At 38.7% G+C, this 576,716-nt stretch overlaps 5 protein-coding genes and 1 long non-coding RNA gene across 18 annotated transcripts; 5 read left to right on the top strand and 1 right to left on the bottom strand.

Moving 5' to 3' along the window:
* Nucleotides 1-21,362: 21,362 nt before the first annotated feature.
* Nucleotides 21,363-49,662, top strand: LOC127455807 (ubiquitin-conjugating enzyme E2 Q2-like). Of its 4 annotated transcripts, none has more exons than XM_051723950.1 (13): nucleotides 21,363-21,885; nucleotides 24,296-24,400; nucleotides 29,430-29,552; nucleotides 34,997-35,053; nucleotides 35,253-35,396; nucleotides 37,443-37,527; nucleotides 37,617-37,677; nucleotides 37,910-38,000; nucleotides 41,566-41,624; nucleotides 41,830-41,878; nucleotides 42,545-42,640; nucleotides 44,357-44,423; nucleotides 46,738-49,662. In XM_051723950.1, exons 1-13 carry the CDS (start codon nucleotides 21,727-21,729, stop codon nucleotides 46,767-46,769), a joined length of 1,128 nt encoding a protein of 375 aa, XP_051579910.1. In that variant the 5' UTR covers nucleotides 21,363-21,726; the 3' UTR covers nucleotides 46,770-49,662. The 4 variants fall into 4 exon arrangements, with proteins under 4 accessions (XP_051579910.1, XP_051579908.1, XP_051579911.1 ...); XM_051723948.1 differs by having other exon boundaries at nucleotides 35,253-35,411; XM_051723951.1 differs by having other exon boundaries at nucleotides 21,364-21,885; nucleotides 35,256-35,396; nucleotides 46,738-49,661.
* An 82,419-nt stretch (nucleotides 49,663-132,081) lies between these two features.
* LOC127455838 (G2/mitotic-specific cyclin-B1-like) lies at nucleotides 132,082-136,166 on the top strand. The gene is made up of 9 exons (XM_051723989.1): nucleotides 132,082-132,102; nucleotides 132,218-132,343; nucleotides 132,442-132,540; nucleotides 132,739-132,933; nucleotides 134,427-134,585; nucleotides 134,778-135,014; nucleotides 135,334-135,474; nucleotides 135,875-135,976; nucleotides 136,065-136,166. The coding sequence occupies exons 1-9, from the start codon at nucleotides 132,082-132,084 to the stop codon at nucleotides 136,164-136,166; spliced, it is 1,182 nt and encodes a 393-aa protein (XP_051579949.1).
* A 4,666-nt stretch (nucleotides 136,167-140,832) lies between these two features.
* LOC127455805 (SH2 domain-containing adapter protein F-like) lies at nucleotides 140,833-353,013 on the top strand. 6 transcript variants are annotated; one of them, XM_051723942.1, is made up of 8 exons: nucleotides 140,833-141,468; nucleotides 176,556-176,688; nucleotides 288,508-288,717; nucleotides 294,310-294,396; nucleotides 309,051-309,209; nucleotides 334,734-334,908; nucleotides 335,027-335,146; nucleotides 348,225-353,012. In XM_051723942.1, exons 1-8 carry the CDS (start codon nucleotides 141,013-141,015, stop codon nucleotides 348,409-348,411), a joined length of 1,527 nt encoding a protein of 508 aa, XP_051579902.1. In that variant the 5' UTR covers nucleotides 140,833-141,012; the 3' UTR covers nucleotides 348,412-353,012. The 6 variants fall into 6 exon arrangements, with proteins under 6 accessions (XP_051579902.1, XP_051579904.1, XP_051579903.1 ...); XM_051723944.1 differs by lacking the exon at nucleotides 294,310-294,396 and having other exon boundaries at nucleotides 140,833-141,498; nucleotides 309,054-309,209; nucleotides 348,225-353,013; XM_051723943.1 differs by lacking the exon at nucleotides 294,310-294,396 and having other exon boundaries at nucleotides 140,833-141,498; nucleotides 348,225-353,013.
* Nucleotides 353,014-354,957: 1,944 nt separating this feature from the next.
* On the top strand, nucleotides 354,958-357,943 carry LOC127455695 (uncharacterized). Its single transcript, XR_007899727.1, has 3 exons — nucleotides 354,958-355,961; nucleotides 356,200-356,307; nucleotides 357,816-357,943. It is a non-coding gene; the product is annotated as an uncharacterized LOC127455695 (long non-coding RNA).
* Nucleotides 356,958-380,045, bottom strand: LOC127455689 (ubiquitin-like protein 7). Of its 2 annotated transcripts, none has more exons than XM_051723742.1 (13): nucleotides 379,891-380,045; nucleotides 373,434-373,543; nucleotides 362,260-362,352; nucleotides 361,818-361,995; nucleotides 361,613-361,732; nucleotides 361,408-361,490; nucleotides 359,996-360,080; nucleotides 359,218-359,275; nucleotides 358,892-359,025; nucleotides 358,700-358,749; nucleotides 358,157-358,333; nucleotides 357,902-358,012; nucleotides 356,958-357,674 (listed from the first exon to the last, which is right to left on the bottom strand). In XM_051723742.1, exons 2-13 carry the CDS (start codon nucleotides 373,440-373,442, stop codon nucleotides 357,534-357,536), a joined length of 1,239 nt encoding a protein of 412 aa, XP_051579702.1. In that variant the 5' UTR covers nucleotides 373,443-373,543; nucleotides 379,891-380,045; the 3' UTR covers nucleotides 356,958-357,533. The 2 variants fall into 2 exon arrangements, with proteins under 2 accessions (XP_051579702.1, XP_051579701.1); XM_051723741.1 differs by having other exon boundaries at nucleotides 356,964-357,674; nucleotides 358,157-358,336; nucleotides 379,891-380,044.
* On the top strand, nucleotides 366,923-527,429 carry LOC127455690 (CD276 antigen-like). 4 transcript variants are annotated; one of them, XM_051723745.1, is made up of 8 exons: nucleotides 366,923-368,113; nucleotides 373,362-373,486; nucleotides 393,025-393,372; nucleotides 399,254-399,550; nucleotides 466,832-466,966; nucleotides 488,312-488,365; nucleotides 492,202-492,243; nucleotides 525,154-527,429. In XM_051723745.1, the coding sequence occupies exons 2-7, from the start codon at nucleotides 373,441-373,443 to the stop codon at nucleotides 492,222-492,224; spliced, it is 903 nt and encodes a 300-aa protein (XP_051579705.1). In that variant the 5' UTR covers nucleotides 366,923-368,113; nucleotides 373,362-373,440; the 3' UTR covers nucleotides 492,225-492,243; nucleotides 525,154-527,429. The 4 variants fall into 4 exon arrangements, with proteins under 4 accessions (XP_051579705.1, XP_051579706.1, XP_051579707.1 ...); XM_051723746.1 differs by lacking the exon at nucleotides 525,154-527,429 and adding an exon at nucleotides 503,419-503,795; XM_051723747.1 differs by lacking the exon at nucleotides 525,154-527,429 and adding an exon at nucleotides 497,256-498,014.
* Nucleotides 527,430-576,716: the final 49,287 nt, after the last annotated feature.

Genomic DNA, 576,716 nt, shown 5'->3' with positions numbered 1-576,716 from the left:
CAACATGAAGAGATCAGGACTGGAAAAACAGTGTGTGTGGAAGAAAGAGATAAACTACAAAGGAAAGGGAGAAAGTGGGAAGGGGAGAAAGAGAGGGGGAGAAGAAACCAAGAGAGACAGAGAAGAAAGTGAAAGCGAAAAATTTTCTTCTCTTGTGCAGAAGATTTATTTCTGTGCCACTAGCGTCACCAATAGGAATTGCAAAAATAATCACTGTTTTTTTAAACAGATTCCAGAAATCTCCCCCTGTCTACTATTGGTTGTACAAACAGTTAGTCCTGCACCAAACTCATGCTATAGGTTTAGCCAATGTTGCTGTGTCAGGCTGGATGGGCCACTCAAACAAACAAATGAACGTTTTGATAATGCCACAGAGACACAGTGTTACACTTTTAGGTGAAATTAACTTACAAATAGCTTATTTATACTGTATTTGTTTCAGCATATTAAGATGGGGCACGGGAAAGAATTTTAACATCGAAAAAGTTACACACAGAACAGCTTTAAAGGGGTCATGGCACGAGGAATCAAATTTTCCTTGATCTTTTGACATATAAGAGGCCATTGTACTATAAAAACACACTGTAAGTTTCAGAACTGAAAACTTCCTCCTTAATAGAAACGTCACAAGGACCAAATACATCTGCATATGCAATGCCTGTTTTTCTGTCAGTGCACCATTGGCCCTTCCCACTGGTTCTCAGTCAGTCACACAGGTGAAGAGAAGAGAGATTGTGCCTGTTATTTGGGAGATTCATCCTAAGTGGATTTACATAGGACACCTTCATGTGCCTGTCTGGATTTAAATGTTTTTCTACATAAACAGCACAAACAGACATCTTTGACCACTTGATATATGGTGTCAAGTGTGGTAAACAATTGGACCAGATGACATTCCAGGAGCCAGTTTATGACAGAGCTCCTCCCTAACTGTCAAGGCAAAGAAGAGTGGCTCCATTCTAAGCAACATCTTAAACCCCCATCCTAAGGTTTGACCTAACGCCAGAGGTGAGAAAGACCATAAAAATTCTTCAAGACCTCTCGAAGCAGCATTAAATTATCATGTGGAAAATAGGCGAAACAAAGAAGCCACAAAGACAAATCTTTACACACAAACTTTTACTGCTGACATGGACACCAACTTCAACACATCCACTCCATGTTTGTTCACAGAAAATGTTTATGTAAATTGCAGTTTTTCAGTTAGGACAATAGTTCACACAAACTGAACTATGGTAGTATAAATTAATGCATGTGTAAAATGTAATCTTTCAGTATCATTGTGGCATGGGGGGGCGTGGTCATATGTCGGTCTGCAGGAGAGGGAGAGTGGTAAGGCTCGTCACCTGGCTCATAATTATCTAAACACCTGTCTCTCATTATAGTGATGGCAGAGGGAGACTTAAAAGGCACGCCAGAGCATCAGAGAGGTGGAGAGAGTGACCTACAAGCACAGACAGCCACGAGTGCTTTTCTTTGTTTATTATTTAGTCTGTTCCGATGGTTACCGTCAATTGTGTGTGAGGCTGACAATTAAAAAGACTGACCTTGAATCTGCTTCGCTGTCTCCTGACTGCTCCATTGTCCACAAACCAAAATCCTTTACAATCATGTTTGGTCTCTATATCTTCAGAAAAATGCCAAGAGTATTTTTGAAGAGGTTTGGAAAGGAAACAATAAATAGATAAAATTTTAAAACACTGTTCTAACTATGTACTTTAAAATATGCAAATGCTCCACACAGAGAAGGGAGGGTGAGCCACACAATGGGTGCCCCCTCCGATCTCATTAGCCAATCATAAACCTGAAACAAGAAGCACCAAACTGAAATCTCCTCTTCATCAGGAAGGTATAAAACTATCCTCCGGATGACCACACCTTTGTCCTGAGTCCCTGTCCAGAGGGTCATTAACAGGATACACTTCTAAAACACCTTTGTTCTGGTCTCACTCTATGAGAGAGAGGCAATAACAGAATAATAATCAACATTCTGAGTTCCTGGCTGTTTGAGTTCGAGAGCAATAACAGAATAATGAACATTCTGAATCTCTGGCCTGAGTGTTGGGAGATGTAACAGAATACAAACCATCCAACGTGCTAAGTCACGAGAGAGGGGATAACAGATCACCCAATGTTCTTAGTGTCCATCTGAGAGACAGAAGAAGATCGACCAAGTACTGAGTCTCACTACGAGCGACTATTGCAACGGCAAGTTCAACCATGGAGATAACTACAGCGACAAGGTTCAGCTCTGATGAGCAAAACCTCTCTTCAAGGTTCGTGCATCTGTGTGTACCAGATTATGAATCTTGCACCCACATAAGGGCTGTATATCTGCACGTTCCAGATTGCAAGAATCCTCTCAGTGCTACCAGGAGATCAGCATTTCTCAGCTCCTTTGTGTCCAAGGCTGTTGAAAGTCCAGCTCCTTCCCCACTGTAACATTGCCCTGAGCCACGGTGGAAGACGTCGCCATCACCAAACTCATCGATCCATCAAGGAGAACATAAATATCACTACTAAACCTCTTACTTGAGACCTTGGCATTAGTGTATACTATCAATTTATGATTTTCTAATGTTCTTTAAAATAATCTTTGAGTTATTTGTTTAAACGGAAATAAGGTTTTCACCTTATTAATTAACAGAGAATAGTCATACTTTACCATTGCTACATCCAATTCAGCCACTTACATCTTTCCATCCTATGCACTTTATTTACCTATTCATTTATTTGATCTTTTAGCATATTAGTACCATTTTGTAGTTTTTGTTAGTTATTCTTGTTTATCTTTTTGTAAATAAAACTCATTTTATTACAACTGTGTGTTCCTTGCATTGATGATACAGAAGAGCTCTAAAGGGTTAGGCTGAATTTTATGAATCCTTGAGATTAATCAGATGACCGACTCCCTCCAATTTACATATTTATTTTACTGTTAAGGTGAAACTCCTTAGCTGGTGCCCCGAGGATGGAGGGAGGGGCCATCTGATATTAATAATCACACACACAAACACACACACACACATACATCTTAAGTGAAGTGTGATGCAAATCACCACATACTTTGGTGTCTTGTGTGAGGCCCAGTTCATTTCAGTTGGTGCCAGGGTGATTCTCACTACACAAGTTACAACTCTGAAGAGGAGAAGCTCTCTGTCATTCAACTGCTGCCCTGCTTTTTTGATCATAAACATGTCATGGATGCTTTCTTTTGCCCATATGCGCTATTTTTAGTTGTTTGTATGATTCAAACTTTGCTAAGGAACTGTTATTGAACGATGGGGCAGTTAAAAACACTTGGATGCAATCACAAAAAATGTGAGTAAACCGTTTCCTTCATGAAAATTTCATATGTCATCATGACGTGCTGACACCCTGTTAACATCGGGCGCATCTGTTGACCGACGAGATGCAACGGCTTGATGCTGTCTACACCGTGCACATCGACACAAACTTTCTAAACCGTTTAATTGTGTTGTTGGCAGTAGTAGCGCCAGCACGTGCAGCGCAAAATTGAACGGGAAATCTGTTTATTGTCGGCGAAAGGCGACGCACCGCAATGGATGCTTCCATGGTAGTCAACATCATTGATTATAATGGGTTCTATTGCTGTAGATGTGACACAACTCTCACATCTGGTGTAGACAGGGTGTGAGTGTTAACAGTTAGATGAACATTTTTATATATTCATATGCAATGTGTTGGATGTGTGTTATGTGTAAACCCTGACATTTAATTTTATAATGTTTTGGTGCTTATTCAGTTTCTTCCTATAGAGTTTCAAAAATTGCTCTATTCGAGGGGCTGCACGATGTTAGCCAATCAGAACCGTGGGTGTTAACGTTTAAGTTTTAAGGAGGCACTTATGCCAAAACCGAGCATTTCAGACAGAGGGCCAGAGATAAGGTGCAAATTAATCATATATCACTAAAGTTTTAATGCAAAATATCCTTTACTAACATCATCAGTGGACCTCAGGGAAGATAATGAAACTATTAAAAAAAAGAGCATTTCATGACCCCTTTAACAAAACTGTAGTAAACTTGGAGCCGTGACCTAGCTGTGGTGCTCTAGTGGACAATGAGAGTTTGAATCCCGCTCGTGAAATTTCTAAAGTAACTGTAGCTCAGCGTAGAGCACAGTTATCAACGTCGAGGTCATGAGTTTGATTCCCAGATAATACACATATTTATAAAACGTGTATTTTGAATGTACGTACATCAGTTTTGATTAAAGTGCCTGTTGAATAAATAAATGGAAAAAAATTTACAAAACATTTACACAATGTCATATTGACCCTATGATAAAATATGATACTTTGTTTTTTGTTTTGTTTTTTGAAAATTAGTTTATTATTATTATTATTATTATTATTATTATTATTATTAGTGAACCTTAAAGTCAAAATGTATTTTATTTCCAGGTAGAACAAGATATTCAATGAGAAAAAATAGGGTGGAACTAGATTTTATCCATCAAGAATTGACTAGATTGTGAATAGCCTCATATTGTTGTAAGGGCGGGGCTGAAAAAGAGAGCTTAGTGATGTTAGTTGCAAAGGAAAGTTGTTTCAGTGACTTTCAGGTTATTATATTTTAATAAAATATTATGAAGTTTTTTTTTTTCTTTGGAATAATGTGCACCAATGAATCTTTCACAATAAAACCAGGAACGTGCATTAAGAAATAAAATAGGGTCCATTTTGATTTAACGACAACTTTAAAACTTTGCTTGTGCACAAAAACTCATGATAAAACAGCTTGCAGCTGATTTATACTTGACTTTTATATTTAAACTGCATCAGCACAATACACTGCAGCTGACATAAGCACTGCTTTAATCGGCAGGTGGAGAGGTTTTATATGAAGTTTGGTTCTCTGGTTGGCACTGTCTCTTGTATACTTTCCTCCAATGATCTCTCTTTCTTTCTCCCTCTTTCCCATTCTCTCTCTCTCTCTCTCTCTCTCTCTCTCTCTCTCTCTCTCTCTCTCTCTCTCTCTCTCTCTCTCTCTCTTTGATTAGTCTCTTTTGCTGCCTGCTTTAGGCCGGTAACTCTTGTTAGCCCTGATTAAGCTCTTCAACCAGTGCAGCCTGTCTTCTCTTTTAGGAAGATTCCTTTTCTGCCTGTGATTTAAGCCAGGTCTGTCCTCTTAGCTAATTGATTTAAGTCAGGTCTGCGTTTCCCCATTGTCGGCCTGTCAGGCCTCTTGCAGGCCCCATAAAGTACATTAGCTATATAACTGATGGATTGGCAGAGCTGTTGGTCTTGGTGCCCCTGACACTCACACACAGACCTACACCAGTCACACACACACACACACACACACACACACACACACACGTTGATAGACATAACTCTCCATAGACATAATGATTTTATACTGTACGAACTATAGATTCCATCCCCTAACACTAACCCTACCCCTAAACCTAACCCTCACAAAAAACAAAAACATTCTACATTTTTACATTTTCAAAAAAACATCGTTTAGTATGTTTTTTAAGTGATTTGAATTATGAGGACACTAGAAATGTCCTCATAAACCACATTTATTGCATAATACCCTTGCAATTACCAGTTTGTAACCTAAAACAATTTCCTCGTAAACCACCCATATATACGTATATGTGCTTTAGCTGAAATCAATCATTCACATTTGCTTTAAAATGAAAATCCTGTCATCATATACCAATCTTTTTTCTGTGGAACATGAAATGGGTTAAATGTTAAAGCTGCTCTTTTTCATGCTACAAAAATGCATTGTGAATGCATGAATTCTCCATGTCATCGGTGAGTAAAGCAAACAGGGTTTGGCAGAGGATATGATTATGCCAGTGTTTACTTGGTTAGAGAAAATGGAAAGAGACGGACCCTACTGCCCTGCATTGATATACTGATAAGCATTATCCAATTACACAGTCCCAGCACACTCCATTATTCCATTACCCAGCTGTAGTCTTCATATTTACATGCTGGTAAAACTACACAGTAGCCCTAAACTGATAACCCTACTACATGAGACTGAGCCAGACATGAGGTTTAAAAACCCATTAGCACACTTTATTGGCAAAACAGATCTATGGTTTCTTTACATCTCAAAATGTAATGAAGTTTGCAGAAGGTTTTTGGTGAGGGGTCGTGTTTTGGGGGCCACAAAGGATATCGTATTGCCACGCTTTCAGAGCAGTGTTGATTTACATAAGTGCTTTGTAGATGTCACCAGACATCGGTAGATCCTGGCATAGGTGATATAGGCAGTCGCCTATGGATTCAGCGCTCTCTAGGGCAACATGGAGCACCGTATCTCCACTCCCGCATACAGGAAGCTAAGACACGCTCCACTTCTCCTCTCTCAACCAGGATAGGATTCTCCCACTCTCCGTTCTACTCACCCTGTCACTGAATTAAGAGGGTAATGTTTTTTGAGCAACCTCATGCCTGATCTCACCCAGGGCACCATGTGAGTCAGGACAACCAAGATAAGCTGGTTAAAACATTTTAATCTTATATCTGATACAAAAAATATGTTTCTCCAAAAACAAAGAGCTGGTTTTTGTGGAACAATTTTATAATGGAACAGTTCAAGGTAACATATTGTCCTTTATGAAATTACATATACAGTTGTGCTCAAAAGTTTGCATACCCTTGCAGAAATTGTGACATTTTGGCATTGATTTTGAAAATATGACTGATCATGCAAAAAAACTGTCTTTTATTTAAGGATAGTGATCATATGAAGCCATTTATTATCACATAGTTGTTTGGCTCCTTTTTAAATCATAATGATAACAGAAATCACCCAAATGGCCCTGATCAAAAGTTTACATACCCTTGAATGTTTTGCCTTGTTACAGACACACAAGGTGACACACACAGGTTTAAATGGCAATTAAAGGTTAATTTCCCACACCCGTGGCTTTTTAAATTGCAATTAGTGTCTGTGTATAAATAGTCAATGAGTTTGTTAGCTCTCACGTGGATGCACTGAGCAGGCTAGATACTGAGCCATGGGGAGCAGAAAAGAACTGTCAAAAGACCTGCGTAACAAGGTAATGGAACTTTATAAAGATGGAAAAGGATATAAAAAGATATCCAAAGCCTTGAAAATGCCAGTCAGTACTGTTCAATCACTGTCCAATCATACCAAATGTGGAAAATTCTGGAATCTCTTGATACCAAGCCAAGGTCAGGTAGACCAAGAAAGATTTCAGCCACAACTGACAGAAGAATTGTTTGGGATACAAAGAAAAATCCACAGGTAACCTCAGGAGAAATACAGGCTGTTCTGGAAAAAGACGGTGTGGTTGTTTCAAGGAGCACAATACGACGATACTTGAACAAAAATGAGCTGCATGGTCTAGTTGCCAGAAAGAAGCCTTTACTGCGCCAATGCCACAAAAAAGCCCGGTTACAATATGCCCGATAACACGTTGACATGCCTCACAGCTTCTGGCACACTGTAATTTGGAGTGACGAGAACAAAATAGAGCTTTATGGTCACAACCATAAGTGCTATGTTTGGAGAGGGGTCAACAAGGCCTATAGTGAAAAGAATACCATCCCCACTGTGAAGCATGGTGCTGGCTCACTGATGTTTTAGGGGTGTGTGAGCTCTAAAGGCACGGGGAATCCTGTGAGAATTGATGGCAAGATGAATGCAGCATGTTATCAGAAAATACTGGCAGACAATTTGCATTCTTCTGCACGAAAGCTGTGCATGGGACGCTCTTGGACTTTCCAGCATGACAATGACCCTAAGCACACGGCCAAGTTAACCCTCCAGTGGTTACAGCAGAAAAAGGTGAAGGTTCTGGAGTGGCCATCACTGTCTCCTGACCTTAATATCATCGAGCCACTCTGGGGAGATCTCAAATGTGCGGTTCATGCAAGACGACAAAAGACTTTGCATGACCTGGAGGCATATTGCCAAGACGAATGGGCAGCTATACCACCTGCAAGAATTTGGGGCCTCATAGACAACTATTACAAAAGACTGCACGCTGTCATTGATGCTAAAGGGGGCAATACACAGAATTAAGAACTAAGGGCATGCAGACTTTTGAACAGGGGTCATTTAAATTTTTTCTTTGTTGCCATGTTTTGTTTTATGATTGTGCCATTCTGTTTTAACCTACAGTTGAATATGAATCACATAAGAAATAAAAGAAATGTGTTTTGCCTGCTCACTCATATATTACCAATTCTCCAAGGGTATGCAAACTTTTGAGCACAACTGTTTATATTACAGTAATGTCTACTATGAGGGACATGAACAGTTTGAATCTTAACATCAGCCTCCCTTATCCATTTGTCTTTTAAAATCATATGAAATATCTAATAGCATATTTGCTTGACTTAGATTCAGCAAATATGAGAAGTAAATCAGAGTCAGGATAATGCTTTTTGAAGTTTATGATTTTTAGAGAAGTTCTAGGTCACAATTTATTTTACAGCGTTAATGTTACTGTGTTTTTATATCAGTAATTACTGAGTAATTTTAGCTTAAAGGGATAGTTCACCCAAAAATTACAATTCTCTCATCATTTACTCACCCTTATGCCATCCCAGATGTGTATGACTTTCTTTCTTCTACTGAACACAAACAAAGATTTTTAGAAGAATATCTCAACTCTGTAGGCCCATACAATGCAAGTGGATTGTGGCCAGAACTTTGAAGGTCCAAAAAGCATATAAAGGCACCATCAAAATAATCCATATGACTCCAGTAGTTAAATCCACATCTTTAGAAGTGATATGATAGGTGTGGGAGAAACAGATCAATATTTAAGTCCTTTTTCACAATAAATCTCCACATTCACTTTCACATTCTACTTCTTTTGTTTTTGGCGATTTGCATTCTTTGCACATATAGCCACCTACTGGGCAGGGAGGAGAGTTTATAGTATAAAAAGGACTGAAATAAATTATTATTAGTAAATGAGTAAATGATGTAAATTAGTAAATTAATTTTCATTTTGGGGTGAACCATCATCTTTAAGTTCATTACTAAGTTACAAATATTTCTAAAATAATATTATGTAGAATGCATTTAAAACATAAATTTTGTTCATATGTACATTTTATTTTTTGTAATGTGATTATCAGTGACGCAGTATCATGAAAAGAATATATATGGTATATTTTGTAATATCATGTTCGTTCACACTTTTTCCCAACTTTCAGGATACGGCGGCTCACTGTCTTCCATCAGACAAGATGGATTTCCAGTAGAAAATTGGATTGCTCTTGTTCTATTGTTTGGAATGGTTCTTTCCAGAATGACAAACTGCAAAGGAAAACAGCACGAGTCAGCATGAGGGGTCACTGAAAATAAGACTAAGTACTGTTCACTTGACTCTCAGCTACACATCCTCAATCACACTGAATTCATAGTGGTCATTGCAGATATCTTTTCCTATGTTAGTGTGCTATTGCATTATGTAGGACCCTTTTGTCATTTTGAGCAATACTGTATTTCAACTTTGTGTCAGTGAGAAGCTTATGTATGATATTTCAGCCCACTGAGATATTGGCTGAACTGCCCATTAGATGAACACTAAAGAGAACATTACCTCATAGTGGGAAATTTCTTAGCTCGGCAGCTTGAACAAATCATTGACTTCTTTGTAGTGGCCAAGTTATTAGAAGTACATTAGACACCAGGCTCTCATCCAAAGACATTTAAATCACAAGAGATTGTTGGAGTTTCGAAAAATTTCTTGAAAGGCTTGAAATGATTCAGAAATTGTGCTGGTGCAATTTAAGGTGTTTCAGTCCTAATTAAGCATTTACATTGATTTTATTGATTCTCTGAGAAGTTAGCTGTAGGACATGAAGCAAAAAACAGGATTTTGCTCTAATATTTAACATTATTGGTGATGGTGAGTCAATCCACTCACAGTGCTAATACTCTTTGTAAATGATCTTTAGTTCCTCTGGTGGCCATATATTTGTTGCAAGTGAGGTTTTATTTTTATTTTTAGTATAACACCGTTCCAGAAACACTGAGAAGCAACTGCAATCAAACAGATTTTATAGACTGAAAAATACTGTGAGATCTCTTTGCACAGTTTGACTATTTGTTTTGTAAGGAAAAACCGCACAAGGACAACATGATTTTCAAGCATGACTGCTTCCTGTGTCATAAAATAGGAAGATAGAGTGTAGAGTGGTAAATGCTTGACTGCGATTTGTTCTTGCACAAGAAAGGAACGAGGATATAAGCCCATGTTTTAATTAACCCCAGTAGCTGAACAGACAGAGGACACCATGGCCAAGGATAAATCATTGAAGACAATCCCGATCTACCTTTTTATTAGAGTGAGCGGACATGAACATATTCACTTGAAAAACTGCATGACACTATTGACATCGTTAAGAACTAGTGCAGGGAGAACCCCAGTTCAAGCATATACGTTTGTGTAATTTTCATTGAGGAAATTTGAATTTTTGGATTTAGATTTTGAATTTTGAATCATTTGAATTTTGATTCAAAGACAGTGATTTGGATTTTAAAGGATAGTTCTGTCATTATTTACTCACCCACTTTTTGTTCCAAAGCTGTGCCTCATTTCCCAAAATCATTGTAAGCCTAAGTAGATTGTAGAATCCATGTTACGATTCATCTTAGTTTTGCAAAGCCATCGTAACTTGAGAAGTATTTGAAAGTGGACGTATAGTAGATTTACGAGTGCTCTGGAGTACACTGAAAAAAGGATTTTGTTTTGAAGTAAGTATAGCAGAAAAGATTAAGTACTTTTTACATTTAATAAGTTAGTTTAAGTGTGATCTTGAAAATATTAAGTAAATTCTACATTTGTACTCAATTCAAACATGTAAAAATTAATGCTAAAGTAAATATTATTTATGATTGTTATCTTTACACTGTGTCATCATATATGAATCCTAAAGGAGGAAACCTTGTTATATTTATTTTCTAATTTGAGTACATTTCATAGGTAAATAAAATAACTTTTCGAAACTGGTGTTCCCAGCATGCACCGGGCTTGAATAATTAATAAGCTTTTATGGTTTCACTCTTTGCAAGTTTATTTACACCAGCTGTATTGCTGATTTTGTTATTACGTTTGGTAACTTTGTGTGGTGAAGTCTGAAGTTCATTTTCTACTCAAAATTACCTATTTTGACCAATCCCCATAATATCTAAAGTCAAGTTTAAATGCAATATTTATTGTTATTTGTTGACTGGCATGTAGACTATAATGTATATAGTAATCAGGCCTTGTCATTAAGTGTCAAGTATATAACAAATTACAGTGCTTGTGTTCTTTTAAAGGATGCCATGAAAACATTTCCAAAAGGTCAGTGTCAGTTTGTTGTCAGCTCTCTAATAAAATAACATTTCGTGACCATTTTTGAGACATTAAGCAATGTGTTGCTGGGAAGGCTGCATTGCTTGTATCAGTTAGTGAAAATGTAATTGCATTTAAAATGAGCTTGCTGTATAGAATAATATAAAAGAAGGTCACCCTTCAAATTGTACTTCACTGGCTGGGCACAGAAGAAACAGTTTCCTCTCTGTCTAGCACTCAGGCAGGTTTTGGCTCTACTTAAATGTCACCTGATCGCATGACAAAACACTGAGACTGAGACCACATTAAAACTTGTGATTGTTTAAAAAATATGTAAAAATATAGAAGCATTTTCACTATTGGTCTCAGACTTTTGGATCCCACTGTAAATAAATCTATCTTGTAATCTGTGAATTTACTACAGTGGCAAGAAAATGTATGTGAACCCTTTGGAATTAGCTGGTTTTCTGCATTATTTGGTCATAAAATGTGATCTCATCTTCATCAAAGTCACAAGTATAGACAAACACAGTGTGCTTAAGCTAACAACACAAAAACAATTCTAATATTTCATGTCTTTACTGAACACATCCCATTAAACATTCACAGTGCTGTGGAAAAAGTAAGTGAACCCTTGGATTTAATAATTGGTCGATCCTCCTTTGGCAGCAATAACCTCAACAAAGCATTTCCGTTAGCTGCGGATTAGACCCGCACAACGTTCAGAAGGAATTTTCCTCCCTACAAAACTGCTTCAGCTCAGCCATTTTCTTAGGATGTCTGGTGTGAACAGCTCTCTTTAGGACATTCCACAGCATCTTTACTGGGTTAAGGTCTGGGCTCTGACTGGGCCACTCCAAAAAGTGGATTTTCTTTTTTTTGAAGCCATTCTGTAGTGGATATACTTCGATGTTTAGGGTCATTGTCCTGCTTCATCACCCAACTTCTACTGAGCTGGTGCACAGCCACCCTTACATTATTCTGCAGGATACCTTGATAAACTTGTGAATTCATTTTTCCCTCAATGATGGCAAGCGGCCAGGCCCCGAAGCAGCAAAGCAGCCCCAAATCATGAAGCTCCCTCCACAGTACTTCACCGTTGGGATGTTTTCATGTTAGTATGCGGTTCCCTTTTTACACCACACGTAGTGCTGTGTTATTTTCCCAAACAATTTAACCGTAGTTTCATCAGTCCAAAAAACATTTTCCCAGTAGTGTTGTGGAGTGTCAAGGCAGTCTTTGGCAAACTTCAGACACTCTGCAATGTTTTGGTTGGAAAGCAGTGGTTTCCTTTGTGGTGTCCTGCCATGGACACCATGCCTGTTTAATGTTTTCTGTATCGTAGACTCAGGAACAGAGAGGTTAATCAATACCACTGATTCTTTCAAGTCTTTAGCTGTTATTCTAGGGTTCTTTTTTACCTCATTGAGCATTCTGTGGTGTGCCCTTTGAGTCATCTTGGCTGGACAGCCACGTCTAGGGAGAGTAGCCACAGTACTAAATCGTCTCCATTTATTGACAATTTTTCTAATAAATTGCAATTTAACATATGACAGATGAATATTAAGCTTTTTGAGATAACTTTGTAACCATTTCTAGCTTTATGCAAAGCAACAATTCTTAATTGTAGGTCTTCTGAGATCTATTTTTTGCAAGGCATGTTCCACGTCAGCAGATGCTTCTTGTGAATAGCAAACTCAAAATGTTTGTGTGCTTTTTATAAGACAAAGTAGCTATAACCAACACCTCCAATCTTGTTTCATTAATTGGATGCCAGGATGCCAACTCCTGACTCTAAACAGCTTTTGTTGAGCCATCAGACAGGTGTTCACATACTTTTTACAACCTACACTGTGAATGCTTGAATGATGTATTCAATATGTACAAGAACAATACAATAATTTGCGCATTATTAGTTAAAACAGATTGTGTTTGTTCATTTTTGTAACATTAATGAAGATCAAATCAGATTTTAATACAAATTTATACATAAATGCAGGTAATTCCAAAGGGTTTACATACTTTTTCTTACCACTGTATGTGAAGTAATATGTGTATGGTTTTCATTTTGCCTTTGCAAATTTCTTCTGGGGGTGAATACATTTGCTGTGAGAGGTCATAATAGAAGTAGAGTTTTTCCTGAGCTGACATATTGTTCTTTTAAAAAATGGCAAAGACATAAATGTATAAATGGTCTTTGTTGTCTGCCTCATCAAAGTTCCATATATTTCCTGCATAATTTATATTAATTCACTGCTGTGTGCAATCCTGAGACTGTTCTATATTTCTCACTGATTCCTCGGAATGTTGACCTGGGCGGGTGAGTGATCACAGAGGTGATCACACCAATAGTCAGTTCGCTTCAACCATTCATCCCAACACCCGGAGGTTGCACTCTTGGCTGGTGCTACAACAGACGATGACAGCTTACATTTGTTTTGCCTCCCACTCTGGTCCTTCCTATAATAAATGTCTGAAGAAGTGCCAACGTCATGTTTCTCCCCTCCTCCACCCTCTCCCCATATCTGCGACAAATTGCACCCAGGCAATGAGATGGAACTTGGCCTTTACGCTGGTCGCAGTCTAATTGCCCCTTGTTTCCACGTCTGTCACGCAGTGGAGGGGGAGGGCATTGGAAAGAGGTTCAAATGTGTTCAGTCAACATGTTAAACATGATGGAAGAGAATAGAAGCAAGGTTTTTCTTTATATATATGGACCTACACACCATTTATTTTCTCTTTATTATGCCAAATGAGTGTAATTTATTGAAACCTTCCTTAATTAACGAGGGATGATTTTATTTTATAATATACCAGTATATATTTTTATATACATTTTTATTGTTTGTAATACTTTTTTTTAGCATAGCTGGAATGCAATCAGCATCTTTTATAACACTACTTTACTACGAAAATTCTGTAATCATTTACTCATGTTGTTTCAAACTCGTATGACTTTCTTTCTTCTGTGGGAACACAAAAGGAAATGTTAGGTATAATGTTAGGCTTTAACAGCCCCAGTCACCAGTCACTTTCATTATATGGAAAAAAAGAGTCTAATATTCTGCCTAAAATGTTATTTTGCTCCATGGAAGACAGAAAGTCAAAGGTCTTGGAACAACATGAGGGCGAGTAAATGAAAACAGAAAGAGCACAAATCACATCACAGCTGATTCAGACACGGCCACAGAATATCTAGTTACACTTTACACATAAACCTGCTTTAATGATGCTTTCTGCAAAGCTGTTGGCCTCCCGAAACAATCTCATTTCTGCATTGATCAGAGATGGACAATCAGCATGTTGTGTTGATCAGGTCACTAATGCATTCTTTCAGTGTGTGACTGTTTCACTCATTAGTTTAATGTGTAGGTGTTGGAAAAGCCCGCATATGAGAGACCAAGCATGAGTCAATGGAATAAAGATCATTTTAGGAAATTGCCATTTCAATCAACCCAAACACAGCAGAAGGAGCTGTGCTCTGATGAAATGCAGGAGCATTTGTAGGAGTGTGCAGGAGTGTAAATTATTCATGTAGAACCTCAGTGTTTCCCCTTCCACTGATAGCCCCTGACAAGATAGCAGCCGTGATTTAATGGCTTTGATTTCAGCCACTACAGGCTGTAAAGCACTTCAGACATGTGGGTGATGCCCCTACACTCACACTTGTCATTTAAAAGTTAACGTGGCTGTGGTTTGGTGGGGGGTATGGCTGCATGGAAATAAAATAGATGACTAAACATCTTTAAAAATCTCCAACCACTTTAAAATGCTCTGTAGTTTGTATATTAAGACCATTAGCAAGGGGCAGGGCTGGAATATCTTTAAATTCAACCATTTATAGCGTTTTGTGTTTAATAATTGTTTTACTGTTTACAATTAGCTGAAAAGCGAAAATAGGCTATTTACTGGCAACTTTCCATTGTAATAACTCCCACATAGTCTGAAAATCTGATATTGGGGCATGTTGTTGCAATACGTGTTAAATAAACTTATTTTTACAAAAAAAAAAAAAAAAATTCTGGGTGAAAATGTAAATTATCTTTTGGTAGCCAATATTTTAGGTACAGTATGTGCTGATAAAGAACTTGACTTTCAAAAATAAACCTACCCAGAGAAATATTTACTGGAGTAAAAAGTGTGACAACAAGCCCTGGTCTCCCATTCATATGAACATGCACACTCACATACAGTAAACACAGACTCATACATCCACCCCAAGCACTGATTCATTTTGAAAGGACAAATGAGTGAGTCAGTGTCTCTTCAGGAAAAGTATGGGAGGTACAGTCATGACAGATGTTTCAATAAGACTCGCCTCCACTTAGAGTTGCAGTATCTGTGAATGATGCCTCTACAGGGCTGCTGAATGACCTCTTAGCCAGACCTCTTGTCATTCTTCACAGGCACAGACAGCTCTCAGGCAAACACTGTCTCATTTAATAAGACACTGTCCAAACTCCTGTCTGCATTTGTGAGATGATGGAGATGGATGTAGTCAAGGAAGGTGACAGAGCCAAAGATGGGGGTGGAGCTAATGGTGTCATCTACTCTTTACTAAAACCAGTAATATTTCTTGTTTTTTTCAAAGCCCATATGTTCAGCAGAGGAACAATGTTTATTAAAAACACATTCAACACTGGTTTAAAGACTTTGTGCACTTTTAAACTTTATAGACCTCATCTAGTGATCCAGAAAGCTTTAGTTTCTAACTTTCCAATGAAAAACCTTTAAAAAATGTCTGAAATTATGCAACCTAAAGATTTAACTAAAGCATATAATGGCTTTACTACAGAGGTGGAAAATAACAAATTACACCTACTCTCGTTACAGTACTTGAGTACATTTTTCACATTTTTCTACTTTTTTAAGTATAAATAAATACTAGTACTTTTACTTGAGTTGATTAAAAATGAAGTATTCAACTTCGCTACAGTTATTTTTCACCACAATTACAAAGTACAAAAAAATACATGATATTTCTGAATTTTTTGGGAAGAAAAAAGTTAAAAGCGATAAATCTGTTTATAAACTAAAACGCGCTGTGCATGATGGAAGCCCACAGGGCAAAGCATCATGAGCACAGCAGCTTGCATAAACAGACAATATGTCCTCTCTTCTCTAGCTTCTCCAAGAATTTCTGCCCTGTCACTATACAAGAACTGTAATAATGTGATTTCATTTTATTCTGGAAAGTAGCCATTCATTCAGGTACGAGAGAACCATCTGAACACGTTTAACCACTGATCAAACTTTGCTTGTTTTTAAGGTTGGCAATATTTTAACTGTGTCAAACATTAACACAATGTAGTTTGACATATATGTGAGGATATCTTGTTTCCTCGCTACTGTATGTCTAAAACAAACTAATATACAAATATAACTAATATAATAAACTTAAATACCGTAGAAAGATACAGTGCCAATAGTGTCAGATATTAATGGGGACTCTGGGAAAAATGCCATGAAATTAACAAAAATATCCCAGAACTTCTAAATATGGAGGCAAAAAATTCTATCAATCTGTATCAGTTCAGAATTGTACTCCCGCATTAAATTCTGTAACCGTTCGCACCTCTTGTACAAAATAAACTGTCCTAGCGGGTAACACTCTCACTCACGGTGCTGTACTGTACTTCCCTGCCTTGTGCTGCTGTTTATGTGTCTGAAAAGCCTCACCCGCTAGAGGCCAAAAGTGTGCAAGGGATGGATGTTATATAAAGAAGGTATTAGAAATCATAAAACATAATGTAACCAAATGCTACAATTTACTTAATATCTCAATATGTTAAATAACCATAATATTAATTAAGACTTTATTATTACAACTGTAATACAATAATACATATACAGAACAACCACTTTTAGTGTTTGAATCAATCATATCTCTCACTAAACACTGCGTGAAATGTTTGTTTTTGCCTTATTTTATTCAGTTGGCATGTAGGAGTTGGTAACAGTTCACTTAATAATCTCATTCCATATCTGAATAATTGCTGCAATAACATAGAGGATAAATTTCCTCCTCTATGATATTGCATTATATTAGTTTTGTACAGTATGTTAACTTAATAGCCAAAATACTTGGACATACGTGAATGAGAATAAACCTGAAATAGGAATGTGTTTCAGTCACAATGCACATTATGTAGTTTGGAGACGATTTAGAGACATTTAGAATGTTACAAATGGCTATTTCTATTTAAATTAATATTGTATTCTTAAAATGTTCTGTTTGTCCAAGAATCCTCTTGCAGCAATGCAGGTCTTTGGCATTTAGAACCTGCTAGTTTAGCTGTTCTGTGTTTCAGTGAGCTGCATTGGGGAGATAAAGGGGAGACGAGAAGCCCAGAGGGGGAGAGAACTGAACCTGTATGTGTGCTATGGCTGAAAAGCCCAAACAGAGTTTAATTGTTCAGAGTGAGTTTTCATTAGAGTGTATAAGCTGGCTCCTGCTTAGGAGAAATGTGTTTCTTTTTGCCTATTTTTAAAACCAAAGTTTGACTTGCAAGTGTAAAGCAACTCAGCAAATGGGAAAAAAACACACTATATTGTGATTTCCGCATGGTAGCGCAACCATTTTCAATTGTTCTAATAATAAGAACATTTTCTTGAGTACCAAATTGACACTTTAGGATGCTTTTGTAAGGAATAGGTGACACAGTATATGTTTGCCATCACAGATAAAGAAAAACAATTCTTTCAAACAGTAATAATGATTTGCAATTAATGATTTTGGCAGTATTTATGATCAATTCAATGCATTCTTGGTGAAAGGAAGTATCAGTTTCTTTCAAGAACAAAAATGTCTTTGTGTTTTAAAAATGGAAGCATATATACTATGTATAATATCATTTTCATAAAGTAACTTGTAACGTAATTACTTGAGTAGTTTTTCAGCAAACTACTTATTTACTCTTACTTGAGTCATAATACTCTCAGTACTTCTACTTGTACTCTTGTACTAATTCTACTTGAATTATTTCTTCAATAGCAGTAGGCTACTTTTACTTAAGTAAAAAAAAACACAAAAAAAAAAAAAAAAAAAAAAACAGTACTCTTTCCACCACTGCTTCACAATAATTCCTGTCAGAATTAATAGTATGATTGTAGACTGCTGTTGACCTAGTGAGATTAAGGGCATTGAAAAATGGTTAATATGGTATCTAGCTCCAGCTAGTGGAAAATGTTGGAAGTGACATGGGGAACTGAAATAATATCAAAAACATCAGACAGGATGGTGATAGTGAAATCAATGCCCATACTCAGTATTAATAAGCCTAGTAATTCATCACTATTATTTATAGAAATGTAACTCATAATTGTGTTTATTCAACTTTGGGCACTTTTATGTTTTAGGGACTTTCAGTAGATATGCAGATTTCTTTATACCATGCCTTATTTCTTTTGCTACATTTCATATGCCTTTTACAAATGACATTTTATCATTTTACTACCTTCCCAGATCTAGACTTGCAGTCTTAAAATATGAAAATCAATCATAAAATATTAATTACTATTATTTACGCTTATTTTATATATAATTATATATATATATATATATATATATATATATATATATATATATATATATATATATATATATATATATATAATTGAATTATTGATTTTCATATTTAATATTTAATATTTATAAATGTACTATTATTATAATATTTAATTTAATTTATTTATTTGTAATATTATGAAAATCTAAAAAAACAATAATAAAAAAAATGCAATAAACATAAGCCATTTCAATATTTAATGCATGAAAATTGTTTATATATATTTTTTTACACAAATTACACCTGTCCCTCATTTGTTGTGTCATTTCCACCATGACCAACAATTTTGCGCCAATTTTTTATTATTTTTTTCAATTGTTTTTGTACTTGGTTGTTTCAAATGTTTAAATGGCTATTTACCACAGATTTTATCAGACAAAATACATAATTTTAGCTCAAAATGACGTATTGCTTTTTGTGGGTCTTTCAGCCTGCCTTCTATGTGCATGCAGAATTCCAGTGCATCTGTGCTTTTCTCTTGACTCATTTTCATGGAGACACATAAGCTGATGGGCCTATATTTTAACTGTGTGTCAAGTCTCACACACACACTCTCTCTCTCTCTCTCTCTCTCTCTCTCACACACACACACACACACACACACACACACACACAAGGGGTTACTCTCCAGGGAGAGGTGGGTTTGTTTACTTTAAAGTTCACCATGCTTCACTGGGCTCTTTGCGCTTGTCTGCTCACATTTCAGGCTCTTCTCATCTTCTTTTATATCGGACATGCATCCCTCCATGGCTCTGAGACAGGCAGGACTGTTAATGCATTTTTTTCTGCCTTCTCATTGCCTCTGATAATCCTAAATCAACTTTTTTTTCTTCTTTTTTTAAACACTTCCAAAGTGTCTGACTTTTGGCCATTTACAGTTAATGCATAAAGTGTTTTGATCTAATATTGCACTAACTAATATTTAGTTACCTTGTCAAATAACTGTTTATTTAACATACTATTTAGCTAATGAGTAATTACACTTTTTCTAACTGCATGTAACCTACAACTTTGGTCTATTAATTACTACATGCCTTTAGTAAAAAGTCATGCCCATTGGAATGTGTCCTCAATCCAATTCAATCACTGCAGGTTTAATGCTGACGCACATAGTAAGCTACAACAAGAGGAGGCGTCACAATGCATTGTATGGTTTTAAGGCTGAAATTATGTACACAGCACTTCATTTTGCCATTAGTGAGACAAGTTACTTACTGGTATTGTACTCTATTTGCTTTGAAAGCACTGCTTTAAAAGGTGACCTAAATAAGTAAAAAAAAAAAAAAGAAAAGAAAAAGAAAGAAAAAAAGGTTTTGTATAGGCCTATATATGCTGCTTCATGCACGTGTTAAAAGGCATAAGTTAAAGAATACATTTGCATTATTTCTATCATGATTCCTAAAAGCATCATAGACTCTGTAACTGTTTTTTTTTTTTTTTTTTTTTTTTTAAACATTATACTACAAGATATGTATAAAACTTCTTAAAGACACACAAAAAAATAAAATAAATTGATAATAGTGCCAGGATGAGGTAATACCATATACATATAAAAAGTTACAAAAAATACATAGGCCTGTATATAATGGAAATAAAACTTTATAAAGCTCACAAATATTTAAAGTCTTCATACCTTTCTTATTTAGAGAGCCTCTTATATTGTCAATATACAGCCTTGCATCACTCAATAAAACCATAAAGTTGGGGGTTACTTGTTAATTTGCATTTATTTATATGAAATTTTGTCAGAATTATAATAAGATTTATTAAATAAAGCATTTTTCATCTTCTTTTGGATAATTGTTTATTTATTAGGTATATTCATACATAGAATTGGGTGATTTCATTCCTTCATATTCCTTCACATTATACTTTTACTGATGTACTTACTAATAGAGAAAAATATAGAAAATGTAATGGTAATGAATTATAAAGTTGCTTATTAAACTGCATTAAATTTAAATAAAATGTCCCTATGATGAAATTAAATAAAAATAAATGAAACATTGGCAACTAATGTTATTTGAATAATTTTAAACATTTGAATATTACATAATTATCATAAACACAGATAAAAAAAATGTCTTATAAGAAGTTTTATACATATCTTTCTGTATATTATTTAATATTATATATATATATATATATATATATATATATATATATATATATATATATATATATATATATATATAATATTAAATGTTGATGGTTTTTAAATAAGAAAATAGCTGTAAAAGCACATAACCAATCAGAAGCTTTACTGGGAACTACGTAACTGAACACGGAACTAAATTTCCTTTTTCTTTTGTATTTGAATTTATCCATTTCGCAGATAATTTAATTACAATTGAAAATTCATTTTTTCTCCTACACTCCTTTGTAAACTGTATACCTTTGAGACAACTAATATTTGTGTGAAGACGATATTTTGTGTTGCTATCTCTCTGTAGCTGTGCATGCTGGGACTGCGGGTCCTCCACTCGCACCTCCATCTTTAAACACCAGAGAGAAAAAAAGCTTCCGCTCAGCCGTACACAGACAGGGAACCTGCGTTTATATCCACATTTATGGTATATTAACCCCCGAATCTGTGCTTCTAATCATTTAATTAGACTAGATGAGACCCGAGGAGCTCATGGGAGGCACGTTAAATGCATTAGATGATTTATTTCTGCATTGACATCCTTAAAAACAGAAGGCGGAAAAAAACATCGAGAGCTGCTGGCCTGTCGCGAGAGAAAAACAGCGTTGATTTGAACTGCGCATCTCTCCTTCTTTTGTCCATCTCTCTCTGGTTTCTCTTCTCTCCCTCCCGATCGCCGGAGATGAGTAGTGGAAGATGTCGGTTTCGGGACTGAAGGCCGAGCTGAAGTTTCTGGAGTCCATTTTCGACCCGAACCACGAGCGGTTCAGGATCATCGACTGGAAGCCGGATGAGCTGAGCTGCCAGTTTAACGTGACCGGAGAAAAGCTGCTAATTATTCACTGCAATATCACGGTACAAGAGAGAGAGAGAAGAGAGAGAGAGAGAGAGAGAGAGAGAGAGAGAGAGAGAGAGAGAACCCCATCTACATTTCACCTTAGAAATAAAACAATGGCTGTCTCAAATCTAGGGAGCTGCCTACCTAGACAGCTTTTTTTGGTGCGCGTTTTAAACACTATCAATCTGTTTTCATTTTGTATTGTAATGATACACTTTAGGCTGACTATCTGTTCAGCGTCTAAGTTACATTGACCGGTTTAATGATAAATACATCATGGATTCGTCTCGTAGTGTTTGAAATTTGATACGAGCTGGGTGACAAATGTGTACTTTTGCTGATCATTATTGACACAGTTTTGGTGTCTCGTTTCGATGTGTTGTTTTCTTAATTTCCGGATGCCATTTTCTGTTGCGTGAGAATGACAATGACGTGAAATTACAGAAGCACACACATTTTGGGGCGTCATTGGGTACGTGCGACACCTAAAGTGCTGTCTAGGTAGCAGCCCTGTATGTTTAGAGACAGTCCATAAAGGAGTGTTCAAGACAAGCGAGGAAAATAATGAGTACACACTGCTGAAAGTATAGCCAAAAGATGTAAACATTATATGTGTTAACATGATTTTTTTTTAAATTTTTTAAAATTTTTATTTTTATATATATATATATATATATATATATATATATATATATATATATATTTAATCATGGTTTTACCAGTGTTACGTCATTTACCACACTTCTGGGTTTACTGATGTTACATCGTCATGACAACTAAGTTGTAATATTGCATATAACTTTACACAGATAAGGTGAGCGATTTTATCACACTAAAATCATGTTTAAAGGTAAAGTTCACTCAAAAATGAAAATTCTCATCATTTACTCACCCTCATGCCATCTTAGGTGTGTATGACTTTCTTCTGCCGAACACAAAGGTTTTTAGATGAAGATGAATTGTGGCCAGAACTTTGAAGCTCAAAAAAGCATATAAAGGCAGCACACAAGTAATTCTTACTACTCCAGCGGTTAAATCCATATCTTCAGAAGTGATATGATAGGTGTGGGTAAGAAACAGATCAATATTTAAGTCCTTTTTTACTATAAATCTCCACTTTCATGTACTTTTGTTTTTGGCGATTCACTTTCTTGTGTGTATCGCCACCTACTGAACAGGGAGGAGAATTTATAGTAAAAAAAAAGGACTTAAATATTGATCTGTTTCTTACCCACACCTATCATATCGCTTTTGAAGATGTGGATTTAACCACTGAAGTCATATGGAATACTTTTATGCTGCCTTTTTGTGCTTTTTGGAGATTCAAAATATTGCATTGTAAGGACCTGCAGAGCAGAAATATTCTTCTAAAAATCTTCGTTTGTGTTCAGCAGAAGAAAGTCACACATCTGGGATGGCATGAAGGTGAGTAAATGATGAGTTTTCATTTTTAGGTGAACTATCTCTTTAACGTGTACAGTGTTTATGTCTTGTGGCCATACTTTTGAAACAGTGTGTATTTTAATGTCTATAGACTGGCCCCATCCACTTTCAATTGTATTTCTGCTTTTTTGTTTATAAATGAGGGATGAGCCAAATTATTTGTTATAGTAATCAACATCATGCCACAAATGCTGTTGATTTTGCTAAACTTGTTTTGAAACTTCATTCATATTTTAATTTACACAACATACTGATGTGTTAAACATTATGCAGTGTTTATAATGACTTAATTTCTTAATTTTGCACTGCATCTGATCTGCATTCAAATGTGTGTGTGTGTGTGTATATATATATATATATATATATATAATCAACACTTTGTAAGCACTAAATCCTTGAAGTTCAGAACCAGGTTAAAGTTAAGGGTGGAGTTAGTTTCTCTGAGGTTACATTACCAATCAGAAGTTTGGACTCACCTACTCGTTCTTCATTATTATTGTTTTCCACATTTTAGAAAAATAGTAAAGTCATAAAAACTACAAATGAATACATTAAAGTATGTGAATTACGTAGTGACCAAAACATGTTAAACATTGTAAACATATCAAGCTATCTTACATTTTAGCTTCTTAAAAGTAGCCACCTAGGTTTCAACTCTGCACAGTCTGGGCATTTTCCTGACCAACTTCATGAGTTATACTGTAGCCACCTAGGGTGCTTTTTAAACAGTATTTAAGAAGTTCCTGTCTGTGCTGGGTGCTTGTTGGCTGCTTTTCACTCACTATCCAGTCCAACTTATGCATTTAAAACAAATAATCTTTTTTTTTTTTTTTTTTTGCAAAGAAGTTCATAGTCAAGTCTGTCCAAACTTTTGACTGGCAGTACACTTTACAGTTAAGGGTCTGTCCTGTATCACTTTGCACTTTGGGCAATGGACCCATCTCTCTGAAAACTTGCCAATTTACTGTCAATTAATTTTTTCAGGAATCCTACCCATTGACTCCCCCAATATGGTTTGTGGACTCCGATGACCCCAGTCTTACTCAAGTACTAGAACGTCTTGAGGATGTCAGAAAGGGCAGTACACTGGTAAGGGCCAATATTGTCACATTTCCATGTTTATCAGTATCATGCTTTCTACTTGCCCACAGTTTGTTAGCATTAAGTCATATTAATCTTTTAATATCACTTTAGAAGTTTAACAATTGAAGTAACTTGTTATAAACACTTAATATGTGTGTATACTCTAAATCACAGTAATATTCTAACACCCAGCAGTATTTTAGAGCAGAGCAGGTGTTGTAATCATGATGCTTTGAACAGCAGTAAATAGTAATTACCCAGCTAGCTACACTGTAATTGAGTAGACCGTTACACAACAAACAAAATAGTGTAATATGAGTTTCCACAATTCAGTAAGCCCATAGACTGATCAGGCACACTTTAGAAGTGGGCTGACTCATAACTGGCTATAGTTAAAGCTTGATAACACAACTCTTTTGTGCTGTGCTTTTTTTTTTAAACTAAGGCTTTGTTTCCATCTGCTCATTTGTTGTCTATAATAGATACTTGTGCTGTAAACTGGGACACTTGCAGGACACTTTTAGACTTGAGCATGATTAAAACATATATTTAAAAAGAAAGGTGGACCTCCACGAAAATTGAGGCCCTGAAGTTTTGTTTGCCCTGAGGTTGAAAATAAAAAAGTGTTCTACTTAAAGTATTAGTTATGTAAAAATAACGTCATCATTTACTTGCCCTCATCCATTGTTCCAAACCTGTATGATTTTCTTACTTTGAAACACAAAAGGAGAAGTTTAGCAGAATGTTGACACACTCAATTTCATACAATATCTGTCCAAAAATGACAAAAACAAAAAAACCTTCCATAAACGTATCATAAAAGTAGTCCATACATCTCGTCCACTATATTCCACATCGATTTAAATTATTATTATCAACTGAAAATCTTTCCTTTTGATGCAGCTCTTAAATCATAATTGTGTTTGCATGTATTCAAATAAGCCACAGAAATATGTAGTGCCTTGAAATCAGTAATACCGCACACCATTGGCTCTTGCATGTCACATGACTAATCGCAATGCGGCAAGTAGGGCTGAAACGATTAGTCATATCGACAACATCGATGATAGAAAATTGTTGACAAAAGTTTTCGTTGTCGAATAGTCGTTTGATCTCTTTTAACATAACATTAGATCAAATAAAATTCTAATGATGACGCGGGAGAGCAGCACTGCAGTTCGCGCCTGACTGAGGAAAGGAAGAATTACACAGCTCACAGTCCAGATGCACTCTAACCTTTCCAAACAGCTTCAGGTGATGTAGATCGCAAAGTATGAGGGAATTAAATGCAAAAATACAAAATAAGTAAATACAGAAGCACTCTCGTGGTGAAATAAGCAGAGCCAGAACTCTTTAAAGGAAACACCCTGGCATTACATCTTAAATGCAGTTATATTTAATGCGTTATAGCTTTATTTAAAAAAAAATATATATTATTATTATTTTTTTTTCTCCCCAATTTGGAATGCCCAATTCCCAATGCGCTCTAAGTCCTCACGCCTCAATTCGGGTGGCGGAGGATGAATCTCAGTTGCCTCCGCTTCTGAGACAGTCAATCCATGCATCTTATCATGTAGTTTGTTGAGTGCGTTACCGTGGAGACATAGCGTGTGTGGAGGCTTCACGCTATTCTCCGCGGCATCCACGCACAACTCATCACGTGCCCCACCGAGAGTGAGAACCACATTATAGCAACCAGAAGGACTCTTCCCTCCCTAGCAACCGGGCCAATTTGGTTGCTTAGGAGACCTGGCTGGAGTCACTCAGCACGCCCTGGATTCGAACTCGCGACTCCAGGGGTGGTAGTCAACGTCTTTACTCGCTGAGCTACCCAGGGCCCTCTGCGTTATAGATTTATTAAAGTTCATATAATACGGAAGCAGATCATAACTACAAACTCCAAAACTGGCATTTCTCTTTGTGGTCAGCGCCTCTTTTAGGAGTTGCGCGAATGTCCCGATCTAAGGGGGAGAGATTGAAACTGCACCTGGCTGATACTTTGTCACGGGGACGCTTGTCCCTCGAGCACGCACGCTTAATGCAGCTAGATTATAAAGTGGTGGCTCGCGACTTATTGAAACATAATATGTCACTGTGCATTTCTTATAGTGATGAAAATTGGAAATACACAGCTTTATTAATAAGAGAGAGTTTTTATCTGAGAATGTTGAATATAATATTAAAAATACAAATATTTTAAAATATCTATAAATTCTTTAAATAAAGATGCATTCACCTGAGAAGCAGCATATAAGATATTTAGACTTGCTTTTAGAGAATAGATCTTGAATATAAGTGTATTTCGTCTTTACTGCACTCACATTATAACCAAGTGAAAAAATACACTTGTATACAAAATACACTTAAGATACATTCTCTTAAAGCAAGTCTAAATATCTTATATGTTGCTTCTCAAGTAAATGTATCTTGTTTTAAGGATTTTTAGACCATTTTAAATGGAAAACAAGACAAAAACACTTGATAAAAATAGGATTTTTTTGCAGTGAATTTCTTTACTAAATTAAACATAATTTTTTTTTTCTTTAATTCAGTGAATGTCTTTTAGAGGTATTTTTAAAAGATGATATTGTCCTCTTTATTGTTAGTAAGCATGTTTAATACAGCCTTTTAAGTCGTAACAAACACGCATGCATTTGTCCTGCACAGAGCCCTCCAGCTTGTTCAAAGTTTTTATGGTCATGTGAAACTCCAGACTAATTTAGGTCATCACTTTTTGCTCAGAGGCTGCACTGTATTAATGCTCATTTCAGGAAGATATATGAGGTTAATGTCAAGTGTTTGCTTCTCTATATAGTCTGATCAGAGTTCACCTCTTGACAATAATGCAGTGATTCATTTTCTTTAGTCAATGATTGGACTAAGTTTATCTTAAATATGACCATGCAGAATTATCTTTCAATAGTTGAATTTCCCTGGCATTATTTTTATTTATGGTTGTTCTTGTAGCTTTTTTGCGGAAGGCAAACACAGCAGATAATTAGCAAGTTTAGATGTCAAGCCACGCTACTAAGCCATCAGCTCAGCACCTTGACTGTTCCTTCCCAGCCTTATTCATTTTCATGTGTGAGCCACAGTCAGGTTCATTACACGCAAGTGAAATTCTATATATGTCTGTAGTTGTGTTGTGACCAAGGCTCACCTCACCTACATAGCAGAAAGTGGATTGGTCCTTTGCTTCTCAAGCTTCTGAAGGAAACAGATCTAGTGCACAAATTACTCAAAGTCCTGTTATTCTAACCCAGCAAATGCAACCAAATCCTTTTATGGGATTGGTAAATATCATATATGCTAGTAATGGTTTAGAAAGCATGTAATGGCCTTGTAACTGGTCAGAGCCCTGTTCATACTGATATCTGTCAGTGTCAAGAATGAACTTTTCCTTCAAGCTTTTTGCCTTCTAGATGCCAGATGTTACGGCTGATTTGAAATAGGTTCTTTGATTCAAATCTATACCAACCGTTGTGGAGATTTCTGTATTTTCCCATTCAAGTAGACAGGAGCTGTACTTTCATGCCCCTTGTATCCATAGAAATTGCTGCCCGGGAGTGTTCCAAAGGTGGCCGCCAAATGGACTGACTTGCCTTGAAAGGGACTTTGCAAATCCTTATTTTGAATCAATTCATAAATAAAAATAACTTCTCAATCTGAATAATTAGGCTGTTACATGTAAATATAACAAATGTTTGTGATGATATAATGAGTCATAGAATAGAATATTAAGAGACATTTCAGGGCCCGTATTCACAAAGATTTTTATCTTACCACTAGGATATTGTGTAGGTCCCCCTCTTGCCGCCAAAATAGCACCAACCCGCATCTCAGAATACCATTCTGAGATGCTGTTCTTCTCACCACAATTGTACAGAGCTGTTATCTGAGTTACCATAGACTTTGTCATTTCGAACCAGTCTGGCCATTTTCTTTTGACCTCTCTCATCAACAAGGCGTGTCTGGCCACAGAACTGGCGCTCACTGGATGTTTTTTTTTGTTTTTGGCACCATTCTGAGTCAATTCTAGAGACTGTTGTGTGTGAAAATCCCAGGAGATCAACAGTTTCAGAAATACTCAAATCAGCCCATCTGGCACCAACAATCATCCATGTGATTATCTAATCAGCCAATCGTGTGGCAGCAGTGCAGTGCATAAAATCATGCAGATGTGGGTCAGGCGCTTCAGTTAATGTTCACATCAACAATCACAATGGGGAAAAATGTGATCTCAATGATTTGGAACGTGGCATGATTGTTGGTGCCAGATGGGTTGGTTTGAGTATTTCTGTAACTCCTGGGATTTTCACACACAACAGTCTCTAGAATTTACTCAGAATGATGCCAAAAACAAAAAAAAACTTCCAGTTCTTCTGCGGCAGTTCTGCGGATGGAAATGCCTTGTTGATGAGAGAGGTCAACAGAGAATGGCCAGACTGTTTAGAACTGACAAAGTCTATGGTAACTCAGATAACCGCTCTGTTCAATTGTGGTGAGAAGAATAGCATCTCAGAATTCTATTCTGAGATGTGGGTTGGTACTGTTTTGGCAGCTCGAGGGGGATCTACACAATATTAGGCAGGTGCTTTTATTGTTGTGCCTGATCGGTGTAAATATATGTGTATAGATAGATAAATTGCTAGATTTTTTTCTGGTTGATGAACATTTCTTCATCCTGTGTTGATGTAATAAGATGAACATGCATCCCGTAAACAGTATAAAAAAACCAGTTAGCCCCACGATTGCATTGATTCCCTATGAATGCCCCCTTTTTCTCAGCTGTCGTGAGTTTAGGAGCTACTTTTAGCATTAAAATGCTTCATAAATCACTCTTAGATGAAAATTTTACGAGTCCTAAAATTAGAAGTTGCTCCTAAATTTCCGTGTATAGGAAACACAGGAATTTATTACAGGGCATTTGTTTGCCCCCTAATTTTCAATATCTGGGAATTTGATGGCATTTTTGCCCCAAGCTTCTTTTATTTCTGCTATTTGTAATGTTTTTATGTTGTATTTGTCATTCCAGCTCTTGCAGCAGCTGAAAAGGCTGATCTGCGATCTGTGCCGCCTCTATAACCTTCCACAGCACCCTGATGTGGAGATGCTGGACCAGCCCCTTCCTGCAGGGCCTGTCAACCAGGAAAAAAAGGTAAACATTATTTGTGACCTTGACCCATGAAAAAGTATACTTAAGTCTTTTAAGTACACATTTGACCATGTTCTTGGACACAAACTAAACCTTCCCATGGATAAAATCAAACTATCAAAGGTCTATAGTTTTGATTCTAGGGTTCATTAATGGGGGCATGAGATGAGGAATCAAATTTTCCTTGATCTTTTGATATATAAGAGGTCATTGTACTATAAAAACATACTGTAAGTTTCAGAACTAAAAACTTCCTTAAAGGAATATTTCACCCAAAAATGAAAATTTGCTGATAATTTACTCACCCTCAGGCCATCCAAGATGTATCTGAGTTTCTTTCTTCATCAAAACAGAATTTAAGATTTTTAGGATTTCATTTCAGGCCTCCTCCTTTAAACAATGAGTGTGTACTCCATTTTTGAGACAGTCCAAAATGCATATTTAGGATGCATCAAAATAATCCACACGACTCCAGTCGACAAATAAAGTTCTTCTGAACCCAAACTCATGAGCTCATGAGAGGGATGACGTAAGCTCGTTGGTAAGGTCATGCGTCACGTGGAGGAGGCAGGAAGCGTGTCATTGTTTTCAAGAGAAGGAGCGCTGTGCACAAGTTTAATTGTCTTTGCTGTAGGTTTGTATTTGTATAAGTTTGTTCAAAATGGTCATTTGGTATGTGTATCCTGGATGCTTCACCTTCAGAAACCCCAAAGAATATGCACGTCGGGAAAAATATTAACTTTTCATCGATTGCCTATACATGATCATGAGCGATTGAAGCTCTGGCTTATCGCGCTGAACCTGGATATCAGTACACCCCTACATTTTCTCAAATATTGGAGGGTGTGCAGTGAACATTTTACCCCTGAGGATTTCAGACCATCGAAAGAAACAAAGGGTCGATATCTGAATTCATCGGCTGTGCCCGTGCTGTTTTTCCAGCAAACTCGGGTATGTATGAAAACTTTGTCATTGTCATGCCTCCCTCGGGCTCTGCACCTCCCTCAGCACTCCGCTCCTCATCACCCGATTTCTAATTCACCGCACCTGCATTCAATACACTCACTCATCACTGCCTGCATAAATATCTCACCTTCATGCCACTTCACTGTCAAGTCTCACACAAAGGACTCTAGATTGACCGCGCTGCTTTTCCTTTTTTCCTGTTTTTCTGTTATTGCACCCTTGGCCCCGCCTACTGGTGCTCAGTCAGTCACACAGGTGAAGAGGAGAGAGATGGCCTGTCATGGGAGATCCATCTAAAGTGGACTTATTCTGGACACCTTCATGTGCCTGTCTGGATTTAACAGACGTCTGGATTTAAAAGACGCGTCAAGTTACAACTCTGAAGAGGAGAAGCTCTCTGTCATGGGCACATTCTTTCGCCCATGTGCGCTATTTTAGGTTGTTGGTGTATGAAAACATTATACTGGATGATACTGCAAACTGGATGTGGATGTGTCTTCAGTGTATTTTAGAGTGGATTTTGTGTTCGACTCATATCATACCAGTCATAATACGATTCAAGCTTTGCAAAGGAACTGTTATTGAAGGATGGGGCAGTTAAAAACACTTGGACGCAATTGCAAAAACCCTGAGTAAACAATGTTTTGACTGTGTTCTAGATTATGGTGCTGTATCCGTTTTACACTGGGCACGTCCGTTGACTGACGTGAAGCAACAGCTTGAGGCAGTCTACACCGGGCGCATCGACACAAACTTTCTAAACTGTTTATTTGTGTTGTTAGCAGTAGTAGCGCCACCACATGCAGCGCAATATGGAACGGGAACTCTGTTTACTGTCGGCGCAATGCGCCGCAGTGGACGCTTTCATGGTAGACAGCGTCATTGATTATAATGGGTTCTATTGCTTTTGACATGACTCTCACATCCAGTGTAGACAGGGTGTGAGTGTTAATAGTTGTGCTTGAGATAAACAGTTTATTATATTCAGATGCAATGTGTTGGATGTGTGTTATGTGGAAACCCTGACATTTAGTTTTATGATGCTTTGGTGCTTATTCATTTTCTTCTGATTGAGTTTAAAGAATGGCTCTATTTGAGGGGCTGCATGATGTTAGCCAATCATAACAGTGGGCATTTACATTGAAGTTTAAAGGAGGCACTTATGCTAAAACTGAGCGTTTCAGAAAGAGGGCCAGAGACAGGGTGCAAAATGATCATCAAAAAAAAAAAAAATCTGATCATAGTCTAGGGTTTGCACATACTCATTTTTAGTAATGGACTAGTTAGCGAGTCAATATTTAGGCTACCTTATGTAAATTCAACATCAGTGTTTTGGCGGCCAGCTGGAGAGTGGGCCCTGCACAGTGATGCAGGTGAGAAATGCAAGCTTGCATATTTCCAGCTTGTGCTGACATAAAAGGTGCAAAAAAACATGTCTCATTTGGGAATTGTATGTCTTGTATGTGAATACTCTTAACCAATGGTTCTCAATCCTGCTCCTGGATGCACTTCACATTTTGGATGTCTCCCTAATTTAACACAACTGTTTCCACTCATAAGCTCATTAATAGAGGCCACAAGACCTGAACTGAGATTTTTGGCACCACCTCTCAGTCAACCGCTGTGCTGAACAAAAGTTTAAACTTAAATGCAGATTTAAAAGGAAATAACCGTCCAATCGGACAACTTGAAAAAGCGATTACATACCCAAGCACGAGAACTTCACTGCTTTTCCTCAGTGTGTCTGTCTGATATCAACATGCAGGGTGACAAGATGACAAGCACACACACATCTGAAGCTGAACTAACAGAGGTACTGCACTAAAACAGCAGATAATTTTGCTCTAAATGTTATGTTTATGCTTATGTAACGGGAGCCAGCTGGTACGTGATAGCTGTGTGGTGTGTGTAAAACCTCACTTCCCTGACCTCAAGAGGCGCACTAGCGACTGATGCTAGCCTCCTCGTTAGCGCAGCCACCTCCCATGTCAGAGACCTGGGTTCGAATCCCGCTCGGAGTGGGTTGAGCAGGACCAGTTACAGTGGTGCTGTGACCAGGATGAGAGTGAGGTTTAGGGGGTGAGTGTAACGGGAGCCAGCTGGTACGTGATAGCTGTGTGGTGTGTGTAAAACCTCACTCCCCTAGCCTCAAGAGGCGCACTAGCGACTGATGCTAGGGGCTGTAGCCTTTAGCCTCCTCGTTAGCGCAGCCACCTCCCATGCCAGAGACCTGGGTTCGAATCCCGCTCGGAGTGGTTTGAGCAGGACCAGTTACAGTGGTGTTGTGACCAGGATGAGAGTGAGGTTTAGGGAGTGAGTGTAACGAGAGCCAGCTGGTACGTGATAGCTGTGTGTAAAACCTCACTCCCCTGGCCTCAAGAGGCGCACTAGTGTCTGAAGCTTTTAGCCTTCTCGTTAGCACGCCCGTCTCCCATGCTGGCAAAGTGTGGGCGTTACTTCCATTTATCAATTAAACAGTTTTTGTTGTGGCGTCCATCCATTTATTCTTTCGTTTCGTGGCGCCGGTTCGAATCCCGAGCAGGATCGGTTACACTTAGATTAAATTTCAACTGCACCTGGGAAAAACAGTGCACCGGTTTTGTTTGCACTTTCTTTGTATTTATTACTTTTTTGCAGTTTATTATTAGATATTTCAGTTGAATTTTCTGTTAATGCATGATTTTTTGTAAAGCTGCTTTGAAACAATGTGTTGTGAAAAGCGCTATACAAATAAAAATGACTTGACTTATTCAGTAACACACTGACAAAGTGATTTGATGTGTGTCCTCATGAAATCAGACACCCTCTCCTCAAAATCCCAACACCGCAATGAAAGAATAAATGGATGGACGGCGCAACAAAAACTGTGTTTACTTGACAACGGAAGTAAAGCCCACACTTCGCGCTAAGCATCACAGGACAAAGGAAAAAGGTGGATAAGTTGAACTGACAGAGATTGTAAAAGACAGGCATTAGGACCTGGGAGAAGCCGCCAGACTTCCCATCAGCAGTTCAGCAGCATGTTAGATGCACACCGTGAAGAAATTACCTCAGCATCTACACATCATATCAGTGTTTTTGGCCTTGTTTTAAATTGGAGAATTTGCTTTAAGTAATCGTGTGTAACATTCCTTCATATGCCTCTATGTTTCATGAAAAAATGCGACGAATAAGTCTCGTCTGTTATAACTATGCTGTGCACAAATAAACAGCTTTTAGTTTGAGTAAAACAGCATGTATGTTGTATTCTATTCATTCATTCATGTTAGTGAATGTCTATCTGTGGATATTTCTGATATTTGCAACCCTGTTTGTTTTGCATTAATTATCCAGTTCACTGACTGAATGTGTTTACTAAGAGTGTGATGAAATGTAATTTTATGGCCATGTGAGGAGTTGCGTTTGACAGTGGTCTACAATAATGTAATGATGACAGAACATTTAAACTGGTTGCATAAAGTACTTTTTAAAGGCAAAATACTCTGAATAGACAACTTTTAAACTCCACCTCCGTCTCTATGACTGATGTTTTCATCTGTTTTGGTGTGCGTATGTTTGATCGGCTGACATAAATTATGTATATAAGTCGCTTCGGAATATAAATCGCAGGACCTTTCAGATGATGGAAAAAAAAACAGCGACTTATAGTCCGGAAAATACGGTACTTTTTTATATACTGTTTTATTTAGAATAACATTCACGGAATTGTGCACAGAAAGACCAGGGACAGGTCTTTGTTTAGACAGTGACCATGTTTACATGCACTTAAGAAAACGGGTTATTCCAGGGTTTTTACAGAAAGCGGCCTTCTGAAACGTCATGTAAATGAGAACGCTGATTTCTTTAAGCCGTTTAAGGGATTAAGTGAAAGCGGTTTAACACACAGAGGTTTCTCCTCATGAATGCAGCTTAATATGGCCATGTAAGCAGTGTTCTGAAGGGTGTTTGATGAGTGCACATGTGCATGAACAGACCAAATAACAAACGTCATAGGATGGAGCCCAACAACAACAAAACGCTGAGAAAAGTATTCAACATTCCTGGGAGTACAGTGGAAGCACATACACCATAAACTATACCCATTTAAAATATCGACTGTCCCTCATGTTGGCGTAAATGCATTAGTACGTTGGGGGAATCCCGGAGTTTAACATAAGAGGGAAACCCCACTATTGCAGTGCAATTCCGCTGCAGGTCACAATGCTAAGTTAAGGAAACAAAAACGGCAACCACTCTGGAATGTCATGGATGTTATGTGTGTTATTTACACAAGTGTCATGGGGAAATTAAGTTGCTGTGGGGAAAGCTGCTTACTGACCGAGCCGCATGCATATGGAGTGAAGAGTATGCCGCTTATACAGTGCATGTAAACCGGAACGCTGCTTTCTGGTGTCCATGTAAATGTAGTCCGTAAATAGTTAGTTAGTTAATTTTAAGATTTTATGTTGCCTTTTAAAGCATATGTTTTTTCTCCTTTTTAGCTTGGGACCACAGATGAGGTCACTTCAGAAGAGGAAGAAGAAGAAGAGATGGGAGAGGTTCATATCTTATTCCTTATGTTGAGATTGAGATGTTTTTGCCCCGTATAATCTAGTATTCTATTCCTGTATGCAAAGGCATGAAGTATTGACCCAGTCCCCCTCTCCTTATTTGTCTTGTCTGTGTCTCTTCTTGTCTATGTACATCTGTATCTGCCTGTGTGTTTGTGTACGTGGGTGTGTGTTTGTGCTCTGTCAGCAGGATATTGAGGATCTCGATCACTATGACATGAAAGAGGAGGAACCAGTGGATGGAAAGAAGTCAGAGGATGATGGAATTGAGAAGGAGAACTTGGCAATCCTGGAGAAGATCCGGAAGAACCAGAGGCAGGACCACTTGAATGTAAGTGCTCATTCGGTAAGGCAACTTTTCTTATGCTTTGGGGGTTCCAATGGGGGTGAAAGAGAGACACGAAAATTAAAATTGTCTCATCATTTACTCACCCTCATGCCATCCCAAATATGTATGACTTGCTTTCTTCTGCAGAACACAAAGATTTTTAGAAAAATATCCTGCCTGTAGGTCCATACAATGCAAGGCCAGAACTTTGAAGGTCCCAAAAGCATATAAAGGCAGCATAAAACTAACCCATAAGACTCCCATGTTTAAATCCATATCTTCAGAAGTGATGTAATAGGTGTGGGTGAGAAACAGATAAATATTTAATTCATTTTTTTTTACTATAAATGTCCTCTTTAACTTCCACATTCTTCTTTTGTATTTGTCGATTTGCATTCTTTGTGTATATCGCCACCTACTGGGCAGTGAGGAGAATTTATAGTAAAAAAAAAGGACTTAAATATTGATCTGTTTCTCACCCACACCTGTCATATCGCTTCTGAAGATATGGATATGGCTGCCTCTGTATGCTTTTTGGGCCTTCAACGTTCTGGCCACCATTCACGTGCATTTTGTATGCACTTATTGAGCTTAAATATTTTTTTCTAAAAATCTTTGTTTCTGTTCAGCAGAAGAAAGAAAGTCATACAAATCTGGGATGGCACGAGGGTGATTAATTAATGCGATAATTTAAATTTTTGGGTGAACTATCTCTTTTAAATTATTTTCATCATTATTTTAAAGGGGCACTCAGTGATTTTTCACTCAGACAATTGCTGAACTTTTGAACGGAAAGAAATAGTAATAGTAGAATAGTATTTTTGACAAATTTATTTGTAATGTACACATGAGATATCATTCATATCCGAAGAGTCATATCAGTCTTGGGGGAAAAAGTTGCTTTATTAAGACATTATATATATTACAGTTTCATTTTTTGTTTTTGTGTTTAATGCATGATTTCCTGTAAAGCTGCTTTTGAAACGATGTGTGTTGTGAAAAGCGCTATACAAATAAAAAATACTTGACTTGACTTTATTATGGTGCTAGGCACACATTCATGCACATCGTCATGTTGAGATCATTTTACCAGCCAAATATTACTTGCTGTATCTCAATAAACCCTTGTAATTAGATTCTATTGTGGAATCAATTAATTATAGCTGACTGCGAACAGCACATTTTTACAATTACACTGGTGACTGAGAACTTCTGTTTTTGCATAATGCTGCATCTATGCCGCAATGTAAAAACAAATATTACTGGGTGCACCTTTAAAGCAGTATGTTTCATTTATAGTCTTGAGTACAGGATCCAAAATTATCCAGCCAATGTCGAATTGAGAATTTACCAGCCATAAATATTTCTTATCGGCCATGAAACTGTCATCTACACATTTTTTATATTATTTTGTACTAATTAATAAATAGATTTTATCCCTGATAATATACTCCCTTGCATATTTATGACAAACAGCAATGGTCATTGTGTCACCGGGCAAACGGCATCATATTACGAGATGAGTTTGTCTTGGTGAAATTGCACCTGTTACAAAAACATGAAGACTGATTATGATTTTTCCATTTTGGTGGCCTAATGTGAGGAATATTTCACATATGTGGTGTCACATTTAGGATTGTACATTTTTGGGTACCTGACGACATGCGTTTTTTAAAATTTTTTTTTTTTTTTTTTTTTTAGAGTAGACAGTTGTCTTTGATTTGAATCGCAAACAGCACACATATCGGTGAGGATTTGACTTAAACCATATACAGTATATCTTGCAGTTCCTCAAAGTTACTGGTGAACAGTCTATGGCCATTTTTACTCTCATTTGGCACTTGGAGTGTGTTAATTTTGGACTCCGCTTGAGTAGATGAGAATTAAATGAATTATCGTAATGTATGCATGATGTGTTGAGTTTGGTGGCCTTTTAGTGGTGTTTTGGAAGCATGCCACGTCTATCAGAGTGAATGATGTTGTAAATTTTTTAAGAATCGATTGTGTAGTCATTGTATGTGTTCTTGTGTGTTCTTTTGTATCTTGTAGGGTGCAGTGTCAGGATCTGTTCAAGCGTCAGATCGCCTCATGAAGGAGCTCAGGGAGATCTACAGATCTCAGAGCTACAAAAATGGTATTAACACCAACTAAGGCTGTGAATTAAATGGACACCTCTGGAATGACTACTACAATTCTCTGATCATGCTCTATTCACTTTTCCAGGCATATACTCAGTGGAGCTCGTCAATGACAGCCTGTATGATTGGCATGTAAAACTAAGAACGTGAGCACCCAATTTTCTCATTATTGCTTGAAAATGTGAAGCTGATGTGTGGATGTGTGTAAGCCATTTGTGGGTTGATTTCACCTAAAAGTGTAACACTTTGTCTCTGGGTGATTATTTTTGCAATTCCATTTGGTGCAGGAATTACACATTTCAGCTTTAATTGATTGCTGGTCCCAGTTACCCAAGGCAATCACCTCACCTGAAAATGTTTCTTTTGTACTCTGCTCAGGGTTGATCCAGATAGTCCTCTGCACAGTGACCTCCAGGTGCTGAAAGAAAAGGAAGGAATGGACTACATCCTTCTCAATTTCTCATACAAAGTGAGTTGTGGTTGCCACCATTTGGAAATGACCTTTGGAACGTTGGAGATCTTTTGTTTCAGTTTATGTTCAGTTTGATAAAGTTTCTCCGACAAGGTTTGGCTTCTTCCGAACTTTGTGATTGGTAGCTCATTGACAGAAGACTTCTTACATCAGAGTGTCCTAACCTTTTTCTTTCTCAAACGGTTATTGTGATGGCTTTGTTCACACACTATCAATAAGGACATTTCTGTTACTGTTACACCTCCGTTAACTGGCAGATTGCCAGAACTGATTTTAACAATGCAACCTAATCACACATAACATCTAAACAGAAAAATGTTATGTTTCCAGCAAAAGGCTACTTGAGCGACAGCACCTCTTGAAAGACAGACTTGAGACTCCCGTGAAGTCGGCATCCCATATAATTCAATCTTTACCATTCGTTTGTGCTGCAAAAATTAGTGTTTGTGCTGGTTCAGTGTTTGAGATATTAGACATAATTTTTTTGGCTGTGTGACGTCAGTTTCCATCCCATGTGTTCCAAATCGCTCCAAACCGGTGTAGTTCGTTTGTGCTCTATTTATGCCGTTAAATGAAACACTAACTATTTATCTTCCTTAGATACAGCATGAAACTTTTCGGGAGCAGTGACGTCACTCCAAATCGCTCCAAACAGGTGTAGTTCATTTGTGCTCGATTTGTGCCTTTAAAAGAAACATAACATATTACTTTCTTTGTATTTAACAAGATTAAACCCCATGTCATTCACTCTCACCTGTCTCCATCGTTTGTGCTCGCATCTGGTTTGTGCCGTGTTTGGTATTGTTAAAGCATTAATTTTTGGGCAAAGATTAATCTTTCAGCCCATCAAACTCAAACACATCTCTCTTTCTCTGTCAGGAGATTTGGTCTGATATTTAAACCAGGGATTCAAACTAAACTAAGCTAAAGCCACTTTTTCTGAAGCTAATTTGACCACAATGTTTGGTAAAATCTCTAAATTGTACTTATTAAAATCACTTTAAATGGTTAATTTAAGCTTAAAATCTTAAACTAGAAACTTGAAACTCAGTTGTCCTAGATTTACCTACAGCAATAGCAAAACATAGCAAGATACAATACAAATCAAAACATTTTTTTTAAAAGTTTGTAAATAAAATTAATATCAAGAACATATAGCCTACACAACCAGTCCAAAGGACACTGACTATGTGTGGTTCTCATAATCTTAAAACCATTTGATCAAAAGGCTTATGGTCAAACGCTTGGGATTATTTCTGTACTCAAAAATAAATTGTGCCTAATTATAGATGTCTATACAAACCTTTTATTTATTTATTTAATAGTATTTTATTTTATTTATTTATTTATTTATTTTTAAGAAAAGTAGCCAACAAGTGTCTAGCATATGAAATCATTCAATCCCAGGTTGCTCCTGAAGTTGATTGAGAAAATGAACCGAGAGTGCAGAGCTGGAATAGATGAAAGGCTACACTGAAGAAGTTCAAATAGAAGATGTTTCTGATTTAATTTGATTTCCATACTTTTGTGTTACTTCTTAGTTTTGATGATGTTATACTCTAAAATCTAAAATGTGCAGTAACAAATAATAAAGAATAGGCAAGTGTGATCAAACTTTTCTAAAGAGTTCGAGTCTTACACTGACGCCGTTCACATTGAGCACGTTGTTGTGTCCTTCCGTGCTGTTTTATAATTGATTTCAATGTAAACGTGCGCTAGATGGACGTCTTTGATGGCTTGTTCAAATATTAGATGCCATGTCAAGTTAAAAAAAACCTAAACTGTTAAACGTACGTTTCGAGTCGAGACACCTACGTTTTGCGGCACTGCGTATAATTTTAGTGCAACAACAATGCATTCCAGCATTTGAACGGCACCTAATTTGTTGAACTTTCAAGCAAATATTTGGAATATTAGCTAACATATAGGACTATGCCATTACACAATCACCGCCAACACAAGTCGCGCCAGCTTCTAGCTAAATTAAAATGAATAAAAGCGAATTCAGAGCTGTTTACTTATGAAAAAAATTCTGAATAATTAGCCTATATAAACATTATGTACAACGTTGTTCAGCAGTGTCACATATAGCCTATAAACAAATCATAATTTGCGGCACAAACACAGACAATTTTATTTTATTTATTTTTTGTATTTGGAGTTTGATGGGGTGAAAAATCTAATCTTTGGCCAAAAATTAATGCTTCAACGATACCAAACACGGCACAAACCAGAAGCGAGCACAAACGATGGAGACAGGTGAGAGTGAGTGACATGGGGTTTAACCTGCGCGATTTCACAGCTCCCAAAAGCTATCTTGTTAAATATACAGAAAGGAATATGTTATGATGTTTCTTTTAACAGCACAAATCGAGCACAAATGAACGACACCGTTTTGGTGCGATTTAGATGACGGGGTGGAGAGTGACGTCACTGCTACTGAATTCAAATTCTTATTTCTAAGGAATTCAGAGAAATAGATACAGTGTTTCTTTTAATGGCACAAATCGAGCACAAAAGAATGACACTGGTTTGGAGCAATTAGGACTTCATGGGGTGGAGAGTGATGTCACTGCTCCCGAATACAAGCTGTTATTTCTAAGGAAGGAAAATAGATACAAGATAAATTTTAACGGCACAAATGAACGACACCGGTTTGGTGTGATTTGGATGACATGGGGTGGAGTGTGACGTCACTGCTACCAAATTCAGATTCTTATTTCTAAGGTAGGGAAATAGATACAGGATTAATTTTAACGGCACAAATCGAGCACAAACAAACGACACCGGTTTAGAGTGATTTGGACCACATGGGGTGAAGAGTGACATCACTGCTCCCAAAAAGTTTCATGCTATATCTAAGGAAGATAAATAGTTACAGTCTGTAGTGTAGTTTAGAGCATATGCAGGCATACACTGTATGGCCACCCATCTTTCTTAGGATTTCGCGTATGCCCACCTAAAATAAGTGATGATACGTATGACCACCAGTACAACGGGTAGACTTTTGACCCGGAACTTTTTCAACCTGATAACATGAACAAATTGAGCACAAATTAACTACACCGGTTTGGAGCGATTTGGACCACATGGGGTGGAGAGTGACGTCACTGCTCCTGAATACAAACTGTTATTTTTAAGGAATTCAGGGAAATAGATACAGTGTTACTTTTAACAGCACAAATCAAGCACAAATGAACGGCACCAGTTCAGAATGTTTTAAACCACATGGGGTGGAAAGTGACGTCTCACAGCCCAAAAAATAAAGTCCAATATCTCAAACACCAAACCAGCACAAACGTTCATTTTTGCGGCTCAAATCAGCACAAATGAATGGTATAGATTTGGTAATGATGATTAAATGAGGTGCCAACTTTACAGAGGTACTTTTGAGGCCAACCATCAGTTTTTAAATGCTGGAGAGTTAAATATTTGAAAGGAAAGTCAGATTCTGTGTAGTTCAATATTATCTTTGCAGTCCTCAAAGAAACGATATCTAAATAAGGCCTATGCTTTGTTAGCACATTTTTCCATAACAAAAAGAAAACTTGTGTGTCTGCAGGATAATTTCCCCTTTGATCCTCCATTTGTACGTGTAGTTTCTCCTGTCCTGTCTGGAGGGTAAGACCATTTTTTTTTTTTCATATATAAATTCTCATTTGCATGCGCAAGCATTTTTTTAGTATTTCTTCATATTTATTCAGTATGTCTTTAAACAAACTCAATATACTAGCCAAGTTGTTGGGTGCCATTATGAAGCAGTGTTGGCCAGAAGTTGGTAATATAGATTCTATAAAAGTTAACTTTTATTTAATATTGTTTTCAGTTATGTACTTGGAGGAGGAGCCCTGTGTATGGAACTACTTACTAAACAGGTATGTTTCTATCTTCTACACTCCTCACAATTTGATTCAATTAAGATTCAGAAGGTCATGATTTAATAAAAAAAATAATAATAATTTGTTACTAATAAACACACTTAGTATTAAATAGTATTAAATTATTAATTTAGAATAAATCGATCCTTAGCCTATAACTAGAACCACAACTATTGGTTGCTGGTCCAGCATGACTACATGAGATATCTGCTTCTGTGAGAGTGCAGATGTCAGCTTCTTCTTTCCACACCACAAGTGATAGTAAAGTGACACAAATAGCTGGGTTTCTACTTAAGAATTTAATCATGCATCTCGGATGCGCGCTGTTTCGACAAGCGAGAGACCGGCAGTTAGCAACAACCAAAGAAATGGAGAGCACTGGGAAGCAGGAGACAAAAAATTATTAGAAAATACAAACATCACCCAAGTCTCATGGACCGCTGTCTCACCATTATTTTCAGCTGTTTTTATTTTCTTCCTGTGCAAATCAGTGCAATAACTGGCAATAACCCATCTTTCATGTGTTATGTTTGACATGTTATCACGAATAAACTGTCCCGTTGCTGTGTGCTCAATGTTTGCTTGCATGCTGACACACAAAGCAGAGTCTTGGCACGGTTGAGTTTGTTTATTCATTAATGATCATGTGGTTTGTCCTCTCAGGGCTGGAGCAGTGCCTATTCCATAGAGTCTGTTATCATGCAGATAAATGCCACTTTAGTCAAGGGAAAAGCAAGAGTGCAGTTTGGAGCCAATAAGGTAAATAAACTAATTTTGTATTTGATTATCTACTAGTATTGTTCGGTGGGGTCAGGCACTGTGCATCCCGGATGCAAGTAGCTTGTCATACTGTTAGAAATGCAGTCTGTTTTAATGTAGCTCTTTACATGCATTGTATAGTCATAGAGGTTATAACCAATGACCCAGTAAGATCAGAGAACAATAGTGTATCTGTAGTGTACTCAATATCAACATCAAAATGAGAATGGTGTCAAATTCAATAATTAATTAAAAAAAATGTCCCAAATGACTTATAGTATTGCCAAGAAACACAAGAACAATCATTAACTGATTAAGTTTATTTGTATTAAAAGCATAGTTCACCCAAAAATGAAAATTATCTCATTATTCACTTACCCTGATGCCATTCCAGATGTGTATGACTGCTTTTCTTCAGCAGAACACAAATTAAGATTTTTAGAAGATAGAGCTCTGTCAGGTCCTTATAATGGAAGTTTGACATTCCAAAAGTCACATTTAGGCAGCATAAAAGTAATCCACATGACTCCAGTCGATCAGTGAATGTCTTCTGAAGCAAATCAATACATTTGTGTACAAAATAAATAGATAATTAAAAAGTTATTTACTTTTTGGGGGGGCCTGGGTAGCTCAGCGAGTATTGACACTGACTACCACCCCTGGAGTCGCGAGTTTGAATCCAGGGTGTGCTGAGTGACTCCAGCCAGGTCTCCTAAGCAACCAAATTGGCCCGGTTGCTAGGGAGGGTAGAGTCACATGGGGTAACCTCCATCGTGGTCGCGATTAGTGGTTCTCGCTCTCAATGGAACGCGTAGTAAGTTGTGTGTGGATCGCGGAGAGTAGCATGAGCCTCCACATGTGGAGTCTCCATGGTGTCATGCACAATGAGCCACGTGATAAGATGCGCGGATTGACTGTCTCAGAAGCGGAGGCAACTGAGACTTGTCCTCTGCCACCCAGATTGAGGTGAGTAACCGTGCCACCACGAGGACCTAGTAAGTAGTGGGAATTGGGCATTCCGAATTGGGAGAAAAGGGGATAATATATAAAAAAGTTATTAACTTTTAAAAAGCGCTTCCTGCCAGCAGCTGACGCGAAGTGTGACGTAAGCGTGTCTCCGAGTTCATGCGAGAATTCGGAAGCGCCGCTTATTTACAACAGAAGAACGAATGTCACGCGAGAATTCAGCCATTTCAAAAAGCATCAGAGACCTGGAAAGAACCGCCAATTTAAAGTTAAAAACATTTTAATTATTGACTTATTTCTTACTAAACCTGTCGATTCGCTTCAGAAGACATTCATTGATTGACTGGAGTCGCATGGATTACCTTTACGCTGCCTAAATGTGACTTTTGGACCGTCAAAGTGCTGGCACCTGTGTACTTCCATTATAAGGACCTGACAGAGCTCTATCTTCTTCTAAAAATCTTAATTTGTGTTCTGCTAAAGAAAAGCAGTCATACACATCTGGGACGGCATCAAGGTAAGTGAATAATGAGATAATTTTCATTTTTGGGTGAACCATTCTTTTAAGCTTTATTACTGAAGCTGTATTAGAATATTCAAGTGGTCAAGTGACAATTGGTTCAGCGATTAGAGACTAAAATAAAAACTAGAAAAATAATTAAAAAGTGACTTTGAGTTTGATTCCATAAATTCTCTCCTATGTCAACAACAACATACTAATTGTTTTGGTGGTGTCTGTATTGTTTTCAGAATCAGTACAATCTTGCCAGAGCACAGCAGTCATATAAATCACTGGTGCAAATTCACGAAAAGAATGGTAAGAACTCTTTACACATCATTTGTATTCTCAAAGCTTTTAATATTTAAACATGTTGAAATTTAACTGTTATTCATTTTTAGAAAGTTTCAAAATCACAAACTTTTTTTTTTTTTTTTTTTTGTAACAAGTTTGTTTGATTTTAATAAATAGAGCAGGGGTCTTCAACCTTTTTCTGGTAAAGGACCCCTTGGTGGGTAGGGAGATGGAGCAGGGACCCCCTGTTACATGTATAACATTTTGTTGCATTTTATTCCTATAATAATGTTTATGGTACCATACTCATGTATGTACATACTGTATGGTGTTTACAGTGCAAAGCCATTAAAATAATCATTAAGGGATGTACAGACCTCTACAATGCAACCTTTTAGCCATGAAGTGCCATTTTTTATTTTTCTCTCTGTGTGCCATCACTGTGCCAAACCCTCTCAAAAAAAGATAGATAGACAGACCCTCTCCATGCATAATATATATATATATATATATATATATATATATATATATATATATATATATATATATATATATATATACACACAGTACTCTGCAAAAGTATTTGGCACTTGGGAAAATTGTTACATAGTGAGGATGTCTTTAAAAATAATGCCATAAATAGTTTTCATTTACAATTAATGTCATACAAAGTCCAGTAAACATAAAAAAGCTAAATCAATATTTGGTGTGACTACCTTTGCCTTCAAAACGGCACCAATTCTCCTAGGTATACTTGGATACAGTTTTTCTTGGTTGTTGGCAGATAGGATGTTCCAAGCTTCTTGGAGAATTCGCCACAGTTCTTCTATCTATTTAGGTTTTCTCAGTTGCTTCTGTCTCTTCTTGTAATCCCAGACTTACTCGATGTTCAGTGGGGACCATGCCATCTGTTGCAGGGTTCCCTGTTCTTCTATTCTATTTGCAAAAGAAATGTTTGGGAGTGTAAATTGTCTATTTCCTATTGACACACTAAAGCTTAAAATATAAATAACCATCTTAAGACAAATGTTTTTGTGAAGCATCTTATGTGCCTAAGACTTTTGCACAGTACTGTATACCGATCAGCCACAACATTAAAACCACCTGCCTAATATTGTGTGGGTCCCCCTCGTGCTGCCAAATCAGCGCCAACCCGCATCTCAGAATTCTTCTCACCACAGTTGTACAGAGTGGTTGTCTGAGTTACCGTAGACTTTGTCAGTTTGAACCAATCTGGCCATTCTCTGTTGACCTCTCTCATCAACAAGGCATTTCCGTCCACAGAACTGCCACTCACTAGATGTTTTTGTTTTTGGCACCATTCGGAGTAAATTCTAGAGACTGTTGTGTGTGAAAATCCCAGGAGATCAGCAGGTACAGAAATACTCAAATCAGCCCATCTGGCACCAACAGTCATCCATGCGACTATCTAATCAGCCAATCATGTGGCAGCAGTGCAGTGCATTAAATCATCCAAATACAGGTCAGAGTAAAATTTGTAATGAGTGCAGCTTTGTTGATTTTAGAGTCACTGTCTTGTGTGTGTGCAACATTAAGGACCGTGTAGCCTATGCCAGGTTGATAATCTCAGTGGTATATATTTATTTACACCAAGTAGGCTATTGTTCTGAAAGGAAAAATCAATTAATAATACATTAATCTGTAGGCCGTCATCCGCTCAACCACACGTTTACTTACGTGACCCTCTACTTAAACTCTACTCAAACTGATCTGCATTGCACTAACAGCTGCTTGTGATGAGCAGTGGTCACGCGAATGGTTTGTTCGCGCTGCACACTTCTGCTGACTAGCGCAGATTCGTCACACTTTAACAGTGTTTGCCGTTTCATTCAGTTCATAACTAAATAAAACAGGATGCGTGAAAATGAGGAAGGATTGCTGCAAGAGGAAGATTTGCCATGCAGGTGTGAGGGACCTCAACATGTCAAGGGTTTTTTTAACTACATTAAATACATACTACTATTGCTTGCATGCGAGTGATTATTGCGTGCCAATGGTGGATCAAACAATAATTTGCCAGACCCCCGGTTGAAGACCCTTGCATTAGAGCATTATCACAGAAGAGTAATTTGTGAGTTATTAAAAAAATAAAAATAAATAAATAAAAAGAGTATTTTAGTACAGCATTTAAGCTCATGCCAAATTTAGAACAGTGTTGTTTGTGACTGTTGTTTGACGTATATTTGCTTTGGCAGCCTTTTTGTTGAAGTATCCAGACCAGTTTGTTTGGTCTATAAAGTGTGTGTGTGTGTGTGTGTGTGTGTGTGTGTGTGTGTGTGTGTGTGTGTGTGTGTGTGTGTGTGTGTTATCCCCACAGGCTGGTACACACCACCAAAAGAAGATGGGTAAACAAAAAACTCCCTGGATTCAAACATGGACACAATATCTTGGGGTGGACATCTTTCTTTCATTTATTCCACTCATCCCTCTTGCTAATTGGAGACTTATGTGATTTATGAAAAGCATGAGATCTGAGCTGAGGAGCCCACCTTACCAACTCACCTCTACAATACATGACCATCTGTTTTCTCCTTCCAGCTCTCTCTCTCTCTCTCTCTCTCTCTCTCTCTCTCTTTCTTTCTCCTCTCTGCCATTCTTTCACATCACTGATTTCATTTAAACAGGATATTCAAACTGAAAAGGGTTCATTTGGTCAAATTTGAAAGGGCCAAATTTGACCCACCTCAAAAGCCTGTTATGTGACGTTTCGCACCTATTGGATGGATGTTTGTTTGCCATCTCAGATAGTTCCATGACCTCAGCAAAGTGGCCCTTATGCTACTATCTCCTCTCATTTAAACATCTGAAAGATCTGACACACAACAGAGCTGTTCTGCAACTCTTCTTATGAGGACCCTGCTTCTAAGCAGTGGAAGATATGTCCTTTACTGGCAACATAATGAAAACACATTAGCAAGTTTAGCCTGGGCAAGTTGGACTCAAAATTAACTCCACGAACAAGTAAACCTGTAAAGATTTAAAGTGTTTGGGATAATGAGGAGAATTGTTTCCATGGCAAACATTCAAAATGTTCTGAAGACCCCACTGGAGTCAGGCATATAGCTGAACTGCTATATGCCTGCCTGCAGCAGGGAACTTATTCACTTCTAAAAATGCATTACTAGAATAAGGAAACAGATGACATCATGGAAATCCCCATGGAGCTAAAAAGAAACCTCTTATGTTTTATGTATGCATTATGACTACTGTTGTTTTTGTTCTTTGTTTGAGAATAGGAGTTGATGTGTAAGGCTATGCTGTTATAGTAATGGCATCGGAGACCATTCCTGTTTAACCAGTGCATATTCTGCTGCGAGTTATTATTAACGATCTTGTTATGCCACCCTGCAATGCCAATATACTCACTTGAGACACTTTTTTTCCTCTCAACACAGGCACATAGACAAGTATCGAGTAGATTGTGGCATAGAATTTGCAAAACCACGATTTCCAGACAGTGGCAACAAAACTATCAGGTTTTGTCAATCTTGTTTACCAAGTTGTTTAAAGCCCCATTGCGGTCTCTATGGGGAAACTTGGAAGGTGACCAATAATGCCTTAAAAAGGAGAGAAAAATTTAGTGTGCAGTAATTTTTGTCCAATTTTAGGCAACCCTTCTCACTGTCCTCCTATGTTCCTCCAAGCCTTTGCCTAATGTATTCCTATTTAGCACTAGTTTCTTAACTAAACAGATTTGATCAGAGATCTAAAGAGTTATTTGAGAGTGAGAGCAATCAGACCGTTACAAACACATGGAGATAAAAGCCCTTCTTTAGTGTTAATATTGTTCAAATTCAAAAAGTGGCTTGTTCATACGCCAACATGCCCACCAAAGCTTTGACAGTGTTGCACTCTGTCAGTTTGTTCTGTTCTACTGTTGTCCACATTTCATTCTCAAATGGTTGATGTTTGGATACTGCTCAATGGGTGTACTAGCATTTACACCCTAAATTCCTATTTTGCAAAGTATTTGTATGCACTTGAAAATGTTAGGCTGTTTTTTGTTGTTTTTTTCTCTTGAGATTCCCTTACAGCCAGAAAAATATGGGCCTGGTTCACTTTTTATATATATCTTTGAAACGCCACCCTGACATTAAGCCATAGTTGGAATCCATAGACATATTTTTCTTCCAGAAATTTCACTCTACTCTGTGACACATTTTACCCTGATATAACTGTGCACAGATTTTGCCAGAGCACACTGACATCCACATTACTATATATCATCATCTAATTTCAGGATCAGTTCAACATTCTGAGTGTTTAAAATGGGGGTAAAGTATGTTAACAAGAGCTAATTCGTGATCGGTTTGAAGAGTCTTAACATCTGACAGATCCATTTTCTTTTAAAGTGCAAGTTGTGCTGTAATCTCAAGCGTCATACATTTTGAGCTATGATTGACATGCTGGGGTTGGTTTTGAGCGATGTTGGTTTGAGATCATGGTTTCCTTCATCATTGGAGGGGGTGGGGAGGGGTTAAATGAGATATGCACTGTTAGCATGCTTTGGTTTTATTGCTTTTTTTTTTTTTTTTTCATTGTAAGTGTAATTTTGACCATGTACAGTACAATTTGTAAACTTGCATCAAGTTTATGAATAAAGAATTTTAAAAAATACATCAGTTTTAATTGCTATACTATATTAACCCATTTAAGTGAGCACATGTATTATAAACTTTGCATAACTCAATGAAACAAACTCTATGGCTTTTTTAAAAAAAAAAAAAAATTCTGAACATCAAAAGTGAAAATTTTCTTGGGATATGATAAAAAAAAAAAAAAGAACAGGTGCATGTTTCATTTGAGTCCACCTAAGTGACATATTTGATTTTTGGCCGGTATGATAATGAGGCTGTGAGGAATGCATTGTATGCATCTGTATAAAGTTACTAGATCTTGTATAGTTTTCACAACTTGGGGGGGGGGGTATTTTGTATTATTGTCTACTAAAACATTTGTGTGTAGATATTTCAATTTTTCATCAGCTTAATGATGAAAAACAATTTATTCGACAGTACAACCCGTGGAAGAGACTGTACTTTTATCACTCGCAGCCTCATTATCATTACTGTCAAAAATGAACAATGGCTCTACTTTGACTAAGGTCCATACTTTGAAATGTACAATTTTATAATATAAAACAAACTCCTTTTTGAATTCAGTCATTGTGTTTCCCACAACTGTGACTCATTTTCATATGTTGTGTGAGCATTTGAGCCAGAACAATGGCTCAAACAACAACAGCAAAAATAAAAGACATGAATAGATTAAAGGAATGTTGTGGGTTTATTACAAGTTAAGTTCAATCAATAGCATTTGTGGCATAATGTTGATTACCACAAAAAAACAATTTTCACTTGTCCCTCTTTTCTTAAAAAAGGCATGAGGCACCCCCCCCCCATGTAAAAATGTTCACATGAAATCTAGACAACCTGTGGGCTGTCGCTAAAATTCACAGTGCCAACAACAAAAGTTGTATGGGTGGGCCCCCTCTCCCCCAGACCCAATGATTAGGTTATAGAGGACCTATGTCCTCCCTGTTGGGACTTAATGAGTTAATGCCCCTTTGAAAATGTGTTCAAGACCTATATGACAAATAGCTGCAGGCCGAGCTCCAAAAAGGGCCAGAGATCCAAACCGCCAGCAAAGATATACAGAGCCCCTAACCTTACCCATTCCCTTAACCCTAACCGGGTGTGGAAATGTCGTCCCGTTTGGAAATCTCTAGGCTCCTACTTGCTTTTTGGTAGTACTAACAAACCACAGTTCTTTTGTCCATTAGGAGGCAGCATTAGCCCACAAAATGGGAATGAGGTTGCAGTTGCACACGAACAGTATGAAATTGCCTGTTCCTCCAAATACATTCCAGTATGCTCAGTAAAAACATATTTATTAATGAATCTCCTTGATATGTTCAAAACAATCACTTTATGAGTTCTGCTAAGAAAGGACTAATCATCAGTCTTTAAATCTAAATTCCTCTTTTGTCCGAGACCTTTTGCAGTTACATTGTCTGATTGTCCTTATTTCCCTCTCCAGCATTGTGCTTTCAGAAGTCCTTTTAGATGGTCACAGGGAGGCAAATGCACTGCTCTAAGAGGTCAATCTGAGGACTGCATAAGGATGTTTTCTAAAATGAAATCACATTTGAGTTGAAACATCAATTGATTAAATCATGTTTCTGAATCACTGGCTGGGCAAACAAACACAATATGTACACAATGAAATGGAATAGGCTTGAGTAAAGAGGCAGAATCTGAGCGAATGACTCCGCAGAGAGACTCAAAGAGGTTAATAGCCCATTGTTGAAATAACTCCCAATTATACTTGCATTTGTTGTGGTGTACTTTTCCATTGCTGACCTTTACAGCGAGAATACAGACCTATTATTAGCTGTTCCAGACAGATGTTAAGCTCAAAATTGATCCTTCAAAGTCTTTCGGTTGCTGTTTCAATAGAGACAATGACCAGAGTATTTTGAGACAGAATAAAATCAAACCCAGCTAAGGAGGCACTAAGTGCTGACAAAAATCACATGTTATTTAGTTTAGTATCCTTTCCTTGATGCCAACATGGCTTGCATCCCATCAACCCAAGGTCAGATCTAGATCTGCACAACCTTATGCTCAGTAAGACCATTGATTGATAAGCTGTCATTAATTCTGTCTGGACTATACTAGCACTAGTCTCGCATAGCCAGACCTTTGACTACACAGCAAAGGTCTGGGGTCTATCGCAGCTAACATTGGCAAAGAACCGCCCACTTAGGCAGGAAAAGCCATCTAACTGACATGTAAAGCGACCTGTCACAGTCGGGTTAGTCATTACGTGATGTTTAGAGGCGGGGTTATCGGAGATGGCTCATACCATAATAAAAGACTGGCATGGGAAAATAATTTATGTAATGGCGCACGAGTCTCCGCGAGCGATTGCACAAAAAAACACAGGAAAATAGCGGAAAATGTGTAGCGAGTGTAAGTACACCACAGAACCTCATTATAGAGTATTTCACAGACATAACTAAGTAAACAAAGCAGAATATACAGCTCTGCTCATGGATATCCACTTTAATTTCTGCTACGTGCCTCAAACCAAACACTGAATATATTTAAAAGAGTTGATGTTACTAACCTGGCAAACTTGGGCAAATTCTGTGATCATTTAGTCCTCAAAAGCGCTCATTGTACCAACACGGAACCTTGTGAACTCGACTCGTGCTTCCACCCGCACCAGCGCATACTAGACTCTCAGAAATCATGTAGAAGTCAGCCAATCAGATTTGGTCTGACTGGACTAAGAAAGTGTCTCCAATTTTGTGTGCTATAAGCATCAGGCGGTTAGTATCCTACACACTGGGCGTGCTGTCTGAGGCTGAGACTATACTAGTTCTAACCCTGTGTACTACTGAGATACCAGATAGGTCACAAATCTGTGTCTGCACTAGCATAATAGCAAGAGCTGCAGATAGTAACAGAGTGATTATTCCATCCCCATTGCCAGTACCTCATTTAATTTGAATATTGGTAAATTGAATTTCTGTGTATGATATAAACTAATACACACGAGCGGTCTGCATTTCCGATGTGTTCACCCTGCTGTGATCTCTAAACAGCCTGACCTGCTTGTCATTTCATAAAACTGACAGTGTCAACTGGAAGATTAGGGATGGGAACTTCTGTGATTAGAACAGCATCCTTGTAAAGACCAAGCTTTAATTCCTACACTGTGCTTTTCTGTTCACTGCTGATGCATCCTTGATAATGGCAGCTATTTTCCATCAGCTCATAGGGTATTCTAATGCTGCCTCACTGCTCCCAGCCTCTCTTCTCTTTCTCTCGTTTTTTTTTTTTTTTTTGGGATTTGTCTTTACCAGCAGGGAAAATGTGTAAGGTCAAATTCTTAAGGAGGTCGCATACCGGATCGCAGCTAGGACACAGCACAGGTATCAAATACAGGGCAAGTTGATGCGGTTCACATGGCAGACTGTACATACAACAGTTAAAGAATGAACAAGGCTAGAGTAAATAACAAATGTCCATTGATAATGATTTGGGTCGAATATAATGGAAAATATTCAAGTTGCGCTCCGTGGCACAGCAGAAATTTGAGCAGCCTCCGGAGTTGTATGTGGGTGCTGCCGAAAGACGCAGAGTGGCGGCAGTGGTGTGTGTACATTCATTGAAAACAGTTGTTAAGAATTTTTTAACATGCCATGTCGTACACCAGACGCATCCGGTGTGCGACCCCCTTTATATCCCTCTTTAACCTACATGTTCTGTTTAGGGGCTGAGAGACCACGAAGCCCTGTTAATTTCTCAAAAAACATTTTTTTTTTCTGATTGGTGTACAAGCTATAGCAGGTCACGCCTTCCAATAGTCACATTTGGATTTGTTTTATTATACACTCAACTGAACACTTTTTTAAGAACACCTGTACACCTACTTATGCATGCGATTATCTAATCAGCCAATCGTGTGGCAGCAGAGCAATGCATAAAATCACGCAGATACAGGTCAGAAGCATCAGTTAATGTTCACATCAACCATCAGAATGGGGGAAAAATTTGATCTCAGTGATTTCAACCTAGGCATGATTGTTGGTGCCAGACGGCTAGTTTGAGTATTTCTGTAACTGCTGATCTCCTGAGTGAACTGATGATTTTCATGCACAAAAGTCTCTAGAGTTTAACAGGTGTGGTTCATCTATATGGGCTGGTAGGGCAGAGCCCCACCTAAATATTCATCCAAAACATAGATCTATACTATTAACTGTCAATAATGTAATTTGTATGCCTGTAAATTTGTTCGAAATGCTGACATATGTATTTAAAGCAGGCCTAGTGTAAGTTTTTATTCTATTTTTAAGTCCTAAGTTAGATGACAGCTCCATTACACAGTGTTTGATATAGATATTCAAGCATGTGGGGCAAAGAGTCTGCTGCCCTCCCGAACTCCAGAGCGCACCTCAGTTTTTCAATGGAAATCTGTGGTCAGATATGGTACTGCAACGAGTCCTCACTGAGACCCATTGGGGCAGAAATTAATCTGTCCATTAACGTAGTGCCAAACCAAAGGTTACTTTAGTATTAGTGCGCACCAGCAATGTGACATTGTGTGAACATGGCGAGCACTATTGATAAACGTGTGTGTTACAGCATGTAGTTTCTACTGCAAATTCAAGACAAATTGGTCCTGACAGGCCAGACAAAAAATAAATAAAAAATTGGACTTCAAAAGATAAGGGTAGGTAATAAGACACTGAATGTTTTATATGACATCAGCTTGTATGTCAAAAAGCCTTGGCTCTTGAAAAATAAAAAACATTTCGATTTTTAGTACTGTGGAAACATATAAATGGCATGTACAGGTGCATCTCAATAAATTAGAATGTCGTGGAAAAGTTCATTTATTTCAGTAATTCAACTCAAATTGTGAAACTCGTGTAATAAATAAATTCAATGCACACAGACTGAAGTAGTTTAAGTCTTTGGTTCTTTTAATTGTGATGATTTTGGCTCACATTTAACAAAAACCCACCAATTCACTATCTCAGAAAATTAGAATATGGTGACATGCCAATCAGCTAATCAACTCAAAACACCTTCAAAGGTTTCCTGAGCCTTCAAAATGGTCTCTCAGTTTGGTTCACTAGGCTACACAATCATGGGGAAGACTGCTGATCTGACAGTTGTCCAGAAGACAATCATTGACACCCTTCACAAGGAGGGTAAGCCACAAACATTCATTACCAAAGAAGCTGGCTGTTCACAGAGTGCTGTATCCAAGCATGTTAACAGAAAGTTGAGTTGAAGGAAAAAGTGTGGAAGAAAAAGATGCACAACCAACCGAGAGAACCGCAGCCTTATGAGGATTGTCAAGCAAAATCGATTCAAAAATTTGGGTGAACTTCACAAGGAATGGACTGAGGCTGGGGTCAAGGCATTAAGAGCCACCACACACAGACGTGTCAAGGAATTTGGCTACAGTTGTTGTATTCCTCTTGTTAAGCCACTCCTGAACCACAGACAACGTCAGAGGCGTCTTACCTGGGCTAAGGAGAAGAAGAACTGGACTGTTGCCCAGTGGTCCAAAGTCCTCTTTTCAGATGAGAGCAAGTTTTGTATTTAATTTGGAAACCAAGGTCCTTGAGTCTGGAGGAAGGGTGGAGAAGCTCATAGCCCAAGTTGCTTGAAGTCCAGTGTTAAGTTTCCACAGTCTGTGATGATTTGGGGTGCAATGTCATCTGCTGGTGTTGGTCCATTGTGTTTTTTGAAAACCAAAGTCACTGCACCCATTTACCAAGAAATTTTGGAGCACTTCATGCTTCCTTCTGCTGACCAGCTTTTTAAAGATGCTGATTTCATTCTCCAGCAGGATTTGGCACCTACCCACACTGCCAAAAGCACCAAAAATTTGGTTAAATAACCATGGTGTTGGTGTGCTTGACTGGCCAGCAAACTCACCAGACCTGAACCCCATAGAGAATCTATGGGGTATTGTCAAGAGGAAAATGAGAAACAAGAGACCAAAAAGTGCAGATGAGCTGAAGGCCACTGTCAAAGAAACATTGGCTTCCATACCACCTCAGCAGTGCCACAAACTGATCACCTCCATGCCACACCGAATTGAGGCAGTAATTAAAGCAAAAGGAGCCCCTACCAAGTATTGAGTACATATACAGTAAATGAACATACTTTCCAGAAGGCCAACAATTCACTAAAAATGTTTTTTTTTTATTGGTCTTATGATGTATTCTAATTTTTTGAGATGGTGAATTGGTGGGTTTTTGTTAAATGTGAGCCAAAATCATCACAATTAAAAGAACCAAAGACTTAAACTACTTCAGTCTGTGTGCATTGAATTTATTTAATACACGAGTTTCACAATTTGAGTTGAATTACTGAAATAAATGAACTTTTCCACAACATTCTAATTTATTGAGATGCACCTCTAGATAGTTCTGTTTCTCTCCCTCTCCTCTCTGGGGTTTTTCAACAACACAACATTATAAAATAACATTTGATTTAGATTATTATCTACAACAAGTCAACATTTTAAGATGAAGTGTTTTTATTTAGAATATTAGAATCAACATTATGTTCTAAGGGTGCTGCCTTGTGGTGGAATAATGCAAGGACACCACATATTTGTGTTTGAAGAATGAGTTGAATAATGAAAAAAAAGAGCTAGATCTACCCCACCTATATCTGTGGTCACGAGCCGCTACTGGAGTTCATTTGGAATGGTGCCAAAAACGAAAAACATCCAGTGAGTGGCAGTTCTGTGGATGGAAATGCCTTTTTGATGAGATAGGTCAACGGAGAAGGTCAGACTGGTTCGAGTTGACAGAAAGGCTATGGTAACTCAGATAACCACTCTGTACAATTGTAGTGAGCAGAATAACATCTCAGAATGCACAACACGTCAGACCTTGAGGTGGATGGGCTACAGTGGCAGAAGACGTCGGGCACTTTATTAGGACCATAATGTTCCTAATAAAGTGCTCAGTGAGTGTATTTTTCTTCCATGCAGGTTTAGTTAAGGTCAAATTGACCTTAAACCGAAACAATGTTACAATATTGCATAATATTGTCACATTTCTATGCCTATTTTTTGACACATCAGAAGGTTAAAACTTCAATAATATCTTTTAACCAGGTTTTGATTAGGTCAGAGTAACATATTTAAAGAGAGAAGGGGAAATAATAGGTTCATTTTGAAATTACTTACATTGCGGTCTCTGGGACCCAAAACATGATGAAAGAGCATGGCATGAGCATTAAACTACACATCCAAAGACTCAGCTAAAACGTTTACCATTTTAACAGATTTGAGAACAGGTATGCTATTTTGCTATTATCAAGCATTGTCCAACATGATACATTTCAGCATGAATATACAGTATATCAGTGTTATTGCTGTCAAGTGAGTGTTATTGTTTTGGTGAGGACAGCAGTCAACAGCATCCAGGGAGGATATCTTATATGACATGGACACCTAAGTTCTCAGTATCACCATATTCTGTTTGATATTGTATTTGTTTTCTTTATTTTTACCATTTCATGAATCAGTTTTTTCCTAATAATTGTATGCTGTTTAAAATTAGCTTTAAAACTTGTAAATATTATATAATAGCTATTTATTGGCAGGTTCCCATTGTGACTTGCAGTACCCTATTGTGTCAACGTGTGTTAACAGTTGCACAGTTCCAAACAGTGGCAATTCTCAATAGCATTTTTGTAACCAAGACTTCAAAGTATATGCCTGTACAAAATATGACAAAAAAAAAAAAAAACTACCTGAGAAATAAAAAGTGACAACAAGCCCTAGTCTCTCCTATATTAATTTAACATGCCTGCACTCACTTTTTAAAGATTTATGCATTTCAATTTCAACAAAAATAACACACTTCCAAAGTAATCTTTTACAAAATATATTTTTTTATTATTTTTAAATTCAATTATTTGCACAGTACCATGCATTCTGATCACAAGATTTATATCAAATTCTAACCGATTCATGCATTATCTAAGCTTTAATTTCACATATGCACATACACTTCCATGGAACTGAGAACACATGGCATTGATATTGAACTGTAAATTAACTACAATAATTAATAGACTAATCCCACCAAAGAGATCAGAAAGTTCTTAGTCAACCCATACTCACTTTGAGTATCTTGAAATACGAAAACATATGGGGGGAAAAAACTGTACATTGTGTATTTTCTTTCACCTATAATGATCACTTCACCCTCTGAACCATGATGAGTTGGTTCAGCCAACAAGCCAGTCACCAGCAGACAGGGAGGTCTCCATGTTCTCTGAGTTTTTAACTCAAATGACATTTTACCACTCCAGGAGGGAATCTCATTTCACCATTTCCACACTCATATAATTGTAGCAAGCACCATACAGAGAATGACCTTCACAGTCATTCCAGCTTGTTGCTTTTCATAAATTTGCCTCAAATGAATTCATGACTTGCATCCTCAAGCTGGAGAGGGATACATACTAAAGACAGACTGCATACATTACTGTAAAAGGCCAGCCTAGCAATTCAATTTCTCTAGCTTGATGTCAGTGTCAATATTTATGGTGCATGCATCCATTATTCTGTTTGCGTTTAGAGGGTCTGAAAGTTTTTCCCAACATCTAATAAGCTAAAGAAGTCCATCTGTGGTCTAAAGCTATTTAGATCAGGTTGATGGTATTAAAAAAGGTTTTTATTACTGTTTAAATTGTTTAGGGTATTTGTAAACATTGTAAATGTTATAAATGAAGATATTTAGATGCACAGTGGTGCATGGAATGAGTTCAAAAGAACATGTCTGGAAATCATTGACCAAGAAACAATATGGACATCAGATGAAAATAGATGTGTTTTACATTTTTGGAAGTATTATATGTGTGACTAGTTTTTTAAGTAAAATAGTGTTCAACAGATCCCACCCACTTTTTCAACCATCTTGGTTCTGAAACTGTTTTTCCAATTCATTTTTTAAATAGGGATTTAATTAAATCCTTTATAAATGATTTGTAAACCATGAACCAAATTAGAACGCTCCCCTTAGATACTTTATTTACACCTTACTTTTTGTGTTCATCTTTATTTAAATAAATGACTTTCTGATGGTATGTACAGCCACTGCCTGTCTTCGCTTACATGGATTGATAAGGGGAGACTAGTGAAATTGGAAAAAGGTGGACCCAAATCAGCCACACAACTAACCAGCAGTCTTACTAATGTCACCACATAAGATCTTATCCCGAGGAAGGTCAAATTTACATACTTATCTCTGCATGTCTATTTTTTATAGTTTTGATTGGTTCCATAGGACTATTGGCGTACATATAGGCAGGTTGTGTGCCCAGTGCTATTCACACTTATTGCAAATAATTATTTGGCCTAACTGAACCCACGGTAGGGGGCCCTATGCAGCCACAAATGTCACTTAATAGGTGGGGCAGTCAATGGAAATATATAAACTATTGATTTAAAGTTGTTGATTATAAACTATTTTGTTGAGCTCTTATGCAACAGTTTGATGCTTCAGCTCTCTGATTGGCTGATCTTTTCTCTTCAGGATGATGGGTAGTGTAGCTCTTCAACAGAAATTCCTCTATTAAACATGATTTCCTAAATTTTTTTGTTGAAATAAAGCAGATAAATGGCTTCAACGAAATCATATACCATCGATTAACAACCTTCGGTAGGTCTGTATATAAAGGTTTATAAGTGATCATTAAAAATCATTAAAGATCATTAAAAATCACTTTGTAAATGGAGAAAAATAAGTTGTTTTTTTTTTACTTCTGAAACCTGAATGATATGCTGTATTGTTACAAGGTAATTATCCCTCCTATTTTTTTAAGAAACTGCACCCTCCTTTTGTCCTTCAAGTCAATTTTGACCCGTATTAAAAACCATTCAAAATGTGTCAAATCTTGATTACAGTACAGTGCCACTAAAGACCCCCCTTAACAAAAATCTGTTTTGTTGTGGTCCCAAAGTGTATAATGATTGGGAAAAAAGGACTACATTCTGAATATGAAAAACTTGGCAAACATTGGCAAAGGATGTCTCAGTTCATGTATTTCAATCACTTGTGGCATTTTAGAATCAGAATCAGAATGAGCTTTATTGCCAGGTATGCTTACGCATACAAGGAATTTGTCTTGGTGACAGGAGCTTCCAGTGCACAAACAATACAAAACAGCAACAAGACATAGTTAATAATAAAAAAATAATAAAAAAATTTAATAGAAAATAAAGTATATATAGAATACACAATAAGACAATTATCTATTCCCCTTTCCAGCATTTTGAATGGGCAAACTTTGCATGTCCATTGCAATCCATTCCTTCTCACTAATTTCAAACAATTTGTTGCAGTGTTACAGGGGTTTAGGAAGGTGCTGTAACAGATCTAATGTCTTAAGAGAAAATAACATCCAATGGTATTTTCACATTGGAGGGGCCCCATTGTACTCTTTCATTAAAAAAAATTATGTTAGTAAATGTATTTACTATATATTACCTGTTCAGAACTGTACAAATATTCTCTCTGTGTGTGTTTGTGCATGTGGACATTTGCATGTGTGCACAAACCCTGTTTTAGAGAAAAATAATGTAATTTGTGGGAAAAATGTATACCCAGTGAAACAAGTGGGGAAGCTTGAGAACACTATGGGGCTAGGGGCTAAATTTGAGAAAAAATGAAATATTTTAGGTCAAATTGGATTCGTATATATATATATATGTATGTATATATACACACAAAAACTATGTAAAGCTGCATATAATCCAGAAAGTCTGGAGGTGAAAAGTCACAACTGGTTTTTCCCATACGGGTCAAAATTGACCCGTTAAGACAATGGAAGCAACAATTGGTTTTAAATGGTTATTTCACATAAACAATTATGTACAAAAATACATTTTCTTTTTTATTTTGTTTGTTTTGATAGTCTTGACAAAGTCACAACATTTGTTTCCGGTACCAAAAACTATGCAGTATTTGTAATGTATTCTTTACTTGTGCCTGGTAAAAATGACCCTAAGACAATAGAAGAGTTAAATATTTTTATTCTAATTTGAGTATGCTTTAAGCCATCAATAAGAGTATAGCACTGTAAGCTCTGTTTAACACATTTTACCATATTTAAATTAATTCTGCAGATTATCCCCCAAAATCAGCACAGAAAAAGAACAAAAAAGGCAGCAGATTCTACACTTAACATCTACACTGAAAACCAGGCCCATAACCACCATAGAATTCTAAAATAAAATTAGTGTTCGATCAATATTGGTTTTCCAATAATCAATTCTTAATTTTTGCCTTTGTTGCCCCCAATATTGAAAATCTGTCCTGTAATGTATCAAATTCTGTTATTTTGATCATTGCAGTATTCTTGTAGTGTCTATAAAACCAGATTATTTGTATCACTTTATGACAAAATAATATAACGCAGGACCCAATTGCACTGTGTATGCAATGTACTCAGATGGAAATAACCCGGGTACTTTGGTCTTATTACCTGCTAGATTTCCAGAGTTATCACACTAAATCACTTTTACTCTCTCTTAGGTTCTCATTTCACATGTGATTCTCACAGGGTTATAAGAACCTCTTTTAAAAAGAGCTCTGAGTCAACTCACTTCCATAATTGTATTACTGTAATGCACTTCATTCCATCAATCTCCCTTCTCTTGCTGCCCCAATATCATCTAAAGCCATCACAGAAGGCAACCTAAGGGACCCTGTTTGCTATGGTAGTCACATTTGCTATGACCGGACACAGTGGTCTTGGCAGCGGATCAGGTTTTCAAATATGCACTTTACTACCCACAGTGCCACTCTGGTTTCAGGGGAAATGGAGTGGTATCCGGGGGCAACAGCAAGGTGAAGGAACCGCAGATAAACCACAAGAATACAGCTAAGAGTGCAAAAAGGCCTATCTGAGTGTAGTGCATGTGTGTGTTTGTGTGCAAGAGAGAATTGATAATGGAACATTGCAGACCACATATAATGTTTGAGAATGACAACAATCACTCATTCAATCTTATGTGTGTTTGAAAGCTCTTGCAGTAGATATACTACCAGTCATAAGTTTTGACACACTGACTCATTCTCTAATATCACTATGTAAAGTGGAAGTATGAGAATTACGTAGTGAGCAAAAATGTAAAACAAATCAAAACTATCTTATATTTTAGCTTCTTCAGATGGTGCCACCCTTTTCCTAAGATTACACTGTGGGCATTCTCTCAACTAATTTCTTGAGGTATAGACCTGGGATGCTTTTTAGACAGTATTGAAGGAGTTTCTAAGTATGCTGGGCATTTGTTGGCTTCTTTTTGCTTCATTATTTGGGCAGACACATCCATATCCTTCACATTAATGTTCCCTTTGTTAAGGGTTTATAACAGGTTTCATTAATGACCATCATTTACAAAGGCAATAAAAATCATTAATATACATTTATAACAACATCAATAAAAAGTGTGACTCCCATGCAATACTTGCAACATAGTGAGCATTTGAACTTACATGTAATAAATGCTTAATAAATACACTTATCATGCTTATAGTAATCAAAAACATGCAATGCCCACATTCATGATTTAGGTCATAATGCAGCAAAAACAGAATATTATTGTAAGATTAAAAGGGTTATGTCAGTTTTCTACAGTTCAGTATGTGTTCATATTAATTACTGTAATCTTGATACATATATTGTCACTTCTCATATAGTCAAAAGAATGGTGCCACTCCAAGTGGTGTCACAACTTACACTACCGTTCAAAAGTTTGGGGTCACTTGCCTGAAATGTTTCTCATGATCTTAAAAACCTTTTGATCTGAAGGCGTATGCTTAAATGTTTGAAATTAGTTTTGTAGACAAAAATATTATTGTGCCAACATATTAATTTATTTAATTACAAAACTATAATTTTATAAAAAAACAAATAAAAAAATAAAAATTGTTTGAAATGGATGACTTGGACCGAATAATTAAGAAAAGCAGCCACTAAGTGCTCAGCATATAGATGGGAACTCTTTCAATACTGTTTAAAAAGCATCCCAGGGTGATATCTCAAGAAGTTGGTTGAGAAAATGCCAAGAGTACATGTCTGCAAATTCTAGGCAAAATGTGGCCACTATGAAGATGTTAAAATATAACATAGTTTTGATTTATTTTGGATTTTGTTTAGTCACAACATAATTCCCATATTTCCATTTCTATTATTCCATAGTTGTGATGACTTTACTATTATTCTAAAATGTGAAAAAAATAATAATAAAAAAAATAAAGAATGAGTAAGTGACCCTAAACTTTTGAACGGTAGTGTACCTACTCCTGTATGTACAGTAGTTACCTGAAGTCCTTTATGCTCATTCACAGCATATATATTAAAGCCTGATAACCATTAAACCATAGTGAACTTTATTTACATACTTTGTTTCTAATATTGGCAACTTCTTTATAAATGCTTCATATGTGTCCACTTTACAGTATTTACAGTACCCATGGAATATTTAACAATGGAGTATTTTTTCCTCCATTTGATTTTATGACATAAAATAGTTAATTTTGTATTATATATTTTTTAAATTATATAATTAAACAATATCACATTTTTTTTATTATTTTTTTTTTATTTTTTATTATTATTTCACATGGAACACTAACAACATAAAATTAAGTTAATCATTATCATGTGTTCTTCAATATTGTCGATTATTTCTACTGTCACTAAAGCCTTGCTCATCCTCTCTGTTGTCAATCAGAAGTGAGCACTGTGCACTCTTCTTGCCCTTTCAATAAAAAATTTCTATGTTCATTTTTGTCGGAAAACAAGAAAGACAAATCGTGAATGTGTTATTTATGCATAAATGCTTCTATATGAAACATTTCCAAATAAATGAATAAATGCAATAATATAATAGATATTATAAATTGTCTGTCACATGAGACATTTCAATTTTGACAAGTGCATTTACTGCGTTTGCGGATTAAAGGCTATCTGTCGCTGTCTGTCTATCTTATCTGAGCTCAAGATTTTGTAAGCTTTGTCATCATCTCTCTCTCTCATCATCATCACTGAACATTAACACATTAACAGTAATAAATGAGCAAATCCATTACGGGAGACTCTGCATATAGATAGCTTACTTAAGAGACTGAGTGGTCATTAGCATAACCTGCAGGGTTTGCTGGGCAATTACAAATCCAGACAAGCTATACCAGTGAGAGGGCAGTTTTTAATATGGTCACTGTCCAGTTACATGTCTATACATCCACAGAGCAAAAGGATGATGTCTTTGACCCAGTCCCCTGGCTATCTATACATGTTATCAATACATGTTGTGATTACCAATACCTGTTTAGTGCTTCTTTTTGCATTCACTCTATGAGGCAGTCGGTGTATGTCGGTGTGATAATATGATGTGATTATTCATCACTGGAGACATATAAGAGGCCATGTGGGGAAGGGAAATTTGAAGACCCTCATAACTTCACAATCAGTGGTGATTTCTCAGGGCCAACAAAGCCTTCTCTGCTGGCGTAACATGCCAAATAAATAAATATTTTTCATCCTTTCATTCTCAATCACCTTTTTGCCTATGCATTTTTAATCGCTTTCCACTCTTAATTAATCTACAAACAAATAGAGAAAAATGAAAAGTTTATCCAGTCAGAATTTATTCCTTGATGCTTACAAGCAAAGTGTGACTACTGTTTCACAAATCGCATGCCCAAAGCCCGAAGCCGAAGCAGCGTGTGAGTTTGAGCTCCACCCCCTCAGGCCTTCAGAATTTCCACAGAATCCCCCAACAGTTCAAATGAATGAGCAATTAAAGTCAGATTGTCAGATTCATCAGCCAATCAGATTTATTTATTTGTTCTTGGTGGGTATGATCTTTAGGATATGTCCCGGTCGAGGCCTTCTAGCTGGCCTTGAGTGACGCAATCACTCTTTAAATGATGTACGTAATTCAAGAGCAAAAAGCATGAGATCAAGCTGTCTGACAAGTCGGCTGTCATCACTGCTGGTATTACCATTGAGAAAGAGATCCTTATGGATTTACAAACACGAGATTTTCTATTGATGAATTTATTAAACAGGAAAGGAGGGCTGATTTTCACTTCAAGTAAATTGGTAAGTGCTTTTTGCATTGTTATAGCAACATCAGGAGTTTTTTAAGTGTAAATTAGGCTGCTTGAGCATTCAGTGTCGGATCAAGTTTTGAAAAGTAGTGCTGCGTTCCATTCAACTCGGAAAGTCGGATTTTACAACTTCCTAAGGAAAGTTGCAATGGAATGCATCTTAATGCATCTTTTCCTTAGGAAAAGTGCAATGGAATGCATCTTAAAGTGAGAATTACAACTTGTAGGCTCATGCAGAAATTCTCAACTTCGATTTCGCTGAGATGCAGGGGCATGATGTCACACAAACATGTCGACACTCAGGAGATATACAAAGTAAGTGATAAACATTCACTTTATTAAATAATGTCAATAAATACATGATGTTAAATCTTGTTTAACAAACGCCCGCAGAAACAGGTGTATAAAACTTTATAATCTCTTTTGGTAATTGTACACCTGAAGCACAAATGCTAGCGCTGCAGCATTGTTTATCAGTTGGGTTGCTAGAAGACATCTCTAATAAGAGTCAAACCCCTGCTAAGCTAACGGGAGCGGGGAATGGAATGTATTTATGGTCGGAGATCGGAGATATCAAGTAGGAATATCCCACATCCAACTTGAATGGAACGCAGCATAACCGTGTACCCTGATGAAATGAAATTTATTGCAAGCAACATTTAAATCGCAAATATTATTAGATAGATTTTTCCAGGTATTATAGATTTTTGAATGTCTGATCGGGAGACGTTCATTTCACAAAACAGCTGCAGTTAAAATTAGGCTTGCTTGAGCATTAAGTGTCGTTTCAAGTTCTGGCTTTTGTGCGTGGACGTGTTTTTAAAATGTCAATTGGTATTACTAGTTAGCTGTGACATAATGTATGATGCCCAAAGGCATAGGGTGTCTTATTCATTGTGAAACTGTGTTTTCTTAATAGCACAAATCACACTGAAGGCCTAGACTGTAAATGCATGGCCCGCCACTGTTCACAATCTGAAATGGGATTTTAAAGAAAAATTGCAGGAGACCTATTGAAGTTTAGAATTCACTACCAGTTAGATACATTCAATGAACAATTTAAATCTTTTTACATTAGAAATCAGTGCTTATGTCTGGATCTCTGTGATCATCAGAACTTTCTCTGAAAGACCCTATACCATTATGCTAACCACAATCAGAGAATTTCAGAACAGCACTGAATGGTAATGGCAAATATTAAATATTATTCACCAGCCAGCACTGAAATAACTCATACATCTCATACATAATTTTACCTACTACCGTGAACTGCTTGTTAAATATGAAATCTTGGACATTTATGACCAATTCATCAAAGCCTGTGTCTGGTCAACTCATAGCAGGTTTCAGACTTCTATCTGTTGAGATAATGTCAGAGCTCGGGCACAGCCTGTATCATTGGGCTGGTATAATAAGCAATTCATTTTTACAGAATCGTCCATGCATGCAGTGCAAGATAAGTTGAACACTTTATTATGGAGAGGAAACAAACTGTGAAACAGTTCTTCTGTGTGTGGTTTCCACACTAATCTAGGAGTGTGAACCAATGATTGCTTCATATGAATGTCATTTTGCATTTTTATGTTATTCTCTGTACTCAGCACCATTGATCAAAAGGAAGTTAAATGGTGTCTTGTGGCAAATATTCATGCATTGTAATTCTCAAACAATTGAATGACTGTGATCATGATCTTGGGACTTCATTTATAATGTACACCGTAAAAAATCTTTGTATTTTTAAAAGAAAAAAAGTGTGTAAATGGTACAAAAAAAACCTTACCATACAAAGTGACAATTCTTGTAATTTTCCTATAAAATACTTCCAAATTATGTTTTGGAAGTAAGTACACATTTCCTTATAATTTATGGTGCAATTCTAAATTATATTTTACAAAACAATGTTCACTTTTACAGCAAAATTTATTCAAAATTATGTTTTTTTGGTAACTAAAATGTTTGATTGACCTTCTAATTAAGGTTTAAAAAAAACAAAACACTAAAGGGACACATTTTATTTATGTAAATAGTTATGTTTCTCTTTTTATTATTGTTATCGATCACTTTGGGATATTTTATGTTATATTTTATGAATAAGTAATCTAAAAATTCTATCAGCTTGCATGGCAAGATGCTTTTGGCCACATAGAAACACGTCTTTATCAAGGTAAGCTATAGCCAAATCAGGTACTGGCAAACATTGCTATCTTGGGTTATTAGTTTAAATAAATCCACACATAGTTTGGCTAAGTCACTTGTTTAATAAGCTTTGGCACTTTTCTGGTGTAGATACACATTATGAGTCAGGTCACTAGCCGTTTAAGCCTTTTGGCCAAGCAGGCCCAGCCACACATAGAGATTTAGTTCATTAGCATTGTGCCATTCGCCAAAGCAGCCATGGCACACCAAGCTACCCTACACTCAGTGCACGTGGCTCTTCGGAGCAGCAGCAGTACACAAGTCTTGGCGGCTGATCTGCTTGTTTGGGGGATTGTGTTTTATGTTAAGAATTTGTGCAGCTTCCCTGTTTTGTTGGGGGATTGAATTTATGTCTAATTGTGCAGCAGCATGTCATACATGCCTGATGCAGCATGTCTTGTGTTTGTCTAATTGTGCAGAAGAAGAAGCATGTCCACTTGCTTAACTCAGTATGTCTGTATATGTTCTAGCAGTAGCAAGTCTCTGTACTTGCTCTGCAGCAGCAGCATAGCAGATCTAGTCCACCAAGACCAATATCCTATCAATATATCATACCCACATTAACATGCTAAATCTTTCCAAGAGTTGTTATGACTGATATTACTAAGTTCAGGCATGAAACTCTGAATGCCACAAGCTGATAGGTTCTTTGAACTTGTTATCTGTTAGCCAATCAGCTCGCTCACATGTGATATGTCAAGCCAATTGGCTCACATGGTGTAAGCATGGTGTAGGTCCTTTGATGTGTAATCGGGTATCCAATCAACTTGTGTACTCTCTTTGCCTAACATTTAAATTTGCTCAGTTTGCAGGTAAGCCAGTTTCACTGCAGTGCACTGTGAGAGTTTTATTTGAAACCCTCCACCTCCCCAGCTTCACCTGTCAAGAAATGCTTCATGGTGTCTTGTGTTTGTCTAATTGTGAAGCAGCAGCAGCATCTCCACATGCTTAACTCTGTTTCTGTATATGTTCTAGCAGTAGCAAGTATCCGTACTTGCTCTGCAGCAGCAGTGTAACAGATCTAGTCCACCAAGACCAATATCCAGTGTTGGGGAGTAACAAAATAAATGTAACGGGAATACGTATATTAAATACAAAATGCAAGTAACTGTATTCCACTACAGTTACAATTTAAATCATTGGTAATTAGAATACAGTTACATTCAAAAAGTATTTTGATTACTGAAGAGATTACTTTGCATTTTATTGTCATTTGATTCATTTAATATTTAGTCCTTTCAGATGGAAAACATTTATACATATAAATGATGTGATCCAAAGTGCATTTGAACAGCAGTGAAACACATTCATACGAGCAGACAAAGTAAGTTTGAAGTAAGTTTGGAGCAGCAGAAATAGAAATAAACCTTGTGTAAATTGTCAGCTTTACGCTAAGCTAAAATGCTATTTCTAGCCATTTTACATGCACATGTTACCAGGCACGATCATATTTTTTTATCAAGAAAAGTCACGTTGGATCATAATTTCTTTTTTTCTAGTAAGACCTTTGATATTAGGGCAAAAATCGTATTCTTGATAATAATTTTTGTATTGTTTTCCTGTAAAAATATCTAAAAATCCTTAAAACAAGATCAATTTGATTAATCTTGTTTTAGAAACAACACTGCATAAGATATTTAGGTTTTTCAAAGAATGTATTTTTAACATATGTATTTTGTCTTACTGTACTGGCAGAGTTTTTATAGTCAAAACAAGTGAAAAAAATCTACTACCAGTGCTGAAGAAGTATTTCAAAGTATTTAGAATACGTTACTGACCTTGAGTAATCTAACGGAATATGTTACAAATTACATTTTACAGCATGTATTCTGTAATCTGTAGTGGAATACATTTCAAATGTAACCCTCCCAACCCTGCCAATATCCTATCAATATTTCATACCCACATTAACATGCTAAATCTTTCTGAGAGTTGTCATGACTGAACAATATTTATTAGCCTTGGTTTATGGAAAGGCCAATTTTAGCTGTAAGCCATCATATGGCCTTCTTTTTTTTACCACCTATGTTTGGTGGTTATGAGCATATTTACCACAGAAAGCAGATTTGTAGTACAGTAGGAAAGTTCAAGTAGGTTGGTACAGATCTGTACTGTTATGAGCTGTAGAATATAAAGGTACCAAAATCCCAACCCCTAATTCCTGAAACTGTATAACCATGTTTTTTACTGTGAATTTCTGGCAACCGTAGCTGCCAGTTTTTTCCATGAGGTCATACACAGGTATTTACCTAACTCTAAACTAAATGGAACAAGCTCTGTTTCTTCTATTCAACAATCAAACATACCACTTTTACACATGCCCACCACTTTATTTTCATCTCATGCACACTTAACAATGGAAAATGTGTGTCCTGACTCTGAATTTGGTTACCTGATTAATGTAAATAATCCAATGTAATTAACATACTGTACACCTGCCGCCCCACCCCTTGGTTCATTAAATAATGACAGGCAGGTATCTCCTCAGTGACATCAACAAACTTTACTAGTTGCTTTGAATGTCCTTCTGGAGATTGGCATGCTTCTGTGAAACCCAGATGCAAAAAAATAAAACCCGCTTTCAAAAGTCTCTCTTTGATGTTGGCCTGTCGTCGTGGAAACACAGCTTGGTACTTCCAGTAACACCATGGATGCATGGATTTAGAGAAATGGTGATGAAACATCACTGAACTGATTGTTTTCAAAAGACACCCTGTTGACATCTGAGATAGAAGCCCTCTTTAACAAGCTCGCTCCATCTTGAAATCCCACATTCTTGGCCTGTTATCATTGGAGAAATGTTTGCCTGGGTAAATGATCATTCAGGCCAATCAAAGTTGTCACTGAGCATGGCTTGGATGCTGAACTGAGGCAGGGTAAGGAAAAAAAAGCAATTTAAATCAATAGATGAGCTGTCGTTTCTCTAATCTGTCCTTTTTTCCACAGCAACTTTATCCACAGCTGATGCTCAATAGGATCAGTGCTGGCTTTGTGAGAAGTAGCCACAATTTATAGTTGCTTTCTTTCCGAGTGTTTCCAACAATCCACCAGCGAACATTAATTAATTGTTAATTAATCACTGTGGAACAAAGAATAATGGAATAACTTGGAAAAATAGATCTGTTTGCTAAATTGTTTTATATGAGATTGAACTCTCAGTGCAAATACAGCTACAGTATTACCCCAGTGTCCAATATAGTGTATCCATTGCTGAGGACCTCAGGGTTGAACATGTGATTTGTAATCTTTTTTTTATTTTTTATTTTTTATTTTTTTTTTTATGTATGTTGAACTTAATTTGTTTTAGATATTGACTTTCTGTGCTATCATAGTTGGGCTGAATGAGTTTTTGTATTAAATGTATAATGTGTAATTTATTCTATGATAAAATACTTTCTGCTTTTACAGATTAATATGCAAAGACAACTATAAATACATAATTTGCAAGTTGATTCCCCCGAAAAGAGTACAGTATTTGTTTGAGCATCCTGACCAGCCCGACACAGCAACATTTGCTCAAACAATACTGTGAGTATAGCACGGGACAATCTATTAGGACAACCAATGAAAGATGGTGGTAGTGTTCAGGAAAACTGTTGGAAAGCAATCATTCTTTTTTCCGATTTCATTTTGTGACACTGGTGGCACAAAAATTACACGCTTCACCTTTAAAAAAGCTCCCGACAAATCAAATATTTCCACATAAGTTTAGGTTGATGTGCTGACACACAACACTTTACACTTAGGCAGTGCACTTCATGATATGTCAAATCTTTTAAATAAAGCATTAGAAGAGATCAGAGAAAACCAAGCTGAACAAGCCTCTCTGCAGTCCCCTGCAGATCTTTGTAAGAGCATAAATGGAAGCATAGGTGGCTCCAGGGCTGGGCTACCAGGGCTTAAGACACAAATGTTTTTTGTAAAGCCCCGAATGTTTTGATCGTCTTTTTGTAGTGATGTCATAAGTACAAGTGCTTGGGTAAGTTGATATTAAAACATATTACATTTTATTATTTTAACATTACATATTAAAGTTAGGGTAATATACATGTACTGTATATAAATGAATGATTCCTGTCATTCTATGGTACTGACAACACCAAATACAGACACAATTCAGTACCCATGAGCTGTCTTGTCAGCAGCTGCTTTCCAGCTCTCATGTGGCCTTTGTGTGTGCATGCAAGAAGAGAGTTTGCGGCACGTGATTGTGGCTGTGTCTTGGAAACTGTGTTTAGTTGGTCCATCCAGATGCAGTAAGTACCAAATATTTTGATATATAACCCTCAAAACAAGGAGAAATATATACAGATGTATTCGAGGCATTTGCTAAATTTAAAGTCAAGAGCCAGGACATTTGCAATGTCCAGCTGCAAGCTGCAAGAGTACTAACTTATACCAAATGATCTGCACATATTACTCCCATCCTATTTAACCTTCACTGGCTACCTGTCGCATCCCGTATTGCATACAAAATTCTCCAGCTTACATTTAAGTCACTCCATGGTCTAGCTCCTTCTTACCTTTCTGATTTACTTTCTCCCTATATTCTTATTTGCTCACTTCGATCTTCTGGGTGCAAACTTCTTCTTGTTCCTAGATTCCGCCTTTCATCAATGGGCGGCAGGTCTTTTTCTGTTGTGGCACCTAAGCTATGGAACTCAATCCCCCTGGATCTCCGAACTACTACCTCTATCTCTGAATTCAAATCTCAGCTCAAAACCTATTTGTTCTCCCAATATTAACAGTCATAAAGTTTATATGCTTCATGTACTGCTCATTGTATTTGTATGCTTATCTGTATTCTGATTGGGCCACTGCCTACTCTGCTTACACTTTCTCTACTGTCTACATGATGTTATGTGTTCTTTTGAACTGGACTGATATGTCTAATTGATTGCATGGTCTGATCTGCTATATGCAACTGCATTTGTTTTTATTCCAGACTGGGCAACTGTCCACTGTCCATATGACTGTCTATATGATTTGTTTTTGTTTTTTGTTACTGTTCTTTATTGTGAAGCGTCCTTGAGCTCTGGAAAGGTGCTATATAAATTAAACATATTATTATTATTATTATTATTATTATTATTATTATTATTATTTGCGTGTTTAGCAAAACTCTTTATTAAGACACGATGCAATAAACATAGCAAACTTGGCAAACTTTAGGCGATCTAGCCATTATTTTTCATCTCAAGTACCAATTTAGCTTGTTTACAGCCTGATTTCTTGTAAATTAACTTAAGCACCCGACAAATCAATGAAACTGTATACAGCCCTACATAATGTGTGTCAAACTACGGAAAGCCGAATGGGACAAAATAGTGTTTTTTTTTTTAATCACGTTTTAAAGTATAGATGTTAAAAGCATGCAATTTCTGATCTTCAAGTGTATCTGAGACAAAAGTTAGTGAGACTTTTTCAGGTTTTTATTATAAAGTGTATTATATTCTGATATTTCATCAAAGAATGGCCCCATATCCACAGTGGTCTGGGCTAAGCCCCGAATGTCCACTGACCCTAGTACCGCCCCTGAATACTTCTACATGTTCATAGTAAAAACAAAAAACAAAACTTTAATAACACACTACATGTATCTATTGTAATGATGTCAACCCTCACCATGTACCAAAACGCCATGCTCTGTGTCCCACCTAATCTGTCTTTGAGCTGCCAAAAGGCACTGGAGCATGCAGCTCTTTATAGCGGGGGCTTCTTCGCTGTTGAAGATATTTACCCTCAAGAAGGAGAAAAGAATAGAGAGAGAGATAGCCGCAATGTCCCCTCCCAGGGAGAGATAGATGGCTCTTGTGCTCCTTGCTGATGAACCCTATTGAAAAGGTCTAGAGGGAGGGATTTACACTTAATAGGATTGCTTCAGTGGTAGGTGTGAGTCCCTATCAGTCTCACAAGACAGGAGAAGAACCGCAGGTCTCCTATACTGTGCTGAATTATTTCCTGATTGATGATGTAACAGCACCCTGAATTCATTTCTCTCCAGATGCTTCCGGGCAAGTCCATTTGAAAGCATAATTCATATATATATGGAAATTAGGTGTCTCTGTCTGAATATGCTTGGAGAAAGCTAATAGAGAATAAGACATATTTTATGGACAAGTAAAACTGAGTTAAGACTCTTCATCTATGAAGATGAAGGGTTGCGAATGAATATGGGCCATTTTTGCATCAGCATGATGGGAAGTTATAAAGTGAAGCAGGTACAAAATACTGATGCGGTTCTAGTTCAGCCAAGGTGAATGTGACAGTCTTGGAATGTGGATGAATAGAAAAACATTTAAGGGTGTAAAAAATGTTCAGCTCTTAAAGGGGTCCTATCCTGAGGAATACAATTTTCCTTGATCTTTAAAGATAAAAGAGAGATAAAAGAGAAAATATACTGTAACTTTTAGAACTCAAAAGTTCCTCCATAGTCCAAAAAGAGTGCTTATTGAAACTAAGCTGCAAAAATGACTCATTCTGAACTTCTGCAACTGTGATGACCAAAATATTAGCATCAACTCTTACATGCCACACTTACATGCCAATGACACCTATAGAGCACAACAGTGCCCACCCACTTTTTCAAATTATCAAAAGTGATTATTAAACGATGAAGTTGAAAGAATGCCTATGGATGGCTTTAATGGAAGCATATACCATCGATGAACAACCTCAGAGCTCATGGTAGGTCTGTCTTTAAATGTTTATCGTTAAGTTATCATTGAAAATCAATTAGTCTATGGAAAAAATCTATGGGATTTTTACTTCTGGAACCAGACTATTGTGCTCTATTGGGTGATCAGGAACTTGGCCTGCCCAGTCATGGTGAGATAGAAAAACAAAACAAAAAAACAACAAAAAGCCTACTGTAGAAGGATGGGGAGTAACTATACTGACACAGCGCTAATTGTAAGGGTGCAAGCGAGAGTGGAAAATGATCATGAAAAATGTAAATATGACTTTAATATGACTTGACAAAAACCTTGCTAAATAAAAAATACATAAATAATTTTTGTCATATTTTTTGAGTGAATGATTGATCAGAAACACCATGTACAACACCTAATTTAGTAAATGTCCTTCCCTCAGTACACTTCCTTTCATTATTATGGCCTTAAATTAATTATCCAAATATTGGTCCCAAATTATATTTAGTTTCTTTAACTATATGTGCTAACTTTAAAATACATACAATACAATACGTTTATTGTGTAACTACATGTTGTTCTGAATTTCTCAAAAGATTCACATTTTCTGCTACTGAGATTGAGGTACGGGTAGGTTTAGGAGTAGGGGTAGGGTTAGAGGTTAGGGCAAGGGTTATGGTAGAGTTAGGTTTAGGGTTAGGAGTAAAGTTAAAAGTTTAAGTACAGATGTAATTCAATGCAGGTAGTTTAAATTAAAGTACAATGCAACAACACAAATGTACATAATAAGTACTGTATCAAATTCTTAAGTACATAGTTAAAGACACCTAATATAAAGTGTGTCCTTCTGCTGAATGTTTTTGGAGTCATTTGTGCAGTGGGCATTCTGGGAAAATACATATAGACACACTTACACTTCTTCTAATAAGATGCTTATCCAAGAGTCTAATCTCATAGCACTGGGTGTTGTTAGCCTTTAACCTCTCCGGCTTCACGATAATCCTTTATAATCAACTACAGCATCTCCTAACACAAAAACAGAAGCTAACTTACACTCTAGCCAAGCATTCACTGTATAAATTTAGTGAAAAAAGAAAGAAAGAAAGAAAGAAATATATATATATATATATATCAGTCACAGTCGTGTGGCCTAGCAGTTAGCATACATGCTTGAGAAACATTGTTTTATCATATATTAAATCATGAACACAAAATTGGCGAGCACTAATTTTGGACCCTTATCTAAGATTTTTTCTATTAGCTACTTGATTTTATTTATTTACTTTATTTATTTATTTATTATTTTTTTGAGTCTACATAAACTGCACTAACACTTATTCCCATTGTAGTCAGCTACTCTCCCCTCCACAAGCCTTTCTCATCCATTTCTTTCTCCAGTGGCTCAGAGTAAAAGAACTATTCCATTATCCAGACTGCTGACCAGATGCTAGCCTTCATTAAGACACAACACAGCACTTCATCAGCCCCAGAATGCCTCCCTCCATCTCTCTATCCTTTCATCCATCCATCCTCCTGCCTCTTCTGCTCCCCTGTTCTCTCTCTTTGGCTCTCACCTTCACACTTTCAGAAGATTTCATTAGTGGATAATGCTTATTGGATAGACAGAGAAGGTGCTACCTAATCTGTAGCTTCATCCCATTGTTCTCTTTATCTCTCTTTCTTCATGCTAGCTTCCTTATTGGTTTCATTCATCTTTCCTCATTGCTACCATTTCCCCCTTCTTTACAAATGGGTTCAGACACCCTCTTCCCTAAATATTTCCTATATCTTACCTTACTCTATCTTCATCACCCACCCAATCTCCCTCCCTCTCTAGGGCTCTTTTTTTCTCTCATTTAGAGATCTTGGCTTTCTTAGTAATTCTCAGACAGAATGGATGAGTTAGGTTTTCAGCTCAAACATAGAGCTGTGACGTCTCGGACATCCCACCTGGCACTACCACTTTTTTTTCTTTTTTTTATATTGTTTATTGCAGTGCTGTTATCCAACTCGTTCTTACTCTTAAAGTGTAAAAGCCCTGCACAAAACTCTGTAGAGGCCAAGAGTGACCCTTTGCTTTCAATGAGAAAACTTTTGCATCAATACACTGAGAATTTTATCATAGATAAACATTTATTTCTAACAATATATCCTGATTATTCAGTTATCTAAAATGTGTCCATGTTTGTTATGCCAGATGTTCTAGATTCTATAGAAAGTTGATATATAGACACTAAAGGCTCTGATGCACTTACTGTGAAGTTCTTCTGTGAAACAGTTAAGCAGCGGTATTCTATTTGCGAACATTCGGATACCACCCATGCCGCTAGGGCCGCTGTTTCGAGGAGCAATTAAAAATAAGACGCACGCTGGAATGTCAACAGACTACAGGTAATGTATGTGTGTGTGTTTACAGTACGTAACACAATAACCAATGTAATATTAAAATGGTTTAACAATTTCTATGCCTCATTCTATGAATAGAATCAACATGAGATCCCTAAAAGCTGTTTTAACTGCTCGATGATTTAAAATAATATACTGTATATGCAGTAGATAATATGTAACGATGTTGGCGCCAAAATAGGTGGAGCAGAGGATGATACCCACCAATTACTTTGACCAAGGTCATTAAAGGAATAGTTCACCCAAAAATGAAAATTTGCTGATAATTTACTCACCCTCAGGCCATCAAAGATGTATCTGAGTTTCTTTCTTCATCAAAACAGAACTTAAGACTTTTAGGATTTCATTTCAGGCCTCCGCCTCTAAACAGTGCAAGTGAATGCATATTTAGGGTTCATCAAAATAATCCACACAACTCTTGTCGACAAAAAAAGTTCTTCTGAACGCAAATGATTGATTATTTTGAGAAACAAAACAATACTTATATACTTTTTAACTACAAATGTTCGCTTCTGTACATCTCTGTGACGTGCGCTCATGAGAGGGATGATGTAAGCTCATTGGTAAGGTCACGCGTCACGTGGAGGAGGCAGGAAGCGTGTCATTGTTTACAATAGAAACTTGCACACAGCACAGACCAAGCGCCGTTCAAAAACCAGAACAGTCCAAAACAATTTCAAAACAATATAAAAAAATTTTTAAAAATCATTTCCAAATAATAATAATAAAAAACAATGTAAACAATGACGCGCTTCCTGACTCCTCCTCCATGTGATGCGTGACCTTACCAACCAGCTTACGTCATCCCTCTCATGAGCGCACGTGTGGAGTCGTATGGATTATTTTGATGCACCCTAAATATGCTTTTTTTTAAAAGGAGGAGGCCTGAAATGAAATCCTAAAAGTCTTAAATTCTGTTTTGATGAAGAGAGAAACTCAAATTCATCTTGGATGGCCTGACGGTGAGTAAATTATCAGCAAATTTTCATTTTTAGGTGAACTATTCCTTTAAGATTGTGTTTAACAGCCATTACAAAGTTTTCCTGAAAGTTTGAGCTGGCAAGATATTCTGAACCACAGCAATGAATTTAAAAACACCTTTTTTGGGGGATGGGGGGTTGGGGGGCAGATTTTGTTCAAAATGACATCACACCAGTTCTCTCTTCGATTTTACTATAAGTACATTGGTGCCCTTTGGGGCTCCTTTGGTGTCTGCATAGTGACGTGCAGGGCTCCTGCCCAATTGTCAGTATTTGATGCCTTGGGACTGAGAACCTGTTGCATAATCAACTCATTCAAAAGCATTCCATTAAAAAATTCCATTCCATTTTTTAGTTTGTTTACTAAAACATTTATATTCTGCCATAATTTACTCAACCTTATGGCTTAATTCTAGAGAATCACTAGAGAAACGTTTTTGTTGTCCTTTTGAAACTGCTCTGAGACAGCGGGAAAGAACACTGGCTAGCTATCAGTGTATAATATACTGTAATATAGAATCCTGCCTGTGTCTGGGTGAAACTGCAAGATGTTAAAACTGAACATGTTTGATCTCAGAGTTGTTTTTCGGTGTCATTGAAAATATGTAACTTATGAGTGCTGTAGACTACAGATGCAGTATACCTAATTTATCTAGAACTATGACAGCGTGCCATTTGGCATTTCATGGGAGGGCCACATTTGCTTTTTTCCATATAAATGTGTTGTTTTATGTTTTGTGTGTGTGTGTGTGTTTGTGTGTGTTTGTTTTGTCTGAGAGATTGATGACACAAATACTGTGACATTATGCTAGTTCCATATGAATTGTCCCCTCTGTCTTTTTCCCTATACTGCTTGATAACAACCATGACAAAAAAGTAAATTCCCTTTCTTTGCTCATCATCTGTGAAATGTCTTGAATCTCAATGCATTTGATATAGTTGAGTTTTTGCGACTGGCTGATCTTGCAATCGATCTGCAACAATAATGCCGGTTTGCATCATTGGCACAGGTTTTCTCTCTTTCTTTTTCTTCAGCAATAGCACAATGCCCAGAAAATACTATTAAAGTTTCAGGGCATTCATTATTTCTCTTTCATCTCACATCGAGCCTTCATAGTTAATTGAGTATATATCCAAAATGAATCATTATTCACCTGTAGGCAGTCTGTTTGGTTCAGTCAACCATATGCCCACTTATTCATGTTGAAAAGAGACAGTGTGATACCTTGATGCGCATCAATTATTCGCCCCCAAATGCTGTTACAGACAAGGTTGTCAACCTTACATGACAAAAATAGCCCAATATCAAAACTGAAACCTTCAGTAGCAAATACACAGATTTTAGAATACCTATCATGCATTTTCATATTTCTTTTCATTTGTGGGCGTACTGTATAACGTAGATAGCAGAATTAATATGTTCACTTTGTTTTTAAAAGTTACAACCCTTGAGAAAATAGGACCTGACAAAGCCAGTGTCATCACTGTCAGATATATTTGAAAATTTAGAGACCTTTAGAGGGTTAATTGAATAATATAAATGCATACAGATCTGCTTGTAATTCATATGTTTTACCTTATTTCTGCTGACACTATATCACCTGTACATTCATAGCATGTTGAATGCATTAGCCATAGTGGGTATAGCTTATAATATAATATAATATAATATAATATAATATAATGTGTATGTGTATAGGTTACAGATATAATATAAATTGAATAACATACACAGTTATTCTAATTGATGCAATATTGTATTGTGTAATATGTGAAATTCTCGAACAATGGGCATAGACATTTAACTTTGTGCTTTTTAAACTGCTTATGAATAGCAACATTTTAAAAGTGGACTTATAGCAGTATTATTTTAATCTGAGACGTGTCAGAAATCTGAAAAGTAACAGTGCGGCGTTTAGCAGTTTTTCAGTTCTTGAGAATGCTTCTTATCACAGAGACAAAAACAGGGCTGAAAATAGTATTATGCCATCACATGATCCATAACCATGAAAAAGTGTCTCATGATCGATCTATAAATATCTGCTGTCTTGTTTGCTGGAAATGTTTTTGTTTATGTTTGTTAATGTTTTGTTATGAGTTGAGAATTGTGACGGAGAAATGGAACACTGAAAAATGTCTTTGTTGTCGTGTGAAATTAGGTGCCAGCAGGTTTTTCAGTTAGCTACATTTCATGTTTCACTTTGCATCAGGAAGAGAGCAGACTGAATGTGTATTGCGGAGAGAAGGATGAAAAATAAATAAACGCTGAGAGGCTGAGACACATACTGAATGTACACATGCTCACACCTGCTATGCTGAGCTGTGATTGGTTGTGTCAGGGGCCTCCTGGGTATTGTCACAACTCCAAAAGTCACTTAGACATAGAGTGATGATAGCATTGTGTGTGCATGTGTGTGCGGATCAGGTTTTGCATACATTGTGGAGACCAAATGTCCCTATGGATTGTAAACCCTGAAATTTCTGACATTGTGGGGAGCAGCTAGCAGCCCCCACAAGGAAAATGGCTTAATAAACATACTAAATAATGTCTTAATGAAAATTTAAAAATGCAAAAAGGTTTATGAGAGGCTAAGTTTGTGGTTAGGGGATAGAAAATATCATTAGCTCAGTATAAAAACAATAGAAGTCAATGGAAAATCCCTACAAAGATGAAACAAAGATATCTGCTGAATGTCTTACTGACATCCGAAGCATACTTATTGACATACGTTTTATAGACGTATTGCAGATGAGCAAACAGTGTGAAAAATACGTCTTCCAGATGTAAACACATACATCAAATAGATGTCTGGGTGATGTACAGTATGTGTGCTATCAGGGAAAGGACCTTGAAAGATCCTTTTTTTAAATTTAACGTGGTGTTACATTAACAATGCTAACTGGTATTTTGGTGGTAATTACGCAAGGACCAATATGATCACACAGAAAATCGATTTGATGCTCCTGAATGTTCATGTACCTTGAAATCGACCCCATTCTGCCAAATTACTGACCAGCGCCAACCACACCAGATATTTTTGCATCAATTCAAATTAATTCATCTTTCCCTGTGGCGCTACTTATAGCATGTTGCGCTAGAATTTGACTCCACTGACAGTTAGGTTTAGGGTTGTGGATTGGGTACAGTTAAGAAAATCGGCATTCCTGATTGTATTACATAATTTACAATTAAAAATACTTGCTTTTGGCGACACTCTGTGGACATTTCACTTCAACAACAATTCCAGCTTCGCCCACTGGGTGCAATATTTTCGGTAAGCACAGACCGATTACAGCAGCAAAACTTTCGACCTCATGTGGCAGAATTCATAGTGTGATCTGCACGAACCTGTTTTAAAGGTGAAGTGTGTAGCAGCACCAAACAAAAAAAAATGTGACCAAGCAAGTTTCAAACACTCCCCTCATCAGCCACTGGTCGGTCAAACCAGTTGTTCCACCCCAAAATACCAGCCCAGTAGGCCCACTCAAACCAACACATTGCGATTCCATTTGGTGCTGTTAGTGGCACAGAAATGACACTTAACCTTTAAGCAACAAAAATGCTCTATAAATAATTGCAGCCTCATATATAATAAAAAGGAAGAAATTTGGGAAACACATTCACTAGTAAATTCACAAGACAAAGGGAAGTACTGTGTTCAGCTGCTGCCTGTGAGTATCTCTGATAATTACATCATGCAAGATGAGTTATAGTTGCAAAAAGGCTTTTAGGTCATATTACAAATGTGATGTCATGACTAATTAGTTAATTGGCAATGTTGAGTACATGAGATTACAATAAATTGCAGGAAATATTTTATGCTAAACTGCTGGCACGTTTTAGATATTCCTTTATCAGACTCAGACACAAACACAGACAAATACAAAAACAATATTAATAAAGCCAGCTCAAGCTGATCAATAAATATTGCTTGAGGCCATGACTTCAAAATCATAGTTCTTTTTTTAAAAATGAGAAATCCCCTTTTCAATCCCATTATTGGTTGATCGAATTAATTAATCTCAAATATATGTATTAATAACTTGTTAACTGGTGTAACAGAGCATTTCTACTGGAATAAAGTAGATGCATGCAAACAGTAACATAAAACTCCTTTACATTCATCATAACAATACTGGGGCTGGCTCAAAACCATACAGTAGATTTACCCTTCTAAATACTATTTTCTTAGACCATCAGCTAGACCAGCACCAAACCAGTACTAGCCATCATAAACCAGCTTTGACCAGCATGGACATTCATGTTGTTTTACGCTGGAATTTTCAATAAGACATTAATTTAAATGCCTTGGAAAAAAGTAAATTGTTACAGAATTTTCATTTTTGAGTGAACTATTCCTTTAAATTGAAATCTTGATGTTGCTAAAAACAAAGCTCCTGGACATGTTTTGCATCAACTACCCAGTACAAAACCCATTTTGTCTAAAAAAGAAACAGACTGCTGTCCTATCCTTAGTATCTTCCCCTTCCTGCAAACTGTCTCTCCTCATAAGTCAGAGGACTCAAACTCCTGTGTAGATGGCTGTATAAAATGTATTATCCTCTTCGCAGTATAGTCTTAAAAGTCACATAGGGATTAGCACCAAAGAGAAACCAGCAGTTCTCCACTGCCGGGACTCTAAATTGATGAGAAAAATGCCAGAGCTTGTGTCATTGCTCTGTCCTGAGAGAGAGGGCTTGCAGATAGTAAGGCATATCAGTGGTGTTACTCTGGGCTGTAAAGGTCTGATCTCTCTGTAGGGAAGACATGGTTAAGACAATTTAGAGAGCGCTGGACTGTTGCGCTCAGGGCCGTGTCTCACTCCATCGATTGTGCTGCTGACCTACTTAATGCGGCTGCTTACCTGTGTGCTGCCCATGGCACTGGAGAAATGGATGCAGCAGAGAGAATCAGGCTGCATCCTGGAATTAATATGCGGAGGCTGTCGGAAGTTTGAGTGTTGGTGGAAAGTTGCTTTAAATTGTCATTAATGTGCACAGATGTGCAGGTGAAAGAGTGTGGGGGTAGGTACATGGTTGAGTGGAAGTCTATGAGGGTGCATGAAAATGTATTTTTATACGCAAAAATGCAATACATACAAGGGCATAGTTTTGGATTGAAAATTAGGGGGGTTGCAGCATGATGCATTTACATATTTCCATTGATAATGGTATAAATAATGGGGGGATTGTACTTGCTTATTTTGATTATTTAAGTAATTTAATTACTTTTTCATTAAAAAAAAATAAAGTAAGGGATTAGTCTTAATTTTTCAATAATTTTATTAGTTACTTCAGATGTAATTGTGTTAAATACTGTAGAGACTATAGAAAAATTCTATATAAAACAATAGTGAATTTAAAATCAAAATTTAATGCTGCCCCCTTAAATTCTTTGGCCAGTTTGTGAATAATTTATTTGATTTTATATGATTTATTTGAAAGAATTAAAAGAACAGTTTCATGTTGTATTTTTCATCTGGTCGAGGTTGATAAGGGTTTTAGAAAGTAATTAGTAATAAGTAATGCAATTACTTTTCAGACAAAAGTAATTAGTACAGTAATCTAATTACACTGTAGAAGATGCAATTATTAGTTAGTAATTAATTACTTTTTTAGAGTAACTTACCCAACACTGCTCCTGAGACCTTTTTAATTTTTAATCAAATTGTTTATTATGTTTCCAGGAGTGTTGGTTGTTCATGTTTTTGAGACATTACATACATTACATCAGAAATTAGCATAATTAATTCTGATTCAAAGTAATGGCCAGCCTCATCTAATCATTGCCAACCATGTTAAATTAAAATTATACATTATAAATTCTAAATCTATGTACTGATTAACATTGTCCCATGTCTGCAAACTTGTTGAATTGCCTGAAACTGAACTTTTGATAGTAAGTTTGGATTGAATGCACTTAGCTGCATAGAGAGCTAGCCCATAAGATGCTCCCTTGCTTCTGTTTAGCGAATTACTTGACCACCAATGTGCTGTCTGTCTGCACTGGTCTCAGAACAGTTCGAAATGCACCTTATTTTCATCCTAACTCCATATAAAGCCTCTGAAAGCAACTTTTTTCAATTTTTGTATGAATCCATTGATTCTCAATATGATAATGCACAGTAAATATAGGATTTAAAAGGAAAAAATTTGCTAAAGTACATATTAGTGTACATTGTGTTTAGTAGCATGGAGTTTTGCAATAAATCGCTACAATTTTAAAAATGACATATCAGATGAAACTAGAAACTCTAATCTTTTAACTCAAAAAGGTTTCAATATAAAAATTAATTAGGTTTCTTACCAGATGTAGCTTTGTTGCCATTTCTCCAAAAGACAAACTCCGCTGTGGTCGGCGCCATGTTGTTTGGTCACATGTCACTGAACGTTGAAAGTTTAACCATTTACTGACAGCGCAGAGTCTCCTGAACTGAGATCAGTCAGTTTAAATTCATTTAAATTATTCTTTGCATATAGCAAGGCCAAAATACAACGTTATAACTATGTATAACCCAACTTATGTAACTGTAACCAATTAAAATTCAGTAACTGTAATCTTTTATTCCCTTTAGTTGGAACCAACAAACAAAAAAAGTACCATGGTGTTGCCATTTTCTTCCTGACATTTACTTTGGTATTCTTTATGGTACTTTAAAGTAAATAAATTACATGATACAGTTATAGTAATCAATCAGTACCATATGTATGTATCAAATATAAAATTAAAATTAAAATATAGCTCCAAGCAGCAATTATCAGGGCCATGCTAATATAAAGCAACTTATATGTTGCAGTAAGTACAACGTGAGGATTTAAACATCAAAAAAAGCAAAATTTTTAAACCACTCAGCTGACATAGTACCACATTGCCAAAGAGATAATCAAAAGTCCTGGGGATCCACAGCATTGCACATTTTGTATGTCTCCCTTATTTAACACAACTGATTCAAATCATCAGCTCATTAGCAGATGAAGTGAACTGAACTGAGTGTGTCACATAAAGCCAAACTCACGCTACATGACTGTCAGATTACCTGACTTTTACGTGAGAAATTAGAGTGATCACAGGATTTTTCCAGAGGGTCAAGATCAGCTCACTGTCCAAAAGCTGTCTGTGTACTGATTTTGTCTGAAAAACAATTGAGGAGAAGAAAAAAGAAAATATGGCATAGTTTATAAAAAGAAATTATATATATATATATATATATATATATATATATATATATATATATATATATATATATATATATAAAATCAAATGTGTGGCTTTCCATTCCTGTACAAAGATACATGGTAAATGTTATTGGCTGGAGCAGCTCATCATACTACAAGATTGTAACAGATTCGAGGAATGAGGAATCGGTAGATGGCAAATCCAACTCAAAGGTAAATTTATTTACACAGAAACACATTCGCTTTACTGTGTAACTGTGAAGCTTCAGACATACACTCAAACTAAAAATGATGGCTGCACTGACACACACACACACACATGCAGGCTCGGCTCTCTCTCTCCCTCACTCTGAGGTCTGGCCCCTTTTAATTCCCCCGTCTCTCACTGTGAACAAAGAAATAGCAATTACCAGCAATTCATCTCAGGTGAAAACCCTCACCGCTTCCTCTCTCCCCTGATTGGATTTTAGATTCACCTCCAGTCCGAGCTCCTCCCTCTCTGGAACTACCATCGCCAAGGATACAGGGACCAACTCTCTCTATGGTTTTAGTAGGTTGAGGTGGTAAATCTGACATGACTTGCCGTGTGACCTAAAAGGGCCCCTGCCACTTTGCTAGTAATTTTGAGCTCAATATGTGCAGCAATACAAGTACTTTATCTCTCTGTGCAAACTCCCATAGCCAAGCTCCCCTGTTATACAGCTGGGGCTGACATTTTTGCGTCAGTAGCAAATTCTCCTGTCATAGATGCCCCAATGTGTGGAGTTTTGCTCTCAAGTCAAGAACGTATTGAATTTAATTTTTGCTCTGTGAAGGTCCCTCCTCCCAATTTTCTTTTGTGACGTCTAACACGCCATGGGGCTTACACCCATAAAACAATTAAAATGGGGAAAACCCTGTCAGACCTCTCGCATTGCAAATAACAGGGGTTCGAGCCACTTATCCCAATTCCGAGCATCTTCGCGCACAAACTCATGAATCATATTCTATATAGTCTTATTAAATACACTATATTGCCAAAAGTATTCGCTCACCCATCCAAATAATTGAATTCAGGTGTTCCAATCACTTCCATGGCCACAGGTGTATAAAATGAAGCACCTAGGCATGCAGACTGCTTCTACAAACATTTGTGAAAGAATGAGCCACTCTCAGGAGCTCAGTGAATTCCAGCGTGGTATTGTGATAGGATGCCACCTGTGCAACAAGTCCAGTCGTGAAATTTCCTCGTTACTAAATATTCCACAGTCAACTGTCAGTGGTATTATAACAAAGTGGAAGCAATTGGGAATGACAGCAACTCAGCCACGAAGTGGTAGGCCACGTAAAATGACAGAGCGGGGTCAGCGGATGCTGAGGCGCATAGTGCGCACAGGTCGCCAACTTTCTGCAGAGTCAATCGCTACAGACCTCCAAAGTTCATGTGGCCTTCAGATTAGCTCAAGAACAGTGCGTAGAGAGCTTCATGGAATGGGTTTCCATGACCGAGCAGCTGCATCCAAGCCATACATCATCAAGTGCAATGCAAAGCATCGGATGCAGTGGTGTAAAGCACGCCGCCACTGGACTCTAGAGCAATGGAGACGCGTTCTCTGGAGTGACGAATCACACTTCTCCATCTGGCAATCTGATGGACGAGTCTGGGTTTGACGGTTGCCAGGAGAACGGTACTTGTCTGACTGCATTGTGTCAACTGTGAAGTTTGGTGGAGGAGGGATTATGGTGTGGGGTTTCTTTTTCAGGAGCTGGGCTTGGCCCCTTAGTTCCAGTGAAAGGAACTCTGAATGCTTCAGCATACCAAGAGATTTTGGACAATTCCATGCTCCCAGCTTTGTAGGAACAGTTTGGGGATGGCCCCTTCCTGTTCCAACATGACTGCACACCAGTGCACAAAGCAAGGTCCATAAAGACATGGATGAGCGAGTTTGGTGTGGAAGAACTTGACTGGCCTGCACAGAGTCCTGACCTCAACCCAATAGAGCACCTTTGGGATGAATTTGAGCGAAGACTGTGAGCCAGGCCTTCTCGTCCAACATCAGTGTCTGACCTCACAAATGCGCTTCTGGAAGAATGGTCAAAAATTCCCATAAACACACTCCTAAACCTTGTGGAAAGCCTTCCCAGAATAGTTGAAGCTGTTATAGCTGCAAAGGGTGGGCCGACGTCATATGAAACCCTATGGATTAAGAATGGGATGTCACTTAAGTTCATATGCGTCTAAAGGCAGGTGAGCGAATACTTTTGGCAATATAGTGTAGTTCGATCAAACCGTCCGTTTTTGGATGGTACATGCTTGTCTGAATCGGTTTAATATCCAATCATTCGTACAGCTCGCGTAGTGTGTGTGACATAAAAGTTGTGCCCTGATCTCGGGAGATCATTTTGAAGAGTGCCTCTGCAACACTACATGCTGAGATGCTGCGCAGTGGCACTGCGTCTGGATATCGTGTTGCGTTATCCACCAGGACTATCGCAAAGCGATGCAGCATGCTGTCCGTTCTAATGGCCCGACGAGGTCCATGCCAATTCATTTGAAAGGAACCTCGATCAACAGAAGGGGGCGCAATGGCGGATTCACCAATTGACATTCACAGCATGCCGCACACCACCGGTGAACATCCCCGTGAATGCCCGGCCAGTAGAAATGGGCCATGAGACGGCTTAGTGTTTTCCCCTGTCCCAAGTGACCTGCCATCGAATTATGATGTGCCCCCTAGAATAACATGTCCTGACGGCTCTTTAGTATCAACAACTGGGTTGTATTTTCATTTGTCCGATGAATCATGTGTCACTGTATACAAATGATCTTTTATAATTGAAAAATATGGATATGTGAGTGCGGTGCCTGGCTGGAGACATTGACCATCAATCACTTTCACTTGGTCAAATGCGTGCTTCAGTGTTTTGTCTCGTGACTGCTCTAGCAAGAAATCCCCTACCAGGAATTCCCTAAGGGTGGGGAAGGATGACACCTCCCCTTCCCCAGCGTCAGCCTGATGCGGAACTTCCAGCAGACGGCCCAGGCCACACCTCCCCAGCCAGCACTTCACACATCCCACACCGATTTACTTTCTCACAGGACCCATCCACACAAACCCCTTCAATAATGATCAAAAAGCCAGCCAATTAGTTCCTGAAATTAGTGTATGGGTGAGGCGAAGACTAAACACCGCCTCAATATTATGCTTTTGTCCGCGGAATATTACTGTGATGGTCACTATAGAATAATCATGAATGTCCCCGTGCACACACCTCACCTTCACCTGATTGGTTTTTTTTTATCCCCTTTTATTCCCAATATGGAATGCTCAATTCCCACTACTTAGTAGGTCCTCGTGGTGGTGCTGTTACTCACCTCAATCCGGGTGGCGGAGGATAAGTCTCATTTGCTTCCGCTTCTGAGACAGTCAATCCGCACATCTTATCACATGGCTCGTTGTGCGTGACACCGCGGAGACTACTCTCCACGATCCAAACACAACTTACCACATGCCCCATTGAGAGCGAGAACCCCTAATCGTGACCAAGAGGAGGTTACCCCAATGCTAGTGGTGTTCTTCTGGGCTGCGGCCGACCCATTACAAGATGGACTTTTTCAGCACTAATTAGTCCAGGAGGTTGGCGACTGGAGGATGTTGTGCCACGATCTGGGCTTCCCCGGTCAGCAGCGGCAGAAGATGGACCGCCCACTGTTCCAGCGGCCATTTCAGAGCTTCGGCTGTGTGCTCAAAGAGCTCAAGGTAGGCTTCTGGATCATCTTGAGGCCGCACCTTGGGGGTGCGCTGCTGCCGGGGATGGGGAGGCCACCCCCTCCTAGGGTACTAAGCTCCGTAGCTCCATGACAGCATAAAAATCTAATCGCTGACTCTATCTCTCTTGCTTTCTCTTCCAGAGATTCAGAACCTTGGCTCCAGAGGTGAACCCGACTCCAGCCCCAGTTCCTCCCTGTTTAGAGCTGAAATTCCACTAAATACCAACTCAAACTCCTCCACCAAGCATCTCTGGACTCCATTCTCCAAGCCATATATCCACAAACCCTCCAAACATACTGGACAGCCTGGAAATTTTCACGAAAACTACAAATTGCCCTTCCCATATCTCTCTTTAATTTCCATCTCATCCTTCATCTCTTATCTCAACCAATCCAAAAGTCTTTATGCTGGGACTATCAGAAAGTACATGAGCATCCATTTTTCCATAAAATAGTATTCTGCAAAAACTCCTCTTCAAAAACCACCCTTAAATCTCACTCCTAGTCAAGGGTATCTAAAAAGCCCAACCCACCAGAATCGACATCAGACAGCCTCTAACCATTGATCTCTTAACCAGACCCCTAACCACACTCTGTAGGGGTTACATTTCAGAAAACACCACCAAAACCCTCGATGCCATGTTCATTCTCGCTTTTTTTTTTTTGGCCTCCTCCGCCGCTCTGAATTCACCACCACAGCAAAATTCAATCCCAGTATTCATCCCACTATCTCCAATTTGCACATCTTTGACAACGATACCATCAGATCCCACATTAAACAGTGTAAAACAGATCAAACCTGAAAAAGGGCATTCAACTTATATTTTCAACCTGCCAACCCCCATCCAGCACTTTCAATCACTCGCCCACATCCTGCATTTCTGAGGTTCTCAAGTCATAATCCCTCTTGACCCGCTCTTTGCGGATGACAACAATCAGGCAGCATTACGATTTTGTTTACAAAAAATATTTAAAATCGGTCCTCCTCAAATCTGACATCCCAGCAAATTTATACTCAACCCATTCATTTCGCATCAGTGCCACAATCACCGCAGCCCAAAAAGGTGTACCTGAACAGCAAATCCATTCATTGGGCCAGTGGTCATCCGACGCGTACAATAGCTACATCCATACCAACCATCTCCACATCAAAAAAAGCCCACCAAGCTCAAAACAGCTAAACATTTTAAACTTTTAAAGGGTCCCAGGGGTGGGGCTCACTCCAAACTGCCTTGCCCATACACATGAAGGGCCCTCCCGTTTGGATGCTGTGAGGGCCCCACCAGGCTAGACCGGAAGCCCTCCCATTCGTACTGCTGTGAAGGCCCTCCCACTTACATTCAAGGGCTCTCCCATTCGAATCGCAGTAAGGGTTCTCCTGTGCGAATGCTGTGTGAGCTAACTCATGTTTATTTGTATCGTAGGCTCTCCCATTCGTACCACTGTGAGGACTCCCCCCTTTGAATGCTCATCGTGGTGACGAGGTTTATAGTAGATTAGTGTCACTGAATAGCTGGATGTCTGAGTGGTGTCCGGAAAATTGCATATGATTTATAGACAATTGGAAGAGTTTTTGGGGTAGACCTGACCTGCTGAAGAGAGACGGACTCCATCCCTCCAGGGAAGGTGCCGCTCTCCTCTCCTCTAGTAATTTGGCTCATAGTCTTAATAATGATAGTATTTGACAAACTGGGGCCCAGGACAGGAAGCAGACAAACTGGTTAATCCGAACATCTGCTAGCTGCCTTCAGACGTCACATAGGTCACATTAACTACAATACATATAGAATGTATCACCTAGTTATCATATAGAGACTGTGTCTGTTTCCCGAACTACCAAACACAAACCCCTCACTAAATCATTTTGAAAAAATTTGATTAAGGTCAAATAAAAAAATAATAATAATAATAATAATAATTAAGATAAACATCATATAAAGGTAGGGCTACTAAACATTAGAACTCTTTCTACCAAAGCACTACTTGTAAATGAAATGATTACAGATCATATTTTGGATGCGCTCTGTTTGACAGAAACCTGGCTTAAACCAGATGAATATATTAGTTTAAATGAATTTACTCCCCCAGGTTATTGTTATAAACATGAGCCTCATCTGAAGGGTTGAGGAGGAGGTGTTGCTACAATTTACAGTGAAGTTTTTGGTGTTACTCAGAGGACAGGATATAACTTTAAGTCTTTTGAACTAATAATGCTTATTATAACACCATCAGATATAAATAAATAATCTCTGTCATCTTTTGCCCTTGCTACAGTATATAGATCCCAGACCTTACTCTGGCTGCCTTGATGATCTAGTAGTTAATGTAGATAGAGCTTTAATTGTTGGTGACTTCAACATTCACATAGATAATGAAAATGACACATTGGGATTAGCATTTATTGATATTCTCAACTCTCTTGGAGTCAGACAAAATGTGACAGGAACAATTCATTGCCATAATCATATGCTAGATTTAATTCTGTCATATGGAGTTGATGTTGATACTATAGAAATTCTACAACAGAGCGATGACATCTCAGATCAATACATCGTCTCTTGTTTGTTGCGATCAGCTAATGTCACTCAATCTACACCACACTATCGTTCAGGTAGAACTATTCTTTTGACCACTAAATATAGCTTTACTAATAATCTTCCAGAATTGTCTCACATACTCAGTAAGCCAAAAGGTCTAAAGAAAAACTTGATGTAATAACAGAAAGTATAAATACAGTTTTCTCTAGCAGTCTTGATAGTGTACCCCCTCCCCCCCTCCCCCGCACCATGGTACAATGATACATGCTCTCAAGAGAGCAGCTCGGAAAATGGAGCGCAAGTGGAAGAATACAAATTTAGAGGTATTTCGCATTGCATGGAAGGATAGTGTCTGTAGCTACAGATAGGCACTAAAAGCTGCCAGGTCAGCATATTTGAGAAAACTCATAGAAAATAACCACAACAATCCTAGGTGTTTATTCAGTACCGTGGCTAAATTGGTTAGGAATAAAGCCTCGACTGAACCAGATATTCCATCGCAGCACAATAGTAATGACTTCATGAATTTCTTTACTGATAAATAATCAGAAATAAAACTGGAACTATGCAATCAACTGTCACAGAACCTCAGAAAACAGTGTCTCATAATATTGTTCACGAGCAACTTCAATCCTTTGCTGTCATTGGTCACGAAGAGCTAGCAAAACGTATAAAAAAATCAAAAGCCACAACATGTATGTTAGATCCAATACAAGCTAAGCTCTTAAAAGGGGTATTCATAGTAATCTCAGAACCTCTTCTTAATATTATTAACTCCTCGCTATCCTTAGGATATGTCCCAAGAAACTTTAAAATGTCAGTTATCAAACCGCTTATTAAGAAGCCACAGCTTGATCCAAGAGAATTGGCTAGTTACAGACCAATTTCAAATTTACCATTTATGTTGAAAATACTAGAAAAGGCAGTGTCCTCTCAACTATGTTCATTTCTACAGAGAAAAGGAACATATGAACAATTTCAATCAGGATTTAGGCCACATCAAAGTACAGAGACTGAAGTTATCAGAGTTACAAATGACTTGCTCTTATCATCTGATCGCAGCTGCATTTCTCTTCTAGTGCTTTTAGATCTTAGTGCTGCCTTCAACATGATAGATCACGACATTCTCTTGAATAGGCTGGAGAATTATGTTGGCATTAGTGGACTTGCATTAGCATGGTTTAGGTCCTATTTGTCAGACCGCTACCACTTTGTATGTGTAAACGAGGAATTGTCAAATCAAATAAAAGTTAAGTATGGAGTGCCACAGGGATCAGTTTTAGGACCTCTGCTTTTCTCCTCATGCATGCATCCCCTGGGAGATATTATCAGGAATCATGGAATAAGTTTCCACTGTTATGCCGATGATACCCAACTTTATATTTCTTCTAAACCCAACAAAAATTCACAATTCTCCAAATTAGCAGAGTGTATCAATGAAATCAAAGATTGGATGGCCAGAAATGTCCTTCTACTCAATTCTGACAAAACAGAGGTACTAATGATTGGACAAAAAAACTCTAAAAATAAACAGCTAAAATATAAATTGACTCTCGGTGGATGTACTGTTACGTCATCTTCTACAGCAAAGAACTTAGGAGTTATAATTGATATCAATCTGTCCATTGAAAATAAAATGTCCAATGTTTGTAGAATAGCATTCATCCTCCTGAGAACTATTGCTAAATTGCGACACATGCTCTCTGTTGCCGATGCCGAAAAACTAATTCATGCATTCATGACCTCAAGACTAGATTATTGTAATGCATCACTGGGAGGATGTCCAGCAAGTTAAATAAATAAACTTCAATTGGTTCAAAATGCAGCTGCCAGAGTGCTGACTAGAACCAAGAAATATGATCATATTAGCCCCATTTTATCGTCGTTACATTGGCTACCTGTTAAATTATGTATGAATTTTTTAAATTCTGTTAACTACATACAAAGCTTTGAATGGTCTAGCTCCACAGTACTTAGGTGACCTTCTGACATGCTATATTCCTTCACGTTCATTACGATGAACATCGTAGCATCGTAGGGACTGTCGTTCAGCTTTTCAATATTCCTACCTAAACACATTGCTTTCTGTGTTTCACGAGGCTCTGACACTAGCATCTCGCTGCCCGGTCTTGGCTTCTTTTTGGGGTATTCGTGCTCGGGTCAAGTCTCGAGCCTCGAGCCCTCCTCCAGGGACAGCAAACCAAACTCATTTACACTATCCTCACTACAGGATTACATTAACTTGCAAAATACTGAAATGGTTTTCTGTCTAGACGCTCATTTTGGTAGTTCTTACATTGTTTCTTATAAAGACAGGAACCAGAAAACAGTCCAGCGGCAATCAGGATTATCATGGTGGTGTCTAGTGGTTCTAGTAGGAAAATTGTGGATAAAATGTGCAATATGGGCGTAGTCTAAAAATACTCATTTTAACATTACTTTGAATGTTGCTAATCGAGTCAGTATTTGGAGTCAGAACTGCCCATTTTATAAGCGGTATGTATAATAATTATAAAAGAATAAGAAATGCTGTTTGAAGCAGTTTTAGACAAAGTATAACATCTCATACTGTAGGACACTGCTGTCACTGCTTGACGTTTCATGTCAACTAACAACTGTACATGTTCATTCTGCAACTTCAATGAAAACAAGCACAACAAACATGTGAAGCACTCACGGTTGCAACAGTCCATAACAAATCTCTTCAGGCACTGGTTCTTTGTAAACACAGATGTTAGCCTTTTATGGACCGCCATACAGTACATCACTATGAACTATTTGATCTCAGACCTCACACATCCCTTCAGACCTCTTCAGACATCCGTCCTTTATGGACCACCAAACTGTAGACCACAAACGTCACTACACCTTTATTCTGTAAGGCCTCTTCAAGACATCAGCACTTTTTTGAACACAACACATCCCTACAGACTACTACTGACCTCTTTAGTCATCAGACATTCAACAAAGACCAAAGGCCATTGAGATCACCACAGAGACCACAGTAACACATACAGGCAGCCTCTGCTGTTTCTCTGATGCTGATGTTGACTGGAATTTTACACTCTTTATCACTCTTACAAGTGACTAGAGGATGCAGGTGTATTGACAGACCATAATATTCCTCTGTCTCTAATCCTGAATCAACGTGAATTCCCACCCCTCCATCCTGCTTATTTACCCAGTAAACACTCACTCACAGGCTGGGCTGTTTACCCCCCTCTCATCACACACACAAACTCAGTTAAATGGAACGTCCTTGGCTGTCTGCTTTGAAAGAGGCTGCAGATTGAACTGATATTATACTGGATATCATTCAGCATTAACAAAATTATTATTTTTTAAAGTGGCCATTATTACAATGATTCACTTTAAAACAAAAACCAATCAATACTATGGGGAAACAGACCTGAGTGTGTTTGTCATTTGTACAGATCTGGGAGCAATCATGGTGAAACCTTCACTGAGAAAGCTTCAAGGGCGAATTTATTTATAAATAAAATCCAATACACTGTAAAAAAAAAAAAAAATGTCCATACTTTTAATGGTAAAAGACTGTAAAAATGCTACAGTAAAAAAACTTTAAATTGGTTAACAAGTAGTTACTGTAAAATTTACGTTAACATTTTTTTTATATATTTAAACAGACAATAATGTAGTTTTACGGTAAAATGTTATACAAAATTAACATCTTAGATGTATGATTTTCCCATATAATTAACGGTAAAAATGTATATTATGTTTAACAAGGGAGTACATGTACTTTTTATGGTAAATTATTACGGTAAACAACAGTAATCAGGCGTTCCCAGAATTCCCTGTGTGACCCATTACATTTCATTATATTTTATGGGAATAGTTATGTTTCTTCTTATTTTTATTATCAGTTATGTACTTTGGGATGTTCTGTGTTATATTTAATGTAGTTTAGTTAATGTTTATTGCATAATTATAATTTCACATGTGTTACCCTGATGGTGTTTAGTGTTTGTGTGAGTGACACTGTGCACACTGTCTCTACATGTTTATTGGTCACTGCTCCTGAAATGGCCTTTATTGATTAACTTCTTGTCATCATGTGCCCATCTATAATTACTACAGTGATTAACAATACATTATAAAGTGAAAAGCAGATTTTTACATTTTCAGAGGGTTAATATTATTAAGTTTATCATATAATAATATAAACAATGGTCCTGCACCGTAAAATATACCTTAAAAACAAAAATTTTATACTGTAAAATTTACAGATTGTTCTGTAAAGTTGTTTACATTTTTACTGTATTTTTTTACATAATTATTCTGGCAACCACAGCTGCCAGTTTGTTTTTTGTTTGTTTTTTCTGTAACAGGACTTGTATTTATTTATTTTTTTACATTTACAGTGTAGTCAAAAGTCATATTTTCTGTTTATAGTAAATAAAAAAGAATCAAATTAAAGCGCCTTAAGTACCACACAGGGTACGCAAACCCCTGTTCTTCAGATTCGGTGCTTTACTGCAAACCTCTCTCTCTCTCTCTCTCTCTCTCTCTCTCTCTCTTGCTCTCACTGTTTCTCATAGGGCAGCTGCTTTATATCCATTAGGAGTGAAATTCTATTTTGCTGTTTAATCACATTATTAGCCCCTGCAGCTGCACACATATAACTTCATAAACCTCACCACACGCACATACACTGTCTACTGCTGTCTTACGTACACTCAGTATGGCTGTTTCTTTCTCTTGTGTGTACTACTACCCTCTGCACAGAGAGAGAGAGAGAGACCTGTATGAGTGTCTGTTCAGACAGTTTCCACGGCTTTCCAAAAACTTCAGTAAGACAGAATTAGATTGTGTGTAAACTATCAACAATGCTTGCTCTTTACCAGGCAGTGACAGTCTCATCCCAGTGGCAGTGTGTCTTAAAGGGATAGTTCACCCAATAAATAAAAATTCTCTCATTATTTACTCACCCTCATGCCATCCCGGAAGTGTATTACTTCTTTCTTCTGCTGAACACAAACAAAGATTTTTAGAAGAAAATCTCAGCTCTGTTGGTCCTTACAATGCAAGTGAATGGTGACCAGGCCTTTGAAGCTCCAAAAATCACATAAAGGTCACAAAAAAGTAATCCATGAGACTCCAGTGGTTTAATCCATATCTCCAGAAGCTGTATGATAGGTGTGGGTGAGAAACAGATAAATATTCAAGTCATTTTTGACTATAAATCTACACTTTCACTTTCATATCGTTTCACGTTTTGAAAGTGAGTGACAATTGTTTATTGTCATTTTGCACATTATTTTGTTGACATTATTTACTAAAATGTGTTATTTCTGTCACTAAAATTATATGCTATTTTAATTTAAAAAAAAATTACAATTCTCTCATTATTTACTCACCCTTGTGCCATCTCAAACTTGCAGAACACAAGCAATTGTTTTTAAGGATATAGGATGTCTGCAAGTCAATAAATACAAGTCAATGGGGTCCAACACTTTCAAGTGTCTTCTGAAGCGATATGATCAGTTTTGGGTGAGAAACAGTCCTTTTTCACAGTATCCTCTTGTTCCTTGTTCCAGTGTCAGTTCTTGTTTGTATGTAGTTCTATGACAGCCAACATACTGCTGTTATGTTTGTGTTACCTTCTTCTTCATAAGATTCCTTCATAGTTGTTTTCTCTTCTGTTTGTTCATGATTAAAAGTTCTGCGTTCGGATCCTCACTCTGTCACCTCTTCCTTACACAACCCTGACATCTGCAGTCTCCTTAGCTATCATGATTTGAAGCTCAAATACACTTCCTTGCACTTGACACGTGCAGAGCATGCACAGAACGAGTGAGATCAGATTTTAAGGTTACACCATGTCCAGACCAGACGCAAAGTGATAAATTGACAAGTTGTAAAAGATTCTCTCTCTTCCATGTAAACCTGAGTTTTTGCTCTAACCAGCCACGACTACAACAAACAATGAGTGACAGGACATTTTGTTGATCGCTTGGTTTCTTTTTCTGTGTTGTAATGCTTGGTGTCCATCAGTGTTAATATTTACATTTATTTTATTTTTTGTCTTTTGATGAAAATGCCCTTTGTATTTAGTCAGTATTTTGTCACGTAATATTCACACATTTCAGTAAAAATTGCATATAATTGTAGTGATGGAAATAACACATTTTAGTTGATAATGTCAAGATAATGTGTAAAATGACAACTTCTTCTGTTGTGTCTTTGTTATCATTGATGAAATCACGAGCTAACGTTTTCATCAGTAATTTTGTTGACAAGATAAATACTGGTCCTAACTAGTTGAAACACAAGTAATTTGTCTGTCCTTACTGACAGCATAAAGGCATGGTGGTCATGAATTTAAAACTAACAAAATATTTATATCCAGACAGACGTACTAACCGAAATTATGGTCACTCTTTTTATTGCTGGTCTATCTGGCACATCAGTATAGCCATGCTGTTCACTAGCAAAACTTAAAGCTGTTTGGCCAGTAGTGTCTTTCTGGTTATGCTTGTCAACCAAAGAAAGCTTAGTGGTTAAGCTAGTTAAGAAGCTTATTTGGGACACCAGCATACCAGCATCCCATGCTGGGCACCAGCATTTAAAACACAATGTTTTCTGCTTTTTAGCAGGGGAACTTAGCCTAAAGGCCCTAACATGGCCATATCTGCAAATGTTCTTCCAGTAGCTGCTTTGAGCAAGTTTAACAGAGATGCTGTAACAGCTTAATCACACTGCTTTTCTTCCATCTTCCTCTCTCACCAATCCAGAGTCCTCCATAATTTTTTTTCTGAGGCATGGAAATCAGTCTTTTCACCAGAGGCGATGACTTTGGCCGTCCTTGGGAGGCGAGTGCGCACACACACACACACTTCCATACAGACACACAGACAGCGCAAAGACAGAGATAGGAAAGGGTGTGGGGGTCCATCAGGGTATTTAAGCTTCAGGGACAACCATTTGTATTCCTCTCACACTGATGACAAAGGGTGTTTGTGTACATATGTGTGGATCACAAGGCAGCAGGAGGATTTTGAAAGGTGCTGAAATCAAAGGCTGGACATTCCCCTCACTTCACTCATCTCAGTCTCACAGAGAGCAGACGGACTGACAGCAGATTATGTGAAGCTTTTATCTACACTTTCTGGCTCTGTATGTGGGAAATATAGTGAAAGTCATGTATGGTCATACATTAAAGGTGAAGTGTGTAATTTGTGCACCACTTATGTCACAAAAAAAATAATAAAAAAAATACAATGTTTTTTATTGTTTCCAAAAACAATAAAATTTTGAAACACTTGACCGAAATGTTTCTCATGATTTTAAAAATCTTTTGATCTGAAGGCGTATGCTTAAATGTTTGAAATGAGTTTTGTAGACAAAAAATATAATTGTGCCACATATTAATTTATTTCATTATAAATCTAAAATTTAATAAAAAATAAAATTTTTTTTTAAATTGATGACTTGGATCAAATAATAAAGAAATCAGCCAATAAGTGCCCAACATAGATGGGAACTCCTTCAATACTGTTTAAAAAGCATCCCAGGGTGATACCTCAAGAAGTTGGTTGAGAAAATGTCATGAGTACATTTCTGAAAATTCTAGGCAAAGAGTGAGTACTTTGAAGATGCTAAAATACAACACAGTTTTGATTTATTTTGGATTTTGTTTAGTCACAACATAATTCCCATAGTTCCATTTATGTTATTCCATAGTTTTAATGACTTTACTATTATCCTAAATTGTGAACAAAAATTAAAATAAAGAATGAGTAAGTGTTTCAAAACTTTTGAACGGTAGTGTATATATATACAGGGTTGGGGAGTAACGGAATACATGTAATGGGATTACGTATTTAAAATACAAAATATAAGTAATTGTATTCCACTACAGTTACAATTTAAATCATTGGTAATTAGAATTCAGTTACATTCAAAAAGTATTTTGATTACTGAAGAGATTACTTTGCATTTTATTTTAATTTGTTTCATTTAATATTTAGTCCTTTCAGACGGAAAACATTTATACATATAAATGATGTGATCCAAAGTGCATTTGAACAGCAGTGAAACACTTTCTTATGACGCGTTACATTCATACGAGCAGACAGAGAAGTACGTTTGAAGTAAGTTTGGAGCAGAAGAAATAGAAATAAACCTTGTGTAAATTGTCAGCTTTACGCTAAGGTAAAATGCTATTTCTAGCCATTTTACATGCACGTTACCAGGCACGATCATATTTTTTATCAAGAAAATTCACGTTGGATCATAATTTCTTTTTTCTAGTAAGACCTTTGATATTAGGGCAAAAATCGTTTTCTTGATAATAATTTTTGTATTATTTTCCTGTAAAAATATCGAAAAATCCTTAAAACAAGATCAGTTAGATTTATCTTGTTTTAGAAACAACACTGCATAAGATATTTAGGTTTTTCAGAGAATTAATTTTTAACATGTGTATTTTGTCTTACTGTACTGGCAGAGTTTTTATAGTCAAAACAAGTGAAAAAATCTACCAGTGCTGAAGAAGTAATCCAAAGTATTTACATTACGTTACTGACCTCGAGTAATCTAACGGAATACGTTACAAATTACATTTTACAGCATGTATTCTGTAATCTGTAGTGGAATACATTTCAAAAGTAACCCTCCCAACCCTGTGTATATATATATATATATATTAAAGTGATTTGATCCATTCTCTTGTATATTATTGATCAGTCTAATTCTAAGGTATGTTTCGGGCATTACATGTCATCTTTGAATGGTCACCCCTCTGGTTAAGATGGTCTACATGCAACAATTACCAACCTAGTTGAATAGTTGAAAATCTTCCCTTCTGCCATTGCTGTCATATCTCATTCATGCCTGTGCCCATTCCATGATGTTTGGTGTCATTCTCACACATCTCTTGACCAATTGTGATGCACCAAATTTAATGTGTCACTACATGAGATCTGTTTAAGGGTGTTTTTAGCAAGGAATATCAATACTTGAAGTCAATGAAGTTGAATGCTGCCAACCAACATTGAAGTGTGTGAGAAAGAGAGAAAGTGAAGACAAAAATAAATTTGGCAGTGTATCTGACTGAGAGAAAACCTCACCCATTTAATTTAAAACTACATTGTGTGTGTGTGTGTGTGTGTGTGTGTGTGTGTGTGTGTGTGTGTGTGTGTCCATGTATTCCCTACGTTGTGGGGACCAAATGTCCCCACAAGGATAGTAAAACCTGAAATTTTTGACGTTGTGGGGACAATCATTCCGACCCCATGAGGAAAACAGCTTATAAATCATAATAAATGATGTTTTTTGAAAATGCAAAAATGCAGAACGTTTTCTGTGAGGGTTAGGTTTAGGGGTAGGGTTCGGGTTAGAGGACAGAATGTAAAGTTTGTACAGTATAAAAACCATTATGTCTATGGAGAGTCCTCATAAAACATGAAAACCCAACATGTGTGTGTGTGTGTGTGTGTGTGTGTGTGTGTGTGTGTGTGTGTGTGTGTGTGTGTGTGTGTGGGTGGACATTTTTTTAGGTTAAAAACTGGTAATTACCAGGGTATTATGATATAAATGTGGTTTATCAGGACATTTCTAGTGTCCCCATAATTCAAATCGGTTAAAAAAACATATTAATTTGTGTTTTTTTGAAAATGTAAAAATGCGAGGGTTTGTGAAGGTTAGGTTTAGTGGTAGGGTTAGGGGATAGAATCTAATAGTTCGTACAGTATAAAAATCATTATGTCTAAGGAGAGTCCTCATAAGGATAGTCGCTCCAACATGTGTGTGTGTGTGTGTGTGTGTGTGTGTGTGTGTGTGTGTGTCAACCACCTCTTAATTGACTCTGGCCTTTTCAATAACCTGTCAGTGCAAGAGCTCAACAGATTTATGCTGAACAGGTGAGACATGAAGATGACACAATTAGCATACACACACATACACACATACATGTCCTGAGTCAATGACAGCTGAGTGCTCTGCAGAGCTTCTGTCTGGATCTCTTTTTAATGGGCAAATCAATACGGCCGGCTGATTTATTCTTCTGTATCATTTAGTTCAATTAAATATATTGTGCTGGAAAGAGTCCCGAAAGGCTCATTCTATCACCCAACGCTAATTATTTTCAATCACAGCGACCTGACCATGCCACTGCCTACCGTTCTATGGATTACTAAACAGTGTAAGCACTTGTGTGTCTGTAAACAGATGGAACGAGAGAAAGGGAAAGAAATAAGGACAGAGGAGAGAGATTATGTTGTCTTTCATAAGACCGTGTAATTTCCACCACAGCAATGCTTGATGCTGCCTTGCTGTCTACCTAGGCAGCTGCCTTCTAACATTATTGTCTAAACCAGACATGATATGACAAGTTCCACTGACAAGCAATTTGTCTGTCCACGTTGAACGCGAAACTGCTGCGTGACATGACACAATTAAGGCAAATATTGCAGCCAACAAAGCCTGGAAAACAAGCCCAGCAGCAACCGACCACTTGCATGACACAATGTGAATAATGCAATCACATTCAAAGTGTGTCATGAAAGTGGGGGTCTCCCTACATTCTCAAACACTACACTACACAATTTTTAAATCTGAACAGATTTAAAAACTTCATCATACACTTACCGACTTTGAAAATCGCTATGGACAAAAACAAGGCAACTCACACCAAATGACTGGGTATCATACATTATCCGACTGTCAAGTTGGTCCAATCCAGTCACAAACTCATGCAGAAACACATTTCCTCCCAAACTAGGAGCCACATGACAGATGTAAACAAAGATGGATATTAAGATGGATAAGGGAACTCGCTGCTGTTTTTATTGTTTCTGCTACTCTGTTTTCCGAGTTGTGAAAAAAAACTGGCAAAGTGCATTTTGGATCTTTGGTGGGAAGACACGGCCAGAATGGCCTTATAGACGGCAACGCAAGGTAAGTGCCATTAAAAGTTAAACTCCACTTAAGTGCTTGTTTGCCATCTCTATTTCTTGAGCTTTGTGACCCCCCCCTTATGAAAATCAGAAGTTCATGGCAAATTTGCTGCAAACTCGCCACTGATCATTTTCGCATGCAAATGAGCTTTGCTGCAAATTTGCGGCAAATTGTCTATTGTTGCCAAAAGTTTGCTGCAAGTTCAACACTACCGGCAAAGAGCTGCAAAGTTCTGGCAAACATTTGCGGCAAATCAAAAGCTAATTTGCATGTGAAATTAATGAGTGGAAATTTGCTGCAAAAAAAAGTTTAGATTTATTTGTAAGGGCCTGCATGCTCGATTTCCATTGGTTGCTCACTTTGTGACTCCAGATTTGAGTAGTGGAGCATCATGCACTTCAAGATTTCCTTTGTAGTCTTGGATAGTTGGCTCAAAAATATTGAACATGTTTGATATCCATTTACTTTGATTCCATCTAGTCGGAGGGTCCCTTAAAACATTTTTAGATTTCTGGCAAACTTGCCGCAAATTCGACACTCATTATTTTCACATTCAAATGAGTTTTGCAGGAAACTATTAATTGTCGCCAGAGGTTTGCTGCAGGTTCACCACTACCGGTGAAGAGCTGCAAACTTCTGGCAAACATTTGCGGCGAATCGCAAGCTCATTTGCATGTGAAAATAATGTGTGGGAAATTTGGGCCAAGTTTGCAGCAAGTTTGTCCAAACTCTAGATTTTTTGTAAGTGGTAAGAAATAGGAGTCGTACCCATCATTAACTTTACAAAAATCTGCAGAGTGGAACTGACTAGTCCCAACTTGCACCAACTTGGCCCAACTGAAAATTAAATCTTAAATCTGTGGTAAAGTCATGTAAGAGTAATCAAGATAACATAATATTCCAATGAGCACAATCATACATAACGTACATAAATATTACATAAATGAGTCCCTCTTTTAATTAAAAATTTTCAATCTATTTATTTTTTTACGAAATATATTCATAATAATGTCTTAACTCTTCTGCCATCTTGAATTAATTTATTGCACTTGTTGCAACACATTCTGGGATTGCTTTCCCCACAAAGGATATTTGCGATGCTGCCTTATATTTTGGCCAAAAGAAGGTATCTTAAAGGGAATAATAAATAATATTTATGCTACATACCTTTAAGAACTGCCTTCGTGTTGGGGGAAATGCTGCCTATCTTGGCAGCTATTAGATTTTGGAGCAGAGAAAGTATATGGGCCCTGGCACAGTCAGTGCTGATTGAGCTTCAGACTACTTCATGTTTCATATCATCTATGAGAAATAAAATTAAGTGAAATGCTTCAGATCCTGCACTGTTAAAGATTTTCTCATCAAAAAACTGTAAAGAACTGGCAACAGTGTTGCCAGCAAGTTACTGTAAAATTAACGGTGTCTGGCTGTTGCTGAATTTAACAGCTAGATACTGTTTTTACAGCTACAGTATACAACTGTAATTTAGCAGCATATAGCCGTCAAATTACATACTATCTACTATTGTTGAAATTATCAGCTAAATTCCCAGCATGCAATGCAGCATGAAGAAGTTACTTAGATTTTTTTACTATTTACTGGTTTATTTTGACGTTGTTTTTGTTGTAGTCTAAGTTACTTGTATTTTAATGTTCAGCTTTTACTTTTTTTACGTAAAAGTATGTTTGTTAATTGTCACCATTGTTGTGTTTTGTATGCCGAGAGTTGATTTCTGTGTGTATCTTAATAACTCAAGTTATGCTGTAAGTTCATCAAACACATGACACGCTCAATTTGCTGATATCATTTTGCTGAAATAACCTTTACTGTTTGTGCTTTTATGTGTGTATGTGTAATGCATCACTATTGCCACATATAGTGCCATTTGCAAGGTAGGATCAAACATTCAGCAGTGATGGGTCATTCATGAACGATTCGTTCATTTTGAACGAATCTTTTATGTGACTCAGAAGAACAAGTAGTCTCGTAGAGAGTGATTCGTTAATTTTGTGTTGACCGCGCATGTGCATTGCGCAACCTCCGTTCGTTTGTTACGTGAAAACCGCATAGGCGCTGTACAGGAAACAGAAATTATTAGTTCACCTTTCAACTCTTTTGGTCCGAGTCATTCGTTCTTTTGTCATGTGACAGCCATATACGCTATGCATTGCACACACAGGAAACAGAAATGATTAGTTCACCTCTCGAGTCTTCTGGTCCGAGTCATTTGTTCTTTTGTCACATACACGCTATGCACATACAGCTGTCACATGACAAAAGAACAAATGACTCGGACAAGAAGATTCAATCCAGAGGTGAACTAATCATTTGTTTCTCATAATTTGTCCTTGGCTGCATTACAAATTTTATCTTATTGGGACTATAATCAAAGTTTGCGTAAGTAGATATGTTAGGGGGATTTGGCTATTATAAATGTAACATTTTAATTTAATTCTGCTCAATTGAACAAAATGACTTAAAAAAGATTCGTTCCTTTTGCTGAACAAGACTCAAATTTCAAGTCAGTAAAATTATCTGAACTTCCCATCACTAACATTCAGGCTGACCTTATGTTTTGTCTTCCAAGTAACACAGTGCTACAACTTTTGTTTTATTTAAACACAAATTGACTAACTGGAAGAACATAGTATAATAAAAGAGAAGGTCCAAGGTGCCAGCTCAGGAGAACACTAATCACCGTAATGGTGACTTCAAACAAAACACAACTATTGATAACAAAACAACAACATTAATTAAACTATGACTTCTATTAAGTCTAAATAAAAACTTTTGTACATGATTTTATTTTTTTACAATTTTTGTAGCCCCAATGCATTGCCAAAGCATACATACTTATTCAAGCGCAAAGGCTTATGGGTATTTCACCATTATAACCCACAATGCAGTTCTATACTGTTATTTTACTGTGTGCAGGTTGTTGTTGTTGTTTCATATAAAAAATATACTGTTCAATCCTGGCAACATTTTACATTTAACAAGTACATTGCTTCAAAGGTTGATTTTTTTTTTTAATATGACTTCTCGTTAGACAAACAAGTGAAGGCTGATGTGATATGATAAAGAACAGAGGAGTTGGTCAGAAACATCATGAACACTAACCATGTGCCATAAACTAAAAATTTCAAGTGGTGAGGGGGTTAAAATATACGTTTCAAAATGTTACTAGCTTTCGCCAAGATGATATCATGATTTTAAATGTTCATTTTCCCCTAATGCCTTGCATACACCAGCTATTTACTGTAAAACTAGTCACCTGCTCTTGATTTTCCAGAATGCAACATTTTTAACAGTAAACTAATGTATTTAAGAATCACAGTAGATTGCTGTAGGAATTTGGCCATAAATTTACAGCAATTTTTTACAGTGTGGTGTGAAAACTACATATTAAACCACGCCCAACCTAATCTAGCAATTGAGCATGCAATGTCCTCCAAGATAATGACTGACTTTGGAAATATTTAGTTGATGGCGTGTTTGAGTGAAATTGAGCATGCAACACAAAATCACCTCTTATCAACGGATGTCATATGATAAATAGTTTAGCCTGTATGGGTAGGTTAATGAGCCCTTCCTCATATGAGGCAAGGGTGGTCATCTTTGCGGCGAATTGCCAGCTGGTATGTGGCCAGAACGCGCTTCTGCTCCCGGAGTCTCACCCACGATCATCCATCATCCTCAGTGTCTAATCATCCTTCCGACAACGACGCTTACATAGAGTTGGCGAGATCCGCTCTCATGCCTTGACAACCCACAAGGAGATTACTTATTTATCATTCACAGGCCAGTGATTGCAGAGCACAGTCTGTCTCATGCACACACACACTCTTAAATTGAGATGAAAAGCACTTTTTTCCCCTTGTTTTGTCTCTATCTTTTTAGAATCCATAACATAAACTACTGACATAAAGTTGTCATGGTGACTTTCTTTGCGAAAATGCTATTATAGAGATTTGAGCTGTGATATGGTCTATAGCAACACAAATACAGTAGTTTCACACAATTCAATGTTTTTTCTGGTCAATGGCTGTGCTGTTGCGCATGTATGTGATTTTCCAAAGTTTGAGACCACTTGTGAAAATGTTTCTATTTTGAATTTTTCTACTTTAATCGTTTATTTTTCATTACAAATGATATTATCAGCATAACAGTTTGAGTGAAAAATTTGTGCAAAACCTGCATGTGACAAATCGTGCATGTTAATTTTCACAGAGCATCTTGTGAAAGTGCTTTAATGAAAGAAAACCTATCCTTTTGCACAAAATGAGATAACACAATTTTGCTTATTTGATTACTGGTCACGAAATTGTGTGGAATCTTAAATATTTCTTATATTATGTCATACATTTTTCAAAATCATAGAGGGGGTAATCACTAGCACGCAAGCAACAGTGAGAGAGGAGCAGGCTGTTTTATTTATATGAAGTTTTGTCACCTGACCTGCATTCCAATCTACATCTTGATGTAATCCTTCCTCATGATCACGCAGCGTGTTTTCATCAGCTGAATGGGAGTGTGATGAGACTTGTGCTGCGCGTGCAAGCCGATCAAATATTTAACACTTTAATGAATCGCACCAGCAAAATCCTAAAACTTTATTTCCAGGTTTAATTTATATTTTGAATAGACTCAGATTTTGAACCCACAATGTGGGTTTATGTTTTCTCTTTTAATCGTTTAGTGTAATTTTGAGTGTGACTATGGTTTAAGGAGGGTGTTCCTGTATGCTGGGTTGGGAACCTCAAGGATTAATAGTGGTGTTTTCCTTATTACATCACGTGTTGTTCTGAAAGCAAAAAGAAATAAATGAAACACGGTATGTAGGCTGTCATCAGCGCAGCCTGACCAAAGCAAAGCAGGCACGTTTACTCGCGTGATTGACCGAAAGTGAAACGAATGGCTTGCACGTGCTGCACGAGTCTGTTGGGTATACTGAAGTTTCGTCACATTTGAACTTTTTGTTTAGTGATCATGAGGAAGGATTACATCAAGATGTAGATTGGAATGCAGGTGCGGAATTTATATATATAAAATAGTCTACTCCTCTCTCGCTGTTGCTGGCATGTCAATGTTTACCCCTCCGTGTGCCAATGCTGGCACGCGTGCCATAGGTTGCCGACCCCTGATGTACATCATAGATAGGATGTCGCTAACCCTTTAAACTGTGCATGTGCCGTAGTGACGTCTGTGGCAGCGGGGGCATGGTCAAGCATCCGTCCGGAGAGAGAGAAAACGGTAAGGGCGCTTGCACCTGAGCTAAATTATGTCTAACACCTGTCTCTAATTACAGTGAGCACGGGGAGAGCGGCATAAAAGAGCCACACCGCCAGCAGACGAGAGAGAGAGCCTGGGTCCCCAAAGTTATTATTGTGAAGCTGATTATTATTGTGACGCTGAGAATGTATTATTGTGAAGCTGAAGAGACTATTATTGTGAAGCTAAGAATTTATTATTGTGAAGCTGAAGAGATCAGTGTGGTCACTAAAAGCCTTACCTGTGAGTGGAGCAACCTGCCTCCCATGTCCTCCTTATCGACTGTCCTTACAACGTCTCTTAAAAGGGCCTGTCTCATTTAACACATTCAGTATCACTACATCCCCCTGTTCAACATGTTACCTGCAACATAAATTTTTCTTTTTTTTTCTTTTATCAACAGTCTATTTCAATGTTGCACATAATCTCTGTAGTGGGCTGGCTTGACAATTGCCCTACTAGATCGGGTGCACTGTTTAGGTCTGCAAGATGCCTCTTCTGGCGTTGCCTTATGACGTTGCTTGTGTGTGTATTTGCGTGTTTGTGTGTGTGAGTGCGAGTGGTTTTGATCTGGTTCAGCAACAATGGACAGAGTCTCTGTGAAGTGAATTATCTTCTGTACTCTTGGTGTTTCTGGATTTGGGAACAACATCTCATGCAGGTGTCTCCTGTTCCAACTCACAGTGTTTCCATTAGGGGTTTGAAGTAGTTTTTGGGGTCATCAAATTTCTTAAGTACAGTTCCTAGATGCCAGGTTCTCCTTTCTTTGTCAAGCATTCATAAATGTTGTCCTTGGCTGAATGGAGGTAAGACTCTGCGGCTGTGAATATTGTGGTGTTTTTTCATGTCTTCCTTTCTAGGTGAAATTGGTGCTCCTCTCTACCCAGCTCTCCATGACTTGGAAACAGGGTGGCAACAGGCCTCCCTAGGAGTAGTTCATGCAAGTGATGGTATCCCGCTGTCAATGGGGGTTGCTCGCACTTGTAACATGCACATGTGAATGTCACCTCCATGTTTCAGCATCTTTTTAATTATTGCTTTGATAATGTCATACATGCCTTTCAATTAATCCTTTGCTTTTTGGGTAATGTGGTGAGCTGGTGGTGTGTGTGATGTCCACAGTCTGCTATAAATCTTCTGAATGCTTATCCACTGTATTGTGGTCCATTGTCAGTCATTATTTCATCAGGCCGGCTGAAGAGTGGCATGTACTGTTCCATCATTTGTGTGACAGCCTGAATCGAGACTGGCACACTCATTTCACCAACCAGTGGATACTTAGAATACAATAAGTAGATATTGGTGGTTGTCTACTTCAAAAAGATCTGAGGCTAGATATTTCCATGATTTAGAAGGTGTTTTGTGTGGAATGAGTGTTACTTTGGGGTTGGCATCTTGGTTTTCTGCACATGTACTGCATGATCTACAGATCCTTTCTATGTCATTGTTTATCTTTGTCCAGTAGACGCTTTCCCTAGCTAGCCGACATGTCTTTTCTATGCCTTGATGGCCTGCATGTAGTTGCGTGAGGATGTCATTGGTCATAGAATCTGGAATCGCTAGTTCATCTCTGAACAGCCAGAAAGCTCTCAGGTCTTTCAGTAGGTCTGATCCCCTTGTCCGCATACAGGTTGCCGAAGAATGATATACTTCTCTGCTTGATTGTGCATCTGCTGCTGTTGAATACCAGACCTGTCTCCACTGCGCGTTCCATTAGTTTGAGCAGGTTTTGGTCATGACCTTCTTCATTGGCTCCGTTGACTTCTAGAGTCTTCTCTTATAATGCATAATGAGGTTGGAGAACACCGGGCAAGGCATCTGAGGCCATTCCTCCATACAGAATATCTACAGATCCTTCAAATTCAGAGGTCCATATTGATGGACTCTCCTCTTCAGTTCACCCCACAAATTTTCTATGGGGTTCAGGACAGGAAACTTGATTTTGTGGTCAGTGAATCATTTTTGTGTTGATTTTGATGTTTGTTTTGGATCAATGTCCTGCTGGAAGATCCAACCAGGGCCCAGCTTTCTGGCAGAAGTTCCAGTAGTGTCTGCTTGAAAATGCTTGAGTTTGTTGTTGGATGAGAGCAGATGCTTTTTTTTTTTTTTTTCTTGAAACCATCCCAAACAACTTGTGGTGATGTAGGTGATGTCTGATATTGTTTTTTTTTTAGACTTTCTGACCCCAAGACCCAACTAATTTCTGCAATTCTCCAGCTGTGATCCTTGGAGATTCTTTGGCCACTTGAACCATCCTCCTTACTGTGCATGGAGACAATATAGACAACCTTTTGCCACACATCAGAACTATATTTTTTAGTCTAACCCACTGTGATTGATGATTAAGGAAATTTGGCCTGTGTGTTACCTCATATTTATACCACTGTGAAACAGGAATTCATGGCTGAACAATTTCATATTCCTAGTCACCAAGGTGCACCAAAAAATTTAAAATATGACAGGGAATATACTTCAGTTATATTTTACCTTTTGCCGCACATCAGAACTATATTCTTTAGTCTAACCCACTGTGATAGATGATTAAGGGAACTTGGCCTGTGTGTTACCTCATATTTATACCCCTGTGAAACAGGAAGTCATGGCTGAACAATTTCATGTTCCTAATCACCCAGGTGCACTAACATTTTTTTTTAAATATGAATGGGAATATACTTTAGATATATTTTACTCATAAGAATTTCTAGGGGTGCCAATAATTGTGGCGAACGTGTTGTGGAGAAAAATATTGATTTAATAATGAGATATTTCCCCTTTTTCAATTGTTTTACTTCAATTAATGGTTAGATTTTTGTGAGTTTTTTGAATAAAAGATCAAAAGGATAAATGATGCAGACACCAAGGGTGCCAATATTTTTGTCCACAACTGTATACTACAAATACATTAACATATCTATGTACTAATTGAAAGTACCATGTAATTGCATTTATTTAAACAGGCAGAGGCGGGCCTGGACCGTGGAGCAGAGGCTTGCTTGTGACACGGCATGGAGCAGTCTGGGTCTTGGCTGTGACATGGCATGGAGCAGGCTGAGGCGTTGTTGTGACATTGCATTGAGCAGGCTGAGGCGTTGCTGTGACATGGCATGGAGCAGGCTGAGGCGTTGCTGTGACATGGCATGGAGCAGGCTGAGGCGTGGCTGTGACATGGCATGGAGCTGACTCAGGTGTGGCTGTGACATGACATGGAGCTGACTCAGGATCAGGGGAAGAAGGTGGTGCAAGCTCGGCGACCTTGATGTGGGACCCTGGCTCGGCGACCATGGCGTGGGACCCTGGCTCGGCGACCATGACGTGGGACCCTGGTTCGGTGACCATGACTTGGGACCCTGGCTCGGCGACCATGTCGTGGGACGCTGGCTTGGCGGCCATGTCGTGGGACGCTGGTTCGGCGGCCATGACGTGAGACACTGGCTCGGCGGCCATGATGTTGCATGTTATCCGCCTCCCCCACAGTGAACGGTGAACCACTTATCAGTAGGGCAAGGTCGATATACTGAGTTAGGCTGTAGGTACTCCAACCATCAGGCATCAGGGAGGAGACCAGCTCATTCAGCCCAAAACGGAAACAATCCTTGAGGGAAATCTCATTAAAGTTGACCCTGCAGGCCAGAGCGCAGAAGTCCTCTACATATTCCTCCAGGGGACAATTCCTCTGACATAGGCATAGGAGTTAAACTGCGGGGAGATGAGATGATGTGAATAACCTAAGTGCAGTTTATTACAAGTCAATACTTGACTTGACTTGACTTGACTATAGAACCAACATTACACAAACACAATACCTGACAAAGGACCATTGCAAACATGAGGGTATAAATACATGGACAAGGGTAACAAGACAACCAATGAACAGACAGAACTATAAACAAGATAACAAGACTAATAAACTTAAACCAATGACAAACTAGAACTGATAACGAGTTAACAAGACAATAAACTAATGAAAATAAGACACATGAACATGGAGGGAAACAGGATGATCACATGACTTGACATGGAAACAGGGAATCACATGATATGGCAGGGAAACAGGAAATAACATGACATGGAACCACATGACCTGAACAGGAACTAAACTTTAAAAAAAAGACATGAAAACAAGAACAATACACATAAACGTGACAACTATAATAAAATATCCAATTAAAACAAAGACATTGCTTGTCATTCTTATCCGATGTTCTTAACCAATGTCGATACTATCCTAAATGTATTTTAATTTTGACTGAAAAGTGTCCTTGGGCTCCCTAACCTTCTCTCTCTCTTTCACTCTCATCTCACCCACACACACACATTGAGACTCGAGTCGCATCCAACAAATAGAGCCGCAACCCCCACAACTTGATCAATACAACAATTTCTATTATCCTAAATAACTTTTAATATGTGAAACGTTTTATGTGTCAATGTATTTCGCCCTAATCAGCCTCACATAGCTATAGTGGAAGGCACCGCGCTACCCCTCCCCTCACTTTTCACACAAACTCTCTTGGGAGCAAAGTCAGCACACCTCCGTGACTCACTGGGATTGTAAACAGTTGTTTAGCACTGGAAAAGCTGTACAAGAATGGTGACACTCTGCTGCTGAGACTTAAACTTACACTTTGGCAATGTGATGTTATTCCTGACGAGAACCACTAACCCTAACACTAAACACAGGTAATTCCACACGTGATATCTCTCAGTTTCTCTCTTTTTCTCGCACGCACACACACACACACACACACACACAAACTTGTTTTTATATCATTGTGGGGACTCTTCATAGACTTTCATGCATTTTATGGATTTTATACAGATCTAATGATAATTTCTATCCCCTAAACCTACCCCTAAACCTAACCCTCACAGAAACCCTTTTGCATTTTTACATTTTCAAAAAAAAAAAAAAAACATCATTTAGTAAGTTTAATAAGCCATTTCCCTCATGGGGACCGCTGGCTGGGCCCCACTAGGTAGGAGATCTCAGGTTTTACTATCCTTCTGGAAACATTTGGTCCCTACAATGTAGTATAAACATGAACACACAGACACACTACCTTGTTGATCCAATGCCGAAAAGCAGCACATCCTCCACTGCTAGTTCTAAAGTGATATTTTCGAACTAGCAACAAAGGCTTGAGCTGTATCAATACAACAGTTTCTATATTTTCGGAAATATCTGTGGGAAACACCCTCGCGCCGCCCCTCCCCCTCTCTTAAGCTCTCTCACACACACGTATACGCATTACGCACACTTACTCGTGAGCGAAAACAGAGTCATCATGTCAGCACACACTTGCATCTCAGTGGGATTGAAAACAGTTGTTAAGGTTTACAAAGGAAAAGCTATATACAAAAATGGCGACACTCGCTGCTGATGAGTAGTGATTAAATTTACATCTTGTCGATTTTGAAGCTATGTTATTTCTGACGAGAGCTGCAAAAAAAAAAGTAATCCCAGAAGCGATCTCTCTCAGTTTCTGAGTTTCTCTCTTTCGATCACTAAAACTCACACACTACCTCATTACTGCAGTAAGTGCTCCAGTAAAGCAGTGCAAGCCTCACTATCCTCCGTTGCTAGTTCTTAAGTGATATTTTCGAATGCGCAACGACTGTATTAAACCAAGACACTGAATCTGTGGCGGAAGAAAGTGGTTTCACTCACAAGACTGGACCAGAAACCAGAAAATGCCTTGAGATAAAACCCTGAACGATGTCTTAAGGTATGGTAACCGTGGTATAAGTGGAATAATTGACTCCGGACCGTTGAATTATTGAAAAATAATGCACAACATTACCACCTCGGGTGTGCGTTATTTTTCAATAATACAACAGTCTGTCATCAATTATTCCTTACGTATGCAGAGTGGGTTGTACACCCAATTTATACCAGACCAGCTTTCAAAATCATTGTGATTTTAGTTCTTTTTCTACAAAAATATTAGTCTAAAACTGTCCCCTTACACAGTTTGAATGTTGACGCAATCTAATTCTCTTCCCAATAATACCCATGCTATAAAACTTTAAATGTAAGTGCATGAAGTACATGTAATATTGCCAGCCAAAATGCAGTTGTGGTGTGGGCAAGCAATATATTATGAGTATAACATTAATGGTTGTCCAGCATAAATAATGTAATGGAGTTGTAATGTCAAAAAAAATACATTACAAGTTTACATTGAGTCAGTTCTGTGTATTTCAAAAATTAAATACAAGAGTATATATTTATAGTGTACTAAAGTATATTTGAAATAGTTCCATTTTAGCACTACCAAGTATACATAACACATCTTTAGTTGCACCACAACACTGCTCTTGGCAAAACTAAAGTAGTAAATTTATAGTCTGCCAGCAATACACTTTAGTATACTGAAGCACCCAATAATAAAGTGTGCTTAAGTATATTATTTTTTCACTAGGGATCATTTCAAGCAAATTAAGACTTTTTTTCTTTCAAGAATTCTTTCTACCCCCACTCACATGGACAAAAGGCAAAAATAATCACCTTAATAAATAAGAATCAATACATAATTAAAAGACCAACAAGGTATTGATATATCACAAATGTTCTAGAGAGTCGCCCAGGCGGGACATTAAAACACGAGCAAATGATCGATTAATATGATCAAAACAAAGTCTAAAGACTCTTTGTTCCTCTGCAATGGAACCTAGACTTGTTATTTCATGTGCTATTTCAAACAGACTAGTAATTGTTTTGAAATGAGAAATCAGAGTGGTTAATGCTGAATATTCTGGTCCATCATTTCAGTTCAATGGCAGTTGTTAGAGATTCACTTTAAAGCTTAAAAAAGGACCCAGAAATATCATAAAAGTAGTCCATGCAACTCATGCATCTAATTCCAAGTCTTCGTCATATGATATGTTTCGGTGAGGAGATGAGAACTGCTAAGAGCTACATTTAAAAAGGGTTTAAAGCATGTTGAAGACACAGAGTGAGAGAAAGCAGAATGGAGTGATGCTGTTCTAGTCTAAAATTGTTACTCATATTCTAGAGTGTCTCACCAAGAGGAAAATCTAGTGCTTTCTTGTGGCTCGACTACAGAAACATGGCAAAGACAGTTGTCTCTTGGCACTGCCACAGACGTAGCTGGCACAATCTCTCAATGGCAGCAACCAGGGACCGTGTAGATGAGAATGCTGTCAAAATAATTACTATAACAATCCACACTAATGCTGCAGAGAAAACCCTGAGTTACAATGCGTGTAACTGTATTAGTGTTATCAACACCAGGGCTGATAACTTTGCCAACATTACTCTCCTCACACACACATATGCACCTGCAAAATGTCCTAATGGTTCATCAGAATGCTTATTTATATCACTTTCCATTATGATAATTTATTGCCATGTTAACCAGAATAAAGATATGAAACACAAGAAGGCATAGGGGAATATATTGTGAATGTGTTTGCATGAAACATCATAATTTTCCTGCAGAATGTGTGGGTGCAATTGCAAAGCTTGAAGTCAGTGACACTGTTTTGATTTCCTTTCTTCCGAATTTGTTGTACAGCCTACTCCTGGTGAACAAGGTTTGAAATGAACATCCGCCAAATGCGGATTTTTCATGCAGAGTATTTTGCTGATGTACCAGCCACTGTGGAAGGTGACCTGTAAGACTTCTCGGAGTGATATATTACAAGAAATGATACACAAAGATGCACGTTTGATGAAACGTGATTATATTTTGAAGAACATACGAAAGAAAAGCTGCCAATGCGCGTCTGATTTTATTTGTGCGCAGTGATTTCTGCTGTTCACAAGTGCAATGAAAGCGCTTCTACAAGACACGCACGTGCATAGAGTTCTGGGCCTCGTTTCCTAATAGCTATTTATCTTAGCTGTTAAGAGCATTGTAATCTATGTGAATGCTGCAAATGATCTCCGAAGATCTCCTGAGGTGCTGTGAGTTTCGCTTTACTTCCACGGAGCAGTTTGCTATACACATTGTGAACGCAACTCTGCAGGTTCAGTAATATATACAGGTATCTTTGTATTAAAGAAACAAAGACGAAAGTGATTAAATCATAAAGTAATACAAGACACGTTCACCTTGAACCTAAAAATTTTTTTCTTTTCTTTTCTTTAGGCAGCATAAACTGTATTACCAAAACGCAATACAAACACATTTGATAAGAACACGCATTTGGCAGCATTTTTAGGGAGCACAAGAGAATTTATTAGGCTTATTTATTATGATGATTATTATAATTATTTTTACATTTATAATTGTCTTTAGTTCTTAATTTGTATGCTATTAGTAATTTTTCACCTGTTGCTGTGTACTGATACTTGCGTGATGGCAAATGGGCCAGTTGGAGATGTTAAATGTTTGGATGTGGGGAGGTGGTTATATATAAGAATTTTTAATCACTTCGTTATTTTAATTTAGAAATGTCTTTTAAGTTTTTCATGTTTCAATAAATTAATTTTTAAAGCAAAATCAATAAAGCAAAAATATTCACCGACCTTGGGGGTTGACCATATAATCGGATATCACAATATTTTAAATGCGATTATCATTAAAATATTTATTACATATTGCCCAGCCCAAAAGGGAAGTTAAATTTTTCATGAACAATTGTAAAATTAAGTAATTTTATGGAGACCCGCACAAACACATGTACTCAATTCCATATTGCAACGTTACCATTTAATTTTTGCTTATTTGTTTGTTTTTGAGTAGTCTATGGTCAATATAAAAAAAATATATTTTATTGAAAAACTTTGTTTTTGAAAATAGTAAATGATTTGTTTGTGGTATGGCTCTTTTGAAAAAATGCATCAACCAAAAATAAAAAAATTGGCTCCTTAGTGAAAAAAGGTTCCCGACCCCTGAACTAAAGGCAAGCCAGGAAACAAATCACCCCTTAGTGTAATGAAATGGGGTATCAGGAAGCTCAACGTTTTAGACGCTGAGCCCTAAAGAGAGGAATAGATGAGTCATGTGTCAATATTGGTCATCTTTCTTCTCAGTTATTCATTTATTCGCTTTGGCGCCACCCTCAGGTATAAGCACTTTATGTTATGCTTTCTCTGACCCTGATTCAAAGCATTGTTTACCGTCCTTTCACTGAAGTACATTCATTCAAATTGAATGACTTAAACCTGCTACTACAAATGGCCAAGGTAAGTATGCTTACCATAATGAGCCAATCAGAAGCTCCTTCCTTCAGTCACGCCTGATTTTTGTTTTGCAAGTTCACTTAACTAATGTGTTATTAATCGCTAAAATGGATATCTGCAGTGTAAGCATCGATGACCTCCGTGGATTTCGCAAACTTGATTTCAATGGGAAAAGGGAATTACTGTCTAAATGCCGACCAAAACCTGCTTTATTAGACCTTCGGAAAAATCGTGAGGGTATTCCAAAAAGCATGGAACGAGAGGAAGGATTGGCTCTGTGGCTGTGCAGCAACTAAACACCTCTTTTGCTAATCCTGTACATTATTTTCAATGGCTGATTATAGTGTGTGGACTCAGAAAGGCTATGGAGACCTTAACAATCTGACAAATGCACACTTTAAACATGAAAAGACCAAAGTTAACATCAGAAACCAGGTAGTATTAAAAACATCTGGCTCTAGCAGAATAGACTTAGCTTTCAATGAACAAATGAGATTAACAACTGAACTTCACAATAGAAAAGTTAAAGAAAATAGAGAAAAATTAACAAACCGATTGAGGCTACCTGCAATCTAGCTAAGCAAGAATTAGCATTTTGGGGCGACGAGTAAGGCAATGGCTCTTTGGACTGTGGGAACCAAGTAGAACTGGTTCAACTCATTGCAAAGTATGATACAAATTTAGCCATGCATTTAAGTTCATCCACTGTTTTCTCGGGCTTGTCTAACAAGATCCAAAATTATCTGATTGAGGATATCGGAGACATTATCAAAAGGAGGTAGATCCTTTTCCTATTTGGCTCCTAAACTATGGAACAGTCTTCCGAAGATGGTTCGGGACCTCAGACACAATCTCTCAGTTTAAGTCTAGACTAAAGACTCATCTTTTCAGCCAGACATACATCTAATTTATCTATCAACTTATAGTTATGCTGCATTAGTTAGATCTGCCAGAACTGGAAACACATCTCATATTCTATAATCCTGTTTTAAAGTGAATGGAATCTATGCTAATATTTTTCTATTTGTTTCCCTGTCTTAACCTCGGGATACATATTCTGAGGTTACCAGAGCCTGCCAGATCCAGCTCTGGTCCTTCATGATATCTGACTCTGGTCCTGCCTGATGTCAGACTCCCACTACTACGTGTTGCTGAGTGATGACGACTAACTGCAGCCTGTGCCAGCCAGATACCACTTCAGTCTACTATGATGGACTTCACAGAAGATGAACTGATGCCAACACCAATCATCAGACATGGGACACTTCACTGGACACTGCCTGAAACTTGGACTTAAAATGGACTTCACCGGAAATTAATCTGCCACAAGCTTACAGTCGAACTTCAGTGCACCATACTGACCTCTGCCTGCATCATGGAATATGTAGATAATAAATTAATTGCAGCCTTCATCATCCAAATAACAATAGACAATGCATCTGTTTACACTTCCGCAGTTAATTAAGAATGTAAATTGTAAGATTAATGACTTTAGTCATTAATCTTACAGTTAATACAATATCTTTTCATTTAAACATTGGCCCCTAACACTTACTTAGTTTACTAATTTTGAATCTTGACTTGTACTACACATAAATAACTAATATTGGCATTATATTCATGCTGTTTAGCCAGAGGCGAACTGGCCCCCACTGTGAGCCTGGTTTCCCCCAAGGTTATTTGTCTCCTTTAACCAACATCTTATTGACAGCTTGCTCACTGGGGGTCTAAATATAAATATAACTAGTTTCTATTATTTATTGTAAGGCACAATTTACAATTATGTCTTTTTTTTTAAACTGCACTATTATGACTCAAAGACATTACTATACTACAGCTTTTTCTGTTGAAGCATAATTTTCTGTAAAGTTGCTTTGAAATTATGTGTGTTGTGAAAAGCGCTATACAGATAAAAATGACTTGATTATCATCAATAACATTAAAAATGAAATTTCTGAAGTGCCTTTTGTTTCTGTAGAAGTTGATGAATCATCAGACATCACAAATAAAGCCCAGGTATCAGTCATACTGCACTACGTACTGAATCGAGAAGTGAAAGAAGCGTTTTTAGGTTTTTATGTGAGTGACAAACGCACTGCTGATGCTCTTGCCGCATATGTTTTGGGAACTTTGGACAAATTTAACTGCACAGAAAAATTAATTGCACAAACATACAACGAAGCTGCAGTTATGGCATTGCATTTAAATGGTGTGCAGGCCAAGATCCGAGAAAAAATCCCAGAGGCTATTTTTACGCATTGTTATGCCCACAAACTAAACCTCATACTGTCACAGTCAGCGAGATCTATTTCAGAATGCCACGTCTTTTTCAAAATGGTGGAAGGGCTTTTTTCATTCTTCAACAAATCAACAAAGGGCACGAAACATCTGGATGAGGTAGTCAAGCGATGGATACCGAGAGCTGCGCCGACAATTTGGTCTTCACACTCATGCCTTGTTCAGACAATTAGTCACCACTACTCGGATTTAAAGACTATGTTTCAATGTATGATCGATAATCCTGTGGCCTGGGATAATGACACGCTTATGATGGCTGCAGGATATGATGCCTGTCTGGAAAAAGCCTCAACGTGCTTTTTGCTTGGCATCTATGAGGACATTTTCAATTTGATGGATTCACTTTTCAATATGCTTCAGAAAAAGGGCATGGACATTGGCTATTGTTGTGCTCAAATAAAGGACACGATGGCTGCTTTGGATAACAAACGGCAGGACTTTGATGTTTACGATGCGCAATTTCTTCAGAAATGCATCCATCTCAACCTCAAAGAAGGGTAAACAAGAGGCAACCAGTCCATCAGAGATGAGAGAAGGAAACTTTTTGACAGGATTTATAAAGATATCACCACACAAATGCAAGCGTGATTCCACGATTTCAACAGTTTGAGTTTCGCTGGCCTTGTTGACTGCGAGCAATTTATCCAAATGTCAAAAGAGTTTGACAACGAAATGTTTAAGAGCCTGGCAGTGTATGCTGAATACTTTGACTGTCAGACTCAAGGCCGATCTTGTTGTACTTTACCAAATAGAGGAGGTGAGGGACAAAACACCTGTGGAAATACTTATATTTCTAGTCCAACATGATTTGGTAAAAACAGTTCCTCAGGCAAACAAAGTTGCTTAAGTTAGTCTTGACAATACCAGCAACAACAGCATATGTTGAGAGGTCTTTTTCTACGATGAAGAGAGTGAAGACCCTCAGTCGAAATTGCACCAGTCAAGGACAGCTGACATCGTTAGCCCTAATTTCAATCGAGAAAGAGAGGCTATTGAAGCTTCAACAAGCGGGCGACTTTTACAACAAAGTGACAGAGATATTCATTCGAAAGGAGAGACGCATTTTGTGTTTAAGTAAAGGTAATATACAGTATTATTAAAAATCAATCTTATTGATAGTAGGTCATAGATATTAGGTCATCGTTTCTGGTTAGTCTGAAGTTATGAAGTGACGATCTGGCAATCATGTCATTGTTGTGTTATGCTCTGTCTGTTTTATTGTTGGAATGTTAGGGCGCAGTGTCTGTTTAAGATTAAGGGATGTAGACTTCCGTGTCAACGTTACATTTCATTCAGGTTACAATTGTCTTTGGTGGTCAGATTAGTTCATTGCTGCTGTCCATTCCAGCAGTTCTGAACTGTAGGAAGAGTGATGTGTGAGGCCTATGATGTTGAAACATATCTAGCTAGTAACTGGCAATCTTTTCTTTTTCTTTTTGCTGTATTTATAAAAAAAATAAAATTAAAAATTTTTTTTTAAAAAAAGCTCTTCTGGCACTATGGTTCTTTGTATGACTTAATGAACATAAACTCAGCTGAATATATACAGAAATCCAATCAGTTTGTAAAATCAAGGATACATTTTTACACATTTTATTCATGCAGTTTTAAGAATATAAAATGACATTCTATGATGTGTAGTACATTTTACCTCGCTCTGAAAATTCTTTATTTTCTCATACTATTTTCATGTCATTTTAGATTTAGGCAATGTACACAAGAACGGTATATAAACTGTCAATCACAATGTGGCCAATGGAGTGGTGTCAGAAAATTGACTGGTGCAGGACAATAATGATTGAAGTGTTGACATGAGAGAACAGGGTGGGAGAGAGAGGAGGGAGCTAGAGAGAGATTGTGGGCTTTCATTTGTCAGAGGCTATTGAGAGCGTCAGCCTGTGTGCAGAGGCTAAACCTTAGACCATGCAGCAGTGATCCATCTCCATCAAAGCACACATACACACAAACACACACACAGATTCTGCTGTTACAGAGCTGGAGGGGGTTTAGACCTACAACAAGCAAGTGTGTTCGGTTAGCAATGCCATTATAGAAATACTCGAATAGCAGGCATATTTGTCACCCATGATTAATATATTCCACAACCAAAAGTCTCAGATAATAAGGGGGTTACTGAGACAAAGGGGGTAGTATTCGATTGTTCGTGTGATCTCAACATGGCAGTCACCATGAGGGGGTGAACTACCCCAAGTAAAATATAACTGCTTTTTCTTTGCTACTGATATGACAACATGATCACACCAAATCGACATGTAGCTTACAAAAGTTCATGTACACTGAACTGTGATTAACTTTCTCTGTAGTGCTGCTGATAACGTGTTGCACGAGCAACATCCAAGACACTGGTTCTGGTCCCATGGAAACCAGGAAATAATTGCATTCACATAAACAATATTGAGCACATTTTAGAGGTTGCATTTTCACTCTAAAACTACACAAAAATTTTACTCCACTGACGGTTAGGTTAAAGGGATACTTCACCCAAAAATTCAAATTCTCTCATAATTTATTCACCCTCATACCATCCCAGATGTGTATGACTTTCTTTTTTCTGCTGAACACAAAGATTTTAGAAGTATATCTCTGCAAAGATATGTGTTTTTCTAATCAGTTGCTATAGGGTAACCCAATCTGGTTTCTAGGCAGTTACCAGGGTGATATTCAAAAGGTTCCTTGCTAGCCTGAGTCAAATGACCCAACCCGGAAGTCTCTATGATGTTCTGGTGCAGATATGTGCTTTGCTAATCTGTTACTAGGGTAACCCCATCTGGTTGCTAGGCAGTTACCAGGGTGATACTCAAAAGGCTCCTTGCTATCCTGAGTGAAATGACCCAACCTGGAAGTCTCTACAATGTTCTTGTACAGAGATATGTGTTTTGCTAATAGGTTGCTAGGGTAACCCCATCTGGTTGCTTGGCAGTTACCAAGGTTATTCTCAAAAGGCTCCTTGCTACCCTGAGTCAAATGAACGAAAACGGATGTCTCTTCAATGTTCTGGTGCAGAGATATATGTTTTGGTACTTGGTTGCTAGGGTAACCCCATCTGGTTGCTAGGCAGTTACCAAGGTGATACTCAAAAGGCTCCTTGCTAGACTGAGTCAAACGAGCCAAACAGGAAGTTTCTACGATGTTCTGGTGCAGAGATACCAATCTAAGTGATTTTGAATGGAAGCAAATGGAGTTTGGTTGCTAGGGTGCTCTAAATGGTTGCTAGGGTGTGGCTAAGTAGTTTAGCCCAAATCCTCAGTACAGTTTGAGGATGCCATTCGCCCGGTATCACCCCTTGGCATGACAGAAGGCCTGTGCCATAATTCAGACGGCCTGGGACATACGTCGCTCTCAGGGAGAGGAGATGATGTTCGCTCCATAGGAGGATGCGACAGGTCAGTCTCAACAGTGGGGGTGAATGAATTCCGCCTTGGTGGTTTATATATGCCACATATATGTCATGTTGTCTGAATGAACCAGGACACGACAGCTCGCTATTTCTGACTAAAAAGCCTTTAAGGCTAGAATTACCGATAGCTCTATGCGGTTGATGTGCCACGCCCTCCTCACATCTGTCCAGGTGCTGAAAATCGGGCGTCCATTGCACACCACCCCCAACCTGTGTTGGAAGCATCCGTGGTCACTACTTTCCACCTGACAACTTGGGACTTCGAGTACCAGAGGGGACAGTGTAGTTCAAGACTCTGACCCCAGCTTAGCTGGGATATGTGAAAAAAAGAATTTCACTGTATATGTGCAAATGTATAATGTGTGAAAAATAAATATAATTATAAAATTATTAAGATGGCGCCGAGTATGGCTGCTGCATTGCGAGCTCCGACCCAATATTGCAGTTTTTTGTTTGTTTTGTCTACAATTCTTATGTTATTTGTCTTGGATGTTGTCTGCCTTATTGTCTACGATAGACAAACACTTTTGGACATTGCTTCTGCAATAGCACACAAAAAACCAGACTTTAAATACCTCAATGCCGACTTGCTGTTTTCAAACACGCCAGCGGAGCCCTTTGTTTGGGCAGCCCGGCCACGGAAACGCAGCCATAAAAGGGGAAGTATGTCGCACAAATTGACCCCCGCTACCTAGTGTTCTACTGGCAATTGTTCAGTCTCTGGACAACAAGCTCTGCGAGTGCAGATCTCTTTCCAACGAGAGACTGCTGCATTATCTGCCTTACAGAAAATTGGATGTCTGCGGAGATTCCAGACTCAGCCATCGAACCCGTGGGGTTCTCCGTGCACCGAGTGGACAGAGTGAAAGACCTCTCAGGAAAAAGCAGAGGAGGTGGTGTATGTTTTATGATCAACAAATCCTGGTGTGATCAGAGGAACACACAAGTCTTTCTGCTCTCCTGATCTGGAATTTCTCATGTTTCTGTGTCGACCATTCTGGCTACCGAGGGAATTCATACTGGTCATTATCACAGCTGTGTACATCCAGCCACAAGCCAACACAGACCGGGTACTCAAGGAACTGTATGGGAGTATAAGTGAGCAGGAAACCGCGCACCCTGAGGCTGCATTCATTGTGACCGGGGACTTCAACAAAGCCAGCTTCAAGTCAATAGTACTGAAATACTACCAACACATCAGTTTCAACACACGAGGGGACTGGGTTTTGGACCATGGCTACTCTCCATTCCAGGATGGCTACAAATCTCTCCCCCACCCACCATTTGGCAAATCGGACCACTCTTCTGTTCTGCTTCTGCCTGCTTACAGGCAGAAACTGAAACAGGAAGCACCCGCCCTCAGAACGATCCAGTGCTGGTCAGCCAATTAGATTCTATGCTACAAGACTGTTGATGACATCGAGGTCTACGCTGATACCGTAACGTGTTTCATCAGTGCATAGATGATGTAGTACTGACCAAAACTATATGGATCTACCCTAACCATAAACCGTGGATTAATAGCGATGTTTGTGTTGCACTTAATGCGCGGACCTCCGCTTTTAATTCCGGGAATGTGGAGGAGCATAAACAAGCCAGTTATGCCCTCCGCAAAACTATCAGAGCAGCCAAACGCCAGTACAGGGACAAGATTGAAGGACAGTTCAACACCACCGATCCTAGAAGCATGTGGCAGGGAATTAATATCATCACAGACTTGCTGCCTTTCTCCCGGATGAGCTTAATACTTTTTATGCTTGTCTCGAGGGAAATAACACCGCCCTCGCGGAGAGAGCTCTTACGGCCGAAGCTACAGAGGTTAGTTCACTCTCCATCTCTGTAGCAGATGTAACCCGATCCTTCTGACGGGTGAATATCAGTAAAGCCGTGGGTCCAGACGGCATTCCGGGCCACGTCATCAGAGCGTGTGCGAACCAACTCGCTGGTGTTTTTACGGACATTTTCAACCTTCCCCTCTCCTTGTTTTTGGTGCCCACATGCTTTAAAATGTCCACCATTGTGCCTGTACCAAAGTAATCCAGAATCACTTGCTCAAATGACTGGCATCCTGTTGCTCTGACCCCCATCATCAGCAAATGCTTTGAGAGACTAATCAGAGATTACATCTGCTCTGTGCTGCCTGCCTCACTGGACTCACTGCAGTTTGCATACCGCAACAACCGCTCCACTGATGATGCCATTGAATCTACACTACACACTGCTCTCTCCCACCTGGAAAAAAGCAACACATATGTGAGAATGCTTTTTATAGGCTACAGCTCAGCATTCAACACCATAATGCACTCCAAGCTTGATGTGAAACTCTGGGTTCTGGGCTTAAACAGCTCGCTGTGCAGCTGGATCCTGGACTTCCTGTCAAGCAGATGCCAGGTGGTTAGAATGGGCAGCAACATCTTATCACTGACCCTCAACCCTGGAGCCCCGCAGGGCTGTGTTCTCAGCCCACTCCTGTATTCCCTGTACACACATGACTGTGTGGCAACACACAACTCCAATGCCATCATTAAGTTTGCTGAAGATATGACTGTGGTAGGTCTGATCACTGACAATGATGAAACAGCCTACAGAGAGGAGGTGCACACTCTGACACACTGGTGTCAGAAGCACAACCTCTCCCTCAACGTCAGTAAGACCAAGGAGCTTGTGGTGGACTTCAGGAGAAAGGACAGAGAACACAGCCCCATCGCCATCAATGGAGCACCAGTGGAGAGAGTCAGCAGCTTCAAGTTCCTCGGTGTCCACATCACAGAGGAACTCACATGGTCCATCCACACTGAGGCCATTGTGAAGAAGGCTCACCAGCACCTCTTTTTCCTGAGACAGCCGAGGAAGTTTGGAATGAACCACCACAAGAACCAACACACGGTTCTACACCAGCACTGTAGAGAGCATCCTGATTGGCTGCATCACTGCCTATTACAGAAACAGCACCGCCCTCAACCACAAAGCCCTGCAAAGGGTGGTGCAAACTGCCAGACACATCATCGGAGGTGAGCTTCCCTCCCTCCAGGGCATATATACCAGGCGGTGTGTGAAAAAAGCTCGGAGGATCATCAGAGACTCCAGCCACCCGAGCCATGGGCTGCTCTCACTGCTACCATGAGGCAGGCGGTATCGCAGCATCAGGACCTGCACCAGCCGACTTCATGACAGCTTCTTCCCCCAAGCAATCAGACTTTTTAACTCTTGATCTCGCACGAACAAAATACATCAGCACTGCATTTTATTAATCTTATTAATCTCACACTGGACTGTCATAAATTATATTCTCTCTTAACAACACACTGGCAACTGATTATCAGCCGACAGCCTGAATGTCAATACAGCACAATACAACCTACTGTATATTTTATATATACTATTTTTATTGTATACTGTGTATTCTATATTGTGTGTATGTGTATTCTATATTGTGTGTATTGTATAATGTACATTGTATATTATTATTTGTATATTGTGTTGTGTGTAATTATGTGTATATTAGATATGTAAATTGTGTTGTGTAAATCTGATTTTTATTGTAAATTGGTATATGTTTCATCACTGTCATGACTGCCATGTTGCTCGGAACTGCACCCAAGGCTTTCACCCACTGTTGCAGTTGTGTATATGGTTAAGTGACAAAGTAATTTGATTTTATTTTATTTGATTTGATATTCTCCACTGAGGCAAATAGATCGATTTCTGCTTTGCCAAATATTTCCCAAATCCTCAATACAGTTTGAGGATGAAGTCTCAGATGCTGCCACCATAAATACCAGTGCTTTCTGAAACAGCTTCAGTGGAAGTGTTCTCCCCAGTTTGAACTGAGACAGACACTGTAGAATGGCTGAAGCAGTAAGTCTCAGATAAACATAACAAAGCCTCTGATTGCGCCAGTAACAGCCAATCATCAAGGTAGTTCAAGATGCGTACGCCACTCAGTCTCAGAGGAGCAAGAACCGCATCGATGCACTTTATGAATGTGCGAGGAGCCAGAGACAGTCCGAAGGGCAGGACTTTGAACTGATACGCTGTTCCCTCGAACACGAATCTCAAAAATATCCTGTGATGTTGTACAATTTGGATATGAAAGTACGCATCCTTCAGATCTATCGACGCAAACCTATCGTGTGTGCGTACATGCGATAAGATTCATTTCTGAGTAATCATTTTGAGTGGGCGCTTTATGAGTGCGTGATTTAAATATCTCGTATCCAGGGTTGGCCAAAGTCCACCGTCTTTCTTTGGAACAAGAAAATAACGGCTGTAAAACCATTTTTGTGTTTGACAATTTGGCACAATCTCTATTGCGTTTTTCACGATGAGACTGTGTATTTCGGCTCGTAACACTGGCGAGTCTTCGGGTGAAACCGTGGAAGACAGAACGCCATTAAAACAGGATGGCCGGTGTGCAAATTGGATCGTATAACCATGTTTGATAATTTTTTGCACCCATTCTGAAATACCCGTTAGGGCCGCGTAAAGGGACAGAGGGCAATTTGGTTTGCTCACTGTATGATATGATGCGACACTCACTATAGGGAAGTGGTTGCGCATAATGTGTGTGCTTTGAAGAGGAAAAAGGGGCTCTTTATTGAGAATGTGTGAGCATCTCGTGCATTTGCCATGAATGCCGTATACTTTTTTGCACTTATTGCATTTTTTTTATTGCATTTATTTGAGTACAAGACACAGAAACAACATTTTGAACAATATTGTGAACAACAATATTCCTTCCTAACAAACAATAGTGGGGAGATGGGAAAAAGTGTTTTGTGTCTCCAATCGAGCCTTTTTTGGAGCAGACCCGGTGGGAACCGCGGGCTCTGCTCTCTGCTTCAAAAGGTTGTGCCCATCAGGAAAGCTTTTGCTGTGCGTTCTGATACGCAGGTGCCGGTGAGGTAGCAGGAATGGGGCTTTTAGTTGGGCGCTGGCTCGAACAGAGCGAGAGCGAACTGGCTGTGATATACTCCAGTTTGGTCATAAAGTGTCTCATAGCCTGTGACTGCTGCTGAGTCGCGACGTAGCGCTCAGCAAACTTATTCACAGAGCTGCCAAAGAGGCTGGCTGAAGACAATGGAGCATCCAACAGAGTGGCTTTTTTCTTATCACACATTTCTGTGAGGGTCAGCCATATATGTCAATCCAGAACTGCCAGGTTGCCGATGGCCTATGCAGTGATTTTCGTGGCATGCAGCGCTAAATCTGTAGTGGTACGGAGCTCTTTAAATGTCTCTGGATCAAAGCCGTGCTCGTCCATTTGCCTGAGGAGCTTGGCTTGAAATACCTGGAGCACTGCCATTGCGTGGAGTGCTGATCCAGCTTGTCCTGCCACTGAGTAAGCTTTTCCCACCAGTGCGGATGTTTGTCGACAAGGTTTGGAAGGATGTATGGGGTGTGATTTCCACAGCCTGTTACTCGCTGGGCAGAGGTGTGCCGCTACCGCCTCCTCCACAGGGGCTAATTGAGCATAACCATTTTCTTCCCCATGATCTACATTAAAGAGGATGGCGTCACTGCGAGATTGCGCCGTAGAAGGGCGCGCGCCAGGACTTGGATAGTTCGTTATGAACTTCGGGGAAGAATGGGGCAGATTTGCGGGATGCTGCCGTTTGACGGCATCTGGACTGCTAGAACCATTCATCGAGGCAAGACTTTCAGGTTCCTCTGGGGGAGACCACTCAGGGTGAAGCTCTTTGACAGCCCTTGTAAGGACACAGAGCATCTCCCTGTCAGTGGCATGTGCACGTTCCTCTCCCTCGCTGGGTGAGGGGTGGCAGCATCATCCACTGACCACTTGCCTGATGCAGCGAAAGAAGGCTTCTAGACAACAGATGATCGCTGTCTTGAAGGAAGAAATTCTGAGGAAATGGTGCTTGTGCACCTGTTTTTACAGCGGACAGTTTGGCGCCAAAACAGGCGGGGCTCAAACACCATAGCCAATATTAGAATATTGACGTTATTGTAGAGAGGTTTCAACTAGGTCATTGTAAGGGGGTTCAGTGGAAAGGAGGAGGTGAGAACCAGCTTGACAACTTAAATAATAATTTACTAAACAACTTAAACAAACACACAACCAAAACCACACAGTACAGCTGCCTGCAATTCTCTCTCTCTCGAACTGTCATCCCCGGCCGCCTTTATCCCTTGCGCGCCCCATCAGGCTGATTGGGGACCGGGTGTGTCTCATTCCAGCCCGGCCCCGCCCTCCTTGGCTCTACACTCCTCCCGGCGTTGCCTCAGGCCGGGGAGCCCCCGGCATGACGTACATCCCCCACCCTTCCTCTCCGGGGGGGGCGTGCCTTACGCCCCGACTGCCGGCGGGTCATCCCCGCCTTCCTCGACCTGGGAGGAGACAGGAGGGGAAAAACAACAAAACAAAATGGCAAGGGAAAGGCCAACATGGAGCGACAGAGAGAGAGAGAGGAGAGAGAGAAAAAGCAACTCACCGGTTCTCTGATGCGCCGTCGCGTGGTCCTCGATCACTACTCCACCCTCTCAGGCGGACTGCAGCCACTCCTCCCCGGGCGGACCGGAGTCAGACCTCCGACCCCCAGTGGACAGAACGCCCCTCCGCGTTTCCGGCGTCCCGTGGGGACACTCCTCCGCCCCTGGCAGTGGCCCTACCACTGCAGGCGGTCGGGGAGTCGCTTCCCTCCTCCCCCCCGCGGACGGCGGTCTTCTCTCGACCCCTCCGCATTCCCGGGGGACGGCAGGGCACTCCTCCGCCCCCAGCAGCGGCTCCCTCGCTCCAGGCGGTCGGGGAGTCCTGTCCCCACTCGCCTCGCAGACGGCGGCTGTTCCCTGCGTCCAGGTGGTCGGGCTACTCCGTCCCATGTTGGACGGCAGCGGCGCTCCCCTGGGTGGACGGCAGTGTCGAGGACTCTGCGATGGGAATCCCTCCTCCTTCCCGGGTTTCGGCACCAGTGTAAGGGGGTTCAGTGGAAAGGAGGAGGCGAGAACCGGCTTGAACAACTTAAATAATAATTTAATAAACAACTTAAACAAACACAAAACCACACAGTACAGCTGCCTGCAATTCTCTCTCACTCGAACTGTCGTCCCCGGCCGCCTTTATCCCTCGCGCGCCCCATCAGGCTGATTGAGGACCGGGTGTGTCTCATTCCAGCCCGGCCCCACCCTCCTCGGCTCTACAGTCATGTAAGAAGGCACTCCCATATGCGTAGCTACGCAATATCAAGTGTACTGAGTCGTAAGGGAACTGTTGATCACAGCTTGGGCCGTGTGTCAACCAAAGCGTGTCAACCAGCTTAAAATGCCAGGCACTCTTCTGAAAACGCCCAGCTGGGAGCGCTTGAGAGCGCTATGGAGGCTTAGCATTTTTTCAGCTGAGATGCTTTGGTTGCTATGATACAGAATATCCACAGAAGTAATGTGTTGCAAGCAGCCATGGCCCATGCATTTTAAGTCTAGGCCTTCAGTGCGATTCATGCCATTAAGAAAACACAGTTTGACAATGAATAAGACACTGTATGCCCATCATACAGTATGCTAATAATAACGAATAATACCATTGAAATTTTAAAAACACGTCCATGCACGAAAGCCAGAACCAAGGAGGTCTAATACAAAGAAAAAGCTCTCTAATAATATTTGCGATTTAAATATTGCTTGCAATAAATTTTGTTTCGCCGGGGTACATGATTACTTTTCAAAACTTAATCCGACACTGAGTGCTCCAGCAGCCTAATTTACACTTTGAAAACTCCTGATGTTTCTACAACAATGCAAAAAGCACTTACCAATTTGCTTGAAGTGAAAATCAGTCCTCATTTCCTGTTTAATTAATCAATCGCACGATCATGCAGAAAATCTCAGGTTTTTAAATTCATAAGGATCTCTTTCTCAACAGCAATACTAGCAGTGATGACAGCCGACTCGTCAGCATCTCGTGCTCTTCGCTTTCAAATTACGTACATCACTTAAAGCGTGATTGCGTCACTCAAAGCCAGCTAGAAGGCCTGGACTGGGACATATCCTAAAGACCACAACCACAAGAACAAATAAATCAATCTGATTGGCTGATGAATTTGTCAGTCTGACATTAGATGCCTATTCACTTGCAGTGTTGTGGGATTCTGTGGAAATTCTAAAGGCCTGACAGGGTGGAGCACAGTCTCACGCGCTGCTTCGGCTAAGGATCTCAGCTTCGGGCATGCGATTTGTGAAACAGTTGTCACACTTTGCTTGTAAGCATCGAGGAATAAATTCTGATTGGATACATTTTTTTGTTTTTGCTATTCATTTGTAGATGAATTGGGAGTGGCAAACGATTGAAATTACATATGCAAAAAGGTCAATGAGAATGAAAGGATGAAAAAATATGAATTTATTAGGCATGTTACACCAGCAGAGAAGGCTTTGCTGGCCCTGAGAAATCGCCACTGGTTGCAAGTACCTAATTTCGCAGATAGTTTGTGTTAAAAAATTTAAACTCTCGGCGACCAGAAAAAAGCCAAGTGCGCAGCACTCAGTGTGGAATAGACACTCAGCGCCTCGTCGTGCTCCTGGCTTTTTTAAATATGCGGTGCTCCCATTGCAAACAATTGAAAAAAATTAATGGTCTCAGGAAAAAATGCTTTGGTGGACACACGGCCTTAGGCAGTAGCATTTTTCAAAAATGAAGAGGAGCTGAAGATAATATATCCAGCAGAAGTAACAAAAATAAGAAGAGAAAGAGATGATCATGAGAGAACCCAGAGATGCTGCTGTCTGATTACAGTGGACTAGAACCGAACAGAGTTCGGTGTAACCCGCTCTTCTTCAAAAAGCCTTTGATTCGGTTTGGCATAACGGACTCTTCCTAAAACTGATTCAGAGTGGAATAGGAGGACAGGTTTATGATTTAATTAAGGACATATACAAAGACAACAAATGCTGCATTAAAATACACAACAAAAGAACTGAATATTTCAGCCAGAATAAGGGGGTTTTTAAGGCTGCAGCCCAAGACCCTTTCCGGGGTGTGCGTGCCTTCCTGGCCCTGCCTCTTTGGACCTGGGAGGGTGACAAGGGGAGGGAAAAAACAACAACAAAAAAAATGAGAGGGAAAGGCCAACACAGAGTGACAGCGGGAGAGAGAGAGGAGAGAGAGAGAAGAGAGAGAGAGAAAAAAAAAATGTACTCGCCGGTTCTCCGAAACGCCGTAGCTTGGTCCTCGGCCACTCCTCCACCCTCTAGTGGACAACAGCCGCACCTCCCCAGGCGGATTGGAGGCAGTCCTCCGGCCCCTGGTGGATGGAACGCCCCGCCGTGTTTTCGGTGGACAGAAGGGGTCTCCCCTGCCCCTGGCAGAGGTTCTCATGCTCCAGGCGGTTGGCCAGGAGCCCCTCTTCGCTCGCGGTCGGCAGTCCTCTCGACCCCGTTGCGTTTTAGCAGCTGGTAGGGGTCTCCTCCACCCCTGGCAGCGGCCCTGACCGCTCCTGGCGGTTGGCTAGGAGCCCCTCCTCCCCTTGCGTTCGGCGGCCATTCCTCCGCTCTCAGGCGGCCGGGCTCCTCCATCCCCCGGCGGATGACCGCGGCTGCTCCGTTGGGGTGGATGGTAGTGGCGAGGACTCTACTACGGCGCATCCCTCTTCCTTCCTGGTTTTCGGCACCAGTGTAACGAGGTAAAAGGGAAAGGAGGAGGCGAGAACCGGCTTGACAGTATAAATAATAATTTAATAATAAACTTAAACAAAAAGACAAACACAAACACATGCCGGGCAGCTGTCCGTAACTCTCTCTCTCTGGAACTGCCGCCTCCGGTCACCTTTATCCCTCTGGAGGGCTTGATTAGCCTGATTAGGGGCGGGGTGTGCAGCATCACGCCCAGCCCCACCCTCCACCCTGCCACAGTGACACTTTACAGTACTTAGTGGACAAGCATCAGCTAAATGTATCAATTCAATTCAGGCAGACAAAACCCAGAGTGTGCCAAAGACTCTTTGTGATTTCCATTTTCCTCTTCATAGTATTTTGATGGACAGGTGAGGCTGATTTCTTGAACATTCCTTAATCATTTGTATTTTTTTTTTATTGGTTTTTAATAAGATTTTTTATCCATAAACAACAAAAAGTAACCAGGGGTTTTAATACAATTAAACATAGGATATTACTACTACTAATACTACTACTACTACTACTACTATAATAATAATAATAATACATATATTTTTTGACATTTAAAAAAAATCTCAGCATTTTCCTCTTCAACATATTTTGATGGACAAGTGAGGCCCATTATAATTTTATTTTTTAATAAGATTTTTTCACAAACAACAAGTAAACAAAGGATACTACTATTACTATTACCACAACTACTACTAATAAAATAATACTATTAATACGTGTTTTTTGACATTTCACAAAAAAATAGTTTTTCTGTTAGTGGGCCTAATCATTATAATAGTCTCTATAGTATATAGTTTCCATATACTTTTTTGTGAACAGAAAAAAGAGGCTACTGGTAAATTTGCACATACGAATGTGAAATGTAACGAATATAGCTAACGGTTATAACAAAATAACATTAAGCATACTTCAAAAGCCTACTCATATTTATAAAAAAAAAATTTGTTAATAACAAATCTATACAATGTTTGACATTTAGAAGAAACTTTTTTCAGTCAGTAGAAAATATTGTCGAAGTTTGACATTTGTGCCACGCGCATTGCATCTCACGAGCGCTCAGTGTGTCGCACCAGAGAGTATTTAGCAGAGACGGGCCACTTCTATTAAAACGAATGGGAGAAATTGGAAAGCCCAACGGTCAACGAATGCATAAAGGAAGTCCCGCCTTAAGAGCCAATCACCTTTTAGATACACCCATCGACTGTCAATCAACTCGAGAACGCTAAATGAACGCTTGTTATTTGTTACTGTTTTATTATTAGTTTCTGTCTTGTCATTATCTGTATTGTGTATTACTGCTTTGGCAATATTGTATGGAAACACATTCATGCTAATAAAGTACTTTAAATTGAAAATGAATTGAACGCACATGCGCGTTAGGTAAACAAGCAGGGGAAAAAGCTTTTTTTTTTTATATATGAGGTAACGAACCTTAATTTATGATTCAGGTAAAACGCAGGTGCTGTCAATCATGTTAACTAGCTGGAGCGTCGCTCAAAAGCGGATGTTCGCTTATAAACTTTAGATTATATTTTACTTTATTCGTGATATAGTTTTTTTTTCTTTCTTTCTTTTTTTTCGGGGGAAAAAACAATGTCACCACGAATCACACGCGTAAGCAGTCTTGCATATCAAGTAACAATTTATCTAAAAATAGAAAAATAAATGTAGGTGTAATAAAAACAGTCATTTAGACCTAATGTTTGTTACATTTGTTCTTTGTGTATAGGCAAACTCAAGAAATGCATTGCTGAACGAAAAAGCCCCTGCAGGGCCATATTTTCTCAGATCCAGGGTCCCATTAGGAAATGCATCTAATCTGACTGGGCCTAATAAAGGTGCAGATATACCAAAGGTAACGAGATTAACTGTTTATTGCAAAAGTCTTTCTTTCATACCCAGTGTTAAAAGACGGCTATTGAGTATTCGTGAAATTATGCTCTTCTTTATTAGAAAGGAAGGACTGCAGGTCTGAAAAAGGACAATGCAGCACCCAAAGCTCATCCAGCAGAGAAGGATAAGAATACCTCTGTGCAGTGTGAAACGGTCAAGGTAAAATCAAGTTTCTGTGTAGATTCAGATCTCTTAGGTTTGCTGAAATTAATTGTCTAATAAATATCTTTTTATAATGATTTAAGCTTCATTAAAAGTTTGTGAATTTAAAATTTCAGGTTGAACTTTAAACATAACATTTAGACACAAGGTCCTAATGCTTGTCTGTAATGGTTCTATTCCAATCTATTCTCCCAGCATTTGGTTACACACACACCTGAGATAGAGACTGTTTCTTTGGACTCAGTGGAACCTCAAAAGCAGGGTAGTGCTCCTCAAGCTTTCTCCAGCTTGTTGCTCGACATCCAAGATGTAGACTCTGCAGATGCTGTTGATGCTCAAATGTGCAGTGAATATGTGCAAGATATCTACAGTTATCTGCGACAGCTCGAGGTGAGAAGTTGGGTGTAGTAACCATTCTAACAAGTTCCCCCCACATTTAGAAATCCTGTACAATGTTCATTACCAATATTCAAAATGTTTTATGTCCCATCATAACCCCCAACACACACATTTTTCCAGTCACATATCATGATCTCATCTGAGATCATATACTCTGTACACACCATAAATTATTTAATCTCTTGAGGGATAGTTCACCCAAAAATAAAAATTCTCAATTTACTCATGCTGCCTTCAAGTGGACCTTGGAAGCTCGTACCTCCAAGTTGGGCATTCGTTACTAAGACATGACACTCATTCAAGTGGGAAACAAAATAAGAAGCCAAACTCCACAAATACACAATGAATGACAGCAAAAGCTCATTTTCTGTTGTACCGGTGAATAAACATAAGTGAATTACATGTATCACTCATACGCAACTTGTTAATGTATGGTATCTAACAAATAATTAGTTAATTTGCTTAAAACTAACCGTGAAGTGTGAGTAACTAGTTGACTGTCATATACAGCAAAATAATATTTTAAAGTACGGAAGTTCAAATAATTTTGCAAAATCGTTCGTTTCTATCATCTTTCCTGTCAACATGGCGCTTCCAAAGTCCCAACTCGGCAACTTAGGTATTATCTAGAATTGAGTTTCCCCACTCGTAAGTACGACATCACTGGGTTATTCATGTGCTTGGAACTTGTAATTACGATATATCCGAGTCCACTTGAAGGGCACATCACATTCATGCCATCCCAGATGTGTATGATTTGCTTTTTTCATCAGAACACAGATTTTAAGAATATTTTAGCTCTGTTGGTCTTTACAATGCAAGTGAATGGTGACCAGGCCTTTCAAGCTCCAAAATTTCTATAAGGGCAGAATAAAAGTAATCCATATGACTTCACTGGTTCAATCCATACCTTCATAAGCGATATAATAGGTGTGGGTTAGAAACTGATCAATATTCAAGTCCTTTTGTACCATAAATCTCCACTTTCACATTCTGAAAGTATTTATAGTAAAAAAAATTACTTAATGTATCTGTTTCTCACCCAAAATGATTACATTGCTTCAGAAGATGCATATTAAACCACTAGAATCATATGCTGCCTTTATGGGATTTTTGGAGCTCCAAAGGTAACCATTCATTTGCATTGTGTGGACCTACAGAGCTGAAATATTCGTTTAAAAATCTTTGCGTTAAGTAGAAGAAAGTCGTACACATCTTGGATGGCATGAAAGTGGGTAAATTGTGAGACATTTCATTTTTGGGTGAACTATCCCTTTAAAGGGGATAAATGTTTAGCTTTGAACATTTGAGTTTGAGATGACTTCATTTAATTCAATGACTGACACAGTCTGTTGTCATGCATATGCTAATGGTGCTTTATGGCAATAGTTTATTATGATACATTTCTGTGATTTAAGGTTTAGTGTATAAAGGTTTATGCACAATTTTAATCATCCTACTTGAATGCATTATCTCTAATGTAGGCTACCATGGCCATCAGACCATGTTACTTGGAGGGCCAAGAGGTGACCGGTGTGATGCGTGCTGTTGCCATCGACTGGCTCATGCAGGTGCAGAGAGAGTTCAAGCTGCGACAGGAGACCTTGTTTATGACTGTCAACATTATTGACAGTTTCCTGCAGGTTGGACCTCTTCAAAATTCACCCCTTCAATATGGCAATATGTGGCTAGTGGATCTCAATGTAGCATTGCACTTTAGGGCCATGAATGTGTTTGGCAGCTAAATCACATTTTTGATGCATGTCGACAGTCACTTATGGTAGGACACAATTCCTCATGTGAACCCATTCAGACCTGATCCTCTCTTTTTAAAGAATAACCCATTGCCCAAGAAGCATTTGCAGTTGGTCTGTGTGACTGCAATGTTGATTGCTTCCAAGTATGAAGAGATCTACCCACCCACAGTGGGAGACTTTGCATTTGTGACGGACAGTGCTTACACCGGTGGAGACATATGCAGAATGGAGAGAATCATTCTAAAGAAGTTAGATTATAGCCTTGGAAGACCAGTTCCTGTTCACTTTCTCCAGAGGGCTTGCAAGGTTGGCCAAGTAAGTTATGCTACTGTATCTGAATTATGTGCTAAAGATTAAACGTACTAATGTTTTTCTAGCTGAATTACTTACTGTTCTGCGTGGTCTTTGTGGTAGAATTGTTGCTGCCTTCAAGCCACATCAAAATAAATGTATTTACAAAATGAGCACACATGAAGCACCACAATATCGTATTTAAACTAGGGATGGGCAGATTTCTTTTTTTAGTAGCATGGGCCAATGGAATGGCAGATTTTTTTTTTTTTTTTTTTTTTTTCTCACTTAGGCTTACAAAACCCCACACATTCATTCACCCTTTCTTTTTGCTCAATGCCAGGCTAGTGAGAAGGAGTATGAGCTAGCCACATTCCTTATGGAGCTTGCTGTGCTGGATTATGAGATGGTTCATGTAACTCCCTCCTGCATTGCGGCCGCTGCATTTGCATCTTCTCACAGGATTCTTGGCTCTGGGGAGTGGGTGAGGCCTTTATAATGTTGTCACTCTGACTTCAGTTTTTGTCTGTGAACCATAAACTGTAAAAGACTTGTGTTTGGAGTCACAGAGACGTATGAAAAACAAAATGGTAAATTAAACTTTATTTATTTTATTTTATATAGGTTCCTCTGACCTGACCAAAATCCAATTTGGCTGATTTTATTACAGCATTAACCTTCTGTTTAATACAGGAGGTTAAGAATCAGGCACATTGTTTTTAAGTTAATGGCTTTTTGAGTCTATTGGACCCTAAATAGAACATGCATAGTAATCTAAGGGTGTGTAACATGTTGTACAGAGCACATATTGGAGTATTAAAATATTCCATATAATCCACGGGCACAATGTAAACCTTTTCATCTTGAGATGTATTGTTTGGCAGAGCCCCATGCTGCAGCATTACACAGGGTATGAGGAGGAAACTTTAGCTCCTGTGATGCAGGGTATTGTACGCATGCTTGAAAAAGTTACTGAAGGATGCAAGGTAAGAGGAATTTGCCTAGGAAATTATGAACCATTTATATTGTTAAAGGTTTGTTCTCAGGCTTGAATATCCTTCATTTTCTATTCAGTTACAGGAAATGAAGCGAAAGTATACAAAAGTGTCTTCAAGTGTCTGCAGAGCTGGTTCCAAGGACTTCTCTAGTGAATATGTGGCAAAACTCTTGCACTAAGATGTAGTCTTGTTTTAGACACTTTAAACGTAGTACTTCAGGCACTTAAGCTGTTTTTATTTTTTTAATAAAGGAGTACTTTTAACAAATGCATTTTATGCTTTTATGAAGTTCTATTTTACAAGAACATCTTTTCTATCAAGCTTTCAATTGGGCTGTGTTATCAATAGTAATTTACTCTAGTCTGTATATGAATGTAAGCCCATTAATGAACTGTTGTATTTAAATGTCTTTGTTCACAATTGAAGCCAGGAATCAATGTCAATAAATGAATTTGATTTCAATACAATTGCATGGAACTTTACTATTTTAAAATCACTTTGCGCCTGTCAGTTGCTTTTTTCTAACAGTATTCAGTTAAGATTATATGACTGAATTTGTGTCATGACAATTTACTGTGACAGGAAATCAAAAGAAGCAGCCCTAACAAATTGAATAAGTGTGTGTGCAGTGCTCTCTCAGGAGCCATGGAGGGTTAAACTGCTTGCTACACACTATCCTTGTGTCCTGAAGGACACTGGTGTTAAATATTACTTCATAAAAAGCCAGCCACATCACTGTGTCCCTGGCTGCTGTAACTGTGTGTGTGTGTCGACATATGTGTGTATCTCCCCATGAAAAAGACCTCTGTTAGGTTCTGAAGGACCAAGGCAATCAGTGTTTACAGCACAGCAAGGTTTGAAGAGAAATGACGGCTGAATGTGTGAATAAATTTTTCAATCCAACATAATGGCATTGCTTTCTATTTCTGAAGAAAGAGGCTTTGATGGAATTAGACATGCAGTTTGTGTGATTTTGTGTTTTAGAAAACCTGATGGAATAACAAAAAGTGCATTGATTTGGTTAGTCCAGGTGGATTAGGATTTTCTTTTATAGAAGATTTTTGTATGTCTTTTCAAAGCAAATACACTGAGCCAAAACATGACCACTCCCAGGTGAAGCGAATAATGTTGATCATCTAACAAGGCCACATGTCAAGGTCTGGGTAAATTAGATAGTAAGCGAACAATCAGTTCTCGTCAACGTGTTGAATGCAGGAGAAATGGGGCAGGAGTAAAAACCTGAGTGACTTTTACAAGGGTCAAATTGTTGTGGCCAAACGTCTGGGTCAGAGCATCTCTGAAACGGCAAGGCTTGTGGGGTGCTCCCAGTCAGCAGTGGTGAGTACCTACCAACAGTGGTCCGAGGAGGGACAAAACAAAAACGGGCGACAGGGTGTTGAGTGCCCAAGTGTCATTGATGCGCGAGGGCAGCGAAGGCTATCCCATCTGGTCCGAACCGACAGAAGGTCTACTGTGGCACAAGCCACAACTGAAAAGTACAAATTGTAATTACGGTTAGCGGCAAGTGGAGGACCAACAGCATATTAGGCAGGTGGTCACAATGTGTAGGTTAAGCTGTGAATGTTGTCCAGGTAGCACTTTGCATTCATGTGTCCAAAAATGAAAATAGTCATAATTTACTCACCCTCGTGCCATCCAAGATGTGAATGACTTTCTTCTGAACACCATCGAAGATTTTTAGTAGAATGTCTCCATGCTGTTGGTGCTTACAATGCATTTGAATGGTGATCAGGCCTTTGAAGCTACAAAAAGGGGATAAAATCAGCATAAAAGTAATCCATAAGACTCCAGTCATTCAATCAATGTCTTTGGAAGTGATCCAGTTGTTTTGGGGTAAGAACAGACCTTCTTTTTTGCACTGTAAATCTTGACAGCAGTCTCCTTGGCAATCATGATTTCAAGCTCGATTACAGTTCCTAGTGCTTAATGCATGCGCAGAACGCTAGATGGCGCTATAGGAAGTGTAAATGAGCTCGAAATCATGATCGCCAAGGAGACTGCTGTTAACCCTTGTGCATCAAAAAGTTACTCAGAGGTCCTTAGAGGACAAAAATGTCTCTCAAAAAACTGCCATAATAATATTATATATTTATATTATTTTCCACTTTCAATTAGTTACTTTTTTCTTTTAACCAACATCAGTCCTGATCATAACTACCAAATATTCATTCATTTTTAGGATTTTAACCCTTTAAATGCCAGTTTGTTTACATAATGCCACTGTTGTTTTTTTACACAGACACACACACACACACACACTCTGACATCCATACCAACACACCCACACAATTTTAGTTGAATCATGTATTCAATAGGCCTACAGTGCTCTATAATACAGCAAACAGAAAACATGAATAAAGCATGTATTTTCTCCATAGGCTAAACATGATAAAAATGGCGCCAAATGGTGGAAAACAAAAATTTAAATTTTGAAGCCAGGGTTCCGGAATGAAAGCATAATATCATAGAATTAATGATTTTATGCTTTAATGGCACTGGGATCAAATATTGCAGTTTTAATGGGTTTCAATGAGGACATATTTGTCCTGAAGGTCCTGAGTGTAACTATTTGGTGTACACAGTGTTTTATAGCTGTATTTTAGGAACTGAGTTTGAAATATCAAAATTCCCCCCAAAATACACACCTTTGGCAAAATTTATGCCGTTGGCATTAACACAGCCAATATGATCGAAAAAACAAAAATGAAAAAGACAAAAATGTCCTGAAGGTTGCACAAGGGTTAAGATGTACAGTGCAAAAAAAAAAAATGTTTTTTTACATTTTGTGTCTGTTCTCACCCAAAACCAACTGCACCGCTTAAGAAGATATCGATTAAACTATTGGAGTCGGACTGTTTATGCTGACTTTATCTGCTTTTTTGGGCTTAAAAGGCCTGATCATTTACATTTACAATTTACATTTATTCATTTGGCAGACACTTTTATCTAAAGCGACTTACAAAAGAGGAATAATACATCATAAGCGATTCATTTTAAGGAGATAGCAGAACAAAAAGTGCTGCATTACAAAGTTTCACTAGCATCAGAATAGTAGTATCCAAGACAGATTAGAGTGCAAAAAGAATATATATATATATATATATATATATATATATATATATATATATATATATATATATATGAGTGCATTAAGTGCTCATGAAAAATATGTTTTTAGCTGTTTTTTGAAGACAGAGAGTGAGTCTGCTTCATGGATGGAGTTGGGAAGGTCATTCCACCAATGAGGTACAGTGAAACCGAAAGTCCAGGGAAGTGTTTTGGTGCCTCTTTGTGTTGGAATGACAAGGCGCCGCTCATTAGCTGACCGCAGGCTTCTGGTTTTAACGTAGTTCTGCAGAAATTATTTTAGGTATGCTGGAGCAGACCCAGTGGCTGTTCTGTATGCCAGCATCAGAGCCTTGAATCTGATAAATGCATCAAACGGCAGCCAGTGAAGAGAGACAAGGAGTGGTGTAACGTGCTCTCTTTGGTTTATTGAAGACCAGACGTGCTGCTGCATTCTGGATCATTTGCAGGGGTCTAATTGCGCATGCTGGGAGGCCTGCAATGAGAGCCTTACAGTAGTCCAGTCTAGTTATGACAAGTGACTGGACAAGCAGTTGTGTGGCATGTTCAGAGAGGAAGGGTCTTATTTTCCTGATATTGTAGAGTGTAACTCTACATGATCATGCTGTCTTTGAGATGTGGTCTGTGAAATTGAGTTGGTTATCGATGGTTACCCCTAGATTTCTGACCATTCTGGAAGGCGTTAATGTATTTGAACCCAGCTGAACAGTGATGTTGTGTTCAACAGCAGGGTTGGCTGGAAAAACGAGGAGCTCAGTCTTCGCTGGGTTAAGTTGTCGGTGGTGTTCCTTCATCCAGGTCGAAATGTCTGCCAAACAGTCTGAGATTTGAGCAGTCACTATGGTGTTGTTGGGCTGGAAAGACAAGTAGAGCTGTGCGTCATCGGCGTAGCAGTGGTGAGAGAACCCATGTGCTTGAATGATGGGTCCCAGTGATGTTGTGTATATAGAGAAGAGAACCATTCACTTGCATTGTCTGGACTTACAGAGCTGAAATATTCTTCTAAGCATCTTTGTGTTCTGCAGAAGAAAGTCATGCACATCTTTGATGGCATGAAGCTGAGGGTGAATTTGAATGTTTATGTGAACTAATCCTTTAAGACACCTTGCTGATGAATCGCACACAATGAAAAATCGAGCTTTTGTCTTACAGGTGCTTAAGGGTCTATATTATGAACTTGGGAACATTTTATTCAACACTATCTTAAAAATAAAGATTGTAGAGAGGGGTTTAGAGTGTGAGGCTACAGGAGAAACTTTTTAAGAACCCCTTTCTTTAGAAAACCTACTATACACTTGTTCTTCAAGGAATTATTTTTAATCTCCAAAGAACCATTTAGCAAACATGAGAATCTTATATTTTGAGAAATAGTTCTTAAGAAGAAAGGGGGGCTTTGTTTTGCTGAAAAGAACCATTCATAAAAAAAATTTACATTTCATAAGATGTGCAAACACAGAACAGGTAAAATACAAAGAGCAACAACAAAAACTGAGAATTAAAAATTTACACAGTCAATAAAAAAAATCTAAATTTGCAATAATAGTGTACAATATGCCATTAATATATTTATTCGAAAAATTAACTGAAGAAAATTGCATCAAACTCCTTTTCCCCAATTGCTGTGCATATCTCAAATGGGACAGTTAACCGATAGGTGGCAGTGAGTATTCTCAGGTAGAACATCCCACAAGTAGATCAGCTGTCACACACACGCGCGCACACAAGGAGTGCAGGAGTCGCGCACCACGGAGTTTCACCAAACAGAAAGTGATAGAGGTCGGGAAACAGGCACCTCTCGCCGCCGGAGCGGAGAAACACAACACAGACACGTTTCAGAAGGGTCACAGACACTCTACAAAGGGAAACTGGTAGGGATATATATCTTTTTACGGAGTTTTGAGCAATGCGCTGGCAGCATGGCCAGATGGTTCAAGGAGCACCTGGGATTCAAAACCACCAAAGCCCCACCACCGGCGCCCCCGAAACCGGACTACCGACACTTCCACACCACTGTATCCAGTCCGCCTGGATACCAACTCCACCAGCAGCAGCAGCTGCAGCAGCAGACGAGCACCGGGTTAATGTCCGCTCAGCCAGACATCCTTACCGCCTACAAACTCCGGAAGGAGCTGGACTTCGAGGATCCGTACACGGGCGGTGGAAATATCCCCTTCTCCACGGGACTTAGTTCAACGGGCTCCCCGGACGTCAAGTACGTGTCCCCGAAACACCGGCTCATAAAGGTAGATACTATAGAGAGGAGCTGCTCAAGTTCGGGCAGCAGTAGCGGGGTGACGGCGGTCAAATCACCCACTTCTCCACCAGCCGAACCCGAGAACGGCCACAGCAGCAGCAGTAGTAAACAGGAGAAGGTAAAACTGAGGCACAGCCTGCCTGCACAGGTACATTCAACACTGCATTAGACGGATCACCAGAGAAGTAATGCCCCAGTATCATATATTGAACACGACTGCAATGTAGTAAACATTTAATATTAATTAATTACATTTAATTTTTAATTGACACTTTTTAAATATTTGTTACTTTATTATACATTATTTTATTAATAAATATGTATGGTTTATTATTGGTTATTGTAACGGGGTAAGGTGGGCAAGGAGGAGGCGGGAACCGGCAGGACAGTCAACATAGCTTTAATGAGGTAACTCAACTTAAAACAACATAAAACAAACATAACCACACACTTACAGCGCAGCCGCGTCTCTCTCTCCAACTGGCGCCTCCAGCTGGTCTGTATCCCCCCTCCCGGCTGATTAGCCCGATTCAGTGCTGGGGGTGCGTCCTCACGTCCCGGCACCGCCCTCCTCCTCGTCACAGGTATATATTATGTTTGAGTTATTTTAAAATGTTTCTAATTGGTAACACTACAATATGGTTAACACAAGAGTTTTAACATGAGCTAAAAGTGAACAATACTTTTACAGCATTTATTAATCTTGGTAAATGTTCATTTAAATTTTAACTAGTACAATTTTGCAAAAGTTGTATTAGTTAACATTATATCCTGCATTAAGAACTAACATGAACAAACAATGAACAATAGTATTTTGATAAATTAACATGAACCAAGTTTAATAAATGCTTAAATATTGTTAATTATACATAATGCATAAACTAATGTTAACAAATAGAACCTTACTGTAAAGTATTTCTTCTTATTTATAATATATATATATATATATATATATATATATATATATATGTATTTACTTGTAGCGTCTGCACAATTTGAAAGTATTTGATGATAATACGGTTTACAAAGTCTTGCATATTTTGTTAGGGTAAAGGCACACTTTAATAGGTAAGGTCTGTGTCAAAACCAGTAAAACAAGTTATTTTATATGTTCCTCAATGGTTATGTCTGGACCAGAGAGAACACTGTTGACATGACATCTGGAAACATCCCAGGGTTAGGGTTAGGGTTAGGTTTGGATGACATTCAGGACTGTCTCAGTCTGAACAGCTTAACAGTCTACGTTGCCCAAAGCTTAACTTGTAGGCCTTTTGCTTTCTTCTTGATGTTTTGAATACAATGCATCCCATGACTAATCTAAAGTCCATTATAATCAATGTGATATTACACATCGCAATGATAGTTTGCCATATATTTTGGGTGGAAATGTCATTTAGACACAAGTCCCAGGACATTCAGTACCAAGTATATTAAAAACTCATACAGTAGTTAAACATCTACTGATGGATGGTTTGTCACCTAATTTCTTCTGGCCCGCTTGAGCCTTAAACCATTATGGATAAAGAACCCAGGAACTCTCATTCCGTATTTTCTCTCTCTCTCTCTCTCTCTCTCTCTCTCTCTCTCTCTCTCTCTCTCTCTGTCTGTCTGTCTGTCTCATTATCGTCTACCTTAAGACACAATGAGGGACAAACAGGTGCATTGTCAAACTGACTGGAAAGAGACATACATTCAGTACACATGTGCCTGGATGCTACAGACACTACTTCTCACACTGTATGTGTTTGTTTGCCTGACAAGTATTGTAAATCAGATATCACAACAGTTTGACTGTTTATGTGGATGGTATACAGAATTTTCACAAATTCATTCAGAACACTTCTTTTGCATTTCATACCTGCCACACCTTTTCCTGTGAGGTGTGGCCTGTTCGCCACTTGACATACACTCTCAGGTTAGTATTGTATGATGCAAGCAAAGACTTCACTGGGGGGGTTAGTTAGGGGGTTAGTTTTCAGTCCATCTGTAATGCTAGCGTACTCCTAAATTCAACTTTAGCACATATACTGTATAGGCTACATTTAAAATTTGCAGTCTTTTTCAGGAAGACGGACCAAAAATATTGATGACTCATCTTGGACACAGATTTTTGTCCAATCAAATGCTCTCTAGAATGAGAATGTCCCTTCCCTAATACAGCCTGCAACCGACTAGCAAGTAGTGAATCATAGTTTGTGTCTGTCATGGAGCCTTGCTTAAAGTGATAGTTCACCCACAAATGTAAATTCTCATCATTTACTCACCCTCATGCCATCCCAGATGTCTATAACTTTCTTCTGCTAAACACAAACCAGAAGAATATCTCAGCTCTGTAGGTCCTTTCAATGCAAATGAATGGTGACCAGACAAGCTCCAAAAATCACATAAAACCAGCATAAAAGTAACCAATATGACTCCAGTGGTTCAATCCATATCTTCAGAAGCAATATAATAGGTTTGGGTGAGAAACAGATCAACATTTAAGTCCTTTTTTCTTACCATAAATCTCCACTTTCACTCTCACATTCTGAAAGTGAAAGTGGAGATTTATAGTAAAAAAAAAAAAAGTATTGAAATATTGTTCTGTTTTGCAGAAAGGTTGCATCACTTCAATAGACACATTTTAAATCACTGGATTACTTATGCTGCCTTTATGTGATTTTTGGAGCTTGAAAGGTCTGGTCACCATTCACTTGCACTGTAAGGACCTGTAGAGCTGAGATATTCTTCTAAAATCTTTGTTTGTGTTCAGCAGAAGAAAGTCATACACATCTGGGATGGCATGAAATTGAGTAAATGGTGAGAGAATTTTCATTTCTGGGTGAATTATCCCTTTAGGCCTATTGGATATTACATATTAAGCTTTAGATATATCCTGCCCAAAGTTCCTGTTTCTGATGTGCTGTACTGTTTTACTCTGCCTAGCAAACTGAATGACATGCTTTTGTTACTGTCGCTCTGTTTCTTGCTGAGCTGATGAACATTCTCAAGCCTTTTACAGCCAACATGCTCATGAAGTGCCTATCAAAGCAAGACAACAAGCTACTGACTCATCAATCCTGATAAATGCCGCAGCTTCTGGACATTCTAATTAAAAGGAGGGGTGTCATCCCCGTAGTTCGGCTTACTTTGATTACTGCGGTCAGTGAGGCATGGTGTTTAGAGTCAGGTGTGTTTGTGCTGGACTGCAGAGTGTTGATTGTACTGGTCTGTTCTGTTATCAGGAAAGTGTTAAAGGGAAGCAACCTGCATAAGAAACAAATTTATGTGTAAAATACAGGACTTTGTGTGTTTAGTTAGGGAGATGTCTGGTGGTTTGCAATCTCATTTTGCATTTGGAGAAAGCAATCTCAATTTGCATGCCCTCTGACCCCTGACATCTGTCCTGAATAGTATGCAAATTAACGTTGACCAAAAAGTTACCATGGTATTACCATAGCATTCTTCAAAATACCTTTGAATACTATCTAAATACTGTGGTACGTGTATATGGAAATCAATCTGAACCATAGAATATATTAAAATACCATGCTGTTACCATCTGATTCCATCACTGTACCATGGTATGACCACACATGGCACCCTCAGCCCTCGTGGTGCTTACAAATGTTAGACTGAAGCTGGCGCAGAAGTGTTTATATTTATGGACCTAAAAGTGATAATGTATTTTATGGAAATTAATGTAATCTAGATGCAAACACAAGGGGTTCTGTGGTATAAAGGCACAATTGTTTTTTTCATTTGGTAGTATGTCCCAATGCTATTGTATAGTCTTTCTACATACTCAAAAGTATGTACTTTATCATCACCATCGAAGCTCATATGTACATAGCAGAAGGATGCAAAGTGGCCTTTTTACAGCTTACTGAAATAGATCCATGCAGTTTAATAACAGCATTTAAAATTGATATTCAAAACCATAAGCAGTACTTTGATTATATTTAGGAATTGAGAACATCAGATCAGTATTAAGCATATGGGAATAGCTACACACACACACCCACACACGTTACATCATTATGCTCAGCTCAATGCAGTGACCTGATAGGCTGCTTACTTTTACAGAATGCTGTGAATCGATTGACCTGTGAGATTGGAATGCTGGTGTCCTCCTGGTACTTTGAAAAGGCCAACTAATGTCTTAATTATTTGACAAGTGGATGATAATTATGTAAATGCATACCTAATGCTAAGAATGCCAATAGCTGTGTCAAGTGTTTTCTCTATCTTGATTTTGAATCAGCCGCAGGATTCAGCCAATTGATTTAGTTTGTTCATTGCTGCATGCAGACTTTGAGCTGAGTCTTAGGTACACAAAATAAGTGGAAATAATATGTGTTAAAGCAGTAAGCCAAAGAGGACCATGCGTTACAGTGATTTTACCAGGGTGAAGGTTTTTGTTATAAATAATAATAAATAAATACATGCATAAAAAGATAATACATATCAAATAAATAAAATCTGACTGCTCATTCAGTCATTAGATTTTATAATGATTATAAAGCATACCGTTTAAATTAGAATTTTTTTTTTTAAATTGTTATATTTGATGTATTTTGGCATTGGTGAACACCATACCAATGTAATATGGCAAGTAAGTTCGGATGTGCTCTAGTATGGTGTTGGCTAATTTCATTGTTCTTAATGTGTTTTTGTTGTCGATGATTACACCTCGGGTGAGAGGGTTTTGGAATATGATCAATTATCATTTCAGTGTAGTGCTAATTAACAACACACAGACACACACACTTAACCACACTGGCGTACAGACAACTTTGTTCGTCCTCAGGCTGAATTGCTGAAGAACTCATGAAAGTGAATTAGTGAAAGATAAACAGAAGATAATGGATGCAAACAAAACTCACATACGCACACTCATTTTCCCACACGGTGTGCCTGCAGTGACCCTGCATATGCTTGCAGTAGAGTCTATTCTTATTTTTCTCTTGAGTGTTAAGCCAAGTGTACACTACACGACTCCAGCTCGTCACCTTTGATGTTTTGAGCCAGCGACTGGTCTGCGACGAGAAGTCTCAGATCTCACGATGAACGGTCTTGTTGTGTGCGCACTCTTGGGACAGGCCGAGACTATTCCCAGACGCTACGACAGTTTTCAAAACAGCTTGATATCTAGACGTCTTGTCATCAGGTATGCACACTGTCCCGACAAGTAAGAGACCCACAGTGAGCCACAGCCAATGAAATATAGGCAATGTACACACTACAGCTAAATTCGGTTTTTAGTGATTAATCTATCTTAATCTTAATCTCTGTACACACACACAGTTCGAAAAAATACGGGAGTGACAACCGCATTCTACAACTGAATTAACTCGGAAAAATTAATGTAGTGACAACTGCATTTTCAGAAAATCCATGCAGTGTGTACGGAACCAAACTGAACAATCGAATTGTTAATGACGTGATTAATGGCACGTGTGAGATGTGTCTGTCTTCTCCTGGTGTAAATCACACAAACAGTGGTATGTGTCTTCAGTCATTCATATTCCAGTCTGTCTCTTTCATCTATAGTTTCTCTAATCAACCCAGCGGTCTTGAGGTAAATGCACAATATAGTCCAGAGCGTGTACGCTTTCAGATGAGCTTAAAACAAAACACGGCGATTCTGTCGATGGCAGCTAAAGAAAAATTGTTGGATGATAATAAATCTGTAGTGGATAATCTCTTTGCTCAAAAACAGCGATCACAAAATGGGTTAAACTGGTGGCAGTCATGTTTCACAGGCGTGAGATGCTGCAGTGTTGCTATGATTATCACTTGTCAATCATCTCAATTGCTGAAGTCAGTCCTGTACCGTACACACATGGAATGAAAATGTAGGGGATTCACTCCCACGTTTAAATGTTGTTGTCACTCCAGAAACTTTGTAGTGTGTACGGGGCCATAGAGAGTACGCAAGAGGAGGGCAAGATATTAGGAAGCAGAAGACAAAAAATAATTAGAAAATAAAATAAAACTTCACCCACATCTTCCAAACCCACTGTCTTTATTATTTTCAGCTGTTCGTCTTTTTTTCCTTCGCAAATACACATGAAAACGGGCAAGATACGTTCTTTCATGTTTGTTGACATGTTATCAAGAATAAACTGCGCGAGTTTGTGAATGAATTTCATTATCTTCATTTTAAGATGCTTTTTGAGTAATCCGTTTGAAACAGGATCCGTTTTTTGCCGGTTAGATGTGGATTTAAAGGGAAATAAAAGTACAATCGGAACATTTAAAAAAGCGAATGCATGAACATGCACAATAGGGTCACAGATATGAGCAACATGGACATTAGAAGCTCAGTTACAGGTACTGCACTAAAATAACTCAGAGTTCTGTTCTAAACGTCATGTTTGCACAATTAAATGCAAGTTTAATTAAGAAAACTGCACCGGTTTTTAACGCTTTCTCTTCTTTTACTTTTTTGTGCATTATCATTCAAGAAAACATGAAATCAGAGATGCTCCCCTCGAAATCCGAACACAAGTGGTCAAAAGAGATGACCAGGTGTAAAGGTGATGTGTCTCGCTTGTACATTTGTGATCGGATCACCCAAAAGGCATCTTAATACCAGTGAACACATGGCCTCAGTTGCGGACGAATGGTGTAGCTGATACACTACATTCCTGAAGTGTTCGCACCAGCACGAAGAAAAACAAGATGCAGTCGCAGGATACCGACTGCAAGTCGTGTAGTGTACACTAGGCTTTAGTCTACTTTACCTATATGCCTAACATGGCAACCTCTAATGTTTGATATCCTCACTAATGATGAGCAATCCAAAAATATGAAGATCATAGGTTTCCTTGTGTGTTGCTGCTGCAGCCAGTCATTGCTCGTGGACATAAACTAGCTTTTTGATTTCAGTATACTTTAAATTTTTCTAACAATTTTGTCATATTGTGTACTGTATTTCAGTTGGCATGTTCCTGCCAGGCAAGAACAAGGTTGCTGAAAGTATTTTAATGTTTCTCAGAGGTGATCTGGTTGGGGAGAAGTAAACACAGTTTGGATTAATGGGTTTTGGATAACATGATGATCAAATAGAATATTGACCTGATGCAGGGCTTTTGGCACCATATAGACTGGTTTCTTCCATCAAAAGCATCAGCATTCTATTATCCTGTAAGATCAGTATTCTGTTAGGTGAGGACTAAAATTTAAACTGGTTTATTGCAGTTAGTACATGGGCATATAAACCAGGCCTGTTTGAACAAGAATTAGTTTGCTCTTATCACATCAAGGAGATGTCGCTGTCAGAATTCTCTTGTCACACAGACCATTTTATTGCCATTTTAATATGAGTACTGATGGATCTCTGAATTGAACTTGAAATGCCTTGTTCAGTTGTCACGATCTGTCTGTCTTCACTCCTGGCACCCTAATCAGTATCAGCATGTTCTTTTTAAGCTTGTTAGAAGTTGGTGTCTGAAAACGATGAAATCCCCTGAAATTACCTCGTTTGACATTCACCCAGTTTGATTTTAATTGATTTCTCATCTGTACACTTTTGTACAGATGCCCATCTTTAAAATTCCCTGTAAAAGGATAAAGCTACGCTACATGGCTAAAAGTTTGCGGATACTGCCTTATAAATAACAGGTTAGGCTCGGCCCCTTAATTCCAACAAAGACACATCTTAATGTTACGGCATACAATGATATTCTGGCGAGATCCATTAAGAAATTCTCTTCTGATACTGTTATGGAAGATCTTGACTGGCCTGCACAAAGCCTCGACCTGAACCCCTTTAAACATTATTGGGGATTCATTGGAACGTTGAACACACTTTTGTGTTGTTGCTTTTCTACAACTCTGCTTTGTGTTGCGTTCGACTTCCAGGTTAAATAAACGTAGTGCGGCACCTCTTATTTTGGAGCATGCGTGTATACCGTGTATACATGCTGGACGAAGCCAAGCTACTGTACAATCGCTTTATCTAGGACTATTAGTTCGATTTCTCAAAAACCGTACAGGTATGATTTTAGTCGGACTAAAGCATTTTTATGAAATTTAAAAAAGACAAATTATTGCTATATTACGACTGAAATCGAACTTTAAAAGTGAAGGTAAATACACTCTCTGATGACTTTACTGATGCTCTTGTGTCTAAATGGGAGAAAATCCTTGCAGCCATGTTCCAACATCTTGTGGAAAACCTTCCCAGAAGAGTGGAAGCTGTTAGGCAAGACCAACTCCTTAATAATGCCAGTGGTTTTGAAATTAAATCAACAAGCATGGTATTTAGGTGCCAATGTGGTATTTGGTTGTGGTATTGAGGTGCCCACATACTTTTGGCCATTTAGTGTATTTCCTTTGAAACAGCCGTTTAGAATAGGCACAATTTCAGTTGTTAGCGAAGAAGTTCATTAATTGAGGCTCAGGGTACTCTGAAGTTTAGAACCATAATGTTGGAAAAAAGCTCATAGGAGATATAGTAGGTCTGGGACCCATAGCATTTCAAAGACTTAATTAAACAGCTATATTCCACAAAATAAGTTATTCATTTGTGAGTAACATTCAATTAACATTTCCTTGCTTCTAACTTAGTTCAACAGATAATCAACAGATTTTTTTTTCATAAATGGGTTTGAATGCACCTGACAGAGTTCTGCTGACATATTTGTGACATTGTCCCCATAGCATAGTCTATTGGTATGCATTTTGTTTTTATGTGCGTGTGTGGATATGTGAGGTATTCTTTTAAATGAATGGGTGAAAATGGCAGAAGTATGTTGACCTTCCTTAAAAGACAAAAGAATGACATGCATTCGCGCAACTGTTTCAGGTATGCACAGTCTGTTTTGTGAGTACTGGTTGTTTGAATGACTCCCCAGATAGGGTTGCAAAGGGGCGGAAAATTTCCGGTAAATTTCCGGAAACTTTACAGAAACTTTCCATGGGAAGTTAAGCTGGGGAATTTTGGAAATATTGGAAAAAACTTTGGGCACTTGGCTACATGCTGCTGCATCTTTGTGGCATTCTTAACATCGGTCTTTGCACAGTATTTGCAAATGTACACAGCCTTTCCTTCTACAATGGCTGAGGTGAAATGTATCCACACATCAGATGGAGCACGTGGCATTGTTCTGTAGAATAAGATTAGAAAAAAGCTTGTAAAAAACACTAATGCAATGCCATACACGGATATATAAATAGTTAGCTAAACAATTGGAATATTCTGGAATGGTAAAAATATTTTACAATTGATGCTGGACAAATGAATAGAAATAGGCTAGATGAATAGGTGAACACTCCTCAATCAGCATGCTAAATCAAACTATAACCTACGTTCTTGTATGATAACAGAAAACTGGCTAGCAGAAGGCAGAAACAGCATCACAGTTGAGCTAGCTAGCACCATGATAGCTAGCCTCTTAAATTGTCAATGAAATGGTGTTAGCTAGCTTACATTTAGCATATCTGATTTACTGGCTAGCTAGCTACTGTATAAACACATTTTGATTTAGTATTTCTAGTTAAACTTTAATACCATTGATCAAATATATTTACCCTAGTAATATCATCAAAACTTACTTGACTGGATGTAGTCATTGGGCTCAAATGCAGTAGTGTGGCTTCAATAGTCCTGCTGTAGTAAGTAGCCTGCAGTAAGTAGTGTGCTGTGTGCATGTGATTGAGGAATGTGCAGGATAGAAATTCAACTGAATTTGCATTAAATCTGGTTGTTTTAACCAAGATTATGCTGCAAGATGTTTTTTTGGTATTTAATTAAAGATGACCTTGTTTCCAGTAAGAAGCAACAAGTCTCTCCTAAACATTATAAGAAACTTATACAGGTATGTTTAGCTGGATGAAGCACCAGGCTGCATGCTTTGAGATGTAACCCCTCCCCTTTACTTCTGCCATTTATTTTGGTGATTGAGCTTGCTGGAACTGATAGGGTCTAATGAATTATAGGAACGTTAATCTTAGTTTATATCCATCTTAGTCAGGACCAGAATCCTGATTTACTCTAGCTTCAGGGCAAAAGGCTAGACCACGTGTTGCTCCCACGGGGCCAGAATTGCGTCTCCACTGCAGTGTGTCAGTTTGGACTAGTGTCAGCTGAGGAGAGCTGCTCTCTCACCTCTGAGACCAGTTGTCTTGGGCCATAATAAAATAAGTTTTGGTTTGTTTAAAATTAATTTTAACACACCTATCACACATGGAGGGCCCCCAAAAATAAGTAATTTTAGCTTGCCACTAGAAAAAAGTGGCTAGAATTGCTTAATGTAAATAGTCTATTCTTTACTTTTTGCCCTGCGATTAGTTAACTTTTTTCTTCTTGCACTTGAATGTCTCTCCACTGGGTATAAAGTCAAGACGAGATGGCTAGGGGTTTGTTGGAGAAGTTTAAATACTGTCTGATCTTTGCTTTTAGCCAGTGGAAATGCCCTGTAAAGGTACAATGTTGCAGTTTTATTTGAGCCTGCACTGGGATGCTCCTATTTTACATGACACGAAACAAACATTGCCGGCTTCTTAGTTGCCATTTATAATATCCACACTAGCAGTACAATTAAGACGCAGAGATTATGATCAGTTTTGGGTAAGCTACTTTGAAACTGTTTGCCAAGCTACATGCTATTCATAATTAAAAGTAGTTTAACTAAAGGCACTAAAGCTACTCTTTTGACAAAGTAGTTAGCTTCAGTACACTATAATTTACTAACAAAAAGTGGCTAGCAGAGACGGGGCACTTCTATTAAAATGAATGGGAGAAATTGGAACGGTCAACGGATGTAGAAAGGAATGCGCATGCATTTTCTCGAGTTGATTGGCCAGGCAATGACTGTATCTTATATATATAAAATTTAAATAGCAATTTTTTCTGGCTCAAAACAGTGAGGATCTCTGAGGGGTACAGCAACTTGACCACATATGTACATTTATACTAAACATAACTACTTATTTTGCTACAAAAAGGACAAGTAAAATGATGCACAAGGACTTGTGAACAGAATAACTGTCCGCCTCTTCCGCAATGTACAACAAGCCATGGCCATTGAGCGCGTGAAGTGTCCAACATTCCACACTGTTATTTCAGTTGAAGAAGTACATCATCCGGGTACTTGTATTGCTCTTCTTTTTGTTGCATTTTCAGTGTGAACACACTACTCACACTATTTACTCTACTAAATGCTATCGAAATAGCAACTTTTGTGCTACTGCCACGTACTGAAAAATGTAGTTAGGATAGTAGTGTCTTTGATTTTAGTTAATCGCCAACACATGAATGTAAATTCCACTGTATTTGCATTAAAAAAAAAATGTATTTGGTGGTTATTTATTTATTTTTTTAAATTTGTTTTTTATTTTTATTTCCATCAATAGAAAATTCAGTACCTGACAATTCATCCAAAGGCACAGCAATAACTCAATCTCTGGTTAAAGCTCTCCACTGCTGAAAAAACAAAAAAGTCTGAATGCTTTTGCTTCAGGATTAAGGAAGTGCTCTCTTCCTGACAGGAAGTGTTTACAGCTCCCTGACAATCCCTTTTGACTGGGCATGTCTAATCTTGCCCCTTGAAATAGACAGGGAGGGGTAAACACACCTCTATAGCACCTTAACTCTGGTAGTTTACAGAGCTAATGCTTAATCTGATTCTAAACTAATGCATTATAAATCTTTTTTACCCTAACCCTCATTGACACAGATTGAATGCTTTTAGCCCCAAATTTGAACTTCCCTGGAATCATCAGGCTGCGTTTGGAACGTGGGCTGCAGACACTAGGAATGGAAGTGCAATGCATAAGAATGGTTTTAGGTGGATGGCTGAGTTGGTAGTGAACCGTGGAGAGCCCTGTGTCCACTGGGTGGATGTGGGTCTCCACCCTTCTCTTCTCGTATTTGGGACGCCTTGGTCAGACACGTAACAGCCTCCCTTCTCTCATTTTTCTCTAGGGGCCAACTGAGGCCACGCTGTTTCCGCCTGTAATCAAGAGATCCGCATGCTGACCTCACTCCCTTATGTGTGGCCCATAGTTGTTTTCCTGTATTGTACACAAAAAAATGAGGAGCTGCAGCTTATGAGGTCTAGGTAGAGCAAGAACTGTTGGGTGAATCATGTTAAAAAGTATTATTTATAAAAATAATTTTTTTGGACCATTAAGATTATTATTGTTTTTGTGACATTGTTTTTATCACAATGAAGCACATTTGCCTGCAAATTCCCTTTATTCCCATTAATCTCATTCTCATTTCTGTAATAGAGTAATGCAAATGCATTTCATACTGTAAAATCATCTTAAAATAAATCGAGTACAACAAATACTACCATGAAGCACAGTATACTTACAGGTGAACCTTACAATTGTACTAAATTTGCACATTTATTCTGAGTTTTTTTTGAGGGGGTGAAGGGGTGAAATTTGCTTAATTGTCATGAAAATGTTACAAATGTAAAAAAGAAAAGAAAAAAAAGATCAAATAAACTTAATAGGCTTAATTTTAGGTAATTTTGAGGTGCAATTTGACTGGACATGTCTTGACAGTTTTCGTTGGATTCATCCAATTAGATGAAAGACTCCATTTCATTTTCATTCAGTTTTGGAATTGTTTAAAGTTGTGTACAACGTGTTGTTGTAGTAGCAATGAAAAATTAGGGGGCTATTATTTATGTTTGACAATCAAGGTAACCAGTATAAGAACACCTACAACTAAGAATTTTAAAACATGTTTAGGTATTGATTTATTGTTTTGTTTGTGTGAGTTTTGAATTTAAATCATGCAATAGTGAAATCAGTAATGAAAATAAAGTGAAATCAAGTAATTGTGGTGTGTTTTGCATAATATAAACATTCTTCTGCAACTGATGCTAAAGTAAGTTTGTACACAATATATATTTTTGAATGTGCGCATGCACTGTAAATATTCCAAATTAATTGTTTGGCACCAAAATTCAATTTCTGCTCCCTGTGTCCACCTCCGTTTCCCTCTCTAATTCAAACTCTTAAATCTGTTGGAGAGAGAAAAAGAGAGGTGACAGGAAATTGGATCTTGTCATGCGTATCCATTGTGTTCAGTCTTGAATATCTGTGCTGTATTAAAACCACCTTAATCTTTTTGAGCCCTGTCCAGTTGGGATCTCAGTAGAGAGGGACCTCTGAGAGAGTTATTATGCTTGAGTTTGCCAATTTCATGGAGAGTGACGGCCATTGTAAGAAATGCTGCACAACTGTATACAAGTAAATGTAACTATTATGACAGTTGAAGCGTCCGTCTAAATAAGAGAAACAAGACCAAAACCAATTTGTAAAAAGTAATTCGTTTTTCAAAATTCTGCAAGATGCACAGAAATGACACACTTAATACTTTTTCCCTTGTTCATTACTTATCATTACCTACTAATCAAGAAAGTGTGACCAAGAAAGGAACCTGTTGGATTTTGGTGTTCAGGTTATTTTTATTTTTTCACCATAGTCTTACCTACCCAATTTTTACATTTTTAAAAGGATAGCCTAGTTCATTATCAAATGAAAATTATGTCATAATTTACTCATGCAGATGCAGTGCAGATGTAAGGTCACAGTTGGTTCTTATGTGATCCAGCTGAGATGGTGTTCATGCTTTACTCTGATCTGTTGTGCACATGGAACACCAGGGTATTGTTCACCGCATAGTGCTCAATGTGTGATGAATGTCTCATGGCACATGATCAATGGTTCTGTTTAACAACATTTCTAAGTGACATAAAAATCACTTGTGCTTGCCAGCTGTGTAAACTTTGATGCACATGGGATCAGAACTTTTCTGAAAGGTGTTTTATGGAGGTTTAATTCTGTTTGATAATAAATTAGGAAAATTAAATGAGTCATTTCGAAAAGTAATGGGAAGAGAGTTACAGTGACTCAGAGAGAGGACAGAAACAAGGGACCAGGGGACGTAAGAAGTGCAGAATCATAGGCAACACATACTGTATAAGTGCTCATTGCATTAACATTGGGTTAATTTTACAATTGCGTAGGGATGCACAATTTAGACAAAAAGTCATATTACGATTATTTTGAAAAACATTGCGATTGCGATTTGAAATGCGATTATGATAGACAAAAATAAAATAAAAAATAGTAATGTTTTTCACATGTTCAACTGCCAAAAGGCTACTCGGGTTTTCACACTTGGGTCCTCTTAAAAAGATCCGAACTGAGACCTTTTTTTAATTCACAAACAAATCAAATATATAAACAAACCGTGAAACGAAGAAAAACACTTGTCTTCATATTCAAATTGTACCCATCCACAGTGGACCTGTTTTTGTCCATTTTGTGATAGTTTCTCAGCCCACTAATCATCATTATTAGTTTTTGAAACCCAGTCAACTTGAATATTACGCATGCTCCAATCAGGATTTTAACATCCAATACCGATCTCCAATTTTCTTTTCATCCAATCGTCCGATGCTGATCATTTAACGTTTTATCAACAGCTCTGTCAAAACTGGTTAAAGGTATGCTTTCTGCTCAATGTCACCTGTTAACTGAATTTCCCTGTTGGAAATACCTTAGTTGTTGCCTAGTTTTTGCTGTCAAAAATACTGTTGGTTGGTTGTAGGGGTGCACCGATCGATTGGCCACCGATCTAAGTTGTCCGATCTTAGTCCTAAGTCTGTGATCTGCGATTGGCTGATCGTGCCTAGAATCAGGTCCGATCTTTTTTGCAGCATGCAGGGAATCACACATACACTGCTACTCTAATGAATGAGCGCTTTCTCAGCCCTTGATGCATGACAGTGTAGCCTCTGGAGGGTGAATTGTTGGCAATTCTAAATATTCACGAATTTAAACTTTCAGACATGCTGTTATTCAGATGAATATGCAGGTTTGTTTTTAAAAATGTGTAGGAATTATATGTGTATGAATATTAAGTTGCCTATTTTCTAGAGTTATTACGGTAGTAATTCTGGCTCACTGCACTGTGAGCACGAAGCCCGGATCAGTCTGATTCTTAAAAAGGACAAAGATCCAAGCGAGTGTAAGAGTTACTGTCCAATTTCCCTGATCCAGCTAGATGTTAAAATACTGTAAAAAATTTTGGTTAACCGATTAAGTAAAGTTATGACATGACTTATAGATCAGGTGGGGTTTATTCGGGGATGTAACTCTTCTGATAACATTAGGTGTTTCATCAATATCATGTGGTCAGTGGCGAATGATCAGACTTCGATCGCTGCCATCTCACTTGCCATTGAAAAGGCATTTGAGATGGTAGAATGGGATTATCTTTTTAAGATTTTGGAAATATACGGGTTTGGGAATACTTTTATTGGGGGGATTAAGTTACTTTATAGACACCCGGTAGCAGTGGTTCAAATGAATGGATTATTTTCAGATTATTTTACTCTGGATAGGGGCACCCGGCAGGGTTGCCCTCTTCCCCCCTATTGCTCTGTCTTGCCCGGAGCCATTAGCAGCTGCAATAAGAAAGGAGGATGATTTTCCAGGGGTGGTGGCGTGAGGTCTGGCGCATAAGCTTTTGCTTTACGCAGATGATATTTTATTATTTGTCTCCGACCCTACTAGATCTATGCCTTGCTGCCACAGAATTATTAATTCCTTTTCTAAATTCTCAGGATACAGAGTAAATTGGTCTAAATCCGAAGCTTTGGCTCTGACAGCGTACTGCCCAGTAACGGCTTTAAAGCCAGGTGCCTTCCAGTGGCCCAAACAGGGCATTAAGTATTTGGGTATTTTATTCCCAGCAAATTTGTGTGATTTAGTTAGTTAATTTTGACCCTTTAATAAAACGGTTTTCGAGTGATGTGAGCAGGTGGGCTTCATTACATTTATCTAAGACTGGGAAGGTTAATGTTATTAAAATTAATTGTATTACAAAATTCAACTACCTGCTATACTCTTTCCCTATAGATGTCCCGCTCTCTTATTTAAAGCAATTTGATAGCATAGCGAAGTCCTTCATTTGGAATTGTAAACATCCCAGATTACATTTCAGTAAGTTACATAGGCCGATGGACAAAGGTGGGCTAGGCCTAACCAAGATTTTTTTTTATTATTATGCATTCGGTCTCAGGCATTTGGCTCATTGGTCGCAGAGAGAGCCACTCCGTGTTTTTGTATAGGGGGGTAGGTTGACTGGGGGAAGGGTTATAATTTTATATAATTTGATTCCACATATTCTGTTTTGTTTAAGTTGTTGTATGGAATCAATACAAATTTTTAATAAAAAATAATTAAAAGAAAATACTGACTGTTTACAAAGAATAGTCACAAGACATAAACAGTATGTATGTTAACATGATTTTAGTGTGATAAAATAGATTATTAACCTTTTCTGAGTAAAGTTATAGCCAATTTTACAACTTCGTTGCCGTGATGTCAACATGCACTAAAACGACTGTAAAAATTATGATTGAAACAACTTTACAGCTCAAATAATACACAAGTTTTAACAGAAGAATTCATGTAACCATCCTGTAGTGGACTATTGTTATTGCTGCATAGTAAAGTTTTGTTATGTTTTGTTTGTTTATCTTCAAATGGAGGTTTAGAACAATATTTGCTTAGCAAATTAGTTTTATTGAAAATGTCCTTATAAACATTAACCACTTTATTAAAGCAATAAGGCAATCAAGGCTGTGCTATATTGCGACTTTAGTCAAAGCTAAAGGGGTTGAAGGAACTCTGCAGTGTGCCAGGCCAAACAACTACCTTTAGCTGTGACTATTCACAATATAGCATTGCCTCTCGTACCTTGTTTTTCAACAACATATGTTGTTTTCTAAAGCAGTTGGGTACATTGCAGTTTGACATTTTGCCTTTAATAATTATGATCGAGAACAAGCAAAGATTCACTTCTCTGCGTTAGGGCGAGAGTACTTCCATATTAATTTCAAACCGTACAACAGTTAAAATTTCCCAGACCCCTTTCCAAGTGCACTCTAGTGTGGTTCGCCTTCGTGTACCCGAGTTTGGAAAACCACTTTCACACCAACCAAACTATGACGTCAAATGGACTGGGGTCCCTTATTTTTTGTTATTCTTTAGAGGTTTGGGTTTTGTAAGATTGTCAAAAACACAACCATCTTTGCTTTAATCTCTTGAGTGGCTTAGCAAAAACATTTGGTTTTGGGCTATCCTTCTGTGATTATTCCTTCCATTCACCCCTGTTCATCAAATTCTGCATGTGGTTTGCTGTTTAGTCTTCTCTTTAATCTGTTTTGTGTGCTGGTCCAGTTTAGTGTCTGAGGTCTCTTTTCATCTCTCTTTTTACTCTCCATTGTGTATAGCAAAAACTCATCGGCATCCTGCTCTATGAGGCTTTGCATTGGTATGGTGGATATAGCTCTGAGTAGCTTTGTGCTGAGGTACTAGACTGGCCCCTCAGTGGGCCATTCTCATTAATTTGAACGCAGCTTTACAAAAAGTTACCGGCAAAAGCACAACAACAGCAGAAAGGGCCCCTTTGAAACAGCCCTTAATGCAATCGTCCTGCTAAGCCTCCAGTCCTATTAGGTTATCGGCTGTTGAAATCCCCTGCGGTTCGAGACGTAAATCACCAACGTCGGTGCTTTTTACCTCTTTCCCTCCTCTCTCTCTTTCTTCAGCGCCTTGTGTCATTTTCTGCACTTTTCACCCTCTAGCCATGGCGCTTTGACAGCTGGGATAGTGTTATCGGGAGAAATGTCAGGCATGAATATTTCTGGAGGTAAAGATCTGCTCAGAGCAACCAACCCGCAGAATACAAGTAATCTGAACCATGTGAGAATTACAGTTTGTGGATTGAAGTAAAATGTATGGCCCTAAAAGGATGCTATCCCATTAGGCTTCCTCAGCAAAAATCTTTTGTGGCATAAATGAGACTGCGATCAGTAGCAAGGCAGCTAGGTTATTTAGTGTGTTTCTGTGTTGTGGCTTCACTTTGTGTGCATCTCATTTTCATTACCCTGTGTTCTCAATGTTAATTGCTTTCCAAAATCATTTTCCCTCATTTGGAAATTTGTATGATTTTTATCTCTTGTAATGAGCCCAGATAGTTCAATTTAATATATATTTTCATATTGCTACAACTGGAATGTAACAGCAGGCTGTCGTGAGTGACAGAAGTTATTTGTATTTTTTTTTTTTTTTTTAACCATCTTATAATTTGCCCCTCCAGCTCACACAGATGGTAAAGCTACTGCATTGCCTGATGGCAGCAGTACATGTGCAGCCATTGCAATCGGTGTTAAAATTGCACAAGTCACTATGTAGTGTTTTGCAGGTGTTTGATGCTTTACGTGAGAATCAATGAGAACTTCTTCAGCATCCATTTTGTGGAACATTTCAGTCAATGATAACTACATATTTTGAAAATGTACTATTTAGGAAGCCCTGTATTAAAAATTAGGCTGGTTGATGGTTATGTCTTCCAAACACGATCAGACAATCATGGATGCTAAACTCAGCCCTTCAATAAGGTAACTGACAGATATTCAACAAATAAATAGGCTAAATAACCACAACTTTATTGTGCAAAACCACACTCAAAAAAGGATTTTTGCACTAAAGCAACACATATTTAGAACATTTTGTCACCACTTGATTTCATTGCTTTATATTTTACTTAAACTTAAGTTTACTTAATCCAGTTGAGTTTTAACAATTGAATACTTTTTGTAGCATTGATGAAACTGTTGTGTTATTTTATGCATTTTTCAGCAAGATGAGAAAAGGAGGAGATTTTTAATGTTTAATGTTCTGTTATATTGGTATTTAAAAAGAGTGTCTGTTAGGCTAAAGTTTTAGGGTAACCATTGTGGTAAGGATTGACACTTGTGCTTAGGTTGAGAACTTTCACAATCAAGTGATGTTTGATTTGAGTGCTGTTTAGCTCTATACGCCGATCAGCCACAACATTAAAACCTGCCTATTATCGTGTAGGTCCCCCTCGTGCTGCCAAAACAGCTCTGATCTGTCGAGGCATGGAGTCCACAAGACCTCTGAAGGTGTCCCTATGGTATCTGGCACCAAGACATTAGCAGCAGATCCTTTAAGTCCTGTAAGTTACGAGGTGGGGCCTCCATGGATCTGACTTTTTGGTCCAACACATCCCATAGATGCTCAATTGGATTGAGATCTGGGGAATTTGGAGTCCAAATCAACACCTTGAACTCTTTGTCATGTTCCTCAAACCATTCCTGAACAAATTTTTGCAGTGTGGCAGGGTGCATTATCCTGCTGAAAGAGGCCACTGCCATCAGGGAATACGGTTGCAATGAAGGGGTGTATGTGGTCTGCAACATTCTTTAGGTAGGTGGTATGTGTCAAAGTAACATCCACATGAATGCCAGGACCCAAGGTTTCCCAACAGAACATTGCCCAGAGCATTACACTGCCTCCACCGGCCTGCCTTCTTCCCATAGTGCATCCTGCTGCCATCTCTTCCCCAGATAAACGACACATAGGCACCCGGCCATCCACATGATCTAAAAGAAAACGTGATTCATCAGACCAGGCCACCTTCTTCAATTGCTCCATGGTCCAGTTCTGATGCTCATTTGTGCTTTCGGCAGTGGACAGGGGTCATCATGGGCACTCTAACCGGTCTGCGGCTAAGCAGCCCCATACGCAGCAAGCTGCGATGCACTGTGTGTTCTGACACCTTTCTATCATGGCAAGCATTACGTTTTTCAGCAATTTGTGCTACAAAAGCTCTTCTGTGGGATCGGACCAGACGGGCTAGCCTTCACTCCACACACACATCAGTGAGCCTTGGGTGCCCATGACCCTGTCGCCTGTTCACCGGTTGTCCTTGCTTGGGCCACTTTTGGTAGGTACTAACCACTGCATTCCAGGAACACCCCACAAGACCTGCCGTTTTGGAGATGCTCTGACCCAGTCGTCTAGCCATCACAATTTGGCCCTTGTCAGAGTCGCTCAGATCCTTACGCTTGCCCATTTTTCCTGATTCCAACACATAAAATTCAAAAACTGACTGTTCACTTGCTGCCTAATATATCCCACCCCTTGACAGGTGCCATTGTAACGTGATAATAAATGTGATCACCTGTCGGTGGTTTTAGTGTTGTGGCTGATCAGTGTAAGCAGTTGCTATCAAATTGACAGTAACAGTCCTTACACTTGCTCACCTGGTATATATTAATGATTAATAAAATAAATTAAGTTGGACCAACATAAGGAAATTAGTTGAAAGTACTATAGTACTTTGATTTGATCTAATCCAACAAAATTATGTTGGCTCAATGAAACTGACTTAATTTGAATAAATTAAATTGCTAAATTGCAAGGGTGGTGACTTAATTTTTTGAGTGCATTTTGTAGTCCTCACCAAAACAAAACAAAACAAATTGGACACCTACAGATTTGTCTAATATTGGGAACATTGCTCACAGCAGGTGGTTTGAAGTATGAAAGTAATTGTATTTTTTTAAGTATTGAACGCTTTAGTTAATGAGACCATTTGGTACCTCAATAAATGATATCTACTATTTATATTTTTGGGTTATTAGTTTAAATTTTTGGCTTCATTGTAATCACATTTTGTTATTGGGGCTGTTTTTCTCACCATATTCCTTAAGGGCATGTGGTCCAATTTGACTTTCATGGCTTTCTGACACACCCAGCACATGCCAGGCAACAGATGGTTGGTCCCCAGGCAGTGTTCGAGTCCCCTGCTGCTCCTTTCTCTCCGTGAGGCCCTGTTTCCCTTACTGTGAATCCACTAGTAGCACACACAGGCATGTTGGCATGCAGGGCCCTGTTTTAAGTGGCACTTTGCTTCATTATTCTCTTCTTGTTTCTCTTCAGGGTTAGTCGCTTGTTACAGGTGGTTGAGTGTGAAATCAAGAATGGAGGCAAATGACTCTTAAGCATTGTATCTGTGGGATATGCAACAATATTAACGTTTCCTGTTTATTAGTCCTAAGAGTTTTTTAATTACCAAGTGTTTAATGTTGCACAGTACTTATTAAAAAAGGCTTTACTGTAAGTCTACAATAACTAGCTTAGGGATCCACTTTTAGAACAAAAAGTATTTTACGGTGGCCTTGAAGTGCAAAACAAAACACAAATCTAAAAACACAATGGCAAATCCAAAGACAAAATAACAATTCAGAAACACATTAACAAATCATAAAACACAACGGCAAATCTAAAGACAAAATAACAATTCGGAAACAAATTAACAAATTATAAATCACAACGGAAAATCTGAAAACGAGAACAAATAAAAAAACACAACACCAAATCCAGAAACAAAACAAGTTAGAAAACACTAGAGCCCGACCATTATGGGATTTTTGAGACCGATACCGATTTTAGAGAAGGAAAATTCACAGACTACCAATATGGTGGCCGATTATATTAAATTTTTGAGCTGGAATGAAAACAGATCTTTTCTATGTGGATTTTTCGCCGATTTTGCACCGATATGACTATGGAAAGGTACTCGGAAGACTGTTTTCTTAAATATTTTTATCAAAGAATATTTGACATTATTATTATACATTGTCAACTAATTCTAGAAATGAACACTGAGAAAATAAAGAATAAATAAAAATAGAATAAATAGCTTTAAAAACATCAGTACTCTGTTTAGTATCAGTCAAATGCTGAACATTAAAATAAAGAATAAATAAAAATAAATAGCTAAATAAACATCAGTACTGTATATTTAGTATCAGTTAATTGCTGACCATTAAAATAAAGAATAAAATAAATAGCTAAATAAACATCAGCACTGTTTAGTATCAGTCAAATGCTGACCATTACATAAAGAATAAATAAAAATAAATGGCTAAATAAACATCTGTACTGTTTAGTATCAGTCAAATGCTGACTATATTAATACTGCCGAGTCAAGATAAACAGGGGCGGCGGTGTTACACCGTATTCAGGGGAAACTTTCAATGGTGGAAAACCAGACTTTTAAATATTACATTTTATAAATGCAACGACTGGAATTGTTCGGTTGAAGGGGGTACCAGTTTGGTGAATACATGTTTACATGCTGACAAGGTATGAAAGTAGCTACGTGATTAGCTAGATAGCTATAAGCTTGTTGTCATGGAGAGTAAAAGATGGACTTTATTTACTTTCCAGCATTGTGTCTCACCAACTAGGTAATAACATAGCATGAAATCAACACTCAACAGACACAATCCACCACCGCACCGTTGTCTGCTGAGCTGCAAAAAGATGCTCTGATGTTTACCTTTCAATCTGCTACATTACTGACTGCACTGACAAACTATAGCTGGCTAACAGCAAACAGACATGAGTGACATGGTTGTCAGGAACAGGGTTAACGTTATATTAGTTATATTGAAAAGGGAAAATGATGGGGTCATTGTTTATTAACTTTCCAGGATGTATTTCCCAAACTAGTTAACAACTTTCCTTGATGACACCACTGAACTCCGCCCTGTCTGCACAGCCACCGTCAGTTCAGAGTCAGCCGATATATATGTCGAGCACTAGAAAACACAACGGCAATTCAGTTGAAACGGAAAGGGTAGGTACTATAGCTTCTCAACTGATTGGATGTGTGAATGAAACCTAGTCCTTCCCTGACTGGTTCTCTGCCCACTTGCTGTTGTGTTTTCTGATTTGCCATTGCGTTTTCTGTCTTGCCGTTGTGTTTTTTGATTTGCTGTTGTGTTTTCTAACTTTTTGTTTTGTTTCTGGATTTGGTGTTGTGTGTTCTGATTTGCTCTATTGTTTTCGGATTTGCTGTTGTGTTTTTAGATTTGTTGTTTTGTTTTGCACTTCACGGCCACCGTAGTCTTTGTGGTAGACCTTTTGACATTTACTGTTATCACATTTCTTTGTAGGCCAGAAATGTTTCGCTACATAGGCGATTAGGTCATTTTATGTTGATGGCAATTATCTTTGTTTATTCATACTAGTATGCTGTATATTTGGTAAATAATTTTGAAAGTAATTTTGAATTCATCATTGTTCCATATCAGCTTTTATTCAGGCCAATCGCAGCTGCAGAATAAATGAGAACAGTTTATGAATGCTTCTCTATTATATATTACTGTCTCCATCTGTCTTACAGTGTTTTTCTAAAATGGCTTTACAGTTGCTAATGAATTCTGTTATAGTAGGTCCAGTCTTAATCTTTTATACAGTATGAATGCTTTGCATGCTTTTGTCAAAGTCATATAATGGTGTATTTCAGGTCTGTTGACTCTTTCATTTCAAGGCTGTCCTTGACAGGTTTCAGAGCTCAAGCAAATCAGCCCTCTTGAAACCAAAACACAAAGACTTTGACTGGCTTCACGTGAGAGATTGAGAAATGGCCAAATATTTCTGCTTCATCTCTGTCCTCTGCTTGACTGCTTTGTGGTAAATTGAAAATAACTTACAATTTAAAGAATACTGCACAGTATGTATACTGCCTACTGTTTATTACAAATAGAATGTGAAACGAAACACTTTATGCAATGATACATGTTTCGAACCATAGTGCGCTACATTGTGGTTACACGACCTCTATATTTGTTTTTTGTTTTTTTGTTTTTTATTTTTCCCTTTTTCTCCCCAATTTGGAATGCCCAATTCCCAATGCACTCTAAGTGCTCGTGGTGGCGTAGTGACTCACCTCAATCCAGGTGGCGGAGGACGAATCTGTTGCCTCCGCGTCTGAGACAGTCAACCCGTGCAACTTATCACGTGGCTTGTTGAGCATGTTACAGCAGAGACATAGCGTGTGTGGAGGCTTCATGCCATCCACCGCGGCATCCACGCACAACTCACCATGCGCCCACTGAGAGCGAACCACATTATAGCGACCATGAGGAGGTTACCCCATGTGACTCTACCCTCCCTAGCAACTGGGCCAATTTGGTTGCTTAGGAGACCTGGCTGGAGTCACTCAGCACGCCCTGGGATTCGAACTCGCGACTCCAGGGGTGGTAGTCAGACCTCTACATTTGTAACAGGACATGATTACGTTGCGTGTTGAAAGCCGTGCTCGCCCAACACTTCTCTCCCGGTGATCCGGTATTTCATGCATACAGAAAGTTTGCACAGTATACTATATACTGCAGAATTTATAATAATGGTATATGCTATTCTGAACATAGCCATTGTATACTGAAGGTTTCATGTTCTAATGGGTCCTATTACAAAAGACACTGCTCTGTTGAGTGTGTGAGAGATTGCAGCAGCCAATCTCTGGATGTATTTCTGGTTTTAGCTGCAGTCAGAGTTTAGTGTGGTTTGGGTTCACTTTCGTCCTACTGTAAACATTGGGAATGATGAGACGAGTGAATATGGCAGTTTCAGTGCAAATAGAAAGAACGAAAAAAGGTCTGATGTTATGATCTCATATGGATTGTAATGTTCTTCTTGTTAAGTTTTTTGATTAACAGTGATGTTTTGGAGGAACTTTATCTGTGGTAGGAAAATAAATGTTATTGTGTGTCATCTCCTCTCCCACAAGCACAGATAAATAGCCTATTACACACACACACACACACACAGAGAGAGAGAGAGGTTGAAGGCCTCCCTGTTCCTGCTTTGCGTGGCTCCCTTGTACCTTAAGACTTGGACAGATTGAGGCAAACTTAGTTTTACATGCTAATTTTGGATCTTGTATTATGTTAACATTTTTCTGTAAATGTCAATCTTAAATAGGGCTATTGCGGTGGCAATTTTTTACCACCACAGTGGTTAAGGGCCAGTCACTGTTAGTGAACTTTGTTGTACGGTGGTTGGAGGGCCGGGGGAGGTGGTGCTCGCAAATTACACGTTTATTGTGGGTCAAACTTTAAAAAGTACGTCAGTGAACACAAAGTAAAAATGTAATAAAAACCCTTTTGTAAAATATGTAAAAAAAATACCCAAAATGACATGAATATAAACTTTTTGCACTGGTTTAACTTTTCTGTCTGTTATTGCACCATTTATCATCTTATGTGTCAGTAACATAATTGTCAATGGCTAAAAATATTCCAGATTGTCAGATTCCATTAATATTACTAAACACCAATATTCAACAAGATTAAATATCACTAAACAGCTGGACAATAATTAAATAGTGCAGTCCTACCTTTCCTGAAAGCTTTTCAATTGTCAGATGCTTTTTTACAGAACTAAAGAAACTGAGAAACCCCACTTTTGAGAGGATCTCACTTGAGTTATGATGTTTCCAGCCATACTGAACACACTTCCGGAACGTGTTGTTAATTTCGACAACGAAATTACTCACAAAAATGTTTGCGGTGTATGAGGATAATTAAACAATTTTAATTCAAACATTGTTAACAAAAAAATGAAGAGAAATAAACAACTTTGTAAGATATTACCTATGCACTGACAAAGTGTTAGAAGAAAAACCTTGCTGAATAAAACCTTGTTTATTCAAATAATTCAGTCATAGGTTTCTGAGGATTTTTCCTGTCTAAGATGCGTGTCATGAGATAAAAGCGCTGATCCCCAGTAAACTGATGCACCTTTTTAATCACCTATTTTCAAACTCATCATGTATATGAGATTAATCAGCAATATCAACAACATAAATACAATATTAGTACTGAAATCTGCAACTAACGAATGCACAACAGAGCTTGACTTTTAGAAAGAGTGCATAAACGGACGGGAGTCTTTCACGTTGTTTGATGACATTTTATCACAAATAAACTCCCCTGTGCGTGAGTTTGTAAAGGTGTTTTGGGATCATGGGAGTCGTTAGGTGTGCGCTTGGCTTGAGTTGCCCACAAAATGCACATCTCACGTTGTAAATACAACGTTGCCATAACAATGAGAAAAAAAAAGATATCTATAAAAAAACAGAAAAATAATACGTCCCTAGGTTGAAGAATCCACAACACAGTTACTAACCTCATTAAATTACATTATTTCAGGAATTTATTTCGAGTTTTCGCAAGGTCTTTTATGTACTGTAAGTTGATATATTTATGTCACATGCATAACCGCTGGTGGCAAGGCAGTTGTCATGGTGATGCTAGCAGCCCTAATCTTAAAATGCTCTCTCCAAAATGCAGTGATAATGCAAAACTAATTAGCAATATTCTTATATGCATAAAAATGCATAGCGCACACATGTATTGGGTAAAAGTAAATTATTTTGTAATTAATTTTTTTTTTTAGCAGTGAATGAATTTAATTAAATGGAAATTTTTCTCGCTTTGTCTGCTATCATAGGTGGATTTTTATTTTTATTTTTACTGAGCTCATCACAGTGTAAATTGGGATTGCCTTCTACATGAAGGTTACATCCTGTGCTGCCTTAGAATTTGTCCAAAAGAAGGTATCTTATCTACCTACTGTACCTTTAGGTACAGCCTTTGTGTCAAAGCTCGCCAATGACTATGATGCCAGTCCCTTTTCTCTCTGCCCATAACATTTTATTTCTGTAGTATGTTTAAAAACAACAGAAGTTGATCAAAAAATTATTTACAGTTAAAATTACAGGAAACATAAATTCAGCATACATTAAATGAAACTTTTTTTAAACCATTTTCATTGCTCTAACTCAAAAGCCAACTAAAAGTCTTTAAAATGAGATTTAAAAGTCTCAGCTGCATGAAAGATCTTATCTATGGGAACATTATTAGAAAAACTGCAACCACCCTTACATATGAAGAGTTCTCTAGGTGTGATGAGGACACAAAAGATTAGCAATGCATTGTGGTGCTTAGCCATGTAAAACCTTTAAAGCAAACCGTAGCGCTGTAAGATCAATTCTGAACTGGAGTGGAAGCCAGCAGAGAAATGCCAAAACTGATGTAACATTATCCCATTTCTTAGTGCCTATCAGAAGCCTGGCAGCTGCATTCTAAGTCAGTTGCAGGAAGGGCAGATGGCACTGAGAGATTCCAACATATAGCCAATTACAAAAGAAGTCAAAGTATAAAAAATCTATATAAGAGTCTCAAGATCTTTCGCAAACAACACTTTTTGAGTTGAAAGAAGCTACAGAAACAACACTTCTCATTTGCTTATCAAATTTATTGGTTTGGTCAAAAATAACACAACATTTTCTTACATGAACACATACAGTACTTTTAATCAACACTGAATGTAATCTTATTGGTGGAGTTAGAACGGCCAAATATAACACATTCTGTCTTATCAACATTGAGCTGGAGAAAGTTTCTCGCCAATCAAGATCTAATCACTTCCAGGTTGTAAATATCACCTATTTAAGTGGTACGGTGTGTTGTCAGCATAAAGAAAATAAGATATTTTATGTCTGCAGAGCCTTGGGGGACATCACAGTTTTGAGTCACTGAACAGGAAGATGATTCCCAATACTGACAGAAAAGTTTCTGTTCTTTTAGATTGGACTTGGGGCAGTTTTAGGGCAGTGCCATGGATGCAGACCTTTTTCTCCAAACACTCGAAAAGAAATTAATGGTCGATTCTGTTGAAGGCAGCACTTGGGTCAAGCAGGAGTAAAGCAAGATAATAGCCAGAACAGCAACAGCTGGCATTATGTTATTGGTGATCTGAAGCAAAGCAGACTCTGTGCTATTAACTCTGACTGGAACTGACTGGACTAGAACAAGATTGCTAAAAAAGTATTTTGGACTGTGGGGTTAAATTAGGATTTTTAATCACAGGCTGATCCACTGCATGTTTAAAACATGTTGCAACAATGGCATTTGTTTGGAAGCTATTCAAAATAGACTGAATCCTGGGTCCTCAAGTATCTACACTGCAAAAATAATTTCCTTTTTGTCTAAACGTTAACTGTTTTTGTTAAAATAAAAATAAGGCCTGTTTTCAGAGAATAGACCATGAATTAAGCTTTTTTTTATTTTCTTTGTCTTGTTTTAAGCACAAACCTCACTATGTTGCGTTACGTGTATATGTAAAAATATAAAAAAATAAAAAGAATTGACGTCCTTTTCTTTAAAAAAAAAAAAAAAAAAAAGCAAATATCAAGGTTATAGTGTGGCACTTACAAATCAAGTGAATAGGGCCAGTTTTTGGAGGGTTTAAGCATTAATTATTCTGTTAAAACTTGTGTATTATTTGAGCTGTAAAGTTGTTGAAATCATAGTTTTTATAGTCATTTTAGGGTTTACAGCGTTATGTCATGGCAACAAAGTCATAAAATTGGATATATCTTTACACAGATATACACAGATATTGTTTGGGCTATACTTGTGAAACTGTGACTATTTTAAAGTTTACGGATTGGCCCCATTCACTTCCATTGTAAGTGCCTCACTGTAAACCAGATTTTTGCTCTTTTTAAAGAAAAGAAATATAAAAATGTTGAGATTTCTCAACAGAAATATCAATAAAAAGTGGCGAAAGGCCTAACCTAAAAAGAGTTTCCTCTTTCTACGTGTGGTTGAGGTCTATTTGCAGTTCACTAATTCATCAGCAATTAAGCAGTTCTCTTCTCTGCCTTTCTTACACTAAAAACTAGAAGACATTCATTTCCACAATATATAAAGACCTACACAGAATGTAAAATTTGTAGTCGTGTTTGTAGATTGTGTTCAGAGTGAATCAGGGGTGTGAGCCGGCTTCTGCTTCACTTATTTGAGTCCAAACTGCATCATATGGTGGAAGTTCTACCTCAGAACCTTGTCCAAACCTTTGTCAGGTAGCAGTGCAGCAGATGGCATCATCTCACTGAACTCTTTCCCTCTCACTGGGGGCAAAATCACCAGCATGTTTTATTGCAGACTGCAGATAGTGTTGCCGTTGTACCAAATTTAATTATAAATTTTTTGGTTTAATAATTAAAAACTTAAGAAATGATATCACAACACAGTTTCTTGAACATGAGTTGGCATTAAGGACTGCATGAAATTGCTTGACAAATGCAGTTTTTTGCCTGTGTTTAGTGTATTTCCTTTTGAAATTGGAAGTTTGGGCGAGTTGGGGTCGTCCCTTTTTATCTTTAAATGGCCTACAGGCTTTAGTCTGTTTATGTCCCAACCATGAACCATGATTTGATGCTTTCTGTTGCTAGCAGTGGCAGGTAAAATAGGAGGGGAAGAGACATTCCCATTCTAGAGAGCATTTCATTAGGCACAAATTTGGATATGCCCATAACACATAATACACTAGCTCAGTGGTTCTCGAACTTTTTTGTCCCAAGGAACACCTTTGCAAATATGAAATTTCCAAGGCACACAATTTTTCTCAAAATACAATGATGCATACATCCTCATAAATGTGAAATAAATTGTATTAAACAATGTGCTGCCTCTGAAACACAAATTCAAAATGACAAATAGACTCAAAACTAGGGTTGGGCAACATGGCTTCAAAAAGTATTGCTCAATATTTTTCAGCCTATTGACGATATTCGATATATATATCTTGATAATTATGTATTTGCTCTGAAATGGCTCAGAAGTGACTTATTATTTTATTTTTATTTTTTTATCAGAGGAACCATAATTTCATGCAAACAACCATTGTAGCCAAGTAGATTCAATATTTTAAGGGCATTAAATAAAAATCTGTTTAAGAATAGAAAAAGGCATTTTTCCCTACAGTTTTGCACTAAATGAACACAAGGGAGAATGCGATCTAATCATTGTCATTGATATGCACTTTTGTATTTATATTTTATATACAATGATACATAGTAGCTTAATAAAAAAACATAGCTTAATTATTTACCTTCATCTATATTTACTAAACAATTTTTTGGTAAATGAACAAGGAGTGCAAAAACTACTCCATTTATTTGTTGACAGTGAATTTTGCATGATACTAAATTATTACTGTGGGACACAGTCAAGTTTATTATTATAATACTGAATTATCATCATTATTTTGAGGATTAGATTTGTTTTATTTAAAGGTGATATATTTCTTTCCTATTTACTTCACCTGAAGCTTTTATTTTTAAACTTCACATTGAGCTTTTATTTTGACACTTCAAAAATTTTGCAGTCTATAGTTTACAATGCACTGCATCTGGTGAAACGCTGTTGTCCACTCCTTTTCTGTTATCCACCTTATTTTTCAGCGAAACTAGGGCGCCCCCATTATTAACCTTCAATGTGGAACACTTCCGGTATAACCCACTTCCAGCTATTTTAGCTATACTAAAATACTACATTTATGCTGCTTTATATTACAGGCTGGCAATAAATGTCGACATATTATTATAATTAATTACGATTTTCATAAACTCATTGGTTTGGAGCACATATAGTTTTACAGTTTATTGTATTTTGCCATCGTATATATGAATGGAGGTTTACATGGAAAGTCTGCAAAGTCACGATCTTGGTAAAGAAAGAAGCAGATATTATTACCGTCTCTTCAATACAACAACACACAGCAATAAGTGAATGGTTTACTCTTTTACTATAAATGCTGAAGTTAGAAAATTATCCGACATTGGCACGTAATTCTGCTGTACATCCTGTGGTTGTATAATAGTTTATAAGCCCACATCAGTAAATTCTGGTATTATAACCTTCTAGTTATTTACACTGCTGTCAATGCCAAGTGGAACTTTGTCACATTTGCCGGAAATGCAGCCGCTGCTTACTTCCACATTGCAAAAAAGGTGGATACTGTGCCACCTTTGTAGATTTGTATAATAATTTGTAGCTGTTACTAAAGTTTGGAATTGCGCAAATGCTTGAACATTCAGTACTTCATTTCTTTCACAATGCCTGTAATCTGCCCCTAAAGTGCTAAAAACACGCATGAGTCACGAACGTCTTTTATTGCAGCCCATTGCAATTTCACATATGACCATATTGTCATTTTGGTGTTATTTTGATTAATTGTGCTGCCCAGAAGAATAGTGAAATTAGTCTACTGATGCACTTTTTATGAAACTTAATGGCCAAATAAAAAGCACATTAAAATCATTGCAATATTCACGATATTGCTTAATATTATATCATCAGCCAAATCATTGTGATTATATCGTGAATATTCAATATATCGTCCAGCCCTACTCGAAACCATGTTTTAGCAATACAAAACCAGAATTTATTGGTAATTATATAATAAATAAAGTGCTTTTAAATGATATATTGATACTTTGCAACAATACAACAGGTTTCATTAAGACCACTAACCTAAGGCCAACAAGGCAACTTCACACACACACTTTCGTGTGGCTATCCTTATGAGGACTCTCCATAGACATAATGATTCTTATACTGTACAAACATTAGATTCTATCCCCTAACCCTACTCCTAAACCTAACCCTCACAAAAAACTTTCTGCATTTTTACATTTTCAATAAAACATCATTTAGTATGATTTTTTTTAAGTGATTTGAATTATGGGGACACTAGAAATGTCCTCAAACCACATTTTCAGTGCATCCGGAAAGTATTCACAGCGCTTCACTTTTTCCACATTTTGTTATGTTACAGCCTTATTCCAAAATGGATTAAATTCATTATTTTCCTCAAAATTCTACAAACAATACCCCATAATGACAACGTGAAAGAAGTTTGTTTGAAATCTTTGCAAATTTATTAAAAATAAAAAACGAAAAAAAATCACATACATAAATATTCATAGCCTTTGCTCAGTACTTTGTTGAAGCACCTTTGGTACCAATTACAGCCTCAAGTCTTTTTGAGTATGATTCTACAAGCTTGGCACACCTATTTTTGGGCAGTTTCTCCCATTCTTCTTTGCAGGACCTTTCAAGCTCCATCAGGTTGGATGGGGAGCGTCGGTGCACAGCCATTTTCAGATCTCTCCAGAGATGTTCAATCAGGTTCAAGTCTGGGCTCTGGCTGGGCCACTCAAGGACATTCACTGAGTTGTCCCGGAGCCACTCCTTTGTTATCTTGGCTGTGTGCTTAGGGTCGTTGTCCTGTTGGAAGATGAACCTTCGCCCCAGTCTGAGGTCCAGAGCGCTCTGGAGCAGGTTTTCATCAAGGATGTCTCTGTACATTGCTGCATTCATCTTTCCCTCGATCCTGACTAGTCTCCCAGTTCCTGCCGCTGAAAAACATCCCCAAAGCATGATGCTGCCACCACCATGCTTCACTGTAGGGATGGTATTGGCCAGGTGATGAGCGGTGCCTGGTTTCCTCCAGACATGACGCTTGCCATTCAGGCCAAAGAGTTCAATCTTTGTTTCTCATGGTCTGAGAGTCCTTCAGGTGCCTTTTGGCAAACTCCAGGTGGGCTGTCATGTGCCTTTTACTGAGGAGTGGCTTCCGTCTGGCCACTCTACCATACAGGCCTGATTGGTGGAGTGCTGCAGAGATGGTTGTTCTTCTGGAAGGTTCTCCTCTCTCCACAGAGAAATGCTGGAGCTCTCTCAGAGTGACCATCGGGTTCTTGGTCACCTCCCTGACTAAGGCCCTTCTCCCCCGATCGCTCAGTTTGGCCAGGCGGCCAGCTCTAGGAAGAGTCCTGGTGGTTCCAAACTTCTTCCATTTACGGATGATGGAGGCCACTGTGCTCATTGGGGCCTTCAATGCTGCAGAAATTTTTCTGTACCCTTCCCCAGATCTGTGCCTCGATACAATCCTGTCTCAGAGGTCTACAGACAATTCCTTGGACTTTATGGCTTGGTTTGTGCTCTGACATGCACTGTTAACTGTGGGACCTTATATAGACAGGTGTGTGCCTTTCCAAATCATGTCCAATCAACTGAATTTTCCACAGGTAGACCAATCAAGTTGTAGAAACAGTTCAAGGATGATCAGTGGAAACAGGATGCACCTGAGCTCAATTTTGAGTGTCATGGCAAAGGCTGTGAATACTTATGTACATGTGATTTTTTTTTTTTTTTTCGTTTTTTATTTTTAATAAATTTGCAAAGATTTCAAACAAACTTCTTTCACGTTGTCATTATGGGGTATTGTTTGTAGAATTTTGAGGAAAATAAAGAATTTAATCCATTTTGGAATAAGGCTGTAACATAACAAAATGTGGAAAAAGTGAAGCGCTGTGAATACTTTCCGGATGCACTGTATAGCATAATACCCTTGTAATTACCAGTTTGTAACCTAAAAAAAATTCCTCAAAGCACGCGGTAAGCAATATCACGTTGCCAATGGGCAAGGAGAGAGCGAGAGGGATGAAGTTACAGCTTTTTCATTTTAGGCTATTTAGGTTATTAGATTAAGCCTACTTCATAATCTTTGCTTAATTTCATTTTAAAATTGTATCTGTGACAAAATATTTGAAAATGTAACAAAATTGTACCTCACATATTTCATGGAGTAATTGAAAAAGGTTATTTAGGTTGTAAGGACAAATTCCACGGCACACCTGCCCACCTCTCACGGTACACAAGTGTGCTGCGGCACATCGTTTGAAAACCACTGCACTAGCTTGTACAATAGATGGCCTCATAACTAAAAGACAGGAAGGAACTAAAAGCTACAAATCTCAATTTTGATTTCATGTAGCACAATACGATACAGGATTGCGTGATTGGCGTGCACGTGCAGGGATCTTTGTCTTTCTGGTAGTTCACGCTCCGTTGGATGGCTGGTATTCTAGCTCAACACTTCCTTGTACAGAAGTGTATTGTTTTGCTACATCCTCCCTAGAAACTCATGGCATAGTTTGAAGTGCTGAGTGGTTGATTACAGCTTTGTGGTGTCAGAGAAGTAAATTCCAGTATGAAAAACACAGTAATGAATGAATCTCAGATTGTTTGTCCTGTGCATCTAATTACCATCATTTGTGTAAAAGAGACTTTAGAAAAAGGAGAAGAAAAGGCATGCAATTAAATGTGCCTTTGTGCCCAAAGCCTGTATTTGTGTAATACTGTGTGAGCAGAAAGGAACTCTTTTTGATGGCATGAGCTGGCCTAAATCGCCAGTTCCAAACTTATTGGCTGGCTGCTGAGTTAAGTTTTTTTTTCCCAAACAGATGACACTTTTAAGGTTAACACTTTTTGTTGATTTACAACTCAATGTACCTCCCTAACTTAAACCTAACTGATAGTGGCAAGTTTGTAAATGTAATTGATTATATAATGCAAACATTTAAATGTTTTGCGTAGTAAGTCATGCGCTTTAGTAAAAGTGTTTAGATATCATAAGATGGCATTGTCTGAGGAACAGGGTGAAAGTGTATGTTTATGAACTGATAATCTGTCATTTTACTTGTGATTTGTGGGAGAGGGAATAAAAGTAATTGATGAATTAAACGACTTTCCTTTATCGGTGTGCGGTCAAAAAACGCTTAAGAATAAACCGATCGACACAGGTATTTTTGCCCCTTATGCAGATTTGGCGCTACATGTAAACATTTGTACCGCCGTTCTTACTGGCTTATCCAATGTACGCATGTGCATGCCTCTTCAAGGTTTGACATTAAAATCAGAGAATAACTTGGTTATTTCAAATCTCATGTAAAAGTGTTCTTTTTTTATTATTTTTTTTAAAAATTTTTTTACATGTTTTTAAATAAGCTGATTTTAGGGAGTTATCGGCATATTGGTGTGCTCGTTGTTGTAATGCCTCTAGTGTTTATTTCACCAGGAAATTGCCGCAATACGTACGAGGCATGGAAAAATAATTTTGCAAAAATGTATGTGTAGTAATTTGATTCTATGAGACCAGGTTGCTTCTGAGAAAGGACTAATAACTAATTTGCCACGGTTTTCCAAGTTAGTGGCATCAAATCTTTGAAATATATTCAGAGTTTTGTCCGTGAGTAGAATTCTGCTTTGTTTTCTGAATTATGTTTGTGAAATAATTATTTAATACTTTTTTGATGGACACATCAAAACTGTGTTTTCTTTAGTGTTTGAGTTTTTTCACAGTGGTGGTTTTGGTTACTTTAGATCTCTGTCAGACAATCTCTTCCTATCTAAGTGGGTCGTTCTTGCCCAAAATGAGACACAAAATGGACCAGACTTGATACCGATAATCAAAAGTATGAATATATACAAGACTAGTCTTTGGGTTTGTAGTTGTGTATTAATTTATGTTTAGGTGTGACTGCAGAAAAAGAGAAAGTTAGACTACCCTCTGTGCCTTTCGCTTTGTCCTCCATCCATAAGCATCCTTTGACTCTTGTACCTCCAGAGAGGAGAACAGTGGGATAGAAATAAATTAATGGAAGAGAGAGATTGAAAATGAATTCAGCTCATTTGTGATCTTTTTGCCCTCCATCTCTTCTCACAGGGTTACCCGACTCACCTGAACTCTCTGTTCATTGGCCAGCATTATATAAGGTCTTTTAAAAGGAGAATTTTAAGCTAATTGAAAAGAGTTTAGTATTTAAATGAATCCTCTAATGGTTTGCTCTTTTTTTTATTTTTTTTTATTGCTCAGCTCGCCATTGTAGAGGACTATGCGGACCCTTTTGATGCAGCGGATCAGGCTGGCGGCACCCAGACAGTCACAGAAAAGCCAACGGAGAATGATGGCTACATGGAGCCGTACGAGGCCCAAAAAATGATGGCTGGTAAGACGATGGTGTTTTGCTGCTGAAGTTTGTACATCATCTTGTCTTGTATTTTGCAGCTTGATAATTGTGAACTCTGAAGTGTCTTTTGGTAGAATATAATGAATCATGATAATGCATCTGGGCCTGTTGAAATGTGTATGCACTAGGCCCATGGGATCTTGCTCAATTTATGCTTAATAATCCCTCTGAAATCCCACTTAGTCTATTCAGAAATTCTTGCTGCCGTCAATAGAGCTGAGTAATCATGACGTCAATTTGTAAGCCAACCAAGAAAGGCTAATCTGCCATGGGTTCCCTCTGGAATTTCAAATGGCTTTTTTTGTAGGGGTGCACTGATCAATCGGCCACAGATTTAAATCGGCCTACCTTCTTAAGTCTGCGATCGGCCGATCGCGCCTAGAATCAGGGCCGATCTTTATGCAGGATTGTTTTTAAAAATGCGTAAGAATTACACATGTATGAATATTAAGTTGCCTATTTTCTAGAGTTATTACTGTAGTAATTCTGACTCGCTGCACTGTGAGTCCATTTAAAAAATATATATATATGTTTTTTTTTTAAATAACATTTTAGTTTTGCAATTAAATTTAATATGTTGGCACAATTATATTTTTGTCTACAAAACTAATTTCAAACATTTAAGCATACGCCTTCAGATCAAAAGGTTTTTAAGATCATGAGAAACATTTCAGGCAAGTGACCCCAAACTTTTGAATGATAGTGTAATTGTTAGCAATTCACAATTAATGTAATTTTAATGTAATTTTGTTAACTTTATAAAAAGGTTCCATTCGATAACATTTTTACAGCCTTTATTAATTGTAATGTTAGTTAATGAAATTACAATTGTTCATTGTTAGTTCATGTTAGTTCATGGTGCATTAATGTTAACTAATGCGACTTTTGATTTTAAAAATATAATAGTAATGTTGTAACTAAGTTCATTATTTCATGTTAACTACAGTAATGTTGTTAATATTAACAAATGGAACCTTTTGTAAAGTGTTACTGTAATTTTACTGTGTGGGGCATAAACATGTAACTGCACAATATAACTGACAAATGTGTGGCATAGGGCACTTAAAAAAAACAAAAAACGGCATCGGTATTGGCCGATCGAAGCGTTAAAAAATCGGTGCACCACTACTTTTTAGAATTGCTGTTTTCGATTTATTAGTGAAATAATGTCTATTTCAAGCCGTGTCTATACTAATACTTTTGCATTTAAAAACGCATCTTTTTCTCAATGTTTTGCCTTCCGTATGCACTGAGACAACGTTTTTGACAGCGAAAACTGAGCTTTTCGAAAGTGCTCTCCCAAGTGGATAAATTTGAAAATGTCTTCTCATTGTAGTGTGGACAGGGAACGGGGGGATATCTGAAAACTATGACATTTGTTGTCCTGACGCAATCATGCGATCCATTCAACCCAAAACAATCAAGATGGCGGCCCATGTTGTAGCGGCGTTATTGTGCCTGCTATACAGTTGTGAGAAGATAAATGTTACTTTGTACAACCAACATATTGTATCCCTTCAAAGGTGATTGGAAGTTTACGTGGAATTGCTGTCTGGCAACAGAACACAAGGAAAATTGCATTTAAGACCATACGTGGAATGGTGATTTGTTTTTTTTTTGTTTTTTTGCTTTTTCAGTAAGGGCATTTAAGAGTTTTTATTATATGTTTCAGCGTGGACGAGCAACTTCTGGAAAATGCTTGAAAACGGCAGTGTGGATGGTGAGCGTTTAGAAAACGAAAACGCCATTTTCAAATGTATCCGGATTAATGTGGACGTAGCCTAAAATTATTTGAAGAGACATTCCTGTTTTGATCTACAACATAAATTACACACAATCACACCTGAAACTAAATTTAGAATCTGTGTGCTTTAATAACTTTGAACAAGTTACTTCGTAAAAACTAAATCGAGAATGTGAGTTTATTTGCTTGATGAATCTTACAACCGATGGACTGTAGGCCTTTTTTAGCAACTTGATAGCATTTATGTGATGATAGATGATTTATGTGTTTAAAGCACACAGTAGTTTCAGAATTAATGTTTGAGGTATGACTGCATGTAATTTGTTGTCGAACAAATCGAGAAAACCTCTAAGTAAAGCTAACCACAGACATCATTGTACTCATATATTGAAAACCACTTTTCTAAAAACCCATTAGAAATTCCTGAGGGAACCCATGGCTTGAAAATACTAATTCTCTTCTGGGGTTTAGGACTGCAAACTGAACAGCTCTATTTGACTTGTTTTTCAGTCACTGAAATCCTGAAAATGTGTTGTTCAATTTGTTCTTTTTGCATTTCATTTTCTGTTTATTGCACTAAACAGAAATACAACAATCAATAATATCCTGCCCTTTGCAATGTTTTTTTTTTATCGTGTAAAACAGCTGCTCAGTGCTTCTGTTTGCATTAAATTCATGGGTTTATGGCTGCAATTTGCCCTGCGTAAGCGGACTGGTGCTGAAGAAAATCAGCTCTCCTGTCTGAATGAAGACAGCAGCCATATGTGAGCTGTCTGGAATCCTGTAAATACATTACGATCTTAGAACCACAATAAACAATGTGCATATTCCAAGGTCTGTGCTTATATGCCCATGTACAAGGGCACAAACACATAGGCACTGTCACAGTAACGTGTAGTGCTCGGTAGCTCTCATAGGTGATGAGAATTTTGTCAGGAGTGAATTTTCAGATATCTGTTTGCAGTAATAGGTTTTTGAAGAGAAACTTGCTATATTCCTTGACTCAGTGTGGCTGAAACAATGGAGAGGCAATTAGCCATTGATTCACTGCAGTCTAGTGTTGTTACTGGGGATGAACTGAATTAGTCTGCAATCGGACAATTGAGATGCAAGAAAAAAGGAATTTGACCCCTACACAAGGTCAGAATGAGACATAACGTTGCCTCGCAAAAGTATTCAGCACCTAAAACCCCCTTAATATCTTAATGTTCACATCAAACATGTTTTTGCTTCAGTCCACTCTGTTTTTCAATTAAGATATGTAAACGTGCTAAACGGACATCTTTGACCGTTGTGCCATGTCTCGATGTGTGCAGTTGTGCATTTATCTGCATTTTACAAAAAGCTTTGAACGTGGCTGATCCAATCAAACTTTTGAGTAAAAACAATATTTAATAAGCGGTAAGGTACAAGAGGCCACTTTGTATTATGACTATGCACTGACATGTAAATCTACCTAGTGCTAAGATTATTATGTGGCCAGGAAGCTATTGTTTTTAATTATAAATGCTACAATAACTGTCCATCTGTCTGTTTGTCATTCTCTTTATTCTCTCTCATTTCCACTTCGCCCTTAATTTTTATTTTTTATTTATTTTCTCATCTGACCCCTTGCCTGCGTTCAATCTCTTGTGAATATTCAACTTTAATGCAGCTTTCCTTAAAGTGTTACATTTCTAAACAAGACAAAGCCACACAGTGGCCACATGTTGAGGTCAAACCCCTGTGTCACTGAAAAGTGTGTGTGTGTGTGTGTGTGTGTGTGTGTGTGTGTGTGTGTGTGTGTGTGTGTGTGTGTGTGTGTGTGTGTGTGTGTGTGTGTGTGTGTGTGTGTGTGGTCAAATACGCAGTGTCGAAGTTGTCTGGTTCACACAAGTACTGTAGATCTGTGATGAAATCAGCACTGGAATTATTTGTTGACCAAAAAGTGTTAAACAAATCTTATATTTTATGTTCTTTAAAGTCACACAGCCTTGATTAAAGCGCTACACAAATAATTTTATACATAGGCAAAATACAAAAGAATTACAGGCATTTAAGCATGAGCCTCAAGATCAAAATGATTTTAAGATGACAAGAAACATGCTTGACTGAATGTGTGTCCAAACTTTTGAAGGGTAATATATATAAAACGGAACCAGAATGAATCTGCATTATTTTTGATGTTGTTCCTGTTTTAGCTTCTGTGTCTTTCTCTCAGTTTGAAGAGATGACTTCACAGTTTAATCACGGACTCAATCTGACACTGAGCGCAAAACACTACAATCATTGTAGCTCTGTTTATTTGACATTTGGGCTGGACTGCAAAAATGTGTTCATACTTTTCCAACTGTATTTGACCAGAACCAGAGGAACTGACATCTTGTAAATGATCTCAGAGTGATGTTTTACTGCACTGCATTACGTAGCAGGACAGCTGGGCAATTTTTTATTTGGACTCTATCCCTCCTTCCTGTTTTTTTTTCTTTTTCTTCCTGTTCCTTTTTTTTTTTTTTTTTATCTTTTCATTATTCAACTGAGCCATCTGTCCTGTCACACAACTCGTAGGGAAAACAAAATAATAAATACAAAGTATCTTGGACATGCTTCTTGGATTTCTGTACAGAAGGGGAGATAAAACTGTCATTTTATTGGCTCATTGCATTAATTTCTAATGGCTGTGCAAATACAGTTTAAGCACATACTGAAAAGTGTAATTTTGTTGCATTTAGACATATTACACTGATAATGAGCAAACTGTATGCTGTTTTATTATTATTATTTTTGTAAATTGTGATCAGTGCATCTATATGTGAATCTCACAAAAAAAGTTTTTTTCTTTGTGACATTATTTTCATGACAGTTTAGCATATTTGCCCTATTCTTTATTACTGTAATGTGTCTGAATGTTTTACTTTGATTTTGCTTGTAATTGTCATACAGTAATACAGAATCATCCTGTGTGGACACAATGATTTATTAAAATCAGCATAGTTGAAAGGCTACAATACAAATCAATTTAGAATCAAGTTATCAATTTGCTTTCACATTACCATAATGAGAATTTTTCTTAATACAGTACTAAAATACTGTATCATGATTAGTGGTCGACCGATATATCGCAGAGGCAGATAAATCAGCCGATATTCTGACTTTTTTAATTATCTGCATTGGCCGATACATTTTCACCTTTGGCCTATTTGTTTCTTCAGGGTGCCGAGAATCAGCTACTTGCATGTGAAGCATCTGAGACATGTAAACAACCAGTCTTGGTTAGTTTTGTTGTTACGTGCCATTGTGTTACTACAATAAATGCAACACAGTCTCATTTAAATGGTCCGCATATCAGAGCCGCGGCAGACACGTTTGAGCTCATAATGTTAGTGCTTGCCTGTTTCATTCTCCCTCTCCTCAACTGTTCCCTGTACATTTTAACTGTCTTGTCTAATGATAAAAAGGCAAATATCAATCAAACTAATCTCATATGCCATCTGCAAATGTGCGCATATCTCGTTTAAACAGATGTAATAAACCAACCTCACACAACTCCAGCATCCTGTGGAGCGCTCATTTATCTTCCTCTAAAGTACATATTTTAACAGTCTCTCCTCAACAGTTCCCTGTCACTTTTCTAATGATAAAAGGCAAATATAAATATGACTTCTATCATATACCATCTGCAAATATGCAGATATCTCGTTTAAATGGATGTAATTCACGAACCTCACGAAAATCCAGCGGTTTCTTCCCATCGAGCGCTCATCTGATATCTTCCTCTGAAGCGTGTATTCTATCAGCCAGAATAAAAACTTCAGGATCAAAAGTTCCTCTTCACAAATCATGACGACAATCCATGCAGGCGATCCAGGCCGTTTAAACTGTCAGGAGACTGAGGCTCGCGCTGGATACGCACGAGTGCGGGAGTGCAATCAATGTCTTTCTAGCAAGTCAGTTCACTGTCGGCCATGTTTGGAACACTCTCGGGAGACTATTTCCAGTCATGAAAGTGCAGCTCCTATCTACTTGAATGGAGAAAGACCAAAATCTCCAAAACGGTTGGTCAAGATTACGATCAAAGAACATATTTCAAATCAGCAGTATAATCTGACAACACAGGTATCATAAATGGTGCTGCTTTACCTCCGGTTACGCTAAAAAAATCTAATTTCCCAGCTTTTATTGCTAATGCGCATGCATGTTCTCGAGTTGATTGACAGGATATGTCTGTATCTAAAAGGTGATTGGCTCTTTTACCTGTAAGGCGGGACTTCCTATCTACATCCATTGACCGTTGGCTGCAGTTGGGTGTTCTAATTTTTCCCATTCATTTTAATAGAAGTGGCCCATCTCTGCTAAATAGTCGCTGGTGCAATTTCAAGGTAAAAGCGCTTCCCGTGTGCTATGAGTAAATGTCTTATTCACTATGCACTGTATGTACAATTAATTTGATTCAGTATTTTTTGAGAAAATGCGATTGCTAACGTGGACATGCCATCTATGGTTGCTGGACTACTGTGTGTACTTTAAGTCCTTCTTCCTAATACATTAACAATTTCTTATTGTGCAAATAAATTACAAAAATTTGATGACTAAACAGAAATCAGAAGAAACTGCTATCTACCATTTAAAATACAACATTATTTTTTAGATGATTTTTTTTTTTTACAAAGTTAAAGTTTTGTGTGAAATTGAGTAAATACAGTGCTAAATAAGAGTTTATTAATTTTTTAGCAATTTAATGTTTGTTATTTACTATATTAAATTGTATTATATATTGGCATTGTATCGGCATATTGGCCACCTTTCTCTCTGGATATCGGCATCTGCCATTAAAAAAAACCCCATATCGGTTGACCACTAATCATGATACAGTATTATATCTGTATTATATCAACCCTTTATGGACAAGTTGGAGAAAGAATCACCATTGGCTAGTAAATTTTTGTTTTTACTTGCCAGATTTTGACGGCAGGTAAGTGTAATGCAGCTGAAAATTGAAAAATATATTAAGATATTAAGTTAAGATATTTAGCTTTTCATCATTTCAATGACATTTTTATCATTTCAGTCACATTTTAGTTTAGTTTTTAAAGTACAAATTTCTTATATTATCAATTTATATGATGTCATGAAATTGTATTTATAGTGGTGATATAAGCTGTTGTCATGGTTTAAAAATGTTATACACATTTTAAGCAAAAAATTCACAAGTTTGGAACATAATAGTGAAAAAAGAATTCCACAAATAGCAATAATGTAATAATTATATATTATTATATTATTAACATTTATAATTTGTGTTACTATATCAAAAGTACCATGTAAAAATATTAGGTTTTGTAAAAAACCTTGCATAGATGCTGCAAAAGCCTATTTGTCAAATTCGTACATATTTACGTTTGTTGAAGTTAACATAGTTCATAATGTATGACTGTACCTTTATATTTATATTTACACAGTTATTACACTTACTGCATTACTACAATTTTGTTAGATGTTTGTTTCTATGCACTTGTATGATTTACAAGTATTTACATTGATATGTATAACAAGTGCTTAAAATGGTACTGTCCCTTTAAGAGAACCGGCATCTTCGCGAGCAAATGTTTATGGTTGAATAAGCGCAGCACACATTAACAAGAGAGAAGTTGCAGGGTGGTTTTTCCGTCATCCGTGCATTGTATGATTAGAATTCATTTGACCACTGCTGTTGTCACATGCACGTGCACACAGTTACATCACATCAGGGCAATATGTGCGAGAGTTAACGGAGGTTTGCCATAGACACTATAAGAGGAATAACTTGCAGACTGAAGGAAGTGAGCCACTTTCCTTTTTCCTTTCTCTCTTTCATTATTTCCCCCTCTCTTGCTCACACGGACACATAACAGACACTTTCACTAAGATGCTGTATGTGTTTAAACTTGTCTAAAGCTTGCAGGAAGGCAAGGTAGTTGTGACCTGTTAGCCCGAGCCCGACTTGTAGAGAGTTTGTCTTTGTGTACAACACTTGCACTTTCCAATCAAAATCACTTTCCCAAAAACCACTAAGGTCTTCCATGTTATGCAAACACTCATTGTGACAATTCTTATCAGACTTTACACAGACATACTCAATGTGAATGTGAAAGAGACAAAGAAATTTGAGGAAATTAAACAGGTCTTTCAAGTTCATTGAAGGTAGAGTGTTCTATCATGCAGTATTTGTATTTGCCTCTGAACAGATGACGTGAAAAGCATAATACAGAAAAATAATGGCCTCTTTACTCTCAGGCCTGTGATTTGTGCAAGTCTCCTCCATAGTGTTCAGCAGTAAAGATTCCCACACTGAACTGCAGTTTTTGCAGACTATGCTGTTTTCCTCCTTTTACACTCCCCCCATTCTTTCACCACATTGGTTGAGATGTGTGTAGGATTGTATCATCAGTTTAAAGTGAATGCATCCCCTTGTGTCAAGGTAGCACCAATATGCATTGTAACTGAGTTTAGAATGGGCAAGGAGGAGGTAGGAACCGGCTGAACAGTCAAAGTAATATTTCAATGAAAACTTACACAAACACAAACAAACACACACACGGCAGCTGCGTGTTGCTCTCCCTCTCCCGAACTGCCATATCCGGCTCGGCTTTATCCCTCTCCTTGGCTGATTAGCCCGAGTGGGGGTCGGCCGTGCACACTCATGACCCGGCCCCGCCCTGCTCCTCGTCACACTCCTCCCTCCTTTGCCTCAGGCTGGGGAACATTGCCCTTCTGGCCGTGCCTGCCAGCAGGATTTCCCCGCCATTCATATACTAACTAAATGGCATTTATTTTAAAGTAAGATAGCGCAATCATGCTTTTCAAGCACAGCATTTCACTAAAAGATTGTTGTGTTTGAAATGATAAAGGAATAGATACACTGTTCAAAATTAATTATTCAGACAACTACTGTATTTGGATTTCTGGTTATCCAACTAAGTGGACCATGTGGATAGCCAATGTGATTTAACTATACCTGTGGTTAATCTGCTAGTATGCATTCTGCTAGTATGACTTCATACATCCACTAAAAATAACCTCAGGACCTGTTGATTGATTCTACTTGTCAGTAGGTTAAAAATGTTGAAAACACTTTATTTTAAAGTGTCCTTGTTACACAAATTACATGTATTGACTATAGTGATAATAGTCAATTATGCATAGTTACAAGCAACTAACCCTAAACCAAACCCTTACCCTAACCCTAAACATATAGTAAGTACATGTTGTAAATTAGTAATAATCAATAATTACATTTGCAGTTACACTATAACAAGGGCACTGTAAAAAAAAGTGTAAACAAAATGTCTGCTAAATCATAAAATATAAATGAAGTAATACAATGAACTTACTAAAATGTCTAAACAAATGTTAGTCTTAAGAAAAGGTTTAGCATAATTTGTTGGCAGATGATGCTTCATCTGATATTTTGTTTTTCTAACACCCTTTATATTAGGTGTCTTTAACTACTATGTATTTAAGCATTTGATAAAATGTGCTTATTATGTAAATATGTGTTGCATTGTACTTACATTTAAAGTACCTGCATTTAATTACATCTGTAGTTACATTGTTTACCTTACCCCATAATCCTATACTCAACCCTTCCCCAACCCTTCTCCTAAACCCTAAACTTAATATAACCATAACCCTACCCCTACTCCTAAACTTACCCATACCTCAACCTCAGTAGCAGCAAATGTGAATCTTATGAGAATTTTGCAGAACAACATGGTTACACAATAAATACATTGTATTGGATGTATTTTAATGTTAATACACAGTAGTTCAAGTCACTAAATATAAAGTGGGACCTTGATTTCTATGAAATGACATTCCTACATTAAGTGTTCCTTAAGTGTCTGAATAGGTTTTTGGGCCACTGTATGTTTAAAATTGCGTTTTAGTCTGAGCTGTGACACAGCTGTAAGTACCGCGATGTAGGGCTGGGTATCGATACAGATTTCCCGATTTGATGCGATTTCTAATTCAGAAGATCTCAATTCGATTCTGATTTTGATACGATTTAATTCGATTCTGATTCAACTGAGTATATTTCAGTTATAATTCCATTAGGTCCATTAGGGCTGGGTATCGCCAACCACCTCACAATAAGTTTGTATCATACAAATATCATGATTGAATATTGCAATGGTATTATGCTGTTATTGAATCGTGATTTAAATCTGCGGCCACCGCGTAAGAGTGAATTTTGCAGGTTTAGTTTAAATCTCTCTCTCCTATAAGAAGCGACTCTGATCGCACTGAGAAATAACATAGTTTGTGCTTTTTCATTATTGATATGTTAATATGACATAATATGAATACTCGCGTAGATGAGTAAAATGATCCCGAAAACAGGGATCTATAGTATTGATACAGTATTGTGAAAAAAAGTATCACAATATTTGTATATATTATTGTATCATCACATGTTCATTTGCATAAATATGAAAGAAATTCTCTCTCAGCTAATGCTGCAAATTATACAGGGAACCTTCTAACTTGGTACATTACGAAAAACAACAGAATGAACAACAGAGCCCAAACTATCCAGTTTAATTGACATTTATTTAACAGATATAATAATCAACACAACCAAAACTGAAGTAAACTTAAAAGTAAAAGATCAGTATTTGGATTTTAAGAATTGTTCAACTGAATATTGGAAATAATTGGAAAATCTATATTTGTCTAATTGAGACCGCAAAGTTGGGCCATAGTGCTAATGCGGGAAACACAGGTTCGTATCCAGCTTGTAATGTGTCCTGATCCCACTACCCCCTCTCTCTTAATAATTTCCATTCACTCTCTGATATGTGTCCAATAAAAAGGCAAAAAGCCCAATAATAAAAAAATTAAAAAAAACTAGCTAATTTGTTGCAATTTTAAGAATTGCTGCATGCCAGTGGCTTTTAAAAGGAAACACCATGATGTTAAAATCATAAAAATGTTATAACTAAAGCCAGAAAAAAGTTGTTCTGTAGTTGGGTTAGTGAGATCAGAGTGGACAATTTTTCATGATCACAGTGTGTCCTGTGCCCTCCAGATGTGTCCCTTATTCAGAGAGCTTTTATTAATCCACTCACTCATGTGTTATTTCATAACACACACTCATTTCACTCACACTCATCCTCTTTTACTCTTTTCACATGTCATTTAAAAAGATTCTTAGATTCTTCCTTCTTTTTGCCTTCAGACAAGCTACTGCATGTTCTAGTTTTTCCACTACCAAACAGCACGTTTATCATGAGCCAGAAACATGAATAGGACGTGAGACATGTGCAGACATCACTCTGAGAGAGGAAAAAGTGAGGAGTGCTAGTCTCGTTCTTATGTAATAATTCGTTTAGTTAGCTGTGAAAGTATTTGGGAGTGATGACACATTTCCTTTGTACCCCTGAGTGAGGAAGTGTTAACACTAATATTCCTAGAGTGAGTTGAGGATACAGCCTCTCGTGTACGGTTAGTAGAGCGGTTTCGCCTGACAGTGAGTCTTGAAGCAGATAGTAGGCGTAAGTTCGTGTCGGTGGATGATGGGTATTAAGTGTCCGTAGCAGTAGGTCACTATCAACCTTCCCACTCAGTGAGTGATATATTGCTCCCTTAATGTAACAACCACGTGAGCGCTAAGAGACACAGGGCCCTGGTAGAATCTTTAGGGCCTGCATATGTACTCAAGCACACAGATGCACTTAAAGGGATAGTTCACCCAAAAATGAAAATTCTCTTATCATTTACTCACCCTAATGCCATCCCAGATGTGTATGACTTTGTCTTCTGCTGAACACAAAGATTCTTAGAAGAATATTTCAGCTCTGTAGGTCCTCACAATATAACTGAAAGGGTACCAAAAAAATTAAGCTTCAAAAGGACTTAAAGGCAACATAAAAGTAATCCATAAGACTCCAGTGGTTAAATTCATATCTTCAATAGCGATATAAGTCTGGGTGAGAAACAGATCAATATTTAAGTCCTTTTTTACTATCCCTCTCCACTTTTACATTCTTCTTCTTTTGTTTTGGTGATTTACATTCTTCGTGCATATCGCCACCTACTGGGTGGGGAGGAGAATTTATGTCCTTTTGGAGCTTCAAAATTTTGGTACCCATTCAGTTGCATATATTTAGTCATTTCACTGGAACAGGGAGTGGTCCGATCTTGGTGAATGCCCATGTCATCAATGCAGGATCCACCAATGACTAGAGAGATGGATAATACTTTATTTAACAAGTTTGTATTTTTAACAAAAAATGTAATGAGTACTCTGAATGTGTGTAACAGAGTGCATAAAACCAACTGTGGTTAAACTTTAATTGTCTCGAATTTCTTTGCTTTTATAAAACCATGACAACAGCAACATGAAAAGACACCAGTGTTCAATAAATTGTTACATTTATTAATAATAATAATAATTGAAATAATTCCTCTGCCATTTGAAATGGTTCATTTCCCTAACTGTATGCTTCGGAAATAGCTCATCCAATCAGAATAGAATATGTAGCTATGCTATAGAATGCATTATACTCTTAATAGGTGTATCCATAAGTAGGTTATAATGTATTTACCATGGATTGCAATTTGTTATGAATACATTTATAATACATTAAGTATACCTTTTATAATGTATTATGTGTACAGGCACCATAGAAAGTCAACCTTTCTCTCTGCTATACTTATTAAAGTTTCTATGCAAGATAATTTATATAATTACTAGGGATGAGACGATATATAGAATTTTAAATATAGCAAACCAAAAAAATGATGAACCATATCGTGGCATAACTCTATTTCAAGTTTTTTTTCTCGAATTTGCAACATTGTTTTCTGTCCATATGATCAAATGAAATGACCCGTCAAACATCATAATCTCTCTATCACTTGATTTTACCCCTACTGCGCTTTTTTCTACACTGCTTACAGGGTTCACACAAGGTCCTTAAAGTGCTTGAATGTAGCTTTTAGAAATTTGAGAGTGGATTGTTGAGATCCCTTTAATATATGGTTCAACATTTTGGGATTCCCAGGTCTCAGTTCTTTAGGTATTTACTGCTGTGCCACCTACTCTCTACTATTTTTGGGAGTAGCATACAGCCCCCTAAAGCGGCAGATACTCTGGGAGTGGTGATTACTGCTTTTGGAAAAGGTCATGAGGCATCAGTATATTACTCCCTTCTAATTCAGTCAAGAGATTATGGGAGAAAGATTTAAACTTGGTATCAGAGGAGGGAGTGTGGGCTAGGATTCTAAAAAATGTCAAGTCTGCATCTAGAGATGCAAGGGTGCGCCTTATGCAATTTAAGATTTTACATAGATTGTATTGAACCCCCTCTAGATTGTATAGGCTTGGTCTTAAATACACACCCACCTGCTGCCAATGCCAATCAGAAGATGGGGACACAACCTAGGTTTTTTTGGTGGTGTGTTAAGATCCAAGAATTTTGGTTGAGGGTTTAGAGTTTTGTGTGTAACGTATTGGGCACTCAGATTTAATTTTGGCCCAAACTTTGTATTTTAGGCAATGGGGCGGTCATTAATATAGGGGACACATACATAAAAAATTGGGTTCTAGCCAGTGTTATGATCGGCAGACAGGTAATTCTTAGGGGATGGAAGTCGGCTGGAACGCCCTCATTTCAGGAGTAGTGCACAGAGATGGGCAGGGTAGCGGCATTTGAAGAAATGTCATATAGAAGGCTAGGCAACCAGGAGTTATTTAATAAAAAGTGGGGCAGCTATTTGGCCTTTTTAGAAGTCTCTCGGGGAGGGGCAGTGGAGGGAGGTTTATAGTTTTAAATGTGTGTGTGATTTTTATATATAATATAATATATATATATATATATATATATATATATATATATATATATATATATATATAATTTTTTATTGTATTTTTTGATATGTGTGTGTTCTCGGGCTTTGGCCACAGGGATGTTTGTTGGGGGTTGGGGTGGGGTTTGGGATTGGGAGGGGGAAATAATGGGGTTTAAGGGGGATAATGGTTGACTCTGTGCATGTATGTTTTGCTTTGTGTCATGTTTGAGGATCAACCAATAAAATATATATATATATATATATATATATATATATATATATATATATATATATATATATATATATATATATATATACACACACTTTTACATGCTTGTTCTTCACCTGATCAGCCTGAATGTAGCCCACTATTTTTGAAATCTTATTTGTTTGTGATCTTTTCTTATAGAGAAAGGTATATGAGCATCTCTTATTTAAATTGAGCATTTCTATTATGTATTAAAGAACTTTATTTTGATGAGAAATTATAATGAGCATTTTGCTCAAACATTGTTTTAGAAAATAAAAATTTTTCCTTAATATTTTGTCATTTAAGTGTTATTCAAATAATCGAGATTATATCGAATCATGAACCTTATATCGTATATCGAACCGAATCGGAGTAGAACCATATCGTCCATTCCCTAATAATTACATGATCAATCTCAAGGTTTTATCTATCTCAAGTAGAGCCAGACCAATATGGGATTTTTGAGACCGATACCGATTTTAGAGGGGGAAAATTCACCGATTACCGATATGGTGGCCGATATAGTCAATTTGAGCTGGAATGAAAACAGACCTTTTCTATGTGGATTGTGCACCGATATGACTATGCAAAGGTACTCAGAAGGCTGCTTTCTTAAATATTTTTATTAAAGAATATTTGACATTTGTTATTATACATTGTCAACAAATTCTAGAAATGAACACAGAGAAAATAAAGAATAAATAAAAATACAATAAATAGCTAAATAAACATCAGTATTACTGTTTAGTATCAGTCAAATGCTGACTATTTTAATACTGCCAGTCAATTATTGGCAGGTTGTAAAACAAGAAGCATTTACACCTGCCGAGTCAAGCAGTGTTACACCGTATTCTGCTATACAAGTTCAGGGGAAACTTTCAACGGTGGAAAAATAGACTTTTAAATATTACATTTTATAAATGCAACGACTGGAATTGTTCGGTCGAGGGGGGTACCAGACTGTGAATCCTGAACAAAACAGTTTGGTGAATACATTAGCTTCCACTCAGCTGACAAGCAATGAAAATAGCTACGTGGTTAGCTAGTTAGCTATAAGCTCATTGTCACGGAGAGTAAAAGATGGACGTTGTTTATTTACTTTCCAGCATTGCGTCTCACCAACTAGGTAACAACATAGCGTGAAATCAACACTCAACAGACACAATCCAGCACTGCACCATTGTCTGATGAGCTGCAGAAACATGCTCTGATGTTTACCTTTCAATCTGCTACATTACTTACTGCACTGACAAACTATAGCTGGCTAACATAGCAAACAGATGTGATAAACATGAGTGACATGGTTGTCAGGGACAAGGTTAACGTTATATTAGTTATATTGAAAAGGGAAAGTGATGGGGTCATTGTTTATTAACTTTCCAGTATGTATTTCACAAACTAGTTCGCAACTTACCGAGAAGACACTGCTTAACTCTGCACCGCTTAACTCCGCCCTGTCTGCAGAGCCATATTGGTAAACATATACGCTGATACCGATATATCGGTGAAAGGCTAATATCGGCCGATAATATTGGTCGGGCACTAATCTCAAGATCATCAGACTTGCAAGCATGAAAATGCACAAATGGACACAGAAGAAATCATATTCAATGTGTTTAGCATGTCTGTAAGTAGTGGGCTGTGGTGTGGGCTGATTCCTGAGATACCCATCAACTATGTCTGATGGGCATTAGTATGGGTCGACCCCCCCCCACCTAGACATCTGGAGCAGGTGCCAAGAATGGATGGCCTGGCAAAAGCGATACCCATCCTTCATGCCTGAGCAGTCAGAGACTGTTAGAGTAAGTGAGTGTGTGTCTGTGAGACTGAATTCAGTTAGGTTAATGACTCTATTAATATCTGTCATGTTGGCCGTAGAGTGAGACTGCACAGTTTCCAGGCCTTTTTTGAAGAGCATAAACTCATTTTCTTCCTTTAAACCTTCCTTCCTTCCTGTCCTCATCCTTTCCCAACTTCCTTCCTTTTTTTATTTTTATTTTTTTAAGTCTGATGCATTGAAGTTGGTGAAAGTTGATTGTCAGAAGCATCCTGACACTGGTACACCGGCCTGTGAGCTTTTATCTGACGGCTACACGCAGCTGACCTTATCAGTTCACGCACCCATTTCACTACGTTAGATTAGAGGAACAAAGGAACGGATATTGGGATAGGAGGAGAACAGGGGGCCTTCATGTCAATTTTTAGAGATGCTTTCCAGTCAAATTATCCGGCTAATTATGTTTCATCCATCTAATGTTAGAAATAAAGTTTCTAAAAAAAGTTATTTCACATACAACATAAGGTTATAAAATGTATTTAATAAATCAGAGCACAAAAATAAATAACACTAAAACAAGGAGGATCGCAATTAGAGTAACAGCATTAAATATAAACATATACATTATGCAATTGTTTTTTGAGCTGGTTAATTGAACCATACAAATTAACTGGGACAATGAATCAGACTTTCCAATGCAGGGCATTCCAATGCTGTGTAACACTTTTTATAACAATATATTGCTATTTATTGGAAACAAATAGCTAATTACTGAAAAGGCTTCATTATTAAAAAATAAATAAAATACAATAAAATAAAAACAAATCTTTGGAAATGAATGAAAAAATGTGGTCAAGTTAGTTGCGTTGATGATTTAAGTTAGTTACATGTCAACATAGAAATGAGCCTAGGGAAATGTTCTGCTACTGCTAAGTTAATAGGGCTATGATAGAGCTGTTGAAAAGACTGCGGGCATTTGGCCATTCCTTCATCTTGACCACCCCATTATAGTCCAGGCGCAGGGATCTGGTGGTCTCCACAGGGCTCCTACAGATCAATAAACCTGTATCCACTTTAATCTTAATGCACACAGAGACCTTTAATGTGAAACCTCTCTATTCAGTCAAGAGAAACAATCAATACTGTTTGGCTGTTTGGAAATAAAGAATTATTAAACTGAGATTATTTCTCATTTCTGTAAGACACTTTTCGTTAATGAAATACAATCACTTGTGATGCATAAATGTGTTAAGAATAGATGCAATAGATTCTAGAAGTCATGCAGTCATGAATTTCTGTTAATTCCCGTAACATTTTAAGTAGTCTGTTCTTGAAAAAAATAAAAAAAATAAAAAATGAAAAAAATTCTGCAAAGGAACATTTTCTAAGAAGCTAATTTTTGGGGACAAATTTAGTATAGCTAAGCAAACACATACACACACACAATTTCTTCTCTTTATAAATCAAGTGATGACTCCAGGTCTGCACTGCTCCAGTGATGCACTGTGCTCTTTAAGCCTTGTTGTCTTTTTAAAAGTTTCTGTGCTATTTTCCTTGCCACAGCAATTTATACATGGCATTTATTCTGCTGTGACCTTCTCCGTGTTGTGTCTTGAGACTGTCGGCAGTTAAATTCTGGCTCCCAGGAAAACTGAGCTATTTTTCCAACTGAATTTAAACATTTATATTCCAGTGTCTTTGCTCACCTGTATGAAGTCTCAACTCACATTAACACACCCGTGGGCTATTTCCAATTCTCATTTTCTCTCTCAAAAATAATGTCTCTATCCCATTATTGAAACAGTGTTAAAAGATTGCTAGTGCTAAGCGCAGTGCTATGCGATAAGTCATATGCTCAAAGTCAGTGGGCATTGGCATGAAGTTTTGGTATTTTCGTGCAAGCATGTGCTAATTCTCGGCGCAAATGGGTTTGGCGAAATTGAGCGTGCAAAGCGCTGATGGGCTGGGTCAAGTGCAGTTTCATTTAGAGGTTTTTCTCCTATTATTTCACTGTCTTCGTCCTATTATATAGTACATTCCCTGTCAAACACCAGCAATATAAACACAGACAGAACATTCGTTAGAAGTTGTTTGTGTAAATGGTCTGTATGCAATGAATAAGAAGAATAGACATATGAACTTGCGTTCTTTTGTGCATTAACTGCATCCTTGTTGAATGTCAGGCATATTTCTATGACAGTGACGCACGCTCCTTTTATATGCATGGAACATGTGGTTCTCGTCGGGATTTGGATGTAGGCTCTGTTAAATTATAGAGAATGTAAGTATTATTAATCATATTGATCAAGTGACACACACATCATGGCTAGTATTAACAGTGATTGTATCGGCCCTCCAGGTTAGGATGTGGATTTTTGCAAACACTTCACTTCTACCGATTGATTTTACTTCAAAAATAAATAAATAAAATATTGAAACCAAACAATTAAACCAGAAATATTTTTAAATTCAAATTACACTCCAAACAAAATGAAAATAGAATCAAAATAACTAAATGGTCCAAAAATCTTATATAACCACCTCAATTATTCTTAAAATTCAAACATTTAACTTTCACCAACTTCTTCCACTGGCCTCTTTTGCAGTGACTTAAAAATCACTCTACGACAACAGATGGTGAAATAGTAATACAAATTAGATCGTAAACACAATTGTAAATATGAACAATAGTAATAATAATAATAATACTAATTGAAAAATAAACCATGACCTCTAGATAATTTAACAACTCTTATACATTTTTGTTTAATAAAACAGCTGCAACAGTAATTGTCAGGGATATAATTTCATGTTCCTATATTTTCAGAGTTTGGACATTAACTTTATTACCACCTGCTGGTGGAATCTCCAAACTTCAAATGCAGGAACTGATTTTAGACTTTGTGCTGAAAACAGACGTGGTGCTGAAACGTCTTAGCGCAGTTACCTATTTCTGTTTTTTTTCTGTATTTATTTGTGTGTTGCGCTGTGCCTAGCACGATCACGGCAATTGAACTCTCTATATCTTTAATGGAACACACTTCAGTGGAGATGTTTCATTATTTTTTTCATTATCATTTATGCACTTCAAAAATGGGGTACACTTTACATGTTCCTGTACTCTAAACCAACATTTTGCAGAGATTACATTTGAAATGAAAATATCTGATTAAAACAGAATAAAATGCCTTATTCAAGGGCACAATCTTACTGGTTTACATCAGTACAGTCAATGCAACTCCACTGCCCTTTGTCACAAGCTGGTGTGTTTGACCAATTGTCCTATACTGTTTACACAAGACCTTATAAGTCAATAGATGTTCCCTGCTCTCTGCCGCTGTGTAGTTGATAGCCTCCAGAGCTGTAATCAGCCCCTCTGGACAATCTCAGTGGAAGCTGCTCAGTCACCATGACAACCCATTACTTACTGTGGTGATGAGGGATGGTAACAATGGCGTACTAAGGCCTGATGAATGTCAAGCAGTTCTGGGTGTATTTTAGTGTTTTTGCTAAGGCAAGCATCACTGTTACTATTGTTCATACTGTGTTTTTTGCCTGGCAGATGATAAAACGGTGTAAACACTGAAGGAATGACCCAAGCAGGGGGCAGAATATAATACAGTATTTTTACATGCACTTCCAGTGTTCAAATTCAGTTGGACTAAATAATTTGAAGCATGGCTTTGTCCAGCTTGTGTACACGTTAATCGGACCACAATTGGCATTGTGGTTGTTGTTATGCATTCTCGGAAAGACAGGTGACACGTGACATTTATTTAACCCACCATATTTGTCATCCTATTTTTTATATTTGATTAGGCATTGTGTGATTTATACTTGGACAGACAGATGAAGGCTGTAGCTCAGCTACACAAAAGCCCACTATAGCTTGATAATAACTGCACATGTGAACGTACTGATTTGGGTGTGGAATCTTTTTATTTGCACCAGTAAGCAACCGCCCACCAACACTCTAGTAACCACCTAGAACACACTAGCAACTTCATAGCAACCTGTTTTTCTCTGACGGAAAGACAAAGAGGGCCTTGATTAAGTATTGATGGTGCTATTAATGTAATATGTGCCATATATAGCTAATCTGATAGGTGCTTGTAACAGGTAGGGGATGGGCAAAGAGGAGGCAGGAACCGGCTGAGCAGTCAACGAAACTTTGAATGACAAACTCAACTTAAAACAACATAAAACATAAGACACACACACACACACACACACACACACACACACACACAGCGGCCGCGTGCGTCTCTCTCTCTCTCTCTCTCTCTCAAACTGGCGTCTCCGGCTCCCCTTTATCTCGCTCTCCTGCTGATCAGTTGACTCAGGGTGCACAGCCGGGCCACGCCCTCCTCCTCATCACAGTGCTGTATGATTTGACTGTCAGAGTGGTGGGCCATCCAGCCCCAGTGCTGTCTCGAGATTGGCTGCGTAAGTGTAATTCACTGAGCTTGTTGATTTTCGGGTTTATATGATTTACGGGGATGGGTTTGGTCTTAAGACAGGGTGGGTGGGGACAAAGGCCATCTGTGGGAGGAACGGGTCACCAGTTCTGGATAAAATGTCTCCATTAGGCCTCTGTAGCACTGTATGATCAATCGAATCTGGAAATGTCACTGGTTATAGTTATGGAAATTGAACTGAGTAGAGGCAGAGAGTACAGGCCTATCTCGGTCTCTTTTGTGGTCTTTTTGACTTTTGTGGAGTATGAGGTTGGAAGATCATTCCAGTAGATAGATGATTGCACACGGTAACTCGCAGTGGGAGTCTGACCCCAGTGCCTCTCCTCTGCTTGCCTAGCAGGACGTGCCCCATGTAAAGGAGGTCTGCCAATCTGTCTCTGGACTGTTTCTTATTTAAACCTGCAGCACTCTTGTGGAAGACTCTCTTCAGCATATACCTCTCACTGATTGGACTTCTAAAAACAGAAACTCTATTGATTTATCGCTCTGTGTATCTTGCTCTTTTTTTCTGCTCTCAGGTCATGTGAGAGAAGAAAAGCATTTGAATTTCATTTTACAGTATGAACAGCAAGATGGAAGCGCTGAAGAGATTGCTTACTTTTTTGTCTTTAAGAAAATATTCAGGGGCACTGAAATGATCCAGAAATTCTTCAACTTTACTTGGAACAAATCATACTGTAAGCATGAATGTGTCATTGTGCTCTGAAATATGCCAGAACACAATTCTTTTATAATTCATGGGTACATGTTGTGTTCTCGTTAAAGGAATTGTTCACCCAAAAAATGAAAATTCTGTTATTATTTACTCGCACTAATGTTGCTTCAAATCCATATGCCTGTCTTCTGTGGAACACAAAGGTGAATTTTAAAAGACTTCACAGGGTTTAATTGCTGTATTATGACAGTAAATAGTGACACCAGTCTGTCAAGCTGGAAAAAACAAACAAACATAAAACTACAGTAAAAGTAATCAATATGACCCTTGATTACTTTACGACTCTATATTCCGAGGCTTCTGAAGCAATGCAGTCACTAAAATCATTAAAGCACTCAAATCAAATGTGGCAGCTACTGTACAATAGCGTCAAACTCGATTGGTTCTTTTCACATGATATCATGACAACAAATATGAGATCCTACACTCACTGAGCACTTTATTAGGAACACCTGTACACCTAGTTATTCATGCAGTTATCTAATCATCCAATCATGTGGCAGCAGTGCAATGCATAAAATATATGGGTCAGGAGCTTCAGTTAATGTTCACATCAACCGTCAGAATTGGGAAACATTGTGATCTCAGTGATTTTTATCGTAGCATGTTTGTTGGTGCCAGACGGGCTGGTGTCAATATTTTTTGTAACTCCTTATCTCCTGGGATTTTCATGCACAACAGTCTCTAGAGTTTACTCCGAAAGGTGCCAAAAACAAAAAACATCCAGTGAGCTGCAGTTCTGTGGACAGAAGCACCTTGTTGATGAGAGAGGTCAACGGAGAATAGCCCGACTGGTTTGAGCTGACAGAAAGGCTATGGTAACTGGTATAAACACTCTGTACAATTGTAGTGAGCAGAATAGCACAGAATCTCAGAATCCACAACATGTCGAACCTTGTGGCGGATGGGCTACAACAGCAGAAGACCACGTCGTACATTATTAGTAGAGGCCGATAAATAAATTTTCCTGTTTGGACGATTTTATTTCTTGAGGGCACCAAAAATCGCCTGCTTGCAAATGAACCGACTGAGACATGTAAACGACCTGTCATGGTTCATTTTGTTGTTACGTGCCATCGTGTTACTACAATACTAGACTGGTGTGCAACGCAGTGTAATTTAAACGGTCCACATATCAGAGCAGCGGCAGTCACGTTTGAGCTCATAATGTTAAAGTGCTTGCCTGTTTCATTCTCCCTCTCTTGTCTAATGATAAAAAAGCAAATATGAATAAAACTAATATCATATATCATCTGCAAAATTGCAGATATCTCATTTAAACGGATGTAATAAAACAACCTCACAACTTCAGCAGATCCAGCATCCTGTGGTACGCTCATAAATCTTCCTCTGAAGCACGTATTCTAACAGTCTATTCTCAACAGTTCCTTGTAACTTTTCTAATGATAAAAAGCAAATATCAATAAAATTTGTATTGTATACCGTTTGCAAATATGCAGATATCTCGTTTAAACAGATGCCATTCACGAACCTCATGAAAATCCAGCGTTTTCTTCTTGTCGAACGCTTATCTAATATCTACTACTGACACGCGTATTCTATCAGCCAGAATCCAAACTTCAGGATTAAAAGTTCCTCTGATTCACAAATCAAGATGACAATCCAAGCAGTTGATCCAGGCCGTTTAAACTGTCAGGAGATTGAGGCTCGTGCTGGATCCGCACGAGCAAGAGTGCAACTTCAAGTCTGCGTCCAAAACCAGTAAAATGCTGCCTCCGGAGGCTGTATACGGAGGTACGATGAAAATAAGGTACTTTTCAAACTGTTCGGAGACCAGTTTCCTTAAGAGTTCCATTCATTCAAAACAGCTGTCAGTTAAGCCATTAACTGATTAGGCAGCAAGGTAGCAAGTCAGCTGCCTACGTTTTCGGATGCAGCCCAATAAAAACGTGTGCTATAAATAAATGTCTTATTCACTATGCACTGTATGTACAATTGGTTTGATTCAGTAATGTTTTGAGTAAATGCGATTGCTAACGTGGACATGCCATCTATGGTTGCTGGACTACTGTGTGTACTGTTATTTCCTCCTTTGGAATATATTAACAATTTCTTCTTCATGACTAAACAGAAATCTGAGGAAATTGCTATCTACCATTTAAAATACTAATATATATATATATATATGTATATTATTATTATTATTTTTTTTTTTTTTTTTTTTTTTTTTTTGTGTGAAATTGAGTAAATGTAGTGCTAAATAAGAGTTTATTAGTTGTTGTTTTTTAGTATTTTTAGCAATTTTATGTTTGTTATTTACTATATTAAATTGTGTGATATATCATCATTGTATCAGCCGATCGGCCACCCTGCTCTGTGGATATCGGCATCGGCCATTAAAAAAAACCCATATTGGACCATTATGTTCCTAATAAAGTGTATGTGGTTTGATGTTATTGAGTAAATAATTACATAATTTTCATTTTTGGGTGAAATGTTCCTTTAATGGCACAGGCATTTGAAGGTAACTCTTGTGTTCCTGTAGCTCAGCTGGTAGTGCATGATGTTAGCAACTCCAAGGTGACATGTTCTATTCCAAGGGAATGCACATAGTCATACAATTTATAGTTTGAACACACTGCAATTCGCTGTGGATCAAAGTGTCTGCCAAAAATAATGTAATGTAAATTAAACTCTCTCCTCCTCTTCAGTGGAGTCCCTCCCCTGATGGTTGTTACCGCCACCACAGTAACATAAGTATGCAGGTTGAGTATGTACATGACTGTGCTTCCAATGCACTGGCAAAGCATTTAAGTCTGCTTTTTTAAACTGCTACTTACTACATGATAAAAATATTAAGCAAACAAATTTTAATTAAACATTGTTTTAAGTAATTGAATTACATAAACATTTAGTTTTTCAAAAATACTGTCCACTCAGTTCATATCCTGTTTTGTGGTCAATTAATGATTAAATGGATTAAATATTAACATATCCCTGTGAATCACATGGGATGCAGACTTTCCATATCAGCTGCTCAATTCTGAGTCTCTTCTGTTCTTTTATTTATTAGCTTTACAAACTGTGTGTGTCACTCACACCCCCATATTGGCCTATGTGTGGATACGTCAAACAGAGTTTGAGTTGTGTTCCCAGTGTGCATTAGGTTTGGTACCTATAAGGGGGACAGACACTTGCCGGCTTCACAATCACACTGGGCACCTAAGCATTAATAAAAGTCTGGACGCTACATATCACACAGCAGCTGAACTGTTGACATTTGCAGTATGTAGTTGAGATGATGCAATGGTGAAAATGTTTTAGTTTATGAGTTCAGGTTGTAAGATGTAGAGGCTACCAAGATGACCTAGAAGGATTGTTTGTGCATATAGTAGAGCTGCATGATATAGCTCAAACAGAATATTTTTTAGCCTGTTGGCGATAATCAATATATTTCTCAATATTTATGTATTTGCTCTGAAATGGCTTAAAAGGGTATCGGTAATTTATTTTTTCAATCAGAGGAACCCTCATTTCAACCAAACAGCCATTGTGGCCAAGTAGATTTAAAATATAAGAAATAAAATACAGTAAAAATCAAGTTAAATATAATCAAGATATGTGTTCCACAGTTTTTCATTATATTTAATATTTTTTATTTATAAAATCTAAACCAATACAACAATACATATTAAAACCATTATTTACCTACATATTTACTAAAACATTTAAATGAATGAAATCCCTAAAATGCATGATTTCCATTTTGAGTGATGACACTGACAAATTGTTGAATTGGTGATGAACCGATTGATTGAAATGGACAGGTTTAATTGATTCATGAAAATTAATCAAACTCACCAACTTGGTTTGAATAGTTTGAAATTTCTGATTTGCTAATACTGTTTTTGCTTCTGAAATTTTAATCAAGATTTTTGCAGCTCAGCAGACAACGGTGCAGTGGTGGATTGTGTCTGTTGTGTTGATTTTACGCTTCGTTGTTACCTAGTTGGTGAGAGACAATGCTGGAAAGTAAATAAAGTCCATCTTTTGCTCTCTGTGACAACGAGCTTATAGCTAACTAGCTAACAACGTAGCTACTTTCATACCTTGTCAGCGTGTAAACATGTATTCACCAAACTGTTTTGTTCAGGATTCACAGTTTGGTAACCCCTTCAACCGAACAGTTACAGTCGTTGCATTTATAAAATGTAATATTTAAAAGTCTGGTTTTCCAGACATTAAAATATGATACGTAATAAAAGTAGATGTAATAAATAGTATATTTGCCCTGTGTAAATAATAATATGTAGGAACTGTATCTAAAATAAATAAGGGGTGATAAATAAATACTAATACAACAGGCTGAAAAAATAGACATTTTATTCATTTTAATATATTATTTATATTTTGAATGTGCTGAAACTTGACACCTGGCGACGCACCCTGAAAACTGCACCGTTAGATCGGTTTCATACTGAAGAGCCGCTTAAAAGTAAAATATTTTTTCTCTCTTGTAAATGTAAACGAGTGTAAATGCCAACGTCATATGTCAAAAGGACTGAAGCCTGTCACGCAAAACATGAGCTCATTGATGTCATTAAGTGAGTCTTCTTTTTTTATTCCATCAGTTGCTCCTGGTTGGAGGCTTCTGTAAATATTTAGTTTATATGTAAGGTTACGTCCTACATAAATGTAATGGTGCAACGCTCAAATATTTAGTAGTGCATAAATTTTGACTTAGTGCCCATTTACGCCACTAGGCTAAGTTGAAACTTACGTATAGCTGGTGCAACCGGCCCCTGATGTTTATTTAGCGATTTATTTTATTTTTATTTATTCTTTATTTAAATGGTCAGCAATTGACTGATACTAAACATACAGTACTGATGTTTATTTAGCTATTTATTGTATTTTTATTTATTCTTTATTTTAATGGTCAGCATTTGGCTGATACTAAACATACAGTACTGATGTTTATTAAGCTATTTATTGTATTTTTATTCTTTATTTAAATGGTCAGCATTTGACTGATACTAAACATACAGTACTGATGTTTATTTAGCTATTTATTGTATTTTAATTTATTCTTTATTTTAATGGTCAGCAGTTGACTGATACTAAACATACAGTACTGATGTTTATTAAGCTATTTATTGTATTTTTATTTATTCTTTTCTCAGTGTTCATTTCAAGAATTTGTTGACAGTGTATAATGATAATGTAAATATTCTTTGATTAAAAATATTTAAGAAAGCAGCCTTCTGAGTACCTTTGCATAGTCATATCGGTGCACAATCCACATAGAAAAGGTCTGTTTTCATTCCAGCTCAAAATTTAGCTATATCGGCCACCATATCGGTAATTAGTGAATTTTCCCCCTCTAAAATCGGTATCGGTCTCATAAATCCCATATCGATCGGGCTCTTATATGCACAGCCATCACATCTAAACGTGATCTTCCCATGCAAGGAGCCACGTCTACTTATTAGGTGCAGATGTGGTTTTCATTCACTCAAACAGTCTTTTCAGGCATATAATACGTTTGTTTTCTGAAACTGACAGCACCACGATAACAGTAAAACTCGTAAACTCACAGTGAAAACATGCTGATATAGCATGATTATCCAATGCATGCAGCCAAGTCTGTTTACATTAGCGCTTGACACACACAATGTCTGAGAAATCAAATAGTGCATATTGGCAAACTGGACTGCTGACATAATTTTCAGAATAAATCTAGAAAAACAAAATAAAAAATATAAAAAATACAGTGTAGATGACACAACCCATTTGTTCACATGTTTACTATATTATGTACAGTATTTTATTAAATTTTTTTATGACAAGAAATCAAAAATGTAAAAAAATAAAATAAAATACTCCTCTACACTCTGCCCACCTTTACCGGCTGTGCAGTGTCACGTGCAAAAATAACTCACTCCAGGGGGACTGCAGGCGAATTTAGACCCTACTCATGAGAAGGTTAAAGGATCACAAAACTAATCTAATGACACATTCTTTGGGAAGCCTAATTGTCAAATTTTACATGCATTAAAATAATTGCGATATGATGCTTAATTATATATTCCCAGCAAAATCAACATCAATAGATCTACAAAATATCGTGAATATATGCCCAGCCCTAGTACATATGTGTGTGTATTAATTTATGTTTTGTGACTGTTTTGTCCTCTGTTTCTGTTCATTTTAAACTGATTCAACAAGACCACAGAAGACCTTATTACATTATCTGCAACAGACACACACAAACACAGTGAAAATACATGACAAGAGTTTGAAGATATGGCTCCATTACTTCCATAAATATGTCTGAAGCAGTTCCGCCATCCACTGACGCACTTACACAGCACTTTACTCGAGAGCTCTATTGTTTCAGCTCAGTATCTTAAAATACATTTTTACAGCTCTGACTTATGAAGTCATCGAGAATGAAAGTCTCCTCCTCTTCTTTAACATAAAAACATGTCTTCATTGAACCCTTGATGTTCTTAAATGAAGAATAGGGGCCCTGCGTTACATAATTGAGAATCATGCAGGAGAAAGTTAATTATATTACACCAAGATTTATCACTGCTCACCTACAGCTCACCTGAGAGTGGCATTTGTCATTGGGAATACTAATAGCAGCATGATGAATCAGTGCTGACAGGAATTGGAATGAGCACTGTGTACAGAACATAAAATCAAAGACAATCTTGTGATTAAGAGAAGTCATTTAGATCAGATACATGTAGATCAATCTGCTCCAATCAGCATTCCATGTGAAAAAAATGAAAGCTACTGTTATAAAAATGAGAAAACCAAGAAAAATTCAGCTGTTTTCTTTTTTTTTTTTTTGTTTCTTAAATGTCTTTACAAGAACAATGTAAGCCTGAGATTCCTTAATACTGCTAAAATTGTGTAATTACTGCTTCATTTAGTGTTGAGGTTTAAGGTAATAGACTCAGTGTAAAGAGAATATTTCCAATGTAATACAGTTATGTGATATGAAATATAAATTACTTGAATTGTATTAAGTCACACTTAAAAATGCATGAATGTCAATGCATTAGACAACATATCAAACTAAGTGGCATCTAAAAACAAATGATGTTAATGCTTTTCACTTTTACAACCAAAAACTGTCCATATATGGTTTCGGATTCATTTTGAGCAGTTTCATATTGTTTCATAATTTAAAACAATTTTTTTTGTCTTTTTTTTTTTCCTGTGCTATCTGTTTTTAAAATAAATGCCTCTTGGTTTGGTGTTTTGTTATATAATGTAATGGTATTCATCTAAAAATAGCTTCCAGATGAGTCAGAAACCCTTGCAATCAAAAATAGTGCAGGCACCGTATTACATCATTATATAATATTTATCACATATACATACAGTGCAGTCATCTTGTGAAACTGTTGGAATGCTCACTGAACCTATTCGTGTTTAGCTGCGTGAAAATGTTTTGAAGAAAACATTGCTTGATTTCAAGGCCTCATCAAGAACAATGATAGCTATATTGCAAATTCAATTTCTGATGTAAGTTTAAGCTTGACAATCATCTTGGGCTTACTTGCTCCAGAGACTAATCTTAGACTGAACTGCCTTGAAATAAGTTCAGCTTGAATTTCCTCCCATGCAGGCAATCATGTCATCAGACGTTAGTTTTATTGGCAGGAAAAGGAACTCTATCAACACTTCCCTGGAGGCTTTGGCAGTAGCCCATGGGTCACCATGATGGGGTCACTACAGGATTGCATTGTGGGGGCTTAGGTCTGTGAGGTCTCAGGGTGACTGTATGCAAGGCACAAGCATATGGTCACCAAGGCATTCCCTTATATATTTTCAATGGAGCTACAGGAGAGAGGCTGTTTTGGCCCACGTACAAGATTCTGGCATTCCTCTCAATGGCTGTTGAGCAAAGGGAGATATTTCATGTTGTGGCCTACAGTGGGCCCTTTTTGGCAGATTGAGTCGCACCCTGGGCTTGTGGAGTGGAGCTGTGTCACAGGCTGTTCCGAAAACAGCTGGTCCACACTGAACAGGTTGGGGCGTTGTGCGAGCACCCTTCTCTGATCAGCCACCTCTGCCCCCACTTTTGGCCCATTGTCTGCTTCCACTGCCAGAATAAACCTTGGCTGCCACCCAGGGTTGAGGCGGGACAATAAGCAATGTGGTCCGCTGCAAAAAAACTGCACAATGTGAAACTGATATGAAAACGAACATCAACTGAATGACTCAATCTCTATTGTTTACATCTATAAAGTTGGAAACTAGAAAGGAATTTGTAATGTAATTCTCAGATGTCATTACAAATTGTGTTTGGTTGTACAGTGGAAGTGTTGGGAAATAGCTAACTAAGGCCAAATCCACACTAATATGTTTTTGTTTGTAAATGTTTTCAGTTTCAGTCATCATTGTCCAAAGTATGCCGTACTAGCAGAGTTTCCGCTAATACATTTAGCTGCCGTCCAAGGTGTCCATTTAGTATTCCTGGCAAATTGAGTCCATCTGAGTTTGCCTGTCAAATTGGTAAAAGTCCAGTCATCTCCTTTCGGTGTTTATTTTGTGCTGTTAATGCGATGAACTATGCATCATAATGCGATATAGGCTACTAATGAAACAATCAAGTATAATGAATGATAAATGTTTGTTATAATTATAGCTGCTTTTTCATAAAAAAAATAAAATAAATAAAAACCCCGCTGTCATGGAATTAATTTAGTGTCTAATAAAAAAAAAGAAAAAAATCTACAATGGGGTAGTTTCCTTGGCTCTTTATTTTTATGACTATTTTCCTATTTTCCAAGGCTGTTTTAATGTGATTCTGAAGTGAGAAGCTTCTCAATGATGGCACGCACGTATAACGCAGGGTGTTTTTGCAGGGTGCTTTTGCAGGGTGCTTTTGCGGGATTTAACCTGCTGTAGTCGCAGATTAGGACTCGGGGAAGTTTAAACCTTCGTGTCAGTGAAGCGCTGTTATCATTGGCATGGTGTCACACTGTACACATGTGGCATCAACTAAAGGGAATGTTGACGCATAGTGTTAATATTTTCACTGGACATCGTGTCTGACAATGTTTGAATTTGTCAGACATTAGGACATTTTAACTGTCAAATTACCGGCTAACGGAAAACAGACTCTGTTTTCAGTGGAGGAAAATGCTGTTCCATTTTAGATGACAGGCATTAACGTAGCAAAATAAATGTATTTTAAACTGAAATTGTATTAGTGTGGATGTGGCCTAAAAGAAGCACGACTTCTAACTTAAATTGCGCATCCACAGCTTTGTAGCCGAGCAAACTAAGGCTGTAATCTAAAGCTCTCTTCTAAAATGCTTGCTCTTTCACATGTAACATTGAGAAGTCCAAATCTTTTAAGCGAAGTGATTCATTTGGATGTTTCATACTGTATAAATGAACCGGTTGAAAAAATTTGAGTCCTTTTACAACATTCAGTTAAATATCACTGATGTTTTCAATTCAGTTATATAAATTAGGATATTAACATACACTGCCTGATTTAAAAAAAAAAAAAAAAAAGTCGCCATTTGGATTTAAATAAGCATATTCTTAAGAGCCTATGATTGGATCATTATTACAGTGATTAATATGTTTCAGCTGGCAACAATTCTTTTAACCCTAATGGATGCCGTGTGTAGTTTCTCATTTCTTAAACAACCATGTTGGAAGATTATCCCGTGGTCGTGGAAAAGATGTTGCCGTGTTTCAGAAGGGGCAAATTATTGGCCTGCATCAAGCAAAGAAAACAACTAAGGAGATTGCTGAAATCACTGGAATTGGGTTAAGGACTGTCCAACGCATTATAAAAACCTGGAAGGATAGTGGTGAACGATCAGCTTCATGGAAGAAATGTGGTCAAAAAAAAAATAATCTTGAATGATCGTGATCGGAGATCAATAAAACTGTTGAAGTCACATCGTAAAAACCGACAGTAGAACTCACGGCTATGTTTAAAAGTATGAGCATTTCCACACGCACAAGGAGACGAGAATTTACAGGATTGAGACTAAACAGCTGTGTGGCCACAAGAAAGTCACTTGTTAGTGAGGCTAATTGGAAAACAAAACTACTTCAATTTGCTAGGGAGCATAAAGATTGGACTGTGGAGCAATGAAAAAAAGGTCATTTGGTCTGATGAGTCCAGATTTACCCTTTTCCAAAGCAGTGGGTGTCAGGGTAAGAAGGGAAGCACATGAAGTGATGCACCTGTCATGCATAGTGCCCACTGTACAAGCCTCAGGAGGCAATGTTATGATCTGGGGTAGCTTCAGTTGGTCAGGTCTAGGCTCAGAAACGTTATGCTGCAGTAAAATGAAGTCAGCTGACTACCTGAATGTACCGAATGACCAGGTTATCCCATCAATGGATTTTTTCTTCCCTGACGGCACGGGCATATTCCAGAACAACAATACCAAGATTCATTGGGCTCAAATTGTGAAAGAGTGGTTCAGGGAGCATGAGGAATCATTTTCACACATGAATTGGCCACCACAGAGTCCTGACATTAACCCCATTGAAAGTCTTTGGGATGTGTTGGAGAAGACTTTACAGAGTGGTTCGACTCTCCCGTCAACAATACAAGATTTCAGCCAAATATTAATGCAGATCTGGATGGAAATAAATGTTGTGACGTTGCATAAGGTTGTCGAAATAATGCCACGGTGAATGCATGCCGTAATTAAAGCTAAAGGCGCTCCAACGAAATATTAGAGTATGCTTTTTTTTTTTTTTTTGGGCTAGGCAGTGTATTATTTATTAGGGGATTAACAAATATTTTATTACATAACAAATGTAAACTGAAAAATTTTAATACCAGTGTTAAATGTATTGAAAACCATAGTTAACACATATGGGTCATATACTGTAGGTCCCACATATGCATTCTAGGTTAAGTGATGCAAAATCTCTTCTATTAAAAAATAAATAAACTTTTATGTTAAAAATTCTGTTAAAATGGTCAAACACACCTTAATTGAGGAACACCTGGAGTGGCAGATCAAAAGACCACTTCATGTAAATGCAATTTTTGACCAACATATGTGTTTTAGGGTTAATGCTGTCACCCTAACTGAGATATTCATTGCTTTTTGTGCCAGATAATAAACACTGCTCTAATTGATGAATTAAATAGTATCATCTGACTGTTAGGCCTACACTGACATAAATAGATATTGCCTCTTTAAAAACCTCAGTGTAGTTACCTACTTTTTGTTAATAGCTTGTGGTGCAGCTAACTACTGTTTTAAAAGGGTAGATTGACTGTGTTTCAACTACATTAAAATAGCTTTTAGCTTGGGAAGCTCAAGCTACCGTTTCAAAGGAGCTTCTCCAACACTGTATAGGAGTTAGTTGTAGTCTAATACTGATATAGTGTGTGTGTGTGTGTGTGTGTGAGAAAGTATGAGAAAAAGAGTAATTGTGTGTGTTCAATGTGAACTTGAGCAGAGTGACTAAAAGGGAGACGGAGTGCAGAGAGCATTGACGTCTGCTTTATTGCATTGTGCAGGTGGTGGTAAAAGCCTCTCATCTAATGCGATTACACGAGAGAGAGAGAGAGAGAGAGAGAGAGAGAGAGAGAGAGGGAGGGAAAAGAGTGGAGGGGGAATGGATAGATGGATGAGGCTTCTCTTTTATTCGCTTTTGGAAATGCTATTACTGCATCCGTCCTGGAAGACCCTGACTCTGAGCCAGGTTTGCTTCATAAAGGCAGGGAAGCAGCAGAATGAAGTAACTGACCCTCATCTCGGTAGCTGGCCTCTTAATCTTTGTTGTGGTCTCAAATTAATCTGTACTCACTCAATGACAAAACAAAGACGATTTAATAAATTGCAACGCAATAAATCTATTTCTTTTTTGCGTGTTTGTGTTTTGCCAAACCCTCTTTGGTCTATTAAGCTATTTGTAAAGTAATCTGTTATCATGTTCATTTGTTATTTCCTCTGATACCTTGATATATCTTTAAGTCTTATTATGATACTGTCAAGTGTTTCCCATAGGCATGCAGCATTATTAAAGCATAAGCCACACAAGTCCGTGTATTACTGTGATACCATGGATAAGGGGTGTTCTTAGGCACATTGTAAAGCAGTGGTAATTCGCGTCCTCATGTGGCTTATTACTTTTATCAAACTCTGGCAAGAGTAATATTGAATAAATTGTTACATTTTATTTTTAATAACATTTAGTGGTCAGCCAATATAGATTTGCCAGTGACAAATGCATGATCTGCTCTAATAATCTGAATAACAATTCCTTTGCCAAGAATCAAAGTTCATATGCTTAACAGTAGGTTGTTTTCAGTTGCCAAGCAATGCAGCAACTTGGTGAATTAATACATAATTCAACTGATGTGTGCATATATTAGCTACAGTGGCAAGAAAAATGATGTAAACCCTTTAGAATTACCTGCATTTATGTATAAATTTGTCTTAAAATCTAGTTTTATCTTCATCTAAATTGCAATAATGAACAAACACAATCTGTTTTAACTAATAACGCACAAATTATTGTATTGTTCTTGTACATATTGAATACATCATTCAAACATTCACAGTGTAGGTTGGAAAAAGTATGTAAACCCCTAGGCTAATGATGTCAACAAAAGCTAATTAGAGTCAGGATTTGGCAAACCTTGCATCCAGTTAATGAATTGAGATTGGAGGTGGAGGGTAAGGCTACTTTGACTTATAAAAAAACACTCAAACATTTTGAGTTTGCTATTCGCAAAAAAGCATCTGCTGACGTGGACCATGCCTCGCAAAAAAGAGATCTCCGAAGACAATAATTGTTGCTTTGCATAAAGCTGGAAAGGGTTACAAAGCTATCTTGAAGAGCTTAGATATTCATCTGTCCACAATTAGACAAATTGTCTATAAATAAAGACAATTTAGTACTGTGGCTACTCTTCCTAGAAGTAGCTGTCCAGCCAAGGTAACTCAAAGGGCACACCACAGAATGCTCAGTGAGGTAAAAAAACAAAACAAAACAAAAACATAGAGTGACAGCTAAAGACTTGAAGGAATCATTGGAACTGGTTAAAATCTTTGTTCCTCAGTCTACTATATGGAAAACATTAAACAGGCACGGTGTCCATGGCAGGGCACCCCGAAGGAAGCTGATTTCCAACAAAAACATTGCCCTTAAGTTTGCCAAAGACCACCTTGACACTCACACGCTACTGGGAAAATGTTTTGTGGACTAATGAAACTAAGGTTAAATTGTTTGGGAAGAACATGCATATTATGTATGCTGTAGAAAGTGCAAACCAATTTGAAAAAAATAATCCCAACGGTGAAATACGGTGGAGGCAGCAACGTGATTTGGGGCAGCTTTGCTGCTTTGGGGCCTGGAATACTTGCCATCATCGAGTGAATAATTAATTCACAAGTTTATCAAGATTTCCTACAGGATAATGTCAGGGTGGCTATGCGCCAGCTGAAGCTCAGTAGAAGTTGGATGATGCAGCAGGACAATGACCCTAAACATTGAAGTAAATCCTCTACAGAATGGCTTAAAAAAAAAAAAAAGGAAATCCACCTTTTGGAGTGGCCCAGTCAAAGCCCAGATCTTAACCTAACGTTGATGCTATGGAATGACCTCAAGAGATCTGTTCACACCAGACAACCTAAGAATATGGCTGAGCTGAAGCAGTTCTTTAAGGAAGAATGGTCCAGAATTCCTTCTGAATGTTGTGAAGGTTTTATTCGCAGCTACTGGAAACGCTTGGTTGAGGTTATTGCTGCCAAAGGAGGATTGACCAGTTATTAAATCCAAGGGTTCACTTACCTTTTCCACAGCACCGTGAATGTTTAATGGGATGTGTTCAATAAACACTTGAAAGATTATAATTGTTTGTGTGTTGTTAGCTTAAACACATTGTGTTTGTCTATACTTGTGACTTTCATGAAGATGAGATCACATTTTATGACCAAATAATGCAGAAAACCAGCTAATTCCAAAGGGTTCACATAGTTTTTCTTGCCACTGTATTTTACAAGACCTTTAAATACAGCTAGTCCAATTATGATTTAGAGTTGGAACTACTCATTTTCTAAATGTGAAATTGTCTATTGTAGTTTTATACTAGTTACCAAAGTATTCTCCACACAGTTGCTGCCATATAGTGCTGGTGTCTATACAGTGGAATTACTAGAATAGTCTAGCGACTGAGCAGTGGAGCTCTATCCACCCAGTGGCTGCATATAAGCACTAAAGACTTGGCTTGAACTGTCCCTGGTGGGCTGTTCCCCTGCGTTGGCATTTTGCTTAAGAAAGAGCAATTAGTATTACAATGATACCTCATCCTGAATCAGCACTCCCAAGAGATGTTGTAAATAATTAAAATAACAAAGCCACCCTGAAGAGAAGGACATAATGGCTTGCTGATGTTTGATTTAGTCAATAATGGGCTCACATGGCATGATTTTTTTATGAGTAAATGTATTTATATATTTAATTTACTGAAGCAGAGATGATTTAGGTTGGTTGTTCTAATGGGTTGAAGCTACTACAGTAAGAGCTACAAGACTGGTCTATTTACCTGATAGTTTGCCTGTGATATTTTTATTTTAATGCAGTTTTTTGTGCTTACATTGAATTTGAAATTTGTATTAAAGTCAATATAAAACTGTTTACAACCCATTTTACTTCTGTAATGTAACACCTCATCCTAACCAGACGCGACGCGATAAGATTCCAGTGACAAGCTATCTGTCTGTCCACACCAGATGTGAATCGACACCGTGATATCCATACACTTAAATAAGATAATTGACCAAAAAAATAAGTAAAATGTGTATCAGAGCAATCACAGATGGAATAGTGTGTTTATTGAACACAACTCATGTTCTCACTGAAGCTGCATATGGGGATACGCTTTCTACGGCAAACCTGGAGGGGATAAATATACAACCATACACATACACAGAGCAAAGTTACATTATAAATAGTTTCCAAATTCAGTATGTTACCATGGTTTATGTTCACGCGTTACTCTTGTTGTTATTTCGCCGATTTCCATGTGACAGGGAAGTGGAGAGAAAGTCAGAATAAGCCGTATGTCACCCCTCTGCCATTCTCTTCTGGTGTGTGTGTGACAGAGCTCTCACTGAAGAGTATGAGACCTCAAGCACAACATTCGGTAGGTGTGTGACACCCTCAGCCAAAATCAAGTTGTTCTGAACCGGCTAGTGAGATGCCGGCTGTAAATATACTGTTAAAAGAATAATTTTAAACCCATTTGTTGACTGTCCTGCACAACGTCGCAGGAATAGAAACCATTGCAAAAATAGAAAGCCCTGTTGCTCGTCGTGTGTCACGGCTGGTTAGGACAAAAATTCTGATTAACATGGAAAAGATACCTTTTATCGCATGTTGCAGCATCACGTCTGGTTAGGACACGGTGTAACATGTTTCTGAGTGAAACAGGATATTCATCTAATGAAAATGTAGGGTGGGTCTTGATTATCCATTGGGAATTTATTGGATGGTGAAAAGTGTGCGTTACATACAGTACCAGAAATAGCAACAGGAGGGGAGGGGTTGAAAAGTAAGAGGGATTTGTGATGTCAGCTGAGAAGAAAAGTTAAAAGATTATGAAGACAAATGTTATTTTTTATTTAGAATCACATGCACCGATGAATCGTGAACAATAAGACCAGAAACAAGCATCAAGAAAGTAAAAGGTTCAATTTTGTTTTCTTGTTAACTGTAAGCATCATTTAGTCAAACTATTGAGGTTGCAGAAAGCCATCTTTTGGAACAAAATATTTTATAATTTTGGCACATTTTGCAGTCTGCTCTGATAATTTGGCCTCTGCTTACAAACTCTTTGAAACTGTTCTTTGCACTGTATCACAATTATAAAAAATCTGACTTTTAAGAGTTAGAAATTAATCTATTCAAAATTCTTATTCATAAATTGCAAAATATGGAATGAATACTCAGCACTGCTATCAGAGCATCACATCAGTAAATTAAACCTTAGAGAGTGTACTGGTATTTGAGCATCCATAGAACGGGCCCCAACACTCTCATACCAGGCCACAAACTTGCTTTGCATATTCAGAAACCATAGACCTGCGGAGAGATTGTGCAAGGAACATTTAATTTATTAGAAAGGGGGTAATTATGCAGGGTGCTGCTGGCAATCAACACAGATGTGTTTAGAGGCAGAAGACATTTCCCTCTGGCATTGTAATGGCCTCTTGTTTTCATCTCATTGGATGTATCATGTACAAAAATTATGCTCTTGTCATTTGGTCTTAGTTACTTGTGCTTCTGTTCAAGGTTTGACAATACATCTCCAATACATCTCCAACAGGAAACCTATGATATTTTAATGATACCTGGGTTGCAATACAATAATATTACTATTGTTTAACTTTAGTGTATTGCAGTTTAAAACTGTGAGATATTAATTCTGAACTAGAAAAAAAAGTTGGTTATACACTCACTGAGCACTTTATTTGGAACACTGTGGTCCTAATAATGTGTGCGACATGGTCTTCTGCTGTTGTAGCCCATCTACCTCAAGGTTTGACATGTTGTGCATTCTGATATGCTATTCTGCTCAATACAATTGTACAGAGTGGTTATCTGAGTTACCGTAGCCTTTCTGTCAGCTTGAACCAGTTGTCTATTCTCCGTTGACCTTTCTCATCAACAGGGCATTTCTGCCCATAGAACTGCCACTCACTGCATTGATTTTATGCATTGCCCTGCTGCCACACAATTGGCTGATTAGACAATCGCATGAACAAGTAGGTGTACAGGTGTTCCTAATAAAGTGCTCACTGAATGTGTGTATATACACTGGCGGACAAAAGTTTGGAATAATGTACAGATTTTGCTGCTTCGGAAGGAAGTTGGTACTTTAATTCACCAAAGTGGCATTCAACTGATCACAAAGTATAGTCAGGACATTACTGATGTAAAAAACAGCACCATCTCTATTTGAAAAAGCCATTTTTGATCAAATCTAGACAGGCCCCATTTCCAGCAGCCATCACTCCAACACCTTATCCTTGAGTAATCATGCTAATTTGGTACTAGAATATCACTTGCAATTTGTGATGAGGAGGAGGAGCACGGCCGGCGCTGAAATCAGCTGATCAGTGGGAGAGCGAGATGAGGGGCAGCCGCAGACGCCGGTTAGAAAGAGAGCCAGAGATGCACGCTTGTTTGTGTTATGGTTTATGTTGGTTTTATGTTGAGTTTTGCATTACAACTTTGTTGATTGTTCAGCCGGTTCCCGCCGCCTCCTTGCCCGTCCTTTAACTGTTACACAATTATATCAAACACCGCTGAAAGCTATTTGGTTTGTTAAATGATGCTTAACATTGTGTTTGTTTTTGAGTTACCACAGTATGCAATAGACTGGCATTTCTTAAGGTCAATATTAGGTAGAAAATGGCAAAAAAAAAAAAAAAAAAACAGGTTTCTCTAGAAACTCGTCAATCAGTTATTGTTTTGAGGAATGAAGGCTATACAATGCTTGAAATTGCCAAAAAAAACTGAAGATTTCATACAAAGGTGTACACTACAGTCTTCAAGACAAAGGACAACTGGCTCTTACAAGGACAGAAAGAGATGTGGAAGGCCAGATGTACAACTAAACAAGAGGATAAGTACATCAGAGTCGCTAGTTTGAGAAATAGACGGCTCAAATATCCTCAGCTGACAGCTTCATTGAATTCTACCCACTCAACACCAGTTTCATGTACAACAGTAAAGAGAAGACTCAGGGGTGCATGCCTTATGGGAAAAATTGCAAAGAAAAAGCCTCTTTTGAAACAGGAAACAAGAAGAGAAGGTTAGTGTGGGCAAAGAAACAGACATTGGACAACAGATAATTGGAAAAGAGTTTTATGGATCTTTACCCCATTGAGCTTTTGTGGGATCAGCTAGACTGTAAGGTGTGTGAGAAGAGCCAGACAAGACAGCCACATCTATGGCAAGTGCTACAGGAAGCATGGGGTGAAATGTCACCTGAATATCTGGACAAACTGACAGCTAGAATGCCAAGGATTTGCAAAGCTGTCATTGCTGCACGTGGAGGATTTTTTGATGAGAACTCTGAAGTAGTTTAAGAAGTTCTGAAAAAAAAAAAAAAAAAAAATCAAATTGTAATAGTAATGTCCTGTTATTAATGCCCGTTATTAATGTCCTGACTATACATTGTGATCAGTTGAATGCCACTTTGGTGAATAAAAGTACCAATGTTTTTCCCATAAGATCAAAATGTAACTATTTTGGAACTAAATTGTTAATTCACCAAAGTGGCATTCAGCTGATCACAAAGTATTGTCAGGACATTATTGATATAAAAAAACAGCACCATCACTATTTGAAAAAAAAAAAAAAAGTAATTTTTGATCAAATCTAGACAGGCCCCATTTCCAGCAGCCATCACTCCAACACCTTATCCTTGAGTAATCATGCTAAATTGCTAATTTGGTACTACAAAATCACTTGCCATTATATCAAACACAGCTGAAAGCTATTTGGTTCATTAAATGAAGCTTAATATTGTCTGTGTGTTTGTTTTTGAGTTGCCACACTATGCAATAGACTGGCATGTCTTAAGTTCAATATTAGGTCAAAAATGGCAAAAAAGAAACAGCTTTCTCTAGAAACTCATCAGTCAATCATTGTTTTGAGAAATGAAGGCTATACAATGCTTGAAATGCTTGAGGATTTTTTGATGAGAACTGAAGTAGTTTAAGAAGTTCTGATTTTTTTTTTCAAATTGTAATAGTAATTTTTCACGTTATTAATGTCCTGACTATACATTGTGATCAGCTGAATGCCACTCTGGTGAATAAAAGAACCAATTTCTTTCCATAAGAACAAAATCTGTAATTTAAAAAAAAAAAACATTCTCGATTATCTCCCCTTTTTCTCCCAAATTTGGAATGCCCAATTCCCAATGTGCTCTAAGTACTCATGGTGGTGTAGTGACATGCCTGCATTTCATTTCACTAATAATATTACTATTTTTTTTTTTTTTAGCTTAAAAGCCTGATCTCATGAACATTACATGACCCTGGCAAAATTTTTGCAAAATGAACTTAAATGCTTCATTATGCGTTTTGCTCAGTTTCCCAGTGAAATGTCCAGCGGGGGGCACCAAAAGTGAGTGAAATGGTGTCGTAATCAGACGAGGTTTTAAGATAAATATTAGATGGAGGTTTTGATGAGTAAAACGTACCTCCCTAACCTAAAACTTTTACCAACACCTAATTTCTCCAGGAAACTGCGGAAAAACGTAGAAGGTGGCACGGAATGGCTTCACAAATCAAATGTCCCTTAGGAGGCTGTTGTGTGGAGGCCCACAATCCATTTTTGAAGCACCCAATGCATGATTGCAGTTTCATAGTGAGTAATTGGACTCTGTGGGATGTGGGCACTGCTCTGTGACTATACTGAAGTCATGTCTGATTTATCCTAGGACTACTGCTCACTGACCAGCCTGTCTGATCCACTATTTCAGTCCATTCTGTTGTCATTTATTTGTAACCAAACTCGTACTCTGTATGCCCACTGGAGTTTTGTTCTTTATTTTGTTCTATGTGTCTCAGCCCAACTCCTCCCTGTCCCCAGAGACAGTTTTGTCCTATATTTGTATCATCAGCCTTCTTTTCATCCAGGTCCAGTTTGAAATCGCACTTAAAAAGACCTCAGATGCAGTCGAAGCTGATCTTTGAGTCAGATTTCCAACATATTTCTTTCTTCAACTTCTGAACTCAGTACAATTCTGCAGTTCAGGCAATGTGATGTTAAGCATACAAGCAAAGTTAATGTTTAGTGGTAAAATAATCCATCAGTGCCTAACTTGAGAATAGAAATCCATTCGATCATGGTATTTAATAATAAATTATCATTACTAGTAAACCACAATACTAGACTGGTGTGCAACAAATGAATATTTCATGTATATTTCAAATATTGGTTTTGAAAACATTCCTCTTACATGATATGCAAGTCTGTCACATCATACTCAAGCCAAAATGTCGGTATCGAGCCAACCCTACTTCTGAGCCTTTCAGAATTTTTTTGTGTTTTTTTTCACATCAGGTACAGTGATAAAACATACAACATACTGAATGACCTGTTCCAGTGGAAGGCCCATTTTTCTGCTTTAGAGCTGTTCACATGTGTAAGAGGAAATATGTGTCTTTTCGCCACCCTGACCTGTTAGATGTATGAGGGGCTTCATGTCAGCAGCCACTGGAGGACTGTGACCGGGACTGCCGGATACACACTCACCAGCTCAATTACACTGGTGCTGAATACCCTGGACAGCATCACATCTCAGATGTGGCGTCAAGTCTGGAGTGTGTTAAAGATAGAGAGGCCACTCACGTACAATATCCTGCTAAGGATGCCCACATTGAAGGGCATGCTCAATATTTTTTTGTCCATTGTTCTCTCTCCGTCTGCCTTTGTATTACTATTCCCCTCGTCTCTTTCTCTGCCTTTACCTTCCTCAGACTGGTTATTACATACGCTCTGGAGCTCTTTCGGATGGCTCGAGGGAGGATAATTGAAAAGAGGAGCTGGGGATGAAAGCTCCCTATTCTATTTGGTTCTCTGTTCAGTAAAATAACGCAGTGAAAATGAAATGTACTGAGGAGCCAGAGCGGGGGAAAATAAGCCAGGCTCTTAAAACCGTGTCGGGGAGTTTGACATACCTGCCGTGACATAGGAGTATAGAGACTTTTTTTAATCCTTTTACTTTAATAAAGATGCATAATGACAATCTGCAATAAATGACTCCCCAGTGCAAGCAAAGGCAGGAGAGAGCCGAGTTACCCTTCCATGACTTAGAGAAGCAAGTGTTAGTGTTAATAACGGCTTATGTGTTACTTTATAAATCTTTGCACAAATGTAGAAAGTTTTGGTAATTTTTAGTCCCAGTTCCATTTCAACATGATTTGTGTATTAAAGGATATGTACAGTAACATTATTTACCTTACACTTGGAACTATCAACAAGTAGCTGTGGGTAAAAATATTGATTGTCCGATGCATCAAGATCTTCATTTGAATGCTCTTAAAGCCCAAGATCAATCTTTTACTCTATGCGCAACCGTCTACAACGAGAGGAAATCACTCACATTTGCAACCAAATTTCTCATTATGTGACTGAAATGTATATATTTGGCTACTGGCTGGTAAATGTTTACATTTCACTCACCAGAACAGTGTAGAACATTGAAGTATTCAGCAGCAAGTTCCTTTACTGCGTGTTGAGAGTAAAAGTTGTTCCGTGTAATGTGTGTCCAAAACGAGATCCATGCCACCCATTTGCCATTGAGTAATGTCTCTCTTAATATTCTTTCTGTTCTTTACAGTCAGTTGTTGATCAAAATCAACAAAAATATAAAATAAAAATACATTTAATTCTAATCTTGCATGGCCCGGTGAGATAAAGTCATTTGAGTCCTATCTCTTTAACATGCGCTTATTACAGACGCTGAAATGCAGATTTTGTCAGAGTACCAATTTTAGCATGTGTTCAACAACTCTTACAAATACTTGTAAATAGTTTATATAGGATGCAATTAAACAATAAACATGTAAGAACAAATAATATATGGATATGATATCTTATTGATTGAATACATGGATTTGTTCATTTTTAAAAAGCCAAAATGTGACAAATTTTGAAAAACGAATTAAATATAATTGGTAAAATATATTGTTTTTCAAAATGTACCTTGTTAGCAGATCCCCTGTATAATTAACAGCATTAGTTGGAAGATAATTTCTTTCATACGTAAGCAAAAGGGACATTATAACTTAAATATACCCATATGATCGATATTGAATCAAATCGAGGGCTTGTGAATAGTAATCAAATCGAGTCAGGAAATCTGTCTCAATACCCAGCCAACATGCAACCTATTATATATTTGCGATTAATTACATGATGTTAAAAATATTTTTACATTTGTACAAAAAGTTTGTATTTGTTAACATTAGTTAACAGCATTAGTTAAGATGACCTAACAATGAACAATGCTTTAACAGCCTTTATTAATCTTGGTTAATGCTAATTTCAACTGTCACAATCCTGCCTTTTTGGTCTGGTTTTCTTCATTATGTGGCAGGATTGTGACAGTTTCCTCCACCTCCCTCTCAAGTTGTCCATGTGCTTTTGTTTTCATCCTTCCCTCATGTTTTCCACAGGTGCTGCTCAGCAGCAAAATCAGCGTTGTCATGGTAGCGCTGATTCCCGCTGCTTGTGATTATTGGCAGCACCTGTGTTCAGTCTTGCCATCCTCTTTATATTCTCTCTTTTGTCTTGTCTTCACTGTCAGATCATTGTGTTATGTTCAGTCTCCAGTTTGGTTGTGGTTTTTGTACCCTCTCCTGTTATTCAGTTGGTTTGTTCTCAGTTCCTTTTGTCTTATTGTTTTGTTTTTTCTCCCAAGTGAGAGTTTTTGTTTCCTGTTTGATTTTAGTTTTTCTTGTCAGTTGTTTTCGGTTCTATTTTTATCTCATCTTTTATTTCTCCCTTGTGAGATTTGTTTGTATCTAGTTTTTTTGTTTCAGTAAAACACCTTTCATTGCCTTCCTGCATCTTGGGTCCTTTCTCAACTATATTGTGACATTCAACATCTAGTTATACATTTTTAAAATCATAAATTGCATAGGTTAAGATTAGTTAATGCACTGTGAAATAACATGAACTAACATTGAGAACTTGTTTTAATTTACTATTATTAACAGATTAATAAATGCTGTAAAAATATATTGGTCATTGTTAGTTTATGATAATGTTAACGTATGAACCTCATTGCAAAATGTTATCATAAATGCACGAGGTTTCATGAACTAACAATGAATATTTTTTTAATATTTATCTTGGTTAATGTTAATGTATTAATAACATTGTTAGCTCATAATGCATTAACTAATCTTAACATACACACCTAATTGAAACACAATAAATGTATTGGTATGTGTTGAAATGAACATGAACCAAGATTAAGTGCTTAACAGTATTATTGTTAGTTTATGTTAACTAATGTAAATGAATACAACCTTGTAAAGTGTTACAGCTACTATAACTGTTGTTAGTAGTATTACCATTACTACTGTTATTAATTGTCAACTTTTTTCCGGAGTCAGACGTGACTGAAAGTGGTGAACTCTCCGAAAGTGGGAGAGTTGCTTCACTCTGAAAACGTATCCAGTGGTTTTGCTGTTGGATAATGTTACTTTAGAAAAATTAATACCGGTACTTTTCACCCTATTTGACTTAGATTTTGATATATTTGTTTAGTTGGATTTTGTACAGTCAAGTATATTCTCCTCAAAGAAAACTGCCTTGGTAGAAATATGTCTCTGTGTGTTTTTGTGGGCCTTTGCCGCACACATGAATCCAAAGGCATGACATAGCGAAATTGGGAGTATCTGAAAGCAACCTCTACCTTCATAGCTGAGATTCAGGTCAGGACAAACATAATTGCTATATTGTAGTCTGCCACTGTTTTTTTGATAACAAAAGAAAGCTATGCTGCATTATAGCGATAAGACAAAGAGATGTCTGCGTTTGTTTTATGGAGTAAACCTCTCCCGAATTGACACTCAATCTCTGTCTTGACTTAAAACTCTTCATGTGAAATATACCATGTCCCTTTTTTTTCCTACTGTTTCCATCTATTCTGAGTCTCCTATCTTTGCCAGCACACTGATGTGAGCTAATAGAATCTTGAGGATACTGGCAGGAGGTTGTGTAATGCTGTCTAACCCATCAGCTGATAGCTATCAGTGGCCTCAGCCGCATGTCAACTGGAGCAGTGTTTGTGGTGAATAGTAACAATTGCCATCTATGAAAATTTCCATGGTAGTCAGTGAGCCTTACACAGGCAATATCAAGACTCGAAAAATGGCACTCAACACAGAGTGGCATGATTATTTATTCAGGAAACACTGGGCTTGCGAGGTCAAGAGGGAGGGAAGGGCCAAGTCAAGCAGCCAGTTGACTATTAATTGTCTTTGATCGGATCTTAATGTATAATTTATAATGCTGAACCCTGATCAGAATGAGGAAACATCTTGAGACGAATCGCTTGAATATGTAAAGACATGGCTGACTGAAATGTACACTATAATTAAAGTGCGAAACAATTTATGAAGGTATTTTGAAATTCCCAGAATATGAGCATATTTATGAGTTCAGCTAGCAGCTTTAGTTGTACATAGGGAGCCTGGCTTAAACTAGACTGGGACTATATAGTGCTCCTAGGGATCATTCAGACTGAACATGTTCTCACGCTACAAAAAGCTAGATGCAGCACAGTGAATAGACAGAACCCAGGTGTCCCGAGACGTGTTTTTAAAAGTGAAAGTTCTTTTTAACATGATACATTTAAAAAGACCCACATAACTCCTGCACGAAAATCTGAAAAGCTGTGAGACAAGGCGCAAGGGTCAAAGACATCCATCTAGCACGTATTTACATAGAAAAAGCCACACGGACTGACTCAAAAACACTTTTGGTGTGAACGAACCCTTTTGCACTTCTCAAGTTCTGTGTAGGTGTCAGTGGTGCAGTGTTTCCCACATGATTTTGTGAGACTGTGGTGGGTGGACCTCGGACCCTCTATGGGGGGTCCGGGGGCATGCTCCCCCATATTAAAATTTTGTAAATTTTAAAGTTAAATGCATCAATCTGGTGCACTTTGAGAGCAAAATTAAGGGGCTAGATCTATGAAGAACTTTGTGCTCTTGTAAACAATTTTGTGCTCTTGTAGTAATTTAATCAAACTCAGCAAAAAAAGAAACGTCCTCTCACTTTCAACTGCTTTTATTTTCAGCAAACTTAACATGTGTAAATATTTGTATGAATTGTATTGGGGGGGGTCAAAAGTAACAGTCAGTATCTGCATTAAGTACTGCAGTGCATCTCCTCCTTTATGGACTGCACCAGATTTGCCAGTTCTTGCTGTGAGATGTTACCCCGCTCTTCCACCAAGGCACTTGCAAGTTCCCGGACATTTCTGGGGGGAAATGGCCCTAGCCCTCCGATCCAGCAGGTCCCAGACGTGCTCAATGGGATTGAGATCCAGGCCCTTCGCTGGCCATGGTAGGACACTGACATTCCTGTCTTGCAGGAAATCACGCACAGAACGAGCAGTATGGCTTGTCATGCTGCAGGGTCATGTCAGGATACAATAAAGATCTGTAAAGTTATTTGGATTTTTACAAAATTATCTTTAAAATACAATGTCCTGAGAAAGGGATGTTTCTTTTTTTGCTGAGTTTATATTTGTGAATGGTGATGACACAGCAGAAAAGTCACACCCACAAAGCATAAACGAGACAGAGTTTAATGCAGTTCACAAATGGCCAAAACACAAAATCGGCTAGAGCATACATTTGAGCCAGGGCTCGGCATTAAGCATTGTCATGTGCTTGTCACTTGTCCGAGTATAAAAGTTACGTTTTTTTTAAGTTACATGCTCAAGTAATATGTTTTACAACAACATTTATGTTGTACATTTTTCTAAAATTATGACCGATGCCTAACCTAATAATGTACATATGCAATCAACTCGATTCACAGTGACAGAAATGTAAAGTGCACTGAGTAGGGGAGGAGGCTATTGTCATATGGTAATTATTTTATGCCACATATGGTAGTCAAATAAAGAAAAGCCTCCATCACCACCATTAACAGCAGGGGTGCTCACAGTTTTGTTAAATGAGATCTACTTTTTCATCATGTTATTGTAGCAAGATCTGCCATGTACAATAAAGGCTATACAATATCACAATACCAAAAGTAACTGACTGGGAGTGAGAGATGCTTTGCCGAATATTTTTGGTTCATTATGGAACTGTGGCAGGGGTCACAGACAGTAGGGACAAAACAATGCTACATGGAAAAAAAAAAAAGATTTATACCATATAATTGTGCACAGTAACCATAGCAAAATAAATAGGCTTATCAACTTTTAAAAGGTAGGAGAAAATGGTTTATGGTGTAATAATATAAATACATTTTACTGTTTGGTTTTAAGAGTATTTTCTTTTTTTACTGTATGTCCAATGTAAAGTCTTGAAGCATAACCAGTTGAGAACCAAGTGCAGATCCTTTGTCCTCAGCATTAATGATCTGTTCTCACAAAAGCAGGTGGCATACAGGAATACAGCAATTTTTTGTATCAGGCTTAAAACCAGATTTCTGAGTTTGACTGTGGTGTGACTCGAAACAAAACACTAATCTGTCTCATCTGTCAACAGTGACAAACTCTGTGTCATGACATCTCGGCAAAAAGGCTTGTAGAAGTGAAAACAAACACAGAAATCCTCCCTCAAAGCCCTAAAAACAACATGTTGATAAGGTGGAATCACTGGCATTGTCAGCTATGCTCTAAAAAAAGGACATTTCTCTAAACCTGAGCATAAGAAGTGAATTAGACTTTTCCTGAAAAACATAAATAAGCACTTGTGTGTTTACATGACAACTTTGTTTATATCTTTGATTGCAGGGCCCAAGAGAAAAAAATGAAAAAAGCCACCTCACTCATGGTTCTCCAGCAATTATTTTTTTTTTTAATTCATTGTTTTGAATCTGACATCTCCACTCCCATGACCTTATGAAAAATGTCTAGTGGATGTGCACTTGAGAATTTTGTCATATATAGTAGGTCATCGGGTGTTTTTCACATACTGTTTCATGAATACTGAGGATTCGGACATCCTGCTTATTTTATATACTGCTTTTGGCATACTGTATTAGGGATTTTATATATATGCATGGGAAGGTCTGTATTGACATATGTAATATAAATGTGTGTGACCTGGGTCCCTTAACCCATTCATCATTAGAACTGAAATGGGATTGGATGACTTTTTACAGTGTTTGAGGTCACTGTCATTACTATTGACATCTCCAAGAATCCCCCTCTAGACCAAGGTCAATTAAAGCAACAATTAGGCCACACGACTGGGAACATGGGAAATGAGATCTGCCAAGCAAGCATGGCCTCTTTAGGATTTAATGAGGATACATGGGCGCATGCACACATACATATCCGATAATCCTGTAAAGTGGCGTTTAAATTAAAGTGGCATTTAATTAAAATGCAAGCAACTGCATTTCAGAGGCGACCCATTTTGATTTTGTCTTTACATTAAAGTAGCATACCAGATGCTTTAGGCTGTTTTCACAGTTGGTTTTATTGCTTGGTTTTCACTTGAGTTTGATTCTACTTCCTGTCCCAACTGGTCTCTTCACATTGTAATATTTGTTTCTGAATTGTGGTACGTTTCTGTCATTGACTTGAGACCTATACTATACTATACTCTAGCTAGGTGATAACTCAGGAGAAGTTGCCATCTTCAATGTTGTACTAATGGTTTGACAGTTTGGTTTTACTGCCAAACCTTAAAATGAAGATCTGCAGTACTGTAAGGTTTTTCATCATTCTTAGATACAGATGTTGTTTTGCGTGACTTATGACTATCAATCGTGCAACATGCTCACAAAAACATCTTTCAAAAGTGAATATTTGACACTGTTAGGAGGAGAACCGGTCTAGAGTGAATATAGATTTGTGTCATGTCCACTGGATTAAAAAGCTGAATGCTAAAATACTTTCTGCTCTTCCAGTCCCTGTAATATGCAGAGACAACTTAAAGGGGTCATGACATAAGAAATAAAAATGTCCTTAATCTATTGACATTTAAAAGGTCATTGTACTATAAAAATATACTGTATGTTTCAGAACTCAAAACTTCCTCCTTAGTGCAAAAAGAGCATTTGTTGAAACCAAGCTGCCAAAATGACTCGTTCCCTACTTCCTGCATATTGTGATTTCACACTGTGGTATACATTTGCATCTGACCATTTCCACAACACATCAAAGCCTAATTTACCTTATCACTTCCGTAGCCCACCCAGTAGTGGCGAGCAGTGAGATGGCATGGAGAGAGCAGGTCAGTCAAGAGCTAGGCATAACAGTGGCCGTTTACTGTCAAGTTTTAAAGGAGGAGCAGCACCAAAACCGAGAGATGGTTAGAATGAGGTTGGAAAATGATCATGTTTTACAAATATGTCTTTTGTTCATTTGTAGGTTAATTCCCCCGTGTAAACACTTTCTCTGTAGCGCTATCGAAACAATGCTCTGTTTGCTCTGCTCTGTAAGTTTGGGACTGGACTACTTTTTAGTTTGAAAACAGTCATTATTTTTACGATTTCTGTCTGGTGACACTAGTGACACACTTTACCATTAAATCTTTCTCAATGCTCTTTTCCATGTCAATGTTGCCAAGGAGCAGCTTCCCTGTAATGACCCAGTTCTTCTTATCGGAGAGCTCTGAGATCATTCTCTCACTGAAGTGGCATGGGCAGCCAGCCATGACTGTTACCACAGAGATGAGGAGATAAGGAGAGGACACCCTTGTTCACCAGTCTCTCTCTCTCTCTTCCTGTGATCAGAATTTCATTGCTTTGATTGGAAAGTCAGATAGCATCCCAACAGCTGTTCAAGTCCATTACAGTAGTCACTGGTGCACTCCAGACAGATATATACCAACTTTGGGCTCTCCACGTTTTATTAATGCTTGTAATTAGCCGTATGTTCAATACTAACAGGAGGATGAGGTTGGCTTTTAAAAGTGTATAATTAAGCACAGTGATAAAAGGGAAAGCTGGATGTCCCTTAATGAAGAACAGGAGATCGGCCAGATTGTAATTCCACATGATATAAAGCTGAAATGGCATAGTTGACAGGTGGGGTATAAAAATTACAATGGTTACTGTGTACTCATTTTCACGTATCTTAAATCATTCGATGAAAAAAGAAAAGAAAAGGGAAGTGTCAGGCTGGTCAACAAGTCACCCAGCAAGCAACTTGTCAATTAGTGAGGTCTAATTGAGAAGTCTGTCGGTCGGTCTATCGGATGGCCAGTCTGTCTGTCTGTCTGTCAAATGCATACATTTTAAAGTAAAAAAATAAATAAAAATAAACAAAGATACTCTATTGCACAAATTGGTTCCCCATGAGGAAAAGGAATATTATGTGACATTTTAAGTCTCTACCTCAAACAGGGAAGCTTGGCAGGTGCGCTACATTCCTAAATATTGTAGGCCTCACTCACTTTCATTCATAAAGTGGGCAAAATCATGGCATAGACCATCCTTCATTAGTTAGAAGTGATTCATTGGCTTCAAGTGAGATGGCAAAATCAGTGATACATCTCATCCTGATGGCATTCACACTCGGCATCCAGCAATGCATCTTTGAGATGTTCTGGGCTGGAGAGAAGTGAGTTGTCACTTATTTAGCTGTATTCTGTCATTTTACAGCAAATTTGCCAGCTGAAAAGCAGTTGAAATTGAGAGCGTGTCTGTCTGTGAAGGAAATATACTGCTGAATCGAGATCTCACTTTCTCAGACACTAACAGCTTTCCACCCTCTCAGACTCTTTCTGCCTCAGTAAGTAGGCCAGTGTAGCCTAAAGAACTTCCTCTACTTTCACAAAGCAGTACCTGAGCTACAGTTAAACTCAGTGGCGATTTCTCAGGGCCAGCAAAGCCTTCTCTGCTGGCGTAACATGCCTAATAAATAAATATTTTTTCATCTTTTCATTCTCATTGACCTTTTTGCCTATGTATTTTCAATCGCTTTCAACTCCTAATTAATATACAAACAAATAGCAAAAAAAATAAAAAATATCCAATCAGAATTTATTCCTCGGTGCTTACAAGCAAAGTGTGACAACTGTTTCGCAAATCACATGCCCGAAGCCATGCTCGTTAGCCGAAGCAGCGCGTGAGTCTGAGCTCCACTCGTCAGGCCTTGAGAATTTCTGCAGAATCCCTCAACACTGCAGTGAATAGGCATCTAAAATCGATAAAAAGATTGATTTCCTTGTGGGTGTTGTCTTTAGGATATGTCCCAGTCCAGGCCTTCTTGCTGGCCTTGAGTGATGCAATCACGCTTTAAGTGATGTAATTTGAAAGCGAAGAGCACGAGATCTTGCTGATGAGTTGGCTGCCATCACTGCTGTTAGTGTCGTTGAGAAAGAGATCCTTATGGATTTAAAAACCTGAGATGTTCTGCATAATCGTGCGATTGATTAAACGGGAAAGAAGGGCTGATTTTCACTTCAAGCAAATTGGTAAGTGCTTTTTGCATTGTTATAGCAACATCAGGAGTTTTCTAAGTGTTTTCTAAGGCTGCTTGAGCATTCAATGTCGGATCAAGTTTTGAAAAGTAACAGTGTACACTGACGAAACAAAATTTATTGCAAGCAAAATTTAAATCTCAAATATTATTGGAGAGCTTTTTGTTGGTATTAGACCTCCTTGGTTCTGGCTTTCGTGCGTGGACATTTTTAATTTGTCAACTGGTATTATTAGTTGACTGCCACGTAATGTATGATAGGCATACAGTGTCTTATTCATTGTGAAACTGTGTTTTCTTAATGGCATGAATCGCACTGAAGGCCTAGACTTAAAATGCATGGGTCGCAGCTGGTAAAACTCAAAGCCACACACATAAGGATACTGAAGCTGTTCCAAAACCTAGTGAGCTGCATTGCTGTCTACTGCCTACATAGGTAGCTACCTTTCTAAGGACATGTCCACAAATACGTTTTCATTAAAACACACTAAAACACATTGATTTGGCTGTTTGTAAATAAATCTAATTTTAAATGTTCTCAGTACCAATTTAAACCCCTTTCATTAAGTATATACATTGTTTATAAACATGATATTATGTCTTCAGCGATTCTTTATAAGTCGTGACTGAGGTGTAATCGATATGTAATCATTAATCCATAAAAAGTAACTTTTGTAACAAAAGTAACATTTGTAATGTAATCTAATTACACATACTTGAGTGAAATATACATAGCAAACTAAAATATTGGGTGAAATAGTAAATTTTTATGTAGACGAAACTTTTAGTAGGGAATAAAATGCACATATTAGGGATGCACCAACATTTCGGGCGCCAAAAATGTTCGAAAGAGTCAAAAAAGGCTGAAAATCTTGGCCGAAAATGAACAGAACAGAAACCATTACTTTAAAATCTTGCCATAAATTCACTAGAATTACTGTTCATTTTGCTGCTGCATTTTCCATTAGAGTAGTTACCAAAAAGTTTTTCTTAAATAGACTAAAATATATATATATATATAAACATTTTTTTTTTTTTTTTCTCTTTCTGTCTACTTTATTTGATAATGAAATATGTAATTTTACAAAAAGTGGTTTTGGTGTATCCCTATTATTAACTTTTAGGATTCATTTATTCCAAACACAGTCTACTTTAAATGTATTTGACTTATTTTTGGTTTTTGGTTTTCGGCCCAGTGTGTCCAGAATTCTCGATTTTGGTTTTGGACAAGAATTTTCATTTTGTTGCATCACTACTTATAACCGACATTTCTCTCAGCTCTGTCTGCCATCATGAATCAATGCTTTTGGGAGCTTGTCGCAATGCATTCTGGAATCGCCTAATTCGAGAAGGATACATTCTATGCTGCCTTTGATTTAGTCCAAAATGAGTTACTTTTTAAGGCAGAGCAATTTTGCTGCCTGTTCCTAAGTATGTTCCCTAGGTAGGCACAGCAGCAGTGCTGGTATAGTGGTTGCTGTGCTGGGCATGAGTCACCCTGTCACCTCTTCCAGATTTTCATGTTGTCCTGCATTGCAGAGAAAGGCAAACATGAGGAGATTTACTTAGACTAGAGATACTTAGACAGTTTGGAAGTAATGATGGGTGAGGTCATGTTTTCTATTTATAAAAGCTGGTCCTCAATTGCCCCTTTTAGCTACTGTTTGGGGTCTCTCTGGGCCTTGCTGTTGGTGCTGTAAACATTATGTTGAGTTCAGCCAGAAAGGCTCACAGATGGCTGAATAAACTGTGCTGCTGTCCTGTTTACTCAACACAGCTCATTTCTGGAATCAGATGGCCTTCATTAGCCACTGAACTGCTCCATGCACACAACTATGCCTGATGAGGCTTTTTACATCACACTTGTTTTACTATTGTGATGCAGCAGTTTATGAGGTGCTGTATTTGTATTCTGCTTACTGAATGAGTGTGAGGTCGGTTAATAATAATATGCGTGTAATTGTCTTTCAGTGCCTAGTGATCTATTGATGATTCAACCGTGCTGACTGAGTGCTTTAATTTAAAGCCAGTTTGCCTGTAATGTGGCACAGAAATGTTTATGCTGGTCATTGATGTGGCACTGTGACTTTTAAAAGTGCATTGCATGCTGGGGCCTTGGGATAGTGGTTAGCACATTGAGCCATGGTACTCATGTGGGTGGCATCAGTTGAACTTTCCCCATCCCACATCTTCTCGTTGTTTCCTGTCCTTTCAATAAAAATGACCAAAATAAGCTGAAAGTGAAATAAAAAGTGCCTTGTGTATTTGTGTTGGTTTGTTCATGTGTTAAATGCACAAACCAAATAAGCAATTTCAGCTGTTGTGCTAAATTGACCTGCATGCCCTGTCTCCAAAAGCCCTTCCCTCTAACAAGGGAGTAAACTTTGTAAGCAAACTCATGCTGGCAAAATCTCAGATAGAGAGCATTTCTGATTAGCTAGTTTTCTAATTGACTAAACAAAAGTGGGTGGTTTCTCTGGACACAATTCATTGATATCTGTCTGATAGTAGGTTTTCACCAAAACCTATTGTATGGCTTTAGAAGACTTTGAAAATGGAGAACGGAGCTTTTCGAAAATACTCTCCTAAGTGGATGAATTTAAAAATGGTGTCTTTGCATTGTAGTGTGGACAGGGAAACAGAGATATCTGAAAACGAGAATGGATTTGTTGTCATGTGATCATTCACCCCAAAACAATCAAGTTGGCGGCCCATGTTGTAGCGGAATTATTGTGCCTGCTATTCACTTTGATAGCATTGTTAAAGGTAAATGTTACTCTGTACAACCTTCACATTGCATTTCTTTAAAGGTGATGGGAAGTTTACTCGGAATAGCTGTCCAGCGACGTTTCAGACCATCAGACCAATTGCATTACAGACCATTCATGGAATGGCGATTTTTCGCATGCACAATGAGGGGATCTGAGAGTTTTCATTTGTTTTATTGTGGATGAGCAACTTTTGAAAAATGCTTAAACAACAGTGGGGACGGAGAGTGTTTTGAAAATGAAAACACCGTTATTAAATGTATCCAGATTAATGTGGGAAAAGTTTTATAAAGGTGAAGTCGGAAACTTCTGCGCTATTTGTACATCAGAATTCCGGAAATATTAATTTTCCAAAAAGGGTTCACAAACACTCCTCCTGCTACTTCTGCCCTCCTCTTATCTGCCATTGTTCAGGATGGTAGTCCTGCCACTAAAATCACACTATTTGTTGAGCCAGAAGTTGGCATGTATGACTGCTCAAACAAACAGAGCAGTGTTTTGAAAATGCCCCAGTATTTACAGTTGTCTTTGCACACTAACCTGCGATAGGAGTATTTTTGTGACAATAAACTGCACACTTCATCTTTTAGCCTTATGTTTGTTTTTCTCTCTTTAGTAATTGGTGGTTTAGTTCACTGAGATGGATAATGATGATGATGATGATGATTTGTGCATTGAAGCATCAAACGAAGGCACAAAACATTACAGAATTCTCTTTCAAAACTATGGCGAGACATTATGTGGAACATGCACATTACTTTTTCCAGTGTGTCGTGCTGTGTGTATCTCTGGCATGTTCTTGTCTTACTGACCTCCGCATATGAGAGAACACACACGCACATGCACACAGACACACATACATATAAACAAGGACACTGCTGATAACTATTGATCTGCCGCATTATAACCTTGGTAAAAGTAAAGAAGCAATTGTGATGCTCACGTTGTCTCTGTTCTCATTCAGTTATTCATAACCTGCCCTGTGCTATCATGGGAGGAGAAATATTCTCTGTATTTGTTTTGCTCTTTGAGACTATGAGCGATTTGGGTCTTGTTCTGTCAGTCTGTGGGGCTGTAGGAGGCCGAGATTCATCAGTTTCTGCCATGTTCTCATCTGAACCCATTGTTACACTCCTGAGATTGAGAGAAGATTCTCTCAACAAAGTGCTTTTTAAATGATTTCCCTCACTCTCTCTCCCCGTTTGGGATGAGTAGAGTGAAGAATGTGACTGTCTTTCTCTCAGCTCCTGGCAGACAGCCATGTTTTCCTGTCAGAGGAAGCAGCCAGTGTAATTGTCATTTTTATCTGATGGTTGAGCAAAGTTAGATCACTGCGCTGAAATTAGCTGCTGGCCATGTTTAATTTCAACTCAGAAAAAGTAGAAAGTTGTTGGCATCCCACGAGTAGGTTTTATTTGTATTTTATTATCGGTTTTATGTCTATTAAAGGGATAGTTCACCTAAAAATATAAAAAATAAAATTATGTCATTATTTACCCTCATGTCATTCCAAATCAGTATGACTTTCTTTCTGGTGTGCAACACAAATGGAGCTATCTAGCAGAATGTTTAAACTGTTCTTTTCTATACAATATAAGTGGATGGGGACAAGAGTATGTCAAGCTTAATAAAGGGCATAAAAGCATCATAAAAAGAATCATAAAAGTAGTTCATACAATTTGTGTGCTTTATCCCAAACCTTCTGAAATCAGACGATAGCTTTGCATGAGAAACTGGCTGAAATTGTATGTTATTAAAGGCGTTTTCATGAATGAATAGTTCCTTTGAGTCAATTAATTGGTTGATCCTGTTCACAAAACCAGTCTGAATGATTCGTTCATAAATTGGACATCACTACTTCTCTCATGAACTCAAGGAAAGCTGCACTAGGGCGGTTGTCACAATTTTTTGTGAATAACGACTTAAATTTCAGTCTGTTTCTCACCCAAAGCTATTGTACAATCTGGAATATACTGCATGAGTCATATGGGGTACTTTTATGATACATTCATGGTCGTCATTTTTATTTCTATAGCACTTTTCACAACACACATCGTTTCAAAGCAGCTTTACAGGAAATAATGTATAAAAAAAATAAAAAAATACAAATGAAACTAATATCTATAATGTCTTACAGTGATCATTGTGTAGTTTGATTAAATATGATTGTAAAATGTGTATACAAATTAAATAATTAAATAATAATTGTATTTAGAACCCCTGTGAGCAAGCTGAAGGCGACTGTGGCAAGGAACACCAAACTCCATAAGATGTTGGTTATTGAAGAGAAATAACCTTGGGAGAAACCAGTCTCACTGTGGGGGCCAGTTCCTCTCTGGCTAAACAGCATGAATATAATGCCAATATTAGTTATTTGTGTGCAGTGCAAGTCATGGTTTTAAATTTGTAAATTAAGTAAACATTAAGGTCCAGTGTTTTAAAGTAAAAAGAAAATATTTTTTATGAACTTTAAGATTAATGACTAATGTCTTTGAAGTCCACCCTGGATTAACTGCAGAAGTTCACATAGATGAATTGTCCTTTGTTAGTTGGCTGATGAAGGCTTTTGTTGGCAATTAAATTATAGTCTATGTATTCCATTTCAAGAGTGTAGTCCATCAATAGACAAAAATCAGTAGTGATGCAGACAGAGATAAATGATGAGGTGCATCGCAGTTCAACCTGCAGGTCATTTCGGTGAAGTTCGGTTGGGTCCATCCTGAGTCCAAGGTTCAGGCAGTGGCATATGAAGTATCCGATGTCTTACAATTGGAGTTGGCATCAGTTCATCCTCTGAAGTCAAAAAACTGAGGTGATGTCTGGCTAGCACCGGCTGTAGTTTGTCATCATCTCTCAGTGACACGTAGCAGTGGAGTCTGACACCAAGCAGGAATGGAGCTGGATCTGGCAGGCTCTGGTAACCTCGGGATATGAATCTCCATTTGAGACATGGAAACAAATAGAAGAATATTAGCGTAGATGCCATTCAATTTGATGCAGAGTTATAGATCATGATGGATGTTTCTGCTTCTGGCAGACCTAACTAAAGCAGCCTAATTGTGAGTTGAAGGATAAATTAGGTGTATGTCTGGCTAAATTAATGAGTCTTTACTCATGAGTGAGTGTGTCTGCTTCCTGAACAATGAACGTGATGGAATATAGCGTGTCATAAGGTCACTTAAGTACTTTGTTCATTACGATCACAAAATTCTGGCTTGTTAATAATTCCAAGAATATCAACATCCACAAAAAGAGGTAGATACTTTTCATACTTGGCTCCTAAACTATGGAAACACTCATGCTGCTTTTGTGTCCATTTTGAATCTTGAATGCTTCAGTTCCCATTCATGGCCATTATATGGAAAAGATTGGCCAGTACATTCTGCATAATTTATTATTTTGTGTTCCACAAAAGAAAGAAAGTCATATTGGTTTGGGATGACCTGTGGGTGAGTAAATGATGACAGATATTTTACATTTTTGACTGAACTATCCCTATTGGCACGTAGGATTGCAAAATCAATGAAAGTATTGGCTTTGTGTTCCCTTTCACTATGTAAAATAGTAAATAATTTATCTCTCAATGTTTATCAATCTAGTCTTTGCAGCAGGAGACAGGCAGTGTTATGAAACACATTTCTACTGTCCCAAGTCTGCAGATGGTATAATTTTGTGTCCTGTCCAAGGTTTGGAAGCTAGAAGCGGCACCTGGGCCCTGCTAGAGCAGATGGCGGATTATCCAAGCAAGCGGACAAATTACCCATACTCCCGTTGTGTGCGCGTGTCATAGTAAAGGTGGCAGAGCACCAAGGCACCAGAATCTGAGCCAGTGGGTCAAGCTGGCATAGAGCAGAGTTCATTCATTTTCATTTGTTACTTCTCAAACTTCACTTACGCGACTCTGTCTAGTTATTTACTGTAATTGTCAGCTACTCTTAATCTGTTGCTTTTTTCTTCATGTCTTGGTATGCCACAGAATAACATGTAGACCAGTGCGCAGTTCTCTATAAGCTCAAGAGTTCTCGCTTTATTTTTCAATGCACTGTAATTTATCTAATTTTGTGTACACTTTTGGCTTCTTTATTAGATAGTGAAGACTTAAAGGACTTGTTCTGGGGAGGTTGAGAGGGGGATGGAATTGGGGCTTTGCAGGCCAGACTTCTACCTGAATGGCCTGCATAAGCACCATGGCTCATTTATGTACTGTATGAATCTGGGCTGCTAACACAATAGTTTTGCCTCTAATTTTGGTAGAAAATAGAGAATTACTGAAAACACAGGGCTGTTTTATTACCATTTTGCCTTTGAGCTTGGCACATTACCCAAGTTACTCTTTAGAAAAAAAGGAAAAAAAAGCCAACTAACCTAGGAAAAAGAAAGTTTAAGAGGCATTGTTACCATACTTCTACATATGTGCCAGCGTGCTTCATAAACCCACAGTGTTCACTAATAAATTATTTTTATTCCCACAAAGTGCAATTCACCTTACTTAATTCAATCAAAGCAAAATCTTTGACACATAGGAACTACCATCATCATATTTTTTCCACTTAAACATTGCTGAAGCATTTTTGTAACCACAATGTACTGTAGTGCTAATTAGTTTCCGGGAAAAGTGAGTTACTAAAATGCTAGAAAGCATGAGATGTGCTTTAATGCACATCATCTCTTGGAAGTGGAACCTGAATCACTGAATATCACTAATTTTCCAGTCTGGCAGACATCATAGCAAAAGCGCATGGTGATGAATTGGGTCTTTAACCTGCACTTGAGTCTCACACTGATCAAATGCTTTTCTCTCTAATTGAATTACTCTGTTTGTTGTACACTGACTGATGTTGGATCATTGTCTTGATGCAGAAGCCAGAGGAAGTGACAGGAATTCAGTGGCCGCTCAGATTGTGAATGCCTAATGAGTGTTATTAATGGAAGCTGTGAACTTGACTACAAAGAAACTCAACCTCTGCAACTTAGAAACAGCAAGCCTATACACATCAAATTAGAGGCTATTGTTGAAATACATTTAAGCTCTGACAAGCCCTAGAATTCATTTTGATGAAAACTTCTTGTCTATATCTCCGGTTTTCTCTTCTTTTAGGGCCATATACAGTTTTTGAAAATTTTAAAAAGTAAGTTCAGTTTTAGAAGCAGGTGCTTTCTGTCGTGCCTTTGAGTCCGTAGGAATTTAAAGAATGGTGGAAGGAAAGGGCTTAAAGTGCATCAAAGCAAATCAGATTTGTGCTTTATGCTGTAGCAGGAAGTGTTTGTGTTTTAAAAAATTACATTGATTCTTTGATCCAGAACCTAGTGAGCTGCTTACAGAGGCAGCATTTTAAGGCATCATCGGCAGTTCCAAAATGTAGACATCTTAATTATGCTGCCTTCTAAAGACCAAAGTACACTCAAAGAGCACTTTATAAGGAACACCTGTACACCTACTTATGCATGCGACTATCTAATCAGCCAATTTTGAGGTAGCAGTGCAATGCATAAAATCAAGCGTATATGGGTCAGGAGCTTCAGTTAATGTTCACATCAACCATTAGAATGGGGAAAAATCTGAACTCAGTGATTTAGACCGTGGCATAATTATTGGTGCCAGACGGGCTGGTTTGAGTATTTCTACAACTGCTGATCTCCTGGGACTTTCACGCACAACAGTCTCTAAAGTTTTCTCGGAATGGTGCCAAAAAAAAAAAAAAAAAAAAAAATCCATTGAGTTGCAGTTCTGCAGACGAAAATGCCTCATTGATGAGAGAGGTCAGTGGAGAATGGCCAGACTGGTTCGAGCTGACAGAAAGGCTATGGTAAATCAGGTAACCACTCTGTACAATTGTAGTGAGCAGAATGGGCACTTTTTAAGGACCATAGTGTTCCTAATAAAGTGCTCAGTGAGTGTATACTTCATTACATTAGAAAATGAAAATGCAACATCTTATTGATATAATGATGATTGAGTATCTGCTAACCGCGTGCAGTATCAAAAAACCACCGTCTTAAAGCCTGTACTACTCTTCCAGTTGTGCTGGATGTCTAAATTTACAGTGAATAAGTATTTATTTATTTTTTAAACCTTTTTGTCTTTTTCTCACCCAAAGCGTATTAAATCACTTGGATTAAACCACTTGAGGCAAATGGATTACTTTTATGCTGCATTTATGTCCATTTTGGAGCTTTCAAGTTTTGAACCCCATTGATATGCATTGTATAGGCAAAAATACATCATACATCCTTCAAAATATTTTCATTACTAGCACCAAACTCATATTAAATGTCAAAGTTGAGTTGAGTCTCTTGTTTGTTTTGCATGAGAAGCACTATTTGAGTACTGCTCGGAGATTATACTTTTGTAGAGCGTTTAAAATCAGTCACTTATGAGGTTCTGTGGTGGTTACGATGCTGCCTTTTGAAGACAACTGCCTGTGTAGGCAGTGAGGCAACTCAATAGGTTTTGGAACAGAGCTAGAGTGTTCTCTTTTTTTTGGGGCACTATTTCATTTATGGTGCACACTTTTAAGAGGGGGCACTAAAGGGTCAAATAATTTGCCATACCTCTCTATCAGGTGTACATGGTGAAATAAAGTAAAATGGTGAAAAAACATAATTTATTTCTGGGCATGTAAAAGTAGTGGGTAGTTTAGTGTGATTTTATGGGAAACTGTGTAAGCTCAACCCCTCCTCTTCTTGACGGGAATCTTGTTACTTCCTGTGTCTCAGGAGGAAGGGCAAGAAGTCAGTCTAGTCTTTTACACAAGACCTCATGCCACATTCAGATCCAGTTTCTTTTGAATACAGTGGCCCCAAAAAAATATTTGGATACTAAAGTCAAACATACAACATTGTTTTTAGCTAACATTATTAGATAAAAATGATTTGATCTTACTTGGCATACTCTATGTGGCTTAACATGATGATAAAAGTATTCCAAGGAGCATTTCCCAGAAGAAAATAACTGTTACTCTACTATGACATGGGTTGTTCATTCAGATATCTGCACCTCAACACTTTGGTATTTGATTGGGCAATCCAGCAAGAACAGATAATATCTTGGCTGAAGAGAGATGGGTGTGAAAGAGGGTACGGGCAGCCACTGAGGAATTTGCATCCTTGTGTTAGATGGGTGCTGTCATCACGTGTTTGTCAAAGGAGGAGCAAATGTGTTTGCTTGTGTATATGTGTGTGCACTGAAATAATGTTGTGTGACGTGTGTTATTTCAGCTGGGAGTCTATATTCACTGACCAATGACCCCAGAAATTCAGAATGGTCCTGGTACTCAAGTGTCCTGTACACAACTCTACATTCCAGTGTCATCATATCATAGACTCGTATTTCATGCAGATGTCATTGGAAGTGAATTGGAGTGCATACCAATTAGTGTGGGATTTATTATTATTATTATTATTATTTTAATAACATTTATCAGACTGCACCTAAAGGGATAGTTCTCCACAATATAATAACTCTGACATTATTTTCTCACCTCCATGTTCCAAACCTGTCTGCTTTTAGTTTTTCCATGGAACACAAAGGAAAATGTTTGAAGAATCTTCACTGCTCTTTTCCATATAGTGACAGTTCATTGTGGCCAAACATCAAAAAGGACCAAAACACCAAAAAGGATAATGAAGGTGGCAAACTTGTACGCCAAATTGAGAGTTTTCTGAAGCTCTTTGATAAGAGTTATCAGTGAATAATGACTTTCAACCTGTTCCATGCATAAAGCTATTGAATGTTTTCAGACGACTTGGAAGACTTGTGGACCTATGGATTTTTTATGGCGCTTTTGTGGTGTTTTTTATTTTTATTATTATTATTTGTTTTGTTTTGTGTTGTTGTGGTTTTGTTTTTTTTTGCTTTGTCGAAAGGTTTTTCCAATTTTCTTGGTTACACAAACGGGCGGGCAGTAGGAAAATTAAAGCACCATGCTGTTAGTCTACAGCCTCTGAGCAGGAAGTAACAAATCATACTGAGGTTTGAGTATTACTTTGGATTTGTTTTTGGCACGATATTAATGCAAAAAAAAAAAAAAATCCGTTTTTGTATCTAAATAATTGAGCAGTGTTATCGTGGCAATTTGTTAACAGAGAAAAACAATCCGCCTGTCCTCCGTTCCCGATGTGCCAGCAGTGGATATGGGATATTCTTTGCAATCCATTCATTTCCGAGCATCGTAAATTTGTATCTCTGATTATCGTATCATCCAATAACAAGTTGTTTATGACACAAATGACACCAAAACTGTGTTTTCCCTTAGGATTTTTTCAGCAGTGGTGCTTCTGTGCGGGTATCCACGAGCCTGCAAGGCCAGACCCATATTTATGCACGTCGGTAGAGTAATAGCTTAAAATGACCTTAGAATCATTATAGATGGGTTATTCATGTTCACCTTTTCATGTGTGTTTATTATTTACTGGGAGCTTTTGACACTTGAAGCGCTCAGAAAATCACTTTCACTATTTTTATTAAACATAAACACCAATAGAAAATATAAACCTATCTAACAGAACATACATGTCACCACAGTGCTCCAGACTAACATATGAGAGTGGTGGCACTGGTGCCAGGATGGTGACACCAGCATCTGATTTGGTAGCAACAGTGAAAAAATGTCCTTAAAAATGGTCCTTAATTTAAAAAAAAAAAAAAATAATAATAATTAATGATTAATGGATACAAATAGTGACATTTTTATATATTTAGGTGTCCAAGCACCGAATGTGCAGGAACCCTATTGTATTTGTTCCGATTTTCTTATTTTTTTTTCTGCCCTAAATGTGTCTGGGCATCAGAGACTGTAAGTCATAGAGATTCCAAACTTGGCAGGATGGTTCCAAATCCCCCCCACTACTCAGGCATACAGACACACATCTGTCAGACACTAGGTGGCGCTATTGCGAAGAAAACAAACAAAAATCACATTTTGGGCCATAAATCTTGAACCGTAAGGGTTAGAAACAAAATCTTTTTTCCTCTGATTCCTTGCGTCATGCCGAAGAGTTTTACCCCTTGCCAGAATTTTGCTCCACTCCTTCGTTTCCCCGCTATTTTGGATTGTTTGAAAAAAATTCGAAACGAACTTGTCCTAGGCCGTTTGCCCGATCGGAACCAAACCAGTGCAGAATGATTCAGCAGAGTCCCAATTTGAAAAGTAATCAAAGGAATTTTGAAATTCTGATTTATCGTCAAATGGTATGCCAAAACATTCGTAGTGAGCGTGTCCATTTGACTAAAATGGTTATAAATTTTGAACGAATTGAGATATTATCACCAAATTTGGTACACATATGTTGTACAAATTTTGTACACCTTTGCCTCTTGGTGGCGCTATAATAATTAAAAAGCTAAAAGTGGCTCTAACTATGGAACCGTTGGTCCGATCGACTTGAAATTTTGCTTGCACTGTCTTTGTCCAAGGTGCCTATGAGGACAATCACATATCTTTAAAAAAAAAAATGGCCACCATCGACCAATAAGCTTTCAGCAGCATTTATATAGGGTTAATAAATAAGGCTGATCAGAACTAAACTTGGTATGCCTATTTGTCTCTTGGCCCAAGAGGTCTGTGCAGATTTGACCAAAAATGGCCACCGGGAGGCGCTATGGCGTTTTACATGCATGTAAATTGTTGTATATGCCGCTGTGTTTAAAAAGAAACACATTATTCAGACCATGCTGTAAACCTCCTCATTCTAAACAACTTTGACTTAAGCACCATTGGTTTGAAACAAAACGTTCAATAAATACTTGAGATCATTTTAAAAGATTACTTTTTCGAACTAATCGTAGGCCGTTTGCCCAGATGGAACCAAACCTGTGCAGAAACATTCTCTGGAGTCCCAAAATAAAAAGTTATCAAAGGAATTGTAAAATTGTAATTTATCATCAAATGGTATGCCAAAACATTCATAATGGGTGTGGCCACTTTTACTAAAATTGTTATAACTCTTGAACAGGTTGAGATATTATCACCAAATTTGGTACACTTATATATGAGGTCATTCTGAGGACACACACAAATATTAGGTACCTCTGCCTCTTGGTGGCGCTATAATGGTTGAAAACAAAATGTCTCTAACTATGGAACCGTTGGTCCGATCGACTTGAATTTTGCATGCAGTTTATTTGTCCAAGGTGTCATCAAGGTCTATGAGGACAGTCGCATATTTTGAAAAACATTGCCGCCATCGACCAATCAGCTTTCAGCAGCTTTTATATAGTCAATTTGTGTAATTCGGCATCCACTGGATCATTTCTGTCAATTATGATTATTTTGGTTATATCTTCACGTGCTCGGACCCCGATGATTGCCGCTTGCGGCTATATTTTATATTATTTTTCGCTGAAATGCACATTAGACAGTATAGCATTGATTTTGACTTGATGCAACAGTAACATCTGTAAATTTATTTATATATAGGCCTACCTAATTTATATAGGGCTAAATTGAAACATTCTGTGTGCGATCTTACTGATTAAGTACAGTCATCTCTTTGAATTTCTGAAGGCAAACAAAGCCATTTACATTTTCCTAAAACCAAAGAGCAGATTCTAGAACAGATTTTACACCAAAGACAAACTGATTGCTTGGTCCATAATTATGAAAAGTTGCCATAGTTCCTCCATTAGTGTCCATAGTTTTAAGTGACATTTGTAGCTAGATCACAGGTAGTCACTGGTAAAACCAAGCATGGCTCTTTACTACCATAGTAAGTAACTTCAACAAAAGTATGGCATTTTTGTTATGAAATGAAAGAAACTATACATTTAGAAACTATTAAAACAATATAGAAACTTTTTGAAACTGACAATTGTAACATAAATTCATTATTTAATAGGACTATATAAATAATATGCAACTATTTAGAAAGAATATAACACATCTCACATCTGCCGTGGAAAGTGATGGAAGTGAAGGAGATGGAAGTGATGAGGGCAGTGGATTCTGGGAGATGTAGTCCGGAGGAAAATTTCAAAATAAGAGTCCTTGAAGAACATGAGGGAGACAGACTGTGACAATACCATTGTTAACACATTGTTACTATAATTAATCCAAGGTACACATTTTTTAGGGTGGTGATGTGTGGTTTGTACAGCCTTATAATTTATGTTGTGGTCAGTGTTGTTTATAATGGTGTGCCGTTAAACATGGTTTTAAACTCGTTAAATCAACAAGGCAAGAGACACAAAGGGTTTTCATAGGATTTTTCATAACCAAATTCAAATGAGTTTCGCGTCTCGCACCACGTTTCTCACAGCGCTGTTTATAACGATTTGCGCTGCGTGGGTGAGACTGCTCTGTGCTGGCACTGCTCTGTTCATTGAGCTGGCTGGTAATTGATCTGGGTAGTGGCTAGTGCTGTTACGTTCCATTTTTTTTCTCATATGAAACAGAAAACAGACACGTCACGCATAAACAACGAGAGTTGGCAAATTCGTACCAGTGTGACACATGCACGAAAAATTATTGCAAGATGCGACCATTTAGTTGTGGTCTGGAGCCCTATATTACTACCTTTGCCAAAGAAGTTATCAGAGTAAAAGATTTTCTGCTAGAAGGGTCAGGTCTCCTGCTTCTCTGTTGTGTATGTGTACGCACTCACGAACAGCCTTTGATGGGCTGCTCTATGATGACATCACTGTGAATACGTGTGTGAATATGGTGGGGTCCCCTTTCGCTTCATACAGGTGTCCCATTTGACTGCACACAGTATAAGCGCGCAACTGACTGGTGCTGGCAAGTGTTACGTTGCGTCATGGATATTAATGAACTATATGAAATGTCAACAGATAATAGCAGCGCTCATGATTCAGCAGTGGCACAGCACCGCCTCTGAATGCATATAGTGGAAACACTGCAAGGATTACACTGGTAAAGCTGTTCGTAAGTCAATAAAAAAACAAATTTGTTTCTATTAATGTCAATTACCATGGTACTGATTAATGATTAAAGCAAACACTTTAGTGATGCTGTTATTGCATGTTCTGTGTGACATCACTTACAAAAATCACCCATAATTCTAACAGAGAAACCATGGTTTTTGGTGGAAACCATACATTTATATACCAATATAGTAGTAACCATGACTGTTTTAAAGGTTTTTTTTTTGTTTTGTTTTGGTTTTACTATAATACTGTAGTATCCATATGGTAACAATGGTTGTACTATAGTAATATTGTGGTAAATATGACTGTTGTAACTAAGCATGGTTAATTCTTTGGCTACTATACTACATATACCTTGGATGAACTGTGGTAAAACCATGGTTTATTTTCAGAAGGGATATGTTGTATGTCATAATATATGAAATTCAGTTTATGAACAAATTTTGGGTGTGCAATATTTGAGCGCTACTCAAGAACAGCATCTCAGATGTAGATGCTCAATAGTTCGGTACACTAGTTTGTTCTACTGAAGACTTGAAGACTGGAATGACTTAATTTTGCTGCTACATTATCCAGTATACTAGTTAAAAATAAAGTGTTTGTTAATAAGCTATACATTTATATTGAAATAATGTGTAGTTAGAGGTTTGTGTTTCTTTACATATTAAAGAGTACACCCAATTAGTTCCACACAGTAATGTAAAGATATTCTAAACTGATTATGCAAAAAAACAACAACACTGGTATCGGCTTGGGATCGGTATTGGCGGATACTGAGATTTCTGATATCGGAATTGAATCAGAAGAGAAAAAGTGGAATCTGTGCATCCCTAGTAACGAACAGTGTTTGTATAACTGTCCACATTTGGTGAGCTTGTCCACTCTATAACCTTTCTTCTTGTTCTTCTTCATCTCTACAGGTATAGAATTCCTGCAATAATACCTGCACAACAAAGAAATCATGTTATTTAGATGAAATTAACAATGTTAAATAGTATACATTACATACACACCTGTCAGTTGTGACCTAAATAACATTATATCAACATGTTTACGAAATCTAAACAAAGGCTGGCTGACAGGAGGACTGGCTCAATGCATTTTGAAGCTTGCTGGTTACACATATTAGAGTGTTTTATAATATTTGACTGACTTGATTATTTTAGGGATGTGACAGACTAATGTTTTCTTTGTACTCCAAATGACAGAAGAATATTTGAAATCTAAAAGTAAGGAATCTGTAAGGGAGACAGGTTGGTTGGCACAGTGTTAATTTCTGGTAATTTTTAAATTACTTTCACAAAAGTTCATCTAAATGTTCACCTTCTTGACCTACACTGATTGATTCTGACAGGGCATTTTAATGTTAAGAAAAACAACTATTCATTTTATCTACAGTGTGTCCAAATTAATTAATCAATAAAAATTAATAAATGAATCCCTCTCTGCTAATGCTATGTAAATGTTACAGAGAATTATTTTTTTTTAATAAATCTTTGTTACTAGTGATTGTTATCAGCTATATTTTGACAATTTGTAAGCCTGTGAAAAGCTATGCGAGCTGAATAACATTTAAAAAAAGAATGTGAGTGGGGTTGATTGGCACATTGTTTTTTGGGTTGGTTAGAACTCAATAAATTCAGTAAAAAAATGAATAGATAATATCTCATAACCTTCATACAGAATATTTACCATCTTAATATCTCTACACAAGTCTCCTAAGCAACCAAATTGGTCCGGTTCCTAGGGAGGGTAGAGTCACATGGGGTAACCTCCTCGTGGTCGCTATAATGTGGTTCTCGCTCTCGGTGGGGCGCATGGTGAGTTGTGCGTGGATGCCGCAGAGAATAGCATAAAGCCTCCACACGCTATGTCACCGCGGTAATGTGCTCAATAAGCCACATGATAAGATGCACAGATTGACGGTCTCAGATGCGGAGGCAACAGAGATTCGTACCCCGCCACCTGAATTGAGGCTTGTCACTTCGACACCACGAGGATTTAGAGCACATTGGGAATTGGGCATTCCAAATTGGGGAGAAAAGGGGAGAAAATCAAAGAAAAAAGAAGAAGAAGAAAAAAAAAGAATGTGAAATGTCTGAATAATAGTAGAGAGAATTATTTATTTCAGCTTTTATTTCTTTCATCACATTCCCAGTGGGTCAGAAGTTTACATGCACTTTGTTAGTATTTGGTAGCATTGCCTTTAAATTGTTTAGCTTGGGTCAAACTTTTTGGGTAGCCTTCCACAAGTTTCTCACAATAAGTTGCTGGAATTTTGGCTCATTCCTCCAGACAGAACTGGCGTAACTGAGTCAGATTTGTAGGCCTCCTTACTCACACACGCTTTTTCAGTTCTGCCCACAAATTTTCTATCGGATTGAGGTCAGGGCTTTGTGATGGCCACTCCAAAACCTTGACTTTGTTGTCCTTAAGCCATTTTGCCACAACTTTGGAGATATGCTTGGGGTCATTGTCAATTTGAAAGACCCATTTGCGACCAAGCTTTAACTTCCTGGCTGATGTCTTGAGATGTTGCTTTAATATATCCACATAATTTTCCTTCATCATGATGCCAGGTGAATGAGAACGGAGGTTATGACAAAAGGAAACCAAAGGCAGAGTCTGTTTTAATATAGATGGAAGAGTCAAGTTGAATTGAACAAAGTAGTGATCAGAGACACGTAAAGGAGTAACAAGAATATTTGAGTTAGTACAGTTACGTGTAAACATGAGGTCCAGCTGGTTGCCCGATCTGTGAGTTGCTGTAGTGCTTAGTCTTTCCAAGTCAAATGAGGCCAGAAGAGCATGAAGTTCAGTGGCCTGGGGCTTGTCTTGGTGTATGTTGAAATCTCCAAGAACCACAAGTGGCTTACCATCTTCCGGGAAGGAGGACAGCAGGACATGCAACTCCTCGAGAAAGTTTGGCAGCTGACCTGGAGAGTGATAGATGACAACAACATGGATTTTTGTGGGTTGCATTGTAGTAATAGCATGGAATTCAAAAGATGTATTGTTACATAGAGAGGAGTTTGGTGAAAATGTTTTTTTGAATGAGCAAACCTGTTCCCCCACCCCTACCAGTGTGTCGAGGGGTGTGAGAGAAGGAGAAGTTGTTGGAGAGAGCAGCAGGTGTTGCTGTATCCTCTGGAGGTATCCATGTTTCTGTCAGTGCGAGGATGCTGAGGGTGGACAGTGTGGCGAAGGCTGGAATGAAGTCAGCTTTGTTCACAGCTGACTGGCAGTTCCAGAGTTCCACTGAAAAAGAGAGCGGAGCAGGCGCTGATGTGCAAAGTGGCCGTAGGTTGTATGGGTTGCATTGTGTCTTGTGTCTACAATATATCATGTAAACTGTCTGTAACAGATAACAGGGATGTGCTTGAGGGCACGTTATTCGTGAAGTACACATATTAGAATGTAGAAGGAATATATAAGAGAATAAATACAATTAAAAGATACTTAAGTGCTATGGTGAGTGGTGCCTTGTCAGTGTCCTTACTCGGTGGACTTGCACAGGTAGACTCGCCGGTCTTAACGCAAGTAGGTCTTCACACGAGGAGGGTTTTACACAAGGGCTACCACTTCCGCTACCGCTTCCGCGTTAGCTTTCACGTCAAATTTATACATGCTGCTAACGAGCTGTTAAGTGAAAAAAGCTGGACACGCCTTAATGCTGCTTAGCGCAACAAGGTAGTCACGTGGGCGACCGGGAACAAACGCGACTTCAGTACACCGCAAAAAAACAATGCAAAACTTTAGCAATAAATAATACTCTAAAACAAGTAAAGCACTGTTAATAGACACACACACACACAAAAAAACAACAACAATAGTTTTACACATGATAGGCAAACAACTCTAAATCTAGCAGTGAATACCCTGGGACAAATCAAAACAAAAGGTTTAACTATCGGAGAGTTAAACCATCTCTCTGATAGTTAACATGTATTTGAGGCACAAAAGGGGTAAAGATGAAATTTTCCGACTTAAATAAAACATTACCTTATCTCCATTTTGATTGTGTTCAAAGCAGATTACATAACTGCGTGGTTCTAGTGACTTTCAGATTGGTCCACACATTCCTCTCTCCACCAATAGCAGAAACTGCTGGGCACGCCCATACATTTCACTCTACCAATAACAGAGACCTGTCAACACGCCCCCTACCTTTCGACACACCCACTTCTCCAACCTTCAGAGACCTATACTTGAATGGGTTTGGAACACGAGGGTGAGTAGATAATGACAGAAATATCCCTAACCCAAACCCTTTTAGTTAATGAAGTCAGGCTCTCAGGCTTTTCACATTAATGAATGAGCCAAGCTAATATAATTGATACATTATATCCTTCCTTTATTGTCATGACCATAATTACTTATCATTGTAATTTTCTCTTGTTAAAAAGTTATCTTCTGTCTAGACGCTCAATAAAACAGAAGCAACAAAGTCTGCTTCCTTTAATTCTGATGCTCTGTTTCAGTCATCTCTAAACTTTAGGCTCATTTCTGTTTGTTGTGTTCAGTTTATTCTGTCTCACACAATCAATCACAGTGATGGATTTAAACTGGAATGAGCTGATCAATCCTTATGCAGTTTGTCAGCATGGCGCTCTCCTGAGTCTGCAATTTCACAAGCGCACGCGGATTTCTCCATGAGTGACAGTGTGGGACCGAGATCTTTAGTGCACTTTTCACAGTGTGTGTGCGCACAGTTTACTTTTTATGTATGGCCAGAAAAAGTATAATGTAATGTTTGACAATACTAACTACACATAAGATATGTACAGTGGGGTTCAAAATCTACATTCCAAATTGAAAATCTAATTTATACCTGGAAATAAAGTAAATGTTATGGCAATGTTATGACAATTTTGTAAAATTTTTAATTTGACAAAATGTTTGTATGAAAGTTTAGCCTTAAGCTTCTTGTATTGTTAATGCCAATTAGAGAGGAAATGTCTGTTTGCTAACTCATTTTACCCGCCGACGCAGTGTTGGCAGCACTGTCTTATTCTACGGGAAGAGATGAGTACATCTTTACTCATTCAGCATCATTCTTTCATAAAATGCTTCTTGGCTCACATTTGTTATATTTAGTTCTTTAGAGTAATAGTCATAGCCCTCACCTCTGAGACTTGAGGGCAATGAATGTGAGAAGTTTCTTTGCCTTTCCAAAACCAAAGTGCCCATAAAGTGCCCTCAATTGATGTTTCTTGGGTTTGCTGATCTTAGACCAGCTTTGCCAACCAAATCGTAACTTTGAACCTTTTAGGGAGAAATTTCAGAACTGGTGAGAGTTCAGTTTGAAAGGGTAGCTTCCACCAGCACCATGTAAAAACATCCTGCATGCCCGTAGCCTTCATTAGCTGTTATTTGGGGAGGTTGGCAGTAAAAGTAAATGCCTTGCTGACTGATGTTTGGCTCAGATTCCCTCTGCTTCCCACTGTGAAAAAGGAACACATAGTAGAAGGCAGCCAGAGGCCTGGAAACATGCCAGCATAGAGCAGCATTTATGCTGCCAAAGAGATGAGCACTGGGAATGAATTAGTGGCCATGAGACATTCTGCCATTTCTAACAGGCGAACAGAATTTATAAATGTATTAGCTGTGTTGGTAGCATGATTCATTATAGTGCTTGCAAGATGAGAACTCTAATTTCATACTCTTCTTTCTCTTGTTATTCTTCATCTTCCTCCTTCTCCTACTCCTCTTTTTCCTTTCTTCTTCTTCTTCTTCTTCTTGTTTTCTTTTCTTCTTCTCCATCCTCATCTTCCTCATCTTCTTCATCCTATTCCTCTTCTTTTTCTCCTTTCTCATTTTGAACGGCTCGTGCCTTTTAAAAAAATAGCCAATAGGCTATAGTTAACAAAGCCACACACACACTCTTTCCCTAATCTAATCTAAATAAAGAGCACTGCACAATGATCTAACTGACCATGTTACTACAGAACCAGCCGACAAACAAACACAGCGCATAGCTGCCTTTGCTAACGGCGAGGCTGGAGCCATTGTGCAAGTCCAGTACAGATGAATGAGGAACAAGCAGGTAAAAGATCACAATATATCAATGTTTTTAATCACAATACACTTAAACATAAAGAATAAAGAACACGAGGCTGTACATCCCATAATTTTAAACACTCTGAAATTAAACGTAAATTTTATTGGAAATTCTGTTTAGAACAACCCTTCAGCATGGATTGTGCTCCCTTCTAAGTGCAAAGGCATCATAAATGCAGGTGAGAACACATCCATATGCACTAAACAGAGTTATGGGGGTGGTGCGTTTTCATTCTAGAAAGTATTTGATTAGACAAAGTTTTCAGGCTCTATGTGACATTATGATTTTGCCTGGGTCTACTTAGCCGAAAGAGAGAGACTGTAGATTTAAAATGCTTTTATCTTCTGAAAATGAATTTCGTCAACATTTAGAAGTACACTAGCAAATAGATAACCTTGAAGCTTGTAGATATGGAATAAAAGCATCTAAACTTTCATTTTGGTTAAGTTCAACTGCCAACTGTTCAATGGCCAAAGGCATCAGCCTTTTACACCTTTACATTGCACAGCCAACAGAAAAGAAGACACGCTGAATGTCATGACAGTAGCAAAGCAACTGTGATGCAGCATGTACACAGAACAAAAGCCTTAAACCTAAGCTTACCTAAAACTTGAACACTATTCAGTTGCTACCTTGCAAACACTGGTATTTCCCTCAAGAAATGCATTTCTAGTTATTTAATATATTGCTTTGCAAGATGTTGTCTCTCCATAAAAAACATGTTTTCCAGTATGTTAAGTATTTTGAGATGCTCATTAAGTTTATGTGAGAACACCTGTTGCTAAGTAAACAATTAGGCTGTTTTCCAGATTCTTAGCATTGTGAACTAATGGCTGTTTCAGCGTGAGCTAGATGTGATGTTACAATTAACAGTTTGATAGTTAATTAAGGACAAACATTCCAGCTGTATGGAGGATTAATATAGAAACTGCTTACCAACACTTGTGCCTTGTTGATGAGTAAACCCAAATAGTCCAGTGACAAATTTGGACTCGTACACAATTGCTGTAAACGATTTCCAATAGGAGGTTATAAAAAAAGCCCACACAGAATATGGACACTTCTTTAATGCAGGGAAATTCCCTGGAGTGCTGGATTTATGGAATAGACTTATTGTCAAATGTGTAAAACAGAGCTGTATTAATCTGTGCCTTATTAAATTAGACAAAATATTTAATAAGCAGACTCGCAAATCGTTAGAACCTTGTAAATGGTGGGTGTTTGAATTTTGCATAAAATACCCAAATGACCTGCTACATTTGACAAAATGAGCAGTATAAATCAGAGCACACTGTTCCGGACACTGTATCCCAAAATGCAATTCACTAAATTTGATCTTCCATTTCCAGTGTGGTGAACTTTTTCTTGACTCATTATTTGATCTGACTGCCAAAAGTAAAGACATTTTTTTTTAGAGATCATGTGCATTCAGAAGTGGTTATCGTCTTGCCCTTTACAAACTGAGATTTGACCAGATTCCTTGAATCTTTTAACAAGACGATAACCACTTCTGAATGCGTGTGATCTCGGATCCCTCAGACGTCACTGACTTAAAAAACGGCATTCATCTGTAATGGATATCATGAACATGGGCTTGGGATAACTTTTAGTAAACCTTTGTTAGTCAACACCACTCACCACTGCATCCACAGATGCAAGTTAATACTTTACTATGCAAAGCAGAAGCCCTACATCAACACTGTCCAGAAGAGCTGCCGACTTCTCTGGGCTCGGTCTCATCTTAGATGGAAAGTAGAACAGGGGAACTGTGTTTTTTGTTCCGAAGAGTCCACATTTCAAAAAGTTATTGAAAAACACAGCTGCCGTGTTATCCGGGCCATAGAGGAAAAGGACCATCTAAGCTATTATTAGCATCATGCCCAAAAGCCAGTGTCTGTATTGGCCAGGGGGGTGTAGGTGCCCATGGCATGTGTAAATCGAACATCTGTGTGAAGACCATGAATGCAGACAGATATGTACAAATTTCAATTTTCCAGCAGGACAACTTCAAACCACATACTGCCCGGATTACATGTGCATGGCTGTGTAAGCAGAGAGTGTTGGTGCTAGATTGGCCTGCCTGCAGTCCTGACCTGTTTCCAATTGGGAATGCGTGGTGCATTATTAAGCACACCATCCGGCAATGTATACCCCGTACAATTGTGCAGCTAAAGACCTACATAATGGATGAATGGGGGGAAATTCCACTTTCTAAACCTAACAAGCTTGTGTCTTCAGTGACCCAGTGCTTAAGAAGTGTTATTAGAATAAATGGTGATGTTTCACAGTGGTAAACACTCAACTGTCCCAACTTTTTTGGAGCGTGTTGCAATCATCTTTGAAATTACTATACTTTAAAAAATAAATATATATATTTTTTTTTAATTCACAGGGTAAAACATCATATAATGTGTAGTTGTAGAGCTTTCAATATAGAAAAGGGTGATTATAATTAACAAATAACTCATTTTTGTTTTTATTAGCATTTTTTTTTATACTGTCCCAACTTTTTGGGAATTGGGGTTGCATATAAACTCAGCAAGAAAAGAAACGACTTCACTTTCAACTGCTTTTATTTTCAGCAAACTTAACGTGTGTAAATATTTGTATGAACATAAAAAGATTCAACAACTAAGACATAAACTGAACAAGTTTCACAGACATGTGACTAACAGAAATGGAATAATGTGTCCCTGAACAAAGGGGGGGACACATTTTGATTTTCAATATCAAAAGTAACAGTCAGCATCTGGTGTGGCCACCAGCTGCATTAAGTACTGCAGTGCATCTCCTCGTGGACTGCACCAGATTTGCTAGTTCTTGCTGTGAGATGTTACCCTACTCTTCCACCAAGGCACTTGCATGTTCCTGGACATTTTTGGGGGGAATGGCCCTAGCCCTCACCCTCCGATCCAACAGGTCCCAGTGCTCAATGGGATTGAGATCTGGGCTCTTCGCTGGCCATGGCAGAACTCTGACATCCCTGTCTTGTAGGAAATCACGCACAGAACAAGTAGTATGGCTGGTGGCATTGTCATGCTGGAGGGTCAGGTCAGGATGAGCCTGCAGGAAGGGTACCACATGAGGGAGGAGGATGTCTTCCCTGTAACGCACAGCGTTGAGATTGCCTGCAATGACAACAAGCTCAGTCCGATGATGCTGTGACACACCACCCCAGACCATGATGGACCCTCCATCTCCAAATCGATCCCGCTCCAGAGTACAGGCCTTGGTGTAATGCTCATTCTTTCGACGATAAACACGAGTCTGACCATCATCCCTGGTGAGACAAAACTGCGACTCATCAGTGAAGAGCACTTTTTGCCAGTCCTGTCTGTTCCAGTGAAGGAGGGTTTGTGCCCATAGGTGACATTGTTGCCGGTGATGTCTGGTAAGGACCTGCCTTACAACAGGCCTACAAGCCCTCAGTCCAGCCTCTCTCAGTCTATTGCGGACAGTCTGAGCACTGATGGAGGGATTGTGCATTCCTGTTGTAACTCGGGCAGTTGTTGTTGCCATCCTTACCTGTTCCGCAGGTGTGATATTTGGATGTACCGATCCTGTGCAGGTGTTGTTACACGTGGTCTGCCATTGCGAGGACGATCAGCTGTCCTTCCTGTCTCCCTGTAGCACTGTCTTAGGCGTCTCACAGTATGGACATTGCAATTTATTGCCCTGGCCACATCTGCAGTCCTCATGCCTCCATGCAGCATGCCTAAGGCACGTTCACGCAGATGAGCAGGGACCCTGGGCATCTTTCTTTTGGTGTTTTTCAGAGTCAGTAAAAAAAAGTCTCTTTAGTGTCCTAAGTTTTTATAACTGTGACCTTAATTGCCTACCATCTGTAAGCTGTTTGTGTCTTAACGACCATTCCACAGGTGCATGTTCATTCATTGTTTAAGGTTCATTGAACAAGCATGGAAAACATTGTTTAAACCCTTTACAAATAAGATCTGTAAAGTTATTTGGATTTTTACAAAATTATCTTTAAAATACAATGTCCTGAAAAAGGGATGTTTCTATTATATTTATATATATATATTAGGCACTTGTGAAAAATGTTGTATAGTGAAAATATTTTCAAAAGTAATGCCAAAAATAGTTTTGATTGATCAATTAACATCGTACAATGTGCAGTAAGCATAAAAAAGCTAAATTAATATTTTGTGTGACCACCCTTGTCATCAGAACAGTACCAGCTCTCCTGGGTTCACCTGGACACAGTTTTTTTTAAGGTTCTTGGCAGATAGGATGTTTCAAGCATCTTGGATAATTCGCCACAGATCTTCTATGTTTTTAGGCTGTCTCAATTGCTTCTGCCTCTTTATGTAATCCCAGACTGACTAGATGTTCAGTGGGGGACTCCGTGGGGGCCATCTGCTGCAGGGGTCCCTGTTTTTCTATTCTGTTCACAAAGAAAGGTTTGGGAATCTACAATTTATATTTTTTATTAACACACTAAAGCAGAAGTTAAAAAATAACCATCTAAAGACAATGTTTTTGTGAAATGTCTTATGCCTAAGACTTTTGCACAGTACTGTGTGTGTGTGTGTGTGTGTGTGTGTGTGTGTTATTTTTTAATTATTTATATTGTTATATTAGGCAGTAGCCTTTATAGTATATAATTAACTGTACTTGATACATATAGTTCATTCAGAAAGTATTCAGACCCCATCATTTTTTCACATTTTGTTATGTTTCAGCCTTATGCTAAAATGCTTTAAATTACTTTATTTTTTCACATCAGTCTACACTCCATACCCCATAATGACAAAGCAAATAACAGATTTTTAATAACTTTGCAAATGTATTAAAAAGACAAAGCTGAAATATCACATTGACATAAGTATTCAGACCCTTTGCTATGACACTTGAAATTTAGCTCAGGTGCATCCCATTTCTCTGGATCATCTTTGAGATGTTTCTACACTTTGATTGGAGTACACCTGTGGCAAATTCAATTGATCTGACATGATTTGTAAAGGCACACACCAGTCTATATAAGGTCTCACAGCTGAAAATGCATATCAGATCAAAAATTTTGCCTTGAGGTCAAAAGAACTGCCTGCTGAGCTCAGAGACAGGATTGTGTTGAGGCACAGATCTGGGGAAGGCTACAAAAACATTTCAGCTGCATTGAAGGTTCCCAAGAGCACAGTGGCCTCCATAATTCTTAAATTGAAGAAGTTTGAAACAACCAGGACTCTTCCTAGAGCTGGCTGCCCGCCAAACTGAGCAATTGGGGAGAAGGGCCTTGGTAAGAGATGTGACCAAGAACCCGATGGTCATTCTGGTTGAGCTCCAGAGATCATGTGTGGAGATGGGAAAAACTTGCTGATGGGAAATCACTGAAACACTCCACCGATCTGGGCTTTATGGCTGAGTGGCCAGACGGAAGCCTCTCCTCAGTGCAAGACACATAAAAAAACACCTAAAGGACTCTCAGACTGTGAGAAACAAGATTCTCTGGTCTGATGAAACAAAGATTGAACTGTTTGGCCTCAATTCCAAGTATCATATGCAGAGGAAACCAGGCACCACTCATCACCTGCGCAATACCATCCCAAAGGTAAAGTATGGTGGTGGTAGCATCATGCTGTAGGGGTGTTTTTCAGTGACAGGGACTGGGGGACTGGTCATTGTTGAAGGAAAGCTGAACGCAGCAAAATACAGAGATATCCTTAATGAAAACCTGGTCCAGAGCGCTCAGGACCTCAGACTGGGCTGAAGGTTCACCTTCCATCAGGACAATAACCCTAAGCACACAGCCATGACAATGCTTAGGGACAACTCTGTGAATGTCCTTGAGAGGCTCAGCCAGAGCCCAGACTTGAACCCAATCGAACATCTCTGGAGAGACCTGAAAATGGCTGTCCACCGACAGTCCCTATCCAACCTAACAGAGCTTGAGAGGATCTACAGAGAAGATTGGCAGAAAATCCCCAAATCCAGGTGTGCAGTATTCCATGCTAGAAATGGAAGAATCAACTCATTTGCAGTCTGAACAATATAGCCTTAGTCTGTCATCCTCAACTCCGGATCACATTGCGGAGTTATCGGGGGCAAACGAGAGGCGGTGGAACATGCATTTACATCAGTGAAAATTGGTGTACGGATGTAACAATGTTAAAGAAGATGTGCTGTGCTAATCTGGAGCCACTCTTTATCAACTGTAAGCCTTTCTACTCGCCACGGGAGTTTTCCTTGTTTATTTTGGTGAGTGTTTATATTCCTCCACTCGTGCATAACCGCATTGCTGCAACAGCTGGCTGATCAGATCACAGACACGGAGCAACAACACCCAGACTCACTTATTATTATTCTATGCGATTTCAACAAAGCCAACCTCACCCATGAACTGGCAAAATACAGACAGCACATTACTTGCCCCGCCAGGGACAGAAATATACTGAACCACTGCTACACAGAATTAAAGGATGCATATCAGTCTGTCCCTAGAGCAGCTTTGGGACTCTCTGATCACTGTCTGGTTCATCTTCTTCTGACCTACAGGCAGAAATATCAGCTATTTATCAGCTAAACCTGTAGTAAAGAATGTAAAAAGATGGAACAATGAAGCAGAACTGGAACTACAAGCCTGCTTTGACTGCACTGATTGGAGTATTTTTGAAGCTGCAGACACCAATCTGGATGTGCTCAAAGATACTGTGACATCATATATCAGTTTCTGTGAGGATATGTGCATTCCTACTAGGACTTATTTAACGTTCAACAACTGCAAACCATGGTTTACAGGAAAACTCAGACAGTCTCAGAAAACTCTTCTTCATGCCAAAGAGGATGCTTACAGAAGTGGGGATAGGCCAAAATCACACTGACTAAAGAAATTAAAGTGGCTAAAAGAAGCCACTCTGAGAAGCTGAAAAACAAGTTTTCAGCTAACAATCCTGCATCAGTGTGGAGAGGCCTGAAAGACATTACTAACTTCAAGACACCATCCCCCAACACAGTAGGGAACCAACAAATGGCTGATAACTTGAATGTGTTTTACTCTAGATTTGAAAAGTCCAGTCTCACACGCCACATCAGCTCTGACCTTCACTTCAGACAAACACCAACACCTCCTGCAAGCTCTCCTATTAAATAAATTAACCCAGCAGTGGAGTCATTCAGATTCCTGGGCACTACCATCTCACAGGACCTGAAGTGGGAGACCCACATTGACTCCATTGTGAAAAAGGCCAAGCAAAGGTTGTACTTCCTTTGCCAGTTGAGGAAGTTCAATCTGCCACAGGCGCTGCTAATCCAGTTCTACTCAGCATTCATTGAGTCTGTCCTCTGCATTTCAGTAACTGTCTGGTTTGGTTCAGCTACAAAATCGGACATCAGAAGACTACAGTTTGGACTGCTGAGCGGAAAATTGGTTGCCCTCTTCCCTCCCTTCAAGAACTGTACACTTCCAGAGTGAGGAAAAGGGCTGGTAAAAGCACTCTGGAACCCACTCAACCAGCCCACTACCTTTTTGATCTATTGCCTTCTGGCTGACACTAGAGAGCACGGAGCACCAGAACCATCAGGCACAAGAACAGTTTTTCCCCTCAGGCTATCCATCTCATGAACAGTTAAAACTATACTATAATTACGTGCAATACACAGCCTAGTCAATTATATTATTTAACATGTCCTTCCTCTTCTGTATTACATTCCCTTGCACTGTATATAACAGATTTGTATTTGTACATACTATATGTATATTTTTGTCTTATTGTGTATTTCTATATATACTTATATTTCTATTCGCTCTTTATTTTTATTATATATGTATGTATGTATGTATGTATATGTGTATGTATGTATGTATTATTATTATTTTATTTGTATTATCTCTGTCTTGTATTGTTTGTGCACTGGAAGCTTCTGTCACCAAGACAAATTCCTTGTATGTGTAAGCACACTTGGCAATAAAACTCATTCTGATTCTGATATTCAGCAGTCATGCTTTCTGCATATTTAGATGTAGATGATATTAATCTGGCATTACTGAAACTGTCAGGGCGATTGCGATGTTACAACAGAGGTTTAGTGGAATTAGAGAATTCTCCTCCCCATTTTTTTCAGTCAATTCTTTATGTTGATATTAGAGCTCTAGGCCATGACATTGTTTTTCCATTTCCATTTGTCAGCGTCAAGGCATGCTTATTTTTTCCTAATTGAGAAGGTGAAATTTCTCCCCAGTCAGACCGACTTACAAATATCAGTGTTGTCTGCATTAAAGACAGTGATCATTTATGCTAATCTGAGTATTACTGGCATGGCAGTAGTGGCCGCACAGAGTGATATAACCTGAGTCTCAAAGCTGTAAGATAAAATCATTAGTCTTAATCTCTGCTGGAGTCACACTAATGCTGTATCAATCACTGGGTTAAACTCATCACATTTTAAGCTTGATATATGTGAGTTTCAGTATTCTGAAGAGGTTGAAGTTGTGTCTTGTTGCTTTTTTAGATTGCGTTGAACCAGTGTTTAACATTACAGCTCTCGCTGTACTTTTTCTTTTGCTTTGACGTGCCCCTCCTTTGTGCCCATTCTCCCATTTCTCTCAGACCCTCAGCGTGATGTGAGGTTTTATAGCTAATCTCCTAAAATGTTAAACAGATGTGATGATTATGAATTTAGATTTTAGCTCAGCAGGTGAAATGTTTGTTTTGATCAGATGTCAAACTTTGACAAACGTGTTCTTGATGCTGTTTTTCTATTTGTTTATCGTGCTCTGTAAAGCAACCTTGGCAAAACCAGTCAAAAGTTTAGACATGCTTGTTTAAATGCTTAAATGTGTTTGTTGACACATAAATTGTGCCTTTTGTGTGGAATTCTTTACAAAATGTAAATTATTATTACAGTTTGTTTACTTATATAATGAAATATATTTATTTAAATATGTTATATTTATTAATCAAATTAAATGTTATTTATTAATATTTAATTATTAACAATAAATTAATAAATTCACATATTTTATTTATATTTTTTACCGGATAGTGCAGGAAAAGCATCCAAGTTGCCAGCTTATGAGAACAACATAATTCCCATACTACCATTTGTGTTTTCATAGTTTTAATGATCTTATTATTATTTTAAAATGTGGAAAATACTTATAATAAAGAATGAGTAGATAAGTCCAAGCTTTTTGACACAATAATAATAATAATTGTATATGTGTTGCGAGCTCCGACACAACATTGTAGTTTTTTGTTTGTTTTGTTTATAATTCTTATGTTTTTTGTCTTGGATGTTGTCTGCATTATTGTCTATGACAGACAATCACTTTTGGACATTGGTTCTGCAATTACACACTGTAAACCGGACTTCAGATTCCTCAATGCCAATCTGCTGTTTACAAACACGCCAGCGGAGCCCTTTGTCTGGGCAGCCTGGCCGCGGAAACGCAGAAGGAAAAGGGGAAAGAGCCGGCGTTCTCATCAGAGTAAGACCCAGTATTCTACTGGCAAATGTTCAGTCTCTGGACAACAAGCTCTGCGAGCTGAGAGTGCGGATCTCTTTCCAACGAGAGACGAGGTACTGCTGCATTATCTGCCTAACAGAAACTTGGATGTCTGCGGAGATTCCAGACTCAGCCATTGAACCTGTGGGGTTCTCCGTGCACAGAGCGGACAGCGCGAAAGACCTCTCGGATAAAAGCAGAGGTGGTGGTGTATGTTTTATGATCAACAAATCCTGGTGTGATCAGAGAAACATACATTCTATCAAGTCTTTCTGCTCTCCTGATCTGGAATTTCTCATGCTTCTCTGTTGGCCATTCTGGCTACGGAGGGAAGTCACAGCAGTCATTATCACAGCTGTGTACATCCCGCCACAAGCCGACACAGACCGGGCACTCACGGAACTGTATGGGATTATAAGCAAGCAGGAAACCACACACCCTGAGGCTGCATTCATTGTGACCGGGGACTTTAACAAAGCCAATCTCAAATCAACCGCACCAAAATACTACCAACACATCAGTTTTAAAACACGAGGGGACCGGGTTTTGGACCATTGCTTCTCTCCCTTCCGGGATGGCTACAAATCCCTCCCCTGCCCACCATTTGGCAAATCAAACCACTCTTCCGCTCTGCTTACAGGCAGAAACTGGAACAGGAAGCACCCACCCTCAGAACGATCCAGTGCTGGTCGGACCAATCAGACTGTATGCTACAAGACTGTTTTGATCACGCAGACTGGGAGATGTTCTGGTCCACCTCTGATGACGACATCGAGCTTTACGCTGATAGCGTCACGTGTTTCATCAGAAAGTGCGAAGAGGATGTTGTTCCGTCCAAAACAATACGGCTCTACCCAAACCAGAAACCTTGGATTAATAGCGATGTTCGCACGGCACTCTGCTTTTAATTCCGGGAACGTGGAGGAGCATAAACCAAGCCAGTTATGCTCTCCGAAAAACTATCAGAGCAGCAAAACGCCAGTACAGGAACAAGATTGAAGGACAGTTTAACACCACCAACTCTAGAAGCATGTGGCAGGGAATTAATATCATCACAGACTTTAAAGGGAATAAAAACTCTCACCCGGATGAGCTAAATACTTTTTATGCACGTTTTGAGGGCAATAACACCGCCCTCGCAGAGAGAGCTCTCGCGGCCGAAGCTACAGAGGTTAGTTCACTCTCCATCTCTGTAGCGGATGTAACCTGATCCTTCCGACAGGTGAATATCCGTAAAGCCGCGGGTCCAGACGGCATTCCGGGCCACGTCATCGGAGCGTGTGCGAACCAACTGGCTGGCGTTTTATGGACATTTTCAACCTTTCCCTCTCTTTGTCTGTAGTCCCCACTTTAAAACATTCATCACTGTGCCTGTACCAAAGCAATCCAAAATCACTTGCTTAAATGACTGGCGTCCTGTTGCTCTAACCCCCATCATCAGCAAATGCTTTGAGAGACTAATCAGAGATTATATCTGTTCTGTGCTGCCTCCATCACTGGACCCATTGCAGTTTACTTAACGCAACAACCGCTCCACTGATGATGCCATTGCATCTACAATACACACTGCTCTCTCCCACCTGGAAAAAAGGAACACCTATGTGAGAATGCTGTTTGTAGACTACAGCTCAGCATTCAACACCATAGTGCCCTCCAAGCTTGATGAGAAACTCCGGACTCTGGGCTTAAACAGCTCACTGTGCAGCTTGACTTCCTGTCAAGCAGATGCCAGGTGGTTAGAATGGGCAGTAACGTCTCCTCATCACTGACCCTCAACACTGGAGCCCCACAGGGCAGTGTTCTCAGCCCACTCCTGTACTCCCTGTACACACATGACTGTGTGGCAACACACAGCTCCAGTGCCATCATTAAGTTTGCTGATGATACGATGGTGGTAGGTCTGATCACTGACAATGATGAAACAGCCTACAGAGAGGAGGTGCACAATCTGACACCCTGGTGTCAGGATCACAACCTCTCCCTCAATGTCAGTAAGACAAAAGAGCTTGTGGTGGACTTCAGGAGAAGAGAAAGAGAACACAGCCCCATCACCATCAATGGAGCACCAGTGGAGAGAGTCAGCAGCTTCAAGTTCCTCGGTGTCCACATCACAGTGGAACTCACATGGTCCGTCCACACTGAGGGTGTGTGAAGAAGGCTCATCAGCGCCTCTTCTTCCTGAGATGGCTGAGGAAGTTTGGAATGAACTGTCACATCCTCACACGGTTCTACACCAGCACTGTAGAGAGCATCCTGACTAGCTGCATCTCCGCTTGGTATGGCAATAGCACCGCCCACAACCGCAAAGCACTGCAAAGTGTGGTGCGAAGTGCCAGACACATCATCGGAAGTGAGCTTCCCTCCCTCCAGGACATGTATACCAGGCGGTGTGTGAAAAAAGCTCGGAGGATCATCAGAGACTCCAGCCACCCGAGCCATGGGCTGCTCTCACTGCAACCATCAGGCAGGCAGTATCACAGCATCAGCACCTGCACCAGCCAACTTCATGACAGCTTCTTCCCCCAAGCAATCAGACTTTTGAACTCTTGATCTCTCACAATCAATATACATCAGCACTGCACTTTATTAATCTTATTATCTCACACTGGACTGTCATAATTACATCTCTCTTAACAACGCACTGGCAACTGACTATCAACCTGAATGTCAATACAGTACAATACAACCTACTGTACATTTTATATATACTATATATACTTTTTTTTATTGTATAATGTGTATTCTATATTGTGTGTATTGCATAATGTTCATTGTATGTTATTATTTGTATACTGTGTTGTGTGTAATTATGTGTATGTTAGATTTTAAATTGTGTCATGTAAATCTGAAGTTTATTGTAAATTGGTATATGTCTCATCACTGTCACGACTGCTATGTTGCTCGGAACTGCACCCAAGAATTTCACACACTGTTGCACTTGTGTATATGGTTGTGTGACAATAAAAGTGATTTGATTTTGATTTGACAAGATCGTGCAGACACCGAACGCACTCTTCTAGCACTGTCCTAGCTCTTTTCCAAGTGTCTTAGCAGCAACTATTACCAATGTGTAGAAAATAGCAGGAAAAAACCCACTTAATGAATTTCGTAGTGGGATTTAATGTCTTGTGCAACATTTTAAGTATCCCCACACATTCCGTGTTCACAGTGTGCGAAATCCCCACATTTTTCATTTTTACATGTTGGTGAAAATTAGTAATCCACACATTGGAACACAAGAAATCAACAGTTTCTTTCTGTAGGACTGAAAATCCATGTCTCTCCATGCATATGTCTCATCATCATCTCTCTCCATGCAGCGCAGACTGTTTAACATGCATGTGCTCTCGTAAAGGGACAGAGCGCTAGTTTTATTCCCACTGTAAAAAAACAAACACATTTTCTCTCATTAATTCGCTGAATGAGACATAATAAACTTTGCTAAACACCAGTTATACACGTGTCTGGAAATCACAAGCTGCTCAGTATCCAAAATGTAAGTATACATTTAATTAGGTAATGTTTCAAAACGTAAACATTAATTCGACATGATAATGGCGTTTGATATGAAAAGAAGCAAGATCACTATGGCTATTAGGCTATTATTATCAGAGCTGTTCTGCTGCAGGGTGAAGATGAATATTTGAAACAGTCTACTTCATATCATCCTCATAAAACAACTGTTACTTGTCTCATTTCTGGACCATACAGATATTTTTGTTTTTGTTCTTTGTATATCAGTCAGTGTTGGTCTTGTTTGGGTTGTCTGATTTCATGTTATATACACGTTGTTAATTCACAGATTAGGCCTAATATCTACCTACTGTATATTACACATCACAACCGATTTAGTAGCAAGTCTGTTCTCTTAGCAAATAATCAAATCTTTAACTCAGTGAATAATCTTTGATCCTTCTTGTGAAAACACTACACATGGGCAAAAGTTGCATGACAGCATGACTAAACGGGTGACCGAAAACCCATCATCTCCTCCACAGAACTCTTGGCTTAAAATCACATGTGTAAATGGCAGGAGGTTAATATGATGTATTTATGAATTTATATCTGTAAAGCGCATATATGGGATTACATAAGGCATAAATCATATCTTGCAAATTATAAATGTGATACAAGTTTGGAGGACATTAAGTATTTAATTTTTTTCTCCCCAATTTGGAATGCCCAATTCCCAATGCGCTCTAGGTCCTCGTGGTGGCATAGTGACTCGCCTCAATCCAGGTGGCGGAGGACGAATCTCAGTTGCCTCTGCGTCTGAGACCATTAATCCGTGCATCTTAGCACGTGGCTTGTTGAGCGCTTTACTGTGGAGACATAGCGCATGTGGAGGTCCACGCTATTCTGTGCCAGATGGGCTGGTTTGAGTATTTCTGTAACTGCTGATCTCCTGGGATTTTCACACACAACCATCTCTAGAATTTACTCAGAATGGTGCCAAAAACAAAACACGTCCAGTGAGCGCAGTTCTGCGGATGGAAATGTCTTGTTGATGAGAGAAGTCAACAGAGAATGGCCAGACTGGTTCAAACTGACAAAGTCTACGGTAACTCAGATAACTGCTCTGTACAGTTGTGGTGAGAAGAATAGCTTCTCAGAATGCTATTCTGAGATGCGGATTGGTGCTGTTTTGGCATCACGAGGGGGACCTACACAATATTAGGCAGGTGGTTTTAATGTTGTGGCTGATCGGTGTATATGTACTTATATAGTTTGACATTATTATTATCATTATTATTAAACTAGAATCTTGGGGTGTTGTTTTTGGCATCTTCATTGTCTCTCTTTCTGTCTCTCTTCTCCAAGAAAATGTGTGTTTTCAGTTGTGTTTCACTACATGTCTGTGCTGTAAGGGGCCTACTTTCAGTAGGCCTATATGGATAAACTGTATGTTGATCTCTTTGTATGTGGTTTAGTGTGTGTCAGAGATTGTTTTGTCTCCTGCTGTGCTCCCTCAGTCCTTCTTCGCATTGATCTAATGGGAACAGAAACGCACAGTTGGGGCTCTTTGTGGTGTGGGTGAAACTTGCCTGTTATTCCCTGATCAGACTCTATTCTAATCCCATACATTTAACAGCCAAAATAGGGTCTTGGATGTAAGACGCTGATCCTAGATCATTACTTTCTTGAATGCTTGATTATTGGTCAATTGCGGCATTCTGTGGTTTAATATATTCACATAATGACCACTAAATGATCACCCTAATGGCTCCATCCTAAAATAAAATTGAAATATTTTTTACTTCCAAATCGATCACCTATTAGTTTCCGTTTCAGTTAGGATGCTAGGAGGCTGCTGCCTATGTAGATGGCAAGGCACCTCACTTGGTTTTGGAACAGAGCCAGCCAGCTTCTGCGTGCAGGTATGTTTGTGCTTTGCATGTGTTTTCACCTTTTTTACCTAGTTCTTCTGTCGCCTTTCTTAAAAATTAACTGAAGAAGTATGCTATTTTAGGCATTTACGTAGCCATACATTGTTGTTTAATGTTAGCTGCTGACTGTGCTAAAGTCTCTGTAACACAGTAAAACTGTGTGAACTACGTCCTGTGGGCTTTTCAGTAGGCCATTAAATTCAGATGCCTATTATTATACAACCCTATCATGCTGGAGCTATGGTACTGGAAGGTAACAATACTTTTTGCAGTACTGTCCGTATCATTATAGATGCAGGAAAAATGTGGGACAAGCTTCTACATAGTCCAACTTTAATGAGAACAACTTTGCTTTCTGAATGGAGATTCATGTGGGGTTTTTTTTCTTTCTTTCCAAAAGAAAAATTGGTCAGGGGATGCTTAATTCCTCTCAGATATCATCCGCAGTGCTTTGGGTTTTGTTAGGCAATATGCACAGGAGAGTATCTGATTACCGCTTAATAAGCAAGCACACAGTTTAATTTGTGAGGAAGAAAATGCCTTTTATCAGCATTCTCACACTGAAGTAAACGAAAATTGGGACAGATTTTCACATTGGCGTCTTCAAACGGTATCATTAAGGCACTTGCGGACAAACATCTGACTAGTATTTGTGCAGCTGCTTTTGAGGATTCAGTATCAGTACGGAGCTGTTTTAAGTGTTGACACAGTCAGTTGATATTTGGCCTATAGAAAATATATGTAAAATAAATATATGTCAGTATTTATTATCCTTTTAAAGACACTGAATCTACATCTTCACTTTTATGTAAATCTCCCACATTTTCTCTAAATTGTTTTTTTCAGTTAGAGGAACCATCATTTCAACCAAACTGTCTCGATGTAAAAATAAAATAAAATAAATAAATCTGTTAAATTTAAGGAAAAAAAACCCTTAAATTTAATGTATTTATGGTATTTAAATACCAGGTATTTAAAAACCTGTGTTGACCATGTTTTAGGAATTATGGGATGTCATTTTGGTGCCAATATATTTTTTTTTTTTTTTTTTTACAGTTTACTACCGTTTATACTATTAAATTATATAAATTTAATATACCAGTCTTCTGGAACTACAAAAATGTGTTACCCACACAAACACAAAACACCATTAGGGTAACATGTGACATGAAAACAATGCAATAAATATGAACTAAATGACAAAATATAACATAGAACACCCCAGTACACATAACTGATATCAAAAATAAGAGGAAAGAGGACTATTTCCATAAAATATAATGAAATGTAATTGGTCACGCATGGACTTCTGGAAACACCCGATTGTTTTTCACCGTAATGTTAACAATAGTTTAGGGCAAAAGTATTATTTTGTAGTAAAATTATACTTTTTGCATCTAAAAACATTAGTTTTCAGTTAGTACATTAGTACATAGGACAATATTTTACTGTAAGTATTGTCTACTATAAATGGTTTTACTGTATTTGTAAAGGTTAACCAATTAATGTTTTTTTTACTGTAGCATGTTTACTTTTTCATCCATTAAAATTTCTGAATTTTTTTTACAGTTGTAGCCAAATTGTATTCAAAATGTTTAAATGTTAAAACTAAAATATAGTAAAATTGTTTGAAAAGAAATCACAGCTAGTTGTTTTTCACTAAATGAACACATGAATGATATTTAACCATTTACATATATATGCACCAACATAACTATTTTTTTTTTTTTTTTTTTTTTTTTTAATGGACAGTTTAAACTGATTCACAGAAATTAATCAAACTTGCCAACCTGCATGTTCTGTATCGCGGTTGCCACATGTTGTTGACCAATCAGAGGAGACTTTTTAATTAAGCAGCATTTAGCTTTTAATGGTTTAGTTCCCTTCAGAACAGTCTGGAATTACTCCATATTCCCTACAGTATATAGTGCACTGTATGACATTCAGTATAAACAGAATGATTGAATTTCAATTGATTGAATGAGAATTTCGAGCACGGCAAATGTCAGCCCACCAATCACGTATATAGGCTACTCGTAGTTGAACCATTTTATGGAGGAATAGCACATTTTGTGGACATATAAAAACAATATAAACATGTCATAATTGGGGATGAAAGCAACAACAACTAACTTACTTTGATCAAATGGTTGCAAAATAATGGCACAGAAAGCTGAACTCTGCAACATGAACTTTCTTGATATAAATCAAGCTCTTTTTCCTCTTTCAATCTTGTGTGCTCTGCAAGAAGACTAATGTATTCTGAAATGGTATCTGTATAACACTGTGTTTAGTATACTTTAGTAATGATAATCAATTGTAAAATTCTGTAATCAAACCAATGTAATTTCTTTGTCAGGTTAATGCATGCATTTTTACACCCAAATAGTGAGAGATGCTATATACACAAAGTGTAAATAGAAGTAATATGGTATTTTTACTAAGGGTAAATTGTCTGAGCAATATTGGGCAGAGTAAGTCAAGATAGTCTTTGCCAAAAATGTGTAAATATACACTCCTTGCAAAACTAGTCTTCGTAAATATGGAGTGGTGGTGGCATAGTGGGCTAAAGCACATAACTGGTAATCAGAAGGTTGCTGGTTCAATCCCCACAGCCACCACCATTGTGTCCTTGAGCGAGGCACTTAACTCCAGGTTGCTCCGGGGGGATTGTCCCTGTAATAAGTCGCTTTGGATAAAAGCGTCTGCCAAATGCATAAATGTAAATGTAAATAATATTTAGTAAGCATACCCAAAAAAGATCATGCTGTTGCTCAATTTTTATCACCAGTGAAATCACTGTAAATATATCATTATATATAATTTGATGTCTTGCCCAGCCTTTGTTGATATCAATTGCCACTTCTTCTTTTTCCCTCTCATTTCTTTTTTTTATCCATTTAGGACAGGGATTGATAGAAACCCTCAGCCCCTTTGGGGGACTTTAGCAGTGGGTGGGGTTGAGTAAAGAAGATTGTGTGTCTGTGTGTGTGTAAATCTGTGCCCGCCTGTCACTGGGGGCCATCAGCACTAATGGGCTGTTGACCCTCAGCAGGGAGAAGGGTCGAGTGGTCATTCATCACGAGATCATCCATGCACCAGCCAGTGTGGCCTCCTCCACTGGGCTGATCACTGGGCTAGATTAGCCATCAAGCCTGGCAAACGACTCCTGTAGTCTGGTGCAACTTACACTCCCCCTCTCCCTGTCTTGCTCTCTCTGTTCCCTCTCTTCTTTGGCTGAACTCTGATTGCACCCAGCTCTGGTTTTATCTACACACTGGAACAAAAGAGACAGTTGCCTACTGCTGCTGCTGGGAGACAGAATGGAATCAAACAGCTCCTGCAGCTCTCTCTGCGCTGAAACAGCTTAAGCTTCTAACTCGGTGCTTGTCAGGTCTGCCTGGCTGTTGATTGTGGGGGTGGGTTATAGAAAAGTCTTAAGGTAGAATGCCTTAATGGCACGTGATTTCATAAGACATTCTTTGTGCTTGAAAAGTACCAAAGTTCTATTTGGATTTCAAATTTAATCTTATGCTGTGTTTACGTTATGTTGGAAATAGGGCTGAAACGATTAGTTGACGTTATTGACAACGTCAACAATAAAACATTGTAGACAAAAATTTCTGTTGTTGAATAGTCATTTGATCTCATTTAACACAACATGAGATCATTTGAAAAGCTAATGATGATGCGGGAGAGCAACACTTGAGCTTGCTCTTGATTAAGGAGAACAGCTCACAATCCAGACGCACTCCAAATTTTCCAAACAGATTAAGGTGATGTAGATCGCAAAGTATGAGGGAATTATAACACAAAAACACAAAATAAGTAAATACAGAAGCAGTGGCGTCGGGAAGTAAAGCGAGCCGTACCTGGTGTTCCGCTTGAGCAAAACTTGCCTGTCAGAGCGTCTAAAAAGGAAACACCCTGGCATTATATCTTTAATGCATTCTTTTATTAAAGTTCAAATAATAAGGAAGCAGTTTGTATAATTAAGCACAAATTCTGAAACTGGCATTTCTCTGTACGGTCAGAGCCACTTATATGAGTCGTGTGAAAAACAGCGCAAGAGAGTGTCATAATTCTCCCGGCTGATACACTGTCTTGCGCGAAGACTCTCATCCCTCGTGCGCGCTTGCTGCAGCTAGATTATAACGTGATGGCTCGTGACGTAGTGAATCATAATACATGTGTCATGATGTGTATCTTATCGTGAAGAAAATTGGATATTCAAGCTCTATTTAGAAAAGAGTGTTTGTTTTTTTGAGTTATAGATGAATCGAAGTGACCAAAAAGAGAGTGTAGTCGTAGCCCATTATACAATGCAAAAAAACTGGTTTTAGATTTGTCTTTTTTGGTTTGTTTTCCATTATAAATATCTAAAACTCCTTACATTCTGAGATGCTATTCTTCTCACCACAATTGTACAGAGTGGTTATCTGAGTTACCGTATATTTTGTCAGTTCAAACCTGTCTGGCCATTCTCTGTTGATCTCTCTCATCAACAAGGCATTTCCATCTACAGAACTGCTGCACACTGGATGTTTTTTGTTTTTGGCACCATTCTGATTAAATTCTAGAGACTGTTGTGCGTGAAAATCCCAGGAGATCAGCAGATACAGAAATACTCAAACCAGCCCATCTGGCACCAACAATCATCCATGCGATTATCTAATCAGCCAATCATGTGGCAGCAGTGCATAAAATCACGCAGATACAGGTCAGGAGCTTCAGTTAATGTTCACATCAACCATCAGAATGGGGAATATTTTGATCTCAGTGATTTCGACCATGGCATGATTGTTGATGCCAGATGGGCTGGTTTGAGTATTTCTGTAACTGCTGATCTCCTGGGATTTTCATGCATCTGAGTTGCAGGTTGGCACTGATTTGGTGGCACAGAGGGGGACCTACACAATATTAGGCAGGTGGTTTTAATGGTGTGGCTGATCAGTGTATCTTGAATATAAGTATATGTTGTCTTTACAGCGCTGGCAAAAGTATGAACAAGTGAAAATAAACTTATATTCAAAATAGGCAAGGCAAGTTTATTTATATATAATATTTCATACACAATTCAAAATGGCAATTCAAAATGCTTTACATATAAATTTGAAAGAAAATGCAAGATACATAAAAAACAACTGAGAACATGAAATAAGAATAAAAAGTAATACACACATTGAGAAAAAGTTATATAAAAGTAAAATAAAAAGAATAAAATAGCATACAAATCAGGAGAATAGGTATTAAGAGCATGACTTCAGTGAATTGAAAAAGCAGAGAACATGAAATGATCCAAATCATTGTTGGGCCCCATGTATTCAGATAGAAGACAAAGGCAGGCCTAACACAGTTGTAAAACCTAACTGAGGCCCACACGCAGTCATAAATCTTACTGATAAAAACCATGCCAAAATCAAACAAAGGGAGTCTAAAACAGACTACAAATCCCATGAAGCCTTGCTCACTAAAGGATTGAACTCTCAACTCCTATTGGATGAGGCACACAATAGAATGCCCCTCAACCATGACATCATCGGGAGTAGAAATACCTCTGAGATCCTTCCGGGCATTGCTTCCAGCAACTTTGCTCGCCGTGTGTAGACGCAGCTCATCACTGCTCTCAGGTGCAACCTCGTGGCACAAGGAAGTAACGTCCGACTTGAAACTGTGGCCATACAATCTCCATCTTGCTGGACGAGTTGAGATTACTCTGTGTTCCACCGAACACTTTAACGGATCCGAAGGAGACCGCCAAGCAATCCACATCTTCATCCGTTTGCCTGCAGAAGTGAAGAGAAAAAGATTTCTCTTCCCTCTTCTATCAAGTCGACATTGCTGATTTCTCTGCCAGCCCGCCGAGAATCAGCAGCCGTACCGCCCACCGACAGAGCGAGGAAATGGACTTCCGTCATCACCGAGTCTCAAGGAACCGAGTCGGAGTTAAAGGACCTGCGTCCTCATGCGATTCAAGTAAGAGGTTTACGTCTGGGCAGAGATAGAATATTATAGTGGGTTATTCTTGTGTATCAAGGTTATTGTTTGTACAGTTTACAGACCGCCGAGTCCGCTCATTGCTGCTAATAATACTCAAGGTATTACTGTAATGTACTGTTATCACGAATGAGATCTGCTGTGTTGTAGTCCAACCACATTGGACTGTTGTGTATTTCCGCCATCGTGGGTGAGACCGGCACACTGAGTTTATCCATTAACATTTTAGTTGGAAATTCCAGTTTCTGAATGGTAAAAAAAAAAAAAAAAAAAAAAAAAAAGATTCTTTGTCAAACTCATAAATATAAGTTGGAAACTCTGAATTCTATGAAAGCTCTGACACCTGCTCACATTTTCAGCCATATTTTATTTTTTTTTTATTTTCTCCCCAATTTGGAATGCCCAATTCCCAATGCGTTCTAAGTCCTCGTGGTGGCGTAGTGACTCGACTCAATCGAATCTCAGTTGCCTCCACTTCTGAGACGGCAATCTGCGTATCTTATCATGTGGCTTGTTGAGCACGTTACCGTGGAAACGTAGCGCATGTGGAGGCCCATGCTGTTCTCCGCGGCATCCACGCACAACTCACCACGCGCCCCACCGAGAGCGAGAATGACATTATAGCGACCATGAGGAGGTTACCCCATGTGACTCTACCCTCCCTAGCAATCGGCCAATTTGGTTGCTTAGGAGACCTGGCTGGAGTCACTCAGCACACTCTGGATTCGAACTCACGACTCCAGGGATCATAGTCAGCGTCAATACTCACTGAGTTACGCAGGCCCCCCATTTTCAGCCATACTGATTATGGAAATAGTTTCATCATTTCAAATTTCACATTCACAACATTACAAACTTTCAATTTGAGCAAAAACGTATTTGAAAATCGTATGTAATCTAATTAAATATGATGGAAAAATGTAAAACTTTTGATTATAGTTGTTGATTATAAATATAGAAACAACATATTTTAATTTTATTGCAAAATAGTCAGTTATATACAGTACAATGTACATTATAAAAGTAGTTTGAGAGTGTAGGGAGGCCGACTCGATTGCATCATTCACAGTGCATCACGGGACTGGATTGCCACTGCAGCTAGTTTGATGTGCTTTGTTCGCCATGATTTTTTGACTGGTGGAGCGTTTCTCTTCAGGATCATGGGTGATGTAGTTCCTCAGCAGGAATTCCGCTATTAAACATGTTTTAAAAAACAAAGATGATATAATGCAAACTGATAACTTTAAAAGAAGCACATACTATCAAACTATATTGGTTTTAAGTATATTGTTGAATGAATGGGATTTTTAGTTTTACTTTATTTTGACATGTAAAAATAACCAAAATGGCAGTGAATTCAACAGTAAGCAAGTTCTAAAGATATTAGTGTTTCATATGCCATTTTATTATTGCCACTGTTACCTGGTGTGCTTTCTTTGTTTATAAATATTTTGCAAGAGTATATATACATGAATTAATGAAGTGATTGTGCAAAGTTGCACATGAATCCTCTTTGGCATTATGAGCCATAGAAACAATGACACAAACAGCTTAGAGTAGAATCTCAGAGTTGTCGTCTTGTAATGACGGTAATTCCGACATGACGTGTCTTGAACACAGCATTACAATGAAACAGGAGTTTAGCCGCTCCTAGCCATTATTCTTTGCTCTGATTGTGATGGAAAATATTCCCAAACATTTCCTAAAACATTTGGCAAACACTTATACAGTACTTTCCCTTCCACCCTTCCTTACCCCGCTCCTGTCTTCCATTATTTAGACACATGTTGTCATGTATTGAAAGTGCCATAGAGCTACAGTTTACACTCTTTGGGGCTTACTTAGTTGTTTCTGCACATTAAGCTAGAATAGGAGAAATTTTTTTAAGATTAAAAGAATTACACCCTTGGTAAAATGACGCTGAGAGTACGAAGTTCTTATTGGTGACTAAAAGTATTATCAAAGTAGCCAAAATGTGTATTAAACATACACAAGGGATGGGGCATGTGTAGATCTTTGAGAACAAAGGGCGTTCAGAGCTTTTTGCAGAATTGTGGTGTCATTATCAGTTACTTAGTTACATTATCCTTGCAAAACAAAACAAGGCCAGACTGTTTTCTGTTATATATCTTGATTTTCACAATTTTATCTGTTTTTCTGCCACATTCTTCTTGGCTTGTCACTAGCAAGGTTATGCATGGCAGTGGACAGGCCAGGTTTCAGGCAGGTTTCTCATTAATCTTTTGTTAATGAGCCTTCATGCTGGTTTTAACGAGGTGTAATTGCTATTTTGTCCTGGCTGGAATCAATGCTGCTGTCCAGGCAATGGCCACAGTGGACTCACACGCACACACGGGTCAATGACGTGACACTCTTTTTTTTTTTTTTTTCTTTCTCCAGATCTATTAAATTATTATTTAAAAAATACATAAATTCATAAAAAATGCATTTCACACAAAACAATTTCTTGAATAAACCTCTTCTATGATGAGCATATTTTCATTTTTCTGAGTTTAATGTAATTTTGATAATTTTTCTGGGGCTTAAAGTAAAAAATGTCATGTGGTGTAACCGTCCAGAGACAGTAAAAAAAAAAAAAGAAAAAAAGAAAAGAGAAAATCTTGAAAAAAGAAATGTTGGCATGAGTAGTGCAGTATAATCTTGGAAAAAATTAAATAAAATAGTTTTAAAATATGATTAATATTTGAAAAACATTAGTCCACCAAATCAGTCATGGTGCAACCAACATTTAGGTAGCCATATTGTTGTTTATGTTGAATAAAAACATAAAATAGAAAATAACACCTTTAGTAGTGTTCTTACCATAGTGTGAAGTGTAAAAAAGATAGCCGATATTTTGACATTTTTATGAAAAGGTATATTTTGTTCAGAACATGTGATGTAACCCTGACAAAACTTCTTGATATTCTTGACTCAAAAATTCATCAAATTTGAAAAAATATTTTTTACCTTGAAAATTTTGTTTTAATTTGTTTATTTATTTATTTTTATTAATGATTAAGTTGTGTATACACTCTTCAAGATGCAAAGAAAATACTTTAATACATTTGATAGTTACACCACATGACATTTTTATTTTTATCAAATGTATGTATGTATATGTATATGTTTTAAAAATTGGACACACAGATTACATTTCTACGAACTTGACACATGTTTTAAACAAGATTTCTACATTTTAACACCTCGGACAAGCTTATTTGTCAATGACCCACAGACACACTTGTGCACACATACTCCGGCAAACAGACAGCTCATCTTTTTACCCTGCTAGATTTTCCTCAATTGCTCTCGCTCTCGCTTTCACACCCACACATGCACTTTTTTATTATATGAATTATTCATTAAAGAGTTAGATTTTTTTTGCTGTGGATGCATTAGTTGTCAATGTTGGGGACATACATTATCAGAGGATTGATAATGCAAATTTTAAACAGAACATTCTTTCAGATATTGCAATTGTAGATAAATATGTTCAGAAATACAATGTGGCATAGAAACCCAGAAATGTCATAGGTGTGCTTCAGTGGTTAGCACACTTGGTCCTGACATGTTGAGAGCTCTTGGGTGATGCAGGTTTGAGTGCAACCTGCTGCAGCTCCCGCTTTCTCCAAAATAATTGAAGCTGCACAATTTGAGGGATCATTCATGTCCATAGTACACAACACGATCACACGGGATCTCGACATGTTGATCACGAATGGTCCAGTACCCTGGCATCAACCCCATTCAAATGTGTTTAAATTTTCCTGAGGCGCTACTGATAGCATGTTGCGTGAACAGCCTCAGAGACACAGGTTCTAGTCCCCATGGAAACCAGGAAGTAACCTTGTTCGCATAATCAGTGATAAACGCAATTCGGAGGTTGCATTTTCTCTCTAAGACTACATTTTTACTCCACTGACGGTTAGGTTTAGGGTTGGGTTTGGGTTAAGGTGAATGGTTAATAAAATATACATTCCTATTGACTATTACATCATTTACAACTAAAAACATCTCTCTTTACAACTTGATTTTGCCGCCACTCTTTGGACATATCACTCGGAAACTGGAGCTCACACTTGCCCATACGTTCAACAATACTCACAGCTTTGGCCACTTGTGGGAAGTGGTTTGAATTTCGGTAAGTACACTTCGTTTTCATTTGAAGAACTTCTGACCTGCTGTCGCCAAATTCGCAGTAAGATCAGTCTGTAGCACAAATGGTGTGGGGCAAGTTACGCACCAATGTTTAATACTTAGGGTTAGAGGTTTATTCAAGTCCCTAACCCTGAGTATGACCAATTATAATAGTGCCTTAGCCAACACCACTAAAAAACACTTTGTCTTTTCTGTTCCTCAGTGGCTGTAGGCATATTTTCAGTAGCAACAACTGGTTTATGTTGATAAACGCTACACACAGGAGCATTGATCCCTCGGTTTAAACTCTCTCTTTCTGTCCACTGCTGTGGAGTGCCACGCCCCTCTAGTTCCACCCACCTAAACATTCATTGGTTCTTTCTTTGGACTCCGTCCCATGGAGTGAGTCAATGTCAGTGACCTGCGAGAAGAGATATTTTTGCACATATCAGCCTTTAGCTCTATAAAGGGAAACACATGTACACTCTGTCTTTTTCTTAAACTTGAATAGTTTGAAAATATTGACCGTCAGATATGCCAATTTTTTTTTTCTTCTGTATATGTCAAAGTTTAATTATCTTTAGCACCTCCCACACACACAGGCGTATACCCACCATGCACCAGCTTAACAGAATTCCTTATGCAGCTGTTAACTTTTTTCCAGAGCGCTTGCAAATGTGTTGTTGTAAATGCCTCCATGTGCTCACAAGTCTCTCGTTAAACAACTCTCACACTCTAATTTGTGACGGCGCGCCGTGCTGCCCAGTCAAAAAAATGGGTCTAAAATCCTTTTTCATAACAGTATATTAAAGCTGTCATGTCACTAACCGGTTCAGAACAGCTTGATTTTGGCCGAGGGTGTAACACACGTACCGAATGTTGTGCTTGAGGTCTCGCTGTCTTCACACACACCAATTCAGAATGGTGGAGACATAGCGGCTGGCTCTCTCTGACTTTCTCTCTGCTTCCCTGTCACATGGAGATTAGCGAAATAATAACAGGAGTACCACGTGAACATAAACAATAGTAACAGACTGAATTTGTATGCAGTTCACTAAGTAACTTTGCCCTGTTTATGTGTGTGATTGTATATTTATCCCCTCTGGGCTTGCCACAGAAACATACTTCCATAAGCAGCTTCAGTGAGAAAATGATTTTCTGAATGTTCTGATTTCTGATTTTTATTGCCATTTATCATCATTTTAGTGTATAAATATTGCAGTGTCGCATTGCATCTAGTGTGGACAGTGTGTGTAGTAGTGTCTGTTGTTAGGACAAGGTGTCAGCCAGCATGTTACTAAACCAGGCCTCACCAACACATACACATACACACACACACTAGTTATCTAAATGAGAACATGCCAGATGTTTATTGTTTTTATGGCTAACCCAAATGCTACCCCATAAGAAAACTTTTTGCATTTTTAGAAAAATAAATAATATTAATAAATATAAATAAATATTATAATAATTATACAGTACTGTGCAGACATTTTAGGCACTTGTGAAAAATGTCGCATAGTGAGGATGTCTTCAAAAATAATGACATAAGTAGTTTTCATTTATCACTTAATGTCATACAAAGTCCAGTAAAAAAAAAAAAAAAAAAAGAAAAGCTAAATCAATATTCGGTGTGACCACCTTTGCCATTAAAACAGCACCAATTCACCTAGGTACACCTGGACACAGTTTTTCTTGGTTGTTGGCAGATAGGATGTTCCAAGCTTCTTGGAGAATTTACCACAGTTATTCTATCTATTTAGGCTGTTTCAATTGCTTCTGTCTCTTCACGTAATCTCAGACTGACATGATGTTCAGTGGGGGGCTTTGTGGGGGCCATGGCATCTGTTGCAGGGCTCCCTGTTCTACTATTCTATTTGCAAAAGTAATGTTTGGGAGTCTAACATTTATATTTCCTATTGACACACTAAAGCTGAAGGTATTAATAACCATCTTAAGACTAATGCTTTTGTGAAACATCTTATGTGCCTAAGACTTTTGCACAGTACTGTATGTGTGTGTATATATATATATATATATAAATGCACAGATATGCTGTGAGTATACACACTCACATTTTTAGATTAGTGGATGTTTCCCGTTTCAGGCCTCTGTTTACAGGGAGGCACACACACACCCCACAACGAGCTCAGACCGAAAATACACTCCCGCTCCAGACCACCGATGCAACCCTGCACAGTTTATTGCAGGCTGTTTTTCTTTGGTGTTGGCCATGGATGTTGGTACCACACTAGCTTGGCACATCATGCAGTACATGCGCCAAGAGAGTGAACAGACGATGGACAGAAGGAATAGATGAGTGTGCGTGTGTGTGTGTGTGTGTGTGTGTATCAGTCTTGGCAACTGCACGCTGGAGGGGTGCAGGGATAGGAGGATGGCTCTTTTGGTTTCAGCTGTAAGAGAGAGATAATGTAGGTGAGGCAGGGAGACAGGCAGACAGAGACAGACAGGATGGTATAGTGGGGACAGACTTGGAGACAGATTGGCCCAGGCATGACTCTTAGACTGGTTGTAAATGTTTCAAATGTTGGATGATTTAAAATCAGACCATAAAGATGTTGAAGATGAAAGCTCTCTCTCTTTTTCGGATCTTCGCAGTCATGTTCCTCTTGAGACTGTGTCTGATCTTGATAGCTTGATAGGACGTTTGAGTGTGCAGTAGGGCTGAAACGATTAGTCGACGTTACAGACAACGTCGACAATAAAAAAAAATTGTTGACAAAAATTTTCGTTGTCGAATAGTCGTTTAATCTTAATGTAACATAAGATCATGAAACTCTAATGATTGCACACAAGAGCAGCACTGCAGCTTGCGCCTGACTGAGGAGAGGAAGAAAACACATCTCACAGTCCAGACGCACTCTAAACTTTCCAAACAGCTTCAGGTGATGTAGATCGCAAAGTATGAGGGAATTATAATGCAAAAATACAAAATATCTAAATACAGAAGCACTCTCTTTGTGAAATACAGCAGAGCCTGAGCTGATGCTCAGCTTAAGCAAACTTGCGTGTCGAGCGTCTTTAAAGGAAACACCCCAGCGTTACATCTTTAATGCAATCATATTTAATGCGTTATAGCTTTATTAAGGTTCAAATAATAAGGAAACTGGCATTTCTCTGTGCGGTCAGCGCCTCTTCTATGAGTTGCGCGAAGTGTCCCGATCTAAGGGGGAGAGACTGAAACTGCACCCGGCTGAGGTATACTCTGTTGCGGGGACGCACATCCCTCGAGTACGCGTGCTTAATGCAGCTAGATTATAACGCGATGGCAACTTATTGAATCATAATATATGTCACTGTCCATTTCTTATCATGAAGAAAATTGGCAAAACGCAGCTTTATTAATAAGAGAGAGTTTGTTTTTTTGTGAGTTAAAGATGGATTGAAGTGAACAAAAAGGTGAGAGGTAGTATTCACCCCAATATACACTGCAACAAAATAATTTTTTTATTTGTTTTTGTTTTGGCTTGTTTTACAATATAAATATCTAAAACTCCTTTAAAACAACGTACATTTACTTTAGCAGATCTACTGCAGAAGAAAAAGTTTTTATCTGAGAATGTTGAATATAATATTAAAAATACAAATATTTTAAAATATCTAAAATTTCTTTAAAAAAAGATGCATTCACCTGAGAAGCAGCATATAAGATATTTAGACTTGCTTTTAGAGAACAGAGTTTTAATTTAAGTATATTTTGTGTTTAATGCACTCGCAGAATTATAACCAAGTGAAAAAATACACTTGTATACAAAATACACTTAAGATACATTCTCTTAAAGCAAGTCTAAATATCTTATATGTTGCTTCTCAAGTAAATGTATCTTGTTTTAAGGATTTTTAGACCATTTTAAATGAAAAAAAAAAAAAAAGACAAATACACTTGATACATAGGATTTTTTTGTAGTGACATTGTTACTGAATTAAACATAAGTATTTTTTCCCTTTAATTCAGTGAATGTCATTTAGAGGTATTTTTAAAAGATGATTTTGTCCTCTTTATTGTTAGTAAACACGTTTAATACAACCTTTTACACTACTGGTCAAAAGTTTTGAAAAACTCATTCTATTATTATATATATATTTTCTTCACATTTTAGAATAATAGTAAAGTCATCAAAACTATGGAATAACATAAATGGAACTATGGGAATTATGTTGTAACTAAACAAAATCCAAAATAAATCAAAACTGTGTTATATTTTAGCATCTTCAAAGTAGTCACCCTTTGCCTAGAATTTGCAGACATGTACTCTTGACATTTTCTCAACCAACTTCTTGAGGTATCACCCTGAGATGCTTTTTAAACAGTATTGAAGGAGTTCCCATCTATGTTGGGCACTTATTGGCTGCTTTTCTTTAATATTTGGTCTAAGTTATCAATTTCAAAAACATTTTTTTAATATATATATATATATATATATATATATATATATATATATATATATATATATATATATATATATATATATAATTTTAGTTTTATAATGAAATATATTAATATGGTGGCACAATTATAATTTTGTCTACAAAACTTATTTCAAACATTTAAGCATACGCCTTCAGATCAAAAGATTTTTAAGATCATGAGAAACATTTCAGTCAAGTGTTTCAAAACTTTTGACCGGTAGTGTAAGTTGGGGCACAAGCTGAAAAAGTCGGTTTAGAGCTAATGATTAATCGTTGCAATAATCGCCTGAATAGTCGAATAATCGTTCTAATAATTGTTAGATTAGTTGATTATTAAAATAATCGTTAGTTGCAGCCCTAGTGTGCAGTCAAGTTATTGGACTCATTAAAAAAAAAAAAATTACAATAGGTATGGACACAAATACCAACATGATCAGACAGGAAATCAACATGTTGCTTTCAAAAGTTCATGTACACTGAAATCAACCCAAAATCGCAGAATTACTGACAAGGGTCATCTCCCTTTAGACATTTTTGCATACATTCACTTGTGTTTTCCTTTATCTCTAGAGCTACTAATAGTGCAAGCAACCTTTGAGGCACATGTTTTCATCTCATGGGAACCAGGAAGTGATTGCTTTAACATAAACAATGGTGAGTCGATTCAGAGGTTGCGTTTTTTTATTTTTTTTTTTTCTCTAAGATTACATTTCTCACTTATTGTTTTATTAATACTGAGGATTTGGACATACTGCATTGGCATACTGTTTTTGGCATACTGTATAGTAGGGAAGTATGGATATTTGGATGCGGCGAAAGTGTTAAGTCTGAAAGTACTCTGAAGTCATGAAAACAATAAATGCAACGCAATTGAGACACATTTTTATGAGATGCACTAACTGTAATTTCACTCTGGGGCAGACTCACTAAGACTGAACTGGGCCCTCTAAAAGCGCCGTTTTTTTTGTTTTTTTTTTTTGGTGCAGGCTAACTGCGCTCGTTTAGCACCTGATTCACTAAAGGAATTATGCAGATCAGGTAGTGGCGCAAACACGACCACAAAATCGCATAATTCTGATCTTTTGGTCCGATTCGGAGCGCAATATAGTAGAGAATGCCACAGACCACCGTATTTGACCCACCCTGTCAGGACTGAACAGCATCACTTTGATCCAGACAACTGGATCATCTCTTAAACATGCAGAACGTGTGCTTGATGACACCGCACATCTGGATATATGCCAGGTTATAGCGCTCTTTAATATCTTTTGATTATTTGATTAATTTGTCTACTGCTGAAATGATCGATTGAAAATGTTCACAAACATCTCTTTTTAAATAAAATGAATTTTATCGCCTACATTCATTTGGTGGTGATAGCGAGATGTAAGTTTATAGTTAATTAAGTTAATAGTGAGTTTTGTGAATGAATTAATGAGCCTAATTTACATAGAAAGGAGGTGTGTTTGCGCTGAAATACCTCGCGCATAAGTGCCGCAACTGTTTAGTTAATCTGCCCCTCTGTCTTAAAAACACTTGGCTAAAGACTTGATATAATGGCCAAAAATGTCAAACAGAAGTTTTTGGCTAAAACGTCTGCAAAATTTGGTTGTGACTCCTGAAAATTCTGGTTTTTCTGAAAGTTAAGGTAGTCACTTCTGTTATAGAATGTGGTTGTCACTCTCTTTCACAACCCAACTGTGTATGAGCTTATTTTTTATATATTTACAACTCGAAACAGGAATGACAACTGTATTCTGCTGCTGTGAACAAAGCCAGTGATTCAAAGATGGAGGTTGAGCAGAGATTTGTATAATTGAGCCCAGCCCCTACCAAAAGAGGCTTAGTCCTTCTGACACCCAATATCATAAAATCAATAGTACAAACACATTCATAGACTGTTATATGAGTTTTTGATTGCACTGTAAGATGCAGAAAAAATTAAGCAATGTCTGTAGTTTTTGTTGGATTAATGGAGTTTGCTTTACATGGCGTCTGCCCAGCCCCCTTCATATGAGACCATTGAGACCTCACAAAAATACAGAGAGCCTCTGACTGTCAGAGATAGCGGTAGACCCAAGAGTGAAGGTCTCCCTGGATCTCATGTATGCTCCCTGAGCAAAGCAGATAGCACATTGAAAAAAGACAGCTAGCTTCAGCCTGTTTCAGTTGCCATGTGAAAAACTTGTGTGAAATGTTTATAATTATGAAATGGAATATAATGATTTTATTAATCATGCAATTAATCATGTCCCCAGACTGTAACAAGGAATACTACTACCATCGAAGCAATTTAAGCTGTTTTAAAAATTTTACCACCTGTTTTCAGCAGGGGGCAGTAAACGACACTCAATGTCCTGTAAAGGCAACACACAGCTGTACGGTAGTGATGGGAAAATCGAATCATTTTACTGACTTGGATCTTTGAGTCTCGTTCAGCAAAATGAACAAATCTTTATTCAAGTCATTTCATTCATCTGAGCAGAATTCAATTAAAATGTTACATTTTCAATAGCCAAATCCCCCCCAACATGTCTATTTGCGCAAACTTTGATTATAGTCCCAATAAGGAAAAAATTATAATTCAGCCAAGGCCAAATTATGAGAAACAGATAGATTAGTTCACCTCTGGAATCTGTATACGGCTGTCATGTGACAAAAGAACGAACGACTCGGACCAAAAGAGTTGAAAAGTGAACTAATAATTTCTGTTTCCTCTACAGTGCCTATGCGGTTTTCACGTAACAAATGAACGGTGGTTGCGCAACGTGCATGCACGGTCAACACAAAATGAGCGAATCACTCTCTGAGACTACTCGTTCTTCTGAGTCACATAAAAGATTTGTTTCTCAGTTTCAAACTACGTTTAACTTGAAATAGTGACCTAAAAACGCTGCGTATATGATGCGACACAAGCAAAGTGAGACGCTCCAAAAGCATCCGTTTGATGCAGGTGTACATTGGCGCGTTCTTAGACAAGGCCTTATAATAAATCTATCTTTGACAGATTGATGAGTTCCATTGCAAAATAGATTGCTTTGGACTGTAGGCCAATGATGAGTTTGTTCAATAATATGCTAGAACTCAACGATATATTTCCTTCTAAAACCACTTTCAATTAATTTCATTAAAAATTATAATCGATTGAGAACCTTAATAATAGTATTGTGTTATCATATTGGTATTGGATTTGCAACAGTTGGCAAACAGAGAGTTGTATATTTGGGCGAAGAATTTCCTAACTAGATTAAGAAAGGGTGGAAAGTAAAACAATCTAATACAGTAAAACTTGATTAACTCAACTGACATTTTCTTTTATTTTCCTTAAATGTGTCTCTAAATTGTGGCAATTATGTTATTATGTTAAAAACACTTGCAAGAAAATACACATCTTAAGGAGCTCACAGCACACAATTCAACATAAATAATGATGACTATAATCTGACAGCAGGTACAATGCGACTTGTTCACTCTCAACACACACACACCACATAATTAAACATCACTCAAACAATGTGGTTGAGAGATGCACTCTATTGAAAGAAAAGCAACATATTTTCCATTATTAAAAAGCCAAATAGTTAATTACCCTCTATTGTTGTGCAAAATTAACTGAAGTAAGCTCTGAATGGCACTCATGATTGATATTATAATATTCCCTCAACCTTTACACTGGTGAAGTGGAGTCTTTGCAGGTTATGAGTCTGCTCTTTTTTCACTTCTTTTAGTGTTGTCATAAAGTGAAAGTTCACCCTAAAATGAAAATTATGTTTTCATTCATTTACACTCATGTTGTTCCAAGCAAGTCTTTCCTTCTGTGGAACACAAAAAGTGATGTAGGCAGAATGTCCATCCTCAATCAACATTCATTTTCATTAGATCTTTTTATCTGCACATTGCATATTTATTTATTTTTTCGTAGTCTGTCCCTAACATTCTTCCTTGCACCTCCTTTTGAGTTCCACGGAAGAAATAAAGTGATATGAGTTTGGAATGACATGAGAATGAGTAAATGATGACAACATTTAAATTTTTGGGTGAACTATCCCTTTGACACTTCACCTTCAAATCAAACTGTTTTAATAATGAAATTGCAAAGAGCAGATTTCTCCTTAGACCACCGATAGACCAAAGACTGAGCATTTAAAATCAGCAAAATCCCCTGCCAGCACACAGCGCTTGGCTGTGAGAGGAGATATCTTTAATTCCTGCTTTTAATGTGTGCCCCCACAATGCCCTGCAGGAGAAAGAATGGTTACAGTGGTGAAGGGCTTTTTTAGTATGTTCAGAGGAAGGGAGGAAAAGTGAGGAGATCAGGTGTGACCTGTGATGCCCTTACTACAGACTTTGAGCTATTGTATTTGATTTAATCCAGGGAACACACACACACACACTGCAGCATTTATGTGCCGGAGGACTTGGCTGACATAGAGCAGGATTTTGAAATTTTAAGCCAGTAACATCTTATTTTCTCCCTCTTAGGGGATTAAATTGTTTCCTTATGAGCCTGAGGTAACAGAGAGTTGAAGAAGGGTTGATAAAGAGGAACTGCAGACTGCTGGCATGTAATGCAAAACCTGGAGCATGTACTTACAGATGAATAAAGTGTGACTTGAATCAAAACTTTGTCATCAATGTTTAAGAACGAGTTTCTTAGGTGAACAGTATTTTCCATGAGGGCTTTCATTGATCCAGAGACAAGAAACAGACAGACCTACAGCAGTAATTTTAGTGGTGCTAAGATAAATTTCACTCTTAAATACTAGATTTTTGTTTAACTTATGTTTTTAATGTGGGTGCTTGGCTGTTCAAAATTTGCGGTGAAAATGCTGTGATATTTTGGGTGGTTGCGAGGGCACCACTATGCAGTTGCTAACCCTGCTGGAAAGACCAAGTCTGTTTCTCAATGCTAAGAACTCAGAGAACGGACTTGTGTTCTTGCCAAGCCATCTTGGAAGAACAAACTCGAAGGACAGGAGGATGTAGAACACATCTATTGCAAGCTTTGAAATGTGCTGCCATCTTCATGTTGCGCAATTATCCGTCACAGCACATTTGAAGCCAGTGAGAGAACTACCGGCAATATCACACACCAGTGACAGCATTATTATCATCACACCAGTGAGGTTTCGCAGGACTAGTGAAACGTTGAAAGAATGAAGTCTACTAACAATTGTTTCCTCCATGTTTTATTACTATTTTAAAATGATGCTCAACAAAACAACAAATGTTGACAGAGTTTAACGACTCTCAAGAGCCATCAGACTTTTGCGAGCTTACAGCGTGTAACTCTTGAGGGAATATACAACAATAAATGTCCTTCGTCTGCCACCGTAGAACTGGGTTCTTGTCCACAAGTCAACACCCGACGCATCCTTGATATTCGGCCTGATCAAGAATACATCTGGGTAATTTGATAAATTCTCTGTACTTGCGTTCTTGAGTGTTGGAATTGAACTTCGGCAGTGGATGATGGTGTCAAGCGAGTCCACGAGAACGTAAGAACACAAAAGAATGCACATTGGGAAATAGCCCAACTTAGCCAGCATGCAATACCCGTGCTTGGTTGTTTTCCTTCCTATAATGTAAGTCTAGGTTAACGGATATCACATAGAACCAATATGCTGATCTGACATCGTGGGGGGCTTCAGGATGGGACTCTGGAAAGGTGAAGCTCAGTGTTAAGCATTGGTTTCCTTAATGTGTCCTGAAGTTTGACACTGTAAATCAACAGCCTTCAGATCACCCAGCTTCCCCTCACACACACAACACCACCTGACACCTGGAGAGGAAGCTGTGCTTCCGAGGTGAGTGGGCAGGCGCCATAGGGCATGTGTATGTGTGTTTGAAAAGCAGGATCTCCATTTGACCTTTGATCCTTGAACTATTTCAGACAGGACAGGTGAAAGGGCACCAGCTCATTTATGCTGGATTAAGTTCTGCTGAATCCTAGAAGTTATTGTAATGCGCTCCGGCATATGGATACACCCATCTCTCCAAACCACAAGAACATGCCTGAACTAGTGCGGGATGCAGGGAGTGTGAAAAAATGGAGAGTTGTATCCGCCCCAGCATGAGATGATACAAGCCTGTTCGTATGAGTTCTTTATACACTCCCTCTCTTTAGGCTGCCCTTAATGTTTGTCTTGTTCACGCTGGTTGTAGGTTATTTAAGCTTCTACAGCAAGGCAGCATTGTGTGTCTGTAAAGGTATAAACTACCCCATGCCTTAACCTTGCTCTCTGCCTCCCTACCGTTGTCCATCACACAAGGCTATCCTCCCTGTGTTCCTTAGTTCCAATTTTTTCTCTTTTAATGGAAGGAGGATAATTGGCTGTTTATCTCCTTGAGATCTAGGGCCGGGATCAATTAGATTATTTATTTATTTATTTTATTTATTTATTTTTTTTTTGCCATTTGATGATATTTGATAAACAGTATATACACTGATGAGCCAAAACATTATGACCACCTGCCTGATATGCTGTTGGTCCTTCGTGTGCCGCCAAAACAGCACCAACCTGTTGAGGCATGGACTCTACAAGACCCCTGAAGGTGTCCTGTGGTATCTGGCAGCAAATCCTTCAAGTCCTGTAAGTTGCTAGGTGGAGCCACCGTGGATCGGATTTGTTGGTCCAGCACATCCCACAGATGCTCAGTCAGATTGAGATCTGGGGAATTTGGAGGCCAGGGCAACACCTTGAACTCTTCATCATGTTCCTCAAACCATTCCCGAACAATGTGTGCAGTGTGGCAGAGCACATTATCCTGCTGAAAGAGGCCATCAGGGAATACCATTGCCATGAAGGGGTGTACCTGGTCTGCAATGATGTTTAGGTTGGTGGCATGTGTCAAATTGAAGTCCACATGAATGGCCGGACCCAAGGTTTCCCAGCAGAACATTGCCCAGAGCATCACACTCCCTCCACTGGCTTGTCGTCGTCTTACAGTGCATCCTGGTGCCATCACTTCCCCAGGTAAATGGTGTACACGGCCGTCCACGTGATGTAAAAGAAAACGGGACTCATCGGACCAGGCAACATTCTTCCACTGCTCCAAGGTCCAGTTCTGACACTCACGTGCCCATTGTAGGCGCTTTCAACGGTGGACAGGGGTCATGGGCACTCTGACCAGTCTGCAGCTACACAGCCCCTATACACGGCAGTGTGCAATGCACTGTGTTGTGACACGTTCCTCCTGTAACCTTCATTAACATTTTCTGTGACTTGTGCCACAGTAGACCTTCTGTCGGTTTGGACCAGACAGGATAGCCTTCGTTGCCCTTGCGCATCAAGGAGCCTCGGGTGCCCAACACCCTGTCGCCGGATTTGTGGATTGTCCCTCCTCAGACCACTGTCAGTAGGTACTCACCACTGCTGACCGAGAGCACCCCACAAGCCTTGCCATTTCAGAGATGCTCTGACCCAGTTGTCTGGCCTTAACAATTTGGCCCTTGTCAAAGTCACTCAGGTCTTTACTCCTGCCCATTTTTCCTGCATTCAACACGTTGACTATGAGAACTGATTGTTCGCTTACCATATGATCTACCCAGATGTTGACATGTGGCCTTGTTAGGAGATTATTAAAATTATTTGCTTCACCTGTGAATGATCATAATGTTTTGGCTCATCGGTGTATAAACTCACTCAGCATAAGGTACACTATGGTCCTAATAAAGTGCCCGATGTGGTCTTCTGCTGTTGTAGCCCATCCACCTCGAGGTTCAACGTGTTGTGCATTCTTTGATGCTATTCTGCTCACTACAGTTGTACAGAGTGGTTATCTGAGTTACTGTAACCTTTCTGTCAGCTCAAACCAGTCTTACATTTCTCCTTTGACCTCTCTCATCAACAAGGCATTTCCTTCTGCAGAACTATCATTATTTTTTTTAATTTTTGTTTTGGCACCATTCTGAGTAAACTCTAGAGACTGTTGTGCAAGAAAATCCCAGGAGATCAGCAGTTACAGAAATACTCAAACCAGCCCGTCTGGCACCAGCAGTCATGCCAGATCGAAATCACTGAGATCACATTTGTTCCCCATTTTGATGGTTTATGTGAACATTAACTGAAGCTCCTGACCCATATCTGTATTAATTTATTCATTGCTCTGCAGCCACCTGATTGGCTGATTAGATAATCACATGAATAACTTGGTGCACAGGTGTTCCTAATAAAGTGCTTGAGTGTATATCATGAAATTTATGTTTTTGCTCTATTAACTTTTTTTTTAAACAATATCTTTTTATCAAATAGCTGTTTCCATTGAGATTCAAAATGTTTAATGCCAGAAGTAACATACAGTCAAAATGTTAAAAAAACTAAATAAATAATGAAACTTATCAAAACAACATTTTTATTACTGAAGTAGAGACCCTGTTAAAATATTTGTTGTAATGCTCTTATAAATGTGAAGACAAGGAGGGATCACAAAATTGATAGACGCGCAAATTAGTAAAAAAAAATTACGAAACTTAATGTACACGTACAAAGCACATTACAGTTATCATGATATTTGCAATGTTGCAAAGTTTTATATTGCAAACAAAATTATCACAAATATATTGTAAATACTAGATACTGTATATTGTCCTGCACTACCGCATTAATATTTTATCAGAACTATCTAAGGAGTCACACTTCTCAATATAGGCTTAAATATAAATATCTTTCTCCATCTCTCTCACTAAACTTTTCTCTTTCTCTCTCTCCTGCTAGCTCCATTAGTCTCTACACTTTTTTCATTTTTCAACAAGAGCTCCCCTGGACAGAGAGGCAATTATGCAGCGGTGTGGTGTTATATTTCATTCCATGAGCATCTTTGCATTATACCGTACCATTAGAATTGGCTGCTAACAGCTTCATGCCACCCTAGAGTAAGAGAGGGGGTATGCTAATGGTTTTAGAGAGAAAGGCAGAGAGAGTAGGGGAAATTGGTATCTTTTGGTCAAAGGTGTTTGGGAATGTCACTGTAATGTAATATATTAAAGTTATGATTTTTGTCTTCTAAAGCAAAGGGTAATGGATTTGAGGGCACCAAGACAACACCTTTGTGCTAAGACATCCAGTGTAGGCTCAAATATGTGTTGTCTTTTCAGTGACCTCTGTATGATAAGGAGAGAGCTACAGTTGTGAAGTTGGAACTGGCTGCAATCATTGCTGTAAGCCACAGGAAAAGTTGCAATGTGCTTATCATTCTACATCAGTTTTCTCCAGTGAAACTGAACTGTCAGTAGATAATTAACAGGGGAGCTGGATGTTGTCACAGAAGACATTGGTGTAGTGGTCAAGCCTGCAAACAAAGACACAAGGACAGATGCATCGACTCACAGTCCGGTGCTGAATTACACAGTTACTTTATTTTACGTTTGTATTAATTAAATTTATCAGACACTTTTATACAAAGTGACTTATAAATGAGAATAATACAAGTAGAAGTAGAGGGGCAGTGGTAGCTCAGCGGTTAAGGCTCTGGGTTACTGATCAGAAGGGCGGGGGTTCAAGCCCTAGCACCACCAAGATGCCACTGTTGGGCCCTTGAGCAAGGCCCTTGACCCTATCTGCTCCAGGGGCGCCATATCATGGCTGACCCTGCACTCTGACCCCAGCCTAGCTGGGATATGTGAAAAAGAAGAATTTCACTGTATATGTGCAAATGTATAATGTGTGATAAATAAAGAAAATTATAAAAAAAAAAAAAAAAAATTTATTAATTATTAAAAATTTTTAATTATTATTATTATTAATTATGGTGACCTTGCTGAACTCTGGGCTGATCATTGACTGATTTCTTGCTTATCGCCAACTGATCTTTGGGTGATCTCTGGTGGTTAACTAGCTGATCATTATCAATCTCTGGTTGATCACTGGCAATCTCTTGCTGGTCACTGGTTGATCTCTGGTAGTTTACTAGCTGATCATTGTCAACATATTGCTGATCACTGGCTAAAACCTGCCTGATATCTGGCTGATCACAGGCATTCTCTTGCTGACATCTAGCTTATCACTGGTTGATCTCTGACTTTTTTCTGGTTCATCACTGGCTGATGGTAGTTCACTAGGTGATAGCTGTTAATCTCTTGCTGATCACTGGCAATCTCTTGCTGATCACTGGCTGATGTTTTGCGAATCACTGACCGATGCCAGGTGAATCATTGGCCAATATTTGGTGGGTTACTAGTTGATCACTATCAATCTCTTGCTGATCTCTGGCTAATCACTGGCAATCTCTTGCTGATCACTGGCTGATGTCTGGCTGTTCACTGGTTTATCTCCAGATTTATTCCAGTTGATCACTGGCTGATCTCTGGTTATTCACTAGCTGATCACTATCAATCCCTTGCTGATCTCTGGATGATCACTGGCTGATTTTTGGTTGTTCACTGGCTGAAAACTGACTGATATCTTGCTGATCACCAGCAGATCTCTGACTAGTCTCTGGCTGATCTCTTGCTGATCACTGGCCATATCTTGCTGATTCCAGGCTGTCCCCTTGCTGATCTTTTGTATTCAGATGAGACTGTTGGTTCCTCTCAGCACAGGAGGTCTCACTATTTAACACAATTAGCCTTTTTAGACTAAATTTACCGTAACTTTTAAGCACTTATTACGAGCAAAGCCTGCATAGAAACTGGTACCCTAAACTTTGCAAAAATGCAAATGTGTTTGTTGATTACTATAGTTGTACTGGTAGCTAAAATAATTATTGCAAAATACTAAGTGTGTGAACACAATCTTTTCTCTCCCTTATTTCATAGAAATCCGAGGTGGTCGTGGTCCTAAAGATGGTCCAGTTCGGCAGCTACCTCTATACGACACCCCCTATGAGCCAGAGGAGAATGGAGGACACCTGGATGGAGGCCGGTGTTCTCGTGAGAGCAGACTACCCCAGGACGATGAGAGGCCACCAGAGGAGTACGACCAGCCTTGGGAGTGGAAGAAAGATCGAATATCTAAAGCCTTTGCAGGTTTGGCCCTATAATGTCTTTTATATATGTGTAAGGGCTGTCAATCGATTAACATTTTAGTCAAATTAATTACATGACCTGTCAATTAATTAATCGAAATAATCACAGTTTATCGCATATGAAAAAAGCCCCCCAAATAAAGATACAGATAAATAATTAGGGCTATCATTTCATTAAATTTTTTATTAATTACATGATGTGCTGATTAATTAATACAGTGAATCGCATACCAGTAGGGCTGCACAATTAATTAAAACAAAATCGGAATCCGAATCGCGATATGACCTTGTGTGATTACTAAACCGCAAAGGGCTGTGATTTAATTAAATAAATAAATAGTCTGCTCACACTGCTCTCTTCAAAGTTTTTGTGCTGTTCTGTGCTGTTCTATCCTGTCTGTATTGTTTTAATGAAGTACTCAAGTGTTTCAGTGCGGTTCTGTACTCCACAACTTCATTTCGTGCTCAGTGTCACTGACCACCGTAAAAGCGTGAAGGCACATTCACCTGACATTCATCTCACCATCACCAGAGAAGTGGTATGTTATGTACTGTGTTTATGCAATTTGTTATGATTTGACTTAATTTCAACTAACCTAACCCTAAGGCCAAAGAAATATCCTATAATCCACAAGGTGAAGTTTTAATAAACTGAAATATATATCTTCTATACAAGTTATTATTAACAGTAATTCATTAACAGTAATTAAACAATTTACAGATTCATACAAAACATAGCCTAAATGTATTAAAATACACAGAACTAAGAATATTTTAAGAGGAAAATGCCAATATTAGCATTTCTCAATTGTATTCATTTAAATTATATTTAAGCAGCAGGATACATGCACATATTATTTGGAGTCCTCCATGTGTGTTTTGTGGTATTAATTTGAATGATTAATTGATCAATAATAATGATGATGATAATTATAGTAATAATCGATGTAATATTATAATATTACAATAATATAATATTCTAGTTGACTGGGTTTCAAAAAATGAGGATGAATAGTGGGCTGAGACCCTATCACAAAGTGAACAAAAACAGGTACACAGTGTACAGGTACAATGTGAATATGAAGAAGACAGTGCTGTTTTTTTTTTTTTTTTCCTCTTCATTTCACGGTTTTATTTATTAATTTGTTTGTGGCTGAAAAAGGTCAGACTTTGGTTCTTTTTAAGAAGACTCAAGTGTGAACCTTCAAAGGGTGGCCTAAGTCTAAGAACATGGGCAAAACATTACCAAAGTTTGGTCAAAAGTAATCACAATTTTTTTTTTTTCATATTGCAGTTCAAATCACAATCGCAATATTTTTCAAAATAGTCGCAATATGATGGATAATTTTTGCCCAAATCATGCAGCCCTACATACCAATATTTACAGTAAAAAGGCCCCCAAATAAAGGTAATGTAAAATAATTAAATAATTATAAATGTAATATATAGGCCTAATACATTTTATAATTTAAATATTTCATATGCATCACATCATATTTTGGCAGCAGACAAATAAAGCATTTAGACAATACAAAAAGTGGCAATATTGTTTGTTTCATTTCAATATCATTGAACATACCCTTATTATACTCTTTGCTCTATTTTTAATTGTTGGTCTATGTACTCACGCACAAGATGGAATTTTTGGAGCATCTCACTAGTTTTCAGTACTTCTAGTCATAAGTGTTGTGTTTTTAGGATGCTGTGTTAAGTTAAACTTAGTTTGAAACTTTGAAAAACGTGTCTTGATAATTGCTCCGATGGCAGGAACATTGCTTTTTACGGAATTTACGTACAGGTTGGGGGCATGATTAATTGCTTTCATGTTTTTAACATGTTATTTTTCATATAAATATTTAGGGATGCACCGATCCGATACCTGGATCGGTATCGGCTCCGATACAGAAGCTTTTAGACGGATCGTGTATCGGTCCGACGAGCCCGATCCAAATCCGATACTGTGTGTTAGTCATGTTCGTTACGGTCAAGCTCCAAAAATGACATAAAAGAACCATAAAAACACCATTTAAGCAGTTCATATGACTCGTGCATTTTATTCAAAGCCACTTGAAGATGTGCGATAGCTCTGTGAATCACAAAAGGCTGTGTTTAATAAGTAAATATATAGTATGTGCAGCGCCAGCGCGTTAGTGAATGGTGCTGCTCTGTTGACACAAACTCATGTACAGGATGGTGATGCACTTGTGGCTATTTTTAGCCTTCAAAGCGGTGCGCAATATTTGAGCGCTACTCAAGAACAGCATCTCAGATGTAGATGCTCAATAGTTCGGTTCACTTATAATATGCATTTAGAACGGCACCGGAGGAGCATTTTACCAGAATTTGAATAAGAAGCGAATTAAACTACTGTGAACTTGCCTACTAACAGACACATACAGGACTTCCTGGAGAGTTCAGAATGTCAAAATAAAAGCGTGAGGGTGTAAAAAGTTCACGATTTAAATATATTACTGTTGTATTTCAAATTAAAATTAAAAGTCAATAATAATAATATTAATAACAATTTATTATTATTATTATTATTATTATTATTATTATTGTCATCATTAGTATTTGTTTACAATTATAACAATATTGAAGTTGAATGGTTTCAAAAAATAACTGTGTGAATGAAAAGTGGACTGATGTCTTGCATCTAAATTGAACAAAAATGAGATTTGAATCCTTTAAAGTCCAGATGCAAGCTGAAACATTTTCTTTTCTACTTGAAGACTGGAATTACTGTTAATTTTGCTGCTACTGTATCCAGTATTCTAGTTAATAATAAAGTGTTTGTTAATAAGCTATACATTTATATTGAAATAATGTGTAGTTAGAGGTTTGTGTTTCTTTACATATTAAAGAGTACTTCCAATTAGGTCCACACCGTAATGTAAAGATATTCTAAACTGATTATGCAAAGAACAATACTGGTATCGGCTTGGGATCGGTATCAGCCGATACTGAGATTTCTGATATCAGAATCAGATCGGAAGAGAAAAAGTGGTATCGGTGCATCCCTATAAATAATTGCACTAAATTAACAGGTTAGATTGACAGCCCTAATATGTGTGATATTTGCCTACATGCTTTTTTTAGCGGTTTACAGTACACTGAGTGATTAAGAAATAATGAACAGTCATTTTAATTTAGATGTACAACTTCTGTTATAAGTTTCACAAATTCACAAATATAACAAGTCATGTGCCTGGTACTGTAGCAGTGGGTTGCCAGTGGTGGTGGGCAGTGGTGTGGAGTAACTAACTAATAGTAGCGGCGCTACTAACTTGCCAGTAGCTAAGCTGTTTTCAAAACTCTGTAGCTTTCCAGTAACAAGGTACTTTTTCTAATGTGTAGTGGGTGTAACTTGACAAAAGGCTACATTGCAAGTTTTTATGTCACATTGTATTGTATTGTACACATGGTATTCTACAACCAGACAAACTGAATAATCACACACTCTCAAAAAATGTCCCAAAACACGCTCTCCTAAAATGTCCTTTCTCTTGTCGGTAACATTGGGAAGTCTGATTCATTTTGGTGAATCAGTTTGTTTGGATGATTCATGTAAATTAACTGCTTAAAAAATCTATTCATTTGAGTCTCTGCACAGCATTTTTTTTAGCTCAATAAAACACAATATAAACATTCATATCAAAATAGATAATACAAAATAAAACAGAATACCAAAATAGATTAATCAGTAAAAGCTTTCCTGAAACAATATGTTTTAAGATAAGATTTAAATACGTTCAGTGAACTTAATAAAATTAAGGAAAACTGTTCCACGCAATTAAATGTTTTTATTGATTGATTTATTTATTTATTTATCAAAAACTAGTTTATTTGAATTAAATTGATAAATTCTTGTTATACCATCCTGAATTCATTTAGCCACATCTACTAGATAACAATTTGTCAAAGTCCTCATTCTCATTTTAATTACGTTAAATTATGGCCAAAAATGTTTTTGTCAAACATTTGATGTTGTAAATGCAATAAGCTGTGAGCTTGTATTCTCAGGAATGGAGTACGACATCATGCCGATGAGTTTTGAATCAAGCTTTCCAACCAGCCATGCAGGTTCCTTAACATCCAACACACAAACGGTGATAGTGACACACAAAAAAAAACAAAAAAAACTTTTTTTTTTTGGGGAAGAGAAGCACTCACATGACACAAAACCCAAAGTTGCAACAAACACAACACCGCCAGTGCAAATACTGCAATAAATAGCAAATATTAAGGCATTAATTTGCAGTTTTTACTCATGCTGCAGTTCATGTTGGGAACTTGACATCACATGTCCATCTGATAATGGCCAATGACAATTATTGAAGTTGTCCTAACACAAATGGTTTGAGTGAATTTCCATTTTACAAATAAAATTGATTGCACACAATAAAAATTAAGTTGTGATAAAAATAAAATAACTAAATAAAGAATTGTGTTGCATTGGCTCATTTTAAGTAACTAAATTCAACAAAGAGCAACAATTAATTTTTTGAGTGTATGCTAAGTGTTTGTGCGTCTCTAATATCAACTTGTAGCGAGTTCCACAATTGTGGATCATAAGAAGAAAAAGCCCTGTCACCCATAGAGTGTAAACGAGTCATTTTGGGGTTAAATTAATTAAAAGATTTATAGTTTTATTAGTGTAAATTCTGTACAACGCTTAAAGCTGTAACATAAATTAGATTCTTATTGTTTTGGGCCAGGTAAATTAAGCTGCTATATCCCCCCCACCCCCCAGAAATTGCTTCAATGTAGTAGTTACTTTTAACTAATGACTTTTTTTAAAGGGTAGCTTGATTGTAGTTTAATTACTTTAGTTATGAGTAGCTTGTAGATTGGCAAAAAGTTTCAGTAGTAGCTCTCCTAACACTGGTGATGGGGTCACACTTTAGGGAATTATGGCTGAAGCATTTCCCTTGCAGTAAACGTTTTGAATGTGTAAATAAGTACATTTTAAAATGCACACTCTAGATGACCTCAGCAGTTACAGTATCCACCTATTCAAGATGAATGCTTTTTTTTTGCTCAACATGTCTCTCTCTGAATGCTAAATACTTTGTTCCTCAGTTATGACATTGGGAACAGCTCGTTCCCATTTCCTAACTCTCCTGGTGGCCTACTTTTGGCTGCAAACGGACATCCTTTTTGTAAATATATGTGTGTGTGTGTGTGTGTGTGTACTGAATGCTTTCTCTTTCCTACATGCAAATCTATCTGGAGGTGTCAACAGAGGGAATTGTCTATGTCTGTCACTTTGCAGGGTGAGAGTAGGTGCCGCAGGTGTCATTAGTATATTTGTGTGTGTTTGTGTGAGTGTGTCATCCTTTGCTGAAAGTTAACTTGGTGTGGCACAAGAACTCATGGCTAACTCAGGCATAACTAAACATGGCTGTTCAAAAAGAGTTGTTTTTACCATAAATAGAATTAAAATAAAATAAATGTACGGAATAAATCCTTGCATTGATTTTTCTTCAGTACATGACCATTTTAAGTTAAGTTTTCTTCTTGGTTTTAAATTCTTGAAAGGTGTTTCCTTCTTTCCTTTCCCTATTTTGTTTCTTGTTTGTCCCTGGGACAGCACTACTTTGTTATGACTGCATTAGTAATGAGGACTCAACCAGAGGAGCAACCAGAATAGATGCCAACATCTCTAGATCCCCTAAAGGTACTGTGGCAGAAGGGCTGGTTCTCTTCCTATCTATGCTTGAATGTATAAATGTATTATCTTCATTGAAGTGTTTTACTTTTTTACAGCTTACAGTGCATCTCTCATTGGTTGGGGAAAATGATGCACCATGCACCAGACTCGCACCATTTGTTGAGCCAATGTTACTGTCTGGCCAGGATGCTCAAACAAACGATGCAATGTTTTGAAAGCGCCACTGTGTTTTCATTTTTGGGGAATCAACTTACCAATGACTTATCTTGCATATTAAACTAGGATATGAGAAGTAGTATTTTAGAATTTGAACATAAAAATAAATAAACTAATAAATTAATTAAATTGCATACTTCAGCTTTACAGCAATATTCCAGGTTAAATACAACTTAAGCTCTATCGACCCCATCTGTGACATGCTGTCAGTAATTAGCAACCAATGCAAATTCCACTGATAGGAAGTTTATCTACCTAATTCCACCTCAAAAGGACAAATTTGGCAAGGGATCTCAAATTTTGTTGATGGTAGTGGCCGATCAATATTGTTTTTCAATGCTGATATCTAAAGAGCACAGTAGCTGATGGTCAGTTTAATGACAGCGATTTAGAGCACAACATTTCTGAAATGAAAAGGACTGAAATGAAAGGAACAATTACACTCACTGAGCACTTTATTAGTAACACTATGGTCCTAATAAAGTACCTGACGTGGTCTTCTACTGTTGTAGCCCATCCGCCTCAAGGTTCGATGTGTTGTGCATTCTGAGATCCTATTCTGCTCACTACAATTGTACAGAGTGGTTATCCGAGTTCCCTAGCCTTTCTGTCAGCTCGAACCAGTCTGGCCATTCTCCATTGACCTCTCTCATCAACAAGGCGTTTCTGTCTGCAGAACTGCCGCTCAGTGTTTTTTGTTTTTGGCACCATTCTGAGTAAACTCTAGAGACTGTTGTGTATGAAAAACGGTCGAAATCACTGAGATCAAATGTTTCCCCATTATGATGGTTGAAGTGAACATTAACTGAATCTCCTGAACTGATTGAATGCATTGCACTACTGCCACATGATTGGCTTATTAGATAATTGTATGCATAATTATGTGTAAAGGTGTTCCTAATAAAGTGCTAATTGTGTGTATTTTACATACTACAGTATTAACTAAAACATCATAACGTAAAAAATTTAAAACAGAAATTTAGTATCCATTAACAAGACTGTTGGTAGATTTTGTAAATGACTCAAAGGGGAACAACTTCTTTTATCGGCCAAGTGGACTAATCACAAAATGGCGAATATATAAATCAATCTATCACTAGTTGATAGAGCTCAAATTGTATTTTAATCATGGAATATTCCTTTAAAAGAATATTCTGGGTTGAATACAAGTTAAGCTTAATCGACAGCATTTGTGGCATAATGTCGATTACCACAAAAAATTATTTTGACTCTTTCCTCCTTTTCCTTAAAGTAGAAGTGAATTCGGCCAGTTTTTGGAGGGTTTAAATGCAGAAATGTGAAGTTTATAATTTTATTGAATTACTTTCATTATTCTATTAAAATTTGTGTATTATTTGAACTGTAAAGTTTTTATGGTCATTTTAGAGTTTATGGCGAAAATTGGATATAACTAACACAGATAAGGTTATTAAGCAGTTTTATCACACTAAAATCATGCTGACATGCGTATTGTTTACATCTTTTAGCTATACTTTTTAAACATATTTTATAATTTACTGACTGGCCCCATTCACTTCCAATGTGTCTCACTGTAACCCAGAGTTTTGCATTTTCTAAAACAATTCGAAATGTATTTGTTTGGTAATCAACCTTGTCACAAGTTCTGTCAATCTGTCAAGCATAATTTGTACTGAACCCGAATATTCCTTTAAGTGTTCTATGCATTAATATTAGATGTGTGTGAGTTTGCAGCCTGTATTTGAACTGTTATAATCACATACTTTAATTCATTTCACTATGAGGCTCACAGCAGATATTTTCTCTTTTTGAGGAGATATCAAAGTGCTTTGTTGTCAATCAGACAGACACATCTTTGAAAGACTGAATTATTTCTTACAAGTCTTTGTCCTACTTTTTTGATGGCTTATTCCCCTCACCGATGTGCTAGTTTTCTATATTGATAAAGCCTGCTTTGATGCTTTGTTCCTGTTAGGAAGAAGAGCAATCGGAAATCAGTCAGAAGGCATCTGGCTTGCCACCAGATCCTTGCAGAAGTAACATAACCTTCCCTTGGACCTGTTAATACTCTTAAATTTTTTTCAAAAACAATTCTTCAAGGAACTTAAAACATTGTAGAAAACCTTTGAGAGCTTGGCTCAATGGCCTGCTGCTATAATCAAGACTCAAGCCCTGATTTCCACAGGTAGAAAGGTCATTCTAAGGCCATGACATCAGAAAATTGCTGTGGGCTTTACACTCATTAGTGTCTTTCTGTAAATGAAGGCTTTGTGTTATCATCAGTTGGGCATACAGCGCTTAAGGGAGAGGACTTTACCCTCCACAGGTTTTGGATGAATCTGGGTCACTGTCTGTTGAAGACGTTTACATTATATTTGCATTTTGCTAGTTTTCATTATTGCATGAATAATGTAATATTCACAGCTTGTATTTCTAGTCCTCCATGTCCTGCCATTTTTTGCATGCTAGGATTTGTCTTATTTACATACTGAGTTTGTCTGTCAGCTTGTAAAATGCAAATACTTGATTAGGATAAATGCACTTGGTTGCGAAGCTGAGGTGACTGCAAGAGACGCAGACCAAGTGGAGAAAATATTGCACTTAGCATAAATAAGTGTTTTAGTTATTACTGAGCACTGTGGTTCATATAAGTTTTTATTTCATGAATCTTCGTTTGGTCTAATGAAATGTACAACATCAACACCAATGTCATGTGCTGCAGTAGATTTGATTAGCTGCAATGCTTATAACTTGTGCTATTTATTTACCGCTGGGTTAATCCACTTTCGCTGTGTGTGTGTGTGTGGGGGGGGGGGGGGGGGGAGTATATTCACTCATGGATTTATCAATGAGCTGTTTTCAGTTGGATGCAGATTTGTGTTAGTGTAGGTCACTGCAGGGTTATGCACTTGCATGCCACCTAATTAGTCATCTGGTTATCTCACCTCTCTTCACACACAAACACACACACACACACATCAACACACCAGATATAGGCATAAGGTGATTGATGAGCTAAGTGTAAATGCAAGGGCACATTAAAGAATGAGTGTGTAGTACATGCTTGTCTATAAAGATAAACCCACAGGGTGAAACCAAAATGCACACATACAGAATTGTCAATAAAGCTCCTTTCCCTTTCAGAGTGTCACTTTACATAGTTTGACTCTTTGCTGGGAAAATCCAACAAAATGCAAAAGTAAAATGCTGATCAATATAGAGTAGCCCTCAAAAATAATTAAACATTGAAGTCACACTTACACTGGTGGCCAGAAGTTTGGAATAATGTACATATTTTGCTCTTATGGAAAGAAATTACCAAAGTGGCATTCAACTGATCACAATGTATAGTCAGGACATTAATAACGTGAAACATTACTATTACAATTGTAACATTTTTTTTCAGAACATCTTAAACTACTTCAAATAGTTCTCATCAAAAAATCCTCCACATGCAGCAATGACAGCTTTGCAGTTCCTTGGTATTCTAGCTGTCAGTTTGTCCAGATACTCAGGTGACATTTCACCCCACTCTTCCTGTAGCACTTGCCATTGATGTGGCTGTTTTGTTGGGCACTTCTCACGCACCTTACAGTCTAGCTGATCCCACAGAAGCTCAATGGGGTTAAGATCCATAACACACTTTTTCAGTTATCTGTTGTCCAATGTCTGTGTTTCATTGCCCATTCTAACCTTTTTTTTTTTTTTCCTGTTTCAAAAGTGGCTTTTTCTTTGCAATTCTTCTCATAAGGCCTGCACCCCTGAGTCTTCTCTTTACTGTTGTACATGAAACTGGTGTTGAGCAGGTAGAATTCAATGAAGCTGTCAGCTGAGGACATGAGAGGTGTCTGTTTCTCAAACTAGAGACTCTGATGTACTTATCCTCTTGTTTAGTTGTACATCTGGCCTTCCACATCTCTTTCTGTCCTTGTAAGAGCCAGTTGTCCTTGTCTTTGAAGACTGTAGTGTACACCTTTGTATGAAGTCTTCAGTCTTTGGGCAATTTCAAGCATTGTATAGCCTTCATTCCTCAAAACAATGATTGAATGATGAGTTTCTAGAGAAAGCTGTTTCTTTTTTGCCATTTTAATATTGACCTTAAGACATGCCAGTCTATTGCACAGTATTCAACTGTGTTGAAACAAATTAGCAATTTAGCATGATTACTCAAGGATAAGGTGTTGGAGTGATGGCTGCTGGAAATGGAGCCTGTCTAGATTTGATCAAAAATGACTTTTTTCAGGGCCTGGGTAGCTCAGCGAGTATTGACGCCGACTACCAACCCTAGAGTCGCGAGTTCGAACGAGCCACGTGATAAGATGTGTGGATTGACTGTCTCAGAAGCGGAGGCAACTGAGACTTGTCTTCCGCCTCCTGGATTGAGGTGAGTAACCGCTCCACCACAAGGACCTACTAAGTAGTGGGAATTGGGCATTCAAAATTGGGAGGAAAAAAAAAAATGACTTTTTTCAAATAGTGATGGTGCTGTTTTTTACATCAGTAATGTCCTGACTATACTTTGTGATCAGTTGAATGCCACTTTGGTGAATTAAAATACAAATTTAAAAACTTTTGGCCGCCAGTGTAAAAAATAATGTTATCGCATTAGATAACAAAATAGTAAATGAAGTGGCATCTGCAAACAAATGAAACTAGAGCTTGATAAATGATAAAGGTGATTTTTAGTGAATTTATGAAGGCTGTTCCCCGCAAGTTCACACAGATGTCTTTGTAGATCTATTGTTTTATCATCTGAAATCCCAGGAGATCAGCAGTTACAGAAATACTCAGACAAGCCCATCTAGCACCAACAATCATGCCATGGTCAAAATCACTGAGATCACATTTTTCCCCATTCTGATGGTTGGTGTGAACATTAACTGAAGTTCCTGACCTGTATATACATGATTTTAGGTATTGCACTGTTGCCATACGATTGGCTCATTAGATAGTCACATGAATAAGTAGGTATACAGGTGTTCCTAATTAAGTGCTCATTGAGTGTATAGGCTAAATATATAGTCATAATCAGTTATCTACCAATCATTCATAAAATGACAGACATGAATTTGTATTCATGTCTGGTTTTGAAACATTCTGAAAATTCTGCATCTAGAGCACATCATTGATGTGTGATTAGTGGGAAGGTCAGTGTTTGGAGGTTCATGGGGTTATTTAGTCACTGAACATTTTCTCTCAGTGAGTTCTTGGTGTCTGATGCTTCCCTCTCTCCGTCAGAAGAGAGTCATTCTTATACCACTGCTGTGGTGTGATAACAGGCTTCTGTCATGGAATTCTCACACACACATACACACACACAGCAGATCAAATGGTGCTGTCACAGGGCTTAAAGCTGCCACTTCAGAGGCAAAGATTCCAGAGGGCTTATCTTCATACACACACATGCACATTTATGACCCCTGTGCCACCCCACACCCATTAAAGTCAAAGAGCACACACACTGTATACAAACACATAGGCTATTCCCACACCAACTTCTGTAGAGCCCTCAGAACGATTCATATCCACAAACTAGTGCTTGCACTGACTAGTCAATTAGTTCTGCCACTAGTCAATGTGTTGAATTTGAATCGACTAGTTGTGGACTACATGAGTTCAGTTTCACTGGTGTTGCACAGTTTATGTTTAGTAATTTGCATAATGTAAACATTCACTTGCCGACTAGTCGACTACTTTTCTGGAGAATGTGCTGACTAATAAAAATGCAACCTAGTCTCTTAGAATGAACTTTACTATAACAAAATATTTGCAGAAATTTGTTTTACGTGCTGCTCTACATTCTATTCTACATTTTGTTGCAGTTTCCTGGTAAAATTAATACTAGAGGCAACTGTGCATTTTATTCACTTTCAAACATCACGGGTACAACTGTATAGCTGTTTAGGACTTTATAAACGTATTTTTTGCTCTATTAATCACACCCTACTTTGTTATTATATCAAAAGTGTTTCACTCTAATGCATCATTTGAAAAACAATACATTTTAATGTTTGTATTACAGACCCACCAACATTTACACACTTACTCCAGTGTGATTGTCTTATGCTGTAGCTCACCTCATAGTGTGTTAAATTTTGGACTTGGAAACAGAGTTTCAAACCCATCCAAGGACACTCAATGTGAAAGTGAAGCGAAAGTTCTATTGAAGCGACATGTGGTTGCTTCAGTAAATGTGCTTTTCATGTCGAATTTGCTTTTAAAACACTATCAGTTAGGTTTAGGCATAGGCCAAGGGTAAGGATGTATGTTTTGTTCACCTCTCATGTATCCTTTAAGACACTATTGGTTAAGTTTAGGTTAAAGTTTTAGGTTAGGGAGCAAAGTTTTACTCATTAAAACATCAATCTAATATTCGTCTTAAAATCTTGTCCGATTACAACATTGTTTCACTCGATTTTGGCACCACCCACTGGACATTTCACTGGTAAACTGCAAGCTAACATGTAATGAAGCATGTCATTTTGGTTTGCAAAAATGTTGCAGCTGTCACATAAATTTCAGGAGACCAGGCTGTAAAAATGAGTAGTCGTGCAAATTCTACCCCTCACACACATAAATCCACACATTCCTCACCTGGCTCAATCCCTTTATATCTCTTCCATCAGATTGTATCCAGCAGTGTGGAGAAATCTGTTCGGAGTTTTCTCTCTGCGGTCAAACAATTTCTCTCAAACAGCTAGCACAAAATTTTCTGACTTATCACAGATGGCAGCTGTAAAATGTCACAGAAACTGATGTGAGCTGTTCGAAAAGGTGCTTAGCTTTTCTAATTGTGCCTAAGGCGTAGGAAACACACTTTACATTTCCACTGCTCAATGTATAATTGCCTCACACCCTCATGTTTTGAATACGCATGCAATTTGCAGACAGCGGTAACCAGAACCTGATCAAGAGGCTCCTTAACAGAACGATTGCTTTGCTGAGTCACATATAGCTTGTGAATTCAGTGTGACTGACTGCTTCATTAGGAAACCTTGGCAGACATCTTCCTGAAGATGAGTAGACAATTGAGGATGTTATTGAGTCAGTGCAACATCTATGCAAATGGTTGATGCTATTTTCGAGACTGCTTAGAATTGCTAAGAGAGAGATTTGAGACCAGCAATGCATCTTTACAGATGCAGCAAAATGATCAGTGTTGTCAAATACTATTATCTCTAACTTTGTCTCTCATGTCATCCCGGCAAAACAGCTCATGCTTCAGTATATCAAGCGTGTAAGCGTTAAGAGAGTGTAATATTTGTGTCCTATCGTACAATCTTTTTGGATGGTTCACACTTCTTCAGAATGCACAGCTTCATGCCTAAAGCTTGATTATGTCTAAAATGTGTATTTGTTTTATTTTTATTTGTATTTTATTTATTTTTTTACTTGAGCTCTTAATTAGGTCATCATCAAGAATAAACGGAAGTGTGAAATGGAATCTATTACTTTTGCCGTTTACATAAGCACAGTTCTGGAATAGCCAACCGCTCAGCTGAAAGATTGCTTTCAAATCTGGATTCTGGAACATGAGATAAAATCCTGCCTGACTGAGTGACTTAAGCCCAAGGGAACTCTGGGAAATTGAGGCAGGTTTTTTGTGCAGAATGTTCCCCTAAATTTGGTTCAGGCTGGTTCAAGGAAAGGACAAGGAATAGACTCACTGGGTAGCGCTAACTCGTCAACTCAGAGCTGTGCCAGATTGGAGAACTCAGCCAAAGTTCAAACTGTGACTGAGAGTGTGTGTTTATGTGTGTATCTCTGTCATTGTGCATATATATATAGAGAGAGAGAGAGGCTTGTGCTTGCAGTATTGAAGCACTTCTCCCAGTTTTATTGAATTGGCTATTATATGTTGACTGCGGGCTGCAAGTCTTGGATAGTAATTTGGTAAAATTAGCTATGAGAGAGTGCATAAGCATGTCTAACAAAGGAGCAGTGTGCCAGTGGTGTTGTAATGGGTGTTATTGTGTCTTAGCAATCATAAAAGCATTTATTTTTGAGAGTTAATCTCCAAAGCCAAATGATGCTCCAGAGTTTGCATGATCCCGCTGTTCCTACTTCTTGCATTTGAAGGTGTTTTAACTCTTGCGTCTAGAGATGCACAAATGTATCGGCCAAACGTCAGTATTAAAAGCAATTATTTGCACTATCCAACATTGGCCAGATGTTTAGAAACAGCTGATGATCAGGGCCGACTATTTCTTGTCAAAAGGGGGCAGAAAAATGTGTTGGTCAATTGGCCTACAACTCGTGCTGTGTGTGAAAGAAAATGTCTTGTGTGGAAATACTTTAAATTAGGTGACAGTGACAACAGAGTTGCAATTTGTAAGCTTTGCACTGCTAGAAATTCACAAGGTGGAACTGCCATTATAACTTAACACAACTAATTTAATTACCTTAAAGCTCGACACAGCAAGGAATATGATGAGTTTGTTAAAGCTAAAGTGGAGGCTTCTTCAGATAAAAAGAGACCAGCTTTATTATGCATAATTAAGTTAATGTTAGTTAAGAACATTCAGTTAGCTGACTGATACTGCAGTGGTATTGGACTACTGACAGTTATCGGTGTGCATGCAGCATCACATAAAACTTTTCAGTTATAGATGCTTTTGCACAAGAATAACAGTCAGCCATAATTCATTTTAAATTAACAGAAGGGTTTACCAAGTACTATTAAGCTGGTATTTGATCTCAAAATGTCAGAACCTAGGGAGGCAACTCACTCCATGTTAATAAAACCAGCGGCGGCACTTTATAATAAGGATTTATTTGTTAACATTAGTTGATTGCATTAGTTAACATTAACTTACAATGAACAATACATTAATACATAGCAGCCATTATTAATCTTGATTAAAGTTAATTTTAACATATAATAATAAATCTTTTACATTTCAAATTCAATAACTTCAATCGTGGATCAGTATTACCAACAAAAAAATATGATTGATCATTGACTGTATCTAATGACAGCCTCAGGCAACATCCATTCATAGTGAACAAAAGTAATATATTCCTATCGTAATCTCTTAACTGTCGCGTGCCATTCCGGTTAAACCCTCGAGTCTTCATTTGTACAGAACACTGAAAAAGATTTTTGAATGTGTTTTGTGTGGAGTTTACATAGTTTTCATATGCTACTTACTCATATGCATACTTACAATAAGTGGCTCGTCGCACCCCTCCTCTGCAAGTTATCAGTACTGGTGTACGGTTAGCTGTCAGGGCCAAACAGGTTTGGCGTTATGCGACTGGGAAAATCAAGTTAGCCTGGAATGTTTTGTGTTCACATTACACATTTTTAGCTAACAGAACCACAGGCTGCAAGCGAACCATTCTGAGACCACCTCCTGAGATGGTCTCAGTTTTGTTCACTTTAAAGGGGTCTGAGACCTTTGGAGTGTTCACATATTGGTTAAAAATCCTGGGAACACTGCTCAGATACCCTTAGACCTAACATCACCTCCTACTCCAGAGCTGAGCTCATGTTTACCAACAGAGTCATTTGGCATCAGGGATTCTGCCTAGGCTGTAAACACACTAATTCCCGCAATATGCTGCGTTACCACAAGGCCAAGTGCTGCTCAAAAGAACTCCTCTGTCGATGGAAAATATAAACAGCTTGTTGGTGCAACGGAAAACCAGTTTGAGTGACTGCCTCTTATGTAAGTTCACCATCAATGTGGGGGAGCTGATATACACAATGCATCTTATCTGTTTTTCAGCTTATATGTGTGACCTGTGTGAATTTACTTCTCTGCCTTCCTACAGGTACAAGAGGCAAAGCTCCCCTCTCCCAAAACAATTACACCCTAATCTGCAGCACCGAATGAGAATTAGTACTTTAATCAGGCTGCCGGCAGGCCTCTATTTCACCCTACCGTGGAGGAAGTTATTATATTAGCTGTCAAAGAGGCTGACCCCACTCTCATCTGCTAGATCGGGTCCATTCAGCAAAAAGCGAGCAGATAATAGCAGCTCTGTCAACTGCCATCATATCTCGCCTCTGTTGAACAATGGCTGTCGTGGTGGTCGTTCTCAGAAGAGTGATTGCTGGCAGTCTTGCTCTCGATTATGCAGCTGTTCTTACTAAATATTCCAATTGCCCTCTCAGAAAACTTCTAGGCAAAGGAGCCCCATTCTTTAACATAGATCAGTGGTTCACAACTGGTGGGTAGTGACCCGAAAATAAGTCACAGACATCAGGGACAAACGATGCTAAATGAAATAATAAAATGCAACTTACCATATAATCATGCATAGTTAGGACAGCAAAATAAAAAAGCCTTCAAAAATGAACTTTAAAAGAGAGGAGAAAAGTGTTACCATTAGGGATGCACCAATATGGAAATTCTGGGCCGATACCGATGAGGGTTTTTTTTTTTTTTTTTTTTTTCAGAAATGTGCCTATATTACAGATGGATGCTGATTTGAATGAGAAATAAATTACACATTTACATAAATTAAATAAAAATATACTTGCATAAATTGGACGATGCCCATTTACATGATTATTTACGGTAATCCTGATGAATCTCTCCCTCAGTAGTATCCCAGTCGCTAACAGAGAGAGAATAACACACTTCTTACAGATGCAATGCATTAAACCAAAGTGAGCCCATGTATTAACAGCATGAAATGAACATTAAACAGCATAACACAAAATATAAACCCTTATCCCTGTACACATGGTGTAATATTTATGCCGGCAGCCAGACTGCGAGTGCAGCGGTGGTTTGTATGTGTACGCGCATTGTGCATATGCATGTCTCATTCACAGACGCTTATTACAGCGCTCATCTTTAACATTTCCACTGTATAAATTATGAAATGTGATCGCAATTATCATAATGGGAATAGGTCTCTGGCTGAAGGAAAGAAGCCACAAAGCAAATAAACTGTAACAAATTATTGCACAAAAATCTGCGGTAATTCCAATATCAGTGCAATAATAATATATATGTTTTTCCCAGTTGTCTGCAAATAATATATCAGCTGCCGATATATTGTGCATCCCAAGTTCCCATAGTCAAATGCTATGCTCCAGTTAAACAACACTAGTTTTGGGCTAAATCCAAAGTGTCTAGTTAGAAGCTAGCAAAATTAGTCAGATGCCAACATGGAGGCATCCTCGAAAACCGTGATCAAAACTATACAAGGTAAAAGTAAATACAACCCAGACTACATTTAAGATGAGTTAATTTGCAACAAGGATTAACGTGGTTTGAGCATGTTTTATGCAGTGAATTATTGGCAAAATTGTATAATAAACAATTTTAGTTTTCTCCACTTGATATCCAATGTAAAATCTAGGTCCAGAAGCTATTTGAGAGAACTATTTGAGAACTGTTGACATAGACCACAGTTCTGCTTAAGCAATTCCCATCTGGAATCAAGGATGAGTTCATAACCGGGTGTTTGAGCACATTGGAGGAGTTGGTTTATCAGCTCATAAAATGCACTGTGACCTGACAGGGCAGCCAACAAACTGGCAGCTTTATTTGGGATGCTGTGGCAGTTTAGGTAGTTCGCTTCTCAAATACAGAAAGCAGGCAATGCCAAATGAATCACAAGTGTGCTTTAGCCTGCTTTGAAATTCACTAGCACTGCTCGGAGTGTGAAGGAGACCCGTGTTTGTATCAAATCAGCCTCTGGGAGAACTTTTGTTTGTGTCTTGTGTTTGTTTTGGATTGTGTGTCGTGCCGAGCTCTGTTTCTGTCATAATTTTGACAGGGAAAAGATGCAAGGAAAGCAAAATAAAGGGATTTGTTCCATGTTTCATTAATAAAGAGACACAGCTTGGGGCTTAGGTGACAAGTGATATCTCATTTCTTGTACACTGAACTCTCAGTGCACCTGCTCTCACTCCATCGTGCGTTTTTTTTTTTTTTTAGTGCAACAAACATTAATTTGTTTGCTGATTATTGTAAATAGTCAAGACTCAATATAGCTTGCACCAATAAACCACAGTTACCAAATAATTTCAGTAATAAACATTGCACACACAGGGGTATCCAGGTTATGTATTGAAAAATGTTATGTATTATAATCATATTGCATGTACTGGTAATTTCAAGCTGGGTGATTGCAACCCACTGGTTGCAGGTATGGATGTTTCATAATACAGTATTAGATTAGACATTATTTGTGGTGTTTTGAAATATAGGAAAGAACGTGTTGTTATAGTAAAAAAGTACCATGGTACTACCATATTATTGGACATGTACCATGGTAGTACAATATCTACATTTTTGAAATACTTTGAAGTACCATTCAAATACCATGGTGCATGATATGGTAATCATTCGACACCAGGGTTATCATCGGATGCCATCACTGTACCATGGTACTGCCACAGTACCTTTTTGAAAGAGTATGCAATAAGGTCAAGCAGTGTGAATATGTTTCTACTTCATTTTGCTTCTACTTCATTTCATTTCCTAATGTGCTGTCATAAACCCATAGTTTGTCAGAACTTTTGCTCAGTGTGCTCAGGTATTCTGCCACGGTCTATTCCCTGTTGAGGAATAGATTGTGTTTCTCATTGCTCTTTTTGTTGTAATTTATGTTCTTGTACTGTGTGTGTGTGTGTGTGCGTGCGTGCGTGTGTGTTTTAAAATTTGTATTTGGTATTACTGAGTTTCTTTCCTTGGGCTTTACTTAACAATTTTTGGTTTGTGAACATAAACATTATTCCAACTGGCTAAGGGATCTCTTAGTAGATTAGGGAATTGTGATGAAGGGTATGGCTGCAGCTTTGGCTCTTTTGCCCACTAATTACCCACTGTTACCCACTACTTGATGACCCAACCCAAAAATGTAAGCCAAAGAGTCCAAAATTGGCTTGGCATGATTATTTGTTTGTTTTTGTTTTTTTTATACTGCACTCACATGATACTGTATTCCTACAATTTTCTATTGGGTGATTGTTTGTCCCATTTGATGAATTCTTGGTTTGTTTGTGGGCTCATCTGCTCTCAGTTCTCTTATGAAATGGTGCAGCTTGTAAATTAGTGGGCTGTTTTCAAGAACAGATTTACTATGAAAAATGTTCTCTAGATGGGTTCGCCTCAGCAACATGCTGTTCAATCCAGGAGAGCTGTATTACTTGAGAGAGGAAGAGAGACATGTCTACAGCCTGATCTCATGAAATTTACGTGACAATGGCAACATTTTTATAAACCAAAATTACATAATTCATTACATGTTTGGCTGAAGTTTCCCAGTGAAATGTCCAAAATAAAATGAAATCATGTTGTAATTAGACATGGTTTTTAAGGTGAATATAAAATGTATGTTTTAATGAGTAAAATGTACCACACTAACCTAAAACTTTAACCTAAACCTAACCAATAGTGTCTTAAAAGATAAATGAGAGGTGAACAAAACAGACATCCTTACCGCAAACCAATACCTAAACCTAACTAATAGTGTTCATAAAGATAAATGAGAGGTGAACAAAACAGACATTCTTACCCTTAACCTATGCCTAAATCTAACTGATAGTGTTTTAAAAGCAATGAAAAGCACATTTACTGAAGCAACCATGTCATATTGTGTTGCTTCTATGGCACTTTAGCTTCACTTTCACTTTTGTTTTCGAGCATTCAGCCATAGTACCTGTGATTTGTGTGAAAGTGAATAAAATGCACAGTTGTTGTAGCACTTCTAGTGTTAAGTTCACCAGGAAACTTCAGCAAAACGTAGAAAGTGGCAAGTAAACCTCAGTTTGCAAAAATGTAGTTATAGTAACGTTCATTCTATGAGACTTGGTTGTAATTGTAAGACTGCACTGAATGTATCCTTCATGGAGAAGGCAATCCAAGAATGCACTGTGACAACCTCAGTGAAAATAAATCCAAGATGGTGGAAGAGGCCAAAAAATTAAGAACAAATTATCGATGAAATTCACTGTAATTTAATCAATTGCATATGAAGTCTCCCATCCAAAGTATGTTTGTGTGGTGTGCTGTGTTGCTGCCTATATAATGTGGTACAAATTGGTCACTGATGAGGTTCCATCATGGTTAGTATGCTGCCTTAGAAGGCTGCTGACTATGTAGGCAGCGAGGCAGCTCACTTTTTGGAACAGAGCTATTGTCTTTTCTAAGAGTAATCTTGTTGCACTGTTCACTGTCAGTGTCAGTGGAGCCTGTCTTTGCATTCCGAGTAATTTGTTCAGTGTTCATCGCTGTATTTTTATTTTATTTTATTTTTGTAAAATATGTCCAATCGCATATTTGTAACTGAGAAAGAGAAATTTTAATTCCCTTTTGCAAAATTCCCTTTTCCTGGTACAGTTCTTTCCTACTCTATTTCGTGTTTCCAAGTATGTGACTGTTTGCCCTGCTGACCTAATCATGCCTTCACTAACACCTAGTCTGCTCTCTCCCTTTCCCTCTCTTTCCCTCCTTTCTTTTTCTTTCTGTCTTTCTTTCTCTTTTGCTGGCTCTCTGCAGTAGAGATTAAAGTGATAAAGGATCTGCCCTGGCCTCCTCCGGTTGGGCAGCTCAACACCAGTCCTCCTATAATGGAGGTGGTGGAGGCTCCGTCCCCGCCTGACCAGTCCTTGCCAGGACAGACCACGACAGCAACAGCCTGTGACCAGCACCAACATGGTGGGTTTTACCATTATCTTCCACCCCTAACCCACTGCTAATATCAAAACGTACCTCCATACCCTAAGTAAGCACCGATCCTACGTCACTTTTTTTTCCTTTCCTCCGTAATTATTTTTGCAATTCAAAATAATTAATTAATTTTACACACCATGGCCTCACATTATGTCAGATAGGAAGAACAAATGAGATCTCTTTAATTTCTCATTTGTTTGTACTTGACAGTAATTAGATTAAATGAAGAGCAAAGCAAACGTTTATCTGAGCTATGCTTTATACTCTATGCCAGGGGTGCCCACGCTTTTTTGTGTTATGATCTGTTTTTCAGATTACCAACTCGATATCTACCAACCCAAAAAATAAAAATAATAATAATAATAATAATAATATATATATATATATATATATATATATATATATATATATATATATATATATATATATATATATATATATATATATTTAAAATGCTTATTGGGACTACTGCATATGTCTTTGTATTGAATTAATTAAATGATTTAAAAACAAATTATCAATTTCAACATTACAATAAACTCAAAACACCCACAGCACAGTAGATTTCAATAGATTTAGGGTCTCTACCTTATTCTGATGACTTGCACTGAATGGAACCAGACAGTTTTGCATAATCCAGGCAGTAGCTGCTGGTAGCTAGTCTCAAACAGGCCTCCAGATTGTCATTAGTCATGGTGGACCGGTGTTTGGATTTAATAATCTTCATATGGGAAAAGGCAGATTCACATGAATAAACTGAGCCAAACAATGCAGTCAATGAGGTGGCACATTTATTTGGATACTTTTCTTCTGCAAGTAGTTTGATAGCAGACACAATCTCAGGTTTATTTTTCAAATCACGAAACAATGAGTCTGCTGCCTTGACAAATGTGTCTTTTATCATTTGCCCATCTTGGAACGATTTCTTATGTTTAAGGATGGTGTGACTCACCCGGAATGATGCCTCCGTGGCTGCCTTTGCTTTTAGGCATGGTTGAGTAAAAAGTGACTGTTGACCGATTAATTGTGATTTCAATTCTTTCACCTTTCTTCTTCCAAGCTTGCTTCTGACAGGGAAATCATTGTCGTAATTTTTATGAAGTGTCCGAAAATGCCTCTCCATGTTTACTTTCTTAGGAATAGCTATACTTGTTTGGCAGATCAGACAAATGCATTTAGAAAAGGACATAGTGAGAAAAAAAAAAAAAAAAAGTCTTCCTCTCACTCCACATGGAAATGGTAAGTTTTTGGCTTCTTGCTTAGTACCGCACTCATTTTCAGATGGTAAAAAGTTAAAAAGCATTACTGCTAGCTAGCTTTGCAAGTTTGCACTCTGTGCTCTAGAGCCTATGGAAGCCTTGAATTGCCTTTAGTTAGATGTTATGGTAACCGAATATAACAAAAAGCTTGTCAGCGATGGACTGGACATATTGCTCTTCAATCAAGTGCAAGTCAGACAGAAACCATAGGGAGGAGAAGGGAGGATTTAAAAAAATAAAATAAAAAAATGACTGAAAGCATATTTAAATGACGTGCGATCTACCAGCATTACCTTTGCGATCGACTGGTAGATTGCGATCGACCTATTGGGCACCCCTGCTCTATGCTTTATACCTTTGTACTCTTATTGTGTGAATTTTAGGAGAAACACCTGAGACAAACTTGATCCTTAAAGGAATAGAACACCCAAAATAAAAATTATGTAATTATTTATTCACCTTCATTTAGTTCCAAACCCATATGTCTGTCTTTCTTATGCAGAATACAAAAGAATATACTGTATTTTAAAGAATGTCACGATCACTCATTTTCATACAAAAGGATTTGATAATGCCTCACTTTAAAGCATAAAAAAGCCCTTAAATGTGTCTTAAAAGTAGTCCATGCTACTTTAGTCCAGTCTCCTGTGGCAAACTATCACTTTGAATGATGAACAGACCGACATTTAAGGCATTATTCATTTTGACGCGATGACACCACATACTTTAAAATACATCCTTATGTGATTCGCAGAAGAAAGTCATGTGGGGTTGGAACTACCTTAGGGTGAGTAAATGATGACAGGATTTTAATTTTGAGGTGAACTATTTCTTTACATGATGCATAACTGAGCTATGAAAGATTAACCATTCCTCTGGGAGCTGCTTATTGGAGAACTATTTATTTTGTAGCAAGATTAAAATAGCTTTTTAGTGAGCAGTCACTTGGTTACTCTAAATCCAGTGTTTTGTTCGAAAGATGAACAATCTGATACAGTATGTGTATGTGCTTGTGTTCATCACTGTATTGTGAAGTTACCACTGTTAAATGTTTTGAAAGAGGTTTTCAACACATTAAGCACATATGCTTAGATAAATTTAATGGGCTACAGTGAGATTAATGCTCCTTTCTGGCAGTACCGTCCAAATTTAGCATTTGCTTCCACTGAAGCAGAAAATCACCAAAGGCTTGAGTCCAGCTTTCCTCAAACACCTCATTGGGTTTTATAGAGCTCAGCTTCTGCATTAGTAACTACAGTTCCAAGTCTTACACTCAAAAACACCTACTTCTAAAATATCCAGGGGACATTTAGTGGTTTTCACTTAACAGTTTGCCACCATCTATAACGTGATCGGCAAGTCTAGAATGAGTTCCCCATTTACCTCTCATTCCTTTGACATGGAATAAGAGGCAGATGGGTACAATCGATTGTACCCAAGAGATTACAGATGTTCAAATTCTCAGAAATACGATATTGAACTATCAAATGACTAGAATTTGTGTCTCCATTTAAAAAAAAATTCAGTCTTTTAAAGTGTTTTTCAAAACTGAATGCTTGTGATCATTTGATCTATGTTTTATACCACTGTGCCTCCATAAAACCAAAAAATGCTTCAAAGACATATTGCATATCAACTTTGAACACTCTTAATCCTAATCCAGATTTATGTGTCAGAAGGCAAAGTAAAGGTATCTGTTTCTGGGAGTGATGTGTGTAGATTTAAGCATGTCGGTGGACTGTAAATTAACCTGGATTGATCTGGGCAGGAAGTTTCCTCTAGAGATTAGCGGTAAGATGATCCCCGGTTGCTCTACTTCCTCAAAGGAATGAACAGGTTAAAGAGTCATTTCACAGAAATGGGGGAAATTGAATAGAGTATACTGCTTTCTGCTCTCACGGTTGCATGTGCAAAGGCTTAAATACAGATCCTAAACCGCATTTAATAACCTCTGATGTGTGATTGGTTTGAAATGTGGCCATGGTTACGCATTTTTAGTTAACTTGTAATGGTGTATTTCTAGGCAAGGCTAGGTGATATATTGCATATTTGTTATATTCGCAATGATTTTGCTGGCGGGATAAAATTAAGGAACAATGAGCATAATTCTTACATCAATTATGCAGAAGGCGACAATGTGTGTGTGGTCATGTAAACGGTGTTCCTTTAACGGGGTAAGGTCATGTACAGTATTGATCGTCATGAGTATATTTTGCACAATATTCAGATTTTGTGCTGCGTATAAACACCTTTACCGATGCCTGTTTTTGTTTTGATGTCAAAAGCAGAGAATAGCCAGATTATTTCAAATCTCGAATGTAAATGAGGGTTTCTTAAATCCGCTCGTATGTTTTTTTTTTTCTATAAGCAGATTTTTATAATAGTAATCAGCAGATTGCTATGCATGTAAATGTGCACATTTGAGAATTTTGTAATAATTTGAACGCCCTTTTTATATGGCCATTTACTTTCCTAAACATTATGTCATAGACTAGTTTAATGTTCCTTTGAGAGTGCGTTAAAATGGCGTCTGAGTTGGTAAATTCGAATTATTTCCGTTAATCAGTACGTGAAATATTAGTTTGCGTCATCACTTAAAAAATATGAACTGAAGTCTCCACTTTTCATTTCATTTTTCACGTTTCCATAAAAAATATATGTTGGTAAAAAATATTACTGTTTATTACTACGTATTGCTATTAGTGCTGCCAGTCTATTGAAATTTTGATCGCAATTAATGGCATTTTTCATAGTTAATCGCGATTAATCACAGATTTTAAAGGTGCTGAACTTTTAATCTATACACTGTATACTTCATTTCCTGTCAAAATGCACTTATTTTCTTCTTAGGAAAGAAAACAAAACAATATGCAACAATATAATGCTTTATTAACATTTTTCAAACAGTGCCTTCCTCAGTATAAAGATAGAAATGCATTGAAATGGCGCCAATTCAACTAACATTAAATGTTTTGCAAAGTCTAAATGGGAGGTTGACTATTTGTGTGAATGAACTATGTGATCTTAAATTGCATATTCATTGCGATCCACATTAAATCTCTTAAACTCTCATCCTCCACAGACTGTGGCTATCCGCTTTGCCACAGCAATCAGGAAGCTGCATTCACGATTCACATCAGGGCGTCAATGCCATTGTTAAGCGCAGCTTTGAACTCCACATGAAAAAGCACTTGCAAACATTTTCTCATTCTGCATTTTCGTAATAGGTAACACTTGACGTGCTTCTGTGGTAATTCAGTTGTGCCTTACAGAGGCTGCAAAGACCTTTACTTCTGTCACAAGTTCCATCTGGGCTTGTTTTGTACAACAAATAGCATTAAGAGGTCCTTTTCCCATAATTTTGTCACTGACACGGTTGTTGTGTGGCTGTTTGTGATGTGTGTCTCAGTGTAATGATTACAGGTGGACACATAGCAAAGGTTCTGCCCTGCTCCGACCAGTGTATATGCTGATTTATGCTTTATTAGTGCTAAATGTGTTAATCATGATTAAGAAACAAATAATGCATTAAACTTTTTTAATTAATCGTATGTTAAAGCGTTAACTTTGACAGCTCTAATTGCTATATTGATGGATATAAATAAAAATAAGTAAATATTATGCCTTGTGTTCATTTATTGAATTTTTTTTTGAGAAACGTGCTTTATTTTAAATTAAAATCTTTCCTGTATTTTACTTCCACTAAAGGTTTTCAATCTACTTATATACAATTGATGTTGAGTTGAAATAGTTATTCCTCTGATAAAATAATAATAATAATAATAATCTCCCTATTAAGCCTTTTCAGAGCAAAAACTATTCAACTTATTGAATACGGTCAAAAGGTTAAAAAAAAGAAAAGAAAGAAAAAAGATGTAATTATTTTAGGTACATTAGCCAGTTTGGAGATACACTGCTCAATGTTGAGAATGTAATGCTTGTTGAAGCTTAAGGCCTGACAGTAATATAAAAAATGTGAAATGACATATTCAAGGAACTTAAATATTTATACCTTTTGTCATAACTATAGCAACTGACAACCTGTCTCATTAATATGACATGATTTAAAATTCCGCATGCTATTTGATGGGCCAGAAATTACATTTGCATATAAATATCGGCAAAGTCTTTTGTTTAGCTGAATAAAGAGCTGGAACCTTTTGTTTTTGGTTCTGAATTAATTGTTACTGCTTTCCGGTCCTTTCTTTTACCCTCATATCTGCCTCATGTCTCGGTAGAATACAAAATAATATAATTAAAAGATATCAAGATTTCATTATGTTGGCATGACTGTGGGGCATTAGCCCATGGAGGCCTGCTTTTCCTTGCCTTTGTGAAACACATAGAATTCCCAGGGTTTAGTGAAGGAAAAACAAAAAAGATATATTTGTGTGTGTAAGTGGGCTGTGACCGCCCATTGACATTCACAGCTGTTATTCCGTGCATATACATTTTTACCACATTTTAGCCAATCAGGATTGACTTACTGAAAGCAGCTGTACTGAAATGTGAATGGATGTCTTCATTAGCTAGTTTCACCTGCCTGTTCTAAGTTTGACATTAGATATTTTCACAGTATGAGTTCAGAATAATGTGACTGTGACTAGTTAATAATTTCAGAATTCAGACAAGAGAACTTAATTGCAGCCCTGTAATATGGCAGTGAATTATGCTCCTCCTCACTGAGCATTGCATTTGTTTGATGGAAGTTCCATTAGTGAATTAGTAAATGAGAATGAATTATCAGCTTTAATTAGCAAATGTATTGAAATGTGTCTCAATATGGATTCATTTGTCTGTTTGGTTTCAAGACAAACCACTCTGTTAAATGCCTCTGTAAAATAAATGTTAAATAATTTATTCATCAGAAGCTCAAACAAAAATCCAAAACATTTAGATTTTTACTATCTTTATAGCATGTTGGGGTAAGCATAAAGAAAGTACTGTATAAAGATAGTAGAAAAGAAAGTCTGCAAGCTCCCAATTCTTATAATTGTTTCCCCTTTGAAAGCCACAGTTGAGAAATGACAGGAAATGATGCAGAAATAAATTTAAGGAAATGTTGCGAGCTGGATTCAAACTTCAGTTACCAGCATGAGCACCACAACTCAACTGGAGCATATGCGCTAACTGCTTGGCCATGGCTAGGGCTGTGTGATATGACAGTATATATTGTGGCTACAATATAAAGTCTCAATCAATAGAGATTTTGCTATATCGTGTATATCGCAATATGTAAATATCCATGTGGGCATATATTTCAGTGGGCTAGGCTTTATTATTTTCATTGGATTTTTTTCACATTATTTTATATTATATATATATATATATATATATATATATATATATATATATATATATATATATATATATAGGGGGCTTGGGTAGCTCAGCAAGTAAAGACACTGACTACCACACCTGGAGTTGCAAGTTCAAGTCAAGCAACCAATTGGCCCGGTTACTAGGGTGGGTAGAGTCACGTTGGGTTAACCTCCTAGTGGCCATCATAATGTGGTTCTTGCTCTCGGTGGGGCGTGTTGAGTTGTGCGTGGAATTGGGCATGCAAAATTGGGGAGAAAATCAATCTATCTATCTATCTTTCTTTCTTTCTTTGTTTCTTTTAGTGGCCAAAAATATTGGCACCCTTGGTAAATATGATCAAAGAAGGCTGTGAAACTGATCTGCATTGTTTATCCTTTTGATCTTTCATTCAGTAAAATTCACAAAAATCTAACCTTTAATTGAAGTAAAACAATTGAAAGAGGGGAAATATCTCATTATTAAATAAATACTTTTCTCCAAAACACATTGGCCACAATTATTGGCACTCCTAGAAATTCTTGTGAGTAAAATATATCTGAAGTATATTCCCATGCATATTTTAATTTTTTTTAGTACACCTGGGTGACTAGGAACATGAAATTGTTCAGCCATGACTTCCTGTTTCACAGAGGTATAAATATGAGGTTACATACAGGCCAAATTCCCTTAATCATCAATCACAGTGGGTTAGACTAAAGAATATAGTTCTGATGTGCGGCAAAAGGTTGTTGAGCTTTACAAAATGGGAAGTGGCTATAAGAAAATAGCCAAAGCTTTGACAATGCCCATTTCCACCATCAGGGCAATAATGAACAAGTTCCAATCAACTGGAGATCTTAAGAATCGGCCTGGAAAAGTACATGTGTCTGTATTGTCTCCATGCACAGTAAGGAGGATGGTTCAAGTGGCCAAAGAATCTCCAAGGATCACAGCTGGAGAATTGCAGAAATTAGATGGTTCTTGGGGTCAGAAAGTCTAAAAAAAAATATCAGACACCTACATCACCACAAGTTGTTTGGGAGGGTTCCAAGAAAAAATCCTCTGATCTCATCCAACAACAAACTCAAGTGTCTTCAGTTTGCCAGACACTACTGGAACTTCAAATGCGACCGGGTTTTATGGTCATATGAAACAAAAAAAAGAGCTTTTTGGCAGCAAACACCAGAGATGGGTTTGGCGTACACAGAGATGAAGAAGTACCAAATGTCCATGGTTAAATGTGGTGCTGGATCTTGAATGTTGTGGGGCTGTTTTTCTACCAGAGGTCCTGGATATCTTGTTCGGATACATGGCACCAAATACCAACAGATACAAAAATCAAAACCTGACTGACTCTGCCAGAAAGCTCACAATGGGCCCTGGTTGGATCTTCCAGCAGGACAATGATCCAAAACAAACATCAAAATCAACACAAAAATGGTTCACTGACCACAAATTCAAGGTTCTGCCATGGCCATCCCAGTCACCTGACCTGAACCCCATAGAAAATTTGTGGGGTGAACTGAAGAGGAGAGTCCACCAACATAGACCTATGAATTTGAAGGATCTATAGAGAATATGTATGGAGGAATGGTCTCCGATCCCTTGCCATGTGTTCTCCAACCTCATTAGGCATTATAAAAGCAGGCTCAGAGCTGTTATCTTGGCAAAAGGAGGTTGCAAAAAGTATTGAATAAAAGGGTGCCAATAATTATGGCCAATGCGTTTTAGCGAAAAATATTTATTTAATAATGAGAGATTTCCCCTGTTTCAATAGTTTTACTTTATTAGATTTTTGTGAATTTTTTGAATGAAAAATTAAAAGGCTAAACAATGCAGATTATTTTTCACAACCTTCTTTGCACATATTTAGCAAGGATGCCAATAAATTTGACCACTACTGTGTGTGTGTGTGTGTGTGTGTGTGTGTGTGTGTGTGTGTGTGTGTGTGTGTGTGTGTGTGTATATATATATATATATATATATATATATATATATATATATATATACACACACACACACACACATATATTATATATATATATATATATATTAGAGCTGTCAGAATTAATGCGTTTACACATTCAATTAAAAAGTTTAACGCGTTAATTTTTCTTAATCACGATTAACGCATTTAACATTAATACAGCATAAACACTGGTGTGAAAAGCGGAACCTTGTAATGTGTCCGCCTGGAGTCATTACACTGAGGCAAATGCCACAGCGCCAGAGCCTACAAGCTAAGCATAAAAAAGCAGAACGTGGGTGGAACTGTCTTAATATGCTGGTTGACCGTTGACATCCTCTATATAAAATGAAATTACTCTGACGTCACACCGCAGGAAACCCCACTTCCGGGTTCTTTCCAGCAGCAGATTTCAATGGTGGAAATAGGCATCGCTGCAATTTTAATAATCTTTTAAGCTTTATAGGATGTATAATATCTTTTAATGTTATTAAAATTTATTATAAAGGAATATATATGGTTTACAGTGTGGAAAGTATGTGGGTTCTTTTCTGAAATATCAGCAAAACAAGTTTAAACTCGATTCAAAGAGCCTGTATGATTATTTGTCCCTCCAGGATTTTGCAAATTCAACCAATCTTCACATTATTTGCGGCAACTTGCAAAATTTTTTTTTTTATAATTTCTGAAAATGTTCTGCAAAAAAAAAAAAAACATAAATCTGAGGGAATCCCATCGCTTTCCTTCACGTTTAACAGTGGCAAAATACATGTTTGAAAAGCTTGACGCAGTTGCAACATATCCAGATGCACAGCTGCTGTTGAATCATCTCCATAGTAACAGTGAAAGCATCTCTGTCTCGTCTCCTCCACATTGTGCATTCTCAATCAGAATCCTTGTCTAAACTTTTGCGGGATTGCAGACAGCACACATGCCACATACATCACCTCTTCACCCTGCATGCTACGAATGAGACACAAAAACCGCGTTTATACAAAGAATGCTTAATACAGTAGGCTACGAATCTGAAAATCGCAATATGCTTATATGCTGATAATAAATGTTCATAAATGTTTTTACTAAAATAAAAAAGGTCACATATATGCATATATGCAACATATATTTCAAAATATGACAAAAAATTGCCATTTTCATAAAAATAAAAAAAAACATTTGTGGAATTTAAATTTGTACATAAATGCTCAAATATATGAACTCTAATTAGTTTGTATATGGCCACATATCAGATTTCAATATTAGACTATGTAATAATTGCAACATGCCCAATTATTGAATCCTCATTTGTGTTTTTAGTTTACAGATTTATTGCATGTCTATTTTAAACTTAGATAAGTTTTCTTGCATTGCCTGAGGCAGAAAATTGTAATACAAAAATAATTAAGAGTCTTCCAACACCCACAGGTTTCACCTAAATGTATGGTATTTTTGTGTGTAATTTTTTATTTATTTTTTTATTTAATTTTTTTTGCTTGCTAACTGCATTGAAAGTTATTGTGCACTAAAATATTAACATGCATTTGCAATGTAATTAACACAATTACAGAGGTATATAATGATAATTTTTTAGATTTCACTGCAAAACAACACAAATTTGAGAATTTGAGAAAAGCTGCTGCAAATTCAGTCATTTTGGACCGCAAAAATCAGGAAATCCCTTATCCTTTCACAAACAGCAGTCTATGCACTGCGGTGGTGGAGAAGGGTCCCGTTACTCCCATTATATTGTATATGTTGGTCTTGATCATATAAGATCATTGTTAGATCATAATTTGACCTCATATCTGTCACAGCAACAGCACTTTGGAAATTAAAAACAGCTGGTTGCGATCAAAGTTTGCGTGATTTCTTCTTAAAAAAAAAAATATCCACCAACAGCTGCTGCGGGTCAATTGTGTCAAATAGAGCAGAAGCGATAACAATGACTGTGACCCTTGAAATATAATCATTTATGTAAAAGAAATACAAATAAAAATAGTTTTTCCTGATGTAACGATCTGGTGGAAATTTAAAGAAGCCTAATCTCCAATAATCTATGGGAAACAAGGTGTTTCAACCCCATAAACAACACGTTTTGGGCAGTTTCAGTACAATTTCAGCGAAGCACAGTTCTTTTCTGGGCTACCAAAAGAACCCGGAAGGGGCAGAGCGTTTGTTTGTCAACAGTAACTTCATCTATGATCCATGGAGGTTGTTATCTCAGTAAATAAAAGAATCTCTGACAGCGCTTCCCTGTCAGTGATAAAATGATGGAAAAAGGAGCTCTTAACACTATTTGATGTACAAAGCAAGCACGGTATCACAGTCTGTCTCCCTCATGTTCTTCAAGAACTCTTATTTTGAAGTTTTCGCCTGGACTACATCTCCCATAGTTCACTTCCCTCATCACTTCCGTCTGCTCCTCATCATCCTCACCTGTATTCCATTCCCTCATTTAGTTCCTTGTGTATAAATACCCTCTAGCTTTGTTCATCCATGGTCAGTCCTTGAAGTGTTGCGTTGTGTTATGTTAGCATGTTTAGCTTTATTGTTTGTTCCACTCCAGTGATTATTATTAAAAGATTGAAAGTATCCGCTCCTGCGTCTCCTCTCTTCCACTCCAAGTACCCAGCGTTACACGCAGATGGGACTTGTGACAGAAATCAAGTATTTTTCAGCCTTTGTAAGGCATGTTTTAATTACCACAGAAGCACACCAAATCTTAACTATCACCAAAACGCAGAATGAGACGTTTTTGTTTGCAAGCGCTTTTCATGATGAGTTTAAAGTGGCACATGACGTTGTCAAGTCATTTTTATTTGTATAATGCTTTTCACAACACACATCGTTTCAAAAAGCTTTACAGAAAATCATGCATTAACAAAAAAATGAAACTGTAATATCTATAAAGTCTTAGAGTGATCATTGTGTAGTTTGGTTAAATATGATTGCAAAGTGTGTATAAAAATTAAATAATAAAATAATAATTGTATTTAGAACCCCAGTGAGCAAGCTGAAGGTGACTGTGGCATGGAACACAAAACTCCATAAGATGCTGGTAATGGAGAAAAATAACCTTGGGAGAAACCAGGCTCACTGTGGGGGCCAGTTCCCCTCTTGCAAAACAACATGAATATAATGCCAATATTAGTTATTTGTGTGCAGTGCATGTCATGGTTTAATGTAAGTGTTAAGGTCCAGTGTTTAAAAAAAGATTTTTTTAAGAACTGTAAGATTAATGACTAAAGTCTTTGAATTTCATCCTGGATTAACTGCAGAAGTTCACATAGATGAGTTGTCCTTTGTTAGTTGGCTGATGAAGGCTTTTGTTGGCAATTAAATGATAGTCTATGTATTCCATTTCAAGAGTGTAGTCCATCATTAAGCAAAGGTGATGCAGGCAGAGATCAGTGTGGTGCATCGCAGTTCAACCCGCAGGTCATTTCGGTGAGGTTTGGTGGAGTCCATCCTAAATCCAAGGTTCAGGCAGTGGCATATGAAGTATCCGATGTCTTACAGCTTCACTATTGCTGTACGAAAGCGGATAGCAACAGTCTACCGGCAGATTAATAGTGTGGATGATGAGAGTTTAAGGGATTTAATGCCCATTGCTATAAATATGCAACCTATGTGGGGACTAGTACTTTCAATTAGTCAAACTCCCACTTTGACTTTGGGAAACGTTTAACGTTACTTGAATTGGTGCTATTTTAGTGCTATGTCTTTATATTGTGGAAGGCTTTGTTTGGAAAATGTTAATAAAGCATTATATTGCTACATATTGTTTTGTTTTCTTTCTTAAGATGGAAATAAATGAATTTTTACAAGAAAAGAAGTATATAGTGTCAAATTTCAGCACTTTCCAAATCTGCAGTTAATTGTTATTAACTACAAAACAATATGCGATTAATCTCAATTAAAAATGTTAATCGACTGACAGCAGTAATGTGTGTATGTGTGTGTGTGTGTGTGTGTGCATATATATATATATATATCTTTGAGAAGATGTTGAGTTTCTTGAGGAAAGTTTATAATATTAATCAGGGGCGGACTGGCAATAGAAATCGGCCCTGGATTTGAAATAAAAATCCAGGGGGGCCAGTCCGCCCCTGATATTAATAATATCGGTCAACAACATACCAGAATGTGGCATAATGTGAAATTTAGCATTATGGTAAGGCTAGCCGGTTGGTTCAGAGAATAAAATGTGTGAGTATCACTGTACTCAAGTCATTGTATTTATACAGGGTTCCCATTGTCACAAAAACCTTCAAATATTAGGTAATTTTAATATTTTGATTTTAAGGCTTGAAAAAGTCATGGAAATTAACTAAATCTTAATTTCTTTTTGCGACTAAAAGTTCTGGAAATTGCTTTATGCGAGCATTTTTTAAAGAGCATCTATTATGGTTTTTAAACGTGCCTAATTTTGTTTTAAAGGTCTCATACAATAGATTTACGTGCATCCAAGGTCAAAAAACACTTTAATTTGCTCATAATTTAAATTGCAGCATTACCTTTTTTCCCAGTGTCAAAAACGACTCGTTCAATGATCCGTTCTAAAGGATTCATTCTAACCTACTCCTTTCAGAGAGCCTACTCTGCTCTGATTGGTCAGATGTCTGTTGTGATTGGTCTACCGCTTAGTGTAGTGTTTGAGGGCGGGTAAAAGCTGTTCGCGAGCAGCCAGTGAAGACCAGAGGCGGGTTTTTTGTTACCAAATTACATAGGTTAGTACAGGAAGTAAGTCTGGAATTACTAATGACTCGTTTCAGGTGTTCAGAATCGGTTCATTCTTTTGGGAGTCAATAACTCAATTTGTCGTGCACTTTGATTTTTGAAACTTTGCAGACTTTTTTACATTCACAAACAGCTAAATAACACACTACATGAAAGGTAATATTTGAAAAACCATAATAGGTGCTCTTTAAAATCCTTATCCAGTAATCATTAATGACTGGAACAGTCATGGTAAAGTCATTGGTATTTTTTGGTCAAAGATGTAGAAATGTAAATTTATTCATACATTTATGAATCTAAAAGATTTTTAGATTTTTTTTTATCTTTTTAGCATTTGGGGCTAAGTGTAAAGAAATTAGAAAGATAGTAAGACACCTGGAAAGTTGTATTATAAAATTCCTTATAAAAATTATTCTTTCTTTTTCTTCGTGTTTTGTAATATATGTATTGTAATAATATGACATTATGGTGCATTGTAAGCATTCATACTGTCTGTTAAGTCACTGGCTGACAGGACAGCAAGTTATTGGCCTTCCCTTAGGCACGCCCATTATAATAGTGTGCACGTCACCAATCCTTATGCGCAGCTGAAGTCGCATATTTGATTTTACATCAAATTGCTTTGAGTTTGCCTCTCTTTCTCTTGTTCTATCTAAACTTCACCTGAATGTGATCCCTGTGTTATTTATTTCTCTCTTTGCTCTGAGATGATAGATGGCTCCAGTAGGTGGTTACCTTATCCATCCGTCAAACCTCCGACTGACAGTTTGATCTGATAAAGGGATTCCTTTTGCTCTTGTCACATACACCACATTTTGTTTTTCTCTATTTTTTGTCATGTTCAGTATATTTTCTTGTTTTGTTCAGGTTCATTATGTAGTGCACACTAGAGATTCTTTTTATATATTTTATAAATATTTGTGTCTTTGGCTTTATTAAATCAGTAAAAGTTATTCACCAGAAGCTCCAAAAAAAAAAAAAAAAGAAATCCAAGATTTTTAGATTTTTTTTATCTTTTTAGCATTTTGGGCTAAGTGTAAAGAAATTAGAAAGATAGTCAGACACCTGGAAAGTTGTATTATAATAATTCCTTATAAAAATTATTCTTTCTTTTTCTTTCTTTCTTTCTTTTTCCTTACATTATTAAATGGTGGCCTGCAAAGATTTCCTTTTTTTTTTTTTTTTTTTTTATCTGATCACAAATGTGATGTATTGAAGGTAAAATCATTCTTATTTGACAAAGAAGTTTGATTGCTGCTAAAAATCCATATTCTTAAGGGGAAAGCATTTGTATATACTGTAAATTGCAAGAGTGCAGAATGGATAAGATGAACAATCAATGCATGAATCAGTCTCACTTGGAATGCCAACAGTTTCTAATACAGTTTTCCATTTTAAAATATTAATGAATGTGGGCAGAGACAAATCATATAAAACAGTGAAATGGCTCAACTTCCCCTGTAGTGGACTAAAGCACTGAACTGGTAAGTGGAAGGTTGTTGGTTCAATCCCCACAGCCACCACCATTGTGTCCTTGAGCAAGGCACTTAACTCCAGGTTGCTCCAGGGGGATTGTCCCTGTAATAAGGGCACTGTAAGTCGCTTTGGATAAAAGCATCTGCCAAATGCATAAATGTAAATATAACCAGAAATTGCCAACCTTCATTGAAAATGAATGACTTTGCTGTAAGTTCCTGTATGTGTGAACACCCCTTTAAACATAGCTTTCACTTTGGATACAGTGTGGAGATGCCTGCCAATCATTCTCCTACAACCTTTAGCAAGAAAACTGTGCTTTTATTTTTGTTTGGCAAGTTGTTTTGTCTATTTCGGGTGTATTTCATTAGACATTTCTGAAGGAGAGAGAAAGGAGAAATAGAAAACAGTTCTCTGAAATGAAAGGTTAAACAATGAAAGAAACTGACAGATACATTGAGAGAGAGAGAGAGAGAGAGAGAGAGTGAGAGAGTGTGACCGGTGACCTCGAAACCACACCAAAAGTGCAGGTAAATGGTTTCACCAGGCTGAATGTTTAGTCTATTAGACATTAAAAGGTCAGACAAAGTCTGTTTGCCAAAGTACATGTCCTTCTACCTCATAGTGAAACATTGATGTTACTTGACCTCTTTGGACAAAGCGTGATCAGATACATAACTGCTTCAAAGCGTGGAGCTGAATGATGATTGGACATGCCGTCGTCAAGGTTACAGCTATGTTCTATGGTTCATGAGTGTAATTAGAGCTTTTGGTTTTGAGACAGATGCTGAGGGTCATTTAGGGGTTACAGGCAGTGTTGTCTCAGAGGGTCACGTCATTTTTTTTTTAGAGAGATGTAGGCGTAAACTGCCTTTCACTTGATTATATTTCACTTTTTCGTCCTCTTGACTTGTATATACCTACACTCACCGACCACTATATTAGGAACACCTGTACACCTACAGTTGAAGTAAGCAGTTTACGTATACCTTAGCCAAATACATTTAAACTCAGTTTTTCACAATTCCTGACATTTAATCATAGAAAACATTCCCTGTCTTAGGTCAGTTAGGATCACTACTTTTTTTAAGAACGTGAAATGTCAGAATAATAGTAGAGAGAATTATTTATTTCAGCTTTTATTTCTTTCATCACATTCCCAGTGGGTCAGAAGTTGACATACATTTTGTTAGTATTTGGTATTCACATTAAGAGAGAGAGAGAGAGAGAAAGTAATAAGAAACCTAGTTACACACACACACACACACACACACAAACTACATTTTTATTGCTAAGTGTTTGCAGCTGCATACAATGAGAAATTGTGCAATGTAAAATAAAGTAAAATAACAACTGTACAAATAAACGATAAAGTATTAACAAATAAAATTAAGTATTAGTAGTGCAAAATAAAATTAAAATAAAGTAAAAAAAAAAATAAAAAATTGAAATAAGTAATGCAGAGTAAATTAAGAAAGTAACAATTAAAAACAAATTAAAAGGAATACATTAAAGAAGAAAATTAACTGAAGTTAAGATAAATGAAGAATGAAGATAAAGAATAAGACTAAATGTGCCACTAATCCAAGAATAGTGATAATGAGCATAAGTTTAGTTATGTAGATACAGACTCTGTCTGTCTGTCCATCTGTCTGTGAAATGTGACAGACAATTTGCAAGTCTGAAAGTCTGAGCTGTATGTAGTGAATCTGGTCACAGACACCCAATGCCTTAGATACATCCATCAGAAACATGAGCTCTCTCACTACAGCTACATCATGTGACCTTTCTGACCTCTGAGCTCACTCTAAAGACCCTTTTGACCTGAGAAAAGAGCAGCAGCATCTTTGAAGACGCACAAATTTATTTATTTCATCACATTCCCAGTGGGTTAGAAGTTTATATACCCTTTGTTAGTATTTGGTAGCATTGCCTTTAAATTGTTTAACTTGAGTCAAACGTTTTGGGTAGCCTTCCACAAGCTTCTCACAATAAGTTGCTGGAATTTTGGCCCATTCCTCCAGACAGAACTGGTGTAACTGAGTCAGGTTTGTAGGCCTCCTTGCTCGCACATGCTTTTTCAGTTCTGCCCACAAATTTTCTATTAGATTGAGGTCAGGGCTTTGTGATGGCCACTCCAATACCTTGACTTTGTTGTCCTAAAGCCATTTTGCCAAAACTTTGGAGGTATGCTTGGAGTCTTTGTCCATTTGGAAGACCCATTTGCGACCGAGCTTTAACTTCCTGGCTGATGTCTTGAGATGTAGCTTCAATATATCCACATAATTTCCCTTCCTTATGATGCCATCTAACTGCACCAGTCCCTCCTGCAGCAAAGCACCCCCACAACATGATGCAGCCACCCCCATGCTTCACGGTTGGGATGGTGTTCTTCAGCTTGCAAGCCTCATCATTTTTCCTCCAAACATAACGATGGTCGTTATGGCCAAACTGTAAAATTTTTGTTTCATTAGACCAGAGGACATTTCTCCAAAAAGTATGATTGTTGTCCCCATGTGCACTTGCAAACTGTAGTCTGGCTTTTTTTATGGCAGTTTTGGAGCAGTGGCTTCTTCCTTGCCGAGCAGCCTTTCAGGTTATGTCGATATATGACTTGTTTTGCTGTGGATATAGATACTTGTCTACCTGTTTCCTCCAGCATCTTCACACGGTCCTGTGCTGTTGTTCTGGGATTGATTTGTACTTTTCGCACAAAACTATGTTCATCTCTAGGAGACAGAATGCATCTCCTTCCTGAGCGGTATGATGGCTGCGTGGTCCCATGGTGTTTATACTTGTGTACTATTGTTTGTAAAGATGAGCGTGGTACCTTCAGGCATTTGGAAATTACCCCAAGGATGAGGTTTTCTGAGGTCTTGGCTGATTTCTATTGATTTTTCCATGATGTCAAGCAATGAGGCACTGAGTTTGATGGTAGGCCTTAAAATACATCCACAGGTACACCTCCAATTCAGTACACCTCCTATCAGAAGCTGATTGGCTAATTGTCTAAAGGCTTGACATCATTTTCTGGAATTTTCCAAGCTGCTTAAAGGCACAGATAACTTAGTGTATGTAAACTTCTGAACCACTGGAATTGTGATATAGTCAATTAAAAGTGAAACAATCTGTCTTTAAACAATTTTTGGGAAAATTATTCATCTCATAAACAAAGTAGATGTCCTAAACGACATGCCAAAACTATAGTTTGCTAATAAGTGTATGTAAACTTCTGACTTCAACTGTACATATTCATGCATTCATCTAATCAGCCAATCGTGTGACAGCAGTGCAATGCATAAAATCATGCAGATACGGATCAGAAGCTTTAGTTAATGTTCACATCAACCATCAGAATGGGGAAAAATATATGAATTTTTCAAGCAGACACAATCACTCACACACTCATCTTGGTTTGTAAAGATTTCTCATATTGTGTTTTGACAGTTATAATAGGGTTGAGGGAAGGCAAGTACCTTTGCATGGTGGGTTTCCATGGTAACAGACCATTTCTCCACAGACGTACAGTATATGCCAAACAGTAAACAACGATTATAACATTCTGTCTCTCATGCAATATGCAAGCACACACACACACACATCACAAACCATCACTCAAACTGGACAGAAATTTATTTCAGTGGCATCATTGGCACACATAATGAGATTTTCAGGTATACTTCAATGTTGTTATTGCAAGTTCATAAAGCATTATACCTGCTATTATTTTAAGCTGTTTTATCTATTTGAGGATTATTACTACTCATTTTATGCATTTTGATGCATGCTGAATTACACATATAAGGTAGTATAACTTCATGTTTTGAATGTGAAAATTGATTGTGTGTGCATACATAAGTAGCAGATATTTGAGTAGGTGTTTCATGTACATAAGAGTACCATGGTATTGTACCTTTGGTAAATACCATGGTATGTGAATGATAATCATTCAGTACCATAGTATATATCAAAAGTACCATGGTACCGACAAAACTTTTTTGAAAGGCTTGTCTGAGAATCTTAACATAAAATGTAAGCCACAGTTGCAGGTTAGTATTCCTTATAAAAAGACCAAGCTTTTACTTGTTATCCGGACATTTGCTAGTAAGATATTGTTGGTTTTATATGCATGCTGGTTCTGCAATATTGGTATTTGTTGATAGTCATACTGGCCCCTAGTGGATGGTTCAACAACACCACATTTCAAAACATAATTTCCCAGCTTGTTACATTTCTTTGTTCTAGTTGTCTTGGTGTCTGACTTCAAAGAATATATACAGTCTATGCTCAGCACATTGTCATGCTGTGAACACCTTCATATGCTGAGTGGTTCCATCTTTTGTATATTTTACTGTAAGCAGAAACTCACGCTGCTGCTCTGTTAGGAGAGATGCTGCTTAATTGATCTTTTAGAGCTAGTGAGTCAGAGATCAGAGTGTCCATTCACTGTAATTACCCTTTCACATTAAGAGAGAGAGAAAGTAATAAGAAACCTAGTTACACACACACACACAAACTACATTTGTATTGCCAAGTGTTTGTAGCTGCGTACAATGAGAAATTGTGCAATGTAAAATAAAAAAAAATAAAAACTGTACAAATAAACAATAAAGTATTAACAAATAAAATTAAGTAAAAAAAAAAAAAGTAATGCAGAGTAAATTAAGAAAGTAGTAATTAAAATCAAATTAAAAGGAATACATCAAAGAAGAAAATTAACTTAATTGAAGTTAAGATAAATTAAGAATGAAGATAAAGAATAAGACTAAATGTGCCACTAATCCAAGAATAGCGATAATGAGCATAAGTTTAGTTATGTAGATACAGACTCCGTCTGTCTGTCTGTCTGTGAAATGTGACAGACAATGTGTAAGTCTGAAAGTCCGAGCTGTTTGTAGTGAATCTGGTCACAGACACCCAGTGCCTTATGGCACTTTTCCACTGCACATTATGGTTCGACTCGACTCTGCTCGCTTTACTTTTCTGGGCTTGCTTTTCCACTACAGTTTAATGCAGCCTCAACGTGGGTGGGATTATAGACTGATCGTCATAGTTGCACCGCCTCTACTGCCGTGACATCATCTTAAACGCGACACAAACACGCAACAAAGGAGCAATGGAGGATATAACTAAATAAAGTGAAGCTTTCAAGCAGAATATAGAGTTAACGTAACAAAACGTACCATCTGCCGTGGCCGAGTCCAGGGCACTCTCCCTCTCACTGCTCGCCAGTCTATTGCCATAGATAGCGTCCATTTGGTCGAACCACTTCCACTTTCTTCTGTTTGAACCACTCCGGCTGTTGTGGTCCTTGATGGTTCTGTAGTCACTTAAGTATTTATTTTTTTTTTTACTTTTCCCTACACTGTTGGTAGGTCCGGTGGTAGCCGTGTGCGGCCAACAGCTGCTGAGACACTTCCTGAAAGACTTTTTCATTTTGCGTCGCCCCATCCAGCTCTCATTGGATCCTCTCCTCAGCTACTAACGAGAGGAACGTCTGCATCTCGTTTATTGACCATGGTGTGGCTTTGCACACAGCCATTTCTTTTTACAATTCGAAAGTCACGTGAAGAAATTATACTGCTGTCGCTGTTGCTAAATTTAAAACTAGCGGGTTGATGTCCCGTGTCGCAAATCCAGTGATGCTGGTAGTGATGATTCTCTCTGACCAATCAGTGATCTGCAGGGTTTTGACGTCACATTTAGTATCGGCTCGGCTCGCTTAGAACCTCGACCGAGGTGGTTCTAAAAAAAGTGCCAGGTACTATCCACAGTGGAAAACCCCCCAAAAAGAGAGCAGAGTCGAGTCGTGTCAAGCCGTACCGTGCAGTGGAAAAGCCTCATTAGATTCATCCATCAGAAACATGAGCTCTCTCACTACAGCTACATCCTGTGACCTTTCTGACCTCTGAGCTCACACTAAAGACCCTTTTGACCTGAGAAAAGAGCAGCAGCATCTTTGAGGACACACAAATGGGGATTGATGCCCTTCATTGGGCTTTATTTGCTTTATTTTCTGCTCTTTTGTTAACATTTTATTTTTTTTATTTTCTTTTAAGACAAAAATCTAATTGAATTGTTCTATAGAGGGCTTCTTCACTTAGTTAATTTAGAGAGCCACTGGTCGGTATGGTACTTTAACACATTACAATAAGGTTCCATTCATTAACATTAGTTAATGCATTAAGTATCATGAACTTACAATGAACAATATATTTTATACAGCATTTATTAATGTTAGTTAATACAAATAAAATTGTCCATTGTTAGTTCATGTTAGTTCATAGTGCATAAACTAATGTTAACTAACAAAACTTTTGATTTTAAAAATGTATTACTATATGTTGAAATTAACATTAACCAAGATTAATAAATGCTTTAAAAGTATTGTTCATTGTTAGTTCGTGTTAACTAATGTTTTTTACTAATGGTAACAAATATAACCTTACTTTAAAGTGTTAGTGTCGGTATACATAGTATACTTCGTATATATCTGTATACAGTGCCCCCCAAAATATTTGGACGCTTAATCTAGACTTCAAAACGTATAAATATATTTGCATTGGATAAGAAAATATGAAAACAAGTGACATTGATTTTAAGGTAAATTAGCACAAGCACAAACATTTCACCAAAATAAATTTGTTAGGTTTTATATTCAGAATATTTCCATACTACTGTGGTTACTCTGCTAGGACACCTGTGTGAACACCGTACATACACCAGTTGATAAAAAGTAATTGAATTACCGAAAATAGTTGAAAAGTGTTTGTTCTGAGAAAGTTCTAGCATCATTTGTTTACGAATGGTACTTGCTTATATATTTTGTTGTCTAAGGCTACGTCCACATTAATCTGGATACATTTGAAAACAGTGTTTGAAACATTTTCCAAAAGTTGCTTATCTGCACTACAGCGTATGAAAACTCTTAAATCCCATTTCTGCACATGAAACATCAAAAATTGCTGTTCCTGAAATGCAATGCAATTGTCCTCATGTTCCATGCCTGGACAGCAATTCCAAGTAAACTTCCCATCACCTTTGAAGTAATGCAATGTGAAAGTTGTACAAAGTAACATTTATCTTTAACAATGCTATCAAAGCGAATAGCAGGCAGAACAACGTCACTACAACAGGGGCCACCATCTTGATTGTTTTGGGTTGGATGGATCACATGAGTGCATAACATAACAATACATACGTCATTGTTTTCAGATATCTCAATTTCCCCTGTCCACACTACAATACGAAGACAGCATTTTCAAATTTATCCATTTGGGAGAAAGTTTTCTTAAAGCTCAGTTTTCGTGTCAAAAATGGCATCTCAGTGTGGAAGGAAGGCCAAAACGTAGAGAAAAATATATTTTCAAAGGAAATTGTATTAGTGTGAAAGTGCCCTAAGTAAAAAAATTAAATTAAAATAAAAAAAAACTTAACTTTTAAGTGAGGTTAAGTGCCGAAATACCTTTTGGGGCCACTGTATATACTGTATTACTTAATATTGACAGTAAATATGTGTAATTACAGGCAGCTCCACAAAGCAATTTAGATTACAAATTAAGTAAATGTAGTTGATAGCATAACTCAGTACTTGCAATTTCATCATAGCAAATAAGATGTCCACAATATAGCTGACATTTTATAACCACATATTTTATACAAATGTACACCAAATTCTCTCAAACATATTTGAAAACTAAAAATGTGTGTCATCTATTGACAAGGCTGTTTATTTTGGAATCAACACAAGGTTAACGACCATTTTTGTTAATTGGCCAAGCATGCACGGTTATTGGCTGATGAAGGCCAAATGTTGACTATTATCATTTGATAAATTGGCCTGCTAGATCTATCACTAATGAATAAAATAAAACAAGTTTTCCTTCCAACACAACCCTTCTCAGATCTGCAGCACTTGGACAATCATGTTGTGATACAGCAGCAGCAGTGTACAGCTGTTCAGAGTTCTCACACCAGTCACACTGACTGATATCAGTGTTTATTCAGTCGTCTGTCTCCATCTGTTCCCATGTTTCTCTTACATAAATCTGTTTATTTCTTGGACAGAAATGTAGGTTTATCATCTCCTGTTGCAAGGAAACACCCTCCATGCTTCAACTAGGAGCGTTCCAGGATGGTTGACTAATCGACTAGTCGTCTAACAACTGACTAGTAGATTAGTGGGGCAGACTACTAACATTAATATTTTTGTGGTGGTGCTTTTAACAGGAGATGCAATTCTTTCATGGAGAATGAGCTTCAATCCCTTAGGCTTTCACTTATACTTCATTCGATTGAGTTACGACCAAGAGGGAGTCTCTACTCAATAAAAAACAAAGCTCAATATATGGATTGCTACAAGGTCATGCTGGGAGTTTTCTTTAAAATCTACTTCAGAAGAGCAGTGACAAGCTTGAGAAATTTCAGAACACAGGTCATTCATGGGTTTTATCATTTTCCTTATTTTTGTCAACACATAGATGACGCCTCTCCCCCTCCCCCCAATTGTTGCCTATTCACTGCCAAAGGAAGACAGTTTTGTTAGTATACTGTAAGTAGGGGGTAAAGTCAGCCAGTCATTATCACAAAATAAATCCATCAGGACCCCAACAAGATGTGGATGGGTCTTGTGTCACCTTGGAAGGGTTATTTTGCACTAATGACCGACTGACTGTACATTATGCCACTTATTACTAAGGATGCACCGTAACTATTTTTTCTCTCCCGATCCGATTCCGATACCTGAACTCTCAGTATCGGCCAATACCAATACCGATCCCCATCCGATACTTGTGTTGTACTCCTTTAATATGTAAAGAAACACAAACTTCTAACTCCACATTTTATTATAAATCATTCCATATATTTGATTATAAAATAGAAAAAAACGATTACATATTTTCTTTTTTTTTTTTTTTTGCCTACTAGGAATAACTTTGTAAATAGTCTACTGGATAATGCAGCAGCAAAATTAACAGTAATTCCAGTGAAAGTCTTAAGTATGTAAGAAGCCATTTCTCTTTACACATTGTTTCAACTTGTGTCTGGAATTGATTTTAAGGAAAGATAGCACAAGCACAAACATTTCACCAAAAGATATTTGTAAGGTTTTTAATAACTTTTTAAGTATTTTGGAAGCGTTCTGGTTGCTTAGTTGAACATGTCCATACTCCTGTGGTACTCTGCTAGGACACCATCATGTATCCACTAAAATGAGCTTTTAGACCAGTTGAAGTAATTGAATTACCGAAAATAGTTAAGAAAAGTGAAGTTAGTTCTGAGAATGGTCTAGGATCATTTGTTCATGTATGGTTGCTTATATATTTTGTCAATAAAAATAATGTATTTTTAATTGTAGCTTAAATGCCCAAATACTTTTTGGGGCCACTGTATATATTATTATAGTATTAACAATAATTAAGTGTAATTAAAAGCAGCTCCACAAAGTAATTTGGCTTACATATTAAGTAAATGTAGTTGAAAGCATTACTCAGTACTTAGTTTAATCATAGCAAATAAGAGTTTTGAGTTTTCTTAATAGTAATATAATTTCTTAACTGTAAAACCCTGGGACTTTTATTTGGCAGAACACGCTGAGTTTGGGCTAGTTTACAGTAATATGCTTTTCATTCAAAGTCTGGTGAATTGCTCCTCTGGTTCCGATTTTAATGCATGTTATAAGCGAGCATATACATCTGAGATGTTGCTCATGCGGAGTGATCACATATTGCACTCCGGTCGGAGAGCTGAATACAGTAGCGTTTCATCAGCCCCACGCGGGCATGCTATGTGTGTGTGACACAACAGAGCACTGCACATTTACTGAAGCATGCTGCATGCGCAGACTTATATTTATTTATTAAACACAGCCTTTTGAGATTCAAGAAGTAAATAAAATGCACGAGTCTTATGGACTGCTTTAATGGTGCTTTTATGGTAATGACCATGACTAACACACAAAATCAGATTTGGATAGCGCTCATCAGACCGATAACCGATTGGGTTAAAAATGTCAGTATCGGAGCCAATACCGATCCAGGTATCGGATTGGTGCATCCCTACTTATTACAGGGTTCCCACAGTCATGGAAAACCTGAAAATATCAGGAACTTTTCCAGGCCTGGAAAAGTCATGGAAATTAATACAATCTTAAAAGTAATGGAAAAAACATGGAAATGTATATATTGAATATATATTTTCTAGTCATTCCCTGCTCTAAAGTATTTAGTTTTCTAGAAATTACTTGTGTAGAGTAAAACTTCCAAAACAATCCATAGTGAGATTTGTGAGCAAATCATTATTTCTAGTTAGTTCAGTTTTAATGAATCATCTGAACTGATTCACGAATGGGTCTGAATGATTCATTATCAAATCAGTCTAAATATTATCCAGTAATCACCAACGACTGTCATGAAAGGTCATGAAAAGTCATACAAATTATGGAAATTCACTGGTCAAAGTGTGGGAACCCTGATATTTATTTGGCTACTTGACAAATACATTTAAATGGACATTAAAAAATATAAATTTGAGTTGAAATTAGTATTTTGTAATAAGGAACCACAGAGTGATTCTAGCATAGCCACTGAGGAAACCTAGATTCTGATTGGTCAACAATAAATTTTAGTGGCCAGTATACAAAAATATTTGACTACATTATACCGTGGTTGACCAATCAGAATTGAGTATTCCTGAGAGCCTTGTAATAAACTTTTGTTTTATACTGTCAATATTATTATTATAATATTTGCTGTTTCTCTCTTGTTACAGTGCAGTTTGACGGTATGGAAAAGTCCAGAATGTCACCCACTAAAGAGGTGAAATCCCGACCACTGCAGCGTCACTCCAGCGGTTGCCTGGTCAACACTAAGATGAGCTCACTAGATCACAGCACACCCACAGTTGGCGAGCGCATAGACCCCTCCATGCCCCTGGAGAGTCAGTTGTGAGTTTATTCAACCCATTTTCCAGTTGCACAAAACTGAGAAATGTGATTTCTAAAAGTTGGTATTTTGTTTGATGCTCACTTTTTCTCTCACTGTCTCTTTCTCTCTCATTCGCAGCTGGTATCATGGTGCGATTAGCCGGACTGACGCAGAGTCTGTGCTGAGGTTATGTAAAGAGGCCAGTTATCTCGTGAGAAACAGTGAGACCAGTAAGAATGACTTCTCCCTCTCACTCAAGTAAGAATCTCACTGACACACACTGTTGTACACACAATATTTAACAATCACATCAGATACACTAAAAATGAACTCTAATTTGCACAGAACCAAACATGTTTTGTTTTGACCAATGCTGCTTGACAAAATGCATACATTTAAAGTTATAGTTCACCAAAAAATGAAAAAGATATCATATTTTACTCAACCGCATGTTGTTACAAACCGTTTGACTTTCTTCCAATAAAAACAAAAGGTTGTTCACTGAAAATCTTTCCCTCCTCCGAAGCTCTCATATCAATTTGCATTACTTCACATGTTGCATTTGGCAACAAAACATGTTATTACTGTAATTATAGATTACTTGAGGATGAGTAAATGATGACGAATTGTATTTTTTAACAATTACATTTGACGGTAAGATTATATCATAGTCAAGGAAAAGAACAGTCAGACTTTCTGTTCGTGTCGTGACCAAGCGGTTAGCTCACATACTCTGTCACGTTGCAGACAACTGAAGATTGAGTCCAGCTTATATAATTTCCTGATTCAGCCCCCCACCCCCCTTTTTTTTCTTTCGTACTAATAATACGAATTAATTAAAATAATTATTTGGTATAAACAATAATATAATTAAACAAATAATTAATATAATAAATGCTATAAATAAAAAATAATTATTAAATATAAAATATATATTAGAAGTATAAATTATATTTATGTATATGTATGTTTAGATGTGTGTGTGTGTACATGATTATATTTTATAATATAATTTTATAAATAATTAAAAATAATATTCATATAATATAAATAAATATTAATATATTTAAAAAAAGTTACACTTTAAAAATGTCAGAATTTTTTTTAAATACCAAGTCCATTTATCATGTCCTCCATTTTTTGCCACGTTTCAGCATGAGATCATCTCATATAAGTCATTCCCAGGCTCATCTGCTGACGTGTCATTCTCTAAAAGCAACCGGAGTCACCTCTTAACCCTTCACACCTCCACGTGTACCCATCCCTCTCAACCCTCTTTCAGTCCACCACTCAAGTAACCTTTTCACCATGCTTCAAACACTGACATGCTGACGTGCCACAATACTGAGGTAATCCAGACCGGCGCTCCCTCTCTCCCTGACCTGCTGGCTGCCTGTGGTGGCCCGTCGGCAGCTCTTTTCAGTGGGTAAAAGCCCAGGGGAGCAGCAGGGTTATAAAGAGCGTGTGGAATGGCCTCTGATTGGATTGGTTTGTTCTGACATTTTATAAAGGCAATGTGACCATGAAGTGACTTATTCACCTTTAGAGCAGTCACCTCTTATCAGCTCATGAAGGATAGAGAGGGAGTTCGAGAGATGGGGAAAGAGGTTTTGGAAGTCAGACTAAGACATTCCGGAGGGGTTTTTTGCTTAAGCGCTTACATTAATTGTTCTGTTACAAAAGTATGTGTTAAGTGATCTGTAAAGTTGCCTAAATCATTATTTTAGCTATATAGCTACTGTTTCAGGCAGATGAGCATCTTATTAAAGCTAAAGTGTGTCATTTCTGAGCCACTTATACTTACAGCAACTGGTGAAATTCCAGTAGCTAGATTTTCCGCTACGTAAACAGTCCCTTTCTGGTATTCTTGTGCATATCCTATGAAAGTTACTGTGTTACACGGTAATGTCAAAGAATTGAAAGATTGGATCAAAGCTTTGCACAGACAAGGTTAGTAAGCAATTGTATCATACTAGTGTCATGTTAACACATACAATATAATGTTAACACATAAAAACGTATAAAGTTGTGTGAATATACAAAACAGTGTGTACAGTATTTTATGGTTTATCCCAGTGCAATTATCTTGCATTGTGATAATGACTAAGTTCAGGCATGAAACTCTGAATGGTGCAAGCTGATAGGTTCTTTGATATCTGTTAGCCAATCAGCTCGCTCACATGTGATATGTCAAGCCAATCGGCTCACATGATGTAAGCTGATAGGTCCTTTGACGTGTATTCGGGTAGACAATCAACTTGCGTTCTCTCTCTTTGCCTAACAGTTAAATTTGTTCAGTTTGCAAGTAAGCTGGTTTCAATGCAGCGCACTGCAAGAGTTTTCTCTGAATCCCTCCTCCTCCCAAGCTCCACCGGTCTAGATCTGCTACATGGAGATTGTATTTGTTTAATTTTTCAGCAGCATGTCCACATGCTAACTCAGTATGTTCTAGTAGTAGTAAGTATCCATAATGCAGCAGTGTAGCAGATCTAGTCCGCAAAGACCAATATTTTATTCATATGTCTTACCCACATAAACATGCTAAATCTTTCTGAGAGTTGTCTTGATTGAACTATAATTCTTGCATTATATTGACATTTAAGGCATTTATCAGAAATTCTTATCCAGAGTAACTTTTCAAAGTGCTTTAGCATCTTAAAGTCTGTTGTGATCCACAGATGGCACACATTCAATTTGGAATGTTATCTGCTAGAAATGACTTCCTGTATAAATACTGTATAAACAAGTGCTACTTGTACAATATACCTAATATAAATCTAATCATTGCTATTCAAGTCTACATGTTTCACTGTTTTGGTATGAATAATATTCAGTACCATGAGGACACATATAAACACAGAAAAAGAGTTAAGAAGATTGTCATGGTTTTTGTGCCAATTTCCACAAAAATGCAGGTGTTTCGGTTTATTAAGAGGGACTCTGGCAGAGTGAGCAGTATGTTTCTCATCTGTGTAATATGGGAACCCTCATGAGTTTTGTGCTAAACCAGAACTGACAGCCATATAGAAACCTTTGCCTTTAAACCTGAGACTTTACACACAATCAGTCCACTGAGACTCTTACATGCAAACCATTCATGTCTGAGTCTACTGAAATATTAATGCCACTATGAAACTTTCCTGGCTGTGCTCAGCATTACAGATGAGCATTTCATATTTTTCTAGACTGAATGTCTGTTTAAAATAAGAAATGTTTATTTGTAAACAAGAGAGCGATCTGATAATTACTAATCTATGATAAAACATCTTTGATTGCTTGCTAAAGCTTTTGGTTAGTCTTGACCTCTGTTCCAAAACCTAGCCAGCTTTCTGTCTTGTCCCTAGATAGCATCTTAACTGAAATGGAACCACACGCAGCACACAAATGACGCTTCTCGCATGATGTGCACAGGAGACTTGACTCACAATTGATTCTAGTGTACTTTGAGGTTAGCATGTTGCTAAGCTAAAAACATGATGTCAAGATGGTGCCATGGATGGTAGCCTCGGTGTGGAGCTCTCCAATTATTTTGTTGTTTTTATTTGTTTGTCCTGTGTTTAGTTATTTTTTCCAATCAGTTTTACCAGGAATGAACTGCTGAACATTCAGCAGCACATACCAGACAATCTTTTCCCATTTTTTGACTATTCAGACGTTTAGCTGGACATTTAAATCGGAGGCGCAGCTGTGTTGTTCAAGTGCGCTAAGAGACATAAGCAAGGGAAGCGAGCCGGCGCACTGGTCAAGCTCCGACAGCGCGGCTTTCGAACAGCGCTGCTGAGTATTCATCTAGCGAATCTCCACTCTCTTCCTAACAAAACAGACAAACTACATCTCCTCACCCATAAAACAAGGACTTTTCAAACTCTGCTGCCTTGTGCTTCACAGAAACCTGGCTGAGTGAAGCCATTCCGGACAGCGCGTTACATCTGCCGGGCTTTCAGCTGTTCAGAGCGGATCGCATTGTGGAATTAACAGAGAAAACGAGAGGCGGTGGAACATGCTTTTTACATCAGTGAAAGTTGGTGTACAGGTGTAACAACATTAAAGAAGATGTGCTGTCCTAATTTAGAAGCACTCTTTATCAACTGTAAGCCACGGGAGTTTTCCTCGTTTAATTTGGTGAGTGTGAATATTCCTCCACAAATGTGTGTGAGTGCAGCGCTGCTACAGCTGGCTGATCAGATCACAGACACAGAACAACAATACCCAGACTCATTTATTATTATTCTCAGTGATTTTAACAGAGCCATCCTCACATCCTTTGCTTATCACACACTGCCAAAATACAGACAGCACATTACATGCCCCAGCAGAGACAGAAATATACTAAATCACTGCTACACAACAATAAAGATGCATATCGCTCTGTCCCTAGAACAGCTTTGGGACTCTCTGATCACTGTCTGGCTAATCTTCTTCTGACCTATTGGCAGAAACTAAAATCAGCTAAACCTGTAGTTAAGACTGTAAAGAGGTCTTACGGAAACAAAAGACAAGGAAAGCACAGGGCTCCCATCTTCACACAGTTCTTCAACAGATCACTGGAGCAGTGTGAATTTCCCTGCTGCTTCAAACGCTCCACCATCAAGCTGTCCCAAAGAAACCCAAAAATCACAGGACTTAATGACTACAGACCTGTCGTTCTGATGTCTGTGGTCATGAAGTCATTTGAGAAACTGGTGTTGGCCCACCTGAAAGACATCACTGGACCCTTTCTGGATCCCCTTCAATTTGCTTATCGAGCAAACAGGTCTGTGGATGATGCAGTCAACATGGGATTGCATCATATTCTGCAACATCTGGACAGACCAGGGACATATGCAAGGATCATTTTTGTGGACTTCAGTTTGGCTTTCAACACCATTATCCCAGCTATACTCTGGACTAAATTAAACCATCTGTCTGTTCCCACCTCTATCTGTTAGTGGATCACCAGCTTTCTGATAGACAGGCAGCAGTTAGTGAGACTGGGGAAATTCACTTCCAGCACATGTACGATCAGCACTGGTGCGTCCCAGGGATGTGTGCTCTTCCCAATACTCTTCTCCCTGTACACAAACGACTGCACCACCAAGGACCCCTCTGTCAAGCTCCTGAAGTTTGCAGATGACAGTACTGTCATCGGCCTCATCCAGGTTGGTGATGAGTCTGCATACAGAAGGGAGGTTGAACAGCTGGCTCTCTGGTGCAGTCAAAACAACCTGGAGCTTAACACGCTCAAAACAGTGGAGATGATAGTAGACTTTAGACCACCCCAACATTGACCCTGCTCACCATTCTGAACAGCACTGTGACAGTAGTGGAGTCATTCAGGTTCCTGGGCTTTACCATCTCACAGGACCTGGAGTGAGAGACCCACATTGACTCCATTGTGAACAAGACCCAACAGAGGTTGTACTTCCTTTGCCAGTTGAGGAAGTTCAACCTGCCAGAGGTGCTGCTGATACAGTTGTACTCAGCAGCCATTGAGTCTGTCCTCTACACTTAATTAACTGTCTGGTTTGGTTCAGCTACAAAATCGGACATCAGAAAACTACAAAGGACAGTTCAGACTGCTGGGCGGATTATTGTTTGCCCCCTGCCATCCCTTCAAGAACTGTACACTTCCTGATTGAGGAAAAGGGCTGGAAAAGCACTCCGGACCCCGCTCAACCAGCCCACTAAATTTTTGAACTGTTGCCTTCTAGCCGGCACTACAGAGCAGTGAGCACCAGAACCGTCAGGTATAAGAACATTTTTTTTAATCCTCAGGCTATCCATCTCATGGACAGTTAAAACTGCCCCACTGAGCAATAATTATGTGCAATATACAGCTTAGTCTATTTATATTTATCCAACATATCCTACCTCTTCTACCATTACATTCCCTTGCACTATCTGTATATAACAGATTTGTATTTATACATACTTTTATATATATTATTGTATTTCTATATATACTTGTATTTTCTATTCACTTTTTAGTTTTATTAGGGGTTCAAGCCCGAAGGGCTAGAAACCCTATTGTTTTTGTAAGGATTTTTATTATTATTATTGTTTTTCTGCCCTAAAACTGATCGTGCAGACCAAACCGTAAGGCCTAGAGACTTGAAACTTTGGGGGAAGGTAGTACTCCTCCAGTCTACAATGGTGCAAAGTCTCGCCTCGATCGACCTCACGGTGGTGCTAAAGTGATCAAAACATAGAAAATTAACTTTTTGGGAAATAACTCTTTAACCGTAAGTGCTAGAAACAAAATGTGTTTTTGGCTCCGCCCGTTTGTTTTCCCGCTATTTTGGATTGTTTGAAAGAAATTCAAAATGAACTCATCCTAGGCCGTTTGCCCAATTAGAATCAAACCAGCACAGAAAGATTCAGCAGAGTCCCAATATGAAAAGTTGTTCAAGGAATTTTTTTAAATTTTGATTTATTGTCACCAAAATGTTCATAGTGGGCGTGTCAATTTTACTAAAATGGTTATAACTATTAAATGGATTGAGGTATTATCACCAAATTTGGTATACATATGTATGGGCTTAATTTGAGGACACAAAAAAAATTGCACACCTTTGCCTCTTGGTGGCACTATAATAATTAAAAAACAAAAACAAAAATAGCTCTAACTATGGAACCGTTGGTTCGGTCAACTTGAAATTTTGCATGCAGTGTATTTCTCCAAGGTGCCGTCAAGGTCTATGAGGACAGTTGCATATCTTTAAAAACGTGGCCGCCATCGACCAATCAGCTTTCAGCAGCTTTTATATAGGGTTAAATAAGGCCGATCAGAATTAAACTTGGTAGGCCTATTTGTTTCTTGGCCCAAGAGGTCTGTGCAAAATTAAAAATTGGCCACTGTGAGGCGCTATTGCATTTTACAGGCATGTAAATCATTGTATATACCGCTGTGTTTCAAAAAGAAACATGTTATCCATTCCATATTGTAGATCTCCTCATTCTGAACAAGTTTGCCTTAAGTACCATTGGTGTGAAACAAAATGTTCAATAAATACTTGATTATTTTAAAAGATTACTTTCTCGAACTAGTCCTAGGCCGCTCGCCCGATCAAAACCAAACCAGTGCAGAAAGATTCTCTTGAGTTCCAAAATGAAAAGTTATCAAAGGAATTTTTCAATTTTGATTTATCGTCAAACGTTACGTTATTTTCACAAACTTTGAGACACTTAGTATGGGGTCATTCTGAGGACACATGAAAACAATTGCATACCTATGCCTCTTGGTAGCACTGTAACAATCAGGAATGTAATAAATACCATATCTGTGATACCTCACCTGATGTTCCTCAAAATTAAGGCACTTTAACGTTGTTTTAGTTGCTTTCAGGCTATCTAATTAATACCTAATATCTGTTGCATGTGAACTTAAAGGACCTTAAAGGCTTGAACACTGCTAATCGGTATTTCTATGTTTATTTATTTATTTTTTATTATTATCTATGTCTTGTTGTTGTATTGTTTATGCACAGGAAGCTTCTGTCACCAAGACAAATTCATTGTATGTGCAAGCATCCTTTGCAATAAAGCTAATTCTTATTCTGATTCTGACATGATACTTTAATAAGCATAAAAAAGGTACCACACAAATATTGAGGAAAATAGGCAAAGTTTAATTATGTTGAGCTACTTTTTATTGAGAATTTTCAGTATAGAATGAGTATGTTTATAACTACTTTAATATTTTAATTGATCCCATATTAATGTGGATAGACTAATATAATTATGCTACACATAGGCTGATACCCCCTGATTTTGAACATTGTGCTCTGTGGAACTTTCAAAACATTGCTTTGTTTGAGGATCCAACCAGCATGACACAACAACTCTGGGTCATCCAGTGATGTGAGTTTGGGGCAGGACTATGTTTGTCTAACCAGTGGCAGATGGGGAGTGTTCAGAACACCTGTTTGAAATCTTTAATTATTTCATTATTTTTTCAATTCCGTTTGGTGACACTAGTGGCCAGAAATTACACACTTCACCTTTAAAATGCTCTCTAGGTAGTCAACTCACTAGGTTTAAGTACAGAACTATTGTCTCTAAGATTAGTGGTAAGAGCAGAGCATAAGTGATATGAATGAGCCCAGTCTCTTTATGATTTTAAACTGCAAAAAGACTTTAGAGGCAGCCTGGTTTATGGATGGAGAAAGCGTGAAAATGGCTGTAGGGAGAGATATAAATCTCCTGTGAATGGAGGGAAAGTAAAAGTTTATGAATTAACAGTGTGCTGATGTTCAGCTTCACCAGGACCACAAGCAATGTGAGGAAATGGAGAACAGATCTGTGCTAAAATGCACTCTTTTGGCTTGTAATTTAAACGCACTATAAAACCAAGCTCTCGTTTGCATTTTTGTTCATTTTACATATAATAAAATCACCAGCAGGTTTTCAGCTTCTTCAGAGTTACCTTTATATCTTCTCAGTTTTAATTTAACGTAAGAGATTTTGCTCTGTACCTTAATGAAAATTGTATTTTAAAGGTTTAATACAGGTTAAAGTAGATGCAATATTATGTCAGAAAGATGCTGTCAATTACCACAGAAAATGAAAAATGTCTCATCCCTCAGTTTGTAACAAACAAAAATTGTGCTTACAGTAATGTTAATGTACAGTAAGTCAACAGGGCAAGGCATTGCACTGGGATAAAAATACATACTGTTTCAAAAGTATAGCCATAAGACTTAAAGTTATTGATATTAACATGAGACTAGAGTGATACAATTGATAACTAACCATGTCAATGCAAAGTTCTGACCATATAAAGCTGGTAAACCCTGTAACTTTCATATGTCTTATGCAAGGATGCCATAAAGAGTCTGCTTGCATGGTGCAAACTGAGGGACAAGTCAAAATTATTTTCTGTAGTAATCTACAGCATGTTACAGATGTTGTCCATAGAGCTTAACTTGTATTAAACCTGGAACATTCCTTTGAAGATGGCTTATAAAAAGTGACAGGAAGATACTTCGTAGAAGTATGATCTTATGGATCGCCAAATTACATATTATGTTCTTCTTCACACAGATAATGAGCCAAGTCAGTGTAGTGATATATTTACACTTACACACATAAACACACATAAGACCCTCTGAATCATATCAGTTAACAATGAGAAATCACTGCAATACCATGAACTGCATTAACTCCTCTTTCAGATCTATAAAGTGGAATGAATACTTGGATTAAAAGAAAAAAAAGAAAAAATAAGTATCCAATGATAACAGCACAAAGGCAGTGATGGCCTATATAATGCCTGAACACCCCTGTCTTTTATCAGCAATCCTTACATATTGTGCTTTGCTTTGTTCTCGTGTCACTGATATGGTTAGTGGGAAATCAAATCCTTAAAAGGAAGAGAATGGCTATCTTTTGAGTAAATAAATTTCCATATTGGTGCATTTGAGCTTTTACAGATGTCTCCTAGAACCTCCGGCCTTTTTCTGGTTGTGGAGAGATGGGGGGATTAATCACAAAACCTTTAGCGCAGGCTTTTAGATGCTCTTAGCAGGTTCTTTTGTGCTAGCAGCCATGCTGACGGGTCTCTCAGGGGTCTGCGGCAGCTGAAATGTTTTCTCATCTCTCCTAATGATGATGAAGACTCTGGTAATGACAGACAGCTAATCAGCCAGAGAGCAATGGGAGCCCTAAACTAGGATGTGTGGAGGAGATGGTGGGGTTTATTTATATTTAATGATAGCAAACAATTTGTTTGATTGAAGGATATTCTTACTAGAGACAGTGTTTTGAGCTACTTCAGGCTGCTCATAATTGCCTGCTGGTGGATTGTTACAGATTTATTTACAGATCAGCAAAGGCTTATATATATTAATATACAGTCCTGTGCAAAAGTCTTGATGTTTCACAAAAACATTTGTCTTAAGATGGTTATTAATATCTTCAGCTTTAGTGTGTCAATAGGAAATATACATTTTAGACTCCCAAACATTCCTTTTGAAAATAGAATAGAATAGAAGAACAGGGAGCCCTGCAACAGATGGCATGGCCCCAACAGAGCTCCCCACTGAACACTGAGTAAGTCTGGGATTACATGAAGAGACAGAAGCAATTGAGACAGCCTAAATAGATAGAGGAATTGTGGCGAATTATCCAAGTAGCTTGGGACATCCTATCTGCCAACAACCAAGAAAAACTGTGTCCAGGTGTACCTAGGAGAATTGGTGCTGTTTTGAAAGCAAAGTGTGTCACACCAAATATTAATTTAGCTTTTTTTTTTTTTTAATACATGTTTACTGGACTTTTTATGACGTTAATTGATAAATGGAAATTATTTATGCCATTATTTTTGAAGAAATCCTCACAATGCAAAATCTTTCACAAGTGCCTTAAACTTTTGCACAGTATTGTATATTCAATGAATATTTCCACTTCTTGCTCTACAGTATATCCTCATTTTAAACCTACATGTCCACCAATGTGGAAGAAATACATTTAAAATTGCCCAAAATTACACAGATCTGCCACTTTGGTGGTGTGTCTGTAAAATGTACAATGTGGTTGTTTTCAGTAGGGTACATGATTGCTTGCAATATTGCTAATGAAGTCATAAAATACTGTATATCCAGAAATACTGTAGAGTTGGATAAATGCAAGCTTTATTTTGAATGCTCAAGGTAGGGTTATCACATTACCGAAATTTCGGTAGTCAATACCAATACCACTAAAATGTCACTATTCCTGATACCAATTATGATACCACAACAAAGACTAATATGCCTTTGAACTTTGGAATTTAATGTTCAAGTATTTTTCAATTAAGGAAAGATTACTTCAAGTTCTCAAGTAAACTGTTATTAATATTAGCTGGTGCTTACATTATGCCTGATATTCAACAGGGTAGTGCACAAAAGAATGTAAGTCCATATATCTATTATTCTAAATCATAGCATGTAGTCCATTTTCACTACTAACTTCTTATGAATGCACTGTCTGTTTATATCGCTGGTGCTTGACAGTGAAGTCCATTATAATGGGACACAGGACCTCAGGATTAAATTGCGCTTGACCTAGCCCATTAGCGCTTTGCACACACAATTTCGGCAAACCCATTTGTGCCTAGACTTAGCGCATGCTTGCACAAAATACCAAAGCTTCATGGCCATGCCCAATGACTTTACTTGTATGACTTATGGCATAGTGTTGTGCGAAGTGCTAGTGCTTTTAAAATAGGGCCCATGGTGTAAAGTTAATTCACTTGTGTTAACCCACCCACTGCCTAGCCACAATGAGCATGCAAACTGCTTTTTGAATCACCAGAAACTACAGCACAACTGGCAGATTTTGAAATGCTTATGATAGATGTTACTGCCCTCACCTCACAGTGATTGGCTTCTACCTGGCGTTTTGACTCTTATTTGCCTAAAGTTTAGCATTGCCCCTCTTTTTGACAGTTTCACTGCTTGCTCTGCTTAGTCAATCCCTCAATCCCTTGCCTGAGCCTGCTGCTCACCTCCCATAGAAAATGAATTGAAAACGTCTGCTCATCCACTCACACTACGCCAGTGGACACACATGCTAACTCAACTTACCTCTTAGAATGTGCATACATATGTGCATAGAATGTGGTACATTAGGCTAAATTTAGCACTGCGTTTAGGCATTTAGCGTGCCCTATACAGGTTCACCTCGTTATTGCTCAATTTTCATCGCCTGGTGCAGCAATGAGATTGCAGCATTTACAAATGCAATTAAGCGATAAGCAAGGTGTGAACTGGACTCATTTAAGATTCCCAGTGTCTGTTGGGCCTTTTCCAAGTGTGAGTATAGCTAGGAATCTAGGCTGCAAAGACACAGGTTGCAAGTTCAATTCCAAGTGGCGATTGCTTCAGGTTGACTGCAATTAATGTGATGTAAGTCTCGTTAGGTGAAACGCTTCTGCTAAATGCCAAGTAACTTTTTTTTTTTTTTTTTTTTTATCCTTTTCTCCGCCTTCACCCTGGTGATTTAGCATTGTTTTCATGGACACAGTTCCTGCAGTTTATAGGCTAGGACAGCTGAATGGATTTTCTACCCTGTCTCTCATTTAGACAGGGGATTTCTGTCACATGCACTGGGGCATAGATAAGTATTGGGTGTTGGGTGGTTACCACAACATTGCTGTGCGTTAACAAAGGTGTTCTGGGTGATTGCTATGGTTGCTTACTAGCCCAACTATCGCTATCCCCGCATTCAAATATGCATACTTCCCTACTATATAGTATGCCAAAAGCAGTATGTCAATTAAGTAGGATGTCCGGAAACAGTAGCGATAAATACACGGATGACCTACTACATCCAGCAAGATACTGAATTGTGCATCCGGGCACTCCATAATGTCACAGAAGCTGAGAAGACGTCATATTCAAAACACTGAAAAAAAAAAAAAAAAACATTTAACCCAAACTAGAGTAAATTATTTTAAGAAAATGTTCTTATATAATATTAATATTTATAAGAAAAAATATTATTTGATTGTTGCTGCATTGTAGATTCGGGTTATGGGACAATGCCAAAGTTCCCTGATAAAGTATGTCTAGGAATGTATTCATACTACTCACCTGCATACCTAAAGAACATCCTTTATTACCTGCCGAGAAGTATGTTCTTCATCAAATGCAGTACTTACTCTGACAGTGCATGTATTCGGACACAGCTTATGATATTATGGTCCCTAAATATGGCTTCAGTATAAGTCTATGTGGTATTTAATGGGGTTACTGCAAGTTAATACTTAAAAGTTTAATACTTAGCATTAAGGGTTTGTTCAAATGCCTTCAAAAACACAAAACAGTCTTTACCACAGAAGCAGACATGTAAACTATTGACAGCTGAAAATAGCACAAACCACATTTTCCTTTTAATTTTATATTCAAAGCACACAAAACATAAAATTTATTTTTGCAAAAGTGTCACAAGGTAACCATGTTCACTCTGTCCTTGGTTTAGTGCAGGAAAGCTTTTAATTTGCTTTGTATTCATTACCCCGATGAAACCTTACAACATTAAAAATGCTCTATGGATGCACTCATTAAAGCTTGTGGGTCTCCAACCCTACATTTCAGTGCACCACGTGATGTGTTTGCCAAAGAACAGAAGTGCGGCGGAATTGTATATCATGAATGTGCTGGTGTCTGAAAACTAATCAGATGTTGTTGTTGTTGTTTTCTCCTCTCCCTATTAACCCCCCCCCCCCCCCCCCCCTCTCTCTCTCTCTCTCTCTCTCTGCTTCTCTTCCTTTATTAAACTGTCCCTTTCTCTCTTTCAATATCTCTTTCTCTCTCTTTATCTACATTTCCCTTTCCTTCTCACTTTTTCTGCCATTTCTATTCTATCCCCCCTCCAGGAGCAGTCAAGGTTTCATGCATATGAAGCTGTCTAGGACCAAAGACAATAAGTACGTACTGGGTCAGAACAGCTGCCTGTTTGACAGTGTACCCGAGATCATCTACTTTTACTCCAGTCGCAAACTACCAATCAAAGGAGCTGAACACATGTCCCTGCTTTACCCTGTGGCCATACGGACACTATAGTAGCACTTTACAGCAGGACAGCTAATGCAGTCATTCATAAATGCTTAAAAAACACTAAAGAATATGTCATACAACATTGGATACAGACTACTTTGTGAGGAAAATGATTGTCTTCTGTTTCCTTCATAATAACTCATGTTGGATCTTATAAGCTTGTTATAAACATTTAATAACATGAGTTTGGGTGTTTATTAAGCATTAATAAATGGTGACAAAGAACCATCATTATATTTAAGTGCTACTGAATTCCCAGAGGCAAAAAGGGAGATTGCTTGATCCCAATTCAGCTCGCCTGAGTTCAATGGACTAATGGAGTAGGATTGACTAGAGTACAGAAGAAAATAACTTCTTTGCAGCATTACCTACTCAAACATGCCTTCTCCCTAAACCCATACATGTTCACTCCCTCTTTCTTCACATAAGTGGATCTTTAGTCATAGACTGTCTAAATATTTGGATGATGTCTCACTAGCTGGCTTGTGCTAGTTCTGTTTCTACTACCGATTTCTGTATCTCAAAACACATAAATCACATACATGGACATAGAGACTGAATCCTATTTTAATTGCCAAAACATCATCATCTGGACTTCCTGTCACTATATTGTTGTTTATATACAATGTCATGCGGGTTTGGTATTTTTATTATTATTATTATTGAACAAACATTTTCAAACAATACAGAAAAAGTAAAATTCAGACAACTGAAACCATTTACAGTTCTCAGTTAGACAGATATTCAGTGGCCCCAAAAAGTATTTGGACACTTAAGCCACACTTAAAAACTTATGAATGTTGCATGTGTAATTTATTTTAAAGGTATACAACAAAAACACACTTTTTCAAGCAATAATAATAAATAAAGAAAATATTTGGGCATTTTCTGGTTATTGAACTTGTCCATAGTTAATGTGAAGAACAACACTCGTGGTTACCAGTGTTGGGTAAGTTACTCAGCAAAGTAATGCACTACAAATTATTAATCACTTCTATAAAATTGTAATCATATTACTTTACTGATTTCTAAATTGAAAAAGTAATTACATTACTTACACCTGTGTAACCCAAGTAATGTACTTAAAAGTTATTAACTTAATGTCAGTAACTGTAATCTAATTACTAGAATTGAAAATGTAGCATGTTACACTACTTTTTATACAAAGCAATTTGATTACAGTAACTAATTATTTGGTAATCAGATTACACCAAACACTGGCGGTTGAATAACCAATAGTAAAAAAAAGTTGCTTCTGAAAAAGGATTCACTTGCTTTGTTTTATGCTATTTTAATTGTGACTTAAATGTCCAAATACATTTGTGCAAAAAGAGAAGTTCTGACTGAAATTAACGTCACTCTTTCTACGTACTGTAGTTCTGATCTTAGTGAACTTGTTCAACAGATTATAGCGAGGAAAAAACAAGGGTTGGTTAAAGACTCTGGAGAAGAAGAGATGGATGGTGCCATTTAAGTGTACTTGGACAGGGCCAGCATTTCAGATAATGTAGCAGACACTTGATCTAGGTCACCCTACAGGGTAGAGAACTGGATTGCAGTGTGTGGCCCTATGTTTCTAAATTGTGAAAAAGGACCTTTTTAATTTAAGGGGGAAAAAAACTTGTCACTTTATACTCCACCCAAGTTTAAGATGATCTCTACCAAGGAGAACAAAATATGCCTGTATTGTCTACCTCAGAAAATCAATTTAATTCATCCATCCACCGATCAGTAAGGTACAATAACGTTACATATATTGATACATTTGACTCATCCCATTCTGTCATCTTAAATTTTGCCTTTTGGTTTAGGAATAGCTTCTTTATCCAAACGCAATAAAAAGCTGTTCTGTTTGTGTGTTCGCTTGAGGTTGTGGTTTGACCATCAGTTATATGGAAAGTCACTCTGTACTGTAGTGTGATGCCAGTGACTTCTGTTTGGTTAAAGCCTTTTACAGTAAATGCATGGTTTGAAAAAAAAAAAAAAAGACAACATAGTATGTCAAGTATGTCAAACTGATTTGCAAACATTTGCCCTCAATTACTGTTTTGTGGCTGTAATTTATTACTGAGAAAAAAATAATAATAATACTATTGCTGATGTTTAAGTCCTAGGCTACTAAGACTCTCTGTGTGCCATATATCTGACCTTACATTTCTTTGTAATCGTCCCCCATCTAAAGACTGATACTTTGATTGGAGCATTATTTGCCATGGTAACCAGTTCAGCCAATCAGATTACAGCTTTGTCAACAGATCTCCCCTGCCCCTATTTTTGACCAAGTTTTCCCAGTCTGCCATCACCCAGCAGTTTCTTTGTGCATTTTTCTCCTATGTATGTAAACATAATAATGCAAATTGCAATTTTGGTACAGCCTTTGAAATTAAAGCCTGTGTATTTAATTAAATGACTGGGGACAGATGCTGCTGAGGTCCAAAAATGACACAAAATCTCTAAAAAGCTTTGTGTGAGATATAGACCGAAAACTTTGGTCTAAAAAATAAAAATAAAAATCTTCCCCCATGCCGTAGCTCTCAAATCTCATTCAAGTACATGTAAATAAGGTGCGTTAAGATGCATCATACATATCATACAAAAACAACTTTACAATGTAGAGGTGACCCCAAATTTTCAATTAACTATTGAACTATTTCTTTAAAAGATTTCAAAAGAAAAGCTAAATAAGGTTTAGAGTAAATCTGTATGAAATCAAGACTATCATCTATTTGAACTCCAGCATTTGTTCTTAGATTAAAATCTCCTTGACATTGTTAAACCACATACCACAACCCTTCACTAGATAATATGTAAAACTATTAATGCTCTTGATAGCATCTCATTGTTAATGGCTATTCAGCTCTTCCAGTCATTCTGTAATTATTCAAACAAACCTAAAGGAAATGGCTCTCAACTGCTCCATCTCCAATTCCCTCAATCCCAGGGGTTCAATGAAGAGGAGCATGATATACAGAACATGTCTTTCCTGGAAATGCATTTGTGTTGCTGTAGAGACAGACCCAGGGGAGAGCGCTCGCAGAGACAGGGAGGCTGTTTTTAGATAGGTCAGTGCAGATATCTGTCTTGTCTGTCAGTAGAAACATGCATCCATAAGCTTTAATAAGCAAGCCATGTGCCCAGGTTATTACAGTGAGGCACTTGTGTGCTTTTCTGTGGAAGAAAAGGGAGTAAGATTTGCCTAATTCTAAAGGAAGATGAATGTATACATGTAAGGAGTTGTAAAGGCTTTGTAAATGCAGATAAAAGAAAGAAAATGGTCATTCTGTCTTTATTTACTCACTCTCATGTTGTTCCAAACCTGTATGACCTATTTTGGTCCATGGAACACTTAGAGGAGAAGCTTAGCAGAGTGTCTGAGCTGCTCTCTTTAATCCCAATAAAAGTGGATGGGAACCAGGGGCTTTCAAGATCCAAAATGGACTAAATAAACATAAAGCATATATGATACCTTTGTGTGGAGAACAGAAAAGTTGTATGGAAAAGAACAGCTTGGACATTCTATAAATAATCTAATAATAAATAACTTGTTTTGTGTTCCACAGAAGGAAGTCATGTGGGTTTTAGAATGACTTGTGTGTGAGTAAATTGTGTTTTCATTTTTGGGTGAACCAAGACAGTTTAAAGGTCCATTATGGGCAGAGCGACAAGAGATAAGGGATTTTAGACAAATGTTTACAAAAGAGATGTTGAAAGAGCTAAATAAAAATTATAGTAATTTAAATGAAATTAGATTAAATGATTATGAAAGTAGTTGAAAAGACAGACAAGGGTAATAAATGGGCTAAAAGATGAGGAGAGCTGTAGAAAAGATGACTGTTACAGTATGATGATTGAAGGATGAGGGAGGAGTAGGTAAGAGGGAGAGAAAAGAGGAGACAGCTTTGTCTCGGTGGAGATCTGCGTTTGCATCGCTCCACCCATGTTGACAAGTGTTCTTGCAAAGGACACAAAGGAGGCGTGTGTGTGTGCACTGCTATTTTTCATTGCCTCAACTGAGTATAATTTTAATAGGATCTCATCTCCTGGATGTGTGTGCTGTTATATTTAAGATGATTTTTTTTTTCCCCAACTGTTAAAGTCTGCATAGAATGGGTTTGTGTACATTTTCTTCCTGTGTATGCACTAACATGACATACAGTACCTGTACAGTACCTCTCCGCCAAATGTATATACTGAATGTATTGTTTGGGGACGTAGAGGCTTTGAGATTCTGACAAATAAAGTTAATGGGTCTAACTTAACCGGGTGTTCTGTGTGAAATAATGCAGGGGACATAAACTGCAAATTCAACTTTTTTCATTATTGTGTCATTTGTTATGATGTCAACATATTCTCCTCTACATGAATGGGTGACATTTATTTATTTAAACAAAGACTTGTATGTAGTACATGGGTAGTTTTTTTTTTTTTTAAGCATCAATATTTTAGGTCTATCTGTGTAAGGTAAAGTATATTTATGTGCTATGACTGTTCTGTTACTGTTACTGTTCTGATACTTTTTTAGCTTTTACATGACACACTCGCTGTCACTGCTTGACATTTCATGCCAGCTAACCACAAGCAGAATATAAAAGACACAACTGTTCTTTAAATATTGATAGAGTTTGCGAAATAGGATGAGCTTGTAAATACAAAATGGTTTTCAAAAAAACAATCAATGGAAATACTTTGACATTACCTGTCACCATAGCAACAGGTTATTTAAGGTAGAAAGGATACAGCCCAACTGTTTTTCTTGTCAGTCAATGATAGTTTACAACATCTACTATGGGAGATGTGTACTTTTTTGGAGAATTAAATCAGATTATCCCAGAGCCTCATGACAAAAGCTTCCTCTTAGAATGTTACGCTTCATGAGAGCTGCAATGTGAGGCTTCATAAATTCAATCTCAGACATGTTTGTGACTCTCACTCGCCACAGTTAAATAATCATGTTTTACAGCACACGAGAGCTGTTGTTGTCTTTATTTAGGGAGTGTTGTCACCATGAATAAAAACTACTTTAGAGAGAAGCTACTTTACAATAAGGGCAATGCAATCATCATAGTTCAAGAGTTAGTTCACCCCACAAATGAAAATTCTGTCATTTTCCTGTCCTTTTGTTGTTCCAACCCAGTTTGACTTACTTTCTTCGGACATCATAAGGAGGTTTTTTTTCTGATGCTCTTTTCCATACAAAGATGTATTGGGATGTATGCTGTTGAGCTACTAAAAGGCAAAAAATCATTACAAAGTATTATAAAAGTAGCCCATACGAGTCCTGTGCTATATTCCAAGTCTTCTGAAAACATAGAATAGCTTTGCGTGAAGAACAAACAAAGTTATTATTTACTGAAAACCTTCCCCTCTGTCACAGCTCTTTAATTTTGCATTCACAGCTCAACAGCATCCAACCCCATTCATTTGTATTGTCTTAAAAACCAGATTAAACATTCTGCATAGCTTCTTCTTTTGTGTTCCGAGGAAGAAAAAAAATATATATGTGGGTTTGTAATTAAATGAGTGTGAGCAATAGATGACAGAATTATTAGTTTTTGGTGAACTATTCCTTTAAAAGTTTGTTATAGTTGAGAAACCTTTACTAGATTAAGCTGTGTTTGTCTCTTTGTTGTGAAATCTGTTTTAATCCATAGACAATGTATTAAAAACTGTCTGTTGCACAGGAAGTCTTCTTACTTTTCCAGTCAAGCCTGTATGGGTGGATGAAAATAAGAGGACACCAGTCGCACAAGTATAACCCATCAAGAGCACATTGATCAGTTTAGTCATTGTGGGGAAATGAATGAATAGAAGAAAAAAAAAACTAGTAGTAGTGAAATAGAGCAGAAAAAGAAAAGTATACAGAAGCAAACATTCAAGAGTGAGTCAGTTTTCTTTCTTTATCTTTCTTTTTTCTCATTTCTTCCTTCCCTTCTCACTTTCTTGGTTTTCTTCCTTCTTTTCTCCTGGTGTCCCCTTGCATCATTTCCTTCCTTTCTTCCTCATTCCTTCCTTTCTTCCTAACTTCACTCACTCATCCATCTGTTCTTTCCCCTGGTGTCCCCTTCCTGCATCCTTTCCTTCCTTTCTTCCTTCCTTTTTCCTTCCTTCCTTCCTTCCTCCATTAATTCCTTCCTTTCTTCATTCTTTCCTCCTGGTGTCCCCTTCCTGTATCTTTTCTTTCCTTTCTTCCTCCTTCCTTCCATCCTTCCTCCTCCTCTCCTGTTGTCCCCTTCCTGCATCCTTTCTTTCTTTATTTCCTTCATTCTTTCCACCTGGTGTCCCCTTCCTGCATCATTTCCTTCCATTCTTCCTTCCTTCCCTCTTTCCTTCCTTTCTTCATTCTTTCCTCCTGGTGTCCCCTTCCTGCATTTTTTATTTCCTTTCTTCCTCCATCCTTCCATCCTTCTTTCCTTCCTCCATTAATTCCTTCCTTCCCTCCTTCCTTCCTTTTTCTCTCCTGGTGTCCCCTTCCTTCATCCTTTCTTTCTTTATTTCCTTCATTCTTTCCACCTGGTGTCCCCTTCCTGCATCCTTTCCTTCCTTTCTTCCTTCCTTTTTTCCTTCCTTCCTCCATTAATTCCTTCCTTTCTTCATTCTTTCCTCCTGGTGTCCCCTTCCTGCATCTTTTATTTCCTTTCTTCCTCCATCCTTCCTTCCTTCTTTCCTCCTGGTGTCCCCTTCAAGCATCCTTTCTCTTTCTTTCTTTCTTTCTTTCCTTCCTTCCCCTCTTGCTTGTTCTTTTCTTGTGTTCCTCCTTGTGTTCCCTTCCTGCATCCTTTCTTTCTTGTTTTTCACATTCCTTCATTTCTCTCTTTGTTTTTTGTTTTTTTTTGTTTGTTTTTGTTTTGTTTTTCCTTCCTTCTTCCTCCTGGCGTCCCCTTCCTGCATCCTTTCTTTCTTTATTTATTTCCTTCTTTCCTCCTGGTGTCCCCTTCAGGCATCCTTTCTTTATTTCTTTCCTTCTTGTTTTGTCTCATTCCTTCCTCCCTTTCTTCGTTTTTTTTCCTTCCTTCCTTCTTTCCTCCTGGTGTCCCCTTCATGCATCCTTTCTCTTTCTTTCTTTCTTTCTTTCTTTCTTTCCTTCCTCTCTTTCTGGTTCTTTTCTTCCTCCTTTCCTCCTCATGTTCCCTTCCTGCATCCTTTATTTCTTGTTTTTCACATCCTTTCTTTTTCATGTTTTTTTTCACCCCTTCCTTCCACCTGTTGTCCCCTTCCTGCATCCTTTCTTTATTTTTCTTTCTTTCATCCTCTCTCTCTATCCCTTTCTTTCTTTCTTTCTTTTTCTTTTCCCCCTTTTCAGGCTGGTCACGTTTGACTGAAAGCAATTTCGTGGAGCTGGCCTAATGCTAACATCACACTCTCTGCCTTATTGTAGTAGACAAAAGGGCCAGCAGATCCTCTTCGAAACTCTGAACATCACAGCAGGGACAGAGTGGAAATGGAAATGTTGACCTGTGCTCTTGTAGTTACTTTAATGGCTTGTGGAAGAGGAAACTGGCTAAGCCAAAATGAGCTGCTGCAGCACAACAAATCCTGGTTAATTGTCCTTCATCAAGGTATTTAATCCAAGGTTCCTCAAACAGACACTATCAGTAGTGTACAGTTTCCCTTTGGACATGCAGTGTCTGTTAAACTACATTAAATACAATATTTTGTCTGATGTAAATAGGTACTCTTTTAACTGTAATTCTCCTTAAATCTACCAAAATGTTAACTATCAACATATCAGTTTACTTCATCCTGTTTACAGATGCAAGGTTTATGCCTTCAGTTATATCATTGGTCTGTTTACAGTGGCAGATGACCATATGTAAACTACACAGACTCAGGATACTGCTTGCAGGTGTGTGTGTCCAGAATGCAGCAGGGCAGCTGTGTTTAGATATTCTTCAAGCACAAAAGGTGAGATTAATTTATGAACAGCACTATAAAAGTGGGGAGGGTAATTAGAGACCATTGTGGAGGACTCAGAAAGAAATGAAGAGAAGTGGAGGAATAGCATTTGTCTCTCTCAGCCGCCCCTTAATAAAACCAGAAAAAGATCTTGACAGATTTATTGTGAAGTTTTGTCAGGTTGACAATGAGATGAGAACAATGCGTTTGGCTAATAGCCACTTTTAGACAGGGAAACTTATTCCAAGTAGGGTGCTATTTTGTTCCCTCTTTTGAGACACTTGATTAGGATGAGAATTTTTTTAAATGTATCTGCACAAGAGGGTTTGTTTATATTGCATGAAAAGTGGAACCAGAGATATTCTGATCAGGTAAATCTCATGACAAAACATGCCAAGAACATGTCTGGGTTAAAGGTTTTTCCAATGTAAAAAAAATAAAAAAACAAACTGCTTACAAAAATACATGTTTTAGGATCATTAAGATGTCTGTGACATTTTCGTGACAATTAAGAACACTTTTCACCTACATTTGTGTTACTGTAATGCAAAAAACAAAAAAAAAACTCTATATTCTTTAAACTGTTATATTTTAATACATCATTTAGTATTTGTTGTACAGCTTTTATGCTGATAAAAAATATATATATATATATCTATTACAGAATGTATTATCACTATTGATAAAAAAGGGAATGTCTGGACTTGGTGCTTCATTGTCATGAAAATAATGTTACAATGCAAAATATCTTAATGGTCAACATTTTCTGAGAGATTTGCTTGGTCATTTATTTTTACTAACCAAAATCTGGATTGGTTTTGGGTGGTGTTAGTCAATTGATAATCTATTTACAGCATGCTTTTGGACGTGCATAAGGTTTTTTTTTTATTTATTTTTTTTTTACACCTTGGACAAGTGTAAAGCGCAATACTGACTGAATCCCATAAATGGTCATACTCTGCCACCTAGTGGCCATCTATGGCATTACATTAGAGCCCAAACAAGCTGCTTTAATCTCCACAAGTGTATTTCCACTTAAAAAAATAAAAATAATAAAACCTATACATCATTGACAATAATTGCACACCTGGTTTAATAATTGAATCCAAAGCTTATTATAGTTTATTATTACAGTTTATTAAAAAAAGCAGTAATTAAGGCAATAGTAAATGTGCAATTAACAGTGAACTGTTAGCCCTAGTTAGTCTACAGCAGTTTAAGGCTCAGTTAAATCTTTAGACAACTCCTCCCCCAGCAAAAATTAGCTCGAGAGCTGCCTGCAGGTCTCCGTTCGTAGCTGTTAATGCGCGCAGTGCAAGTTCCTCATCCTGGATCCCCATATCCCTCAACCGCTGCATCTGAGACTGCCAGCGTCCCTAAAGAAAACACACATGTATAGGCTATGGTATAAAGGCTCCATAAAAGAAAAACAAGTGTAACATTTCCAGTGACAAGAAATGTGTCTGCCCGCTCTCAAAATTTTGTTTCACTATTTTTTCTTTCTTTCTGTTTTACAGGTGCAAAGATGACGGAGTACAATTCCATGTTGTGTTTAATATCCATATACATTAAGTGAATTGTAGCATGTCTGGTGTGAGCTCACCTGTACTGAGCTCACACCAGATGCCTGTAGAGCTTGCTGTATCGCCTGACTGAGAAGACTGCTTGTGACGGGTGCTCCTGAGGGTACTGATGGCCCAGCTGAGGACATTTCCTACAGAATAAAAGACAGTATTTAGATTCACATAGGACTGAACTTGTATTATTTATCAATCTGAATTTTATTTTATTATTGAGACAGTGATTCATAGGTGGATGACTCTCTGTGTGTGTGTGTGTGTGAGCACTAAGCTCTTACCTGACCACCCAGTGTGGGTGTGACTCCACTGCCCTCGGGTGTGCTGGCTAAAGCCAGAGCTGACGCTAGCTCACTCTGGGTGATGGGACGGGGTCCTGTGGCTCCGCTGTGTCTCAGTGTCATCGGTCTGGACCCTGCAGACGGTCTCTGTTGTCTTGATGAGCCAGCCCTGTTTCCCTGCTTTGTGTAGTATGTAAATTACATTTGTGATTACTATAGTTACTAATGATCTCCCATGGGTTGTAGGCCATCAGCCAAATGAATTTCAAAATATACCACCATTGAAGCCTTTGAAAGCTTTTGTTGCCGTCTTCCCACTAACAACCTGCCAGTACTTATGAACTATGTGTTTAAGAAAACTGTCATAATGAAAGTTTACAGTTACTTATGAATCAAAAGCATAACAATGAATCAACACCACAGAATTATCTGCCAACATATTGTTCAATATACAGTATGAAAAGGATAGTCTATTTGTGTAGTATAGTGAAACCATACCAGTCCTACATTTTATTACAGGTGAAGTGTTCTGAATAAACTTACAGACGGAAAATCTTCCTCATCATCAGACATGCCCTCGAACAGAAAACCTCCTGTCAAGCACAAGACATTCAAGACATCTGACTCTCATTTAAACAGCATTTGAGAAGATATATAATGCTTTAAATGTCCGCAGGTGCCGTTTTATTTTATTTAAAAGAGCTCATGTGTTTAGACTCTTGTGTCAGGGTTTACCTGGCATTTCACTGTAAGAACTGGCCGTCACGTTGCGGGACGAGCTGGCACTGGTTTGGTTGGACATGCTGCTCGTAACAGAGTGTAATACCAAGATGATAGCGTTGACCAATGCCGGGTGGGATCTGATCAACCTGTGAGTCAATACAAATGGAGGAGGGTGAGATCGTGTTGACTGATGTTTTGTGAACGGATGTGCTTGTAATGTTCTTAATGTGCAATCAAGACAAGACTACATTTTGTTTCCTTAAATTACATGAAAAATTTCTATTCCAAAACAAAACTTTAATTCATTTAATTCATTTATATTTTTTCAGAAGACTCACATGTCCAGCAAGTTTGGGTCTGTAAACTGTACAAACAGATCTTTATCCTGGAGCACACCTGCAGAATAAATTAATTGATGAGAGACATATTTACGGTCCCCACAGGCCCTTAAAGGGATAGTTCACCCAAGATTGAAAATTCTCTCATCATTTACTCACCCTCAAGCATCCCAGATGTGTATGACTTTCTTTCTTCTGCAGAACATAAATTAAGATTTTTAGAAAAATATTTCAGCTCTGTAGGTCCATACAATGCAAGTGAATGGTGACCAGAACTTTCAAGCTCTAAAAATCACATAAAGGCAGCATAAAAGTAAACAATATGACTCCAGTGGTTAAATATATGTCTTCTGAAGCGATGCAAACACTTTGGGTGAGAAACAGATCAATATTTCAATCCTTTTTTACTATAAATCTCACTTTCACTTTCAGAATAGGAAAGTGAAAGTGGAGATTTATAGTAAAAAAGGACTTAAATATTGATCTGTTTCTCACCCACACTTATTATATCGCTTCTGAAGATATGGATTTAAACACTGGAGTCATATGGATTACTTTTATGCTGCCTTTATGTAATTTTTAGAGCTTCTACAGTCTGGTCACCATTCACTTGCACTGTATGGACCTACAAAGCTAAAATATTCTTCTAAAAATCTTTGTGTTCTGTAGAAGAAAGTAAGTTATACACATCTGGGAAGTGTGAGTAAATAATGAGAGAATTTTCATTTTTGGGTGAACTATTCCTTTAAGTTTTTTATGTTTTTCAATGTAAACTTACCTAAAGCAACAGGGTCTGAACTGAGTCCTGGAGAGGCCACTATAATGTGGTCCAAAGATTCTTTATTACCCAGCATCTTGAACACCTGGAAATCAAAAGTTAATACAACCTCTGACCAATTAATTGTCATGCGTTTTCCAGTCATTCATAATTATGGATACATTTTTTATATAAATATATATATTCACATTATATATGTAGTTGCAATGTGCTTCTTTTAATGGAGTGACTATTTGCACTAGGTGTAATTTATTTATTAATACTATTTATAATAAATAAATAAAAAATGAATATAAATGTTGATTTTCTTGCAGTGATTTGGTCACAGTGACAGTCAGGGAATTAAGAGAAAGGTCTGAACTGGGTAAAATTAACCATAGTTTTACTATCGTAATATGGTAGCTACCATGTTTATTGGCAGTGGTATAACTACAGTAATATGGTGTTAATATAGTAACCATGTTTAATTTTGTGGTTACTATGATTTTTCTACAAAATACCATGGTTACTTTAAAAAAAAAATTTTTAGTTAAGGTTAGGGTTAGTTTAAGGGGTAGGGGTTGGCGTATGGTGTCTAGGGTTGCCACTTTTGAAGTTTTAAAATAAGGGACACTTAAATGTGACACTAACCACATCCTACACAGTTTTAGCAATAAATGCGTTGAGTTAATATGCGTTATTAATAAAAATTGCTTATATGCTAAAATGAGAACTTTCCTGACCCATGACTTATAAAAAAATAATTTATATGTTAAAAATATATATTTATTTGAATTTTTTCGATTATTTGTCATCTTTATCTTATTTAAGTATACATTTTGGATGGTTTATACATATTTTTTTAAATAATTTTTATTTATTTTATTTGTTTATTTTTTTCCTTCACCTGTACTTGTCTTTATGATTGTATTCATACATTGTTTGATCTTATTGAACATTTATATAGAAAAAAAATTTACCACCATTTGTGGACTTTTCAGACAGTCCCTAACCCACCATAGGCAAATTTTCCAACTTATATCAATGTTAAATTGCCGATCTGGAACGATTTCACCGTGACGCCATCTGACCAGCTTAAATATGGGACAAATCGTGGACGCATCGTTTAATCTTTAAATACGGGACGATCCCGTATTTTACAGGACAGGTGGCAACCCTAACCAACGGGGTCTGTGGGACTCTAAATAAACACACTGCAGTGATACTGTATGTTATTAATAAGGAATCCAAATATCTGCCACTATTTGTAAGTGCAAAGAAGATGCTTTTTGCTGCTATTTACACTTAGTGCAAATAGCCTCTGCCTTTTAAACATTCACTGTGTTGTTTATTGTGGAGTAAGTAATGAATAATGCTAATTACAAACATAATAGCTAAATCTCTTACTAAGATACTGATCAAAATAATTGTACCGCATCTCTATACACTGCATTGGAGTGCAAAGCTGCCTGAAGCATCCTGAATTCTCTGGCAGCCACAGACCTGTTCACCGGCTCTGCATGAAATCAAGAGAAATGTTCAGAAAAAATTGTTTCTCTCTTCAATTACGTGTGATAACAGACACTTATCTAAACCAAATGAACTTTGCCCTCACAGATATGTCAGCTTCAAACATACCAGGCTTGACCTCAGGTTCTGGCCATGTCTTCTTAAGAATATGCAATGTTGATCCACACTTAATCCCATAGGAGTCTAACGTAAGATCGTCTTTGAGCATGCAGCCACAATGCACAAAGTCTGCAAAAGTTGAAAGCAATTGCTCACAATAATGAAGAGGAAGTCAATAACCATTACTGATTGTGTGTACTAAATTAATGCAAACCTATGAGATCAGGGTCAGGCAGGGAGTCTGGTAACTGTGCTGAGATCAGCTGTTTGAGTGTTGATACCAAGTATCTGCCTGGATGGACATCTCCTGGTTCAGCGTCTGGAAACTGGAAGACTGATTTGGGTTTGTCACTGAGTTTCAGGGAGAGATGCCATGCTGAACTTTCCATTTCCTTTATTAGAGTGAAGAAAGAACAACTTATTTCTGGTGTCTCTTTTGTTAAACAGAGTTAAAGGAAACTACATTGGAATTAGTTTATTCCAGTTTTAGTTCTACATGCTGTTTAATGCATACAGTACACAATAGAAGCTCGTGTAAATGTAACCAGCTGTATGTACATAAATTAGTAGACAATAAAGGTCGATAACTCACTGATCACAATACATATTCCTACGACACATAAATGTATTACGATACAACAGAACAAATAGCTCACCCGTTTTAAGGTGATCGGTTCATACAACAGCAGATAGTCAGTGAGACAGCTCTTCGTCAACAGCTGATTCCCGGAAGTGACGTCAAACTTGTCCTTCCGCCGGTGCGCCGACAGACATAATAAAAGTCATAAAGTTGTATTATTAATCTTTAAAATATGATCATTCTAAAATATAATAAATTGTATTTATATGTGTATCTATGTGCGGTATACCTTTTTGTATCTATCTATCCTTTCTGTATACTATGTTTTAATAGATTCACTGTACGGAAGTGTAGAGCAGTGATTTTCAAACTTTAAGCCCCTCAGTGGGCCGCTGAGGTACTGCAGGAAGAGTATTTTTTTCTTTTTTCTTTTCTTTTTTTTTTCTTTCTTTTTTTTTTTTGTTGTAAATACTCAAATGAAATCAAGGTTGTAGGAATCAAGATACTAGAAAACAACGTAGATGCACAAAGATTTGCGGGTGCACGCACAATGACCCAAATATGTTATATTTTCTTTATTAATTAAATCGTTCACCCAAAAATGAAAATTCTTTCAGTATTAAAACACAAAAGGAACATTTTGAAGAATCCTTGTGCAGGAAAAATAAAGACACCATAAAAGTAGTCCAAATGACTCATTTTGTTTGAATAAAATTGGGATATTTTATCAGCTGCTTAACTTCTAGTTATCTATTACAGTAGCCTAACTATTGTAAAACCTCAACTGAGGTAGCACAGACACTATCAGAGGATTATAAAAGCAGTCAATTTGACATGAGACTATAGCTATAGATATTCCATCTACAACAGCTTTGTGTGTAGAATAGAGCAAAATTTCAGTCAATACTCGCTTGTTCGTGTCCATTAAAATATGGTGGGTCAAGCTGCTTTGTGCCAGGTTTTCTAGACAGTGACAGTGCTTCTTGTGTCTTGTGGCTGAATGTTTGACTGTTTAAAATAAAATTACTTTTAATTTTTATTAAAAAAAAAACAAAAAAACAATTGCTGATTTAAAATTCCATTGTGCAGGGGTCTATGACTGCTCAGATTAACCCTTGTGTTCTGTTTGTTTCGGGTGCATTCTTATACTGTTTGGGCTCAAATTTGACCCTAGACAATAACGTGTAATTTGTACCCTACTCGTGTAATTTTTTTTTTTTTTTTTTTTCTCAAACAAATGCAATATCACTCACTTTATTAATTTATTGACTATGAAATTGTGCAGTTTTGGGGGGGATTTATGGTATTTTTGACCTCATTTGCCTCAAAATTACTATGCTACACCATTTATTTTCATATAAAATAAGAATATATTATGTTACATTCACTTCAGTGAAGATCTGCATTACTCAATTTCATTTATGAAAAAAAAAAAAAAAAAAAAAAATATATATATATATATATATATATATATATATATATATATATATATATATATATATATATACATACACACACTATATTGCCAAAAGTATTCGCTCATCTGCCTTTAGACGCATATGAACTTAAGTGACATCCCATTCTTAATCCATAGGGTTTAATATGACGTCAGCCCACCCTTTGCAGTTATAACAGCTTCAACTCTTCTGGGAAGGCTTTCCACAAGGTTTAGGAGTGTGTTTATGGGAATTTTTGACCATTCTTCCAGAAGCGCATTTGTGAGGTCAGACACTGATGTTGGACGAGAAGGCCTGGCTCGCAGTCTTCGCTCTAATTCATCCCAAAGGTGCTCTATCGGGTTGAGGTCAGGACTCTGTGCAGGCCAGTCAAGTTCTTCCACACCAAACTCGCTCATCCATGTCTTTATGGACCTTGCTTTGTGCACTGGTGCGCAGTCATGTTGGAACAGGAAGGGGCCATCCCCAAACTGTTCCCACAAAGTTGGGAGCATGGAATTGTCCAAAGTCTCTTGGTATGCTGAAGCATTCAGTGTTCCTTTCACTGGAACTAAGGGGCCAAGCCCAGCTCCTGAAAAACAACCCCACACCATAATCCCCCCTCCACCAAACTTCACAGTTGGCACAATGCAGTCAGACAAGTACCGTTCTCCTGGCAACCGTCAAACCCAGACTCGTCCATCAGATTGCCAGATGGAGAAGCGTGATTCGTCACTCCAGAAAACGCGTCTCCACTGCTCTAGAGTCCAGTGGCGGCGTGCTTTACACCACTGCATCCGACGCTTTGCATTGCACTTGGTGATGTATGGCTTGGATGCAGCTGCTCGGCCATGGAAACCCATTCCATGAAGCTCTCTACGCACTGTTCTTGAGCTAATTTGAAGGCCACATGAACTTTGGAGGTCTGTAGCGATTGACTCTGCAGAAAGTTGGCGACCTCTGCGCACTATGCGCCTCAGCATCCGCTGACCCCGCTCTGTCATTTTACGTGGCCTACCACTTCGTGGCTGAGTTGCTGTCATTCCCAATCGCTTCCACTTTGTTATAATACCACTGACAGTTGACTGTGGAATATTTAGCAGCGAGGAAATTTCACGACTGGACTTGTTGCACAGGTGGCATCCTATCATAGTACCACGCTGGAATTCACTGAGCTCCTGAGAGCAGCCCATTCTTTCACAAATGTTTGTAGAAGCAGTCTGCATGCCTAGGTGCTTCATTTTATACCCCTGTGGCCATGGAAGTGATTGGAACACCTGAATTCAATTATTTGGATGGGTGAGCGAATACTTTTGGCAATATAGTGTATATATATATATATTTATTTAATATTAAAATTATGTGAAATTACAACTATAACCAGTAGATGGCTGCAGAGGTCCACTCATTTGCCTGGTTGTAGCAAACTGATTTTTTTTTTTTTTTTTTAGATCTTACAGTGTATCTTTTTTTGTGTATATTGTATACTGTATATTATTAGATGCATATTGTATATTGTGTTGTGTAAACAAGATGTGTACATTTTGTTATATGTTAATTAGATGTTTATTGTAGATTGTCATGACTACTATGTAGCTTGGAACTGCACCCAAGACTTTCACCCACTGTTGCACTTGTGTATATGGTTGAGAGACAATAAAGGGATTTGATTTGATTTTGATTTGAAAAGGGGTCAAAATTGACCCCAACAGTACATAAGGGTTAAGAAGCAGTAGAGATATGTTTTCGGTTGAAAATGAATTGATTTTTCTATGTTCACGCCTCACATCCACACTGGAAACATTCAAAAACGCTTGCAAACTTTGCAAAAACTAAGGTGTTAGGAAACGGAAAATTGAGTTTTCAACCGAAAACATATTAGTGTAGACGTGACCAGAGACTGCTCAGCTGAAAAAGAGACTCAAGTATGAGATGGAGCAGAAGAACCTGCGTGCACACAATCAAAATATGACTGTTTACACCTCTGCTTCCAGGTGTAAAAAGTCAGTCCCAGAGGAAAAATAAGAAGCTGAAGCAACAAAGAGGAACTGGAAGTATGCATGAGTGCACTAAAGTGTCCACTACAATTTGGCACTATGTTTGACAGTGCCAGTTGCTTAGCGTAGTCAACCAGCCCATATGTTCTGCATACTGGCCCAACCTTTAATGAGTGACCAGCTGTGTGGCTTTTTATAGTGTATCAGAGATCCATTCCATATTACTGTTACTGTTGTCTACCCTCAAGCTTAAAGAAAACCTCAAGCCATCAGTTGCTTCCAGTGTAGACACGGTGTAATGTGGGTGTGACAGGTCAGACCCTGCATATTTTTGTAAGGCTTTTGAGCATTACATCTTTATACAGACTCTGGGGGCAACATAATGGTCATTGCTTATTTAATTTCAACTATACAAGCTATATACAACTATATTGGCTCCTGAAATAGTGAGAATTGTATTAGTTCAGACTTTTTCTGGGAAGGAAATGTAGTAAATGGACTTAGTGTGTGTGTGTGTGTGTGTGTGTGTGTGTGTGTGTGTATATATACACTACAGATCAAAAGTTTTGAAACACTTGACTGAAATGTTTCTCACGATCTTAAAAATCTTTTGATCTGAAGGTGTATGCTTAAATGTTTGAAATTAGTTTTGTAGACAAAAATATAATTGTGCCAACATATTAATTTATTTCATTATAAAATTAAAATTTAATAATAAAAAAAAGTTTTGAAATTGATGACTTGGACCAAATAATAAAGAAAAGCAGCCAATAAGTGCCCAACATAGATGGGAACTCCTTCAATACTGTTTAAAAAGCATCTCAGGGTGATATCTCAAGAAGTTGGTTGAGAAAATGTCAAGAGTACATTTCTGCAAATTCAGGTAAAGTGTGACTACTTTGAAGATGCTAAAATATAACACAGTTTTGATTTATTTTGGATTTTGTTTAGTCACAACATAATTCCCATAGTTCCATTTATGTTATTCCATAGTTTTGATGACATTATTATTATTCTAAAATGTGAAAAAAACAAAACAAAACAAAAAAAAAAATAAATAAATAAATAATAATAATAATAATAACAATAATAATATAATAAAGAATGAGCAAGTGTTTCAAAACTTTTGACCGGTAGTGTATAAAAAAGACAACCAATGAGAACAATTTTATATATATATATATATATATATATATATATATATATATATATATATATATATATATATATAAAAACAATACATAAATTATATATCTGTATGCAGATATTTTTATATATAGATATTCATTTTAATAAAATTGTTCTCATTGTTTGTCTGGGTCATGACCCTTAAATGCATACCTCGGGTATTTAGAGACCAGGGACCTCATCCATTTTTTGGAGTTGTGCCCACACATCTTTAGTATTCCTCAAACTATCTCATAAATAAATAAATAAACATTTAAGTACCAAAAGGTATGTAAGAGTGTCTTTTTTTTTTTTTTCTTTGCACTTCCATAAATGTTTTTTTTTTTTTTTAATAATTATTTCATTTCTATTTAAGTTTACTATCACATGATATCTATTTCTCTGTGTATTATAAGACAAATTAGTGCTATATTCATACAAATAAACACTCAATCACGTTGACTTTCTGTGCAACAATGAACTATCAACGATGATGAATTGTCAGTATTTTATATGCGTATACACATACATAATACGCATGTTATTTCTTACTCAAGGTGGCATTGATGTTTCAGTGATTGACTTGATTTACATTTGACATTGCTATTTGATGAACAAACAACATTGACGTAAACTTATAGCAAGTAGCCTACAACACATGAATAGTATGATATGACTATTGTCATTTGGGTGCACTACTGAAATAATGTAAGTTGTGCATCTGTTTAGACTCAACAAGTGCCTGAGAAAATACACATACATTACACATGTGTAGATTATGTGTAGCTCAGTATGTGTTTGACAGCCAGTTGCATTTTATTAAATTTCAGTGTGAAAATAAATGATTCCTGTTCTTGATTGCCCTGATTTGTTGCAGTAACTCTTTAATATATGAAAAATAAAACATCAAAATATATTTTATTTGTTTTATAATATTTGGAAAATTTGACACTATCTGGGCATTTCGTAAATCCATTTTTGATAAATATACATGCCCGAATATGTAAGAGTGTTCGGGAAAATTACCATGCATTTAAGGGTTAAATCCAGCAGCAGAACCCCTGGAGTGACGTCATCAGACTGGACAGAGCGCAAGAATGAACTAGGAGGGGTTTCACTTTCCGACCGGAGGAAAAGCCTTCCAACATAACGGTATTAGCGTTTACCCGTACAGACAAACGATTTCAGATTTAAGTCAAGCTGTGAAACACAAACAAGGAATGACAGAAAATAAAGTTTCTTGCGTTTCTTCCTGGGTCTTCTGTAAGTAATTTTACAGCTGCTGGATGACCGGTGCTTTGTCTTAGTCTAACTTCTCATTACTGGAATGGTAAGTTTATTATAAATGTGTCCTTTAAAATGTATAATAATGCACATTATCGATGTTCGTACCACGATTCGGTAGCCTGACCGACTTTTTTTTTTAATATAATTTTTTTAACTGTAGCCTAGTCGGGAAAACGGCACATTGGGAAAACAGCACGAGAAATGGAAAATATGAATCAATAAGTGTCGCTGAGCTTTAAAACAGCTCACTGCAGCTCTAATGACATTACAATAACGTTTTGTCGTCAGTTTTAAACTAGAGGCTGTGTAGGCATCAGATTAGAATCATTAGATCCAAAGTTGCCTGCAGTGAAATGAACGCAATTAATGAAAGATACGGCCGATATAAAGTGTTAATAGCTAATATAATACAATACAGGCTACTCTTGTATGCACGTTGTGTTGTTTTGAGTCTGGTGCAGTGTTAAAGAAACATATTGGAATTGTACACTGAAATTTGTTTTTAACATAAAAACATGCTTCATTTGGTAACATCTAATGAACGGTTTGATTGAAGTCAAACATATTATTTAGCATCACTGAATCAACCTGACCATTAGGTTACACAACAAAACAAATTTAAGGGTTAAATCAGGTAGAAATAGTTATTTAAGGTAAACAAATACAGGTTATAACCTTTTACGGTTTGTCTTATCTGTAAGTTACTGTGGTGATTTCAGTCCTTTTATAAATGTTTATATATGTCACTATATCTTTTAGTTTCAGTTTTTGTCTTTTTAGATTATAAGATCATTCCCCCAATCTTCAGAGGAAAAAAAATAAATAAAAATGGGTCATGTTATTTTGAATGGGTTGGACCGTTTGTTTTAAGTGCTCTGTCACTGCCCTAAGTAAGGCACCACACCCCTGATGGTCTGGACAGAGGGTCTGGATATGTACTCTAACCTAAGCATCCAGTTTTATTCTTTCACGAGATTACCCCAACTTTTGATTTAAGTGCTCCATTGATTCACTGGTATAAGATTTCATCTGTAACACATTAGATAATGTTGGGAGTTTTTATTAGGCAGGGTCTAGACGCACTATTAAACTTCAGAGACTGAGCCCACCCCTAAGTCTTAACAAATTAAACATTTGCTCTTTGAACTGCACCTGAAATAAGCCCTGGATGTTGTTTTCTTCACCTTTTCTATGTGAGAGGGTTCAGGACTGGGTTCCAGCTTGGTTTGTCTTAAACCACTATTTGATTCTATACTTTGGGGACATTTGTTTTTCTATTTTTTTAAAAAATGCAGACACTTTTCTTTCAAGGGTAGGGTTAGGGTTTGAACTACAGTATATGGTTAGAAAAGCAGTATGCTAAATATGTTTAGTATACTAGTTAAGTTGCATATGGTATGAATAGTCCAACATGTTTTCATTTTACTTACTGTGGATAGAATACTGTAGATAACTATAATTAAGCCATTCATAGCTTGATCTCCTGAGAAAATGTAAACAGAGTAGCTCTAGTGCACTTTCAAAACATTGCCTTATTTAAGCATCCAATGGCATGAGTTTGGGGTGGATTTTGTCAAAACAGTGCCACTGGGAGGTGTTCAAGAAACCTGTTTGTAATTTTTTTTGCAGTTTCAATAGCCGCTAGTAGCACAGAAATTGCACACCTCACATTCCAGGAAAAAAAATAAATAAAAAAATAAATCACATTTGTCCATTATGAAGTTAAATTAAGACTTTTTTACCCTCAACAATTTGGTAATTGTGTTTCTGTAGAGCTACATCTTACAGTAATCTTTTAGCACCTAAATACTAAATAGTAACATATTAAACTACCTGGTGGCTAAACAGTAGGCCTGTTATCACAGAGGTGAATTATTGGCTAATAGAGGTACTTGTTTAAGAACAGGGGAACCCGCTTCTTTCGCAGCAGCAAAGATAAATATGCTTGTTTAAACTTGAGTCTTTGATGGCAAACATCTGTATAGTAGACTAAAGGAATACGCATATTATTGAGACTTAATGAGGCATACTCCACAGTAGACAATTACAGTAGTTATTGTAGAGGAAGTATTGAATTTTCATCCAATAAGAGCTACTGATTTATATTTTGACAGGGGTGATTTTCCAGTATAATGCTGACATATGTACTTTGTTTGTTTGACTCGTATATTCTACAGACTGAGATGTTAATTGTTTAGCTGTGAAAAAGTGTATTAACAGTAGCAGAGTTTAAGTCTAGACAAACTTGATAATTTTGTCTGGTGGTGAGCAGACCTCTCTAATTCAACAGCAAAGCAACATTGAAAATGACTGATAAAGAGGTCCAGGCCAACATAAACAGTCAGTGGATTTCTGAGATTTAATAAAAAGGAAGAGAAGTGCTGAGAATGATTGAGAGAGACAGATAAAGCTACAGTATGAGATCTCAGAGTATTTGAAGTTCATAAAGACAGTATTCCTGTAATCTATAAAGTGTCAGGTTAAATTATCCAGTGCTTTTTGGGATATGAGAAGAATTACAAGTCTGTTCAAGTCCAAGCCTGATTTATCATTTTACGCTTTGTTTGCCTCATAAACAAAAAGTACCAATAGAAGTAGATGCAGGTGTTTGTCCATCAAATACGTTTTGATATGTTTTGACTACTCTTCCCAGTAGTGTTGATATTGACTCCAGTTTGTCACTGCTGTTTCAAAGGTATACACTGTAAAACAATAACTAAAAAAAAATGTAATTAATAATTTGTAATGAAGTAATTATGTGGCCGAAGCTGGAAGTGCTGTTGAGGTAAAATTTCCACTGGGTGGCGCCAAAAGCGAGTTGTATTTTTAGTTGTAAATGATGTAATAACGTCAACAGCAATACACATTTTATTAACTCTACCCCCCAACCTTAAACCTGACCATCAGTGATGTAAAAATGTAATTTTAGAGCAAAATACTGTATGGCTTTATAGTATATCAGAGATCCATTCCATATTACTGTTACAGTTTCTTGCATCCGCCGTTGTATATACTGTATAAAAGCGACTACTTCTGATCCTTTTTGAGCATGTTGATTTTTATTCAGTGATTTTTTTTTTTTTTTTAGCAACTACGGCTGCCAGTTATATTTTACCATGAATGAAACAAGATTATTTTATGGTGTATCTATGAAGAGAGTAACAGGCATACTGGTTGACCATGTGTTTTTTGCTGAGTTGCATGGTTAGGCCACAGAAAGTGCTTGATTTTGACTAAGGCATAGCGTAGGGGTGACACCGCCTCAGACGGAATATATCATATTACAAAGTTGAGCTGACCTACTGGAAAGAGTTTAGTCAGAACCCACATTCATATGACCTGTTTATTGAGTGCTGTTTGAGTTTGTGTTCTTAGTATATATGCTGATCAAGTAGCCATATGAGTGGGTAAAAGTGTTTTGCTTTTAAGTGTAATGCTTCAGTTCAGGAAGTTAAATGTTCTTGTCATATAATTATGGTGCAAAAGCACTAGACTTGACCACATTTCTCTGACAACATAGAAAAGATATGGAGGAAGTTTGAGTGGAGAGAGGAGAAAGTAAGATAGTAGATTCAGCTGTTTGTGTATATCAAGTACAATGTGTAAAAGACCCCATGAAATAAAAAAATTGACTTTTGTGGCTCTTGTTGGTCTAGACAGTTAGTTTATAGTCTACTAAAGTCATCTATAAGCTAGTTTACAAAAAAATAAAAAATAACTTTTAAAAGACATACACATTTAAATGTCTTCTCTTAATTTAGATCTCCAAGTAAAAAGACCAACAATGTTGTTGACTCATCTTTCGCTCCGGGTTGTATGCACATTTTTGTCCAATAAAAAGCTGTCTAGATTGAAAATGTCCTATCCCCCTAATACTACCTGCCTCTTACAATTAATAATAAGTTGCAAATTATGGTTCATGGCCGTGACATAAACTAAAGACTATTTGCCATTTAAAAAAGGGACAAGTCCTGCGATATGTCCTGAGTTTCAATAGGAAATACATCAACACAGGAATGGAAACTTGTAATTTTTTTTGAGAGAAAAAGGAAGTGAGAAAATCATGTTGAAATTTTTACCAGGATGCACCTGAATGTAGGAAAAAAATAAAAAATAGATGTGGAAACATACTGGCCAGCCAACATAATGACCATATTCAAGCCATGGATTAAAGATGATAAAATAATTTCTAAAATAAGAAACTAATTTAAAGTCTAATGCCTTTCTTTAAATCAGTGAATTAAATGTTTTTGTAAGCCTATGCAGAATGTTAGCCTCAGTCACCATTAACGTACATTGTATGGACAAAAATGTATTAAAAGTGAATGGTGACTGAGGCTATCAGTCCCAGAGTGACAACCAAGTTCAGCTACAGTGTGTGGAGTATGTGTACTTTATGTTCTTGCTTCAGTGAAGAAATTCAGCAAGAACTCTTCTTAATGGGAATTCCTTTGCTGAAATCTTTTTTTAGAACTCTCTGTAGATTTATTGGGTACGGAAGAAGATTGTCCTTCAGGGTGGTGCGTGTTCTTCATTCTTTTTGTATTCAGATCTTTACTTCTGCATGCAGAGTAGAAGTATCAGGAGACAATTGACAGCATTGTCTCACCAAGAGAAGATGAAAATTCTTGGTGTGTAAGCTAAGCTACTCATACAGTCCACAGAAAAAAAAAAAAGACCATATGTGTATGCCAAAACATGAAAGCCCCCTCTTTAATAGGCAGGCTAGCAGACTGTAAAGTGAAGTGGTACAGTGTGAAAAAAAACTGGCACACACACTTGCATTACAAGTGTCCATGCATGAACATGCTATAAGGCCAGAAATACACAATAAGTACATGGCCTCTTTGTACATTTAACATGCATCCTGGCATTACTGTGGTGGAAACAAACCTCAGTACTCAATGGGGGCGATAGATTTACCTTCAGATGTCCGTAGGCAGGAAATGTTGTTTTCGTGTGAGGTGGCTAGCTATAAACATGTTGACATGTGGCTCTCTGGAATACTTGATTTTAATCATATGATTCTGGTCATATATTTTTCGCATTATGACATCTAAACTGTTTAATTGACCATTGTCAATTGTAGCTATGTCATAAGTGGGATAATGTGCAGTCATTTGGTCATTATTACAAAATAACTCCTTTCTGGGAGATAAACAGAATGAAACAGTATTTTCATTTTTGGGTGAACTATCCCTTTAACACTTGTGTACACATTTTCATTCTTCCTCTCTGTCAGTCAGTCAGCTCCAGTTAATCAGTCTCTCTCTTATTTTTTTTTCCCGCAGTGCCATAATTGAAGGAGCTGCCCCACTGTTACGAACACGTTCTTGGACGGATCACACAAACACTTGTCTCACCATCACCATGTTGGCCCTCCTGTTGTGTACTCTGTTGACTGTGCAGTCTCTCGGTGGGTGATGTGTTTTCTTCCCTCTATGCTGATTAGCCAAAGATCACAACCTGTAAACTGGAACAACACAAACAGTCACACTTACAGATCACACTGACAGGTGACACAGGTGTTTTTTAATTATTTTTTTTAATTTTTTTTTGCAACTGCCTCTTAGTTGACCTCTTGAATAAACATAAACACAATCAAATCAAATCAAATTAAATAATAGGATAAATGCCTTTGCACACCAAACGCGAATGTTCGGAGCGATTTCTCCCCGCGATCAACATTTTGAATGGAAACAATTGATTCTTAATGAGCCATTCTCACCTGCAGCGAACATTCGTTCCGAATCGCGTGGCGACAAAGCAAACCTTTTTTTTTATTTTTATTTTTTTTATGGTGAGTGTGTCGATGTTGTTTTTCTTCATTTTAGAAAGAAATTCCCTGACTAATAATATATAAGCCAGAACCAGAGCAACAGGTGGCACTAAAGCACAGAAAGCTGTTTTGACCACCAACATTAAATTCTGAGGTAACTCGAGGAAGAAGTCCTGAAATCCAGCAGTGAAGATGTTTATTTCATCTGCATCAAATGCCTTAAAAACTGGGTTCTCTAAACATGTAAATGTTATTGCTGCATCACTGCCTTGCATCTCCTTTAAAAATTATCTAATGTGGATTGTCTTCATAATTTATTCCATATTGATGCATTGTTTGGCCTTTGCATTTAATCTTATGTGAGTTCTCTTATATCATTAATATAAAATAAATATATTGCGGCATCTTTGCCTCTGTATCACTTTTTAAATAAACAACTTTACGGATCTTAAATGTTTTTCTTCACCAACTATTAATAAAATTAATACTAATGCTGTGACTTGCAGTGCACTCTGTGTGCCTTTGAGTACCAAAAAACAAATTCGTTATTGCTGTGCTATTTTTAATAATTGTTAACAGCCTCGTTTGTTGGTAGCAGAATTAAAAGTATCTAATGGCACTTTTCCACTGCATGTTACGGTTCGACTCGAATCGACTCTGCTCGCTTTTCTGAACTTGCTTTTCCACTGCAGTTTAGTGCAGCCTCAACGTGGGTGGGATTATAGGCTGATCGTCATAGTTGCGCCACTTCTACTGCCGTAGAGCTACTAACATACTCCTCGGCTACTAACGAGAGGAACGTCTGCACCTCGTTTATTGACCACGGCGTGGTTTTGCGCACAGCCATTTCTTTTTACAATTCGAAAGTCGCATGAACAAATGATACTGCTATCGCTGTTGCTAACTTTCAATCTAGCGGGTTGATGTCCCGTGTCGCAAATCCAGTGACGCTGGTAGTGACGATTCTCTCTGACCAATCAGTGATCTGCAGGGTTTTGATGTCACATTTAGTATCGGCTCGGCTCGCTTGGAACCTCGACCGAGGTGGTACTCAAAAAAGTACCAGGTACCAGGTACTATCCACAGTGGATAACCCCCAAAAAGCGAGCAGAGTCGAGTCAAGTCGAGCCGTACCGTGCAGTGGAAAAGCCCCATGATAATGGGTCAGACTGAAGATGGGTTTTGTTGGGTGAGATCACCAGCTTGCTCACTGGGGATCTAAATACAAAAATTATTCACTTATTTATTTATTTATTTTAAGGCACAATTTACAATAAGGTTTTTTTTTTTTTTTTAAACTGCACAACTATGACTCTTCATACATTACAGAAATTACAGCTTCTTTTTCTGTTTAAAGCAGAATTTTCTGTAAAGCTGCTTTGAAATGATGTGTTGTGAAAAGTGCTATATAAATAAAAAAATGACTTGATTTATTGCTTGCACTCTTGGAGCGTTTACATTTCATCACATTTAATTAGTAACATGCAGGGTTTTAAGCAAATATAACACAAGTAGATGTACATGGCAATAAGATAGTCAACCATTTGTTTTAACAGTCATTATGAGTGTGCATTACACAGTGATTTTAAACAAATACACTTAACACAATTATATACAGTATGTGTTGCAGTGGTATATAACGTATTGTTCCAAATGATAACTTGTTTTAACTTTTAAACCATTGTTTACACTCGATTCTTTCTAATCACCCCTCTGTTTTTATGATAATACTGTCAGTCAACTTGTCCAGCAGGTGAACTGAAATAGTTTGTTATTTGTCTTGAAAGTTTTCTTCCGTGTGCAAATCAACAACACACTCGTCATCGCTGCTTCAGCTGGTAGAAAGATGCGTTGTACTTTTTTTCGATCTGCTCGCTAGAGAATCATTTGCTTTTCTTGTTTGTTTTGCAAACTTGTCAAGTGGTTATTTCATCTAACCTGGTGATGGGTGGAGGGCGGATCAGCTCAAAAGTGCGTTAAGCCACCTACTGTATCGGGGTAAAATTGCTTGTCGATTAGCGCCACCTACTGTAAAGGTGTGAATGTGCTAATGGCAAACATTCATTTCCCTTTCTATGGGAAAGGGCCATTCACCTGTGATTCGCCTCTCATAATCTCGTCGCGTTTGGTGTGAAAAGGCCTTAAGATTCGCCAAGTTAATTATAATGCACATTTGTGGATATTTAAAATAAAAACAGTTCAGAATGCATTTGTATTTTGTTTTTTTTTAATGTAAGCAGAAAGAGACCAAAGAGCGATACGAGAGACATTAAAAGTATTTTAACCTGATCTAGCCCTTACAATATATTTTATTAACAGTTGTAATAAAACTGAGGTCAGAAATGTAAGGAGAAAAGTTTAAAACTCTAATTTGTAAATTGAAAGGCTTTACTTTATAGTACCACAAACCTGGAAAGAAAAAGAGAGAAAAAGTTCTTCCCTCTGACTCAAATGTTATTGTAGCACAGTTATCTTGTTTTAGCAAGTTTTCACATTTGACGGTGTGGTGACTTAAATTTAGGCCACAGTTATGGCTCGCTGTAATAGCCCTCAGTGTTGTCCTTTATAAAGAATGGTCCTCAGAGTAGATTGTGAATATAATAATATCCACACCATGCTGGAACAATTACATGACCTCTTTTGCTGATTGAAAGGAATGCTCAAAATACAGTACGTAGTAGGAGTATATCATATTTAAGGAATTTATTCTTGATTTCTGCCTTTCAACATTTATGTAGCATGAATCAGTATTTACAGCGCATTAATTTTGCCTTACAAGCTATCTATATCTAAAAAGTACAGAGAACTGCATAAATGCTTCCCTATTAAGTATTGCATGAGTTTTTTCTTATACCTCTTAGTTTGTCCACTGGTGGCACTGTCCACCAACAGTCTCATTAGCCTCTAGCCATCAAACATGTTACAAGTGTAAGCAACAAATGTGGCAAATGACATGATATCCAACGAAGAGAGAAAAAGCATAATGGCAACACATTTCGAAAACGTAAAAATTCCAAAACTTGAGAGTGGTGTTAATGAAGTTGGAAGTCCATGCATGAAAACAACCCTCACTTCTTTCTTTTCCCTGTGCACATATTTAAGGTCTAGTACCCTCAAACTTCATTCCATTACCTTTCTCTCTTCATCACGATCCATTGCGTCGAAAAATACCTTTTGTCTTGTCAAAATTCATTTTGGGGATTATCGCAGTGGCCATGTTTGTGCACATTTGTTAGTGCCATCCATTTTATAAACAGCAGACAACACCAAAACAACAAACAGAACTGCATTAAGTACATAGGGGAGATCATAGGACCTTCCATCGCCTCCAGTTGTCCAACACCCCCCCCCCCCCCCCAAACACTCCACACCTTGTCCCATTAGCCACACAAAACCTGATGGTTATTAAAACAGAGCGCATTACCTGGCATGTGGTTTCTGATTATATCAGCAGATTTTAGATGCAGTCTAGTGGGAGGGCGAGACCAGAACTGATGTACGCAATGTGCCGAGAATGCAGTTCCACAGTGGGAGAGAGAAAAGAGTGTGGATGAGTTGATGATTTTTCATGTCATCATCATTATCATCTCTCTCTCTCTCTCTCTCCCCATCTCTCTCACTCAGTTCCTCTATCTTTTTGTTTCTTTCTGTCTCTGCTATAACATTCTTGAAGGAAATGTCAAAAATGTTACCTTTCAGATTTACTGATGTATTGATACAGTATATTGGTCACGCTGATAAGTCTGGCAATATTTTGCCATTTGAGAATATTGCAGATATTTCTGTCCATTTGGGCAATTAACAGAATTGGTAGCAGATTTTTTTGGCTCTTGAAATCGGCATTTGTATCAGCCAAGGAAGCCTTAAATACTTGAATAAGGCCATCCATTAGCATTCCCATTCATCTCAATGGCAGTTGCTTGCCCCTGAAGTATGTGAGCTGGATGCTGCCATCGTTGCTTCATTCAAATACAAAACTGCTATATGTGGTTAGTTTTGTGTTGTTTGTTATCAGGTAATTTTCCAAAAACCAGTTCTCCAGATGTCTTTTCACTAAGGCTGTTGTCTTTACAAGGACATGATGTACTGAGCTCCTGCAAAGGCTGAATGAATACAGAGATACATACACACAACCCTGTAACTTCCCTTTGATTTTTTAAGGCTTAAGGCAAGATCACCAGCCTTTCACCCAGATTATCTCCATAGCTGCAGTGAAGGTCATCGTTCATGCTGTGCATCTCTAAAGGGTTTACTCCATCAGAGAAAAGTAACAGTTCATAATCTTACCTCACTAATAACAAAGCAAGTATCAAACCATGGTTTGCTGCTTGGGAAATAATACCATATTTTTCACAATAAACTCATATTATGTGGCTTTTTTCTGCAGTAAACTTTTGCAAGATATGTAATGTGTAAGTTTAGCCACTCTCCTGTTGTCTTTCAGGTATCCTTTTTACTGTTTCACAATTCACTTTTCACTTTTACAGCAATTCACCCCAAACTACTTAACGTAGAGATTCCATTCAAAATTTGTTTTGTAAATTTGCATTTAATGGAGTTTATTTGTAAACTACTTTCTTACATTTTGAAAACCTCCTTTTGACTTAAATCGATAGAATTCTGTATAATACTGCATACTGAATTGAGACTAGTCTCCCTTCATACATCTGCTTTCATATTAAATTGACATTGTTCTTCCTTTTTACATCTGTTTGCATGCTGAATTGAGTATCTTCTGTTCTGCATCCATTTAACCATATAGGCACCTTCACACTGCAATGACCAAGGAGGTCTATAATATCTGGAGATCCGTTAGCTTTCCAATTCATCACAAAAGTAGCCTAGTTTCTTGACTGGCGCAGAACCCCCCAGGAAATATGCAACCTACATGCTGCCAATGGATGTCAAGATTTATGCTGAAAAATTATTTACTTTTTTAGTTGTTTCTTACCAAAACCTTGTATGCCTTCAAAAGACTAGGAATATGATGCACAATCAACATAGACTACTTTGAAAGACAAGGGGGGGGGGGGGGTCTTCATTAAAACATCTTTGGTGTTACACATAAGAAAGCGTTTAGGACGTGTTTGGAACGACATGGAGATAAGTATATTCTGACAGAATTTTAGATTTTTTGGTGAACTATTCCTATAAGAGCCCTCCAAAAATTGGTTACTGGCAAAACATGTTTGACTATATATATATATATATATATATATATATATATATATATATATATATATATATATATATATATATATAGTAGGGGTGTAACGGTTTTGAATTTCTCACGGTTTGGTTTGTATCACAGTTTAAGGGTCACGGTTTCGGTACAGCTCGGTATTTGCCTTTTTCAGAAAATTGTTTTTTACTGCCAAATCCAAAGAATAATCTATTTGGTAAGCACTTTTAACAGGTTTGCCCTTAAATAACAATCATTGTTTTACAACAATAACCATAGTTTAACCATGGCATTTGTAGTAAAATCATAGTAACCACAATATAAACATGGTTACTGTCATGGTTACAATATATATTAAAATCATGGTTACTATATAGAATCTACAGCATTACTGTTATAAAACCATGGTTAATTGTATCAAAACCATGATTTCTGCTCAGAAAACCATGTTGACAGCAGTCATGGTTACTACAATATTACTATAGTAAAACCATGGTTAATTTTCATCAGGTCCCTTAACTAAAAAATAAAATAAAATAAATTTTCTTGAATTACTAAATCAACATTTTAACTTAATATCTGCACTGATACGCTAAATGCATCAACATAAAGTGCACTTCAAACTCATCTCAACATATATTCAATATTCAGAAGCTGTACATTAGTATAGAAGGAATAACCTTGCTATTAAAATGCATACGAGAAGGGATGTTGTGATAATGCTGCTCGAGTATTTTAATAATACGTGGAAATCCCACATGAACCCCCCCAAGTGCTTTAGTTATTGTTCCATGTCTATCTGAATTAGCACTGAGTGACTGCTTAAAAATGGAAGGGAGTGTATGCAGTTTTGGCTCACCTGCATCTCTTTCCCTGGGTGATGTCGCCATAAATGATTAATCATGTATCAATGTATTACTATAATGGTATCTTAATGCCATTAATCAAACTGCATTCTTGATGCTCACAATAGATTACAGCCGCGCGAGGAAACAGGAAGAACTTGTGTGCATGTTTTAAATAAACCCTCTTAAATAAACCGCATTATTGACATATATTACCAGTATACATCACTTGTGTCAAGCAATTTGTAACCGTCTTTTGACCATCGCTGTTGTAATTGACTAGCTTCTCGTTTTCTTCACTTGCCATTTTCAACTACACACAACACTTGCATAACTGTGATGTCATCAAGTTGACCCACAGGAAACACAGGCAGAGCGTCCATCTACAGATCCATTCAGGGGCATTAGCAGAGGCTGTAACTGTGCCTGTCTGTTTGACGCTTTGTTTTCTTGACCAACTTGTGCTCCAGATGCGTCATTAAACTTGAGGTGAACTGACCGTGGTGCCAATGCTTCCTGAACCATGGGTGGTGAACCGTACAGTTTGTTTTTTTCACCAAGAACCATTACACCCCTAATATATATATATATATATTTTATATATATATATATATATATATATATATATACAGGTGCATCTCAATAAATTAGAATGTCGTGGAAAAGTTCATTTATTTCAGTAATTCAACTCAAATTGTGAAACTCGTGTATTAAATAAATTCAATGCACACAGACTGAAGTAGTTTAAGTCTTTGGTTCTTTTAATTGTGATGATTTTGGCTCACATTTAACAAAAACCCACCAATTCACTATCTCAAAAAATTAGAATATGGTGACATGCCAATCAGCTAATCAACTCAAAACACCTGCAAAGGTTTCCTGAGCCTTCAAAATGGTCTCTCAGTTTGGTTCACTAGGCTACACAATCACGGGGAAGACTGCTGATCTGACAGTTGTCCAGAAGACAATCATTGACACCCTTCACAAGGAGGGTAAGCCACAAACATTCATTGCCAAAGAAGCTGGCTGTGCACAGAGAGCTGTATCCAAGCATGTAAACAAAAAGTTGAGTGGAAGGAAAAAGTGTGGAAGAAAAAGATGCACAACCAACCGAGAGAACCGCAGCCTTATGAGGATTGTCAAGCAAAATCGATTCAAGATTTTGGGTGAACTTCACAAGGAATGGACTGAGGCTGGGGTCAAGGCATCAACCACACACAGACATGTCAAGGAATTTGGCTACAGTTGTCGTATTCCTCTTGTTAAGCCACTCCTGAACCACAGACAACATCAGAGGCGTCTTACCTGGGCTAAGGAGAAGAAGAACTGGACTGTTGCCCAGTGGTCCAAAGTCCTCTTTTCAGATGAGAGCAAATTTTGTATTTCATTTGGAAACCAAGGTCCTAGAGTCTGGAGGAAGGGTGGAGAAGCTCATAGCCCAAGTTGCTTGAAGTCCAGTGTTAAGTTTCCACAGTCTGTGATGATTTGGGGTGCAATGTCATCTGCTGGTGTTGGTCCATTGTGTTTTTTGAAAACCAAAGTCACTGCACCCGTTTACCATGAAATTTTGGAGCACTTCATGCGTCCTTCTACTGACCAGCTTTTTAAAGATGCTGATTTCATTTTCCAGCAGGATTTGGCACCTGCCCACACTGCCAAAAGCACCAAAAGTTGGTTAAATGACCATGGTGTTGGTGTGCTTGACTGGCCAGCAAACTCACCAGACCTGAACCCCATAGAGAATCTATGGGGTATTGTCAAGAGGAAAATGAGAAACAAGAGACCAAAAAATGCAGATGAGCTGAAGGCCACTGTCAAAGAAACCTGGGCTTCCATACCACCTCAGCAGTGCCACAAACTGATCACCTCCATGCCACGCCGAATTGAGGCAGTAATTAAAGCAAAAGGAGCCCCTGCCAAGTATTGAGTACATATACAGTAAATGAACATACTTTCCAGAAGGCCAACAATTCACTAAAAATGTTTTTTTTATTGGTCTTATGATGTATTCTAATTTTCTGAGATAGTGAATTGGTGGGTTTTTGTTAAATGTGAGCAAAATCATCACAATTAAAAGAACCAAAGACTTAAACTACTTCAGTCTGTGTGCACTGAATTTATTTAATACATGAGTTTCACAATTTGTGTTGAATTACTGAAATAAATGAACTTTTCCATGACATTCTAATTTATTGAGATGCACCTGTATATACACACACACTATCAGTCAAAAGTTTTTAATATATATATATATATATATATATAAAATGTATATATTGTGTGCAAAAAAAAATATTTTGTCAGAATAAGGATACTTTTGATGCTATTTGTCCCCAGAATGGTGTCTTTACGACATCTACCAGCTAACCAATCAAACCCCTTGATACGCACTCATTTCTTCCTGTCTTTCTGGGACTCTCTGTTGTCTGTATTTCCGTCAGAGCTTCATCTACGTCAGCTGGGCCCCATTTACTCCACAACGTAGAGGGGCGAGAAAGCTGGATATTTATGACATGATATTTACACAGTGAATGTCATTATGTTTTGACAATATCATTTTATCAGACCAATAAAGCCCTTTCAGCAGAACTTAATCTCTGGCAAACAAAGAGAGAGGAAAGGGACATTTTAGAGGAGGGAGGGAGGGAGGGAGAGAAAGAGAGATTGAGAAAAAAGAGAGAGGGAGAGAGGGAGATGGAATGAGTGCAGGCATGTGGCACGGAGTGGTGTTATTATGTTTTGACAATAGACTGACATATCATGCCCCTAAATCTTATTCAAATGGAAATCAATCTCTCACATACAGGATGTGATGGAGTGAGGTGGGGGAGACCAGTAAGAGCAACCAGAAAGAGAGAGAGAGACAGAGCAGGAGAGAAAGACAGACAGACAGAGAGAGGGAGAGATATGATAAGATCATCTATGTGTCAGTGCTCTGATGTATGAATGTGTGGTCTTGTGTTACCCATGATGCATTGTGTCACAGAGAGTCACCAAGGTAACCCTCTACCTCGCCTTCGAGTAATAGAAAAAATATATGGCCACACATTGACCAATCGCTTGCATCTGTGTACGCACTGTAAAGTATTTTTCTGGCCTTAGAATTATGGATTTTTCAAAACTTTGGTGTGTAATTAAACTTCGAACTGATTCCTCAAATCTTGCGGCTTTGATAGGAGAGGTGTGCTATTACTTCTCGTAGTGAACTGACATAAGATTTTCACTTGGCCATAAAATGGGAGAAAAAATTCCTGTGTATTTACATTGAAGCAGGGACCCTAGCCATATCTAAGGACCAGCATATCATAGAAACCTGAAAGTGGGCTTGTTTGACATTTTTTGACATGGAACAGTAAGCAATGATTAAAGGATTTGTTCATCCAAAAAATAAAATAATAATAATAATAATAATAATAATACAATTCTGTCATCATTTATTTACTTTTATATTGTTTCAAACCTTATGACTTTCTTTCATGGAACAGAAAAGGAGATGTTAGTCCCAGTCATCAACTTTCGTTGCATCTTTATTAATACAATGATGGCTGTTAATCCCTAAAATTATGCCTAACATATTTCTTTGTGTTCCATGGAAGAAAGAAAGTCATACAGGTTTGGAGCGGCATGAGGGTGAGCAAATAATGACAGAATTTTCATTTTTTTCAATTCAATTTTCAATTTTCAGAATTATCCCTTTAAGAACACATATAAACCACCTAGCAGCCACATAGCAATGTCTGGCAACCACCCAAAACACCACAGAATCATCATGGCAGAGAGTTTTGCATGGGCAAGCACCCCTGAAGCCAAAAAAAGAAAAAAAAAAGAAAAGAAAACATTCAGTTTGTGTATATACTCTTAAAAAACCAAAGTGCATGGATATGTTCTGGTGCAGTGCTTTGTTTACATCACTGGGGGGCGATAATGCCTCACAAGTGTGTTGGCACTATTACTTTGGCTTACAGATCATGAGCCTTTTCTGTCTGCCATCAGCCATTTCTCTGTCTGCATTCAGCATCAACTTTTCTGAAGCCTTAATGAATTTTCACAAAAAATAAACTGTTATCGCATTAAATTGTGTTTGTGTGCACGCCCTGCTGAAAAACTCTACAAATCGTCTCACGCCTGAGTTGCGTCGGTGTGTATGTGTGTGAATAATTTGAGCTGTAGAGTTCAGAGCTGCACTGATGGAGGTCTGATAAAGCCAGAGTCTCTTATCGAGCTCTTTGAAATGAACCTGCATATCTCTCCACAGGTAGATATTGAGCACTGTGTTTTTCAATGATATTGAGCGATGTTATTTGAAGCTTTGTCTGTCTGTAAGTGTGTGCATGTGTCGTGTGTGTATTGTTCCTTTTATGTGTGTGCTTATTGGCCTTTGAGGTATGGCATGGCCGATATTGGTCTGAAGAGTTTGTTGTATTAGAGACGGGACCCTCTGTTATTGAGCAGAGCTCATCGAACCTTGATGCTTTTCAGCTTGTGTTATGAAAGACAGAGATAGCGAACTGTGATGTACTGAAACTTGGACAGACAAAAGGAAAGTTATATAGAGGAAGACTTTTTTTTAAGAGATTGTGGGCCATTTACCATCTTAAAGGCATAGTTCATCAAAAACTGAAAGATCTTTCATTATCTGCTCATCTTCATGTTGTTCCAAACCCTTATTAAGCCCAAAGTATACTTCGGTGTACAGGACACGTGATGCAAATCTCGTCATCAGCAGAGTGCTCGAGCACTGAACACGTGCAGCCCAATTTTTCTAACCGCCCGCCAGGAATGATTTGCACGAATTAGTGGATCCACAAGATGGCAATACTCACATTTGAGCCATTGCTGTCATGAAGAATAGCTAGAAGATGACATAATCGGCGGTATATTACAGGAGATGAAGGTTAAAACAACAACAGCTGATATGCACGTCAAGAGCGCGTGTGTGAGGAGGTCAGGAGATACCTGCATTTGTATAACTCGAGTCTGAAGGAATATTCTGAAGATAAATTGTCCGGCGTCTCATAGCAGTCATAGCGCAGATGCGCCAAACGCCTGTATATGCGCGCACTGTCAAATGGAGTATACTTTGACAGGCTCACGTTCGACTGTACGCAGATGCTGAGCGTTCGCGTCAAAATAGAAGTATACTTTGGGATTTATGACTTTAATTTTTTTGTTGTTGTGTGGAACACAAAAGAAGATGTTAAGCAGAGTGGCAGCCTCAATCACCATTTACTTTCACTGTATAAAAAAAGATGCAATGATAGTGAATGGTGACTGAGACTCACATACTGCCTAACATCTAATTTTGTGCCTCACAGAAGAAAGAAAGTCACACACAGGTGAGTAAAAGATGACAAAATGTTCATTTTTGGGTGAACTATCCCTTTAACCATAGTTTTTGGCAACATACAATACTACAATAAAACTGTGCTAACATGGTATTAGTCATTAATAGACATTAATAATGTCAAGATTTTATTTTCTTAATAAACATACCTGGTATTATTGTGCATGATTCACATTATTGCATGAGAAAAAAATTTTTTTCTTTGTAATCTTGCATCAAAATTTAATGTAGTTTGCTCCTCTGAAACGATTATTTTGCCATCTCGTACTATTTAAGTTGTCATGAGACTATGTTAAATATAGAGGTCCCATATTATTTTTTGTTTGTTTGCTTTTTTATTTATTTTTTATTTTTGTTTTTTTGTAAGATTCATTGTAATTTCAAAGGTATGGCTGATGCAATGGCTACCATGGTAAATTTTTAGGGCCGCTATTTTGGAAGGAGAGAGGTGGAGAAGGGTGTAAGTGTTGGTGACAAAGGGAGGGATTGTGGAAGACAGTATTAAGAAGGGAGAGAGAACTGTTAGTGAGTGTTTCTGATACGGGCCAGCTTATCACCTAGCATATACTCAGATCTGATTAGATGAAATCTGAGGCAGACAGTGTATATCAAACTGAATACGCCATGAATGTTCTTAGACTTTTTATAAATGAAATATTATATTTGTATAGTATTTTTAGATGTCTAGACTAGATCTAAAGTGAATTTAAATGTGATATTCTCCAAGACGGTGCGATGACCAGTTTTATCCAGACCTGTAAAAAATTTTCCTCTCCTAGACAGCAATGAGATTAAACGGAGAGCAAGTGGATACTGTAGCTTAAAGGGATAGTTCACCCAAAAATTAAAATTATTTCATTATTTACTCACCCTCATGTCATCCCAGATGTGTGTGACTTTTTTTTTTGTCTGCTGAACACAAAGATTTTTAGAAGAATAGCTCAGCTCTGTAGGTTCATACAAGCAAGTGAATGGGTACCAACATTTTAAAGCTCCAAAATGCAAATAAAAGCAGCATAAAAGTAATCCATAAAACTCCAGTGGTTAAATCTTTTTTACCATAAATTCTCCTCTCTGCCCAGTAGATGGCGATATGCACGATTATTGTGAATCACAAAAAATAAAAGAAGAAGAAGAAGAATGTGAAAGTGGAGATTGATAGTAAAAAAGGACTTAAAATATGTATCTGTTTTTCACCCTGAGAAACAGCCTGCAATTTAAGGTCAGATATTTAACTATGAACTTAAACATATCTCATCAAATTCTTCCAAAACCAAAGCCATTGGTTGAGCTAATATTGCTATGTTGGACTGGTTAGGAAACACATACAGATAGAGCAATTTTTGATAGTGCCTCAAAGACAATGTTTAGACTTTTAAGGGGAATCAACCTACAAATGTCTTACTTATTGTTGTCTCTGCATATTAAGGTGGGATGGAGAAAGTTTTTTAAACATCGGAAAAAGTACACACATCACCTTTAAAGGAAAGCCCTATTAAGTCTTATGAGCTGTGAAAGAGCAATAAAAATGTACTCTGGGGATAGACATCCCCATCATGTGTTCTCCCTTATGAGCGAGGTATACGAAAGCTTAACTGCTCTGGTTTCTCTCAGTTGTGGTGCTTCACCCTGGTAGCTCATATGTATTCAATACTTGGTCCATTGAATGGCTTGTGATCTTCATGACCAGTGTGTGGAGCACAGGGGCAGTAATGAAGACTCTGATGAGTATGCTTTGGGTTCAAGGAGATGGCACGGTGAGGTGAAACCTTTCTGCTCCAGTGAGGGGATCGGAATCTGACATTTCTCCTTAGTAGTGGTGGAAATCAGCAGGGACCTGTGGCATTAAAATACTCTATATCTGGTTTGTGATCGACTAATATTGTGTTTTGTTTTTATGTTTAATGGATTGTGATTCAAAACTGTGATACATTGCAATCTTGTACCCACCTGTTTCTCATTAATCTCTATAGTAATCAGTGGCGAATTCTCAGGGCCAGCAAAGCGTTCTCTGCTGGCCTAACATGCCAAATAAATAAATATTTTTCATCCTTTCATTCTCAATCACCTCAATCATGTATTTTTAATCGCTTTCCACTCTTAATTAATCTTCAAACAAATAGAGGAAAACTAAACGTTTATCCAGTCAGAATTTATTCCTTGATGCTTACAAGCAAAGTGTGATAACTGTTTCACAAATCACAAGCCCGAAGCAGTGAGAGTTTGAACTCCACCCCCTCAGGCCTTCAGAATTTCTTCAGAATCCCTCAACAGTGCAAATGAATCAGCAATTAAAGTCAGATTGTCAGATTCATCAGCCAATCAGATTGATTTATTTGTTCTTTGTCGGTGTGATCTTTAGGATATGTCCCGGTCGAGGCCTTCTAGCTGGCCTTGAGTGACGCAATCACGCTTTAAGTGATGTACGTAATTCAAGAGCAAAAAGCGAGAGATCTTGCTGATGAGTCGGCTGTCATCACTGCTGGTATTGCTGTTGAGAAAGAGATCCTTATGGATTTAAAAACACGAGATGTTCTGCATGACCGTGTGATTGCTTAATTTATTAAACAGGAAAGGAGGACTGATTTTCACTTCAAGTAAATTGGTAAGTGCTTTTTGCATTGTTATAGCAACATTAGGAGTTTTCTAAGTGTAAATTAGGCTGCTTCCTTGTTTTGAAAAGTAGTGCTGCTTTCCATTCAACTCAAAAAGTCGGATTTTACAACTTCATACTAGGAAAAGTGCAATGGAATGCATCTTGAAGTCAGAATTACAAATTGTAGGCTCGTTTTGCAGCATAACCGTGTACCCTGACGAAACGAAATGTATTGCAAGCAACATTTAAATTGCAAATATTATTAGATAGATTTTTCCAAGTATTATAGACCTCCTTGGTAGATTCATATGAAAAATTATGATTTTTGAATGTCTGTTAATGTCAGACATATATTTCACAATATAGTCATGCTGCAGTTAAAATTAGGCTTGCTTGAGCATTAAGTGTTGTTTCAAGTTCTGGCTTTCGTGCGTGGACGTGTTTTTAAAATGTCATTTGGTATTACTAGTTAGCTGCGACAATGTATATTATAATAATTGTACATAATATATGTAAAAAAATATTGTGAAAAATATAACAAAAATATTGATTTTTGGCGTAAGAATAAATATACAGTATTTTGAGGTATAATATCAAAATACTTTGATATACTGATTAGTTTTCTCTCAACTCTCCTCTATACACACTACTGTCCAAGACTATAGCATGCAAGAAAAGCAAAAAGAACAGAGAGAGAATGTAAGAAGAGAGTTCTTTTGGATGGGCATGAAGAGCAATTTAGAAAGACGCAGTGAAGTCTTCCTCTAAACAACAAAGGACTTGTGTTGAGGGAGAGAAGGAGAGCTAGGTGGAAATGACAAAAAGAAAAGAGGACATGTAAATAAACAGCAGAGGGATATGTGCCAGCATTTATGAGAGCCTTAATGACTTTATTTGATTCTAGTGGCACAGGTACATCTCTCTCTGTTTTTCTCACCCACATGTTGTTTTGCTTTTCCTCCTTGCCTTTATTTTGTTGCCCAGCACCATTAACACAAAGTGGTGGATGTAAATTTAAATTAGCTCACCCCATTCCACTTTATCTCTCTTCTGAAACAGAACTGAGAGGCTATTAAAGTTTTGAATTTTAATGTAGTTTTTATGTCCATATTTTTTTATTTTGTCCTTTCAATTTAGTGTAGATTTGTTGTTAGTTTTCACTCTGTTTTTTCTGTTTGTTTTATTTAAGTGGTTTCTTGTTTCAGTTTATTTATTTTATTATTTTTATTTTGTATTTTATTTTATTTATTTTAATTTTTTTGTATATTTAGTTTTTATTTTAGCTTTAGTATTTTAGGGCTACCAAAGTAAATGTATTATCAAATATAAATAAAATATTAACAGTGATATTTTTTAGGGCTGTTTAGTGTTATCACTTTTTAGTGGCATTGCTTATGTTTTCAATTTTATAATTAATTATAAAATAATGGTTATTATAATAACCTGTTGATCAAAAAGTTAAATTTAGATTAATTTGTGATTATTTTTGATTTACACATACACCAGCTACCTCTCTCTGATATTGTCCTCCCTGTTCCTAACAGTGTTCCCTGTGATCAATCATCTCTGGTATTTAGAATGTTCCAACACCCTTACATAATTCTTAATCTGGGCATTCACTGCAGACATGGGGCAGATTCACATTTAAAGTGTTTGAATGAGGATTTGGGGCTCTTTTCAATGCTCTTTCAGTCCTTTAGTTAGCAGCTATTGAACCAAATATACCATCTATTCAGCTACTATTTCTGCCGTTGTGCATATTTTAATCTTTTGTTTTCATACCTCTGTCAGCTACAAAAAAAAAAAAAAAAAAAAAAAAGTAGGTGTGTGCAGGCTGATATCACTGTAAAAAAATTACAAAAAATAATAATTTCATGTGGTAACCTCCAAGTTATTTATATATCAGTGTATCAGTGGCATTGAACCTGAGTTAGTGTGGAATATATACATGTAACGAATCAGACTGAGAGGCAGACGTAGGATCCATATGCAGGTTTAATAGAGTGATCAAACAGGCAAAAAGGGTCAAAAACCAGAAAGCAGTCCAGTGAGGCAAACAAATCCAAAAGGAGGAACACAGACGCAAAATCCACAATAAACAGGTACAGGTCAAAAATCCAAAACAGGGATAAACGCTTAGAATCGCAGACCAAGAAAGAACTGGCAAGACATTGTACAGAATGATGGAACCCCAGGGCTTAAATACACAGATAATGAGTAATAATGAACAGGTGTGAGAGATAATGGCGGGAGGCAATGCATGATGGGGTTGTAGTTCAGTGAGGGGTTAGTATTCAGGGGATGAGGATCGTGTAAACTGGCTAGGAGAAAAGACAGCAGATGATGTGACTATATATATATATATATATATATTAGAGAGAGAGAGAGAGAGAGAGAGAAGTATTAAACAATTATCCATATTTTCTACTGTATTTTAGAATATTTTTATGCTTTATGGAATAAGCATGCAAAATTTCATGTTCAGTGTCATAACATAACATAATGATAATTTTTAGTTCAGTATAAGCCAAAATTTATATGTACAGTACATCCCTGATCTGTAATTACTGAAGTACAAAAGACCATTTGTGAATATAGACAGGGCTAATTAGGACAAAAAAAAAAAAAAAATCATTCAAAATGTATTTTACTTATGAATGCATTCAGTGCCATCCTTCCGCTACACAGTCCCTGTCATGTAAACTAAGGTTAATTGTTGGCCTCTATGGATGCTGTGCAGTCGTATACACAGTGGCGCGCTTAACAGGTGTTCTACATCACAGCTGTTAACTATATTGTGTATTTAAGCACAGCTGCAAAGCTGTATTGAACAAACAGCATCCAGGACCAGATATATCCATTTTATAATAGCTTATACTGTATATAACTGCCCTGGAAGTTAGATGTTTTTAGCATGCCAGTGTCACACCTTTAAAACTTCTTCTGTGCACAAAAACAAACACACACATACACACACTGTGCTGTCCTCTATGTTGAGACAGATTGAGGTTGATTTGAGCATCATTAACGATTGTGTGAGCAGCTCAGTGAGGACAGACGCATTCCTGAAGTTTCCATGACGTCAACCTCCCCTCTTGCGGTGCTGTCCCACGGTGCTCTTTTCCTGGCTGGCAAAGTAAGCTAGTGCCCACTTGAAATGTGCTATGACAAAAGGAATGCAAGAGAGTATAGACTGTAAATTGAGGGTGTTTGAATCCATATTAGTTGAACACAAGGGGTAAAGGTTTGGCTGATTAGCATGGCCCAGTTAGCACCTGCTGGTAGATGCCGTAGTTATACCATCTGACAGCAAAATGCATCTTTTTCCATTGACATTCCATTCAAAAATAGCAAAAATAATTCAGGTAGGTCCTGCACCAGCCAAGGAACTGCCATTGATTTGAAGGGGAAAGCTAACATATGGCTTTCTCCTGTAGACCTTCTTTGTTGAACAGCATGATTTGGTCATAGTTCATCAATTTATGGTGACAAGGGTTTTTCGTCACTCGTTGACTTTCTTTGACAAGCTGTGTTTGTCTTTCACAAGAGGGCTTTCAAGACCTCAATTTTTTTTTATTTACTTTTTGGGGCCTGTTGTTTTGGGCATTTGGTTCTTCTGATGACAGATGAACTAATATATTTACACCAAATACTTATATAGTACAACTTATAAAACTAGAAAACACCCTAATGTATACTACTGAGATGAAAACATAGTAATGAACAGCAGCATATAACTAAAAACAAAAAAAACAAAAAAATGCCATGCCACTCAAATCGGTGAATAGTTTTGTTTTGAATTGTTTTTTGTTTTGTTTTTCATAAACAACCAATTCACTAGAATGAATCAGACAGTTTAGGAGAGAAAGTTTGATTTTTGCTTCAGTTTGCATTGTAAATCAATGCAATGCAACGTGACATTAAAAACAGTCATGTACACCATACTTTTGGAAAAGTTAGCTTGTTACTGGAAAAGCTACACTATTTTGAAAAGAGTTGAGCAACTGTCACACCACAAAAAAATTACTAAGTCCTAGTCAGTAATGTCAATGATTCTAGTCAGTTACTCCTTAACACTGCTCTCTGATACCTATGATGTATCAGTTATCAAACACACTAAAAATGACCTACAGAAGATGGAATAATGCAGCTCAGACTCAGTCTCTTAACCATCAATTAAGACAGAATTACATATCATAACAGTAAGTTAAAACAAAAGATACATTTAATAATCCATTAAACATACAGAAAAGCTAAAAAGTCACTTAGCAGTTCTGTCCAGGTCACCCTCTCTCTTTCTTTCTCCTCTACTTTGTTTAAATGTTACACACTACTGTTAGTTTAGGTGGAGAGCTGACAGACTAATTATAAAATTCAAATAATCATTTACATATGTAAATGTTGATGGTTGTTTATCAAAGCTTCAATACTCCATCATGGTGACCAAACAGCGTGTCATTAAAAAGTTTGTTAACCTAAATATATTTTTTCCCCCTGAGGTCCACTTACAATGTTAGTATTTAATTTGGTTTATTTTTTGGCAAAAAATGCAATTTTTTAAACTCTTTAGGTTTTTAGTCTTTCACAACCTTTCATGACCAAGCACAACATATGACAGATTTTAGCACATATTACTCTTATTATTAGTTATTCTGGTGATTAGGATTGATCTGTTTCTTCTTATTAATTCACCGCAACTAGACTTTTTTGTCATTCGAAAGGTCCTGTGGATTATAGTCCAGAGCGATTTATATGTAATTTATGTTGGCCGGTCATACAGAATATAATCTTCAAAGAGGGACATTTCATGCTCAGTGGCTGAAGGGAAGCCTGCTTCTCCTGGGTCCTATTGCCTGCCCATTGTAACCTCTTTTAGGCTGCAACATATACACGGATTAAACTTATTTGTGTTTCTTTTATACTTTCAACAAGGCAATTTTGACCAGGTGCGACTTATATTCAGTTGCGATTTTATTTCTGGAAAATATGGTAAATGTGAGCTGTAATTTATGCATTTACCTCTTTGATGTCACAAAATGGTGCAAATACATAATGAGTCGAAAGTTACACTATGTTTCAATAGTACTGTACATCTAGCTCCTTTATCTCAAAAGGTCAATTAAATTGTGATTCACCCCTTATATGACCCCTTTAATAAAATATACTCTCTCTCTCTATTTCTCTCTCTCTGCATGTTCTGTTCTGCAGCTCTGGATGTCCATGTCCCAGAATCCCCTGTGGTGGCACTGTTTGGAATGGACACAATGCTCAACTGCTCATTCTCAGGGGTCACAAACTTTAACCTATCTGACCTGAGTGTGTTCTGGCAGCTATCAGACACAAAACGCACCGTTCACAGTTTTTGGCAGAGTCAAGATCAGCTGGCCGACCAAGATGAGAGATTTGCGAACCGCACCAGCCTGTACCCAGATCAGCTGATGGCAGGTAATGCGTCGCTCTTGCTGAAGAAAGTCCAGGTAGTGGATGAGGGAAGCTACTCCTGTTTTGTCAGGGTGCAGACACACAGCAGTGCCGCCCTGCTTTTGCAAGTCGCAGGTAAGAGAAGCAATAACCAATCAACAAGCTGCACTGTAACTGTTGTACTCTTTCCTACACCCAGTACATTCAGGTGTCTTATAAATAGTGAATGTTGGGCAGTCTATGATGCAAACTTTTAAAATTTTAATATGCATTTATCAGATGTCATGGAGTGTTGCCTTAAAGGAATTTTCTGGGTTCAGTAACACTAGGCACCATTTTTTAGCAAAATGCAGAAAGTGACCAATCACTGACCATTAAGGGGCCATTAAGATCAGGGCCATTTCCAGATATTCCAGAGTTGTTGCTGTGTTTGTTTCCTTAACTTTCCATCATGACCTGCAGCAGTATTGCACTGCAATAGTGGGGTTTCCCTCTTATGTAAAACTCTGGGATTCCCCCAATGTATGAGCGCATATATGCAAACGTGAGGGACAGTTGATATTATATATTGGCATGTATGAATGGGTATAGTTTATAGTGTATGTGCCTTTCCCACTGTACTCCCAGAAATGTTGAATTCTTTTACAGTACCAGTGCTGACTTGCTTGGCTTCATCCTACGACTTTTGTTATCCGGTCTGTTCACGCACATGCGCACTCTTCAAAAACCTTTAATAATGCAATTAATGCATTTACATGGCCATTTGTGTGAAAGCCAGGTTTGTTAAAACATTTTCTCTTAATCCCTTAAGCAGCATAAGAAAAACGGCTTTCTCGTTTACATGATTTTTCAGAACGCAGTTATCAGCAAAAACCCTGGAATAAACTGTTTTCTTAAGAGCATGTAAACATGGTTAGTCCATTATTGCTTTGTCACTTCACCATATGCACGAGTGCAATGGTGAGTTAAAGTCTTGGGTGCAGTAAGTACCATCAACATAAAAAAAAAAAAATTGTTGAGCAAAGGTAAATCAAGGCAACATGTTGCAGTATGATTTTTGAGTCTTAATTATCCATGAAGTCCATGAATAAATGACTTTGACATGAAGTTAACTGCAATTTTTGCCTCAGAAGAATGTTGTGTCTTACAAGGCAAGACAGTATGTACTTGACATAGACACATAATAGACCTCAACCCTTAACACACAAACCTCAATCACGGTGACAATCCACAAACCTCATTAAGTTAAAAAATGAGGTCTGAACATCACCACACAACAATTGCCTAACAGTGGCAACAAAAAACCAACAATAACAGCATAAAGTCAGCAAATAGTAACACTGACCGCATAATTTATTCATGTTGCAATGAACGCTGGGAACTTGCAAATAAGCAACATTGTTCAATATGAAATTGTTTGTTCAGACAACTCTGTTAGGCTAGCTGAGACAACATTTGGGGGAATATTGTTGGTCTAGCATGTGTTTTTGTGTAGATGCTAAACATTTCACATTTTGTAGTATCTGTTAATCAAAAATCCCCATAAGCTGGATAAAATGTAATTTCATTTTCTACAATGCAGATGTACCAGTAATTTTTATAATATATACATAAGCACAATATACTCATGATATACACATTATACAAAGTAAACACAATATTACACAATATACACTATAACAAGTTAAGTTATACACCACAATATACACATTCACAGTAAACAGATGCATAGTACTAGAATGATCAGAGTGTGCAGTGTTCCAAATATTTTGAGCAGCATAGGTTGTAAGGGTGTAAATTGCAAGGGGTTAAGAGTCCAGTGTAAGACTGATGGGGGTGCTCAGGTGGTGGGGATGTGTGGCAGTTACGTGCTCACAGAGTTCAGATGTCAAATGGCATGGGGGAAAAAGCTGTCTCGCAGCTGACTGATGTGGGACCTGATGCTGCTGTACCTTCTGCCTGATGGTAGCAATGAGAGCAGACCATGATTTGGATGACTGGAGTCTCTGATGATCCTCCGGGTTTTCCTGTTTGCACCAGGCTGTTTGTACCACCCTCTGCAGAGCCTTGCAATTAAGGGCGGTGCTGTTTCCATACCAGGCGGTGATGCAGCCAGTCAGGATGCTCTCCACAGTACAATGGTAAGGATTTTAGTATGTGGGGATTCAGTCCAAACTACCTCAGTTGTATGAGGAAGAAGAGGCACTCATGTGCCTTCTTCACGATGGACTTGTTGTGTGTTGACCATGTGAGATCCTCAGTGATGTGAACACAGAGGAACTCGAAGATGCTGAACCTCTCTTCTGATGTTGGTGATGGGGCTGTGCTCTCTGTCTTGTCTCCTGAAGTCCACCACAAGCTCAGTGGTCCTATTAATGTTGAGAAAGAGGTGGTTCTCCTGGTAACAATGTTTTAGGATGAGCACCTCCTATCTGTAGGCTGTCTTATTGCCTGACAGGAAGTCCAGTGTACGGCTGCATAAAGAGCTGTTCAAACCCTGAGCCAGGAGTGTCATGTCAAGCTTGAAGGGCACAATGGTATGAGCTGTAATCCACAAACAGCATTTTACTTATATGTTCTTTTTTTTTCCAGGTGAGAGCGATAAGCGTGTAGGGTGTATGCTATCCCTGCTGAAAAGACCAGCTTAACCAGCATGCAATTTCCACGCCGGTCTAGGCTGGTTTATGCTGGTTATGCTGGTTTGGTGCTGGTCTAGCTGGTTGACCATCATAGCCATGCTTTTCACCAGCTAAATCTTGCTTTCTGATGAAGCTTGTTAACCCAGTTTAAAAGCCTGGTGGGGACACCAGCACATCAGCATCCCATGCTAGGTGTAAAATGGGCACAATAGTGGATGTTTTGAAACATGTGGGGACCGTAGACAGTAAGAGGGGGAAAAATTGAAAATGTCCGTGAAAACACCCGCAATTTGGTCCGCACATGCTTTAAAGGGATAGTTCACCCAAAAATGAAAATGCTCTCATTATTTACTCCCAGATATGTATGACTTTCTTTCTTCTGCAGAACACAAACAAATATTTTTAGAAGAATATCTCAGCTCTGTTTGTCCTTACAATGCAAGTCAGTGGTGACCAGACCTTTGAAGCTCCAAAAATCAAATATGGGCCTCATAAAAGTAATCCATATGACTACAGTGGTTAAATCCATATCTTCAGAAGTGAAGTGATATGTGTAGGTGAGAAACAAATCAATATTTATGTCCCTTTTTTATTATAAATCTTCACTTTCACTTTCACATTCTTTCACATTTTGAAAGTGACTGACTTCTTACCTCAACCAAAGAATGTATAAACTAGTTAGTTCACTTGAGCCTTCTCCCATTCTGTCCATCACTCATTCTTACCACTTCCGACGCAACAAGTGGAAGGGCTAGGATTTTAGAACCATCTATGCTTGACAAACTCAGAATCCCATGCTGCATTACAATTTAAACAATATGGTGGCGCACATAGCCGGCAATTGTGTTCGCATCATATCTATCGTAATCAATCATTATAAACATCTAAAAATCACATTTTATGTTTGATAATATATCATCTGTCCTCTGGTGCATCTATTGTGAATTGTAAGGTGACATTTTTTTTTTTTTATTACAGAGCTTATTAAAGAACTCACGCTGGGGGATTAGTCAGTACAGGAAAAATTCACGTGCAGAAGAGTTAAACAAGTATCAAAAAGTGCCTTCATATAACAGTGTTTTTATTTATTTATTTATTTATTTTTTAAACTGAGGGAAATTAACATTATGCCACAAATGCTGTGAATAGAGCTTCAATTGTATTGAACCCGTAACATTCTTTAATCTTGGAAAATCGACTCTCTACAAAATCTGCTGCCCCTATACTGTAACATTTAGGCTGTATTAGACTGTATTTGCTTAATATATGAAAACTAATGTATAATGTAATGAAATGCTGCAGGTTTGTATGTGGTCAGTGATACAAGATATCAAAGAATGGTTATTATGTATTTTATTACACACTTTATACTGTATGTATATGTACTTTATAATAATATATGTTATTATGTACATCACTTATGGATATTAAAGGCATGTTGTATGATTGATATCATTGCACCTCTCGATTATTGTTTTATTAAATGCTTAGTGCTTTTGCAAAGGCTAGATAATGACCATGATCATTTATATGCGATTCTCACAGTGACCCTAATCAATATACAGTAGTATTGATTGTTAGGATTTCATGTGATTGATGGCACACTGCAATCCCTGCAGAGTGTGCTCAAGTGTAGCCGGCTATATGTGTTGTTATTTTTACAGCTGAGTGCACTCAGACTTACCAGGATACATCATTATTTATGATCTATAGAGATCTATAGAACATTTGGCCATTCCCGTCTACCTTTTTACTAGTCTCTCTCGCTCTCTCATTTGCTCTCTCTCCTTCTCGTCTCTTCTCTCCACTAGATTAAGTCTCAGCTATATACTACTCTTGTATGCCTCCACCTCAAAATTATTGTGTCATTTTCAGTGTTGAAGATCATACTTTTATAATGTTTAAAAGTGAAGTGTGTAATTATGTCAATTCTGTCTATCACTTTCTACCAGCAATTACATCTAACCTAACCCTGCTTGTGGTGCAGAAATTACACTCAATTACTTCCCCTTTAATATTTTTCAGCAATACTATTTTGAGCTCCCATTTAAAGGTGATGTGTGTAATTTTTTGGAAGTTAAAAGACTCATATTCCATCTTAATTTGCAGTGACAACTATAAATAAGACATTCATCGGTTCCCCCAAAAAAGTGTAAATGTTGTAGCGCTATAAAAACATTGCTTTGTTTGTTAATCAACATGTGGCTTCCAAAAATGTATGTACCCTGCAATCAACCCCATTCTGCTGAATTAATGAGAAACGCCATCCCCATCACACATTTTTTTAACAGTTCAACTGCGTTACGTGAGCAATCTTCGAAATTTGTTTTTTTCCCCCCATTAGAACCACGTCTCATAAACAATGGTTAGTGCGATTGAGAGGTTGCATTTTTGCTCTAAAATTAAATTTTTACTTCAGGGATGGTTAGGTTTAGGTTAGGGAGTATGGTTAATAAAATGTGAATTTTAAAATATACTTTTTTGTTGTTGTTGTTGCAATTACATTTAATGATGCTAATGGCACATAATTTGCACACTTTACCTTTAAAGAGCCTGGAGTATATAGACTTTCTTTTCTGTCTTTTTCTCTCTTGGTCCCCACAGAGATCTCCATGTCAGTCAAATGGACAGTGCCAGAGGTTACAACCTTGTTGGCATCACTACCTACTTTTTCGCTGAACCCCACAACCTTCTGATTGTTTTTTCTCCCATCGTCCCCATGCCCCACCATTTTGTTTGCCGAATTATGATTGGCTCTGGGAGTAAGGCTGCCTCTACTTCTTCCATCTGGCTGCTCAAGGGACAATAGTGCAATGATTTCTTCATCTGGCAAAAAAGTGCTAACCCTCAACGAAATTTTTTTTTTTTCTCAGCAGTCCTACCCAGCTGTGGTACTGGTACCGTGCTGAGGGAAAAAGGGTTCCTCATGAGGAGGTGGGCGTAGATGAGTGTGTCAGCAGACAATTTCCGTCTGATGTTGAGGCATGTGTGTTTTATGCTAAGCTCCTAGAATGTAATTAACAATTGAATGGGAATCATGTCAAGCTGGGTCCAAGGTGGCATGCTAGATCGCTAAACTAAACGCTGGACACTGCCACTTGGTTTCTGCTGCCCTCCTCCATCAGTGTCTTAATGTCTTTTTTTATTTTCTGAAACTCCATTGTAAGTTTCCAGAACTTATTGTGTTCTAGTTTGGTGCCAAAGTCAGCAATTACATGCTGATTTCCCAATTTACAGATTTTTATCCGTTACATCAACATTCATAAGTTTAAATCATCAAATCATCTTGTAAGAAATATGTATACTTTTAAGCACATCTGCACCAACAGGAGTGCTAAATACTAACCACTCTTTCCTCTCTCTGTCTCCACCACCAGCTCCATTCTCCAAGCCTTTGGTCACCTGGGACGCAGAGCCCAACCTCAGGCCTGGTGAAGTGGTGGCCCTCACCTGTGTGGCATATGGGGGTTATCCTGAAGCAGAGGTGCTGTGGCAAGATGGGGCTGGACGAAACCTTACAGACAACATTACCATCTCGCAAGTAGCCAATGAGGAGGGGCTCTTCAGTGTGAAAAGTGTTCTGACGGTGATTCTGGAGCCCAATAGCACTTACAATTGCAGATTGACCAATCCACTATTGGGGGAGGAAGGACAAGCATCTGTTACGATCACAGGTGGGTAGCTATAACATTTACTGAATTTTGTTGCATTTTAGTGCCAGACCCTACTTGCCTACTGTCTGCTCATTTCAGCTTAGAGTGTTAAAAGAATATTTCACCTCAAAATACCCAATTTCATGTTGTTTGTCACTTTTACTTGTTTGTAAGATTATAATGTCCAAGCTGCTCATTCCACGGAAAATAAAAATTATAACGACAACAACATGAGGGTGAGTAAATGATGGCTTTTTTTTTTTTTAGGTGAACTATCTCTTTAATATGCTTTATGTTTTTCAAAAAGAATCTGAAGTCAATTAAAATCTTAGCAGTGATGGCTTGAAAGACTTTCCTCTACATTTCTCATACCAAACCCAACCCATTTTTTGAATTGTCCAATTATTGTCCAGTAAGCATCGCCATCGGTTTTCTGCCATTGTTAAATCATAACAGTGGATGGTTATTTCACAGATTATTTCTTTGCAATTGGAATGGGCCTTCATCTGACCTTTTGTGCTCAGTTAAAGTTATGAACTCGGTTAGGAAGTTACAGAATTAGGATCTAGAGCACTGAGCATATTGGAACACATAGAACTCTGACTGGAACTATAAGTGGTGATTAAATCCTCTGCAATGAGTCATGTTGATGGATTAAGGCCAAAACTTGGTATCACTATCATAACTATCATCATCATCATTGTAGAACAGCTTCACAACAGGCGGGAAGGAGAACACAGGGAAGCAGGTTTTTCCTGGCTCAGGTAGGACTTTTTAATAGGTTACTTCAATGCTTTACAACTTCACAAACTCATCAGCTTCACAGGCATGTAGGCATTTAACACATCAGCTTCATAAACACGTAGTCACTTAAACACATCAGCTTCATAAACATAACAGGTTAAACATAACAGCTTCAGGAGCACCGTGGCCTTCTTTGTGCCAGACTCTCTCACTCACTTTGCTGGTGGTGTGGCTGCTTATATGCCGCTCTCCCCATGCTCACTGGAATTAGAGACAGGTGTCACACATAATCTAGCTCAGGTGCAAGTGCCCTTACCGCTTTCTCTCTCTCCGGACGGACGCTCAACCATGCCCCCGCTGCCACATATCCCCACCGCCCGACTCAGGCCGGGGAGACATCCGGCCTGTCTACCACTCCCCCCCATTTCTGGAAAGGAAGTCGGCGACAGCCATCTGTGCTCCCGGTCTGTGGACCACCTTGAACTTAAATGGCTGGAGAGCCAGATACCAACGGGTGATCCACGCGTTGGTATCCTTCATGCGGTGGAGCCATTGGAGTGGGGTGTGATCCGAGCAGAGGGTGAAGGCCCACCCCAACAGGTAGTATTGGAGAGTGAGGACCACCCACTTGATTGCGAGACACTCCTTCTCTACGGTGCTGTACTTCGTCTCCCTCAGTGAGAGCTTGCGGCTAATGTACAGCACCGGGCGCTCCTCTCCCTCCACCACCTGCGAGAGTATGGCCCCCAGCCCTCTGTCTGAAGTGGACCCCCGCAAAGTGCGGCTTTAACTTGCGTAAATGCCTGTTGACACTGCTCCGTCCACTGGACCAGGTCTGGAGCTCCCTTTTTAGTGAGATCAGTCAGTGGGCTGGTGACATCCGAATAATTAGGCACGAATCTCCTATAATAGCCAGCCAGCCCCAGGAACTGTCTCACCCCCTTTTTGGTCTTGGGCCTTGGGCAGGTCGCAGTCGCCACAGTCTTTCAATTTGGGGACGCACTTGCCTGTGGCCCAAGTGGAACCCCAGATACCGTACCTCCATCCGCCCAATCACGCACTTCTTAGGGTTTGCTGTGAGTCCCGCTCGTCTCAGCGATCTCAGAACTGCCCTCAGATGCTGCATGTGCCGCTGCCAATCATTGCTGTAAATGATGATGTCATCGAAGTAGGCAGCAGCGTAAGCCGAATGCGGTCTGAGGATTCGGTCCATGAGACGCTGAAATGTAGCCGGGGCTCCAAACAAACTGAACGGAAGCGGCACAAATTGGTGTAATCCAAACGACGTGGAGAAGGCTGTTTTTTCACGGGAAATTGGTGTCAAGGGGATCTGCCTATAACCCTTTGTCAAATCCAATGTTGAATAAAATCGAGCAGTGCCCAATCGATCGAGCAACTCATCAATGCGAGGCATTGGGTATGCATCAGATTTAGACACCGCGTTGACTTTTCTATAATCCACACAGAACCGTACAGACCCATCACTCTTAGGAACTATGGGATTATAATGAGCCGCCTAGAACACCATTTCCCGACGGCTCTGCATTATTAAGAGCTGGGTTGTATCTTCCTTTGTTTGAGCGTCCTGCGTCACTCTATACAACCGTTCGTTTATAATTGCAAAATAAGGATATGAAAGGGCGACACCCAGCTGGAGTTGTTGACCATCGATCACTCTCACTTGGTCAAAGACGTGCTTGAGGGTTTCGTCTCGTGACTGCTCCAAAGGGAAATCCCCTTCAGGAAATCCCCCGAGGACGGGAGGGGCTGCAGCCTCTCCCCCCCTCACATCATCCTGACGTGGAGCAGACGAAGACGGCCCTGGCTCCGCCTCCCCTGCCAGAGCATCGCACATCGATTTGTCTCATTGCTTTAGTGCAGGACCCATCCGCGCATATTCCCTTTAATACATTTCTAAATTCAGGTCAATTAGTCCTCAAAATCAGCGGATGGGTGAGGTGGGAACTAACCGCGGCCTCCACTCTATGTTTTGTTCCCTGAAATTTAATACCAAGGGTCACCACGGGGTAGTTGTGAATATCCCCATGCACACACTTCACCCTCACTATTTTAGCTGTGCCCAAAGCCTTGCGTTGAACCAAGCGTTGGTGGATAGTGGTTTGGTTACAACCCGTGTCCACCAGTGCTTGGTGAGTACCCCTCTTGACACTTACTGGTATCCATATGCTCCGACCCGATCGGGGGCAGCCTGCGGATTGTCGGGAATCCGGACCGCTGTTCCCAGCTCCATCACAGGGCATTGATCCCGGAAATGTCCCGGATCCCCGCAACACCGGCAGACCTGCCCAGGCGCCACGCCCGCACCTGCATTGGCGGACACTTCCACCTGAGGGGGAGAGTGGCGGGGCACTGTAGGGGCAGGGGGGTGTGTCCCCCACCTCGTTTGGGGAACTGGCCGCAGTGGTGGAGCTCCTCGCCTCTGCGGGGCAGGAACGGGCTCTGGAGAGAGAGCAGAGTGAGAGGGGAGGGGGGAACACACAGGGGGAGGGGGAAGAGAGAGAGAGAAGAAGAGGGCTCTTCTGCCGTCGGGTACGCTGCCATATGGTCCTCCGTGCGTTGGACAGCTTCCTCCAACGACGCCGGGCGGTGGCACTGGACCCACTCCGCCATTCCCTTTGGCAGACGAAGGATAAGCTGCTCCAGTAGCACTTGATCGATGACTCACACGACGTCGCGGTTCCCCGCCAGCAGCCATTTCCGGCACGCGTCTTGGAGCCGTTGGGAAAAGGCAAACGGGCGGTCGGACTTCCCCAGCTTTAAGGTCCAGAAGAGCTGTCGGTACTGCTCTGGACTTCGACCCACCCACCGTAGGATGGCCTTCTTCAGGTCATCGTAGGCTAGGAGGTTAGCCGTCGGCAGCTGTTGGGCAGCAAGCTGGGCTTCCCTGGACAAGAGCGGAAGGAGCCTGGCTGCCCACTGGTCACGTGGCCAGCTCCAGACCTCAGCCGTCCACTCAAAAAGGTCAAGAAAAGCCTCCGCGTCCTCTTCCGCCCCCATTTTCAGGAGTATGGGTGGGGGCAGGGGGCTACTGTTGTCCGGGATCGCAGCCGGGGCTCTCTCCTGGCCAAGAAGGCTCCAGATCGCATGCCGGTCCTCTGCTTGAGCTCGCTGGATTTCAAAGAAGTGCCGATCCTGGTCTTGGTGGAGCTCAAGCAGGGATTGTTGATGGTTCTGATGTAGGCTGGCGAGGGACTGGAGGATCTCGGCCAACTGGGAGGGCTCCATGGGGCGTACCTCAATGATCCCGGGTTTCGGCACCAGTGTAGAACAGCTTCACAACAGATGGGAAGGAGAACACAGGGAAGCAGGTTTTTCCTGGCTCATGTAGCACTTTTAATAGGCCACTTCAGTACTTTACAACTTCACAAACTCATCAGCTTCACAGGCACGCCCCCACTGCCACAATCATCATTAGCTTTGTCATTTACAGTTCTGTACAAAGAATCCACAAGCAAGAAACACGATCTTATCAGATTAACTTTCAATTAAAGCATGTTACAGTTACATTACTTGGGTTACACATAAAAACAAAACAAAATAATATTTATGTGGAATGCATTTAAAACACAAATTACACTTATATGTACATCTATTTGTATTACTGTGAGAACTGAAGGGCGTGCGCCCCATAATGAATCATTGTAGGGGAGAAATTAGTTGTGCTGAGTGTATGACCTGCGTATGTCAATGGACTAGGAGGAAATATAGACATTATTTATACAGAATTTGTTGAGCAAAAAAAAAAAAAAATTGTGGATTTAGAAAGTAACTTAAAAGTGAAGTTATTAGTATATGATTATTAGGAACTGTTTTTATGGAGTAATCAGCAAAGTAGTCTGATTACAATTTTTAGAAAAATAATTAGTAAATTGTAATGGATTACTTGTTTAAGTAACTTACCCAGTTCTGTTTGAGGTGCATAGTGTATGTGTCTCGGGTTATTAATGGCAAATATGTAAACTTCAAAACAAACTATGAATGAATATATTTTTAATTAAGGGAATGCAAAAGTGACACAGGCGCACAAAATGTAATGCTGACAACAAAGAAAATGCGGCACATAACAAATTTTTCCTTTTGCACTGCATTAGTCAATGTAATTTCATCCGCCTCCTATTTTTAGTTTTCTTAAGCGACATCAAGCCCAGCAAAATTACTGCTCGACATTATTATAATCACCGAAGTGTACTCATATTTATATGTATATAGCGTTACTAAAGTATAGCGCAGCAATAATGAATCATATTTATAACAGTTTTGTAGGCCAAGTGTAAATGGAATGTGATTACCCAATCGTAAAGCAATCCGATCGATCAAAATGCATGAAGTGACTAAGGCCCTTAGATACTGTACATAGTTTGACTATGATAGGCTTTCAACTTGTAAGTAAACAAACGTCATATTCCATGTGCAAGATGAGGGATTGTGCCGACCTTGTTTGATATGAAATGCATTTTCATTTGTTTACAGCAGCTGCTGTATGCTCAACAACTTTGGTAATTAAGTTTGAACTAGCCGAGCTAGATGTAGTTTGCATGGTTGTTTTTCTATAGCTGATATATTGTGTAATCAGGATTTGCTTTGAAGCTAAATGCTCCACATTTGATCAGATTTAGATCAGACATACATCACTAAACAGATTCATTTCTTGAGGGTTTGTAATTATTAGTTGTAAAATCTGAATCTGAAGAATATCTCTTTTAAAATGTTATCTCCCTAAAAACCCACAAGATCTGATCTGAATTAATTTCATTGCAGACTGTTACGAACAATAGTCAAGTCAACCTTTATTTATAGAGCACATTTAAAAACAACAAAAGTTGACCCAAAGTGCTTTACAAATCAATCAAATAAATATACAATGACAGAATTATATACTAGACTAACACAGCATGTTTTAATATCTTTAAAATGTGTAACTGCACTAGTGACACCAAAGAGAATTGCAAAAATAATGATAAAATGTTTTAATAATTTTAACACAAATTTCAAACATTCCTCCTGTCTATCATTGGTCAATCAAACAGGTAATCCAACCCCAAACTCATGTAACTGATTGAGCTGATGTTGTTATGGCAACATTATGTTTATCAAACAAACAGATTGCAATTATGTTTGGTGCTGTTAACAGACTAATCACCATTTAAAATAAAAATAGGAAGCAAATTTAAATAATTTTGAAGAAAACTTGCAATAGTATTTAGAGGACACAGGGTCATGGAAAACCTTGAAATACATTAGGGAATTTTAAAATTGTGAAAAGTCATGGAAATGACTACAATCTTAACAGTAATGGAAATGTTTATAGTGAAAATAAATTTTTATAGTTTTACCCAGCTCTAAAATATTTTGACTAGAACAACTGGAAAAGACCAACTAGGCATTCATTGGTCAGAAGTTGTGGGAACCTTGAGAACATAACATGCACACTGATGGCTGCATTGAGTAAGGCACCTCAGCTCAAGGGCTTTAGTTTTTGTAACCCAACTCACCTATAACACTAAGTTCAACTGCCAACAGTGCACAAAATCAATAAGTGAACAACTGTTATGCCATGTGTACAATGTGTTGTCTTCCACAGCTGAGGAAGCAGTATCTTTTGAAATTCTTTCTGCAGCCTAAATGTTTGCTGGTCAAATGTTTTTCTAACAAACTTTTCCATCGATGTACAGTACCGTATGTGTGAAATAGAAACTACTGATTTTATGGATTACCACTTGATTCACAGAATTTTGCAGTTTGTAGATCTTAATCAGGCCTCAGAATGTATTTCAATTGAGATATTGAGGACTTCTATTACTGAAGAGAGGAAAATATATGTAGTATTCAATATAGACTTTTTCTGAAAGAGCATGCAGATGACAATACTTCCTATTAAAATGTCACATTTGTCCCCAAAATCCCAATGAAAAATTTAAAAGTAATGCGGACATGCCAAATAATGAATGAAAAAAGTAAAAAAAAAAAAAAAAAGAGAAGAGAGGACACATATGTCTGCCAAAATGTCTTGTCAAGGTTCACAGTGAGAAAATTAACAACAGGAGGGATGTGTTCTTACCTGATGCCATTGAAAGAGGTCAGAGCAAACTTAATCTCAATCTCAATCTCAATCTCAATTAGCTACAAAATAATTAATTATTCTGTCATACTACTTCAACTGCTCATTTAATCCACTGAGGTATTATGGAAATGTGTAATTCATAGGAGAAAGTTCAAAATTTATTTATTTATTTATTCATAAATATACAGTATCTATGATGGAAGTGGAAACAGTTGATGGATGTACTGTAGAAAAAAAAAAAGAAAAAAATTGTAAAACTGAAAGCTTAAGTTTAGTTGCCTTATATTTTTTAAATAAAATCTGCGCCAAAGTTGCAACTTGCAGTGATAAATTTGAATTTAATTAATTACTGATGATGAAAATCGAGTTGAAACAGTGCAGTATGTAAGATTCAGAAACCCTTGTTATTAATGACACCTGTGGCCGTTAAGTGAACTGCAGCCAGCTACCTGTTGTTCGTGCTCGCGCTCGTGCATACACTCCATAGGGACACAAGCGAGAGAGCATCAGCCAAAACAATGACGTAATGTACAAAGAGACTGAACATGATTCACTGACATCATGCTGACAGATAAGGTAGCAGAATTAAAATTACACAGTTATGCTACAAGTTTTACTACAAACTTTGAGACTAAACTAAATCTACTTATCAGCTAACATAGCATACTGATACATACATACAGCTACATACTATCGAACTATACCAGAGAGTTTACTGTTGCACTGCACTGCTGTGTTGCACTGTTTATGTTTTGTATGTCATATGTTGTACTAATGATCAAGAAACCAGCGTATTTGCTTAAATTTATCCTGTATACCTGACTTTTAGTATAAAGAGAAGATCGTTGAAATTATTTGGAAGTTACGAAGCAAGGTAGCTTGCAATTTGTCAGCGTTACCAGGCAAGATCAAGTTAGCTAAAATTACACAGATCAATCCTTATGGCACTATATTTCACATGCTTTACAGTTATGTAAGCTTACATGTCCAATAAGAAGAACGCCAATTCAGGGTCGGTTTTGATCCCCAAAAACGAACGAAGGTCCCTCCAGGAATCAAATGCCCTGCCGATGTTCACTCTAGTTTTCGCTCGACCATGATCAAGTTCCCGCTTATCCAGACTGGATACAGTAGATTTTTTTTGGCTTACTCTGAGTTTGTATAGGAGTCTGTGTTGTGCTGGGAGCCGGATGTTTGCTGGATTCCATCTCTAAGATAACGTTACCTAGTGTTGCAGACTGTCTGTTGACGCTGTTGAATAGTGGAAGAGAAGCTATTACTGAGGCAAGGCTCTCGGGAGTGCACATAAACGACACATCCTTTGGATTTTCCCGGCAAAACCGACCCGTTCCCTTCGCAAGAAAATCAGTCTACAGGCTTTAATAGGCAACCTAGGAAGTCCCAGAAGGGCTCATTTTTTAAGATGCGTTACAAGCCGTTCACACATTGGCAAAAAAAAGGTGAATATTACATTAAGATTTTTACATATTGCAGCTTTAAAGTAAAAAAAAGAAAACAAATTTAAATGAGAAATTACATAAATTATAGTAGCAAGATAAATGGATGGAGATAAAGATTATGTTATAACAACTTACCTAATAACCAATGCATGCTCATCATTGTCTTTATCGGGGTTGGCACATTTAGGCATTCACGGCAACATTGGCACATGGACGGGTAATCATTTGCACACGATAAGAACGACAGAGAGTTATAGTGTATGTATTATTTTTATTTAGTTGTTTATATTAAAATGCTAAAGTCATATCTGCATGCAAATTGTCTCTTGCAGTAATACTTCCTCATAGTCACGCAGCCTTACTTAGTTAAGGTAGTTGTGTGTCCTAAAAGAGGACCTGAGTCCTGCGTTTACTTACAGTTATGCAAGAAAATGTCTTCGTCAATCTGCAGCTATCGACCTTGAGATGCTGTAAGAAGAGCAAAACTGGAAAATGAGGTAAAAACACAGAGAGAGAGAGAAATGTGGTGAAAACAAGAACACTTATAAAGAGAGGGAGAGGCCAAATGAGGGGCAGACCTCTGACTCTGTCTCAGAAAAGGGCGAGTACACTCATAGGAGCTAATGAGCTAATGGCGATAGACATGGTCTTCTTGTGAACCAGACCCAGCTCATAGCAATTCCTGTTTTTCTGGGGGGCTGTTTAAAGGTGAAGTGTGTAATTTGTTGATATTAAAATACTTTCTCATATCTCAGCATAAAGGGATAGTTATTAGTTGTCTTTGCACATTAAAGGGACAGTTCACCCCAAAATAAAGAGACTGTTATCATTTACTCACCTTAATATGCAGAGATAACTATAATACATTTATTGGTAGGTTTATTTCCCTAAAAGTTGTAAACACTGTGGCGCTATCAAAACATTGCTCTGTTTGTTTGAGCATCCTGACCAACCCGACATGGTAAAATTGGTTTAAAGAGGGCCTATTTATGCTTTTTGGGATTTTACCTTTCCTTTGTAATATAGCTGTTTGTGCATGTAAAAGGTCTGCAGAGTTGCAAAGTCCACACCAAAGGGAGTTACTCTCTCCCACAGAAAACACTGCTCCTGAACTGCCTGGTTTGCAGTCCAGCCATTTGTTCTGTGACTTAGCTATGTCACTATGTAATACAATTGCATAATGAGCACCTCAGGAATGCGCTGCTCAGGAAGCCTCAGGAGCTGATACTTATGGTAGGGGTGTTACATTTCTGACACACGCTCTAAGCGGTTGACCAATCACAACAGACTGGGCCAGCTGACCAATCAGAGCAGACTGGGCTTTTCGGAAAGGGGGGCTTTAAAGAGACAACGCTACAACAGAGCGTTTCAGACAGAGGGTGAAAAGAGGTGCTGCAGCAATGTACAGTATGAGACAAATAATGTGTTTTTTGAACATTAAAGCATGTAAACCTATTCTAGTAGACCCCCAAAATAAAATTATGAACCTGTAAATGAGTACTAAATGGGCTCTTTAAACAATGGCGTGAGATTGGTGCGAGACCAGAGATTATTTAGCAGAGATGGGCCACTTCTATTAAAATGAATGGGAGAAATTGGAACACTCAATCAAGGAGCTCTGAGGGCCCAACGGTCAACGGATGTAGAAAGGAAGTCCCGCCTTACAGGTAAAAGAACCAATCACCTTTTAGATACAGACATCACCTGTCAATCTAGAATGTGCATGCACATTAGCTATACAAGCCAGGATAGTGTTTTTTTTTATCATAATATGAGGTAAAGAATCACAATTTATGATATCAGTAGTGTCAGATTTTATTGATGATTTGAAATATGTTCTTTGATCATAAACCGTTTTATTTATTTTTTTTTGGTCTTTCTCCATTGAAGTAGATAGGAGCAACACTGGCATGACTGAAAATAGCCTCCCGAGATCGTTCCAAAAATGGCCGACAGTGGACTGTCTTGCTAGAAAGACTTTGGGCGAGACTATATGTTTATCTGACATCTGGCAGATAGAGGGATTGTTCAGGAAACCTGTTTGAAAACAGTCATTATTTTTGCCATTTCTGTGTGGTGTCACTAGAGGAACAGAAACTACACAATTCACCTTTAAAGACTAAAACAGAATGTGTAGGTTTCCTCTCCACACACAGGGCTACGCCACTTCTTTCAAACAGCTGATATCTCTGTCAGTATAATGGCCTCACTGGAAAAGCACTTTTAAAGTCCTTCAACATGTCAGGAGCAGAGGAAATGGAAAGTGTGTATGTGTGTGTGTATGGATGTTTTCAATAGACACCTCTGTCTTGCATCACATAGGGTAGATTAATCGCTGTCCATCTCTCTTTGCTGGCACAGCATTCTGGGTAAAATCTGTGAGAAAAACAGAGAGAGAGACAGAGAGATAGAAAAAAACAACACTAGTCAATAGAATGAGTTGGGGAGGATGCGCTCAAGAAACAGGAATGCTTAGAAATGTAGCCATGGTGATTTTGCTGTGAATAATGTAGCCATGGCGATGTTGCTGTGGTGACTCATGTATTAATGAACTGATGCTGATGTTATCACAGAAATGGTAATGGTTAGGAATAAGTTGTAGTGTTTTAGCCATTTTACAAAACACATGGCTACATATTTTTCCTCTCCTTTAGGGTAGAGTTCACCAAAACATGAAAATTCTGTGATCTTTTACTTACCATCATTTGTTCCATATCGGTGTGATTTTCTTTCTTCCATGGAACATAAAAAGGAGTTATTCAGCAGAATGATGATGCTGGTTTTTCCCATACAATGAAAGTGAATGGTGACCATTGTAACGCTATATTCCAAGTCTTCTGAAGCCATATGAAAGCTCTCTGTGAGAAAAAGACTGAAATTTAAGTCATTTTCAACTGATAATCTTTCCCTCTGCCGTAGCTCTCAAGTCTCATTCACATTTGTGTATATTCAATAACATGACGAAGACTTTCAGTGAATAATGACTTTTTGTCAGTCATTGTACCACATAAAGGGATAGTTCACCCAAATCTGAAAATGCTCTCATCATTTTCTCACCCTCATGCCATCCCAGATGTCTATGACTTTCTTTCTTCTGCAGAACACAAATGAAGATTTTTAGAAGAATATTTCAGCTCAGTTGGATCATACAATGCAAGTGAATGGTGACCAGACCTTTCAAGCTCCAAAAATCACAAAAGGCAGCATAAAAGTAATCCATATGACTCCAGTGGTTTAATCCATGTCTTTAGATGATTTCTATCCGATATAAATTGGTATATAAATATCCAGTATAAATCTCAGAAATATCACATACTATTGTATTTTGAATTAAGTAAAGCTGAAGCCACATATTGTTATAAAATGATACATTGGGAATTTTGTTTGTTCTCTAACTTTGACTTGGCCCAGCTGGACATTCATCTATTAGGTGTGTCATGGTACTCCTAAACAAACTAGAACAATACCAACTGAGGATGTTTCAGTGGTTCTAATGAGCATACTTTCTCAGATATTGGAACTAGTGATGTCCAGTTCGTGAACGAATCGTTCTTTTGAACCAGTCCTTTTTAGTGAAAGAGTTAAACTAGTTCACCAGATCGGACTGAATCGTTTGAAACAGTTCGCATCTCGAGTCAACACTGATCCACAAGTTGCTCTATCTTAACCTGTCTCTCGGATGTGCCTGACACTCCGAATCAAAATGAGCCAATAACTGGCAGTAATATGATCCTAGAACTGGTGATATCTGCTTTTGCCAACTGTTCTTTGCAATTAACCGCTCCAACTAGTTCACAAATCGGACTGAACGCTCGGGTTGCAACAGCTCTCGAGTCAACAGTACAATGAGTCGCTCGCAGCAGTTCTCGAGTCAACAGTACACCGAGTCGCTCGCAGCAGTTCTTGAGTCAACAGTACACTGAACTGAGAATCGCCTCTTTTGGAGGTGTCCGACATACTGAGAACCGCTGAGCTGCTGACATTGAGCATGTGTGTTATTAAGGGGCGAAATGTATGTTTCAAGTGTATTTTGCTGAACAACAGAGAGTGTAACAAATAAAACATACTGGAATGTTTATGACTTGATTGTATTATGTATGACGATGATCCAGTCTACAGCTCTCGAGTCAACAGTACACTCACTGATCCGGGGACAGCAGCTCTCGCGTCAGCAGTACATTGAGTCGATCACAGCAGTTTGCAAGTCACCAGTACACTGAACTGAGAATCACCTCTTTCGGACATAATACTGAGAACTGCTGATCAGTGAGCAGCTGATGAGCATGTGTGAACTGAGGACATGAATGAAGGGGCGAAACGTTTCAGTCGAGAGATGTAAACAAATTTTACTATTGAGTATTGTGCATGCAGATTATATCTGAAGTTGTTTCTGTAAAAAAGTGTGAGTTGATTAAGACTAGTTTAATCACTTTTTATACTTTAAACGTGTAGAACATCCACATTTGTATATCAATGTCAGTATTGGGTGCTTTAGGTGCAAAACTTTAATGTAGGATGTATTGTAAGATCACTGAATGAAACACTGATGACAATAAACACCCTTATTATTATAACTTAATTAAATAAAATGTTATAATCAGCAATATGCCCTTACATGTATGTCTTTATTGAATATGTTTGTGCGTGTTTTCTATGACGCCAGTATATTAGCATTATATATAGTAACGTCATTACGTGATGACATAAATTAACTGGTGAATCGTTTTTTTTTAACCAGTTCATTGAAACGAACCGTAAGAAAGAACCGGTTCACGGAAAAGAATCGGACTTCCCATCACTAACTGGAACAGCAAAGATTATTTTATAGAGATATCATTCTTTGGCAACAAGAAAACTTTAAATGCTTTGTCAAGCTGATATTAGATTAAACTAACAAAAGATGGAATGGAGTAATCAGAGATTTTTGAGATGCGAAGTTCAGCTGGAAAATCACACAAAATAAGGTTGAAGTGTTGATTATTGGCATAAAACTTGGAATTAAAGCATTTTTTAAAGGACATAAACAAATCTGAGGAGGAATTGGATGGATTCTTCACCAAAAGGGACTACTGTATTGGTAACCATTCACGTGTACATCCCAATTTGTGTTCCATGGAAGAAAGAAAATCATCTATGTTTAGAACAACACAAGGTTGAGTAAATGATGACAGATCTTTTTTATTTTTGGATGAACAATCCCTTTAATAACCCTACAATATTTCACTCAGGTTCACAGCCAGTGTTCGTGGGAAAATTACATCACTGTGTTTTTTCCTTTATTGCTTTCTCTCTCTGTCTGTCTCTTGCTCTCTCTTTCCCCTATGTGATCATCTGGTCTTCCACTTGTCCCAGAAAATGTTGCCTCCTAAATTGCTACCTGACAGAGCTCGGCTGAGCTAACAGTAGCCTAAAGAGTCAAGTAAGCAGACAGAAAGAAAATGAAAAAGATGCACAGAGAAGGAAAGTAAGAGAGAGAAATAGAGAGGCAGACAAAGCAAGAGATAGCGGCAAGAATGAAACCCTTTATTAGTCCTTGTCTCCTTCTCACTGGTCTAATTTGAATGTAATTAGCGCACTTTTCACAGTAAACACTAGTCTGATTGCTTATCGCAAGACCATGGTGCTAAGCAACACAAACGTAGGGAAACAAAAGCTGTCTAAGAGTATTTTCACACTATAGCTTTTTGTTGTGGTTCCGTGTTAGAGTTCAGTTTGTTTGGTTGGTATGGAAGCACCTGAGTGGTTTTGAAAAGGTGGCCTCGAATACAGTTCATGTGATCTCTAGTATGGTTTGCAATTGGTATGAAAGCAATCGGTCGGAATTGAACTGCTATTGGTGACATCATTTGCCTCTATGTTTGTTCCACAAATATTATAGCTGCTTTTCTCTAAATAAATTGCCTTTGGAGAGCAGCTCCCATTCATTGCATCTCTTGCAATACATCTGCAGCTACAGTATATACAATTAAGTAGTATGTGAGTGTAGAGAAACCGACTCGATTGTGTCAGTGCGTAGTGGGAGTAGATGGTTCGAGCAGAGCTCTTTTGGCACACTTGTGGCTGGGGCATTTTGAATAGAAACAATGGATTCCTATAAAGCCGTTCATACCTGGAGCGAACATTCGGTAGCCGACAAAGCAAGTTTTTTTTTTTTTTTTTTTTTTTTTAGATTAGTGATTCGCTTTTATTTCTTCATCAGCCGAGGAAATGCCCTGACCAATAACATATAACATTTGGATTACATGTCAAGAGCCACTGCAGTTACGAAAACCAATGGAACTGGTGTCACTAAAGCACAGAAAGCTGTTTTGTCCACCAATATAAATGCTGAAGTAATTTGATGAAGAAATCCTGAAACAGCATTGAGTAATTATATTGATATTGTAAATGATATTGCTGCATCACTGCCTTGCATCCCCTTTAAAAAACCTCTCTGATCTTATGTGGATTGTCTTCATAATATATTTCATATTGATGCATTTTTTGCTTTTGCATTTAATCTTACATGAGTTCTCTTACATCTCTAATATAATATATATTGTGGCATCTTTGCCTTTGTATCACTTTTTTAAATAAACAACTTTACAGCTCTTAAGTGTTTTTCATCGCTACATATTAATAATATTAATACTGTTGCTGTGACATGTAGTGCACTCTGTGTGCCTTTGTATACCAAAAACTTGGTGGTTTCTCCACCAAATTAGGTAACTGTTACTGCTGTGCTGTTGTTGACAGTTGTTAAAAGCTGTACTGTCATTAACAGTAAAGTATCAAATAATGGGTCAGACTGAAGATAGGTTTTGTGTTCAGATGTTGTCATGTTTAATTTGCAACATGCAGGGTTTTGAACAAAAATATAATACAAGTATATGTACATGGCAATAAGAGACAAACAGTATTGTTCCAAATGACAACATTTGTTTTAACAGTCATTATGTGTGTGCATTATGCAGTGATTTTAAACCCTCAGACTGCGTATACTTGATAACAGTGTAAGTCAAATTTTATAGCAGGTGATTTGTAATTGTTTGTGAAAGTGTCTCGAATGTTTTCTTCCTCGTTGAGCAAATCACACTCATCATCACTGCCGCAGCTTGTAGAGAGATGCCATTTATTTTAGACCTATCTATTGTCTCACTAGAGGACTTGCTTGTTTGTCTTTCGTACTGAGATTCCATTGTAGTTCTTCTTCTTATCCGTGATGGGCGAAGGATAGACCAGCTGAAAGGTGCTTTGTGCCACCTATCGTACCGGGATAAAATTGCTTGTTGATTAGCATAACCTCTTGTAAAGGCGATCATTCGCCTCGCTTTTAATGCGAAAGGGCCATTCATCTGCGATTTTTTTTTGCATTATTGCATCACTTCTGGTGTGCAAAGGCCTCTAGTCACCATTTAATTTCATTGTGAAGAAATGATGCAATGAAAGTGAATGGCCTTTTGTATTTCATGGAAGAAATAAAGTAATACCGGAAAAAACATGAGGTTGAGTAAATTACGACAGAATTATCATTTTTGGCTGATCTATCTCTTTCAACCTATAATACCTGTACATATTGGTATAGAATGCCTAAGTCAAATTCTGATTCTGTTAAAATTTTGTGCTGTGTTATTTTCAGCTGTTTAATCTATTTCACTCTGAAATAGTCTGTCACATTACAGAGGATGTGTATAAATGCATTTGCAAATACTTTTTCATTTTGTCTCAAGTAAATCTGCTTTTTATTTGGTTGTGTATAATTAGTCATAAATGCTTTATAGAGGGTGGTACACCAATGGCTTCTTTAGAGCTAATTTGTAACCTCTTCTCTCCATCCCCTAACAATTTTCCCCCTTTTTAGTGATCTGGGTCAGGCTGTGTATAATGCTCCCATAAAAATAGTGCCAAAACATGTTACACCTTTCATTAGTTTTGCAGTTTTGCTGCTAATGGGACATGTGTCATTGATAAAGGTGAGCTTTAGGTAATTGTTCTAAAATCAATCTATAATTGTAACTAATCAATTCTTTGTAAATGAGTCGTTCAAGTGCACATCAGCAGTGTTCAGAGGTAGATTTTTAAGTGCAATCTCCATTGTTGTTTGGGGCCTTTATTTTTTATTTTATTTTATTTATTTATTTATTTTAAACACTCTGTTTTTGCTTAGGATTCAATTATGTTTCCTGTCAGAGAGAAAGACTAAAAACAACTGTATGTCTTATATTGCTTTTTATGTTGTTATTTTTTGTTATTGTGAGAACAGCTATTGAATCTAAAAGGCTGTTTGTGTTTTTGCATATATTTTTTTTTTAGTTAATCACAATTAATCACAGATTTTGACACTATATACTTCTTTTCTTGTATTTTTTCTATTTTATTTCCATCTTAGGAAGAAAACAAAACAATATGTAGCAACATAATGTTTTATTAACATTTTCCAAACAAAGCCTTCCACAAAAAGAAGTCTAAGTGGGAGTTTGACTAATTGAAAGAACTAGTCCCCACATAGATTGCATACTCATTGCAATGGGCATTAAATCTCTTAAACTCTCATCATCCACACTATTAATCTGCCAGTAGACTGTGGCTATCCACTTTCCTACAGCAATCGTGAAGCTGCATTCATGATTGGCGTCAGGGCAGCCTCACCAGCGTCAAGCACCACTTTGAACTCACCATGCACCTTACATAGGCTGAAAAATACTTGGTTACTGTCACAAGTCCCATCTGGGCTTGTTTCGTACATCAAATAGTGCTAAGAGCTCCGTTCTCCATCATTTTATCACTGACAGGGAAGCGCTGTCAGAGATTCTTTTATTTAATGAGATATCAACCTCCGCGGCTCTATCATAGGAGAGAGCGTAATGGTCAACTTCAGCGTGTTATGACAGTTCCGCTCATATAATGTCTATGGGACCACCGCTTATGCTGTTTTGTGCTAAGCTTGTAGGCTCTCCTTGGTACAAGGGCTCTGGCGCTGTGGCGTGTACGTCAGTGTAATGACTCCGGGCGGACACATAAAGTTCCGTCTTTCACACCAGTGTTTACGCTGTATTGACGATAAATGCATTAATCGCGATTAAGAAAAATGAACGCGTTAATACTGTATTTTATAATATATATATATGTATATATATGTATATATATATATATATATATATATATATATATATATATATATATATAGTATGTATATATATATATATATATATATATATATATATATATATATATATATATATATATATATATATATATGCTGTATATATTGTTTGTGTGTTTGTGTTGATGCATTCACTGTTAGATCCTGTTTGAAATGTGTCATCTGCTTTGCTCAGCAAGATAAAATCATGTTAGTTTCAGCACTTTTAGGGAACACTAAAAAAGAGAATAGCCTCCTAAAAACGCCTGATCCATACCCTCCTGAAGCTTTCTATTCACTTATTTACATCCTGCACCTCCCATAGACACACACACAAATTACTGCTGCACAAAGTAGGTGTACAGCCTTTGCAAACTGCTTTTGTTCTTGCCTTTGAAACACTTTAAATTATTGTCTGCTCTGTGCAATGAAACACTGTCTTTGTGTCTAATGTAGTTTCAATTAAAGGTCTGCTCTGAGTTGCTCCGAGATTAGTCCGCTCTTTCAATTTACTCCAAAAACTATAAAATGATAAGAGTGTGAAATCACGCTCATACACTCACTGAGCACTTTATTAGGAACTCTATGGTTCTTATAAATTGCCCGACGTGGTCTTCTGCGGATGTAGCCCATACACCTCAAAGTTTGACGTGTTGTGCATTCTGAGATGCTATTCTGCTCACTACAATTGTGTAGTATATCGTAGTACAACTACGAGTGTATATCTGAGTTACCATAGTCTTTCTATCAGCTCGAACCAGTGTGGGCATTCTCCGTTGACCTTTCTCATCAACAAGGCTTTCCGTCTGAAGAACTGCTGCTCACTGGATATTTTTTTTTTTTTTTTTTTGGCAGCATTCTGAATAAACTCTAGAGACTGTTGTGCATGAAAATTCCAGGAGATCAGCAGTTTCAGAAATACTCAAACCAGCCCGCCTGTCACCAACAATCATGCCAGGGTCGAAATCACTGTGATCAAACCATTCTGATGGTTGATGTGAACATTAACTGAAGCTCCTGACCCATATCTGCGTGATGTTGTGCATTGCATTGCTGCCACACGATTGGCTGATTAGATAATTGCATGAATATGTAGGTGCACAGGTGTTCCTAGTAAAGTGCTCAATGAGTGTATATGGCCTTACCATGGCCACCACCATGATGCCCTAACAATAACTTGCATCGTTTGTATAATTATAAATCACTTGGCCAATGCTTCTGGAATTCAACTCTTAATCGTGGTGTCATGGGTTTAAGCCACACACTGGGTGTGTATGTTTTCTTTTTTTTTTTTAATGATGTAATATAATGCATAGCAAAAATACAACATACAAATTGCGCTCACTAATTTTTATGTGAGTATGATTACTTCCTGGTTTACATGGGACTGAAACCCATGTCATGGAGTGAACGTGATTACTTCTTTCCTTCATTTTTACATCCATCTGGATTTTAATTTGGGAGGTCATGCTCCCCAAACCTCAAAACTGACAATCTGCTTGATCTACCCTTTGAGAGTTGAAAATACCTTCACAGAAAGTTCCTCAGAGGAGTAGAACGGTATCAGAAAATTGATAGTTTAGGTCATTGTAACTAAATTCAGCATGTAAGATAATCCTGTTGAACTTTGGACAGTTGTGCTGCTGTCTATCATAACTATGAGATATAGAAAGAGGGGATGCTTTGAAGTTGACCCAAATGTGTTTAAAATCTTGAGCACATAGGCTCATGCTTCAATCCATTAAATGGTGTGGTGCTGTTCTTTAATCTCACTCTAGGCTGCTCTATTTAACACCGGTCAGGCAAAGAGTCAACATTAAGCTGCCAGATGTGCTAGACATAAGTGAGGATACATTTTGAACTCTCAGGTCACATTAAGCGTTTCTTCTCGCCTCTAGCTTGTCCAACTACTCGTGCCTGTTTCACCCTAACACACCTCAGCTGTCTCTTTTCCTTGCCTTGTGCCTTTCCTCATATTAACAATGTCTTTAATATCTCCAACACCTTCCACAACTGTCTCACTACATGCCCCATGCATGCAAATTTTAAACTAGCACACATTCTGTACACACTAGGAATGAACCAATATTAAATTTCTAGGCTGCAATATGTGAGACATGGGTTCTGCTCTCATGGAAACCATGAAGTAACCGAGCGATTCAGAGGTGTTACGCTCAGTCCCATACAATTTTTCCTAATGGCAATAGAAAATGAATAGACTCCTCCAACCCTGCCTGAAAACAGTCCTTCCAAGTGCCACATCGTTAAAATCCACTTGATACGCCAGAACACAAAAGTCCACTACATATTCCTCGATCGGACGATCTCCCTGGTTGAGGCAAAGTAGTTCCTCTGCTGGGTTCATCTTTTGGTCTAGTCTACTGTTACGCTCAGAGGAAGAGAACAACAGAAGTGGAGAACCTAAGTGCATAATTTATATTTTTTTATCCCCTTTTCTCCCAATTTGGAATGCCCAATTCACACTACTTAGTAGGTCCTCATGGTGACGCAGTTACTCACCTCAATCGGGGTGGCAAAGGATAAGTCTCAGTTGCCTCCATTTCTGAGACAGTCAATCCGCGCATCTTATCATGTGGCTCGTTGTGCATGATACAGTGGGGTAGACCAAGAATGTGAGCCTCAGTTGAGTATTTATAATGTTCGTGATGACATGATAAATGGAGATCAGGTGAGCGTAATTAGTATTCAGGAGAGTTGGAGTGGGGAAGAGAGGGAGCAGAGACTGATGAGGGCCTGACAAGAGGTTGAATTTTTCTCTTTAAAATTACATTTTTACTCAACTGACTGTTAGGTTTAGGGTTGAGGTTAGGGTTGACAAAATATGCTTTCCTGTTGACTGTATTACATCATATGCAACTAAAAATACAACCCATTTTACAGCACTTAGTGATTTGAAATTAGTAATGTGCCTGAAGCCGAATACCTTATTTGGAAAGGTACGAACAATGACTTAAAAACAAATAACGAATTCTACAGAATAATAGAATAAATATTCGTTAGACTGATTATCCACCGAGCACAGGGATAAAGTGGCATTTTAAATAAACATATCTAAAATGACAACACAATGGTGAGTCTGTGAAGCCAGTATGACTAAAGTATAAACTTTATGAATGAAAATGCACACAATGTGGATTTTAAATTCAAATCTGATGGCTGTGTTGCAGTCTCCATTTATTGTGCAGGAATCTGAGCTTGTCAAGGGTAGCATTGACTAAGGTACTATATCATATTTATTTTCCAACTAAAAGTTTATGTTAATGTTTAAAACCTGTTGAGCGATATATACACAGACTGTTGTGTAATGGGCTGTATAGGGCTGGTATATCATCACAGTGATTTTGTTGGCTGTATAAAATTAAGAAATATTGTGAATATGACAATTATTTTAATGCACTTTTTTTGGACACTTGATTTCCTAAAGAGCACATCATTAGACTATTTCCTGATCCTCCAGGGCTGCACAATTGATCAAAATGACATCAAAATCGTAGTACATATGTGATTATTAAACCACAAAAAGCTGAGATTAGGCCAAATGAAATAAATAGCCTACATACTTTGTGTGTGTTTCATGATAAATGAGTGATGCGTTCTTCATGTTCATGCGTGGGGCAGAGCGGTTCGTGTATACATTACTATTGCATAGGCTAAAACAATCCTCAAAGTAATTAAATTAAATTAGTAAAGCTAGTTTTTGCACACCTTGTTCATTCACAGAAAACATGTTTTAGTAAAAATATATGTAGGTAAATAATGCATTTTATAACTGTATTGTTGTATATTTGTGCAATTAATTCAAATACAGATACAGATAATTTTACAATTGCAACAGATGCAGATATAGATAACAGCTTCACTGCACACCCCTACTAGTAATGCAGTGATATGGAATTTATAACCATAACTGATAATCATTAGCTTGTTGTGGCAGATACAGATAACTGAGAATTTTACTTTTTGTGTCTTAGCCCTTTCAGCTGGATTGTCAAGCGAATTCATTAAATGACTCTCACATATCATAGAATAGGTACTTTACAATGCATCTAATCAAATCAAATTACTTTTATTGTCACACAACCATATACACAAGTGCAATAGTGTGTGAAATTCTTGGGTGCAGTTCCGAGCAACATAGTAGTCGTGACAGTGATGAGACATACCAATTTACAATAAACATCAAATTTACACAACACAGTTAAAATCTAATATACACATAATTACACACAACACAATATACAAATAATAACATACAATGTACAGTATACAATACACACAATATAGAATACACATTATACAATAAAAAAAAAATAAATAGTATATATAGTATATATAAAATATACAGTAGGTTGTACTGTATTGACATTCAGGCTGTCGGTTGATAGTAAGTTGCCAGTGTGTTGTTAAGAGAGAATATAATTTATGACAGTCTGGTGTGAGATAATAAGATTAATAAAGTGCAGTGCTGATGTATTTTGATCATGAGAGATCAAGAGTTCAAAAGTCTGATTGCTTGGGGGAAGAAGCTGTCATGTATTCGGTTGGTGCGGGTCCTGATGCTGCGATACCGCCTGCCTGATGGTAGCAGTGAGAACAGCCCATGGCTCGGGTGGCTGGAGTCTCTGATGATCCTCCGAGCATTTTTCACACACCGCCTGGTATAGATGTCCCGGAGGGAGGGAAGCTCACCTCCGATGATGTGTCTGGCTGTTCACACTACCCTTTGCAGTGCTTTGCGGTTTTAGGTGGTGCTATTGCCGTACAAGGCAGAGATGCAGCCAGTCAGGATGCTCTCTACAGTGCTGGTGTAGAACCTTTTGAGGATGTGGCGGTTCATTCCAAACTTCCTCAGCCGTCTTAGGACGAAGAGGCGCTGAGGAGCCTTCTTCACACGGCCTCAGTGTGGATGGACCATGTGAATTCCTCAGTGATGTGGACACCCAGGAACTTGAAGCTGCTGACTCTCTCCACTGGTGCTCCATTGATGGTGAAGGGGCTGTGTTCTCTTTCTCTTCTCCTGAAGTCCACCACAAGCTCCTTTGTATTACTGACATTGAGGGAGAGGTTGTGCTCCTGACACCAGTGTGTCAGAGTGTGCACCTCCTCTCTGTAGGCTGTTTCATCATTGTCAGTGATCAGACCTACGACCGTCATATCATCAGCAAACTTAATGATGCCATTGGAGCTGTGTGTTGCCACACAGTCATGTGTGTACAGGGAATACAGGAGTGGGCTGAGAACACAGCCCTGTGGGGCTTTAGTGTTGAGGGTCAGTGATGAGGAGATGTTGCTGCCCATTCTAACCACCTGGCATCTGCTTGACAGGAAGTCCAGGATCCAGCTGCACAGCGAGCTGTTTAAGCCCAGAGCTCGGAGTTTCACATAAAGCTTGGAGGGCACTATGGTGTTGAATGCTGAGCTGTAGTCTACAAACAGCATTCTCACATAAGTCTACTTTTTTTCCTGGTGGGAGCAAGCAGTGTGTATTGTATCATCAGTGGAGCGGTTGTTGCGGTAAGCAAACTGCAATGGGTCCAGTGATGGAGGCAGCACAGAGCAGATGTAATCTCTGATTAGTCTCTCAAAGCATTTGCTGATGATGGGGGTCAGGGCAACAGGACACCAATCATTTAAGCAAGTGATTTTGGATTGCTTTGGTACAGGCACAATGGTGGACATTTTAAAGCATGTGGGGACAACAGACAAAGAGAGGGAAAGGTTGAAAACGTCCGTAAAAACACCAGCCAGTTGGTTCGCACACGCTCTGAAGATGGGGCCTGGAATGCCTTCTGGACCCGCTGCTATACGGATATTCACCCGTCGGAAGGATCGAGTTACATCCGCTACAGAGACGGAGAGTGAACTAACCTCTGTAGCTTCGGCCATGAGAGCTATCTCCACGAGGGCGGTGTTATTTCCCTCGAAACGAGCATAAAAAGTATTTAGCTCATCCGGGAGAGAGGCAGCGGTGTTCACAGCAGAGTTTTTATTCCCTTTAAAGTCCGTGATGATGTTAATTCCCTGCCACATGCTTCTAGAGTTGGTGGTGTTGAACTGTCCTTCAATCTCGTTACTGTACTGGCGGTTTGCTGTTCAGATAGTTTTTCGGAGGGCATAATTGGCTTGTTTATGCTCCTCCGCATTCCCGGAATTAAAAGCGGAGGTCCGCGCATCAAGTGCTGCACGAACATCGCTATTAATCCAAGGTTTCTGATGAAACATGTTACACTATCAGCGTAAAGCTCGTTGTCATCATCAGAGGAACATCTCCCAGTCCGCGTGATCAAAACAGTCTTGTAGCGTAGTGTCTGATTGGTCCGACCAGCATTGGATCGTTCTGAGGGTGGGTGCTTCCTGTTTCAGTTTCTGCCTGTAAGCGGGCAGAAGCAGAACGGAAGAGTGGTCCAATTTGCCAAATGGTAGGTGGGGGAGGGATTTGTAGCCATCCTGGAAGGGAGAGTAGCAATGGCCCAAAACCCGGTCCCCTTGTGTGTTAAAACTGATGTGTTGGTGGTATTTTGGTGCGACTGATTTGAGATTGGCTTTGTTAAAGTCCCCGGTCACAATGAACATGGCCTCAGGGTGCACAGTTTCCTGCTTGCTTATAATCCCATACAGTTTCTTGAGTGCCCGGTCTGTGTCAGCTTGTGGCAGGATGTACACAGCAGTGATAATGACCGCTGTGAATTCCCTCGGTAGCCAGAATGGTCGACACAGAAGCATGAGAAATTCCAGATCAGGAGAGCAGAAAGACTTGATAGAATGTACGTTTCTCTGATCACACCAGGATTTGTTGATCATAAAACATACACCACCACCTCTGCTTTTACCTGAGAGGTCTTTCGCTCTGTCCGCTCGGTGCACAGAGAACCCCACGGGTTCAATGGCTGAGTCTGGAATCTCCGCAGACATCCAAGTTTCTGTAAGGCAGATAATGCAGCAGTACCTCGTCTCTCGTTGGAAAGAGAGATCCGCGCTCTCAGCTCGCAGAGCTTGTTGTCCAGAGACTGAACATTTGCCAGTAGAATACTGGGTAGCGGGGGGCGATTTGCACGACGTCTTACTCTGATGAGAACGCCGGCTCTGTTTCCCCTTTTCCTTTTGCGTTTCCGCGGCTGGGCTGCCCAGACAAAGGGCTTCGCTGGCATGTTTGTTAACAGCGGGTTGGCATTGAGGAATTTGAAGTCCGGTTTATGGTGTGTAATTGCAGAACCAATGTCCAGAAGTGTTTGTCTGTCGTAGACAATAAGGCAGACAACATCCAAGACAAAAAACATAAGAATTGTGAACAAAACAAACAAAAAACTACAATGTTGTGTCAGAGCTTGCAATGCAGCAGCCATACTTGGCACCATCTTGAGTCCACATCTAGCTGATTTGACCAACTCTTTAACTGCTGCTGTTTAATTTGCTGAAAAATTAGAAGTGTTTAATTAATTATTTATGAAATATCATCACAATAATCATAATAGGAATCTGTAAAAACATCATACAGATCGCATAGTTATCTGTCATATATCATTAGAAAGGTCTCAACTAGTTAAAAAAAACATCAAGCATGATTGTTTGACTCATAGTGTTACATGAAAACCATCAGACGCACATAAGGTGATGTTCACAAAGGATGTTTCCTTGCTTTTAAAAGCAGATAGACAGAGTGCAACGGAATGGCGCAGAAAGCAGGCATCTCAACACACGAAACCAAATCTTAAAAACGTGGCTTGGCACGGCACAACATGCCACTGTAACTTGCAAGACTAAAGTGCAGGTTATGAGCGAATAATATATTAGAATTTTTTTGCGGCAGATACACACTCTCAGGGCTTTTCCGTTGTGCAATAAGTCAGTCTAAAAATACACAAGCTACTTCACAAAACAAACTCTCAACTTTGCAATAAACTCTTCGCTCCACAATTGCGTCTCTGATGCCCAGGCTCTCTCTCGTCTACCTGCGGTGTGGCTCTATTTATGCTGCTCTCCCCGTGCTCACTGAAATTAGAGACAGGTGTTAGACATAATTTAACTCAGGTGTAAGCGCCCTTACCACTTTCTCTCTCTCCAGAGAGATGCTTGACCACGCCCCCACTGCCACATATCCCCACCGCCCGACTCAGGCCGGGGCGGCATCCGGCCTGCCTACCACTCCCCCCCCATTCCTGGAAAGGAAGTCGGCGACAGCCATCTGCGCCCCCGGTCTGTGGACCACCTTGAACTTAAACGGCTGAAGAGCCAGGTACCAACGGGTGATCCAGGCATTGGTATCTTTCATGCAGTGGAGCCACTGGAGTGGGGCATGATCGGAACAGAGGGTGAAGGCCCGCCCCAACAGGTAGTATCGGAGAGTGAGGACCGCCCACTTGATGGCAAGACACTCCTTTTCTATGGTTTTCTATGGTATCCCTCCACCACCTGCGAGAGTATGGCCCCCAGCCCCTTGTCTGAAGCATCTGTCTGTAAAACAAAAGGGAGAGAGAAGTCAGGTGAATGTAAAAGCGGCCCCCCGCAAAGTGCAGCTTTAACTTGCGTAACTTGCTTGTGAAGTCCAAATAATTAGGCATGAACCTTCTATAATAGCCAGCAAGCCCCAGGAACTGTCTCACCCCCTTTTTGGTCTTGGGTCTCGGGCAGGTCGCAATCGCCGCTGTCTTGTCAATTTGGGGACGCACCTGCCCGTGGCCCAAGTGGAACCCCAGATACCGTACCTCCACCTGTCCAATCGCGCACTTCTTTGGGTTCGCTGTGAGTCCCGCTCGGCGCAGCGATCTCAGAACCGCCCTCAGATGTTGCATGTGCCGCTGCCAATCATTGCTATAAATGATGATGTCATCTAAATAGGCAGTGGCGTAAGCTGAATGCGGTCTGAGGATTTGGTCCATGAGACGCAGAAACGTAGCTGGGGCTCCAAACAAACCGAATGGAAGTGTCACAAATTGGTGTAATCCAAACGGTGTGGAGAAGGCAGTTTTTTCACAGGAAATTGGTGTCAAGGGGATCTGCCAATAACCCTTTGTCAAATCCAATGTCGAATAAAATCGAGCAGTGCCCAACCGTTTGAGCAACTCATTTCCTATAATCCACACAGAATCGTACAGACCCGTCGCTCTTAGGCACTAGAACAACTGGGCTGGACCAATCGCTGTGGGATTCTTCTATTACCCCCATATCGAGCATCGCATCCAATTCTTCCCGAACGATTTTCTTCTTGTGTTCGGGTAATCGATAGGGGCAGCTACGTACCACAACCTCCGGCTCGGTCTCGATGTGGTGATGGATGAGGTTTGTACGTCCCAGTAGAGGGGAGAACATATCCGCAAACTCCCGTTGCAACCTAGAAACCTCCGCGAGTTGTCTCGGTGACAACTCCGCAAATTACCGGGGTGAACTGTTTATGTTTCGAACTCACCTCCGGTCTGAGCTCCGCCTTCTCGGGAACTACTATAGCCAACGTCACGGGAACCGCCTCCCTCCACATTTTCAGGAGATTGAGGTGGCATATTTGACGTGCTCCCCCTCTATCGGTTCGCTTCACCTCATAATCGAGATCACCCACTCATCATGTGACCTCAAAGGGTCCTTGCCACTTGGCGAGTAATTTAGAACTCGATGTGGGAAGCAATACAAGCACTTTATCTCCCGGTGCAAATTCCCTTAGCTGAGCTCCCCTGTCATACAGTCGGCGCTGTCGTTCTTGAGCTTGGAGCAAATTCTCCTGTGTTAGCTGCCCCAAAGTGTGGAGTTTTGCTCTAAGATCAAGAACGTATTGAATTTCATTTTTACTGTTTGAAGGTCCCTCCTCCCAGGCTTCTCGCAATACATTGAGCACACCGCGTGGGTGTCGCCCATACAGCAGCTCGAATGGGGAGAAGCCAGTGGAGGCTTGCGGGACCTCTCGTACTGCAAATAACAGGGGGTCAAGCCATTTATCCCAATTTCTATCATCGTCATGCACGAACTTACGAATCACGTTTTTGAGGGTTTTATTAAATCGTTCCACCAGGCCATCCGTTTGAGGATGATACACGCTGGTGCGAATCGATTTAATACTCAACAACTCGTACAGCTCGCATAGTGTCCGTGACATAAACGTTGTGCCCTGATCGGTGAGGATTTCTTTCGGAATCCCCACCCGGGAGATTATTTTGAAGAGTGCCTCCGCAACACTGCGTGCCGAGATGTTGCGAAGAGGCACTGCTTCCGGATATCGCGTTGCATAGTCCACTAGGACCAATACAAAGCGATGCCCACGTGCTGACCATTCTAATGGCCCGACGAGGTCCATTCCAATTCTCTCAAAGGGGACCTTGATCAAGGGAAGAGGGCGCAATTGCGCTTTTTGGGTGGCCGGTGGGTTAACCAGCTGGCCACCCAGAGTCGTTGACCATCGATGACTCTCACTTGGTCGAAGGCATGTTTGAGGGTTTCGTCTCGTGACTGCTCCAAAGGGAAATCCCCCTCAGGGAATTCTCTGAGAAGGGGAGGGGCTGCAGCCTCTCCTCTTTATGACGTGGAGCTGTCGAGGACGGCCCTGTCTCCGCCTCCCCTGCCAGAGCATCGCACATTCCACATCTCCCTAACTTCACACAGGAACCATCCATGCAAATTCCCTTTAATAGAACTCTAAAATCAGGCCAATCAGTCCCCAAAATCAGCGGATGGGTGAGGCAGGAACTAACCGCGGCCTCCATTCTATGCTTTTTTCCCCGGAATTTAATCGTCAGGGTCACCACTGGATACTTGTGAATATCCCCGTGTACACATTTCACCTTCACCGTTTTTGTTGTGACCAGTGCCTCGGGTTGAACCAAGCATTGGTGGATAGTGGTTTGATTACACCCGGTGTCCACCAGTGCTTGGTGAGTATCCCCCTTGACACTTACCGGTATCCGGTACGCTCCGGCCCGGTCGGGGGCAGCCTGTGGGAGGTCAGAGACCTGCACCACCGTCCCCAGCTCCATCAGAGGGCACTGTTCCCGGAAGTGGCCCGGGTCTCCGCACCTCCAGCAGGCTGGCCCAGGCGCTACGCCCGCACTTGCGTCGGCGGGCGCCCCCCCCCCCACGAGGGGGAGAGTGGCGGGGCATTGGGATAGGGGAAGGTGTCACCTCCCACACCCGGGAAACTGGTCTCAGGGGCTGAAGTCCTCCTCGTCTGCGTGGGGCAGGAACGGGACCTGGAGAGAGAGCAGAACGAGAGGAGAGAGGGGAGGGGGAGGGGGATGAGACAGAGGGAGGAGAGAGAGTGTAGGAGGGCTCTTCCGCCCTCGGGATCGCCGCCAAGTGGTCTTCTGCAAGCTTCCTCCAGTGACGCCGGGCAGTGGCACTGGACCCACTCTGCTGTCCCTTTTGGCAGACGATGTATTAACTGTTCTAGTACCACCTGGTCGATAATTCCGTCGACGTCATGGTCCCCCGCTAGTAACCATCTTCGGCAGGCGTCACGGAGCTGCTGGGCGAAGGCAAATGGGCGGTCGGAGCTCTCCAACTTCAAGCTCCGGAAGAGTTGACGACTTTCCTCCAGAGTCCAACCAACCCGTTGCAGGATGGCTCTCTTTAAATCTCCGTAGGCCAGGAGGCTTGTCGCTGGCAGTTGTTGAGCCGTGAGCTGGGCTTCCCCGGACAACAGTGGGATAAGTACAAAACCTTTTGTAGTCATTTTTGTATTACTTTAGTATAAATACATGTTAATTTGGAGTCACATGTTGATTTTTTTCAGACTTTATGGAACAAAAAGACACAAATTCGCCCATTTTCTCATTGGAAATAGGTAAATTTCAAAATATCACTGTCCTGGTTACAAAAGCAAAGTTTGTGGGCAATAATAGCCATTTTCTATACTTTTGAGGCATAAGCAATTAGGAAATAACACTTACTACCAGGAACCAACAAAATTAAAATAAAATTTGTTATACAGTGTAATCATTCAACATAACTTGCACTCTCACTTTGCAAAAAAGCTGGTATTTTAATTTAATATAAATATTGTCTATGTTCTATATTTATTTTTGGTCTTTTGTGAGGAACTGCTAAAAGCCGCCACTCTACAAAAAAATTTGCCACTTCACAAAAAAATAATATTCTCACAGAGTATCTTTGTCTTTACGTTTAAAGCTGAAGTATGTAATTTCTGCACCACTACCACCACCGAACTGAATTGCAAAAATAAACAATGTTTTCAAACAGCTTTCTGGATACTCCCCCACAGTCAGATAGTCCCACCCATATACTTAGGCACTGGTTGAGTAACATTGTTGGGGCGGGACTAAGTGGGTCGCTCAAAACAAACACAGGAATTTTCATAGCACCACAGAGATACAGTTTTTACAGTTTTCGAGAAAATTAACCTATGGATGGCATACTTATAGTTGTCTCTGCATATAAAGCTGGGATAGAAGAATAGAAGAAGTATTATAACACTGAAAAAGTTACATAATTTAGCTTTAAATTTCCAGATTGTCTTTGTTGTCCAATACAAAAATGTAAACATCTGTAGACCAAGATACATTTGTTTTCAGAGAATCTATTTGAATATAAGTGCATTTTGTCTTGTAGCATTTTTGTTTTCTTATTTTGAGCATAAACATGTTAAACAAACATGAGTAAATAACTACACTAAAGCCATATAAGTTCAGTGAAAACAAGCCTTAATATCTTAAAATCAAAGTCAGTTTGATTGTGAGGATATTTGTACTGGAAAATAAGACAAAGATACTTTTATTTTTTGCAGTGTCTACTTTGTCTAACCCAAAAGGAGATTATGGAAGTATCTTAACTAGGGCCTACTCACAAGTTATTAGTGAGTTTTTACTTAAGAAAAAAAAAAGCTATTATAAATGGTATTAAACAGTAAAGACTTAAGCCTATCAGATGTGCTTTATAAATATTTTCAACCCCAAATCTTCTCCCATGGCTGTATCATATACCCTCTTCCTGAGTATGTTTTTAGATTTTTCTGCCTCTAGATTTGCATTGGTTCGGTACACATCCTGTTATGATTTGATGATCCATCACTGTTTACTTGTGAGCTCATATCATCTACACTGTGTGAGGAGGAAATGCATTGCATCACTCTTTTACAGCGAGGCAGGAAGTGCTATCCCAGATCTGCTTGGCTGTCGAGGGTGTTTTGTAAAGCCATTAAAGATTCACATCTGCTCCCTTCATGCTCTCATCTCAGAGACTATCTGCTGGTGTAGTAAACAGAGAGTGGGAGAGAGAGAGATAGGGAGAGGAGCCACAAAATTGACTCTTGCTGTAAATAGTGCTGGAGTTTCCATTTTTTTAATGCCAGAGAATCTTTTTTAAAAGTTTAATTGATTCTCAGAGACACACAAAATAAAAACAAACTATGAAAAGCAAGCATAGATAAGTGGTTCTCAAATGCATTAGAACCCAGATTTTACTTTGGATATTCAGTGGTGACCCAACGCAGTACCAAGATTATTTATTGTTCAAAATAAACAAAAATCCTGTTAAAATAAAATGTTCAACTATAAACTGCATAGACCCAACAATATGTAAATTTTATTTTATTTTTACATTACATTAGCTGAATAGGAAATTTTACTTTAATTTCTAAATGTCTTGAATTTCGTCTGTTTCATGTTCATGTTCATGTTTTCATCTCACCACAAAAAACACATTGTGGTTGACACAAACCATGTTTGTACTAGTTGCAAGTGAACCTGTATATACTGTAATGTAGTGTGAGTTGTGTTTTCTATTTCCTTTCATACGTTTTTTTTTTTTTTTTTTTACCTTTTCATGGTTACGCAACCTGCCCATGTTAGCATCTGCCTAATTTGGCTAGCTTCTACAAAGTGGCATATGAATTTGCACCAGAACACTAAATTGATTGGAGGCACGCTTTTCGTGTCAATGGCCATAGATATGAGAAGCATTTCTCCTTCCTTTCAAAAGTAGATAAGCCTATTTATTTTGCTATCCTATGCACAATTATATGGTTAGTTGCATTTCATTATTTGCATTTAGTATTGTTTTAACTGTACTGGCCACAATCAGCTCTGATGCTACTGTTGTGTCTGTGCATAGTGTGGGCCACTCGGTTTGTGTACTTTAAAACACCCTCTAGGTCATGGTTTAGTGCTTCAAGGAATATACTTATGAGAACACACAAAGGTTCATTGTAACATGTTCATGCCATTAGACTCTTCTAAGTGACTGAAAGGGATAGTTCACCCAATAATGAAAATGCTCTCATCCTTTACTCACCTTTATGAAACCCCAGATGTGTCTAATTTTCCTTCTTCTGCTGAACACAAACGAATAAGAATATCTCATATTTGTTGGTCCATACAATGCAAGTAAATTGTGTCCAGAACTTTGAAGGTCTAAAAAGCATATAAAGGCAGCATAAAAGTAATCCATATGACTCTAGTGGTTAAATCCAAATCTTCAGAAGCAATATAATACTGTAGGTGTGGGAGAGAAACACCTATCATATTGCTTCTGAAGATATGGATTTAACTTCTGGGGTTATGCTGCCTTTATATGTTTTTTTGGACCTTCAAAATTCTGGCCACCACTTTCATTGTATGGACCTACAGAGCTGAGATATTCTTCTAAAAATCTTAATTTTTGTTCAGCAGAAGAAAGAAAGTCAGACACATCTGGTATGGCATGAGGGTAATGATGAGTAAATGATGAGAACATTTTCATTTTTGGGTGAACTTTACTGTAACATGTAAACGGGCAAGGAGGAGGCGGGAACCGGCAGTGACCCCTCCGTCCCCAGGCAGACGGCCGCGGTTGCTCCTCTGGCAGATGGCAGCATGAAGGACTCCAGGACAGTGCGTCCATCCTCCCTCCCGGGTTTCGGCACCACTGTAACAGGTAAAAGATGGGCAAGGAGGAGGCGGGAACCGGCTGAATAGTAAACGTAAAGTTTAATGAAAACTCAACATAAAACAAACACAGACACACATGGAGCGCGGCCGCGTGCATCTCTTTCTCTCTCTCCCGAACTGGCGTCTCCGGCTCCCCCTTATCTCGCTCTCCCACTGATCAGCTGATTCAGCGCCGCCGTGCTTCATCACAGCCTGGCCACACCCACCTCCTTATCACATATACCTTTAAGATTAATTCCTCCAGTCCTTTGGAAAGCATCTAAAGGAAAAACCAACTGAACCATTTTTAAACCACAGTCCATAAACACTAAAACAGGGTCATAAGCATGTCTGAAAGTCCAAGCATCTCTGGGGGGAATGCACTAAGTATGAATTGTGGCATTTATTTTCACATGTTGACTGTTGTTTTAGCTACTTAATCTTAGTCAGTTAAGAATTATGCAAAGTAGAATATTCTAAAAGAATGGCAATTACTGAATTTAAATGATCAGGGTTCAATGCTATACCAACTCGGTTAGCACCTGGTTGAACTGGATTGTGGGTGGTTAGTAAATAAGATGCAAGTTTTTGCGCACAACTGTTTAGTGAATTTGCTCCTCAGCGTTAAAAAAAAAAACAAAAAAAAAACAATCTCATGAGAAGGTGTAATAATTGACATGGTGAAAACGTAAAAAATCATACAAGTTGGCTCATACAAAAATGTACGACTTTTAATCCCATATAGAACAAATACATTTTTTCCTAAATTTAACCCCAAACTTAAACCTAACTGTAAATCCAAACCCCTTAATGAAACCCTAAACCTAACCATGATTTTAATAGGAAACATTTTCCCTATTGGTACATGTTGTACCACGGAGGAAAGAGAAACATGGGGGTTTTGAAAGAGCATTCTTATATTTCTTAAGTTTAATTCTGAATACAAACATAAACCTAACCAAGATTTTGATACTCTTTGTGTACCATGGAAGAAAGAAACCATCAGTGTTTAGAAGGAGACGATGGAAGCGTATAATATGGGTATTGAAATACACCAGTCATTTGTTTTGCATAAATTATTATGAAATGAGAAATACAATTTGTCATTTTTTAAGATTAAGTGTTGGATTGGATAAAAATATTTGTTGATTGGTTGGTCCGTATGGGAATAAAAGTTGTACCTTTTTTCATTCAAATTCTTATGTGTTGTCATGAGACTGTGTTGAAAAAACCTTTGTAAGTTCTAAGACATGGGCACAGTCAACCCAGAGCACTGTAATTGTTTTTAACTGTTAGTTTTTGCAGCAACCGCTAAAATTTAGTTGCTTGCAAAACTGGATCGTTAATAAGTAAATGAGTAAATAAATAATTAAACTAAATGCAAATTTCCTAGTGGCTGTCTGCAAGATCACTTGTTTTTCTTCATCTAAGCTAGCTAAAGATGGAGGTCTGGAGGGGAAAGGTGGTGATGGCCATTAACTTTAATTGATGGTTTGGGGAAAGAGAGAGAATGAGAGTGAAGAAAAAGCTGTCACAGAATGAATGGAAATCAAGGCCTTTAGCTTCACTGCCATTGAAAAAAAAGACTCATCTGCATTTCCGTTCTGCACACAAATGACCCAACAGAAGTATAAGAGTCCTTGAAAAAATGAAATGTTTTTCTTAAAGGTGATTTGTGTTAACACACACACACACACACACACACACACACACACACACAGGCACACATACACACATTCTCATTTTCTCTCCCACACAAACACACACACTGATTTAAATTTTTTCAAGCTTCAGATTTTTTCCCTCTAAAAATGATCTCTTATTTATGTATTATGTGTTCTGCCCCTGATCACTGGCCTACCATTCAAGTGAACACTGGTTCAGTTTGATACCAAGCAGACCACCTGACCCATTCCTGTACCTGCACTCCAACAACACACCTGGGGATTACACTGTGCAGAACATTACATGGTGTCACCATGGAGAAGAGAGAGAGGAGGAGAGGGATAGAATGTCTTTTTAGGAAAGCAGTGATTATATAATGTGCTGCAGTGGATGAGTTACTCTCTTTCTTAGTTTTTATATTCTGTGCTAATGTGATTAACCAGACTGATTTTGTACAAAGCAGATGCTGAATCAAATGTATATATATATATATATATATATATATATATATATATATATTTTTTTTTTTTTTTTTTATTGGCAGTATGAAAACTAATATATTACTATCTAGTATGCGGGTGACTCTCATGAAGAATTCGTTCGGGTCATACTTTATCCAAAAATCAAAGGAAAACAATTATAAATTATATTTTGATTAAATAAAATGAAGCGTATTTTAAGGACCATCAAAACTGTTAAGAATTTATAATAACTTATATTAATACCCACATTATGCACTTGTCATTGAGCTAGACTCCTCTGAATGTTTCCTTTTCACCTGCGCTGAGGTGGCGGATCATTTGCTCCTGTTCGATCCGAGCGAGTGAAATGGCTGCTTTTATCCATGAAGCAATGCTTTCAAAACCTGGAAAATAAACCTATTCGATTATTACAAGCGATGATTCAGTGCTTGCGTGTCATGAGATTTGATCAGTGGCTGACTACCCAGTGAAGTACTACACTACTCTCCACAATCCACCTGAAGAGGTGTCGCTGTCCTTCGGCCCCATTCGGCATATTGCGGCACCGTTTTGCGGCCCTCTTCAGCCTGTCACGGCCCGTTCAGCATAACGTGGTGGCCCATTTCAGCTTATCGCGGCCTGTTCTGCCCCGTTTCGTGGCCGGCCCACCGGGAAAAGTCCCGGTTCTCCCTATGGCCAGTCCGCCCCTGTATATATATATATATATATATATTCATTTGTGATATACACAGTTGAATCCTGTTTTTCTCTTATTTTAAAATCACAAATCTGTTATTAAGGCAAGAAATAGTTTTTCTATCAATGTTGGGTGCTCTTATTATTATGTGTTATTACAGTTTTTCTCAATCGCTTTGGCTATTTTTTCAAACAATCTTAACATTTTCTAAACTGTAAGTGCAATTGTCACAACTGTTTTATGGGACATCACAACTCTATTGCATGTCTGCAAAATGTAGTAACTCACTCAAAACATTTAATTCATGCTTCAAAACCTAGTTATTGTGTCAGTAAATTGGCCAGTGCCACCAAAATGAAAAACTTTTTTGTCATCGTGTGAGCTGTACTGGTCAAAATGTTTACTGTATATGTTTTTTCACCATGGCAGTCAACCCTGGAAATGTTTGTTATATACAAATTTAATTTTTGTACTACTTTTTTGTTGACACTGACTGCTTAGTGTACTATACAAGAATGTCAGTTTTGTCTAGCTGAATGCTATTGTGTATCACACTGAGCTTTTTTGATACCGATTTCAACAGTAGGTAAAAGTTTACTGAGAAAAGTCAATACTGTACAATACTGTAGTAGCCTACACAGAAAAAGGATATGCACATTTGTATGTATACAGTAAATTAATTTTTGTAGCAATGTGTTACATGTAAACAGAAAATTCACATTTGCATGTCCATTTGTACACATTTCTTACATGTAAAGTCATATATAGTGAACAGAAAATTGCCACAAAATGACAACCATGCAAAAAAACAAAAAAAAAAAAAACAAAACAAAAAACAACAATGAAAAAAACATTTAATTTCATTTCATTCATTTCAAATGAGAAAAACTGTAATGTCTGTATCAAGCATACAACTAAATTTAACAAACCACCCCTTACACAAGCTTTATTACAGTAGCTCAAAGTCCAATGCCCGTAAATGTACTAAAAAATCATTAGTAAACCTTTATAAACATTTACAATAGATTAATAGTTTCAACTTTAGATTGGGTACTGCAAAAATATGAACAAATAATTAATAAATGATTTGTAAAAATTTGTAAATAGTAAAAGCATACTTACATACATTAACAAACAAACAAACAGTAACCGTGTGGCTTTTACAGATGTTTGTTACTAATTAGCTGGATGTTAATGAATAATTTGTAAATATAAAAAAGTGCATGAGCTCATTTATAAATAATTTATGAAAAGTTTAATGACATTTCTAAGCATTCAAATGTACATTAACAAATTATCTGTTAATCATTATGTAACATTTGTTAAATTATATATAGATGTTAAAAAGTGCAAAGTCATATAGGAATGAAAGTTTAATAACACTTATAAGAATTTTAATTTACATTACATAATGCTTAACAGATCATTAGTTAATGTTAAGTTTATAAGTAAACATTAACAAGCACATTATCTCATATTTCTAACTATGTGAATATACATGAACGTCATGGTTACTTGTGTAACCTCCATTCCCTGATGGAGGGAACGAGACGTTGTGTTGATGTAGTGACACTAGGGGTCACTCTTGGGAGCCCGAGACACCTCTGGTCTTTGATAAAAGGCCAATAAAAATTTCCATGTGGTATTTGCATGCCACTCTCCCGGACATATGGGTATAAAAGGAGCTGGTATGAAACCAGTCATTCAGGTTTTATGCTGAGGAACCGAGACAAGGTCCGGCCATTTCAGCGGGTAGTTCAGCGTTGTGGCAGGAGGGACACAATGTCTCATTCCCTCCATCAGGGAACGGAGGTTACACAAGTAACCATGACATTCCCTATCTGCCACTCACTCGACGTTGTGTCGATGTAGTGACACTAGGGTTCCCTATACGAAACGCCACAACTGGCTGAACTGTGTTACATGAACTGGTGGTGTGTGGTGGGCAGACTACTGTGTGCCTCATAGCCAGCACACCAGGTCGACACGTAACCTCCCCTAATATAGTTATGAGTGTCATACGGCCCTTTGGGGACAAGTCGACTACCCAAAAGATAGAGACAGACTAACCCAGTCGTGGCCTCTTTTCCCCTTCTTTTTTTCCACTCCCTAAAAAAGAAGGGGGATTATCCGACTGGGCCGCCAGGTCTAGTCGGGGGGTATCCCTCTCAAGGGGAAGACACCGCGGAGACCACACCTCGCCCAAAGGGGGGGGGGGGTATTTAAGTGGAAAAATACGTCACATGGTCTTTCCAACCATGTGGAGAGTCTTCAAGGTAGATCCTACCCAACGGGGGAGGAGTTACTACAAACATGGAGACTGGGGCAGAGAGGCTCTGCCCAAGGAAGACGCAGTTTGCCAACAGGGAAACGAATTAGCGGAAGATATATATTGCATGGGGTTAGCCTAACAGAGGCTCCACATGCGGAGCACCTACCCCAGAACAGGACTCTTAGTTAGCACGTGTACTGGGCCGGCAGCTAGTCTCTCCGAAAACTCAACTGCCACAGGGCTCAGAGGAAGTCAACCAGGGAACAAAGTTTGTGAACACTACTGGGAATTAATGGCGCACGTCTTCAGCTCAAAAGGAGGTGGAAGGCACTATGTGCAAGTGATAGACCCGGCTGGCTATTCCGGGCTTATCCGCTTGTATTGCATGCCACTACCTGGGAAGAAACCGGTTCCACCCGGAGGTTGTAGAACCTTGCAAAGGTGTTGGGTGTTGCCCAGCCTGCTGCTCTGCAAATGTCTGTTAGAGAGGCACCCCTGGCCAGGTCCCAGGAGGCCGCTACACCCCTGGTAGAATGGGCTCATAGCCCTACCGGGGGCGGCATGTCCTGGGTGTGATATGCCATAGTTATGGTGTCAATGAGCCAGTGGGCAATCCTCTGCTTGGAGACAGTGCTTCCTTTCCGCTGTGCACCAAAGCAGACAAAGAGCTGCTTAGAGATCCTAAAGCTCTGCGTGCGATCCAAATAGATGCATAAAGTGCGCACCAGACACGGCAACAACAGGGCTGGGTCTGCCTCCTTCTGGGGCAGCGCTTGCAGGTTCACCACCTGGTCCCTAAAAGGGGTTGTGGGAACCTTGGGCACATAGCTCGGTCAGGGTCTCAGGATCACGTGAGAGTAGCACGGACCAAACTCCAGGCACGTTTCACTGACAGAGAACGCTTGCAGGTCTCCTACCCTCTTAATGGAAGTGAGCGCAGTAAGGAGGGCAGTCATCAAGGAGAGTGCCTTAAGCTCGGCTGACTGCAAAGGCTCAAAGGGGGCTCTCTGTAGACCCTGAAGAACTACAGAGAGGTCCGATGAGGGAACGAGGCGCGGTCTGGGGGGGTTCAGCCTCCTGGCACCTCTTAGGAACCTGATGATCAGGTCGTGCTTCCCTAAGGACTAACTGTCGACTGCGTCATGGTGTGCTGCTATGGTGGCAACGTACACCTTCAAGATGGAAGGGGACAGCCTCCCTTCCAACCTTTCCTGCAGGAAGGAAAGCACTGATCCGACTGCGCATCTCTGGGGGTCATCCCGTCGGGAAGAACACCACTTAGTGAACAGACGGCACTTAAAGGCATAAAGGCACCTCGTAGAGGGGGCCCTAGCCTGAGTGATTGTGTCTACCACCGCAGGGGCCAGACATGGAGATTCCAGAGGTCTGGTCGTGGGTGCCAGATGGTGCCCCATCCCTAAGAAAGAAGGTCCTTCCTCAGGGGATTTTCGCCGGGGGGGCTGTTGCGAGGAGTGTGAGGTCCGAGAACCACATCTGGGTGGGCCAGTAGGGTGTTACAGGACGACCTGCTCCTCGTCATCCCTGACATTGCACAGGGTCATTGCATAGGCTCACTGGGGGAAATGCATATTTGTGCATGCCAGAGGGCAAGCTGTGTGCCAGCACGTTTATGCCAAGGGGGGCCTTGGTCAGGGCGTACCAGAGCGGGCAATGGGGAGGATTCTTGGGAGGCGAACAGGTGCACCTGTGCCTGTCCGAATCGACTCCAAATCAGCTGGACCACCTGAGGGTGGAGTCTCCACTCTCCCCTGAGGGTAACCTGTCATGACAGCGCGTCCGCTGTAGTGTTGAGGTTGCCCGGGATGTGAGTGGCTCGCAGCGACTTGAAGTGCTGCTGACTCCAGAGGAGGAGACAGCGGGCGAGTTGTGACATACAACGAGAGTGCAGACCACCTTGGCGGTTAACATATGCTACCATTGCTGTGTTGTCTGTCTGAACTAACACGTGCTTGCCCTGGATCAACGGCCGAAACCTCCGCAGGCAGTTGATGTGCCAATGCAGTCGCGGGCCCGTCCACAAGCCGGCGGCTGCGTGCCCATTGCAAACAGTGTCCCAGCCCATTTTGGAGGTGTCTGTTGTGACCACGACATGCCTGGAGACCAGTTCTAGGGGAACACCTGCCCGTAGAAAGGAGAGGTCGGTCCAAGGGCTGAAAAGATGGTGACAGACCAGCGTGATGACCACGCGATGTGTCCTGCAGTGCCATGCCCATCTCGGGACTCGAGTCTGAAGCCAGTGCTGAAGCGGTCTCATATGCATCAACACGAGCGGGGTGGCCACCGCTGAGGATGCCATATGCCCCAGGAGCCTCTGAAAAAGTTTCAGTGGAACCACTGTTTTCTGTTTGAACACCTTCAAACAGGCCAGCACCGACTGGGCACGCTCGTTCGGGAGGTGCGCTGTCAAAGTGACTGAGTCCAACTCCAAACCGTGAAAAAAATGCTCTGAACCGGGAGGAGCTTGCTTTTTTCCCAGTTGACCCGAAGCCCTAGTCAGCTGAGGTGTGAGAGCACCAAGTCCCTGTGTGCGCACAGCATGTCCCGAGAGTGAGCTAAGATTAGCCAGTCGTCGAGATAGTTGAGAATGCGAATGCCCACCTCCCTCTGGTCTGTGTGAAGGATCGAAACGTGGAAGTACGCGTCCTTCAGGTCTACCGCCGTGAACCAATCTTGATGCCGGACGCTCGCCAGAATGCATTTTTGCGTTCACATCTTGAACGAGAGTCTGTGTAAAGCCCGGTTCAGTACCAAGATTGGACGCAACCCACCGCCTTTTTTTGGTACGATGAAGTAGGGGCTGTGAAACCCCTTCTTCATCTCGGCCGGAGGGACAGGTTCTATCGCGCCCTTCCGTAGGAGGGTAGCGATCTCCGCACGCAAGGTAGCAGCGTTTTCGTCCTTCACCAAGGTGAAGTGGACACCGCTGAACCTGGGATGATGCCTGGTGAACTGAATCGCGTAGCCGAGTCGGACGGTCCGGACCAGCCATCGCAACGGATTGGAAAGCGCAAGCCACGCGTCCAAGTTTCGCGCAAGGGGGACCAAAGGGACAATGTCGTCGGACGTACCAGCAGGTGGGGCCTCGTGGTGGGGCGGAGCTCGAGGTGTCACACCATGTCATGGCTGTGCCGAGTCTAGGGACATCGTAGCACTTACCTGGCTCCTTGTGACCACCCCCGGAACAGCCTGGGACGGGGGAGGAAGAGGCCTGTCCTTGTGACCCGTGGAGACTGTCACATCGGGGGCGGATTTGTGCCACAGCTGGGTGCTCAGGGGCAGGAGACCGCTGCTGGAACGCCAAACCTGCCAAATAGAGTGGTTGGAGGTGGTCGTGATGCCTTTCACGGGTTCTGGGTGGCCGCGAGACGGGTGGAGTCTGCTTCCTGTCCCGCCGGGGCCGGGCCGAAGGGGCGGGCTGCGGTGGAGCCGGTGCAGTCACCACAGGGGGATGCCCTTGGCGACGAGCAGACAGGGTGCGGAATCTTGAGCCGTGCCGGGGCAGGATATGCCGCATAGACTCCGTCTACTGCTCCACCGTCAAGAACTGCTGGGCAAAGTCCTTGACGGTGTCACCGAATAGGCTAGCCTGGGAGATGGGGGCAGCAAGGAACTGTGTCCTGTCGGCCTCACCCATCTTGACCAGGTTAAGCCAAAGGTGGCACTCCTGGACCACTAATGTGGACATCGTCCGCCCGAGAGACCGTGCCATGACCTCCGTCGCTCGGAGAGCGAGGTCAGTTGCCGAGCGCAGTTCCTGCATCAATCCCAGGGCGGAACTAACCTTGTGCAGTTCCTTTAGCGCCTTGGCGGACCTGCAGGTGAGCCATGGCGTGCAGGGCGGAGGCAGCTTGTCCAGCGGCACCATAGGCCTTGGCCGTCAGAGATGACGTAAACCTACAGGCCTTGGACAGGGGCTTTGGGCACCCGCGCCAGGTGGTGGTACTCTGCGAGCGCCTTTATCCACCGGGGGATTGCCGAATAGCCCTTAGCTGCCCCACCATCGAGGGTAGTGAGGGCGGGGAAGCTGAAAAGATCAGGACCAGGCAGTAAAAAAATGCCTCCCACGACCTTGTCAGCTCTTCATGCACTTCTGTGAAGAAAGGAGCGGGGGCGGGGCGTGGCTTTGAGTGGCGCTGCGAGGCCAAGAACCAATCATCAAGCCGCGAGGGTTCAGGGAAGAGCGGAGGGTTCCACTCTAGCTGATGCTCGCGGCTGCCCGGGAAAGCATGTCATCATCTCCGCGTCAGCCTGTGACAGGGCAATCGTCCCCGAAGGGAGGAGCCCAGCTGAGGCTTCCATGTCCGACTGGACGAGCCCGCTCTCCGATGCTGCACTCGAGAGCTCATCACTTTTAAGAGGTTGAACTCGCCATGAGACGAGCCTGCGGACTCATCCGGAAGCCCAATCGGGACAGACGAGCGTGCTGGGGAATGGGAGGTCCGCGGGGGGATACCCGGCGGAGGCAGTCCCATTGGGGTCCCCAAATCACCCCCAGTGCTAGCCGGGCTGGCCTCATACCCGAGCCGCAACTGCATCGTTGCCATGGACATGTCCACGCAATGAGTACATGACCATCCACAAATGCGGTCTCCGCGTGAGCAGTGCCCAGACACGAAAGACAGTGATCGTGACCGTCAGAAGGCGAGAGATAACGAGCGCAACCAGGAATAACACACAATCGGAAAGGTATCTTTAAAAAGACATGTCTTTAAAAAGACGTTCCGTGTGTGCCGCTCTTTTAGAGAAATATACTCTTTTAGAGAAATATACTCTTATTTCTGCCGAAGCGTCCAGGGGCATTCTCTGCAGTGCACCAGTGCAGAGGAGGGAGAAGCCGCTGAAATGCGCCGTCAGATCCAGCAGAGGTGAATGAACAGTCGTGGGAATTCAGCTCAGTGAGCATGACCGTTCGGCTCCGAAGAGAAAATCTGAATGAGTGGTTGCATACCAGCTCCTTTTATACCCGTATGTACGGGGAGTGGGATGCAAATACCACTCGCCAATATTCATTGGCCTTTTATCAAAGACCAGAGGTGTCCAAAAAATTATTTTATAAAAAAAAGATATATTATATAAATTGCAAATTATTTATACACATATATATATATATATATATATATATATATATATATATATATATATATATATATATATATATATATGCAGGTGCATCTCAATAAATTAGAATGTCGTGGAAAAGTTAATTTATTTCAGTAATTCAACTCAAATTGTGAAACTCGTGTATTAAATAAATTCAATGCACACAGACTGAAGTAGTTTAAGTTTTTGGTTCTTTTAATTGTGATGATTTTGGCTCACATTTAACAAAAACCCACCAATTCACTATCTCAACAAATTAGAATACATCATAAGACCAATTAAAAAAAACATTTTTAGTGAATTGTTGGCCTTCTGGAAAGTATGTTAATTTACTGTATATGTACTCAATACTTGGTAGGGGCTCCTTTTGCTTTAATTACTGCCTCAATTCGGCGTGGCATGGAGGTGATCAGTTTGTGGCACTGCTGAGGTGGTATGGAAGCCCAGGTTTCTTTGACAGTGGCCTTCAGCTCATCTGCATTTTTTGGTCTCTTGTTTCTCATTTTCCTCTTGACAATACCCCATAGATTCTCTATGGGGTTCAGGTCTGGTGAGTTTGCTGGCCAGTCAAGCACACCAACACCATGGTCATTTAACCAACTTTTGGTGCTTTTGGCAGTGTGGGCAGGTGCCAAATCCTGCTGGAAAATGAAATCAGCATCTTTAAAAAGCTGGTCAGCAGAAGGAAGCATGAAGTGCTCCAAAATTTCTTGGTAAACGGGTGCAGTGACTTTGGTTTTCAAAAAACACAATGGACCAACACCAGCAGATGACATTGCACCCCAAATCATCACAGACTGTGGAAACTTAACACTGGACTTCAAGCAACTTGGGCTATGAGCTTCTCCACCCTTCCTCCAGACTCTAGGACCTTGGTTTCCAAATGAAATACAAAACTTGCTCTCATCTGAAAAGAGGACTTAGGACCACTGGGCAACAGTCCAGTTCTTCTTCTCCTTAGCCCAGGTAAGACGCCTCTGACGTTGTCTGTGGTTCAGGAGTGGCTTAACAAGAGGAATACGACAACTGTAGTGTGTGGTGGCTCTTGATGCTTTGACCCCAGCCTCAGTCCATTCCTTGTGAAGTTCACCCAAATTCTTGAATCGATTTTTCTTGACAATCATAAGGCTGCGGTTCTCTTGGTTGGTTGTGCATCTTTTTCTTCCACATTTTTTCCTTCCACTCAACTTTCTGTTAACATGCTTGGATACAGCACTCTGTGAACAGCCAGCTTCTTTGGCAATGAATGTTTGTGGCTTACCCTCCTTGTGAAGGGTGTCAATGATTGTCTTCTGGACAACTGTCAGATCAGCAGTCTTCCCCATGATTGTGTAGCCTAGTGAACCAAACTGAGAGACCATTTTGAAGGCTCAGGAAACCTTTGCAGGTGTTTTGAGTTGATTAGCTGATTGGCATGTCACCATATTCTAATTTTTTGAGATAGTGAATTGGTGGGTTTTTGTTAAATGTGAGCCAAAATCATCACAATTAAAAGAACCAAAGACTTAAACTACTTCAGTCTGTGTGCATTGAATTTATTTAATACACGAGTTTCACAATTTGAGTTGAATTACTGAAATAAACGAACTTTTCCACGACATTCTAATTGATTGAGATGCACCTGTATATATATGTGTGTGTGTGCGTGCGTGCGTGCGTGCGTGTATATATATATATATATATATATATATATATATTATATAACAACTATGAGAATCAAATATGAAATTATGAAAAATCAATTGAAATTAGTTTAACTGAGTATATTTAATTTCTCATTGAGTATAATGAGAAAAAAAATCTAAATAAATTGATGTATTACAGTTCTTGATGGGATTTTATTTCTGATAGCTAGAGGATAGATAGATGATAGACAGACAGACAGACAGACATACATACATACAGACAAACAGACAGACAGACAGACAGACAGATAGATAGATAGATAGATGATATACTGTACTGTATATATGGATAGTAATATTAGGTTCATAGTCATAGTTGTGTAACCATCTAACTACCTAGTGAATTCATTCTGTCAGTGAGCTTTGACATAAAGACATCTGCTTGTTAAGGTCCACACCTTTGAAGCTTGGCTCTCTGTCACCTTTGACTCATTTAATTCTTGTTTCGAGTGATTAAAAGAGCTTTACATTCTCTCTCAACACCCTTTACTATGATGAGACTTTAAACATACTTCAAACACCTCCACTATGTTCGGAGCGGAACACTAGCTTACTACTTACTGATTACTCTGCACTATATACTTTATACATAAAAATATTAGGGAAACATTCATTATTATATGATAAATGTTTCAAACCTCATCACATTGCATGTTTAATTTAGTGCATGCCAGTTATCCAGTTAATATCTTGGAAAACAGTTATTTTGCATTTTTAATCTAATTTGGTGTAAAAATGTCTTGTCATTTGGCAGTCCAGTCAAATAATGAGTCAAGAATGTGATATTACTTCTGGTTCAGTCATCACATTGAAAATGTAAGGTCAAGCCTTATGTATTCCAATGTAGGATACAGTATTCAACACAATAATCTCTGGTGTATAATGTACTGCTCATTTTGCAAATATAGTTGGCCGTCTGGGCATTCTGTGCATATGACAGAAAATTAATATCATGGTTGTATGCTTTTCCAAATAAAGCCATCAAGCAAGCCGCAGTACATTATATTAGTCACATTCATGTAATTTTAATCTAGCTATACAGGTACAGGTGCATTTTAAATGTACGAGCTCTTTAATTTCAATGCCTGAGTCTGGCATTACACCATCAAACAAGAGTGCTTTTAACATCAAGGGCTGTATTTAGATACCATCACACATACAAATGCACACTTGGCTGTCTCCAATCAGCCCCTGCTGGTTGAAAGGCTGTCAGGCCAGCTGAGAGTATCTGCAGTGGTGTTGATAGCTGTCACTAGTGATTGCTTCCTACACCTCCTCGCTCTCGACGAGCAGCTGCTTGTTTTAAAGCTAATTAAAAATTTAGACTGCCCAACTTTTTCGCCTGATTATTGCCCCAAAGTTTGCCTCACTTGCTTTCTGCTGTCCTAAAGGAAAGAGAGAGGGACAGAAAGAGAAACTGGGAAGAGAGTGAGAGAAAAAGCGAGCTAATGGAGGAGCTGAAAAAATCAATAGCACAGTCTGCCTTCGACATCTTAATGTCAGCGGCATGGGAGAGATGTGTGGAAGTGATGGAGCTTATGTCAGTCAGGATCTGACCATTACACCACGTGGTCAGCCTGAGTTTCTTTCCTGTCCACTGGGGCAAGTGCTCGCTGCAGGATGGAGTGACCATCCCCACCCTCCCCCTCCTGGGCATTTATTAGCACTGCAGGGCTGCCCTACATTCTCTCCTCTCCATCTTCTTCTGTGTCTAATGAGCATGCTGCAATGTGTTTGCTTTAAACTGCGCACACACACACACACACACACACACACACACACATACACACACACACACACACACTCTCTTAATAAGCAGTCATACTCAACTTCACACTTTTTTCTTTCCCATCTCCGCCCCCTTCCTCTCTATTCTTCATTCCATTTTTTATTTTTTTTTTATTTTTACCTCAAAGTGAGATAACTGGGTTAGAATTAGATTTTTTTTTTTTTTTTAATTTACTAGTTGTTGGTTTGTCTGATTGACTGGTTGACTAGCCAGTCTTAAGGAAGCCCTGTATAATTAGTGTCAATCAGACCCCGATAAAGGGCACTTCTTTGGGGAGTTCGCACAGGATGTGTTCTAGCAGTGTTCGAAAGGTAGAAATACTGGCTTTGTAGGCATTATATTGAGGTAAGAAAGCAACAAGGCATCCTATACTAAGATGCCTTCGTCTGGTCGGATTTTGAAGGCAGCCTAGATGTACCCTTTGCTGGCTATCATATCCCACAACATGTGTGATGTCTGGTGGAGCAGTTGAAAGGAGTACACTTATTTATAGATCTATTTTTTTATGATTACATTTTTACCAGGAAATAAGCATTGCAGTCACTAAATAATTTGCTTTGTTATCTTTTAAAATCACTTGAATTTGTTTTAGATTATTAGATATGACTTCATAGTGCTGAAGCTAGTTTCATTAGAAGGTACCTTCTTACATTGACTGACTGGGCAGTGAGGCAGCATGGAAGCTGCTTTAGGTTTCAGACACAGCCCTTGCATTTAAAAAAAGCCTTGACTGCTCACAACAGATTGGAACAGAATGCAGGGATCTCGAGACACTTTTCTTGTCAAAGCGTGGCTATCGTGGCATAAGGCACAAGCTGGGTTTCCATCCACGTATTTGTATGTGCATTTTGGGATATCACATAAAAACTGCTGGATGGAAACATCAAGATGCAAATACAATCTCCTAAATGCACATAAAAAATGTATATGCTCCCTTGAGGTGGATACATATTTTATTCAATAAGAAAAAATTCACATAAACTATGATGGAAACACATTTACCGAATACATTTCTATTGAATTAATTAAGAATACAAGATGCATCAAAAAAAGTCAAATGTCATGTGACTGAATAACTTGTTCATAACTGGACTAACCAGTGGACCAATCATTGCATCTGAAATGTTGCTCTGGTCATCTTGAAATAATGGTGCCTGGAAAATCCAAAGCCTGCATAGAGCTTGCAAGCCAAATAAGTCGAACACAAACTTGAACTGTGCCGAAGAGCAGGTTTATTGACACTTTTGAAAAATATATTATAGATACGCACGGCAAAGGAGAAACACACACGATGGCTGTGTCTCATTTGGAAGGCTGCGTCCTCCGGAGGTTGCATTTCTCGGCCGCATACATCATCGAGGCTGTCTCGTTTCACAAAAGCGTTTAGGACACTTCAAATGCAGCCTTCAAATGCGACTTTCTTTCACGGGAATTCAGAGGATGCATGAGGTGTATCCTTTGTGGGCACTTACAACCCACAATTCTTTGCTTCAGCGGAAATGTCTAAAAAAAATAGCGCCAAATTTGCCCATAAATATGATGTTCAAACGCAAGTAATGTTAATTCCCAAGTTGAAGTACCTCAGTAGATGGGTGCAGAGTATATAATATGTATAATTATATTAATATATAATTAAAATAAAGTATTAGACTAAAAGTACACCTGTAAAATCTATTTTCTTTTCTCTTTACATCTTTATAACTCTCCTAAAATTTACCTCATACATTCCCTTCTAAAGGGACTTTGTTCCCTTCTCACTCGAAGCGCTCGCACTTGTTAAAGAGTGGCGTGCTGTCATAGCAACCATGTTACGTTCCGTTTCCATTTGTCCTACGAAGGCCGTCTTGTTTAAACGTGCTTGGCTAGCACGCAGCCTTCGAAACGAGACACAGCCATAGTGATCCCAGAACTGTGTGACGCACTCCCAGACATGAGCCAAATTCTTTACAGTGTTTTGTCTTTGTGCTCTAAACAGCGAGTATTTTATTAATAAAAGACTCACAGTGGCTACAATTTCTCCGGGACTGACGACTTTGTTCTTTTGAACACATGGGATGGAAACGCGGTTTTATTTACATTATTTATTTATTGTTTTTGCTTGTGTTTGCACATTGTTATATTGTGGTTTTTCACATAAATTAAATTCGCAGCTTGGATAGAAACATAGCTATTGATAATAAAAGTGAGATGCAACACATTGACCAAAGATGCCCATCTGAATGCTTATATAGACCAGTTATTACAAAAATTGTGCAGACTGAATACAAGAATGCACAAGCCTTCGACAGACAGATATTCAACAAATAAACCGGCTAAACCTTTATGCATGTCTGTGATTGAGAGCACAAAACAAGTTAGGTAGGCCTATTTATTTTTCCATTAATTACTAGGGATGGGCATTTTGGTCATTTTGTGTACTCGAGTACTCTAAGTAATTACTCGAGTACTCATTGAGTACTCGGGCGAAGGGCGCATAGACATGTACATAGTATGTACATATACTGTATGTTATATGTCTTTGGCTGCTGCATTGCGTGTCGTTGTTCAAGTGTCTATTCATTATCTTAGGCTGTTATAATGTAGTCTGTTACAATAAGTACAAAAGAGGACATAATCAAAATATAATGCATGATATTTTGTCATTATGTAAAGACTCGCTGGCCAATTCATTGAAACAATGCTCAGAATGCACGTCTCTGTTCTTCCTTCATGTTACTGTAATAAGCTTAGTAGATGTGTACCACTGTTTCTGAACCGTGTATCTGCAAACCGTGGTTGGCATGACTGGAGATGCCATAACCATCGTGTTTTTAAAACGCTGTGTTAAGTTAAAAATAGTTCTGAAGACCCTGCATTCTGTTACATTCAGCTGTGCTACATCTAAATGTTTGAATGAAAGATTTTGCCTTGTGTGTGTGTGTGTGTGTGCTTCTCTAGAGTTTAGAGCACTGACTTTGCCCTGGACAGAAAGTCATGCTGTGCTCTGTTGGAGTTTGTTGCTGTGATGATTCATGTTTCCTCCCATTTAACTGAATTTTAAACTTCATGCAATGAAACGCCATTTTATGTTGGACTTACAACTTGTGCGGAAATCTACAGCTCTGATTTCACTGAAATGCAGATGTGTGACATCATGTAAACAAGTTGGCACCGAGGGAGATTTACAGTCAATGATAAACCTTCACTTTTATTAAATAATATACATTAATTAGTCAAAGTTTCTACATTATATGACAATAAGATTTGTTTAGCAGATGTTTGCAGAGACATGTTAAAAACATGGTGGATTAATCTTTTTTTGATTATCGTAAACCTAGAACAAAAGCTAGAATTGCAGCATCGTTTATCAGTTTGGATGCTATGAGACATCTCTGTTGTCAATCAAGGTACAGCTGAAAATCACAACATAATCAATCTCAAAATTAATAAAGGTCCCTCTTTGACACGTTGGTGTATAGTGGTCAGGAAGTTGTCACTGAATTTCGAATTCAGTGAAAAGTCATGTCAAACATTTTCATTATCAATCATCATTTTCATGATCAATCATTGCTGTCACTTCCGAGTACTCGGGTACTCGAGTACTCGTGCCCATCCCTATTAAGTACAAACCCAAACTCTTTCTTATAAAACTGACCGGAACCCGGGCCCGAATCAGGTTGCAGACCTCTAAAACTAAATTAATTTTTGAATTACTAGTTTACCAGCCTGCGCATCCCTCATACGAAGGCTTCTGAAAAGGTACTAAAAGAGGAACATGATCCTATTGTCACAACCACAAAGCCGGTCATAAAAACTAAGACCTTGTTTATTCATTGTGGTTTTCGGTGAAAAGCTGGTAGGCTGTAATGTGGATTAGTTATGTGGAAGTGCTTTTAAGCAGCCCTGCTTTTTTTCTGCTACATTTTTCACTGGGACACTGATAAGGATCTTTTTTATTGTCTTGTTGGTATATTTGTTTAACCAATGTTGCAGTGCTCTGCTAAATATGTCAGACATTTGTGTGGATGTATTAAGAAGTGCTTTATTGATCTGAGCAGGAAGGACGATGAGTTTAAGTGCATTTACATGGCAGTACTCTTACTGCTGAAAGCTCAGTCATAGACCAGGGTAGCCTGCCCTTCAAAAAAGGTGCAAGCTAGGAAACATCTGTGACCTGAATAATTTATGTTACTGTACTTTTAGCTCATGAGGCTTAAAGGTATTTAAATTAGGTTAGAGATGCTGTCTTCATTGCTATCAATATTGTTCTGTTCTTGCTACAAATTTCTTGGTACGTGGAGGCTGTAGGACAAGTTCACCCCATAAGAACAGCTGGTTGTATCACAATGGAAATGCTTCATTTTTTGCATATGTTTTCATAAGCTTTATTACATTAACGTTAACCAGCATTCAATTACTGATAGCATGTTAACAGATTTTAGAAAGGCTACATTTCCTACACTAGTAGCCTTAAAAAGTCCCTAAAAAGCTACACTATTTGGCTATTTGTTTACATTAACTGATTACTTATGGAGCCTAAGTGATGGCAACCGAAAAGGAATGTTGTTTTTGGAAGTTAATACATTTTTGATGTTTGACAGCGTAGTACATTTTGATGACATTTTTTTTTTTTAAACATGCACTGATGAATCTTGCACAAAAAGACCAAAAAAGTGTAGTTTGTCCATAAACATAGTTGTACTTCAGCAATATGTTCCTTTCATCTCCTTTTATCCAATGCTGTAATGATGCCATTTTAAAAGGCATACCAATGACAGAATCAGAAGCCGGGTGTCGAGGGTTAAGGGATAAGTGCCTTTCTTGAAAGCTGAAAAGACAGCCCTTAATTTTCCCTGCTGTAAAGTAATTCAATCAAACTCGAATGAAGAGGAAGTGTCTCCAGGCAAATATGCTGATCAGGCAAAAATGTTAAAGATAAGATATATTTGGCCACATCTTTCAGATACTGGTTCCAGACAGGCTTCTAAGGCATGCACCATAACATAATTTCTTATAATTTAGAATGAATTCAAGTGAGTTTTAGACAACAGAGTGAATATTTAATGACTACAATGCTTATTTCTCAGTATAAATAGAAACAGAATTTTTTTGAAAAAAATTCAAACAGCACTTTTCTGTTAGGCAAACATTGGATTCAGACATGCCTTGTTGCTTTCCTACCTCTGTATACTGCCTTTGAAGGCTGCATTTTTCAGCTTTCAGACATAGCCTTTCTCTCTTGCACACGACACACACACATGTGGTGACAAAAAAAAAAAAAAAAAAAAAAAAGTGATCACCTACCCTCATTGTGATGAATGCTTAACATCAGACATGAGCCCAAAGTCATTTATTCAGTCCACATTCCTCTGAAGGGAAGAAATCAAATCTTAGGTCGTCTCGTGTCTCCCTGTTTAGCTAATCCTTGTCCTCTGACATTTCTGGCTTACCATCTTTGTGATTACATTTATTGTTATTATTGCTAATCAGAATTCATGGATATCCCTTTTGGGATTTGTTGGAGGGGAGGACAATAAATAGATGGATAAATAAATAAAAATGAACAATCAGTTGAAATGTCAGAGAGCTCGGGGAGGGGGAGATGGCAGTGTTTTGGGAGGGCTCATTTTTGTCTTGTAGTGTAGATTGTGAGGTGTCATGTAGGGACTGCTGGGAGGCTGTTAGAGGACTGTCAAAACTTTACTTGAACTTTCTCTCCATATGAACTTTATTTCACATGGTAATTTATTTTTCCCTCATAAAATGAATGTGAATTGTGATTGAGGCTGTCATTCTACATAATATGTCCTTTTATGTTCCACTGAAGAAAAAAGTTATAGAGGATTTGAACAAAATGTTTAGGTGAGTAATGATGCTAAATATTGGTCTTTGGTAGAGTAAAACTTTAGGCTTTTTTTTTTTTTTTTTTGATTAATATCGAATCAACCTGAATCTGAATTCAATATAGTTGGGTCAAACCAGTCGGGTAAGGGCTTAGTAGATCAAGATAGCATATTCCAGTTTTCCATGCAATATGCATCGGTTAGTGCACAGACTGTGGGCGGGCCGTGGGCGTGCCGTCTGAGGCTGAGAATAGTTGTGAGCTAATAAAAACCAATAAGCAGGGGGCCTGGGTAGCTCAGCGAGTCGTGAGTTTTAATCCAGGGCGTGCTGAGAGACTCCAGCCAGGTCTCCTAAGCAACCAAATTGGTCCAGTTGCTAGGGAGGGTAGAGTCACATGGGGTAACCTCCTTGTGGTCGCTATAATGTGGTTCTTGCTCTCGGAGGGGCGCGTGGTGAGCTGTGTGTGGATGCCGTGGAGAATAGACTGAAGCCTACACACACGCTATATCTCCGCGGTAATGTGCTCAGCAAGTCACGTGATAAGATGCGTGGAAATTTGTCCTCCACCACCCGGATTGAGGCGAGTCACTACGCCACCACGAGGACTTACTGTAGAGCACATTGGGAATTGGGCATTCCAAATTGGTGAGAACAATGGGAGAAAAAAAAACAAAAAACAATAAGACCTTCACACCAGTGCTCAGTACAGATTCAATTACCCCTTCATGCTTTTCACTCTCTGTCTTCCGTCACTCACTAAGCATCCGCTATCACCACTACCCCCTAACCTGTGCTGTCTCATTCTGGCCTGTTTTCTGCTTGGCTCTCTTTGTATGTGCCCTGTCAGTGCTCAGCCTGCAGGAAAACACCCCTTAACAGAATTCCAGGTTCCTTCTTTGCACTTTGAGCATCAGCAGCCCAGAGGCTCATCTGGACACACTCCACCTCAGTCCTTTCTTCTCCACGTGGCCTCTCTTTTGTGTTGGGGCGACTGTCTCTGTCACAGGTAAAAGGAGAGAGTGATAGCTTTGATCAAAGGTATCAGGAGAGGAGAAGAGAGGTTAGGCCCGGGAGGTGTTTGAACTGAAATGAAAGCAGAGCAACAGTAAAAAATCCTGCAAAAGTGGAACTAGTATGTTAGGCCTGACCCGTGAGTGGAGAGGCTGGGCTTCGAACTCCCACGGTTTCCATAGGACACTTTGAGTGGCTCAACAAAATAGGTACAAAATATGGCCTGCAACTCGTAAAAATGTTTTTTTTTTTTTTTTATGGTAAGTGAAAGGATTTATTAACCTTCAGAAAATGTTGATTGTCAACCTCAAGGGGGTCAAACTAAATATTAGATGAGCTGTATTATTTTCTGCTCATTTCATATGGGTTCTGCAACTTTTACAAAATTAGCAACATGCCTAAAGTTTAAAACCCTGATTTTTATGATTATTTTGTCATTTTCTAGCAATAAGCACTAAATAAACATCAAAATGAAAAACTATGCCAGAATGGGTAACAGGGTTGCAAATTACTGGGTTGCAAATGTTGCCTAAATTAAGCTATCACTCTGTAGGGGCTAGCTAGTTTGGGTTTAATCTGCAGTTATTGATAAACTTATATTTCCCATAAATTAAAGAAAAATATGTGTTTGATCATGTTTTTTCTTATAATAACTTAGGTAACAGGATTGAATGGTTGAGCTTCAACCAATTTGTGCAATTTGTGCTAATAATTTAATATAGTTTGATTTGAATATCAATATCAATTAAACTGTCAAAATTATGGCATTGGTGTATGATTTTAATACAGTAGTTGGCAGCGGCGGGCTGTGCATTAAAAGTCTAGGCCTTCAGTGTGATTCATGCCATTAAGAAAACACAGTTTCACAATGAATAAGACACCCTATACCTTTGGGCATCATACATTATGTCGCAGCTAACTAATAATACCAATTGACATTTTAAAAACACGTCCACGCATGAAAGCCAGAACTTGAAACGACACTTAATGCTCAAGCAAGCCTAATTTTAGCTGCAGCATGACTGTTTTGTGAAATGAGCGTCTCCCAAACAGACATTCAAAAGTCATAATTTTTCATATGAATCTACCAAGGAGGTCTATAATACCTGGAAAAATCTATCTAATAATATTTGCGATTTAAATGTTGCTTGCAATAAATTTCATTTCGTCAGGGTACACGGTTATGCTGCGTTCCATGCAAGTTGGATGTGGGATATTCCTACTTGATATCTCCAACTATAAATGCATTCCATTCCCCGATATTCGGAACTGCAATGCTCCCATTAGCTTAGCAGGGGTTTGACTCTCATTAGAGATGTCTCCTAGCAACCCAACTGATAAACAATGCTGCAGCTCTAGCATTTGTGCTTCAGGTGTACGATTATCAAAAGAGATTATAATGTTTTATACACCTGTTTCTGCAAGCGTTTGTTAAACAAGCTTTAATGTCATTTTTATCGATATTACTTAATAAAGTGAATGTTTGTCACTTCGGCGAAATCAGAGTTGAGAATTTCTGCACGAGCCTACAAGTTGTAATTCTGACTTCAAGGTGCATTCCATTGCACTTTTCCTAGTAGGAAGTTGTAAAATCAGACTTTCCGAGTTGAATGGAATGCAGCACTTCTTTTCAAAACTTGATCCGACACTGAATGCTCCAGCAGCCTAATTTGCACTGATGTTGCTATAACAATGCAAAAAGCATTTACCAATTTGCTTGAAGTGAAAATCTGTCCTCCTTTCATGATTAATAAATTAATCAATCACACGATCATGCAGAACATCTCAGGTTTGTAAATCCATAAGGATCTCTTTCTCAATGGTGATAGCGGCAGTAATGTCAGTCGACTCGTCAACAAGATCTCGCGCACTTCGCTTTCAAATTACGTCACTTAAAGCGTGATTTCAAGGCCAGCTAGAAGGCCTCGACCGGGACATATCCTAAAGATCACACCCACCAAGAACAAATAAATCAATCTGATTGGCTGATGAATCTGACAATCTGACTTTAGTTACCCATTCATTTGCACTGTTGAGGGATTCTGTGGAAATTCTGAAGGCCTGAGGGGGTGGAGCTCAAACTCACGCACTGCTTCGGCTAACGAGCTGTGATTTGTGAAACAGTTGTCACGCTTCGCTTGTAAGCATCAAGGAATAAATTCTGACTGGATAAACTTTTTGTTTTTCTCTATTTGTTTGTAGATTAATTAAGAGTGGAAAGCGATTAAAAATACATAGGCAAATAAATGAAAAATATTTATTTATTTGGCATGTAAGGCCAGCAGAGAATGCTTTGCTGGCCCTGAGAATTCGCCACTGGTAGTTGGATACAATTGAAAAAGGTCAAGTCCTCTGAGGTGGGAATGATCAAAATCACCAGTTTATCCACATGTCACATTTCACCTGGCCCACAGAATTTAGGTACTTGAGGTAATTTTAGTAGTGAGAGCCAAGATGTATGTCCTTGTATGTCTTTGGCAACTAAAAAAAGAGAGCAAGAGAGAAAGAGATGAATAAAGGCTTACGGAGGAAGGTGAGGAAGATGATGGGTGATGAGAGAGATAAGAGAGGGATCTATTACAGAGGGAAACAAAATCACATCATCAAATAATAGTAAGAGAGAAATATGAGCCTACAGGCCTTAAGAGACAACAGCGTCGAAATGGCAGACTTTTGCAACATTTATCTTCATCAGGCCACCTTCACCCAGTCAGAGATACAAAGAAAGAGAGAGAGAGGGAAGAATGGGATGGAGGGAATTCAATTATTTGGATTAGATTGGAGTTCATGTACAGTATAGATAGCTTAAAGGTGAAGTGCGTGATTTTTGCGTTATTAGCAACACCAAAACAGAATTGCAAAAATAAAGGCTGTTTCAAATAGGTTTCCGAACACTCTCCCCGCCTGCCATAAGTTGGACAAACAGAAAAACTCACACCATTGGTTGAGGCAATGTTGCGGCCTTGTGAAAAAAACAAAACATAACCGTGGCGACATTTTTGAAAAAAGTCATTATGTGGTTCTGCGGCAGTCCCAAGTTGAAATGTCTACTGAATTACGAGTAAAATTTTCTCCCAAACAGATGAGGGGTTTAAGGTTGATGCTCTATCATATTTTAAATCAACAAAATCTACCTCCATACCCTAAACCTAACTGATAGGGTCATAAAAAAAGCAAATATGCAAACCAGTCTCATGAAAATTTGTACATATTTTACGATTTGGCTATTTCGTATGATTTCGTGTGAGTTCTATTCATATGAATTTGTACGATTTCATCACATGCAAATACTCGAATGTCTAATGCGGAAGTAAACGCAAGTTTCGCACACGAGGAGTTAAGGACATGCTTATTAATATTATGCCCTTACCCAAACCCCTTATCTAAACCTAACCGATCAGTAGAGTTTGTAAACATGATAGGAAGATGTTGTGTGTGACAGAAGCAAGTACTTGTCGTGTATTAGATAGAAACAATGTCCAGCGACGTCACTGGTTGTAGTGAAAGTCGTACGAATTCATACGAGTGCAGTCGTACAATATCATACAAATTAGCCAAATTTAGAAAAGTCAAAGTATGAATCCTTCAAAGTATGAATCCTTATGATTTCTCTGTGAGAGTGTGTAGAAATATGACATGAAAAACGCATTTGGTGAAGCAACCATGTCATTTTGTGGTGCTTATATGACACATTAGCCTACTCAAAATAATACAATAATCCACAATAATAATTCAGATTTATTATAATATTTAAGTGGGTTAAAAAAAGAAAATTAGTAAAGTGTTTTGTTTTTTTTTGCACACTTTGTTCATTCACAGAAAACATGTTTTAGTAAAAAAAAAAAAAAAAAACAATATATATATATATATATATATATATATATATATATATATATATATATATATATATATATATATATATAGGTAAATAATGCATTTTATTACTGTATTGTTGTATATTTGTGCATATAAATACAAGTGATTAAATATTTTTCTGTCTTTTGTTCAGTCAGTACAAAACTGTGGAAAACTTGCTTCATTATTTTTAACTAAATTTTTACTCCATGCATTACATTTTTTTTTTTATCTACTTAATGTCTGTTTAGTTGATATGATGGAGCCTCTGATTAAAAAAAAAATTACTTTTAAGTAATTTCAGAGCAAATACATAATAATTGAGATATATATCGAATAAGCTAAAAAGATTGAGCTATAGTCTAATTTTTGCAGCCATATCGCCAAGCTCTACTGTTTTTGCCATTGCAACAGATGCAGACATAGATACAGATAACGGCTTCGTTGCACAGCGCTAATGTACATACAGTATGTGTCTGTGTCGAAAACAAAGTAGAGAACTGAGAAGCAGAAGGCAATGATTAGAGGACTTTGTCCTCATTTTTGCTAGCAACATGATGTTTTACCTCAGTTCATAAGAGAGTGATAAATTGGATCCTTATAGTTAAGACATTTCAGAAGCATTTCTGTAAGAAATAATTTTGTAAGACTTAACCCTTACATATAACTGACCCCAGCTGAGTAGAGTCACTCATATGTGTTTCTGCAACAGCCAGTTACATTACAAGGTGCCATTTTCAAATCAGCTTTCGTGCCGACACACAGATTCACGGAACAAGCGCCTCTCATTCATATTCGCACAAATATTGAATCATACAGTCTTTTCAAGCACATGATAAGTTCATTTATCTATACATCCAAAGTACCATGATAAAAAGTTATAGCTCATATACGCACAGTCAACACATCAAACGTGATCATCCGATGCATGCAGCCAAGTTTGTTTACATTAGTGGGTATGTGATTGTCATTCGTCACAAAAAAAGCAACTAAAACAGTGTTTAGAAGCATATGATACATTTATTTTATGTAACAGACAGCCAAATTATCACCAAAGTACCACAATATCAGTTAACTCCCAGTCTACACAGCACGGTCATTTTGTGCATGCAGCTGTCTCCTTATTAGGTGGACACATGGTTGTCATTCATACAAACAGCAACTCAAACAGTGTTTTCAAGCATATGATACATTTTTCTGAAACAGACAGCCAGAATATCACAGAAGCACCACGATAACAGCTTATAAACTCGTATACTTACAGTCAACTCATAATCGCTATCATCCTGTGAACTGCATGCAGCCGTCTGTTTACATTAGGTGATGATGCATTTGACACACTTATACACAAACACATACACACATGTTGGTGCAGCTATTATTATGAGGACTCTCCATAGACATAATGCTTTTTATACTGTACAAACTATAGATTCTATCCCCTAACACTAACCCTACTCCTAAACCAACCCTCACAAAAAAACTTTCTGCATTTTAACATTTTCAATAAAACATCATTTAGTATGCAATTTGAATTATGGGGACACTAGAAGTGTCCTCATAAACCACATTTATAGCATAATACCCTTGTAATTACCAGTTTGTAACCTAAAATAAAATCCTCATAAACCACTTAAACCTGCCCACACATACGCGCGTGCACATGCACACGCGCACACACATAGACTTAAGACATAATGATTTTTATACTGTACGAAATATAGATTCTATCCCCTAACCCGAATCCTACCCCTAAACCTAACCCTCACAAAAAACGTTCTGCATTTTAACATTTTCAAAAAAAATGTTCACGTAAACCACACAAACTCGCCCACACACACACACATAATGTCTTAAATTTCAAACAGTGCACAGGCAAACTGTACTCCTTATATTATTTTTGTTTATTTTTATATATAAATGAAAGTAATAAAACAAATACAGTACAGTAGAGTAGACATAACCATCTTTTTCGTATGTTTACCATGGTATATACAGTATTTGTTTTTGTTTTTTTAAATGACAAGAAATCAAGAATTCAACAAATGATTTGTCTACACTCCGCCCCCCTCTGCCGGCTGTGCAGTGGCACGTGCAGAAATAAATCACTCTGGGGGTCACTGAAGGGGAATCTAGACCCTACTCATGAAAACTTCACTAATGAGTGCAGATTCCAGGGCAAGACTGATTGGTCTCCTTGGGTTTCCAAATGCAGGAAATAAGCAATGTCCATACAAACCAAAAATAAAGAAATAAATAGAAATGTATTTAATCACCTGTCTTATTAACCATTAAAAGATGTTATTGGGTATCGGTGACATGCACAGACCTTAGCAGGGGTGAAAAGACATGGACAGAGTCTGAAGAGAAATCTGTAAATAGTGTGCAGCTGAGAGACTTTGGCTGCATTTCTACAAATTACAGCAAATCTAATTTGTGTTTTGTACAATTCACTTTCACTCCTATCTCCTCTCTCTCTCTTTTTCTGTGAGACCTCACTGTATCGATACATCGATACAGTCAGTTATGCTGTCCACTCCATATAATCTCTGTACATGTCTATGAGTTACCGGAAAAAATAAACTCAGATTTCTTCTCTCACTGCTTTGCTATGTTATTGACTTTTTTGGAATATGGTATGTGGTGATACTTACATGGATAGTGCTCAAAGACATTAATATAGTACTAGCTGTCATATTGATTTTTAAGCATACACACTTATTGTGCAGTGTATTTTTATCGTGTACCTATTTTGGCTCCAAGGCGGACGCTGATATTTTTTTAATATTAAACATTATTGTCGCAGTCGCACACATAGCAGAAGAAAAGTTAATGAGCCATCAATCGAACTGCAGCAAAGTTGCAAGAATCTGTCAAAAATTCAGTTTGTTTCCAGCATAGGCTTTATTAATTTATGTTATTATTTGGGCAGCTGAAAATAACCTGTTTCAATTATCATCTTGATACAGATGATCTCGATTTCATAATGCAATTTTGAGCGGAATGCTGAAATATAGCCTTTCCAATCCTCAGCATATATGAATCTTATTAAATTCATAATTATTTTGTTAAAATTAACTGCGTCCATTGGAATGGACATAACATTGTGGCATGGGGGCATGGTCATGTGTCTGACTACCGGAAAGTGAACGTGGTGTCCAAATTTGACGCTTATCCAATGCCGCGAAGTGACGAGCCTTACCGCTTTCCCTATCCCGCAGACAGACACATGACCACGCCCCCACGCCACAAACATGTTTTTCTCTGTAAACCAATAAAAATGTATGCTTTTATAATTTGAACAATGTCAGGTAATTCAAAGTTGTAGAGCACAGGATTTTGTTTTTAAAGATTAATGTCCATCCCAATGGACATCAGGTCTTAAGAGATGTCAGAAGGAACCTCATTATTATGTATCAGTATGCCAAGGTCAGGACATTTGTGGACATATTTCATAGCTAAAATCTGATTTGAGAATGTTTATTGTCATCAATTTAAAATTCATAATAATATTATTAATGTACTTTTAGAATATACAGTGGTAGACTTCCTTCAACTTCTGGTAAATGGTGAACTATCCAATAATGACTGCTTGGATTCAGGAGATGAGGCAGATGATGAGACAAGGAGTGAAATAGATCGTAAGTTTAGAAGTTAGCAGAAAATATTGTCTGATATCTTTATGCTATACACTCAACAATGCAGTAAATATCTAATGTTAAATATTAAAATTGTGAATAGTTTAAAAGTGAGTAAGGTGTACTTATTTTTCATTGGTTTAGAGAGGGATAGAGACAGTGGAGAGGTACCTTGCACAACAGAAGAACTTGAAGTAGCAGATGAGGTTGAGGTAGAAACCAGTGTAGAGACTGAGGAGACACAGGAGCATGAGGAACTGATAGATGTCACATTTATCAAGGAGGAGATTAAATGGCATCATAGGCCATGTACCACCATCATCGACACATCTTTTGAAATGCCTCCAGTTGAAGAGTCCTATCCACTGAGCCTATACATCTATTTCAAACAATATATACCAGATGAGATGTTTGACTTGATGGCAGACAATACCAACATTTATGTCATGCAAAGCGGTACTCTTGGTTTCAAACCAACTAGCACAGCAGAAATCAGAACCCTAGTTGGTCTGGGAAATTCTTTCTATTGATTAGCAAATAGTGCCATTTCGTGGTGCTCTGTCGGTCAAGCAGTATATTAAAGGCAAACCACAACCATGGGGAATAAAAATATACTTCCTGTATGGCAAAAGTGGCACAGCCTATGACTTCCTGTGCTACAATGGAGCTGTCAGAACATAACAAGGAGCATCTGGGACTTGGAGCTTCAGTGGTGTTCCTCCTCATCCAACGCATCACCAGTGCCAACCACAAGCTCTACCTTGAAAATTTTTTCACCACATACAATGTGTTGGAGGTACTAACAGAGAAGAAAATCCATGCTTTTGGGACAGCTAGAGCCTGCCATTTTGCAAAGCCACCACTCAGGTCCGATAAAGACATGTCAACAAAGGAGCGAGGAAACTACGATGAAGTTGTGAGCCATGATGGGAGGATGGTGCTGGTCAAATGGTTCGACAATAGATCAGTCCTCATGGCTTCGAACTTTGTCGGTGCTGGCCGTATGGATGAGGTGCAACGCTGGGACAAAAAGCAGACCACGTATGTGAATGTCACTCGGCCAGAGGTGGTAAGGCTCTTCAATGAAGCAGTGGGGGGTGTCGACCTACTGGATCAACTCATCAGTCTGTACAGGACTTAAATTCGATTCAAAAAGTGGACCCTGAGAATGATAACACATGCCTGTGACCTCGCTGTAGTCAACAGCTGGTCTGAGGACAGGATGGATGCTGATAGGGTGAAGATCCCAAGAAAAGATGTCTTGGATCTCCTCCATTTCAAAATGAATGTGGCCCAATGTCTGGTGAGAGTGCAAAAGTCAGTGGCAGCAAAACGCAGAAGACCCAGCATGTCTCCTGAGCCAGTCCATGGGTACAGACAACAAGTTCAGGATGCAAGGCCCCTACCTAAAGTGCAGTTCGACATGGTGGACCACATGCCGAACTATGATGAAAAGAAAGAGGCCACCAGCTGCAAGAGGCTACACTGCAAAGGAAAAACACACGTCTTCTGTGACAAGTGCAACATTCATCTATGCTTTGTGCCACACCGAAATTGCTTCAAAGAAGCTCATAGAAAATGAGAAGACTTTATCTCATCACACAATGTTTTATTAATTTTTTTTTACATTCTGTAGTTACTGTTCATAACTATGTCCTCTTCAAAATCTTTAAGATGAATTCACATTTATGAGTACTGCAATAAAAGCATAAGGATTCCTCCTGAAGACTTTTTGACATTTTACGTTTGTTTTCAAAATCTAATAAAAACATGATTTGACAAAAAATACTCATTTTTATACTGGAGAAGAGTAAATATCAGCTGGGTAATAACATTTTGCTCAGTAGAAAAAAATCAGGTCTGAAGGGGTTAAAAAAAAGCATATGTCATTATATCAAAGAGGTATATAATTTTAAAGATGACACATCTAAAATTGATTCATAGGAAAATATGGTAGTTCATTTGAATTGTCTCTAAAATGTCTACAAAGCCACAAAAAATCTACAAAATCTTTTGAAAAAGACTCGGTAACACTTTACAATAAGGTTCCATTCATTAACAGTAGTTAATGCATTAGGCATCTTGAACCAACAATGTATGATATATTTTTACAGCATTTAATAATCTATTAAAATTTATTAAATACAATTGTTCATTGTTAGTTCATGTTAGTTCATAGTGCATTAACTAATGTTAACTAATATAACTTTTAATTTAAAAAAATTATTTGAATATGTTGTAACTAACATTAACCAATATTAATAAATGCAGTTAAAGTATTATAGACTCTTGAGGGAAACTAGCTTGCAGACCTTGGAGAATCGGTCCACTGTTACTAGCACGCAGGTGCTTCAGAGGGTGGTAAGTCCGTTATGAAGTCCACTCCCAGGTGTGACCAAGGGTGACGCGGAACAGGCAGCGGAAGGAGTTTGCCAACTGGTAGTTGTTGTGGGGTCCTTGACATGGTGCAGTCTGGACATGCCTGGACGAACCTTCTGACATCTGTCCATACGTGGCCACCAGAATCGGTCTTGGATGAGCAAGAGGGTCCTATTGGTCCCGGGGTGGCCAGTGCCCAAAGAGGAGTGTACAGATTCAATGAGTGTCAGACATTGGGAAGTGGGTACATAGGTCCTGTTGGCGGGGCAGCCCGGTAGGACAGGTTCAGTGGCGGCGGCTTCCACAATGCTATCATTCAGGGACAACTGGATGGGACTCACTATGACATGTGGAGGAAGTATGGTTTCGGGTTCCTCTGTGTTTTCATCTGGAGAGAATAGACGGGAAAGAGCATCCGCTTTGAAGTTCTTGACCCCTGGACGATAGGAGATGGTGAAGTCAAAGCATGTGAAGAAGAGGGCCCATCGTGCCTGGCGAGGATTGAGTCAACAAGCTTCTCGAAGATACTCAAGGTTTCTGTGGTCAGTTAGTACCAGAAAAGGGTGACAGGCCCCCTCCAGCCAATGCCGCCACTCTCCCACAAGGCGTCTGAAAACTTCCTTGAAGTGTTTAATGAAGCTCTCAAGCTAATGATGGCAGGACAGTTTTGTTCCCAGAGAGATTGAGCCCACTGCAATGCTCTTCCTGCAAGCAGAGAGATAATGAATGAAATTTTTGCCCGCTCGGTGGGGAAATGATGCGGCTGCATCTCTAGGGCGAGCGAACATTGGAGAAGGAAGCCGCCGCAGTCCTCCGCTGATCCTGAGTATGGTGCTTGATTGACCACGGGACTGGCAGTATAGACTGGTGTAGAAGAAGCGGAGGGAGTGCTGGTTGTGATCAGAGGTGCAGTGGGGTTAACCGGAGGGGTAAGTGCACGGCGGAGAGCGTCAACCAGCTCCTGAAATGGATCCGGTGGTGCTATACCTGCTGGGTTCATGCTTTTGGCTGGTCTGGTCTTCTGTAATGGAAACCCAGACTCGAAGATGGTGTTTGAACCCGAAGGCAGGTATTTATTAAAAACACAGTTTAAGGAAACAGGTGAGTATCAATCAGAAGATGTTGAGCAGTAATGATGAGCAGTAACCTGATAACAGTTAGCATTGATGTAGGGAGGGAGAGTCCTTGAAGAGACACACACACAAGCATCAGACGGAGACATGAGGAGAGGAGGAACCGAGGAAACAGATAGTAGGAGACGTTGGAGAGGAACCTTGGAGAAATCGCTGAATATCACTGGAGTGGAACATTTGGAGGCTAGCTGGAGAACAGATAAGTATCAGATAAGCGAGTCTGTATTCCATGGGAGACCAGACATCAATTGAGGAGTGAGTGAGGCTTATATTAGGGAGCTGATTACCGTGGTGATGGGAGACAGGTGCAGGTGATTAGTATTTGGGAGAGAGGGAAGGTTGTGTGTGTGTGTGTGTGTGTGTGTGTGTGTGTGTGTGGCGAGGGAGCCTGGTGAATCCGTGACATGTGTATTCTTTAAAACATTTAATAATATTCATTTTCACTACTTTTACATTTAAATCTTTTTTCTTTTTTTTTCATATTTAAAACATACAATTTTCAAAAGTCATATGGAAAAATAATAGGCTGCATGCAATGACACATAATGGATGAATTAAAGCCTGTTTCCCCAAAGAGTTTTTATTTTTTTTATTTTATTATTATTATTTTAATAATTGAAGACATTTTATAAATGTCAAGAAATATACAGGGATGTGATCTTAAACTGTCGTGTGGTGTGACTTGATAAACTCCATAAGAAAAAATACTTTAAACAGCATTTTTTTTTTTTTTTAATTGTATTATAATTATTTTGCATGTTGTTTTTATGACCTCATATTAATTGAGAGACTATGCACATGGAATGTTTGTACTTTTAAAGATTTATTTGTCACACTGCAGGACCACTGAAATGACAGTGAAATCAAACGGTCAATTACGTAAAAGTTGTGGGAAAACTTCAAAGAAATGATAAAGGGATAGTTCACTCAAAAATTAAAATTACCTCATCATTTATTTACCCTCATGCTGTCCCAGATGTTTATGACTTACTTTCTTCTGCAGAACACAAACAAAGATTTGTAGAAGAATATCTCAGCTCTGTTGGTGCTTTCAGTGCAAGTGAACTGTGGCCGGAAATCTGAAGGTCCAAAAAGCAGCATCAAATTAATCCATAAGACTACAGTGGTTAAATCCATAACTTGAGAAGCAATATGATAAGTGTGGGTAAGAAACAAATAAATATTTAAGACCTTTTTTACTATAAATCTCCACTTTTACTTTCAGATGTGAAAGTGAAACTAAACAGTACCACATGTGACATTCAGATATAAAAGTAGGCACAGTAGGCAATGATGAGAGAATTTTCATTTTTGGGTGAACACATTTCATAATACATATATTTTATCCTTAAATCTTGATGCTGGAAAAAAAGCCCACAACCATGTCCATTTGTCAGTTTCCCATTTACAAAATTTAACAGCTTTAAGGAACAGAGTGGAATGTGTGAGTTTTTTGCAAAACTGAAATTAGTCCCGTTTTCTTCTGCTCATGGCTCATCAAATGCAGGGTAATACTGTGAAACGGTTTCAGTTGGAAACACAACAGGCTTGTACACATGGGCCTAAAAGCATCTGTTGTGTACTGGCTCACCGTGGCAGATACTGAACCCTGCTGTTGAAAACCAGCTAATGAGGAAACACAATGCTGCCAGACAAATCTGTATTTCCTCTGTAAATGAACATTTTATTTGTGTTTTGTTCACACAAACACACAGTAGGCATACTCACAGTAAAAAATGTAAAATGGAGGTCTCTCCATCTCCAGCTCCAAATGTATAGTGACTGGTTGCATCTAAAATTTCTCGTTGGCCTAATAAAAGTTCTGTAAATGAATTTATTGGAGTTGTGGATAAAATTCCACTATGTGGGCTCAAACAAAAAATGCTCCTGCATCTTTAAACAGCTTTTGGAGGTTTTGCATTTGGTATACATTTGGCAGATGCTTTAATCCATAGCACCTTGATTCATGCTATACATTTTATTAATATGTTTCCGTAAAATCATACCCATGACTTTGACATTGCTAGCACCATGCTCTACCACTATCAATTGTTATTCCAAGACAGCAATGAAACTACATGGAGAGTAAATGGAGACTTTTTCTGAGGTCTCCTACTTCTCAGATTTTTCTATTGAGAAAAATACCCCAGTAATCTCACCCTAGTGTCTCTTCTAGAGTGTCAGACATGATCTCAACAATGTCTCAAACTTTGCTGATATTTGGCAAGAGACCAAAGTCTAGATACAAAATATTTCCTTTCAAGACCAAATTATCTGTGCTATGCTATCAACATCAATTTCATATCTCTATTTTCTTACTGCATCACAACAGTTGTCTCAATTGTCTATATTTATATAGTATATACTAAGTAATGTTAGGAGAAACTTCAAAGACAAAGTTGAAACATCTAGTTAGTCTCCCAAGTTATTTAAAGACCATCCCTTTTTTATTAAGAGACCATGTTTTTCATTGGTTATATAGTGTGCCAGCAATTATTTCTTTTTTCAGAGCATTATAGTGCAGATTAGAGGGCTGCTTCTTTTATAGACAACTATTCTCTCTACAAAAATGATCCATGATGCATACTGACCTCTTTTTGGCTCTGTGTTATCATTCCGGTTCTTCGAGCCCTATAGCTTGAAAGCTCCAGGTGATTTGTCATTTTCCCACCATACACAAGCTCATTTTTTTACTTTGTTTTTCAATTATCTAGGTGGATTGTGCACCACCATGTTTTGTTTGCACTGCCAGACAGTCTTAGTGCTATTTAGCTTTTTCTCTCTCTTTCTCCCTCCTTCACATTAATACCCTGGGGAAATTTGAAGGCTGCAATATCTCTCTCTGTATCACTGACCAGTTTACTTTCCGCACCCGCCCAGACCCTGCCTCTGATATTGAGGCTGAATTGTCTCAGGGGTGGCGTGTTTGTGCCATGCAGTCTGATGGACAGTTATCCACATTGAGAGCTGAGAAGATAGTAGCCTACTAGTCTTGATAAAATTAAATAAATAAAAATTAAATAAAAATAAATAAAAATTGTGTTGTGACAACATAACAGTCTTTCGATACTCATCTGGGAGCCTGTAAAGAGAAAAAAAAAAAAAAAAAAAAGCGTGCCTCAGAACTTCACTAGTTTTATGATGCACCATACTGAGAGGAAATTCCAAGGGGACTTAAAAGAAAAGACAGGATCAGACTGAAGCTTCAGACTCCCGACTGAGATGCATTTTTTGCTGTATCCTTAAAATACTTTAAGTACCCTTTTAATATCACCTGTCAATCACCAGTCATCAGCCATTTAGACTGTTAACTCTGAGAGCGCTGTTATTTAAATTAAATTAGATGTGATGAAGAGTTTGTTGTTTGGTATATTTGGTAATGGTGTTGCTATGTATGCTAATGAAGGTAATAATTATGAGGGCGGTGGTAGAGCTGGAACAATAATGACAGCAAATATGGCATCATTTTAATACATTCTCATTTTCTCTTCCTCTCTGTTTGCAGCTCAGAATATGGTGTTCCCACCGGTGGCTTTGTGGGTGACGGTTGGCCTGGCCTTGTGTTTGCTGGGACTGCTCATTGCGTTGGCTGCTGTCTGCCGCAGGAAAATCAAAGAGAGCTGTGAGGAGATGAGAGCTGGTAAGGACAATTTCCAGTGAGTATGTACTCAAGAACAAGGTCTTGACATAAATCACTACTTGAGCTTTTACATAGACTTCTCATGAAGATAGTAGATAACGACAATTGGTGATGACTAGACTTTGTTAGACTATTAGTCTGGTAGTCTGGATTCCTTGTTTTGTGCTTCATGTCTGAAGTTGGTTTCTAACTAGTCTCAGCCTCAGATGACACACCCACAGACCACAATGCATTCACTGACTGTCTGACGTATATTGCACACAAAACTGAAAAGCACTTAAGAAAATTCTAAGCTACAATCAGAACAGAAAGCTGAGGCTCCAGTTCTTGGCTGACAGAAGTGGAACCTGATGTGGTGTTCTGCTGTTGTAGCCCATTCGCCTCAAGATTTGACATGTTGTGCATTCTGAGATGCTATTTGTGTTCACTATAATTGTACAGAGAGGTTATCTGAGTTACTGTAACCTTTCTGTCAGCTCGAACCAGTCTGACCATTCTCCGTTGACCTCTCTCATCAACAAGGCTTTTCCGTCTGCAGCATTGCCACTCACTGGATGTTTTTTGTTTATGGCAATAAATCCCAGGAGATCAGCAGTTACAGGAATACTCAAACCGGCCCGTCTGGCACCAAAAATCATGCCATGTTTTTTTTATTTTTTTGTGACAGAAATTCTTTTCACAGAATCTAAACACATTTGACCAATTTTTAAAAATGTTTTCTGTACATTCGTTTGTATACAGTTTTATCCATGTCAGTGGTATCGACTATTTCTATTATTTGATAAACCCATCTCTAAATGGCACTGGCTACTTTACAAGTCACTCAGATGGTCTCTTCCTGTCTTAATGGACAGTTCATGGTCAGAATGGACCAGACTTTATACTGATGTTCAATAGCTAACAACTTAAGATTTTAATGGCTGTTTTGAGAAAACACTATTTAGTGTTATTTACTATGGAAGGCCTGATCCCAAATTGTTTTCTTGTCACTTCCTTGACAACTTTAACATTTGGCCTAGACATACCATTGCATCTTAAAACTCTCCCTTAACAATCACAGCAATTTTTGCTCTCTTTATTACAGTCTTTGTGTTAATATGATGCATTTGGGATTTTATACATTAAAAAAAAAAAAAGCTAAATCATGGTGAAACAGATTTGCAGAAATTTACTGTAAAAATACAATGACAATGTTATAGGTATTACAGCAGTTGTTCTCAATTTTCTTTTGGTCACACCCCCTTTGAAATAGTTTTTTTTTTTTTTTTTTTTTTTTTATTAACCGTGTATGTTCAAGCAATCTCACACATTGCAAACAGAGTAATGAATATCGTTGCTTTCCATGCATGACTCAGACCCTATCTTTCTTACAAAGCTTGTGAAAGCAACACAGCTTGTAATAATTCACGCGGAAGACCCCAAAGCTCTGTCGTGCCAGCCTGTCTGAGCAGAATACTAAAATGCTAAAAGCCAGACAGTGTTTAAAGCAGAGTCCTTGTGTTGCTAAGGCCCTTTCTCCCTCCCACTGTTGCTGGATGTTCATTAGAGCTGGCTAAATAATTATTTGCGTCATGTAACTAGGGACTGCAGACTTGCAGGTTGAAATGACAGAGGGAGAAAAAGAGAAAGAAGAATGTGAGGAAAGGGAGACATTGTGACAGAAAGATAGAGATGGATTTTGCAATCATATGAAGAAAAAAGTGAGATAAAGAAATGGAAGAAATGAAAGAACATTGCTTTCCTGGGTATAGGAGGCCACTGCCACACCAACTGTAGTGATTTCTATGTGTAGTGCAGGAGACATTTAAATAAAGGTAATTCCAGTGTTGGACAGGGCCCATGGGCTTTTAAAAATACATCTGCAACTGCCTTATTCCACGGAGAAAGACAGAGATGGAGTCAGAAAGGGGAAGAGTGAAAGAAAGAGTAAAAAAGCAAGCAGCGATGATGGGCCCAAGCGCCATGGGTCAATTTCCACCTGGTGGCTTTCAGAAAACAATGCAAGATGGACACATGCATTGGGCATTTGACATTATTCTAAAAAATGTTGAAGCAATTTGGGAAATTATAAGATAACTATTTTAAAGTCTGTTGCAAAAGCCACATTTCCTGCTGCCAGGTGGTGGCACTATGACAGTGACCCAAAATAGTCACATCCATATGATTAGCCCCCAAGACTAAACATACATCTCAGTTTTGATCTAAATCACACATTGCACACAGAAGATACGAGACACTTCCTATTTCCCATTTTTCACCATTAATTTAATGCCTCACCATTGCAAAACTGTATGATATTTAAAAAATCTGTTCACAATTTAGCACCTTCAATGTCTTGGCATAATATTCTCTAAATGAGGTGACAGTCTCATGAATACACTAGGAGTAGTATTTAAAAGTTCAGAGACTGCAATATTAAAAAAATTCAAAATGGCAGACTTCCTGTTGGGTGGAGCTAATAACTATAATTATGAAAGTTGTCCGCTTTGATGAGAACTATATTTGTTACAATTTTGGTGACTGTAGGTGAAAATGGGGGTGCTACAGAGGTCATCTTACATGCCCATTTTAAAGGGGGCGCTACAGAGCCCCCCTACTCGCCCATGTGTGAACTTTTGCCCAGTCTTATTGACTGATGACTCTGGTGTGTGTGCAAAATGTAATGAAATTTTAAGCATGCCAACACCCAAATATAGGAAGAAAGGAATAATAACAATTAATGCATTGCCAGGGCAACAGTATTTAATATATCAAATATCTCTTTACAATTTTACATCAGCAGTGTCTTGACATTATTCTAAAAATTTTGAAGCAATTCATGTAAACACAAAAGGGCTCCCCTAGGAGGAGTATTTAAAAGTTCAGAGCCTGCAATTTTCAGAAAATTCAAAATGGCCAACTTCCTGTTGTTAGTTTGAAAGTTGTTCGGCTTGATGAGAACTATATATGTTCCAATTTTGGTGACTGTAGGTGAAAATGGGGGTGCTACAGAGGTCATCTTACATGCCCATTTTAAAGGGGGTGCTACAGAGCCCCCCTACTCGCCCATGTGTGAACTTTTGCCCAGTCCTATTGGCTGACGACTCTGAGGTGTTTGCAAAATTTAATGAAATTTTAAGCATGCCAACATCCAGATATAGGAAGAAAGGTATAATAACAATTAATGCATTGCCATGGCAACAGTATTTAATATATCAAATATTCCTTTACAATTTTACATCAGCAGTGTTTTGACATTATTCTAAAGAATTTTGAAGCAATGCATGTAAACACAAGAGGGCTCCCCTAGGAAGAGTATTTAAAAGTTCAGAGCCTGCAATTTTCAGAAAATTCAAAATGGCCAACTTCCTGTTGTGAGTTTGAAAGTTGTTCGGCATGATAAGAACTATATATGTACCAATTTTGGTGACTGTAGGTGAAAATGGGGGTGCTACAGATCCCCCCTTACATGCCCATTGTCAAGGGGGCACTACAGAGACCAACCCCCCCCCCCCCACCCACCCACAACTTTGCCCAGCCCTAATGGAGTTTCCACGTATATTTATTACCCCAAAAGTACTGAAAACCTTGAAAATAATAATAATAATAAATATAGCTGCAAGCAGCGATGATGGGCCCAAGCACCCTGGGTCCATTTCCACTTGGTGGCTTTTGGAAAACAATGCATGATGGACACAGCAACAACTCAACATTAATGTAAACTTGGACCCTAATCACACAATGTGTAATAGATATATGCCACCATTCCAGTTTGACTACAACTTCATGTAATGTAATCCACTGCCATGACAACACTATTAAAGCTATCAAGCATTCCTTCAAAATTTTCCATCAGCAGTGTCTAAACAATTTTGAAGCGATTTGGGTAAATGTAAGAGGACTATTTCAAAGTCTGTTGCCAGTTGGTGGCACTATGACTGTGACCCACATCCATGTGATTAGCCCCCAAGAAAAAACATACAGCTCAGTTTTAATCTAAATCACACAATGCACGCAGAAGAAAATTCTTGTTTCCCTATTTTTGCCATTAATTTAGTGCATCGCCATGGCAACACCATTCGATATTGAAAAATCTGTTCACAATTTAGCATCTTCGATGTCTTGGCATAATGTTGTCTAAATGTGGTGACAGTCTTTTGAATCACCTAGAAGGAGTATTTAAAAGTTAAGAGAATTCAGAGAATCTACCTGTCTGTCTGTCTGTCTGTCTATCTATCTGTCTATCTATCTGTCTGTCTGTCTGTCTGTCTGTCTGTCTATCTATTTTTAATTGTAATTTTAAATGTTTTTGCTAACTGATTAATTTTACATTTTTGCTATAATTTAATAGAATTATTTATTGAAAAAATATGTAGATCTAAAGATTATATTTTAATGAAGTCATTTACCATTTTTATGTATCCTTGGCTTTAAATTAAATTAACAAATGTAATTCAAGGCATTAGGTGTTAAAATAGACTAAGTAGATTTTAATATGAGCACAGAAGTCATTTAGGCTTGTAATTTCATTGCAATTCTGTGGCAATAGGTTTCAATTTCTTTTATTGTTGCATTTTTTCTCTGTTCACTGTCAAAATAAATGAAGTACATTTACTTTGAGTCTGCAATCGTTATTCATACGCACAACTGTTTAAATAGCATCTAAATTAATGTTGGGCAAATGAGGACATAAATTAGGTTAGAATACTGCATATCCGCCTAAATGATAATTATTAAAAGCAAAAATTAACAACTGGTTACCAACAAACAACCATTTGTGCATGCTCATACTGTTGTTTGTTTTTCTCTCTCCCTTGTGTCTCACAGGTGGAGCCGGCACGCGTGATCAGCGTTTCCTTGGGAATGCTGATCGTTCTCGGGGAGACGCAGATCACGGCAATGATTTACTCGCCCGTTTCCATCTGCTTCACTCTGATTGCACTCCCTACTTATTCCTTGTGTTTCCCCTCTTTCTTTGCCAGTTTACTGTTCACTGTCATGTTAACTGTGCTCTCTTGTGTAGTTGGAGCATGCTCGTGTGTCTGTTGGTTGCCTGTCTGTAGAGGTGCGGTTACCTTCCTGTTTGCCATCACCCTTGCCAATTCTGTGCCCAGTTCATGTGGAGCAGGATTCCTCGGTCTCTGCCCGTGTCTCGGGAGTATATCATCTGGGCTTTGCTTCGCACCACTCCAGCTTCAACGGACACTCTTTGGATTGCTCCTGACTTCCACATCGCACACACTTATCATATGAACACACTCTTCACTAGCCCATTGCGGCTTGCTGGATTTCAGCCTTCTGCAGCCAGCCCTGGGTGTGCCTTATCTTGACATCGCCAACTTTGTTAATAAAACCATTGAACCATCATCTCTGCTTTTTGGGTCCTTTGCAAACCCCCCCCCCCCCCCCCAGCATGACACTATTGATCCCAGATGTTTCCATAACATCGTCATGATGGATTGGCACCGTTTCAAAGTTACGTTTTGCAACGAATCCAGGAATTTCACTTTTCCGGTTTCACAACGTAATCAGTTACATTGCCACGATGAACGTTTGGTCATCAAATTACGGTGCAGTTAGGAAATGGCCATGTAATTTGGCTAGCTGGGATTACAAAATGGCTGAATTTGCTGCGGCTTTTCTCAAATTTTGCAATGCAATTTGCTGCATTTTTTGCTGTTGTTTTGCAGTGGTAAAAATAGACGTATAATAAATCTGTAAGCTATAAACACAAATGAGGATTCAATAATTTGGCCTGTTGCCATTATTACATTGTCTGATATTTAAATCTGGTATATGGCCATATACGAACAAATACAATTAGAGTTCATATATTTGAGCATATATTTATTGACACATTTAAATTCCACAAGTGTTTAAAAAATTTTACATACACGAAAATTGCCATTTTTGTCATATTGTCGTATTCTGTATATTGTATATATCTATACAATTAAAATGTTTATATTAGTAAAAACATTAATGTACATTTACTTTCAGCATACAAGCATTCAGCATATTTTGCCATTTTCAGATTCATAGCCTACTGTATTAATAGCACTTTAAATTCTAATCACATTTTATTACACAACTAATGGGCATTTTAAGTGTATGTTAGGGATTCTTTGTATAAACGCGTGTTTTTGTGTCTCATTCGCAGCACGCAGGGGGAAGATGAAATGCTAGCTGTGATGTATGTGTCCTGTCTGTGGTCCCGTGAAAGTTTAGAAGGATTTTGATAGTGAACGCACAATGTGGAGGGGACGCTTTCACTGTTACTATGGAGATGATACAAACGGCAGCTGTGCATTTGGATATGTTGCGACTGCTTCATGCTTTTCAAGCATTTGTTTTGCCACTGTCAAACATGAAGGAAATTGATGGGATTTCCTCATATTTGTGTTTTTTGCAGAAAATTTGTGGGAATTATAAAAAATGGCAAGCCACCGCAAATAATGTGGAGATTGGTTGAGTTTGCATGATCCAAAATCGGTTGTGTCTAGAAGGGATCCCTCTTTTGTCAACTTCTCTCACATGCACAGTCTGTTATGTATAGTCTAAGTATGTGTAACTGTGTTCATCAGTTAACTGTGTTTATCAAAAGAACAACATATAGAGTTAAAGATCAGTTTAAGATGGCTAGTAAAATAACAGCATGCTCATGATACATGGCGTTTAAAGTCGCACAGCAACGATGAACACTAGTAAAAGATTATTTTAAATGGTCTGCTTTAATAAAAAGTCATTCTTGATGATCAATTCAAGCTCTAAAATAAATATTTAACATAACACATTTGATAACTTCATCTGTATTTGTGCTATTGTCGGTCATGAGATACTGTAAGTCAGTGGAAAAGTACATCAATCAGCTCCAGTATAAGGAGTCTGACTGTGTGGTCTAGTGGTAATTAATTCACTCATTACATAAGAGGTTGAAGGTTCTAATCTGCCCATATGAAACTATATATTTTAATTAACAAAGATTGCATCTGCACCTCAGTGGATGTATATCTTGGGTGGGGACACATTTGTTTGCATTTTTCTATGGGATTTGACTGGAAAAGAGTGCAAACTGCAGAACTCGCAGCAACGAGGAGTGCTCGCCACCCATTCTCGATTCCTCAAGTACATCACTGCGGCACATATGTTGCTATCTTCTTAATACTGTATAATTAACGCTTAAATTGTTTCAAATTAAAAGCAGTTCATGAGCATAATGTTGTTATTTTGCTAGCCATCTTAAACGGATCTTTAACTTTATCTGTCATTCTTTTGATAAACAGTTAACTGAAGAACATAGTTACACATACTTAGACTATACATAACGTATAAAAGAGGGATCCCTTCTAGACACGACCTGCAAAATCCTAGAGGGACTAAGAAGTGGTAGTTTGGGATTCATTTAACAGTAGAGCTTGGTTGCCCTCTATTGGACATTTCTGATACTGCGTCTCAAGTTAATTGCCACTCAGAATTGGGTTAGACATATGGCTTTGATTTTCTAGTATTTTTACATTTCGGTTAATATTTTTATTACATTTTATTTTTATAAAAATAAAAAGTTTGTGCATTACATTTTCATTACAATAAACTTAGACTTCTGTAGCTTTTTTATTTCACTTTAAAAACTGCTTTCACTTGCAATGGCAACAGTATTTACGATATCAAATATCACTTTACAATTTTACATCAGCAGTGTCTTGACATTATTCTAAGGAATATCTTGGCATAATATTGCCTAAGTTTGGTGCTAGTCACATGCATCCCCTAGAAGGAGTATTCAAAAGTTCAGGGCCTACCATTTTCAAAAAATACATATTCAATCCGAAATTACCAACTTCCTGTTGGGTGGAGTTAATTACTGTAATTTTGAACTTTCAAGAGTTTTCACGCATATTAAGTACCCCAAAAGTACCGAAAACTTTGAAAAGAATAATGATAATTATTATTATTATTATAATAACCCTTATAAGAACAATAGGTCCTCTGCACTTTCAGTGCGTGGGGCCTAATAATAATAATAATCCTTAGAAGAACAATAGGTCCTCTGCACTTTCAGTGCTTGGGCCCTAATAATAATAATAATCTTTAGAAGAACAATATACCTAGCTGTATAACTATACCTAACAGTGAAATGGAATGGAATTAACTCACTAATGTTTCTCAGTGTATCAGTGTGAGATAGTCAATTCCAAATAACCTATTCTTTCTCCAGTAACCCATGCAGGAATTCTGGAATAAGATTTAGTGAACGGGTCAGCAACATGTTGAGATAATTGAGTTGTTGAGTGAGTCAGATACTCCTTTTTTTCACTATTTCTATTTATATCTTATTCGTCATTCAGTAGGTTTTTCTAACCTCCACATCACATTTTGAAAGTATATCACTCATTCTTAAGATATGGTACAAAACATGTCCCACAATTTTACCTGCCATTAGTTTAGAAAATAGCAACATTTCAGTAATTAGAACAAGAGATGATCACTAGAATCCCTCATGTTGTTCTAAACCTGTATGACTTTCTTCTGCAGGACACAAAAGAAGGTAATTTAATGAATGCTTGTTGACTAAATTCAGTACAATTGAGTTGATAGTGACTCACTCTAATGCTAAATAAAGCACCCAAAAGGTGGCCAAAAGTTGTACATGCAACATGTACCAACTCTTCTGAAGACATATGATCATTTTATATGATGAACAGACTGTAATTTATGTTGTTATTCACTACTAATTCAGATCAAAACAGCAAAAAAATCAAATATGGTGACACATAAGCAAACCTCAATGGTTCTTGTGTCATGACATTTGATCACAAGATTTGACATTTACTTTTATTTGCTCTTTATTTTGTTAAAATTTAGACATTAAATTATCACTTTCTTTTCCTAAAACCTGATGTCCTCAGACCATAACCTCAATACATATGGATTAAAATGCTTATTAAATGTCTCAGTTACGTGAAACGTAGCCCTGGTTCCCTGAGTGAAAACAAGGCACTGCGTAATCCCATTGGGACCCACCCTGAGTGTCACATGGTCTGAAGCCCTTGTACAAACATGCCAATTTATTGGCTGGTGGCACTTAAGCGATGCCCCCAGGGAGCTACGTCACAGGCCCCATAAAAGCACTCGCTTTTGCGCCATCGAGTCAGATTTTCTGCAGAAAGGCATGAGCCTATGCAGCTGCTAGAGAGTATAGCCAGTTTACGCAGTGTCTCGTTCCCACTCAGGGAACCAGGGTCACGTTTCACGTAACCAAGACATTCCCTTTCGTAGGAACTCGAGCTGCGTAGTCACATTGGGGAAAATATACATTCACGCCATGCGAACAGTAGCTGCCAACTGTCTATGCCTGTGTGGCAAGCATATAGTGGCACACAAGCGAGCTAAAGCGTCTGTATAAAATTATGAGTTTACTCCTGTTCCAACAGAGAGAACCTGGGAAGCAGGAGTCAAACCCTCATTCAGATTATAAAATCTAACAAATGTATGCGGAAAGGACCACCCTGCCGCCATGCAAACGTCCTTCAAGGACACACCTCTAGCCAAAGCCCATGAGGATGTCATGCTCCTCGTAGAATGGGCTTGAATACCCTAAGCTGAAGGTAAACCACGCGCTTTGTAAGCACTTGAAATTGCATCAGTAAGCCAATGAGACAGTCTTTGCTTGGACACCGAAATACCTCTGTTGCGGCCACCAAAACACACAAACAACTGCTCTGACTTACACCACTGTTAGTACGGTCAACATAAACTTGCAGCACCCGAACTGGGCAAAGCATATGCAATCTTTCATGCGCCGACGACTCAAATGGGGGAGGATAGAAAGCCTGAAAATTAATAGTCTGCGAGCGAAATGGTGTAGAAACAACCTTGGGCAAATAGCACAAACGAGGTCTTAACACCACTCTTGAACACCCTGACACAAAATCCATGCATAAGGAATTGATCGACAGGGCTTGCAAATCACCAACCCTTTTAAATGATGCCAATGCTTCTAGCAGAGCCATTTTAAGAGTCAGAAACTTATCAGCGACTGTTACCAAGGGCTCAAATGGAGCACCCTAGAGAGCCTCTAAAACAACAGATAAATCCCATAAGAGAACGCGGATGGGATGAAAAGATCTAAGCCTGCGTACCCTACGCATAAAACGAGAGACAAGAAAATGTCTACCGACAGAGACCCAATTGATAGGTGCATGTTAAGCAGCTATAGTGGCAACATAGACTTAAAGCGTTTCCAGGGCAACCCCGGCCCCAAAATGCTCTTACAAAAAATCCAGCACTGTACTGACATGGCAGTGAACTGGATTTTCACCTCACGCTGTACACCAAGAAGCAAAAATATGCCAATGAATGTATAAAGCTTCTTAGGTGATTGAGTTCTAGCGTTCAGAGTGGTATCAACCACAGCGGGGGATAACCCATCATTTAAAAGAGCACCTCTCTGAAGGTCCATACCCTTACTTCCACAAGTCTGGGTGGGGGTGCCAAATGCTGCCCAGAGCATGAGACAACATGTCTGTTCTGACTGAAATCTCCCAAGGAACTTCCTCCAGGAGAGAGACCAGAGTCAAAAACCATACTTGAGATGGCCAAAATGGCGCCACTAACAGAAGCCGAACCCAATCCTCCTAAACTCTCTGCAGAACTGCATGCAGCAGACTGATTGGTGAGAATGCATAAAGATGTATTGTCGCCCACTGATGTGCCAACACATCGATGCCCAGCGGTGCTGGGGGTGAGAGGGAAAACCAGAGGGGACAGTGTGATGTCTTGCTAGAAGCGAACAGGTCCACTTACGCTCTGCCGAATCTTCTCCAGATTTGTTCCATAATCTGAGGATGTAATGTCCCCTCTCCGGGCATCAAGCCCTGTCTGGACAGGAGATCTGCCTCCAAATTCAACCTGCCCGGGACATGCACAGCTCGTAGAGACAGCACATTATCTTATGCCCACGGAAGAATACGATGTGCCAGCCTTAGCACTCCTCCCTGGCGATTTATGTAGGACACCACCATCCTGTTGTCTGACCGGATGAGGACATGGCTGCCCTGAATCTCTGGGAGGAAAATATTTAATGCCGGCAGCACCATGAACATCCCCAGATAGTTTATGTGCCAATATTTCCACTGGCCCCTCCAAACCCCATATGCTGGATGACCCTTGTATACAGCACCCCAACCCATCTGTCGTTATAACTTTGCGGCGACACACCTGTCCCAACGGAATGCCCAACATCAAAAGGCGGGTCCGTTTCCATGGTAACAGAGTTTGGTAGCACCCACGTGTCACTTTGAAGAGACTGAACGCAAGCTTCAGTGGTTATAGTCCATTTGTGGAGTTCATCCAGCATTGAAAAGGTCTTGCATGCAACATGCCCAGGGGAATGACAGAGGAAGCTACGATCATGAGCCCCAAAAGCCTGTGAAATGTTCTCGTAGGGAGAACGCATCCTACTCTGAACATTGCTAGTCAATGGGAGAATGACAGAACGTGATCTAGAGACAGATGCTCCTGCACCACCCACAAATCCAGCTCCACCCCTAGAAATAGAGTCTGTTGCCTTGGTCACTCTTGTCTAGGTTTACACACGTCCCAAGATTGCTGAAATGACTGAGAATGACATTTCGGTGTTAAGCAACAAACGTCTCAGAGTTGACTAGCACTAACCAATCTTTGAGATAATTAAAAACGCAGATGCCCTGAACCCTGAAGGGCATCAAAGCTGCATCCATGCATTTTGAAATTGAAAATAAATGGTGCCAGTGCAAGTCCGAATGGAAGGATGCAAAACTTATTCGCTTTGCCCACAAAAGCAAATCTGAGAAAGCACCTGTGCTTTGGTGCAATCTGAATATGGAATGAAGCAACCTTAAAATCTACTGTCACAAACCAGTCCCCCAGCTGCACTTGTGACATTATTTGCTTCTGCGTAAGCATTCTGAATTTACATTTCAATTCAATTCAGTTCAAACATCTCAAATCCAGAATGGGACGCAAGACGCCATCTTTTTTCGTGACCAGAAAATAATGGCTGTAAAAGCTGCATTCTCTCTGTGAAGGGGGAATTTCCTCATTTACCCCTTTTTCTAAGAGAGAATGAATTTCCAGAATCAAAACGAGGCTTCCCGAAGAGAAACGTCTGTCGAAACAACCCCACTGAACACCGACAGAGTTCGCCTGCATTGAATTACATAACCATGCTTTATCATTCAAAATACCCAGTTCGAAATGCCCCTCAGCTGCTGCCAAGCCGACAGATGGGCATACAGAGGGATTAATGCATGGCTCTTGCCTTCAGCGTGACCTGTAACAACTAGATGGTGTGCTTGGCTTACTTTTGGTGACTGCCCCAGAAACAGCGACACAGTGGAGGGAAGCCTTCATTCCTCCAATACTGTGGCTGGTTGAAGGGAATTTGATAATGTTTTTTCCTTTAATGTATTTTGGCATAAAAGATGAACACTCTGAAATGTATCCACAGCAGGGATGCTGACAGAATAAACCTTTTCCTTGGTATTTTGAATGGGAAAATATGTATGAACATTGGGGGGAATATTTATTTGAGAAAACTGGTTCGCCACAACAGCCCCAGCATTCTTTACGGGGGAAAAACGTGTGGTGCTTATGTTCATTGTGTATGCTTGATGAACATCGAATTCTGTTATGCGTGTCTTGAGACCTTTGGTCATGGAGACTGACCAAATTCAGAATGTGTTTTTTTAATGTCCTGCGTGGGGAGCTAAACTATATTCTATATCGTTCTATATTTTATATAGTATGGTCTGGTTTTGTTCACCGAATGGGGGCTCACCCTTCGTTTTACTGCAAGTCCATCAGGCTCGCTTCTGGTGTCCTGCCGGCCGCTTAAAAGGGGCCGGTCCATCATCCAAACACGGACGCGCTGGTGATAGCGGGATTGAACGAGGTCCCCAATCCTTCTGAGGGGGTGCAAAACTCATGTCTGGCACCTTATGTGGCTCTCTGGTGGGACATTGCGAAAATACTGAACGTGAATGCACTGGAGCTGCAGCAGGCTTTTCTCCCTCTATGCGAGGAAGCATCTGCTGGAATGCGGCAGTCTGCTGTTTCACAGTGCTGAATTTTTCCATGACCAACTGGACTGCTTCACCAAACAGTCCGGATTATGACACAGGGGTGTTCATTAGAAAGTCCTTGTCCTGGTCACGAATATCTGTGAGCATAAGCCTCAGATGGTGTTCCACTGCCATGAGGCCCACCATATTCCGACCAACAGCACGAGCAATATGTTTGGTAGCTCTTAGCATCAAATCAGAAGCTCGGCTGAAAAACGCCTGGTCGAAGCCTGGTAGACCTTGCTCAACAAGGACGATGCAACTCTGCACGGCTTCGAGGGAAGAATAGGCCTCGATTTCCATGTGGTGGCCGAAGAAGGAGAGGGATGGGCAGCCAGCGTTTCTTCCATCGCCGGGACCAAAGTATATGCATGGTCGGAAGCTCGACACACATTAGAAAATTCCGAAGCCAATTGATTCATGATCCTGGCTGAGTAAGGTTGATCCCAGGACTTCGAAATCTCATGATGGAGGTCCAGGGAAAAAGGGAGTGGCCCGAAGGAATCTGCTGTGCAGGCCTCAGGGCGAGGACGCAAATGCCCATGTGTAAACTCGACAGGAGAATGTCTAGTTGAATCTGGGGAGAGTTACAAAGAAAACCATAGGTCGGCCTGCTGCTCAGCTCCCATCTCCTCGGCATCCGCGCCTGCCTCCCACGAGTCAAACGGCCTGCACCAGCACGTGGCTTGACCGAATTTCCGAAGGAGGCAAGCCTTTCACGGATCATCCTGATGTTCATTAAATTGCACTGTGGGAAATCTGAACCTTCCAATTCGGCCTCCCAGACAGGCAACACACATGTTGTGGGAAACTTCAGCAACGATGAACCACATGCACGGAGGTAAGCACTTAAATTCCATCCTGTGTTACCACTCAAAAGGGAGAATAATAATGATCCTCACTTCAACATGAGTGGCTGGTACAACACAGGCCAGATGAGTTCAGAAAATCTGATTTGATGGCATGAAAGTGAGCGCTTTTATGGAGCCCGTGACGTAGCTCCCAAGATGCGTCGCTTGAGCGCCACCAGCCAACAAATTGGCATGATTGCATAAGGGCTTCAGACCATGTAACACTCAGGGCCTGTCCCAATGCGATTACGCAGCTCATGTTCCTATGAAAGGGAACTATATGTACACTACAGAGGAATTCTTGTTTAATTTTCAGGAGCTAGATCATCTAATCCTGTTAGTAATTGCACAAGGGTATAAACACCTGCTTATCTCATTACTGTGCTCACCCCTTCTCCTGCCTTATTTCTGTCCATTCATTACTTTACATTAACTACAGGGATTGTTAACCCAAAAATGAAAATTATGTTTTCATATACCTCACTTCATGAACTTATGTATATATCTTTAAAATAAACATTACTCCTCTGTCCTGACTGATGTTAATAATAAAAAAAAAGTTATTTAAAGTGTCCACAGATGTGTCCATAATTTTTGGACAGAAAACAGCTTTCACACTGACCAAACCAAACAAACTCTGACGTCAAACAAACTAGGATCCACACAAAATGACTAGTGTGAAAAAGAAAATTGTCTCTGTGTTGTCTCTTTAAAAATTGTCTGTTGAATGATGATGTCATCAATGTTTGCCAGCAACTGAGAAAGGGTGTGTTCCATTCGGAAGCGTTCATCCTTATGCCCTAATCCCTTCAAAGGGTTTATCCTCCAGAGTGAGAGCTTTGAAGGGTTGAAGGGTGTAAAGTTAAAAAATGTCTGCCATTCGGTACACATTTCAATGTCGTCTATCCATGTCAAAGGAGCCGCTGTTACCGTCGCATTAGGCTGTTGCTAATGAACATCACCTAATCAGAAATTTTTACACATGATTTTGGCTCACTATTAACTACTTGCAGAATGCAAATGAAAAGAAATATTATATTTTTTTATTTAATAACTATTTCTTTTAAAAATGAACTAGTAAACAAATGTATAGTATATTTTTTAAATATTAAATAAATAAAATGACAATGTGTATACTTATTTTATTTCAGCTGCTTTTTTAAAGTCCTGTATGAGAAAGCAAGGGGGTTAAAATGTTTTTAAAAAGTTCATTATAATAATTAAAAGCTTTTATAAACCTAGGAGATAAAGGAATGGTCACGTTTAAATACTTTGGTTTGAAACGACCCTTCAACATGGTGGCCATGATTACTCTCCCTTCGAAGTTCCCTTCGGAGCTCGATCAAGAGGCTCAAATCATGTTGCTGCCAGGTAGAGGCATCATTAGAATACTTAAAGCGTGGAAGCAAATAAATGGACCACATGACGTACCATGTGCCCAGCAGCTAGACCTCGTTTAGGTCATCGTAGGTAATGTCTGTCTGGGGAAAGTTCATAAGCTAGCCAGCATCAGCGTCCTCTTCACATATACCTTGGAGAATGGCTGCCAGTCACTTTTTAAGCCATGTCTCAACCCTTTCCATGTGAAGGAGAGCATCAGTGATGTCAAACATCCTGGTTCCTCTACTGTTGTCACAGCAGAGATGTCTGCTATGCAAAACAGATGTTATTTGGAAAATTATGTCTTTAAGAGGTTGAAAGATGATGAAAAGTTGTCTCCATCTATCGTAGATCTGACAATCCTGCATACATACCATGAAAGAGGGCTTCTACACAAATGAGGAGAATAGTTGGGTAGCTCCTATCCCTTTCAAAACACAGATACAGCATCTACCTAATAACAGAACACAAGTTCTGGGTTGTTTCAACAGTCTTTCTCCAGAAAACCAGACATGAAGGATCACTTCTTCGAGTTCATAGAGAAAATACTGAGGTAAAATCATGCAGAAGTAGCACCACCACTCAAAATTCAAGAAGATTGATGGTACCTGCATCTTTTTGTGTGTATCATCCTAAGAAACTTGGCCATATCAGAGTGGTTTCCAATTTAAGTTGTCTGAAAGAAGGGGTCTCATTTAATGACATACTTCTGACTGGCCCTGACCTCAACAATCCCCTCAACACCCCCCCAGAACGATGAAGACTGGCAACGATGTACTGTAGATACTCTCTTCATTAACTCCAAAATCTCCGTATCTTTAGGCCCTACATGAAATCTTTCCCATTAGAAGCTTTAAGCACATAAGACTGCATCTTTTAAGATGCTACTGTTTTAGCCATAGCTGCAGAGGCTTATCTGAAGATTTTGTACAAAGACAGGAACTATGGGATTGGCTTCGTCTTCGGAAAAGCCAAAATAGCCTCCCACCCAGATTGGACTATTTCACGTCTTGGGCTCTGTGTCACAGTGCTGGCTTTGGATATGTCTGACCTTATAATGTCAGAGATGGATATTGAAGGTGACCTTCTTCACAGACAGAAAGGTAGTCTTTGGCTTTATCCATAACAAAAAACATATGTTCTACAAGTTCATGAATAATAGAGTTCAGAGAATTAGGAAAAGTACAGGCCCACATCAATGGTGTTTGCACACCAAATGACCAATGTCCAGCTGACCATCCAACGAGATCCGTTCGCGCAGCACGTCTTAGAGAAATAACACAGCTCTTGGGTCCAGCATTCTTGTCTCAGCCAAACTCAATCCCACAGAAGATGTTGATGTCCATCCTGAGGTAACGACGCTTAGGTTACCAAAAATAAGTTGTGCGCTATGAGCGTTTCTCCACTTGAAAAGCACATCCTTTGGCTGTTGCGCTCCTAATACACATTTCTCACTCTTTAAAAAGGACTTAGCCAAAGACACAAAGGTCTGCAAAGGCTGGCATTGTTGTATAGCATGATACGAAGTAGATGTTTTAACACAAGCTTCTCAGGTATCTCTCAGGCAAACATTGGACACGATGAAAATAATCTAACCATTATCCCAAGACTAGATAATGTTGCAGTTTTGATAGAAAAACACTATCAAGAGCAATCGCAGCATCAAGGACGACACTTTACCGAAGGCGCCATCCATATGGCAGGCCTTTGGATTGTGGGAGCCAAGAGATGTGTGTGTTCCCTTATCTTCAAGTGTGTGATTTGTCGCAGGTTGCATGGAAAGTGTGAAGTTCAGAAGATGGCTAACTTGCCTGTGGACAGAGTCAGCTCTGAACCTCCATTTACTTACGTAGGGTTTCATTGCCATTTGTGGTCCTGTAAAGAAGATACTCTCAGATCAATGGACCAATTTTGTAGAGGCAAGTAGAGAGCTGAACATTCCTTCTAACTTAGACAAGAATAGAGTGATAAAGTTTTTAACCCACCCCATGCTTCACACATGGGTGGACCATGGGAGTGGATCATTGTCCTGACTCGAAAGATTTGGGATTCCATGATGTTGCAGTTGGGACCACACATGAAATTTTCATAACATTCATGGCTAAAGTGACCGCGATAATAAATTCCACCCCTCGGGTACCGGTTATCATGGTTACGGAAGAACCCTTCATACTTACCCCCACAACATTACTTACTCAGAAGTTTGGTCCATGTCCTACTCCTCCCAGAGAGTTTGATGGTACTGATCTCTACAGGCGACAGGTTCAGTCAGGCATGCACCTTCTGGCACAGGTGGCGGAAACGGTATCTTTCCACACTGCAACCTAGGAAAAAGTGGCAGTCTGACAAACAGAATATCACAGTCTTATGATAGATGGTCAGTCTAAGCATAACAGGTGGCTCTTAGGATGCATCACCAAAGTGTTCCCAAGTATAGATGGGAGAGTTTGGAAGGTTGAGATCAAAATTGTGAATAAAGAAGAGACAAGGTTGTTTCATAGACCAATAACTGAAGTGGTGTTGCTCCTCTCCTTTAAATACTAATGGGACAGTTTTACTTTTTAATTTACCTCAGTCTCATAGAAGCTAATGATTTTATCTGATACCAGGTGGGGAAAGTGTTGTTGGTGCAGTTAATTGTGCACTGTCTCTTTAAGAATTCTCTGTTTACTGATGATGTTTACAATGTTGGCCAGCAACTGAGGAAGTGATTCAATCTATTAGGAGGGAGCCACAGGATAGATTTGTGTTTGAGGAATTGTAATCCATCTGCTACATTTCATGCCTTTGCAAGCATCATCTGTATTTTAATTTGTGTTTGGGAAAATTTTTAACTATGTCTGATAGTGTTTCATGATTGTATATAAATGCCATATTTAATTTAGATAAAACATGAATGATGCATTAGCATGTGCTGACCCATATTATGCCTAGCATTGTGGTTATTCAGTGTCAGCTATTTGTTTTTTTAGAATATGTATATCTTTATAAGAATGTTGACTGTGTTAATATGCTAAATTCATTAGTGTTAAAATGAGAATAATACATGTTTCTTCTTCTTCAGTCTTTGTTAAAGTACTGATGCGGTTGTATTGTATTATTTCCAGTTTTACCCTACTTCAAATCAGCCATTAAAATAAGTTAAACTGAATCTTTGACAGAGTAATGATTTGTGGAAGAGTTATCTGTCTGTCAACTTGTGCAAGGAACATAGGGATGGCAGAACACCCTCATCGGCACACATGTGGACTTAGACAGGCTTTAAAATTGAATGGAAAAGCTGAGCTCTTTTGGTGAATGGTGTTGGCTGAGAGGTGCAGGCCTAACTGATGCTGTCTGCTCCAGTATCGCTGCGGGTATTGTGGCGGAGATTGGACTGGACACTCTTCGCATCAGACTTCGGAGCACAAGGCTGAGGAGGTCAGTCAGAGTCGAGAGCTGAGTAACTCATTTTTCTTGGCTGTCATAATGTGGGTGGAGAGGTTGAAGCGGATCCTAACTACAATAAGCAGCTTCTGAGATTGGCCTGTAAGCTCACATATTGGTGTGGAGAGCCAGCAGAGAGGGAAATGAACAAAGTAGGTTTGTTATTTTATTTCTTCTCTTGGTGCCTGGATCAAACTTACTTCACTCAACTTAATTCCTCTTCTCTTCTGCTGAAATCGGTCTGTGCTTACTAAAATAAAAAATAAAAAACTGCTCCCAGTGGATGAAGCTGGAAGTGTTGTCAATTTGTCGATTAAACGCCTGAATTCTGTGCGATTATTTAAATAAAAAAATTATGCATTAAAAAAATTAGTGCAATTAATCGTAAACCATATTAAGGAATATTCCCACCACCAGAGCAATTTAAGTACCACCCGTTTTCAGCATGGGGCAGTAAGCGAAACTCCAGCTGTATAGCCAATGCACAGCTGTACAAACAGAGAACATACCAAACCGTTTGTGCATTCAAACACAGCTGGACAGAGTGCAATTCCGAAGGCAAGGATCTTGAGACACTTTTCTCGAGATTTTCTAAGTTTCAAACTACACTTAACTTGACACAGCGACTTAATACCTCTGTGTTTATGACACACCACAACCAAAGTGAGACGCTCCAAAAGCTTCTGTCTGACTTATGTATACATTGATGCGTCCTTAGAAAAGCCTTTATAATAAATCTTTCTCAGACAGATTGAAGAATTCAATTGCAAAATGGATTGCGGTGGACTGTAGACCAATGATAACCTTATGTTTAATAATATGGAAATAAACAATATATTGCCTTCTAAAGCCACTTTTTGATTTGTCTTATCAATGCTTGTCTGCCACAAAAATGTAATGCATTTTAATTTTCTAATATATATATATATATATATATATATATATATATATATATATATATATATATATATATATTTGTAAATGTTTAAATTATAAATATTTATAATTATTTAATCACTATATATTGATTTATTGATATTTGCAGGGCTTTCTCAGAAAATATGTATATATGCAGTTAATTTTGATTAATTAATTGGCATATCATGTCATTAATTCAATAAAAAAAATAATCGATTGACAGCCTTAAAATGAAGTAATGCAGTCAACAGGAATGCATATTTTATTAACCCTACACCCTAACCTTAACCCCAAACCTAAATCTAATCATCAGTGGAGTAAAAATTCAACCTCCGAATCACGCTAACCATTGTTTATGTGAACTCGATTACTTTCTGGTTCCTGCGAAATGTTGATCATGCAGTTTCAGGTAACATGAACATTCAGAAGCAGCCTGTCAGTTTCCTGTGTGATCATGTTGGCGTGTCAGTGATGACTATCCCAAAAATTATATATGAGATTATATATTCTCATTTATATTGAGATCATTTTTTGTCTGTAAAATGTAAAACTATATGAAGATTTGCAAATCCTCTCCTCTCCTGTTTCCATTTAATACATCTCAGAAAAATCCAGTAGCTACACTCTGATTATGTCCAAATAATCAATGTGAATAGTCAGAAATCCTCTTTCACTCTAATTCTCAGTCTAAAATTTTAAAAAGAGGAATGCTTGAAGTGGTATCCATAAATAGCCTCTATTAAGGAGACCATATGTGAACAAAAACACTTGATATACTGTATATAAATCACACTAGGAGGATATAAACTTTGGGCACACACATGCTTGTGCATATTTGCATACAAGAATACAAAGTACACTCACTGAGCACTTTATTAGGAACACTTGTACACCTAGTTTTTCATGCAGTTATCTAATCAGCCACTCATGTGGCAGCAGTGCAATGCATAAAATCATGCAGATATGGGTCAGAAGCTTCAGTTAATGTTCACATCAACCACCAGAATGGGGAACAAATGTGATCTTAGTGATTTCGTTGGTGGCATGATTGTTGGAGCCAGATGGGCTGGTTTGAGTATTTCTGTAACTGCTGATCTTCTGGGATTTTCACACTTAACAGTCTCTAGTGTTTACTCAGAATAGTGCCAAAAACAAAAAACATCCAGTGAGCGGCAGTTCTGCAGACGGAAACGGTGTTCAGTGGATATCTCCTCTCACTATCTTAAAGTAATAATTCACCCAAAGAAGAAAATAATAAATTACTCGCATCATGAATGCATATGATTTGTGCACTCCAAGTGTTATAAAGACAAATTATAGCTTTGTGTAAGGAAAATACTCAAATTTAAGTTATCACTGAACAAAACTACAAATGTCTATACTGTACTTTTCCACTTTAGTTTTCCTCACCTTACTTAATTGCAGGTGTGTATCTGTGTTTGTGATTTCACGCTTTCTATGTGTATGATTTTACACAACATCTTTACAATGGTTTGCCCCTTGCAAGCCACACGGGTTGAATGTTGGCACATTAATACTTCTTTTAAATGTTCCTGAAATGTTCTTAGCATGTATGAATACATTTTTATTTCTGCCTCTTGAAGAACAAAATGGATCTCTTTGACACCTAGTGTACTACATTTATTTGGATACTCTAAACTAATTTATTCTCATCTTTTCTTTCTTCACAGAGGAAGAAGCAAAAGAACTTGAGGAAGCCAAAGAACTAGAAGAAGCCAAGTCAGGTCAGTCTTTCAGAATACTTTGTAAAAATGTAGAAATGTACAGGATAACAGTCACATGCTTACATCACATGCATATAATGTTCCGAGCGACTTCAGCCACTTGTTGCTAATGTTGGGAGCCCAAGTTTCTGATCACCCAGTAGATATCAATGACATGTAAACAATGCATCATGTAAATTCCTTATGCACATCTTGTAAGTACATCAAAACTACATCATGTGTTAACATATTCATCTGTCTGATGTAGTTGTTGCATCTTGGTTTTGATTAATGGTCTTTTGGAGGACTTTTTCAGTTCTGAAAGTTATAGTATATTTAACTAGTATATCAAGCTCTTCCCTCTCAAAAAATCAGGGGAAATTTGCTTTTCCATGGTATGACTCCTTCAAGAAAAGTGGCCAGTACCTTAAGACACACACACACACACACACACACACACACACACACACACACACACACACACACACACAAACCCCTCAAATCATTTTTTGTTGATTTGAGGGGTTTGTCCAGGGGAACTTCTGCAATGTGCAATTGTTATAATTTTTATTTATTTTTTGGTAGATGGCTATACTATTAATGTTAGCTATTATGTTCTCTGGCTTGACAGTAAAAACAGTAATGGTTCAATTTCTTAATGACCCTCAATGGCATTGTGGTAAGTAAATATGATATGTAATACAACTGGGTAAAATGTGATTGTACATCTGAAACAAATATGAAGAGCGAAATAATAGGACTCTCTTTCGACATAAAACCGTTCTTCAGTCATTTAATTTTGTCCTTGTTCTTTTTTGTAATATGAAACCCTCCAAAAATGAATCTCTTGGAAAATTCATGAATGTTTCTGCCTAAATTGCCACAATTGTCAAGCAGAACAAGCCCCCCGCCAACCACCCTCAGGTGAAGGCCAAAGTAAATGCTGGCAGAGTCCAGCTTGGCTCCCCCTGTGGCTTTAATGTCATTAAAGATTAATTTGACTCCTTTAGTCTGATTGAATTATTCAGCCTGGCCATGAGCTGCAGAGTTAATGCTATGAGATTTTAATAAGCAGGCAGGTGAAGAGGGTCAGTGAGAGAGAAAGATAAAACAAGAGAAAGATTGAGGGGCAAAGAGTGAGAGAGAGAAAGCCATAAAGACAGGGAGAGAGAGAGAGAGCGGGTCCAAAATTTGTCTGTGGTAATGGGGGTCTCATAAATATTTCATATGTGATGTGTGTCAGATGTGTGCTCGGATGACATAACATGGAATGTTGACATGGTGGGAATTCCGGAACGTTCCGAAGATTCCCACAGGCTGCTATTAAGCTAAGCCCCCTTCAAAAGAATTTTGTGTCAGCAATTTGTTTTCCTTCAAATGACAAGTCTGCATCCTGTTTCCTCAACCATTCAAATTCAATACAAATTTAGGAACTGAATTGCAGTTTTGGGTACGTTTCTCCAAAAAAGTAATTAATTACTAATTACATCTTCTACATTGTAATTTGATTACAGTACTTATTACTCTGTCTGAAATGTAATTAAATTACTCATTACTAATTACGTTTCTAAACCCATATTAACATTGACCAGATGGACAATAAAAGGATATAAATCAAATTATTATTTTAATTCTTTCAAATAAATCCTATAATATCAAATCAATTATTCTTGAACTGTTTTTAAACTGTTCCAAAATTGTTAATAAAATATGTTACTCAAAATCGATCACTCTCTTTATAATTTACTGTCCAAGCAAGTACATTTGTTGCAAAAGGCTGTATTTCATGTTAAGTACAAGAACACAAAGATGATTTTATCTTAATGTATTATGCATTATACTACTTTATATTCAGAGTATACTGTATATACACTGTATATAATGTAGTATAATGCACAATACATTAAGATAAAATCAGCTTTGTGTTCTTGTAAATAAATGTTATCATAGTGTATTCCTGGTTAAACCTTTAAACAGATGATTAACAGTAAATTTTCATGTTGTGTCTTATGTGTTAAAATGTATTATAATCTTTAAAGGAGTAACAATGAATAGGTAAGTACTATAATGTACTTTACCTGTGGTTAGAATTATTTATGAAATGACGCAGGGTTACATGTTCATGGGACATAGTTGATTCTAGATTACATTTAGGGGGTCCTGCAGAAACAGTGGCTGCAGAAAGCAATTTTTTTTTTTTTTCTGAATCCCCTCTCCCAGCCAATTTGAAAGGTGCATTCTGGCATAGGTGACATTTGTTCACCCCACACATGACATGCCTCAAATAAATATCTTATTAAAACCAAAAACCAAACAAACATACTCAGGTAAAAAAACAAAACATTGGTAACTGCAGTTCTGCAATCAGCAGTTGCCTTGTATCCTAATACATATCATTTTATCAACAAGATGGAACTGAACATACACCGATCAACCACAACATTAAAACCAGAAATCCTCAAACCAGCTCATCTGGCACCAACAATCATCCATGCGATTATCTAATCAGCCAATCGTGTGGCAGCAGTGCAGTGCATAAAATCATGCAGATACGGGTCAGGAGCTTCAGTTAATGTTCACATCAACCATCAGAATGGGAAAAAATGTGATCTCCGTGATTTGGACCGTGGCATGATTGATGGTGCCAGACGGGCTGGTTTGAATATTTCTGTAACTGCTGATCTCCTGGGATTTTCACGCTTAACAGTCTCTAGAATTTACTCACAATGGTGCCTAAAACAAAAAACATCCAGTGAGCGGCAGCTCTGTGGACAGAAATGCCTTGTTGATGAGAGAAATCAACAGAGAATGGTCAGACTGGTTCGAACTGACAAAGTCTACGGTAACTCAGATAACCGCTCTGTACAATTGTGGTGAGAAGAATTGCATCTCAGAATGCTATTCTGAGATGCAGGTTGGCACTGTTTTGGTGGCAAGAGTGGGACCTACACAATATTAGGCCGGTGGTTTTAATGTTGTGGCTGATCGGTGTAGATAAGCTCTCTTAATTCATGGCACAGTCCATATAGTCAATTTGCATGATTAGCTCCATGCAGTGATGTAAATTTCAAGTGATAATATATAGATGGTAATGGATTTGTTATGAATTTGTTCTGCTATATGTTGTGTAATGTGTAGAATGTATTGTGTGTTGTTCAGAGTGAATGTAATAGAATATTTGTGGTAGGAGTTGTTTGTAAAAGCATGTGTTATATATCAGTTGGCCATGTTGAATTATTAGTGGTGTTTACCAAAGCAAGCATCACTGTTACTTTTGCTCATACTTGTGGTTAGGAATTTGAACAAGCCCAAACCCTAAGTATAAAAACTTTTGCACATACTGCAACTTGACCTGCACCGTTTGTGCTATTGAAATGAATGATACCTCAAATGGCATGTTGATATTTTTCTGAAGTTATCCGACTTGGGCAATAAAAGCACCCCCCACCCCCCGCCTGTCTGTCTGGCATGATATTGCAGCCCTTGGAAACTGATCACCCCAGAAAACTCCATTCAACTGACTCTCCCTTTAGAGCAGCTCAGTATCCCCATGTGATTTTTTGTTTGCATGTATTTGTGCTGCTTGCTTACAGTTAATTGTCACATACTTTGGCACCACTAAAAAGCTGGGGGGAAAAGAAAAGAGAAAAAGCAGATCTTCTGTTTGAGTGTTGGGCAGGTTGTAATGATGTTGTGTGTATAGACTGCAGTTAGCTCTCCAGGGAGTATGAGCCTGAGATGGTTGTTACTAGCCCAGCCAAACTCAATACTGCAATACTGTTTTTTACTGGCCTTGAGTTATTTACCTCTTTACCCACATCCTTAAAGGAAACTGTTTTGTTCTCTCTTTGTTTCAGCTGCAACACCTCTAAAGAGCTAAAGCTGGATGGAGACCAAACGTAAGTCTGTTTGTTATTTACAGTAGCTCTGAACATAATATTTGCCACAGGAAAATATGCATGAAATTATTTTGGTGAGTTGACATGTTATACTGCATCTTAAACAGCATTTTGCTAATTCTGTCATAATTTTTATGGTCACACTGTACAATAAATTTGTATTTGTTAACATTAGTTAACATAAACTAACAATGAACAATACTTTTACAGCACTTATTAATCTTGGTCAATGTTTATTTTAACATTCTAGAACAAATGTAACATTAAAAGTTGATCTCTAATGCATTTTCTAATGTTAATGATTAGAACTTTTTTGTAATGTGTTACCATTATAATGTTTTAGCTTTTATAACCTCATTTATTAAAATAAACTAAATAGAATGCTTGTGTTTTAAAGGAGTCATGACATGAGGAATCAATTTTTCCTTGATCTTTTGACATAAGAGGTCATTGTACTATAAAAACATACTGTAAGTTTCAGAACTGAAAACTTCTCCTGAATAGAAAAAGAGCATTTAATTAAGCCAGGCTGCAAAAACAACTCGTTTGGAATTCGTGGAATTTGTGACGTCACAAGGACCAAATATATCTGCATATGCATCACAAATTTTTTCGTCATTGCACCCTTGGCCCCGCCCACTTGTGCTCAGAGTCAGACACACAGGTGAAGAGGAGAGATGGGCCTGTCATGGTAAATTAATTAATAGTGGACTTTCACTGGACATCTCTGTAACAGGTTTGAGGGATGAGGAAACAGCAGACGGCTAATTCAACTCAAAGGGAAATTTATTCACACACAAAAACACGTTCGCTTGACTATGTAACAGTAAAGATTCTGATCAACACTCAAACGATATAACTAGTGGGACTGGCAGCTGCCAACACACTAGTAGAATCAGCTGGGCTCTCACTCTGAGTTCTGGCCCCTTTTATTTCCCCCATCTCTCACTGCAAACAAAGAAACAGCAACTACCAGCAATTACTCAGGTGAAAACCCTTACTGCTTCCTCTCTCCCCAGACGAACGCTTGACCACGCACTCACTTCCACATACACCCACCGCCTGACTCAGGCTGAGGGAAATGTCCGGCCTGCCCCCCCCTTTCTGGAGAGGAAGTCTGCGACAGCCATCTGCACCCCTGGCCTGTGGACCACCTCGAACTTAAACGGCTGGAGCACCAGATACCTACGGGTGATCCGGGCATTGGCATACTTCATGCAGTGGAGCCACTGGAGCGGGACATGGTCCGAACAGAGGGTGAACGCTTGTCCCAACAAATAGTAGCAGAGAGTGAGGACCACCCACTTGATGGCCAGGCACACCTTCTCTATGGTGCTGTACATTGTCTCTCTCATAGAGAGCTTCCGACCAATGTACAGCAGCCATAAGATGCTGAAATGTAGCTGCAGCCCCAAACAAACTGAATGGAAGGGTCACAAATTGGTGTAAACCAAACAGTCTGGAGAAGGCCGTTTTTTTCCAGGGGACATCGGCGTTAAGGGGATTTACCAATATCCCTTTGCTAAATCCAATTTTGAATAAAAGCAAGTCATGCCCAACCGATCAAGCAGTTCGTCAACACGAGGCATTGGATAAGCATCAAATTTGCTGAGATGTTGCGCAGCGGCACTGCTTCCAGATATCGTGTTGCATAATCCACCAGGACTATCGCAAAGCGCACTCACGTGCTGTCCGTTCTAATCACCCTAAGTGACCTGCCATCGGATTATGATGAGCCACCTGAAATAACATTTCCCGATGGCTCTTTGGTATCAACAACTGGGTTGTTTTATCATTTGTCCGAGTGTCCTGTGTCACTCTGTACAACCGGTCTTTTATTATTGAAAAATATGGATATGTGAGTGCGATGCCTGGCTGGAGACATTGACCATCAATCACTTTCACTTGGTCAAACACGTGCTTCAAGGTTTTGTCTCATGACTAATCTAGCGGGAAACCTCCTACCGGGAATTCCCTAAGGGCAGGGGAGGATGACACCTCCCCTTCCCCAGCATCAACCTGACACAGAGCAGCCACAGACGGCTCAGGCCACGCCTCCCCAGCCAGCACTTCGGACATCCCACAACGATTTACTTTCTCATAGGATCCATCCACACACAACCCCTTCAATAATGATCGAAAATTCCCAAAATTAGCGGATGGGTGAGGCGAGGACTAACCACCACCTCAATATTATGCTTTTGTCTCCAGAATATTACTGTGATGGTCACTATAGGAAAATCATGAATATCCCCATGCACACACCTCACCTTCACCCGATTATTTGCCTCCAATAACCCATTTTGAACCAAGCATTGATGAATGGATTGCTGAATCCACCAAGGCTTGGTATGTATCCCCCTTAATACTAACGGGTATTTGGTACGTCCCTGCTTGCTCAGGGGTGGTCTGTGGGGTGTTGGGGATGGGGACTGCTCTCAAACATGACCTGGCTCCCCGCAACTCCAGCAGACCGGCCCAAGCCTCCCACCCACACTCGTGGCAGCGGACACCTGGGACAAAGAGAGGGGAGAGACAGGGTTTGTGGAAGCAGAGAACCTCCATGACCAGGGAGCCGGTCAACTGCTCCAGCACCACCATATTGACGACATCCTTGGCGTCACTGTCCTCCTTGGCCAGCACACACTGCTGGCAGGCGTCACGGAGCTGCTGGGTAAAGGCAAACGGGTGGCTGGCCTCACTCAGTGTTAAGAAGTGGAAACGCTGCTGGTGTTCTTCTGGGCTGTGGCCGACCCGTTGCAAGATGGACTTCTTCAGCACTGAGTAGTCCAGGAGGTTGGCGACCGGAAGATTTTGTGCCGTGATCTGGGCTTCTCCGGTCAGCAGCGGCAGAAGATGGACCACCCACTGCTCCAGTGGTCATTTTAGAGCTTCAGCAGTGTGCTGAAAGAGCTCAAGGTAGGCCTCCAGATCATCTTGAGGCCCCATCTTGGTGAGCAACACGTGGGGGTGCACTGATGCCAGGGGCATGGAGTCCGCCCTGTCCTGGGATTCTAAGCTCCTCAGCACCTGCCGGTCCTCCTCCTGGGTCCGAAGGAACACCTGAAAGTGCTGTTGCTGCTCTCTCTGAAGCTCCCTGAGGGCCTGGTGTTGGCCCTGGTGGATGCTGGCAAGGGACCGGAAGACTTCCTCCAGCGGTGACAACTCCATGACAGCATATCCTTCTTCCTCTAATCCTGGGTTTCGGCACCAGTGTAACAGGTTTGAGGAATGAGGAAGCGGGAGATGGCGAATCCAACTCAAAAGTAAATGTATTCACACACAAAAACACGTTCGCTTGACTGCTTAACGGTAAAGCTTCAGATCAATACTCCAACGATAAAACTAGTGGGACTGGCAGCTACCAACACACTCATAGCTTCAGCTGGGCACTCTCTCCCTCACTCTGAGGTCTGGCCCCTTGTATTTCCACGGTCTCTCACTGCGAACAAAGAAACAGCAATTACCAGCAATTCATCTCAGGTGAAAACCCTTACCGCTTCCTCTCTCCCCAGACGAAAGCTCGACCATGCCCTCGCCTCCACAGTCTCCATGTGCCTGTCTGAATTTAAATGTTTTTCTACATAAATGTGCACGGCTGACCATTATGTTGACCGTTATCATACATCTTGCACCGCTTTTAAAGACTCTAAAATGGAGACCCCTATTGTGTTTCATTCAGCTGGATTCTTGCTGTTGTGCTGTTCTGAAGGCATCCTGGACCGTTTTTGCACCCATCTGTGCTATTTTTAATTGTTGGTCTTTTGTAAACATGCACTCGTTGGACATATTTGATTGTTTTGATGTGTTTTCAGCGATGTGTGCAAAAACACGATGTGTGGTAAAAACACAACTTTCAAAAACGCGTGTCATTCTCCTGCTGCCACTGACTGGGAGAAACACGCAGTCCTGTGTGTAAACAAACATGGAAGATGTGAGATGTGAAGACCAGCGTCTCTGCTTTGACCTGTTGAAGCCGTTTGAAGCAGCCCAACGCCACCACCATGGACTATTTACATTCGTGTATTCAGAACATCTCAGTGAGGAGTGTATGTTTTCGGCTCATATTATGAACATGATTGCTTGTGAACCAGTCACAGAAACTGTTATTGAAGGAAGGGGCAGTTAAAACATTATTGGACTGGAAGTACATAAGTTAACAATTTAATTCAAGAATATTTCAGATGTCATGACTGTTTGATAGTTTATGGTGCTGCTTGAGTGAACAGTTTAATATATTCAGATGAAATGTGTTGGATGTGGGTTATATGTTAATCCTGAAATGTATTTTGATAAATGTTCTGGTCTTGTGGAGTTTATTGATTTTCTTCAGATAGCATTCAAATATGGCTCTATTGGAAGGGATGCATGATGTTATCCAATCACAACAGTGAGCGTTTACATTGAAGTCTTAAAGGGCCCACCATTTTAAAACGGAGCATTTCAGACAGAGGTCCAGAGGCAGGTTGAAAAATTATTATATATGACTAAATTATGACCATTTTTTGTGCTATAGATATATATATATATATATATATATATATATATACTACTATTATAAGTGGACCTCAGGGAAGATAATGAAATTATAAAAAAAGAGTATGTCATGACCCCTTTAAAAAGAATTATTTGTTACACCACAGGACTATTTGAAATGAACTAGTAATGGTTTAAAGGTGTATATAAATGGAGAAAAACCTTAAAGAAATGGTTACCAGTTACAGGACCTAAGATGTACATTTCCCCTTATACGTTCATATAAATTTGACCCTAAACTCTTCATGTTGATAAAGAAACTCCATGCACACATAACCGTCAAATGCCCTTTTACTATCTGATTGGTCTTCCCAGAGGTTGTTGTGCCTTCTGCTCCTTGTTGCTTAAGACAAGTGTTTTCGAGCAGTGAGGTCTGTGGCGATTGGCATTTTAATAAGGCGTCTTTATCTTTATTCCTTGAAGGACGTTGAAAAGTTCCTGAAGTCTTGACATTCTGCTTCCATTATATCCACTAGGTCAATTGTTGCCATGACGAATTCATTTCAGTGTCAAGTCATTAAAGTGGCCTGGTGGACTGCTACTCTGCCCTACCATGCTAAGCCTGATTACTTCTAATCACCAGCCCTTTGAATCATTAAAAAGCAAGACACAGGTGTGAACGTATAGGACGAGGTAGCAAGAAAAATCTATTTGAAAGTGAGGGCGAGAGAGGGTGACTGCTCATTGCTAAGGCGAGGAAATTAAACACCATATATCGTTTTCCTAGACACGTAGGAGGCAGACTGACACACTGACATCGAGTCGCACTATTTTTAACTGCCACTCTCACGTCTTAATTACAAAGTAAAGAATGAGCGAATTTGTCGCTTATGTGAGAAATTGGCATTGTGTTTTTAATCTGAGGCCATGCCAGTATGCCATCCAGATTGGTTTATGTTCTAACAACAAACATAATTTAAATCAAAAGGCAATTAAGTAGACGTGTCGATCACATCTAAAGTAACCAGGCTGGCTGAGATGAGGAATATTGCATGAATATAATCATCTTTATGGAGCTTTATCATCACTAGAAAGGGGAGACCAGGGCTGATTGCCACACTGGGAAGATATCACAAGGCATATATCTCAGTAACTATAAGGTATTGTGTCAAAAGTCCAATTACATGAGAGTGTGTTGTCTCTAGCAGTGGTTTTGTATGTCGGTTTGAAACCTAGTTTAAAAATCTTTCAACTTTTTGTCAGTTGTTTTTGTGAATTTAATCCCTCAAAATAAAATTCCAATATTATCATATGCTACCTTTTACTTTTTTGTTGTTTTGTGAATTGTTTAACTATTTGTAGGCTGGTAAATGGCAGGTTTCATTGTGACAACTTACCCCATATAGTATAGCAACATTCCCACAAAGGGTCATCGTGTGTTCAATTAACTGTTTTAACAGGTTTTAACAGATACTGCAATGAATGGACTCTTGACAATTGCCTTCAAATTCCAATCAATAAATTATAGAAAAGTTAGAAAATAAGTTACTAAGCAAACAAACAAAATAATAATAATAATAAATAAAATGAAAATAAAAATAAATATAGCTGCAAGCAGCAATAATTGGGGCCAAGCCCTGCTGTTATTCATTAAGCACAATGCAAAGAGCTCTAGTACAACAAATGCACAATGTTAAAACTAGTTGAAGCAATGTTTGAACCAGGGTTCACCCAGTCTTTTGAACTACAGTCCAGAGCTTTAAGCACTGTGCCACACAATTGACAAGTCTAAGCACTGCTAATAAGACATTTAAGTTGAGAGTACAAAATGATTGCTAAGAAAATGTTTTGTTACATCAAAGTGGTTTGATTTGAAGCAGGAATTATGCAGTGAAGTAAGGCCTACATTATAGTAAGCAAAAAATGAAGACTCAGGTCAACAGAAGTACAATTTTTAAAACCTCTCAAACTCACAGCCTTTTGAACTGTAGTCAAATGCTTTAAAGGGGTCATGAACTGAGAAATTTTGACATATAAGAGGTCATTGTACTATAAAAACATCCTGTAAGTTTCAGAACTCAAAAGTTTCTCGTTAGTCTAAAAACAACTTATATTGATGCCAATCTGCCAAAATGACTGGATGTGGAATGTGCCACTTTATTACATAATAGTGTGGCTAAACACCGCCTCCGCAGAAGAAGATCAACGCCTGCTTCTACATCACTGCCTGTTTAGCCCCGCCCACCGATTCACGCATGTAGTAGGTAAATAACGAGACAGGCAAACGCAGGTCTACGCAGAAACCAAACGATAAAGATGGCTCCGAAGACCACAAGACGCTGTGCATTGCCAAGTTGTGGTAAAACACAGTCTTTGCATTGCCTTTCTTCTGATCCCAACATTAGGAAAGAGTGGATGAACTTTATTTTTAATGAAGTTCCAGACCGCTTCAGTAAGAACTTGGTCCTTTGTTCACTTCGTTTTACCACGGATTTGTTTACAAACAAGGCACATTTCGACGCAGGATTTTCAGAAAGATTGAAACTAAAAGACGATGCTGTGCCGACTATATTGGATCCGACAGCAATGTCGCACCACAAAAGTGTGAGTAACTGTTTTTATTACGTGGTCACTATTTCTTTGTCTGTTATTACAGATCGTTTGATATGTACTGAGTATTTATTAATTTTTAACCTAAATCACAGCAGCGTCCATCTATGAATGATGTAGGCTGTCAAACATACATGCAGAAGTTTACATCGGTGGGCACACAGCTGTCCTTTGGAAGAAGTTTTTTACTTTAATGAAAATGATGGACGATGAATATAAGAATGACAGCTTGACAAACGATGGTACATTCATTTATACTTCGTTTACATGAAGCAGCGTGAATTATCCTTTGTCAGCTATAACTGAATTAACGCCTAGTATCTAAACTTTATATGCAACAACCAATGAAATATAAAACGTGTAATATGCATAAATGTTAACAACATAACGACACAAACAGCTTTCTGTAGCGTCTTTGGCTAAACTCTAATATAATATAATAGGCTAACTACCTCACAAATACATAAAGTATAAATATAAATAAAGATGATTATTTACCATGCTGTCGCAGGCTGCAGTATCCTTGCCATTTGAGGTGCAGGTTCATTGTCTTCTGATTCGGGATCAGACTCTGGCTCAAACATGTATGGCTGAATTTCACTGGCAGCCATTTCTCAACATCGGAAGTTTTCAAAACAATTCCACACGTATACAATGAAACAATAAAAATTACAAATTTTTAAATATGCAAAACTGTTAGCCAATCATACCACTGGGCGTTTACTTCCGAGTCTACAATCCACCACGCCTATTCAAACGGTGTGTTACGATCAGGGGGGTCAAAACAGGACAGAAAATAGCCTATTACTTCTAAATTATGATGTTTTTTTTTTTTATGTAAAAATCTTGATAACATTATAAGTGGACCTCAGAGAAGAGTACAAAATAAAAAAAAGGCAGTTCATGACCCCTTTAACCACTGGGCCATTCAGTTGACACTCCTCACCAATGCTAAGAGACATGACAAGTTTGAAGTGAGCACACAAAAGCATTGGTTAACATGCTAACCGATTAGTGTGCTAAGCTAATGTTGCCTACGGATAGCATTGTGAACAAATAGCCTTAAAATAAAGAATAACCTACAGTTTGCATGCTAACTGATTAGCATTGCTAAGCTCTCATAGAATGTAGCATGATAACCATGCTAAACAGACCTTTTTCCTTTGAATTACAGTCTCCAAACTGCTCAGGTATGCTCAGGACATGATTTTTCTCCACTTACTGATACATCATAATATAATATAATATAATATACCCAGCTGCAAGAGCAGAATTCTGCAGGAAACATTGAGGTAATGTCCAGTATGCCCAAGGCAACCTCCACTCCTATGTTTCAAACTCTGTGTTTGTTTGCACTGGGCTATTTTTAGAAATTGCATCATCAACTAGGATAAAAGGCCTGAGGAGGACCTTAGTCTTATAACATCATCCTTCTCTGCTTTTCTTCTGAGAGCTGTGGATCTATTTCATACAAATTAGATGTTCTTTGCCCATGGAGGCATGAGGACGTGCTGATATCTATTCTAATATTATTGATTTTGCCAATGAAAAACCTCATTGCTTCTGCTCTCAGAGAGTAGTTCAGTGGGAACTTGAGTTGTGGGGTTAGATATATAAAGTGTGGGTGTTGTTGATGTTCTTGTTAATAATGTTAGGAAGAAGATCTGTTTAGCTGTGCTTAGTTCTGTAATCTGATGTATTTCCGAGTGAAACAGGATATTCAATGTGGGAAAAAAGTAAGGTGGGACTTGATTTTTTCCATTGGGCATTCATGGACATTATGAAAAGTGGGTATCCCATACCAGAAAGGAGTCAGGTGGTTGAAAGGGAGGAGTTGCAATACACTGCACAGGTGAATCAAACACAATAAGATGATAAACATGCATTAAAAAAGTAAATAGGATTCATTTTGATTTCATGTTTACTTTAAAGGGCTAGCCATACAGTTTCTGCATTCGGCCCCAAAGCAGTGTCACATTAACGTATAATTGGCAGCAGATTATATAGACTTGATATATGGCTTGTGTTGGCCCTAGTCTTTCTTTCACTTATCACAACAGAAATAAAGGAATGTACAAACTGTATTCCAAAACCATTGTTCTGTTTTGCAGGTGCATTAGTTCATGTCCACATTCTTTAGGCAAGAAAAACACTCTTCAGAACCCAGTGTAACCAGAAAAATACCCACTCAATCAGCCTGAATTTTCACAGGTATGGAGGAGGATGTGTTAAACCTGTGCCAAAATCCCTAATTTGTTAACAGTTAGTGCACAGCCCCATATGACATATTTGGAGCCAACCATTTTCATTTGTCTAGTCAACCTTTTACTTTTTCAATGGCCCATTACCAATTTTTCTGTACAATAGTCTCATTCCCTAAAAAAACTCCTAAATTCCCATTTACTCCAAACTAAACCATCAGGAAGAATTGACTTCCCACCTACCCACACTCCAAAAGCATTACGTCACTTTTATTTCAATTTTCCTTGGCAGAAGATAAAACCCTAAAATATGTTTGTCCACTGATCAATACTACTATTTGGTAATTGCACATTGTTGGTATACACAAACCATGTGTGTTAGTTTGTATTTGTTGCAAAAGTAATTCTGTGTCCAAAAGGAATATCATGCCAGACAAAGAACATCCCAAACACTCGTACAAACCTTAAATGTACTGCCTATGCCACTGTATACTTTAAGCACACTCTCAGCATCACTGTAAAGAACCATGGTCATATACTGTATATAAAATCTTGACAAAAGCTTAAAGCTGCTTGTTTCAGCAAGAATTAAGAATTAATCACTACTAAATGGAGGAACGTTTTATAAAGTGACAATTTTTTGGATGGTGAAACTGCAAACTCCAACCAAAATAGCTAGCTTCAATAACAATGCATTAAACTGATTTCACAGCTCCAAAATTAAAGGTGAAGTGTGCAATTTTGGTAATGTTGAAATACTTCCTCCTGTCCCTGCTTAAATTGCAGAGACAACTATGGGCGAATTCCAATCGAAAGTGGCCGTCCCTATGCCCTACTCATTACGAAGGACAGTGCTGTTGATGTGAGCACTCTGAAGTGAGCATGGCATTACAGTTTGAATGTACCCTTACTTAAAGTCTTGTGAAAGGGCCCTTTGTGAAAAAATTAACTTTCTTACTTTTGCTTGGAATGACCCTTTAAGTGGCATTCCCTTCCCGAAGTGCCCATCAAGGGCGCAAAATTACACTTTGGAAAACTCTCTGAATGTAAGCCATTCTTATCTTGATTCCCCCCAAAAGTTTAAACAAGCCCTACACTGCTATATTGGCTCAACCAATGGCATGCGTTTAAAGCGGGACAATCAGTTTTTTTTTTTTCTGAACAATGACAGATGGGGGAGTGTTCGAAATCATGTTTTCATTATTTTTGCCATTGGTGATGCTAGTGGTGTAGAAATTACACACTGTTCACCTTTAAAGAAAAATTAAAAGGTAGTAAAAAACAACAACAACAACAAAACAAAAACAAAAAACAAAAAAAACAGCATACTCATCTCTGGCAGAGTGGCCACAACACTTGCAATGCTCCACCCACTTGCTCCCAGCATGCACTCCAACAGTGAAAGTGTGTGAGAGAGAGATCTTTATTGCCAAGCACTGGGAGTCTAAGAAATACATCAAAGTCAAATATTTAAAAAAAAAAAAACAACAACCAGCTCCCTCTAGCAGTTGAGAAAACAGATGATGATTGGAAGAAGGAAGATAGAGAGGATGAGGAGGAAAAAGAGAGCTGTAATTGCAGTACCACACAAAGTGTTTTTTAGACCCTTTACTGAAATAGCCTTGCAATTTTCAAGACAAGTAATGCATTGGCCTAAGCATTTCCTCAAGCCCTCTTTTTTAATCTAAAGTCATTTACACTCATGCTGATAGCCACAAGTTTTATATTTATGGCTTTGATGGGCATAGACTTAAACTCCACTAAAAGTTTTTTACTCAGTTTGCATCCTGACCTTCAGTGAGTTTTCCAGAATAGACACATTTAAAAGGATAGTTCACCCAAGAACAAAACATGATCTTATTATTTACTCACCCTCATGTCATTTCAGACTTGAATGGAAAATAAGAGGAGACATTTTGAAGAATGTTTGATGATGCCCTTTCCCATGCAGTGAAAATGAATGGTGACTGAGGTTGTTTTCCCTAACATTCTGCCTAACATCTTTTGTGTTCCACGGAAGAAAGAAAGCCATACAGGTTTGGCATGACATGAGAGTGAATGACAGATGTTCATTTTGGGGAACTTTAACTTAAAGCTCCTCAGCTCAGTCACAAATGGTCATTTGTTCTTAGAATTGCATGACTGCATTATGTATTGACTGTTTAATTTAATGCAGCATGCAGCATATCTTATTTAATAAAAGTCAGTGCATGTAATTATACTGATGTTTTTGCACTATAAACCTCTGAGCTATTCAAATATTGATATTTTAAATTGATTAATGCTGTCCTACTGCAATATATTTTATTCTGGATGTAGAGTAATATATGTATACACACACACGCACATTCATTTCCTCGTGTACTTTCACTGCAGTTTTGTAAAATTCATGCATTTTTTTTTTCTGTATTATAAGGTCATGTTATTCTAATAGCTGCAATACTCAAGTAAAAGCAAGAGTAAATGATTTTAATTAATGTCTGTTTGTCATATGCTCTGGATTCTCTTAGGTGTATTCCCTGAGTCTCGAAACATTGGTTGTGTCCAAAACCGAAAGGAGCTGCCTTGTTGCTCAGACAGTCAATGATTTGACAGACATCATTTCTATTTGGGCACTTTTTTTGGAAACTTAGACTGCCTTTTCCTTCAACTGCCTTCCAAGGGAACATTACATCACATCTAATGATCTAAAACAGTGTTTCTCAAACTTTTCAGGCCAAGTATCACCTTTGATCAAATCAGAACATCCATGCCAAACCATGGATGTTCAGCCATTATGAAATCTCTAGGCATTATGACTTAATCTAGGCCATTTTTGTATCCATTTTAAGACAATGGTGCATACCTATTCTTCAGAATAATCATACACAACTATTATTATTATTATTATTATTCAGAAATGAATGAGAGCATTAAAATACATGCATGCTTGTGTGTCTTAAAAAATATAGACACCAAAAAACCTTAGTAGTATTCTTTTCACTTTGTATTCTTTCTTCCTGTGCGGAAAAAGATGTCTATTTAGCGTCTATTTGCACTAAGTAGCGATAGTTGCTATTTGCTTCCCTAATGAAATACTAACATACAGCATAGGGGCATCACTGCAGCATGTTTATTGTGTTTATTTAGAGTCCCCCAGACACCCTACACCAACCCCTGCCCCTAAACCAAACCCTGACCCTAACCTTCCCTTACACAAATTAACCATGGTTTTACTACAGTAACCATAGTATCACTGTATTATTTTGTATTAAAATCATAGTAACCAAAAATTTAAAAATGGCTACAATATTAACACCATATAACTGTAGTTACACCATGGTGAATTGCATTAAAACTATGGCTTCTGCCAAATAACATGGTTACTAGAAAATTACTATAGTAAAACCATTGTTAATTTAACCCAGTTCAAACCTTTCTCTCAACTCCCCTGTGAACAAATCACTGTGAGGAAATCAACCTTTATATTAATTTTTATTTATTATTATACATAGTATTAAAGGAAATATTAAGAGTGGAGACAAGAAACAGGATGGGAAAAAGTGGTCAAAAGGCGAATTAGAACCCAGGTCTTCCGTACTAAAAAAAGGACATTCACATGCCACTGAAGCATCACTGTTTGTCTTCAATTACTGTTTTTCCACCAGACTATTAGAGTGAAAATAGCTGCTCTGTGTGTCATGTGCTATTTACACCTTGTGCAAATAGTCACTTCGGGAAAGTAATTGTTATCCCAGTGGTTCAAGACTCTGTATGAAATTTAATAGCTGTCATAGTGATTCCTTTCTACAGATAGAGCTGATAGGGGCAATTAGTGGCACATAATGGCTCACCCACACATACCTTAAGTACTGCACTAAAATATTGATTTAATTCCCATCCTATATATAGTATTTCCCTTATCCATTTGCTGTCACTTTAAATATATCTCTCATCCTTGCAGACTGTCCATAGGGCCACACATGTAGAAACGTTGAGAGCCGAGGCAGGGATGGTCGCAGTGAAAGAGAAAGCATTTCTATGAGTGCATTCTATCAGTGGTATGACATACTGGAAGAGAATGAACAGAGACGTGAGTTGTGTAATAAGGAAGTAGGGCCGGTCAGGGACAATATGAGACCTATACGATGCCTAATCTAATGAATTCTTAATGTAAACTGAAACCAATTGGGGGTCAGCTAGGACTTTAAGAGCAATGCTTGCAATGCCCTTGTGCTTGCACTGAAAAAAAGGCAATTCAAAGTTTGTGTGATTGATATATTGCTTATAGCTGCATGGGGCAAACAAAATATTAGAAGGAACCCAAGACACTGAATCATCAGTTCATGATTTACCAATCAGAGTTGCTTGCTGTTGACCCAAAGCCTGTTCCCCTTAGGTAACACAGTTAACTATAGCCGCTTTTACACAATCGGGCTGAATGGTTCTCATCATGGAACCGTTTCTTTACATAACAATCCAGCTTGTTTGTACAATTACGGTTTCTTTTTCCACTTTGGTGCTGCGAAATCAGGATTAGAATGGATTGAGCAAGTGACCAATTGTGAGTTACCTCATCACTAAATCTGTGAATGGATAGCCAACCGTGCTGAAAAATCCTGGTTGGGAACAGTATGTAATCGTACCGTATCAAACCATGCTCACGTGAAAATGCTACTTGAACCATTTCTCACCATGCACTGAACCGTTTGGCCCGATGGGGGAGAGAGCATTTTGTGTGTCAAGCTAAATAACAAGAGTTTGAATGGCTTAAAGACAACATGAAATTAAAATTTACCCTATTTACTTTCTTAAAGGGATAGTTCACCTAAAAATGAAAATTCTCTCATCATTTACTCACCCTCATGCCATCCCAGATGTGTATGACTAATATTTTTTAGAAAAATATTTCAGCTCTGTAGGTCCATACCATTCAAGTGAATGGTGGCCAGAACTTTTAAGGTCCAAAAAGCATATAAAGGCTGTCACGGTCCTGTCAGTCTGGGTTTTTGTCTGACAGGACCATATCATTATCGTCCCATGTCTGTCTTGTGTTTCGTTGTCTGTCTTTGTGTGAGCGCGCGGTTTCAGTTGTATTCCCTACCATGCGCTCTTCGGTCCATCTTGTTTCATGTCGGGAGCATGGTGTCTGGATCCTGACTTCCTGTCTGGTTCAGTTTCGGTCTGTGTTGGGATCCGGACACTCGTGCTCCATGTCTGTCTGTTATTGACGTGGGTGCATCGCGCTTATGTCATCTTGGCAGCATGCACTCGCATCAGTAGTCTGTCTGTCTCTCGCGAATATTGGTGCGCCTCGTGTAGTGCTCACGTTGCGCGCCCGGGTCGCGAGCTATCTTCATGTTGTGATGAGGTTTCGTCACTTCGATCTAAGGTGTCGGGTGTGTGTGTGTGGCCAAACTCTCGCACAGGTGTCCTGTCTTGTTTTAGTCGCCTGTTGCGTGCATCGAGTGGCGTTTGCCTCGCGATGTACGCTCAGGTCTCGTTTTAGTGTGAGAATGCGTGGCATCGCTTTGTTTGCTGTTGCTACGCATTGTCTCGTCGTGTTTGTTGGTTGGAATGGGCGTATATTGCCTCATTGTCTTGGCGATGTGCGCTCATGCCATTCGGGTGTTTTGTTGTCTTGTGAGAGCACGTGGCTTTATTTTGTTTCTGTATCACCACGTGTCTCTCTGTCTTACGTCATACCCCACCTCCTTGTTTGCCCATTATTAGTTTATTAGTCACCTGCCCTGTCTTGTTAATCTGTTGATTTCTCTCCCTATCTTAGTCTCCTCATGTTTGCTGTCCAATGCCAGTTCGTCTTGTTTCCAGTCTTGTGTGTCTTGTGTGTATTCCAGTCGGTCCTGTTGGTTGGTCTTGTTCCAGCCGGTCCAGTTGGTCCTGTGTGTTTGCCCCGTTTTCCAGCCCAGCCCGTTTCCATTACCCTCTGCCCCAGCCTGGACAAATTTTTCCCCTATGGGGTAGTTTTATGTTTGTTTTCCCCCTTGTGGGAGTTTTGGTTGAGCTTTTTTCCCTTTATTTTGTATTTAATAAATCTCTGCTTTTTGAACTCTGCGATTGGGATCCTGTCTCTGTAACTGTAGCAAAGGCAGCATGAAAGTAATCCAAATTACTCCAGTGGTTAAATCCATATTAGAGCCTGACCGATATGGGATTTTTGAGACCGATACAAATTTTAGAGAGGAAAAATTCACCGATTACCGATATGGTGGCCGATATAGTTAATTTTTGAGCTGGAATGAAAACAGACTTTTTCTATGTGGATTTTTCACCGATTTTGCACCGATATGACTATGCAAAGGTACTCAGAAGGCAGCTTTCTTAAACAAATATTTTAATCAAAGAATATTTGACATTATTATTATACATTGTCAACAAATTCTAGAAATGAACACTGAGAAAATAAAGAATAAATAAAAATACAATAAATAGCTAAATAAACATCAGTACTGTTTAGTATGTCAAATGCTGACCATTAAAATAAAGAATAAATAAAAATAAAATAAATAGCTAAATAAACATCAGTACTGTTTAGTATCAGTCAAATGCTGACCATTTAAATAAAGAATAAATAAAAATAAAATAAATAGCTAAATAAACATCAGTATTACTGTTTAGTATCAGTCAAATGCTGACTATATTAATACTGCCGAGTCAAGATAAACAGCAGCAGCAGTGTTACACCGTATTCTGCTATGCAAGTTCAGGGTAAACAATGGTGGAAAATCAGACTTTTAAATTTTACGTTTTGTAAATGCAACGACTGGAATTGTTCGGTTGAAGGGGGTACCAAACCGTGAATCCTGAACAAAAACAGTTTGGTGAATACATGTTTACACATTAACTTACACTCAGCTGACAACAATGAAAGTAGCTACGTAATTAGCTAGTTAGCTATAAGCTCGTTGTCATGGAGAGTAAAAGATGGACATTGTTTTTTTTTACTTTCCAGCATTGTATCTCACCAACAATGTAATAACATAGTGTGAAATGAACACTCAACAGACACAATCCACCATCGCACCATTGTCTGCTGAGCTGCAAAAAGATGCTCTGATGTTTACCTTTCAATCTGCTACATTACAGACTGCACTGACAAACTATTGCTGGCTAACATAGCAAACAATAGCAAAGATAAACATGAGTGACATGGTTGTCAGGGACAGGGTTAATGTTATATTAGTAATACTGAAAAGGGAAAATGATGGGGTCATTGTTTATTAACTTTCCAGTATGTATATCACAAACTAGTTAGCAACTTAACATGAAGACACACAGCTTAACTCTGCCCTGTCTGCAGAGCCACGTCAGCTCAGAGTCAGCTCTGTAAACAATAGAGTCGGAGCACGCTCTGCTGGACAAACTACGCTATGACACCAATTCTAAAGCATTGTTTTCTGCATTATATGTTCTGAATTTTTTTTTTATATCGGCGTATATAGGTAAACATATATACGCCGATACGATAATATCGGCCGACCGATATATTGGTTGGGCACTACTGTTTACATGTATCTTTTCAAAGATGTTGATCGATCTGGTTCACAAAACCCACCTGAATAATTCGTTCATGAATCGGACTGAGCCGCTTCTCGATTTCAACTCACTAACTCAATGATCCAGTCTCAGTGGTTACATCTTACCTTAGTGAAAAATTATATGTGAAACATTACTTACATTTTGGTCTGTACCTCACACAGTTGCTATCGTATGTCTTCAGGAGACTTGAATTATATTGCACAAGTCATATAGACCACTACTATGATACTTATGGTGCTGCTTTTTTTTATTTTATTTTTTTTATTTTGGAGTCCCCATTAAAGTTCATTAGCAATATGAAAGGAAAAAACATGGCCAAAATGTTCTTCAAGAATTAAGCTTTTGATTTCAACAGAAGAGAGAAAGTCAAACGGTTAATGACTGAATATGAATTCAGGGTTAAATTATTCCTTTAAACATACTTAACCACTTGCTCATTATTCTTTGCACTAAAGGTTCAAATAGAAGAAGAGTAGATGCCTCCATTTTTGTGGAGAGGGATTCATGCTGATAGACAGTTTAATTTGTGCCGAGTGCAGAGCCTATAGGAGAGTGTTGAGTGCAGAAAAACACTGGTGTGACACTCTCATTGTAATGTAGCTCTGCAAATCTAAAGCAGCATTCATTCTCTACTTCATTTACATTGAAATGGGAATGCCATATTTTATTCCTGTTCCCGGTAAACTTATATTTATTTATATATATACAGTATAGTGAACAAGCTCCCTCTGTTCTACTGACTCCAATATAAATGATAGCAGTGATGATAATAAAATACAAAAAGGGATGGGAACAGTTGGGGGGAATGATCAGGGAGCTACACACACATTCCATATTTTGAAGATTAGCCAGTCATAGTATAATATGTCACAGTGCATGTTGACGGGTCTGTAAATGTACTCCAACACCTCTGCACAATTAACTTGCTGAAGCATCACTTTCCAACACGCTTTCCCTCTAGAGTGGCAAAATTGGACAAGGGCATTGAAATCAGCAAAAGTAATGTATTGCTGGTGAAAATAAGATGCCATTCTAAGGAATCAGTTTTCTTGTCACTAAAAAGTAGCATTCTGGAGGAGAAAGCAAAGTATATAAATTAGTGCATTGCATAATGCATCATACCAGGAAGAAGATATCAATACAGGAATTACACTCACTTCGAATGCGACAATTTCTAAAGCCGTTTTCCACTCCAACATTTTTTAATGAAATCCCTGCATGTAGGCAGAGACAAATCATATAGATCAATGAAATTGCTTACAGTAACATAACTTTCTTCCATCTTGCCTAAATTCAAAAAAGTATCTCACAGGAGGCAAATCACGTGTGCTCCAAAGTCTTCACACCTATTGATAGTCACTGCATCTCATCATTGCTCATTTGCATAAAGTAAAAATTTTCTCAGTTTTGTTGCTTAGATGGACATGCCCACAATGGATGTTGTCGCTCATATTGCTGCAAAGATAGATATCACTATCTCTTGGTACAAATACGCATACATCCCTGCTACACATTATGCATGAAATATGCATCAAATGAGTAGAATGTCCGAATCCTAAGTATTAAAAATGCAATAGGTGAACAATACCCAGATGATGGACTGCATCTGCTGAGATTCTTCAGTGTACAAAGTGAAGAGGACACCTTACTATCCCATAAAGCCACATGAGCTGAGGAGCCATCAGATTTAATCAAAAAGGTGGAGAACTGTGAGCCACATGGCTCTTTTCAAGTGTACAGTAAGTGATATAGGTAACAAGCAAGTTGTTTATCGTGGTTAAATGGCTCTAGTTTAACAAAACCACATAATATTGTTTTCATGATTGTTGTTAGCAGGGGTTTTCAAACTTTTTTGATGCCAAGGACTTCCAAATATGATGATACCCTCCGCTGTGCATTGTGGCCGCATTACCACCTCAGGGTGTGCATTATTTTACAATAATTCAGCGGTCCGTCATCAGTTATTCCTTACTTAACCTCATGATTTATGAGCATAATGAAACAGTAATATTATATTTGGTAAATGTGTTAAATGCGTTTAACATGTCTACTCAATGCCGTTTCAAATTTGACAGCCCTAAAAAAATATATTATGTAAATCTTTTTTTTTTTCTTTTCTTCTCAAATTTTTCACAGACACCCTAGGACCCTCTTGCAGCCCCCTTGGGGTGCCAGGACTCCAGTTTAAAAACCTCTGGTTTTTAGTACATCATAAAACACAGCTCAAAGACAATTTCTTTAAACTACACATCTGCACACTTACAGAACAGTTAAGTTCTTCATTGAATTCAGAATATAACGGTTCATGAATTTGGATACAGCCCAACTCTCACTAATAATTAGTTGCATGAATGCCCCCTTAACCAAGATAGCTCTCAGGCTAGGACAGCTCGCATCTGACTGTGCTAATCAAAACATACATCACTCGAAGAAAAGATGGGACCAAAAAATATTACCCAAGAAATCATTCCCTCTGTTTTCTATGATTTTGTATGATTTCCCTCCCCCAACTCTCCTTCCAGGCCCCGTGGTGTTAATTATACCGGGTCTCTCTCCCTTCAAGCAAGTCGAGCAGTGGAAGTGCATTAATCTTGTTTCTCTGCTCCAGTACAAAGCCGTGTTTGAAGAGTCTCCTTTGGTAAGCCCCAAAGGCAGGGTGATTCAGATGAGAATGAGGGGGGAAAGAGGGATAGATAGGCAGAGAGGAGAAGAGAAGAGAAGAGTGAAAAACAGAAGAGGGTAGACAGGAGAGTGTCACATCTCTGTTTTCTCAAAGAACCTGAGCATCTTGCAAAGCATGCAAATGAGTGCCGCCCATCCCCTGCTTCTGTAGCTGTGCATGCTCTCTAATGAATTTTACAGGACAAAGCTCTGCTGACTGCAATAGCCATTAGCACTTAGCTGTGTTTATGTCAGATTTGGCTGACTGGGGTCTCGCAGGACTTTTAAAGGTCAGCGTGTGTTGCGTGTCTCGCATGGCCGTACAGATCAGAAAAGAAAACTCCAGCTTAGAATTCTAATCAGATTTATTTTAGATTAAAACTGGCTTGACAGCACTAAAATTCTCATCATATCTCACAAAGTATTCCTGGATGTCAACTAACAATATCCTGTCTGCACCTATCATTACCATATTAAGAGAGTTAGCTATTGAATCCCAATGGTTTATTTAATCGGGAGAAACCCATTGACTTCTATTGTTCTTTGATAATGTTAATTATAATTAGTAGCCCTAACCTTAAACCTACCCCTTACTTCTTGTGAATCTGTTACAAAGAGGCTGTTATTGAAGGATAGCACTGATAAAGCAATATAGCACCATACAGCAGACCCGCTGCATGTTCGAGTCTCGTTTTCCAAGGAGGGTGTTTACACTGAAGGTACAGCAGCAAAAAATGGCCTGTTCTAAGGGTCTGTGAGGGGGTGGAAAATGTTCATGAAAAACTAAAGGATTACTATTTTTTGATGCAAAAGCCTTGTCTAACATTATGGCTGACCTCTGGGGTGGAAAAATAAAATCATGGCCCCTTTAACAAAACATGATTTAAATAGAACTCAAGTGTACTAAGCACTCTTTCTTGAAGATCTGGTCAATCATTTGGGCAAGGTTAGTGTTAGTTCAGTGTAATAGGCACTGAGGCCTTCACTTCACCGCCCTAACAGGCCTGAGGATCTGTGCTGGATAAAAGGCACAATCAGATTTTACTGCAGCTTATTTAGCTATTAGAAAGCAACACAGATTCCCTGTGGAATGATGGGGGGAAAATTGACTGCTTCTTATACTCGTTTATTTGAAGTAGACACACTTCTAAGATGCATCAAAGAGTATATGATTCACTTAGTCATAGATACTTTCATGCACTATCAGTCAGCTTGTCAGCAGAAAAAAAACCGACAGGATTGAGCACAATTCATGCATGCTACTACAGAGAAATTTGCTCTCTCTGAAAAGTGCCAATAATCAGTTTGCCTATGTTAAACTTTAAAATGAACTGTCCCATTAGACAACACCTTTGTGGTTATACAGTATGTTCTCATTGTTCACAATACTTGCAATATTGTGAGCACACGTCTTTCATTAGTTTGCTATATATTAGCAGTAAACAGTCGGGACTCAATTTAGTCAGCTTATATTAAAGGTGAAGTGTGTAATTTCTGTGTCACTAACAGCACAAAAGAGAATTGCAAAAATAATGACAAAGTTTTTAAACAAGTTTCAAACACTCCACCATCTGCCACTGGTCAGACCAAGATAGTCACACCCCAAACTACCACCATTCGTTGAGTCAGTGTTTCTATGTCAGGCTAGTCGTGATGCTCAAACACTTTAAACTTTTTGAAAGATTCAAACAACAACAAGCTAACTTATTTCTAATATTTATACTAAGTTGGGATAGGAGAAAGCATTTTAACAAAATACAAAGGCCAACTTTAAACATGATTATTCTTGATTATGTATTATATATATATATATATATATATATATATATATATATATATATATATATATATATATATATATATATATACATTATTCAATTGCAATTAATCGCATAACTTTTTGTAGTTAATGGTGATAAATCACATATTTTGAAAGTACTGAAAATTGACACTTCTTTTCCTGTCAAAATGCATTTAAATCATTTTTAGGAAAGAAAACAAAACAATATGTAACAATACGTTAATCGCGATAAAGAAAATAAACACACTAAACTTTTTTAATTAATCTCATGCCTAAATACGTTAATTTTGTCAGCTCTAAATATTATCATATAAATTGTGACAATACATGGAATATTTGTACTTTTAATTGTTTTTTCACACCACTGGACCTTTTTTAACTGAACTATGGAAGGCAAAAATCTTATAAAAATGGTGAGCAACTAAAAAGAAATGGTGGCCAGTCACAGGACTGAAGACATACACTTTCCCTTATATGTTCATATAAGTTTAAACATAAATTTTGAAGTTGATAAAGAAATCTAGGGACTCAAAAATATGTGCCAAAAAGTGAACAAGGTACTACTAGTTTTTTTTTTTTTTTTTTTTTTGGACATGGTACCATGGTAATACCGCATTTTCATGTTTGATAGTACAATGGCATTCTTTGAAGTACAATAAAGTACTATTTGATGGAGTGCCATATTACAGTATAGCCTTTGGTATTACCATCTAATGACCCTGCATCAGTGTGGAGTGGCATGAAACAACTCACAAATTACAGGGCTCCTACCCCCAACCCTCTAAGGAACCAACAACTGGCTGACGACCTGAATGTGTTCTACTGTAGATTTGAAAGGCCCAATCTCACACCCCACACCCACTCTGACCTTCACTTCACACAAACACCAACACCTACTGCAACCCCCCTCCTCCCCCCTCCTGCTACTCAACCTGCACTTAAGATCTGTGAAGATGATGTGAGTCGCGTCTTTCGGAAACAAAAGACGAGGAAGGCTTCAGGCCCAGATGGCGTCTCACCAGTGTGTCTTCGATCCTGTGCTAACCAGCTGGCCCCCATCTTCACACAGATCTTCAATAGATCACTGGAGCAGTGTGAAGTCCCATGCTGCTTCAAATGCTCAATCATTATTCCTGTCCCAAAGAAACCAAAAATCACAGGACTTAATGACTACAGACCTGTCGCCTTGACGTCTGTGGTCATGAAATCATTTGAGAGACTGGTGTTGGCCCACCTGAAGAACATCACTGGACCCTTTCTAGATCCCCTTCAATTTGCTTATTGAGCAAACAGGTCTGTGGATGATGCAGTCAACATAGGATTGCATCATATCCTGCAACATCTGGACAGTCCGGGACATATGCAAGGATCCTTTTTGTGGATTTCAGTTCAGCTTTCAACACCATCATCCCAGGTATACTCTAGAATAAATTACACCAACTCTCTGTTCCCATGTCTATCTGTCAGTGGATTACCAGCTTTCTGACAGACAGGCAGCAGCTTGTGAGACAGGGGAAATTCACTTCCAGCACCTGTACAATCAGCACTGGTGCCCCCCAGGGATGTGTGCTCTCCCTACTACTCTTCTCCCTCTACACCAATGACTGCATCGCCAAGGACCCCTCTGTCAAGCTCCTGAAGTTTGCAGACAACACCACTGTCATTGGCCTCATCTGAGATGACGATGAATCTGCATACAGAAGGGAGGTTGAACAGCTGGCTGTCTGGTGCAGTCAAAACAACCTTGAGCTGAACACGCTCAAAACGGTGGAGATCATTGTGGACTTTAGGAGAAACACCCCAACACTGACCCCCCTCACCATTCTAAACAGCACTGTGGCAGCAGTGGAGTCATTCAGGTTCCTGGGCACTACCGTCTCACAGGACCTGAAGTGGGAGACACACATTGACTCCATTGTGAAAAAGGCCCAGCAGAGGTTGTACTTCCTTCGCCAGCTGAGGAAATTCAACCTGCCACAGGCGCTGCTGATACAGTTTTACTCAGCAGTCATTGAGTCTGTCCTCTGCACTTCAGTAACTGTCTGGTTTGGTTCAGCTACGAAATCAGACATTAGAAGACTACAAAGGACAGTTCGGACTGCTGAGAGGATTATTGGTCCCCCCCCCCCCTTCAAGAACTATACACTTCCAGAGTGAGGAAAAAGGCTGGAAAAATCACTCTGGACCCCACTCACCCTGCCCACTACCTTTTTGAACTGTTGCCTTCTGGCCGACGCTTCAGAGCTCTGAGCACCAGAACCGTAAGGCACAGGAACAGTTTTCCCTCAGGCTATCCATCTCATGAACAGTTAAATTGCCCCATTGAGCAATAACTATGTGCAATACACAGTATAGTCTTTCTTATATTTATCCAACACATCCAACCTCTTCTGCCATTTCATTCCTCTGAAGGAAAAAAAAAAATAAAAAAAAAAATAAAATTTGCACTGTACATAACAGATTTGTATTTGAACTGTACATAACAGATTGTATTAGATTTGCACTACCCATGTGTATGTGTGTATGTATGTATGTGTGTGTCTGTACGTATGTGTATAATTAGTTTTATTTTTTTTATTTTTTTTTATTATTATCTATGTCTTGCTGCTGTTTTTGTATTGTTGTACACTGGAAGCTCCTGTCACCAAGACAAATTCCTTGTATGTGTAAGCATACTTGGCAATAAAGCTGATTCTGATTCTGATTCTGATACTATCACTGTACCATGGTACCATCTCAGTACTTTTCTGTAAGGGTATCAACAGACTACTGTATGTTCTGAGTTTAACTTTTATTCAACTGAATAAATAAGTTAACACAGGTATATTTAGCACCACTAAATGGTTTACACCCAAGCAAATGAATTACACATGAAAACTCCTGAATAAATCATGACAACTAAGACATTCAGGCTAATTTCCAATAGGGAATGATGAGAAGTGTAGTCCTTCATAGAAGAGCATATGTGTGCACTCATGTGATTGAAGCAATAGTTTAATGACAAGCAGAAGAAGCAAGGTCCCATCGGACCTGACGTGAGATGTGGAGGTTGTGTGTTGTGGTTGCATGCGTGTGTGTCAGGATTTAACAGACAGAGGGAATCTGCAGGGACACTGCGTGAGAAGATATTTAGTGTTGCTGACAGAGAGAGCCCGGGGCTCAGAGTTGTTGACCATTTCACAGGCAGTCTGACAGAATGATAAAAAAAAAAAAAGATTCAGCCTTCCTTCTTTGCAAGCATGCATGCAAGTCATGCAAAAGAACTTACAAGTGAATTGCACAAAAACATGTCCAGGTCACATTTCACCACAATAAATAAATAAATAAAAATGAATAATAATAAAAACGAAACTTTTTCATAAAGAAAATATAGCCTATTTTAGGACCATTAGGATTTTTGGAATTGTGGCATTATTTTCATGAAAATTAAGCCCTTTGTATCCAGATATTTCACTTTGGAGTTTTTTGTAATTCCCATAATTCTAAATCAGGGATGGGCAACTTTGAAGGGGGGAGGGCCAACATTTTTCTCCATTCTACCAAGAGGCAGGATTACAAATCTGCACTCTAACAATGTTCACCCCTTTACTCAATTTCCTCATTATTGTTGGTAATCTATGCACAACTAATGCAATGTTCTTTTAAAGATTTTGTTACCTATATTAACATTTTTATTTAACAATATTTATAAAAATGTATATAATTATTTTGTAACTTGCGTTTTTACTAAAACATGCTATTCACATGTACAAATTCAAGTTCAACTGACAAGCAATATACTTCAGACTTACATTTTCAAGAAAATATATCTCATTTGCATTGTCTACATTTGCAACAGACAAACACACAAATGAACAGACATTTTCAACCACACCTCATAAAACAGCTTATAGGTATTAGTTAAAATCTAAATATTATCATCAGTAACAATACTGGATACAAGAACATAACATTTCAGTGCATTAATTCAAAACATTTCAGCACCACAACATACACGCACTGACCGAACAGTCCCGTGCGTCAGAGAACATTCTCTCTATTCGCAAGACTTTTCAACAATCAGTCAGGCATCTCAATCGTGCATTTCTTCAAAGTTTCTCACTCTTATAACAACTTTTTCGTTTTTCACAAGCACGAGCAAAACAGCATTAGATGTCTTTGGTGATTCCCGCACTGTCACGGATTTCGTAAAAACTTTTTATGCCTTTTACCCATGTATTATTTACCCTTTACATCTGTGAGGAGAGCAACTCTGGTGTATGTATCTCTCATACTGTATGCCTCTTTGATCACTTATCAATGGTGTATTTGCGAATCAAATTGAAATCTTTAATGACAGATTTCGTATCCAGGCAAACAAAAGACATGGGTTCCACCTGCGACCATTAACAATAGCGCGCACTATGTCGCTGACAAGCTGAGGTAAAATTTAGCTCAATTTACCTTATAAATGGTGAGCAAGTGTAAGATGTTGCATGCTAGAATCCTAGAGTGATCAGCAGGTCTGCTAAGAACAAGCGACCTCTTCTGGTCAATAGTTGTAATAACATCATAAACTGAATGCAATCTTTACATAATCCCTTTTTCAAATAAAATCAATCCTCAGTCTTGTCCGACGGGCCGTATTCAACAATACAGAAGGCCTTATACGGCCCGCGGGCCTCCAGTTGCCCATCCCTGTTCTAAATGAATATTCTCTTAATTGTAATACAGTATTTTTTATTTTATGATGATGTTGTTACTGTATTACAAATGCCACTAAATAATTTAAAATTAAATATATAATTGTTTTTCACATTACAGTTATAAGGGCTTCTTAGTCATAACAATAATATCACAATGCACAAAATCTTAATTGCCCAAAAATAGTCTTTAATTAAAACCTTATGCTCTAAATGTTTTTTAAGTAAAATATAATTTCTTCTTTCTTTCTCTTTCATTTTGAAGTGAAATATGACCCAGTCTTGTTCTTGACAGGTTTCGTGAGATTCACGCATACATAAACACAAAAACAGCCTACGTTTGTGTGAGCATGCAAGCTCAAACAAATACTCACATACAAATAAGCCAAATAAGATAAAAAAAGAATAAGAAAAACTCTAAAACACACTTTTTTGTGAGTGGTGACCACTAAAGCAAACCTGTAGTGAAATGTATTGGAAGGCAGAATGCCAAAGTAACTGTGTATTATGTTTTTGTTTTTTTTCATTGTGAGTAATCTATGGCATTTAATTGAACCCTCAGGCTTGTTACGTAATTCAGAAACAGGCGAGGGAAGAGACCTTGGAGGAGGGTGACCTGTGTCATGAGATGAGTGGAGCTAAACTCCAGGCATGTTCATTAGTCGTCATCGATCTATTGCCTCCGTCCTGCTCTTTCCATCCTTCTGTCCCACTTTTGGGGGCTCCATGTCAGAACGACCATTAATACTGCAAGAACAATAAAGCCAATAGCTACTAGTTTGTGTCTTCAACTTTTTGGTGCAATTCCATTTTCACCTTAATATGAAAATAATAAGTGTCTTAAATATTGATCTGTTTCTCAACCACACCTATCATATCACTTCTGAAGATATGGATTAGTGCCCGACCGATATATTGGTTGGCCAATATTATCGGCCGATATTAGCCAGGGCGGAGTTAAGCTGTGTGTCTTCATGGTAAGTTGCTAACTAGTTTGTGAAATACATACTGGAAAATTAATGGAAAATGATGGGGTCATTGTTTCTTTTCAATATTACTAATATAACGTTAACCCTGTTCCTGACAACCATGTCACTCATGTTTATATTTGCTATTGTTTGCTATGTTAGCCAGCTATAGTTTGTCAGTGCAGTCAGTAATTTAGCAGATTGAAAGGTAAACATCAGAGCATCTTCTTGCAGCTCAGCAGACAATGGTGCGATGGTGGATTGTGTCTGTTGAGTGTTCATTTCACACTATGTTATTACCTAGTTGGTGAGATACAGTGCTGGAAAGTAAAAAAAAAAACAACGTCCATCTTTTACTCTCCGTGACAACGAGCTTATAGCTAACTAGCTAATTATGTAGTTACTTTCATTGTTGTCAGCTGAGTGTAAGTTAATGTGTAAACATGTATTCACCAATCTGTTTTGTTCAGGATTCACGGTTTGGTACCCCCTTCAACCGAACTATTCCAGTCGTTGCATTTACAAAACGTAAAATTTAAAAGTCTGGTTTTCCACCGTTGAAAGTTTCCCCTGAACTTGCATAGCAGAATATGGTGTAACATCGCTGCTGCCATTTATCTTGACTCGGCAGTATTAATATAGTCAGCATTTGACTGATACTAAACAGTAATACTGATGTTTATTTAGCTATTTATTTTATTTTTATTTATTCTTTATTTTAATGGTCAGCATTTGACTGATACTAAACAGTAATACTGATGTTTATTAAGCTATTTATTTTATTTGTATTTATTATTTATTTTAATGTTCAGCATTTGACTGATACTAAACAGTACTGATGTTTATTTAGCTATTTATTTTATTTTTATTTATAATTTATTTTAATGGTGAGCATCTGACTGCTATTAAACATTACTGATGTTTATTTAGCTATTTATTTTATTTTTATTTATTCTTTATTTTACTGGTAAGCATTTGACTGATATTAAACAGTACTGATGTTTATTTAGCTATTTAATGTATTTTTATTTATTCTTTATTTTAATGGTCAGCAATTGACATACAGTACTGACGTTTATTTAGCTATTTATTGTATTTTTATTTATTCTTTATTTTCTCAGTGTTCATTTCTAGAATTTGTTGACGATGTATAATAATAATGTCAAATATTCATTGATAAAAATATTTGTTTAAGAAAGCAGCCTTCTGAGTACCTTTGCATAGTCATATCAGTGCAAAATCGGTGAAAAATTCACATAGAAAAGGTCTGTTTTCATTCCAGCTCAAAAATTAAGTATATTGGCCACCATATCAGTAATCGGTGAATTTTCCCTCTCTGAAATCGGTATCGGTCTCAAAAATCCCATATCGGATGGGATCTAGTAAACAGCCTCTGTAAAACATTACTATACATTATTATCATAGTAATGATAATCAATTATTGCATTTGTAATCGATGCATTGAATTTTCATTCATAAATCATGCTTCGATGCATTATAACATCTCTTTGCATTGACTGATTGATTTATTTAACAATGCCTGAACTTCCAAACTGTGCCAAATGTCAGAACATTGTTGTCAGTTTCTGAAATTCGCAAAATATTTATATTGTACTGTTTTAAATTAGTGGTACTATTGTGCTTTTTAGTACGTGTATACCACACAAGCCTAACCTGAATATGCCTTCCTAATTTTTCTGATCTATTTGTTTTATTCTTTTTTTGTGTTGCCATAATTTCAGAGTGCTAAATCAAGTTTGCTTCTGTTTAGACATATCGTGTTTGCAATCTGTCTCATTCATTTCCGAATGGAGTTTGGTGCAGAGACGTGTGGGTTCTGTGAAATTGCACAGGTGTGAAAATATTGTGTTGTGTTCATTTGTATGATAGATTACAGGAGGGTTTTGCAGGCCTTGGAGACACAAAACGGAAGCTGGACTGAGTTTTTCAGAGAGAGTTTTCCTCCGCTCTCATTGATGTGGATGCGTTTGTATGGACCCTCTTGTGAAAAGGCATCTCGGTTTTGTATGTCCTTGCAGCAATAAATCTTACTTAAATTTCATACATTCAGAAACTGTCTTTGTCACATTCGTGCATTTGCAGCCAGAGCTGGTGAGAGAGGATAATTTGTCAAACACAATTGTCATGCAAGGTTTAAATGTCAGTTTTGTTTTTTTACTAAATAAAGAAATGCAAAAGAAGTAGCATCATGTTGCTTTGAACACTGAGGATATTTTTTCTTTTTTCCATATTTGCTTATATTTCATATAAATAAAATACAAAGAGGTGGATGAGTTCTAATCAATACTAAATCAACAATTGATGACAATGTTGAAAACCACTTGTCTATACTTAAAGCTAAAGTGTGTAATTTCTGCACCACTATCACCACCAAATGGAATTGTGAAAATAACGGTTTAACTACGAAGTGTTTCTCAAACACTTCCCTGTTTGCTTGATTAAACATAGAGTCCTGCCCCACATTCATGCCATCGGTTAAGCAAATGTTGCTATGTTGGGCTGGTCGGTTGCCTGGATTTCTACATAAATTAGTCATACATTGTACTCCAGGTCTGCTGACTCTTGACTCCAGTAAGGTTTTAGCCTAGGGTTTCACATTCTTTTTCCACCCTGGACTGTGAATATTTACACAGACTGTGTTGAATCTTAGTTGAAGATCAGATCAAATTTATGACCAATTTATGCAGAAATGCAGGTAAATTAAGTTTTTTTTTTTTCTGCAACTGTATCTACAATATATAAAACAAAAGAATGTCTTCTAAACATTATATTAAACATTATAAGTGCATAATCTCTTTAAAAAAGCATTTCTTTCTTTACTGAATTTTTTTGCTTATGACATCTTTGTCTTCTAACCACCATTGGGCTGGACACTTGATTCATGTGCATTGATTTGAAGGATTGACTGCCCCTGTGCTATGATCTGCTGTCTGAGTGTGGCTCCATGAGTCTGTGTTTAGATCAGAGTAATGTATTGGCAGACAGACAGAAATTGAGCAAACTGTACAGAAATGACAGCGAGACTTCACGTCACCTCCATCCTCCGATCACGCACCCTCTTGGTGCAAGTAAACAGAGGGCGCAGAACAGACAATGTCGAATATCTCTCAAGGCGCTACAGTTGACTTAAACTTGGATGACGGGACACAGATACAGTTACTGCCTCATGCATGAGATTTGCTCAGTATTTTTTCCTTGCTTGCCATCAGATCAAGTCAATTTAAAATCAAAATGAGCAGAATTGGTATGACAGTTAAAGAGGAGAGTTGCAGAGAGCTAAATTACTTCCAAAATGGATCCTGTTATATATATATATATATATATATATATATATATATATATATATATATATAATAATGATTTGTGCTAAGTAGACAACAGTAGGAAATCAATTCAGTTAGATTTTGATTCAGGGAGAAACAATCTGTTTACAAAATGGTTCACGATGCATCGAGGCTGGGGCGCAAATCCTTGACAGGATAAGTTGGCTAAATTTTGTGTAAGGATTCAGCATAAAAATATGCTAAAATCTGTTTCCTCTGACATGTATTTGTACTCTGACATCACCAAAACAGGTATTATTGGCATTGTTGAGAATTAAACATAGAATATTTCTATAGTGATTGCTGTGAAGTGAACATGGAGAAAATAAGTTTGTTGATGACATATGATTTTGAACATCTTTGAGGTATCTATATATATATAGTATAATTAAAAAGAGATGGCAGCTTCCTGAAGTCAAATCGCTAGTGTGTGTGAAACTATATATTGACTGTTTAGTATTATAAAAAGTTCTTCATATCCTTTAAGTCATGCATTTTGTGACAATGTATTCACTGAACTTGTCGCTAAATGCTGTCACATGTTCTTTTTTTCCACAAAATGCACAAGTTAAGTTTCAACAATAAAACATAGCACATCCTTTTGCTCATGGAATCATCTTGTATGGAAAATCTTTTCTTTCTGTTTGCTAATCTCAACACAGACAGCCAGGTACATGGCTGATTGACTCTAATTATGTATCTAAACTAACCAACTTCATTCTCTAGCCAGCAATATTGGTTTTCCTCAAATCTTAAACTTGCAGGGCTTGTGTGTGACATAATTAAGTTCTGTCCAAGTTAATTCTGTGGCAGGTTTAATGATGCATTTAAAGCTATTTCTCTAGCAGCATTAGCAGCAGGGGAAGCGCTCCGCAGGGAATGAAGTGTGGAACTGAGTGCATTAAAAGTTTGGACTTACCTGCTGTAATGGTTTAGGCATTTGTGACTGGATAAGACTGGAACATTGCTGCCTAATTAAAGCTATCTAAACTGTGAGCATGGAACCGTCTTTTAAAGACAACCGAGTCATTGTGCAATATGGACTTCTATATATATAATGACCAACCACACTTGATGTTCCACAATAGCAGATTTCACAATAGCATGTTTGTTTTCTTGTGTAGAATTTGTCTTTGAAGAGAACTTTTAAGAACCCAATTTTAAAATAGTTTGAGATTCAAGTGATCGATTCTACAAAACATATTGCACAAGAAAAAGATTCGGTATGCCTAGGATCTAAAGCAACTCTATGGCTAGACATAAAATGATTATCCTGCCATAGTGGGCTGCTAGTCATTACAAAACAGGTTTACAGATGTCATCTGTGTTTAAAAATGAAGATAGGTTCAGTAAATGCCTCTTTTTTTGTGTGTGTCCCCCTTCCTTTTTCCCTCTGTTGTTGTTTGTTCCTTAATTCAGTGCTAACTCAAGAGACTTTTTTTTTTTTTTTTTTTTTTTTTTTGCTTTTGGTTGACTCGAAACATACAATTTCAATGTTTTTACAGCATCTAAAATGCTAAACGTTTTATGTATGTACAAATCTTTAGGAATCCTCCGATCACTGGTCAGAAATGTAGGCGCAGCATACTGTAGTTCTAGCGGGAAGACTTGCAGCTGTACATCATCGCACCATTAGCTAGGTAACTCCTAGCCAATCATGTGTCAGCCATCGCTTTATAAGTCTGCTTACAATCTATCACATTGCTGTTTTAGTGTGCCAATATGACAACCTCCACCACCCCACCATCACCAGTTGAGTCCCATCCTGCATGGGGTAGGCTCCTCGCCTCTGCCTCCTATCTCCGGCAGGATCTGATGGTTACTAGTACAATTCCTTCAGACTGCCAGACGGGGCTTACGCCAAACAGAGACATTACATTCCTGTTTCATATTCATCAAATAAATGGCATCAAGTCTGCAAGTCTTCCTGGTAGAACTAAAATCGCCAGAACATTTGTGAGGGTAGTGCCACAGTTGACCAAGTTCAATCAGACATAATCCTATAGTGGGACTTTAATTCATTAGTAAATGATAAAGAAACTTTGTCAAAGAAAGACCTTTTCAATGGCAAGTTTATTTATAAATGAAATCCAGATGGGACTAAAAGTAATTTATAAGTCATATGCACTTTATTTTGGCTGAATATAATTATCATTAAAGCACAAAACTAAAATGTGTGAAAGTATGTACAGTACAGTATGTATGAAAATTGTAACTCTGTCAATGTTATAGTTTCACATTAACGTGTGTTTCACACATTTACAGATTTATGTTTGTGCATCAGATTTGGTAAATGCGTTAACTGTGTTAAGTGAGTGTAATGGTTTTTAAAAAAAATGAATGAATAACATTTATTATAAATACAATAAAAATCGACTTATAAATTCATTTCTCAATGTTCTTAAAGTTTTGTAAAGATTTTTGCTTGTTCTTAAAATGTTTTTTTGATTTTTGTTGTTCTTAGGCCAATATGTTGATATTTTGATATATGAAAATGCATGAATGCTAATTTGTTTTTGTTTTTTTTGTTTTTTTTACAAATGAATCAAAATACTAATTAGATCAGGTTGGTTGCTTCCATATGCAGCTGATTCCCCTCTTCTAAACCCTTTTTTGTTTTTGTTGCAGGGTGGAGGCCAACAGTCTGTGAGTGTCTTGAGGAACCATTCCGTCCAATCCAGCCTTGTCTGATACATTTCCTAGGCATTTGTCAAAAGGGCCTAATACTGTACTTGTGTTTTTTTTTGTTGTTTTTTTTTTACCCAAGGATAGTTATACATTTGACATTTCACTCAATTTATTTCCTGTGTGTACAGTGGAAGTCATACTGTATATGGGGTGAAACAAAGCAATAACTTTTGAAAAATTCTTGCTGGTTGTACATCTCCTAGATTGATCCTGAAAACCTACACATCTGTTGAGATGAAACTCTTTTATCATTCTCAGAATTGGACTAAAAATGTGAATACACAAGTATGAGAAACCAGACGTGAACCTCCATTAACTTCTTCATTTCCTGTTTTATATTCCAAACACTTCACTGCAGCTTTTCTAAATAACATCAAGAGTGATAAACTCAGCCATTTCTCCAGCCTGTCCTCATTGCCTGTCTCTCCCACCTTCTCTTGAAGCGGCAAGTGTCTGAAATGTATGGCGTGAGCCTGTAATTGTATGCAGAACTAGTTAAAGGGAAAATCTGTTTGAAGCCCATTGGGTCTGACAAGCTCACAGCTCCACTACTGACACCAGCTCCCTTCTACTCTGCATTAGGAGAGAAGGCCCATATAAAATCTCTGACCTAATGGAAAGTGAGTAGTTTAAGAAAGCAGCAAACAGCCTACTGTCAGCATCTCAGACGAGGAAGGCACTCCTTTTCTCTCCTTCCCCCTCTCGCCTTTTCTCACTTGCTCCTTAAGATCGCCCCATCGCGGCCTAATTAACGCCTGCCCAAGAAGTAACTTGTAGCTGTCAGCTTCTGCCTGGCCCTGCAAAAATCCAATAACTTTGAGGAGCAATTTAGATGGAACTCCAGCTAAGCTCCAGCAAACTACAAATGGTGCATGGGACACACCCTGCTTCTTGCCTGACCTGACAGCACTGTGCTGAGATTGGTAGTAATAATGCACGTCAACTCACAGACTGCGAGGTGGAATGTATTACGGACTGGGATGATGTATCTTTAAACTCTGTCTTTTTTTTTTTTTTTTTTTAATAATCTCTTCAGGTACCTGAAATATTGGATGCATTGGAATTGGATATGTGCCCAGTCTTATTGCAAAAATGTTGTGCCTGTCATTTATTACGTATGTAAATTAAAATTGTTCCTAAAATTGTTTGTGTGGTTTTCACTGTTAGACTTTTCTGTGATTAACTTGTTATCATTGGGTTTAGTTTTGTCTTTGAATTGGAAATTTAAATGATACTGATTTGGAACATATCTATGTACAGTGGCCTTAAAAAGTAAACAAAAATGTATATGAGCACATGTTTCAAGCAAAACATTTCACAAATTTTTTTTTGGGTTCAAATGATAAAACAGATTGTGTCAAATGATGTTTAAAATGAAGACAAATTTGGACACTTGGTGGTTGACAAACATGGAAAAAAGTGGAACTGAGGGGAACTGATTTCATACATCCACAAAAAATGACCTTGGGACCAGCTTAAAGTAATTGCAAAAATGGCTCAGAAAAGTGAAGTTAGTAAACCTCTAGTATCAGGTGTTAGCATATGCCATTTTGTTTGATATTTTGATATCTTTGCAATGAATTTCATGCATGTTTAAGTGTGGCTTAAGTGTACAAATACTTTTGGGGCCACTGTATATTTATCTTTGGCACACATATCTGTGTCTTTGTGTGCCCTGTCTGTCCCCATTGCCCATTTTTGTCTGCTAGAAATCAAATGACAGATTAGTGTAAAACCCCTGGAGAAGAGTTTATTTGACACAACCTTCCAGGTTTCCTTCATAATTTCTTTACCTCTAAGACAAGGGCAAATGTCATAGGATTAAAGAGAAAGAAATGCCATTCAAGAAATAGTTGTGTTAACCATCTCTTTTAAGTTTTTGCTCTGTATGTTAAGCCTGGCTACAAAGGACATCAGCAGAAACTAGAAACATACAATGTCTATGCGTCAAGGGCAAATAAATGATGTTTTCTGTAATATTCCACTATATTTAACAGCTGGCAAACTGTGTATGCATTTGGCCATGAGTTTCAAAGTCATCAAAGCTGATATTAATAAGAGGCTGTCTATGTTTATTTCTGAAAGCTAATGTCTAGAGATGCTTTAGCCTTGACTGTTATTTGCATTTGCATATTGAAGAATCCGTTTGGAGACTAGGGGATTCTGGGTGTCAAAGCCGAAGGACTTTCCAAATTTGGAGGCTGTCAAGCTTTTGAGAGCAGCATAAAATAAATAAATAAAAAAAAGGCTAATTAAATGGAGATGCAATCTTTTTATCCTATGATCAGAATCAGTTATAGTTTTAAAGTACAAAATATTATATGAATATTTTTATGCGTGTAGTAGTAAAATGGTACAACAATTACAAGCCAAAAAGAATAAGTCTTAGACCTCATCCACACAAACATGTTTATGTTTAAGAACCCAATTTCCATTTATTAACATCATAGTTTTTCAAAGTATGTGGTACTAGAGAGCTTTTTCGAAGTCTAGTGTTCGGTTGAGGAAAACGCAGTCCCAGTGTGGATGAGAGGCGTAAATACAGCAAAATCAATTCATTATTAACCTAAAACCTTTGACCTTAGAAAGCTATTTGCGACTGTGACCCCTTTTACACCTTGAATTTAAATTACATTTCGGCCGATCCAATCAGAAGTTGACAATGATTAATCCAGCTGTAAACATCTTGTGACCGAATCACTCAAACTACATTCATAGTGTGGTGGAATGATCCGCCCCTCCGGCTCATCATCGTCGCCCTGCCTCTTAGGGCCGCCCTTCAGCCAGGCTCATGACGGGAGGTGGGCAGGAGAGCGAGAAAAGGTGCATAATTGCTAATCCATATTTATATGTCCCAGATAACAATGATGGACTACCTATTCACCTACCCATCAACCATTGTGCTAAAATAAATGTTTTAAAGTTTCCAAGTTATGTACAGCCGATACGATCATCTAAAAATGTGGAAAAGCTCATATAGAAAGACTTCACAGTACATCAGATAATTTATTTATGTGTATGCTACATAAATAAATGTAGATCATGTTAAATATGCACATCTTAACCTCGTGCAACCCTTCGTCCACAGGCTTGGATGTTGTATTTTGGCTTTGCTTTATGCAACACATAATTTACATTAATTTAAAGGTGCACTCAGTAATTTTTTTCCTCATTAAAAAAGTTTAACTCCTAAAGACATGAACTGTAATTTTGAAATATACAATACGTAGGAAATCATGACCACTCTCATGCAGTCATATCAGTAATCTTTTATAAACTGTTTTATATTACATGGAGAGGGTCCACACATGGGGGCTGCCATGTTAGAATCACATGACCAGCTGAAAACTACTCAATATCAGTAACCATCCTGTTATTTGACACTATCACTCATTGATTAAAGTAATCATGGCTGACTGTGAATGCTATATTTCTACAATGGCATCTGAAACTGAAAAATATTGATTTTAATGATGCTGCATCCAAGCCGCTAGGTGTCAGTGTAAGTCCAAGATGACACAAAAACCAAAGTTATTGAGTGCACCTTTAAACTGACTGAATAATGTTCACAGCACTCTAGACTGCCATTTAAGTGTTAAACTCCTCTTGTGACATAACATGACGTCAATTTCTGTGAAGTGCTTCTACTGGCGCAGAGCCAAAATAAGTGTCTCTGGTAAGAAACCTCTAAGTGTTTTTTTCATTGAAACCTGTTTGGGTGTAAAGAGTGTCATCTCTAGTTTTGTTTGATATGCCACTTTAAAAAAATTATTAATTTTTCACGCTGATAAACATGATCCACATATGTGGATTTTGGGACATTATTCCCTCAAAAGTTGAAAAAACATGTTAGTTATTTTGAATAACTTCATTAACACATCTGTGGGTCATTTTACTTTATTTTAATATATATACACTCAACAAAAAAAGAAATGTCCTCTCACTTTCAACTGCTTTTATTTTCAGCAAATATAACGTGTAAATATTTGTATGAACATAAAAAGATTCAACAACTAAGACATTAACTGAACAAGTTTCACAGACATGTCACTTACAGAAATGGAATAATGTGTCCCTGAACCAAGAGGGGTTCAAAATCAAAAGTAACAGTCAGTATCTGGTGTGGCCAGCAGCTGCATTAAGTACTGCAGTGCATCTCCTCCTCATGGACTGCACCTGAGTTGCCAATTCTTGCTGTGAGAAGTTACCCCACTCTTCCACCAAGGCACTTGCAAGTTTCCGGACATTTCTCGGGGGGAATGGCCCTAGCCCTCACCCTTCGATCCAACAGGTCCCAGACATGCTCAATAGGATTGAGATCCGGGCTCTTCACTGGCCATGGCAGAACACTGACATTCCTGTCTTGCAGGAAATCACACACAGAACGAGCAGTATGGCTGGTGGCATTGTCATGCTGGAGGGTCAGGTCAGGATGAGCCTGCAGGAAGGGTACCACATGAGGGAGGAGGTTGTCTTCCCTGTAACACAGTGTTGAGATTGCCTGCAGTGACAACAAGCTCAGTCCGATGATGCTGTGACACACCACCCCAGACCATGACAGACCCTCCACTTCCAAATTGATCCTGCTCCAGAGTACAGGCCTCTGTGTAACTGAGCAAACTGAGATGTTTAACAGAATGTAAGGGACTGACAACCTCAGTCACCATTCGCTTACACTGTATGGAAAAAAAAGAGTGGCATCAAGATTCCTCCAAAGTTTTCCTCTTGTGTTCCACGGAAGAAAGAATGTCAAATGTGTTTGGAACAACACAAGGGTGAGTAAACAATGACAGACTTTTCATTTCTGGGTTAACTTTTCCTGTAAGTTCATACAGGAAATTGACTAAATATCTATGAGCATCCGCTCGAAAATATAATTTATGGCAAGATTAAAATTCAGGTACAGTGTCTTTTAGAGCAAATGTGTTCTGTGCTTAATATTATGTTGTGATACACTGACATACTGTAGTGTTTGATACAGTGTATGCATTCATTACAAGATGCATATTTCTACCAGGTGTAAATTGTGATCTGTCTTGCCTGACCATTTGTGGTCCAATCACCAGAGATGGATGTACCAGGTGTGAATCAATGCATCAATGATCTAACTCGCTCTCATTTACAATCTAGAATATTGCAAAAGGCCAAAATGAAGTTTATTTCAGACACTTCTTACTCTTTTCTATCACTGGAGGTACAGTAAAACTCTGTTTTGTGCGGAATAAGCAAGAAATTAATAAAACAAGCTTTGGTGAATAAGAGGCCAAGCTAGCATATACAGTATAAAGACGTATCACATTCTTTATGAGATGAAGTATGTGTAAAAATGGATACTGAACCCCTGGTTGTGAACACACTTCAGGGCTCTAAAAGGTAAAGAGTTTAGAGAAACAGACAGACAACTAGAACACTTTCAGAAATGTGCTTCCCTAATGCTTTTGGTGTACTGTAAGTATTCTGGGAGTGCTAACTTTTTAGTATCATTATTTGCATTGATACTATGCTGAAATGCAGCCTGCTATGAACTATGAATTTACAAGCATCTCTCCTGTTACTATACAGCCGTTGGCAAATTACTATACAGAATTAAAGACTTCTGTAGGCTAACCAGCTTGAGTTGAGCTCGGAATTAGAAATTAGTCTTAAATATTACAAGGATAAAAAAGTAATAGAAACATTGCTTTTTATTAAACTCTTTAATTAAACAAATCCCAAGCATATCCAACCTAATTTGCTAGTAATCACAATAATTGTTTTGGGATAGTGTGTTTTAATTATTTTTCAGTTTTGGTGCAGCAAATTTTAGTCATACTTTCCAATTACAAAAATAACGTCTAGTTCACCACAGATCTCTGTCTATAGCTGGAAGGTGGAGTAGTCTAGTTGGTGCAGTCTATTGCCATTTTAAATTTCTCTTCTTTCTTACACACGCATACACACACACACACACACACACACACACACACACACACACACACACACACACACAGCACACACACACACATGCACACGCACACAGGCAACTGTGAACCACTGCTTTTTTCCACTTTAAGGACCTTTGCTTAAATATCCTGTTTATACAGTTGGATTTACTCATGCTTAGATTTTTTGGTACTCATAACATATTAAGCTTTTAACATTACAAATTCATCAGCATTTGTGCCATTAACTATGAGTGTAATGCCATAAGAGTGATTTTTACATGCTTAAGAGCTTATAATGAATGAAACTACAGCTGGCCTATGACAACACGTTTTTAGTATAAAGTACATTATGGAACCTGTTTCTAACTTACAGACCATTTGTTTTAAAGTTTCACCCTAAGAATGACAATTAAATGTGAAATATAATCAAGACCTTTTTTGTTGTTTTTTTGAGTAGTTTGTGCTCTTCTAGTGGTTGAATCTTGAGTGCAGATCACTTACCAAGCTTTATGCAGAGCATGTCACCAATTTAACAGATATTGAGTTTAAAATACTGAGTCATCAATAGGCTACCATACCTAAACATTTCTTTTCAATAGATCATGTACATAAGAGGATCCAATACAGTCTCCTGTGACCATGACTGTGTGATATGTTGTCTCCCATCTAACAGTGCTTCCGACCATTGTGGTTGTTATTGTTTTGTTTTGTTTTTTTTTGTTTTTTTCTCTCTCTCTCTCTTTTTTTTCTCTCTCTCTCTTTCTTCCCCATTGTAAACAGCAGTAATCACAGTCTAGAAAGACTAGAGGAAATGAAATAGCCCCTGGTTGGTGTCTTGTCTGCCGTGCCGTGGACCGGAACACTTTAATTAGGGCCATACTGCTCAAACAGTGCTAAATCAGAATAAAGCAAAAGTAAAACGTAATTTTCTTCTGTTCTTTTCTGTGGTTTTCGGGGGTTTTATGCATGTGGGCATTACATGAATATTAATTTTAGGTATTCTTTAAAAATGCATTGATAGCATGGTCTCCTGCAGACAACATTCATTCATGTTTCATATTAATTCTTACAACATTTCATTGATTTCATGGAACACCACTTAAAAGCTTCACTGTTTAAATCACTCCGTCCACAGCTGATCCTGCTATGACTTCTTTTGGGTTCTTTTGTTGGTGGAATAAAAAAAAAAAAAAAAAAAAATCAGGCCTTATTGTCTCTAAAATGTAAGGTAATATTTTTCATTATAGAACTTTTCTGTAAAATCAATATCACATTCACAATCATGCTGTTGTACTGAATATCAGTACAGCTGTGGCCGAATCAGTGTCGTAATTGACCCTTTGCTCAGCCCCGCCTTAAAATCGTTTCTGACCAATCCTATCTTAGCAACTGTTGCTGTCCACCATTTCTCTGACAAGCACTTGATTTTTTCCAACGAGTGTCTATGGGAGTAATGTGTGTTTAAGGAATATTATGTTGAATTTTATAGAAATTATCTAAAAAATTAAAAAAGTTGTTGCTGGGTCCCTTGAAATAGTGACATGATGTACCTAGAGAGGATAAATACAGTAATTGTTTTTATTTTATATATATATATGATCAATATTATAAGTAAGAATATTATCAATTCCGTTTATGGGACTAGTTTGCAAAAAAACTTGCCGTTCACAGCACTCTTCCATTCATTCTATGGGAAGCTCTGCAAAGCTTATCAGAGCAAGCAATGGTAACCATGGGGGCGGAGCTTAGTGAAGGGTCAGTTCCATGAAAGAATTTTAAATAATCCATGTATTTTTTCATTTTATTATTGGGATCACAAATTCAAAGCAAACGCTAAATTAATAAGTATGAAAAACAGACAGATTTATTAATTTACATAAACTGCCAAAAGCAATGCACACATGCTTCTAGCATTTGCCTGATCTCACATAAAATTCAGAAAGTGTGTGCCGATTTTTCTTTAGCCGAAATCGGTATACGTTGACCAAATTTGAAAACACTGCCTCCAGTGGCTAAAGCGGTAAGTGTTTCAGAGCATATAAACAAGTTGTAAAAAGAATTGTTTTCAGCTGAACAGGGTTTATTTAATCTACCCCCCAACCAAAACCCAAATCTTAACCATTAATAGAGACAAAATGCAATGTTAGGGATAAAAATGCAACTTCCTTATCATGCTCATGAATTTTTATACATATGTGATTACCTTGATTGAATGGGGATTGAACTGTGCTAACAGTCGTGCCACAAGGGAATGTAATTGTTGTTGAGCCATTCCAAATATGTCAGATGGGAGATAGGGCATGTCAGTGAGTCGGCATACTGTTGCCGATCCTAGGGTACCGGAACTTTCGGAAACAGCATACCGACTTTCTGTGTGATCATGCTGCATAGGCATCTCATCATCATACTGACTGGCTGTATTCATTTGTTCCATGTGTTTGCTGTAGCTCTATAAACAAACTAATTTTCTGGGTTTCAGGGCCATAAATTTAGCTCACACACCTCTCATTTCAATGAACAGCTAGTTAGGGCAGCCACGAGGGCCTTTGAAAGGAATAATTCAACCAAAAATAAAAATTCAGCTTTTCTCACCCTCATGTTGTTCCAAACCCATCTGTCATTCTTTCTTAAGCCCTATTTATTCAGTGTAAGAAGCCATTTTGTTTTCTTCTGCTAAATGAACTAAAGCACCCTAGGCGAACAAAGCATAGGTTTATACTGTATGCAGAGTTGTTTTGAAATTAGTTAATTGAGGAAAATATGTAAATAAAGAACGTCACGTGCAAACCACATAGTCTGTAAGTTTTAAGCAATAATTAATGGTCTTTGACTAGCTGTGTTCTCCTAGGTCTACAATTTCAAATGAACACCTTAACGGAACAGTTTTAAGGAAAATAAACCCATTATGTATACAGTAAATTAGCCTTTATGTGGAACATAAAATGAGAATATCCCAGTACAATGCATAGCAGTTGACAGGGACATAATTTAAAGCTTAAAAAAGGACCCAAAATTGTAATGAAAGAACATGTGGCCTCAGCATCATATTCCAAGTCTTTTTAAGGCATACAACAGGTTTTGGTGAGAAACAACCCAATATTTTTATAATTTTTAATGGAAAATCTTAAATTAAATTGCACATTCATGAGTGCATGAGAGAAACTCGTTCACTAAAGGCCTGTTCACACCAAATCCATGACGATTTTGTGAGAAGAACTTTCAATGGAAGGTCTATTCACATAGAGTTCATAAAAAAATGAAACAAAAATCTATTTCACCCCTGTACAGAAGGTGGCACTGTTGCTGTTCTACAAACATATTTATATTAGTTTCTAGCATTCAGATGTCAATGCTAGAGATTTTATATATTGAACGCTGTTAAAGCAGTTGTTTACCTAATTTGGCATAACTGTTTCATGTTTTTCCACGGTGTTGATGCATTTTGAGGAGTAGATAATCTGTGTTTTTAATGCGAGTGAGATGAGGAAAGATACACTATATTGCCAAAAGTATTCGCTCATCTGCCTTTTAGACGCATATGAACTTAAGTGATATCCCATTCTTAATCCATAGGGTTTAATATGACGTCAGCCCACCCTTTGCAGCTATAACAGCTTCAACTCTTCTGGGAAGGCTTTCCACAAGGTTTAGGAGTGTGTTTATGGGAATTTTTGACCATTCTTCCAGAAGCGCATTTGTGAGGTCAGACACTGATGTTGGACGAGAAGGCCTGGCTCGCAGTCTTCGCTCTAATTCATCCCAAAGGTGCTCTATCGGGTTGAGGTCAGGACTCTGTGCAGGCCAGTCAAGTTCTTCCACACCAAACTCGCTCATCCATGTCTTTATGGACCTTGCTTTGTGCACTGGTGCGCAGTCATGTTGGAACAGGAAGGGGCCATCCCCAAACTGTTCCCACAAAGTTGGGAGCATGGAATTGTCCAAAATCTCTTGGTATGCTGAAGCATTCAGAGTTCCTTTCACTGGAACTAAGGGGCCAAGCCCAGCTCCTGAAAAACAACCCCACACCATAATCCCCCCTCCACCATACTTCACAGTTGGCACAATGCAGTCAGACAAGTACCGTTCTCCTGGCAACTGCCAAACCCAGACTCGTCCATCAGATTGCCAGATGGAGAAGCGTGATTCGTCACTCCAGAGAACGCGTCTCCACTGCTCTAGAGTCCAGTGGCGGCGTGCTTTACACCACTGCATCCGATGCTTTGCATTGCACTTGGTGATGTATGGCTTGGATGCAGCTGCTCGGCCATGGAAACCCATTCCATGAAGCTCTCAATGCACTGTTCTTGAGCTAATCTGAAGGCCACATGAACTTTGGAGGTCTGTAGTGATTGACTCTGCAGAAAGTTGGCGACCTCTCCGCACTATGCGCCTCAGCATCCTCTGTCATTTTACATGGCCTACCACTTCGTGGCTGAGTTGCTGTCATTCCCAATCGCTTCCACTTTGTTATAATACCACTGACAGTTGACTGTGGAATATTTAGTAGCGAGGAAATTTCACGACTGGGCTTGTTGCAAAGGTGGCATCCTATCACAGTACCACGCTGGAATTCACTGAGCTCCTGAGAGCGGCCCATTCTTTCATAAATGTTTGTAGAAGCAGTCTGCATGCCTAGGTGCTTCATTTTATACACCTGTGGCCATGGAAGTGAGTGGAACACCTGAATTCAGTTATTTGGATGGGTGAGCGAATACTTTTGGCAATATAGTGTATCTGTTGCATAAATATATGTCATATATTATATTTGCAAATTTATTTTGCTACGAGTTTAGTCCAAATGAACTGCCACTCATCGCTGCTATTCTTAATGCCATGAGAACATAATATGCCCACTAATAAACAGCACATATTTAATCATCTAAATTTATTATAATATTGTTCGAGACAGTAAACCAAAATCTTGTTGGTCCTGTCCATACTGTCTGTGTACACAAGAATGTGTCATATCAGTGTTACTGGTTTGAAATCAACATAACTTTTCTTTTCCAGATATGTCATGGAGAATTTTTACTTTTGAAAGTCAGTCCCTTGTCAGTAATCAGGGATAATGATGTGGTGTAAGGTGGTGTGTGGGCAGCTGAGGAGATGCCAGGAAATTTGGTTTAAAAAAAAAGTTTTAAATAAAAAAAGTTGATTTAAGTAATTTTAGCTCCAGTGACACCTGGTGCTTAGACTTTCATTTCCTGATAATAAATACTTCAAGTGTGGCATGTTGTAATTAACCTTGAGTAAACACAAATTGTTCTTGACAAACGGCCACCCAAAATTTCTGTCCATCTGAGCTGAGCAAAAGCTTATTAATATCACAGTTTGACCACAGCCACACCTTGAATGAGAAATGATTGCATGTGGATGCAAAGAACATTTCACTTCAGTGAATTTGATGGTATACAAATGCAATTCCATAGGTCTAGATGTAAGGTTTCTGCTTTCTCTGATGAATTCCATAAGATAGAGAGTAAAGATGATTCTGAATCTTCACCCATGCTTTGTGTTCTCTGAAGATTTTCTACTGAAATAAGGGAGACAGGGGGGTCTGATTTTTTATGCTATGTGTCTCAAACTTTGTTATAATAGTTCCAGATTTTACTTAAATGCTGTAAATTTGTGTCTAATACAAAGAGTGTTCAATTCAGTCATTCAACATCCACTAACATGATTGCAAAGCAAATTATAAACTAAATATAAATTTTTTCATGGTTTTGCCTCACAATAGATGTCACCTCAGCAGGATAGTGGTAATGCACGATAGTGATATCACCCCTGTAGCTAATCCTGTAGTTACTGTAGCTTCTAATTGGTTAAACTGATGGTTTTACAACTCACTACGTGTTACAACACTCCCCGGTCTCCCTTACTTCGGGTGCTAGTTTTGATAACAGCAGGAAAGTAGGTTGTCATTTAGCAGGCGCTTTTCTCCAAAGTGATTTCCAGTGAACTTATAAGAGGGAAAATACACCTGCTTCAACCTGAGGTTTAGCACTGTGATCTAACATAAAATGTTGATGATTCATAGCTCATTTCTAGTAGGCCTCGAACCAGCAACCTACCAGTTGTTTGCCTTGAGCTTTAGCCACTGTGCCAAACTACTCTTGAGAGACCCAGCAAGCACTCCCATTTAACAGTCCCAAGAACATTGAGAAAAAACTAAAAAACTAAAGCTCAGGCAATAAAAACAAAAAGGAAATAGATTTGAGAATTCAAGCTTATTAGCTGGCTGTTTGAAATGGGGACACTGCGATTTTACATATTTGAATTTCACAGTTATAACAAATGACACAAACAGCATCACTGTTGCAGGATGTACAATACGATGCTGCCACAATAGTCACAACACAGAAGAACATTATGAGGAAGCATAAAAAGACACTTATGGAGAAATTTTATTTTTCTGTAATGTGAAGATAAACGCAGAAGATATAGAAAGGATGAAAATGATTGGGGTGACTGCATGCCTGAGGGCAGTAAAGCTTTGGTCGCTGCGTTCAGTTTTCGGCGGGAAATCTATCCAGAAATGGCCTAAATTTCCACTTTTTAATCTTCTTTTCCTGCTCCACAGACTATAGATTGATTCCTTTTTGCCATCAATCCATTTTGGTTCAGCTCATGGCTTTCCACTTGCTAATGATGATGGCTGCTATATTTAGTGAGTGAAAGCCTGTTTATTTTTTCTCCTAAGCGACTCTAGAAAACATTAGATGAAAAGGGAGTTGATGATAATTTTATTGTGGAATTCTTTTGAAGTAAATAACAGACCATTGTGGACCATGAAATAAAAATGAATGCTGTATCACTCCTGTAAAGAAAGTAATGAATGTAACAAACAAGATTGTAAATAGCTCTGTGAACCTACTCTGGAAAACAGAGCCTCTTGGTTTATCTGAAGTGCTTTGGAAAGTAAAATACAGAATAGCAATTTCCTTCTTTCATTTCCTGGGCAGTTGGACTGTCGCATTAAAACGGGGCATACCAACTGTTTGTTCCTTACATAAACACAAAAAAATGTACACTAATTATTACACAATGGCCTCAATACTTTGTATCCTTATGAGTCTCCAAAATACTGTGCGTGTACATGCATATGCCTTTAAAATGGAAATGGAGCATTGAAAATCGTAGCACCCTTCAAAATCATAAACCTTCAATCCTGGTCCTGTAGTACTCCAGCACTGCACATTTTGGTTTTCTTTTTTATTTAACACATCTGAGTCAACTTATCAGCAAATTATTAAATTAAATCGACATGGTGCTTCTTAAAGTTCATGTATCCTGAAATTGACCCCATTCTGCTGAATTACTTAGAAGTTCCATCCCCCGTTAGACATTTCTGCATCAATTCAGTTATGATCACCTGTCCCTCTAGTCTACTGCTATTGCGTTGGGAGAACAACCTCCCAACAATGAAAACCAAATTGCGTTTATATAAACAATGGTTTATGAGCGAGATTCAGAGGTTGCATTTTTGCTCTAAAATGACATTTTTATTCCACTGATGGTTAGATTTAGAGTTGGGGTATGGGTTACGGGGTATGGTTGATGAAATATGTATTCCTGCTGACTGTATTAAATAATTTACAACTAAAATACAACTCGCATTTGGTGCCTCTCTCTGGACTTTTTTTTTTACCCGGAGTCAGGAGCTCACAGGAGCCTATCCTTTCAATAAAACTTCCAGCTTCAGCCACTGTGGGCAGTGATTCGAATTTTGGTAAACAGACTGATTTCAGCAGAAAAACTTCCGACCTACAGTTGCAGAATTCACAGTGTGATCCACCAGAGAGTATTTAGCAGAAACAGGCCACTTCTATTTAAATGAATGGGAGAAACTGGAATGCCCAACGTTCAATGGATGTAGATAGGAAGTCTAGACATCGCCTGCCAATTAACATTAGATACAGACATCGCCTGTCAATCAACTCAAGAATGCGCATGCGCATTACAAGACAGGAAAATTAGCGTAATCCGTAGGTGACCATTATTATAATTTTTTTTTAGCATAATCTGAGGTAAAGTAGCACAATTTATGATTCCAGTGTTGTCAGTTCCCTATCTGTCACTCACTCGACATTGTGTCGATGTAGTGACACTAGGGGTCACTCTTGGGAGCCCCAAACACCTCTGCTTTTTGAAAAAAGGCCAATGGGAATTGGCGAGTGGAATTTGCATGCCACTCCCCTGGACATACGGGTATAAAAGGAGCTGGTATAAAACCACTCATTCAGAATTTCTCTTCGGAGCCGAGTGGTTGCATTCAGTGCACTGAATTCAATTTCTCCCTAACGATCACCTCAAACTGCTGGATTTTACGGCGCATTTCAGTGGCTTCTCCCCTTCTGCACCCGTGGAGTGCAGAGAATGCCCCTGGGCACTTCGGCAGAACAACAAAAAGAGTATATTCTAAAAAACAGAGTATATTTTCAATTCTAAAAGAGCGGCACACACGGAACGTCTTTTTAAAGATGTCTTTCCGTTTGTGTGTTATTCCTGGTTGTGTTCATTATCTCGCCACTTCTGACGGCCACGATCACTATCTTACGAGTCTGGGTGCTGCCCATGCGGAGACTTCGTTCGTGGATGGGTCTTGTCCTCATTGCGAGAACATGACCATGGCAACATTGCGGTCGTGGCTTGCCTTCGTAAGAAAGCAAGCCACCCTAGCGGCTCCCCGCCTTGGTCCTTCTACCTACGGGTATGAGGCCACGTCAGTTAGCACTGGGGGCGATTTGGGGACTCCAATGGGACCACTTCTGCTGGGTAACCCCCCACGAACCCCCCATTCCTCAGCACGCTCGCTTGCCCTGGTCGGGCTCTCGGATGAGACCGCGGCTCGTCTCAGGGCGAGTTCGACCTCTTATTCGGGGCCCGGGAAGACGATGAGCTATCGAGCGAAGCATCGGAGACCGGGCTTGTCCACTCTGACGTGGAGGCTTTGGCTGGGCTTCCCCCTGCGTGTGTGGTCGCCCAGTCTCAGGCCGACGCGGAGATGATGGACATGCTTTCCCGGGCAACCACGAGTGTCGGGCTAGAGTGGAACACTCCACTCTCCCCTGAACCCTCGTGGCTCGATGATTGGTTCCTGGGCCCAGAGCGCTGCTCACGGCCGCGCCCTGGTTTCTTTCTTCCCGGAAGTGCACGAGGAGCTGACAAGATCGTGGGGGGCACCTTTTACTACCCGGTCCCGATCTTTCAGCTCCCCCGCTCTCACTACCCTCGATGGTGGGGCGGCCAAGGGGTATTCGGTGATCCCCCAGGTAGATAAGGTGCTCGTGGTGCACTTGTGCCCGCAGAGCGCCACCACCTGGCATGGGCGCCCAAAGCTCCTGTCCAGGGCCTGTAGGTTTACATCGTCTCTGATGGCTAAGACCTATGGTGCCGCTGGACAAGCCGCCTCCACCCTGCACGCCATGGCTCTCCTGCAGGTACACCAAGCCAAGGCGCTAAAAGAGCTGCATGAGGGTAGTTCTGACCCAGGGCTGATGCAGGAACTGCGCTCGGTGACCGACCTCGCTCTCCGGGCGACGGAGGTCATGGCGCGGTCTCTCGGGCAGGCGATGTCCACCCTGGTGGTCCAGGAACACCACCTTTGGCTTAACCTGGTCGACATGAGAGAGGCTGACAAGGCACGGTTCCTTGATGCCCCATCTCCCAGGTTGGCCTGTTCGGTGACACCGTCAAGGACTTTGCCCAGCAGTTCTCTGCGGTGAAGCAGCAGATGGAGGCCATTCAACGCATCCTGCCCCAGCATGGCTCAAGACCCCGCAGCCCATCTGCTCGTCGCCAAGGGCGTCCTCCTGCAGCAACAGCACCGGCTCTGCCACAGCCTGCCCCCGCAGCCCGGCTCCGGTGTGGAGCCCACCGCAGGAAGCAGATGCCACCCGTCTCACGGCTGCCCACCAAGAACCCTAGGAAGGCTTCGAAGCGGCCCTGAGACAGGTGACCCAGGGACGAGGAGACCTGCTTCTACGGAGCTGGTAGACAGACCACTCCATCCCCCAGTGGAGGGCCAGGAGGAGAATCTTTTGTTTAATTTTTCGCAAATACCCAAAACTTCAACAAAAGAGTGGTTTCCTTGTTCTCTGGGTCACATGTCAGGTGCACACGGCCGTTGTCACGACCGCTGTCCACCGTCCCATTTTGGCAGGTTTGGTGCTCCAGCAGCGGACCCCCCGCCCCCGCACATGCCCACACCAGGTTGGTTCCGATGGACTGCGGGGACGATGTTCCTCCTCCCCCCCCCTCGACTAATCTTATGGTGGGCATCAGGAGCCAGGTAAGTGCTTCGATGTCTCTGGACTCAGCACGGCCACGGGGTTCAAGCCCCCTTGATGTGACGCCTCAGGCTCCGCCCCGCTGCGAGGCCCCACCCGCCAGTACATTGGTCCCCCTCGCCCGGAGTTTGGATGTGTGGCTCGTGCTTTCCAACCCGTCGCGATGGCTGACCCAGACTGTCTGACTCGGCTATGCGATTCAGTTCGTCAGGCACCTGCCCAGTTTAAGTGGCGTCTGCTTCACCTCGGTGAAGGGCAAGAATGCCTCTACCTTGCGTGCGGAGATCGCTATTCTTCTATGGAGGGTGCGATAGAGCCTGTCCCTCCGGCCAAGATGAAGAAGGAGTTTTACAGCCCCTACTTCATCGTACCGAAGAAAGGCGGTGGGTTGCGGCCAATCTTGGACCTGCGAGTACTGAACCAGACCTTGCACAGACTCCTGTTAAAGATGCTGATCCAAAAACGCATTTTAGCGAGCGTCCGGCATCAAGATTGGTTCGCGGCGGTAGACCTGAAGGATGTGTACTTCCACGTCTCGGTCTTACTTTGACACAGACCCTTCCTGCGGTTTGCTTTCGAGGGCCGGGGATACCAGTAGAAGGTCCTCCCCTTCGGCCTGTCCTTGTCCCCTCGTGTCTTCACGAAGGTCGCAGAGGCAGCCCTTGCCCCGCTAAGGGAAGTGGCCGTCCGCATCCTCAATTATCTCGATGACTGGTTAATCCTAGCTCACTCTCAGGATGTATTGTGTGCACACAGGGACCTGGTGCTCATGCACCTCAGCCGACTGGGGCTTCGGGTCAACTGGGAAAAGAGCAAGCTCTCCCCGGTTCAGAGCATCTCTTTTCTTGGCTTGGAGTTGGACTCAGTCTCGATGACAGCACGCCTCACGAATGAGCATGCACAAGTCGGTGCTGAACTGTCTGAAGGCATTCAGACAGAAGACAGTTGTTCCACTGAAATTTTTCAGAGGCTCCTAGGGCATATGGCATCCTCAGTGGTGGCCACACCACTCGGGTTGATGCATATGAGACCGCTTCAGCACTGGCTTCAAACTTTAGTCCCGAGATGGGCATGGCACCACGGGACACATCGCATGGTCATCACGCCGATCTGTCTCCGCCTCTTCAGCCCTTGGACCGACCTTGCATTTCTACGGGCAGGGGTTCCCCTAGAGCAGGTCTCCAGGTGTGCACAGCCGCCGGCTCCTGGACTGGCCCGCGGCTGCATTGGCACATCAACTGCCTCGAGTTGTTGGCAGTACTGCTCACCCTGCGGAGGTTCTGGCCGTTGATCCAGGGCAAGCACATGTTGGTCCAGACGGACAACACGGCGACAGTAGCGTACATCAACTGTCAAGGTGGTCTATGCTCCCGTTACATGTCACAACTCGCCCGCCGTCTCCTCCTCTGGAGTCACCAGTGCCTCAAGTCGCTACGAGCCACTCACATCCCGGGCGACCTCAACACTACAGCGGACGTGCTGTCAAGACAGGTTACGCTCAGGGGAGAGTGGAGACTCCACCCCCAGCTGGTCCAACTGATTTGGAGTCGACTCGGTCAAGCACAGATAGACCTGTTTGCTTCCCGGGAATCCTCCCACTGCCTGCTTTGGTATGCCCTGACCAAGGCACCCCTCAGTATAGACGTGCTGGCACACAGCTGGCCCCCGGGATTATGCAAATACGTGTTTCCCCCAGTGAGCCTACTTGCACAGACCCTGTCAGGGAGGACAAGGAGCAGGTCATCCTAGTAGCACCCTACTGGCCCACCCAGACGTGGTTCTCGGACCTCATGCTCCTTGCGACAGCCCCCCCCCGACAAATTCCCCTGAGGAAGGAGCTTCTTTCTCAAGGAAGGGGCACCATCTGGCACCCGCGACCAGACCTCTGGAATCTCCATGTCTGGCCCTTGGATGGGACGCGGAAGACCTAAGTGGCCTACCACCCGCAGTGGTAGACACGATCACTTAGGCTAGGGCTCCCTCAACAAGGTGCTTGTATGCCTTGAAGTGGCATCTGTTCGCTAAGAGGTGTTCTTCCCAACACGAAGACCCTCAGAGATGTGCAGTCGGATCGGTGCTTTCCTTCCTGCAGGAGAGGCTGGAGGGGCGGCTGTCCCCCTTCACCTTGAAGGTGTATGTAGCCGCCATTTCGGCACATCACGATGCAGTGGATGGTAAGTATTTGGGGGGAAGCATGACTTGATCATTGGGTTACTGAGAGGCGCTAGGAGGTTGAATCCCTCCAGACCGCACCTCATCCCCTCATGGGACCTCTCTGTAGTCCTTTGGGGTCTACGGGGAGCTCCATTTGAGCCCCTGGAGTCAGTTGAGCTTAAGGCTCTCTTTTTGAAGACTGCCCTCCTGACTGCGCTCACTTCCATCAAGGGCATTCTCTGTCAGCGAATCATGCCAGGAGTTCAGTCCAGGTTACTCCAACGTGATCCTGAGACCCCGACCGGGCTGTGTGCTCAAGGTTCCCATGACCCCTTTTAGGGATCAGGTGGTGAACCTGCAAGCACTGCCCCAGGAGGAGGCAGACCCAGCCTTGGTGTTGCTGTGTCTGGTGCATGCTTTACACATCTATTTGGATCGCACGCAGAGCTTTAGAAGCTCCGAGCAGCTCTTTGTCTGCTTTGGTGGAAAGTGGAAAGGAAGCGCTGTCTCCAAACAGAGGATCGCCCACCGGGTCGTTGACGCTATCCTGATGGCATATCACGCTCAGGATGTCCTGGGCCCTGACCAGTGGCACCTCTTTGGCAGACATCTGCAGAGCAGCGGGCTGGGCAACACCCAACACCTTTGTGAGGGTCTATAAACTCCGGGTTGAGCCAGTTTCGTCCCGTGTGTTGTCAGGTATGAGCAGGTAAGTTCTGGGACAGCTGGCTGGGTGTACCACTTGCGCATAGCGCCTTTCCACTCCCATGAGGTGAAGACGTACACTTTTGACTCCCAGTCGTGTTCACAAGCTGTGATCCCTGGATGACTTTCCTCCTTAGCCCTGTGGCAGATGAGTTTGCTGGCCCAGTACATGTGCTAATTAGGCGCTGTACTGAGGTAGGTGCTCCACATGTGCTGGTTCCCTGTAGGTGACCCCATGTGATATCTTCCGCTAAATCGTTTCCCTGTCGGTAAACTGCGTCTTCCTTGGGCAGAGGCCACTCTGCCCCAGTCACCATATCTGTAGAAACTCCTCCCCCCTCAGGTAGGACCTACCATGGGACTTCTCCACATGACATACTTCCGACAAGACTCGGTAAGACCATGTGATGTATTTCCACTCAAAATACCCCCCACCCCCCTTTTTTTCTCTGGGCGGGGTGTGGTCTCTGCGGTGTCTTCCCCTTGGGAGTGACACCCCCCCGACGTAGACATTTATGGCCCCCAGCCGGTTAACAAATTCCACTCGTTTTGGGGAGAAAAAAGAGGAAAAGAGGCCACGGCTGGGCTAGCCTGTCCCTATTTTTTGGGCAGTCAGCTTGTTCCCGAAGGAACGTTCGACGCTCATAAGAGTGTTGGGGGAGGTTATGTGACGGCCTGGTGCGCTGGCTATGAGGCACACAGCGGTCTGCATGTCTTGCACCACCAGTCCATGTAACACAGTTCAGCTAGTTGTGGCATTTTGTATAGGGACCCCTAGTGTCACTACATCGACACAATGTCGAGTGAGTGACAGATAGGGAACGTCCTGGTTACTTTTGTATCCTCCGTTCCCTGATGGAGGGAATGAGACATTGTGTCCCTCTTGCCATAACACTGAACTACCCGCTGAAATGGCTGGGACCTTGTCTTGGCTCCTCAGCACAAAACCTGAATGAGTGGTTGCATACCAGCTCCTTTTATATCCGTTTGTCATGGGGAGTGGCATGCAAATTCCACTCGCCAATTCCCATTGGCCTTTTTTCAAAAAGCAGAGGTTTTTTGGGCTCCCAAGAGTGACCCCTAGTGTCACTACAATGACACAACATCTCGTTCCCTCCATCAAGGAACAGAGGTTACGAAAGTAACCAGGATGATTTTACTGCTGATTTGAAATATGTTCTTTGATCATAATATTGACCAACTGTTTTTGAGATTTTGTGGGTTCCTCTATTCAAGTAGATAGGAGCTGTACTGTCCTGACTGGAAATAGCTTCCCGGGAGTGTTCCAAAGAGGGCCGCCAGTGGACTGACTTGCTAGAAAGACATTGAATCCACTGCCCTACTGTCTCTTGTACCATCACAAGGCCACAAATTCACATCAAGTGACATTTAGAACTAAGCCTATGTCCTTAATAAACCTTTGTCTGTCCTTCAAATGAACTTGCATAACACTGAATGTGCTGATCCTTTTTTGATGCACCTAGTTATCATCAACATGGACATTAGTTTCTGCTCTAGTTACTTTCAGCACTTACAGCAGAACTGAGATCAGCATTCTTAACCCATAGTCCTAATCTGAACACTGATGAGGAAAGCACTACAGCTAATCCATAGTCAGAACTTTTGACATAATCTTAACAGTTTCCCTTCAAGACACTGCAGTCATCCAACATTCATTATGACTCGACTCCCTCAAATTCATCTCAAACATTCTTTAGAGGGTTCAAAAGCTCAGCATTTTTCCGATACAGTAACCATACCTATGAACAGCTGGCTTACTGATGCCATCTTTGACACTGGGGAGCTGAGTGACAGAGTGCATTGTGGGTAATTAATGAACTTTTGTTAAAAAAAAAAGCATTTTTATTCAGCGTGGTGAGGGCTACATTCATCACCTCAGAAAGAGAGGAAGCATATGCGTGAAAGGGTTGCAGACACAGACAGTCCTAATTAGCACACGGCACATGATGTATCAGGATGACGGGCAGAGTGCAGCTTGACTAGTTCGTGGATAGTCCACTTCACCGTCTGTAGCCATACATCATCAGTGTGAGCCAGACACTGCTGTCTGCTTAGAAACCTCACAGTCCACTGACTCGCATATGACATCACAGAGCTGCATCCACATATACAACCCAAAACCCATTTTAATATGTTCTGTGTGGCTCTGTTCAAGACTCTGTGACTCTTAATAAATAACAGCAATGTTGTACCTCTGTTGTTTGTAGGAACTAGCTTTTACTGATGTTTTGTAAATACATGTACACTGTCAAACAATTCTGATTTTTTCAGACATCTGGCATAGATCTGGCATATACATCCATGCAGATCAGGCTGCATGGATGTATACAGTACTTAAGAGATCACATTTTTTGGAATCCAATTTGATCCGTCTGGCCAGTCTGAATTACCAGCTAACCATCTTAGGCTGATTTTAGCCTTTTTCAGCAGGGATGTCAAATTTCTGCTTAACATAAAGGGGCTTTTATAAATATTAAACCTCAGCACATAACTCGTCCTGCTCTGTTTGTGATATAGAAATGAATGATACCTAAAATTGTGTGGCTTGTTGAGGAGAGGTGTGCTATTACGTTTCAAAGCAATCAGACCTATGATTCTGTCTGGTGGACAATAAAATAGGTGAAAAATCCCAAAGATTTACACTGAATGAGAGGCCCAAATATTTTGTTTGCTGTCCATTTCTGCATATTGCTGCCCCCCTCCGCATATTGTGGTGCCGTTTTTGGCACGTTCTGCATAACGCGGCGGCCCATGCGGCCCCATTTCGCGGCCGGCCCACCGGGAAAAGTCCCGGTTCTCCCAATGGCTAGTCCGCCACTGTTGGAGGGGGTACACATTTGTCACTATATACTCTAGTTAAATGTAACACTGCTAAAATAGGTGTATGTTCTATTGTCGCCAATGAAGGACAGGGCAATTCAGGCTCTTGTACATGCAAAACCCTAATACTATACTGTACCAAAAGTTCAAAATGTATACAATTTATTTACCTTTCTACCTCTCTACAAAATAGACTAAAATAAAATTGAATATAAAATCAACTGAAAATTAAGAATCAAAGACAAAGAGAACTGATACTTCTTAAACTATAAACCAAATATAAAAGAATATCATTAACTTATTTGGTTTTTCGCCAGTGTGAATTTCGCAACAGAATGAAGAGCTTAACTTCAAATACTCAATGGGCACATTTTTTTTTTTTTATTACACTATTATCAATTCACCTTTTTTGGCTTCTATTAAAGAGACTTTTTCATGGGCAGATTCTATGGTGCAGACAGCAGCAGAAGTGAGACGGTCAGTGATGTACAGTAAAAGCACATATTGAAAACCCTAATGCTAAAAATAATAATTGTTTTGAGTAGGGAAAACATAAACATACAAATTAGTTCAAATAAATGAACCTTGATGAGAATTTACAACTTTTCTTTTTTTTTTTTTTTATTCCTGAAACTGACACCTTTTAAGTAACCTGAACTGTTTTATTGTTTTGAGTTTAATGAACTTGTTTCTTTAAAGTTACAGGAACTTCAATTTCACTGAAACTGGGCAGGGGATTTCTATTTTCCAGCATGCTTTGCATGGAACTTGACACGGAGAGTAAATGTTTAAATTAAGTGTTATATAATGTGTCTTTGTGCAAGATGAATGTAAAGGGGGAGACTTGTTGGTGTTCTATGTTTTGCTGTGTTATTTAGAAGAGTTTTTGTTTACGTTTTGGGGGTTACCATTACGGTGAATAGTGGAGCTTGAGCTTAGGTTGGGGACAAGCAGACAATATGGTCTGAAATGTTGTTCCGGCAATTTCGATTCCAAAAAGAAAAATTTTTTTTTTTGTCAGTCCATCCCATGTATTGTATTCTTCTGTGCGATTTTTGTTTGATCCCCTTGACACATTCTGTTTCTATTTAGCAATTGTTTTTGTTCGAAAGTATTTCAAGCTCATTATACTTCACTCTAGTCAGTGGTAGAGGCAGCATATTTGACCGCGCGCCCCCGCATAGACGTGCGTTCCGCTTCTGTGCCGTGCCGTGATCTGATCTCTGATTCATAGAAATCGCGTAATATGGAATCAACTGCTCACCCGTTTGTTAGATCCACTGATATGCAGTAGCGATTTGCTTAGTTTTGTTAAAAAGCTGAATACCCGAAGGGGTTTGGAATCAGGAATCAATCACATCCAAAGCGACATCAGATCAAAATATCATAGGCCTACAACTTGAGAACAAAAGACCACTTGACTAACACACTGTAAAAGGTTTCACTGTATATTGATGTGTACTCCATTTTTGTTGATTCAGCATTTATTTATATTTTGTGTTTTTTTCTAGCAAATATACAGTGGGATTCACTATAATGAAAATGCTTCTTCACGAGGCAGTGAAGAATTTTAAACTCTTATAATTTAATACAAATGTTTTTATTACCAATTATATTATCAGAATAACAATTTGAGTTAAAGGTGGTCATGCAGAAGGTGTTTGTTTCCTCAATTAAGAACAATGTGCATTTACTTTTAAATTGTAACATTAGATATAAATTTAGCTGGTTTTATAAGATGACTCCCAACGGGCAAGAAGGTAACTTGTCCCAGCTGTCATCTGATTTTTATAAAATGTATAAATTGCATGTGATATCATTCTTAATTTTCCATGTAATTATGTATTTTCACAATTAAGTTGAATAATGACATACATAAATAACGATAGACATACACTATATTGCCAAAAGTATTCGCTCACCCATCCAAATAATTGAATTCAGGTGTTCCAATCACTTCCATGGCCACAGGTGTATAAAATGAAGCACCTAGGCATGCAGACTGCTTCTACAAACATTTGTGAAAGAATGGGCCGCTCTCAGGAGCTCAGTGAATTCCAGCGTGGTACTGTGATAGGATGCCACCTGTGCAACAAGTCCAGTCGTGAAATTTCCTCGCTACTAAATATTCCACAGTCAACTGTCAGTGGTATTATAACAAAGTGGAAGCGATTGGGAATGACAGCAACTCAGCCACGAAGTGGTAGGCCACGTAAAATGACAGAGCGGGGTCAGCGGATGCTGAGGCGCATAGTGCGCAGTGGTCGCCAACTTTCTGCAGAGTCAATCGCTACAGACCTCAAGTTCATGTGGCCTTCAGATTAGCTCAAGAACAGTGCGTAGAGAGCTTCATGGAATGGGTTTCCATGGCCGAGCAGCTGCATCCAAGCCAAACATCACCAAGTGCAATGCAAAGCATCGGATGCAGTGGTGTAAAGCACGCCGCCACTGGACTCTAGAGCAGTGGAGATGCGTTCTCTGGAGTGACGAATCACGCTTCTCCATCTGGCAATCTGATGGACGAGTCTGGGTTTGGTGGTTGCCAGGAGAACGGTACTTGTCTGACTGCATTGTGCCAACTGTGAAGTTTGGTGGAGGGGGGATTATGGTGTGGGGTTGTTTTTCAGGAGCTGGGCTTTGCCCCTTAGTTCCAGTGAAAGGAACTCTGAATGCTTCAGCATACCAAGAGATTTTGGACAATTCCATGCTCCCAACTTTGTTGGAACAGTTTGGGGATGGCCCCTTCCTGTTCCAACATGACTGCGCACCAGTGCACAAAGCAAGGTCCATAAAGACATGGATGAGCGAGTTTGGTGTGGAAGAACTTGACTGGCCTGCACAGAGTCCTGACCTCAACCCGATAGAGCACCTTTGGGATGAATTAGAGCCAGGCCTTCTCGTCCAACATCAGTGTCTGACCTCACAAATGTGCTTCTGGAAGAATGGTCAAAAATTCCCATAAACACACTCCTAAACCTTGTGGAAAGCCTTACCAGAAGAGCTGAAGCTGTTATAGGTGCAAAGGGTGGGCCGACGTCATATTAAACCCTATGGATTAAGAATGGGATGTCAATTAAGTTCATATGCGTCTAAAGGCAGATAAGCGAATACTTTTGGCAATATAGTGTATCATTAAAACAGAACCCAGTCAAATCGATTCATCTGAAAAAAAAAAAAAAAAAAAAAAAAAAAACCTTATGAACAGGCCTATTAATAAATCCATATTTAGACACCCATGTATTTTATTAAAACTTTCACTGTAAAAAATAAAAAGTTGAGTAAACTTAAAAAAGTTAGGCAACCAGCTGCAAAGCATTTTTGAGTTTACTCAACTTCAGGCAAATTAGTTTTACCAACTTAACAATTCAAGTTGGATCTTAAGTTCCATGAACTTAATACAAAAAGTTCAGCAAACTCAAAAATATCAATGATCATTAAGTTCAATAAACTTAATGTATAGCTGTCCATAATTTTCAATATTCTTGAAAATAGTATAATACAAAATATTTTAAAGCAGATCTATATTTCGACGTAATATCATGTATGAGCCCCACCAAGAGACCAAATAGTTGGTCTAACTTAAATGGTGGTGTAGGTTACAAGTACTTCAAACTTTTAGAAGTTGAATCAACTTAATAAATAAAGAACTCTAAAATCAGGTTGTGACATAACCCGATGTTAGAGTTCCCCCACCTTCGAAATCCCAATATAACCCCTGGGGACAAGTACTATATAACCGTATATTGCTTTACTTGTTTAGCGATTGTTATACTAATCTTGGCATAGTATTTACTTTTTAGCATGCACTCAGCATGCTAGCATACACTGTACTAGCTAGCATACAGTCTCTTTACTTGAAATATTTAAGATGAACTTACATGGTCATTTTAAGTTCAGCCAAAGAGTTAAATTTAAGGTTAAGGGTGTGTTCACATTTGTAGTTCAGTTCTCTTGGTCCAGATCAAAAAAGAAAATGATACATTTAGTCCTGGTTCGCTTAGTGTTCACACTGGCATTTTTAACACCGAACCTAAAGATACAAAACAAAAGGCATAAGGATAAAGTCACAGCCTGATTGCTTTTATGACGAATATTTTGCGACGGAACTTGTCGAACATCCAAAACAATGCTGGCTGCTGGGCTAAGTGTGCTCGTTGGACCCACTTTCCCTTAACCTATCACTGAACATTTTGAACACTTGAGCATTTGTGTGCGTTTTTTCCAGTATACTGGAAATATACTTGTCGGACCAAATGTTAATAAGGAACTTTACCTCCTCATTGCTCCATGTTTGCCCTCTGCTCATTTTGTTTTGCGTACACCGCTGTTACCGCTCTTTGTTATCAAATCACCTGATTTTTAGGGTCGCATCTTGTGACATCATGTCCTGTTATTGGTCCGTTTAGATGTCTTTGGTCCATGCTGCGTTCATATATCAGTCGAACCGCACCAGAGTTCGTTTGGAAGCAGACCGAGACCCACTATTCAGGGGCAGCGTTCACACTTGTTCAAATGAACCGCACTAACAGAGCAATCGCACCGGAGTTCATTTTAATCGAACCAAACCTGCCAAGTGTGAACACACCCTAAGTATCATTAAAATGTATGTCAGCTTACTGAATATTTCAAGTTAAGAGAAATTAACATGCATGTGTAGTAGAAAATCTAAATCTGAATGTTCTATTAACTTAAACTTGATGAAACTTATTGCCTCACATTTTTGGAGTTCTGCTAACTTGTTAGGGTTTACAGTGCAGGGAGCTGCTCGTAAAAACAGACCCACTATGTCACAAGTCTTTTTCCAGTAGGAGTGTGCGAGTTGAATGGACAACAGGTGCAATCTGTGAATCTCATCGAATATGGAGCACACAGCTTGAGATCTCTCTGCACACAGCGCCACGGTGGCACCCTAGAGAACGCTGCAGCAATAGAAAGCAAGTGCTCAAAGCAAATTAATTTATGATTTAGGCCTATTTATTTTATAATAGAGTTACACAGCATGGGTATTCAACAGAAAACACATGGAAAAGATATAACAGTTTTGTTAAACATAAAATTTTAGCTTAGGGACACAGTCGTTGAAGTGAGGGGGCTCCGTAGCTCCGATGCTTATTAAACTGCACTTCTCAGTTGAACTTCAACACAAATCAATATCCTCTCCATGCAGAACCATTGCACGAATCACTAGTGCCAAAAAAAAATAAAAATAAAATAAAATGGTCAAAATCTTGGATCTGTGATTTACGCCTTGCAGTGCAAATGTAGCCATGGTGATTGTGTCGCTTTTGTTATTTTGTATTTTTACGTTACTGTTTCTTGTTCCAAGCAACAAGAAATATACCAACTTAACAGGTTCGCCTCAGTGTAACGTTAACTAAACATGCACAAATTACTGTTTTGCTTTTCACAGGTCCGAAAGAAAGCATTGCAGAACCCATTTACGAACCCATTTCCCAGAAAGATATGTTGCTGCAACGTAAGTGGTAATAATGATGAAGGGGATGATGGTGTGTTTGTGAGGTGCAGTGTTGAGATTACTGAGCAATAATAATTAAAATAGGTCTTAATGACACTGGCTGAAATGATTCCCTGCTGACTTGGACATGATAAATATTTAATTATTCACTCTAATTATAATGAGAAATCAATGTGCCAACCACTTAGTTGTCCTGCTTCAAACTGGGCTCTCTTAACCTATAGGCTGTTTCTGTTAGATGAGATAACACTACTCAAATAATTTCCTACTGATATACTTATTTGCATTTGCATTCATCCAGAGTGGATGAACTGGAGGACATTTTTTTCAGGTAACACATATGTCCTGTTTATCTTGTCATGTATAATTATAAGCAGACCCTAGATCAGTATTTACAGTATATGACAGTAGAGTCAGATTTTCTAGGTAAGGAGGAAAAACTATCAATATGTCTTGCAGACTGTTAAGACCCTCTTTATGTTTTAGTTACAAATGAAAACACAGCACACAAGTAATTTTTATTTGTATAGTGCTTTTCACAACACACATAGTTTCAAAGTAGCTTTACAGAAAAGTGCATGAGTTCCACCTGTGTGCCACACCAGTCTCACGTTCCAATGAGGGGCAGTGGGATTATTTAAGGAGAGGAAACAGCGGCAGATGGGAGACGCACAAAGCTGTCTGTGTGTGTGTCTGCATGTTAGTGTGGTGGATGCTGAAAAGCAAACCTTTTGTGTACTGCTGAAAAGCGGTGTCTTATTATGTGCGACTGAAAAGTGCAACTATAAATGTCTACCTGTTTTGTCAGGCTGGCCCCAGCTTCCTCCTTTCCTTAATTGTTACATAATTGTATTTAGAACCCCACTGAGCAAGCTGAAGATGACTGTGTCAAGGAACACCAAACTCCATAAGATGTTGGTTAATGGAGAAAAATAACCTTGGGAGAAACCAGGCTCACTGTGGAGGCCAGTTCCCCTCTGGCCAAACAACATGCATATAATGCCAATATTAGTTATTTGTGTGCAGTGCAAGTCATGGTTTAGAAACTTTTCTAAAGTTACATTTGTAAACTAAATAAGAGTTAAGGTCCAGTGTTTAAAAAATATTTTTTATGAATTGTAAGATTAATGACTAATGTCTTTGAAGTCCATCCTGGATTAACTGCAGAAGTTCACATAGATGCATTGTCCTTTGTTAGTTGGCTGATAAAGGCTTCTGTTGGCAATTAAATGATAGTCTATGTATTCCATTTCAAGAGTGTAGTCCATCAATAGACAAAGGTGATGCAGGCAGAGAGCAATGAGGTGCATCGCAGTTCAACCGGCAGGTCATTTCTGTGAGGTTTGGTGGGGTCCATCCTAAATCCAAGGTTCAGGCAGTGGCATATGAATTATCCGATGTCTTACAGTTGGAGTTGGTGTAACAGGTATTGATTATAACTTGTGTTTTATTTTAAATTCACACAAAATCCTCATGTTACAGGGAATCCTCAGTGACAATAGTCACTGATCTTAAAATATATATTTTTTTAAACACTGGACCTTAACACTTACTTAATTTACACATTTTAAACAATGACTTGCACTGCACACAAATAACTACTATTGGCATTAAATTCATGTTGTTTAGACATAGGGGAACTGGCCCCCACAGTGAGCCTGGTTTCTCCCAAGGTTATTTTTCTCCATTAACCAACATCTTATGGAGTTTTGTGTTCCTTGCCACAGTAGCCTTCAGCTTGCTCACAGTGGTTCTAAATATAATTATTATTTAATTAGTTAATATTTATACACAATTTACAATCATATTTATTCAAACTACACAATGATCACTCTAAGACTTTATAGATACAGTTTCATTTTTTTATTTGTTAATGCATGATTTCCCGTAAAGCAGCTTTGAAACGATGTGTGTTGTGAAAAGCGCTATACAAATTAAAATAACTTGACTTGAATATCACCCAGGGGAAGCACGTATAAGGAGAAAAGCAGAGGCCCTAAAACAGATCCCTGTGGCACTCAATACTTAACTTTTGTTTGATTTGACAATTCCTCATTTACACATACAAAGTGGTAGCAGTCTGATAATTAGGACCTAAACCATGCTAATGCAAGTCCACTAATGCCAACATAATTTTCCAGCCTATTCAAGAGAATGTTGTGATCTATCGTGTCAAAGGCAGCACTAAGATCTAAAAGCACTAGAAGAGAAATGCAGCCGCGATCAGAAAATAAGAGCAAGTCATTTATAACTCTGATAAGTGCAGTCTCTGTACTGTGATGGGGCCTAAATCCTGACTCAAATTGTTAATATATATACCCCATTGCTTTGTAGAAATGTACATAGTTGGGAGGACACTACATTTTCCAGTATTTTCGACATAAATGGTGCATTTGAAATAGGTCTGTAATTAGCCAATTCTCCAGGATCAAGCTGTGGCTTCTTAATAAGCGGTTAATAATATAAAGAAGAGGTTCTGAGATTACTTTTTAAGAGCTTTTAAGAGCTTAGTTGGTATTGGATCTAACAATGTTATGGATTTTGATTTTTTGATAAGTTTTGTGTGGGGCATCCTGCACTACTATGTTTCTAAGCAATCAGAGTTACGATGTATGCCTGGTGGACAATGAAATAGGAAAACAAATCCCATAAATTTACATTGAATGAACAACCTGGTCTTATAGAATCATGTTTCTATACCTACAGTACATTTTTGAAAACAATATTTTTCCGGGCTCCTACTTATCACAGCTGTTTCATGGTGAAATGAACACTAGTGGTGCTACAACAACAATCACTTTTATTCCCTTTCATACAAATCATGAGTAAAACGGTAGATTATCAGTTCATAAACACTTTTTGAATTGTTCCTCAAACATTACTATCTTATGACATCAAAAAAATTATTGTGCACTATAGTACATGACTTATAATGTGATACATTTTAATGTTTGAATTACATAACCAACTACATTTACTAGCTTGTCCATGCAGAATCAAATTGTATGGCAGCTCTACTGATAGAGCATTGCACTTCTGATGCAAAGGACTGGGGTAATCGACACATGAGCCAAAAGTGTCATAGAAGCACCACAAAATTACCTATGACATTATTGGTTAGGTTAGGGTTTAAAGTTTAGGGTAGGGAGGTTGTGTTAATTAAACTCGACAGAGCATTAACTTAAAAAAAAAAACTCATCTGTTTGGTGAAAAAGCAACAACTCGGAACACCCTAGCAACTGCATTGCAATGCCCTACGCACCACCCACAACACTTCAGCAACTGCATAGTAACACCCTGGCAACCACCCACTGCACCCTCACATTGTGTTGGCGAGTTTTGTACAAGCACATCCCACTCATATTTTCTTCAAAAAATGTGAAATCAGTTCTAGTCTTATTATTATTAACAGATTTATGATAACAGATCATTTGTTATTGTGCAGTCATATACTTAGAAATGTCATGAAACTTGGATTTACAGGACAGTGAACATCATACATGTTTCTGTAAATTTGCCAATTTAGCAGTTACAGCAAATTTTCAACTAGTCTCTGGGCAGGTATGACAAAAGACACATAAGAGAAAAAAAAAGATAAATGGACATTGGACAGTGGAGGAAAAACTGAAAAAGAGCAGTTTGTGGATGGTTATGTAAACATATTAGTCAAGTTGTTTCAACCCCTCTTGCTGCTTTCACTAAGGGAAAGTGCACACACATACCAACACGTACACGCACACAGGGCTGGTATAAAATCCCAGTTTAATTTCTTTTCTTTCAACCATGTGGACATCAGAGGATGTTAAGATCAATATGGCACATTCTACTATAATTATTACAATTTATATCCTCAGTGGGTCGCCTATTTAATCACAGGGTTGTGGCCTGACTGCCTTGTCTTCTTTTAAATCCTCCTTAAAGTCACTATCTGATTTTGTCTAGGTGTCCAGTCCTTAATTAGCTGACAGTGAAAAAGTGAAAACCTCATCAACATTGAGAGGCCAGAAAACAGATGGGAAGCTCATTGGCATGATGTAACAATTGTTATCCTTGGCTAACTGCTTTGATAGTTAAGCAAACACAGTAGATTTCATTCACTAAGTGTGCATTCACACATACTGTATTTGTGCATAACATTTTTATGCAGTAATCAGGATGCATCAATAAATTTGAACTTAAAATTAAAATTGTGTCTTACTCTCCCTCATGTCGTTCCAAACCCTACGACTTTCTTTCTTCTGAAGAACACAAGGAGATATTTCAAGTTATGTTCTGTTCGCTAATTTCAATACAATGGAAGTTGATTTGGACTTACTTTAAAGCTTAAAAAGCACCCAAATGTGTCTTAAGAGTAGTCCATGAGACTCATGCGACATATTCCAAGTCTTCTGAAGCCAATTCACTCTCTCTCTCTCTCTCTCTCTCTCTCTCTCTCTCTCTCTCTCAAAAAATAAAATAAAATCATTGATCAATTCGTACACAGAGTACATATCAAAAATTGCAACATGTCAGTAACATCAAACCTCATTGGTTTTGTCACCGTATTTGTTGTAGGTCTGAAATGTGAAATCTCCACTCGCTGAGCACTTTATTAGGAACACAATGGTCCCGACATGGTCTTCTGCTGTTGAAGCCCATCCGCCTCAATGTTCGATGCAAGGGCGTAGATTTGGCTTGAACACTGGGGGGGCTTGCAGCTTGAAGCATTTTCATGTTTCCATTGATCATGGTATAAATAATGGAGGGGTTGAACTTGCTTGTTTTGATTATTGAGGGAATCTATACACCCCTGGTTCGACGTGTTGTGCATTCTGATATGCTGTTCTGCTCACTACAATTCTACAGTGTTTATCTGAGTTACCATAGCCTTCCGCTCAGCTCAAACCAGTCTGGCCATTTCTGTAACACAGGAGATCAGCAGTTACAGAAATACTCAAACCAGCCCGTCTGGCACCAACAATCATTACATGGTTGAAATCACTGAGATCACCCAACCACCCACCCCCCATTCTGATGATGATGTGAACATTAACTGAAGCTCCTGACCAATATCTGCATGATTTTATGCATTGCACTGCTGCCTCACGATTGGCTGATTAGATAAATGCATCAATAAGTAGGTGTACAGGACTTCCTAATAAAGTGATTAGTGTTACAACGTGGAACCCTGCCAGCAAACACGCTACAAGACTTTATGTCTAGGGAATACTCTGAACCGGCTTCCACACGTAATGTCCCTATGTGATGAAATATTACATGGGAGTCAGTCCTATCATAATGTTTCGATGGATGGATGTGTGTGTGTGTGTCAGCTAGGAGTCACCCAGAGAGAGGCCACTCACCTGTTGATTTGGCGTTGTTCTGGCCCGGTGGCGTGCGGCGTGGAGATCGGGTTTCCCGGTCCAGCCCCGGCATAGATACAGTTAAATTCAATTTTAAAATGGTGGTGGTGATAAAGGTGCAATCAAACATCATAATGTGACACTTTCCCAAGAAAAGGCAACATCAGTACTCCAATTAGAATTAGAATTAGAATTAGAATCAGCTTTATTGCCAAGTATGCTTAAACATACAAGGAATTTGTCTTGGTGACAGGAGCTTCCAGTGTACAACAATACAAAAACAATACAAAAACAGCAGCAAGACATAGATAATAATAAAAAAATAAAACAAAATAAAAAACGTCATGGTTACTTTCGTAACCTCCATTCCCTGATGGAGGGAATGAGGGTCACTCTTGGGAGCCCCAAACACCTCTGCTTTTTTGAAAAAAGGCCAATGAGAATTGGCGAGAGGAATTTGCATGCCACTCCCCAGGACATATGGGTATAAAAGGAGCTGGTATGCAACCACTCATTCAGGTTTTGTGCTGAGGAGCCAAGACCAGGTCCTGGCCATTTCAGCGGGTAGTGACACAATGTCTCGTTCCCTCCATCAGGGAACGGAGGTTATGAAAGTAATCATGACGTTCCCTATCTGTCACTCACTCGACGTTGTGTCGATGTAGTGACACTAGGGGTCCCTATACAAAACGCCACAAATATCTGAACTGTGTTACGTGAACTGGCGGTGTGTGATGGGCAGACCACTGTGTGCCTCGTAGCCAGCGCCCCAGGCTGTCACGTAACCTCCCCCAATGCTCTTATGAGCATCGAACGGTCCTACAGGAACAAGTCGACTGCCCAAAAATAGGGACAGGCTAGCCCAGCCGAGGCATCTTTTCTTCTCTTTTCTCCCCAAAAAGAGTGGAATTTGTTAACCGACTGGGAGCCATAAGTGTCTACATCGGGTGGTGTCCCTCCCAAGGGGAAGACACCGCGGAGACCACACCCCGCCCAAAAAGGTGTGGGGGGGGGGGGGTATTTTGAGTGGAATACGTCACATTGTCTTACCGAGTCTTGTTGGAAGTATGTCATGTGGAGAGGTCCCACGGTAGGTCCAACCCGAAGGGGGAGGAGTTTCTACAGAGCATGGTGACCGGGGGCAGAGGGATCTCTGCCCAAGGAAGATGCAGTTTACTGACAGGGAAACGATTTTGCAGAAGATATCACATGGGGTCGCCTTCAGGGAACCAGCACATGTGGAGCACCTAGCTCAGTACAGGGTCTCATTAGCGCACGTATTGGGCTGGCAGCGAATTCCTCCACAAACTCAACTGCCAGAGGGCGAAGGAGGAAAGTCATCCAGGGATCACAGTCTGTGAACACGACTGGGAGTCAAGAGCGCATGTCTTCACCTCAAGGGAGGGGAAAGGCGCAATGCGCAAGCAGAACACTGGCCAGCTGTCCCAGAACTTACCTGCTCATTCCTGCCAATACATGGGACAAGACCGAGCACCTCGCAAAGGTGTTGGGTGCTGCCCAGCCCGCTGCTCTGCAGATGTCTGCCAAAGAGGCGCCACTGGCCAGGGCACAGTAGGCCGCCACACTCCTGGTAGAGTGGGCTCGTAACTCCGCAGGGGATGGCATGTCCTGAGCCTGATATGCTATCACGATGGCGTCAGTGACCCAGTGGGTGATCCTCTGTTTGGAGACAGCGCTTCACGTTTCCCCCAGCGAGCAAGTAGGCTCACTGGGGGAAACACATATTTGCGTAGTCCGGGGGCCAGCTGTGTGCCAGCACATCTATACCGAGGGGTGCCTCTGTCAGGGCGTACCAAAGCGGGCAGTGGGAGGATTCCTGGGAAGCAAACAGGTCTACCTGTGCTCGACCGAATGGACTCCAAATCAGCTAGACCACCTGAGGGTGGAGTCTCCACACTGTCATCGAGACTGAGTCCAAATCCAAACCGAGAAAAGAGATGCTCTGAACCGGGGAGAGCTTGCTCTTTTCCCAGTTGACCCAAAGCCCCAGTCGGCTGAGGTGCGAGAGCACGAGGTCCCTGTGTGTGCACAGCAACTCTCGAGAGTGAGCTAAGATTAGCCAGTCGTCGAGATAGTTGAGGATGTGGATGCCCACTTCTCTTAGCGGGGCAAGGGCTGCCTCTGCGACCTTCGTGAAGATGCGAGGGGACAAGGACAGGCCGTAGGGGAGGACCTTGTACTGGTACGCCTGGCCTTCGAAGGCAAACCGCAGGAAGGGTCTGTGTCGAGGTAAGACCAAGACGTGGATGTACGCGTCCTTCAGGTCTACCACCGCAAACCAATCTTGATGCCGGACGCTCACTAAAATGCGTTTTTGCGTCAGCATCTTGGATGGGAGTCTGTGCAAGGTCCGGTTCAGTACTCGCAGGTCCAAGATTGGCCGCAACCCACCGCCTTTCTTCGGTACGATGAAGTAGGGGCTGTAAAACTCCTTCTTCATCTTGCTAGAGGAACAGGCTCTATCGCACCCTTGCACAGAAGGGTAGCAATCTCCGCACACAAGGTAGCGGTGTTCTCACCCTTCAACGAGGTGAAGCGGACTCCGCTGAACCTGGGGGGGCACCTGGCGAACTGAATCGCATAGCCGAGTTGGACAGTCCGGGTCAGCCATCGCAACGGGTTGGAAAGCGCGAGCCACGCGCCCAAACTCCAGGCGAGGGGGACCAAGGGAATGATCACGTCGGACATACTGGCATGTGGGGCGGAGCGGTGGGGCAGAGCTCGAGGTGCCACGTCGAGGGGACTTGAGCCCCGTGGCCGTGCTGAGTCCAGGGACATCGAAGCACTTACCTGGCTCCTGCTGCCCACCATAAGATTGGCCAAGGAGGGGGAAGGAGGAATCTCGTCCCCGTAGTCCACTGGAACCAATCCCGTGTGGGTGTGTGTGTGCCACAGCTGGGCACACAATAATCCTCTCAGCAGTCCGAACTGTCCTTTGTAGTCTTCTGATGTCTGATTTCGTAGCTGAACCAAACCAGACTGTTATTGAAGTGCAGAGGACAGACTCAATGACTGCTGAGTAAAACTGCATCAGCAGCACCTGTGGCAGGTTGAATTTCCTCAGCTGGTGAATGAAGTACAACCTCTGCTGGGCCTTTTTCAGAATGTATAGTAACATGTTTCTAGGCCACCAGGTAGTTTTAAAAAAATGGTATGTACTGTAATAAAATAAAAAATAAAAAAATAAAAAAAATAAATGAAAGACACATTCATTAGAACGTAAGTGCCATCCTTTCGCAAGAAGACATAATCCCTGACATGTATAGCTGGCTTCTATTGGTGTTGCACAGTGATATTTTTTTTTAAATGTGGTTAGATGAAAAGGTACTGTTATTATATTTTCTGTTGGCCAGTCAGAGTCCTGGACTGGATTTATCCATTTTATAGTGCTGTATATTCCACAAATGGTAATATGGATTGGGGTTTTACCAACTGGTGTAAATTGCTCCACAAAGTTTGCTGATTACAACAAATAGTTGCAAAAAGGATGTGGAAATTAGTCTATTGTATTTTGTATCTGGAGACTGACTAACACACACTTCTAATTGTACTCTAAATTCTGCCATCATTAATTAAACATTTTTAACAGCTTTTTGTGCTGTTTTTGTTTGCTATTCGAAGTTCAATAGCTTCAACAGCTAGAATGTACTGTTTAATGTTAATACAATAGGTAGTCCTTTTTTAAGTTTGCTTGGAATTTAAAACAAATGCCAAGTGGATTACAAAAGAAAATGTCAATAAAATGTGCCGAACTAGACACTGAACTGAATGTTCCAATTTGTTTATTTTTGACTCTACATTAATTATTTTATATATCTTGGCATAACTTCCTGAAAATCTGTGTCATCAAATACAAGTGAGAATGGAGTCAATGTGGGTCTCCCACTTTAGGTCCTGTGAGATGGTAGTGCCCAGGAACCTGAATGACTCCACTGCTGCCACAGTGCTGTTTAGAATGGTGAGGGGGGTCAGTGTTGGGGTGTTTCTCCTAAAGTCCACAATGATCTCCACTGTTTTGAGGGTGTTCAGCTCAAGGTTGTTTTGACTGCACCAGACAGCCAGCTGTTCGACCTCCCTTCTGTATGCAGACTCATCATCATCTCGGATGAGACCGATGACATTGGTGTCGTCTGCAAAGTCAGGAACTTGACAGAGCGGTGCAGTCATTGGTGTAGAGGGAGAAGAGTAGTGGGGAGAGCACACATCCCTGGGGGGCACCAGTGCTGATTGTACAGGTGCTAGAAGTGAGATTCCCCTGTCTCACAAGCTGCTGCCTGTCCATCAGAAAGCTGGTAATCCACTGACATATAGACATGGGAACAGAGAGCTGGTGTAATTTATTCTGGAGTATAGCTAGGATGATGGTGTTGAAAGCTGAACTGAAGTCCACAAAAAGGATCCTTGCATATTTCCCTGGTCTGTCCAGATGTTGCAGGATATGATGCAATCCTATGTTGACTGCATCATCCCCAGACCTGTTTGCTCGATAAGCAAATTGAAGGGGATCTAGAAGGGGTCCAGTGATGTTCTTCAGGTGGGCCAACACCAGTCTCTCAAATGATTTCATGACCACAGACGTCAGGGTGACAGGTCTTTAGTCATTAAGTCCTGTGATTTTTGGTTTCTTTGGGACAGGAATAATGATTGAGTGTTTGAAGCAGCATGGGACTTCACACTGCTCCTAGTGATCTATTGAAGATCTGTGTGAAGATGGGGGCCAGCTGGTTAGCACAGGATCGAAGACACGCTGGTGAGATGCCATCTGGGCCTGAAGCCTTCCTTGTCTTTTGTTTCCGAAAGACACGGCTCACATCATCTTCACAGATCTTAAGTGCAGGTTGAGCAGCAGGAGGGGGGGAGGAGGGGGTTTCAGGAGGTGTTGGTGTTTGTGTGAAGTGAAGGTCAGAGTGGGTGTGGGGTGTGAGATTGGGCCTTTCAAATCTGCAGTGGAACACATTCAGGTCATCAGCAAGTTGTTGGTTCCCTACAGGGTTGGGGGTAGGAGTCCTGTAATTTGTGAGTTATTTCATGCCACTCCACTCTGAGGCAGGGTCGTTAGCTGGAAAATTCACGTTTTTCAGCTTCTCAGAGTATCTTCTTTTAGCCACTCTGATTTCCCTGTTCAGTGTGCTCCTGGCCTGATTGTACAAGACTTTATCCCCACCCCTGTAAGCATCCTCTTTGGCCTGACAAAGCTGCCTGAGCTCTGCTCTAAACCACAGTTTGTCATTGTTGAACTTTAAATAAGTTCTATTAGGAATGTACCTATCCTCACAGAAACTGATATATGATGTAACAGTATCTGTGAGCTCATCCAGGTCTGTGGCTGCAGCCTCAAAAACACTCCAATCCGTGAAATCGAAGCATGCTAGTAGTTCCCACTCTGCTTCATTGGTCCATCTCTTTACAGTCCTTACCATTGGCTTGGTTGATTTAAATTTCTGCCTGTAGGTTGGAAGAAGATGAACCAGACAGTGATCAGAGAGTCCCAAAGCTGCTCTAGGGACAGAGCGATATGCATCCTTTATTGTTGTGTAACAATGATCCAGTATGTTCCTGTCTCTGGTGGGGCATGTTATGTGCTGTTTATATTTGGGCAGTTCACGTGTGAGATTTGCTTTGTTAAAATCCCCAAGAATAATAATAACTGAGTCTGGGTATTGTTGTTCCATGTCTGTGATTTGATCAGCCAGCTGTTGCAGCGCTGTGTTCAAACACGCGTTTGGTGCGATATACACACTCACCAGAATAAATGAGGAAAACTCCCGCAGCGAGTAGAAAGGCTTAAGTTAATAAAGAGCGCTTCCAAATTAGGACAGCACATCTTCTTTAACGTTGTTACATCTGTACACCAACTTTCATTGATATAAAAGCATGTTCCACCGCCTCTCGTTTTCCCCGTTAACTCCACGATGCAATCCGATCTGAACAGCTAGAAGCCTGGCAGATGTAAATGGCTGTCCGGAATGGCTTCACTCAGCCAGGTTTCTGTGAAGCACAAGGCAGCAGAGGTTGAAAAGTCCTTGTTTGTGCAGGTGAGGAGATGTAGTTCGTCCGTTTTGTTAGGAAGAGAGCGTAGATTCGCTAAGTGAATACCCGGCAGCGCTGTTCGAAATCCATGCCGACGGAGTTTGACCAGCGCACCGGCTCATCTCCCTCGCCTGCATCTCTTGAACAGCAGAGCTGCGCCTCCAACTAAAATGTCTAGCAAAACATCTGAATACTTGAAATCCGGGAAAAGATTGTCTGGTACATGCTGTCGAATGTTCAGCAGTTCATCTCTGTTAAAACTGACTGGAAAAAGATTACTAAACACAGGACAAACAAACAAAAACAACAGAAGAACTGAGGAGCTCCACACCGAGGCAGCCATCTGCGGCGCCATCATGATGAAGGGATAATGACCCACAGTGACAAAACACAGTACACGCACAACAGACCCCTCATGCCCTTGAAAATCATTCCTCTGTTAGGTCCCCTCCCCCTAGGATGCATACATGTCCTTCTTATCACTCACAAGTGAGTGACATCATCTGGGCCCTGCCTTTGTCAGTCAGTTCTATCACTAACCATGTGCCTTGAATACTTCATTACATTCGTGAGTGCACAATTTTTGTTATGTTATAACAATGTTCCATAGAATATGAATTAGTCTAGTCATCTAGTTGTTAGTTTAGTCAAACTAGTCTAGTCATGTTTTCAACCACACACTAGATGACTAGGCTAGACATTCGTTGAACCACCAACAATATTGTCTTCTTCATCTGTGTTTAGCTTCTTATCCACTCCACGTACCACAGGCTATTTAATGAAGCAGCATGAACCAATAAGTCATCCCTGTAACAGCAGCAGCACCCCAAACAGCTCCTGGGTGGGGAGCAACGGTCACAGTCAGCCATTCATTTGCTCAGCAGCGCAGAGTTATTGCGGCAAGAAGCACATGAAATCAGTGTTATATCTGCCACGCTGCAGTTACAGTGAGACGCCTGATAACTTGCATAATAACCAGATTAGCAATATGTCACACTAAGCTGTTGGCAAATGACTGGGGAATTGGGAAGATTCTCCATTCCTATGGAAATGAGGAGGCTTTAAATAGGAAATGTTGGAACTCAATTTGTCTTGTGCTAAGGGTAGGGACTGTATGTCGCTTGCAAAGCAGGCATGTTGTGGACTCATTTATTGACTGAACTCTGCGTGTAGATCCTGACTATTCATGTGCCATAAAAGGACTGGAATGTTTGCCTTGAATTAATAAATACATTTAAATTTCATTTAGCTTGTAGCAGTACATGAAGTGGTAAGAAACAAAATGAACCACTTTTTGTTCTGACATCTTCAATAATTTGGATATATGTTTCCATAAAATCATCCAGCATTTCAATTTCATGATATTTTATCCTGAATGCAGAGCAGTGAATACTAGTTGGAGCTTGGCTATTTGGAAAGTAATTACCTTGATGTTTGTAGTGGGGATATTTACCACATGGAAATTGCAACCCCTTACAGAAATGACCCCTGTGAGGCAGTAATCGGGCGCTGCCACCGGCTAGCCCAAGTTTCAGTCAGGCTCTTTCACACTTTAAATAATTTTCATTAACCTACTGTCAAAGTCGCAGGTTATTTGTGTGTGAGAATATATTCGGGTAATGCTTTCAAGGGCAAGTGCTAAGAGCTATCCAATTTTTCTCTCACTTCCCTGGGATATTTGATTAGAACTAATTAGATTAAATAAAAATTCTGACCTATTGCCAGCAGTCTGGAAATCTGGATTAGAGGTGTGATCACACACGTAAAGTCGGCTCTCAAATTGTGATTTTCAAAATCTTTCCATTGAATGACAGAAAAATGCTGTTGCTGGCCTAATGAATCAGGAAAGAGAGCATTTAATGAGCCAGTCAGGTATGGGAGGCAGTACTGTATTGTGAAAATAGTCAAAACTAAAGGGTGGAGTGCTGGCAACCTATTCAGCTGTTAACATATTCACAATATTGCATAGCCTCTTGTACCTTATTGCTTTTTTATGAGTCTGATCTCATAAAAAAAAAAATTGACTATGGCATCGAAAGTGCAACTCTATCTGCTACTGTGCAATTTAATTGTGCTTGAACAAGCTAATAAATGTAGTTGGTTATGTAATGCAAATGTTAAAATGTATTGTCAAAATGTCATGCACTATAGTGAAAGTGTTTAGATGTCATAAGATAGCATTATGTGAGAAACAAGTGTTACAAGTGATAATCTTTCAGTCATTGAGTTGTTTTACTCATGATTTGTGTAAAAGGGAATAAAAGTCGTTGTTAAAGCGCCTCTAGTGTTCATTTCACCAGAAATCTGCCGCAAAATGAATAAGCTTTGTAAAAAATATTTGAGCAAAAATGTATATTAACATGTTTCTAGGCCACCAGGTAGTTTAAAAAAAATGGTATGTACTGTAATAAAAAAAATAAAAAAAATGAAAGACACATTCATTAGAACGTAAGTGCCATCCTTTCGCAAGATGACATAATCCCTGTCATGTATAGCTGGCTTCTATTGGTGTTGCACAGTGATATATATTTTTTTTTTATGTGGTTAGATGAAAAGGTGCTGTTGTTATATTTTCTGTTGGCCAGTCTGAGTCCTGGACTGGATTTATCCATTTTATAGTGCTGTATATTCCACAAATGGTAATATGGATTGGGGTTTTACCAACTGGTGTAAATTGCTCCACAAAGTTTGCTGATTACAACAAATAGTTGCAAAAAGGATGTGGAAATTAGTCTATTGTATTTTGTATCTGGAGACTGACTAACACACACTTCTAATTGTACTCTAAATACTTCCATCATTAATCAAACATTTTTAACAGCTTTTTGTGCTGTTTTTGTTTGCTATTCGAAGTTCAATAGCTTCAACAGCTAGAATGTACTGTTTAATGTTAATACAATAGCTAGTCCTTTTTTAAGTTTGCTTGGAATTTAAAACAAATGCCAAGTGGATTACAAAAGAAAATGTCATTAAAATGTGACGAACTAGACACTGAACTGAATGTTCCAATTTTTTTTATTTTTGACTCTACATTAATTATTTTATATATCTTGGCATAACTTCCTGAAAATCTGTGTCATCAAATACAATTTGATAAATCAGAACAGTGCACGTCTGCATGATGGGCCAGGACACTTCTAGGACCGGACAGATGTTCTCTCTCCAGGGCAGTGAGAGAGAAGGGAGGGGAGAAGAAAAAGGTGCACTGAACATCGGTTCCTGAAAAACCCTGCTGCATTGGTTGTAATTGTTGAATGTGTTGTATGAATTCCCTGCTGACTTCTCCCTTTCTGTTGTTATTGTTTTATTCGCTACTAGACCCCCCCCAATCTCAGTCACTCACTATCTCTCCCTGTCATTTCCATGGGGAACATGCCTGGCTGGCTCAGTGCAGATGCATGTGACAAACCGTTGCAATGTTGCATATACTTTATATAGATCTATTTGGATTATATAGATATATAGATCATTATTGATTTAGACATCTGTGTCGGGACATTTTTCTTAATTTTGGGTCGTTCGGTTTTCCGTTAATCAGACAAGCATATTAGTCCTTTGCCTAACTTAATGCCATTGGTTAATCCAATGTTGCTGTGTCGGGTTGGTCAGGATTCTAAAAAAACTTTTCAGAGAAATTAACCTACAAATGGCTTACTCATAGATGTCTTTCCATATAAAAGCATCATAAAAGTGATCTGTATGACTCATGTGCTATATTCAAAGTCTTCTGAAGCCAGACAATAGCTTGTGTGAGGAAGAGACCAAAATTTCAAGTTGTAATGTGTTCATTGAAAAGATTCACCTCAAAGAAAGTTTTGTTCATGAAACAGACATTGCAACTTCCCCTGTGAACTCTCATGAATGTGTGAAGGAGAGCTAGGATGTCAAGATTTACAATAAATAATGCAGTAGGGTAGCCAGAAACTTTTGGGTGGGTGAAAGCTGAGGACGAGGTAACGGCTGTCGATGGCAATGTATCACTAGCAGGAGCCGGTGATAATGTTGTCTTTGCAGGTTCTAATACATCCTCAGAGCTGGTTGGAATTCCTTCAATAAATATGGTCATTTAGTTTATTATTATTATTATTATTATTATTATTATTATTATCATCATCATCTTTTTCAAATCATTTCATTGCTAGCTAGCTAAAGTTACACCTAATCAAGACTAGATCAAGGAGGAACACCGAACAGTGGAGGTATGACTCTAGTTGTAAATCATTATGCAGCCTCAATCTAGCCATAAAACACATTTCTCAATTCCATGCAACATTTATTGGGCAAAGCATGCACGAATTTAGAGACAATGATCGGGACCTGCCCACCCAAGTCTGTGTTTCCAGAAGGTTAGATAAGGTAAAAATTAGAAATAAGCCCAAGGAAAAAGAAAGAGGGATGTAATGATCAAGAAAAGTTTTTCTGAAAGGGAGAAGCTCTGTTTATTTCTGTCTGAATATCTGATCATTGTGCACACAACGACTCATTACTTTTTCTTCTGCAAAATTTGAGCATCAGCAAATAAGAATCAAATCAATCATGCTTCTCTGCTTTTCCCCCTACATCAAAAGCAAAACACGATTTGGCTGTAGGGAAAATAAGACATGCAGAATGGGGCCAAAGTTCCTCTCCTAATTACTGTATCTTAATGTATCTTAAATGTACCTAAAATGTTTTTATTTATTTTATTTTGTTTATTTATGATCTCCTTTTTGCCATTTACCTAATCTTTCTTTTTCTTTCTTTCTTTCTTTCTTTCTTTCTTTCTTTCTTTCTTTCTTTCTTTCTCATCAAGTAACCTTTGGTGTGTGAAGGGTTGAAGTCTCACAGCAGGAAATCATCCTCTAAATTAGATTACAGATAAAGGCTTCTGAGAGACAGCGGTGTTATCAAATTATCCCCCAGCCTGTAAATTCCACTGACAGCTTAAAATTGGATATATCGCTCATAAGACAGCAGCTACCTTTAATGAAATTGATGCACAAATCCAATTAAATAACAATAAATTCATAGAAATACAGGGTCTTCTACACTCATAAGAGATAAATAGGTTAGTTGACCATTGTGATAGAAATAGCATGAAAACAAAACTGCCTGTAAAAGTTGTTGTAAACATTTTATATTTACATTTTCACATTTTAATACTGCTTTGGGAGTAACACAAACTGTGTGAGAGAATCCAAATAGATTAATTCAAAACAGAAAGGATATGCCCCATTCTACTTAAAATGTTTGTCTTAGGAATTGCATGGCTATATGCTTGATTCTATGCACATTTATATAGAGACAATTGCCAAACACACCTGCCCTCAAATGAACCAAGTGTAAAAACAACCTAATACAATAAAGGTGGATTTTTTTCTGAACTGCATTATGGTCAGAGCTGTTTCTATCAGTGGTGATTTCTCAGGGCCAGCAAAGCCTTCTCTGCTGGCGTAAATGCCTAATAAATACATATTTTTCATCCTTTCATTCTCATAGACCTTTTTGCCTATGTATTTTCAATCACTTTCCACTCCTAATTTATCTACAAATGAATAACAAAAAACAAAAAAAATTAATCCAATCAGAATTTATTCCTCAATGCTTACAAGCAAACTGTGACAACTGCTTCACAATTCGCATGTCCGAAGCCATGCTCCTTAGCCGAAACAGCGCATGAGTCTGAGCTCCACCCCATCAGGCCATCAGAATTTCTGCAGAATTCCTCAACATTGCAAATGAATGGGCATCTAAATGTCATCACTGCTGTTATTGCCGTTGAGAAAGAGATCCTTGTGGATTTAAAAACCTGAGATGTTCTGCATGATCGTGCGATTCATTATTTAAACAGGAAAGGAGGACAGATTTTCACTTCAAGCAAATTGGTAAGTGCTTTTTGCATTGTTATAGCAACATCAGGAGTTTTCTAAGTGTAAATTAGGCTGCTTGAGCATTCAGTGTCAGATCAAGTTTTGAAAAGTAACCGTGTACCCTGATGAAACAAAATTTATTGCAAGCAAAATTTAAATTGCAAATAATATTAGAGAGCTTTTTCTTGGAATTAGAACTCCTTGGTTCTGGCTTTCATGCGTGGACATGTTTTTAAAATGTAAATTGGTATTATTAGTTGACTGCCATGTAATGTATTATAGGCATACAGTGTCTTATTCATTGTGAAACTGTTTTCTTAATGGCATGAAATGCACCGAAGGCCTAGATTTAAAATGCAAGGGCCGCGGCTGGTTTCTATAAGCAGGACAGCCAGTTAAACAATATGTTTTGGGCTTGCCATTCAACAAAGGAACCCTCCCAGCTCCCACTCAAGCTGATATTCCACTGGCAGACAGAATGTTTTGTACATTCATCCATGTGAAGGTAATTTCACATGGATGACATGAACAGAATGACAGAGAGTTGTGCCTTTATACTTAGTTTACACATGGTCATCTCTCTCCCTTTCTCTTTATTTCAGTGCTACCTCTTCCTTTCTCCCTCTCTCACTCATTCAACAACTCTCTCTCTCTCTCTCTCTCTCTCTCTCTCTCTCTCTCACTGGAGGGCTATTTTTACTCTGCTAATAAGAATTCATGGGAGGGAGGCACTTACTCTTGAAACAATGTGTGCAGAATGGCCAGGCTGCTAGAGACAAGAATAACAGCCGGAAAGATAAACAAAGTGATTAATTGCTGTGAGATCCTGCCTGAATGTTAGCAAAACCCTAATGTATCATAGGGCATTTTGAATTCATATTGAAAAAGAAAAAAAAAAAAAAAAAAAAAAAAAACTGTTCTCCACAGATTCATTGTGCAAGACCAAGGTCACTATCATCTCCTTTGATGTGGAGGACTTCAGGGTTAAGCCACAATAGGGTAGGGGTGCACAATTAGAATTCAAAGAGGTCCAGTGACTAACATTTTCTCCCCCAAAGGTCCAAACCATTAAAATGTCTAATGTGCGCTATGATTTGGGGGCATATGTTGTTCTTGTATATGTATAGCTAATAAACGTATTACATGTACTACATTTCAATAACATTTCAACAATATTTATTGCACATTTTCAATGCAGACACATTAAACATGAGGTAAAATAAATATGCAGCCTAATCATAAATAAAAGTAGGCCTATCACAAATGTTCTCATTTCAAGCAAAACAAGACTGCATCTTGTCTTTTTGTTTACCATCAAGTAAAGTTTCAGCAACAGCCATCATGCACACCATCACCACTCCCCCGTCAGTAAATGGCTTTTTGTGTTGACCCAAAATACAAGCTATTTTTAGTGAACATTCGTTTGCACGGTGTTGGGCAGTGAATGCATGGGAGAGGATTCTGGTGGACTGATCATACTGGGCTTTGCTCAAAAGATCTGTGCTTTGTCTCATAGTGGCACTTCACGTTGGCACTTTTTATTAGAGCCACGGTCTCTGAACATATCAGGCAGAGTGGTATGCGCTGCGGTATGGATAAAGGCATATTTGTATGTCCACTCCTCTTGGAAAGCTCGATTTTCTGTATTGACTTTCCTTACATTTGCAAACGCCATTCTATAATTTCTCCTCTCGCTTCCACTTTTGCTTCTCTTGCTGTCTCTCTCTCCGACAATATCAGTCTCCTAACATGCATTGTAAACATTCGCTTTGATTGGCAGAGTTTCGTGAAGTGATTTAATTAACGTGTGCGAATGGACAACACACAGTAGTATGGGGTCTGGGACCTTCCCAGCAGCGCTGAGCCAGAGCAGTATGTGTACATTGAAATAAAGTGTTGCTTCATCAGTATTTAATTTAACAATTATTTATGAGAAATGTGTCGAGGTCCAGACCCGGTCCAGAGGTCCAGACTCGGTCCAGACCCAGATCGAGGTCCGCCAATTGTGCACCTCTGCAATAGGGTCTTTGCCTCTCACTTGAAAATGTATCCATTTCTAGTTAAGATCCCCATATAAGAAGGCATGTAGAGCTGTAATTCTTCTAAATGAATCCAAATAAAAAAGTCAGTGTTGTACAGTAAATAACTAAAAGTTGCTAGGCTACTAACTTAAATGTACTCTAAAGAATTCTAAGCTTTCTATTAACATCTGTGGCAGAAACGTCATGGTTACTGGTGTAACCTCCGTTCCCTGATGGAGGGAACTAGACGTTGGTGTCGCAGTAGTGACACTAGGGGTCACTCTTGGGAGCCCGAGACACCTCTGGTCTTTGATAAAAGGCCAATGAAAATTGGCGAGTGGTATTTGCATGCCACTCCCCTGGACATACGGGTATAAAAGGAGCTGGTATGCAACCACTCATTCAGGTTTTATGCTGAGGAGCTGATATAAGGTCTGGACATTTCAGTGGGTAGTTCAGCGTTGTGGCAGGAGGGACCAACGTCTCGTTCCCTCCATCAGGGAACGGAGGTTACACCAGTAACCATGACGTTCCCTATCTGTCACTCACTCGACGTTGGTGTCGATGTAGTGACACTAGGGGTCCCTATACAAAATGCCACAAGGCTGAACTGTGTTACGTGAACTGGCTGTGGTGGGCAGACTTGCTGTGTGCCTCATAGCCAGCACAACAGGTTGACACGTAACCTCCCCCAACATAATTATGAGTGTCGAACGGCCCTTTTTGGGGACAAGTTGACTACCCAAAAATAGAGACAGGCTTAACCCAGTCGTGGCCTCTTTTCCCCTTCTCTTTTTCCACTCCCTAAAAAAGAAGGGGGATTATCCGACTGGGCCGCCAGGTCTAGTCGGGGGGTGTCCCTCCCAAGGGGAGGACACCGCGGAGACCACACCTCGCCCCAAGAGAGGGGGGGATATTTAAGTGGAAGAATATGTCACATGGTCTTTCCAACCATGTGGAGAGCCTTCAAGGTAGATCCTGCCCAATGGGGGAGGAGTTACTACAACATGGAGACTGGGGCAGAGGGGCTCTGCCCAAGGAAGACACAGTTTGCCAGCAGGGAAACGAATTAGCGGAAGAAATAGATCGCATGGGGTTAGTCTTACAGGGAACTGCCACATGCGGAGCACCTACCCCAGAACCGGGCTCTTAGTTAGCGCGTGTACTGGGCCAGCAGCGAGTCTCTCAGAAAACTCGACTGCCACAGGGCTCGGAGAAAGTTAACCAGGGAAAAAATTTTGTGAACACTACTGGAAATTAACAGCGCACATCTTCAGCTCAAAAGGAGGTGGAAGGCACTATGTGCAAGCGATACACCCGGCCGGCTATCCCGGGCTTATCCGCTTGTGTTGCGTGCCACTACCTGGGATGAAACTGGTTCCACCTGGAGGTTGTAGAACCTTGCAAAGGTATTGGGTGTTGCCCAGCCCGCTGCTCTGCAAATGTCTGTTAGAGAGGCACCTCTGTCCAAGGCCCAAGAAGCCGCTACACCACAGGTAGAATGGGCTCGTAGCCCTACCGGGGGCGGCATGTTTTGGGCGAGAAATGCCATAGTTATGGCGTCAACGAGCCAGTGGGCGATCCTCTGCTTGGAGACAGCGCTTCCTTTCCGCTGTGCACCAAAAGCAGACAAAGAGCTGCTCAGAGATTCTAAAGCTCTGCGTGCGATCCAAATAGATGCGTAAAGCGTGCACCGGACACAGCGACGACAGGGCTGGGTCTGCCTCCTCCTGGGGCAGCACTTGCAGGTTCACCACCTAGTCCCTAAAGGGGTGGTGGGAACCTTGGGCACATAGCCCGGTCAGGGTCTCAGGATCACGTGAGAGTAACCTGGACCGAACTCCAGGCATGTTTCGCTGACAGAGAACGCTTGCAGGTCACCTACCCTCTTGATGGAAGTGAGCGCAGTCAGGAGGGCAGTCTTCAAGGAGAGTGCCTTAAGCTCGGCTGACTGCAAAGGCTCAGAGGGGGCTCTCTGTAGACCCTGAAGAACTACAGAGGTCCGATGAGGGAATGAGGCATGACCTGGAGGGATTCAGCCTCCTGGCACCTCTTAGGAACCTGATGATCAGGTCGTGCTTCCCTAAGGACTTACTGTCGACTGCGTCGTGGTGTGCTGCTATGGCAGCAACGTACACCTTCAAGGTGAGAAATGTGTCGAGGTCCAGACCCGGTCCAGAGGTCCAGACTCGGTCCAGACCCAGATCGAGGTCCGCCAATTGTGCACCTCTGCAATAGGGTCTTTGCCTCTCACTTGAAAATGTATCCATTTCTAGAATGGCGGAAGAAATAGATCGCATGGGGGCGGGCTGCGGTGGAGCCGGTGCAGTCACCGCAGGGGGACGCCCTTGGCGATGAGTAGACGGGGTGCGGGATCTTGAGCCGCGCCGGGGCAGGATATGCCAGCTAGCATCCATCTACTGCTCTACCATCGAGAATTGCTGGGCAAAGTCCTCGACGGTGTCGCCGAATAGGCCCGCCTGGGAAATGGGGGCAGCAAGGAATCGTGTCTTGTCAGCCTCACCCATCTCAACCAGATTGAGCCAAAGGTGGCGCTCCTGGACCACTAGTGTGGCCATCGTCTGCCCGAGAGACCGCGCCGTGACCTCCGTTGCTCGGAGAGCGAGGTCGGTAGCCGAGCGCAGTTCCTGCATCAATCAGGGGCGGAACTACCCTCGTGCAGTTCCTTTAGCGCCTTGGCGGACTTGCAGGAGAGCCTTGGCATGCAGGGTGGAGGCGGCTTGTCTAGCAGCACCGTAAGCCTTGGCCGTCAGAGACGACATAAACCTACAGGCCTTGGACAGGGGCTTTGGGCACCCATGCCAGGTGGCGGCACTCTGTGGGCATAGGTGCACCGCGAGCACCTTTATCCACCGGGGGATTACCGAATAGCCCTTGGCCGCCCCACCATCAAGAGTAGTGAGGGCGGGGAAGCTGAAAAGATCAGGACCGGGCAGTAAAAAGTGCCTCCCGCGACCTTGTCAGCTCTTCATGCACTTCCGGGAAGAGAGGAACGGGGCGGGGCGTGGCTTTGAGTGGCGCCACGAGCCCAGGAACCAATCACTGAGCTGCGAGGGTTCAGGGAAGAGCGGTGAAATCCACTCTAACCGACGCTCGCGGCTGCCCGGGAAAGCATGTCGTCATCTCTGCGTCAGCCTGTGACTGGGCAATCGACCCAGAAGGGAGGATCCCAGCTGAGGCTTCCGACTGGACGAGCCCGCTCTCCAATGCTGTGCTCGAGACCTCATCACTTTCGTGGCTCCGAATAAGAGGTCGAACTCGCTGTGAGACGAGCCGGCGGACTCACCCGGAAGCCTGATCGGGGCAGACGAGCGTGCTGGGGAATGGGAGGTCTGCGGGGGATACCTGGCAGAGGCGTCCCATTGGGGCCCCCAAATCGCCCCCAGTGCTAGCCGTGCTGGCCTCATACTCGTGGGTAAAAGGACCGAGGCGGGAGCCTCTGGGGTGGCTCGCTTTCTTACGAAGGCGAGCCGCGACCGCAACGTTGCCATGGACATATTCTCACAATGAGAACATGACCATCCACAAACGCTGTCTCCGCATGAGCAGTGCCCAGACACGAAAGACAGTGATCGTGACCGTCAGAAGGTGAGAGATAACGAGCGCAACCAGGAATAACACACAATCGGAAAAGCATCTTTAAAAAGACGTTCCATGTGTGCGCACTTTTAGAGAAATATATACTCTTTTAGAGGGGAAAAATGCTCTTTCAGAAAATATACTCTCTAGTTTTTCTGCCGAAGCGCCCAGGGGCGTTCTCTGCAGTGCACCAGTGCAGAGGGGGGAGAAGCCGCTGAAATGCACCATCAGATCCAGCAGAGGTGAATGAACAGTAGTATTCAGCTCAATGTGGATGAAAATCTGAATGAGTGGTTGCATACCAGCTCCTTTTATACCTGTATGTCCGGGGGAGTGGCATACAAATACCACTCGCCAATTTTCATTGGCCTTTTATCAAAGACCAGAGGTGTCTCGGGCTCCCAAGAGTGACCCCTAGTGTCACTACATTGACACCAACGTCGAGTGAGTGACAGATAGGGAAAATAAAATTGCAAGTCACTTGCAGTGGACAAAGATATTCTATAATGAGACAACAACCTCTGTGTTTTTACCATAGGATAGACGGTTACAGTCAACTAGCATGTTATGACAGTAATCACGGTTTGCGGATACCATGCACATGAATGGGGGGAGCCGTAAACTGACACCTACCTGTCACAATATTGTCCATGTCTTCTCTTATAAACAATGATTTTATCATAGTAAACACTACACATAGTTCATTCCAAAATGATTTTTTAGTGTAAAACATGTTGAAGATTAGTGGACAGGAGGTCAGTTCATAAAGTGATAAACTGTTTCCTCACAAAAGCAGTGTTTTTCAGCACACTGAAGCAACTCCTCCATAGACAAGGCCTCTGGTCTCCTTGCCAGTGTACCACCCAGAGAATGTCTGTGTGACCTCCGTGTTTTGCATTGTGTTGCTAAACTTGTAGGCTCACCTTTGTAAAAGGGCTCTGCAGTGGAACATTGTTATGTTTTTTTTTAAGGTGTACCTCAGCACTGCTACACTAAGAATCACTATAGAAAGAAGAAAGTCCAACATGACGTATTGTATATGTGAAAAATATGCCACCTGAGCAAGTAAATAGCACATCTACCATCAGACCTTCTTTTCTTAGTATACGGACATGACATAAATACGCAAGGATAGCGGAAGCCTGGAATTTCCCAGCAAATCAAACTTGTCAGCCCTGAATGTAAAATCATTATTATAGGATTACAAAAGTGGCGAGAACATGGTTTTGAACAGATTTTTTATGTACTGGG

Source organism: Myxocyprinus asiaticus, chromosome 18 (genome assembly GCF_019703515.2).
Source record: "Myxocyprinus asiaticus isolate MX2 ecotype Aquarium Trade chromosome 18, UBuf_Myxa_2, whole genome shotgun sequence".
NCBI lineage: Eukaryota > Metazoa > Chordata > Actinopteri > Cypriniformes > Catostomidae > Myxocyprinus > Myxocyprinus asiaticus.
Note: the sequence above shows the minus strand (reverse complement) of the source record. Positions and strands in the feature narration are given on the sequence as shown.

Excerpts from the sequence above, each read along its gene's own strand:
- LOC127455838 (XM_051723989.1), top strand. The coding sequence starts at position 132,082 with ATGTCACCACGAATCACACGC. Across the intron at positions 132,541-132,738 it reads TGCAGTGTGAAACGGTCAAG|CATTTGGTTACACACACACC; the intron begins GTAAAATCAAGT and ends CTATTCTCCCAG. Across the intron at positions 135,475-135,874 it reads TTCTTGGCTCTGGGGAGTGG|AGCCCCATGCTGCAGCATTA; the intron begins GTGAGGCCTTTA and ends ATTGTTTGGCAG.
- LOC127455689 (XM_051723741.1), bottom strand. Across the intron at positions 361,996-362,259 it reads AACCGATCACCTTAAAACGG|GAAATGGAAAGTTCAGCATG; the intron begins GTGAGCTATTTG and ends ACTCTAATAAAG. Across the intron at positions 361,491-361,612 it reads AGAACCTGAGGTCAAGCCTG|AGCCGGTGAACAGGTCTGTG; the intron begins GTATGTTTGAAG and ends GATTTCATGCAG.
- LOC127455690 (XM_051723744.1), top strand. The coding sequence starts at position 373,441 with ATGTTGGCCCTCCTGTTGTGTACTCTGTTGACTGTGCAGTCTCTCG. Across the intron at positions 373,487-393,024 it reads GTTGACTGTGCAGTCTCTCG|CTCTGGATGTCCATGTCCCA; the intron begins GTGGGTGATGTG and ends TCTGTTCTGCAG. Across the intron at positions 393,373-399,253 it reads CCTGCTTTTGCAAGTCGCAG|CTCCATTCTCCAAGCCTTTG; the intron begins GTAAGAGAAGCA and ends CTCCACCACCAG.
- LOC127455805 (XM_051723942.1), top strand. The coding sequence starts at position 141,013 with ATGGCCAGATGGTTCAAGGAGCACCTGGGATTCAAAACCACCAAAGCC. Across the intron at positions 176,689-288,507 it reads GGCCCAAAAAATGATGGCTG|AAATCCGAGGTGGTCGTGGT; the intron begins GTAAGACGATGG and ends CTTATTTCATAG. Across the intron at positions 335,147-348,224 it reads GACTTCTCCCTCTCACTCAA|GAGCAGTCAAGGTTTCATGC; the intron begins GTAAGAATCTCA and ends TCCCCCCTCCAG.
- LOC127455807 (XM_051723948.1), top strand. The coding sequence starts at position 21,727 with ATGTCGGTTTCGGGACTGAAGGCCGAGCTGAAGTTTCTGGAGTCCATT. Across the intron at positions 21,886-24,295 it reads TTATTCACTGCAATATCACG|GAATCCTACCCATTGACTCC; the intron begins GTACAAGAGAGA and ends TAATTTTTTCAG. Across the intron at positions 29,553-34,996 it reads CTGTCAACCAGGAAAAAAAG|CTTGGGACCACAGATGAGGT; the intron begins GTAAACATTATT and ends TCTCCTTTTTAG.